The sequence below is a fragment of the Dermacentor albipictus genome, chromosome 1, assembly GCF_038994185.2.
Source record: "Dermacentor albipictus isolate Rhodes 1998 colony chromosome 1, USDA_Dalb.pri_finalv2, whole genome shotgun sequence".
Taxonomy (NCBI): domain Eukaryota; kingdom Metazoa; phylum Arthropoda; class Arachnida; order Ixodida; family Ixodidae; genus Dermacentor; species Dermacentor albipictus.
The window spans coordinates 306,649,163-307,225,349 of record NC_091821.1 but is presented as its reverse complement, the minus strand read 5'-3'; the positions used below and the strand labels follow the sequence as shown (position 1 = coordinate 307,225,349).

At 46.9% G+C, this 576,187-nt stretch overlaps 7 protein-coding genes, 2 long non-coding RNA genes and 1 other non-coding gene across 20 annotated transcripts; 3 read left to right on the top strand and 7 right to left on the bottom strand.

Moving 5' to 3' along the window:
• Positions 1-66,059: 66,059 nt before the first annotated feature.
• LOC135907244 (RNA-binding protein MEX3B) lies at positions 66,060-70,481 on the bottom strand. Its single transcript, XM_065438930.2, has 3 exons — positions 70,049-70,481; positions 68,030-68,248; positions 66,060-67,352 (listed from the first exon to the last, which is right to left on the bottom strand). Exons 1-3 carry the CDS (start codon positions 70,272-70,274, stop codon positions 66,748-66,750), a joined length of 1,050 nt encoding a protein of 349 aa, XP_065295002.1. The 5' UTR covers positions 70,275-70,481; the 3' UTR covers positions 66,060-66,747.
• Positions 70,482-148,710: 78,229 nt separating this feature from the next.
• Positions 148,711-226,790, bottom strand: Cog1 (conserved oligomeric Golgi complex subunit 1). Of its 3 annotated transcripts, XM_065438927.2 has the most exons (26): positions 226,508-226,790; positions 226,387-226,431; positions 226,192-226,258; positions 225,749-225,831; positions 224,291-224,360; positions 223,569-223,736; positions 218,293-218,427; positions 211,716-211,887; positions 210,961-211,017; positions 210,738-210,813; positions 205,167-205,272; positions 203,782-203,871; positions 199,990-200,066; positions 198,757-198,888; positions 185,370-185,477; positions 183,890-183,940; positions 170,802-170,889; positions 170,368-170,423; positions 168,297-168,384; positions 166,411-166,488; positions 165,817-165,893; positions 156,513-156,675; positions 155,759-155,789; positions 155,525-155,643; positions 154,527-154,775; positions 148,711-148,943 (listed from the first exon to the last, which is right to left on the bottom strand). In XM_065438927.2, exons 1-26 carry the CDS (start codon positions 226,588-226,590, stop codon positions 148,806-148,808), a joined length of 2,607 nt encoding a protein of 868 aa, XP_065294999.2. In that variant the 5' UTR covers positions 226,591-226,790; the 3' UTR covers positions 148,711-148,805. The 3 variants fall into 3 exon arrangements, with proteins under 3 accessions (XP_065294999.2, XP_065295000.2, XP_065295001.2); XM_065438928.2 differs by lacking the exon at positions 155,759-155,789 and having other exon boundaries at positions 155,525-155,641; XM_065438929.2 differs by lacking the exons at positions 148,711-148,943; positions 154,527-154,775; positions 155,525-155,643; positions 155,759-155,789; positions 156,513-156,675 and adding an exon at positions 163,489-164,275.
• An 11,897-nt stretch (positions 226,791-238,687) lies between these two features.
• Positions 238,688-434,939, top strand: LOC135907240 (band 4.1-like protein 4). 5 transcript variants are annotated; one of them, XM_065438918.2, is made up of 28 exons: positions 238,688-238,873; positions 238,956-239,300; positions 326,085-326,189; positions 359,510-359,552; positions 379,857-379,935; positions 392,792-392,889; positions 398,215-398,335; positions 399,393-399,480; positions 399,970-400,058; positions 400,164-400,227; positions 400,660-400,751; positions 400,841-400,909; positions 409,437-409,558; positions 409,951-410,029; positions 410,137-410,250; positions 410,488-410,598; positions 411,626-411,733; positions 412,300-412,380; positions 414,528-414,647; positions 417,424-417,489; positions 419,043-419,111; positions 420,194-420,262; positions 421,515-421,595; positions 422,004-422,300; positions 423,021-423,117; positions 423,431-423,525; positions 432,317-432,431; positions 433,295-434,939. In XM_065438918.2, the coding sequence occupies exons 2-28, from the start codon at positions 239,214-239,216 to the stop codon at positions 433,400-433,402; spliced, it is 2,667 nt and encodes an 888-aa protein (XP_065294990.1). In that variant the 5' UTR covers positions 238,688-238,873; positions 238,956-239,213; the 3' UTR covers positions 433,403-434,939. The 5 variants fall into 5 exon arrangements, with proteins under 5 accessions (XP_065294990.1, XP_065294992.1, XP_065294991.1 ...); XM_065438920.2 differs by having other exon boundaries at positions 238,688-239,300; positions 432,317-432,455; XM_065438919.2 differs by having other exon boundaries at positions 238,689-239,300; positions 423,452-423,525.
• On the bottom strand, positions 341,044-348,834 carry LOC135907262 (uncharacterized). Its single transcript, XR_010565954.2, has 3 exons — positions 348,517-348,834; positions 346,877-347,013; positions 341,044-341,851 (listed from the first exon to the last, which is right to left on the bottom strand). It is a non-coding gene; the product is annotated as an uncharacterized lncRNA (long non-coding RNA).
• Positions 415,180-415,254, bottom strand: TRNAS-AGA (transfer RNA serine (anticodon AGA)). Its single transcript has one exon. It is a non-coding gene; the product is annotated as a tRNA-Ser (tRNA).
• A 1,258-nt stretch (positions 434,940-436,197) lies between the features above and the next one.
• On the bottom strand, positions 436,198-437,166 carry Polr2F (RNA polymerase II subunit RpII18). Its single transcript, XM_065438926.2, has one exon. The coding sequence runs from the start codon at positions 436,989-436,991 to the stop codon at positions 436,602-436,604; it is 390 nt and encodes a 129-aa protein (XP_065294998.1). The 5' UTR covers positions 436,992-437,166; the 3' UTR covers positions 436,198-436,601.
• A 197-nt stretch (positions 437,167-437,363) lies between these two features.
• On the top strand, positions 437,364-477,343 carry ClpX (Caseinolytic protease chaperone subunit). 2 transcript variants are annotated; one of them, XM_065438924.1, is made up of 11 exons: positions 437,364-437,625; positions 438,900-438,968; positions 441,945-442,229; positions 447,935-448,080; positions 448,915-449,095; positions 453,694-453,891; positions 459,005-459,169; positions 460,785-461,038; positions 465,972-466,271; positions 469,584-469,676; positions 475,891-477,343. In XM_065438924.1, exons 2-11 carry the CDS (start codon positions 438,905-438,907, stop codon positions 476,068-476,070), a joined length of 1,866 nt encoding a protein of 621 aa, XP_065294996.1. In that variant the 5' UTR covers positions 437,364-437,625; positions 438,900-438,904; the 3' UTR covers positions 476,071-477,343. The 2 variants fall into 2 exon arrangements, with proteins under 2 accessions (XP_065294996.1, XP_065294997.1); XM_065438925.1 differs by having other exon boundaries at positions 437,365-437,625; positions 453,697-453,891.
• A 152-nt stretch (positions 477,344-477,495) lies between these two features.
• Positions 477,496-477,885, bottom strand: MagR (Iron-sulfur cluster assembly 1 homolog MagR). Its single transcript, XM_065438957.1, has one exon. The coding sequence runs from the start codon at positions 477,883-477,885 to the stop codon at positions 477,496-477,498; it is 390 nt and encodes a 129-aa protein (XP_065295029.1).
• Positions 477,886-479,977: 2,092 nt separating this feature from the next.
• On the top strand, positions 479,978-549,110 carry LOC135907237 (nucleoprotein TPR-like). 4 transcript variants are annotated; one of them, XM_065438916.2, is made up of 12 exons: positions 479,978-480,123; positions 480,874-481,049; positions 499,544-499,608; positions 505,883-506,100; positions 508,777-509,001; positions 510,761-510,906; positions 516,709-516,921; positions 519,483-519,632; positions 525,191-525,385; positions 526,304-526,385; positions 532,601-532,956; positions 547,201-549,110. In XM_065438916.2, the coding sequence occupies exons 2-12, from the start codon at positions 480,975-480,977 to the stop codon at positions 547,933-547,935; spliced, it is 2,460 nt and encodes an 819-aa protein (XP_065294988.1). In that variant the 5' UTR covers positions 479,978-480,123; positions 480,874-480,974; the 3' UTR covers positions 547,936-549,110. The 4 variants fall into 4 exon arrangements, with proteins under 4 accessions (XP_065294988.1, XP_065294986.1, XP_065294989.1 ...); XM_065438914.2 differs by lacking the exon at positions 479,978-480,123 and adding an exon at positions 480,146-480,288; XM_065438915.2 differs by lacking the exon at positions 479,978-480,123 and adding an exon at positions 480,402-480,781.
• Positions 549,111-565,615: 16,505 nt separating this feature from the next.
• On the bottom strand, positions 565,616-568,150 carry LOC135908007 (uncharacterized). The gene is made up of 2 exons (XR_010566156.2): positions 567,976-568,150; positions 565,616-567,433 (listed from the first exon to the last, which is right to left on the bottom strand). It is a non-coding gene; the product is annotated as an uncharacterized lncRNA (long non-coding RNA).
• Between the last annotated feature and the right edge of the window lie 8,037 nt (positions 568,151-576,187).

Here is a 576,187-nt window from a genome sequence, read left to right as displayed (position 1 = left end):
GCGACGTCGCTCTCTCCACTCGAACATAGCGCGAGCTGCTGTGTGCGTGTATATATATATATATATAGATAGATAGATATTGTTACGGGCATGTTGCGAGTATAGAAAGACTATAGTCAGGGTAGTTAGATGGCTGACCAGCAACAACATGCAGCAGCCAGCGTCTCCGATCTTCTTCGTCCCCTCTCTTCTTTCATCCTTCCGTAACAGGGCCCGCGGGTGGCGAAGCGCCGTCTCGGAACTGTGGAGGTGCACCGTGCTGGAGAATGACGTCGTGAAGGAGAAAATCGGCGATGTCAGTTGCGCAACTAGTCGGCAACGCCTTCGTTATCGCGTAGCGTGTCGCGTAATCAGTAGCGACGGCGATGCACTTATTCCCTGTAGTCGTCGTCGAAAAGGGCCAAGCATATCAAGGCCTACGCGAAAGAACGGTTCAGAGGGAACTTCAATTGGATGGAGTCGTCCGACAGGTGGCAGGGGAGGTTTCTGCCGGCGATGACACACTTCGCAAGTTGCGACATAACGACGCACAGAGCGGTAGAGGCCTGGCCAGAGGAACCGGCGTCGTACGCGGTCGTATGTACGCAAATCTCCAAGGCGTCCCGCCGTCGGTGCATCGTGAAGTTGTTCGAGAACGACGGATTGCAGATGACGAGGAAGGACAAGGAGCAACTCAGGGCCGTCAATACCCAGAACCTCCACCAATATGTTACGGGGATGTTGCGAGCATAGAGTTTCCTACAACAATTACTAGAGGGAGCTCTGGCGCTATATAGTGTGTATACGGGAGCTGCAATGGGAGCGGCATAGAGTTTCTCACTACATTACCTAGAGGGAAATCTGGCGCTGCTGCGCTGTGGTATGCATGGGAATGCCGGTATATTGTGACTTCGGATTGGACAGCACGTGAAAAGCTGTTTTAGTTTTATTATTGCGCGAGAACATGTTTTGTTTAACTATGAGAACTTGTTATTGTGTGTACGACTACATGTTACGTAAATGGTATCAGCGGGCCGCTAAAGTTGGAGAACAGACGACAAGGTTCGCGCTCGCTTTGAAACAGTTGGTCGTCTGTTCTTGCTTTTATTTGCTCGGTCATGCATTGTGCGTGAGTAAAGATGTAATATGGGTGAATGGAATCATTTTATGAAGATTTTACTTTGAGAACGCGTTATTTGCGTAGCCATATCCACGTTTTAGACGAAGCCTCTTACAACACCAGCCAACACGAGCCTCGCAGACACATATACCGTCATTCCCATGACGCACGGTGCCCCCTTAAGAAACTACCATAGACGGTGGCGCCAGATTACCCTATAGGTGTTATAGTGAGAAACTCTATGGGGAGCGGTTGTCCCCAACGTTACTAGATTATCTAGTAGCGGTGGTTGTCCCAGCATGGGAATTATGGGAAGTACATGGGTTTGCCTAAACTTCGTCCTTTTGGCTTCAAACGGCTTTGTGACTTTGTAAACTCGTCATTTTCAACAGTATATTGCGCAATAAATAATTAAACATCATTAAAATTGCCCGACGGCAGGATTCGAACACAGGGACTCTAGCTCAGAAGCCTGATATTGAAACCATTAAGCCACGGACGCATGTATGGACAAGCGAATGAAACGCCCTTACGAATTTATCGGGGGCATGCCAGTGCCTTGAGACGCTTGGCGCGTTTCGATTTTGCCACCTGGACAAGCTCAATCGTTGCAATTAATAGCAATTGTACGCGTTCCCGGCGTCTTCTGCACTTCGAAGAATATAAATTGCGCCGAAATATACGACAATAAGATTTATATAGCGCAATATACAAAGCCACAAGAACGTCTGAATCCACAAGCACGAAGATCAGACAAATCCATGTACTTCCCATCATTCCCATGGTTGGACAACGACTGCAGCGCCAGAGTTCCCTCTAGTAATTTTTGTAGGAAACTCTATGGTTGCGAGTACAGAAAGTGTATAATTACAATATTGGGGGCTGAGTTACGGAGTCGCCATCTGTCGGAAGCGCCTTTCTTGCGTAGTGTATGAGGGATCGCGCGGCGCGCTCCTCGTACGTTTCGCTTCCGGCGCTCAATAAGAACACCACGCGGCAGCCCTCCTGGACATTTATGTAGGTACTCTCAGAACGAGGGAAGTTTTTGACTGTCGATATAATAACCTTGGACAGACTGAAAACACACAATCGTTTACAGACGCTATCTCTTTACCGAATACGTACAGTGAACGCCACTGCGCGCGGTCGCCGCGATGGAGTCTCCCGAACCGCCTTCTTGCGTGAAAGGTAGGCAAACGCTGAGAGTAAGCTATGTGCAACATGTTCTTACAGTAAGCTGTCTGTATAACCAAATGTGGCATAAGAGTGAAGCCTCAATGCAGCGATCGCACGGGTTCGCAGCGACCGACTGCGCGTCTGCATGCATGTCCGCGCACAATGTTCTGCTTTCGCTGTGAGCGCATTTTCACACCATGCCGTGAGCTTTAGGCCGCAGCATATGAGCATTTGACAGCACACTAGCAACCATTGTTGCGTGGACGCTATCAGAACTGTTGAAAAATAATTTCGTTATGGAGACTTCGACGCCTACGGCGACAGTGATGTGCCGTCGCGACGATTCAATCTGATTTTTGTAGTCTAAATTCTTCGACATTTCAATATTATTTCCCAAGTTGCACTGTATGTTTATCGGTCTTCTCAGCGTGCGGTTTCCCTGCTTCTTTTTCGTAATCCAGTACACTAATTCATAACACAGACATGACCATATGTGCCATGCCTTTTTTTAATGCGCTTCTTACCGCTCCCTTTCCATTCCAGTGATCTTGCCAGAATCCAGTATCAACAAGTTCATAGAACTAAAAACGGAAGACACTTTGTCGAGACTGAAGTGTGAAACGGCGGAAGCATGACGAAAGGCTCAAACTAGAAATACAACAACTTAGAGAGAAGACGGCAGCGAACGATACAGGAAACTCTAGAGCACTTCGGGTACCCTCAGCTCAGGCGATGGAGGAGGACAACCCTCCCCCGCTGCCGTCAGGCGGTGCGACTAAGTCACCCCCTCGTATGTCAGAATTCGGCCGAGGAGCGTCGGGCGGCAGCGTAGCATTGGCGGGTGCACCCTCGACAGAGGAGTGTACGACACGCGCAGATGTGGACGCAGTTACAAATAAATTCAGTTCATGGATGGAAAGCATGGAAAAGCGCATGCGAGAGGAAATCGAGAAAATGGAATGTCGCATGCTACCAAGCCTACAGGCTAGCGTAGAAAGAATTGAAGAGACGCTAAGCAAAAAAATTGAGCAGAACTTACAAGGAATGACAGAGCAGACAATTCATAAAATGTTAGAGCCGCATCTCTCAAAACTCCATGCTTACGAGATTAGGATTGAACGTAAGTTACAAGAATTCGCTGAATGCGCGCGCGCTAAGACACCCAGATTGACAGGAAAAATGGGCACCAGGCAGATTGCGTCTGATGATGCGCTTGACCTGAGTAAAGAACAAGGACTGACCTCTTCCAGTTTGCAATATGGCTCGTCAAACTAAGTTAACAATATTACAATGGAACTGCAGGGGTTTTAAACGTAAGCGGGAATCTCTGCAACAGTATGTGGACTGTCTAGATGAGAGGCCGGATGTAATCGCGTTACAGGACGTTAATGTCGCAGTTAAACTCAGGTCGTACAGTACGCATCAAACTAACAATTCGACTTGCATACTTGTACATAAAGACAGTACGGCTTCAACTATAGACCTCGAACTTAATGCCGAAATAGAACATGTGTTTATTCGTATCCTCCCTAACACTCGTTCCAGTAAAGGGGCGTACGTACTTAACATATACAGCCGCCCTAAACACAGGACAGCATTCTTTGACGAAATTTTTCGAAAAGCAATGCAGGCTGCAAAAACTGCGCCTCTCATTATAGTGGGGGATTTTAACGCGCACAGCTTTCTTTGGGGTTACAACAACGAAAACGTAAAAGGCAGGAAACTGGCAGCAGCAATATCGGATATGGCCCTTACTATTCTGACGGACCCGCAGCATCCTACAAGAATAGGCAATAGCGTTTCAAGGGACACATGCCCAGATTTAACGCTAGTCAAAAATGTTAAAAATTGCGAGTGGCAAAATACGCACGAAACCTTAGGCAGTGATCATTATATACTCCGAATTTGCCTAGACCACAACAAGCATCGTAAACACAGGGGACAAGCTCGGCTTACGAATTGGTCGCTTTTTCAAGAGTCCAAGGGTCCTCAGCTCGACTCGCCTATTGAGGATTATGAGCGATGGGCTGAGTCACTTCTAGCTGCCAGAGAGAAAGTCACGAGAACGCTGCACACCTCAGAGGATGTCCCGGCAGTCGACAACCACCTTATCCACCTCTGGGAGGCCAGGAGAGGCCTCACCAGAAGGTGGAAGAAGCAAAAACACAATCGCAAGCTTAAAATCAAGATCGCTGAAATTACACGACAAGCGGAGGAATACGCGTGGACCTTAGCCAAAAACAACTGGCTAATCAAGTGCGACTCATTAAGAGGCGGGCTTGGCGTCAAGTCTACGTGGAGCCTCCTGCGATGCCTCACCGAACCCAGCAAGACGAGCGGAGAGCAGCAGCGGAACCTCAAGAGAGCCCTCCACGGCTATGAGGGTACGGACGAGCAGCTGGTGGCAGCCCTGACGAGCAAATATCTCTGTACGACCAAAGATGACGAGCCTGTGTTGCAGTATGAAGGCAAAGATAATCCAGAACTCGACAGAGACTTCGAAGTAGAGGAAATACAGGCGGCGCTACTAACCATGAGAAGAGGTACGACGCCAGGACAGGACAAAGTTACAGTCGGCTTGCTCGCCAACATGAACAAGAAGATGCTAGGCCAGCTGACGGATTATATCAATGAGTGCTGGAGAGCTGGCAAGCTGCCCCTGGCGTGGAAATCGGCAGACGTCTGCTTTATCCCTAAGCCAGGCAAAGAGGCAAATATTAACAACCTCCGTCCGATTTCGCTCACGTCATGTGCCGGCAAGCTGATGGAGAAAGCAGTGCATGCCAGACTTTCAGCGTATTTGGAGGAAAGCGATTACATGCCCCACACCATGTTTGGCTTCAGGGAGCGCCTATCCACGCAAGACGTACTGCTGCAGCTCAAGATGGAAGTTATTGACCCACCCAACAAACGCAGTAGCAGAGCCATCTTAGCCCTAGATCTCAAGGGCGCTTTCGATAATGTGAAGCACTCAAAGATCCTAGAGAACCTGCGGAAGACACAGTGTGGAAGAAGGACTTTTGAATACATCAGAGACTTCCTACTAGACAGACAGGCTCATGTAAAAATTGGAGATTTTAGGTCCCAGCCAATCCCTATGGGCACCAGGGGTACGCCACAAGGAGCCGTCCTCGCCCCTCTGCTCTTCAATATTGCTCTTATAAATTTGCCTGAGCAACTCGATCGCATAGAAGGAATTCGGCACGCCCTCTATGCAGATGACATCACGGTCTGGGTGACGAAGGGCAGTCTGGGGCAGATGGAAGAGGCGCTCCAAGAGGCTGCTTCGACAGTCCAAAAATATGCCGAGGAGTGCGGACTGCGCTGCTCTCCGGAAAAATCGGCACTTCTAATCATGCGCAGACGAGAAGATGAAGCCCCGGTCAAAATTAGGGTGCACGACGCTGCGATCCCTGAAGTGGAGACAGTACGTATCCTGGGATTACTGGTTAACAACAAAGGTGTCAACGCAGCAATGATTACTCAACTCCGTACATCATGCGAACAAGTAATGCGAATGATCACACGTATCACCCAATAAAACGAGAGGGATGATGGAGAACGACACTCTTCGGTTGGTCAAAGCCTTTATACTCAGCAGAATTGTGTACGTAGCTCCGTACCTTCGGATGAGGAGGTGCGATTTAAAACATTTCGATGTCATGATCAGAACAGCATATAAGAAGGCACTAGGACTGTCAGTCAAAACATCTACAGAGCGCTTATTGCAGTTGGGGGTGCACAATACAACAGATGAGATAACTGAGGCCCACCTATATTAAGTCAATATGCCAGATTGGCAGGCATGAAAACAGGACGCAAGGTACTAGAGGACCTAAATATCAGCTGTCCTTACTATACGGCAACAAGACAAGACATTCCGAAAGAGTGGAGGGGCAAATTCGCGACTCTGCCCCTTCCTAAAAACATGCACCCAGAATATCATCAAGCAAGGAGGAGGGCAAGAGCCAAGAAGATGGATCAGATCTATTCTAAATTAGAGGGAGCCTGCTTCGTGGATGCTGCAGGTCCGGTGGGAGGAGTCTCCGCAATATCGGTGGTGCATCAAGGGCAGACGGTCAATGGACTTTCTGTTCGGCACGGGGAAATTGCAGAATTGGAGAGGCGGCGATCGCCATGGCGGCTTCGCATCCTAGTTCAGAATACATCATTACAGACTCGCAAACTGCATATAGAAATTACACGCGGGGCCGAATCGCACCGCTAGCTTGCAGGATCCTCAAACAATCTGGGGTCTTCGCTTCGCGCAAAGAGCTGATTTGGGTGCCAGGTCACGAGGGTGCAGAGGGAAACGAGCGTGCACACGCTGCCGCCCGAGCTTTTCTCCCCCGGGGTCCCTCCTCCTCCCTCCCCGAAGACTCGGACTTCCCAGTGCCATTAATAACTTATGCAGACGTATTACAACACTTGCGCTTATCGCGACGAAAATACCCGGGCCCAGCTAAGGGATTAGACAAATCAGAAGAATGCCATTTACGAAGGTTACAAACCCTGTCATTAATTAACCCCAGTGAAGCTACATGCTATTGAGCCACAATCTTTTTCGGCCGAGTGTAAATTCTGCGGGCAGAAAGCAGATCTGTACCATATGGTATGGGCCTGCCAGGCTAATAGTGCCTTAGAAACTATAAGACAGCCAACGTGGGAAGGATGGGAGGCAGCCCTGTCCAGCTCAACCCTCAAGGACCAGCGAGCCCTCGTGGAAAGAGCTAGGGCGGCGGCCTTAGCCAACGGAATTCCGGAATAGGAATCCGACCACCCTTCTCCTAACTCCCCTCTCCTTTTTTTTTCTTTAAATAAAACGTTTTCATCATCAAGGTGCAGTACTTTCCCCAGTATTATTCAATGTTTTACTAAATCACATCCCGACACATCATGACGTACAGGTATACGTATACACTGATGATATCGCATTTTTCACGGTATCGAATGATATACATAGCCTATATAAAACTTTGCAGGCGTATTTGAATCAGATTGAAATTTGGCTAAAAGGAATACAAATGTCGCTAAATGTCAGCAAAAGTGCGATCATTGTCTTTCCCTTAACTTTTCCTATCCGAATAACACTGTCATATGGCCAGGAGATTATTCCGCAGGTACATTCTTTAAAATACCTGCGAATTATTTACACCGAAAAGCTTAATTGGCAGACACACATAGAATACATCGCATCTAAGGGAGCACGCACTGTTGGTTTATTACGAAGAGTCTGCAGCAGTCGTTTTGGAATGCGCTAGGAGTCATTGCTGATGATTTATTGTATGTATGCCCGCCCCATTCAGTTTAAATGCGTGTTATTTTCAGGAGGTCCTATGTATAAGTAACGTCCTCTGGTTCTTTTAGAACGCGAATCCCTACGCCTGTGTCTCGGCCTTCCAAAATTTGTAGCCAATAACATTTTATATCATGAAACTCACCTGCCTTCTCTTCAAACTCGATTTCGTATACTGACAATCCGAACATTTCTAAACATCTATGCTTCTCCCCAGAGACGCTCCTACTATACTTTTACTGGAGAACCAACTGCATTCTTTGAGAATCAATGGTCCAGACTGCATTGTCCCCAGGTAGTTTTTGTGCAGACGCTATTAGAGCCAAAGTATCAATCCGCGATGTGGCTTTTCAATATTTACCTACTTCGACAGTAAGTGTTGAATTTGGCGATATATTTCCCAATAACGCTGAGCTCCTACCTATTCGATACCTAAAAGGTTTATTAGATGACCACCTTGAAAACCTCCAAATAAATGCAGTAATACCCACAGATGCTTCTGTCAGTGAGGAGAAGGCCGGAGTGGGCATTTTTTCGACATCATTAAATTGGTCTTTCTCTCTTCGACTATACCCGACTTTAAGCCAATATTTCAAAAAGAGTTATTGGCGATCATCCTATCTCTACGGAAACTTCCCACATCTATTTCTTCAGCCGTAATCTTAACCGACTCCTTGTCTGTTTGCTCCGCTTTATGTATGCCCAATTCAAATATCATTCTCCGAGAATTTCATTCATTTGTTCCACAACATTTACGCCTCATCCACCGGGTATGGGTGCCATGGGCACGTCGGGCTCACTTTAAGCGAGTCAGCAGACGCACTAGCAGCGGCATCTCTTAAGGCCCGGTACTGAGGATCCTAAAACCTTCGGCATACGTCACTTCTGCAAGATTTAACAAATTTTCCATTCAAGAAGAACATGCGAAATCATATGTATTAGGTAACGCCGATTTTCAGCACCTTAAATTCCCTTGGCATGGTGTGCAACAAGAAAATTTGAAGTTTCATTTACGCGTATGCGTTGCCGAATACCACGGCTTAATTTCTATTCCCATAGATCTGGTTTGGCACCTTCTCCTAAATGTTTTTACTGCAATGAACCTGAAACTATGGATCATTTCTTTATAGAGGGTCGTAGGTTCACCGTGCATAGAAAACGACTTCTAGAAGGTCCCTTCCGCCAACTTGGATTAGCCATCACGCTACCTATAATTCTGTCTCTGGGGGCGTCGGCACTAGGACACTGTAATAGGAACGTATGTGATGCCACATATAATTTTATAATGGAAACAAGGAGACTTCCATGCTAATTTTAATGTTTTATTTTCCACAACAAGAAACCAAAAAATATTAACTTCTAAATTTAAGAAACTATAGCATGAAAATTATTATTAACGATTAGAATTCATTTAATATCTCATGTTCAGTAAAAAAAAAATTCTATTTAGGTATTTTTTTCTTTTTCAACCCACTGCCGCCCAATTCATGGACAATCCTCCGTGGTGGGTTGTGCTATAACCATAGGCACCAAACCATACCAAACCGCCATTAAAGAGAAGCGTCTATTTTGCAAGACTTCGTCATCAATCTATGTTACATTTTTCTGGTGGAGGTGCGGGTGCATGCTACCACTCCCAGATCGAACACCGTCTACAAGTCCAGTACGAAGACCGGTCGAGCTGACTCCTGTTCACGTACTGACAAGCCGTCGACTCCAAGGACTGCCACCTGAGCACGAGACTCTACCCAATCAAGTCAGAAGGATGACTACGTCGGTTCCGTCTTCTTCCCTGACCTCGCCGACCGATGTCGTCCTCAACCAGCCGCGAATCCCCCCGTCCTTCCATGGGGACACCTTCGAGGATGTAGAGGACTGGCTCGATCACATTGAGCGTGTCGCAGAATTCAACGGCTGGACTCCAGAGCTCAAGCTACGCAACGCCCACTTTGCCCTCGAGGACTATGCGCGGACATGGTTTGAGAACCGTGAGGCGGCCCTGTCGACATGGGACGAATTCCGACAGCAGCTAATCAGCACATACGTCAGCCTCGATCGCAAGGAGCGAGCTGAATCTGCAATTCAGGCGGGAGTACAGAGGCCGAACGAAAGCGTCGCAATGTTTGTCGAAGATATGTGCCGACTTTTCCGACCCGCGGATCCGTCCATGCTGAAAGAAAAGAAGCTCAGGAGCTTGATGCGCGGTGTCCAGCAAGAGTTATTCAGTGCCCTAATACGCAACCCACCAACGACCGTTCAGAGTTTCTCGCGGAAGGCGCATCAATGGAAAAGGCACTGCAGCAGCGAACAAGGCAGTACAACCGCGACGTGTCGGCCCTATCGCGTGACCCCCTCGCTATACCCCTGGACAATACCGACGCCTTGCGGGAGCTCATTAGGCTTGTTTTTCGAGAAGAGCTCCAAAAGCTTCAGGTGGCTCCGGTATCGGTACAGCGACTCGCTCTGGCTGAGGTCCGGGCGCAAATCAGGCAGGCAGTCCAAGTCCCGAGCGAAGCAAGACACCACAGCACGAGGTATGGCAGCCACAACCTCGCATGTCGTATGCGGAAGCTGCGCGAAGTTCGTTGTCCCCGATTTTTCGCGATGTGAGCGACGTCCCGGACTTTCATGGTGTGCGCCCCGTTGAACAAGCAACTGGCGACTTCAGGCCTCGCCGCACGCCATTCATGGCTGAGACACGACCACCCGTACGGCGCGCTGCAAACCGGAGGCCCTTGTGCTTTCATTGCGGTGAAGCCGATCACCTTTACGGGGCGTGCCCTTACCGTCGAGCTGGGCTCCGTGGATTTTCACGCCGTGCCCGCGCAATGGTGATCGTGCCCTGGAGATTGAAGCATACCTCGCGGATGCCAGGACCTCGTTTGCCCCACGATTCTGTGAACCCCCGGTCACCGTCACCCGCCCGAAACAGATCTTCCAGCCCCCTCTTCATGCCGAGAGCAGCAAGGCGTCGCTCACCCAGCCATGCCTCCCTGGAAAATTAAGTCCAGCGATCTGTGGAGGTGAGGTCGCTGGCGTTGCGAACGCTGAAGATCCTCCACAACTACGACAGCGATGTGACGTAATTGAGACGCAGAGAAACAGTGTAGTTCGGTGTCAGTATCCTGCGACGTACCAGTTACCATAGATGACCACGAAGTCACGGCGTTAATTCACACGGGTGCGGACACGTCTGTTATGAGCCAGAATCTCGCGCGTATACTGAACAAAGTTTCGACGCAATGGAGCGGAACTCAGATTCGTACTGCAGGAAGGCACCTCATAACTCCAATAGGCCGGTGCACGGCACGAGTCAACATTCGGGGCTTCACGTACATCGGCGACTTCGTCATTCTTCCTAAATGTTCAAGGACCTTATATTTGACATGGATTTCCTTCAGGCGAACGGTGCCATCATCGACCTGCAAGAGTCTAGAGTCGGCTTCGCTACTACGCAAGCCATAGCGAACAGTAATGACAACGACCGTGACATCGCGCTTCGCGTAGCTGACGATCACGTCACGTTGCCACCCGAGAGCAGCGTGCTTACCCTTGTCCGATGCGACATGGAGGACGACGCTGAAGGAATTGCGGAGGCAAACATCCCGCTGCTTCTTGAGCGCCACATTTGCATAGCCAGAGGGCTTCTTCAGGTGCGAAACAAATGTTCAGTCGTTTTGCTAACCAACTTTAACAACGAGTATCGGCATGTACCGCGAGGAACGACAATCGCATTTCTTCGCGAAATCATTGATGTTAGTGACATTGCCACATTGAAAATCGCATCGTCTCAGCAATCTGAGTTACCCAGCCTAAAAGAACGGATTCACGTTCAGCCTATTTCATAACCTCTGAGAGGCTTGAGCATTATCATTGCCTCACATGGCACATCGCATCGTGGCAGAGGTATTAAACTTGAATTGTATTATGGAACTGTACGTGCCAAAACCGCAATATGATTATGAGGCAGGCCGTAGTGGCGCACTCCGGATTAGTTTTGGCATCGTGGTGTTCTTTAACGTGTCTCTAAATCAAAGTGCGTGAGCGTTCTTTTCTTTTTTTTGCCCGTGTCAAAATGCGGCTGCCTCGGTCAAATTCGCGACCTCGAGCAATGCCATAGCCACAAAGCTACTGCGGCGTGCACAGAAGTGGTGATTTGACGTGCGAAGGCTTCCGTTGTGTCGCCTAGACTCTGCGTTGCGCTTCAATTATTGCAGCTCTGCTTCTGCACGCCCTGCGTAAGTTATCCGCTAGACATATTACATGGTTTTATTTGTCAGAAATAGCAGGAACGCACCGCACCGTACCTTGAACTTAAGTTTATCCAGTGTTTCCTTGCCTTCTCACGTCACCTTTTCCCTATCTCTACCCCCCATCCCCCGTTGTATCTTTATGGGAACTATGAGCGAACGGTGGCAAGGCTGTTATTCATTCGTTTCGCGCCTGCTTCGATACTCTGCCTTCTCTTCCCTCCCACCTCTTCCATTCTATCTAGCTTCCTTCTGGACTTGCACGTTGGCAGAAAGGTAAGCGCTTGCGGGAGGTCACGCATAATTGCAGCTGTCAAGAGGCTAAGGTGGTGACGACCCGTGAGCTCCAGAGGGCATTGTACGCATTCGACGCGGTGTGGTCCAGAGGAGTTCCTCGATCGGGTCTCTCTTCTCTGCCACGCTCCTCGGAACCAACCCGACGCGGTGTGCCGGACCAACACGCTCTAGAGAACTAGAGGGTGTTGTCTAGGTGGTGTTGGCCGGGCAGCAACAGCATCAGTGGGAAAGTCGAAGGAAGAGGCAAAGAAAGGTTGGCCTTAATATTTCTTGCCATTCAATGGGCAATCAGTGGTGAATGTTACGCCGTCACATCATACGAAAGACCGCTCATAATTTAACACAGCGGAGAAATGCGATTGGAGAAGCGTACCGCCGGCTGCTTTTCTCGAAGCGTGTGGCAAAAGCTGGATGCAGAACTTTTGTTTTCTTTTCTGAACAACAGTAGTACAGAATTTTTGACTAATCAATGCCATATAGATGTTTCTTGTCAAGTTTTTATCGCGGAACTACGAATGTAAGCGAATCCTGCGCGTGTTCCACGGCCACCTATGCTGGAGACGCGCCACCTTTTGCATCTAGAATTATGCCCGCCGCGGCTTCATTCGCTCCCGTAGGCGGCTGCGGGCACTGCCACTCCAGAAGGTCCATATAACCTCCTTGATTCATCTTGACACGCTGCGCCATCTAGAGGTTCCACCGCTAGATTTCGCAGCAAAGTGTTCATTATTTTAAAAGAAGTGAACGATGCCGCGATAATGTGGCGCTTCAAGCGCCTGCCCTGTTTCAAAAAGGGCATTTCTTTACTCAGTCTTCGCAATACTCCCGTCCTTGTGTGTGGCATCCGAGATGCGTGACGCGCCGGTGCGTGCTACGCATAAGAATTATACCATTGCTCATCGCGGTTGTCCGTTGAGCAGCGCTGAAGTGTTTGGTTGCTGTTCTTGAGGTACCCGTGTAATGCGGGTTCGATTACGCCCACTATGAGAATTTTTTTTTCATTGAAGAGCGGCGCAAAAAAGTCTAAATACGCCCAAAGTGACTGAAGGCTAAGAATGTTATTCGCAGCAATGAAAGAGACCGACCGCGGAAACGTACCTTAAACGTGCCGGATTTCTCTGCTTTCGGCCTTCGTTGTGCGCAGTTGCGCAGTCGAAAACTTGGTATCTCAAACTTTCGAAATTATCCGGTTTTTGGCAAGTCTTGCAAAAAGCTTTTCGCCCTCAACCAAGTGAACTTCCTACGCTCGGCGAAATATTTTTCTTTATTTTCAATCCTTTGGATTTTTTACATCGACAGCAAATATATGGACACTCCAGGCCCATTTCTACCGTCGCCGTGATGTTGCGTGTAAAGTCCAAGAGCGATAACACCGTCGCCCTGTGCTGTACGTGCGAGTGAAAGCGGCGGCGGCTGTTAATGGCGAGATCTGCGATGCATTGGACGTAGTACGTCGAGGGCTGATAGCTTCGTGTGCGCTGTATTCTCGCCGCTGAGTTTGCATTGAAGCGAGAGGGAACACGAAGGTCAATTCGCTCACTGCTGCTGCAGTGCTGCCGCGCTATCTCCACCGTTTTGCGTGCGATTGTACGCGATCATCGAGTGAAATGTGTTCATGTTTGCTTGTGCGCACGTGGCAGTATGTTTGTTAGTTTAGTTAGTAAGCGAATGTTTGCGGCCGATAAAACTACTGTCCTTACTTCGTATAGCTGTTTAATAATCGATGCTTCCTTCGCCTTTCGGGCGAAACTGCGACCTTCTTTTTTCTTGCGCTAACCTGTTGAGATATATCGGGATGCCCATTGTAAGGTTAATGCTACTTGTTACATCATGGTTCATTGTGATATCACACCCCCTTACAGCATCACGCTCGAAGTGTCGGAAACGCGTAAACAAAGCTCAGAATAAATTTGCGGATTCACAAAGTGACACGAGCGCACCTTGGTCTTCAATTGATGAGGAACTTTGGAAATTGCTTTGTGTAAACACTCATTCGGTTGTATGTGACTTAAGTGGCTAGGTCATGTGACGGAGTATACTTTGTAGCAAAACTGCTTAACACAGTCATTGACTCGGGGCTGCTGACTCTATTTATTTTTGCTCTGCAAGACCTCAGAAATGCTGTTTTTTTGGACACGCCAATGTTGCCACGTGTCTGCGGTAATGTCCGATATAACCCACTCACCTTCTATGCCAATTTGTGGTCGGCGCTTGCATGTGTCGTTAATTCTTTCAAGTTCAGCCACATGACCCTATTTTCTTCCCGCAATTGCTCGCTGACTTTACATCATGATTATCTTCGACCAACTCGACATCCCTATTAACTGCAACGTTTCATTCAAACCGGTTCGGTGATCGCATAATGAAATCATTTCTGCGTTTCATTTGTATTTTAATGAGGAAACGCAAGTTGGCCGTGGCCTTCCTTTCAATAAAGCGTAAGGCCAAGAGTCTGCTAACTGTCTACAGGCAATTTCCTCATTTGTGTCCTTTTGCATGGACTCTGAAAATCTAGTATTTCCATTGACTAAGAGAAGCTTGCGCAAGAGGCTCTTTCGACGACGTGAGGGCGGCGGTGTCGTGTCGAGATGCGTATAATATAAACACGGGTTGTTTGTCCTCTCCGGCAACCGACGCTCGGAGAGTCTTTGATTTTCCCTAGGCAGCAGAGGAGGAGGAATGTCGGGGTGCCAATGCTGTTAATGCAGCACCGGATCCATTCTTGGAGTCGGTTATTCGTGCGCTCGCACACGCCACCGTATATCGTGGGTCCAAATGACGCCCCGAAGGAATCTGGGCCCGCAGTAACCGACACATCCCTCGGGAATGTTCCGGCCGGTGGGGCCACCTAGCCTCTTGATCAAGTGGGGGAGGAGGGGTGTCGCAGTGGACGGCTCTGCGTTTGCTCATCTAGTGGTTCCATAGTGTGCGCCTAGCACACGAGCGGTGTTTGCTTTACGCCCCCTCTCTGCGATCCTGCTGTAAAAAGGACTCACCCCCGGCTGCGTAGTCGGCAACCGACTGCCGGCGGACTTTTGTGCGATCGCGGCGGTGCCTTCTTTTGCAGGCTGCAGGAAATAACGCCTGCTAACTTACCGCATTTCGGCACTGAGGGGCGGCATTGACTTTATTTCCGCTGTCGCCGTGATCGGTGCCTTCAGTGCGCCTCATGCTTGCTGAAGGTATCTGTCGCGCAACGTTATGCACTTTCCAGAAAGTGTCGCATGTTTGAGCATTTCTGGTCTTGGAAGAGGCGTCAGAAGAACACCAAGAGCTCAAATTGGTTCGGAGATCAGCGCCACAGCCCCGGCAATCTGTAGCCCACACTATTGACACGTAAAAACATCACGTTTATCAAGACATCGAAGCGTGGTTCGTGTGGATAATTTCGGTGCGCCGGATTTTGGCTCGGCTGCGCGAAGGCGAAGCAAGCGCGTGCTCGAAGTACGCTGCCCGCCAACAAATTTAGGTATTGCGACACCGCGAATAAGGGGCCTGTAAAGGGGCGAAAGGTGGTTCGATTAGGCGAGGGAATTTTTTACTCTTCAGGTGCACATAGAGCGACCGTTGCCTTCATCGTTACACGAAGTAGATGCTAGTTTAGCCGACTGCCCGCCTTCTTTCGTCTTTGCATCTGGCTATGCCACTATCGGTTATCTAACGTACCTTACATCCGCCGTAACCAAGGCTACGGGAAAGCCACTGCGGCTGACCCGCCCGTCGCTCGCCTCGTGTCTGCGACGGCACACACGGCCGCGCTTGTCCGAAGGACGACGCCGTCTGCTGCCGCGACGCTGGCGCCGCCGCAGCACAGCGGCGACGTCTCTCTCTCGGCGCGCAACGAGCGTGGCCATCGATCGACGCCGTTCGCCACAACGGACGGTCCCACGTGCACCGCACTCTCCGCCGTGGCCCGCACGCGCTCCCTGTAATTTCCTCCTCCGCGAAACCTCCTCCTCTTCGTCTCTGTCTTGGCGCTTTCACGGTGTGCACTTTCGGCGAGTTTGTACACAGTCGTACACGAGCACGCGGTTTTTCCTTCAATGGCGCGCAAGCACGAACTCGGGCCGCGTGTCCGGCCCGCCGCTGCCGCTGAGACCGATTGACTTGGCCAACTGAATGCCGCGCTTCGACGCGTTACATCTATCTCCACGTGCCGAATCCAAGTCGAGTGCTCCGGCCCCTGTGGCTCTCCCGGTTGCCGTGCACTTCATTGCCGCTTAGGCTGTGCTGCAGCGTGGTAATTACAGCCTGGCGTGGCAAGTTTGGCACTGCATGCTGCGCACACTGCGCTTATGATGCCGTAGTGTCTGAACGTACCTCTGCGAATGGTCGTGTACGTTGACCTACGTGCGCCTGTTTGTGAAAGAGAAAACCGACTTGTCAACCCAGCTACAAGAAAACAGCAAAACACGAACAAGTTGGCTTGTTCTGCTCTTGGACTCCTTATTATGCATTTTCTTTCTCCCCTCCTCCTTTTTTTTTTCTGGAGGATTTGCTGCTAAGCACATGGAGAATAAAAGAAAGTCAAATAAAAGCTTCCAACTCTGCATCGTGCCGGAACTGCAGCAGTGTCTTTGCACACTTATTATCCATATCACCCATGGTTGTAGTTTTCAGGTAAGTCATGCTTCAGTATAGCCTTTCTCAAAATTTTGTCTGGTCGCGCGCTAGTTGATGTGTGTGTGTGTGTGTGTGTGTGTGCGTGTCCGGGTGTGTGTGTGTGTGTGTGGGTGTGTGCGCGGGCGTGCGTGTGTGTGTGTGTGTGTGTGTGTGTGTGTGTGTGTGTGTGTGTGTGTGTGTGTGTGTGTGTGTGTGTGTGTGTGTGTGTGTGTGTGTGTGTTCGCGTATGTGCCTGCGATATTGCGCGTTCGGTTCGAGAGAGAGAGATGATGTGTCCACGATGCACGTAAATCTTTACTGCACCCGTCTCGCGCTGATTTCGCCCCAATTAACGATCTCCAAAAATACGCCGGCGCCCTTTGCCAGGCTTAGTAACACACCGAAGGGAAATATCTCCTTCCTCCCTCGGCTTCCTCGGTGCGCATCCGATCATTGCCCACAGCGGCTGCTGTGAGCTTCCGCAATCACGAGCGTTCGAGACAAATGCGATTACGGTTTTTTGTCAGAATGCGCAGTTCACTTCGCGCAAGCTGTGTGATGGTGCTCCGACTCTCTACACTTCTGAAGCGCGGTAAGAAAGCTAAAATATGTGCCGTTTTTTTTTTAATTTGAAAAAGTAAGGCGTACCACATGTATAAGTAGAGAGAACATATTTCCTGATTGTAAATATGCCCTGTCTTTATGTATTGCAGACCTGTGAGACTCGGCCCAGTGATCGCTTCCGCCGCGTGCGAAATGCACCGAAAGTATAATGTCCGATTCCTATAACGGAGTGGCAAAGGGGGAAAATTTACACAATATGGGCAGACGAAGAGCGCCTGTCCTGCGTGTTCCTCTTCCAGGGTATTCTGTTCGCGCTGGTTTTTTTTCTTCATGTACAAAAGGAACGCTGGACAAATATATGGCATGTTATCTCCAAAAGCAAACATACCTCAACCCTATGGCCCAATCAAAGCAGCACCATCAAGCCGGAGCTGCACATTGACTTGACTTTTGCCAAAAGGCCGACGTACCTGAAGGAAAGTTATGTCAAATTTATTGACAAGTCGTCAGACCGAGTGGTGTAGTGCTATTGCTTCATCTTTTTTTTTTTTCGCTGTATACCATGAGGTCTCGAACTCGCGTCAGACATCGGCCAGCATGGCTGGTGCAAGTGTTGTGCGGGCCGCTGTGTATGCAGCACCTCTGGAGACAGTATACGAGTGTTGCCCAACATCAGCCAACTTAGTATAGACTGGTGAGCACTCATGAAGGCCACGGGGACCACAGAAAAAAAGATCGCAGTTTCGCCCGAAAGCCGAAGCGTCGATTGCGACAGCAAATTGTTAGACAGCTATACGAAGTAAGCATAGTAGTTTTATCGGCTGCATAAACTGCAAACATTCGCTTGCTGACTAAATTAACAAGCATGGTGCCACGCGCGCACAAGCAAACATGAACACATCTCACTCGATGACCGCGCACGCTCGCTGTCAAAACGCTGGAGTGAGAAAGCACGGCAGCAGAACAGCGAGCGAACTGACCTTCTCGCTTCAACGCAAACTAAGCGGCGAGAACACAGCGCACACAAAGCTACAAGAATTCGACGCACTCTATCCAGTGGCGTAGCAACAGGGGGGGCCGGGGGGCCGTGGGCCCCGGGTGCAAGGGGCCAGAGGGGGGGGGGGGAAGGGGTGTCAGATACGTCTGAAGACACCCGGAACTTGATATCCTCGCCTTCCTCGACTATAGCCGGGGGGGGGGGGGGGGGGGCTGACAGAAGACCTATGGGCCCCGGGTGCCAGACGACCTAGCTACGCCACTGACTCTATCCAATGCATCGCAGATTACTTTCAAGGTAGGGCGTGCGCGGCCGCGCCATAAGCAGCCGCCGCCGGAGTAGAACGACCCTCTCCTCAGGTGCCTTGCGCGTGGATGAAGACGGCGCGCTTCCTCCCCGCTTTCCTCCCTTGCGCGCGAGAGATTGAGCCACTGTCGTCGGCGCACCCCCTTGGACCTTATACGGAACATGTCGGCGACGGTGGCGGCAGAATTATCGTAATAATCAGCATTGCCACGGATAAGCACCAACGTATAAATGATCTAAAATGCGAGTTAATGAATGAATGAATGAAACGCACGCAAGTGCTTCGAAGTTGGAGAAAATTTTCCAGCCCATAACATTTCTTCATTTTCTGTTGTGCGCGTCCTTTCTCAAGCGTCCGCTTTAAATAGAAATCTCTAATTTCATTAAAAAGAGGCTTCATCTTCCGACAGTGACGCACTACTTTCATCATGTGGATCTGCTGTGAAATGTAGTTTAACTGGCCGTGTTTCACAATCAAGAAGTTTTCGCCTGCTCTCTTTTTTGTTTTCTTGACGCCGCAGCGTCATTTAAATGTAGCAGTTTCCCGAACAAGGCCCTTTTTATGCCCCGCGTAGCGTCATAAAGTTCGGGAAATTGAGGTTAGCAGTACGATCCGTACTCCACGCAGTGTCCAAGTGATGCAGAGACTGCTCATTTTTTCCAAATTCATCTCACTTTAAGGACAAGTATCCGAGAAAACTACATTCACTTGGCACGACTTCTTGGAGAAATAGAAGAGCAGTTTATGACGACCAAACAGCCACGCATGCGAGAGTCCCCGCCGCCGCCGTGATTCGTTTTTGTAGTTGTATGTGCTTCTGACACTGCAGCTCTCGCATGGGCCTGGTAAACACCGATGTCTCGACCTCGCGCGAATGAAGGACGCGATCGCTTCGTTTTAGGGAGTCGAAAGGGGCCCGTCGGGAGGAGTAATTCATGGATCGATTGGGTTCAGCGTTCCGAAACTATAACACAGTGGCCGTGAAAAGACGCCGTACGCCGTCCATGAGTCCTCTTCTACTCCGGCCGCGCAAGATCTGCTCCGTCTTGGAGGCAAACTGCGATGCGTGCAAAGGAGAAGCCCGATGGCTTCGTATACACTATATTCTCTCGTAGCGTAGTGAGAGGCAGCATGAAAGGGAATTCGCTCCTCGCTGTTACCGCTCTTCAGCGCGCCAGCGAGTGTCAGCGGTCATCGAGTGAGATGTGTTCACGTTTGCCTGTGCGGGCGCCACACCATGCTTGTTAATTTAGTTCTTAAGCGAATACTTAGAGCAATTTATACGGCCGATAAAACTACCAACTTTACTTCGTATAGCTGTCTAATAATTTGCTATCGCAATCAATGCTTCGCCTTTCGGGCGAATCTGTGGCTTTTTGTTTTCTTGTTCATTCCGGCTCCATCGGAGCGCGGCCGAGCGGTGGGGAACCGACACCGCGCTCAGCAGCAGGACAGTCGCAGCAGCCACTGAGACATCGCGGTGGGTGTCCAGGGAGCTGCGTGTAATGAGAAGCGCCGCTCCGTGGAGTATACACCCAGGTGTGGTGGTATTGTCGCGCTTTAAGCTGAAGACCTATAGATTAACAACGACAAAAATAATTAGTGAAATGTTGGTAATCTTTGAACTGAACAGTAAAATTTGTCGCTCAAATAATGTCCGCTTCGGGAGTTCCCTCGAAAGCAAAACTTTGGCGAACACTGGCAAGAAATGAAAAGTTTTAGAGCGCAGCTCTTTGGCTCCCGTTCCCGCGTTTCACGTCGCTGTCGGCCTCGTCGTTGTGCCACGCCGTAGCCAATTACATAGCTGGGGCCAGCGCACCGCTCTAGCTGCGCGCTCCTGGCGCCATCTCGTGCACGGCGTGAGCCTTGCTCTCCCCCTGTCCTCCAAAGCCGGATCACGTGTTCTCGCCTATCCTCTCGCCCCCTTCTAGGGTGCCTCGATGTCCTCCTCGCCCGCCGCTCCGTTCAGGGTGGAGACAAGTGCGTCGTCTGCTACGGCGTCCGCCATGTTCTTGCCCGCTGCGAGCGGCGCGTTGTTGGCGCGCGTGTGGATGAGCGGTTTGACGGAAGCAATGCGCTTTTTTTATAACTTCGATGACGAATTTCTCTACTATTAAGAAATATTTTTGCACCGGAAAATTTGTGCACATTCCCTAAGGCCCCTCTTTTATGCCAGCTCAACTTCGTGTTTCTATTTAGTGTCGTTTTAATGCAATCGTTTGGAAGTACCCTCGTAAAACGCGTTGCAACCAGTGATCAGTGGCCTGGCGTGTTTTGTTTGCGAACTGTAAATACAGAAATTAAGTTTCGCGGCAGTCATTTTGTTTCACAGTGAGAAATGATGCGTTTAACACAAGCGTTCATAGAGGAATGCAAAAATTGCTACGCTGCCAGCATTTCTGTTCTTCGCGAAGAGTTAAGCCGTGAACCTGTGTTGCTTGTGAGCGTGTTGGTATGCAGCGCTGGAAATTCCTATTGCATAAGAAGATGCCGGTGGTAAAGGAAAGAGGTCAATAAGTGACGAGTAGATACGTGATTTCAGTCACGACGTTTGTGTCGCCATGTGTGTGTGAAAACGTTTATTGTACTGAGGTCCGGAGGCTCGACTTCTCAAGCCAAGGCGGGCCGCTCCCACGTTGGCACTGTCAGGCCAAGCCTTTCAGCGACATCATGGGCCCTCTGGACTGCCCTTAGTTGGTCCTGAAACAATGGGCTTTGAATCCTTTTCTCCCACTGTGTCCATTCTTCAACGAGGTTGGGGAGAGTCGCGGGACACCCCGCCAGCATATGTCTGATTCCAATGACGCCATTACAATCATTGCATTCCATCTTAATCTCCCTCTCTGGATATATTTTATTAATGGTGTACGGTGTGGGATATGTACCCGTTTGCAATAAGCGCAGTGAGACTGCCTGAGCCCTGTTCAATTTTGAATGTGGCAATGGGAATTGTCTGCGTCCTAAATAGTAATGTTTGGTAACATCATTGTATGTTAATAAATGGTCTCTGGATTCCCTCGCTTGATGGTGAACGGCTCGGTTGTGACTGTCACGGTTAGCAAGTCCTCGTGCCAAGTCATGAGCAACCTCATTGAGGTTTACCCGAGTCTCGTCCACTTTCCCCATATGCGCAGGAAACCATCGGATTTCAGTTGTCATAATCACAATGTTTTCAAAAAGTTTAGCTGCAACTCCAGCTACGTAGCCTTTATCAAAACTCTTAACAGCGGTTTTCGAATCACTGTAAATGAAGGCCCACTTATTACTCCTGATGGCTAGAGCAATTGCCGCTTGTTCCGCCACCGTGGGGTCCTTGGTAACAATTGTGAGAGCGTCTTGCACCTTCCCTTGATAATTTGATACAATGGCCGTGTAGGCTTCTTTACCGTTCACCCAGGCGGCATCAACTATAGCTGCCAGTTGGTTCTGCTGCTCTATTTCCTTCAAGAGTGCTTTAGCTCTTGCCTTTCTCCTTTCGACATTATATTCTGGATGCATGTTTCTGGGGAGAGGGTTGGTTCTGATCTTGCTCCTAACTTCAGTCATTAATTCTACTTCAGCCTCTATTGGACTCCTCGATGTATTCAGTTCTGCACCTATTGCCTGTAATATGTTCCTGCCAGCTCGTGACTTTGTCAATCTTTCGTGTTGCGCTAGCTTTTGGGCCTCCGCAATTTCTTGCATTGTATTGTGCACCCCTAGACTCATGAGTTTGTCGGTTGCAGCATTACTGGGTATACCTAGGGCTACTTTAACAAGCTTCCTGAGCATCACATTAAGTTTGTTAAGTTCTGCCTGCTTCCATTTGAATAATCCAGCCACATAAGTGAAGTGACAGAGAGCAAAGGCATGTATTATCCTCAAAGCGCTGTCTTCTCCCAGGCCTCTGTGTCTATTGGTAATTCTCCTTAGTAACCTCATGACCTCATCTGTTTTATTCGAGATATGTTGTATTGTTCTGTAGTTAGTATTGTTTCCGTCTATGTGATACCCAAGTACCTTGATTTTTTCAACCAGCCTGATTGCGGATCCTTCATGAGTATATAAGCACACTCTTGGCTCATCTTCCGGAATGTAACCTCTTGGTTTACGACCTTTTCTGCAATGTTTAATGACTAAGAGTTCTGATTTGGCTGCCGAGCATTTCAACCCCATGGCTTTCAGTGTGTTCTCTACAACGTATAAACTTTCCTGTAATCTATTCTCTGTCTGTCCTATATTGCCCTTGGCACTCCATATGGTTATGTCGTCGGCATATATCACATAACGTATACCCTCAATTTTCTCCAGATTTCTTGCAACCTTGGACATTGCTAAATTGAATAGCATGGGTGACAGCACAGCCCCTTGTGGAGTGCCCCTATTTCCCAAATTCTTAGCTTCTGATTTAAGCTCACCCAGCATGAGTTGTGCAGTTCTATTTCTAAGAAAGTCCTTAATCATGTTAAAAAGTCTCTTACCCAAACCCATCTCCGAGAGAACGTCAAGTATTGCCTTATGCTTTATACGATCAAAAGCTTTTTCCACATCCAATCCCAAAAGAGCTTTCGTATGCGCTGGGCTAGCCTGTATAAGTTGATGTTTGATCAGCAGCATAGCATCCTGAGTTGACAGCCCTGGACGAAAGCCGATCAGGTTGTATGGGAGGATCTCGTTCTGCTCAACGTATTTTGTCAGTCGATTTAGGATGACATGTTCCATAGCTTTGCCTAGACATGACGTTAAGGAAATAGGACGGAGGTTGTCTAGAGTGAGTTGTTTGCCTGGCTTTGGTATGAGGATAGTATTGGCCACCCTCCATTCCTCTGAGTATACCCCTTTTCTCCAACATTCATTGAAGTGTTCAGTTAGATAATAGATTGATGCATCATCTAGATTTCTTAACATCTTGTTAGTTATTCCGTCAGGTCCAGCCGCCGATCTACCATTAAGACTGTGAAGAGCGGCCCTCACTTCACTCTCAGTGAAGTCCCGGTCAAGTTCTTCACATATGCCTCCCGTATACTCGGGGCTCTCCTCTCCTTCGTTTGGTTGTTTAAGTGGGAGATATTTGGCTGCGAGACTATCCATGATATCTTTCTCTGTTTTATCTTGGCTTTCCTGATGAACCAACTTAGCTATAGCTGTTCTCTTGCTTGTCCTTGTTTCATTCTCGTTGAGCAAGTGCTTGAGGAGGTTCCAGCTACCTCCATGTTTGATTCTACCATCAGCCGAATTACAGATCTCATCCCACTGTTGCTTCACGAGGGTCTTCGAATGATCATCAATTTCTCTGTTTAATTGCGCTATTTTTTTTCTTAGCCTTCTGTTAAGTCTCTGCGTTTTCCATCTCTGTAATATAGCCTGTTTGGCCTCAATCAGATGCGCCAGCCTGCTGTCCATAGCTTCAATATTTTCCTCTGTCCTGATTTCTTTAGTGGCCTCCTTGACGTCCTCTCTGAGCTGGATGACCCATGTCTGAAGGGGCTCCTGCTCGGCATGTGGAGGCCCCACTGTCCCTCTGTTCGCCCTAATTTTTCTGAAGTGATCCCAATCAGTGAATTTGAAGATTTTTGTTTCCTGTCTCGGTATGCGTATGGTTATGTGTATGATGTAATGATCGCTTCCGAGATCCAAGTTTGAATTTTCCCAATTGGCTCCTCTTGAATTGTTCACAAAAGTAAGATCTGGCGTGGAGTCCCTGCTTGTGGAAGTGCCACAACGGGTGGGATACGCAGGATCAGTAATCAAGCATAATCCCAGATCCATGGCAAGACTCCATAGCTCCTCTCCCTTCTTTGTGTTCCAAGCGTATCCCCATGTATGATAGGGAGCATTAAAGTCCCCTCCAATAATGAGAGGGGAGTTTTTGGCAACCGAAAGCACCTTGTTGAAGAGTGCTCTAAACCTTTGTCTCATTTCGTTAGGACTGCTGTAAATATTCAAGCAGAAAATGCTTTGCGTCTTACCTCTGTTTCTTTTAAGTATAATCTCAACTAGAATAAATTCAAACCTGGAATGTCTAAGGTGAATCTCATGCTCAATGTACGGCAACTTTTTGTCAATGAGGGTCGCCAACCCCCTCCCCATTCTTTTGTCTCTACATATAACTTTGTACCCAGTGAGCTTAATTTCGTCCGCTAAGGTTTCCTGCAGCATAATTACCTTTGGCCTGGCCTCAGATGACCTGATCACCTGTTGCAGTGCGGCTTTTTTGTGTTGGAACCCACGACAATTCCATTGCCACACGTTAAATCCATGATTACTGTCCATTGTTATTAGGTGAGGATGCCTTTCTATTACCTGCTATTTTCCTCTTTGTGGTGGCCCCCGACAATCCAGGAATGGACTTTATACTATCCGCCTCCGATGGCAGATACTCATCGTCGTCATCCCCTCGCGCCTCCATTTTCCTAAGTCTTTTCTCTGCCGTTAGCCTCCATTTCCACAATTTGTCCACTTTAAAGTTGGTCGTTTCCACTGTCTCTCTTAACGCTTTAATTGCATCTTTTATTTCACTGAGGGCTGAGAAGACTGAATCACCCTCGGAACTCACCGCTCTCTTTTTAGGGGCAGGGGAGCTGGATTCCCCTGGATCGTTGCTTTTGCTCACAGGTCTATCTATCTCTACACTAGCAGGGCTTGACTGCTCTTTTTTACGAAGCTCTACTACCTGCCTGGTCAATTCTTCATTAGCTTTTCTTAAAGAGGCTACTTCTTTAATTAATTGCTCTATTCTGGCATCATTGTCATCACCCACAGCCGCCGAGGCGCCCCCAGCAACCCTCGCCATACCTTTGACTTTGTCAGCCCAGGTGGTTCCTGGCGTCGTCTTCTCGCCAGGGATTGAGTCTCTTTGCACGAAGTGCACCTGCGTGTCCCTTGACTTGGAGCGCCTTCTCTCCCTGGATAGCGAACGATGCCTGGATCTGGTGCGACTCCTGGAGCGCGAGTGCTCCCTGTCCTCGGGGCGATGGTTGGGCGCCAGCTGATGCGCCTCCGACTGCGCTCTTGTTGACGACCGAGTCCTGTTGCGTTCTCTTCGACGGAGTCGTACGACGTAAGGGACTTGAAATCTTTTCTTACAAAATTTGTCGCCGGTAGGGTGATCGCCGTCACAAAATTTACACCTAGGTACACACACATGTTCATCTCCTGGGTTGCGAGTTCCACAACCTCTGCACTGAACAAAGTCCGGTGTTGGACACACATCAGAGCGGTGCCCGACCCTTCCGCAGGTGAAGCAGACGTCGAATTGCTTCCTGTAAAGGTAGCATCTCACTAGTGTGGATCCATACCTGACAAAATTTGGCACTTTGAGTCCATCGAAAAGTACTATGACCGATTCCGACGTCTTGATGCGCTTAGCAGCCAGCGCAAGCGGGTTCAAGTCATGCACGATATTTCTTGTTATCATAGCTTGGGAGTCTCTGATGTCCACTCTTCGGATGACGCCTTTGCATGTGGCATGTGGTGCCGCTTCGTATGCATTTACCTCGTATTCCGCTGCCATGATCTTGAAAGACTTGATTCTGACGTACTTCGCAGCATGTTCGGGCTTAGGTGTGCTGACTACGATGATATTTTGCGTGAAGTTTGGGCAGACAACATCTTCACGGGCCTCGTCTTCCGTTAGGCCGGACGCCTCAATGACTGCAGAACCAATCGTGGTGGTGCTCACCTTGTTCAAATTGAGCCCTCCTCGAGGCCGTATAATGATCTTGCTGTGCTCCTCAGGCAGTTGAGGCATTCTCGAAGCTCTGATAACCCGATTCTTAATGATTCCACCGACGGCGGTTTTCTTGGCGCCATGATCTCGCTGACTGCGTGGCAATGTGCTCTCGTCATCCACAGCCTTTGTGCTAGCTCGTGATCTTGGGCCAGCCACGACTTGCCAGCCGAAGTCTTCCTGAGCATTGTTTCTTTCATTTCCAGAAAAATCGTCATCCTCCATGCTTGTATCCGCCATGCCTCGAATCTTGGTGTCAGTCGATTCGCCGTCGCTTCGTGGATCCAGTGGTATGCTTCTTTTCGTTGTACTCTCAAAATTGGCAAGCGTAGCATGGAAAAAGAAACGGAGCCGATGCTTCCACGTCTGCACTGCTCGGCGCTTCTTCTTCTTCCTTGTGTCGCCATGCAGGTTTTTATTATATCAGCTGTCAGGAGGTGTCAATTGCCACAGGTCTTTCGTAGATCTCAGACCAACGACCAGAAACTAGAAAGAAGCCTTGAGTTAACTTGAACAAAATACATTAGAATGTCAGCTTGCAGCTCAGCTCGATAAGTTGGAAACAAAAGCGGAAAACTTGTACAGACACAAGGTGAAAAATCAGCACGCACAGCAAAGTAAGAATAAACACATGAATGAAAACTATATTAAAATACTAACACAAATGAAACGAAAGTTTTTGAATTCTGGCGATATGCATTAAAATATAATTTCAGTGTTCACTGTAGGCTCACTCCTGCACACGTCTTGCTTGCATGCCCGTGAAATCCCGTTGCCGCGGCTTGACGCAGGTGCAAACGCAGCCCCAGTCTCGCGTAGTTTGACACAAAGAGCTTTTCCACTGTTTCTTTGTGTTCCTGACAGGCGCCCGTTACGCCGCACCGCAACATATTTGTCAAGTATGCGGTTACAGCCTTCAAAGATGATTTCATGGTGAAAACGCTTTCCGTCCAGGTGGTGATACCATTTAAAATGTTCCTCGCAATGTTTGAGAACTAGCATGACTGCATCGCTTGGGTAATGAAGGTTGCTGCTTTCAGAGACGTATTCCTTGAGGGACGTCAACTACGCATGCTCACTGCTGCTCACTGCTATCAATGCAGGCTTTCACTGCTCGCAGTGGTCAATAGATTTGAGGATCCCTTTTATAAGAAACCCACCGATATGAAACAAAATCTCGCACTCAGCTTATGTTAGCTATTCAACAAACGGGATCTCCGCGTCGTCGATAGCTTCAATATTGGCTGCCGCTTCTTCTTGCATACCTGCCGACAGCAGGTACTGTGCGTCATCGGCATCGTAGCTAGTCGTTGACGGTTTGTGGATGAATTGGCTGACACAAACACCTTGAGTGATCACTGCACAACGGCACGCAGCAGCCGGGCATTTTGTGCCGACGACACCCAGCGAACTCGTCGCAGCAACGTCCTACCACCTGCACCATGCAGCGCACGCGGCGGGCATGAACATGACGGCGGTGGCTAGAACGAACCGGTTCTGGCGGCACCGGCGCCGTCAAAGAATGTCTCCACCCTGAACGGAGCGGCGGGCGAGGAGGACATCGAGGCACCCTACCCCCTTCCTCCGCGCAGCGCCGTTGCGGTGACTCTCGCCGCTACCGTCACTACCGTCCGTTCCGCTCTTGCAGTCCCTTCTCCCACTGTCGCAGCACTGCCGTGGTGCCGACGGAGGGTGCTCCTTGCCGCCTCGCGCTTGATCCACGGCTCTCTGCTCCTCCGTCTCCGCGTCGCGTGGGTTAGCTCATAGCCGCGTCTTTCGCCTCCCCTCTGGCGGGGCGTGTTCCTCAGTGGCATTTGTCGCCTCTGACAGTGCTTGCGCCTGGCTGTCCTTCTCCCGCCTCCACTCTTGCACTATACCTCCCCTTACCTGGCGCAGTGCCGTTGCGGTGGCTCGAAGGACAGTTATAGACGTTCGTCCCCTTCTACTTCCCAACCCAACCTCGTGCGGCCACGTGAAGGCGTGTCTGTGAGTGAATGAGTGTGTGACCTCTACTCAATACGTCTGATCTCCACCCGTTTCCTCATCCCACCTCATCAGGAACACTAAAAATAATTGCTAATCTCCATCACCCCCCCCCCCCCCCCCGCCCTCTCCGCTGCGGTGATAAGATGGCGCGTCGCCGGAGCGCCGGCTCACACACCGCCGATCGCGGTGTGTGATGCCCAATGCGAAACGCAGAACCGCCTCCGTTCGACACTGCATGTTCTGTATGCGGTTGCCTGTTGTTGAAATAAGGCAGCAGCTGCGCTCAAAGATCGCATTATCAAGAAGCGTAATCGCCGGCCAAGTTCTTCATTGCAGAGGCGTGCAACATGAAATTATGACGATGCATTGCACTATATATATTCTAACACGCGATAATTCTAGACTGCATGTGCCGGCTGCGAAAAACAATTTTATTTCGCTGCGTCTTGGTCTGCAACATTTGCTCGTGACTGTATACAGCAGATTGAACATTGCGCTATCTGCCACAGGCGTTCTTTTTCTTCTTCATTTGCTGTATGTGCAGATAAAATGAAATAGTAAACAGGTGGCACACATGCCTTGTGCCTGTACACTCATTTGTATTCAGTCTCAATTTGTGGACTCTATTTAACGCACAACCGTCTTGATAGATTGGTCACACGTCCACACAGTTCCTCTCTAGTCTGCAAGGAAAAACGCGCACCACCGCTCTGAATCGATTGCAGCCTGGTGTTCTCAAATTATCGGGGTTCGCCCCGAACTAATCTTTCGCCTCTTTGGCGTTCGCCTACTTTGCTTGTGCAGTAGGATAGCCGTGGCGCACCCGACCTTAGAGCCCCCTTCCCACCCATTCGCGCCATTTGAAAATAAAGCGGAGAATTAAAGTAGGGAAATAGAAGGTTTAAGGTGGACGTTTTACCTGGAGACGTGCTGTACGCTACTTCCGCTCCCGAAATGAAGAAGCGCGAGCATTCACTGCGATTTCAGTCTCTGATATATCTCCATACCACAGATAAGATAACCCTGCGCCCACTCACTTCTCCCGTTGCACAATTTACGGTTCACAAAACAGTGTCTTTCGCGTGTACAGCAATGTAGCGTACCGAAATCAGCTTTGTGGGGGAACAAGCGGCGCGAATAATTTGGCCAAATGTTCCAGAGCTTCCCATTTCCTCTGCCTTTCTTTTTTCTACCTTTATTTTTGTATTCGCACAGACCCCGGAATCTGAACCACCCGTCGCGAATGTTCCGTAAGAAGTCCTGCTTTGATTACCCCGCAGGATATAGAACAGCGTCCGGTCTTACTCCAGGCGCGACAGAAACCTAAGCGGCCTCCGCACAGTGCTGGCAAAACAGCCAGCCCGTGTTCGTCGATCTCTCTGCCGTCCTGTCCGTGGCCGCGGGCGGCTTGCCTCCGAAGACTGCAGCACCGCATCCTAGCGAGAAGAGAATAAAGGTGGTGTATCAGACAGCCGATTACGTCATAGAACTACTTCGCGACACTAGTATCGAGTTCCGCTGCTTCGGTCTGTCTGTCGTCTATTTCTTTTATTTCTTTCAGTGCGCAGCGAGGCTTTTTCGTTCTTACGAAAGGCACTCTTTCGTTATCCGTGTTGTTACACAAGCAGCCGAAGCTCGCCCAGATTACTCTGGGCGTGACGAGCCTCGAAGGAGGATTGATTCCGTCTTGATGTCGGATTGGCGTACTACGCGGCCGAGTTGCCCTAATCCAAGTGCACAGGCTTTGCATTTGCGTTTGTCGGGGTCTCCGCAAAACAAAAAAGAGAGAGAAAGAAATTCGGGGTGGGAACTGTAGGCATAGAAAACAGGAATAACGAAAAAGTAAAGTGTGAAGTGAAAAGCAGTGATAAGTAAGCATAAATAAGGCATAGATGAAATGGCGCGGCATGCTGAAAAAAAAAAGCAATAAAGGGGGTGCGGGGGAGGTGAGGGAGGGGAGGTTATGCCGTGGATTGAAGGACATATTTACTTTTATGATAAAGCCCGAAGGGGATCACATTAGCATTTATAGTCGCCTGTGCATGGCTTTTCGTGGAATGAAAATACAGGAGGAGTTGCGGGCTCTTCGAGCTTTTTCCAAAGATGATACATGCCAGCAGATAAAAAAGAAAGTCGAGCTAGATAATCCAGTTGTACACCGCAACGCGGGCGGAGTGTGTATGGTGGCTAGGGGTGCTCTCCAGATAATCGTATCTGCGGCAATCCTGCAGTCCCTCGTTTAGTCGTGAAATCCATTTCACATTAAAGTGCACTATTTAAAGAACAAACAATTTGCAGTAAAAGGTATTTCAATGCGTTCAGTATAGAAGCGAAGTTATCGGCAATCAAATATCGCCCTGTTTCTCCCGCTCTTCCTCCAACGGCTTGCACTGTAGAGGCCACAACAGAGGGAGGCAATTCCGCAACGCTCCCGCCACGGCACGTCACCGTGGCGCGCAGTTTGAATGTAGTTTTTTATGTTACTGAAGACGAGCCACAACTATACACTCTGATCTTCCCGCCTGTAGCCAGCAACATCCTTAATGGTAATGTTTAATGCGTAAAGTATCGTGCGCATTATTGCTACCGTTGCTGACACGTTTGCGGGGCCGTCCGTATAACTGGTCGTGACCTTTTCACGCGTTCAGTCGATGGTCGCGCGTGGACGCCATTGTTTGTAAAACGGGGCCGTGGCCCTCACCAAAACTTTTTGTTCATGGTTCTCAACAACATCAGGGGTGTTGAAATAAAACTCATTTGAAAATGAATCATGTGCAGTTTTATTTTAGATTGCGAACGAAGCCGCAGGAAAGTATGGCCGATCTTTACAGCGATGGTGTGCGTTCTCCGTTGCCTGAAGTGAGTAAAAATTCGGCTCGGGTTTTCACGGAAGCATTGTCTCGCGTCTAGTATGATTTACTTACCATGCTAAAGAAGTGTAACAGGGTGCCTTTAAATTGCATACTGTGCGCGGGGTGCAACTGCGTAATTATTAAGCATTATTTGGGCATAATCTTTTCGTGATGATGAGAGGGTCACATCGAACTGTACCAGTCAGGGCATATTCAGCGGGAGCGAGCGGTGGGCCGTCATACGCTTTCATGAAAATTGGTAACGGGTGCGTTGATAAGCGACCACCAGTGGCTTCAAGTGATCAATCTCCCGTCATACCCGTATACAAATGTAGTGCATTCGCATGTCTTACTAGATAGATGACGCCAGTGAAAGTGTGATCTCTCTTCATAAGCTTTTATGGCATGCATATATAAAACCGAAAAAAGACAAATGTCAGTTGCTGAGATGCGAAAAAACGAAGTGCACTCAGAAAAATAATGTCCATTATGTCCGCCGATGTGTGGCGATAACAAGAAATATACTCGCGCAAACTGGCTAGCGTTTGCTAGCTGCCAATGTTTGTTCGTTTGCAGCTAGTTCTTGTTTCTGTTTTTGTTTCTAGCATGTTATGACGGTTCTTCGCTGTAGAATAAATTTCGCTACAAAGGAGAGAAGCGCATCGTGCTGTCTACGTCTCTCCTCTGCTCTTGTTCGCCAGCGCTAATATGTTATCCAAAATGAAACATGCGATGCCTCCGGGAGTACGCGCGGTGACTCTCGAAAAAATCGAGCGAAAGGTTAGTCGTAAGTTGTAAAAGCGTGTCGTCGGCACGCATATGCTTGTGGCAGAGAGCACTGCGGAACACGCCGACTTTGAAGAGCGGCTGCACGCGCGGGCGTGGCCGCACGAGCGCGTGTGTTCAGTGCTGCGTATTGGCATGTCAGGTTCGAATCCGCTTCTCACGAGTGATCGTTGTTTAACCCCAGAAAATCCACCGCATTGTTCTTGGCGATGAATTTGGTGCCTCAAAATGATCATTTAAGTGAGCGAAACTTAACGCAAGGCTCGTAGTAATGTTTTTGATGTGCTGGAGTGAAGATTCGGTTGTGATTAGTTCGAAGAGCCGATTACTGATTAATTATCACAGGCAGAAAGCCCTGGATAAGGCGGGGACAAAGAGTACGCAACACACTGCTCTTCCCACATTTTCTTTTCTTTCTTTTTTTTCCTTTAACGCTGTTAGCATTTTTTGGGAACTTCCCTAAGCCTTCCAGTCCCGCCAACTAGGTTCACTGGGTTGGTTCACATGGTCAAACGGGTTCCAAACCGACCCTCCGACCAACTTGCGTCACTTCATGGGTGCGCAACACCGGGCGTGTGGCGCGCGCTCTTCGGTGGCCCCCTTTGACGCCAGCGTGCGTGTGTGTGTACTGGGCGCATGTATGTACCGGTTTAGTGGGTTTCGTTATAATGATTCTATAAAACATATCAATCACCAAGCGTCAAATCGATTGCTAAGGGCACTAAAGTCACCAATAATCTTTGAAAGACGGATGCACAGTTTTCTTCTCTTTCTTTTATTCCCCCCCCCCCTTTTTTTTGCACCAATTTACTCTTCATAGCCAGAAATAAAGGTGAACAAGTCGTAATTTTCTTTGACGGGGAATGGTGTTCGGGATGTATTTTAAGTGCACTGTAATTCTCTGTGAACGTGTGTGTCACACAGAGCGCTAGTTTCGTGGTTGTATGCTATTCCATTCTTTGTCAGTTCAACAAACTTTCAGTGGGCGATGTTCCAGTGTTCATTTAGTTATGGGGCGTTGAAGAAACACTGGATTACCTCGCCATCACCAGTTGTTCATATGATAGCGCATGGTCATTTGATAAGACTTGACCTGTATTGGGAATGCCTGACGTCTATAGCACCATGACATTAGTGACACACTTCCTTCGTTGCGTGAACCATTGCTTCCGGTATGAGCGGGCCTGACGCAGGGCGTCGGAGCTGGAACAAGTGAGCCGAATGCAGGAAAACCTTTGGGCATTCCGTGTTCTTTCCCAGAGCCTCGAGAACCAGCTGCGCGGACTCATCAGACATCCCTTTCGCAAACTAGGCGTTATTGCTTGCGTCTTCTCGAAACGCGCGTATTTCCGCTGTTATAGAGGCGAATGGGCTCTCGCTGCAGCTGAAAGAATCGCTAGTGTCGCATTAGGAAGGCGCAGACAAAAACAGGAGACGTATGCGTGCGCGACGCCGTATCAAGTGTCGTTGTATCTGCTGCACCCGCAGAGGGCCGACGCCGAGCAGGTCACGCGCCGTCTGCGCAGGCGCGCCAGGATTCCATCAACGCTCGCTCAGCTGGCCGACGCACACGCGGCGCGCGCGTAGCGGACGGCCCCTGCGCACACCCTGAGTTCAACGACCTCGCCGAGCGCGGCGCGACGACCCCCTCTTCCTTTGTCTCCGATCATGTGGGTCATCCGCTCCTCCCTCTATTCTATTCCCCTTTTCCCTCACCACTGAAATTCCGTTCCCCGAAACGTGCTGGATTCTGTCGCGCGGATCCACTTCCGCATTTTGGCGAGAGAAAAAAGAAGGTGGTTGCCTCTCGATGCGCACTGCAGATGCGGGTCCTTGCAAAACGCGGAAGTCTGGCTTCTCCCACTTCTTTGCAAGCTTTCCTTACCCTCTGTCCTCTTCCCGTTCCTCCCTAGTTTCTCCCGTGTCCGAGCGAGCCGCCCGCATGTTGTCGCGGTGAGGAGCGAGAGCAGAAGGAGAAGCCCGGAAGCGGGATGCGGAAGCTTGGCGCGCGGTCGTCGACCCCGGAGGATGAAGAGCGATCGATACTGCGCCAGGGTCGACGAACTCTAGGTCTGCTTCCTCGGCTGCCGCCGCAGCGGCACTAGCGCACTCCGCGGGAATAGAGAAGCAAGTAGGGGAAAAAAAAAGAGAAACGACCATGCTCAGTTCCCGGTCTCTCGGGCACTCAGGGAAATTCCCGTAGAACCATGCAGCGAAAAAATGGAATAAAGAAATTCGTCGCACTGCAGTACTGCGCTGTATCGCAGGCTGACGAGAGAATGTGTGTAAGAGGAACCGCTAACTGTGGTTGTTTACTCCCCAGAAGAACGGGGCGCTTCCGGGATAGGGCAAGTGCGCGCTTTCCAGTTGCTTGCCTGCACGGTCCTTAATCAATCTGTCGCTGTTGACAGGATCGCAGTCGCTTACTTGACTCCACGCTCTGACCACCACGCGCATTGGCTCTGCTGCAGATGGCGAACTCATCTGTTCATCGTGTACGTGTTATTGATTGGGTCTTTCGGCGGAAGTGGTGTTCCGGAAAACACCTGCGCGTGCGTCACGTGAAAAAAAAAGCTATAAAAGAAACGCGAGGCGCGTGTGAAAAGTTTCCAGAAATGGAGGTGTGGTGTAAGGCTTACGCTACTAGTATGTCGTGCACTTCATTTCTCGAAACGATCGTTGCGTGCTAAGTCACGCAGTTCTCTCTGTCACATCTACCTGGCCGCAGTGCGTTGAACGCTTCATACGGGCGTGGACCTCCTGGTGGGGAAAGTTTCGGAGACTGTGGCTAAATGATAAACTGAACATGCTTTAACTTTTGGTTTTCAGTGGTGCACTTGACAGTCGATGTGACACGAATACTGCTTTATCTTTGCACGCGGTCTCGAGGCCAAAGCGAAGGAGGGCACTTCCCAGGTCATTGCCCCTGAGCACTCGCCAACGGCGCGCTGTTCCGCGTTCGATAATGTCAGGTGAATTTCGAGCGGGCTACGCGAACGATAGAAGGAAGCATTCATATGCTGTAGCATTGTGGCTGGGAGCAACAGCTCCTTGACATGTTGAACTGTTGGCTTTTATCCTTACTGTAAGTTATTATTATAATTATTCTGGGGTTTTAAGTGCCAAAACCACGATCTGATTATGAGGCACGCCGTAGTTGGCGACTCCGGATTAATTTTGACCACCAGGGAATCTTTAACGTGCCCCCAATGCACGGGCATTTTCGCATTTCGCCTCCACCTAAATGCGGTTACTATATGTTCCCGCAAAGCTTTAATTTAAAGTGTACTTCTATGGTGAACTGAGTGACGGAGTGGAGCAAGCACCAGATCAAGGCTCATTGCCGCATTGACTTCTTTTTTTTCAGCAGCCCTCTCTCTTTTTGCCCTTGTTTACTTGTACTTACGTTCGCGTTGATTGATGTTGTGTGTAGGCACGGCTTAATGGGAGCCGCCAGCTGAAGCAGAGGACACACGCGCGGAAAACGCGTATTATTGATTCAGTTTCTTTTTGCATCACGTGCTTCAGATCAAGGCGCGTTCCCTCAACCCAAACCATAGTGCGCGACTGGACAGTGGCGCGCTATGGCAGTCGCACTTCCGCAAGCGCCTACATCCGTACAACTGGACGTCATGACGTCGCCACTGAAGGGCCTCAATGCCATAAGAGCTATAAAGGCAGCGTTAACGGCTGCCAACAGTCTCCGCCAAAGCGGGCTTTTCGGCGCTTCAACAAAACTAGCGTTGCGGCCTACCCTTCGGGAGCGAGTCCCGGAAGGGCGCTCGACCGTGCGCTCCGCTGCTCTGCGGCGCAGCACCCACCAGCTTTTTTCTGGCGGCAGCCGTCTCGCGCCCAGCGCCGGGTTCATCGATCGCACTGCTGGGCGTGGCTGCAACGGAGGGTAGCGCCGGCGCGCGCGGACCCAGTCGAACGCTGGGCCCGCCATTAGGAGCCACTTACGGTCCCGACGCCGCACCATTGCTGGCTGGCTCGAGCGGAATCGCTGCTGTCACTCAAAGTAGCAACGAGTCTTGTCCATGAGACACCGCGTGCATCGTCATACTTTCATTCCGACCAGTCGCAGCGATTCGCTCTTAGCTCCTCAGCTTCAGTCGCGGCTGTGAGGAAGCGCCATCTGCAAGAACGCAGGCGCGTCGTCGCTCGCGCGAGAAAAATTCGCTTCTGTCCTCTTCCTCCGCCCGGCCAGTCTTGTTCGCTTCTTGGGTTCTTTTTTTTTTTTTTCATCGTATTCTCCGTCTGCCCGTTAGGCGTTTCGACATCGCTCCAGTTCTGCTTACGCAGGGGTTATGTCATCCACTTGTTCCGCTTCCTTCGGCGGTTGTGAGCGCGTTTCTTTCGTCTGCGTACGGGTCGTCGTCTGCTCCGCTCGGCCTATGATGATATGCGCATTGGCCGAAACACAGCGAGCGGGTGGCTGCTGACTGCAGTAATTGGCGTAGAGTGCACGGACGGGTTGTTACCCCGTATTCCGTTTACTTCTCGTGGGAGCGGAAGCAGTGAGCCGGCTAAAATGTCCCTGCCACTGTCACGCGCTCGCTCTGCAGCCGCGCAGAGTTGCACTGCAGCAGGTATCACCCTCTCTCCCGCCTTCTCCGCCGAGCTGAAAAAAAAAAAAAAGGAACACTGCGGCGCGCTCGCGACTGAAGTGCGCAGTTAGGTCAAGACCGATCAGGACGGGCGCCTGCGAGTCTCCGTAAAGGGGTTTTTCTGCCGAGCAACACTACAGCACGAATGCAAGCATCGGAGTCGGGACTTGTTATTTTTAAGACAGTGCTCTGCCTTGAGAGCAAGTGCCAATTATTCGCTCCAGAGAAGAACGCAGCGCACACTTGAACAAGTATGAATTAATTGACAATGTACAATTTCCTCCATTAATGGCGTTCCCGGTGGAACTCGGACACGTCTGTTCGCTGGCGCTACGCTGTGCACAGCCGCGATGTGCTTTATGCGACCTCGAACTCCTTGTATCAGAAGAAATTCGGAAGCACGCACATCTTAAATCCAGGTAACATAGAGAGAGAGAGAGAACTTTAGCTTTTTAGACAGCCAGCCGCGTCCACTGACTAAGTCGTATATGCCTCCACCGTGAAAGACTTAGCGCGGTGCGAACAAAAGTGTAGATGCAATGTGTGGGGAAGGGAAAAGAAGCAACATCAGAAAGAAATAGGCAAGAAGTCAGCGGCTTGTTTGTGGGGCTCCTCACATCGTTACCAAAGCGACGTGCCTGTTGGACAGTTGTAAACGCAGCACCTAGGCATGGACCAAAAGTGACCGAAAAATTGTGTAGGCCCGAAGCACTGCACGGTGGCCAGGGAGAAACGGAAGGGAGGGGGTCGTCAAGCGCGTGATGCATGCACGCAGTAGTATCGACGGGTGCATTCGCGTATCGACGCTGCACTCGGCTGCCGTGGGTCTGCACTAGGCACGCGCGGTGCCTTCGCCTACTTCATCGTGTGAGCGCGCGTACGCTACGTTGTTTACCGGAGAGGGTGACGCGCGCTCTGCTCCTCATGTCTTCTATCTCCACCGGTGACACGTGACCACCCCCTCCTCTTCCCCACAGTCTCCAGGCGCTTCCCATGCAGGCCATTGGACAACCCTGTTGGCGCGACACAGCCCATGCTCCCCGGCTTCTACTCCTCCATTTATTGCGGCTACCGTGTTTTTCTCCTCCACGACTTCTGCACGTTTTGCCTTTTCGTCTGTCTTTCTTGCGCCCTCTCCTGCCTCCCTTGTTTCTGTTTTTGTGTGCCTGTCGAAGCGCCGGCAAGCGTCAGGAGGTGAGCCGATGCAGAGAACGCGAACCTGATGTTGATGTATGCGCAATGGACAGGGAGTCGGTCAAGCTGGTCGGGCGCTGCCTCCTCACGACTTTGCCTGCACGGACGTTTCGTGTTCGCCTGCAGGCAGCCCGATGGAGGGGAGGGGAGGTCACCTCACAGAGTTGTGCATGGACGATATCCCAGAAGCGTGTAAGATAGTTTACGCGAAAGCATTAGATGTAGTACGTCCCCAAATGTGCATCCTATACGGATGCACATTTGGGAAGGGAAATGTGCGGAACCCTATACAGTACCCGTATAGATTTACGCCTACAAGCCGCGACACGAGATAGACCCTGTCCCCAGTTATCACACGAATAGGACTGCCTGCCATGGTTGCCTGTAGACAGATGTCGGGTAGGAATGGGAATGCAGGAAATCGGAATGGGAATGCAGGAAACAGCTACAGGCGCGAAGCAGAGTGTTAACGGACCGCTCCGCTCAGACCGGTATGTCATAACAATTTGCCGAACGCTGTACAGCAGCGTCGCTTAACGTTACAAGATATTCCCGCATAGAAAGATTGCGTATGTTGTCGTTAGGCGTTTGTTTTGTTTTCGTGTGGTGTGGTTTTCCTATCTTTGCTTCCCTCTCGCTCTTTTAATTGAGGAAGAGGCATATCTCCTTGAAAAGAATTTCTGTCGAGCTGAAAGCAGTGAAGCATTACCCAACAATGTGATTGTCAGGGCGTCTGTGGCATGCAAATCGCTTATGTAGTCTATGTCGTATTTTATCGCGAAACGACCATTCATAATGCGCGCTTGAATTTCCGTGGCCACGGCGGTCGCATTTCGATGGGGGTGAAATGCGAAAACACCCGTGTATTTAGATTTAGGTGCACGTTAAAGAACCCCAGGTGGTCAAAATTTCCGGAGTCCCCCACTACAGCGTGCCTCATAATCAGAAAGTGGTTTTGGCACGTAAAACCCCATAATTTAATTTCCGTGTCGATTCTTATTTTTCAAAGACGAATATTTTCTACTGGGGACCACAAAAAAATCATAAGTGAAGTTGATCTCGAAAGGACTGAGGTCGTGCAGACAATGGAAAATAACGAAAAGCGCCCGTTTAAGCTTACCAAAGCAGCTTTTACGCAAGCGATGCTGTCAGTTTTCATTTTTCCGGGGGGGGGGGGAGGGGGGTAGGATAGGGCCCGGACAGCTTTCCGAACACTATATATATATATATATATATATATATATATATATATATATATATTCCTTGCACTTGAAGAAACTTCGTGTGACCTCGAAGAATTGAGCGGTGAAGTGACTGCGTAATATGAGTATCAAGACCTCATAGTAGAAGACAGTTCCATTTCACAGCCTGAGTCCTCTCAGTGGTGTTGTCATCGTGTAATTGTCGCATGCTTGGCTATCACTAATGCTGCTTCGCCTTTCCACCGAAACTGGAATTTCTCTCTCTCTCTGGCTCTCTTCTTTTTTTCTTCTTCTGTGAGTCCAAGTATAAGCGCTGCTGCGCATGACTGCTGTTGAGTCTTATTTCCAGTCAATCCGGCTTGGCCTCATTTCGGTTACTGACTGAATTACAGTATTCCCCAACTATCATGCACCAAGACTTAAAGTAAGAGCAGTTGCGTTACTGGAAAGAAAACCTAGTGCATATGGTTTTCAGTACAGTGGAGTAGCCGCCAATAATTTATTCGTTACTGAGATTTAATTCAATAGTTGCAATTAATTATCTAACTCGAGAAGTACTGTCCTAATTTTCTAATTGTCAATGAGGCATTCGTAGTCACCCCAAAATGGCACATAACCGCGGTGTTTTCAGCGACGTACTAATTGCGTACAATTTTTTCCGACTGGCAAAGAAACCTCACGAAGTACGAAAAATACCAAGTGAGTGCGCTCCCACCCGCATAAAAAAGCAGAGCCTTCAAATAAGCAGATTGAAAGCAAATGCATTGTCTGTTGCAAACCCGGAGAGACAGCGCATCACCTTGATAATGGTACGGAAGGAGCACCAACAGCAGGTTTCGCGGCTTCGCAGCTATTCCGTCCTCTCTACGTCACACTTATTGTCCGTCTCTCCTGGCCGGCTGATCACATTGAGAGCAAAATCCCCTTGATAACGCGGCCGAAGGACCGCTCTGACCACGCACGAAACGCTGGAAGCAATGTAATGGGCATGTAATGTTTCAAAATCCCGGCTTTGCTCCCACCGCGTCTACAGAATGCGCGCGCAGCTATATTTCGCGCCAAGAACTTGCTTCGGACCAAGGCCAAATTAAAGTGACGGTTTTAGTTTTCATGAGAGTGTATACGGGCTGCAAAAACAAGTTCATGGCATAAAATAAAATCGAAATAAACAGACCGCGAAGCGACCCACGTAGATGATGAGAAAAGGCAAGGCCGGTGCGATCAAGAAAGTAACAACCACTTCTAAATGAGCCGAAGTGGCCATCGGCTTGACAACAACAAACAAAAACATACATTAGATTTCAGTGCGCCCTTATGATCTATGAATTCGTAAGCCCCGTTGAACACCAGCCTAGAGGACTTGTTCGAATAGGTCTCCCTTTGCAGCTACACAGTACTGAGTTCGCTTTATTACATCTTCAGTAGCTTCCTTGGTGACAAACGCTCGAATTCTACGGAAGATATCTGTTATCCTTGTCTTGAGTTAATCTGACGACCGTCTCGATCATGTAAGCACGATCTTTTACATAACCCCAAATAAATAAATCGAGTGGAGAGAGGTCAGGTGACCTGGCCAGCCAATTTACAGGCCCGTGCCTTCCAATCTATTGCGCATGGAAAATCGCATCCAACCAGTTACGTGCTCGGCTGCTGCTGTCTGCTGGTGCCCCATCTTGCTGATATCAAAGATGCGGAAGACGTAACAGCGGGACTTCGCCGAGAAACTCATCCACCACTCCTTCAAGGATTTCGTCAACGTAACGCTGTCCGGTCAGTGTGTGATCTAAGAAGATGGGACTGATTATAGCACTGACGTAAATTCTACACACAATATTGAGCGACCACTGCTACTGGTGCCGATTGCGCTTTACCCAGGGTAGTCACTCCAATAGGGTGCATTATGCGAGTTTGCCTAGGCGGTTCTGCGAAAATTGGCTTCATCTGTGCACATTATGTTGCTCAAAAAGTGCGGTGACTCATCGGCTCTTGTGAGGACCTAATTAGAGAAATCTAGACGATTCTACAAGTCCCTATCTTCTAAGCATTGTGCTGGTTAAGGTGCACTCTAAGAAAAGTTTACACCCTTTGGGTTGTATTTTGTCCCCAAACAATAATCGTCGTCTGTCTTGCCCGCATTTCCTTTTTTTTTAACGCTGCGAGGCTGGTACTTGCTAGTCACGAACGGCTTGCGCGTTATCAGCTTGACACAGCATTCTCAACAGGAAAGTAGCGAGCGCCGAGCTTTCAAGAGAGGAAACGCAAGCAAGGCAGACGACGATTATTGTTTGGGGACAAGATAAGCCCCAAAGGGTGTAAACTTTTTTTTAGAGCGTGGTACGGGTGAAAGGCCATCATTAAAATCCTCCAAACTGTAAAAAAAATAAATTATGGGGTTTTACGTGCCAAAACCACTTTCTGATTATGAGGCACGCCGTAGTGGAGGACTCCGGAAATTTCGACCACCTGGGGTTCTTTAACGTGCACCTAAATCTAAGTACACGGGTGTTTTCGCATTTCGCCCCCATCGAAATGCGGCCGCCGTGGCCGGGATTCGATCCCGCGACCTCGTGCTCAGCAGCCTAACACCATAGCCACTGAGCAACCACGGCGGGTCCCTCCAAACTGTTGACTTGGAAATTGGTACCTGGGCGGCCACATCCCGAACGCTAGCATGAGGGTTTGAGGCCATATATGCTAGAACATGCGTGCGTAGGCTAGGACTCAAACTTGGAGTCCACCACCGCTATTTCTTGAAGCTGCCCGTTTGTCGCAGGTTTTGATAATTTTTGATGATGGTCGATGCGTTTGGTCTACCACCACACTTCCATGACTGGTATATATATATTTGCGGCCTTCCTCTTGTTGCCAATGCCGATTCCAAGGCAAGGACAGACAGACAGACAAAGAACTTTATTAATGGTCCTGAGGAACCGCGTTAGGGTACCTCCCTTTTCAGGGAGTCCTCGTAGCCGTCGTGGGCCGCACCCACATCGGGGTCGAAAGTTCGTGGTCATCCGCCCTGTCGCAGGCCCTCTGGACAACCCGTAGCTGCTCTGAGAGGTCGCCGCTCTTAAGGGCTGCCTCCCAGTCGGTTAGAGTGGTTAGCGATGAGCTTCGTAACGCAGGGCATTGCCAGAGCATATGGGATAAGGGGCAGTACGCCTTCCCACGGTCTGGACAGTGGGGTTCTACATTAGGCGCGAAGTGACTGAATCGACCCCTGGAGGGGAATGACCCTGTTTGGAGCATGCGAAAGGCCGACGATTGTGGTCTGTTAAGTTTAGGATGTGGTAGCGGAAAGGCCCACCGAGCAAGTTGGTAATGTGCCAAGATTTCATGGAAGGTGAGAAGCGAATCCCTGTACAGTCCTAAGTCGCCACCCGTGAGTCCACCTGAACCGCTGCGGTGTGTAAGACCTCGCGCACACTCGTGGGCCAACTAATTGGCGTCAACAACCTCAGAGTGCACATTGATTCCCATATGGGCCGGGAACCATTTGATGATATGAAAACCAGCAGCCCCCTCGCTGCCGAGGATGGCCGCCGCCTCCTTTGAGATCGAGCCGGAGGCGAACGCTCGGGCTGCAGACCTGGAGTCGGTAAAGATATTGGGACGTAGAGGGTCCTTCAGTGCTATAGCTACAGCAACCTGCTCGGCTACTGTTGCAGAAACCTTCCGCACGGATGCTGAGTTAATGAGAGTGCCATTGGAGTCAACCGAAACTACGGCATAGTGATCAGAGCGCTCGTACTGGCCGGCGTCAACGAAACATGCCAGATTCAGAGTGGCCGCAGCCACTTTTAACAGGGAACGAGCCCTGGCTACCCGGTGCCCTACATTATATTGAGGGTGGACGTTACGTGGCATGGGCATCTACCTTGAACGTATCCCGGACCATAGGTGATAGGGTCACGTTGCGCTCCGTGATTTCCTGGTGACCGCATCCAACGGATTCGAGGATGCGTCTCCCCGCTCGCGATGATGAGAGTCGTATTATTTGGGCCACTCGTTGGGCCTCGATCACCTCTGACAGGGTGTTGTGCATTCCTTGTCGCATGAGACGCACGATGCTGGTAGTGAGTGGTAACCCCAGCACACGCTTGATGCTTTTGCGCATGAGGGCGTCGATTTTGGCCTCTTCCTGTTTAGACCAGCGTAACGCGGAGGCTACATAGTTAACGTGGCTCATCAGAAACGCGTGGTAGAGTGTGAGGAGATTGCTCTCGCTTAAACCCCCCTGCGGTTCGAGACAGTGAAGATAAGCCGAAGCATGTTCTCCCTCTTGGAGGTAATGCGGGCTGTAGTCTGTGAGTTGCCCCCGCTAGATTCCAGCAAGAGTCCGACGACTCTGATGGTATCTATTGTGGATTTGTTGTCCGTCCCTCGTATAGAGGGCTATAGGAACTTGATCTAAGGGTGTGGAGCACCTAACGCCCCCATTCCGGTGGGCCTATACAATAGAAGTTCAGACTTGGTTGGTGACAGACTCAGGCCCGTGTCTAGTGGGAAGTGTTCTGTGATGTCGAGCGCCTCTTGGAGCGCACTTTCAACTGCAGCGTCAGGCCCTCCCATGCACCGCATGGTAATATCATCCGCGTAGAGGGCGTGACCCGTTCCTCTTACTATGGCCAGTCTGTCCGAGAGGCCCTTCATGGCGATGTTAAACAGTAGGGGAGAGATGACAGCCCCTTGCGGGGTGCCTCTCGCTCCCAATGTAAATTCCTTGGATTTGATTTGCCCTATTTTGACAGTGGCCTTGCGATCCCTGAGGAAGGAGCTAACGTACGCATGGAATCATGGCCCAGGTCTGAGATGGGGTCTAGCACGAACCGGTGCGAGATGTTATCAAAAGCCTTGGACAAGTCTAGAGCAAGGATGCCCCGAGCGTCTCTAGAGTCGTCATCAATGATTTGCCTCTCTATAAGTAGCATGACGTCCTGTGTGGAGAGTGCCGGCCGAAAGCCGGCCATGTTGTAAGGGAATAACTCATTAATTTCTATGTGCCTAGATATACGGTTGTGAATTGCATGTTCGGCCACCTTACCCACGCAGGACGTGAGCGAGATGGGCCGCATGTTCTCCGGCGCAAGAGGTTTGCCTGGTTTCGGGATGAGCACCACTGAGGCTGTCTTCCAGGAGTCGGGGACGAGGCCCGTTTCCCAGATTTTATTCACTTCCTCGGTGAGCAGCGCAACTGATTGTTCGTCTAAGTTGCGGAGGAGCTTATTGGAGATGCCATCCGGGCCCGGTGCAGAGCGACCGTTGAGCGTTTGAAGCACTTCCCAGATTTCAGATTCCGTGAAGGGGGCGTCGAGCTCCCCAGCCGCTCCTCCCCCCCCCCCCCCCCCTGGTAACGAGGATAATACCCGTCACCGGAGGGGCCCAGCGGGAGGTACTTTTCGGCCAACTCTTGCAAAAGGACGTGTTCAAATAAGCCCGCCGCCTTTTGATTATGAACTCTGCGATCGATGGCTAGTCTCTGATTGCTTTTGCTTTGCGAATCGTCGAGTAAGTGTTTGAGCAGGTTCCACTTAGGCCCCGTTCTCCTCTGCCCATCAAACGAGGAACACACTTCATTCCATTTTTGTTTGGACAGTTCGATGGAAGTAGTCTTCATTGTACGATTGAGCTCCGCAATTTTCTTCCGAAGTCGGCGGTGGGGTCTGTGCGTTCTCCAGCGGCTCAGGATGGAGTTTTTGGCTTCTAGGAGGTGCGCAAGGCGCGCGTCCGTCCTATCTACCTTTAGGTCGGTCTTAACCACCTCGGTCGCAGCTTGTACGTGCTTCTGTAGTCTTGTGGACAGACTATCGAGGTTATCGTAGTCGGTCTATCGTCCGCCTTCCGCATTTTCCGGAAGGCATCCCAGTCCGTCACTTTAAATTCAATGAAATGGGCTGTGTTAATTGTTAGGGTAATCTCCACAATGAAGTGGTCGCTGCCCAGGTTATCTTGAAATTTTGCCATCCTGCTCCGGGGGCGTTCTTGAACGCCAGGTCCGGACTGCTGTCTCGAACTACCGACGTGCCGGTTTGCGTCGGGTATTGAGCATCCATAATCAATTCCAGTGAGCAGTCAGCAACTGCCTGGACAAGGAGATTGCCCTTGGTGGATTGGCGGGGGTATCCCCGGGCATTGTGGGATGCATCGAAGTCACCCGCTATCACTATGGGGCACCCCTTGCTCAGGGCCACCGCCTCTGTTATGATCGTGGCGAATGCCTGCCGTTGATCCGACGGCGAGCTGTATACGTTCATAAGGAAGACACTGCTCTTAAGCCAATTGTTAGGGATCATTTCGACTATAATGATTTCCGCCCTAGTTTTCCCAAGTGGTAATTTGTGTACTTGAAAGGAGCACTTCCGTGCGACCAAAGTAGCTAAACCCCGCTTTCCTTCCTCCCGTATCGATACAACCCGGTATCCCTGGAAGGTGGGCGCGTCATCGAGAGTTTCTTGTAAAGGAATTACGCGCGGTTTGACCGCCTGTGCCGAAACGAATTGCTGCAGCGGAGCTTTGCGCCGTTGCAAACTGGCACAGTTCCACTGCCACACAACCAACTCATTGGGATTGACCGCCATGGTGATTGCCTTGGATTGGTCAGTCCACCGTCTTGTTGACGGGGACGGCGCTCGCGGGTAACGGTGCCCGATGGGGCTCCCTAGAAGGCTGTCTAGCCGTATCTAATGTGGCCTGTGCACTTTTCAGGGACGCCATCCTTTTAAGGAGGGCAGTCACGCTTTCAGCGAGCTGCTGAACTGCCTGCTGCATCTTTTCTAAGTCTTTGTTATTGTACTCGGTCTGCATAGAGTCAGCGTCCTCCTCTGGGGGCGTGGCCCTACGTTTACCCGAGCGCGCCTGTGGCTCCCCTGAGTTGGGGCACTTGCTGCTTCTCGACTTGCGAGGGGTACGGCTTACGGAGAGACTCAAAGTCGGCCCTCATCTGCGGCATTTCTGCTTTGAGTCGAGCGTTCTCATGCATGCGTTGAGCGACTCTGGGATCAACTTTATGCTCCGGGAATGCTACCTGCGTTACCTTTGAAGCCGGCGTCGTCTACTTCGGCTTGACATGATCGCCCCAGGTTGGTGTTTCCTGGATCCTAACCCGGGATATAGAGCACCCTCGGGAACGAGAGCGCCCTCTGTAGAGGCTGCGTTGTCGACCAACTGGCGTGACGGAGCGCTCCCTCCTGGGGGCTCCCGCCGCGCTGGAGTCAGGTGGCCGGTTCTCTTTGGCCAACTGCTGCTGCTGGTTCTTGTTCTTGGCGCGCTTAAGGCGCCGTCGACGTCTGCGTACGATGTACGGGACTTGAAAGCGCTGCTTACACGTTTTGTCTGCCGTAAGATGCGGGCCTCCGCAAAGGGCGCACTTGGGCGAACTCTGGTGGTCATCGGGTGGGGAGGTTAGTCCGCAGCCCCAGCAATCCTCATTGGTGGGGTTGGGGCAGACGTCCGCACGATGTCCCAAGCCGCCACACGCGTAGCACACTTCGGTTTGATGTTTGTAGAGCGTGCAGCGCAGAACGCTGACGCCGCACATGACATAGGTACTTTCATGCCGTCGAAGAGGATGACCACTGTGCTGGTGTTCTTAATTCGTTTGACTTCCAGAGCCTTCGGGTTACGATGGTTGACGATCATGCGCTGGAGTTAGGCCTCGCTGATGTCTGCGTCGACCCCTCGTATGACCCCTTTGCAGGTGTTGTCTGGGGCCGTAAGGACCATGTTTACCTTCTGCTCATTACAGAAAGACATGGCGACTGGCACGAAACAAAACGCACCTTTACATCTTTGCACTGGCGTTGTCAGTTCGCTTTTGTGGTAAACACACACACACACACACGCACACACACACACACACACACACACACACACACACACACACACACGCACACACACACACACGCACGCACGCACGCACGCACACACACACACGCACACACACACACACGCACGCACTCACACTCACCGCGCGACAGCTGGCGCTTGTCGCTGCGAATAATAGAATAGCTCGAAGGGGACGAAGTTGAGCAAGGCTGGGATTCTTATCCCTGACTCGCGTGTTCCTCTGTTGATTCTGTGTCTAGCCAAATAAGAACCGGACATTCTTGATTTCTTCTTAGCAGTCTACGCTTCCTGAAGCATTGTCGAACGGATCTCTTATAGCACGAAACTATAAAGCTCCTATACGTAAGTGTACGTTATAGCACGCCTGTTGGTTCATTCAGCCCGCCGTGGTTGCTTATTGCTATGGTGTTCGGCTGCTAAGCACGAGGCCGCGAAATCGAATCCCGGCCACGGCGGCCGCATTTCGATGCGAAAGCACCTGCGTACTTATATTTATGTGCACGTTAAAGAACCCCAGGGTGGTACAAATTTCCTGAGTCTCCCACCATAGCGTGTTTTATAATCAGATCGTGGTTTTGGCACGTAAAACCTCATATTTTTGTTTTGTTCATTCAGGGTTGATACACTCGATGTTTACATGTTTAACGTTGAAATACATGTGTTAAACGCCCAACACAATAAATAACTAGAACAATAACACATGTTTTTAAAACCGAACGCGCCGTTAACTGCAGTGTAGCACTAACATATCCAAAGCTCTTTCTTTCGCGTTCTTCTGTAAGTAGTTCACAGCTTTCAAGTAAAGCGTGGTTAGGAGTGAGCATACTTGCCACTGGTGAAATGCCGCATTGTGTACACATTACGCCGTCGTCTGTGTGTCTTCCTTTCGTGTGTGTTTCAACTTGCGACGGAAAACGCGTCCTTCAGCGCGAGCACCAAATGCGAGCACCAAACAAGCGGTTCCGTCGAAGTGGACCGCGCTCGTGGCTCGCAACAGCTTGCAACGTTAACGGTGTAACAGTAATCATCACGTCGTCATGGTCCTGATAAGTGTGGCGATAAATAAGTGAGTTATCAAGCGAAAGGGGGGGAACTCGGCCGGCTTTAGACCTTGTGCTTAACGCTCTGAAAACTGATGATCCAACCAACTGAGAAGCCGTGTGCGTGACGGACAGGTGAGGACGATAAAAGGAGCAGCTACCTCGCGAAGCAACCGTTGCGGTTCATAAGAACGTCAGTGAGCGGACAGCGTGGGAAAAAAAAAGAAATATAAATCTGAACGAAGCCGGAGGTCAAGGAGGAGAAAAATATATGTATAAGTTATACGTTCCGGCCACCTAGGTAGTCCTTTACATTCCCTTCTACGGGGCCTTCTACTTGGGCTCCAGTAACAATAATGTTTGCTGTTATCTCCGTGGCACAAGAATATTTTATTTTCCCAAATGTGGTTTCTTCTAAAAACTGTATATGAAATCATTTTAACACCTCCATGCAATGTCGCTGTTCTTTTTAAGCCACTCCGTCGCTTAAAATGGAAGACCTGCCTTTGTTATTTGGACGACATTGTCATCCTTTCGTTGGCTGTCTCTCGGTACCTACAACGTCTAGGCGAAGTTATCACGTGTCTAGCAAAAGCCGGTGAATACAAAAAAAATTCGATTTGCAAACCGAAGCATTAAAGTCTTGGACGTCGTCAGCAAATATCGCATTCAGCCTGATCCCGGGAAGATCGCTGCAGTGTTGCAATTTCCGCCACCAACCACACTAACGAACTCCGTAGCTTTCTAGGACTTTGTGTGCGCGCTATTTGTGCATATCGCGTCGTCATTTGTACATACGACTCACCATCATCTTTTGGCTCGTGTGGTGGTGCTTCGGCTCTGTCTCGGGCGGCTGCTCTGAAATGCAAGCATCGCATCGCGGTCTCACAATACGAATATTTTGGTATATGGATAAACGAAGTCAATAGATATAAGGAAACCCAGAGAAAGGCGGCCGTAATGAAAGACGGAGCGCTATGCGGATACAATAGATACAATACAAGATGCGGATACAATACAGGTGTTTCGGGGTATGTGAACAGGTGTAATGGTTCCAGGACTTACATTTGGAAATGCGGATATGTGCTTGATTAAGTCAGGGGTAAAATCACGACTCGATGGCAACCAGAGGTCAGTGGGACGCCTCTCATTGGGCGCTCGCGGGAAGACTACAAATGAAGCCGTGCAGGGTGATATGTGCTGGACAAGTTTTGAAGTGAGGGAACCTCATAGCAAAATTGATTTCGAAGAACGACCGAAGAGTATGGAAGAAATTAAATGGGCCGGTAGAGTGTTCAGATATTTGTAGAGGAAAAAAACATTGATTCACAGCGAAGGAAAAGAAGTAGGAAGCTTACTAGCTAGTATGCGGCCAGTATGTTGAGCAACATGACAACAAAAACCGTCAAGTATAAAGTCAGAGAGGCTGAGATAATCTCATGGCTTGCGGCAATGGAAAAGAAGCCTGCTATGAGTAACTACTTAAGAGGAAAAAAACTAAATCAGGAAAGAAACAATTTATGATAACTAAAAGGGAAGCTCATTACTTTTCGAAGCGAGAGCAGGATGCCTAAGAACACGCACTTATAAAGCTAGATACAACAAAAATGAAGGAGCATCTGCTTGCTGCAGTAAAGCTAGGGAAACGATGGAGTATGTTTAATTAGATTGTGAAGATATCTGCCCAGCGGTCGATTTAGGCTCCTCTGGCCTCCTTGAATCCCTTGGATTCAGAGATCGCAGGGGGAAAGTAAACATGTCCGCAATAGAGATTAGCAAGAGGCGATTAGAGGTTTGCTGGCAGAAAGCTAGGGAGACCACAAACAACGGAGGGGTACGAAAACAAGTTTCTCTGTAGTGGTTCGGTAAGCTTGATGCTGGAAATACTTCGTGTGCGCGTGTCCGTGTGTGCGCGCGTGTTTGTGTGCTTTTCTTTTTTTTCGAGAAATATAGGTGGGGCATAAGCAAAATAAGAAAAAGAGCTTGGGGGCGCAACCCATCATTCAATTTCAAATGGGACGCTCATAGCATCCATCCAGCCACCCTGACCGGCAGCGGCACACACAGGAGGCTTTTGCCAGCCATGTATCCGCAGTACAGTGTGCTGTAAGCGCAGCTCAGGCAAAAACAAACAAACAAACAAACAAACAAACAAACAAACAAACAAATAAATAAATAAGAATATCAATAAATAATAAAAACAAATAAAAATAAACATTGTTTGTTATTTACCATTACGCAAAGGCAATCCTTCTCATTTACCGCTGATGTGATCCAACATGCTTTCATGCAATGATAGGAACAAGTATGGCGGATGCGTGCTGTACCGAAGCGAATTCGATCATTTCATTGTTGTTTATTCAGCGTTCATTGTACACGAGCACTCGCAACAGCATCGAGTGCGGTTTTCTTACGTCGGTCATTGAGACGTTAAACCGCGGAACAAAGACAAACCATGTACAATGTCTCAAACGTAAATAAAACAATGCGCTGTCTCTTTACCAGCAATCGACTCGCCACCAAAATATAAACCGGCGTTCTTCAATAGATTGAAGAATGTCGTACGGGAACGAACGCAGCCTCCGAAAAGCGCGCCTCGCGGTCGGAAGGTGCGGCGATCGAGGAGCGAAAGCAGGCGTTCCTCTGCAGTCCCGCCGGCGCCGTGTGGGGCAGAAACCGGCGCGCGTCGACTGATCTAACCAATGGCAGAAACGCGCGAGGCAGATTCTTAAGGCACGAACTCCTCGCCGCACTGGGGCGCTCGTTCGTTCTCCCTTTTTATGCGAAGCATATTACGAGGGCTCAACCCAGCTCCTCAGGCGCGGCGGTGACCATGAAATCACGTGACACCGTGACGTCACGACAGAGGAGAAGTGGCTTTGGCTCAACTCTTGCAAGACGGGCTGGGTGGGAATCGAACCAGGGTCTCCGGAGTGTGGGACGGAGACGCTACCACTGAGCCACGAGTACAACGCTTCAAAGCGGTACAAAAGCGCCTCTAGTGAATGCGGTGTTGCCTTAGAAACGCGCTGTTTCTAAGGCGTGCGTCTCTTGCTCAGGCGCACATTTCGTTGCCGCGCCGAACGCTGCTTTGCTCGACGCTCACCGCGTCCAATGCGGGGCGCGTAGTCGCTGCCCTGTAGCCCATTGTCTTACACCCCTTGGCGGGTCGACGGGAACGCTGTCGCGTTCCACTCTTGAAGGCGAAGAAGTAATGCATGAGTTGTTTCTTCGTCTAGCCGAACCAAATATAGCCAAGCAACAGCAGTTCACCAGGCTAAACAGTGGTTCAACAACTAAAATAAAGGCTAGTATGCTTCGCATCCTGGGCTTAACCTTACCTAAGCCACAGCCATTTTTTTTTTTCTCGCCTCGCTGGGGTCGGCGTAAACAGAGGCGTGGCACTCGCCGATGCGCACAGCTTCGCACAGCTGTAGTGCATACGCGCGGTGCCTTGGAATTTTAATGCTGCACGGCGCGCGAGCGCGCCGCCATTTTTTATTCAAGTGAAGCGCGACAAGCGCCACCGTTGATTGAGTTCCATCGCGTGTGGTCTTGAGGTTTCTTCGCAGGCTGTCCACGTTTCGTTCACCGGCAAGAGATGAAGATATAAACATCGAGACCGATTCTGGCCTGTTTTTGTGCGTGTATTGTGTTCCTTCTGACATCGTTATGTCCGAATGAAGCGCGACACGAGAGTGACCAGAAAACGACTGTTACCGTGCTCACCTTTCTCGTTGCACTCTTGCACGGTATAAAAGTCCCGCTTAATGTCCAACGCCTAACCCTCGGCAGAGCCGCTTCTTGTCCGAAGCGGTGGCGTGGAAGGCTCGGGTGCACCACGCGTTACCCCGACGCACGTTCTCGTTCGGCGTCGTTTGCTAAGACCGGACGACGCCGCCAGACGAAGCCAGTCATTCGGCCATTGGCTTGAACACCTCCTCAGTTCCGCTGTGACCGATCTACGAGGCCGGTACACTTTTCGATTGCCAAAGCGGTGCACGGGTTATGAGTTGGTCCTGCTTGCAAAGCATCGCGTCTAAGAAATGACGAATCTCTCTGAACCCGCCGTGGATACTTGGTGGCTATGGTGTCGGGCTGCAATAAGTACAAGGTCACGGGATCGAATCCCGGCCACGGCGGGCGCATTTCGATGGGGGGCGAAATGCGAAAACGACCGTGTACATAGATTTAGATGCACGATAACGAACCACAGGTGGTACAAATTATTCCGGAGTACTGTACGGCGTGCCTCGTAATCAGATCGTGCTTTTGGTAAGTAAAACCCCATAATTTCATTTTTGACGATGAATCTTGTCGTTTGAATCGAGGATCAGCACAAAAGGAAGAAAGGCAATGCTCGCATCGCAAGGCGGATTCACTGTAATCGAATTATCAGGGTGACACCAGTTTCGAGATATTAATTCCAGAACATTGCGGAGAAATGCAGTGTCGTTCCAGTTACTTCTTTAATAAAACGCCCGTTTTATGCATTGAAGCACAAAAGTAACTGGAACGCCATTGCGTTTCTCCGCAAAGTTCAGGAATATCTCGAAACTGGTCATCCTGAGAAGTCGTTCCTTGCGAACTCCACGGTTAGAATTTGTAACTTGCAATATGAACCTTAAGGTAATTAGTTAGAAACTTAACTAGTGAACTTTTGTCAATTAGTCGATTACGCATTTCAATTTCTTCTGCACGTAATGCCCGCCTCTTCGAGTAGACCAGCTCATGAGCTAGAATTGTGCTACCTGCCACAATGGCGAGATGACTGAGCCCTGGGGGGTCCCGACACTGCCGAGCTTCTTCTTTTGGAGCCGCAGGTCACCGGCGATGATTTCAGTAGTCCGCTCCGTCAAAAAATCCTTGATGTACGCATAAGTTCTCTTGCCCATGTTTAGCCGTGACACCTGGGCCAGAATCGCAGAGTGTCTTACTTTGTCAAAAGCGCTCTGCAGGTCCAAACCCAAGATGGCTCGCTTGTCTTTCGTGTTGGTAGTGTCATCGAGGATGTCATTTTTCAGTTGTATCATGGCGTCCTGAGTTCCGAGCTTGTTTCGGAACCCGATGATGGTGTTTGGGTAGAGCCCCGAATCTTCCAGGTACCTCTGCCACCTGTTCATGAGTACATGCTCCAACGCTTTGCCCACACAGGACGTAAGCCAGATCGGCCGGAGGTTCTCAATGTTGGGTGGCTTGCCCGGCTTGGGAATCAAGATGGTCTTGGCTGCTTTCCACTGCCATTGCTTTTCAACCTTGTAATGATAGGGGTGGCCGAGCGCCTCTCACGAGTCGCGCGGGTCCGACACACCATCTATGCCGACGACATAACGCTCTGTGTCCCAGGAGGAAGCGACGGACACATCGAGAATACATTGCAAGAGGCGGTTGATGCTATCGAGGACCAGCTGGACGGGTCTGGGCTCGTCTGCTCCCCAAGCAAGTCTGAGCTGTTGGTGGTTCCTCCGAAAAGGACAGCTAGGAAGACGAAAGGCAACGAGCCTGCGAGAGAGCAAGACACAATAAAGATCAAGATGAGCGGTGGTCACATGATCCCGGCTGTCGAGAAAATCCGAGTGCTGGGGATGCTGATTGAGCGCAAACGAGTCAACGGCGAGACGGTCAACCGTCTGGCGGCCAAAGTCACCACGGCCATCCGCCTCATTAAGAGGGTGTCGCACAGAACAGCAGGCATGAAGGAAGAAAGCCTCACCCGGCTAGTGGAATCCTTCGCTATAAGCCACATTACATACGTTGCTGCTTTCCACAACTGGAGGCAGTGCGAACGCAATAAGATCAATGCGCTCATACGCAAAGCGTACAAGGCTGCACTCGGACTTCTCGACTGCACAAGCACCGACAAGTTCCTGGCCTTGGGAGTGCATAACACCCTGGAGGAAATCGCCGAGGCGCAGAGGACCGCCCAGCTCGCGCGGCTATCAGAAACAAGAACGGGCAGGCAAGTGCTGCGTGTCCTAGGCCTGGGACCAAAGGAAATGGGACCCGAAAATACAGAGGTGCCTGTACCGGACGCAATTAGTAGACGGCTACGCGTATGTCCGGTGCCAAGAAATATGAACCCTGAGTTCCACAAAGAGCGGCGGGCGGCGAGGGCCAAGGCGCTCATCGATCTCCATGCCGAAGACAGGGGTGCCGTGTTTGTGGACGCGGCAGAGTATCCACATGACAGAAAGGCATTCGCCGCTGCAGTCGTCGGGGCATCGACCGGTGCAACTAGAACAGCGGCGAGTGTGCGGACTCGAGGGGCGCATCAAGCCGAGGAGGTGGCCATTGCTTTGGCCATCGCCGACCCCGAGTGCACGACTGTGCTCTGTGATTCTAGGACGGCAGTGAAAAATTACGCCAGAGCAAGGGTGTGTGGTGAAGCCGCGCGTGTGTTGCGTGTGGTCGATCTCGCGAGTGAAAGTCAGTGTGTGGTGATAAAGTGGTTTCCGGCCCACACGGGCAGTGATGTGTCGGATCGCGGCAACGCTAACCACAACGAGACGGCGAACGCGGCGGCGCGAGGACTAACCAACCGTGCCGCTGCTACTACAGCCGACCCGTCGTGGTGGTGGGAAACCAAGGACAAAATGACTTCCTACAATGAAATTGTGAAATGGTACCGACTAGAGCGACGGACTATGCCGCCACCTCATCCGGGCTTGACCCGTAAGGAGGCGGTTTTATACCGACAACTTCAAACGGGGTCGTTATTCACCCCGGTGCTGATGAGGCACGTGTGTCCAAGTGTTTATGAAAGTGATCTGTGTTGTGTGTGCCGAAAGGAAAGAGCCACTGCAGCTCACATCCTTTGGGACTGTGCTAAGAATCCGCATGAAGCTGCAACACTAACAACGATCCCGCCGCGGCTCGAGGCCGCAACGAGATGCTATGACCAAGATGTTCAAACCCAGGCCGTCCAGCAGATCTCGGCGGCCCTCGAAAGGCAACGACCGAGCGAAACCGGAGGGAGGCTGCCACCCCAAAGGAGGGGCAGGCGCGGTCGACCAAAGGGAATAGTGCGGCCGCGGCCGAAGTAGAGGCGCCACACGCCGCGAAGACGTCATGGCCGCGTCACGGTAACGCCTCCCTAACAGGGGAAGGCTAACCGTTCTGCAGGCGTTCAGAACAAAGTTTCGTCACTCACTCACTCACTCACCTGCCACAGGTAAGCTTTGGAAATTTTTTAACGCGTTCGCTGAAACACCCACTGCACATAAATAGTTGACAAAAATTGTAAGGCCGAAATCACTGGTTGTTTAAGCATCTTCAGTAAAATATCTGTGGACGTTTTATGGATTTTGAGGATTTTTCTTCTGACCTGTTTAAAGAGAGATGCACGCAGGATCTGGAAGCATTGTGGCTTTCGTTTCTATTCCAATACACCAGGAAGAGGTTTTCCTCACACGGAAATCAGAGGGACAGGTATTCTGGAGCCACGGTTTGTTCACTTGGCATTACATTCGTCGGTGCTAGCGAAGAAATGCACGAAGCGGTATACCAGCCATTCCCTATCCATTTTTCGGGTGAGCCGTTTCAGCTCGCTTGCTCCGTTCGCACTACTTGATGTCTGCGGTTGAAGTTAGATACGTCAAGAAAACGAAATTCAGGTGTCTCTGCCGTCGCTGTGTCGACATCGCTTGCAGCTTGTGCGCATCCTTGCACGACTCACGAAGCGACTACGAAAATGAGGAGAAACAACGAGCCAGCCGAAGTGAACGGACGTGTCGTCAGCGCGCTCCGTAACCACCGAGACGACGCGACCTTCACCGACCGCCCTTGCCCGGGCCGCTATCGTCGGGAGTCAGATGGGAAGCGGCCTTCTCGCCGTTTCCCACCGACCGCCTTTTTGAAGCGGACTCTGCCTACGCGGGAGCTGCGTTGCGAGCAACACCTGCGGTCGACGCCGCCCGATTTCGCCGCCTACGTCGGTACAGCTCACACGCCGACATGGAATATCAAATCGCAGACACCTCCATCAGCCCTGCCAAGCTTGAAGCCGACTCACGCTGGGTCCGTGCCGTGAAAGCACACCGTGCAGCCGCGGCCCACCAGCCCATCGTCTTGCCACCGCCTGCCTCGACACCATCCAAGTATGCCTGCACTACCACTCTCCGTCGTCAGGCTCCCCTACCTCGCCTCCCAGCGGAGGACTTCACGATCGTCTACAGACCGGGAGGAGGGCTTGACCTCCGCACCACCACTAACGGAGCCCTGCTCCAAATCCTTTGCACTCGTGCGACCATCGACTACGCCACCGCACGCACCACCGACCGTGTACGGATAAATCCGTAGAACAACTCCCTTACTGTCTGCACCCCATCTGAGCCGCACGCTCGCCTCTACCTCCGGGTCTTGGAACTCCGCCTGGATGCCATATCTTACCCCCTGCGTGCCTACATGGCCGCACCCGACAACGCCCTCCGCGGCATCATACACAACGCAGTGGACTCCCAAACCCAGGACGAGATCGTCCAAGACCTACAGTCAATGAACGTGAACACCCCCTACGCCATCGCTGACGCACGCCAGATGGGGTGCTCCCAGTCCATCCTCATCACCTTCGTCGGCGCTTCTACTCTTCCCTCCACCATCGTCTTCAACTGCGGGGTTTACCGCTGCCACCCGTTCCGCCCGAGAGCCGAGGCCTGCACGAACTGCTGGGCTCCTGGCCACAGAGCGGATGTCTGCACCAAACCCAAGTCCGCCCTCTGTCACCGCTGCGGCCAGGCCCACAAGCCAGACGAGCCCCCGACCTGCGTCCCCTGCTGCATCCTGTGCAAGGGAGCCCACGTCACGGGCTCGCGCCCGTGCGGGCTCCGGTTCGAGCGGAATGGCCCGTCATCGCCCCCGGCCACCTCCGAGAACCAGCCTCCCCCACCAGCGCCACCCACCGTGCCCATCCTCAAAACCTCCCGACCTTCCCGCCCCCGCCGCCACTCTGTCTCCCGTGGTGCCCAGTCTGCCAGCCGCCACCGCTCCGTCTCCTTCCCGCCTCTGCCTAGGTCCGAGGCGTCCACCGCCCTCGCCAACACCACCACATCACCGGTAAGCTGGAAACCGCAGCCTCACACGTCGGACCCCCAAACCGCGGCCCTCGAGGCCACTATCGCTGCCCAGCAGTTCCAAATTCTGGAGCTGTCGCGCCAGCTGCAGGCCGTGCTAGTGCGTCTGTCCTCCCCCGCTCCTCCTCCTACTTCCCCAGCTCCCGCACCTCCACAGCCGCCGTCGCTAGCTGAGCAGCCGATGAATACGGCATCCTCTGCTGCATCATCGCGCGCCGCCTCCCCCAACCGCAGTCCCCCGCTCAAACGCCGATCACCTTCCTCCGACCCCGTCGCGCCCGAGCGTGACGTGATTCGCCAAACAACCTCCTTCTTGGAGGCGTTTGAGAAGCGCTTCATGGCCGCTTTGCGCGACTTGAGGAGCGCGTCGCCAGTATCGACACCCGTGTGGCCGCTATCGAATCCCACCTTACCGATCTAGACACCAGGGTCGCGGCCTTAGAGACCCGCCAAAGCGCGACTGAGGCCAACGTCGCACACCTGTCGCTCCCTGCCCCACTCACCCCGGCACCTACCCCAACTCTGTCGGGGGACTCCGCCATCCATCATGGCCAGAAACCCCACGCGCCTTAATTTCTGGCAGTGGAATTGTCTGGGATTCCGCAGCAAGAGGAACACCCTGCAGCTCCACCTCCAGAACATCCCTCCCGACACTCTCCCCTCCGTCCTAGCACTCCTAACCCCTAACTCCCGTGAAACTGCGCGACTACATCTCCTTCCGTCCTTCTTCTGGGGTCCACCCAAACGTTGCCACACTGGTGCAGCGCAACCTTGCTGCCGTGTCTTGTCCCCTCTTCTGTTCAACATCACCCTCTTCCCGCTGGCACGTGCTCTACGAGCTATACCAGCTCTGTCTCATGCTTTCTACGCCGATGACATCACCCTCTGGGTGACCACCGGCAATCTTGGCGACATGGAGACCGCTCTACAGGCAGGTGTGGGCGCGGTAGCAACTCACGCCCGGGCCATCGGGTTGAGCTGCTCCCCGACCAAATCGGAGCTTTTGCTCCTTCGGCCTGGGCGGATGGCCCCCCTGTCGCCTTCTCCACTCACCGTCTACCTTGACGGCACACCCATTCCTCTCGTCTCTACCCTCCGCATCCTTGGACACTTTCTTCAGTCCAATAGCAAGCACACCACCCTCATCAGTCGACTCACAAACACTGTACACCACACTGTCCGCCTCATACGCCGCATTGCAAACCGCCACCACGGCATGCGCGAACACGACCTCCGCCGCCTGGTTCAGGCCTTTGTTCTCAGCCGCTCCATTTATTCTGTCCGTATCTCTACCTTTCTCGTACCGAGGAAGACAAAGTCAACAGCCTCATTCGCCACGCATATAAGTCAGCCCTGTCCCTTCCCCCATCTACGTCGACGGCTCGGTTAGTGTCGATGGGCGTCCACAACTCCTTGACGGAGCTGACGGAGGCCCATCGCACGGCCCAGCTCCTCCGTCTCTCCCGCACCCGCTCGGGTCGCGCACTTCTCTCCACCCTTAATCTCTCCCCTCTTATTCCTCTTCCCACATCACTGCCCATCCCTTCCCATGTCTTCCCCCTCCTAACCGTTAATACCCTCCCTAAAAATATGCATCCCGAACACCACCCCTCCCGTAGAGCAACGCGAGCCTCCGCGCTCTGGCGTCAGTACGAACGGCAGGCCGCCGTGGCTTACGTAGATGCTGCCCCGTACCACCGCTACCCAGCACATGCCCTGGCCGTCACTGACAATTCTCTCCGACCCACTCTTACTGCCTCAGTCTACACTTCCACCTCTGTCGAGGCCGAGGAGGCAGCTATTGCCCTTGCTATCACGCAAACCTCCGCGAAGTACATCTTCAGCGACTCCAAACCTGCGGTCTACAACTACGCGGTTCGAAGGGTGGCACACCCGGCCATCGGAATTTTGCGTTCGGATACCGTTCCCTCTCGCCTCATCCAAATCATCTGGGTGCCTGCTCACGCGGCCCATCCTGGTAACGAGGCGGCCAATTCCATCGCTCGAGATTGGACTGACCGAGCAAGCCCGCCCCCGCCGGGAATGGATACGCGCGACGCGCTCCTCACGTACCGCGATATCACGCAGCACTATCGCCTCTCTCATCTCACTTTCCCCCCTCCGCACCAATCCCTTTCCCAGCCCCCCAACACTTATGGCGCCACCTTCAGGCCCATACCTATCTTACTCCTGCACGTCTTGCCCTCTTCCACCCCGGGTCGCACTCGCCGGCTTGCCGCTTATGTGACGGCTCCCGTGCCGATTACGCTCACGTCCTATTCTCCTGCCCGGCACGCTTGCCCCCTGCCTCTTGGCGCTTAAGCAATCCGCAGCAGTGGGAGGCTGCTTTGTCCAGCACCGAGCCGGATATCCAACTCCGGCTGGTGAACTGGGCGGAGGACGTCGCGACTAGGCATGGTCTGGACGCCACAACCGACAGCCTGAAGGCCGCCCACAACGCTGCTTTTTATTTGTTTTTACTTTTGGCCTTCTCATAAATAAAAGTTTTTCACCACCACCACCACTACGAAAATAGCACCTGCCTCGACCCGCCACATCTGCCTTTTCGAAGTACATCAGATTGTGTCGCTTACGGAAACACTCGCTGTCGCATGTATCGGTCTTCGAGTTTCTGCGCCTCAACTGCGCCTTTGCGCATGACGAGTGCAAGCCTTCTGTCGTACGATGTCGCTTTGGTTCTAAATTTAGTTGTAAGGAGAGCGTGTACTTAGTTAGTTGTTTATTTACACAAGCATGTAAAAAAAAAAGAGAGAGAGAGAGATGCGAGAGGAAAGATATCGCGGATATTTTTGGCAAACATTTTTTCGCAGGCGCCCAAATAAAGCGACTTGAACGGCACCATAAATCGAATCACAAGTTCATCTTTGAAGAAAGCTCGGCAAACGTGATAACTATTCATGCGTCCTTGAAGCAGTGCTGGAAGTTATAGCCGTGTGCTGATATAGTGCCACCAGCTGGGCTCGAACTACTCCCTGGGCGATTCTTGCTGTGAGCAGACTCGGAAAGGACAGCTGCCACGCCAGGCACGAAATGCGGCAGACGGCGCAGATGAGTGCCATGTTTAGTCGAAACCACGCTTCCCTTCCATGTTCCGAATGAGATTACCACTCAAGGAAAGGGGGGGGGGGGATCCAAGCAAGTCCTACGCAAGTCTTATGAGTTGTGAATGCGAAAGCATCAAGAGGAAGCTTTAGCTCGTTATCGAGGACGACATTGCCGAGAAATCAAGAACGCCGGATGCCACCGACGTTCTGCGCGACGAGAGACCGAGGAAGCAGCAGCGGCCACCAAGGGGCATCGACGCGACGCCTTATGTGCTTCGTCGAGGCGCGCTGGTGACGTGCCGCCCTCTCCCCTCACGCAAGACCTGGTGCGCGGCAGCTGGTGTCCCGCCTCGGCCGCTCTGCTGCGTCGAGGCCCGAGCCAGCGTCACGAGCGCGTTCTTGACAGCGCAGCCAGAGGGAATTCAGGCGCCGTTTCGCTGCTACAGACACAATGGGCCATTTGACGCTTTCGCATAAAAAAAGAACAGTGTTAGCTCAAGGGCTTCTTACTCCAAAAGTCCAACCTGTCCTTGTACAGATTTTTATTCCAGGTAGGGTGGGATCGAACCAGTACTATTTCATGCCTGCCTTTATAACGTAAGGCGGTTTTGAGCATTTGTAGCGTTTATTGCTCATTTCCCTTCATTGATCCGGAATGCGCAGCTTTGGTCCGTAACGCATTTTTTTTTTTTCGTAAACACGCGAAGTCGCGGCGAGGTGATTAGTTCTTCGCTGCCAGTTGGGCGCCATCGGCTTCCATACGCGCATGTCTCTATAAGCAGATGGCTGTTTTGACGTTTCGTTTGCAGCCCAGCAACCTGATACTCGTGATGCAACAACTTTGATCTACTTTTGCCCGGTTTTCGTGCATTTCCGATGCTGCTGTTGACCAACAGCGTTCACACGGAGTGACTTTTTCTTTCTTTTTTTTTCTTCTGCTCTCGTCGCTGATTATTTTTCACAGCTGTTGTTCCCGCTCTAATACGTATAATGTACGCGTTCAGCACGAGCCAAGGCGACGGAAGCATCTTGAAGGCTGCTTGCAGCTCGTCCTCCTTTTTTTGAAAGGTCCGCGGAAGCTTTTATATATTAATTTACTATGTTCTTCTTGTTTTGCAATAGAACTCGACATTTACAAAAATATTTCTTTTATTATTTCTTTCTTTCTTTGCCCCTGCTCACGGAAGCAGTCTGGGAAAGCAAGGCTTCTGCAGTGGCCGCACTGTGGTGGAGCCACGATTCCGGGGTCCAGTGCCGGCGCTATTTCGGGCTTCAACCGATGTGAACTCAAGTTCACGCACGATGAATCACGAGCCACCGCCGAAACGCAACTTTCTCGCTGTCACGGGAACTAATGCCTGCATGAATAGCCGGTTCGATCCCGTTGTGAATAATTTATTACGGCACTTTTACGCACACTTGGTCCGTCTTTTCCAACACAAACGGCGCGGCGGCCTGAACGCCGTGATTGGCGAAGGCCGGAGTCCATCTTTCACGAGCCGTAAACAAACCTCTTGAATCCATTGCGTCTGGAAGCACCTTTGTCAGCAGCGCCTTATGTTTGTGCGCGCAAATGTTTATTATTGCGATAACAATTATGTGAGCACTCCAAGCGAATTTTCGCCGTCGTCGTCAGGCTCCGCATTTATCTAGGTACGCTACATGGCATGCCGTGCTGAAAGTGCAGTTTATATTGCTACACTACACTATCACTAAATTTCCTCAAACCAGGCGTTACATTTTTGACTGAATTATTCCTCAGAATTTTGAGAATGACGAATGTCATGAAACGTAACACTCGCAACGCATGCCTTTTATCTTAAATCTTCTCAGACTATCAAACAATAAAAGCGCACAACGATATCAGAACTTGAACCTGAAAGTGATGCAACTTTTCGGGCACATTAGTGGAGCTTGTACGATGTCGTTACAGGGCCTGCGCGGCGTGGCATTTTAAGGGTACCGTGTATCTTGGCGCAACCGTGTCTATCGCGTCCGCATTAGCCGGAGTGTCTACCAAGTTCACATTTCCAAAATCCCAGAGTCTTCCAGTTTTTCCCCGAGTGCCTCTGCAATATCCCCTGAGTGACACAGAACTTTGTTTTACGTCAAGACAGGATGACACCATGTCGCCCGATGCTGTCACTCTCTAGGTAAGCATGCTAAAAAAAAAAAAACGACTTAATCCAGTTTGAATAGTAAGCAGCAGCATTTATTTTATTCAACAAGAAATCAGAAGGGAGGGGTTAGTAAAACGCACAACAAATAAGATATATTTAAAAAAATGATAAAACTCATCGTAAATCAAGGAAATGCATACAGAAACAAATGTTCTCGAATATCCCCTTCAGTCACGAATTATGATCGACTGTCGATACATGTGTGAAACATAGATGGTGCTTGAGACTCCGCTGAAAGCAAATCAAAGTGGTAGATTGACTGTTTGGGCATTTTATGATGAGTCATTGCATATACAGAGGAACTAAATATTTTAATAATATAAAGCCAGTCATGCTACGTTTCTTCATAAAAAGGATTAAATGTCCCCCGCTCGAATTACATGCCCAATTATTAATCGGCCTCAAGCATTTCAAGAAATTGCACCTAAGAAATATATATATATATATATATATATATATATATATATATCAAGGTTGCTACCGACATGGCCCACGTCAAGCGTCACGCAAAACATGGCAGTGCCTTCACCAAAGCAGTACTCTGTAACGATACCTATCACTCAGAAGCAAAATGGAAGTAATTTCGATTATCAGAATGTTCAATTTGTCCTAAGCTTAAGAGGAAGCTATAGCTCGGCTCCAGCTCCGACGCGGCCTATTCAAATACATGAAAACGAAAAAAAAACTTTTTCTGAGATAACTCCCTGATTGATTTTAATGAAATTTGGTGCATTTGAGAGAGAAAGTTAAATTCTAGTGACTGTTGTAAGCGAAATTTCGATTTAGGGCCTGAATTCTTTTAGAAAAATTTTCAAAAAAAGTTTGAAAAAAGTAGAACAAAGTTTACAAATAAATAGCTCTGCATGAAGAACAGATATCGCGCTTCTGTAAACGGCATCCATTAGACCATTCAAAGCGGACGAATTCGATATGTCAATCTATAGCTTACGTGAATGTGTTACGTTGTGTACAAGGGGTCTGCAAAAGCTGCATTGTCATATTACTCAATTTTTGAGATTCACGTGGGACATATCAATTTTGTCCGCTTTAGATGTGCTATTAGATGCAGTTCACAGAATTGTGATATCATTTTTCACTTCTGAGCTACAGAGTTGTAAACTTGATAGTTTCGTTTTCTGAAAATTTTCATTTTTTGCCTATTTTTAGTAAAAAACTGACGACCTAGATCAAAAATTCAAAGCCAACTGTCACTAGATCTTTAGTTTTTCTTTTAAATGCAACAAACCGTCAAATTTGGTGCATTCGTAGCCGAAAAAAAAAAACGAATTCTCCTTTGACATGTATTTAGATAGGAGCAACTGAGCTAAAGCTTCCTCTTAATGTTTGTGCTCTGTTCCTTGCTACCACTGCACAGAAATGGTAAAAATAGGTCGCATCCACAAATATGAACGCCCTGACTGAAGGGGACATGAGCTATTTTTATCAATTGATAGCAAGCTCATCGGTATGAGGCCTGAACTTTGTCACAAGTGAGATTATCTCTCAACAGCCGGTGTGTCAAACTCAACTGTCCTGACACACTCTGAGCCCGCGCACAACGTGACAATTGCCAATTTCCACGCTTATGCTTCACCGCGTAACATTTCTGTATTGAGGCGAAGCTAGCTTTCAGGAACCGGAATTATGCAACGCGCCGTGCTTTCTGAGCTTCGAAGCCATTCGCGAGAACCACATAAGACGGTGCCATTGCTTACAGCGGCGAATTCTTTGAATGAAAAACATGTTGCCGAACGGCAAGAAGCTTAATAGCGAACGTTGAAGCAGCTAGGCCTAGCGTTTACTGCGGTGGTGGTTACGGCTGCCAGCGGATCGGCGTGCGGCGGTTCGAGGCGGTGACGTAATAAAAACGGCGGCAGTGGTGACTGATTAATGCCGTTTTGGACCTGCGGTCACGGCAAGAACTCCAGAAAATCGGACGGCGAAGGGTTCTTGTGTCCGAAATTTCAGGCGTTCTTATACATTGAACCTATGGGGCACATGGTGGTGCCGCGAAGCCGTCCACATTATCAGACGTCCGGAAATTCGATCGTTGACTGTGCACTGGCAACTCCTCCAGCCGACGACTGGGCATGATCCCTATCTGTTACACGAACCAGCATTACCGCGACTTTCGTTCCGTCTGAATAAAATTACAGCTAATTTTCCCTGGTATAAGCACAAATTCTCCCCGTTTTCCCCGAATATTTTTAGAGTATTCAAAATCCCCGAGAATTCTCGGTTGGTAGACACACCGGGAGCCCCGTGTAGTTGGGACAACTTCCGAGAAGTTTAAGCGCAGGGCTAAACCTTGCCGTCGCAGTCAGTGTCAAATTTTTATTTTTAAAAATCTGCGCAGCAGTGACGACTCGACAGGGCGCTAAACCAGTTTTTTCGGGTAGTTAGAACAACGATCGAACTTTGCAAGTAAAATGATCGTACAACTAGAAGCGACGGAGTCGGAACAGTTTTTTTTTTTTAACTATAGGCCACACGAGCGCAAATGCTCGGGCTTCTGCATAAAGCAACGCCAAGAGCCCACGTTCCGTCGTTTTAGCATATTCTTGTGTCAAATGCACTCCGTAGAAAGTACCGTACACTATTCGAGGAGGCACTGGTATCGTTCCGGCGTGGTGCCAGGTGCGCTGGTCATAACTGGCACCTGCCATCGATGGCGGTAATGGTGGAGCAGCAACCCAATGCGCTAATGCGCACATGGGCGTCAACGGGACTCGAAGAGTACCAAAATGTGGCCGAGTTGCACTGAAGTTTGCGTCGCACTGGCACCTTGACAACAGAGGCCGAGAGGTGTCGGAGTGGCGACTTAAGAATTAGCTTTGACCACCAGGTGTTCTTTACGGTGCACCTAAGTGTATGAGCGTTTCCACCGCCATGTGAACGCGACCGAGAATCGTATTCGCGACGTCGTGCTCTGCAGCAGGACGCCATAGCCACCGAGCCAGCGCGGGGGGTACCCGGAACCAAAGTCCCTAGCAAGCAGTCGAAACGCCAAGGCACGTACTCGCTAAATGGTTGCCGTCAATAGTTCCGGAAGCGAACGGGAGGAAACGTTGGCGTGCCGCAGCCCGATGCTCCTTACGTGCGCGCACACAGGCGGTAACGTACACTAGCAGTTGGAGAACATGCGAGGTAAACAGCGGTAATCAACAACGCCGCCTCCAATAGCTCGGGACGCAAAACGAATGTTGAAACCGTCCCGCGAGTTTGCTTACGCTGAAGTGTGCAACGCAGGGCGAGTTGGAAGCATGACCTGAAAGGGTGAACACAGCGCAACGGCGGAACCAACAGGCGCCGACGGCTACCTGCGGCGAGTGCGTGCGCGCCCCTCCGCCAGCGAATCGCCGCCGAAACGTCACTTTCGCGAGGAGGGGAAGCGGCGCGCAGGCGACGGCCCGTGCTGGCGAAGCAAGCAGGGCGGAGAGGGAGAGTCCGGTAGGAAGGCCCTCGTGGCGAGAGGTGATCGCCCGCAGCCAAGGCCGCCCGGCTGCGCCCAAACTCCGCTGCCCCAGTGGGCTGCAACTGGTTCCCGCCCGCCGCGGCCCTTGAACCGGGCCCCAAGGTCCCCGCACCGGCTCTTGACCCCTTCCTCTGTTTAAAGGGCAGCGCGCGATGTGGAGGGAACAGCGCCAGAACTGGTCAGCTGGTTGTACCGTCACACCGGCACGACCACCGAGATGCAGCTGAATCCATAGAGTGCGCTCCGAAGGCGCCAACGAGATTGACCAATCGCACGTTGTCGCCCCGACACATCACGGCGCGAAAACCTTTCAATGCCCCACAACGAATAGTGCGCTTAGGCATTGCCAATGTGCATTAGCGAAAACAAGCAACTGCATAGGTAATGGTTTCCCACGGACCCAAATGCCCGTGAAAACACCGCAGGAAGTCGATCCGGCGGCGCAGGAAGACAGCCACACAGCTTTCCATTCGTACATATTTATTAACAAGTAATATCATCTCGGAACAAATAAAATGAGGGCGATCTCTATAAAACCACTTGGCAATGTTTGTGCATAAACAAGATATTCTCGCGTGGAGAGAGTAATAAAATACGAACCGATTGAATCTCAAAAGGTCGGATATAGCCATTGTGTATATGGATACTCTCCTCAGTAGTAGTAATAAGTATGAGCCTACGCACAGGTATTGCTAGGGTAGCCGCGCGATGCGAACCAGCCTGAGTGGCAGGCTCAGCCGCGCGGCACGTAGCTCAAAATAGAGTAGTGTACATATCTCTCTGGGGGCCACCATGAGGGAGTGGGCCCCCCCGTAAGTACGCGCACACAAGACGCTTCATAACACCAAAAATACATATCTCCATCTGGGGGACATTTAAAATTTGAATAATAAAATATATCGGGGATTCCGGCGGGAAGCAAACAGCTCTCTGGGCAACACAAGTGAACAACTGAAGGGGCGCCGCCAACAGGACGTTGCATACGGGGGCCTTATTGCCTGCCGGGACGAGCTGGCAGCTGCTGGGTCGTGAGCAACTGGAAGACTACGCGAACCGCGCAAAACTATAGTACACGATGGGTGAGGACACGAGGGGGGGGAGGGGACACGAAACAAAAAAGATGAGTATGTTCACAGTGGGAAAGAGGATGCCTAGGAGTAGATGCGCATCGCATGCGCGCACGGCTGGTTGCACACGGGGCACAGGGGCTCGAGCTTGCCGCACACCCGGTTGGCGCATTCCATGCAGAACATGTTGTGGCCGCAGGGCACCAGTGCCGCCACCACCTCGCTCTCAAAGCACACCACGCAGTCGCGCTTGCCCCGCTTCGGGCCCGAGCCCAGGGAGTCGGTCGGTGAGCTAGCCACGCTGTCCACACCGCCACTGCGTGGCGCTACCCGACCGTCCCAGGGTAGCCCCGCGGGGTCGAAAGTCGGAGAGTCTCCAAGGCCCTCGTCCGACTCGTACGCGAAGCTGTACAGCTTGGGCGGGAAGCCAAACACCTCCGAAAATTCCGAGGGCTCCTCTTCGCCAAGCCCACCGCCTGTGCGCATGGCTATGTGCGCCTCGATCTCTCGCTTGGCTGCTTCCACGCTTTCCGGCAGGCCCGTCACCTCAAACACGGGCTCCTTGTCTCTGCTAGGGGTGACGATGTACGTGTTGGTCTGCTGCTGGATACGCTTGATGGTGGCTCCTTTGGGTCCGACTACTAGCCCTACTACTCGGTACGGCACTCGTACCTGCAACGTTGTCTGGCCTGCAACACAGTACATCAGACAGAGGTGAATAGCCTCACTTGATGCACACTGCATTCTACCAATAACACTAATACGTGCGGTATAATATCAGATGTTATGCTTTGTAGAGCTGTAACAGATTCAGGTATACAAGTGCAACACCCTATGTGAGCGTTATAAACATTATTCACTAATTATCTATTTACGTATTGGTTTTAAAGCATCCGACGCTTTTTCTTAAACAAGCATAAGTTCATGTATGCAACCGGTTTACGTGGGTCTTTGGGCTTAGTCAAGCCATTGATTCAGATTTTAGAATGTATTCTGGAAGAGTAAATGTGAATTGCATTGAATTATTACACTTCTATGACTTCACTTTGCATACTTTTTGATTACCTGTACTGATCCACATGCTCAAGGGCGTCATTGTGAAAGGCGGCATTGATGAAATATGTGACCACAATAATGTTTATGGCAAGCTACTGTGCTGCCACTATGCAACCCACAAGCACTTGTAACAATTTGAACTGACACATGTGGAAGTTTACACCCTAATGTAGACACCTTGTTTTACATATTTCTTTCCTGTGAAGAACAGCCTTTCAGGAGCATATTCTGCTGACAGTGCAGTCCCACCCTTTCCGATGTCACCTAATGCGAGAGATGTGGAACTATAAAAAGTAGCCAGAACACACACCTGGAATGTTAGAGTTGGGGCCTGGGGCCAAGCTGCCGTTGAGGTGGTTCTTTCGCTGTGCTCGAATCTGGCTGAAGTGCTCAGCTGCTGACAGTATTTCTCGCTTCGCTGCTGCAACGTCCTCTTTCCGTCCAGTGACCACAAACACAGGCTCTTCTCCTCGCACCGGTGTTTTGATGTATGTGTTGGTCTTGGCACGAAGGGCCTTAATTTTGCAGCCTGCGTGCACACAAAACATTTCATTTTACAGCAAAAGTCACATCCTCTGTAGGGCAGAAATTCAAATCTTAGAATAATGGCGTGCCTTAGTAGTTCTCTATACTACTCAGCAACTCTTGTAAGTGATCCAATATTAGCAAGCAGCGATTAATGGGTGAAAAAGCAAGCATTCGGTTAGTTGTCATTCCATTTCATGTACAGGGCAACAATTATTTTTCTCACACAGGTTATATCTAATGCAAAGTCAATTCCAGAAATTAACAGACATACCTTGATTCAATGAAAAATTTTCAGTTGTGCAACATTCACATTTTCAATTAAGTTTCTACATAACAAAATTGAGTGACTCAGTTTGGAATCCATAGACAAATTCTACCCAAGTGCTCAGCATCACATTCGCTGTGACAGATGCTGCACCTATTGAAGCCCTCTCCCTGGTGTCGAACACCACACGAGGCGCAATTTTACATAACATCCTCCTAAAAAAAAAAAAAAAGGACAACTGTCAAAAGCAGAGCTCTGCAAACCGGTCGTCACCCGTTTGGTGCGGTCACGGCCAACCCTCCAGGCCGGAAATTCATGCTCACAGCAATTTCTTTTCCCAGGATCCCATCCTTTTGATAAAATACCAGGCATTGTACAATACGAAAGCTTTCTGGGTAGTTCTTGCATAAATGGTACCAAAATATTGCAATCTTGTGTACATATGTGTATATTTAAACCTCAGTTCCTATTCAGCGAATAATTCAATGACGCCCACTACACTTAGTACAGCCACTGACGAATTACGCCGCTGCAGACTTATGTTTGTCGGGCGGAAACGGGCTGGCCGGTCACGAATGTCCATGCTGTCTTCACAAGGTATTGCAGGAGCAATACTACGGTACTATAGCACCGACAGCACCAAAGAATCTCGCACCTTGAGCGCGTATTCTGCGCATTACAAAAAAACAATATCGCTGCAGTGCATAGTGTTGCAACGATCATTTTAAGTGTGCAAGCCTTCGCGAACCACATTCATTTCACAACGCGCGCAGGTACCGTTGGGCGTCTTCGCTCTAGCCTGTGTCTGCAAAATATTGAGCAGATACAAACAGCATCTGCTTGGGAATTTCACAGCGCAGAAATCGCTGGCGCCTAAACAATTCTAGAATGCGCGAATTCTGACACGGCGGCTGCGCTCTGACAATTCATGCTTATGAACTAGCGGGCGGCGTAGCAGTTCGCCGGTAAGCAGCCAAGTTCCGTTGGCCGCCTGAACCCGCGGATCGCGCCCGGCAGTGGAGCGGAGTTCAGGCCGCAGAAAATGGGGGCCCCGGCTCGCGGTGCTCTAAAAGTAGCGCGTCCAGAATAGCTGCCTGCACCGCGCGGCATGGCTGGACAAAGGCCGCAGCGCGAGCGAAGCCGCGCGGAATCGTGCTAAGCCTACGCCACTGCCCGACTAGACAAAGGCCCGTCAGCGTGCTTCGGGCAACTGTGCGGTCCGAAATGCGCCCAAGGCGCGCACAAGGGGCCGGCGCGACCAGAGAAGCCGGAGAGAAAAGATAGCAGCTCGGCCGGCGGCCGGCGAAGGAAGCGCGAAAGGGACAGGATGCGAGACGGCGGCGCGCAACAACAAAGGACACGCCGACAGGGGATTTAAACTGCCAGTGCACGCGTAGAGCGCGGTGTTCTTGGCCAGGGCTCGCAGAGCACGGACCCCGAGAGGACGGCGCGGCGTGCCCGCTCGCATCTCTATCGCTCCAAATATAGCGAGCGGAGAAGCGTCACGAACAAAGACAACAAAGAGCGACGGCTCACCTTGCCGGCCGACGATCTCTGCGACGTGCTCTGAACTAGGCACAGGGACGCACTCCGTCGTGTTCTGGCTTTTTTTGTTCCTCGTGTCCGCTTCCAGGTTAGGATGCAGAGAGTCATTTTCGTTGTTCAGTCCCAGCATGGAGAGCTCGAGCGCTAACTGCAGCGCTCGTTGGTCTTCGAGACCCCCGCTGCTGCGCTCCATCTCGGGAAACAGACTAGCAGGCATCACAGGGGGGTGGCCCTTGCAGTTCGTACAAAACTGACAAAACGTGTATAGCGGTGTTGTATCAAAAGAATATAAAAATAAAGTTACACTTTGCACAGAGAAGCGAGAGCCCGGCGCACAACCAGAGTCGTGCCTTCCCGAGCACAACCTGAGCCGCACTGGTCGCGCCCGGTGCGTTCAATCGCAGCCCGCGCTCTTCCCACAGCGACGCCGCCGATCGTGACGTCAGGCGCAAAGCGGCGCTGCCATCGGTAGCGAGTACACATAGTTGCGGAGGCCACCGACAACGCTGCGGCTGCACGATCAACGAACGCTGTGGAGTACTGCTCGTAGAGCCGTCTAACTGCCTGTCTGGAAGCACAGCCAATCGCGGCGCAGCATTTCTCTCACCCGGCATCTCTCCTCGCCGCGAAGGCAGTTGCTACCCTGCTTATGTGCAGGGTTAGGAGTGCTTGGCGAAGGCGTGCCTGCCGTGATGAACGACGTTTCGGCTTCCTTTGTCTCACCGGAGCCGACGTTCTCCAACGCAAAGCGTGGCAAAGCCGCTTGAAAGATACTTTCTGCTGGGCGCGCAGTTCTGAGTCGAATCCCTCGCGCGTGCTTCTTCATGCCCTGCGACGGCTCTCCATTTCGCATATGGTCAAGACGAAAGGATCTCTGACACTTGTCTGCAGATTCCTGTTTCAGCTTGCTGATGTGCACTTCAAAACGATACGCATACACTACTCCGCAGTACTGCGAATTTCGCCGTTCCTTGCCTCGATGAATGCTGTGCGGTGCAAGTTTTGGGTAATCCAAGCTGACATGATCTTTATTATGAAGTTGTGGCACCCTGTTGTGTGTTCGTGCGGAGGCCAAAAATTAGCTCGAGCACCTGATATCCTAAAGAAGTATCGGAAACGGTTCAATGAGTTTGGTCGCTTCAACGAACGCAGACTCACAATGGCACCAGGCCTTGGCAGTGTGCGTGTGTGGCATCACTTTCGGTGGGAACTGGGTTGAAAGCGGCAAATTCCACTCGCTTGCTCTCTTTTTTTTATTATTATTCGCTTTTCCGTTCTTCTCTCCGCCCGTTTTGCGGCTGCGTACATTTTTCGCTCACAACCTGGCCCCGGCTTCCTGTCGCCGCCACCATAAGAAAGGTCCCCCTCCACCCGCAACCCTGGAAGAAGAAGCGGGCAGCAGCGGCAGAATACTGCTCTGCCGCCTCGGGGAGGAGGGGCATCGCGCCACGCCGAGCGTGAAGCGGCAGTTGAGCGGTCGCCCCTTTGCCCCTCTCCCGATCGCTGCACGCTCCTTCTCTCCTCCGACAGTCCTCTTCTTCTTCTTAGGACCCGTCGTGAACCGGGGGAAAGGACCGACCAATGCCTGTCTGGACGGAAAAACGAAGAAAGCAAAGCCTGCATGAGCAAAGGAACAAGAAGAACGTGTTGGTCGATCAGCAGAGGCAGCAGAAGCAGCAGCACTGTTGGAATTTGTGGCGGACCGAAAAAGGACAAGGCGGCAGCAAGCAACGCCGCCGGATACGAGGGGCAGCAGCTTTCTCGGGACGAAAACACAAATCTCTCTCGGGACAGGTTTTTCTCGGCTGGTCCCTCTTAACGTCCAGTAAAGCAAACGCGCTGCAGCAGCCCCGTAAGTGAGGATGGCGAGCGAGCGTTATTAAACGTGTTCATGCTAACAATCCGCAGGAACAAAGAGAACCGGTTCGGCGCGGTCAACAAGCGTAAGAGAAAATAAAAACCGCCGAGGACTCCGACCCTTGAACCCACCGCGCGCGGGTTCGTTCGTCCAGGCGACTTCTGGTTTTCCTGAGAGTGATTTGCTTGAGAATGCGCAGTTAAAGGGGCGCGGACAGCTCGACAAAAACGAGCTGACGACAAGACCATCGCGTTTCCTCGTCAAAATGCGCTCCTGCACATTTCATGTGTCCCGCAACATATTTACCATCCTCAAGATTTATCCAGTGTAAAAGGCAGGCGACCACCACATTTCTGATTCCCAGATCTCCGGTCGTATCCCTGGTGCGGGTGGCAGCAGCGGCATCTTTGACGCGTATCCCTTTGAATCTTCGGGAAGCTCAGATCGTGGGGCCTCCCTTTATGAGCTCTACGGTTGACGTTCGAGAAAGCTACCGTCCGGGCCGAACATATTCTCAACCCTGTAGATCGCCGACGACTGACTGGACCCTAATACGGTGGTTGGCGTGACATGTAAACCTGAGCCGGTGTGGCAGGAAGGTATGCGCGTGTCCTTGAGCTCCCGTGGCAGCAGCCCCTGCTGGGCCCTGGATCGAACGCGAGGCTCTTGGCTCAATGGCCGCGCTGCCGTGCCCGAAGAAGCCAGCGGGGGGTACCGCGGGGCAGCAGCAGGTTGGGGAGGGGCTGCCCTTCTCGGAACTTGGATCGGAGGGTCAAAAAGAAGCGGCAGCTGGCTGGAAGGAGAAAGAGCCCCGGCTGGTCACTACGCCGCCAGACCCGGAGAAGGAACTCTTCCGTCGCTGCCGAGCGTCGTCGGAAGACGGGAGAGGGCGGGTGAAAGGCGAGCAAGGAGCGGCCTCCTCTCGTGTTGCGGCGGCGGGAGGAAGCGGTGCACTTTCGCCGGCCGGCCAAGAATGCAGCCGAGGAGGGAGCAGCAGACGCCCCGCGAAGGCCTTGAACTTGCGAAGCCGACGGCCGCGCTGTTGCGAGCGCCGCGGCCATTCAAGAGGCCGCCGGCCACCGCCGCGCCTGGACGCCGGATGCGCGCGTCCTCCTCCTCCTCCGCCCGCTTCGCCGCGCGTGTCTGAACGGTCTCTCGCGAGGTGCTGCGGAGCAGGTGATGGCTGCTGCTGCGCTGGGCTGCACGGACGCCCCGGGTTCAACAGCTGGGCGCTGATAACGCGCGCGCCATCCTTCCGCGAGTCCATCCATCACCCCCGTGCGTCACAGCGGTGATGCAGAAAAAACACCCGTTCGGCTGCTTCGCCGGAAAACAAATGTCAGTGTAGCGCGCGGCGACTCCGACAGAAGGGCGAACTGTCCCTCGTATAAAGTCTTCTTTGTCACGAAAGGCTAATAGATCCGCCTAAGCTGTGCATAAGCACCGTTCATTTGGATGGAGCCACATGGACAAACGTTATCGCCGCGCACACCGCGTTGCGGATATTTGCGCTTCCCGGCTTCCTGCTCTGTTAGTAATGCCTTGCAAGAAAGCTTGAGCTTTCCCGCTGCACTGGACAACGCATGGCTAGCGCAGAGAGGAGGACTTGCCGCGTCCGGCCTCGAAATGGGAGAGTCGCGGTGCGGAAAGACGCCGGTGGACACATCGTTCTCGATACGAAGCCCACTGGCAGCAGAGACCGAGTTGACGTGCTGCGGTGAGAAAAAGTGAAAGAAGCAGAAGAGGGAGTGTTGAAGGCGAACCGAGGGTAAGGAGGCGCCCCGTGGAACTCCCCTCCGAGTTTTCGGGGCCGAAAGCGCCGTTCAGTGCGCTTGCCATTCATCAGCTGCACGTTGTTGGGAGCGAACAACTGTGCCGCGTCGTCGTACGCGGGGAGCCCTTTCTTCGCCGACAGAAAGAGAGGGTCGCAGTACACGCAAGTTGCCATTGCGACGAATATTTGCGCCCACTTATGCGCACCCCGAATTCCTCTACTTCGTCCGCCCTCCCTATCCTCAAAAATACACCACGGCGCCTGTTGGTACCGCGGGCGTAAAGAAAAACAAAGTCGCTGTCACAATGGTCCTGAGAAGCGGGGTGTGGCCGCCTTTTCTGTGCGTAGGGAAACACCACGGGCGCATTCTCCAATTTGCATTCTCCGGACACGACGCTTTCTTTTCACACGGCGCGAAAAGAAAACGCGCTCGCGACTGTCGCTCAACCCTGGCGCCTCCGTGCGACAGGATGTGGTTCAGCAAAACTCCTCGTTTTGCGTGTGCTAATAGCCGGCACAAAGCTCGGACACGCTCGTCCTTCTGGACGCCATTGTGGCGCTAACCGCTTTCCGAAACCGCCATTATACGCGCCTCTTCTGGGATGCGTCGTGTGTGCGTGCGAAATACACAACGGCCGTTTCGTTTCTGGCCAGCGCTGTCCCACCCTTCGTGCTACGCTGGCGCGGCGAGTCAGCATATGACGCTTTCACCGTGCAGTTTCACACGGAATGCTCGAGTTTGCATCGTTCGCGCGTTTCTTTTCCACGTTATTTGAGTTCGGTATAGTTTGCAGTCTCTGGCGTAGTACAGTTGGCATGAAAAAAGAATGCGCTTCTTGTATCGATGTTAGAAATATCGGCATGCACTACTCACATCCGCAAGAAGTAGGCTGGCTTCCGAAAAAAAAAAATATTGAGTGATAGATCACATTCGTCTCATTGCTCGGATGATTAAGAACTCAGCGGAATACGCGATTAATCATTATTATATATTTGTGTCCACTGCAGGACGAAGGTTTCTCCAATTATCCGATCTCCAATTACCCCTGGATTGCGCCAACTAGGTTCCAACGGTCATGGAGGAAAGGAGTTGTGGCGTAGAGGAAGCATACGTGAACATCTTGAGGTGTAGTTGCAGAGGTTCCGCAGCTAACGCAGTTGGTTCACGAATAACGTGAACTTGCAGACTAGGAAGGGCGTGAGGCTACAATAGCGCCTCTATTCCCTGCATACTTGCAAGAAGCACTCCAGATACTGAATTGGTTAGGATTACTTGTAAGGATTAACGGGGAATATTTTAACCACCTGCAGTTTGTAGATTACATTGTCGACCTGCTCGGCAACGCTGGATATGAATTGCGACAAAATCAGGGGAGGGGGAGGGGGGGGGGGCGTTGATTCGACTGTTGAAACACTGCATGAGTACGTTTAACTAGGTCAAATACTTGCATGGGACCCCCACGAACCCCCGATTAAACATAAAAAGAAAAGAAGAAATCTGCAGACAGAAAATGGATGTAGCGCATATGAGAGGCATTCCGAGCTGCTTAACGGTGATAACCTTAATAATAATAATTTTTAATATTTGGGGTTTTACGTGCCAAAACCACTTTCTGATTATGAGGCACGCCGTAGTGGAGGACTCCGGAAATTTTGACCACCAGGGGTTCTTTAACGTGCACCTAAATCTAAGTACACGGGTGTTTTCGCATTTCGCCCCCATCGAAATGCGGCCGCCGTGGCCGGGATTCGATCCCGCGACCTCGTGCTCAGCAGCCCAACACCAGGTGATAACCTTGAAGGGCGTACTACAATTGGTAAACTCTACCAGTACTAACCGAAAGTTGGAAGAAGACGAAGAAACTTAAAACTAAGGCCCTCAAAACGAGAGATAACCCAAAATATGATAAGCCTAATGCTAGACGAGAGGGAGACGGCACTATGGTTGATATTACCATCGACAGATGATCAAGAGACGAGCCGCCGCGAGATTGGCGATGAAGTGTCTGGGCTCTTCTATGATGACATCTACCCAAACAACGCAGAACTTTTCTCTCCTAATATTGCAAGCTATTTCTTGAGTTTAGCTATAAATACGGTCGTTCCGACAGACGCCTAACAGTCTGGAGAAAAATCTGGCATTTGCATTTTCGCGGCTGCTCTAGACTGGTCATTCGCAATCAGGATTCCGGACCACTTATCCGTATTTGTGGCTGAATTTGTAGTTGTAGTGTCAGCCTTACGCAAACTAAACACCCCGACGATAATGCCCTACTCTGGCGCTGTAGGTATTTGTAGTGAATAAATGAATAAAAATTAATCAATATCGATGCTAGTAATATTAACGGATTCTTTATCCTTATGTTCATCGCTAACAAATAGTGAAAGTAACCTTTGACGTACACTTCATTTTCTAGTGCCTGCCCACATAGATTACTTTGGGTGCCTGGTCTTAAGGGATTATAGGTGAACGAAATGGCTGACAGCCTCGCGAGAGCGGCCCTCAGTGGCCCTGTAATATCATCGCTTCTTACATCAGCTTACCTAACGACTGCTAGATTCAGGAGACATGCAATTGCTCAAGACTTTTTGTACCCAGCTATAGCTAATTTTTCAGAATATCGACACCTCATATTCTCTTGGCGGAAAAATTCTTTTCACACCGGAAAAACTCAATTTTTACCCGATTACATTGTCGAACACCAGTATTGAACTTTTATCGTCACAGGGCTGGTCCGGCGCCCTCCCCTCTGTGCCCTATCTGCGGAGAAGATGAGACCATAGATCATTTTTTTTTCTTATTCTGTCGCCGTTTTTATTCTTTAAAGAAAAACATTTTAGAATCAACGTTCGGACAACTTGGTGTACACTTTTCCATTCTGAATATTCTTTCTCTATGAGCCTCCTCTCTTGGAAACTAACACGTGGATGTTTGCTCAGCCGTGGAGGAATTCTGTTTCAAGGGGATTCTCTTAACTTCTTCAAACATTATTTTTAATTTATTTTCTTCTGACAATCATATCCACTTTGGTATTGACCGCATCTTCCTCCTCATCATCATCATCAGCCTATTTTATGTCCACTGCAGGACGAAGGCCTCTCTCTGCGATCTCCAGTTACCCCTGTCCTGCGCCAACCGATACCAACTAGCGCTTGCGAATTTCCTAATTTCATCACCTAGTCTTCTGCCGTCCGCGACTGCGCTTCTCTTCTCTTGGCACCCATTCCGTAACCCTGATGGTCCGCCTGTTATCTAACCGGCGCATTACATGGCCTGCCCGACTCCATTTTTTTTTCTTTTAATGCATGTCAATTAGAATATCGGCTATCCCCATTTGCTGTCTGACCCATACTGCTCTTTTCCTGTATCTTAACTAACATTCTTCGTTTCATCGCTCTTTGCGTGGTCCTTAACTTGTTCTCGACCTTCTTTTTCAATCTCCAAGTTTCTGCCCCATACGTTAGCACCAGTAGATTGCATTGACTGTACACCTTTCTTTTCAATGATAGTCGTAGAGATCTGGCAATGCCTGCCGTATGCACTCCAGCCCATTTTTATTCTTCTGTAAATTTTCTTCTCATGATCAGGGTCTCCTGTGAGTAATTGACCTAGGTAAACGTACTCCTTTCTTCGCAGGCTCTAGATGCTGACTGGCGATCCTATACTCTTGTTCCCTTGCCAGGTTATTGAGCATTATCTTTGTCGTCTTCATATTGATATTTAACCCCTACACTTTCTCTGTTGAGGTCCTCAATCATTTGTTATAACTCGACCCCATTGTTGCTGAACAGGACATTGCCATCTGCAAACCGAAGGTTGAGATGTTCGCCGTTGATACTCACTGCTAAGCCTTCCCAGTTTAATAGCGTGGATACTTCCAAGCGTGCAGTGAATATCATTGGAGAGATTGTGTCTCCTTGCCTAGCCCCTTTCTTGATGCGTAACTTTATACTATTCTAGTGAAAAACCGAGGTAGCTGCGGGATCTTTGTAGATATTTCCCAAGATATTCACTTATACCTCCTGTATTCCTGGATCACGATATGTCTCTACGACTTCTGGTATTTCAACACAATAAAATGCCTTTTCATAGTCTATGAAAGCCACAGAGTGAGACTGATTGTACTCTGCAGATTTCTCGATTACCTGATTGATTACCTGATTGATCAAAGAGTCCTGCTAAGCTAGCTTCACTCGAGAGGGTTTGAGTGTTGAACGTTGCCAGGGACAGTTTCCAGTGGCGGCCTGTCCGGACCCAGAGATTCCTAGCACCCTCTGCTGTGTTACAGGTCTGACCGCCGCCTTGCTAAGGTGTTCCGCAGCTGCTGGAGACTGAACGTCATTGGTTGATCGAAGGAGTTGTCAGGGAGGTAGTGGCTGAATACTGCACCAGGGAGGCCAATTCCTGTTCTGGAGGGCGAGTGTCTTGTTGAAGCTTAGTGGGCCTTCCTAATTTGATTGTACCTTGATTAGTATAGACCCGCTGGCTCTCAGCATTTTTGCCGGTGTCCTGTGCCACTCCAAGCCTGGAGATGTAGTGTATTGGAGGTGAATTCGAGCTCACCAGTTTCAAAAAGAAAGAAAGACTGATGATTTGAACTTTTAATTATATGGCAAGCGAGCAAACGCGACAGCTCAGTCAGATAACCCTGTAGGTGGGGAGGCCACCTTATGGAGAAGAACTCCGGCCCAGGGGGTCCTACATGTCCAAAAACTCACTTGAATTATCGGCGATACACGCTGAATCAGAGAAATATTTATCGATCGGAAGTACTAAGATGTGGTTAACTTATGCTATAAAAACAAGTGGAAAGCTATCGGAGCGCTCCTAACCTCGATATGTAGGACGGTATTGTTTATTTGGCTCGAGCGCTAATCTCCTGTTTCTGGTCGCGCCGAGGGAAACCATGGCCACTGATGTCTTTGTGCTTTTCAATGAGGTTACACGCACCTTCGGCTGCGACGGAGAGAAGAACGTCAGTGACGGCATTCTCGCTGTCCGCCGTTGTCGCTTGAGTTTGATGTCTCGGGTTTGCTCGGTGGCACAGCGACACTCGCGCACATAACACACGAATTCGCCGGCCATCGGGGCGACACGCCACGGGTCACAGCACTCGCTACGTGGTCTTGGGGAGCGAGGCTCTCCGAACTGGACCTGCGAAGCCAACTGGCGACCCTCGACCAGGCCCGGCGAGCCGCGATCGCCAGTGGAGCCCTGTCAGAGGGAACCGCCCATGAATAAACCGCGCAACAATTTCTGCAATAAGTTCCATCCATCCATCCATCCATCCATCCATCCATCCATCCATCCATCCATCCATCCATCCATCCATCCATCCATCCATCCATCCATCCATCCATCCGTCCGTCCGTCCGTCCGTCCATCCATCCATCCATCCATCCATCCATCCATCCATCCATCCATCCATCCATCCATCCATCCATCCATCCATCCATCCATCCATCCATCCATCCATCCGTGGTTAGCAGCATCCACCCGGCATTTGCGCTTGCGATTCTTCAAAATTAAATTGCTCCATATTAAATCTGCCCGGCACGTAAGACAATCAATGGCTCATACCCTTTTAAGTAATGGCTCATGCCCCGTAAACGCGGCCTCCCCATTACGACGACAGAAGCGAAATTCTACGCTGGAATGACGGCCGGCAACGGAGCCAGCTCTGGAAGAAGACGACGACGACGCTCGAGCCGTTGCTGATAGTGATAGTTTTAGCGAAGTCAGGCAACGACGGCACAGGGTCCGCATAAACAGCTTCGCTGTAAAAGGAAAATGACCTAATCGGGAAAGTGCACGGCGTTCCTAGGGACCCATCAGGAAAAGACAAATTGGCGTCCGCAGCGACAAGACAAAGGCGTTTGTTCTTTTTACGCGGTTACTTTAGGAGCTTGAAACCATGGCTATCAGGCGAGAGTTATTGGCTTTAGCGGAACGCATGGGGCTCGAAGGAGCCGAGTTGAAGGCGTGGTACGACGAACGCGAGGCGCGCTGGCGGAAGAGGGGGAGAGTTCGAGGAAGCGACGCAAGGGATCGGCCACCCGACGTCGGGTTCCGAGCCTCCGTCACTCGACCGGGGCCCCCAGGCGTCTTCCCGAGCACTGCCGGCGAACTGCCGCAGTGCGAGCAGCCGGGCCCGAGTCGGCGTCCAGCTGCCCGGGCAAGACGCCGTCTGCCCGTGCCACCAAGCCGGAGCTGCGCTGTGGCCGTTGGCTCATCGGTGAACATCGACATGTATACAGCGACAGAAGCAGCATTTCGTTGATAACGCACCGTTGCGTGTATACTGTATCACAGTGTGAGTAGTCCGCACATGTCGATATATTAACTCATCGTTGTCGCTTTTAAATAAAACCCACTTTTTATTTAATGTCCCGAAACTTTATAGTGCACAAGAGGGTCTAAGAGAGCCTCGGATCATTTTTGGCCGCCTTTTTATAACGGGCATCCAAAGCACCGCTGTACGAGCGTCCTTGCATTCCGCTCCGATCGAAACGCGGCTACCGCGGCAGGAACCTAGGGCCTCGTGCTCGGTAGCGCAAGGCCACTGGCGCAAGCCATCCTCGGAGTCTGTTGTGTCTCGTGCCGACATTGCCTAAAATTATGTCACGGCCGCTATAGGTACAGCATTATTTTAAATGCCTAAGCATTTCTGTGCCTATCCAACGAGGAAACCCGTCCATCCGTCCGTCACGTAAGGCGATCGCTTTCAAGACAGGGCCCACAGCAGCGAGCGAATTGACCTTCGTGCTGCCTCTCTCTTCAACGCGAACTAACCGATGAGAACACAGCGTCCACGAAGCTATCATCACTCGGCGTACTCCCGTCGCAGATCACATTGCAAAATAGAGCCCGCGCGGTCGCGCCATACGCCGACTCCGCCGGAATACGGTTGGTCACTGTTGATGCTAAACGCGGATAGGTAAGGCGCTAGAGAGCGATCACGGCTTACAATGATCGGAACCTCACCAGCGCACCTGGCGCCGCCACCTGCAGTAGTTTGGTTGCGTCATCGATTCGCCTTGCGCCGCCATCGGCAGCAGTTCGTGTCACCGTCGCGTTGTCGTTTATACGGGTCGAATCAAGTTTCGTAACATTGGCAAACACCCCAGGATGCGTGGAGATGAACAAGTGGCACAATGCTTACGCGTACTTGGACAACTCCCACAATAGTTTCTGCGTGATTTTTCTATTTTTCTCTCCATTTCTCATGATCTCTCTCTCATGATTAAAAAAAGAAAGATCGTCAGTTCCACCATTAAGACCGTCTCCTTTTTCTCTTGGAATAATCAAAGTGATGTAAAATTGTGAATTCTGTCCATCTCGGAATTCGTTATTATTATCGATTGTGTTTTAATGGCTGCAAAATTTCTTGCGGAAGTATACATTACCATTACCAGTTTCTTTGTGATTTGTAGGTTTCCTTTTTATTTGTGTTGTTTCCGTTTTGCCGCCGACCGCTTGGCCACGTGGTTTATGGTAACTGACCCCCTCTGAACACCATGCAAGCGAGCAAGTTTGCAAGTGATGGACCAGTATGCAAGCCAACATCGTATTCGCGTTGCAGCCTGCTTTAAGAAAAAAAATCCTTGTATTAAACGAGCTGGCCCACGACCGCGCGCGAGACCTCACGCGCCGCGACGGTCTGGAGGCTCTGGAGGGGCAGGAAGGGACTCAGCAGAACGATCCACTCCTCCCATTTAATGAAATTACTAAACATTACCAACTTGGTCGAAGAATTTATCCTCTGCCTCACCCGAAGCTCAGTAGAGGTCAGTCAGCTACTCTTAGAATGTTGCAGACGAGATCATTCCCGTCGCGGGGACTCCTCAGCAAGATGTACTCAGATGTGGACCCAGGTTGTCCCGACAGCAGTGAAACGTTTTGTTCTATGGCTCACATGCTCTGGCGATGTCCCGCGTTGCCTAACGACTTCCTCTCCAGCGAAGCCGAATGGGAGGAGGCCATCAGAAGCACGGTACTCCAAAATCAAACCCAGGCTATCCAGAGGGCCCACGAAAGAGCGGAGCGTCACGGCGTTCTGTCCTCTACGTGGGTGCGGCCAGGGGCTACAAAGACCTCCAGTTAGGAGGTCCTCAGGATTAAAGTTCGTTGTCTGCCTGCCTGCCTGTTGTATTAGAATAGGCATAGGCCCCACGACGGGCGCTTTCGTGAACGCGGGAACTATACCGTACACGTAGCGCGTTAGGTAGAAGTGTGCGCGTCTGAGTAGCAAGATGTAGTTACACCGGTGCTCGACTGTAGGTCCAGCTGATCATTGTTTGAATCACGATTAAACTTTCCCCGTTATTTTACCTCCCGTAAATATGTGATAATTTTCAGTGGTCAACTCGGGCGAGTTCAACAGCCGTCCGGGAAGTCTGTCGGTAAGCTATATAGATAGCGTATGCACGGTTTGTTTGCACGTTCCATTGAATGTTCACAGAGGCGTGTGGGCGGTTAAGAGCAGATAAGGAGGGCGCACTAAATTTGCCTTCTTTGCGACGAAAACCGTTATGGAATAAGTCTGCGCACTCTGTGAATTCCATTTTACTCAATAGATAATCGGAATATGACAATCCATGGGCAATTCGGAAAGGGGAGAAGAGACAGAAAGAAACAAGAGACGAACAGAGGAATTAAAAAAAGGAATAAAGAATTTCACCGACGATTACAATACACCTAATGCGAATTGTGAGACCAGCTGTTTAGGTGCCTTGAATTCGAAATATACTGCGGCAAAGAATTTGATTCTGATCGACGACGGTGCTGGCTCGGGCGGCTCGTTTAGCGGCAGCGGCAGATGAAGCGCCAGTTGCGCCGCTCGTTCTTCAGAGAGAAAGCGGGAACGCGTGGCTCGCGCGGAGCGCGGCGGCGCTAGCAGGTGAAGTAACGCACACGCAGTGGGTCCGAAGACCACGCCAGCAGCGCCGCACGCACCGCCGGCACTCCGCTTTCCTCCCCACCCTTTCGCCACACCCTCCTCCGCTTTCCGCCTCATGGTTCCTCTGCACCCTACTCTCTGCTTTTCTCCTCGCACTTCTTCGCCCTCGCCGCTTTTTACAGCCGAGCTGTTAGGCTAGTTTCCAGCGTTTCGTGGCGTGCGTAGGCAAAAACGATGGCCGCGTGTATATAGCTAAAATAGATTACGCATAAGGTAAAGTAGTATCGGCGTGTGTGTCCCAGCTGCGTTTGAGGCCAGATGTGTCAAAACCGGTGATGTATGATGGTTTGATGCGTTACGATCTACGCAAACGACAGCGCGGCCGTTGCGCCCTTGCCGACGACGGGCGAGAGCCTTGCCGTGGAATGTGCTGACGCGTAAGCCGTACAGGCTGAGGACTGAATCGTTGTCGCCATCGTGTACGTTCAGCCCGGAACGTCAAAGAGACACATCGAAGACTTTATAATCGACACATTTGGGTGCATCCTCCCGGTCGACCTCAATGCCATCGTCATTGTGGGTGGCTTTAACGTCGGTGTGTCTCGTCCCGATGGAAAATGGATCTTGGCCTTTTCTCTTGGAAAGGTTCGGCCTTCATTGTTGCACGAAGATCCACGACACGCCATCGGTCGTGCATAGACCCAGCGTTCGCTAAGAACATCTCCAGTGCCGCCACAGAGCCCATGGCAGTCTATCATAGCGACCATAAACCATAATTACTGCGGTCACGAGATAAACGTAAATAAAAATAGACATAACAATTAACGTGCATATGTGTGTTGTTTTATTTCCTTTAAAGCTATATACAGCTCCGCTGGTCATCCACCCTCACAGAGTGGAATCGTGGAATGGCCCTGAATTTTTTCCTCCCCCGCTGCGCTCTCATCTGTCGCTGTGCTCGGTCACGAGTGACGCCGACGCTCGCCGCAGGAACGAGCGCCTAAAGGCCAAACTACACGTACGCTTGCCGGCAGACGCGCATGCGCAGATGGTGCTTGACAGATCGCACGCGTCGAAGCGCGGCGGGAGCCTAGATATCTTCTGCAGACTAATATATTGACCCATTCCGCTGAACAGCTTGTGCTAGAAAAACGAGACGGCGCTTTCGGCGGCGCGCCGCACGTATATAGCCTCAGCGACAGCGCACGAATACGAAAGCAATAGCGGTTTCCACATTGCTGCTGTGGGATCAGCTGTCGGAAATGCAACTGAGATTTCTCTAATGCACTGTGCTCCAATCACGGCGGATTGAATCATGTGGACTGAAGACGTGTGCAGTAGTTGTTTGTAAAAATAGTGACTGGTGTACTAAGGAATGGAATGAATATGTGTGGCCAAGTTCGCGGACCGCTGCGGCAACTGTCCGTCCGTGTTACCGGCACTTCTATATAGATGTACGGCTTTCCTCGAGGATACGGAAATTTGCTCATCCGCCAGTGTTGTATCGCTAACCTTCAAAGAAAGTGCTTCCGCCCCGGAACGTCGGCAAGAGTGAGCACCACTCGTTAAAGAAATGGAATGGCGCCGCTTCCTGTCATAGTACGTTTCGCGCACAGTATCTATATATACGCATCTACCCCAAATGGCACGCCAACCCTATCGCGAACGTGTCAATAAGTGAATGGGAGCACACTTGAAAATATGTGCGCCACATACGCACAATAAATGACGGAACACACCGATAACGCAAGAATGGTCGAAGCTGAATGCTTTGTGATGGTCCACAGGAGTAAGCGAGTTACTATAGCGATAATACATCTTTGCTACACGGTATTACTGTGCACAATTAACAGCGACGTCTCAAGCCTTGCGCGCAGAACAAATCTATCGTAACTGAGCACACCCGCTAGCGATTAGGCAGAAAATAATCAGATAGCGACAGCAACAAGAAAATTTACCGAGTCAGAAATGTGACATGCCGCTGCTTCAAAAACATTTGCGAACTAAAGAACGAAGCGCAAAACACGCTAATCCTGATTCAATTCATGAGCGGAAAGTTTGGATAGCTTGGAATACATATTTTGCCCCGATTTTAGAACCAGCACCATATACACTGCTCGCGCCGTTCGGACATAGCTTAATCAGCTTCCAAAGAGCTTTTGCATATTCCCTGAAGCTGGGGCCAAAACTTCGTTTCGTCCACCCACTAACCGTCAACGATATCTCCCGAAACAGAGGCTTGCTAAGCCGCACCGGCGTCATACACACCCATTGTGAACACGGATGCAACGGAGGTAGCTGAGGCAAGCAATGGACGCGTCACCACGTGATCCAACATGGTTCGATCACTTGGCGACTTGATCAGACCATGTTTCGCCGCGGAAAGGGTCCCCAACTCACAAGTGCCTCGCGGCACTGCCGAAGGCACGAGGCGTACGCAGGCAATATCATTGCGCAGCGAGATATAGTTCGGGGCGTGACTGACTGATTATCGGCCGCACTATGGAGTTTTGCTTTTGCTCACTACATGATGCGGTAGAGCGATACGTAACCTGTTATGGCCTTTGCGCGTGTACCTCGTATACCGAGAATTGCAGTGGCAGTTACCGCCGGTAACCGTAATAGTCACCCTAACCGTGGTAACATGGCAACACCCATACAGCACCCACCACCTGCTTAGATCCGAATTCGCTCTTGTTACTGGCTCTCCGCCCTGGCAGAAAGAAACAACTGGCAAAATCCGTCATCGCTAAGTCTCGTCTCAAGCTGACGCCAAAGCATTAGGTAGGTTTTGCCGCAATTATTGAGATCAGCTGTTTGTTTTCACGCTGCGAGGACTACAGACAAGGCGCCGAGCAGTAAAAATAATCTCGTTTCTAGTTAGCACATGACGCCATAGCACTGGCGATGCGTTGACGACGCGGAACGCTATCAACACTGCATAGGCGGAAAGCATTCATGTTACCGGGGAAGGGGGGCGGGGCGAGGATCTGGGCCCGACCAGCCTTCCAAACCATATATATATATATATATATATATATATATATATATATATATATATATATATATATATATATATATATATATATATATATATATATATATATATATATATATGACCTTCACTAACGTTTGCACGTGAAGAAACTTCGTGTGACCTTGAAGAATTGTTCACTGAAGTGAGTAACTATACAAGACATAGTAATACGATATTTCAATTTCGCAGCCTGAGTCTTCTAGCGCATTGGCGTGAAAGAAGCCCGCGAATACGCGCAAAGCACCTCCAGGGGCCATGTCGAGCAGAAATTTCGCGTGCACCTGCGGGCGTCTTTCACGCTGGGAAAAACATTTTTTATGTAGCGCGTATTGAGTAACAGAAAGCTGTATCGGGAGTCTTTAATGTTGTTCTACAATTTTCTCATTGCCACTCTTAAGCTAATTATAATATTTGAGAAGCTAATTAATGAATTAAGACTAATTATCGAATTAGGCGGAATGCAAAAAATAGTTTGAGCATCTCCGAGACGGCAAATGACGTTACCTTGGTTCTGTCCAGCTACGTGGAAATTGCGTATGTTTAAACTTTGGCTCAAGTTACGTGAAACACCCTGTGTAGTTACCGTTCGCCGAAGTCTTGACACAGGGACGCTTCCTTGCAGTTCTTCCCCATCGAAACGTGGTCACCAGGACCCTGAAAATTAATATCCCGACCGGGACACTTTGCAGTGTTTGTTTTTGTACAGTCGTTTATCTGCGAGTCGTTCTAACCATTTAGCTTCACTGCACTTATGGGAGGTATCTTCTTGTTCATGGCGAATACGCCGGTTCTCGTCTCGTACAACCGAGGCTAAGCAGGACAGGGCTCGGTCAGTCTTCGAGGAGGAGACGATGATCACGTCATTCATTCTGCGGAACAGTTGGCGTATTTAAGTGGGCAGTTGCCATGCCTGCGGTATAAAGATTTTATTTATTTATTTATTTATTTATTTATTTATTTATTTATTTATTTATTTATTACACCGTCCATGTCAAAAGACATTACACAAAGGAGAGGTTACAGAAACAGTAGGTTTAACAGTCGATTTAATAACATTGGTGAGCGATGTTCACTGGGCGACAATCACTTATTGAGACTAGCTCTGCCGTCTTTTTTACGCTGAGTGACTGACTGACGACATTACGAGAATGCACTAAAAGACACGCACGATACGAGAAAAGGCAAGCGCTTGTCCGGTGTCCTTCGCGTTCTTAATTGTGCGGTGCGAGTGTTTTCACGCACCCTCCCTTCGCAGCATCGGACTTTATTAACGTGGTCTGCGCGAACCACTTCAAGTGCAAATTGCAGCGTGGACCGACTCGTGAATGCGCTCCGTGTGCAACGAGTGCTTGCTCGCAGGACAACTTCGCTCCCGGGCGACCTCTGCCGTCGGCGAGGAAGGCGCTTGCAGCGCCACCCGAGGGATGCGCCGCACGTAAGCCGCACGGGCGCACTGCTGCTCCCTGGTTGGAACGCGGGGGGCGAACGGAGGAACCGTTTTTTTTTTTTTTCTCGGAAGCCTGAGCACAATATTTGATAAGTTTTTATTTTTCTCCATTTAAAAGAAAAAAGTTAACATCTTGTGAATTTAGGAAGCCAATTTCTCGTTTACGTCGTCGATTCTTTTTTTACTAAAATTGTCGAAAATTGCTAAACATCAATAAACGAAAGTATAAAGTATAACTCGGTGATGAAACACGATATTGCAAATCTGTAAACTGCACCTAATAATACATCTAGAGCGTACAAAGTTGATGTAGTGTACATTGATCTGAAAGTAATTCCACCAAGATGAGAGCAGGACTTCTGCAAAACCTTCGTAAACAATGTAGCAATATAGCTCAAGTTGTAAGTATATACTGTATCAAATTAGTCCGTTTCGCAAGCTGTAACCGATACAGTTCGCAAAACTCCGATATTTGTTTTTAATGTTACGGACTTGTAAACTTCGTTCTTCTATTTTTTTCTTAAACTTACCTTTTTCGGCAATATTTATGAAAATTCCTGGTCCTAGTAAAAAAGTTTGAAAACGCTTAGGCTTCGCCTTTAAGGGTGGAACTCGATACACCGAGTGCTTCCCACGCTTGCCGGCAACTGCAGCTTATGTAACCGTAATGGTCACCGGGAAACGCTGGCGGTCAACGCTATGCACAACCGAGAGGGCCGCGCCGCTCGTTTTCAGACAGACCTCAAACGGCAGCTGGAAAACGCTATCGCGTTAAAAGGGGTTTGTGTTTGGGTTTCCGCGTAACAGAATTATGTTTTCTCGTGCATTCAAATTACAATTCGACGCTATCATGTCTGTAGAGTGTGTTTAAGTCGTACTTTGCGATTTTTCTACATATTTGTTTGAGAAATTCAATTAATTCAGTAATTTCCTTGCGCCACATGCAGGGCCTGCTTGGTTGGGTATGCGTGATCAGAAATTGTATTTCCCGAAGCGACTTCCGACGCTGGACGCGGGACGCTGGCCGGCGTCGCCGGATTTTCTAATAAGGGTACGCAAGCCTCTTAAGTACCCTTATAAAAGCCTATAATTTCAAATTTGCATCAACATATGTGAGAAGAAGAAACTGAGAATGCGCGTCAATATCTGCTTCTCCTGCTTCTCTACATGATTCACGTCGAAAATTTGCTTCAGTCTTGAAGATGTTGGCACCAATCGATGCCTAAAGTTGAAAGGATTACGCCAACACCAAGTTTTCAACGGGGGGTGGACATTTTCCCAATCGTTCGAGGACTTTTCTGTGCGACCTTTCTCCGGCAGAGGCTCGGCGGGCGAGCTTAGTGCAGCTCCGCACGCTCAAGCCACGATGTTTGCGGCTATGCAAATCACCGTTTAGGGTGAGGATATCTCTCCCGACGAAGTCAGTGATAGCGCTGGGTGGACCATGGCATTATGCAAGCGAAAACCCATCAGCCAGGACCCGCTCGGGCAGGGCGGCCGAGTCACCGACACGCCACGTGGCGGGAATAAAAGCCAGGCTCCGGCGAGTGTCAAGACACGGCTAACCACTGCTTCGAGAGCCTCGACTACCGAAAGAGCATGCTCGAGTCATAATCCGTCCCCGTGGAGGACTGGACATCAAGAAGATGGGCCACCTCAGAGTTGCCCAGGCCCTCACTACCGCCGCTAGACTTACGGAGGCGTATACGGCTGATGATATTACATGTCCGAACATGGTGCAAAATATATTGGTTGCAAGCACACCACCAAAGCGCAACGCCATGGCCTACGCCGATGTGAAAGCGATACTTATTGGACAAGCAAGTTACCAAGTTAGTGCATATATCGCAGCCCCCGAGAACTCATGCAAGGGAGTTATTCGCGACATTGATCCAACCATCGATTGAGAGGAGCTCAAACGCCTCATCATTCAACCCAAGAATCCAAGCGCCCTCGAGGTGAGAAGAATCAAGAACACAAGCAGGGTAGCCATCCTGTTTGATGGACTCAAAGTCCCGGACTGCGTAAAATGCGGTCCCAGTTTGGTCAAATGCTCACTCTATCGCAAACAAACTGACGTTTGCTATGCATGTGGAAGGTTTGGTCACAGAGCTGACATTTGCCCAACCCCCGAAAATGCAATCTGCAGCGGCTTTGGTGCGAGCAACCCGGACCATAAGTACGTATGTACACCGAAGTGCACCCTCTGCGGAGGCCCTCATCCCACGGTTGACAGAACCTGCAAGCAAAGGTTTCAAATTCCGTTTGTAGTTAGGCAACGGAGAAGAGAACGGCGCAACCGCGAACAATCCAACCAACCAATTAGGTCGCCAACCCCTGTCAAGCCGACCCTCAGCAGCTCGCACAGATCCATGAGCCGATCCCGAGACTCCGGCGGCGAGGATGGCGGCTACCAGGACCGTGCCCTGTCAGAGTCGTCGGACGATCCTACCGCTGCCACCATTTGAAGGAGTCGAAGGTCGTAGATGAGGAACTCGGTTAACAGGATTTATTTACAGGATTAACATATTAAGACAAGATACATTGGCAGTCTAGTGCGACTCCCATATGGAGCCCGCAAGATTAACATTCAGCAAAACAGCATTCGAGCACACAGCTCACTACTACATTTTGGGCATAACAACGAGCACTCAGCTCCCTACGATGAGCACGACACGAGCACGCTCTAGCAGTCGGCAAACGCTGCTTATGAGCTCTCCGCTTGACGTCATAGTTCGACGTCATCGCTCGGCGTGGACGGAGTGCGAGTGGTCGGAAACGTTCGTGCAATCATTGTAAACTTGCCGCCGCCCCGCAGTACAGCCCACACACACAAAGGCTAACACATTCGAGCCTACACACACAAAGGCTAACACGTTCGAGGGCCCCGTGGACGGAAATGATCGTGTTGCTCACACACACAGCTCTCAGTGCCGCACAGCTCTCGGTGTTGACGTCAGAGGGCTTCGTGGAACTCTCGGTACAGCATAGCTCACGGTGTCGTCGACCGAGGGCCTCGTAGAACTGTGCGCCGTCCCGGGTGGCGCGGCGGCGCACCACATTCCAGAGCTGACCGCGCGCCACGTGGCCGCCGGTCATCCGTAGTTCTCAGAAGGCGCCTCGTCCAGGGGGGCTTGGAACACGCGCAGCGCGCTGAAGGCTGGCACGTTGCCACCCCGTACGGCCATTCCTAACAGCCCCTTCTAGGGGTCGCTCGACGGAACGTTTGTCTTCCAGGGGACACTCTCGTTCCAGGGGACCAGGAGTTCAGATCCAGGAGCCTGCTGATCGTTGTACCACATGGGCTGACCGGGTCAAGCAATCACCGAAAAAGGTAACGGGGTTTAATCGCCAGAGCACAATAGGATATATCACAATTGGAAAGAGAAAGCGCTTCGTTAAAATACGCAATGGAGCAGCTCACAGTGGAAATTGCAGAACTCAAAAAGGCCAGCAAGCGAGAGACAGTTCAACCCACTCAGGCCCCTGAGGTAGAAACGCCCATGGAGATCATAGTAGCGGTACCGACTGCCAATGGTCTATCCAAAAAGAGGGCGTTGGCAGTTCATGCCTCAGACAAGAGCGCCAGTGTTCGTAAATTGGAAAAAAAAGAATAGATAAAATTGATGAATCCATCAAAAAAGTTCAAATTGTAATTGACGAACTCGCGGAGGCGGTCAGAGCAATAGGGGTCAGATGCGATAATCTGGAGCGCCACGTTTCTGCAACGGCTCCAATTGCGTCGTTGGACAAAGTGAATAATACCGACACTGAAAGGTCGGGAGCGGCTCCACCGCGCAGCATCTTATAATACAAGCTAACTACTACGTCCCACCATGGCGGCACATCACAGGGTAATTAATGTCTGGCAGTAGAACTGTAAGGGATTCCACGGTAAAAGGAATGTCCTCCAACAGTTCATTCGCACCCACCCGGAAAAGCCACATGTGATCCTATTACAAGAAACGCTCACGGATACGGTCACCCTACCGGGCTATAAATCGCATACTCAATATAGTGATGGGAAGAGGGACATCAGCTCATTAGTCACCAACAAATGTGCGTTCATAGCCCAGGATATCAATATTGAATCTAATAAGGTTGAACACCCGCTCGTTGAAATCATCCCCAGCGGACAGTTCAAGACACGTATATTTATACTTAACATATGAAGTACACCCAAAGACCTCAGGCAAAGATTCGCGGCAATTATCACCAGGGCTACTAGCAAGGCCAAGACATTACCAATCCTGCCTGCCGGAGACTTCAATGCTCCGCATCAAGCATGGGGGTACCAACAAGCTAACCGCAAGGGCGTTGACTTATGGCAAACTACAGTCAATAGCAACCTCACGCTTATAACAGATCCGGCATTTCCGACCAGGATCGGCAACTCCTGCTCTAGGGATACCACGCCTGAACTCTTTTTCATACGGAATGTGGAGTCAGCCTCTTGGTCCAACCTCCAAGTGGACGTTGGCAGTGATAACAATATCCTGGCCACCTCCGTCAACGTGAGAAGCGGGGACCTCAAAGAGTTCACTATTCCAGATTGGGATTACTTTCGCAAGATTAGGGAAGAGCGAGCACAAACACACGACTCAGCACTTAGCCTAGAGCAGTGGGCTGAACAGTTAAAAGAGGATATCAGTGCAGCGACAAAGAAAGTCCAGACTGAACTGGAGGTTGACAGGGTGGATAGCCGCCTCTCTCATCTTCTAGAAGCTAAAACGTCACTGTTGAACAGATCGAAAGGGCAGAAACTCAACCGAAGGCTCCGAAAAAAGATCGCGGAGCTCAACAAAACTATAGGAGATCACTGCTAAACCATGAGCTGACAACAATGGGATGAAGTCTGCAATTCCGTGGATGGCCAGATGAGAGTTGGAGCTGAATAGAACCTACTCAAGCATCTGCTCGATGATACGAATACCAAGTCAAACCAAAGACAAGTGATAGCGAAGGTTTTACACGAGGCATCACAATCATAGACAGTAAAGACCGTGCTCGAAAGACTCGCTCGCAAGTATCTGCCACTGGGCAACTCAAGTGATGAAGACTATCCGCCCTACAAAGGCTCATCTTGCCCCGAGCTAGATAACCCCTTAAAGGCATGCGAAGTAAGGGAAGCTCTCCAGAATCTAAATGGCAGGTCGGCCCCTGGTCCTAATGGCATCCCCAACCGGGCCCTCAGAAACATGGACGACTGCTCTATAGAATGGTTGACAGAGGAGATCAATGGAATATTGGAACGAGGGGTTGTCCCGGAGTCCTGGAAAATGGCCTCGGTCATCCTCATTCCAAAGCCTGGAAGATCTCCGAGTCTCTCAAACCTCAGACCCATTTCCTACACGTCCTGCGTGGGGAAAGTGGCGGAACATGTCATACACAATCGAATTTCCAAGCACATCGAGAAACAAGGATTGTTTCCGTACAACATGATCGGCTTTCGTCCGGCCCTGTCAATGCAAGACGTGATGAAGCTCATCAAGTGTCAAATCATTGACAACACCACAAGAGATATAAGAGGCATCTTGTGCTTAGACCTGGAGAAGGCTTTTGACAATGTATCCCATGCTCACATTCTGAACTCCATCTCGGAGCTCAATTTGGGAGACGCCTTCCACAAATACATAAGCTCGTTCCTCAGGGATCGCAAGGCCACGCCCAAGACCGGTGATCTCAAGTCCGACAATTTCAGTTTGGGCTTCAGAGGCACGCCACAAGGAGCGGTAGTCTCACCACTGCTTTTTAACATCGCCATGAAGAAACTATCGCAAAGGCTCTCCAACATAGAAGAGCGAGATAGCAAAGAGAGGAAAGGCAGGGAGGACAACCAGACGAGCGTCCGGTTTGCTACCCTGCACCGGGGGAAGGGAAAATTGGGAACAGAAAGAGGAAAGCGGGACGGAGGGAACACTGTCTGTGCACGCAGCAAAGTGCGTGGAAATCAGTCAAGTCAAAGCAAGTGCTCCGTCGATACGTTAGGCTGCCGTCAATCTTGGTGGCTCATAGCTGGTGATGCACGTTGAAGTCACCACTGAAGACCAAGAATCCGGTGGGCGTCAGCAGTGTGTTGCAGTGCGTGGCAGTATATATATATTTTTAAAGCTAAACCCCAGCCGTACTGACTTCAGTGCGAATATAATGATGCGGGTGAGCCATGATGCTTACTCAAGTGTTGCAAGTACTGAATTGAGAGCATCCAGCACTTGCATTGCACTTCGCGCTGACGGAGTGTGGAGGTTATTTAAGAGCATTCGAAAGGTATTCATCAAAGACCGGAGCATCATAACCACTTGCCGGTCTTCTTCGGGCAATTTGTCAGGAACACGCGCTGTTCGCTCTACATGCGTGCGCAGCTGTATCACTTGATCTGGCTCCGGCTCTGGCTGTGGAATCAGCTGCGGCATCGTCTCTGGTTGTGGCATCGGCTGCGGTATCGCCTCCGGCTGTGGCATCTCCTCCGGCTGTGGCATCGGCTGCGGCATCAGCTGTGGCTTCGGTTCTGACTTCCGCTGTTGTTCTGGTTTTGGCTGTTGCTTTAGTAGTGAGGACCAAGTTATATTGTTCTCTGCCATGGCCTTGTCAGATTTAGATTGAATTGCCCCAGGCCTAGGGGGCAGAGGACGAGGTGTTGTCGGATGGGGCGTACTTTTCACAGAGGCATCAGCGTTCTTTGAAGTCCGGCGGTGTCGGGAGCGTCGCTTTCTAACGGCCTCAACAGCTTCCCGACAAGACGAATGGTCTCTCGCCATCTGCTTCAAGATTGCCTTTTCCTTCTTCATTTTGGGTCAGTCCTTCGAGGAAGCATCATGGGACCCAAGGAAATTGGTGCATTTCAGAACCGTGGCTGCTCAAGAGTCTGCAGCGTGGGGCTCGCTGCAGAGTGAGCACACTCTCGTGTTCTCGCACACGGCACTCACGTGTCCCAGCCTCATACAATTGCGGCATTGCAGTGGCCTTGGGATGAATGGTCGCACAGGGTGTCTAAAGTGGCCGACCTTGACGTTGAATATAATTTTCACACAGCGGGATGTGCCGAGGCGATACACATGTGTTATGGCGAAGCCATCAACGGCAGGCTTCACTAGAATCGGCAAGTCGGCGCTGGAGATCGAGACGTCCACGTCGTAGATGACCCCAGTAGTTCAACCACTGTTCTGGGGGATGTACGAGCGGAGCTTAACGCCACCTAGTTTTGCAACTTTAGTCAAATTTCTCAGCGCAGACTCATGTGTGACGTTTTTCGTTCGTTGACTCTAACATCTGCTATCTGATTTGGCGCCACCGCTTCAAGTTGCACCGATACGGACTTTCTGTCGAGTCGCCTCAGGTTGTCGGTAGTGAGTTCTAGTACAAATGGAATCGCACTGACTGCGGTATTCTGAGTTGGTCCTACGGTTGGCGTGCTCGAATACATGGATGCCCTGGTGGTGTGTCTTAGTTTCGCTTTGCGGCTCTGCACAAGCTCGAAGGTGCCATCGGAGGAGTCCTCACTGCTGAGCGAGTAGACGCTGGTGTCATCGTCGTCGGTGTCGCTCTGGAGGCCGGTCCGCTTCCTAGGCGCAGCCGCCGCTGAAGTCGCCATTCCCGGCAGAGGCACGGGGACGTCAACTTGCATCCGCGCCACGATCCATTCCCGCTCTCCAAAGATGTACGCAGAAATAAGGAAAAAACAGCTGAGCCAGAGAAATAGCGTTCTGGCTCGCAGACACTTCGTCTTCCTCAAACCTCCAACATAGAAGGGATCAATCGTAAGCTCTACGCTGATAATATCACAATCTGGTGCACCGGAGGAAGCGAAGGAGCTGTTGAATTAGGCTTACAGGAGGCTGTAGATCAAACAGAGATGTACCTGGAAAATACAGGGCTTAGATGCTCCCCGAGCAAGTTTGAGCTCCTCCTCTACAGGCCAGTCAGGGGAGGTCGCAAACCTAGAGGCTGGAAACCGTTGTCTGAAATAAACATCAAACTCTACACTAAAAGCGGCTGTACCATCCCCAGAGTAGACACCATTCGGGTCCTTGGCATGTTCATCGAATGCAATAGCAGTAACAATACGACGCTCAAAAAGCTTATAGGCAAGGCTGAGAACATGATCAGACTCATCAACAGAGTCTCGAATAGGCGTGGAGGCCTAAAGGAAGACAACCTCCCCAGGTTGTTCCACACCTTCCTCATGAGTCATACAGTTTATGTGGCAGCCATGCACAATTGGTATAACTCCGAGAAGAAACGGTTGAACACGCTCATCAGAAAAAGTATAAAAAAGTTGGCCGAAGGATTAGCCTGGTTAAGCCTGGAAGATTGCGAAAGCAATACCCTTGGCTGCGCCTTGGTTCAACTGATGGTGTGGACATGGTTGCCCTTTGTTAAACTTATGGCTATTGGCGGCGAGGAGTTACGGAGTCGCCATCTATCGGAAGCGCCTCGCTGGCTTAGTATGAGGGATCACGTGGCGCGCTCCTCATAGGCTTTGCTGTCAGCGCTGACTGAAAACACCACGCGCGGGCTCTCCCGGACATTTCTGTAAGTACTTTCGAAACGAGAGAAGTTTCTTACTGTCTAAATAATAATCTTGGGCAAACTGAAAGCACACAATCGTTTACAGACGCTATCTCTTTACCGAATACGTACAGTGAACGCCACTGCGCGCGGTCGCAGCGATGGAGTCTCCCGAAACCGGCTTCTTGCGTGAAAGGTGAAATATGTCCTTGGTGAAATATGTCCTTATAGCGTTTGTATAACTAAATGGAGCTTAATAGAACGAAGCCTCAATGCAGCGATCGCGCAGATTCGCAGCGACCGACTGCGCGTCTGCATGCTTGTCCGCGCACTGTTTCGCTTTCCCCGCGCGCGCGTTTTCGCACCGTGCCATGAGCTTTAGGCCGCAGAATATGAGCATTTGACAGTTTACAAGTGACCATTGTTGTGGGGGCGCTATCAGAGCTGTTCAAAAATAATTTCATTGTAGAGACTTCGACGCCTACGAAGACTATGATGTGCCGTCGCGACGATTCAATCTTTTCTTTTTCTTCTAAATTCTTTCACCTTTCAATACTATTTCTCGAGTTGCGTCGCACTGTGTGTTTATCGGTGTTCTCAGCGTGCAATTTCCCGCTGCTCCTTTTTTGTAATCCAGTGCATTAATTCATAACACGAACATGACCATATGCCATGCTTTTATTAAATGTGCTTCTTACCGCTGCCTTTCCACTCCACTGAACTTGCCAGTATCTATAGCATCGACAAGTTCATAGACCAAACCATCATGACATTAGTCGGGCAGCGGACTCGGGCGAGCGTCTCGGTATGCGTTTTCAGAACATCGCAGACCGGGCACCATTGCAGAAATCTTCCTCGCGTCTGTGCTTGCTGCATACCCGAGTTGTAGCCGATGACTGTTTGCCGGTTTTATGTTTCGCGAGCCAAGCTTCACGCAGCTTCTGGTCATGCGGCTACGTGTGGATAAGGCTGACACCGGCCTCCGTTACGTGCGTCCGGCCCTGCGGCCCCGAGCAGTAGCCTACCATGTTGCGCGCCTTCAAAGGCAGCCACTACCTATTGTAGTGCTTTCAAGCGTTGTAAAGGAGACACTCGAAGCGGGAAAATTTCGCCACTAAATGAGGACCGCAGCGTACGAGGGAATTTAAACTCGTTTTCAGCTCGCTTCGGCGCGCCCGAAGCAGCCGACGCGGCCGCTATGTCCACGTGATCCCTCCTAGCACGTCACGCCGACGGTGGCGCTAGCTTTTCCAGTGGTGGAGCTCGAGGCCAATACATCATCCGACATAGCGCAAGGCAGCGCGCCGACCACTGCGAGGAGGCGAGCTGTAGCCCCATTTATCCTCCTAGCGTGACGTCTTTATTTGAAGTAGTAGCTAGGCGCAAATAAAACCACAGACACAAGGAAGACAGACAAGGACAAGCCGTCAGACAACTAGCCCAACAGTCAACTCTTCTAGCGTGACGTCACACCAGCGAGCGCCCTCTCTCGATAGCGCCGCAGCAGCGGCGCGCGAGGCTTGGCCTCCACCATCGATGCCACGAGCTGGGGCCCCGTCTCTCGGTCTGGCGTGACGTCACACGGTCACCTGGCGCGCAGCTGTGTAAGGAGGCGCCACGACCACTGATGGGCCGAAAGTGCGAGCAACATTGCTTTCGCAATAAATGTACTAGGCATTCCGTTACGGGCGAGCACGGACCTCCTTATGCAACTAGGAGTGTACAACACATTGGACGAGATAATCGAGGCCCAGGAGTCAGCCCAACTGGCCCGTCTATCCTGTACACCGGCTGGAAAGAAGATCCTGGCGGTTCTTGGGATCAACCCTATCTTCATGGAAGAGCGGAAATATGACATCTCAGAAGATCAAAGGAACAACATACGAGTCCCACCATTTCCGCGTAGTGTTCATCCTCAACACAACGTAGGGAGACGCAGTACAAGAGCCCTCGCCCTCCTCAAGCGTACCAAAGACGATCCCTACTCAGCATGTTTTGTCGACGCAGCCCAATATGGACAGTCGTCTAACTTCGCCATTGCCCTCGTTGATCACATGGGACAGATAGTGAATGCGGCTTCCCTGAAGTGCTCAACACCAACCAGAGTGGAGCAGGTCGCAGTTGCTATGGCACTCCTAGATAACAGCAGATCACAAATCTTCACCGATTCGAGATCGGTGGTCAGGGCTTTCGCTTCAGGATCAATCGCTGAGGAAGCTCACAAGATTCTCAGGAACAAGATAATCTCTCCGCACACCATCACGTGGTTTCCGGCGCACCTCGACCCCCAGCTTGACTCCTTTCCCAATCTCAATCTCAATGACATCGCCCACTCTCAAGCGCGCGCACTAACCCACCGTGCGGGAGCAAGGTCGAGCTCAGACTCCGGGGCTCTCGAGTTTCGGGACACACACCACTCTCAGCGAAATCACTACGCACTATTCCCTGGGTAGGAGTACTTATCCTCCCCCTCATAGCAAAGTGACTAGACCTCTGGTGTCCACTTTACGCATGCTTCAGACTAAGTGCTATCTAAACCTGGCCCTTTTCCATACGATCACTCCAGAGGCTTTTAGCTCCACTCGCCCCGACTGTGGGGCTGTTAGCAATCTCGCACACATGCTCTGGCGATGCCCCTAGTTACAGGGACCCAATCACATTACGCAAGAAGAATGGAGCTCTGTCATCGAGAGTTCAGTACTTTTACGGTAAACTTGGGCTGTCCAGCAAGCCCACGATGCGGCGGTTAGGCTCGGCCTACCAGTCCCCACGTGGGTGCGGCTCTCAGCTCTGCCCTGGGGCAAAGCTTCTCAGGACCATGTAAATAAAGTTCTTTGTCTGTCTGTCTGATCAACATACGTCCTCATCAGGTCCTATTAAGACCGACTGACGGTAATAAAGATTCATTGCGTCAAATTAAAAATCCTGTTGTTGAAACGTTGGCTCCATCCGTCAGCCCTTGTTTGACATTTTGGGTGAAGTTTGTCAGACTTCAGGACTATAGCCCTGATCAATGAAAGCCATTCAAGCTTCGATGTCGGTTCTAGTTATTTTTTGGTATCGCAGGTTTTTGTTTCTCCTTCATTTATTCTTTCTTTTAAAGTTGGCCTCGCCGATTTGTAACTTTTTATTTATTTATTTATTTTCTTTATTCGGACTATACAACAGTGCCCATTAGAGAGAGCCAAAAGCAGGATCTTTCCCTCCTGGCGGGGCAATATGATGCATCGAAAATTTGGGGAAAGAAACACCTAGCCAGAGTGCTTTGGATCTGTCAAATCCGCGGGAAGTGTCCGAATAATTGCGTCCCGTGTCCATTAGTTTTGTTGGAGCGAGGACTTATTAAAGCCACGAGAAGTGCCGGCGGCGGCATCGAATCTCTCGATGGAATGACCGTCGACAGCAAAGGCGACAACGCAGCTCATCTCCGACGCACACGACAGGGCTGCGAGTTGTTTCCGTTGTTTGAACTTGGGCGCCCGTTTAAGTGACTTTAGCGATCCCATTAAGCCTACATGACGGCCGACCAGCTGAGAGCGAAAATGATAGGAAATAAAGAAAGAACGACACGTGCTCCGCTTCCTTGCAGAGGAACGCAAAGGCGCAGGTGACTTTAGGTTCCTTAGATAACCAGTCCAAGGCACCTCCCTGGCAGGTGACCCGCAGTCCCGTGGGATAGCGTAGGTGTAATCGCGTTCCGGCCCAAATTGGAAACGGCTGGTCTATACCTCGCCTCCGGAACCGTGGCTGTGAAAGCTCTCGCTAGCATGGCTGCACCAACCGCGTCACCATACGGCAAGCAGTTAGCTGATTACCGCGAAACAGCGAGCGCAGATTCTTCTTCTTCTTGTTTTTTTTTACAGTTTCTTTTTCGTTTAACGATTCTATCTGCATCTGCTGCCGACAGGGGCGTAGCCAGGGGGGGGGCTTATGGGGCTTCAGCCCCCCCCGAAATTTTTTCGTGCTGTCCATGCACCGCCGACAAAAGCGACCCCCGGCGCCCGAAATCACTCTGGATTTTGTCTAGAATGTCTTTTTGACGCTCGAAAAGACATTTAACCGCGAAGATTGCTAACTCGGGCTGGATTTCGTGGCAACGCCCATACACCGGGAGTCACATAACGCCAAGTAGTCCCATCCGAGCACAAAGTTTCAAGGGCGCTTTGATGGTGAGTGGGCTCGCCGCAGCATCTCACTAAGGCCACGGAATCAATGGAGCGCATGGATATCAACTGCGAAACTTTATGGGTATAAATCTCATAAGCTCTTGATGTGAAAGGTGCATTGACATTTCCAAAGTTGTGCTTTAGATTTTCAATTGAGGAACTTTGTGGGTTTAATGTTGTTATAAACATTTGACGCCAAAGGTCTATTGACTTTTCTAAAGTCTTGCATCGGAACATACAACGAGACAAGCAGTGGCGTAGCTAGGTCGTCTGGCACCCGGGGCCCTTAGCTCTTCTGTCACCCCCCCCCCCCCCATGTGTAGTCGAGGAAGGCGAGCATATCGACAATTTTCGGGTGTCTTCAGACGTATATGACACCCCCCCCCCCCTACTGGCCCCGTGCACCCGGGGCCCACGGCCCCCCGGCCCCCCCTGTTGCTACGCCACTGGAGACAAGCCAAATCAACACACTAGCAGACGAGTTGACAAAGCAGGCAGCGAGGTCCAATGAGTCGAAGCGTTGGGGTGGTTTATTTGTGCCGTCATGTCACATAAAAAAATATCAACATTTTTTTTAACCTACGCCAGAACATCCATGTCAAGACACTAAAGCCAGCCAAAGTAACTACGTTCTTATTTATTTTTTCTACTTTGACTTTTATTCGCGAGGACACATTGAGCCTCTTTTTTTTTTGTTCTTGCTACCCCACCCGCGGGCTGCCAGAGCCAGCCAGAGCGCATACGTTTTTCTCGTATGGCCCCGACCACCGTGCGGTGCACTTCGGTGCGCGTTCGGTTTGCTCTGGCCGAGTGGATTTTCACCTGACAGAGTTTTGGACGCTTTCTGGCTAGCAGACGAGAAAAAAAATGGCTTAGCTAAGGTTAAGCCCAGGATGCGAAGCATACTAGCCTTTATTTTAGTTGTTGAACCACTGTTTAGCCTGGTGAACTGCTGTTGCTTGGCTATATTTGGTTCGGCTAGACGAAGAAACAACTCATGCAGGCGAGCGCACGAGCTGAGACCCGGCTATGTAGCTACGCGGCCGCAAGCGAGCGCACGAGTTGAGCCTCTGCTTTTGCAGCTGTTATGACGTCATATGGTAGCTACGCGGCCGCGCGCGGCGCAGCAAGGAAGAGCGTGGTGCAGCTAGTACGCTTCGCATAAAAAACAAAATGGTCGCTCGCCGCCATCACTGTGGGGACTCGAAGGATTGCACCACATTCCTTGAGCGGAACCTTTCCGGAAAGTCTTGTTTCGCCGCTGTAGGATACTGAGCAGTATGCGTATGGTTCTCAGTGGACCAACCGTCTCATGTTTTCTTCGGTATTCCTTCCGTAGCCCCATTAGGTGCCCGAAGTAGGCATTAGATTCTGGCCAACATACTTTCCTATGCGTTTTTTTTTCATTTCAGTGCCTCCGCCTCACAGAAAAAAAAAATACATTGTTGCGGCGCAGCGAATTGTCGCATGGTGAAAGTTCGATTTTGATACTTCTTTTGCGGAAAGTAATGGGCGACGGGACGCTTCAGTTGCCGGATACGTTTATTATATTATTGCGAAAGCAATTATATGGACACTCCAGGCGCATTCCTGCCGTCGCCCTCATGTTTCGTATAAAGTCCAAGGGTGATAACATCGTGGCCACGCGCTGCATGCTGTATGTGCGAGTGAAAGCGTAGGAGGGGAGGTGGAACGGGTGAGCCGACGATGGTGGCTCAGTCTTGTGTGCGCAAAGGAGAAAAGCGGGGAGCAAGCGCGCCGCCTTCCGTCGCGCGCAATACATTAGGGGGAGTGGATGGAATGGGGGCGGGATCTAGGATTCTGTGAATCTATGATTGTGCAACATGTTTATTTGCCTTGTTTGAGGCATTATATACAGTTACTTCTTCTTACATACATAGACTCATTGGAGACTTATACGTATACTTAAATATCTTGTTGCGAGGTTTAGTGTATACATGCAGTGAACTTTGTTTCCAGTGACACTTTTTTGTCCTTTATCAAGCCGTATTCTCGCATTTGTATATCCCTTTGTATCTTTGCATTTCTAATGTACGAGGGCGAGTCAAATGAAAGTGAGCCTACCCTAACCGCGCAATAATGGTTCGGTTCATTATCTGCAAGGCATGCGCGTAAGAGAACGGCATGTCTCATTTACAAAAGTGACACGCAGGTGTGAAGATAAATGTTCTTTAACGCTCTCATACACTGGGTTGAATATGGTTGCTTCACATAATGAACACTTCAAAAGTTGAACAGCTCGGTGTCGCGAAGTTTTTGACAGCTGAAGGTGTTTCCAAAACAGAAATTAATCACCATATGACTGCCGTGTACGTTGAACACTTCATTTCATTGACCACTGTGAAGCGTTGGAGCAAACGGTTCAAAGGACGTTGCAAAGACATTCCAAGACCGGGCCAAGACCATCATGCAATCCCCCCCCCCCCCCCCCCCACAATTTCAAAGGTTCATGAGCTGCCGAAACAAGAACGGAGGATAAGCATCGATGAACTGGCAGACCGCCTGAACATCAGTCACGGTTCGGCTCACGCCATAATTCATGAGCTTCTCGTTTATCGGCTCTTTGGTGCGCAATGGATCCCCAAGATTTTGATCCATCACGAGAAGACGGAGAAGTTTCGCGCTGCCTTGACTCATCTGATCGGGTATTGAGGATGACGGCTTCTTGTTTGCAACTGTGATCGGGGACGAACCTTGGTGCCACTACTACGAGCCTGAAACACGACGGCAAAGCTTACAGTGGAAACATTCGAATTTACCACGCCCAAAGAATGTAAATGCCATCATTTCCGCTGGAAAAGTGTTGCTGACTTTTTTTTTTTTTCGATCGACAGGGTCCATTACTGATAGAATTTGCTAAATCTTGAGAGGCTATCAATTGTTTCCAATATTGTGAAACGCCAGAACGGCAGCGTGCCGCAATCAAGAACGAACAACGTGGAAAATTTATGAATGGGGTCATCTTGTTCCACGACAATGCCTGTCCGCACGTCGCTTATGTGGTTAATACAAAACTGGCAAAGTTCAAGTGGGAAACGCTGCAACATCCGCCATACAGCTCAGACCTGTCACCTTGCGACTTCTACATTTTTGGGGCAACCGAAAAAACAGCTCAAGGGAACCAGATAGACTTTTTGAAGCAGCAACCCAAGGAGTTTTATAACACGGGAATCACGCGACTCGTTAGTCAATAGGACAAATGTCTAAATTCTCATGAAGACTACTTTTAAATAAAGTACCCCGTTGTTGGCTCATTCATTTGACTTGCCCTCATATATCTTGCAGAACTACAGCTTTTTATACGTGCTCTCTGTCGCGACTATAACTTCGGTGCGATCACTCACGATACACGACAAGGGACAGCTACTCCTGCGTAATACATTAGAACAAACGACAGCGTCATTGAGATTTTTCACTGGCCATTGCATATATACAAGAATGTAAGCACGGTTCTTGAATGACAAAGTTTCATTAACATATTTGTCCTCAACTTGTTCAGTTCATTGCCTTTTAACTTTTCGTATCAGCGGCATGCACTGCTTTCCTGGTTTCGAACTGATATAGTTCTAAAGCTCGTGTGATATTTTCTTTACCTAATAGACAAAAAACACGGAAGCATTGACGTCAGTTATGTTGGGCACAAATTTTGGCACATACGAGTATAATATTTTATGAAAAAATACATATTTTACTTGTATTTACAGTGCGTAGCTTTCAAGAATTCGTTTGCAGCATCTTTGGCAATGACAATGCAGTTATTATTCATGTATTTGATCCCTCGATAAATTGTTTAAGAGGAAGCTTTAGCTCGGGCCCAATCCGACGCGGCCTATTCAAATACTTGTAAAACGCAGAAACGCTTTTCTGAGATAATCCTGCTGATCGCTTTTATTGAAATTGGTTGCGTTTGGGAGAGAAAGTTAAATCCTAGTGTCTGTTGGAAACAGAACTTCGCTTTAGGGCCTGAATTTTGTTTAAAATATTTTGAAAAATTCGAAAGTTTGAAAAAATAGAAGCACGACGTTTACAAACTAATAGCTATGCATGAAGAACAGATATTGTGGTTCTGTAAACGGCATTTATTGTCACAGTCAAAGCGGACAAGTTTGCTGCGTCAATTTGTATCTTACGTGAATTGGTTACGTTGTGTACAAGGGTTCTGCAAAAGCCGTATTTCCACAATACCAAATTTTTTTGAGATTCATGTGTAGCATATCTATTTTGTCCGCTGAAGATGTACTATTAGATGCAATTCACAGAATTGTGATATCATTTTTCATTGTTGAGTCACCGAGTTTTAAACCTGATAGTTTCGTTTTCTGAAAATTTTCAATTCCGGCCAATTTTTAATAAATAATTGACCGCCTAAATGAAAAATTCGAAACCAGTAGTCACTAGAATTATACTTTTTGTTTTAAATGCAACAAACCTCCTCAAATTTGGTGAAGTAGTTGCAGGGAAAAACGAATTCCCCTTCTACATGTACTTAAATAGGAGCACCAGACCTAAAGCTTCCTTCTAAGGAGGAGGCTGAGCTGGAACGTGCAGCTATATATATATATATATATATATATATATATATATATATATATATATATATATATATATATATATATATATATATATATATATATATATATATAGGGCCAGTGGCGTAGCCCCCCCCGAACAAAATTTCTGGCTACGCCACTGGCTGCCGAAACCAGGAAAACCGATAGGTTGTGTCGCGTTCAGCGGTCACGCACTGCGTACGTGATCGGAATGTCTGAGTTCGTCATTTACGATTTCTTTACAGCGAGTCTTCAACCCGCTGACGGCGTCTCAAAGAAGGCAAGTTGTTTCTAAAAACTGTTCGGCTTTTTTTTTCTTTTTTCTTTGCGTAAGCGTGACGTATATTACATATGGTGCGTGAAAGATTGAGGGGAGGGGAGGGGGCGGAGCGCCTGCGTGGAGAGGCGAATTTCATGGGAATGATGAGGTGCGGAGGGTGATAGCGTGTGTATAGTGGCGCTATTTCGAGTCAAGTCACGAGTACTTCCCTTAATTGAATAAACCAGATGCGTGGCATTCCACTATTGCCACAGGTCGAGTTGTGTGTTTTCAAAGCTTTCCCTCTTATATATATATATATATATATATATATATATATATATATATATATATATATATATATATATATATATATATATGTATTGTCACAGACAAAGCCACAAGAGACTTCGGTCGACGCTATAGATCTCTTTACATATATCGCTGTTCTGGCACCTTCGTCGTTCACTTCATCTGGGAGCCACCCAACATGCCTAGCATGTGGCGCCGACTCGCACCGAGTGGCTGTCAGCTGTGTCGAGGCCGTGGCATTATACCCCTCCCTAGGAGCATCGTCTCGATGCGGAACATTCATTCACTGGAGATTGCTACGGGGATACTGTTAAGAGAGACGTAGGTGGTGAGAGAGGTGCGGAGCTTTGCGTTCAGCGGCTGTTGTATAACTTCAGTCTAGAGACGTGAACGACATCGGACAGGCGTGGGCGTCGGGCACGGCGAGCGGTGCCTTCTCCTTCAGGAATCACTTCGTATGTGACGTCGCCGAGTCGTTGAACGATCCTATAAGGTCCAAAGTAGCGGGCGCAAAAGTTTCTCCGACCGACCACGCTGGCGGATCGGTGTCCACACCCATACTTTGTCACCGGGTTGATAAGTGAAGTCGCGGTGACGAAGATTGTATCGGTCGGCGTCGTTGTGTTGTTGGTAGCGGACACGCATTCGTGCGAGCTGGCGTGCCTCTTCGGCGCATCGAGCGAATTCGGCAGCATCATTGACAACATTAGAACAGTAGGTGGGTAAGAGCATTGCGTCCAACGTTGTGACAGCTTCCCGGCCGTGCACCAAGCGAAAAGGGGTGAAGCGGGTAGTTTCTTGAACGGTAGTATTATATGCAAACGTAACATATGGGAGAACGTCGTCCCAGTTTTTGTGGTCGACGTCAACATACATGGAAATCATATCAGCGATCGTTTTGTTTAGCCTTTCTGTGAGCCCATTCGTCTGGGGATGGTAAGCAGCGGCTTTGCGGTGAACGGTACCACTGAGAAGCATGATATCTTCTGTGAGCTGCGCTGTAAATGCTGTGACCCGGTCGGTTATAACCTCTCTTGGAGCACCGTGGCGGAGTACGATACCATGTACAAAGAAGGTCGCAATATCATTAGCAGTGCCTCGTGGGAGAGCTCGGGTTTCAATGTAACGTGTAAGGTAGTCTGTGGCAATAGCAATCCAACGGTTACTAGCCCTCGACGTGGGGAATGGTCCAAGCAAATCTATGCCAACCTGCTGAAAAGGGATCCGCGGAGGATCCACGGGATGGAGAAGTCCAGCGGGACGCACGAGTGGTGTCTTGCGCCTCTGGCAGTCGCGGCATGTCTTCACGTATTGCTTTACGTCACGGCGAAGGTTAGACCACAAGTACTTTTGGCGTATGCGTGAAAACGTCCGTGCGAATGCCAAGTGGCCCGAAGATGGCTCGTCGTGAGAGGCCCGCAGGATGTCGTCACGTAGTGAAGAAGGCACTACAAGGAGGCAGGTGGTTGCGGTCGAGTGAAAACCCAATTTGTAGAGAACGCCATCGCGGAGAAAAAACGAGGATAACCTGCGGATGAACATACGAGGTGGCTCTGGTAGACGGTTCTCAAGGTAGTCGATGAGAGGCCGGAGTTCTGAATCATCGCGCTGTTGCTTGCTGATGTCTGATACTGAGATAATGGACAGAAATGCGTCCTCTTCATCAAACTCGCATGGCGACGGTTGAAGTGGAGCACGTGACAGGCAGTCGGCGTCGGTGTGTTTACGCCCGGACTTGAACACTATCGTCATATCGTATTCTTGCAAGCGGAGACTCCAGCGTGCAAGACGGCCAGACGGATCCTTCAGATTGGCGAGCCAGCACAATGAATGGTGATCTGTCACAACTCGAAACGATCGGCCGTACAAATATGGTCGGAACTTAGCAATTGCCCACGCAACGGCCAAGCATTCCTTCTCCGTAGTGGAATAGTTACTTTCAGCTGGAGTGCGGCTTGCGTACGCAATGACGCGTTCGGCTCCATCTTTCCACTGCACGAGGACGGCACCGAGGCCAACGTTGCTGGCGTCCGTGTGCAACTCGGTGTCACTGTCTTCGTCAAAGTGTCCAAGAACAGGAGGTGTGCGCAGACGTTTCTGGAGTTCACAGAACGCCTCTTGATGGTCCTGCTCCCAGACAAACGGAACATTATCCTTAGTCAGCCGCTGCAAGGGTTCGGCTATCCGTGAAAAGTTTGCCACGAAGCGTCGATAATATGCGCAAAGCCCTAGGAAACGGCGGAGTTCGTGTTTGTTCGAAGGTGTTGGAAACGAAGCAACAGCAATGGTTTTGTCGGGGTCTGGTCGAATGCCCTCGTAGCTGACGACATGGCCTAAATATTTGAGTTCGTCATACCCGAAATGGCATTTTTCAGGCTTTAAAGACAGGCCAGCAGTACGAATTGCGTCAAGAACTGCTTGTAAGCGCTGGAGGTGCTGCTCAAAAGTTTCTGAAAACACAACGATATCATCTAAATAGACAAGGCATGACTGCCACTTGAGACCTGATAGAACCGTGTCCATCATGCGCTGAAAAGTAGCAGGCGCCGAGCACAATCCGAAAGGAAGGACCTTGAATTCGTAAAGTCCGTCAGGCGTAATAAATGCGGTTTTCTCACGGTCACGCTCATCAACCTCTATTTGCCAGTAGCCGCTGCGAAGGTCCATCGACGAGAAGTATCGAGCATGTCGAAGGCGGTCCAAAGAGTCGTCGATGCGGGGAAGGGGATAAACGTCCTTCTTCGTAACGTTGTTAAGCTTGCGATAGTCAACGCAAAAACGCAGTGTGCCGTCTTTCTTTTTCACCAGAACCACAGGCGACGCCCATGGACTGGTGGAGGGCTGTATGATATCGTCGGTAAGCATTTGTTGGACTTGATTTCGTATGGCGTCTTGCTCTTTACCACAAACACGGTAGGCACGTTGGCGCACGGGTCTTTTATTGAGATATGTAATAATTCTGTGTTTCGCAATAGGCGTTTGGTTGACCTACGATGTTGAAGTGAAACAGTCCGCAAAAGACTGTAAAAGGCTTCGAATGCTCGCCTGTTGTTCACGTGATAATCTAGAATTCACATCAATATTGCTGTTGGCTGGTACCTCACAGTTAGAATCTCCATCGTTGTGTCCTACAGTTAAACAAGCGGGAAAGTCACTGACTGGCTCCAAATAGGCGATGGCAGTTCGTGGGGCGAAGTGCTGGTATTCACGGCTGAAATTAGTCACTAAAATCTGAGCAGTCCGTGACGACAGCTGCAAGATGCCGCGGGCTACGCAAACCTGTCGAGCCAAAAAGACTGACAGATTGCCTTCAGGGATTCCGAGACGGGGAGGATCATTTCCCCGATCGGGGAGGTCTGTTTCTACAGTGATCAACGCAGTACTCCGCGGTGGTAAAGTAGCACAGTCACCCGAAACGCGTAACACCGTGGACTGTGGGTGGGAGTCGTTTGAATGAGTTGCGTGTTCGCTGGAAAAAGTGACAAGCAACTTGCGAAGGTTTATGATTGCGCCGTACTCCCGAAGAAAGTCCATGCCGAGTATGACTTGCCTAGAGCACTCTGCCAGTATAATAAATGAACCGACAAATGTGACCTCACAAATTTGTACCCTCGCAGTGCATTTGCCGATCGGCGTGAGAACATGACCGCCGGCTGTACGGAGCTTAGGTCCTGGCCATGGTGTCGTCACCTTGCGAAGTGCAGTAACCAGCCATCCGCTCATGGCAGATTAATCGGCACCAGTATCGACAAGAGCGGTTACCGAGTGGTTATCTACAGAAACGAGTATGTCGGCTGAAACAGGTTCACGGTTTTCGAAGGAAGGTGTCGAGAGTACGCAGTCGTCGTTGTCGTCGTTATCGTCGTCGTCGTCGACGACGCCTTCGTCGGGGTGTCGTAGCGGAGGATCTTTCGAAGTGCGTTGGACAGAGGCCCCACCCCCGGAGGTCGCTGTTCTTAGTTTCCCCGACTTGAGCTCGTGGGCCGGTTGCCCACGGAAGCGGAGAACGCAGTGTAGCGGCTAGGTGACGCCGATCGTCGAGGAGGTGGTGATCGTGACTGGCGCTTCTGGGGAGACGGAGATCGGGTCGTTGGCAGGGACTGTTCAACCGGTGGGAACTGCGCGTACGGCGACGAAGGTTGACTGGCCAGATATTGCTGGATTTCTCGCGGGTGCTCTCCCTCACGTGGGCGACGAGCGCCAGGGTGATAGCCCTGGAGTCCTATTCTTCGGTAGTAGCAGGCACGGTACAAGTGGCCCGCTTCGCCACAGTGGAAGCATAGTGGCTGATAGTCAGGTGTGCGCCACACGTCTGACTTTCGCGTATTGATTCGGGGGCTCGTGGACCCGTACATATTTGTACGTGAAGCTTGGCCCTGGAGGTGGCACAGCGGTTGTTCAGAAGAAGCCGGGTTACGATGGTCCCCGGGTTGCGCAGGTAGCCTCACTGCTTGCGCATAAGTCAGTACGGGGGTGGCTTCAGGTCTGGTTTGCACGAATGGCTGTGCCGCCTGGCGGACTTCTTCGCGGACGATATCTGTGAGGGATGTTACGGTCGGTTGAAATCGCACTCCCTGTAGTCGATCGAGCTGCTCACGCACCACACTACGTACAAGCTCTCGAAGCGCATCGGTGTCATAGTGCAACGAGAGAGAAGATGCTGATCCCAGGCTGATTTGGCGATCGTAGACCGAGGAGCGTTGCTGAAGGGCTCGCTCCATTGTTGTCACCTCACTGATGAACCCAGCTACTGTAGCTGGAGGTCTCCGCATCAGTCCAGCAAACAGCTGTTCTTTCACTGCACGCATCAGCAGGCGTACTTTCTTCGCTTCTGTCATGCCAGGGTCAGTACGCTTGAAAATCCGCGACATGTCCTCTGCGAACATGGCTACGCTTTCGTTCGGCCTTTGAACCCTGTTCTGAAGAGCTTGCTCTGCTCGTTCTTTTCTTGCGGGGCTGCTGTACGTATCGCGTATCTGCCGTTGAAATTCTTGCCAGGTGGTGATGGATGGCTCGTGGTTAGCGAACCATGTTCGAGCAGAGTCCTCTAGGGCGAAGTACAATTTCCTTAACTTTTTCTGCTCGTCCCAATAATTGACGTCAGGCACACGATCGAAGTCGTCGAGCCAGTCTTCCACGTCCTCAAAAGGCTCACCATGGAATGGCCGCGGCCAGCGTGGGATGTGGAGAACCAGCGACGCAGGAGGCTGTCCCGTACCGTATGTCTCCTGTGTCTGGCTTGCGGTTGTGGTGGACATCCTCGGCAGATCTTGCGGGCCGTATTCCGGACACAGTCTTTGAAGCCGTCGGCTTTTGCGTAGGCTGTCCGCTTCCAGTTCCTGGGGGTCAAAGTACATAGACGCGTACCCAGCAGCTCCACCAGTTTGTCACAGGCAAAGCCACAAGAGAATTCGGTCGGCGCTATAGATCTCTTTATATATATATATCGCTGTCCTGGCACCTTCGTCGTTCTCTTCTTCTGGGAGCCACCCAACATGCCTAGCATGTGGCACCGAATCGCACCGAGTGGCTGTCAGCTGTGTCGAGGCCGTGGCAATATTCTTGTAGACGCAATGCCCAACGTGCAAGTCGTCCAGTTGGGTCCTTCAAAGAGGAGAGCCAGCAGAGGGCGTGATGATCGGTCACGACGCAGAAGCTTCGACCGAAAAGGTACGGCCGAAATTTCGCGACCGCCCATACGAGTGCGAGACATTCTCTCTCAGTAATGGAGTAATTTCGCTCGGGCGTGGAAAGAAGGCGGCTAGCGTAAGCGATGACGCAGTCTTGGCCCTGTTGACGCTGAGTGAAAACAGCGCCGATGGCATGACCACTCGCGTCAGTTCTTACTCCAGTGGGCGCAGAAGAGTCAAAGTGTGACAGTATTGGAGAAGTTGTAAGCCGCTCAATCAGGGGAGAAGGCTTTCTCTTGCAGTGGTCCCCAAGAGAAAGAGACGTCTTTCTTAAGAAGGTCAGTGAGAGAGTGAGCGATGTCAGCAAAATTTTTCACAAATCGCCGGAAATAGGAGCATAAGCCCAGAAAACTACGGACATCGTTTGTTGAACAAGGTACAGGAAAATTTCGCACGGCGTGAACTTTCTGTGGGTCAGGTTGGATTCCGGTGGCGTTTACGAGATGGCCGAGCATGGTAATTTCACGGTGACTGAAATGACACTTGGAGGAGTTTAGCTGAAGGCCAGCCCTTCGAAACACGGAGAGTATGGTTCTGAGGCGCCGCAGATGGCTCTCAACATTCGGCGAAAACACAATCACATCGTCGAGGTAACAGAGGCATGTAGACCACTTCAAGCCGCGCAAGAGAGAGTCCATCATGCGCTCGAATGTAGCTGGCGCATCGCATAATCCAAAGGGCATGACTTTAAATTGGTACAGACCGTCCGGTGTGACGAAGGCGGTTTTCTCGCGGTCCATCTCATCGACGCTAATCTGCCAATAGCCGGGGTGGAGGTCAATTGATGAAAAGTATTGGGATCCGTGAAGGCAGTCAAGAGCGTCATCAATGCGAGGCAGGGGATAAACATCCTTCTTTGTTATCCTGTTGAGGTGACGGTAGTCAACGCAGAAGCGCCACGAGTTGTCTTTTTTCTTTTTCTTTACTAAGACAACCGGTCATGCCCACGGGGTACTGGAAGGTTCAATGATGTCCTTGTCCATCATCCTGTCTACCTCTTATATGATGGCCCTTTCTGTCGCAGAGACACGATATGGCCGCCTATGAATGGGGCTGGCGTCACCGGTGTTGATGCGATGCGTGACAACAGATGTCTGGCCAAGTGGGCGGTCGTCCAAATCAAAGATGTCCCGATAAGATGACAGGAAGTGACGAAGAGTTGCTGTTTGCTCGGAAGGAAGGTCAGAGGCGATCATCTTAGAAACATCGTCCGCAGGCGTCGAGTACGGAGGAGTGGGTGACAAAGGTCCGTTGGTAATTACGAAGGACTGAGAGGTCAAAGAAGAAACCTCAAATTCTTCCAAAGGAGTGACATGTGCTATGGCGATACCGTGTGGCAGCACATGCGACGAAAATCCAAAATTGAGGATGGGCACGCGAGTGCAGTTTTCGCGGATCCGGAATAAAGTGCTGGGCAGGGCAATATTGCGCAACAAAACCACGTCAGTAAGCGGCGACACGGCGTACTCGCCATCAGGTACGGGAGGACAGTGCGTCAGGAGGACATTTGTAGCCGCTTGTGGAGACAGCCTTGCAAACTCAGCAGAACATAAGCGGTGTGAAGCACAAGTTGTTGCGTCGGCGGGAAGCGGCAGATCCAACTGTACAACACGTGCGGAGCAGTCAATTTGGGCAGAGTGTTTCGAAAGGAAGTCGAGGCTGAGAATTAGGTCGTGCGGACAATGTTCAAGGATGATAAATAGAACAACGGTATAATGGCCCCCAATGGTCACACGTGCTGTGCACATTCCAAGGACAGGTGAAGTACTCCCATCGGCGACTCGCACAGTGCCCGTTATGGCGGGTGTCAGAACCTTTTTGAGCCTTTGGCGGAGAGCAGCGCTCATAATTGAAAGCTGCGCTTCTGTGTCAACGAGAGATCTAGCAGGAACGCCATCAACTTCAATGTCCAGTAGGTTTCCACATGTAGGCAGGGTCAACAGAGGATTTGAGGGCCGGGTCGGAGTTGCAACTTCACCTCCGACAGCTGCACCGCCTAGTTTCCCGAAGCGAAGCGACCGGTTGCAGAAGGGGACGAAGGGCGGTGAACGAGAGGCGAACGGGACCTACGACCTTGCGGAGACGGGGAGCGGCTGGATATTGGTGGAGCACTGTCGGCGTTGATGTTCCTAGTCGACGTATAGGGCGAGAAAGTACGATTGTCCGGTACTTGGCGGTAGTGACTCGGAGACGACCACCGAGGAGACGACGACCAGTGGTTGCGGCAATGACGGGTGATGTGTCCAATACCGGAACAATTAAAACAGATGGGTTTATCATCCGCTGTGCGCCAGTCAGCTGGGTTGCGACGGAGTGGCGGAAAGCTTTGCGTCTGGGAGCGAGCGGCCGGAAAATCTGGTAGGTGTTTGTATGGCGGACCGAGCTGAGAGATGGAATGCCCAAACTTGCTATTTCCTCCGGAACGACCGCTTGTATAAGGGAGATAGCGGGCACGCTTTCACGACAGTCGGGACAAACTGAAGCCGGAGTCATGGCCTCAAGCTCACGGCGAACGATGCGCGTGATATCTTCCGGTCCTGCAGGCTGAACGAACAGCAGCGGGTCTTCGCAAGAAGATGTCGCGGCAGTATTGGGCAATCGGTCGAAAGTTTGAGCGACGCGGCGGCCCTTCCCTTGTTCGAAGCGCCGGCACTCCTTTACAATTGCATCCACAGTGGCACAATCTTTACACATCAGGGGATTAAAGGCATCGTCTGCAAAACCTTTCAGTATGTGGCCAATCTTGTCTGTCTCGGTCATGTTGTTATCAGCCTTGCGACAGAGGGCCAGCACCTCCTGTATGTACATGACATAGGATTCTGTGGACGTCTGAGCGCGGCACGCAAGTTTTTTTTTTTTTCTGCCAGCTTACGATCGACAGGTCTGCCAAACAGGTGTCGCATCTTTTTCTTTGCAGACGTCCCAACTTGTTAGGTAAGCTTCGTGTGTGTCGTACCATTGCTTCGCAGTTCCTATTAGATAAAATATCATGTTTGCTAGCGTCATTGTTGGATCCCACCTGATGTCGCACACTCGCTCGTACATCGTAAGCCAGTCCTCGACGTCGGCGTTGTCCGTGCCAAAAAATGTCCCTGGGTCCCGCGGATGAGTGAAGATGACCATTGGCACGGGATGCTGAGGCGTTGTCGCTTGTGTCGGTTGATTTGCCATTGTGGCGGCAGGTAGATCACGTCCGCTGCGAAGTTCCGTGATTGTACCCTGAACCTTCCACCAAAATGTTGCAGGAAGAAAGCAAGCCCACGAGTGTAAAATGATGATGATGATGATGATGATGATGATGATGATGATGTATATTTACAACTGAGGTTAATGGCGTTCAGACAACTGCCAGACTTCGTCTTCCCCTAGTCCAATACAACTCCTTCCTTTCCTTCACCGTAACATTATCATATGCTTGGGCCCTACAATCATCAATTGAGATGCCATTGGTCGTCAACAGGGACATCACGGTATCGAAAAGATACAAGCCGGTATTAGATTCAATTGGAACAAATCCAAGAAAGCTTTTGTACACGTTCCCATTTAAATACTATCGTAAAACAATTGACAGCTGCTCAACGTGAGCAAGGTCTGAAGTCGAATCAACAATTAAAGAGAAGTATTTTGCGCGTCCGGACAGGCCGCCATTGGAATCTGAACCTGGCAAAGTTTAAAGTTAGAACGTTATCTAGTGAGGCGAGTGTAGCAGTGTAATTGGATGAATTAGAGGGTAGTCAATGGGATATAATAGGGCTCAGTGAGGTTAGGAGGACAAAAGAAGCATATACAGTGCTAAAAAGCGGGCACGTCTTGTGGTACCGGGGCTTAGCGGAGAGACGAGAACTAGGAGTCCGATTCCTGATTAATAAGGATATAGCTGGTAATATACAGGAATTCTATGGCATTAACGAGAGGGTGACAGGTCTCGTTGTGAAACTTAATATTAAACTTGACTTAAATTGAAGGTGGTACAAGTCTATGCCCCTACATGCAGTCATGATGACCAGGAAGTCGAAAGCTTTTACGAAGACGTAGAATCGGCGATGAGTAAAGTCAAAACAAAATACACTATACTGATGGGCGACTTCAACGCCAAGGTAGGCAAGAAGCAGGCTGGAGACAAGTGAGTGGGGAAATATGGCATAGACTCTAGAAATAGCAGGGGAGAGTTATTACTGGATTTTGCAGAACAGAATAATATGCGGATAAAATACCTTCTTCCGCAAGCGGGATAGTCGAAAGTGGACGTGGAGGAGCTCGAATGGCGAGAGTAGAAATGAAATAGACTTCATACTCTGCGCTAACCCTGGCATCATACAAGATGTGGACGTGCTCGGCAAAGTGCGCTGCAGTGACCATAGGATGGTAAGAACTCGAATTAGCCTAGACTTGAGGAGGGAACGGAAGAAACTGGTACACAAGAAGCCAATCAATGAGTTAGCTGTAAGAGGGAAACTAGAGGAATTCCGGATCAAGCTACACAACATGTATTCGGCATTAACTAAGGAAGAGGACCTTAGTGTTGAAGCAATGAACGACAATCTTATGGGCATCATTAAGGTGTGTGCAATAGAAGTCGGTGGTAACTCCGTTAGACAGGATACCAGTAAGCTATCGCAGGAGACGAAAGATCTGATCAAGAAACGCCAATTTATGAAAGCATCTAACCCTACAGCTAGAATATAACTGGCAGAATTTTCTAAGTTAATCAACAAGCGTAAGACAGCCGACTTAAGGAACTATAATATGGATAGAATTGAACATGCTCTCAGGAACGGAGGAAGCCTAAAAGCAGTGAAGAAGAAACTAGGAATAGGCAAGAATCAGATGTGTGCGTTAAGAGAGAAAGCCGGCAATATCATTACTAATATGGATGAGATAGTTCAAGTGGCTCAGGAGTTCTATAGTGATTTATACAGTACCAGTAGCGCCCACGACGATAATGTGAGTGAGAAAAGTCTAGAGGAATTTCAAATCCCACAAGTAACGCCGGAAGAAGTAAAGAAGGCCTTGGGAGCTATGCAAAGGGGGAAGGCAGCGGGGGAGGATCAGGTAACAGCAGATTTGTTGAAGGATGGTGGGCACATTGTTCTAGAAAAACTGGCCACCCTGTATACACAATGCCTGATGACGTCGAGCGTACCGGAATCTTGGAAGAACGCTAACATAATCCTAATCCACAAGAAAGGGCATGCCAAAGACTTGAAAAATTATAGACCGATCAGCTTACTGTCCGTTGCCTACAAAGTATTTACTAAGGTAATTGCAAATAGAATCAGGAAGACCTTAGACTTCTGTCAACCAAAGGACCAGGCAGGATTCCGTAAAGGCTACTCAACAATAGACCATATTCACACTATCAATCAGGTGACAGAAAAATGTGCAGAATATAACCAACCCTTATATATAGTTTTCATTGATTACGAGAAAGCGTTTGATTCAGTCGAAACCTCAGCAGTCATGGAGGCATTACGGAATCAGGGTGTAGATGAGCCATATGTAAAAATACTGGAAGATATCTGTAGCGGCTCGACAGCCACCGTAGTCCTCCACAAAGAAAGCAACAAAATCCCAATAAAGAAAGCGTCAGACAGGGAGATACGATCTCTCCAATGCTATTCACCGCATGTTTATAGGAAGTATTCAGAGACCTGGATTAGGAAGAATTGAGGATAAGAGGTAATGAGGAATACCTTAGTAACTTGCGATTCGCTGATGATATTGCCTCGCTTAGTAACTCCGGGGACCAACTGCAATGCATGCTCACTGACCTGGAGAGGCAAAGCCGGAGGGTGGGTCTAAAAATTAATCTGCAGAAAACTAAATTAATGTTTAACAGTCTCGGAAGAGAACAGCAGTTTACGATAGGTAGTGAGGCACTGGAAGTGGTAAGGGAATACATCTACTTAGGACAGGTGGTGACAGCGGATCCGGATCATGAGACTGAAATAATCAGAAGAATAAGAATGGGCTGGGGTGCGTTTGGCAGGCATTATCAGATCATGAACAGCAGGTTACCATTATACCTCAAGAGAAAAGTTTATGACAGCTGTGTCTTACCAGTACTCACCTACGGGGCAGAAACCTGGAGGCTTACGAAAAGGGTTCTACTCAAATTGAGGACGACGCAACGAGCTATGGAAAGAATGGTAGGTGTAACGTTAAGGGATAAGAAAAGAGCAGATTGGGTGAGGCAACAAACGCGGGTATATGACATCTTAGTTGAAATCAAGAAAAAGAAATGGGCATGGGCCGGACATGTAATGAGGAGGGAAGATAATCGATGGTCATTAAGGGTTACGGAATGGATTCCAAGGGAAGGGAAGCGTAGCAGGGGGCGGCAGAAAGTTAGGTGGGCGGATGACATTAAGACGTTTGCAGGGACATCATGGCCACAATTAGTACATGACCGGTGTAGTTGGAGAAGTATAGGAGAGGCCTTTGCCCTGCAGTGGGCGTAACTGGGCTGATGATGATGATGATGATGATGATGATGATGATGATGATGATGATGGACATCAGGCAATATAATAACAAGCGCTTGGTGGCGCAACCCTTCACCCCTTTCCAAAGGGGACGCTCATAATATCCATCCACCCGTCGCTGCTCAGTGGCGCCGCCTGTTCACTGGATGGAGCCCATGGAGCCTAACCAAGTTCCCTTTAGAATTCAGAAACGTGAGAACTGCTAATGGGTGGTGTCCACATCGCACCCTCTAAAAGAAGTCTTGAAGTCTGTACTTTTGTCGTACCGCTGGCGCCGAAAGCAATCGCTGTCGTCATGGCTGCCATTTATTTTTTGGACGCCCCCCTGTTAGTGCATAACATGGATCGGTGAAACATAGCAATTACCGGTCCCGCCTGATAGAATACATCCATTGCATTCCGTATGTTCATTCGCAGTGCGCATGTTCGGACGTGATCAAACGCAACCTTGAGGGAGCCCCCGATCGCCGCGACCCCCCCCCCCCCCCCCCTCGTGGCGCGCCCTTCTCTCGCGCCCCCCTCGTCGACCGTGCGCCTGCGTTGGCCGATGCTCGCATCGTCTACCGTTTCAGCGGGCACCGTGAGAAACGGACCGCCGCCGCCGCTCAGTCGCGGTTGCGCTCAGGTGTACAGTACACCGCGCGACGTACACCACGTGTACCACACACAGCAGCGCTGGGCGTAGAAAGCTTCGCTTGCACGAGAAAACATTGTTGGCATGCAAGGCTACAAGATTAGATAAGATAGATAGATAGATAGATAGATAGATAGATAGATAGATAGATAGATAGATAGATAGATAGATAGATAGATAGATAGATAGATAGATAGATAGATAGATAGATAGATAGATAGATAGATAGATAGATAGATAGATAGATAGATAGATAGATAGATAGATAGATAGATACGCTGTAAAGGAGGACTCCGGGCAGATTTTGACCACTTGGTGCTCCTTAAGAAGACACAAGTGGAGAGATATTGAATTAAGCTGTGTTAAGCTACGCTTCTGCAATAGCCAAATAGCCAAAAGACGCAAAAATGAATTACGGCTGTCGACGCCAACCACCTCCTCGCGACATCTAGTTTGACAGCATTTTCTGTGGCGTCTGTACAATTGTTTGTGTGCGTAGAGAAGGGCTACATTGTATCCTATATGTAGGCACCAGAGACTTGACTTAGCAAATTAAGAAACTGTTCCTTCTCGAAAACGGTCAAAATACGCGAAGATATTTTGAACTCCATGACGCTACACTGACACCGGGAAGCAGTATTCCGCAGGGAAAAAAAAAAGAAGAAGAGTGGGAGGGGGAATTAAGTTTACTTTTGATTTCTCTCCGCTGGTAAGCAACCCTTTCGCGCCAAATCAGTGAAAGTATATAGAGAGTTTTCAAAGAGTGCTTTGCGAGTCTTAACTGATATGTGGTTGAGCAGAATGCGTTGTTGCGCAAGTTGGTTCATTGTATTTGGAAAGATTGGATGCGCTTTGCAGACGATCGCAAGGAAGAAGACGGGAAAGGTGCACTGTCCGTCTTGTAATTGTCTACAAAGCGCATCCAATCTTTCCAAATTAACTGATATAGTGTTGCTATCGTTTTGGCAAATCAGACAACTTTTGAAGTGCACCCTAAGCACAATACTCGAGTCATTGTGAGTAACTTAGCCAGAAAATCGCTAAATTTAGTGAGTTTAAGGACAACTTTGCCGTTTTGGAGTTGCAGCGACGTTTTTGATCACTTTTTAGTGACATAAATAGCCAGTAACTTGCCCTGGTAAAATTCGCCTCAAGAGGGGACTATAGATAAGTTCAATACCTCGCTCCTGTTTTATTCCGAGGGATATATATATATATATATATATATATATATATATATATATATATATATGCGCCTCCATTTGTCGCTACCTCTCACAGATTATTAGTGAGCCATCTGGGTGCATTAAAGATTCTTGAGATCCGAGTCATAACGTTTAAAAAAAGTCTGCGGTTGTTTTGCCTTTTCACATTCCGACCATCGACTCGCCAACTCAAGAGGTAGCGTTAAAAGTAAAGAAGACCTTTACGAACAATTAAAACATTTAAAGAAGGCAAAATTACAGGTGAATCATTATTGTGATCATCATTACCTTCCCTTAGAAGCTTTTCGCTAGAAATGGATTGTTTTGAGCCGGGACCCGCTGACTTCGTCCTAAGATGTTACCAACCCTGACACGAACGCGTTTATTGTATTAATTTCATAGTAATCCCATTGTAATGCAGCAGCCGCGGGCGGGGAATGGAATGCACGCTACAAGGCATTGCATTAACTCTATAGCATGTGTGACACGGCGACGTCGACATTGGATGGCTTCCTTCCGCGCTGTACTCCCCCGTATACTTGGGACTCTGACCGCTTTTTTTTTTTTTTCTTTCGGCGCATCTTTTCACGAAGTAAGCGTGGCTCGGCCAACTTTATGCGGGTGAAGCGGCTCAACTGAAGACGTTTTCCGTTGCTGTGTGCTGCTCGAGTTGCGGAGTGAAGTAAGCCGTAGAGACAAAGAAAGTAAAGTAAAAAAAAAAAAGATATGTGTATCTATAGCAATAAAGGAAACGTCAGTTCGGGCGTAAGCGTACTTATAGTTGATATGCGTGTGTATAGGTGTTACTTATGAGTGAACAGCCGCGAGCAAGTCTGGAGACCGCAGATTATTATTTTTTTTTTCACAGCTTAGGCATGCAGGCCGAAATGAAGTGATACAGCCTGTGTATACGTGCGTCTGTTCGAACAATGAAAGGCATAAGTCAATTCCACATCGCACGGCTACCCTAGAATAATAATTAAAAAAATTGTTTATGCCAGGGGCTCTAGACTTTTGCTCCCGCCTGTTCATGTTTGGAAATTTTCACTGCAAAGAGCTCTAATTCTGAACTAGAACTATAGCAGGCGGGGTGTATAAACCCGCGCAGAATATCTAAAAAAATAATAACAACAAATAAAGAGTAAGAAACTGTCGTAATAATGACGTCTCTTGCGTGGTAAGTATTGTATTGCGAGTTTACATACACGGCTCGTTTTCGAGTTTACTGGAGGAATGACAGTATATACCTCCACGGTCTGTGACCTTCCTTTTTGTGTGTGTGTGTGTGTGGTGCCGGTCTGCCTTTCATCAATGTTCTTGCGTTTTCTCCATGTTTTGGAGCAAACTGTTTTCTTTTGCTTCTCTTTTTTATTCGGAGAGCTTGGAACGAGTGATATTCTCTAAAAGAAATAAAGTAGGTACGAAGTGGACCCCCAACTCAATCAAATACCAGCTGGACGTAGAACTTCCGAAAAGCACCGAGGCACTAATTCGTCGACTGCACCTTGGGACAGCATACACAAAACATTTTCTATATCGCGTAAAACGAGCTTTATTCCCGGCTTGCTCCTGCGGCGATGTTCGCCGTCCTCCCGGTGTACGCGACGCGGAGGCTAGAACGCTTCGTACGCCGACCTTTCTCACTCGAAACATCTCTGGGCCATCGAAAATAGCACAGCGAAAAGCATTGAACGCATTCGAACATCTTCTTTTCTTTTCACATACACATGCATGGTTAATGGGATGCCGTACTGAATAGTAACACAATGTACTACAACATGTATTTATGAGCGCTTGTATACTACGTGTTATATCTTTTGTACTATGTGCTGAAGCTCACTTTCGACTGTCATATATCTGCGCGTGCATTATTTTATAAGCGTGTACTTCTGTAGTCTGTTTACCTGCTCACCGCAGACTGCATTGCTGCCGCGTGTGTGTTTGTGTCTCTGTTTTTACGAACTATATTTTATATATTATTGTTTCTGCTATGCACGAGAAAAGAAGTAGCCGCCACCATTACGGGGGGACCACAACTCTTTCCTTTTATTTTCATTTCAATTATACCAAAAAAGAAAAAGAAGTAAGGCAGGTGGCTCAACACGAATAAAACGAGGAAGGAAGAAAAATGTGCCGCAGTTGGTTGGTTGTGGAAAACAAATGCGAGATAATTCCATTTTGCCGGATGACAAGGTTTAGTCACACGTATTCTGCTTACTCCGCCGAGTTTGATCAGTTGCAAGTTTTATGCAATATTTAAAAATCACCTGTTGCAGATAGCATCGTTCTTGTTCCTCAGCTCGATTGTTCGCAGAGGTGGACATTGGTTGCATGAGAAGCAGAAATGCATATTCCAATTTTCAAAAAAAAAAAATAGTGATTAACTGCTTAATTAACTACCTTGCGGCTTATGTTGCAATTCACAAATTGTAGCAGGTGAGTTTGTCAGGTGTATCCATTTGAAATAAATTTCCAGAATGGCACCAGTTTGGAGATATGCGCCATCAAGCTCGCAGTAAAAATGCACTGTTGGTCCACTTACCTTTTTAGCAAAACGCTCTCTGATGCATTGAAGCACAGCAGTAACCAGAATGCCCATGTATTTTGTCCCACACTTTTGGAAATACTTTCTCGGAACTGGTGTCATCCTCGACATCCTCGACAAGTGGCACGATGCGTCTTGCAAACTCACCGGCTACAATATTTAAATAGCAAGATGTACCATAGAGTTATTAGTTAAGAAGTTAATGAGTAATGTATAGTTAATTAGCTGAAGATGCGTTTCGATTTCTCGGGCTAGTAATGACCGCCTGTTCGAATAATCCAGCTTATGCTATCTGTCACGGGTGTTTTTTTTTTTTTTAATTCCGCAACACTTAAAAATGATCACCCTGTATGTCTCTGATACGGTTCCAGATAGGTGCGATGATAAGCCATACGACTGCGCCGCTGGACTTGCGATATGTGCATCACTTGCAAAGTCAATCCGGGCCGCGTGATCGCGCTGCGCATGGCCGAAGGGCGAGGGAAATTGCTCGGCTGGGACTCGTTGAGTGTGGAACGAGAACAGAGACAGGGCGAACGTCAATTTGGTGATTCAAGTACACAAAGAGCTGTTACCACATCACGAATTTTGGTTCTCAGATATCTCCATGGCAGCTCGTAGCTCGAAAAATTGAACTTTCTGTTGAGGGACTTATTCGCAAACGAGATACGTTTATGGTAGCAGCACCAACGACTGGCGTTATACCAGATATAGTTTCGATACCCTGGCTTTATTCAAGCGTATACAGATGGTTCTTGCCAAACAAATTCTTCTACAGCTACCTTTGTCATTACAGAATGGAAACAAATACAAACGTTCAAACTATCTCACACAACGCCATTAACGACAGCAGAGCTTTTTTGCAATATTGTCTTTGACGTAATAGTTCTGCGGAAATCTGCAAGGTGGAGAGAAGTGATTAATAAAGGGAAAATGAGACATCTACCCAAACGTAGCTGAGTGCTACAAAGAAAACCGATACGGGTTCCTCTAAAGAAAAGTTTCGCAGTTGAAGAAAAAATTCGTCCTGGTCCAGGACGAGTTTTTCTTCAACTGCGAAACTTTTCTTTCGAGGAACCCGTATGGGTTTTCTTTGTAGCACTTAGCTACGTTTGGGTGGATGTCTCATGCATTTTCCTTTTACGAATATTGTCTTTGTTACGCTACATAAATTCGATGCAAAATGGAGAACAATGGGTCATTCTTTGTGACTTGCAGGCAGCTTCGAAAGAAAGAAGCATAAGCACCCGAGGGAAAGGCGAGGTTGCGGGACACACGAATAAGGGACGCGAACAAACAAGAGAAACAAAGGGGAAACCCAGGGGAAACCACCCGCTGGCGGCGACGAGCGCGTGAATTACGGGGAGCCGAGCGAGTGGATCACTGCACGGACCACGCCGCCGGACGTGCGTCCAGGGGAGCGCAACGAGATGAAGCCCGTGCCGTATGATGCCTGCCGTGACGTCACACGTTCCTGTCGAACAGTGCCGAATGGCAGCAGTCGGCTTGAGCTCAACGGTGATCAAACCGTTGTGCTGCGTATGGGCGGCACGCCAAGGCCGTTCGCTAACATGGGTGCGGACCTTCAAGGTCACGCTCACAATCCTCGGGGATATGAGAGCGCTCAGCACGGACGGTCAATCGAGCCCAGAACGGAGTAGGAACCACGTGGCAAAGGGCACCGTCCTGGAAACTCGAGGTCTGCGCGCAAGGGAAGGTTTGCTCTTGCCGGAAGCGTGGGAAGCAGAAACGTCGTTGATCCTTTCGATGATAGCAACCATCGAATGTACATATGTGACTGGCCTTTACGAAAGAACGCTGAGCACACAAGTTTAGGTGAACAAACAATGTTTCCCAGGCACCCATGCGCTCACCATCAGCAGCGGCTCATGCTACTGTTACGAAGTGGCGTGGCATTTCCAACTCCGTTTCCATCGGCCCTCGACGTTCTCGATTTTCTTTTTCATTTTGTTTTTTCCAGAATTCTGCCACAACAGCGCAACATACCATGCGGGCGTGACTTGTATCCGGCACGTCACGTCCCCCACGTGATTCGTCAGGCTTGTCGAATCTCGTTAATAATAATAATATTTGGGGTTTTACGTGCCAAAACCACTTTCTGATTATGAGGCACGCCGTAGTGGAGGACTCCGGAAATTTTGACCACCTGGGTTTCTTTAACGTGCACCTCAATCTAAGCACACGGGTGTTTTCGCATTTCGCCCCCATCGATATGCGGCCGCCGTGGCCGGGATTCGATCCCGCGACCTCGTGCTCAGCAGCCCAACACCATAGCCACTGAGCAACCACGGCGGGTTCGAATCTCGTTGGTGCCCTCGTTACTCTGCCTTCCGGTAACACGCACGACAAGAATCATTTGCCTCTTTTAAGGTTCCTTCGTTTGCTAAACCTTGTGGTTCCGGATACGCGTCGGTACACGACCACACTGTGCCGCCGAATAAGAAAGCGCACCCTGCGTGCCAACGTCGTGGTCGAGAGCGACCACGCACCGGCGTTGGCCCATCCGGTACCCGAGTGTCCGACACAGGGGCGCTCGAGCCCGCAAGGTGACGCAGGCGCCACACTGACCCCAGGGCCTCACTGACCCGATTCGGGCACTCCCGCTCTGCGTTCACACCTGATCATAGCCCGCGCCGCGTAGCCACCACAACGGCAAACTAAAAATTGAAGAAAAAAAAAACAAGAAAAGCGCCAAGTCATGAAGTTGAAGAAAAGGAAGGAGAGAGAGAGACGCGTCGAGATTCCGCGCTGTCGGCAGCGAACAGCGCGAGGGTCCCCTAACGACCCCCGAGAGCCGGCCAGTGTTGTGGTGGTGCGTGTACGAGCGCGGACACGACGCTGTAAACAGCCACAAAAATGACATATCCGTCTCGCCAAGATGTGGGCCAGTCGAGAGAAGAGAAAACACGCTCTCACGTGTGAGCGCTCACGACTGCCGGCCACCACTGTCTCGACGTGGACGTTCGACCGGAGCGCACACCGAGGAGGAGTACGGGGAGTGTAATGTTAAGAAAAATATGCAGCAGGGGCCGCAGGAAGCATACGCCGTCGCTGAAAAGACGGGGCCAGACGAAGAAACGAAAGGGAGAGGGGACGCTCCGAAGCGAGCGGTGGCGTTGCGCGCCCTCGCGCCTCACGCCGCCGGCTCGAGTCTTGTTTTACTTCATTTCTGGGCGATTATTTATATCTTTCGAAAGTGCCAGCCGGACTTGGGCGAAAGTAAACATCAAGAACCGCGGGAGGCGGAATGAACGACGGCGGAAGGTCGCGCCACCGCTTCCCTCTCCGACGTACATCGGGGCCCTCCTCCTTCCTGCGACAGGCCAGCCTACGTGCCTACGGCGGTCGTTCGCCGCGGAGTAGCCATGCGCTGCGAACGCGTCGCAAGGTGTTTCCACCGCGGAGGCGAGAGAGCGACATGCGGCCGCCGACGGAGGAACTCCGACGCCGCCCAATGGCAGCCATCTTGTTGCCTACATGACGTGTCAAGGTCACCTGCGACCGCGTTGCACTGTGGGCCGCCAGTAGGAGTGCAATTGTTGCCGTGTGGGGGGCCTTTTGACGTAGCTCAGCACCGAAATGGTTGGTGTTCCTTGTGCGTACTCTCCAGCTCTTGCATTGGATCGTCCATTTTGTTCACCCAAGTAGCCACGGAAACGAGCAGTATTGAGCTCTCGGTCTCCTTCAATTGATACCAGCGACGAAACCGACACATAGAGGATAGTCGGTAGAAGAACCTAGGTAGTACGCAAGGACTGGTGATGTCTATATCAAGGTTCCATGCCCCTAAGCAAAAAAGTGCCTCTGATTCTGAAAGGTCAATGAGCATGGTCTTTAGTGGCACAATGGATAATGTTGTGTGATAACGGAAAGCTTTGTACGCAGACAGTTTTCGTCTAAAAGTTCCGACAAGCTTTCAGCGAGTATGATGGCACGCGTATGTATGGGGCGAGGACAGAATTTGGAGGACGCTTAAGCTTGGCCGTTAAGAGTGGAACGCGACAGCATTCAAAGATCCCCAATTGCTTCTTGCGCTTCCCGACAACTGCGGCTTATGCAACCGTTACGTTTACCGGGAAACGCTGGCGGCGAACGTTATGCACGAAGGCGAGCTTTCTGGTAGAAACACGGCCTTTTGCGTGGGCCGATCCCGGAGGTTGTGCACAGCCGCACAAAAAAAAAAAAAAACACATCCTTTTAAGGTTTCTGTTATTGTTTCGTGCTTTTAATATTTCACTCTGAGAGGATTTAACATAAAAGGCATGCGCTGTCGGTGTTTTGTTTCATGACATCTTGTGGACTGTCATTCTAAAAATTCTGAGTAATAACTTTGTCAAGAATGTAGGACAAAGTATGAGCAACTTCAGTGATAGAATGGTGTGACAATGTAACTTGCATATGCCTCATGTCATACAGCAATGCGTGGCATATACATATACCGAAATATATACGGGAATTTTCGCTCACGCGGACGCCGGCGCCGGCGCCGGACGCCGACACCAGATTTTATGCGACACGGCATCCTTAACGCTATCACATTAAAATAGAGTGTTTGATATGTCCGCGTCTATAGAGATGCCGAGTGACCGAGATATTCAAGAGGAAACACTGACGAGCAGCTCACATAATGAAAAGAAGCCGCGTGGGTTAAAAAACAAAAAAAAAAAAACGTCATCCCTTCCACTCTGTGAAGAATGACGAGCAGCGAAGCTGTGGTTTGTTTTACCTCAATCGACGCATCTATGCATAAATAGGCATTCTTTTTTAAGAAACAAACAAAGAATACATCTCTTGGAGTAATTTATCCTTATCCTTTTATAAGTGTGGTGACGTGTGGAAGTACCGCCGCATGACAGACGGGAATTCCACAATATTTACAACTTCACTGTGAACTATGTAATTATGAAAAGTAGATGAAACTCGGCGTGATATTAGAGTAGTCTGAGCGGCTAATTGTCATATAATTTTTTTTCTAGGTAATCTCGATAAAACAAGAGTCACAGCTGTTTCCCCCGTGGGAGACCTGAGCCCGGGTCGCGTTAAACCTTGCCGGACGTACAAGAGAGTTGGATCCATCCATCCATCCACAGCCGCTTTCCGTAACCATGCTCCCTCCGTTGCTAGTAGAAAAAAGTTGCTAGTAGATATGATGTTAATGTTGCTTTCACTGCTCCCAATAAGCTAGGTAAGATATGCGCTGCCGTACAGAATAAAAAGGAGCGGGTTAAAGGCAAAAAACGAACAGATATTTGTCCAGTGAAGCACAATAAGAACAACAGTTTTACTGAATGTCGTATGGGTGTGGTTTATCAAATTCCCCTTAGCTGTGGCCAGTTCTACGTAGGGCAAACGGGACGGTGTATCAATCAGAGGCTAATGGAGCATAAAAGGTCGTTAACCAGTGGATCGCCTTCTAATCTTTCGCTACATTGCCGAGATTGTAACTGCAAGCCACAGTTAGATGAATGCGCGATATTGTACAGACATAAGAATGAAGATACGCGTCTTATGGTAGAGGCATGGCATATCTATAAGGGTGGAAGTGCGTGCGTGAATCAGCCTTCAATTACTTTACATAAGGAAGAGATTAAGTGCCTTAACAGTTATCTCTCACGTAGACCAGCACGTGTACCCGATTGACTCGTGGTGTTACCATCCCTGAGCATGCGCAGATGAGTTTTGTGTCTTTCATTTTTCGCCTCAGTGCTCCCTTCAGTTGATAGTCGGCGTTCGTGTTGTCCACTTCTCTACTCTTGTGTCCTGTCTGCACGCCTCACTTATATTTTGCATAATGAATCCTTACCAACTAGCTCAGCTTTCTGTCGTTCTCCCTCCGTAGACGGCCATGTATTGACAGCGGACAGGAATTCTGTAACATTGACAATTTCACTGTGAACTAACTAATTATAACAAGTAAATGGTGTAATGATAAAGTCGTCTTAGCGGCCAATTTCAGTATGAATTTTTCCAAGATACCTACATTAGATTGAGAGTTGAAGAGCATTCGCGACAAACCGGATTCGAAAATTTTTTCGCGCACCGATGCGACGCGTGGACGGACGGACATCGACCACCGCCGGAGGGTGTGCATGTTCGCTGTAAAAGAAAAGGGGAGCGGGTAATGCAGATTGAAACTAGTACGGCTGTAGGGCTCGGTGATATATTATTGCCGATAAACAACAATTTATTTATTTTTCCTCCTGCCACAGATTACCTATATAGTCATCCTCCTGTAACTTCTATCGAGTATTTTCTCAGCCCTATTGTTCCCCAGTGCAACACAACTCTTTCACTGTGACCTTACGCCTTCGGTGAACCGAGAAATAGCGTGCCTTCGTGCTTCACGTCATGGTGGAACGTTCCGCCCCTGTCTACGCACCGCGGGGCAGTGACTGCCGACGCTTGCGGGCGATCATCCGCCGGGCCATCGTCGAAGACATCACAGGGACTAAGGGCCCCATTTCCCAAAGTTAAATGAAGTTTTCGTCATCATATTTTGCTGGCAGGCGAATCAATCGCAAAGACTCATCAGAGTCGGCCCCCACTTGTGAACGCGCTCTCAGTTTCGAGCGACACGACGCACAGCGCGGCGCTTCACTGGAGCGACCGGCATCAACCGGGCGCGCTGAAAGTGACCGACTGAGAATTAAAGACTGCGGGCCGACATGATGGCGCAGTGTATGCTTACTCCTTTCCTCGAGCCTTTTTCCACGAGCCTTTTGTATGGTATTCTGTACTCAATACTATATCGCACATCGTATTTCGGAGATTTGTTGAAAGTAACGTGATCCACTAACAGTCTTGCCCTGACGAACACTACTCCCCAGTGCCGAAACTTAGCCATCCAGCCTGACGCGTCCCTTGTTCGACCATTGTTGGTCACTTCAAGCCTACATCGTCCAGCTGTGATCATCACTTTCCTACTCTACTATACTCAAATAATTATTTTTAAATTGGGTATTTAGTATTCCGCTGATCGAGTTCCCTCGCTGTGCGGTGTCGGTAACTTAAATACACTTTTCTTTACGTATTTTGTACAAGTTTGTGCAAATCAGTGAACAGGAAATTCAACGCTGACAAAACGCTGGGCGACTGGGCACCGCATGGCTTTATTAAAATGAAACCCACTCTCAAATTGACGATCACCATGGGAATTAAGCTATAAATAAGGGAATAAGGCACTCACATTCAAGGGATACGACACGAGGGGAAAATGCGCGAGTGAATCTGGACAATGATATGACGAAAAACTTAAAGGAATGTCAAAAGACCTTGTTCCTATCGGCAATGATCTGGCATTCAATAGAACTTACGTCACTACTAGCTCGTATACTTGCAAGCGAAGCTCCCTGAAGCGTGCGGATGCGCCCCAAGCTGTGGGACAAGATCGCTCTCACGCTTTGCCAGAGATTTTGGAACGCGCTGGAGCGTTCGACGGCCTTCTGTCATCCATTGATGAGATGACAGAAACGAGTCAAAATAAACCAGAGCGGGGAGGCCTGGGCTTGGAGGCTGAGTCATGTAGTCACAGCAAGTTTAGCACCAGCATACCATATCAGACTCCGAATTTGTTGAATCCAAGAATTTAAGGTACCTTACGGTACCTCACAATGGCGTATCTGCGATTCCATGCATTACACAGGGAACTCGCGCGCGTTATTTGCCGACAGAGGGAAAGTAAGGTGGCTGCAACGCTTATTCGCTCGCCGGCGTGTTTCCCAGAGAGTCGCACATAAGCGATTATCCAGAAAACTGGAAGGAAGCGAACTAGAGGCGGAGATGCCGCTTAGCAACCGCGCACATATGCGAAACCACTCAATACAAAAGGCTGGTCTAGCGTCCGACTGCGCTTCAATTTCCGCACTTGCCGTGATAAAGAAGAAAAAAGGAATTTAATTACCATAAATACCATGTCCGGGACTACCCTTTCGTTTTTATCATAAGGCTGGTTTATCTATTGTCCTCCCCGGTACCGGGACACTCCCAGGACGCAGTCTCTCTGGTAGTGCACATCTCTTGTGCCAGATGATCGACTCTCGCTCGTGACAAGGACCGGTTGCCGCTCCGTGTCCGAGCGCGGCGAACTTTCGCACCGAACCCAAGAGAGCGGCAGCGTCGGGGTTCCTTCCTTCCTCCTCCCTCGGCCGCGGCGCCGCCGTAGCAGACGATGCCGCAGGTGCGCAGGCGCCTTTGCGTCTGTCGCTGGCGGCGTTATTTAGTACGCCGTGCCGCCGGCTCTGTATAACGCACTAATTTATGCGTCTGGGGAACGAGTATGCGGCCCCGAAGGTGCCTCGATCCGATCGCGAGTTGGGAGCGAACGCTTCTTTCAAGCGAAAGGAACGTGCAAGAAAGAGGGGGGAAAGGCCGCGCTCTTCGGATGTGCGCGCGGGGCGGGTGCACTGCTTCGGGCGCGCAACTTACTGGCTCATCTAGCCGGCTGCTGATAGGCTGAACGAGCTCTGAACTACATCTACCCGCGTTAGAGGATGTGCGAGAATGAACGCCGAGCGTTATCTCGTACACAGTATAGCTGCCCGAACTTGCCATAATTTTCGTGCTTCTGAATGTATAATCGTTATTCTAGAGACCACGTAGCTTCTCACTTGAGCACGATCGTCGTTTATAGAGCTGAGATTCGGTGACTGGTGGTAGCGCGTTAGCTTCTCACGAAGAGATCCTCTTCTTTAGCTAGCGTGGATTGTCGTGATGGCAGGCCGGGTGTGCAGCCTCTGATACAAGACCTGCTCGCAGTGCCACGCGACGGCAGGTGCTGTCGAATCTGAGTACGTACTTCCTTTAACCAGCGAGAGCACTATGGGAAGCCTTCGTGCAATGAGGGTTTGTCAAAGCAACGCAACCAGAATTCCAGGTTATCTTTTTACGGTAGAAACTATCTTATTAGAAACCGCCTGTGACAAATAGCGTGATCCTGTCACACCAGCTGGATTACTTGAAGAGGCGGACGTTATTACAGCACAAAAGGAAGGAAGGAAAAAGTGGAGAATGAAAGGCAGGGGGATCAACCAGTTTAGCTTAACCGGTTTGCTACCCTACACATGGGAGCGCGATGGGGGAGATGGAAGATGGGGAGGAGAGATAGAGAGAGCACATAACACAGCACACACATCGTTAGTTACAGTCCGTCACTCTTGCGCGGCACGTGACATCACTGTCACAGCCGCTTGTCCAAGCCCGTCTCTTTCATAAACCGAAGTAGTCCCTTCGTTGCCTTCGGCTGCGATGTCTTCTGTGGGCGTTATGTGAAAATAGTTGCAACTGACAATAGTCCATTGTCAAGGCGCGCTAGAACGGACGCCAGGGACTGTCTCTGAACATTATATTCAGGACAGTCGCACAGAATGTGTTCCAGCGTCTCCTCGCAAAGACAGGCATTGCAGAGAGCGTTGTCGGCCATACCAATGCGAAATGAGTAAGATTTCGTGAAGGTCACCCCTACCCATAAGCGATAAAGCAGGGTGGCCTAACTTCGGCGGAGTCCAGTTGGCATACAGAGATGCATCAAAGAGGGCAGGTCGCATTGACGATTGCTCCGGTTGGTCTGGCTGCTTGGTGTGCACCATAGAGACAGCGTGATCTCTGGTGCAAGCACTCGAAGTCTGCTGGCTGCGTCGGACCGTGAAAGTGGTATGGCCTCTTCCTGTGTGTCTTCAAGAGCTTCCCGAGCGGCTTTATCGGTGTCTTCATTTCCTATGACGCCGCAATGACTTTGCAGCCACTGAAACGTCACGTGATGTCTTTCCTCATGTCATGTATGGAATAGGCATCTAATATCGAACACGAGCTGCTCGAATGGCCCGCGACGCAGAGCTAATAGCACAGATTGTAGGGCTGTCTTTGAGTCACTGAAGACTGACCATTGTTGAGGTGGTTCCCGATTGACGAAACAAAGTGCAGCGCGAAGAGCAGCTACTTCCGCAGATGTCGATGTCGTTGGGTGGTCAGTCCTAAAGCTGATGGTAATAGCTCTTGCTGGGACGACCACAGCACCGGACGAACACTGGATGTTTGTGGAACCATCAGTATAAATATGTATGCTGACCGCGTACCTCTCGTGCAGAAGAAGCAGAGACAGTTGTTTCAGCACAGGCGACGACAGTTGAGATTTTTTCCCGATTCCTGGTACGTTGAGATGGACTGTGGGGCTGATAAGACACCAAAGGGTATCGATGGTTTAGATGCAGCGGTGAAGACCGAGGGAAGTTTGTCGTTGTACTACAGCACGAAAAATTACACTGTAACGTTACTGGCGGCGCATTGTTCGCTTACAGTTCACTTATTAACTTTGTATTTATTCTCTCACATGTCGGGAAATTGCGGAACCGAAGTCGAGCGGTAATGAAGTCATATTAATTTAGCATAAATCCTGCGCTTGGCACCATTTATGAGTAATACGTGTTCGTAATCGGTGGCGGTATACGCATTGGTGTGCCCGGTTAACACTTGTCAGCAGCTGCACGGGCGCAGGTCGTGTTGGTGACTGATGGAATAGCAACACGCGCAGAGTGCCTCGAGCGGCTGCAGTCGCCCGGCGATTTCGCGTGCATTCGCGGGCTTCCTTCACGCTCGAAAAAACGCTTTTATGCAGCACGTATTGAGCAACAGGAAGCTGTATCGGGAGTTTCTAATGTTGCTCTACAATTTTCTCATTGACACTTTTCATCTTATTATAATATTTAGTGTACACTGACGCAGCTTTCGACCCACGCACCAACGAGGGAGCAGTCGCCTACCACGTAGTGGGTTCTTGTGAGACACATTCTACATTTACAACTGCTGATGCTGACGACCCAACGGAACTTGAACTCCGCGCAATAATCTGGGCATTAGATAGAGTTTCATGCACCACGCAAGCAAAACACATCGATATATACACCGACTCTCAGTATGCGCTGCATGCCTGCAAGTCGCGCCACACATCATCATCGGAAGTACTCCTCGTCAAGCAGGCCTTCAGGCGTGCGGAAGCCCACGGGGTCACTGCAACACTTCATTGGATCCCTGGTCACCAGGGCATCGAGGGAAATGAGAGAGCCCACGAGGCGGCGCGCGCCCTTCTTTCCAACCGCGTCGTCTCCCGGGATCCTCCTTCAGAAGCCCTCACAACCAGCACAAGCAACACGACAAATGGAGCCCCGTATGACCCCGACAGAGCTCTGAGAGCAGCAGCCAACCGACGCAAGAGGGAACTCCGTGCGAGTGTGCCCTCAGACCCAGACCCACTTCCAGCGGGTCTTCCCAGGTCGGGGCAGGTGCTGTTGCATAGGCTCCGTTCCGGCTTCGTCCTCACACCGGATGTGCTGGAACGGTGGCGACAGTACCGGCCACGCCGGGAAAGACGCCCTCCATCTCCGTCTCTCAACTCCCTTCCATCGCAGGAACCCGGCCATCCCACAGCCTCCGCGGATCAAGAAGCGCTCCAGAAGCCACACAGGTGCCCTGACTGCGACATGGCTACGCGGCCATCCGCAGCCCATCTGTTTTGGGAGTGCCAGCGACACGCTCAACAGCGGGACCACCACCTGAGGGCGGTGCGAGTGTCGTCCTACGAGGAGTGGATTAGACCGGCAACTGGATCGATGGATTCTGACAGGGCCATTCTGGACTCGCTCTTGGCTTTCGCCAAGGACGCGCAGCTTCTAGGACGGCTCTGAACACGCCTCCCCCCTCCTCTTCCTATTCCCCATTATAGGCCTTCGCGCCATCCTTTATTAAATACATTTTGTCATCATCATAATATTTGAGAAGTTGATTATTTACTTAAGACTAAGTATGTGATTAGGCGGAATGCGAGAAATAATCTCCAAGCGACGGCAAACACCATTACCCTGGTTCTATCCATGGAATATTTGCACATGTGCCCGACAATCTTGGTGCCCGACAGTCGGCCTGCACACGTATGAGCACACACGACATGGCGCGAGGCAACATGCGCGCGGCCGCTTCCTTCTATAAGCCAGGAATGAAACGGGCACATTTATGGAGTTTCACTAAACGGCTTCACGAATGCTTCGCTTCTCATAGAGTTCAAATGTGTTTGCATAACTACTTTTATTTCTGACGAAATCCCCGTTTTCCGTCTTAATTAGGCATGTCGCTAATTGTAGGAACACCGTAACCTACAGGACTCGTTCATCCAGGCCGATGTGCATTGCGAGGGAGTGCTGTACGGCTACTTTCCGCCGTCGACCGGCGTGCCTTTTTTACGATGGAGCAAGTAATACAAAGCGAACGGCAAACCAATCGTTCTAAGACGTAGCAGGCACGAATAAGCATCTGCCTCAACGGCTCGGCGGGTACACGACGATCCTCCTGCGGAATGTACCGAGGCCGCACGTTCGTCTCCCGGCCGCGCTTCTAATGGAGGCGGAGCACAGGGACGGTCGTGCAAGGAGGTTTCGGTGCACGCTACTGGACATCGGGTATAGTAATGCGGACCGTGCACATGGACGTCTCTGATATACGGACTGAGGGAACACGTACAGCGCATGCAACACTCTGTGCCGTATTCAACGTTCCGCCGTTCTATAGCTCCGGCCGAATGTGTCAGCGCACTGCGTGCGCACGTCCTAAGAAAGGTGCCAGCGTCACTGCAGCCCTCGGCTTCAAAGCCGGGTAATTGTACCTGAGGCGTTGAAAATTCGTGCGTGTTCTACGCTCACGTGTTGTTGTTCTCTTTAACAGTGGATCGCACTGTACGTGACTGGAAGTACCCGCTCGGAAATAAAGGCAAATGACGCTGCAAAAGAAAGAAACTGACAAGATCGCCAGGAATCTGTTAACTTTCTTTTTTTTCCCCGCCGTGGCAGCTGTCACCGTACTTCAGTGGGAAGAAATTCCGTCGACGAGAAAGGGACTCGTGGACTGCGAGATGGCCTCCGCTCACCCGTGGGGAAGACGGCGGCCCCGCTCACTTTTCTTCACCGAGACGCTGCATCGCTCTTCCGAGCCGGCTCTGTTTCGCGGACGGGTTATCCGCCTTTGTTACGTACATTTCGCCTTTTGCGGAGTGGGCTGATTACGCAATTAACGTTCGAGCACTTCGATTCTTACTCTGCGCAACGGTAGGTGACGCGTGCGCACCTAATATCCTTCTGAGCCTCACTTCAGCTCACGTGCCCTTTCTTCTCAAAGCTTCATTACTTAAAACGGCTCCGGTGAGAAGCGGCGCGCCAATTATTCTCTCGGTAGATGCCGACAGTGATAGACTGTTGAGTGCGTAGTCACGAATATGTAGCCACGCGTGCAGTTCCTATGTCGCATAGCGAGGCCGTATATACACATCGAAAGTCCTATATGGTTCTATATGCGTTTACATGACACCGGTGACGACTATGAATATATCTCATAACGTCACAGCAGTTAGTTATACGAGAAGATCATTGCAGTTAATTTTTAGTGGCAGCAGTTTTTGTTTTGCTCACGTTTCCGAATGAAGAAATATTCACACAAAAGTAGCGCAAGCAGATAACGGTGCTATAGTAACTACGCATTTAACCTCGCGGTTGCGTCTTTGAACGAGCGAGTCTTAATAACTTTCAGTACTTACAAACTTCCACGACGACGTGGAATTGAGGTGAAATGGTACCGAGCTTTTTTGCTTCTCTGTATTCACTGCATCATTTTTCATCATTTGCTGCACTCGCGTTTTCGAGCGCCAGCGTTTAGTCGGCCGGCGAGAATTGAGAAGCCGGCCTGTCGCGATGAAAAGTTGCGTCTGTTTGATATCTACGGTATATGCCGAAATATAACACCGAATGCAGCTTACGTACATCGGATAGTATATGCAATATCGAAACCGATGCACGTTATTGCATCCACGTGTAAAATGACCTGACGTGGGCATGATCATATTCATAGCAAGGAAACAAAATTTTACTTCAGATCGAGATAACAGATCCGTAGGCAGCACCCAACAGGCGGGACGCGATAAATAAGACTACTGCACTTTGCCTTCCGATAGATTAACCACTGTACATGCTCGCTCAATATGTCTTGACACCGTAAAAATACCTCTGAAGTTTGATCATTCGTAGCAGAGGTTGCAGGAACGATTATCTCCGGCTAAGTTGGCCTACAACCATGGGCCGACCCGCAGCTGCCATTCGCATAACTTAAATTCGCAAGTCTCAGTAGTCTTTGTTTATTCCATTGTGAGCGAATACTCGCAACTTTCGAATAAGAAATCGAATAACAATTGAATAATAAATGTTTTTTATTCATGTTCGAAATTTCAATTTTTCTTTTCTTTCTGTTGTTTACTTCTCCGCTCGCACGTAAGCTGCGCAGTGAAACCACCTTGCCGTAAACAGTAGGCATATGGAAATGGACGCGTTGCGTTGCATTTGGAAGACCACTTGAAATATGTGGTCTTGTTCCCGACAAATACTCAAACTAAATGAATTGAGCTAAATTGTCCAGAATTAAAGGAAACAGAGCCCGTGTGTGTCACGATCTATAACCGATCCCCGGCCGTCACCGTTTCTAAACGCACGGCGCTTGTTTCCATAAGTCGCATAGCACAATTTTTGTACGGTTGCAGCCAAGCACTGATAGCACGAATACATCGAGCTGCTGCTCCTTCAACATAAGCACCTGCGTTAAAAAAGAATGTGATGTTTTGCGTCGGTTATCATGTGCACGACCGCGTTATATATCGTCTCAGTATACGAGACGGTACGTAGCATTATGTGAGGTACAGTCGGCCACAAATTAAGAATTACAAGGTTATATGTACACTGGGTGCTGAGCTCGATCTGCGAGGCGGTGACAGTGTCGCCGGGGAAGCCGCGCCATGCTTGCGGCCGCGTCGGTCGCGAAGCGTCGGAAAAATGCCAGCGGTCTTCGTCGCGCGAACATCCGGTCCCTACCTTTGGGCCCGCCGTTGGCCTTGTGGGCTTAACCAGTCGCTGATATATAAGCACCGACGCTTCAGTGTTTCGCGCGCAGTGCTGTTGGTGTTTGTTTATTGAGCAGGTCTACGTACAATGTTCGCGCATCCGGACAGACTACGCGCCGTGCGTCAACTGAGCCTCAGTGAACTGTGCTGTGTTTAGTAGCTGCAGCAGTCACACAAGAAAGGAGCGCGGCGATAGGAATGTAGCCCAGGTGGGGTTCTTCTAGATACTCTTCTTCACTACGGCCTCAGTGTAAAAGAGCACAGTATACTATGTGCGATTAAGAGAACATATTGTTGGGCAAGTTCATCATCATCATCATCATCATGATCGTCACCATCATCATCATCAGTCTGGTTACTCCCACTGCAGGGCAGAGGCCTCTCCCATACTTCTCCAACTACCCCGGTCATGTACTAATTGTGGCCATGTTGTCCCTGCAAACTTCTCATCCGCCCACCTAACTTTCTGCCGCCCTCTGCTACGCTTCCCTTCCCTTGGTATTGTTAGATATGGAGCTGTTTCCTGCGATTACTTCGAGTTCCCCAAACCACTTCGAGTCGCAGCACAGCTAATTGAGGAATGCCGAAGCAGGAAAGCACATTCCAGAGGAGCGGCCGAGCAAATAAGTTTAAGGCAACAAGTTCACGTGCCAACAAGTTCGTGCGCCGCCGGGATTAGCAGGTGGGCCTCGGACAATGGAGCATGAGCAGCCCTCCCCTTCTCCTCGTTAGAAGTGCATTGCCAGTCTGCGAGGCAAGACCGCAGAGAGCCGCCAGGTGTGACACCGCGACACGGGCGCCTACCATTGGCTGAAAGTGGCGTCATCGGAGCGGACTCTCCCATTGGTCAAACATGACGTGACTTACAGTGCTCGAAGGGTTTATAAGAAGCCTTCCAGAGAGACCTGAGCATTCTGGGGCAGTCCCTGATTCCCTGATTCACCTCTCTCGAACTTCTTGCCGCGGGCCGCAGCGTCCGAGTTGCTGCCGGCCCGTAATGACTGTACGAATGTTACTTGTCGCTCACCTCCTTGTAAATAATGTAGAATAAATCCCTCCCAAGTTGGGTTTTTCATCCGCGAAGTCCGGCCTTCAACGCCTACAGTATCCATTCTGTAACTCTTAATGAACCATCGGTTATCTTCCCTCCTCATTACGTGCCCTGCCCATGCCCATTTCTTTTTCTTGATTTCAACTAAGATATCATTAACTCGTGTTTGTTCCCTCACCCAATCTGCTCTTTTCTTATCCCTTAACGTTACACCTACCATTCTTCTTTCCATAGCTCGTTGCGTCGTCCTCAATTTGAGTAGAACCCTTTTCGTAAGCCTCCAGGTTTCTGCCCCGTAGGCGAGTACTGGTAAGACACAGCTGTCATAAACTTTTCTCTTGAGGTATAATGGCAACCTGCTGTTCATGATCTGATAATGCCTGCCAAACGCACCCCAGCCCATTCTTATTCTTCTGATTATTTCAGTCTCATGATCCGGATCCGCAGTCACTACCTGTCCTAAGTAGATGTATTCCCTTACCACTTCCAGTGCCTCACTACCTATCGTAAACTGCTGTTCTCTTCCGAGACTGTTAAACATTAATTTAGTTTTCTGCAGATTAATTTTTAGACCCACCCTCCGGCTTTGCCTCTCCAGGTCAGTGAGCATGCATTGCAGTTGGTCCCCGGAGTTACTAAGCAAGGCAATATCATCAGCGAATCGCAAGTTACTAAGGTATTCCTCATTACCTCTTATCCTCAATTCTTCCCAATCCAGGTCTCTGAATACTTCCTATGACCATGCTGTGAATATCATTGGTGAGATCGTATCTCCCTGCCTCACGCCTTTCTTTATTGGGATTTTGTTGCTTTCTTTATGGAAGACTACGGTGGCTGTGGAGCCGCTATAGATATCTTTCAGTATTTTTACATACGGCTCATCCACACCCTGATTCCGCAAGGCCTCCATGACTGCTGAGGTTTCGACTGAATCAAACGCTTTCTCGTAATCAATGAAAGCGATATAGTATAAGGGTTGGTTATATTCTGCACATTTCTCTATCACTTGATTGATAGCGTGAATATGGTCTATTGTTGAGTAGCCATTACGGAATCCCGCCTGGTCCTTTGGTTGACAGAAGTCTAAGGTGTTCCTGATTCTATTTGCGATTACCTTAGTAAATACTTTGTAGGCAACGGACAGTAAGCTGATCGGTCTATAATTTTTCAAGTCTTTGGCGTCCCCTTTCTTATGGATTAGGATTATGTTAGCGTTCTTCCAAGATTCCGGTACGCTCGAGGTTTTGAGGCATTTCGTATACAGGGTGGCCAGTTTCTCTAGAACAATCTGCCCCCCATCCTTCAACAAATCTGCTGTTACCTGATCCTCCGCAGCTGCCTTCCTCCTTTGCATAGCTCCCAAGGCTTTCTTTACTTCTTCCGGCGTTACCTGTGGGATTTCGAATTCCTCTACACTATTCTCTCTTCCATTATCGTCGTGGGTGCCACTGGTACTGTATAAACCTCTACAGAACTCCTCAGCCACTTGAACTATCTCATCCATATTAGTAATGATATTGCCGGCTTTGTCTCTTAACGCATACATCTGATTCTTGCCAATTCCTAGTTTCTTCTTCACTGCTTTTAGGCTTCCTCCGTTCCTGAGAGCATGTTCAATTATATCCATATTATACTTCCTTATGTCAGCTGTCTTACGCTTGTTGATTAACTTCGAAAGTTCTGCCAGTTCTATTGTAGCTGTAGGGTAAGTTGGTATCGATTAAATTCATCATAACTATTTTAAGGCGCTAAAGAAAAACACACAGCGCACAAGAAAGTATACAACGGGCTAGAGCGCCACTACAACTGCTTTATTTTACATGTATACGTTCAGTCAGCACCTGCGCAACAAGCACATTCAAGCATCAAGTGCGGTAAGATAAGGAACGTTCAACAAACGTTTTCTCTGGATTATACAATGATGTGGACGTATCACTAACACACCTTTCTTACTGATGTAAAACGCTTCCATAATTTCCCTAGCTTTCGCTCTGTGGTGTGTGTTTTTCTTTGGCGCCTTAAAATAGCTATAACGGAGTTCACAAGGGTTGAGGATTGGGCGAGTTGGTATTGCATTCTAAAACTGGTACATCGCAACATAGAAAGAAAGAAACAAGCCGAGCCGGCCAGATAAAGAAACAGAGCGCTCTGTTCCTTTATCTGGCCGGCTCGGCTTGTTTCTTTTTTTCTATGTTGCGCTGTACCAGTTTTAGAAAATTATAATGGACCTATGTGTAAGCATGCCTCTCTGCAAGGCCTTCCCTGCTGTGTGCAGCCTCGCCATACACTGTTATGACAAGCCACGGTGTGAGTGGCTTTTCGTTGAAACATTGTGAACGACGAGTCTGTGAGGGCAAAAAAGAAAAAAAAGACTGTTTTGGCAAGACCAGCAGAATTGACGCAACATAAAAATTACGAAGCTGTGAAATCACAATGTTAAATTAATAGTTCCTTTTTTTCAGTGAAGCAACGTTAACTATACCTTTAACGACGCAAGTGGACAACACACGTACAGTAAACTCCGTAATGAATGCGATCATGTTACCCGAGTACGCACGGCTGCTACAGCCAGCCGCTTGCCCGATAACTGTGGCCTTCCGTCGACTTTCAGGCTTTCAATTATTTCAACGAGGCTCGTTACATTCACAAGGTAATCCCTGTTGTCTGCGAGATCCGTGCGAGGCAGCAGTCCCACATCGCGCCGCAGCTCTTCTTCTTTGAGTTCCCTTGTCGTTGCCCCACGTCGTTGTACTGACTGTCGTATTAGAGCATTTAAAAAAATTGCTCGGCGCCTTCTATTTTTTTTTTTCAGTGCACCCATCGCGGAGTACATCCATTCAAGGATGGGATTTGTTCTTGCTTTAGTTCGATTGTTCATTTAGAATATGCAGCGACAAGACCAGCTGGTCTGTGCAAAAGCAAACTGGTCAGATATTTTTTTTCCCGACACCCTTGATGGCTTACAGAGATCGTTATCAGTAAGTTAACTAGTCCTGAAATATTGTCAGCGCTCAAGATGCGGCTGGGTTACGGTTGGTCATAACATTTGCCGTAGTAAAACGAAATAGGTATATGACTCGCTTCTTAATTCTTTTTTCACCAGCAGCACAAGTAAAGACAGCCTTGACTACTACGTGATACAAATATAAAACAAAATTACGCAAATTGTATAGTACAAGATAAAAATATGGCCACACCCCATTCACTTTGTAGTCTCGAACTTTTTTCTTTTGTTCTCTTCGGGCATTTTCTACTCTAAAATAGACAATACAGAAAATAAAGGTCTGACTTACCCGAACCATGCGATAAAGACGTGTGCAGACGTTGTCTGCGAGAAATTAATAATAATAATAATAATCAGTAATAAATAAATAAATAATAAGACAAAGCTATAGATTACGAGCATCTGCGATAAGGTACCTTCGTATTTTCAAACCAAAGGCCGCAATCTACAAGATGTGTCACTTTACCACGGACATGACTGGCTCATTAGTCTTGGCTTCGCTTCACGCATTCGACACCCTCACTCTTGAGAATATCATAAGAAGCCTAGACACCAAGGACAACACAGGGGAAATTACTTGTACTTACTAATTGAAATAAAGAAATCGTAAATGAATGGAAATGAAAGTGGATGAAAGAACAACTTGCCGCAAGTGGGGAACGATCCCACGTCTTCCGCATTACACATGTGATGTTCTACCAATTGCGCTACCGCGGCGCCGTTTCCCCCTCCTCTTTCCGGGGTATTTATGTGTTGCTACTAGAAATAACCCTGGTAATTGTTGGCCAGCACCACCACTGAGAAACCTTGGCGGCGGATGTGGAACATCCGTTCTGCCGCAGGCGTCACGCGTATGTGATCTTTTTGGGTGAAGGCAACTGGTCAATAAACCCACACATGCTACCTGAAGGCATCAATGTTGCCGGATTCGAGACCCTCGTTATGTAATGAACGAGAAGAAAGGCGGTTAATCGAGGGGCCTGATCTTCATTAATCATATCATAAGAAGCCAACGAACAAAGACACCAAGGACAACAAAGGGAAAATTTATTTATTTATTTCACAATACTGCAGGCCAACGTGGCCCAAGCAAGAGTGAAATTACAATGAATTGGGAAAAGAACATCACAGAAATAATTTCCAACAATATTCGCACGACCATATAATACAGCCGTTTCACTAAGTCAATATTTATCACACACAAACATAAAAAGAAGAACAGCACATAAATAATTTACAACAGTACTTGCACCAGAAATAATACAACAATTTGGCAGGGTCGATATTTAAAACAAAAAATGCAGTTCAACGACTTCGTCAAGGTTTTCAGCCTTACAAAAAAATTTAGGTAGACTATTCCAATCCAAAACTGTGCGTGGGAAAAAACTTTGCTTAAATACCTCTGTTTCGGCAAAAATTGGTTGTAGGGAGTGTTTGCGAGTGTTGCTCGTTGGTCTTCTTGTAATGGACCTTAAATATGAGGGTACAGATATATTTATTTTTCCAGACAAAATATTACGCAAGAATTTTAGTCGACTGATTTTTCTGCGTACAGCTAATGTGGGGATTTTATGCGCAATCATGAGCTTAGTTGGAGAATCCAGCCTTTTATATTTATTAAATATAAATCTGATTGCTTTCCTTTGCAGGCATTCTAAGCACTGTATATCTTTTTTGTGTGTGTGTGGGGACCCCATACAATGGATGCATACTCCAATTTATATCTGATAATGGCATTGTACGCTTGAAGTTTAACATTCACCGTTACCTTTGCAAGCTTCCTTTTTAAAAAAGCATAGTTTCTGAAAAGCTGTTGCGCATATTGCCGAGATGTGCACCCCCCATGTCATATCACTAGAAAGAGTAATCCCTAAATACTTATATTGAGTTACTGCTTGAATGTTAGAGCCACGGATAGTGTAAGTAAACACGCTAGTATTCTTTTTCCGCATTAAATTTAATAACACTGTTTTGTTAATGTTTAGTTCCATGTCACATTCTGCACACCAGCATTCAATGTGTCTGAGAGTTCGCTTATAGCTTATGATCTTCATGGCAGGTTATTTCTTTAAACACAATACAATCGTCCGCAATAAGCTTAATAGATACTGAGTCAGGGATTACTTGCACTAAATCATTTACATATATAAGAAATAATAATGGGCCCAAAACACTTCCCTGGAGAACACCGGATGTAACGCTGAGCATCCTAGATACACTATAAAGTGGCAATCCTAGGTTATTTAATTTTAGAAGCAGTTTAATGTGCAGAACCTTATGAAACACTTTAGAAAACTCTAATAGAAATATATCAATGTGCCCAGAACGATCTAGAGCTGCTAAAAAGTCGTGAATAGTTGTTACCAGTTGTGTCGTCGTGGACATTCCAATTCTGAAAGCCGTGTTGGCGAGGAGGTGAGACATTATCTGCTAAAAAGCACTGGATATTGTGAGCCATAATATGCTCTAGTAACTTGCATCAAACAGAAGTTAAATAAATCGGTCTATAATTAGAAATTATTGACCTATCTCCTTCTTTAACGATGGGGATAACACATGCAATTTTCCAGTCATATGGAAGTTCGCAACTATGCAAGGATGCATTAAAGACCTCTGCCGAGAAATCGCTTATCTGTATGGAATGGTGCTGTAAAAATGTATTTGGGATTTGATCTGGCCCTATACTCTTTCTGGTGCTCAACTTCCCTAACATAATTAAGACACCTTCCCTTGTGACGATAGGAATGTCCATATCATCAAGCATAGCGGGTTGGGGTACATAAGCACTTGACGGAGAGAAAACACTCTGAAAATAAATATTAAAAGCTTGCGATACTATAAAGCCGCCAGTTTCGAATTTCCCGTTCAGTTAAATTTTATTTACCGTTTCACTGCCTTGACCCAGAAATCTCCAAAATTTAGCAGGATCATCTCTAATGAATGCAGGGAGAGTGACTTGATAGTAATGTGTCCGCACTTCATTTACTTTAGTTGCGAAATTTCCTTTCGGTTCATTAAAGTTCTAATTAGGTTCAATTAATTAATTGTAATTACTAATTGAAATAAATAAATTATAAATTAATGCAATTGAAAGTGGACAAAAAACAACCTACCCTAGTTGGGGAACTATATCCCACGTCTTTTGCATTACGCATGCGATGCTCTACCAATTGAGCTACCGCGGTGCCGATCCCCATCCACTTACCAGGGTATTTATGCGTTGCTACTACTCTTAAGAATGCAACTTGTTATTTCGTACGTGGGTGATTCCACGAGAGATTAACACAGGTAAAAAAAATTTATATTTTATATTTCATTGAACATTTTATATTTTATGCGCATATCACTCGGTAGCACGCCAGTGAACATGGCTTCTTTGCCAAATAAATATTTTAGCAGGAAGAAAATTGCAAAATCCTTCAGTGTAGTGGCGCCTGTTTCATGCACAAGGCGTTCTCGCAAATTCACAACAATGTAAAATACAACATATTACAGCTACAAAGAATACATTTTTGTGTAAAACGTAGACGTAAAGAAGGGTCAACTAGCACTGTTTGAGGCTTTTGTGCAAAACGGAAGTGCTTTAGAAAGAACACCATAATTTGCTACTTTCTAAAGTTGTTATATTTACGATGTTTTATCAATTAAATGCTTCAAAGAAATTTGCCCATGGTTGGAGACATCGATGTACCTGCATTAAGAGGTGGTAAAATTAGCAATCGCTATCTATCTCTCACCTAAACTTGCCCTAACCAACACCGCATCTTAGGTTATATAATAATGCTTATATAATTACCAGTATGACATGTTTAGAGGCATTTACCTGCCGTACATTCTGTTACCTGTGTACTTTCACGGAGAGTTAACCGATAATTCTGTGGCACACAAAGAAATACAAACCTACATTAACATAAGGAACAAATTATCTACGTTGCAAGCTGCGCACACTTGCTGTTGAATAAAATGAGCCATGTAGAGGTTATGTTGACGCTTCTTTATTCCCATTCAAGTGAATGATTATTGTACCAAATGCATTTGTATGCATAAGTATTAATTATAAGACCAAAACTGCCTTTCTGTTGCAATCACGGTCAAGTTTAGGCAAGTCGGAGCCTTATGCACATTCTTTTCACCCCGATGTCCCTTTTTCTTAGCACCTTGACCTTGCTGCATTCTGGCGAAGCTCCCATTTCTACCACCTATACTGTCATTACAAACAAAGTAATGCAACATTTTTTTGTATTCTTTTGCAAATGCCTGTGAACAGCCGTTTACGAGGTTTTGAAAAACATATACGATGTGTTCTTTTTATTTTTAAACAGCGTTTATTTTAGTCAAAACTTCACGTTTGAGGCGAATTGTAAAAATGGTAATTTGTGACTTAGAAAGAATATTCAGCACAATTGTTGAATAGTTTAAGGTCTCACAGTCCACTAAATTTCAAAAGGCTACATGGATTGGTTTAGTGGATAAAAAATCGTACATATAGCAACTTTTGAAAATTGTAGCAAATTAAGGAGTTCTTTCTAAAACAATTCCGTTTTGCATGGAAGCCTTAAACAGTGCTGGCTGACCCTTCTTTACGACTACGTTTTACACATAAAAAAATTTATTCTTTGTAGCTGTAATGTACTTTATTTAACATTGTTGTGAATTCGCAAGAATGCCTTGTGCATGAAATAGGTGCCACCACACTGAAGAATTTTGCTATTTTTTTTCCTCTCTAAAATATGTATTCATTTGGCAAAGAAGCCACATTTGCTTTCATGCTGCTGAGTGATGTGCGCATGAAATATAGAATATTCAATGGAATCTAAAATACGAATTTTTTGACTCGCATTGATCTCTCTTGTGGACTCACCCACATGTATATGTTATGCTCTAAAATTTGGCACCGATGTTTAATGGCTGTTGAGCTTCTGTTAAAGCTACCGTGCTTTCTGCTTCTGCGATAGTAGGGCAGACATTCTTTGCAGTACGTTCCAGAAAGGCGCGCTCTGCGTGTGCTCTCCCCAGTCACGAACATGAGCTTCTGTATAACTTTTCTTATGGATATATTACAATAAAAACAATTGGCAGTTAGCATGTATCATTATTAATCGGTCTACGGCATCTAAAACGGCATCTACTAACAACCGCCTCCACGCACTGCGCGCCAGGTCACTCCGCTCCCCTTGGTAGGAACCCTCCGCACGAAGCCTTGTAGTGAATAAGAGCAGAGAACAAAAAAAAAAAAAACACCTCACTGCAGAAGCCAAATGGTACAAATGATCAACAGATATACAGAAGTGGCGCGTCCCCGTTGCATCCAGATGGCACTTGACTGGTTGGAGCACATAAATACCTGGAGGGCAGGCCTTGTGAAATGCACTTCAAGAACCGATCCCCAATAGTACGTAGAGCAAAATCTTACTCACATTGGCAACACGAAACACTGTATGTTCTCATACGGTGTATAACACCTTCAAATCAAAACATTAATGCGTAACACTACCCTACAACGAACCAAAATTCCACAGCAGTACGACAAAAAACGAAGCATGTGATAGCACTTAAGCAGATGCTCTGGCAGGTGATCCAACTTTAAACCATGGCCTCCGAGATTGTCATGGTTACACGTCATTCAGGTGCCACGCTATGTCCTCACCCCCAGTGCCTGCCAGGAAGCCACACATAGCGCAGTTCATACATTTCCCTGCTACCTCACTACACAATCAACGTCTAATTTTATTGCGAGAGCGCTTATTTGGAGACTCCAGGTGTGTTTCTGCCGTCGGCGTCGCTGTGGTGCTCCGCATGAAGTCTAAGTGTGACAACATTGTGGCCGCACGCTGTATGCTGTGTGTGCAAGTGTAAGCATGCAAAGGTGAGCGAGTATGGTGGCTCAATCTCACGCGCGCAAGGGAGGAAGCGGATAGGAAGCGCGCCATCTTCAATCACGTGCAAGGCACTGGAAAGAGGAGAGAAATGGCATTCTACTTCAGCGGCAGCCGCGCGGGCCCTAACTTGAAAGCGATCTGCGATGCGGATAGTCTAGGTGCACTGAAGGTTTATGGCTTCGTGTGCGCTGTGTTCTTGCCACTTATTTGCGTTGAAGCGAGAGGTAGCACGAAGGTTAATTTGCTCGCTGCTGACGCCACGCTTTCTCACGCCAGTGTTTCGACAGCGAGTGTCCATGGTTATTGAGAGAGATGTGTTCATGTTTGCCTGTGTGCCCGACACCATGCTTGCTAATTTAGTTAGTAAGCTACTATCCTTACTACTACTACTATCCTTACTTCCTATAGCTGTCTAATAATTTGCTATAGCAATCGATGCTTCCCCTTTCAGGCAAAACTAACTTTTTTAGTCGCAAGCAAATCAGACAATTGCAGTGCACATGTACAGTGTATCTCCTGTCATCTGGCATGTTTCACTGCATTCCATTCATCACGATGCACGTCAACCAACTTGCCCAATCATTAGCTTTGCTACGCCCTCACTGTTTTCACATCAAGATATGACATTTATGCCAGATTACACATCTGCCCACGAAAGCTGCACTGTAACCAATAAGCGTATGGTGGAGAAGAAAAATGGCTGTGGCTTAGCTAAGGTTAAGCCCAGGATGCGAAGCATACTAGCCTTTATTTTAGTTGTTGAACCACTGTTTAGCTTGGTGAACTGCTGTTGCTTGGCTATATTTGGTTCGGCTAGACGAAGAAACAACTCATGCGTTACTCTGCTTCGCCTTCAAGAGTGGAACGCGACAGCGTTCCCGTCGACCCGCCAAGGGGTGTAAGACAATGAGCTACGGCACAGCGACTACGCGCCCCGCATTGGACGCGGTGAGCGTCGAGCAACGCAGCGTTCAGCGCGGCAACGAAATGTGCGCCTGAGCAAGCGACGCACGTCTGAGCCTTAGAAACGGCTCGTTTCTAAGGCAACACCGCATTCACTAGAGGCGCTTTTGTACCGCTTTGAAGCATCGCACTCGTGGCTCAGTGGTAGCGTCTCCGTCTCACACTCCGGAGACCCTGGTTCGATTCCCACCCAGCCCATCTTGCAAGAGTTGAGCCAAAGCCACCTAGAAAATCAGTATCTGTAGCACGCCGCAACCTTCGCTTCTCATTCCAACGAGCAGCTCTGTCTCCAGGAGGCATCTCACCTCGTGAGTGTCTAGCAGAGGCAAGCGCAGCTGCTTATATACCACCGCGACGGCGTGAGTTGGAGCGCCGTTTCTCCTCTATCGTGACGTCACGGTGTCACATGGTATTGAAGGCGACACCGCCGCACCTGAGGAGCTGGGTTGAGCTCTTGTAATATGCTTCGCATAAAAAAGAAAGCAAGCAAGCCTATATTCCTTGCTGCTTCAGGTAGGGCCATCAGTAAGGATAATACAGACTACAGGAATATTGTACTAAATAATGCATTAATGACTCATGAAAAATGTTATCAATGAAGTGATAAAGTAAGGCACAATGTAAAAATGAACAAAAATGCATGCCACACTCTTAACAACTGTGAAAGCGTTGACTGCCCTGTTCATTGTGCATTCTCTGGCTACCATTCCTATTTTTTCCTGTAACACGAACATGTTGATGTAATTTTACTTCTGCTTCACAGAGTAAAGCCAGCCCTTTCTATTCTCTGCTGTGCTGGATGCACCGAATTACACCTGTAACATTCTGCATAATTCTGTCCCCAGTTTTCCCAGTTCACTTCACTTCAATGACAATATTCTAGAACACATGCCTACTCACCAGATAATACGTGGCATCTGGGCCTGTGCGTACATAACAGCTGCCACACAAGCATCAATATCTCACATGTGATGTTCCGAGCACCTGTAGTCTTGGTCAACTGGCTCACTCCACAGACATCGAACAAAGTGGCCCAGTACATCAAATACATGTGGGCAGGAGCTGTTCCATGAGAATTTTACTTTGCATGAGAACAGAAGTCTCTCTTGGCCTATATAATTATAATGGAAGCAAACATACACAAGAGGATTGCTACAAACCACCCCTTGTTTATTGCCAAGAGCAAACTGAGGTGGCACAATTTCTTTGTGCCCTTCAGTTTCCAAAAATGTGCCAGATTCACATACTTGCTACTGCACCTAGTTGCTACTAAATTTGTCGGGCTCTCATTAAGTTTCAGCTGCATGTATAATTGAACTGTACTTAAGAGACAGATGCTGATTACCTTGAGCCTAATCAGATGGATGAGAGATCAGCAATCTTCTCTTAACGGTTGTGCGTGCAAAAAGTGGGAGGAACAACAGTCAAGACAAGAAGCAGATGCACATCAGCCTGCTGCAGTCTGTTTATTTTTTACAATTATATAGATCTATATTATACAGAACAAGGCTGGACTGCATCACATGGGTCCAAACCAGGAAGATCGCATGCTAGTGGCCATTTTCTCATAGAATGAGGGTAAGGCACTGAAGGTTGGTGTTGACTGGCTGGCTGTCAGAGATGCTGCAGCTGCAGCAAGATCAGGCCCCGAGGAACTCTGAGGAAGAAAGGAAAACTTTAGTAGCACTATAATAGAGAATAATCATGGCTCATGAAAATGCAAAAATGAGAGACAAGCAAAGGACAGGAAAGCGAATCATGCCACAATACCATAAAATATGTGGGATAACTTTCATAACACATGTATGGGTTTCCTTATTTCGCTCTCAGGAGCCCTAGGAATCTGCATTCAAGTTTAACAAGCTTGATCTGTGGGCCATACTTCCCTCCCACTTTTTTATCACTGTGATAAACTTTGAATTAACAGATGTATGTCACTACAAATTACAGTGCACACCGGGACAAACAAGAAACAACAAAGACAAGCGCTGACTATAGCATGCACACACGATTTCATAGTCATGAGCAAAAGGGTAACTAATCCTTATCTACATGCAGACTGTGAAACACCCGAATTGGGCGCACTGCTTTCCACACGCCCGAAATATGATATCTGTTTTTACAAAAGAGCAATGGAAGACTTGCTAACGGCGTCACCCTTGGCCAATTAATCCAGTTTGATCATTGACGCGCCTTCCATCTACTCTGGTATATTTAAAGAGGGTAATTCATCCACAATCCAAACAACGTAGCACTAAATAGCTGTCTCTTCTTTTCCACACTTTTTCTTTGTGTTGTTGGAGATGCATGTTAAGGCACCTGCTCATTTGCCCATTGTATTTTTTGCCACATGAAAGGGGAATATCATATACCACTCTTTTGCAACCATCTATTGACCTACTTCTGTGCTTTATATTGCAATTTGTCTTTCTCTCTTCTTTTTTTACTTATGCATGTCAACCTACAGATCTTCATCAACCTGTTGGGAGCAGATGGGCAAATGCGCAGGTCCCTCAATCCATTAAGCCCCGATCTAGGGCTGTACTCGCCATGGGCAGTTGTACCAGTATTGCCAATGATGAGTCACAGTTGCTCAGCCCAATGTTCTGTTTCTCCCACTGCCAAATACGAGTTATAGTCGGCATCAAGGGAAATTTGCCCTCAAGCACAGCTTCACTTTCTTTTCCTTTTAACTGTTGTTATTCTAACTATAAATTAATCAAGTAATATATTTACACAATGTTTACAGTAATGAGATTGACACAGCAAAAATTATGACAAAAAATTTTTCGAAATTTGGCATGTTTTTCCGCAATTATTTGGGGGTTAAGAGGAAGAGAGCTTGGGTCTAACTCCCACATGGCCTATTCAAATACATGTAAAATGCAAAAACGTTTTCCTGAGATAACACCTAGAGCGATTTTAATAAAATTTGTCGCATTTGAGAGAGAAAGTTAAATTCTAGAGACTGTTGGAAGCGGAATTTCGATTTAGGGCTTGAATTTTGTTAAAAAGATTTTCAAAGATATGGAAGTTTCAAAAAACATAGAAGTACGAAGTTCACAAATTGATAGCTCTGCATCAAGAACAGACATCGCGGTTCTGTAAATGTCATCCACTAGATCATTGAAAGCGGACAAATTTGATATGTCATTTTATATCTTACGTGAATTTGTTACATTTTGTACGAGGGTTCCGCAAAAACTGTATTTCTATGTTACTACATTTTTTTAGATTCATGTGCAACATATCAATTTTGCACACTTTAAGATTTACCATTACTTGCAAATCACGTAATTGGGATATCATTTTTTATTGCCGAGTTACAGAGTTGTAAATTTGATAGTTTCGTTTTCTGAAAATTTTCGATTTTTGCCACTTTCTAATAAAAAATTGACGACCTAAATCAAGAATTCGAAACCAACAGACACTAGATTCCAAGTTTTTCTTTTAAGTGCAACAAATCTTGTCAAACTTGGCGCAGTGGTTGCCGAGAAAAACGAATTCTCCTTTTACAGTAAACAGCCCAGGGATCATTTTTGACCACGATAAGTCATGGAATAGTCACATATTATCACTTGTCACTAAACTTTCACAGATAGTTGGACTGATTTCCTCCCTTAGGTACCTTCCACGCAATGTAAAAATGCTCATACATAACTCCCTTTTTATCAGTCATCTGAATTATTGCTGCCTTGTCTGGAGCACCACAACTGCCACAAATATGGGTAGTATATTCATCATTCAGGAAAAAATTCTCGGTGTGATGCGTGATGTACCATGGGTCTCCCCAAGTGAACCTCTGTTTCAAGAACTGAAAATACACAAAGTGCATAGTTTATAAAACTACAGGTTAGTCTGTGCATACATTAGGGAGTGTAAATAGAATAATTGTTATATCCGTTCCACAGCTAACCTTAAACAGAACATACGCCATTATCAAACAAGATCTTCAGAATACTGGTATGTAACATACCTGCGAACTAATTCAGGAAAGCAAATGATTGGTTATATCCTGCCTGTCCTGCTCAACACACTGATCGCAGATAATATGAATGTCTTACAGTCTTCGTTCAGTAGTTCATATAATTATTATTGCTGCATCATCTATTATTAGTACGCATGAGTGTCGTATTTTTTTTTCTCTCGCCATACTGCCGATTTCTTAATACTATGTATGCTAAGTAACTTGCATTGGTACGTTTATCATTTTTTGTGTTTGTTTCTGTTGCATTATTTCATTCTTCTAATTCTGCTTTATTGTTGCCATTCCTCATTCAGTGTTGTTCCTCCTGCTGCTGCCATAAAACTGGTTTTAGGACTTAGTCAAGCTGCTTACGCAGCTTTTTTCCTCAAGGCCTATCCATATTCAAATGTATGCTGTTTATGGGAAATAAAGCACTTACTACTGCAACTACTGCTACTACTACTACTACTACTACTACTACTACTACTACTACTACTACTACTACTACTACTACTATTACTACTGCTACTACTACATGTATTTAGAGAGGCGTACCCGAGCTAAAGCTTCCTCTTAAAGGGTTGTTGGGTGTCTCCGAGAACCAAACAAAAAGCTTTTGTTTGGAACATGACAAAACATACGGAACATGACACTGCTCCACTTCGACAATCCCTCTTGGTAGCAAGCAGCCGCTTGTAATTAAACCATTTGACCACATGCGTCCACAGATGTTTCCCATTTATTGTCCCAATATTCCTTCACAGTGGCAGTGAAATTTTGTTGTACTGAAATTGTGTACAAACGCTTCGTTATACTGAGGTTCTAAATATATGGTGTTCTATCTGTGGACAAGAAGTTACAGAAGGTAAATACTTCATTATATAGCGAATTTTATTATAATGAAGTTCATTATATCGAGGTTTGACTATACCAGAGTAATCAGAAGGTGCATGAATGATCAAACGAACTATTATCGAAGCAGTGGAAATTGCTAAAGATGGCACTGTTAGCAAGCCTCCTATTTCTCTTTTGCAAAAAGACTTGTCATATTAAAAATGCGTGGAAAGTGGCGCGCACCCACTTATGATGTTTCCCAGTCGGCACGTAGACACGTACTTGTTATCAGAATTTATTTCTCTCTTTTTCGTGTGATTATGAAGTCAGGTGTGTGCATATACTACATAGATGTTACTTTCTGGAAATAAAGAAACAGTTGGAGGTCAGCACAAAAGCCATGGATAGTGGAAGGGCGTGAGAAGAATACAACAAAAGACAGCGCTAGCACTCTGTCTTCTGTATTCTTGTTGCGCACTTGCAATATTCAAAACATATTTATTATGGCATACCAACAGGCCCAATAAACATTAGCACTTGCCTTTGCCATTTCATAACAAATTAAATTCTGGGGTCCTACGTGCCAAAACCACTGTACGATTGTGAGGCACGCTGCAGTGGGGAACTCCAGATTAATTTTGACCACCTGGGCTTGTTTAACATGCACCCAATCCATGGTACACGAGCGTTTTTGCATTTCGTGCCCAACAACATGAGGCTGCCACGGACAGGATTTGATCCCTTGTCTTTGGGCTTTGTACCACAACGCCAAAACCACTAGTCTACCTTGGAAAGGTTCCATCATTTGTCTTTATCCCCGTGTGAGCTGCGATTTGTAAGAACATGATCACCAACTGGCTTGGTCTCAAACCTTTTTAACACATGAATGCCTCGCATGCCTAGTTTATTACACTAGTATGCATATAGAGGAGCTTCCGTGCAGAACTTGGCATTAAAATATGAGCTGAAGCATCATGAAAAACTCACAAAAATATGACAATGTAAATGTGCTTAATAGACGTGGACGATAGGCAACGACAAGATGCACATAATGCATATTGCTAGCATGTCTTTACCTATCATACATGTCTTTTAAGCGCATTTACATCATTGTCATACTAAACCACCTCACCCAACTAGGTGCACTCGCAAAAATAGCTGTTTTCAATGCCTAAACTGAAATAATGCTGCCTTCACCACTCGCTGGAAGCGACGCATAACCTAGAATGTGTGGCTCCTCCGCATGACCTCAGAGATAAGGCGGCACCTGTGATTGCCCGCAGGGCACTGAAATATCTCGGAGGCAGCATGCTGATACTTGCCGTACGTCAAAGTGACAACCACTAGGTACATAAGTAGTCTACTCAGGAGCTGTCAAAAGGCTATTAACAAAAAAACTATACAACTACCAGCCCTGTGGCTTTGCCGAGAATGCTTCAGTGACATATGCTAAAGCTTAGCCAAAGTGAAATTTTGTTGCAGCTGGTCTTTAACCTTTTAAATCTCAAATGTTTTTTACTGAAAAAGTAAATGAAAATTGCCAAACTTCTTTAACATAGCCATTTTTTTTTTTGCACATATGTTTTTGAAGACGAGGTCTTCTTAGCTGGCTTCACATGGGATCGGTATATCTGAGATTATCTTGTAACCACTTCCAGAAAAAAAAAAACGGTTGGTTAATTGAACAGGAAAATGCTATCAAATAATACCTCTACGTGCTGAGAGAATGTAGCAGTAGTCAGCACGTAAGGATATAAAAATAAATGAGGTGGTATCTGAGTGCCTGTGTCATCGTTGCCCTCTGACATGCCGATGCCAAATGCCCAAGTTCAGGATGGAGGAGACCTGGCTCTACGAGACAGGGAAAGCGGAGAGCCACCATCCATGCGAGTCTCGCAGTATGTGAGGGGTTCGTAACGGCAACATGTTGGCATGTGGCAAGACAATAGTCGACACTGAAGAAAGGAAATGCAATTGCAATGCAAGTGCCAAGGCTGCATGCAACCAATGGGCCAGTGAGAGTGCCAGCACATGTGAAGCTCATCTTGCCAAGGCATGCACCAACCACACCAAGAAGACAGCCGACGCTTGTGAGGCCTGTCTCATCAAAATGCATGATTCGCCACGTGCCTGCAAGGAGCAGCAGGATGTCAAGCTGTGCTTGGAGGCCCTGGAGTGAAACACTGCCACCCAACAAAGATATCAGGCTGCTGAGAATCATGAAGAATACGAGTGTATCCTATGTTGGAGGGTGGCCAAGGAGACCCGATGGGTTTCAATTAGTGAAGAACGGAAAAGGAAATTGGCTTTTCGGAGAGAACTTCAAACCACTCGACACCTTCAGATGACATCGAGGAAGCGTACTCTTTCTTGGCTCTACAAAACCATTGTGGAGCTCTCCCACCTCGCAGTAAAAAATGAATGGTTGAGTGAACCTACCTTAGGTGGTGGAGTTGGTGTCGCCAAGCTGCTGCTGCTACCAGGGCCACTGCCGGCAGTGGCCTGATGGGCTAGCGGACTCTCGTCAAGAAACCTTGACAGTGTGGGCAACAGGGGGAAGCGTGGAGTTCCAGCAGCGAGCACGGGCACCACCACAGGCGAGGTGGGAGGTGCCCTGTTACCCGACGGGGCCGATCCCAACACGAGGCAGCGGCCGACCCCATCGCTAAGACAGAGGCCTAGCAGAAGCTGCACGTGTGCCATCAAAAAAATGTTGACTTTTCACAGACAGCCCCTTTAACAAAGTGCAAAAGGCATCTGCGCAGCATCTTTACTCAAGGAGCACGCTAGCCTCATGCAAAGAATGAACATGGCAGAGTTCTAGAGCTGTGGTTGAAGAAGCTGAGTCGTCGGCCGCATTATGTTGCTTTCTGGCACTAATTACTCCACTAAAGCATTTATTAAAGAGCAACACCACATCAGTCTAGACTGGTGTTCTTCCAAAGCTCTGTTTCTAATTCATTTGATAGAAAAATATTGATTAGGAGCAATGAAAATGAAGGCCAAACTTCTATTAAAGGAATGTCATGTCGAACTCTTGGTGCAGGTGTGCTAGTGTGACACAACAAAGTATTCTTTTTTTTTTTTAGCTGTCCTGATGCAGCAAGAATTCTTGAAACTTGCAAGTTGAGTCCTTCTTTTAGAAAGCAATACAGTCCTTCCTCAATGATAAACATTTAAGTGGACTTTAGTAGATGCTATCACAATCTGCGACATCATGGCAAGTTGGTGCAGAAACTACCTCAGGGCAGTGTTGCCGTTTGTACGTATATTGTTTTTGCATCTTTTCTGGCTTGCCAAGCATTTTCTCGTAGTAGGAATGGCTGTTCTGCCAAGCAAAAGCATAATTTACTAATACAGCTATACTTAATTTAATATTTACTAACACAACAATTATTTCTCTTTAGCGTCCCTCTGTAGCAATGGCTGGCACTCACCGAGGTCTGCTGGGCTGCCAAGTTTGCCTGACGTGCCAGGTGTGGTAGCAGGACGTCCAAGTCAAAAGGGTCGACCTGGGCTTCAACGGCTGCTCGAGCATTGCTCAGCACATCACCCTGGAGGGTACAAGGAGAGAGCCAGAGTGAGGACTTCTGTGTGAAACAGAAGCAACAGTGCACTTCTATCTCAGGCTGTGCAGGCTTCCCTTTCTTAAGCGGGGCATATACTTTCCTTGAACCAAGCATGGTCTCTGTAGTAGCACCTCTGTTGAAGGCAAGAGCAGGAAGTTAGAAGGCAAGAGCAGTTAGTTAGTGTGGCTGGCATATACAGCAGTGAGGGTGACAGGTACTAAACGAGCTTTGTGGCACTGAACAACAAAAAATATAGCCTTTCACCATAACATCATAAGATTACCTGTGCTCAATCCACAAGCATTTATTCATCAATAAAATATGCAAAAGAAAACCTATTTGAGCGAACAATAAAGCCAAATACAAAAAATGTAAACGCTCTTTCTTGCAAAACAAAAAATAGTACCTTTTGTGGAGGACAACATTAGTCAACCAGAAATAATAATATACCGTAGTCCTACTTTTAGGGTACTTCAAGTTAGTGTAAAACACTCACACATATCAGAATAAGCATCACTAACAGTGTCACCTTTAGGTTAGGCACGTAGAGATGGCATTTCAAAAGTGACAAAGAATTGCAAAGTACTCAAGCTACAATTAATCACTTTCTGCTAATAGTATTTTGTCCAGATAGCACATTATAATGCATTTTTTCTTTTCATATCTTTGTATCAGGCAACATTCAGTGCACTTGTTTCCGTGGTGTGCTGAATGTTCCAGAAGCTGAATTTGAAAAGTGAGCGCCTCCGAGTGGGAGACAGTACGAGTCATTAAGCGAAGCACTTACACCAACGACCTTTTACAGCCAGCAGCACAGCTTGTACATGACTTATTGGCGCAATGGTGTGCAGCATACCTGGAAGAGCAGGTTAAGAACCTGCAAGTCCATGAGCAGTTGCAGAGCCCAGGTCTGGCACAGAGCAGGCGGCAACTGCTGAGTCACTAAGGCCTGGCACGAGTGCAAGTAAGCTGGCTCCAGGTGGGACACCAGCAGCTGGCCAACTTCAGACTGGATGGCCCTGAGAGAGGTGCACGCCAGGGAACTACTATTCAAATCTCCATATAACAAACTACCGGATATAAAAAAAATTAATCTAAAATATTTTTTGCCAATACAAGCATGTAAAAAACACATACTTATAACAAATATTTAGAGTAACAAAGGCATTTTTCTGTCACATGAGACTTTGTTAAAGTAAGGTTAGACATTATGCTGTATTTGCACAAACCTAAGGAGGAGGAGGAGGAATAAACTTTATTTGTGCACAGCAGATTTGAGACCTAGGCCTCTACCTAAATGACGGCCTCGAGCCCTTGGGCCCTGGCGGCATCTTCGGCCTGCTGGATTGCCTTGCGTTGGTCTTCCGGTGCACAGCTGAGCAACGCGGTCTCCCACTACTCTCTGGTTTTAATTATTTTATTCTGTATGGGTGTACGAGGACAAGCCCATACCATGTGTTGTAGGTCCGCCCTTTCTTCACAGAATCTACATCTATCCGTGTAAAGGTCCGGGTAGTAGCGGTGGTAGGCTACCGGGTTCGGATATGTATCTGTTTGTAAGAGGCGCCATGCCGTCGCTTGCCGTCTATTTAACGAGGAGTGTGCCGGGGGGAAATGGGCCCTTGCCAATTTATAGTGTTTGGTGATCTCGTTAAAGCTGGTCATCCGGTCTCTCTCCGTTCCCAGTATTTGTTGCGTGTCACCTGCTCGGCCTGTCAGTTCTCGAGCCAGGTTGTGCGCTATTTCGTTCCCGGGAAGGGAGGAGTGTGCGGGTGCCCATATAATGTGAATGTCGCGATCTTCACGAAAGTTGTTTAAAATTCTGAGTGCTTCCGGCGAGATTCTTCCTTTTCCATAGTTCTTGACTGCTGTCTTGCAGTCGCTTACTACGATGTTGGCTTCCGTGGAGGCTATTGCCAGTGCTAAGGCAGCTTCCTCCGCCACCTCTGCCTTCCATGTTTTCACCGTCCCACTAACTCTGCAGTCACCCTCTAGACTCGTAGCAACTATCGACATACTCTGTCCATTTGCGTACTCCGCCGCGTCCACATAGACCATGTCCCTGGCATCACGGAATCTTTTGTGGAGAGCTCTCGCTTGTGCGTTTCTTCGATCTTGGTGAAACTCCGGGTGCATGTTTCTGGGGAGTGGGGGTATTGATAGGTGTTCCCTTATTTTCCTTGGGGTGTCTCTCCGCGCTCCGTGCTGTGCTTCGTAGGTTATTCCGATGTCATCTAAGATGTGTCTCCCCGTCAAACTCTGCGTAAGCCTTAACACATATCTTTTTTGTCTGTGCCTACTAAAACTAAGTTATTTTCAATACTTAATGCTTTTCATTTATTGTACCCTATGTAATAATAATAATAATAATAATAATAATAATAATAATAATAATAATAATAATAATAATAATAATAATAATAAATCAAAGGTGTTTATTAAAGTGGCCAGAAACAACATCGAGGGTCTTGGTGCTGGTGCACTCAGCAAAACAACACACAGGAAGAACAATGCAAGCTCGCACGCACACATAAAAAAAGAAGAAGAATTTTGTGAATACAAACTTTAACTGAGCATAAAATGTGTACACGAAGAGAATACAAAGCAAAAGTGGAGAAACAGAAGAAAGGATTACAGAATGACGTAACACACAACAGATATGAGAGTTTTTGTTCAGTTATTTAAATTCCTCTGCAACTCCTTTCAGGAAAATATTAAAATTAGGCATGAAGATATTCAGGCACTCTGAGTGGACATTATATGTCGCCTGCACTCTAGATAGAGGGTCACAAGAATCTGAAGGCTGAAAGACGCACTGTTTCCTTGTGCCTTTCTGCGGAATGCAAGAGTGCACATTAGAAAGCAAGTGTGAGCAGCACTTGCTTTCCATGTGTTAATTTGTGAAGAAAAATGACATCCAATTTGTTGCGTCTACAGGTGAAGGTAGGTAATGGGAGTGTCTGTGTTAGCTCTATGGAGATGGAAGGCTTTTGACAGAATCGATGTTAACATATTGTCTATGTTAATTGATGATGATGATCATAATAACAATAATCTACCAAATATTTATTATACTACCCAGGAACAGCTGCAGGGCCTTCGTACTGGTGCACTTAAAAAGTAATATGCAAGACCTAATGTACAGAGAAGATCAATGTGGTCGATGAAACAATGTGAGATAGAGAAACAAACGATAGATAGAGAAAATAGAGAAACAAAATGAGGACGCAGGTGTAGATGTGAGTTAATTATACAATGTGATTATCTACATATATATAAAACAAAGGGAATGAATTCTAAAATATGTCCATACAGGCAAAATACTTACATGTTTTTTTTTGGAATCGAGCCATAGGACAGTCTAATGTGACAAGGATGTGCAGAAAACATGGAATGCTGCCTGGCATACTTTTATAATACATAAACATTAATAATAATAATAATAATAATAATAATAATAATAATAATAATAATAATAATAATAATAATAATAATAATAATAATGTGCTAAAGGTCACTTAATGAAGCCTAATTCCAGCCCGGGCCAGTGATACCAAGCCAGGGCCTGTCCCGGGCCTGCGCATACAAGACTGAGCTTAGCCCAGGCCTGGCACGGGCTCGTGGTTCCAAGCCCCGGCCAGTCCCAGGCTTAACCCGGGCATTCATAGTAAAGCTTAGCCAGGGCCGGCGTGTGCGTGACCAGGCCCGCCCTGGGCACGCTGGAGAATATTGGTTGATGATGATGGTTAATATTGGTGCCTTGCCCCTTGTAGTGGGCGATCACATGGAAAATCTGGTGTGTACATGCATTGAAATGTTGGTTTACCCGCAGTGGTAGCTTAGGGTTTAAGCTGTTGAGCTGCTAAGCTCTAGGACGTGGGTTCGATTCTATGCCACGGTGGCCATATCGTGATGGGGGCGAAATGCAAAAGCACCTGTGTACTTAGGTTAGCTGCACAGTAAAGAATTCCAGGTGGTCAAAATTAATCTGGTTCCTACTATGGCGTGCCTCATAATCATATTGTGGTTTTTGCAAGTAATACCCCAGAATATAAATAAATTGTTGCTTATGCGGCACATGAAAAGCCATTACAATAAAAGTACAGTGACAATAAAACATGGCAAAAAAGTTTTTTGAAACAAAGTCCACAACTAACACGAAAAAGCAGATAGAAGCAAACCCAGGGCATTCTCTTTCATGTTCTTGTCTGCACTTCACATTGGAAACATTAATTATTACACAAATTTTTAAAAGAGGCACTTGGTTAATAATTTGTTGCAGCAAGATAAAAAGCTTAATTAAGGCTATAAAGAACTTCTTGGGCCAGTTGGTGCTTAGATTTCCTAGGTATACTTTGTGGCGCAAAATACATTACTGGAAAAGGGACAGAAGAAAGAGAGACAGTGAAGCGCCAAACTACCAACTGTTTAATGACAGCCTGAACAAACGTATAGAAGAAAATACAACTTCCGCTCATGCGCAGGGAGCCAAGGTGTGACAGAACAACGTGGTCATGATAACATACTTTGTATGAAGCACATTTCTGCGGAATATAATACGATAGATGTATCGCTGACACAATCAGACCCTTTCTTTTTAATATAAAACGCTTCCAACAACTCCCTTGCAGTTTGGTCCCTACTTCTGCCAAGAATCAATACTCGTTCAAAGCATGGCCTACAACAACAGGCTTTACAGTGCACAGGAAGATGCGCGTTCTCACTCTTGCCGATGCTATTAGCGTGCTCCCTCAGTCTGTCATTAATGCAACGTCCCGTTTGCCCGACGTATGACTTGCCGCAATCTAGGGGTATTTCGTAGACCACCCCTTCAACGCAGTCCCTGAAATGTTTGGCGTGCTGCTTCTGGCAGCCCCGCAGCCCCTCGCGTGTGATCCGGGGGCGCAATTGAGCTAACTTGTTGGGAGCCGAAAAGACAACCGGAATGCCATATCTGGTAGCAACCTTCTTGAGGTTATGGCTCACACGGTGCACATAAGGTACTGCTTCTGGCTTTACTCGCTCCCTTTCCTTCGAGTGCGTTTTCCCACTCGCAGCGGTAGTTTTCAGCTTCTGTAGGAGGGACTCGACCACGGCATTTAAGACAGACTGAGGGTAGCCTGCTTTTTGAAGTCTCTCAAGTTGATGGAAAAAACTCGCCTGCATTACATGCACACATGACTTGCGCAGAGCCGATTCCAGGCAAAGTAAGGCGATTCCACACTTCACAGTCTTAGAGTGCACTGAGTCATATTGTAGCAATTCTTTTTTACCTCGAGGGAGGTATGCACAGCAAATGTGATCACTCTTAAGTGTTAGGTTATGGTCTAAAAACTGCAACGAACTGTCCTTCAGAAGCTCGTTAGTAAAAGTAAGTCCTTTTGCGTTTGCTCTAAAAACATCTAAAAGCTGCTCAACCATTTCATGGCATGGCAAGGGGCATCTATTGTCAATAACAAGTAAAAAATCGTCAACGTATCTAAAAACTTTAAGAACATTAGGATGAGATGAAGTGAAAACACATTGTAGTGCGTGGTCAAAGTAGGATAAAAAGATGACACATAAAATGGGTGCTACACGATGAAAGAAAACGATGAAATAGAAGGTCTATAGATGAAATAGAAAACGAAAATTATGAAAATAAATAGGTTACAATCAACAAAAGCCACAATGAATTCACAACTGAAAAATGGAGAAAAAACACGGACAATGCATGAGTCAATAAAGATAGTAGTAAAACTATCTTGGGCGAGTTAGTTGATATGTATTGAAGCCATTGTGGTGCAAGGACGTCCTGTCCTTTTCTTTGCGCTACAATGGCTTCAATTCAATAAAAATAACCAATTTTGTGCACGGAAATAAAGCATGAGGTTTTAATACTGGCACACAGGTAATCTAATGAAAATATAATGCACAACTTTTAATAAATAAGTTATACAGAGACAAAAGAAAAATTTGCAAGTACAGAAAAACAATTTTGCCATAATTTTGGCACATAGCAAAGGGTATGGAAAGTTTCTAAAGCAAGCTCATATCCATCGACAAAGGTAAGGTAAACCGAAAATGAACATAAGATTAGTGAGCAAGTACAATCAAAAAAAATTTTTCTACAGTTAAAGATACAAACCTAAGGGAAAGTGAATGAAGAAATGGAAAATGATTCATGTAAAATATGTGTAAATGCAATGCACCAAGAACATTAAAATGTACGAGGTAAAAAAAAGAGGCCACTGAGGCATTAGACACATTGTGAGGCAAGCGCTGACAATGTAGTAAATCACATGGCAAAAGAGAGCATGTACGTATATGACAACAACAACAACAACAACAACAACAACAACAATAATAATAATAATAATAATAATAATAATAATAATAATAATAATAATAATAATAATAATAATAATAATCTGTTAGTAGTGCTTTATATTGCACCTACTTTAAACATATGCTTTATGTATTTTCATTATATTAATTTCTTGAAATCAGTGGAGTGTAATTCTTGCTTTTCATTTCCAGTATGGTATAATGTTTTCTATTGTTTTGCACACAACTTCTCAATGTCTTTGACATTATATTTATCTTTAGCTCATATTTATAGTAATATAGTTCACAACTAATTGTATGTTTGCTTATTTTTCACTTTTCTTCACATTACATGTTGCAACTGCTATATGCATTCTTATTATACCTTGTACAAGAAGTCTCATTACAGCCACTAAATCCCAGAGCCTCCTCCCACATGTCATTAGTTTGTAACCCGCCTTTTGTGTTAATAAACCTGATGCTGACTTAATGTGGGTAACAATGCTTACATTTCAAATAAAATAAAAACGTAAATGTTTGAGGCAAGAAGTACAATTTGCTTATAATTCAAAATGTTAAAAAAAAGGCAAAACATCCGTGACGATGAGAGCAACGTTATGGAAGGCCTTCAACAAGCCATGATGATGCGATTGTTAATGAAGTGTGGACCACTATAAGGAGAGATCATCAACTTACTGTCAGAGAAGTTGCACAGCTAGGTATAGCAACAAAGATGCAATGAATGCCATTTAAAGATGATTTGAGTATGTAGCAAGTGCTAGTAAAATTTTACCCAGAAATTTGACAGAGAAATTGGTAGATCAGGCAACTGCAGGATAGTGCCCCTGTTCGTGCAGCTCACATGATTCCGTCTTTCTTAGCAGGGCACAGGATTTCAGTGGTTCATAAACATCCCTAGTCTCCGGACATAAGCCCGTGCAATTCCTGGCTGTTCACAAAAATGGAAAGGCACCTTACAGGAGTGCACTCTCGAACCTGAGGGATATAAAGTGATCCCAATGACTGCCCTAGCAGTACTTCTGGAGGAAGGGTTCCAAGACTGTTTAGAAAAGTAAGAAGGGCTTGGGACTTGATGTTAACATCGTCTGTATGGAAACAAAGCACTGCATGAGCAGAGGTCTGTCTGCAACGGCTGCCGTGAATCACGCCCACGCATCACGATTAGCTAGGCAGTTGCGCCACACTTCACTCCGTTTGCAACGTACTGCACGAGACAGAGTGTCCGCACCAGCCATTATATTGCTACGGAACAGTATTTGCGATGACAAAGAGGCGAGCAGTGAAAAGACAACGACGACGATAAGAGGCTAGCGCGGGCTGTTGCCTCTTGGCCAAGTGCAGTGTATTTCCTCGTAAATATACTTGTATATAGCTTTTCGTCTGCATCTTTTTGCGTAACAATATTGAGAAATGAAAACACGTATATAGTGGCGCTCAAATTTCGCATTGGGGACTATTGTAATCATCGGTGAATTTTTTCCTGCCGCCGAACAAGACTGCAGGCTTGCAGCCCATGGACGCTGGCGTTATCGGCAAGTTTAAGGTCACGCTGCGTCCTGAACAAGTTAGTCTTGTTGATGAACATGACCATGCAGACAAGCAGGGCAGAACCAGAACTGAAGACCGGAAGATGTATTGATGGCCGTGTAGTTTCACCTTGGTGCATGGTCTGAAGTAAGCACTTCTATGGTGCTGAACTGCTTTAGGAATGCATGCTTTCAGCAGTGACTTATACGAAGCCTGTGAAGCTCCCACCGACGAAGTGATGTCTGAACTTTGGTTCGCAGTTGACAGGGATGCTTCAGGACTCGAAGGGTTTCTACATGTGGACGACGCATTAAATACATAAGAACTTCTAACTGATGAGCCAATTGTAGCAAATGTACTTGCATTGGACAGCGACGGTGACAGTGACGGCAATGACAGCAGTGATGAACAACGTTGTCCTCGCAGGAGGTCCTGCAGATGACTCAGTCCATCCAGGGCTTTGTTTTCGTAAGGGACCTTCCGCTGCATTACTTGAAGCACCTGGATGCCTTGGAGAGGGATGTCAGCAAGCTTCACGTAAAGAAAGCAAGGCTGATCGACATGGGGTTTTCTTGTGCAAGCCAGTGAGAAGTGTGTGGCAAGATGGTTCTGGCGATCTCTCCCCAGCATATTTTCCAGATTCCTCAAGCTGAGAGGCCTGCTGCAGCAACTTTCTTGCATTTTCACCAAAGCGATGCCTCGACAGAGCTCGCATGGCACTTGCTGCCCCTGACCCCTCTTTGCAGTTGATTAGCAGCACCATTCCTGAAAGCCGACAGCTGTGGCTTGTTAAACATTATTGGAACATGCAGGAAGCAGAGTTCAACTGTTAAATGAGTCAACACAATGGAGGAAGGTGGTGAGGAGAGGTACTGGCCTCCCAGTCATTAGTTTTCTCACAGTAAGTCTGCCATCCCCCTATTTTGCTTTTTTTTCATGTATCCTGGTTATAACAATTATTGGTTATAACAATGGAATTTTCGTGGCAACCGAGTATTGTTACAAGTGGGTTAGACTGTATATATATATTCTGATTTGGCACTTGGGTAGCAGTCCACATTGGAGGAATTGCTACTTGAATCGCTTACAGCAGAGCAACCAGTTCACACGTCCATAGCTTAATTGAATTGTGTATGTGAGCACAGGCAAGGAAACTGGATGGTTGTGCGCCCGTAAGAAAAACCAAACGAGTCAGAAACTTGCAGTAATCGTTCATTCCATTGCCAATGAGGGGCAATCACCTTTCGCAAGCTGAGTGCCGAGAAATGAAACACAGGCATGGCAGCATAGTTTGTATACGGCGGCATTGTTTGTATACACTAGTGCCCACCTTTGACTAGACGTAATTGCACCCCTGTGAGCAACAGATGGGCGAGCATCTAGCAGTGACTCTTTGAGAGATTAGAAACCAGATAGACATAAATTTTTAGGAGCGCAACAAACAGAAACAGCTCGCGAGACAAAACCAAAACTAACCATCATGTAAGCCAGTGTAAAGAGGCAGTGGAATGAAAACCAAAAGACAATGAAGCAAATAAAAAATTACTTGTATCCACGCAGGGAGCACTTGCTGGGCTACAAAGAGTTGAAAATTTTGCGAATTTTTCAGACATACAGACAGTGCTGTATATTTAGGGCACTGACTGTCGAAGGGTTAAAGATGTATAATCAGTTCAAAAGTAAGCTGTTCACTTTATTTACCACAGTTATGACTAGAACTCCTTACCTTCTTCTCTGCCTAGCTTGATTAAGACTCACCCCGCTTTCAGAGTGGCACTATGTTGAAAGTTTAAGGCTTTTGTTCGCCTTGCTTATCTGAAGCTACTGCACTGCCCCTATCTCCTGCAATGATGCTATTAACAAGAAACAGCCACAAACTTAATTTTTCACTCTTGCACTGATTTATTATTGTATTGTTTTTTCATGCAAGCTATTGAATTGTGGAACAATCTTCCTGGTGAAATGTGATGGCTTCTTTTACAGGATTTTCTAATCATACTGACTAATGTTCAATTTAGTCATAGTGCTTTATAATTTATTCTTGCGTGTTCCAGTATCTTGCATTGTGTTTACTGCATTTTGTACCACCCAACAACTGCCCTGATAGGCTTAAGTTGTAATAAATAAATAAATAAATAAATAAATAAATAAATAAATAAATAAATAAATAAATAAATAAACAAACAAACAAACAAATAAATAAATTCATATTTTGAGAGGGAACCATCGTAACAGTTGTGCCAACAATCTTGTTACAAAAGAAGCAGCATCGATTCTTCCCAGATTAAACAACAGCAGACACTCACTTGGGCATGCAGTGGCCAAACAGCCTGTTCACCTGCAGGCACAGGGCAAACAGCAGCTCCTGCAGTGGCACTGTCACCTGCACAGTCAGGGCGGGCATGCTGCTGCTGCTGCTCCACATGCACCACTTTCAATGTGCAGTAGCAGAAGTGTACATGCATGCCTATAACTACGAACAAGTGACGTCTCTCAAACCACTGACAAAGGATTGTACCATGATCTGAAGACCTTGCGAATGTTAGAAAGATTTCATGCCAGGGTAACTTTCCTGAGAAAAACAAAAGAAGAACAGCTAGTCTTCCTTTTTTGCGAGAAGTCTTCGGAAGCAGAGAAAATGAATGTACACTGTTCAAGGAACCATTGAAGCTAGGTGTATGAACAAGCAAAAAATATATGTCCTTCGGATGCCGAGTTTACTAATGCATCATCACTATGGCATAACAGCTGCTTGCGTTTGTCATGTGTGGCTACTAAAAGCTGCACAGACATCTTCAATTTTTTAATGTTTTTTATGAACTCTAATTTAAGCACGTGACATGCTCAAGGGTGTGCCTAGGTTTCAATCGGTGCAGGCCACTTTGGCAACACCTGCTCACCTGGAGTGGCACTCGCAATGTGGACTGCACCTGATGGCCTCCCTCGGACTCCTCTTGGACCTCCACTTCACCCCAGCACTGTAGAGCAAACAATGCAAGAGTGAATAAGAGGGTAAAGTTAAAGTTAACCTGGGAGTGATAGCAAGTGCCACACTTCATGGCCTTGACGGCAGATGTGGAACATCCTTTTGTGTCGCAGGCGTCACATGTACATGATCTTTTGGGTGGCAGCAACTGCTAATAAACCCACACAGCTACCTGCAGGAATCGATGCTGCTGGATTCTAAGCCTCGCTATGTAATGAATGAGGTAACCCCAAGTTTAGTTCTAGTAGATAAACAGACATAAATACTCCAGAAAGTGGATGGGAAAACGAAGCCGCAGAGATGCGAAGACGTGGGTTCATGCCCCACCTGTGGCCAGTTTACTTCTTCATTCACTTTCATTTCCATTAACTTATCATTTCTATAATTCAATTAATAAGCACATGTAATTTGTCCTATGCTATCCTTGCTGTCTTAGTTTGTTGGCATCTTATGGTATGTAATACATTGGTGTTCCATGTATTACTTTCTCAGAAAGACTGCCTTTGCTGCGCAAGACGAAATAATGTAGAACACCGTTGTGCTTTGTGGCAAGTTTTGGTGGTGGAAGTTTTAAAACCAGTCTTATTTAGTCTCAGGGTTATTACTGCATGCACAGTCATCAAAAGCTTATGGACCACAGTACCTGAAAAAAAGTGTTGAATTTACAAGCACTTTGTCACTGTAGGAAGTAAAATTATACCACACTACGTTGTTCACATACGCTTGTACAGGCTTGTAATCTAAGTACAAGGCTGCATCATGAGGCTGCAGAAATATTCACCCCTTCCTCGGATCTCATGATACATAAACATTTTACAGCAACCGTACATGCCTCAAGATCTGAACAGATTCAATCCTGCAATTAACTAAAACTATAATCCACGGAAATTGCAGAAGCATGCAATGCTTGGGTAGTTGGTTCAACATGTCTTCTGAAGGTAAAAACAGTGCAAAAATGGCAACAGACAGAAGAAAAGACAGCACTTCGTGGTGTGTGTTCTTTTCTTTTGTCTGTCTGTTGCTGTTTTTGTGCTGTCTTTGCTTTCATAATCCATGAAATTTTGTTAGAGTAATAGGCATCCAGGTGCTCCACGTAGTGAAGTGGAGGCTCCCTCATGAAAACAAGCCCATGAGGGACCGAATCATTTACAGGACCTCCCGCGAGGACAATGTTGGGGCAGGCTGCCCTACTGTGTCAGCGCTGCTATTGTGGCCATCACTGTCGCTATCCAATGCAAGCATGTTCACATGACCACCTTATCAGGTAGAAGCACTTCATTTCCAAATCTATAGCAGTGCGCTTTCTTTTCACTGGCAACTTCGTGCATCTTCTGTTTCGGTGGCGAATGAAACGAGGCTGAGAAACCACATGGCCAAGAACGACTTCGCTGCAACAAAAAAAGACAAGCACAGGCAACTTAATTCGTTAACAGAATTGTGCAGAATGAGGCTCCAGTGAGCAATCTGAGAGCAGCGCTGGCAGCGCTGTCAGTGTAGTTAGCATGGTCCATTCATGTTTCGGAGGGTGGCACGGTGCAGAGCTATGGGAGCAGACCATTTGTGTTTGGAGGGGTGGAAGGGTGGTTGTGCTGTTTTTACTTTCATAATCCATGAAATTTTGTTAGAGTAATATTATGTGAGAAACAGCAACATAGTACGTAGTGGGCAGTATAGAGACTGCTAGTATATGCTGAAGATAAACGCATGCGAGCACAGTCTACGGTAAACCCATAATATGAAAAGTATACTTTGCAGAAACATGGCAGTGGAGTTATAAACAGAGACACATTGCTCACTTACCAGCATGGCAGACAGGAAATGGTCCAGCGTCTCAAGCTGTTCACCCAGAGATGCTGCCTGTTGTTGCACCACCAAAGCAAAGCATGACCTGCAAAATATGACCAGGCAGCAGCTCTTCAAATTTTGCTATCATCAAACACATTCAAGCCATTAGCAATGAACGCACAATGGGCATAACACATGGGCAACAACAGCTTAAATGTGGCACCACGGAAGCTGTTGTTGTTCAAGGTGAATGCTAAAGCAGTAGAGCAGGAAAGACAAAGACACAAGAAACGTGGAACAGACTCTACGAGCACTGAGGCATCTGTTTTATGCTTCTTGTGCCGTCATCTGTTTTGTGCTGCGGCTTTGGTATGTCAAGGCAACTAGCAAATCAAGTCATTTTCAATTTGAATTATCATCTTTATACATTATGATAGAGACAGCATATATCGGGGGTTGAGGGTCTTTCAAGCCATTTCTCGATGGCTTTTTCCTCACCGTCCTCCATATGATAAACGGGAAACAAAAAGAAAGAGAAGAAATTTCACCGATGAATACGAAACTCCCTTATGCGAATTTTGAGCGCAGCTGTTTAGGTCTTCTGAATTCGCGATATATTGTGGCAAATAACTTTATTCTGAATGACAGGGTGCTCTCGGCGGCGGTGCCGAGCCTCTGCTTGAGCAGTTGGCTTAGCCACAGCAGCAGACAAACCATTTCCACCAGTTGTGTCGCTCATTGTACAGAAAAAAAACGTGAACACAGGAACGCATGGCTCACATGGAGCACATTCCGCAACGGGCGCCACGTACAAAGTGTGTCCCAAACCCACGCCGGCACTTTGTGTCCATGCTGGCTACATGCCTGGTTGCCACGAGCAGTCCGCTTTCCTCCTCACCCTTTTACCATACCCTCCTCCGCTCTCCATCTCATTGTTCTGCTGGACCCTCCTCTCTGCTTTTCTCCTCGTGTCTTCACTCTCGCTGCTTTTTTCATCCCCCGCTGTGCGCTGCGTTCACTCTGACCTTTTGCTCTGCTCATTCGCTCGGTTAGAAGTGACGCCAATGCTCGCTGCAGGAACGCCCACCTCAGAGCTGCGCTCTGAAAAAAAGAGACGCTGGTGTGTTTCTTAAACAACTGTGGATATTCATCCATTTTCGGTTCTTGATTCTTCTTTCAGTGTGAATATATTTCTGCCTTATGTTAGCAGACAACACTAGGGACAGCTTGGTGAGTTGCAGAACTGTGCACTAAGCAACACAGATATCAGAGATGCTTTCAAATTATGACATTATTTTGTATTTTAAAGGGGACACTAAAGAGAGAAATAATTTTAGCTGCATTAGTAAGTTACCCTTTTGCCATAACAAGAAAGCCGCTCTCCTTGTGAGAAGAGACTTGCTACATAAGCCAGAAAAGACGCAAGAGCCAAAGATGTGTGGCAACGTCGCTTTGAAGTTTTTACACTGGCTTGCTTCGACATGATGGATTTGGACAACGTCTGCACAGGCCTTGTAAAAATATTTATCCTACAAATGGACAATGCTGTATTCTAAAGAAGCCAAAGAATTAACTTGACAATATTCAAGAACTTTTAGTGAGCCCTCAAGGATCCAAATACATGCAAAATACTTTGAAATCTGTGACATCAAATTGATGTACAGGCGCTGGGGTTACAACATAAAATAAAATAAATGAAGCCTTGACCTTCATTTTCTTTGCAAATAATTCAGCTGTTACCATAAAATTAACGAAAATAGAGCTTTGAAACATTACTTCATCAGTCCAAGTTGATTATTAAAGGTTTCTCTTCAGTGTCCCTTCAAAACTAACTAAAAGGATGCTGAGCTTAGAGGAGCCTAAATTTTCACAGTTAACAAGCCCCAAAAGAAGTCACTGTAGCCAAATTAGGCAACCCCAGTCACAACTGCCTGGTCACTTGTACAATTTCTACCATGTTCTTGCCTCATTTATGGACATATAAAATGCCCATAGTACACTTCTCACTATCAAAACTTTTGTGCTTTTTGATGTCATGGTTCCAAAAAGGCAAGGGCTTCACATTTACAAGGGGCAGAACACCTACTTGTATGCAGAGTCCCGAAGTGCACGCAAAGACACTTGCTGCTTCTGCCAAGGATCCTGAGAAGTGAAAGTTACCACATTTTATAAAAATCTGCACTTGCCAACAAAACATCATGAGTTTATGAAATATTCGGCTAAGTAAAAAAAAAAAAGGGTAACACAGCAGCATTGCATTATGCTGTCAAAGTACATAGACACACAATGACATTGACTGATTACTATACCAAAGCAAGACAGGGACTATGAGAAATGCCATAGTTGAGAGCTGTGGATTAATTTTTCCCACCCATTGGAATGTTGGAAATTGAGCCCATATCATCACGCTCAGTAGCACAATGCTATATTCACTGAGTCACAACAGTATATATGCATAGCAATATTAAATTTATGCAAGGCGCTCTCTGACAAAATGAAACTGGCATTGTTAACACTTGCCTGGGCACCCTTGTTGGATGGAAAGCATAGGCGCAACTCGGAGCACAGCTCAGCAAATCCCTGGCACACCTGTCCCAGCAATGCTAGCCTGAATATTAAGAGAAAAGAAAGCACCATTAACAGCTCTTTTTCTCACTGTACCATAATGAGTTATGTCAGCACTGCAACTAACGGTGATGCTACTGCAGCTGTTGCAGGATGGGCTGGTTTGCATTTTATTATTGGGAAACCAGAGCACTGAGACGACGAGACACGAAGAAGAGGAAAGCGCTTGTATGCATCCTCTCCTCTCTGTCTCGTACTCCCAGTGCTCTAGTTTCCCAATAACATGAGGTAAATCGCCCACCTTAGCCAGCACTTAAAGGTACTTTAACATTGTGAGGTGAAATACAGTTAGTTTGGTAAAAGATTCGTTAGTATAGAAAGAAAGAAAGGACACTGAATTTATGCACGGAACAACTGCATCCAAACAATGATCCATATTTTTATTCTGACAAATTTAAAAAAAGAATATTCTGTGCTTACTGCTGTTTTGCTACCTTTTTGTGCCTGCTTTGTCCAGAAAAAAAAAAAGAAAACATCAGTTTGTACACCATGTCATTGGATATGCAAGTTACTGCAATGTGGACTGGCTAGTTGGCAACCAAATGTCGAACAAACCTGGCAAACAACGATGCCAAAGGTTTTACTGAACAATATGGAACAATACATGCAGATGCAGTCTCGTTGCCTAAATTAAATGAGAACAAAAAAAATCAGTGGTAATGCTGCGTCTTCTTGCAAAGTTATTAAAATAAAATAGCATTGCACTATAATTTTTTTGCAATAGCATGAAAAAAAGGCTGCAGCTGTTACACAAGTCTATAGGATATCAAAGATATTTATGAGGGTTGATCCAGAAATAAGGTTCCCATCAACGTTGTTTATTCTCATAGAAACTTACATCGTTGTAAAGATGAAACTTTGCTCTATTTTTCAACATAATCGCCATCTTTTTCTACGCATTTTTGTAGATGCTGCTCCAATTTCTGTATCCCAATGTCGTAGAACTCCGCTGCCAAACCGTTCAGGAAGCGTTTCACCTCTTCTTTGACTTCATCATCGCTCCAGAAGCGTTGGCCATTCAAATTTTCCTTTAACTTGAGGAAACAGTGATAATTACTAGGCGCGAAGTCTGGACTGTACAGTGGGTGGGGCATGACAGTCCACTGAAAGTTTGTCAAAAGTTCCTGGGTTTGACGGGAGACACGAGGTCGGGCGTTGTCGTGAAGCAGTGTTACACCGGCTGCCAGCCATCCTCGCCGGCGGTTCTGAATAGCTCACCTGAGTTTTGTTAGTGTTGCACAATAACTGTCTTAATTGATTGTTGTCCCACATTCCATGAAATCGATCAGCAGTATCCGCTTACAATCTCAAAAAACACTGGCCATGACTTTGCCAGCAGAAGGGGTTTGTTTGAACTTCTTTGCAACTGGTGACTCTGGGTGATGCCAATGTTTGGATTTTTGTTTCTTATCAGGAGTGAAATAAAACACCCACGTTTCATCTCCCGTAACAACGGAGTCCAACAATCATTCCTTATCTTCTTGACACTTCTGAAGAAACTGGCGAGCACAGTCAAGGCGTTTCTCCTTGTGGTCTGATGTCAACAGCCGCGGTACCCATCGAGCACAACACTTGTGATACCCCAATTTTTCAGTCAAAGCTCTTTCCACTGTACCGTACGAACTCCCAAGATACTGTGCAACAGGTTCACAGATGGTGATCCTCCTATTTCGAAGCACTTCGCATTGGACCATCTCAACAACCACCTCCGAAACTGACGGTCTTCCATTCCATTCTTCATTGTGGACTTCCTTCCGACCAGCACTAAACTCCCTGCCCCACTTTCACATGTGCTGAACAGACATACACTTGTCGCCATACACCTCTGTCAGGTGACGATGAATATCCACAGGCATGCCATGCAAAAAGCGAATTACGGAACAAACCTTGCACTTGGTGGAATCAACAATGAGAACCTTCATATCGAACTGCTGCTGAGCCAGAAATGAGCGGCGCAGCGAGGCGCGGCCGAGGGGAATCGAGAATGGGGAAACAGCCGCACGCGTGCAGCAGTGTTGCCGGATTTCACCTCACATCTTCCGGTGTGGCTGGACCTCTTTGGGAACCTTATTTCTGGATCAAACCTCGTACTTAATAGGTACTGACAGGCTAGATTGTGATCCATGATTTTCGTGGAGCAGCACCTGCATATTGTTACGGGGATGTTGGGAGTATAGAAGATTATATTTACAATACATATACAAAATGAGTCTGAGTAGTTAAGATGGCTGACCGCCAACAACCCGTAGCAGCCAGCGTCTCGCGATCTTCTCCTTCCTCTCTTCGTTTATCCTTCCGTAACAGGACCCCCGGTAGGTGAAGCGCCGTCTCGGCACATGGTAGGCGAAGAACTGCGAGCGAAATATGGCTTCAGCTGCGAAACGTGCACGACGTCAACAGGTGGCGGACTTGAGGATGGATCAAACTGTAACAGCACGATCTCGTAATTGACGTCGTTAACTTGACGTAGGACTTCATAAGGCCCTGTGTAGCGAGAGCGAGAAGCTTCTGGCAGAGGCCGACCCGACGACATGATGACCAAAGCAGCACCCGAGCACCTGGGGGCGAACTGAACATTGCGATGGCACCGGTGGTAACGCTCTTTTTGGTGATGCTGCAAGGCTAATAGGCGAGATCGGGCGATTTGACGTGCCATGTGAGTGCGGTCGATGACTTCGCGAGCGCACTCATTGGCAATACGGTGCACACAAGGTAGGATGGTGTCAAAGGACAATGTGGGGTCACGACCATACAAAAGATAAAAGGGTGAATATCCTGCGGTGGCATGTCGGGACGAGTTATACGTGAATGTCACGTAGGCCGGCATGGCGTCCCAGTCGCGGTGATAGTTGGAAACGTACATTGACAGCATCTCTGTGAGTATTTGGTTGAGACGTTCCGTAAGACCGTTCATTTGTGGGTAGTAGGCAGTGGACAGCTTGTGCTCAGTGGCACAAGAGCTGAGGAGGTCGTCCGCAACTCGAGACAAGAACGAGCGGCCGCTGTCTGTAAGTAACTGTCGAGCTGCACCGTGCTGGAGAATGACAGCGTGGAGGAGAAAATCGGCAACGTCTGTTGCGCAACTAGTTGGCAACGCCTTTGTTATAGCATAGCGTGTCGCGTAATCTGTAGCGACAGTGATACACTTATTCCCTCTAGTCGTCGTCGGAAAAGGGCCAAGCATGTCAAGGCCTACATGAAAGAACAGTTCAGAGGGAACTTCAATTGGATGGAGTCGTCCGACAGGTGGCAGGGGAGGTTTCTTTCGGCTATGACACACTTCGCAAGTTGAGACATAACGACACACGGAGCGGTAGAGACCCAGCCAGAAGAACCGGCGCCGTATGCGGTCGTACATACGCAAAACTCCAAGGTGTCCTGCTGTCGGTGCATTGTGAAGTTGTTAGAGAACGACGGATCGCAGATGACGAGGAAGGGCAAGGAGCAACTCAGGGCCGTCAAGGTTGATATTGTGACGGTAGAGGATGCTGTCATGCAGCATGAACATGTGGCACGTGCCGTCGGTGCTGCCAGATTGCACTCCGGCGATGATGGACTGTAAGGATGCGTTGCGTTGTTGTTCAGCGCGCAAGTTGGTCATGTCAGTCAAAGCCATCACGCAGGTCACCGGATCATACGCAACAGGATCAGGGGGATCCACGGGGTGACGCAAGAGGCAGTCAGCGTCCTTGTGCAGACGTCCAGACTTATAGTTGACAACAAATGAAAATTCCTGGAGCCGCAAAGCCCAGCCACCAAGCCATCCAGTGGGGTTCCAGAGGGAAGACAGCCAGCAGAGGGCGTGGTGGTCTGTAACGACCGAAAACTTGTGGCTGTACAAATATGGCCGGAACCTTGCGACAGCCCAAACTAAAGCCAAGCACTCCCGCTCGGTGACGGAGTAATTTCTCTCGGCAGGTGACAGCAGGCGGATGGCGTAAGCTATCACGCACTCGGTACCATTCTGCTGTTGGGTGAAAACAGCACCGATGCCGTGGCCGCTTGCGATAGTGCGAACTTCGGTCGGTGGAGATGGATCAAAGTGGGCAAGCATGGAAGGGGTGGTCAGAAACCTGATGAGAGCGGCGAACGCGTGAGCCTGCTCCGGGCCCCATGAGAATGGCGTGTTCTTCTTTAGAAGATCTGTCAAAGGCCGAGCAACGTCGGTGAAGTTTTTGCCGAAACGGCGAAAGTAAGAACACAGGCCGACGGAGCAGTGCACGTCAGAAGCAGAATGTAGCACAGGGAAACTGCGTACGGTGCGAACTGTTTCCGGATCTGGTTGGACAGCGGATGCATCAATGAGAAGTCTCAACACTGTAATCTGACGGCACTTGAATTGACACTTCGTGGAGTTCAGTTGAAGGCCGGCTTTTCGGAAGACCGCAAGAATTGCAGCGAGTCGGGTAATGTGGCTGCGGAACACGAAAGAAAAAAACAATGACGTCGTCAAGGTAACAAAAATAGGTGGTCTATTTGTAGCCTCGCAGAAGAGAGTCCATCATATGTTCAAATGTTGCAGGAGCATTGCATAGGCCAAAGGGCATGACTTTGGACTGATATAAGCCATCCGGCGTGATGAAGGTCGTCTTCTCGCGGTCCATTTCATCAACTGAAATCTGCCAGTAGCTGGATTGAAGATCGATGAACGAGAAGTATTTAGCTCCGTGCAAGCAGTCCAAGGCGTCATCGATGCGTGGTAGTGGGTAGACGTCTTTGCACGTGATTTTGTTTAAGTGGTGATAATCGATGCAAGAACGCCAGGTACCATCTTTCTTTTTCACAAGGACAACAGACTAAGCCCAAGGGCTGCCTGATGGCTCGATGATCCCTAAGCAAAGCATTTTGTCCACTTCTGATTGGATGACTTGACGTTCAGCATGCGATACTCGATAGGGACGCCGATGAATAGGATTCGTGTCTCCAGTGTCTACGCGGTGGTGAACGACAAATGTTTGGCCTAAAGGCATGTCGCCGAAATCAAAGATGTTGCTGTACGATTCAAGCAGGTGATGTATGTCTGTGGCCTGTGCAGAGGTGAGGTCAGGTACAATCATTTTCGCAAAGTCATCCGTTAAGGAACCAGAGCTGTGAGCTGCAATTGGCACTAATGAGCCACTCTCGGCATTCAGACTCTCTACGTAAAATTTGGAACCACTGGAAACGCTGGCCAAGAATGCGCCGGCCGAAATCACTTGAGGGCACAGGCTGAATGAAATCCAGAAACGGTAGAACGCCATTGTTGTTAGTAACCGTGACCAACATATGCTGAACAGCAACGTTCCAGTCCAAAGCATGTCGATGATGGAGCGAAGCACATATTCACCGTCAGGAACCTGTGGCTGTGCAGTCAAAGTGATGTAAGTAACTGCCTCGGGTGACAGACGCACATCGTGAAGCGAGCACAAGGGCGGTGCTCGGAGCATCGGCGAGTTGAGGCAGTTCCAACTGAAGAACGCCGGTCGCACAGCCGATGAGAGCAGAATGACTGGATAAAAAATCCAATCCAAGGATAACGTTGTGAGAGCAGTTGTCGATCACAGCAAAGAGAACAGAAGTAGGGCAGCCGGCTATAATTAAACACGCAGTACACATTCCAAGAACAACCAGCACGCCGCCATCAGCCACACGAAGCACTCGGGCAGCTGCTGGGGTAAGGACCTTGTTTAAACGTCTATGTAGGCTAGCACTCATCACAGATATGTGGGCTCCAGTGTCGACGTGTGCTTGGGCACGTACGCCGTCTATTGTAACGTCTATTACACTTCTCCTTGTGGGCACAGACAGAGGATTTGCTGTGGTAGTAGACAATGCAGCACGACTTCTAAGGGCTGCATTTCTTAGTTTTCTGAAAGAGCGTGGCCAAACGCCACAGGGGACGAAAGGCGACGTGTTTGCGGCAAACGAGACTGGTGTCCACGCAGCGATGGTGAGCGGCTGTACCACGTGTTCCTAGCAGAGTTGTCGGCGCTGTTAGAGCCGGCGGTGGGCGAAACATTGCGGGCATTTCCGTCAAAACGGCTCAGGTTGGTCAGTGTGGAAGGTGTTGAGGGTCACGAGTTGCGACAGTATCGGGCGACATGACCAATGCGGTGACAGGTGAAACATGTCGACTGGTCGTCTGCAGTTCTCCACTCAGTCGGGTTGCGATAACGTGGAGAGAAGCGTCGGGGTGGAGCGAAAATAGTAGAAGGGCGTTCATTAGCTCTGGGATGGGTGACAGCACACACAGAATGTAAACCAATGTTTTCAATTTCCTGGCGAACGATAGCTTATACGAGAGGAACTGAAGATGCGGTAGCATAAGGCCTGCGTGAACAGAAAGCTGCGGGTGCATCGCATCCAGTTCACGTCTAACGATTCGCACCACCTCCTCTGATGGCGACACATGCTGCTGTGCGGGTTGATTTTCACAGGTCGACGTTGCGACAGTATTGGGAAGTCTGGCGAATTGGTGCAAAACGCGTCGGCTTTTGGCGTGCTCGAATTGTCGGCACTCTTTAATGATAGCATCAACTGTAGAGCAGCTTTTGCACATGAGCAGATTAAAGGCGTCGTCAGCAATGCCCTTAAGCACGTGCCCGACCTTCTCAGCTTCTGAAATTTCATGATCGGCTTTACGACAAAGTGACAGCACGTCCTGGAAGTACGAGACATAGGACTCCGTGAAGGATTGGACACGGAAGGCCAGTTCCTGCTTGGCGGCAATTTTACGGCCGGCTGGTTTGCCAAACAACTGTTTCAATTTCTCTTTGCATTGGTCCCAGCTGGTTAGCTCCTCTTCGTGGTTTTCTTACCATACCTTTGCCATGCCTCTTAGGTAGAACAACAGGTTAGCTAGCATAAGCATAGGATCCCATCTGTTGATTCCACTCACGTGTTCATACCTGGCCACCCACTCTTCAATGTCGGCGCCACCGGTCCCACAGAAAGTTCCAGGATCCTTGGGTTGCACAACGACAACCGAAGGCGACAGCGACGTAGCATGCGACAGTGAGGTAGGAGGCGACAACAACGTTGATCCCGAGTGCTCACCGTCATTCATGGTGCAGACGGTGGTGCGACGTCCACTGCAGAGCTCTGTTTCCAGCCGTGGTACCCCGCACCTCTCACCAATATGTTATGGGGATGTTGGGAGTATAGAAGATTATATATACAATATATATACAAAATGAGTCTGAGTAGTTAAGATGGCTCACCACCAACAACCCGCAGCAGCCAGCGTCTCGCGATTTTCTTCTTCCTCTCTTCGTTCATCCTTCCGTAATAATATTTTCTGTCATCACTGCACTGAGGAGGTGGAGACTGTCTTACCGATGGCATTAGACCAGGAAGCTTGACCTCTGCTTCACCCAGTAGATGTTTGGCTCAATAAGCCTTTTAAGACACAAACAAAGCACTCGCATGCAGAGCAGATGGCCGAAGGACTTTGTGATCTCATGCCAATGGGCTGTATCTGTAGGGCGAGTGTAGGACTCGCACACCACTGGGTTATAGAGGCAATTCAAAGGAAATGGCAGGAAGGAGCCTAAAGAAGTGCACCATTAGGAACACCCTTGATGGAACAGAGGACTGCGCCATCTACAGTGGTGCTGATGGCACGACTACATATTCAAAGTGAAAATGCTTCCAGAGAATCTGAGTCAATAAATATGCCAAATTTTTTTTAGCATTGTTGTACGCAGTTATTTTTGCAGGTTACACATCTGGATTTTTTTCTTTATCATGTTTTGTAATTGGGGTTATAGGTTATAAGTGATGGCAGGTTATACTCTGAAAGAAACGGTACTAAGTTGTATGAACTCTATCACACACTTCTCACATACAAAAGGATGGCATTTTGCAAGTCTGAAGGTTGGCAAACTTAAGACATTTAATCTGATACCTAAAGGGAGCCTGAAACACTTTTCTAGTTAATCATAGAATGGCCTCACTATTAAAGGACGCCATCTCAGGAATCTAATGCTACAAAACTTTTTCGAATCCTTCAAGTGTAAGTGGAGTTATTGCACCGACATGCAGTGTTCTCTCTTTTTGTATCCACTATCGCACTGGAAGCTACATAAGGGAGCAGTCAAAGGGGCAAAGCCCCGTCCGAAAGTTCACACACACACATATATATATATATATATATATATATATATATATATATATATTTGCAATTACGTATTACTGAGAATTACTGAGAATTATTACTGGGAAAGTAACCGGTGGCTTGACGAACCAACCGACTGAGCTACCTTTCCGGGCAACATTGAAGGGCCACGAGTTCAAATCACATGTTATGTTCCTTTTTTTTTCTTTTTTTTAATGTCTTTTCCTTTATTTTATCACTGTACGACAACCCTCCTAAACAAAAAAAAAATTATATATCCTCAATTATGTGTGGCCACACATGTGCAGGTCATAAATACCAGGTTCTCTAGCCGAGTGCCATCCATGCGGTATAACCGAGCTCAGATTGGTCCACCTTGACTGATCAAATAGGGCACCACTGTAGGTTAAATGAGGCGTACAACTCCTGCGGGACCCGCCGTGGTTGCTCAGTGGTTATGGTGTTAGACTGCTGAGCACGAGGTCGCGGGATCGGACCCCGGCCACGGCGGCCGCATTTCTATCGGGGCGAAATGCGAAAACACCCGTGTACTTAGAATTAGGTGCAAGTTAAAGAACCCCAGGTGGTCGAAATTTCGGAGTCCTCCACTACGGCGTGCATAATCCGAAAGTGGTTTTGTCACGTAAAACCCCATAATTTAATTTTTAATTTAACTCCTGCGGGGATGGTAGAGTATCCGTCTCCAGTGCAAGAGGACGCGATTCAAATCCCGGTGCCGCGTAATTATCCACCAGAAAATACAAAAAAAAAAACGTGTGTTGAGAAAATGGCACAAACAGGCCTGGACTGCGGCCTGATCTCGGTGACCAGAACCGGTAACGCACTCTCTCACCAGAGCAGGATTGGCCACCCTGGTGCAGTACTTGGCCACAACCTCCTATATGAATACAACAATCAAACCCCGGCCCTCAGTCCCCAGCAGCCGCGAAGCAACTGACCACGGCGGCGGTCAGATCTGTGACGCTGCAGAGGGTGCTAAGAATACCTGGCTCCGGACAGGCCGCCATTGGAATCTGAACCTGGCAACGTTTAACTTTAGAACGCTATCTAGTGAGGCGAGTCTAGCAGTGTTATTGGAGGAATTAGAGGGTAGAAAATGGGATATAATAGGGCTCAGTGAGGTTAGGAGGACAAAAGAAGCATATACAGTCCTAAAAAGCGGGCATGTACTGCGTTACCGGGGCTTAGCGGAGAGACGAGAACTAGGAGTCGGATTCCTGATTAATAAGGAAATAGCTGGTAACATACAGGAATCCTATAGCATTAACAAGAGGGTAGCAGGTCTTGTTGTGATACTTAATAAGAGGTACAGATTGAAGGTGGTACAAGTCTATGCCCCTACATGCAGTCATGATGACCAGGAAGTCGAAAGCTTTTATGAAGACGTAGAATCGGCGATGGGTAAAGTCAAAACAAAATACACTATACTGATGGGCGACTTCAATGCCAGGGTAGGCAAGAAGCAGGCTGGAGGCAAGTCAGTGGGGGAATATGGCATAGGCTCTAGGAATAGCAGAGGAGAGTTATTAGTAGAGTTTGCAGAACAGAATAATATGCGGATAATGAATAGATTTTTCTGCAAGCGGGTTAGTCGAAAGTGGACGTGGAGGAGCCCGAATGGTGAGACTAGAAATGAAATCGACTTCACACTCTGCGCGAACCATGGCATCATACAAGATGTAGACGTGCTCGGCAAGCTTGGTACGCTGCAGTGACAATAGGATGGTAATAACTCGAATTAGCCTAGACTTGAGGAGGGAACGGAAGAAACTGGTACACAAGAAGCCAATCAATGAGTTAGCGGTAAGAGGGAAACTAGAGGAATTCCGGATCAAGCTACAGAACAGGTATTCAGCTTTAACTCAGGAAGAGGACCTTAGTGTTGACACAATGAACGACAATCTCATGGGCATCATTAAGGAGTGCGCAATAGAAGTCGGTGGTAACGCCGTTAGACAGGAAACCAGTAAGCTATCGCAGGAGATGAAAGATCTGATCAAGAAACGCCAATGTATGAAAGCCTCTAACCCTACAGCTAGAATAGAACTGGCAGAACTTTCTAAGTTAATCAACAAGCGTAAGACAGCGGACATCAGAAACTATAATATGGATAGAATTGAACAGGCTCTCAGGAACGGAGGAAGCCTATAAACAGTGAAGAAGAAACTAGGAATAGGCAAGAATCAGATGTGTGCGTTAAGAGACAAAGCCAGCAATATCGTTACTAATATGGATGAGATAGTTCAAGTGGCTGAGGAGTTCTATAGAGATTTATACAGTACCAGTGGCACCCACGACGATAGTGGAAGAGAGAATAGCCTAGAGGAATTCGAAATCCCACAGGCAACGCCAGAAGAAGTAAAGAAAGCCTTAGGAGCTATGCAAAGGGGGAAGGCAGCTGGGGAGGATCAGGTAACAGCAGATTTGTTGAAGGATGGTGGTCAGATTGTTCTAGAGAAACTGGCCACCCTGTAAACGCAATGCCTCATAACCTCGAGGGTACCGGAATCTTGGAAGAACGCTAACATAATCCTAATCCATAAGAAAGGGGACGCCAAAGACTTGAAAAATTATAGACCGATCAGCTTACTGTCCGTTGCCTACAAAGTATTTACTAAGGTAATCGCAAATAGAATCAGGAACACCTTAGACTTCTGTCAACCAAAGGACCAGGCAGGATTCTGTAAAGGCTACTCAACAATAGACCATATTCACACTATCAATCAAGTGATAGAGAAATGTGCGGAATATAACCAACCCTTATATATCGCTTTCATTGATTACGAGAAAGCGTTTGATTCAGTCGAAACCTCAGCAGTCATGGAGGCATTACGGAATCAGGGTGTAGATGAGCCATATGTAAAAATACTGGAAGATATCTATAGCGGCTCCACAGCCACCGTAGTCCTCCACAAAGAAAGCAACAAAATACCTATAAAGAAAGGCGTCAGACAGGGAGATACGATATCTCCAATGCTATTCACAGCATGTTTACAGGAGGTATTCAGAGGCCTGGAGTGGGAAGAATTGGGGATAAAAGTTGATGGAGAATACCTTAGCAACTTGCGATTCGCTGATGATATTGCCTTGCTTAGTAACTCAGGAGACCAATTGCAATGCATGCTCACTGACCTGGAGAGGCAAAGCAGAAGGGTGGATGTGAAAATTAATCTGCAGAAAACCAAAGTATTGTTTAACAGTCTCGGAAGAGAACAGCAGTTTACGATAGGTAGCGAAGCACTGGAAGTGGTAAGGGAATACATCTACTTAGGGTAGGTAGTGACCACGGATCCGGATCATGAGACTGAAATAACCAGAAGAATAAGAATGGGCTGGGGTGCGTTTGGCAGGCATTCTCAAATCATGAACAGCAGGTTGCCACTATCCCTCAAAAGGAAAGTGTATAACAGCTGTGTGTTACCAGTAGTTACATACAGGGCAGAAACCTGAAGGCTTACGAAAAGGGTTCTGCTTAAATTGAGGACGACGCAACGAGCTATGGAAAGAAGAATGATGGGTGTAACGTTAAGGGATAAGAAAAGAGCAGATTGGGTGAGGCAACAAACGCGGGTAAACGACATCTTAGTTGAAATCAAGAAAAAGAAATGGGCATGCGCCGGACATGTAATGAGGAGGGAAGATAACCGATGGTCACTAAGGGTTACGGACTGGATTCCAAGGGAAGGGAAGCGTAGCAGGGGGCGGCAGAAAGTTAGGTGGGCAGATGACATTAAGACGTTTGCAGGGACAACATGGCCACAATTGGTACATGACCGGGGTGGTTGGAGAAGTATGGGAGAGGCCTTTGCCCTGCAGTGGGCGTAACTAGGCTGATGATGATGATGATGATTACTGAGAATGCTCTCGCTATAACCAAGACAGCCAATAGGTGTTGACGGGTCGAGTTGCTTGAGATGATGCTGCATGACGACATTGCAAAAGCGAGATCAAGCAATTATTTCCTGTTTTTGACAAAGAGATTGTAAATTCCTTGTTGCATGCATTGCAATAATATTTGGCTCGCATGTTCACAGGAGCCTCTAGTCCAGATCGGCAACATTTCCTTACTATGTTCAAAAAGTGTTTCAGGGCCCATTTAAGCTAGCGTGAAATGCTAGACTTCACATTATCAACATTATTCTGATGTCATGTAGTAATAAGGCTAGCTATGATGATGTTAATCACAAAAAAATTAACAAGAGTAATGCATGCCTTTCTCGTGCCTGTGCTCACATATGACAGCCTCGTAAATCGCAGAAACTGATCAAGCAAGTGATGTCATGATGCATCCACTACCTAGCTACGAAACCAAACTAGTTCTTAGAAACAAGTATATATTCTAGTAAACTATCTAAAGCACTCTGACACGTGCCAGTACTTTTTCTAGAATTTGGAGGGCTTGAACATTTCTTTAATGGAGGAAAAATAAGAAAAGTAGAAAATGTTGTGCCAATAATTATTTAGGGCCAGCACATGAGCCTGCACACATCAGCAGCAAGATTTCCTGTGAAAAGCCAGCAAAAGCTGGCACTGTTCACAGCTAGCCATATCCTGCAGTCTATAAAGTGGAAAAAGGAGGGTTACTGAGGGGCCCGATTTTTGTTAGTCTCATCATAAGAAGCCAACAAACACTGACACCAAGGACAACATAAAAAACAGCTTGCCGCAGGTGGGGTACGATCCAACGAAATGCGAAGGTTGTGGGATCGTTCCCCACCTGCGGCAAGCTATTTTTTCATCCACTTTCATTTCCATTAATTTATCGTTTCTGTTTTTCAGTTATTAAGCACAAGTAATTTCCCCTATGTTGTCCTTGGTGTCTTTGTTCGTTGGCTTCTTATGATAAGTCGATAAAGTGCTCACTCACCAGTCTGCATCACTAGAATGGGCCATTTCCAAGTCAACGAAAGCATGCCACCTGGAAGAACAGTATTTCAATTTATGAAATGTGAGAGCCAAAGAACACAGGAGAGCCACTTGAAAGCTAAGTTCTATGCCATTCTTCTGGCATAACATTGACAAAGTCGGTACAAATTACAAAAATCATCCTGTCCCAAAGTGAATCTTATGCAATCTAAACTTGTTATACAATGTAAAAAAAAGCTCAGTAATAATAATTTCAAAAAAATATGTCTATGATATACGATATAATATCTACATTATAATATACAATATAGAATATAATATCCCATACATAGAATTTAACCTCGTTATAACGAGACGGGGATATAATGAAATAATGGATAAAACAAAGTATATGCAATTTCCCTTTAAATCCCCATAGAGATCCACATATCTAAAACATTGTTCTAATTAAGTAAAATTGTTCTGCCAATGATTATAACGAACTAGATTCATTCCCGAAACCAAAAATAGTGACCGTTGTGAACAGAGCTTTCCGCTAGGCTCTGCATTTATTTGGCGAGGCAGTTCAAAATTCCAGCGTCAAATATGCTGTCACCACCATGTATAGTTGGTGCGCGGTCACCGCTGTGTGCAGTCGTGCGCCTGGTGGCCGTGTGCAAGTGGCACTTCTTTCTTGTCACATATCTCTCTCGCTGTTGGTTAATCACTTAACGCATGTTAAGTTATTTACTTTTGAAAACCCATTTATTGTCGAGGCTCACAATACTTGACTTGAGCAATGTGTGGTAGACCTCGGAGCCCTCTCCTGGACGGAGGCCAGGATTTGCACTGCAGTCTGTACAGTCAATATAGTTGCCTGTCTCTAAATTGCTCTCATTTGGGGTCGTTTCCAAACCATTTGAAGGCGAAATATACTCATCTGTGCCACTAAAATCATCTTCTGATTCTATAAACTAAGGTTATTTTCATACATAAAATGGATGCACAGAAAGCACCGCCATTCTGTCAGCACATCATGCTACAACCCGCATGAAATTTTCTTCAAGCATGAAAGAAAGACGAAAAAGAAGGTTCTGCCCTCATCTGGAGACATTGCAAAGTTAACTTATTAATTGAAAAAGTTATCGAAAGTTGGCGCTATCAATCCAAATAAATGGAGAACGCGAGCATGCGCATGTCGGGTGCTACCTGACATCTGAACTTAACAATATGTTCACATGTCAGGTGAGGCCCAACACATGACTGCAAAGGTTGAAGAAAGAGGGCGGCAAAAGGTCGAAACAAAAAAAGAGAGAGAAAGGCCATCATAGTGGCAAAAGTTGTTTTCTTACTTGAATAATGTAGCTGCTCACTAATAACGCCTAGACAAATTATTTTGTGATCCATAATTCACCACGCTGTCCTTCAATAATTTGAGACGAATCTGTTCAACTCCACCTTGCAGCTTTGGTGCATGAGCAGCAAAGGGACTGTCCACTCACCGGCTCAGCATAGCTGCAGTGGCTTGCTCCAAGTCCTTCTCCATGGAGCCCCAGGGCCTCAGTTCCTCCAGGAGGCATTCCAAGTGCTGACAAAATGACTTGCACAGCCTGCAAGAAAGCCAGAATTCCACTTAAAGGCTCACTTGAAAAGGCACTGAAGGGACACGTTGAAAGCTACATTATGCTAGGCTGACGGTGCACACTTCATTGCAGCAAAAAAATAGTTCAAGAATTATTACATACGAGTACATTAGCCATGAATGCTTATGCATTAGTGTTTCAATGTGCCATGACATGCTAAGAAAAATGTCACAGTGCAGAGTTCCAAATCAGTTTCAACCAGCTAGCCCTTTCAGTGACGGCATGAACACGCCAGTGTTGAATTGAGTGGGCTTGGTGGCACCGTCAAGCACGCCATGAAAAACCACTTTCTTCTTCTCATACAGACGCTGCTAGGACTGACAGGGACCACTCAGAACTGCGACCGGTCTTCAGTTGTTCGGCACCATGATTACGGTATGCTGGCTATCCAGCATCATCATGAGCAACAGAAACAGCAACAGTACTGGGCTATCAACATGGCTGACAAGGACAATCTTGCCGCCCATGGATCAAGCATCCAGCACGATCACAACGCTGCACCTGCGCCGTCCATTCGGCCAACCAGTGACAGCAGCGACATCAGACGAAGCATACAAAATGCCGCAGCAAGCACAGGCCTCCTTCAGTGGGCTTGGTGGCACTGTCAAGTACGCCATGAAAAACCAGTTTCTTCTTCTTGTACAGGTTACAAAGAAATGTCCATTTTCTAAGTGTCACAAAAGTGATGCTATTTGTTTCGTGGTGCTATCAAGCCCCGAGTGTATTTTGTGTTGTTTGCAAGTGCTTCCGCATTGTCCGCTCGCTATTGTTGCTTAGTGGTGACATCGAGGAAAATCCAGGCCCAAATACACTCGACAAGATCTTAAAAGGGGTTACGGAAATTGAAACCTCGCAGTGCACTTTAGAAGAAGGACTGCAAGGCGTTCAATCTAGATTGACAGAAATTGAATTTACTCTAGCATCGCTTAAACAATATCACGAAAAGCTGGCGCAGTGCAAACAGCAGGTCACCACAATGAGCAAAGATATCCAGAGCCTGAGCAAAAAATAGACGACATGGAAAACAGAGGCCGTAGGAATAACATCATTATCTACGGGTTGGAAGACAAAAGTGATGAAAGTAGTAAAGATCTAGAACAAGCAGTAGTTAACGGTGTATTCAAATACAAACTCGATGTAGAAATGAAATCAGTCGAGCCTGTACATGTATTGGGAAAAAGACGGAAAAGAGCACAAGGTCTGTAATTATAAGGTTTTACAATATCACAGAAACAAGACTGTTCTTCGTAACTGCAAGAAGCTTAAAAATAGCGCGATATCTCTATCAGAAGACTTCTCGGCTTCAGTACGTGACATACACAGGAAACATTGGCAGTCCTCCAAAGCAGAACGTGATGCTGCTGATAAAGTAACACTTCTTTTTGAGAAGCTTAAAGTGAACGATCGAATGTATATACGGAACGACATACAGCAATGCAGGCTACCTTTGAACAGATTACGTCGCAACGACGCCGAAAAGTTCAGTGCTGACAATGCATGACGAGCAGGAGTTGTAAATTCACTTTCTTTAGTATGTTTTAATGCAAGGAGCATTGTTAATAAAGCTGAAAAATTAGAAGATATCTTGCCAATTTACTCTCCTGACATTGTCGTCATAATGGAAACGTTCAGAAATAGTTCCTCCCGCTTATTTTATTCTTAGCTCCTATCGCGGCAGTCGTGGGGGCGGAGTCGCTATAGTAATACGGTAGGGCTTATCTTTTCGACAAGAGCAAGGTATTCCAGATCATGAAAGTGTGTGGTGCACTAAATATGTCCATGATTTACCTGTGCTGATAGAAGGTATGTATAGGAAACCAAACGCGTCCAACGACTGCATATGGAAAATTCACGACTTTCTTTGTGGCAGGTTGAAAGATTGTACTAAGCTAATTCTTACTGGTGATTTTAATCCAGCCACTATTGATTGGAGTACGTTGACAGCTGGTAGCAGAGATGTTAGTAGTTCTGAACTGCTTTTGAACATAGCGTTTAGTTTTTTGTTATATCAGCTTGTCACTGAGCCAACGCGCATTTAAGGGCAAACATTTTCAATACTACACTTTGCATTTGTCTCTAATCATCTAACAGCCGACATCACACTCGAAGAGGGCATATCAGATCATAAACTGCTGCTGCTCACAGTCACTATCGGCATTAGCAGACCAATTCCTGAATCACGTGTATCTGTTAAAAATTACAATAGAGCTGACGATGTCAGCATCGACTACCTTAAGTAGCATTGGAAACTTTTTCTATTGAAAATTATGGTACAGCGAATAATCTATGGCTTAAACTAAAAGACATAATAACACATTGTGAGGGAATGTTCATTCCCACGCGACTGAAACGTACAAAACGCAGAAACCCATGGATTACGCGTAGTGTAATCCTCCTAAAAAGAATACTACACAGGATGCGGAAGAAAAAACTTAATTCTGAATATATTCGACGACCTTCTGGTGAGCTAAAAACTGCTTTACGGAAGGCAAGAGATGTTTTCTTTTCAACAACACTAATGAATTTTATGACACAGCTTCACAAAAGTTTTGGCGCTACCTATCCAGGCCCGAGAACCATGTGACTCAGATCGATGTAAATGGAATTATAACTGATGAAGCTCACACCAGGCACGTACCCAGGGGGGGCCCGGGGGGGCCCGCTCCTCCCACAAATTAAGCGGCATACCCCCTCCCCGCCCATGCCACCACTCCTCGCACACATTTCTAAAGCGCGGCCAAATCAGTGTTGAGATTTGACAACTATTTGGCGGCCAACATTTTGCTCCCTCTTTCACTCCTTCTGGATGGTGGGAGTTATCGGCATCAGCTGTGGTGTGGAGGCTAGTTTTCTCAGATTCGGTGCCTGCGCGGCTTTCAGTTGTTTCCGCCTATTCAATGGTCACGCACATTGCTGTTGCTTTGTTAGTTCAACCTTCTTTGTTTAGACTGATCCAGGGACCAGGAAAGGGATTCAGCTCGTAGTCAGCTGGTCTGTATGCTTGAGAAACGAGTTGAGGCGGGACAGAACGCCAGTTGCGTCCAACTTGTCCTTTTGCTTCAGTAATTCCTCGAGGGACAGCTCGCCATGACGGTGGCAGATCCTCGGAACCATATACCCGCGATATGGGCTAGATAAGGTGGAAAACATAATAATGCGAAACAGCATCCCTCATCAAACCCTGCAATAATCCTTAAGAGGAAGCTTTAGCTCGGACCCAACTCCGACGCGGCCTACTAAAATACATGTAAAACGCAAAAATGCTTTTCTGAGATAACCCCTGGACTGATTTTAATGAAATTTGTTGCATTTGAGAGAAAAAGTCAAGTTATTAGTGACTGTTGGAATCGGAATTTCGATTTATGGCTTGAATTTTGTGAAAACATTTTCAACAATCCGGAAAAAAATTAAGCGCGCGAACTTTATGAATTAAAGGCTGTGCATGAAAAACAAATATCGCAGTTCTGTTAATGGCAACCATTAGATCATTCAAAACAGACAAATTCGATATGTCTATTTGTACTTTACGTGAACTTGTTACCTTGTGTACAAAAGTTCTGCGAAAGCTGTATTTCCATATTGCTGAACTTTTTATACATTCATGTGTAACGTATCAATTTTGTCCGCTTTAGATGTACTATCAGATGCAATTCACAGCATTGCGATATCACTTTTTCTTGCAGAGTTAGAGAGCTGTAAACTTGATAGTTTCGTTTGCTGAAAGTTCTCTATTTTTGACAATTTTTAATAAAGAATTGACAACCTAAAACAAAAATTTCAAACAAGTCACTAGATTTTAAGTTTCTTTTTTACACGCAACAAACCTCTTCAAATTTGGTGCAGTGGTTGCCGAGAAAAACGCATTCTCCTTTTACATGTATTTAGATAGGAGCACCCGAGCAAAAGCTTCTTCTTAACCCTTTGAGGGTCGAAGCCGTAAATATACGGCGCCGCGAACAGGTCCGAAAATGGTCGATGCCGTATATTTACGGCGCCGTCTGTACGTTTAAAACGCGCGCTAATTTCCTAACTTTTTCTTGCCTGGCATGTGCTACCACTATGTGGGAATACATGGAATTTTTTTCTTGCGTCTCTCTATTTCGGTTTTCGTTGTATAGTTCTTTTTCTGCTCCGGAGCGTCTGCTACCGCTCGCGCATTGGCGCCCTCGCGGGCGCGCGGCGGTTAGTTTTGGTTTTGTTCCGCATGCGGCTTCGGATTCTTTCGCACGCAAAACTGAGGGCTATCTCCTTCTTATCATTCAAAGGGTGACCGCCTGTTACTCGCTCGTTTGTTACTCACAGGCGTCCGCGCATATGAAGGATGCCGCCGTGCATGCGTTTCCTTTTTTGGCACTTTATTCAGAAGTTTCCTCCCACGGCTGCTCAGGGAAGCAGTACCCAGAGGAGGTGCCACGTATGCGCCAACACCACTCAACAGCAAAAATATCGCAAGGACACAAGGTACATGTGCGCCGAGTGCAACAAACCGCTCTGTGTGGAGCCATGCTTCAAGGACTACCACACGCTGAAGAAATATTAGTGCAAGAGGAACATTTGAGACTTGCGAAAAAATTTCGTGTGCGCATTCTTCTTGTGTATTTTTCTCGTGTGGACATTGTATATAACAATGCGCCAATGTTTTTTAATTGTTATAAATTTATTTGCCATTTTTTATTGTTTTTCACGAATCAACAGTACATATATGCCAATGAAAATCATTTTTTCTCACTTTACGGTCACCCTAGAAAAATTAGGGTAAATTTTTTTCGAAATAGGTCCCTCTGAAGAATTTAAATGTGCAATAAAAAAAATCGACCCTGGGTGGTCGCATATGGCGAAAACAATCGACCCTCAAAGGGTTAAACTCATAAGCAATATGACTGTTACCCGTTGACTTGTATGTTTTTTTCCTAATTGTGCAGTACTTTTCGTGCAAAATTGGAAACTGGGAACAAGAGCTGCAAGGAGTTGAGAAATTAAGCGATATACCAAGGGAGAGAACTAAGGCAACAGCAAAACAGGAAGGAAAAGCGAATATTAACAAATTTACCCACTGTTTATGAAAATCTTTATGGATCAACATCTTTTTATTTAAAAAGGAAGTAGAGAAAATGCCACCGGAAGCGGAGAACAATTCTGTGCGTTTTTAATGACGCCTCTGCAGTTATCAGTCGAGCCGCCTTATGTAGCCACTTCCCTGCTGCGCTTATGTATAGGTCTTTTACAAACCTTCCGCGGTGGGCTCAGTACGTCTAGAACCGCAGTGTTCTGCCCTCTATGCAGTTGTACGGGACTGGCAGCCACGCATCGTTACGTAACTTCCCAAGTAAAAATACGAGTCGGTTATGGCACTTCACTTGGTAGAGCAGTAAACGAGGGATCCAAAAGAACTGTGATTGTTCCACAAATGTATATTCCTCTAGGATTCTTCTAAAGCTAATTCAACAAACGTTGTTTTATAATCGGATACAACTCAAGTCGGCAGTGAAGCCCTGCCCATGCCCTTATAACCGCCAGTCACTGTTCCTCTACGAGGCTGCACATAATTTGTACTTCAAACTTATCCTGTTACCCAAATCAGGCGGTAACCACAAAAATCAAATTATTAATGCGTAAATTTAGATGTTTTCCCTCGCCTATTATAGTGGAATGCGAATGCCTAATTCTTTATTGAACTGAAATGATTGCTTCGCTGGAACTATTTATTGTCAAGTTTCACTTTAGTTGGCCGTGAAGTTTCATGAGTAAAACGGGCTCAGCAGTGAAATGAAGTATACCGCAGACTTTTGAAGATTTAATTAATTATGGAGCTTTACGTGCTAAAACCATGAGACATGCCGTAGTGGGGGTTTCCGGAAATTTGGACCACCTGGGGTTCCTTAATGTGCACCTAAATCTTAGTACATCGGTGTTTTCGCATTTGGCCCCCATCAAAAATGCAGCCACCGTGGCGAGGATCGGGATTCGATCTCGCAACCTCGTGCTTCGCAGCCCCACACCATAGCCACTGAGCAACCATTGCAGGCAGACTTTTGAAGAGAGAAATGCTCAGACTCAATACACTTTGTCCATGTCTGTGGCACACCACATTACTTCCGTCGATGAAAAGATTTTTCAAGAACAGTAGACGCTCCGGAGGTATCAAGTACGACACCATTTTGAAAAGGCCGCATGACGACAATGTTGTTTGCCTCTATCATTGGCTGATGGAGTAAAACAACCCCGCATGGTCCATGTGCCTTGGTTGTGAACTGCTGTTTTTTTTTAATTGTATACTACCATAGAAATCGTTATTTTACACTTTCGCTTTTGTAATTGTTCTTGCCAGTGTTCTTCCAGCTCTTCTTTCCTGCACGAGTCCATTTGATGTGGTTCCTTGTTTGCCTAGTAAAGGAGAGGTGTATCTCACAAGCGTACCTGAGAGATACACCTTATTTTATTTCTTTTTTGCGGGTTTACGTGTCTTTATCGTAAATGGCAGGCGTTATTCACATTTGTACTAGTAAAGGTACCCACGCACCCACCCCTCTCATTTGCATAGAAAAGTTACGTTGGGTTGGGCCCCCCCCCGAAAGAAAATCCTGGGTACGTGCCTGGCTCATACTGTTGTCAAAACATTTAACAGATACTTTCAGTCGATTTTTACACGTAACCCTGTGCTTACAGGAAGTGAAACTTTGACAGACCCTCTGTTATCAATGTCTGAAGTAGTCATAACTCAAGAAGGAATACTTATTTTATTGCTACAGATTGACGTTAAAAAAATCTTCAGGTCCTGACAATCTTTCAGATTCTCTTCTGCGGCGTTACGCAGAACAGATAACTCCTTTCTTACATGCAATTTTCGTAGCATCGCTTCAAATAGCCACCCTGCCGATGGACTGGCTCCGTGCCAAGGTCCTACCGATTCACAAAGGAGGTAATAAGTTACTGGTAAACACTTACAGGCTGATTTCACTCACTAGTTCTTGTAAAATGATGGAGCATATTATTAGCAAAGCAATTACCACCTACTTAGAAGATAACAATCTACTTTACCCCAAACAACAAGGATTTCGTAAAGGTCTTTCTACCATAACTCAACTCCTCAAAATAATGCATGACTTTCCTGCAGTACAGTAATTAACTCGAGACTTCAAGCTGACGCAATATTCATAAGACTTTTCCAAAGCATTTGACAAGGTGCCCCATCCAAAATTAATTAACAGGCTTAAGAATATCGGGATTGACACTAACATAGTACACTGGATAACTGCCTATCTCTCAAACCGCAGTCAGTACGTTAAAATAAATGACACTGAATCTGAAGTGTACTCCGGTATTCCACAAGGGTCTGTGCTGGGTCCAATTCTTTTTCTAATATTTTTAACGACATTCATTCTCATGTTGAACCTGATGTAACAGTAAGGCTATTTGCAGATGACTGTGTCATCTACACCACAGTACAGACAATTAACGACCAGATACGACTTAATTCCTCCTTAACTAACATTGCCAGATGGTGTTAAGAATTTTGACACCATCTGGCAATGTTAGTTAAGGAGGAATTAATGGAAATTATAGTAGCAAGAAATTCATCCATGTATATAACTTGAAAAAAGGTACCCTTAAAATTTACCTATAATCTAATGGGATTACATGTAACAGAATTCGACACGGTTAAATACTTGGGTGTTACCATCACAAACACATCAAAATGACATAAAAACTGTTTATAGCGCAAACACATGCAACCACAAAGTATAAGGGACAGGACACAAGCGCTTGTCTCCTGTCCCTTATACTTTGTGGTTGCATGTGTTTGCACTGTAAACAGTTTTTATGTCAAGTATGCACCAACTCGCCTAGAAAGAAGTTTTAATGAAGTACATCAAAATGAGACATTCACATTAAACAGACATGCACAAAAGCATATAGACAGCTGGGATACCTTTGCAGGAGACTTGCACTGGCACCTTTCATAGTTAGGCTAGCAAGTTATAAGGCCCTTGTAAGGCCAATCCTTGAATACGGCAGTATTATCTGGAATCCGCACCAAATCTACCTCCTTAATCAACTGGAGGGAATTCAAAATAAAGCTCTCCGGTTTGTGTATTCACAGTATTCACGTGACGCCAGCATAACTGCACTACGCAATCGGGCAAACATTCAAACCTTGGCAATTCGCCGGCGCGTTGCTGCCTTAAAGTTTCTCTACCTTCTTTATCATGACAGCATTAATATAAGCAAACACGACTACCTAAAACCACCATACCAGCGCTCAGCCAGAAAAAAACCACGACAAGAGTATCAGGCCATTTATCTCCCACTGTAATACATTCAAGTATTCCTTTTTTCTGTCAGTCATAGAATTATGGAATAAACTGCCAGGCAACATTGTGTCCTCAGAATCTCTCATCACATTTTCTGTAAAGATTGAAAATTTGTTTGATCAGCAAGTTGAGCCGTTGTAGAAAAAAAAAAACAAGAAAGTGCTGCGCACGGAGTGTATGTTTTTCATGTGTATGCTGATCGCAGTTATATTTAGTGTACGCTTTTACTGTGTATGCCGCTTGCAGTTCTTATTCCGAAATCGGTGTATGATGTGCACCCTTTCCTGTTAGTCTGTAGTGTTTTAGGATTTTCTTTTATTTATTATTTTCGGATGATTCTTTTTTTTTTTGTCCTGCTAGCAATCTGTACTTCGTTATTTTTGTTCCCACTCCTGTAAGAGCCTGTCAAGGCTTACAGTATAAAAAATATAAATAATATAATAATATAAATATATACAGTATAAATAAATAAATAAATAAATAAAAATAAAAGCACGAACATAGCGATGATGATTATTACTTATTGGCATGCCCTTTAAAACGGGGCAGGGGCAAATCGTCTCCTAGCCTACTTGAGTTACTCAGTTACACTATTAATGCCTTTCCTTCTAGCATTCTTGTATGCAACTATTTAACCTTCTCTATCTACCTTGCACCGCTGCCTACGCCTGTAGTGGATCCGGTCATATCGGTCTCCCCTCTGCTTTTTTCCACCAATATTCCAAACCTTGGTCGCTTACTCTACTGCTGACTGGCTGATACTTCCGTCTACTTTAAGTCCAAGTGCTTCTGGAAGTTGTACGTTATGTGCTGGTCTCGCTGGGTGAATCCCTTTGCATTCCATTAGGATGTGCTGAGTGGTCTCAGGATCTTTGCTGCAGCCTACACATGCCTCATCTACTTGCAAATATTTGCTCCGGTATGTTTTTGTTCTTAGGCAACCAGTTTGAGCTTCAAATAGAAAGGCACTTCCTTTCATGTTATCACACAAGTTTTCCTTTCAATTTCTTTTTTTTTCTCATTCTTGTAAATCTCCATGGTCTTTTCCATGTCTCTGTCTCCATGTCTCCATGTCTATCCGTACTTTAAATTACTCTGTACTTGGTTACAAACTTTCTTGACTCCTACCTCCATTCTGTGCCCGCACTTTTTAGGTACAGATACTTGTGCAATTTAGCCGCCCATTTATTTTGATCCATGTTCCCAAACCTCTCTTCAAAACTTACTTTGCTTTGCGCTTCTCCCACTTCAAACGAGGCCCAACTCGTGTCCCCTTGCACTGCCTCATTTGTAGTTTTGACGTGGGCTCCCAAAGCCAACCGGCCCACTGGTCTTTGATTAACTTCCAACCGCTACAATACCGTAGCCGACGGATATTTCAGACTCCTAAAATTCGGACTTGTCGCGTTTTTCAAACGACTGCCGGGCACCCTCTACTTGCCCACAGACTGTACATAGCAGCGACTGATAATTCGGACAACATGCATGTAGAAAGTTCAATATTTCTGACAAAACATTGGCACCTTCAAGTCGTTTCGTGACTAATTTCAACAGGTAGGCACCATTTAGGACTCAACCAGCACCCCGCATGCCGCCATTTTGAATTCTGCTGGCTTGAGGCTTGTTAGGAACCGCTGGTTGCTTGTGTTGGATTGCTGTTGCAGCTAGGTGGCATGAGCCGCCACCCGATTTCAAGGGTTCGGCCTTATCCATCCATCCATCGTGAACGGTCACCGTTGGTGCTTTTGTGCAGCGTGCTTGTCTACCAGGATATTCTCGCCTTTCAGAAGTGAATTTTTGGTGTGTGTTCTCGACGCTATGGCCCCGCCTCGCGCCCCTCTGCTGAACATCACAAAGAATAAATGCAGCAACTACACCACCTGTAAAAGAAAGCTGCGATCGTTGAACCTGTGGAGAAAGGATGGATGCAAGCTGACGTCGCGAAGCAGTTCCAGCTGCTTCGTGAAAGGCCGTTCAGCCAGCAACGATAGCAAATTGTTTTGCGCTACTGAAGAGCCTGGTAGAGCCAGTGCAGCTGCAATCGAATGCGACATAGCAGCAGAAGGCGGCGATAACCTGATTGCCAACCTGCGAAACAGTGGAATGGATATTACGGAAGCAGCTACATTCCGCATGTTCGCCACCATTGACAGCGACCATGAACTGTGCACTGGAGCCTACTGACGACAAGATCGTGACGCAAGTGCTGACGCTTCAAGAAAATGATTCCGGATCCGATGACGACATTGCCAGTGCACTGATGTTGCTGTCAAATGTGTACGACAAGAGGATGACCCTCGCACAAATACAAGCGGATGTTGTCGCACGCAGTCGCAAAATGAGGCAAGGCACAATCCATGAGTATTTCAAAGTTGATCCGCAAAAATAGGGTTCATTTTTCCTATTCACAATTTTTTTCTGACTGTTCTTTTGTTCGGAAATCTTTCCCATCCCCTTGAAGTCCAAAAAATCGGTTGGCAACTGTATGTCCAATTTTAGGTACAGAATGGCATCTGCGACTCCTTTTCGGATTCCACACACCAATTCATGCTTATTATGGCCCCACAGTGCCCTATGTGTCGAATGTAAGTGGCACCCTCTTGTAACAAATGTTGACATCACACCTATCCTTTAAAGGCAGAATAACACCAAACACTGTACCATTTTCAGACATGGTAGTACCATTTCTGATGAAGAAATGTTACAACTTTCTCTCTGTAACAGCTGCTAGCAGATGTCGTTTCCTGTATTAACCCTTTCGCTGTCACGGACGTACCGGTATGTCACGCGCTTCCCCCCCCACGGTGTCACTGACGTACCGGTACGTTCTCTATCGTGCGTTCCAAATTTCGCGCCTGAGCGCAAAGCTGGCGCTCCTAAATTGGCCACGCCATCTGTCGACTCTTTCTACAAGTTCGTATATTCTCCCCGACCTGTGTTAACCCATGTATTGAAGAGTCGGTGCGACTGCCACTCCCCGCTTTCTCTTTGCTGAGTGGTGCGGTGGCTCCGCGTTCGCTGGATCATGCGTCGCGCGCGTGTGGTTATGGGTTCAAGGGTTGTTCTGCGATCTCCACTGGTTTGAAGGTTTTTATTTTTCTTCTGTTGGTGTGTCTGCTATGGTGCGTCATGTTCAGGCACACGTGCCATTGCCTCTCCGAAAGGAGTGACTCGATTGCTGATTTCGCTCTCACGCAGCACCCTCGCTTCCGACTTGCAGCAGTAAACGTAAAGCCCTTCGAACTTTGTTTAGCCTTTTTCCATCTCCCTCTGTCTTCTTGATCATGCAACGTCCCATTTCTCTCCGTTGTGCGGGCGACTGAAAGCGTATCCTCCCTGCGCGCGGTTACTTTCAGATGTCTGGGCGCGCGGGACCTTCGTCTGCTCATAGGTGCGGTGGCTCAATTCCGATTTAGAATACGAGCCGAGCTCGGATTCGGACTCGGACAGAGTCGGGTGCGAGGAAGAGGGTTCCGCATCGTCAGATTCGGGTGTTGAATGGATTTTATAGTCAGGCTGATGATGATGATGATGTTTACTAACAGCAGCCGCAGAACACTGAAATGTGCATATAGCATTGACTATGTTATTTGTATACCAATCATAATCAAAAATAAATTGCTATGTTCATTTCCTGCTATGCTCGTTCTCTGAAACCAAGCCGACACTGGGGGTGCGTCACAGCCAAAAAGGTCCGACAGCGAAAGGGTTAAAAAGCCCTAAGTGAATACATGGCCTCGCACACCAATTATCAAAATTTTTCAGTTCTTTTCATGAAACAATGAAGCACCACTATTCACATGATATGAGGAATTCATAATTGCAAGTATTTATGATAATGTAACTGCTCAAACATGCCACGGATAGAATCTTTCTCCTTGAGTCTATGTAGTGTCTGCATAACACATATAGATGAGCATTATGCGTATCTTTATGTCAGCACTTCCAAAAGTTAGATGTTGTCAAGAGTAAAGCCAGTTTAGCTAGTATTCAGCAGCAGAATTTTTAGCCACCAAGACTTCTCAGGGGCAACAAGCTATTGTGATACCAGAATGCCACTGTTCACAACCATGTGCACAAAGCACACTCAATCCTGTCACCAATATAAGACTTAAGCCCCAGCCACACTAGTGTAAAAATGTGCACAGAGCGCTGCTGGCGTTTAAACACAGTTGCTGCAGTGCGGCCACACCAAGTGGCAGCTAGCTGCTGCAGCAGTCAAGTGATAGCATGAAAATCTCACCTCTTTTATTTACTTTGTCCTTAACGCGAGTCATGTCTTATGAAGACGACGACGTCATTGCCACTGATCACAATCATGTTGGTGTGTTCCCTTCTATTGTGTGTTCGAAATCGCACTGTTCGAAAGACAAAGAGAATGAGGTACTGGGTGTCGTTTCCTCGTCCTTGCATTCAGGGTCCGTCTTGTCATACAGAACCGGATATGGCATACCGTCTCCAAAAACCTTGCCATTGGGACGTCTTGGTTTGCTCAACATTTTATATAAACAATAGCAGACCATGACAATCAAAACAAGTGCAAACAAGTGCGAACCAGATCAAACCAAGCCAACCAAAACAAGTGTGAGCGAGAGCTGACACGAGCAGACGATCGTGCGAAACAAGCGGTCAGGCACATTGTCCCAGTTTTCCATGCGCATGTCACTGAAGGGGCCACTCTCATTGGTCTCCTCTGATTACGGCTCGCTTCCCACCATGGCAAGCCACAAAAATTCGTTACAGGGCGGATCCCTCCTGTGACACGAAAAAGTTGCTGCGTGGTAGATGCTATGGGCCTGCGGAATGCTGCATGCGATTTTCCAATAGTGTAGCTGGGGCATTAAGGTGCATGAGCTTTTCTCCTGAGGTTATAAGACGTGATGCGGCTTGATGAGTGACATGCGGCTTGATGAGTGAACCAGACAAACACTTACGCCTGAACCTGTGGTGTCAGACCTCGCGTCTGTAGAGCCAAGACCTCCTGGGAAGAACGTTGTGTGTTCAGTAGTTCCTGTGACACTGCTTTCCACGTGAAATCTTCACATGGTTGTTCAAGTACTGAACCCCTGCATGGAGCACAAAGCATAAAATTTGAGAAGGTAGTGCAATAGCGTGAAAAAGCTTCTAAAATGCCCCTTAGCCACTGATGTAGAGCAATGCATAAACTGTAATGAACCTTTTTTGTGCAAACTTAAAGACTGCTAAAGTTTCCTGAATATTTTAATTACTGATTCATTGTCGATAGCTTTCATTATTAGTGAACGAGCAGTTCACTTGTTACTTTTTGTTTTCCTTTACTGTCAATTATTTTGTTCATGTTTTCGAGTTGGAGTAAAGCCACAGAAACTGTCTATATAAAGCGCAATATTTCTTGGAACTGAGGCCAAGCATGTTCTTGTTATCCTCCATGCGGCCTGTCATGGCTACCTTGGCATGGAGAGAGAGAGAGAGAGAGAGAGAGAGAGAGAGGGCTCTTTATTAGAAAAACAGAGAATTTCGCCGGCGCGTATATAACCGCTGACATGCTACTCTGTATAGGGATGGCGACTGGGATTAAACGATTCCAGATGAAAGTGGGAGAAAAAGAGAATAAAAATAAATATTAAATGTCCAAGTGGACCTTGGCATGGAAAAATATCGCAGAGGTGCGGGTGACAAAGCAATTTTGTCGAGCCACGCCTACACAGGAGAGGTTGTCAGGGGCTCTAAATCTTTTTCACAATCATTATAGCACTAAGCTGAAGCTCTGAACATGACTCTCAAATTTTCCAGGTCAAATTGTTTGCTTGAGATGAAGAAATGTCCAAAAATACTGTGATTCTGGCATTGAAAAGGCAGCTGTGGCTGCCTCACTCTACGCCATCATTTTTTAAACTCAGGGCAGCTAGACTTCCGCTTCCGCCTCAAAAAATTTGTTTTCTGGGAAGCTGGTGCCTTGTGATAGCTCAGCATGCACACTGAAATTATGAAACAACTTCGACTCTGTGACACTCAGTAGTCAAAAGGAAATTCTTGGATGAGTGAGACCTGTCGATGGCATACTTGGAGGAAAGGCATGGACGAGCGAGATTTGTCCTTGGCATGAAAAGAGATAACAAGGATTTGCCATGAAGCTGTCCCAACAAGCTCAGGATCAGATCCTTTTAAAGTTAACAAAACTTACTCACCTAGCGCCAGCCTTGAGAGCGCTTAGTGCCTGTAGACAGGAGTCCATGGCAGCATTAAGGTGAAGACTAATCAGCTCCTGCACGTTCAGACAAAAGTGAAATCCATAAGAAAATCAGGACACAGTTTTAATCAATGGTAGAGCCACCTCAATGCCGTGTATTTTGATAACATCTCAGAACACAAGTAATATGAATGGTAAGATTGGTACCTTTGGAGCTGATTCATCAGGTCAAACATCCTTTCCCAGCCCTGTTGCATGCCAGTTCTACCTTCACTACTTTCACAGAAGAACTTTCTACAGCCAGTGCTGCGCGGGCCGCGCAGTTTTGCTTTCTCTATCTGCGGCCCTTTGTTAAGGCCTGACTGGAGGGAGACGCATTTGCACCTGGCCAGGCATGGCAACGCTTCTGTTGCAGGACGCTTCTCTCCCGTGAGTTTCTGCATAAAACTCAAGGGTTACAAAATCGTCGCCGTGCGCTGTATGCTGTATGTGCGAGCGAAAGCGTGCGAGGGTGAGCCGGCAAGCACAGCTCAATCACCGTGCGCGAGCGAGGAAGGCGGGGCAGATGTGCGCCCTCTCCTGTCGCCGCGAGGCACCGGGGTGAGGCGGAGGGAGGGAAGGAGAGAAGGGGGGGGGGGGGGGTCTTCACCGGCGGCTGATGGTTACGACGCAGCCATGCAGGCGCCGTATCTTGAAAGCGATTTGCAATGTGGCCAAAGTGTGCACCCGCGTGGGCCTGATATTTAATGTGATGTGCAATGTTTGCACAGTGCGCGTAGTGCCGGTAGCTTCGCATGCGACGTGCTTTCTGCGTTTCGTTCGTGTTGAAGTGAGAGTTGTACGAAGGTCAATTCGCTCGCTGCTACTGCCGCAATTCCTAACTTCAGCATCTTTCAGCAAGTTTCCGTGGTCATTGAGCGAGATGTCTTCATGTTTACCTGTGCGTGTGTGACACCGTACCTGTTAATTTAGTTAGTAAGCGAATGTTTACATGTTTGCATGGCCGATAAAACTACTATCCTTACTTCATATAGCTGTCTACTAATTTGCTATCACAATCGATGCTTCGCTTTTCGAGTGAAACTGTGACTTTTTTTTTCTCCATACCAGTCAGTGTGACAAACGCACGAATGCAGCAAGAGCCAGCTCGATGTCGAGCACGTCGGACTGCGTTAACCACATCCGGTTATGTTGACTGCGCCAGTGCTTTGGAGTATAGACACTGTTGTTAATGCCAATGGATGTAGTGTATGTGCGCGCATGCTCACGCCACGTTGGCCTTAACCTGGCGATTTTTTTTCTTTGACTTTCATTAGTTCGAATTTTGCATAATTCGAATTTTCATTGCCTCCCTACAGAATTCGAATTAACGAGCTTTTACTGTACTACATTTAGAAATTGTACTATTCAAGAGGCACCATGAACTGTCACCTCTAAATGAAATCATGCGTGAATGAACAAGCTGTTTAGCTGAAAAAGCTATTTATTGTTCGGATCCTTCGTTACCGGGTTTTGTATTTCTTCATATTCGGGGGGCTAAAGAAAGGGAAAAAATTGAGCTCCATTTCGAGAAAGTAAAACCAGGGAGAAATTGGGGGTTTTGTTGTCTGGCAGTATGAAGCATTGGGTTTTTCTGGAAACCTTTACAAACGATTAACACAAGCAAAAGTCTCCCTTTGGGCACACATTTTCTATTTAAACAAACAATACTACTCGCATTTAGATGTAACGGTGCAACAGCTGCTTGCAAAACAAGTGACGAACTTATGTCTACAAACACCCTTTGTCAGGTATTATTAGTACATTTAAAAGAAATGAACAAACAGATACGTGTTTGGCATTCCCTTCTTTTCTTTGTTCTCCACACTTCTTTAACAAAGGAAAAAAAGCATGAAAGGTAATGCACAGAGGTACACCTTGCAGGAGGTGTGATTCTTTTCCTTGTCTGACAAGGGAATTATCCTTGTCTGACAAGGGTACATTATCATATGCACTCAAAGCATTTCTGTGTCCATCCTAGACCTGTCAGGCCTTTCGTCCTTGCCCGTTGTCATCCTGCTTTATTGGTTCCCAATATATGCTTTTGCAACAAAATTAATGAAACACTAACTTGACAAATCAGCCACCCTTCAGTGAATGTAACGTCACTGGGTAAACATCCTCCCAACATCACAGCTACCATTCAAAATGGAAAGCAACGTCAGCGCTTCCCAGTGCATTACTGCCATTTACATGTATGCAATGTGCACACAAAATGCAATGCAATGCACCATTGTCTTATTCAAGTAAATGCAACTACTCAAAATGGCACAAGCTTTCGTTTGCTCAAGGTCAGCAGGAGCTTAATATATTGAATCTTTATGTATGCTAGTTTTTGCTTGAGTGTTAAGAGGAAGGTTTAGCTCGGGCCCAACTTCAACGCAGCCTATTCAAATACATGTAAAACGCAAAAACGTTTTTATGAGGTAACCCTTCGACCAATTTTAATGAAATATGTTGCACTTGAAAGAGAAAGTTAAATTCTAGTGATTGCTGGAAGTGAAATTTAGATTTAGGACCTGAATTTTCTTAGCAAGATTTTCAAAGATTTGAAAGTTTGAAGAAACATAGAAGCACGAAGTTTACAATTTAATAGCGACGTATCAAGAACAGCTATCGCGTTTCTGTAAACGGCACCCATTATATCATTGAAAGTGGACAAATTCGAAATGTCATTTCATATCTTATAGGAATTCATTACGTTGTGTACACGGGTTCTGCAAAAGCTGTATTTCCATATTGCTAAATTTTTTTAGATTCATGTGTGACATATCAATTTTGTCTGCTTTAGATTTACTATTAGATGCAATTCACAGAATTGTGATATCATTTTTTATTGCCGAGTTACAGAGTTGTAAGCTTTATAGTTTTGTTTCCTGAAAATTTTCTATTTTTGCCAATTTTTAATAAAAAATTTGCAACCTAAATAAAAAATTCAACACCAACAGACACTAGATTTTAGGTTTTTCTTTTAAATGCAACAAACCTCGCCAAATTTGGTGCAGTGGTTGCTGAGAGAAACGAATTCTCCTTTTACATGTATTCACATAGGAGCACCCAAGCTAAAGCTTCCTCTTAAGTAAAGACGATGCATATGCTTTGTTCAAATATTAATAATAATAATGTAGTCAACGGTTTGACAGAATACCGTCTGGTCATGTAAAATCAACAGAAAAGGAGTGGGTCTTTGACCACAGTCAAAACAAAATGATGTTTCAGGAACCTTGTTCACAATGGAAATGCCGGCTACACAGAAGGTTGAGTAGACTTCGAGTCTTTGACTTAAGTTGAAAGATCATTTTGTTTTGACTCTGGTCTGTGACCTGCTTCTTTCCTAACATTAATAATATACCTTCACTATTCGATCACAAGAAGTGGGCATTGTTCATTAGTTTTGTAACACCTGCACTTATTACTATCATTTACAAAAAGTGAAACTTCGAGGAGAAATTGGTTTTAACCTGATTTTTATAAGTTTTGTTGAGAGTGCAAAGATCAGGAATTATAGGGTTTACCTAAAAGCAAAGAACCCTATTTATAGTGTGCTCTCTTAAACATTAGCAATAGCACAAATTGCACTGCCCTTGGATTGATGCTTATAATGTAAGGTATGTATCAGTGTTACAATGAGTGGCAGTAAGAATCAAATGGTCACGTGTTGGCTAAAGATTCAATGAATATGTGCTTGAGTTTGAAGTTATATATGTTAAGCCAGCTTCTTCCCACTGGCTGCCACAATACTGATACCTACTGTTATGCGGTTGCCTACATGAACATGAAAAAACTGGTTCCATGATGAAAGCTGCTCTCCCAAGACCAATGTCCCCAGTTCTGCCTCCTCCTACAAATAAAGAAAAAAAGAAAGTTTTAGAAGTTATGTGTCAAGCACATAATGCAGTAGCCTGCACATAAATCAGCACAACATTTACCAGAGTGGCACAATGATAGATGTACAACAGCATATAATAAAAATATACTAAAGAAGGTATCCTGGCATAAAGGGGAACTTAAACAAACTTATCGAAACTTTAAAGAGTGGTGTAAACCTCAAGATGCAAGAGTGGGCAGTCCAGCAGGCCCGAGAGGTGGCGACGAGGCAAGGCCTCAAAGTCCCCTCATGGGAGACCAGAGCCCGGGTCATTAAACTTTGCCAGATTTAAAATAAAGTTGTTTCCATCCATCCATCCATCCAAATGCACAACGATCAGCTTGGCTTGTTCATCAGGCATGAACGTGGTGCCAGGAGAAGCATCCTGTGCTAAACCTTTGGTCTCTGGCTTCTTATGAGTTCAGGGGCATAGGCTTAATAGGTTCAGGGGCTTACAGTACTGCAAATAAAGTATTCTGTAGGAACGGAAAATATACAGCAAGTGTATGCTGCAAGAAAAGCACGTTAAGAAGCACCAACTAAACCACGCCCTGTCATAGTTTTCACATTTGCCCCTTATGAGAAACCAATCTAGATTTCTTTTTTTTCAATGTACCCTGTATGAAGAGCATACTTATTACAAGCTTCTCATACTGACCACCAAAATGAAACCATTTGCAGCCTTTACATTTTAAGTAAAGAATTGTAAATAATCATACAAAATATGCCAGTGCTACTTACATAATATGTCTTACACTAACAGGCTATGATAGCATATTGGCACACAGCAACATGAACATTACCAAATTCTTTTATTAGGCAAACTTGTCCTTGTGGAATGACAAGTTGGCACTGCGACTTAAGTCCCCTAAATATAGGGCATCTCTGCACATTCTAAATGACAAACAGTTTTATAACTGCGCAAACAAACGGCCACAGAGAGAGAGCACACAAGGGCAGGCGCAGGTATGCTCTCTGTCTGTGGTCGTTTGTTTGCGCAGTTATAAAACTGCTTGATAATATGCACAAACTCGGCCAACAAGAAGTTCTTGTAAGCTACATTCTAAGTGACTCAGCAGTACCTGTGACATTTCCACAATATACTTGAAGCCTCAGGGTGAGAAATGAACATGGCACTACGGCTACATCCTGCACTGTAAAGGAAACACAAAACTACTACACATCTATGACAGAATAACAAGATCAACTTAGTGATTCCTAGTGATTGTAACCAATGCTGCATTGTGCCATAGAACATGCCTGCCTACCTTTGGCAGGCGTTCCCTAAGATCAGCTCCGAGTCGCGCCAGGGCTTGTAACGAGTGGAGTTGGCTCAGATGAGACACTACGTGCTGCACACTCTTCTCCTCCACACTGTAAGAAATGCACACACGCAAAGCAGTTTGAGGAGAGGGTAAGTAATGACAGCATCCTGCCATACTACACAATAAGTACTACGACGAAAGATGTTAAAGCAAGTTCATTTCCAAAAAGAAGCAAGTACAGTTACTTTCCACAGTACTGCAGACAGCCAAAGTAAATAAAAGCTTGTCATTGTGTGATGCTCACATTAGGCATGTTTAAAGCTATAAATTTAAGTGCTTCACCTAAATAGCAGGACAATGTAACAAATGCTTTAGTCAAAGTCCCAAGGAAGAGAGGTGATGTAGGACAAACTGAATTGATTCTGCTAAAACAAAAAAGAATCCGCCTTCTTATTTTTCAGTTCCAAAACTTCATGAGAACAAGTAACACAAGTGTGTGGTTAAGAAAGGCTTAAGTTTGTAAATACAGACTAAAAGAAGATCATTTGCCAAAGTAACTAGGTGAAATGAGAAAAAAGAAAGGCTAGAAAACTACTGATGAAAGCTATTGATTTAGTAACCCCCTTACACAGGGGAGGAAAATACCAGAAGGAAATGTGCATTTTTCAATGAAGCACGACAAATACACTGACAATAAGGGTGTTCAACGGCAAGGTATTTTGTGGAAACTTTTTCAGGAACAGGTTTGTTACTTCTGGGCACCACTTGTAAGCGTGCTTTGCGCAAACCACCCTATGACTTCCGGTGGAACAGTTCTGGTCGGATTCAAGGAAGAGTTGTACTTTGCACCGCACTTCCTGTGCTTTACCAGTGTGATACTACTGCAGCCAGGGATCTTGCATCGATCGTTCTCCTCTGACCACGCTTCCGAAAGAAAGCGAGTCACATGCAAAGCTTTTTTCTTCCTCATCCTCAGTTCCTGCTTTAATCCAATAAATAACGCTTTCTGTCTATTATTCAGTGTTGGCCAAAAACATTTAGCCAAAACTCCACGCTCAAAAGCCAAACTCAGCAAGACAAAAAAGAATCTGTTGTCGGGAAGATGTTGAAAAGATGCGCCAATAGTCAATTTCATGACATTTTGGGTTTTGCAAGCTGCCTCAAGATGGCTAAGAAGGCAGCTTGCCAATATTGCGACCAATATAGGCTCTGTCATACGTAGAACGGGTTGTCTAAGCAGTTCGCTGAATTTCATCTAAATGTTCAAAGTATTAAAAATAAAAGAGATAGCATCAGTTTGTTCTTTGAGCGTCTTGACATTAAATTTGATTGTCCGTACGTTAAAGATTCCTCACCCATGATGTTATTGAGGAAATGACTTGTATGACGCCTAGTATCGAATGTGTCACAGTGCGTGTGCAAAATGTTATCGTTGCAGCTGTTTATCGACCTCCCGCAGGGTATAAGCCTGAATTTTTTTATTTCATAGAAACGTTACTGCGAAAAATCCATTTGATGTCTAGTCCATTTCTTATCATGGGCGATGTCAATGTTGACATGCTCAGTGGCGATGCATCTTGTAAACAATTGGAAACTATTCTTGATTCATTTGCTTGCTCAAATGTCATTACGCAACCTACTCGTCTTACTGACCGCAGTGCCAGATTACTTGACATCAGTATCACAAACACCCAAAAACAAAATTGCACTAGTGGTATGTTCTCACTCGACATTAGTGATCACCTTCCTATCTTTACACTTTTGCCACTCGCCAGCGACAGGCTCGACTCTCATGAAAAGTCGAACTATCGTAAGATAAATTCACATCTGCTATGCCAATTTTATTATGCGCTGGAAGATACAAACTGGATCCTGGTTTACGCAGAGAGTGACCCTGACAAATCATACCGCGTTTCCTTTCACACACTTAAGGCTATCTATGACAGATGCTTCCCGCTTGTTCAATGCTCCCCGAGGTAAAAAAGAATTCGTAAACGCTGGATTAGTCAATGCTTGTACAAAAGGATTAAAACCAAAAATAAAATGTATCACGCATTTGTAAAGACATGTGACGCTGCTCTGCTCAACAAATACAAAAAGTACCGAAATAAACTAAATGCCGATTTGAAAAAAGCTAAGACTTGCTATTATCAATGTCTTTTCTCTAGGATACTTAATTATCCTAAAAAGCTTTGGAACGAGGTCAACAATCTGTCAAACAATTCAAAACTGAAGCGCCCTATTAACATTGCAGCTTTTGCTCATGGTAAAACTGAGGTTGAAGCACTCACAGATATGAATGAATACTTCACTAACGTCGGTGATTTTCAGATTTCCAGCAAGAGGGACCTTAGTACCGAAACCTGTCTTGATTCAGTGCAGAAATGCGTAAGCTTGATACACTCAATTTCTTTGTTTCCGACAAGTCCACAAGAGGTGGAAAATTTATTGGGTAAAATAAAGAACAGCATCTCGCCAGGGATTGATGACCTGTGTGTTGCACCATTTAAATATGTTGCCTCTGTTATATCTCTACCGCTTACGCATATAATTAATCGACTGCTGGAAACTGGAATTTTCCCCTCTGATCTTAAGCTTGCCCGCATATGCCCAATACACAAGTGTGGGGCCCTTAGTGACATATGTAATTACAGGCCAATCTCGGTGCTGCCCAGGCTATCCAATGTCTTTGAAAATGTTATTAACACGCACCTCGTAAATTTTATAACTAAGCACCTCGTAATAAATGACACACAGTACGGTTTTCAGAAAAATAAAACAATAGAGCTAGTGTTATTACGTGTTAAAGATAAAATAATGGATGACATTGAAAATAAGTTTCATACCACTGGTCTCTTCACTGATCTTATGAAAGCATTTGATTGTGCTAACCATGAGATTTTATTACTTGAACTTTGTGATTACGGCATTCGTGGCGTTGCCTTAGATCTTTTAAAAAATTATCTTTCCCACAGAAAACAGTGTATAAAAAGTGGTGATGTTATTTCCCCAACTACTACAGTAAAACAAAGAGTACCTCAGGGGTCGATTCTAGGGCCCTTGTTATTTATACTTTACATAAACGATATACTTGATATACCTAACTCCCCAAAGTTAGTAATTTACGCAGATGATACCAATATATTTTTTTTGCGCGTACACTTAGTGACCTTCAGAACACGATTAACGACTACCTAATGCAGCTTGACAGTTGGCTTCATGCAAATAAATTAGCGCTGAACCTAAAAAAAACTAACTACGTCTTGTTCAAACCCACTAACAAAACATGTGACAGTGAACTCACGCTGACATTCCAGGACATCGTCATAGCACGCGTAAAATGTCAGAAATTTCTAGGTGCGTGGTTTGAAGAAGGTATGTTGTGGAATACACACCTAAACAAACTAACCTCAGAGCTAAGCAGAACAGTTGGTTTATTATTCAAATTAACAGATCTAATTCCTCTGCAGCTAAAGAAAGCGATATATTATGCCCACTTCTACTCCCGCTTATCCTACTGCACACTAGTTTGGGACACTGCAACGACCACGAATTATAAAAAACTGGAGGTATTGCAGAAGAAAGTGCTGAGGATTCTTGAGAATTATTATGGTGAACCCAAAGATCTACCAAATAATCCTTTGTTTATTAAACACAATTTGCTCAAAACGAGTAAAATATATGACTACAAACTCCTGCTGCACATAACATAACCTGTTACATTCAGCACACACAACATTAGCTTGTTATGCACTGCATAACGAACGGACAACACCACGAACACATACAAATTTTGGAACGGCTGTCCTCGCTTATCAAATACCCGCACTAATAAAGCGTGTGAATTCTCAAATAAATTTCAGCATGAAACTCTATAAATTCAAGTCGCAAATAAGACGTTTTTTGTTGTATGAGTGAAGAACCCTTTATTACAAGCGCATATTTATTTTTTCATGTTTCTATGTTTTCATTGTATGTTCGTAGTTGCCATATCTGTATTTGATTTTTTCTTGCATTGTATATTTTCACTATTTCAAAATACCCTGTGATGTAAAGTCTTTCAAACTGTTCTTTTGTAGATGTATCACTTTGCCTGCTGTATGGTCCCCAGGTCCCCTCAAGTTGTCTACGACAACTTTTTTGCCTGGAGGACCCCCAACATTGTGCTGGAAAGAAACTGAACTGAACTGAACTAGGCCACGGGCCATGATCTTGGAGCGTCTGTGGTTCTTACCTTGAATTGACCAAGCGACTAGTGCCACGCGGTCGCGAAAAGCGGATTATTCTGCGACTTTTGGGACCATCGAATGTAACGCCAACGCTGACCACCACGCCGGATTTTGCGCCTTGTGAGCCAGATAGTAATTTCGCAGTAATAAATATTTCTCTGGTGTGTTGCCGCAACGCTCGTTCATAAAGGGCTTACCTTTCGGGTACTAATGGCATTACAGAAAGCAGTGGAGTCAAGCAATTTTACAAACACAAAGGTTAGAACACGACATACACTTAAACCACGCTTTTCAAGATATTCCAGTCTCTATGACTGAGGTGGGCTGGTGGTTCCAGTCATCACGTTTGAAGAGTGAAGGATGTTGCTTTGCTCGATAATGAGGAACAGATGCTTTATGACAATGATCGGTATGAGATGATACGAATGAGGGCAGCTCTTTTTTAAGAAACAGGTTTTAATACGAATATCTGTGAAATAAGGAGAGAGATGTGTTATTTTTCCACACAGAAATGGAAAGTGTAATGCAATTACATGCTATTAATAGTGTAGAAAACACAGGAATTGATAACAGCATCATACTCTCACGCTTGATATCTGAGCAGTAATGCCTTATCTATCTCGTACCAGAATGCAACTTTCTGAAAGCTGTAAGGTCTTACTGTGTTCTCTATACATTTATTATTAAATGTAAAAAAGAGAAACAAGTAGAGGTTAGATACTTTAAAGGAACTGAACAGTAAGTAACAATGTAATACTAAACATCGCCTAGGAAGAAAAGTGTGCCACACTTGGCATGAAGACTACAAAATGCCATCGGCAATCACATTTGTTCTTTCCACCCAATATTCCTGCAATGGTGTTGGTTTGCCACTTGATCTTCATGGGTACTCTTGTGGCCAGTCGCCTAGAAGAGGCAAGCTCTGACATACCTTTATTATAGAATAACCTATTTAACAATCACGAAGAGCAGTGTACGAGACAAGGCTTCATGCCCATTAGCTTGACATTGCACTAAGTGTCCTGGACTTGATTCTCCACAATAAATTGTCAAGCATAACCTCTTAAAACTGCACAGTGGGCTATGAGGGACGTTGTAGTAGAAGGATTTGAATTCATTTTCACCATCTGGGGTTCTTTGTCGTGCATATGAATCTAAGCACATGAGTGAATTTGCATTTTGCCCCCATTAAAATGCAGCCGCGGTGACCGTAAATCGAACTTGCAAGCTCATGTCCAGCAGCAAAATGCCATAGCCAGCATGGCGGTGTACTCTGTGGAACAAATCATGCAAAGGTATGTCTAGACTCTATAGCCTTTACATTCAGCCAAACATTTTAACTTACTTCTTCACAAACAGACGACATTCCTTCTGAAGAACCTCCAGCTGTGGCGTGTCAAGCTTGACTTGCACATGGAACTCTGAACAGATACAAATGTGCTCATAAGCATAAATGAAATGCAACTCTTCGCTTTAACTGACAAGCTAACCGCACACAAATTTGCATTCAGAGATCAAAACGCAGCCAAGGAAAGCATGGCAGACGTGTGACATAATAATTTTCTCACCTCGCACGGGTGCTGGGGCGTAGCGGAATGATGGGCTTTCGGAGAAGCTTACCAGATCTGGTGGAGAGAGTAACAAATGTGACCTTGACCTAGGTCAACCCTTCAGATAGCTACAAACACTGGAGGTCTCTTTATACTTGATAATCAAAATTTCACAAACAGACTGAGTTACTTTCGCTTCAGGTAGAAAGCATGCCACTTCTTTCAAGTTAACGCACACTAAGGCAAACACTAGACTTGGGTGCACACACAGTCAATAAGACAGAACATTTACAGATTCTGAAATGCTTCCTCAGCCAAACATTCATTCAAGCAGATTCATTCACTCAAGCAAATGTATTTGATATAGCTTTCACGGAACTACGAACACAGTTTGCAGTATCATCAGCATATGTAACACAACTTCCACTGGATTAAATTTTATTTTCTTGAAGTGATTATAAAGCCTGAAAAAAAAAAAGGCAAGTATGCATATGCATATTATGAGCAATTCCACCAAACACATACACAATTTTGTTGAAGACAGATATTCAAGCTAGTCATTATGCTTTCTCAGTGCTATTTCTTTCTTTGTATTCTTCTAGCAGTCCCACATAATTTCAATAACACTTACAAGTAGATTACAAATGAAGAATGCAAGGGGTTGTTACTAAATCACACATACCAAGAAATGTGATCTTGCAAAAACAAAGCAGTGTTGAGCATAAAATCGCAAGTCAGCGTTGAAGGGCACTAGGCAGTAAAGGCAGTCTTACCACAAGCACTGCTCTTTGTGACCTCAGATAAGCGCGACTCCAGTGCACTTGGTTGTGAACTCAGGAAAGCCGCTTGCACTAGCTGAAGTGTGGATACAAGCAGAGCAGCCAGGCCACAGAGCTGCTCCCTTGTGGAAACACTGTCTGATCCCACCAGCTGATCCACAAGGCCCTGAAGCAGCATTGCACGTTTGCACAGGTTTCCTTGGAAAATGCATTCATAAAGCTCACTCTGCTTGTGTGGTGAAGGTGTTAGGCGTTTTAGAAGGTTTGCTTGATTGAGTAGCTAAGAAAAAGGCACCATCACGAAGGTGCTACGGTGGCAAATACTGTATAGTGATAAAATGGGAACTGATGAGCTTGTCAGCTAATTAGACATATTATGGGAGGTTGCTAGGGCTACAAATATTGTCTCTCTGTATTCATGCAAGGCAGTCTTCTTATACCAAGAGCACAGTAAAAAATAGAATACTAGAGCCCATCATATGTAAGCACAATATCTTAAAAATGTACAAAATTAAAAATAATTTCGGAATCTTCTTGCTGTCAACCACAACCACTTTTAAACTTCATAAAAATATTCTTGCTATATCAATGCCTAGTTTGCCTAAAACTATTTTTATCAGCACAAATGGCAGGAAGACCTAACAAAAATACAAGAACACGATGAAGTTCACAAAGTTAATGTTGTATACCTAGCCACTGGGAGCGACCATGCTGCTTTCGCCAAAAATCTATTTCACTGACCTTGCAATTCATCCTGAGGTAATTCTGTTTTTTTTTTCATCAACAAACAAGCAAAACCACACAAAGATAGAAAAGGAAAGAAGAGAAAGGGAAGAAAAATTGTTTGGGCATGAAAACAGGTGAGACAACTGGCCTCACCTATTCATGTGGTTTCAGGTGTGCTTTGCTATTGGGTGGGACTTCGCACAGGAAGTTTTCTCTTCTTTTGTGAACAGGACATGCTACATTGTGTACAATCTGGTTCTGTTGCTTTCTTGAAGTGGTCTTTTGACTTGCTGGTGCACATATTGATGCACAATGATCTTCATAACGCGGAGGGTGTCAGATTGATTAGGAAATCAGAGACAGAAGTGTGCAGATAAAAGAAATGGGGCAGGTTGAAAAAGTTTCATCCTTTCTGGCTTCCAAAATTGAACCCTCCTTTCCAAAAGAATTTGCTGTACACACTTCCAGTGCTAGTGGCACTGCACAATAAGAATTCCAGCAGGTGTGAATTGTGCAATCAGGGGACATCCTCAGCTGCATTACATCTTGCTGGAGTTCTCCCACAAGTGTGGGATGGCGCTACAGCCCTCAAAACACACGAAAGGATATACATATGTGCAGTCAAACGCCTTTATAGCAAAGCACCTGGGACCTCAGAAGTGCTTTGTTATGCAATCACTTCACTATAAAGATTGTGCTTGGTGAAAGAACAGTCATTTACAAGGGGGGCAATAAAAATGAGACAAAAGAATTATAGGCCAATATCTGTGATACCAATTTTTTCCAAAGGCTTAGAGAAAATATTTTCTCGACTGACTAACTTCTTTGACAAAATAAATCTTCTTTCCGACGCGCAGTTTGGTTTTAGAAAAGGTTGCTCTACTGAAACAGCTTTATTAACTCTTAAAGAATGTGTGCTACAAAACATTGAAAATAAACAGATAACTCTCGGTCTTTTCATAGATTACAGTAGGGCATTCGATTCACTTAACCATAACATACTTATACTAAAACTCTCGGACTACAGGGTTCGTGGTAAGCAGCTCGAAGTATTCCTTTCATACTTAGCCAACAGGACTCGGTGTGTGTACATTGGTAATTACCATTCATCTCCCCTCCATATAAAATGTGGTGTACCTCAAGTCAGTATTTTAGGTCCTCTTTTGTTTAACGTATACATAAACGATATTGTCCGTATTCACACAAGCTCAACATTTATCATATATGCCAATGATAGCACTATCCTACTCTCCGAAACTGATGAAGCCGATCTAGCATCAAGATGTAATCACATCCTTGAGAAGCTCCTATTCTGGTCAAATTCTAACTGCCTCAAGATTAACCCAGCTAAAACTAAGGTACTTTTCTTCTGTACAAAAAATAAAGTAATTAATTTAGAACAGGATATATACTGCAACAGGCACAGGATCGAAATCGTCAATGAATATAAAATTCTCAGAGTAACATTTAGCTCAAATCTCGCATGGGATTCGCATGTTGACAACCTATGCAAAAAACTTTCAATGAACACAGGAGCTCTATCATGTTGCCCTGCAATTCTCCCAGTAGAAGCCAAAAAACAATTTTATTCTGCATTGTTCGCTTCCCATATTAATTACTGTAGTCTCGTATGGTTGACCACTACACAAAAGAATATTACGAGGATTTGTTTATTACAAAAGAAAATTGTTCGCAATATCGCAAATACTGATTATTTAGCTTCCACAGAATATTATTTTAGGTTGTACAACATTATGAAAATACAACATATGTATGAATTTCGTGTTTTGCGTTCATTCTATGTGTTTTCACCCACTTTTAAAAACTTTATTAGCAGAATAGCACTGCTTCAGCAAAATATCGATGTTCGTACACGTTGTCTTGACTCTTGGATGATACCACGTTTCCGAACTTTTTACAAACTGCAGTCTTTGAAATATAATCTTCCATTAATCCTCAATAAATACAAAGATATAGTGAAGCCCAAACTAGCATTACTTCAACAGCTCTTTTCTTAAAAGAAAAAATCATACCTACCACTATTGTCGTGAAACTACGTACATTCATAATTTTTTTTAACAGAAACTAAATCCTCCTGTGTCTGCTTGTATTTCACATTGTAGTGTTTTTAGAATGTGATATCTTCTCCTGATGTATTATATGTGTTTCTGTGTATGCATATGTGAATTCATATATATGTGTATGTGTGTGTATATACATACATACATACATACGTGTACAGTCGAACACGGATATATCGAACCCACATATATCGAATTATTGTCTGTATCGAACTCGTAAATTATCCCCTTGAAAATTCTGTGTAAAAGTATAGAAATTCGTGCGTTTATATCGAACGATATTTTTACCCGCCACTGGATATATAGAACGCCGCGCGATCTCGGCACTCGCTGCACCCGCGTGCTCCGCGCCTCCCCTGAAAGGCTCGGAAAATGTGAGAGCGAGAGGGAGGAAGGCTCAGACAGTCCTCCCGCTGCGCACGCTCTCCGACTTGTGGCAACACCCTGCTTACGGAACTGCTTCTATTTTTCTCTCTCCCAATGTCTCTCATCCTTCCCCCGCGTAACCATAGTGATCGGCTCGGAAAAGGTAGCCAGGAACGAAGGCGGCGGTGGCCTCCTCCTTTTTCCTTTTTTTTATCTTGTTGCTTTCTGACGAGTTTTGCTCAGCCAACCACAGCTCGTGCCTTTCGTACGTCGCTGTCGCCGTCGGAGGTGGCCATTGCGAGCGCTTTGTTGGCGGTGGCTGCGCACGTGAATTCTTGTGTTTTGTGCGCGTTCTTGTGTTTCGTGTTCATTATTGTTTTGCGTGCGTCTCACGACATGTGTGACTGGATCGTGGTGAGCTGACGCGGAAGCAATGGCCGCAGCAAGCGCAAGCAGCGTCAAGAAGCGCAAGAACCTGGACTTTGCGACAAAGCTGAAAGTCATTCAGCGTGTTAAGGCGGGCGAGAAAAGTGCGACGGCGGCAGATGACTTCGGGATTCCTCGGAGCACTCTAAGCACCTTGTTAAAAAACAAGGCGGACATAAAGTCGAAAGCGGCGGAGTTACGAACGTCGGGAGCTTGTCGTGTGCGCGCTCCTGCCCACGAGAAAGTTGAAAAGGCCCTCTATGCGTGGTTTTTAGAGGTGCGGGCTAAGAACATTCCGGTGGATGGCCCAATGCTAATGGCTAAAGCCAAATGGTTTGCCGCTGCACTCGGTGATGACAACTTCGCCGACAACACAGGGTTAGTGCAGAGGTTTAAGAACCGCCATAAGATAGTTGGCAAAACCATTTCTGGGGAAAGCGGAGCCGTCATCAGCCAGGATATCCAGCAGTGGATTTCGAAGGAATGGCCGGAAATTTGCGCAAAGTTTTCATCCGCGGAAATCTTCAACGCCGACGAGACCGGGTTGTTTTGGCAGATGCTGCCCAGCAAGACGCTCGACATCCGGGGCAGCACGTGTCACGGGGGCAAGATGACAAAGTCCGCGTGAGCGTTCTGCTCGCTGCTAACATGGATGGCTCTCAAAAGCTCCAGCCCTTTGTGATTGGCAAAGCAAGGGCACCGCGCTGCTTCAAAAACTGTAAGCAGCTCCCCGTTCGCTACGCCTTCAATAAGAAGGCGTGGATGACGTGTCAGCTATTCACAGAATGGCTGCAAGCGTGGGACGCCGAACTGGGCAAATCAGGGCGTTACGCTTGCCTCCTCGTCGATAACTGCTCGGCCCATCACACCACCTGCAAGCTCGAAAACATCGCGCTCAAGTTTCTGCCGGCGAACGCGACAGCAAAGTTGCAGCCGCTCGACCAGGGCATCATTAAGTTGTTCAAAGTCGGCTACAGGAGGCGACTCATTGATAGGCTTTTGGTGAACCTCCGCATGGGCACCGAGCTTAAGGTTGACCTGCTGGGGGCCATTCAAATGATGACGGCCGCCTGGAGAGACGTGAAGCAGGATACTGTGGCCAACTGCTTCCGGAAGGCAGGCCTTGTGGCAGCCAAACTTCCTGAGACCTGCGAAGACGGCGACGGTGACGACTGCATGGACGACGCGTTTCGCGAGTTGTCGTCCCTTTTCCCGGCTGCCGTTCCAGCCGAAGTGTCTGCTGACGATTATGTGAACGTTGACAGCAGTGTTCAGGGTGTTGCGAGCCTCGCCGACGAGGATATTCTAGTTGCAGTCGGAGGGACCCAGGCTGACAGCTCGAGTGGCGACGAAGATCGTCCGGACGAGGGCGCGGCTACACGCTCGTACTCCGCTGCTGAAGTGGCGGCAGCGTTCAGCTTGATTCGCCGTTGTTGCGGCGACATGGAATGAACCGGGCTTTCACACCTGAACAGCCTCGATAAGATCGAGGTTGGCGTCTTTAATTTCATTTGCAAGGCGAAGAAGCAGACCAACATAAGCGATTTTTTTTCACGCAAATAAAGCATTACGTTGCATCGTGTGTGCGGAAATAGTTGTCATTCTTGAATGCGCCGATCGGTAGGTCATCGTCCGCCACAGGTAAAGTCTCTGGGCCTGTATTTTTTATATCGAATTTTTGATATATCGAATTAATTTGCGATCCCCTTCGAGTTCGATATATCCGTGTTCGACTGTATACATACACGTCATTTTCCCCCTTTGTTATAATATTTGACTTTTATATATATATATATATTTCTGCTCTGTATATAAAGCATTATATCTAGTATTGTGTATTTTTATTCTTACAGTGTATTCTTATTCTAATGAACTGTTATTTTCTGTTTCGCATGTTTTTGTTTGACGGTTCGACATTCATGTCGAGGTCAAGCCCTGCCTTGAATATTGTGTCCGGGCCTCTGTCAAGCTGTAGACCGCAGCTTTTAGCCCTGTCAACCACAAAACTTGTTTTGGAAAATAAAGAATTTGAAGTAGATAGTGTTCTTCTGTGCACTTCACCCAACAGAATGTGCGAGTGCAGTCAACCTTAATTATGGCATCAAGATTCATGGCACGCTCGGTAGCAAAGTCCGGCAGCGGTGCAAGATAAGCAGTGCAGCAGAGGTGGACTACGTCCTGTGATCGGCAAGCTCATCAAATGCACCTTTGGCGCTAGTGCTGACAGCAGCAAAGTGGCAGTGCCACTACATGAAATTAGTTGTAAAGCAACAAAGTAGCCGTCAGGGGTGCCGCCCTAATTGGTTTAAGCGCTCTTCTCTGTAGTAGCTTTACACATATAGATGACCGATATAAATTCAGCTGGGACATACGGAACTCTTTGTTATAAAGGTGATTTTACTGAAGAGGTATGCAACTACACATAATAGGCCATAAACGTGGACTACAATAAAGAAACTTGAGAAGTTTGTGAATGGAAAATGATAGACGTAACATTGAGACACGGGAAGACAGAGGTATGGAGTAGTGGGTGGACGATATCCTCGTTGAGATTAAGATCAAGTGGAATTGGGTGAGTCATACCATAGTAGATAATTGGCAGTCTACTAGAGTAGCAGAATGTACTCCAAGAGACAGTTGAAGATGGCAGAGGACTAGGTGGTACGACGGGATTAAGAAATTTGCAGGCATAGGACACAGGTGTATTTGTAAAACAGGTGTAGTTGGAGAACATGGAGGGAGTCTTTCATCCTTAAAAGGGCTCATAATGGTGATGACCCATGAGGCGCTATACACTGAGGTGATGAATTTGTCAAGCACAACTGTTGTCAAAATGCAGCCTATCAGCATGGGACACAGAGTGTACAATAATTTTGCAGCCATGTCACAAGCACCGCTGGCTCACAGACACACAATAAATTATTGTACTGTGCTGAGTCATGCAAAGCCGAAGACAAGCATGACATACTAACCAAGCGCCGCTGCAGTAGGTGCTTAAGCAACTCAGTAAGGGATGAGCCTTGAAGAAGAGCCAGCCCTGTGAGTGATTCCAGAGGAGCCTCCCATGACACTGGTGGCTCCAGGGACAGCAGTCTTCTCCAGCATCCCTGAAAACCACAGGCATGCGTGCTTAGGCATGCCGAGTAGCATTAATGAGGATGCTCAATAAAGAAGCTAGTCTGTCCAGCTGTCTGTTGATATTTCACCTACTACTAAATATGGATCATGTTCAGATCATGCATGCAAACTAAAATTGTTCACTCCAGCTCACTCAGGTTTTCAAGACACGGCATGCTTCTGAAATCAAAAGTGCGCATGTACCTATGGCAACATGCTGAACCGTGCATCACATGTAAGTGTCACTTTGCTTTCAGAAACATGGCTTTGCTTGGCTAAAAAGAACTTGGCTTGACTTGTACATCACCAAATAACCAAAGAAGTTTGACAGAAAAACCACAAGAGCACATAGCCATTCTTGCAGAGATAATTCAAGAGCTTGGGAAGTATAAACTATATGAACCTCGCCTTGATTAAAAAAAAATTGCAGGAGCCATCGATGATGCTAGTCAATGTAAGTGAATAGCCTGAACGAATTAGCAAAGGAGCAAGAGAGAAAGAGAGAGAGTGAAAGAGAAATAATGAACTAATGTTTTTTCCGCCGAGTCTTACTATCAACCACCAACTTTGAATATGGCTGAAAGAGCCAAAGAAGGCTATTCATTTTAATAAAAGGTTCATTTCTAATGGCTAGGGCCACACTTGCTGTCTGCTTTTCAGTAATAATTGAATACAATCGCTAGCACCTATCACTATTTCCGGCACACGTCTGCACACACACGATCGCAGCTAGAGACAGAAAAATTCTCATAAAAATGTCCCCATTTTCCGCATTAGTACTGGAGGACTGGATATCCTGACAAGTAAGCTGTCCGTTTCACTAATAAACTATGCGCCATAAATATTGATTGTCAGACCCTTTAAACTGTTCCTTCAACAACGCTAGGTCGGGTTTTGTGCTCTCTATGTGAAGGGACGGAAGTGGCCAAGGGAGTTTTGGAGCAGCTCTGGGAACAGCAAATTCGGCACATTGGAGCAGGTTTGGCGCAGGAGATGGGTGTTTTGGTGCACACTAGGTAAGGCTCAACATGAGTGAAATACGGACAAATCAAGAAAAGATGCTCTTTATTTGACTTTGCTGAACACTATTAGGTTAGGGCGAATCAATTCTGTAGAAATCCGCAAGGTGGAGGAAAGTTCTCTAAAGGAAAAAAATGTCACACACCCGACAAAAGAAACCCATTTTCGTTCCTCGGAAACCACTATTAACTTACATATTGGACGTGCCAACTAAATGTGGCCAAGAAAAGAGAAACAACCAAGGGATTTACGTGAAAAGCACCCACCGTATGCTGGCAGGCTTTTGTTAATGCTATTCAAGAGCTTTTTTTCCCTTGTGCACAAAGAAGTAATATTTAAGTTTAATTAGCTAACATTAATTACCTCACTTATTGGATCATTGTAAAAGGATATTAGATAATGCAAATCCTAGGTTGCTTTAAATCCAGTTCTTGCTCATGTTTAAACATCCTCCACAACTTTTTGTTGACATCTCGTCAATTAGGTGGTAAGTTTATAAGGTTAACTAATTAGACTTATTCGTGCACAATGAACATGAAATACAGACTCTGACAATCACGAACAACACTCATCAACGTACAGTGAGCACCATTCGCATAATACGCTTAGTTATTTTTAAAATTCTTGGCGACATTCAGTTGGCGAAGCTGGCAAAGAATAAATATGAAGTTACTTTGTTGGTCACTACATGGTTGCCAGTATTCCACATCACTTGGCAAGAAGAATAAAAGAAAAGAAACTGACATTTATGAAAAGAATAAAAGGAAAAGTGTACAGTGGTTTTCTGATGGCGTCGCAGACCAATATTTTGCACAAGCACGATTATTAGGGCTGTCCCATTAAGTAAATGTAAAACAGCGACTGATATTTCGAATGCTAAACAATGGTTTCCTAAAATTTCTGGACTAAATCTGCGCAAGTCGTTGCATCACGAACATCATTGTCGCGAATGCAATTTCTGTCGTTCGCATATTCTGCAACCCTTTACGACTGCCATTTGGCCGCCCCCCTACAGTAGACTAAAACCAAAACTTCACATCCTTGGTTTGTATTTTGCAGTACAAAAGTCTGATATTGTATGGTGTAGTTGTGCAGAATATAATACAGAGTACCCGGAGTGCAAAATTGAGTTATGGTTATGGTTGCCAGTCCGGTCATGAGATATTTCCGATCATGAGATTTCACATGCACTTGGGAAATATATTTTAGCTTTACACGCATGGTGTTTGCCATTAATTGACACAGATTTGGCGTACACGCGGACCTTAAAATGTATAACAACAGACCGTACAACTTATCCATTCAGCTGAGCGCACGGCTTTCTTTCCTGACTGCCCCATAAAAAAGAGCTACCACTTCGAATGATCTTTAGCTGGTCTGCATATTACGCAAATGCCTAGGACTTACAAAAATCATTTGAAATGCATCTTATAGCACAAAGAATTTTAGTTTTCCTGCAGCCAAGTTACAATGTGCCCACCAAACGCACCCACACTCCAAGGATGCTGACACTGAAACGGATTGCTTTAGCTTGGCTTCTAGGGCTAAATGTGAGCCAACACATAGCTGTATGGTTGCCACTGAACACGAACATCCCACAAAATTGAGCGACTTCATTCGAGGATAATGTTTTGGTGCAAGATGGCACAGCTCTTCCATCCCTGTCTGTATCCCATTCTATTGCCATTGCCACTTTGACTTGCGGGCTACGCAACGAATCTGGCGTACTACATGTTGATTTGTATTTGAAGAACTAAATTGTGCATTCAAGAAAGACAACCACAGAAAAAGGCGATGGAGACGGAAAGATGTTGATGATGTCATTAGTGTGAGGAAGAAACAAAGATAGCAGATAATCCACAGCATGCTGCTCTAACACTAATTGGGGGTTTATGTGCTGGCTAACAAAGATCAAGATGGGTGAATTAATAGAGCACAACAAGAATAGTGGACAACACAATGATGACTTTCAGTCAGTCTGTTGCAACTTTGTAATCAATCATTTGCAAGTGAATCTTTTCTTTTTTCACAAGAGTGCTAATTTTTATTTTACTGTATATAGACTGTTCAACCTTAAAATTAGAAAAAATGCTGCAGTTTGAGCCAAAAGATACCAATATTTGGTGACACATACTAAAAAATGCCTTATTACACAAGATTATTTTCTTTCTTACGAAAGTAATCCAGTGCTACTTGCCCGTCCTGCAATGTCTTTCTGCGTCCTCATCTTAAAGAGTAGTGCTGGATTACTTTCGTAAGAATGAAAAATAATGCATCACCAACTAGCCCCGCAACATGATTGTTAAGCGAATTACTCAAGATGTTGACTGTTTGTTAAAAAGTTAAAAGAAATTGTTCTGTAGGAGCCCTTTGGACAGCTATTCTGCTCTACAGTCACAGCAAGAATTATTGAGTCACAAAAAGAACAAACGTTTATGAAGTTTGTTTATCACACGTTCACGAAATATTGGCAAAAATTTTAGTTGCTGTTGTACATTGGTGCCATGAATTGGTGGCATGGTGGCATGTAGGCCTGAGTAATAAAGTGGGGCAGAGATATAAGCCTCTGAAATATCACTTGGTGACTGTACTTGTATTCTTTTGCAAAGAGTTTTGCTTTAAACTGTGGTCCAATGAAAATTATCCACACCAGAACTACAACTGTATAGAAGCTCTGAAAATCTGGTATTTTACAATAGAGCAAAACCTTGTTAAACCATATCCGCTTAAACAGTAGTTTCGCTTTAAAAGTAGTACAGTCAAATCCCCGACTCAGCGGCCATTGAACATAATGTGTTTTGTATCTGCATAAACTGTACCAGCTTATTAGGTACGTATCGGTTAACACATAGTGTTTCCACTTTTCGTTGCGCAAACACGGCGGTGCTTCGTCCCCATCGGGCGGCCCGGCAGAACAACAAGCCTCAGAAATCTGAACAACGGCCTCCAAGTGCCCTGTGCGTCAGCGTGTGAAGTCACATCAACATCAACACCATTTCGGCGCCGTCCCGGAGAGTGTTGTGGCGTCGTGTAAGCGAGGACTCACGTCATGCCAAAGCTCAGATAAAAAATACGCCGGGGGCTCAGCATAAAAAAGAATTAGAAATCGTTCGTGCTGTCGAACTTGACATGAAGAAGTCAGCGCTGGCACGCGACATGGGTCTACTGTTGACTATGGTATGTGGCATTTGGAATGCAAAGAAGTTGGTCAGCAGTGCTGCTGCAACCGTGAAGAGATGTCGGCTGCGAGGTTGGACTTTTCGCCATTGTTGCCTCTGTTTTGCCAAAGTGCCGCCTAGGGACAGTGATAAGGATGACACGGAAAGTGACGGCATGGGTGATTCAGGCCCAACAGTGGCAGAAGCTGCGTGTTACATCAGCCTCACGAATGCAATTGTCGCGATGAGAACAGTACACCGCAATGAAAAGGTGCCCCGCAACTTCTGCAACGCTACAGCGCCCGTGCACTGAGAATATGCAACGCACTAACGAGGAATCTGCAATGTGAGTGTTTGCCGAGAAGGGGGGGCTGGTTGAAAAGCTGCCTCACAGCTTCAGTAAGATTGAGGCCGCTGTCATCGCTGCTAGGCCGCCGCAGCATCAAACGAAAATAACACTTTTGTCGCACAAAGTAAATGAATTCTGCATGTTTTTTCCCCTTTCACCACACTCTCTCTTCCGTTTTTGACAGGTAAGTGGGCGATCTCATGCTATTTTGGTTAAGCAGTACTACTGTTTAGTGCGTACTTTTTCCAAGCTCCGGCCAACTACGGCTTAACAAGGTTTCACTGTAAAATACATGTCAGCAGAGTGTCATTGTGTACTACCAAACACAAAACCTTTTGGGAGAAACAAATATAATTTAATTGCAGCTAGTGCGACCATCTTTGCCTGCAAAAGTGCAGTTGATACATCCATGCGCTGCTCTCTGTTTCAGTATCAACAGCAAAGTTGCAAAGAAATTTAGGATTTTCAGGATTTCTGTGCTCTGAAAACTTCTGCAGTTGGCTGTGCCTCTCTTGCATGACTGGTTCACGTCGAGCTTCCAACCGTCTGTCCCACATTCAAGTACTGCTACAGGATGCATGTGGGTGCCAAATGCACCGCATACCTGGAGCAAGCACTGTCCAAGGGACGCAAGGGAGGTCCCCTGACGAGAGACCAGGGCCTTCCATGGCTCCAACCCTGTGCCCAGTTGCAGGTGCCAGAGGACATGCTGCCCCAGGCGCTGAAGGCAGGCTGCACGACCCCAGCATTCGCGCTCCGCTTCACCCCACAGCTGCATGTCGCATGAACAGGGACAGCACAACACAGTGCATTTGTCAAGGCACACTACCTGAGACAAATGATCTCATTTATGAGTTGCAAACTGTGCTATAGAGATAATTTACACACTTATGTCCCGTGCTGTGGTATTGGTAATGCGGAACACATTAACTACACTAAATGAACAGGCAAGAAACACAAGCAGACAGGGTTGGCACTGGATATAAAATTTTACTGCAGAGGGACAGCAGTACTTTAACCTATATTATCCACGTGGCCATATTTCTATAATGAACTTGTATGGGTTTCCTTCGTAGTTTCATGTCACTTTCAGGTGACTGCTAAGTTTCCTTTGTTTGCCTGGCCACAAAGGTCAATGAAGATAATTTTTTGAGGACAAAGGTTTCTAAACTTCCCGCTACATGGGACAATGTCAGCAACAATAATTAACATCATTGTAATTTAGGCAAACAGCAGCCAAGAATTACCTTTAGAGCATGACAGTAATAACCATTTTTTTCTTATTAACACTGGGCAAAGCCTAAGAGAGATAAGCAGCACTATCACCTTTGAAGGAAGGTCCACCAAGAGCTTCACCTGAGCAAGGACAGTGTAGTGGTGAGACAGAGCCCAGTGCCTGAAAGCACATGACACAGGAGGTGAAGCATCACATTGATGCAGTTATTGAGTTCAGCAGTCAGTGCAGTTGAAGTGCTCAAAATACTTGAAATATCCTAATTCCATCACAATAGCTGATGATTTCTCTTAACTTGGCACCCATTCTGTTACTATGATAGGCCACTCGTTATCTGCCTTGTGCATTACATCATCTCCCTAACTCCATGAAAGGTAGGAATCGTCATCCACCCAATAGTAGTATAAAGCTACAATGGAAAAGAATGTGGGTTTCTGAAACTCGTGTGGGTTTCCACTGCAGCTTCATGCTACTCCCAAGTGGATGGCAATTTTTCCATTTTGCTACACTTGCTCCACCTAGAGGATTCCCTCAAAACGAATTTGCTAATCCCCAACCCCATTTCTTCCTCTCAACTGCCCCACAATATTTGCTACACCCATTTCATCATATAATGTGGCACTTTTCATTTTTCCGTTTCATCATTTGTTGTGCCGTTCTCAATTCTTCTCAAGGTTCTTTCTTATCCACAAAGTTTCCCCTCCATAGGTTACAAGTGGTAGTGTGCACTGCTTGTACACTTTCTTTTTTCTCAGAGGTATCGGTAAGCTGCCATTCGTGACTTGAAAGTCCCTGCCACACGTGCCTCAAAATTTCCGACAGCCACCATACAAATTAAAAAGGAAATGTTTCAAAAATCAGAAATTAAGCTTTGGACGGGCACTGTATGGTCCCACGTAGTTTGTGCATAGGAACGAGTGCCTCTGACACTACTGCCAACCCCCAACCACACTTTCCTCTAGCAATCTGTGGATGTGTTTAGTCAGTGTGCACAAGGTATGCAGAAATTCACTTCATGGTTTCGTTTTTGCCCTCCAGAAGAGGAACCTCCTAATTTTCTTTTGTGACTAGCATCACCCTTTATTAGGGACCTTTAGGTTTTTGCACACCCAAAGTTATGGGATGCAAACCAACAGGCGTACAAAAGAACGCAAAAGTGAAAGAAGTACAAAATAACACAAGCAGGGTACGAGGCTCCGGATACAAAAATATGCCTGGGTGTACTATTTCTGAAACTTTCTCTTACTGTGTTGCCAATGCAGTCCCAGTCTTTTCTTCTTCATTTTTTTCCCCCTGTCTACTATGTGAACTTACTCTCTTAAACTTTGGGTGTAGTGTTTGCAACCATGGCTATATCTTGGTTTTTGCTTAATTGCAGCTGTTCCCATAGCTCCGAGAAAAGTGCAAGAACAGGAAGTGAATCCCGTTTTCAACACCTGACATCAGGAAATGAGGTTAATGTTAAATTAACCTCATTTTGTGATGTCACTTTTGCATACAGGATATTTAATAGAGCTCTCGCCTGCCTAAAATCCAGAAGAGAAACATACTCAGGACGAGCAGCAACTGGTGTTGAAGGCTTGCCCTGCAAGCTTTGGCACTGTTCCGTTAATTGGGCCACGTACTGTTTCACCTGCAAGAGAAGACATGTATTTGCAACTCTGTGAAAACCGAACTGAAAACACGCTGCACAACTCTCGCGTGAGCACGTTGACAGCCATAAATAATGCGCGTTTTGTGCTCAAGCGTTTATTAATTTCAAGAATCAAGTATTCATAACGTAGTGATGACGTACAGACTGGGACCGAACTAAGTTGTGCAATATAACATACGTACTCGCTCACAAAATTTTACGGAATATGGGGGCTGTGAGAAAGACTATTTCCCTGTGGATTCGGCGCACAGCATGGGATTGCTTGGATCGACTGGAATTGACGGCGCTCTGCAGTGCACGGTCAATTAAATAGATGGAATAACGAACCGAGTCACTTACATTCGCAGACGTTTGCTGCATTTTACCGATGGTGTCAGCGGCCTCGATCAGATCTCTGTACCGTTCCCTAAGAGAACAAACGAAACATAACAATATTTTCGATCGATCCAGACTGGCTACAACGCAAACCGAAAGCACTACAGCAGCTCAGAGGTGCGGAAAGGCAGTGGTCACAAAAAGTCGTGTAGCACTTACCCAACCATCTGCCGCAGATCTTCTTTCTTTTTCTCGATTTCAGTCCTGCGAAGAATAAAACATGTTAGACACTGTCCCAATTTATCGCCAGTACGCAGTAAGACAAATAGCTCACGCTCACCTAATGTTCTGCTCGATCTCATGGATTTGCTTAATGTTGTACTGCTCAAAGAGCAAGTCGGTGCCACCAGATACCAGCTTCATGGCGACATATGACAGGGGCGTCAATAAGCAGCGACTACTTCTTGCTCTCTACGCAGAGTCGCTGCATGAGATCAAGCGAGCCTTGCAACAGTGAAAACAAAAGGGCGCGATGTTGTATGGATGTAGCACCGCTAACAGAAACTCCCGGTGACCAACTCCGTAGCAAAACAAGTGCCCTAAGCCCAGTGTGGCTAACTGCGAGTTGCGTGCGCGGCAAATATGCCATAAAACAAAATAAGGTTGGTACCAAAAAGTTATGCAGAGAATAGACATAAATACTTTATGTTGGCCTACTTTCAACAAAAACTTATTTGTGGTATATTAGTTTTTTTTATTTTTTATTTTTTTCGTAAGGCATGATCGCCTGTTGCTGTGCTACCGTTTGTTAACGAAGCTTTCCCTCAAGTCTAAGGAGTACTGACACAAAAATTTGAAGTCGAGATAACTTGTGAGATCGATTTAGTGGGTCACACACACATCGTGTGTAAAATATCAGCGGCGAATATCGCTTAGAACATATTTAAAATCAATTTTAAAGTACGTGCGCGCAGCCAATCGTAAAACAGAGCACCTCGCGACATTGACATCACCCGGGTCTGTAAATAGCCAAGAAAACGCTACGTCATGTGGCTACGTCACGAATTTTCGTTGGCTACCATGCGGCTTATTCGGGACACACGGTGCGTGCATACGAAAGATTGAGCGGCGCGTAAGCTCCGCCCAGATCCAGCCCTCCAGCTTGACTTCAGAGCCACGTCGAGAAACGCAATATAAACAACTCTCCACAACACTGCGTCGCTTTACGTGAACACTGCCAATAACGTTATGCCCCTGCGAGTGACAGAACACTTCACGACGGCGCGTCGTCCACTGACGACTCCGCTAACAGCCAGCGATAGGGCCGGTAGGCCTAGCTAGGCAGACGCCGCGGCCGACGGCGCTTACAACTGCAGCAGGCAAGGAAAAAAAAAAAAACACTGCGAGAAACTGGCCAGCCAGCGCCGCCTCCGTGGAGGGAACGTCACATGCCAGCCGCGCTGTCATTGGCTGCGGCCAGACGACGGTGCGGTTGTCGGACGCGTCGGACGATGAAAATCTGCCCGGTTTGTCGCACGCCGGACGTCCGATCCGGCGCTTCGGCAAGGCAAAACACCTCGATTCCGGCTGCCGTTCCGGCGCGTCGGACGCCGGATCGGACACCAAATCGGACTGTGTGTCTCCCGCTTCATCGTATGCCGCATGCCGGAGCATGCGGCGCCGCACGTCGGATCGGACGCCGAATCGTACCGTGTGTCTCCTGCAGTGCTCGCCGTCGCCGGCCGCAATATCCGAGTCGCTGCTCTCCAGTGGGTCAAATTGAAAGTGATTGGCCACGTCTAATACGGCGGCGACTCCCACATGCAGGAAATCGTCGCCGCTGGACGACGAAAACGAGGACGACGACGACGATGATGGCGAGGACATGGCAAACCACGTGCAGGCGTAGCAGACGACTAGCAACACGAAGCTCGCGTGCCGGCGCGCCGCACGCTGGCTGCGCGGCAGAGCATACGTCATGGCTTTTTGCGAACACGTGACCACTTTGTTTACACACCCGGTGAACCGTTTCGTTGCTCTCTGAAACCGAAACTGGGACTGGTCGCTACAAAAAAGACTGCAGATAATTACCTGTCGCGCTCTGAAGTAAATGAGGTCTCGTGCCGTGATTACTGGGTCATTAACTACTTAGTAAAGCAGAAAAAACCACATGGATTTTTTTTGTGTCAGTACTCCTTTAAGGCAGTTTGTCGTGTGCGTATCATGGCCACGCATGCTCATATCGCCTTCTGTTTCCCTACCACGGTTGCGCTTTAAAACCACGGCGCTGCAATTTTGCTTTCCTTCCTTCTTCTCCGCCCTTAAACTTTTTTAACTGCTACACGCAGAGACAAAGCAACAGCGCGCGCATGCGATCCCATAGATGAGATGAATACATATATATATATATATATATATATATATATATATATATATATATATATATATATATATATATATAGTAAATTGTATAGCCTTCTGGGCCTTTTCCTTTTTTTTCTTTGAAAGTAGTCCTATTAGGGTTATTATAATTACACGAAAGTATTTCGCCCTCGTCAACAGCAGTCCTTGAGATAGCTATTCTGGCGGCTAGCTTCTCACGCTATGCGTGCCGCCCTCGCACCTGTTTAAGCTTTTCCTAGACGCTAGAGTTATACTATGTCCGCGCACCCTTGAGCGATCGGAAAGCGCGTTTTCCCCTCTTGGCCGGCGAAGGGAGGCTTCGTTCCGGCCGCGGAGCCCTCCACATCTCAGTAAGGTGCCTGGTGGTGGTCTCGTGCGGACGATGCCCTCTCGGTGAGCGCATATTTCCCCCCTCATCTTTTAAGAGGTTCAATACTTACAAGCATTTGTCTCGCAAACCATATTTATTTCAAGGGAATTTTCCACGTCTCAATAATTTCTCTCGTCGTATTCGAGTGCTGATTGCCGTGTTATAGTTTGTTAACGAAACTTTCCCTCAACTCTAAATATTTTAAGGCAGTTTTCCTAGTCTCTAAAGCCGCTCGAGTTCACTCTTCTCCTCGGGCGGCCATTTTTCCAAGAAATTATGCCTTCCAACCACTCTGTCGCGGGTTCTGTCGCGGACATCATCAGTCCCTTTCCACGTAAGTATGAGGCTCGGAGCAGCAGCTGTGGCGCTTGAAAGTAATCTGTGGCCTGACGAACCAACCGACTGAGCTATCTTTCCGAGCAACATTCAAGGGTCACGAGTTCTAATCACATGTTATGTTCCTTTTTTTTCTTTATTTTTATTGTCTTTTCTTTCATTTTATCACTGTACGGAAACCCTCCTAAAAAAATTCTATATATCCTCAATTATGTATGGCCACACATGTGCAGGTCATAAATACCAGGTTCTCTAGCCGAGTGCCAGCCGTGCGGTATAACCGAGCTCAGATTGGTCCACCTTGACTGATCGAATAGGGCACCACTGTAGGTTAAATGAGTCGTACAACTCCTGCGGGACCCGCCGTGGTTGCTCAGTGGTTATGGTGTTAGACTGCTGAGCACGAGGTCGCGGGATCGGATCCCGGCCACGGCGGCCGCATTTCGATGGGGGCGAAATGCGAAAACACCCGTGTACATAGAATTAGGTGCACGTTAAAGAACCCCAGGTGGTCGAAATTTTCGGAGTCCTCCACTACGGCGTGCCTCATAATCAGAGAGTGGTTTTGTCACGTAAATCCCCATAATTTAATTTTTTAATTTAACTCCTGCGGGGACGGTAGAGTATCCGTCTCCCGTGCAAGGGGACCGTGATTCAAACCCCGGTGCCGCGCAATTCTCCACCGGAAAAGAAAAACAAAAAAAAACGTGTCTTGAGGAAATTGCACAAACAGGCCTGGAGTGCGGCCTGATCCCGGTGACCAGAACCGGTAACGCACTCTCTCACCAGAGCAGGATTGGCCACCCTGGTGCAGTACTTGGCCACAACCTCCTATATGAATACAACAATCAAACCCCGGCCCTCAGTCCCCAGCAGCCGCGAAGCAACTGACCACGGCGGCGGTCAGATCTGTGACACTGCAGAGGGTGCTAAGAATACCTGGCTCCGGACAGGCCGCCATTGGAATCTGAACCTGGCAACGTTTAACGTTAGAACATTATCTAGTGAGGCGAGTGTAGCAGTGTTATTGGAGGAATTAGAGGGTAGTAAATGGGATATAATAGGGCTCAGTGAGGTTAGGAGGACAAAAGAAGCATATACAGTGCTAAAAAGCGGGCATGTACTGTGCTACCGGGGCTTAGCGGGGAGAAGAGAACTAGGAGTCGGATTCTTGATTAATAAGGAAATAGCTGGTAACATACAGGAATTCTATAGCATTAACGAGAGGGTGACAGGTCTCGTTGTGAAACTTAATAAGAGGTACAAATTGAAGGTGGTACAAGTCTATGCCCCTACATGCAGTCATGATGACCAGGAAGTCGAAAAGCTTTTATGAAGACGTGGAATCAGCGATGGGTAAAGTCAAAACAAAATACACTATACTGATGGGCGATTTCAATGCCAGGGTAGGCAAGAAGCAGGCTGGAGACAAGTCAGTGGGGGAATATGGCATAGGCTCTAGGAATTGCAGAGGAGAGTTATTAGTAGAGTTTGCAGAACAGAATAATATGCGGATAATGAATACCTTTTTCCGCAAGCGGGTTAGTCGAAAGTGGATGTGGAGGAGCCCGAATGGTGAGACTAGAAATGAAATCGACTTCACACTCTGCGCGAACCCTGGCATCATACAAGATGTAGACGTGCTCGGCAAGCTTGGTACGCTGCAGTGACCATAGGATGGTAAGAACTCGAATTAGCCTAGACTTGAGGAGGGAACGGAAGAAACTGGTACACAAGAAGCCAATCAATGAGTTAGCGGTAAGAGGGAAACTAAAGGAATTCCGGATCAAGCTACAGAACAGGTATTCGGCTTTAACTCAGGAAGAGGACCTTAGTGTTCATGCAATGAACGACAATCTCATGGGCATCATTAAGGAGTGCGCACTAGAAGTCGGTGGTAACGCCGTTAGACAGGAAACCAGTAAGCTATCGCAGTAGACGAAAGATCTGATCAAGAAACGCCAATGTATGAAAGCCTCTAACCCTATACAGTTAGAATAGAACTGGCAGAACTTTCTAAGTTAATCAACAAGCGTAAGACAGCGGACATCAGGAACTATAATATGGATAGAATTGAACAGGCTCTCAGGAACGGAGGAAGCCTAAAAACAGTGAAGAAGAAACTAGGAATAGGCAAGAATCAGATGTGTGCGTTAAGAGACAAAGCCGGCAATATCGTTATTAATATGGATGAGATAGTTCAAGTGGCTGAGGAGTTCTATAGAGATTTATGCAGTATCAGTGGCACCCACGACGATAGTGGAAGAGAGAATAGCCTAGAGGAATTCGAAATCCCACAGGCAACGCCAGAAGAAGTAAAGAAAGCCTTAGGAGTTATGCAAAGGGGGAAGGCAGCTGGGGACGATCAGGTAACAGCAGATTTGTTAAAGGATGGTGGTCAGATTGTTCTAGAGAAACTGGCCACCCTGTATACGCAATGCCTCATAACCTCGAGCATACCGGAATCTTGGAAGAACGCTAACATAATCCTAATCCATAAGAAAGGGGACGCCAAAGACTTGAAAAATTATAGACCAATCAGCTTACTGTCCGTTGCCTACAAAGTATTTACTAAGGTAATCGCAAATAGAATCAGGAACACCTTAGACTTCTGTCAACCAAAGGACCAGGCAGGATTCCGTAAAGGCTACTCAACAATAGACCATATTCACACTATCAATCAAGTGATAGAGAAATGTGCAGAATATAACCAACCCTTATACTATATCGCTTTCATTGATTACGAGAAAGCGTTTGATTCAGTCAAAACCTCAGCAGTCATGGAGGCATTACGGAATCAGGGTGTAGATGAGCCATATGTAAAAATACTGGAAGATATCTATAGCGGCTCCACAGCCACCGTAGTCCTCCACAAAGAAAGCAACAAAATCCCTATAAAGAAAGGCGTCAGACAGGGAGATACGATCTCTCCAATGCTATTCACAGCATGTTTACAGGAGGTATTCAGAGGCCTGGAGTGAGAAGAATTGGGGGATAAAAGTTGATGGAGAATACCTTAGCAACTTGCGATTCGCTGATGATATTGCCTTGCTTAGTAACTCAGGAGACCAATTGCAATGCATGCTCACTGACCTGGAGAGGCAACGCAAAAGGGTGGGTCTGAAAATAATCTGCAGAAAACTAAAGTAATGTTTAACAGTCTCGGAAGAGAACAGCAGTTTACGATAGGTAGCGAAGCACTGGAAGTGGTAAGGGAATACATCTACTTAGGGCAGGTAGTGACCACGGATCCGGATCATGAGACTGAAATAACCAGAAGAATAAGAATGGGCTGGGGTGCGTTTGGCAGGTATTCTCAAATCATGAACAGCAGGTAGCCACTATCCCTCAAAAGGAAAGTGTATAACAGCTGTGTGTTACCAGTACTCACATATGGGGCAGAAACCTGGAGGCTTACGAAAAGGGTTATACTTAAGTTGAGGACGACGCAACGAGCTATGGAAAGAAGAATGTTGGGTGTAACGTTAAGGGATAAGAAAAGAGCAGATTGGGTGAGGCAACAAACGTGGGTAAACGACATCTTAGTTGAAATCAAGAAAAAGAAATGGGCATGGGCCGGACATGTAATGAGGAGGGAATATAACCGATGGTCACTAAGGGTTACGGGCTGGATTCCAAGGGAAGGGAAGCGTAGCAGGGGGCGGCAGAAAGTTAGGTGGGCGGATGACATTAAGACGTTTGCAGGGACAACATGGCCACAATTAGTACATGACCGGGGTAGTTGGAGAAGTATGGGAGAGGCCTTTGCCCTGCAGTGGGCGTGACTAGGATGATGATGACGATGATGAATGCCTGTTTGGTCTGTAGCAGTCTGTACAGGCTGGTGACGCGCGTAATTCAAGTAGTCCATGTCTGCCTTGGTACAGTGAACCCTCCAGCAGCGACTTATTCTTTATTTTAAGCGCTCACAAAGCGTCTTGCGCAGTGCTACAACTTTCTAAAAGCCAAATTTATTGGTCACGCTTATGTGTGAAACATTGATAGTTGCAAGACACTTTGTGAGCGCTTAAAATGAAGAATAAGTCACTCGAAGTCGGCGGCTCGTGGTTGCTGAATGAAGCAAATAGTTTGGATTTTTAGTATTGTCAAGCTCAGTAACGAGCTTTCATATTATGCAAATAGGTCGACATGCGATGTCTACGTGCAAGGGACGTCTACTGCTGTGGTCACCTTGTGCCTTCCGAACTGCTAACTCGTATTGCTGCTTGAAAACGAGGACTAAAGTTGGTAATTAAGGTGCCTCTTGGCCCTCTTGGCCCATCCTGCTCTGTGTGCGTGTCCCATTATGAAAGCTTACCATCATCGTCATCATCATCGGGTGCTCGATGCTCGCGCGCGCTGCACTAACAGCTGCGCACTCTCCTGCGGGGAGCAAAATTTCAGGGGGCTGGGGGACAGCGTAGTCCAGAAGTGAAAGACGGGCAGCATGACGGGCAGTATATTGTCTCCAGTGGCGCAACCGGGAGGTGGCGCACGGGGCATGGCCCCCCAGCCCCACCCATCCTTTGAGAAAAAGAAAATTTGGCTATGTCACATTGTCTCTCGTGCATTGTTTCGCTTTTTGCCTGTGACCGCTTTTCATCAAATTATCGTTATCAATTTATAGCTCGGTGCAAGATGTGTTGGGTCGGAAATTATTTTACTGTTGTCCGTCACGAATCACTGTTGTCATTTACTGTTGTCCGTTCTCACGCTACCACCAGCGAAGGCATTTGGAACACAGTGCTCTGGAATGTACAGTCACGGCTGCTCGATAAAAACCTGTGCTCTTATCCAGCGGCCGTGGCACAGTGCTCGGCAATTAATTGAAACGCGATACTCGCAGTGCATGGCTTCCGGAGCTCTTCGCGCCACCGGTGGGCTGGCTGGGCTCTGGGGACCTGGTGCAGTGCGGCAGCGATCACCGGAACAGGGCGCCGGCCGCGCCATGCGCTCCGAGTATCGCGCTTCAGTCGCCGTGCATACGGTGATACTTGTTGAAATAGCGGGCGGACCTGACCCGTCAATTCATATTCAACGTCCGATGACTGTCATAAAAAGTCCGATCAAAAAGCAGCCTAGTTACACTAATATCTAGAGTGAACAATACGCATTGATTGATTGATTGATTGATTGATTGATTGATTGATTGATTGATTGATTGATTCTATAACGTGCGGGCGCGAATAGTCCAACAAACTATAAAACTAATATTCTCCGATTAAAACTTCGATCGCCTGTTCCCGACCGGCTTTTATATTTCCCTGCGGTCCCTTGAAAAACGTATTAAAGAAGGCGCCCAACGTATGTATAGTTTCGCTCTTGCTACTGTAAGAAAGAAAGAAAGAAAGAAAGAGAGAAAGAAAAAGAAAGTGTGCTTTCGACTGACTGTTACAGCAAACACTTTCACTTGAGGACGTAATATTTCGACAAACCAGGGTTGCGAGCATCGGAGTTCGGCTCGTGAACTGGTTTCTCTGTTGGATCTGGAGGGCGTTCCAATTAGGCGTTTCTTATCTGGCGAAACTCACTATCAGAATGTTGGCACGAATATGTACGGCCAAAGTGCACAATTGTGCGATGCACATGTATGAGTGTGAGCGAAGCAAAACTGTGTTGGCTTCGAAGTGTTCGAAAACGTGCGTATCGTGTAATTATGTTTAAAGGCATTCCAAAGAGGGAAATGATTTCACCTGTATTGGTAACTTAACCTTCTACAGTACTAAAAACACCACTCTTGCCGCGAGAAGGCGCTTGGTATAAGTCATATACCAAGTCATAGGTGTAAGTCAAGGCTAAGTGTGATAACGACAGAAATACGGGAAGAGAAACAACATGTTCGTCGGAAAGGAAGAAGGAAACCAAAAAGCTGGTTGAACAGGGAGATGCGAGAAGCGATCGCCGAACGACAGAAAGCATATCGAGAGCACAGGCAGGCAAAGAAGGCGCAGTTGCCGCAGGATGAAGTAACCAGTAAATGGGAAATATACCGGGAGAAGAAGTGTATGGTTCAAATACTGGTGCAAGCAAAATTAAAAGGAGAAAGTGAACGTTGGTTGTCAGAAATACGGGGAAAAAAAAGAAGGTCACACCTAGAATATTTTGGAACCACATAAAATTATTAGGCAGGAAGTCAACAACAATACAACATATCCAAGACGAAGATGAAAACAGACTAGAAGGAAGGGGCAATAAATTACATCCGAAAAGTAACAGCCAAATCTTTCCAAGGCAATGACGAGGTTGTGTTTGAAGAAAAAAGCATGGAAGAGACCCGAGTGGAAAGGAGCTGGTGCTGACAAATTTAAACTGGAAGAAAGCGGAAGACAAAATTCCTAAGCGCACAGCCACAGGTCTAGACGAGGTTTCCGTTAGGCTGATTAATGAACTGGGACCAAAAAGTAAGGAAGCTCTGGTGAAAGCAGTGGAAAAAACTTTAAAAGATAGACGAATACCAGACAGTTGGCGGCAAAGTAGAATGAATTTAATTTATAAACGTAAGGGGGAGAAAGATAGAATTCACTCGTATAGACCGTGGCGTAGCTAGGTCGTCTGGCACCCGGGGCCCATAGGTATTCTGTCTCCCCCCCCCCCCCCCCCGGGTGTAGCCGGCGGAAAGAGGGGTGTCTTCATACGTATATGAAGTACGTATACAGTAAAAGCTCGTTAATTCGAACCGCAAGGGGAAGCCGCTTCAGTTCGAATTAACGAAAGTTCGAACTAACGAAAGTGAAGGAGAGCAACTTTACACTGCTATTTGGAAGCAGTAGGGCATGTCAGAAATTTGGCGAGTCAAAAAGTGATGGCGTGTGCCGCGGGCACACGCCATCTTCGAGTCGAAGCTCTGGGTCCGACTGTGCCACACCACCGATGTCCAATGAAACGAACGTTAGCCGAGGCTTAACACCATCACAATGAATCGCGACGGCCGATGCCTCCTAAGCTGAAAACAGAGGTGCACAACCGATGAAGACTGCCGAGACAAAGACGCTGAACATGTGAAGGTGGCGAAGGCCCTGATTCGTTGGTTCTTGATTGCAAGCGCAGCTGCGACGTACTTGATTCGCTGTGTTTTGGCGCTTGCCGTGCCATCTCCGCACAGCATTAGCAGCTGTATAAGATTTGCGAAGCCTCCGAGATTCGCAGCGGGCAAGAAGTCTCGGAGGTTACGTAGAACGGAGAGGCGGCAGCCGCCGCTGCCTTCTGGCTGACCCCGCGTCGGTTAGATTTTTTTCCGATTTTGCCTTCTCTCGCCGTTCTCTACGTTTCGGAGGCAATACAGCCTTGTGTGTAGGCAGTAGGCGCGTTTCTCTGGCCGTGTGCCAGGCGAGCGTAGTTCGAATTATCCGTGAGGGAACCTTCTCGTGTTCGAATTAACGGACTTCTTTATACATAGACTTCTGTGGAGCTTGGCCGGACCAAATCGTACAGTTCGAATTATCCATAAATTCGAATTATTGAAGTTCGAATTAACGAGCTTTCACTGTATACGTATACGTATACGCTGAGAAATATGGAAGAAAGTAAATGGGCTGGGAGAGTGTTCAGGTACCTGTACAGGAAAAACATTTATTCACAGGGGAGGAAAAAAACTAGGAAGCTTACCAGCAAGTATGCGGCCTGTAGGGTGGGCAACACAGCAACAAAGAAGGTCAAGCGGAAAGTCAGAGAGGCTGAAATAATCTCATGGGTGGCGGCAATGGAAAAGGAACCTGCCATGAGTAACTACTTAAGAGGAAAAAACAAAATCAGGAAAGAAACAATTTATGATAACTCAAAGGGAAGCTCGAGATCACTGCTTTTCGAAGCGAGATCGGGATGCCTTAGAACACGCACCTATAAAGCAAGATATAAGAAGGAGGAAGAAGCATGTGCTTGCTGCGGTAAAGCTAGGGAAACTATGGGTCATGTTTATTAGAATGTGAAGACGTCTACCCAGCGGTCGACTTAGGCACCACTGGCATCCTTGAAGCCCTTTGGTTCAGCGGGAGCACTGGAAAAATAAACATGTCCGCAATGGACATTAGTAAGAGGCGATTGGAGGATTGGTGGAATAAAGGTAGGGAAACGACAAAAAACGGAGACGTACAAAAGCACAGTTCGCAATAGGGGATCAGAAAATTTGGGTGTGGTAGTTCATAGCGTTTTTTTTCCTTTTTTATCGTTTAACTTAGGTAGGACATTAGACAGTGTAATGGCAAGAGCTTAGTGGCGCAACCAACCACCCCATTACAAAGGGGACGCTCATAACATCCATCCATTCATCCATCCATCCATAAAGGCGCGCAAACAAATAAAGAAAAGACGGGTGGCGACGCTGTTTTGAAGTTCCCGCAACGTCGACTGCATGCTACAGGGTCGAATTAATTATTTGTCGGTAAAAATGGACTACTTCGTACTCCAAATTAACGAAGGACCCAGTAAGGCAAGTTTTGAAAACATTTACTAAGCCAATGCAGTCCAAATACGAAAAAAAAAAGTTGATTGTCACTTCAGCGTAAAGCTAAAGAGGGTACGTGAAGGCGAAAGCCTCCGTGTTCACGAGGTATTCATTGAAACACTTGACATTCTCATTCGAATGAGTTGCTACTTCATATTACTTCTCTCCCACCAAAAGTCGTGGGTTCGAGTGCACTGGTTAACTCTATCTTGATTATTAATTAATACCGAAGGTCATGCGTTCGACTCCCACCAGTGGACATGGGTTCGACCATCAATGGTGGCACCATCAATTTTGGTTCAATTTCCTTTTCGTCCCACCGAAGTTCGATGGTCCCACTCCCACCAAACGTCGAAAATCACGGGAGGCGAAACACGTACTCTATAAGGCAGTGAGCACATTGTTAAATCAGGTCTGCGGAAGTCCGCGTAGGTATGTTCACGAAAGGGAAAGTTGTTCCCCTTTGTTTATAGTTTTAAAATATCTGGAGCTTCGCGGATGACAATTTTATCTTGTTCTAACATTGTTGCATAGCCTTTAACATTTAGACTTTCAGAAGCACCACTCACATTGGAAGAACCGCTAAATCTGTTTTATAAAATTCGGCTCCAGAATGATCAGTAGGATTTGCGGTTCTTTCTGTATGGGTGGTGCTTCTGAGATGTTCAAAATTACCGCTGTTTATACGGCATTGCAGGTGCTGCCATGTGGCGGCATTAACATGAGACATGAATACGTAAATTGTTTCTGAGACTAAAATACGTCGCCTCCGAAATTGCTGTAGTGGTGCGCTGTTAAAATTTCGGAGGCTGCAACAAAGTAGAAGTTGCTTCGAACATACTAGGTGGCGCTAGTAAACTGCTTCGCCCTAGCATCTGCTAGGTACGTTATTTGTCTACTGCACCTTACTTGCTTCATGGGGCGCAGACACTGACAGTATGTCTATACGTTTGCGTTATTCACGGAGCAGTGCGCGGTGCTTCTGAAGACAGGTACGGCAGCTTTCTACATCCTCTGTACCTAGCGCCGTTGAAAGAAAGGTAAAAAGAACAGCAGTGGACGAGAGGGGAGACTGCGGGAAAGGGCGACCGCGGAGAAGACTGCTGCCCCTCCCGACAAACGCCGCCGCTCAGAAGCGAGGCACCGCTTCAGGAAAGGTGTGCAACAGGTTCGCAGAGGCCGGCCAGTGGTTGATTGTCTCCGCGGTCGTTCTCGTTTTTTTCTCCCTCCTGGATTCAGAGCTGCTGCTTGGAGCAAGCACTGTGGAGTCATGTCGGAAGAAGCGGCTCCGCGGCTTCTACTGCCGCTGCTGCCTTGAATCTGGATTTTGACACGCGCCAGAGATTTCTGCTGCTCGTCCTCGGAAGAGGCGACGCCGCATTCTTGACGGGCTTCTGAGCCCAGGGGAATCTGTTCGCTCGGAGTGCCAATACGACCGCCGCGCGAAGATCCTGTTCTCTGCGGGCGATCGACCACACACCGCCGTGAGCTTTCGCCATGAGGTGCTGTTTTGGCGAGAAACCCAAGACCTTCCATTGCAAGGTGGTCCTGCTGGACGAAACTGAACTCATACAGGAGATACAGGTGAGCGTTCATCGTGCGCACGCGTTCGTGCAACGCTCCCCCCGCCGAGTGTTTACCTTTTTCTCTTCTTCCCTGTCGCATGCCGCGAGCAATGGTGCCCGCGATGTTTTAGGTCGTCTCGAAATGGAGCATCCCTGCTCTTGCTGGTATCAGCACGCTCTAAAGCGAAGAACCTAGTTTTAATTTTCTCAATACCGTAATTGTAGCGGGCGGTAATTAGCAAACCTCATTCTGTACGGGAAATAACATAACGTCTTGCGTGTCTCACTATGAACTTCTTTCGCATTTTGTACCGGTGCATGGCACCGATCACACGGAGGATGCGTGTGTTGCGAGATCCCCGGGCCAAGTTTTCACGTTACGTGCAATTTTTCAGTAACTGATATCTTCTGAGCGTCTCGAAAAGGCTAGACAATGTGGCGGGACTGGCGTCCGCCAGTTTGTCCGCAGCCTGGCCGAAATTGAGTGCGTGATGAAGGGTGCAGTATTACGTCAGAATGCTGGCATAGCTTTCCAATGCGTGTTCGGCACATTACGCTGACAGCGCTGTGACAGGCGCATGACGGCGCCTGCTTTGCATATAGAAAATATCCAAGTAGTTGCATCGAACAGTTCTATAAATACATTCTTCGAGCTATTGCTCAGGTACCTCATGTCAAGAATTTACGATTTCCTACACAATGTTGTGGCCGCTTCAGGCAAAAAGCTGTCACAGACAGCTTCTGAAGACTGCAAACATTTTAGAACAGCACATGCTGTATGTGTAGTCGTGTTGCACCCTTCCCTTTAGCGGCAGTTCTGCAATCCGCGGAGCTGCACTGCAATTCGATACAGCGTACGCAGCTGCATTGCCGTCAACATGATGGGTTGGTTGGTGGTTCGTGTTTAGAACGGAGGGGGACTGCGCAAAATACGTACAGTGAGATCGACGAGGGACAGCGCGACAAAGCAGGGAGGCTCGGCGTTCTGGACAAGGTTTTCCCTCCTCTATTTTAATCACGCGAAGCTCACGGCGTCCCATTATGCATGTCGTGTGCCACTAGGGCGTCGCTCCAGTCATCACCTCCTGTGCTCGCACTGTGCTTCGACAACCCCCATCCGCACCGAAGGTGAAAATTACGCATTAGCGGCATTACAGATGCAGGATACGCTGAGCCATAAATCAAGCCTTGGTGCCGCACTGCTAACCCTCGCACGCGAAGTAAGGTCTCTCACTCAACTTACGAGGAGCGCCAAGAAAGCGTGTTCGTCTTTGGCTTCTTCTTTAACATATATCTTTTTTTCCGGCAGCTCCGACGAATGATAATTAACAGAAAGCGATCTACGTGGGAGTACTTCAAGTTTCTTCTTGTATTTGACGCTTATATGTTTATCCAAATGCAAGGAAATAACGAGCTTGATTACTGTGCATGTACGGATGACATCTGTTTATTGTCCACGCTCACTTTGACCACAATAAAAAGACGAATAAGAACAAAGAGAAGAGAGAGATGACAACAACGACTCAATGCAAGAGTTGTTCAAAGCAAATGTTTATTCCTCCCCGTCTCACGAATAAATGCGTGCAAATTGACAGCTTACGTCGAAAGTTTCGCTTTGGAAAAGGTGGTAGTCACGTGGCCTTATAAAATCGAAACGGCGCATCCTACGAGCGCTTTCGTGTGGATACGCCGCGCAGAGACCGCCTGCCCGGAAGCGCAAACGATTCCGAAGTAACGTATCCGAAGACAGACAGACAGACAGACAGACAGACAGACAGACAGACAGACAGACAGACAGACAGACAGACAGACAGACAGACAGACAGACAGACAGACAGACGGAGAGAGAGAGAGAGAGAGAGAGACTTCTGTATACCGTAAATACACCGATCCTCAAATCGAAAGCTGCATGCATGGGATATTTCCTTGCATAGTCAAATTGTTCACCTAAAGTGGCGGTGTGGCAAGGTCGCGAGGAAATGCAACTCTGTGAAGAATTTTGTGCTTCCAAAACAAGGACTAGCCCTACACTGGCACTAAATTGGGCCGCCTTCGCTCGACATTATGGTCGCGTCTGTTAATTTGCGCTCGTCATGTCAAGGAAAGTGACTGAAGCCTAATTTCCGTTCGTCAGCGGCTGTATTCCGATGGTACCAGAAAGTAAAACTGGTGTTGTTATTAATTATACTTCGGCGAATGTTAAAACAAAAACGCGTTCGAAATTAACCTCTCCAGTGGAACATGCCGATTCTGGAGGATTGGCCGACAATGTTCCCATACCAAGTGGCACGCGCCCAGTCGGACATACTCATGTAGTGACCCAAGTTGGCTTGAACGAGGTTAGGTACTTACGGACATGTCGAAAAGTGCATTGAGTTCCCAAGTAAAACTAATCGCATTAATGTTATAGATTAGCTCCTTATCCTTACAACGCTCCACCTTCACCCTGCAGCCCTCGAAGACGGTCGCGTTAGAAATAGGTCGCTTCATATAGCTCGTGACGCAAGTTCAGCTCTCTCTTTTATACGTGTCGTGTGAAAGTTTCCTGAAACGAATGAAAATGATAACTCTTTCGGGCGTGTGAAATGAGATTGATGTTACTAATTGAGTGATGTGGTAAATTAGTTTATGTTGCTCACCCCAAAGCACATCTTTATTTTGCATCTCGCAGTGGCGCTCCGTGGAATATTAGTGTGCGCGAAGTCAACCTCCTGCGCGCGCAGCCGCAAACGGAACAACGCATCCACAAAGGTGCGTCTAAATGCAGCGCGTCGTCTCTAGCGGCGAGGCTGGAGTATCGCTGGCGTTCCGTTTTCTCGTGCAAAGCCTGAATGCAGTATACACAGCTCAAGCGCGGTCGTCATGCGAGGCCGTCTCTGCTTTGTGAAAGATAATCATATCGGCCAAGGTGCTCGCTCATTTATCCATGGGATAGCAAAGCGTCCCGCACTCAACGTTATCCAAGGGTGTGACCCGCGAGTCGTCCCTCTGACTCTCGTCGCCGCGGTGACATCCATGCGCGCCATTCTTAGAAGTTCTCAAATCCTTACACGTGCTTTACACAAGTCCCTGTCAAATTGTCACGCAGCGAGTAGCTTTCTACAAGCACGGGTAACTAAAGCTTCTCACAAAACAGCAATTATCCTCGTATTTGAAGAGGCAGCCCAACCCTAACGCCAAAGAAAGAAAGAAAGAAAGAAAGAAAGAAAGAAAGAAAGAAAGAAAGAAAGAAAGAAAGAAGCAAGCTAGGGAATCAAGAAAGGCCCTTGCGATCACAGGGGTAACTATACATAACTATCCGCACAAATAACCTCCACCTATGGACCTGGCATCACCTTCCAACACAAAACATCCGAAGTAGACATGCCAGGAGCAAAGAAGACGCATTGCGAAGAGGGCAGCTATGGCATATGGCTTCCTGCCCTCGAGTCTTCCGGACACCTTCGCGAGAATTACAAGTCGCGTCACGCCACAATGCCACGGCAATGCTGCTGGAGCTACCACAGCGCTTCCCACCAGCACCGTGCCGCCAACCAGCCAAGGGTGGCGAATTTCTCGCAGGGCCATCGGCGCGGCTAGGGCCAATCCGAGCACGATGCGCGCAGTCCAGCGGAACCGGGCCGCCGGCGAGGGATGCACGGCGAGCGTGTGTGCACATGGTCGACTTGAGGCAGCGGTCGGCATTACGATGTCACGTCTCAGTGGCGTCAGCGTTATTCAGGGAGAACGTTTCTTTCACGCCCTGGAGCGATCGGGCACGGAAATCGCGCGCGATTATGCGCAGTGCTTGATCGCATGCCAGTGGACGTTCGTTCATGCTTCCCCGGGAAGTAGACGCGCTACGCTCGCCGTGGTCCAGATTCGCGGGTCAACACGCGCAGCGACGTAGCTATAGGAAACGTTGAGCGCACATGAAGTGACTTTCATAAGGAGTGAAGCGCTGTAACGGGGGGTGAGCGCGCTTCTTCAGCAAGGGCTCCACGTTCGAAGAGGAGAAAAGTGGCTGCTTCCTTCCCGTCGGCTCGGTGTGCCGAGGCCACGACTGTTGGAAAACGCAGGGCTCTGCCGCTTTTGTCTTTTTATCGGTCTTTTTCTACACATTCGTTCGTTGAGCTGTTCTGGCTGCGCAGCTTGAACGCCGGCGTCCCTCAGTGCCGACGGAACTCGCCTTTCACCCCTATTTCCTCTCTCTCCTTTTCTTTCTTGCCCGCTGGCGGCCATCCATGACTCGCGCGTCTCCGCTGCGATTGCTCCGGCACGGCAGAACGCCGCTGACGTTGCAGAGAACGGTGATTTTCTTCTCCGCCGTCGGCTGCAGGGCCACTCCCCTGGTCACTCTTCAGTCGGTGCCTGCTTTTGTCTGTCTCGAACCACCCGTGGCAACTTGATCTCCGAAAAGACAAAGAATGTCTCGAGCTCCTTGGCTGGTCGTCTCGTCTGTTTTCTCTTAAGAACACAGCCGCGAGCCATAGAAGAAATAGCCGACCGGGCCTGACCTCTCCTGCTATCTATGCGCACGGAGTCTTCATTTGACCTTCTCACCACGTGTTTCGCTAAGCCATGCGGAGAAAGTCGGACGGGTGACTGAAATATGCATTTGCGCTTTTCATTGTGATCGATTAGTACCGATTCAAATGTCGAGGTAGGGATTGGGTGAAGAGACAGTCGCGGGCCGACCGTGTCCGTATATAGACAACAGCAAGTTCCTTCTCCTCCGGGTTTAATGTTGCGTGCGCTATTGTAGTGCTGCAATATGCGCCCGTCGGCCCGGCGGTGTGGCAAACAAGCCTGCGAGACACGCGGGCGCGTGTTCTTGTCATGTGCGCGGTCGTTACGATCTCTCGAAGGCGCCAAAGACACGCGCGTCGGCTTGCATCGCCTGCAGGATACGTTCAGCAGCTGAAGCTTTCAGCGCGGAATATATAATGTCGACCCACATCCGCGACACCGGCCGTGAGTATACAGGCAGCGTGCTTGAGCCACATAACGAATTAAGCACACAGTCTTTCGTGGCCGGTTGTCGAATATACAGCTTGTTTCGGGTGCAGAAATGCTCCCGTGCCCTAAGCGCACGTGTTCGGCCAGCTTCGCACCGGTTGCGACCTTAGTGTGGGTCGCAGATGATGTGGAGATTTCGAGCGCTCAAGCTGACCGCATATCAACTGCAGAACGTTGACCTGCTGGCTGACTTCCCTGCCTTTCCCGTATGACTTCTCTCTCTCTTGACGCTTATAAGTATTTGCGAAGCGAGGTATTGCGGTGGAAGTGTGACGCTGGTTAACACTCCTTGGGTTAGATCTTGTCCACATACGTAAATATGCAAGGATGTGAATGTGGGAACTGCCGTCGCCGTCTCACAGTTGGTACTGCAACGCGCGCCTAATACGTAGGTTGTGGGTTCGACTCCACCTTCAGCAAATTGATTTTTCCTCCATTTCACTTTAGCTTACCATTCTTACATTTAAGTCAGGAACTACAAGTAATTTCTTCTATGCATTCATTTTCTTCATTATCTCCAGGCTTTATATGGCAGTGACTAATAATACATCGCGTCCCTCGGTTCCCCTTCTCGTCCATTACACTACAACCGGTTATCTTCGCTTCTAGTTCAGTGTTTCTTGCAGTCTAGTCTAGTTTTTCTCCGAGCTGTCCACTTTTCCTAAACGTGCATGTCTCTTTGCTACACGACTTAAAGAGCCCCTCACCTGGCCCCATAGCAAATTTTGGTTGTACGCTGAAAGTTGTTACGTGCCTTCTAGGGAGCGTTGTGCCGCAAAATTTTTTTCAAATCGGCTCATTAATAGCCGAGATAGAAATATTTCAGTGCCGTGAATCCATGATTTCAGGAGGCGAGCTCCACTTCATAGAGAGACACTCTCTCCACGGGCCCAGTCTAGTCTCCGCAAATGAAGTTCCTTCCCTACGTTCTCCCACACCGGACCTCGAGGATCGCGTGACGCATACGTCACGGGCTCCGCCTTCATTTTTTTTTCTCCTTGCTTTCTTTTTTTTTCCCTGCGGCGCTGCGCATGAGCTGTTGTGATTGTCTGGTTTCGTGCAGCGCACGATTTTGCGCGCTGGGTACAAGGACACATGACTAGCGGTATAATTCAGTGCTACTCGAATACTGAGGCAGAACAAGCGTATCGCAGAGCATGATCAAGCGCTGGAACGCAGTAGAAAATGGCATAGTTTAGGTACCTGCGCACGTGACTGCACGACCGTGCGAGCAAGCAGATGAAGTGGAAGTGCATCTCTCTTGCTTCGGTGCGAACTAAAAAGAAAAAAAAAAACACGCTGACATTCCGTTTGTGTACTTTGTTATTTCTCTAACCTTCAATTCGTCAATTAAAGCAACAGATCACACAAATAACAGATGTTGCCTTGAATAATTCTCGAAGTCACGTGTCACCACGAGAGGCGTCACACTGCGGACCCGAGTACGTAGGCGCAGGGACGCGAGCACGTCACCGTCCGGCTTGGAGCGCGGTCGCCGCGTGGGAAAGGGAAAACGGCGTTCGGATTGAAATTTCATACTTTTCCGTGGCGCGTAGCGATGTAATGCTTTGCAAACACGATCGTTGGCGCGCATTGCATGCTCTGCGCTTGTCAGCTTAAAATGGCCAGACTTGGTGAGGGGCCCTTTAAGACAGAGGGGCCCGGTAGCGCAGGCCCACCACCGGGCACTTCCCGGGGGTAGGCGTGCACAACAGGGGCGTAGCCAGGGAGGGGGGGGCTTATGGGGCTTCAGACCCCCCCCCCCCCCGAAATTTTTTCGTGCTGTCCATGCACCGCCGACCAAAGCGACCCCCGGCGCCGGAAATCACTTTGGATTTTGTCTAGAATGTCTTTTTGACGCTCGAAAAGACATTTAACCGCGAAGATTGCAAACTCGGGCTGGATTTCGTGGCAACGCCCATACACCGGGAGTCACATAACGCCAAGCAGTCCCATCCGAGCAAAAAGTTTCAAGGGCGCTTTGATGGTGAGCGGGCTCGCCGCGGCATCTCACTGAGGCCACGGAATCTATGGAGCGCATGGATATCAATTGCGAAACTTTATGGGTATAAATCTCATAAGCTCTTGATGTGAAAGGTGCATTGACATTTCCAAAGTTGTGCTTTAGATTTTCAATTGCGGAACTTTGTGGGTTTAATGTTGTTATAAACCTTTGACGCCAAAGGTCTATATTGACTTTTCTAAAGTCTTACATCGGAACATACAACGAGAGAAGCCAAATCAACACACTAGCAGACGAGTTGACAAAGCAGGCAGCGAGGTCCAATGAGACGAAGCGTTGGGGTGGTTCATTTGTGCCGTCATGTCACATAAAAAAATATCAACATTTTTTTTAACCTACGCCAGAACATCCATGTCAAGACACTAAAGCCAGTCAAAGTAACTACGTTCTTACTTATTTTTACTACTTTGACTTTTATTCGCGAGGACAGATTGAGCCTCTTCAATTTTTTTTTGTTCTCGCTACCCTACCCGCGGGCTGCCAGAGCCAGCCAGAGCGCATACGTTTTTCTCGTATGGCCCCGACCACCGTGCGATGCACTTCGGTGCGCGTTCGGTTTGCTCTGGCCGAGTGGATTTTCACCGGACAGAGTTTTGGACGCTTTCTGCCTAGCAGACCAGAGAAAAAAACAATGGTCGCTCGCCGCCATCACTGTGGGGACTCGAAGGATTGCACCGCATTCCTTGAGCGGAACCTTTCCGGAAAGTCCTGTTTCGCCGCTGTAGGATACTGAGCAGTGTGCGTATGGTTCTAAGTGGACCAAGCGTCTCATGTTTTCTTCGGTATTCCTTCCGTAGCCCCATTAGGTGCCCGAAGGAGGCATTAGATTCTGGCCAACATACTTTCCTATGCGTTTTTTTTTCTCATTTCGGTGCCTCCGCCTCACAGAAAAAAAAAATACATTGTTGCGGCGCAGCGAATTGTCGCATGGTGAAAGTTCGATTTTGATATTTCTTTTGCGGAAAGTAATAGGCGACGGGACGCTTCAGTTGCCGGATACGTTTATTGTATTATTGCGAAAGCAATTATATGGACACTGCAGGCGCATTCCTGCCATCGCCCTCATGTTTCGTATAAAGTCCAAGGGTGATAACATCGTGACCACGCGCTGCATGCTGTATGTGCGAGTGAAAGCGTAGGAGGGGAGGTGGAATTGGTGAGCCGACGATGGTGGCTCAGTCTTGTGTGCGCAAAGGAGAAAAGCGGGGAGCAAGCGCGCCGCCTTCCGTCGCGCGCAATACATAGGGGGGAGTGGATGGAATGGGGGCGGAATCTAGGATTCTGTGAATCTATGATTGTGCAACATGTTTATTTGCCTTGTTTGACGCATTATATACAGTTACTTCTTCTTACATACATATACTCATTGGAGACTTATACGTATACTTAAATATCTTGTTGCGAGGTTTTGTGTATACATGCAGTGAACTTTGTTTCCAGTGACACTTTTTTGTCCTTTATCAAGCCGTATTTTCGCATTTGCATATCCCATTGTATCTTTGCATTTCTAATGTACGAGGGCGAGTCAAATGAAAGTGAGCCTACCCTAACCGCGCAATAATGGTTCGGTTCATTATCTGCGAGGCATGCGCGTAGGAGAACGGCATGTCTCATTTACAAAAGTGACACGCAGGTGTGAAGATAAGTGTCCTTTAATGCTTTCATACACTGGGTCGAATATGGTTGCGTCACATAATGGACACTTCAAAAGCTGAACAGCTCGGTGTCGCGAAGTTTTTGACAGCTGAAGGTGTTTCCAAAACAGAAATTAATCACCATATGACTGCCGTGTACGTTGAACACTGCATTTCATTGACCACTGTGAAGCGTTGGCAGTCAACGTTGCAAAGACATTCCAAGACCGGGCCAAAACCATCGTGCAATCACCCCCCACACAATTTCAAAGGTTCATGAGCTGCTGAAACAAGAACGGAGGATAAGCATCGATGAACTGGCAGACCGTCTGAACATCAGTCACGGTTCGGTTCACGCCATAATTCATGAGCTTCTCGGTTATCGGCTCTTTGGTGCGCAATGGATCCCCAAGATTTTTATCCATCGCGAGAAGACGGAGAAGTTTCGCGCTGCCTTGACTCATCTGATCGGGTATCACAATGAGCATGACGACTTCTTGTTTGCAACTGTGATCGGGGACGAACCTTGGTGCCACTACTACGAGCCTAAAACACGACGGCAAAGCTTACAGTGGAAACATTCGAATTTACCACGCCCAAAAAACGTAAAGGCCATCATTTCCGCTGGAAAGGTGTTGTTGACTTTTTTTTCTCGATCGACAGGGTCCATTACTGATAGAATTTGCTAAATCTTGAGAGGCTATCAATTGTTTCCGAAACGCCAGAACGGCAGCATGTCGCAATCAAGAACGAACAACGTAGAAAATTGACGAATCGGGTCATCTTGTTCCACGACAATGCCTGTCCCCACGTCGCTTATGTGGTTAATACAAAACTGGCAAAGTTCAAGTGGGAAACGCTGCAACATCCGCCATACAGCTCAGACCTGTCACCTTGCGACTTCTACATTTTGGGGCAAACGAAAAAACAGCTCAAGGGAACCAGATACAGACTTTTTAAAGCGGCAACCCAAGGAGTTTTATAAGACGGGAATCACGCAACTCGTTAGTCAATAGGACAAATGTCTAAATTCTCATGAAGACTACTTTGCAATAAAGTACCCCGTTGTTGGCTCATTCATTTGACTTGCCCTCATATATCTTGCAGAACTCCTGCTTTCTATACGCGCTCTCTGTCGCGACTATAACTTCGGTGCAATTACTCACGATACACGACAAGGGACAGTTACTCCGGCGTAATACATTGGAACAAACGACAGCGACATTGAGATTTTTCACTGGCCACTGCATATATACAAGAATGTAGGCACGGTTCTTGAATGACAAAGTTTCATTAACATATTTGTCCTCAACTTGTTCAGTTCATTGCCTTTTAATTTTTCATATCAGCGGCATGCACTGCTTTCCCGGTTTCGAACTCATATAGTTCTAAAGTTCGTGTGATATTTTCTTTACTTAATAAATAGACAAAAAACATGGAAGCATTGACGTCAGTTATGTTGGGCACAATTTTTGGCACATACGACTATAATATTTTATGAAAAAATACATACTTTACTTGTATTTACAGTGCATAGCTTTCAATTAAGAATTCGTTTGCAGCATCTTTTGCAATGACAATGCAATTATTATTCATGTATTTGATCCCTCGATAAATTGTTTAAGAGGAAGCTTTAGCTCGGGCCCAATCCGACGCGGCCTATTCAAATACTTGTAAAACGCAGAAACGCTTTTCTGAGATAATCCTGCTAATCGCTTTTATTGAAATTGGTTGCATTTAAGAGAGAAAGTTAAATCCTAGTGTCTGTTGGAAAGAGAACTTCGATTTAGTGCCTGAATTTTGTTTAAAATATTTTGGAAAATTCGAAAGTTTGAAAAAATAGAAGCACGACGTTTACAAACTAATAGCTATGCATGAAGAGCAGATATTGTGGTTCTGTAAACGGCATTTATTATAACAGTCAAAGTGGACAAGTTTGCGGTGTCAATTTGTATCTTAATTGGTTACGTTGTGTACAAAGGTTCTGCAAAAGCCGTATTTCCACAATACTAAATTTTTTTGAGATTCATGTGTAACATATCTATTTTGTCTGCTGTAGATGTACTATTAGATGCAATTCACAGAATTGTGATATCATTTTTCATTGTTGAGTCACGGAGTTTTAAACTTGATAGTTTCGTTTTCTGGAAATTTTCAATTTTGGTCAATTTTTAATAAATAATTGACCACCTAAATGAAAAATTCGAAGCCAGTAGTCACTAGAATTAAACTTTTTCTTTTAAATGCAACAAACCTCCTCAAATTTGGTGAAGTGGTTGCAGGGAAAAACGAATTCCCCTCCTACATGTACTTAAATAGGAGCATCCGAGCTAAAGCTTCCTCTTAAGGAGGAGGTTGAGCTGCAACGTGCAGCTATATATATATATATATATAGGGCTAGTGGTGGAGCCCCCCCCCCCCCCCCCCCCCCGAACAAAATTTGTGGCTACGCCACTGGTGCACAAGATTGCCTTTCCCTAGGGTGGCGGGATTCTCGGCAGTCAATGACGTTTTCAGGCTTGTTCTTGAGATGCCGCGGTAGGAAGAGTTGGCTGCAGCTTGTCTTAGGGCTCCTGGAAGTTGACACGCACGTCATCGATGCTCGCGCGTACAAACGCAGCTGCAACTTAGGTGGTGCACCCAAGCGTCTACCCAGGATTTCATACATTTAGAATAAGGTGGGAGTGTTAGTTAGTGCCGCCCATCTCTAGAGTGCAAGAGCGCGATTCGCTCTTGATGACTATGGCAAAGTTTACCTGTAACTGTGTATGCTGAAAACACTATCCCGTGTACACGCTGCAACAGTGGCTGCTCCATTTCGCTCCTTGATTTTCAGGCAACTACATACCTCAATCCCGCAAGACAACTGTAGACGCTGCCAGCGCGAACTGCGTAGTGCACCACTCAAGAACTTTAGATAAGTGCGGTTGGGTCTGTATCACGTCGACAGGCATTGGCATGTGGCAGCATCGCCATTGCTGTTAAAGAAAGTTGCTTCATAGCGTCTTCCCCCGACAGGAGGCGCGCCGATCAAGGGACTTTAATTACCACAGCTGTCGCAGACGGCGCTGATGCATCATGCTGCCAGGCGCTGGCTTGGCACGAGATCGAAGGCTGCCCGCATGCAGGCTTTCCGCCTGGCTTCATTACGGCGCCTGCGCTTGTTCCGCGGCTTCCGGCGCCTCCGTAGTCTGTGCAGTACGGTCCCGAAAAGCAATCAAGGGCAACGCTTGACGACTGCGCGCAGACGTTGCGGACGCCGCCGTCGAAGCGGGCAATTTGCGCCGACGCTCTCTCCCCGTGGGAAGCGAATGACCGCAGACCGCGCAGTCGGCGGCCACCGACGACCGTGCCGAACGCAGGGCCCTGGCGGCAGTACGTTGCCGCACTTGCTGCCCCCAAGGTCACGAATGCGTGCTAGAATAGGTGTTCACTGCTTGCGTTTCCAGTCTGCCCTTCGGGTGTAATAACATCTCGCAATCCGTCTACCTCGTGTATTTTATCTTTATTTTTTATTTTCCGCGCGATTTTCCATCGTGGCGGCCCAAATACTGGGAAACAAAGTTAGAGAAACGCTGCACACGGAAGAAACCCGTCCAGTAGTCGATTTAGACGGCAGAGAAAGGTTTCCGCCTGCCGCGAGATTAACGAAGATGCGCGCACATTTGACAGGGGGTTCGCACCTGTGGTGGCTGTGGCAAATAATGGGTGCACTACCATGAGTTTTCTTTCTTTTTTTCTTCTTTTTTTTTACTTGTCATTGTTACGTCTCAGCACGGCAAAGCACATTCCTTCGGTGGGTCATCGCCGGCGTGACACCGATGGACTAGCCTGCCTATTCCGGCTGCCACCCACTGGGCTCCCTCCTGCCGGCTTCCCTCGCCCCTGGCATGGCGACGTCCTCAGCCACCCCTCTCTCCCATTATCTCTCCCCCCGGGCTGCAAAAGATAGCGCCAGCCTTTCCTTTTTCACACTTTTTTCACATCGAACCACTTCTCTCGCTAAGACGTTTAACGTGCTCCTACATTGAGTGGGCTTTCGTATTTGGAGCCAGTGTATATAATGTAAAATAAAACCTTTTTCCTTAATTCCTTACTCCTCGTGGGCTTGGTGGTATTCCTAGCCCACACGCCACCTCGAGCCGCAACCTCACCTGTCTTATATTTACGCTCGATAATGAGCGAACTCACATGTGAACATGAATTGTCGGCACTCTGCTTGTTTACTCGTTAATTTGTGCACGCCGTGGTTGCTGGCACGGAACGGTTCCAAACCGCGAAAGAAGCGGCCTGGCGCCTCAACCATTACCGTTGCCTGTAGTATAGGCTGTTCCAGTTTACACAATTGCAGGTAGCGCTTGTGCCTGGGAAGATACATTCTGATTGCTTTTCGCGCGTAAGTTGAGGTCAACCGCGTTACGCGCCTGAAGATTATTCTATATGACGTTTATTTTTTCTCGGAGGCGAGAGGCCTGAGAATAAAACTTGGGTAGGGCTTTTCGTTTAATTATTTCCTTTTCCTCGCTGCGTCAGATTAGTTACGATAGAGCAGTGAAAGCTGAAATGCTGAGTGGACAGGATAGAAACAGCTTCTGGTGATCGTTTTCGATCAAACGGCTTGGAGCACTGAGATCGCAGCATATCTGTCCGCGCTGTTCTTCCCATATTCCCCCGAAGGCATTCCAAAACGGGAACTGAGGGTTCCTCAGAGAGAGAGAGAGAGGAAAAGAAGGCAGGGAGATTGACCAGAGTAGCATCCAGTTTGCCGACGTAAAGATGGGGCAACGAAGCAGGCAAATTGAAGGGCACGTACGATTTAACGCATAGTGAGCCATGCCGATCCCCGGAAACGCGTAAGCGATAGCGGTGAATGGATTCGAAGTTTTCAATCCTATGCATAAACTGAAAGTAGCTCGCCGTATACGGAAAAAGGGAGCAGGATTTGGATCTCAGCAGTTGTGCAGAATGGAGCTAACCAAACGCAGACGTGGAGAAAGCAGCATCTGGAGGTGGAATAAGCGCTGTTGGGTACGTGTGGTGCGGTAAACAGGTCAGAGGGTCATAATGTATTTGTGTCATGAGTGAAATTGTTTTCTAGCTCATTTATTTCGGCGCTTATCCAGCATTTCTTTCAGACGAAACGCCAGTATACTAGATGGAAGAGGGATGACACTGACTCCGACACATGGTGGCTTGGGAACTGGAGTCATTCCTGCTCTTGAGAGACAAGGCTCTTGAGAGACAATTCGGAAAGCCTTGTTATTGTTGATACACGGAGGCGACCTTCGTTATTCCCGGTTCATCGAATACTGCAGCTAGCTAGCTAGGAATACGGCCGATCGTCATGTGTTGTAGCTTATAAGTCGGCCACCCAGCTGTAGGGATATATGATGGTCGGGTTGATTTAAAGCGTACAGGTAGGGGGAGGGTGCGCACTGCCATTAAAATGTGGGCTGTGAATTAGAGTACTGATATATATATATATATATATATATATATATATATATATATATATATATATATATATATATATATATATATATATATATATATATATATATATAGAAAGTTAGTGGATGGGTCGCTGGCCAGGCCCCATATATATATGTATACACAGACCCGCTTTTTTACGCTCCTTGTCCAAATGCCAAAATTATGTTCATTTCTCCCATCGTTCAACATATTGTGAAAACTATAGAATTAGCTGATGCGACCTGATTGGCTGATTGGGGGCTGATGCAGGAATGCGTTCATTGAAAGTTTCAGGGTCTGTAAGGCGCTCCTGGAGCATGATCGATCACGATGGCCAGTGAGAGTCAGATTGACGCCGGCCAATGAGATACTTTCCTTACGTGCGGCAGAAAGGATGTTCCACATTCGCCGCGAAGGTTTGTGAGTGGTGGCGCTGGCTAACACTCCCAAGGTTAGTTGTAGTAGTAAAGCGTAAATACCCAAGAAAGCAAAAGAACAGCAATTTACAATAGGTAGCGAGGCACTGAAAGTGGTAAAGGAATACATCTAGTTAGGACAGGTAGTGACGGCGGATCCGGATCATGAGACGGAAATAATCAGAAGAATGAGAATGGGCCGGGGTGCGTTTGGCAGGCATTCTCAGATCATGAACAGCAGGTTGCCATTATCCCTCAAAAGAAAAGTTTATAACAGCTGTGTCTTACCAGTACTCACCTACGGGGCAGAAACCTGGAGGCTTACGAAAAGGGTTCTACTCAAATTGAGGAGGACGCAACGAGCTATGGAAAGAAGAATGATGGGTGCAACGTTAAGGGAAAAGAAAAGAGCAGATTGGGTGAAAGAACAAACGCGAGTTAATGACATCTTAGTTGAGATCAAGAAAAAGAAATGGGCATGGGCCGGACATGTAATGAGGAGGGAAGATAACCGATGGTCATTAAGGGTTACGGACTGGATTCCAAGAGAAGGGAAGCGTAGCAGGGGGCGGCAGAAAGTTAGGTGGGCGGATGAGATTAAGAAGTTTGCAGGGACGGCATGGCCACAATTAGCACTTGACAGGGATTGGTAAAGAAGTATGGGAGATGCCTTTGCCCTGCAGTGGGCGTATCCAGGCTGCTGCTGCTGCTGATGATCCAAGAAAATAGATTGGGAAACGGCGCCCTGGTTGCTCAATTGGTTAGAGGATCGCACGAGTGATGCGACGACGTGGGATCGTTCCCCACCTGCGGGAAGTTGTTTTTTCGGCCACTTTCATTGCCATTAATTTATCATTTCTTTAATTCAATTAGTAAGCACTAGTAATTTCACCTATGTAGTCCTTGGCGTCTTTGTGTGTTGGCTTCTCATTATATGATTAATAAAAATCGGGCACCGCGGTTGACCCCCTTTCTTTCGTTCATTCCTTACGTGTGAGTAATTTTGTCGATTCGCCTCTGCCTCATCGAAGCCGGCCCCGAGTTTCACGACGCTGCACGGATTTATCCGTCGGTGCCGGCTTCCCATCGACCTGGCTTCAGTCGATGTGACAGCTCGCCGAAGCGCCACCGGCTCACAGGCGGCGGTGTACGCCCACTGAATCGGCCCGCAAGCAGCGCGCATTCGGCAGCGATGCGGGGGGAGTGCATGCCCGCGCCGCACGCCTCCGCTGTCCTTGCGCGTGTCGCTCGAGGCGGGCAGCCGCAATGCTGGCAGCGGCCGCTGGAGGCGAATGGGCGCGATTCACAGCGACGATTTGCGCCAGCGGGCATCGACTGGACGCGCCTTTCTCGAGGCACCGCGTCGGTTTCGCTGCTTCACCGAGGCTCGAGCGAACGAAATGCGACGCCGCCCTTGTGTTTCGTCAACAACTCCTCGCCCGGGCTGGCGAATGTCTGCGGCCCAAGTTGCGTGAAAAGAACGCAGCCGTGTGTCGCCACGTTTGTTTCACCCACCTGCGGCCGCTGAAAGTCCGCGCTGGCAGCATTCAGCGGCGAGAACCTTCCCGAGGTATTTGCTTCCCCCGAAGGGTTTCACTCGAGAAGCCCTCTTGACCTGGGAAGCTTTGAGTTCATTCTGATGTCGCACGCGAGCTGCAAAGCACCGAGTCGGGGAGGGGAAAATGCATTGTTCCGGTAAGACAGGCTTCACGGCCGCGTCGATCGCGTGCGCGCGGGCATCCGGCGGACGGGCGATATTATTTGGCGGGCCTGGTTTGCAGCGGCGGCATCCGTATCATCCAGATCTCGGGCGTGCTCGGGGAAGTGTGCTCGCCGCGGGGTTCAAAGTTCACGGCGTTGGCACGCGCGATGCCTGCGTGACCTGCCGGCGTGACTGCACCGGGGTCACCGCCGCGTTGCTGCTGCCCCTCGCACGCCCTTCAAGGTCGCCCTGGCCAACTCCGTGCGGCACCGCGGGCCGGGCCACCGAGCGGACGGCCACACCTCGACTTCCGTTCGTGGCGACGCGTTCCACTGGGCCGCAGCTGCTCGCGGCGTTTGAGTCGAGCAGCCGGCGCTTGTGTTATTGCATACGCGGCATCAGCGCGCGTCCCTCGGCGGAACTAAATTCCGCATTCATTTAGCGCGCTGTTTGCGGATAGCGTGATTTGTTTGGATCGAAAGGCCACGTTTTACAGTTGACAAATGATGAGGCCGTAGCGCTCCAGCAGTCGTTGCGGCAAGAGATACCGCGAGCCTGCTCCTATTTCTTCATCTTTCTTTGGAGACTAATGGGAAATAGTGTGCGCTTGGCAAGCTAAAATAAATATTTAAAGACAGCGCACGGCGCGAGTTTTCGCTCTCTCTCTCTTGAGCCCCTTGTATCGTCCTGTGTGCGGTGTATCGCTGCGACAACCGCCGCCTTTTGCGAAAACGTGTGCGGCGGCTTTACATTGACTGTGTCCGAAGAGGCTCCAATGACAAAGTCAGGCTGCCGCCTTGTATTGTCACGGGACAGTGAAGTTGGGACATACCAGATAGAGTGGCTAATTAATCACTCACGCGGCTCAAGTCGGTCCCGAGTCGATCCAATGTCGGTCACGCCGTACGCTGCAGCGCAATCGCTGGCGCTCGCGTAGATTACACAGCGTATTCGCGCCGCACGAGCAACCCGATTTGGCCCTCGTGTCTACAAGCGCGTTCTGCGCCGAGCCATAACATCATGGCCACTACGACTTGGATTACGAGTCGTGTGAGGAAAAGTGGCCAACGAGAGAGTTCGGCCGGATGGGCTTGGACAAGCTCTGGAAACACTTGCTCTCCCACTCCGTTCCCCCGTGAACAACTGTCATATCTAGCTGCATAAGAACAAAGTGCTCGTCTCTCCCTGGGAGAGTGACGGGTACTCGAAGCACCCGCTGCGCTGTGCTCGAGACAACGTTCTCGCGGGACAAGAGCCCTAGCGCATATTCGACCCTTCGAAAACGGGCCCGCCCGGAAATCCGGAATGCCGTTGCAGCGGCGCTGTTGACAATGGGGGTAGCTCGGGGCGATAGCGGCGGAGGGGGCGAGGTGAAAGGAAAACGGTCTCGCACGGTGCGCGAGGCCATCGGCAGGGTCACGTTGCGTATTGCCGGAATTTTCGCAGAAACCGAAGCAAGACACAGGACCGGCCAGCGAAGCAAACAGCCCAAGAAAGTGTGCAGCGATGCAGTGGGATCGCCTGGGCGGGGGAAGCGCAAACTACAGCCACAGGTTCTGAGAAGCGTGTAATTACACTCGGGCCGCTCCTCCTTTCTCCCTGTTTCTTTCCAGAAGACCGCCCCTCTTGTGCTGTATACGCGCAGGTACTTGAGCCGAAGCCCTTTCGCCCTTTCTTCTATTTCGTCTGCTCTGGGAGGCCGTCGGGCGGGAGCACTTGTCGGTATCACCCGACGGGGACGGGGCGGTCACCATTACCAACGTCTTCCTGACAGTCGATGGGAGCGACTTTGAGCGCTAGAATGGACGACAAGTTGTTCTCATCACCGACGAATGTCGAAACCGCGTTTACCCAATGTTTTACCGTTGATCCGGCGTTTGACTCCCCAGTCAACACTGGGACAGTGGTAGAGGCGCTGGTAGAGGGCTGCGGGTGAAGTTTGACCACATGGGCTACTTTAGTGTGCACCTAAGAACCCTGACGTCAGTCTAGAGTGCGCGCCCATTGGTGGAGGCTCGTGTGCATCCGCGTTTGATGGGCATATGCCGCTGCCTCGTGAAGTTGCACCCGACTACAGACAAATTTCAGCTAAATACCCGTCCTGCTGGCTTAGCGGCTATGGTGTTGCGCTGCTAAGCGCGAGGTCGCGGGGCACAAAAAATTGCCGTGTTAATTTTTCCAATTTTCCATGATTGATCTATTTCTTCTTCAATAAGTTAAGAATTTAGAGAATTCAAATAGCAACAGCACAAATTCAGTTATTGTATTATTAATGTAATTATTCAAAATTGAACTTACACATCTTTTGCGTCTGCCCTTCACTCATTTTACGTATATTTAATGTTATGTTCACTTTACTATTGTTAAAAGAATATTGGGGTTTTACGTGCCGAAACCACGATCTGATTATGAGGCGTGCCGTAGCGAGGGACTCCGGAAGTTTGGACCACCTGGGGTTCTTTAACGTGCACTAAATAAGTACACGGCTGTTTTCGCATTTCGCCCCCATCGAGATGCGGCCGCTGTGGCCGGGATTCTATCCCGCGACCTCTCTTTACTATTCTTGTCTATGCAAGGCCGACTAACGTATTGTACACTACTCAATTTCATTTAATTTGTTTCTCATCCTCGATTATTCATTTATATTCCTTTTTTTTTCTTCTTCTAAATCACACATTGGCCTTGTGCCATCGACTAAGGCATCGTCGTCTGCCCGACAAACAACACCAAGACGTACTGTGTCGTCGATTAATTCGCTCTGCGATCTGCTTGCCTCACGGTCAGCTGAGATGGTAGAGCGACCGCGTTGGTCCCAGGCTCGATCCCTGGAGCGGGACAGGTTTCGTTTGTAGCTTCGTGCTTACACATGGGTATAGATAACAACACACAGTTGGCTGGCATATTATGACGTCACATGCACTATTCGCTGACCTCCTCATGCAGGATGGTGGCCTCTGCCCATCGCCCGACAACGCATGCAGAGCTGGCCAAGTGACCGTTCTTTCGCCGCTAAATCGCCTCTCATTCACGGAAAACGCCCGCCGGGAAGCTTTAAGTGATTCAGTCGATCTAAAAAAATTCAAGGCCATTCCGCCCTGCGAAGCTGTAAATGTCGTATTAAGAAAACTTGTGGTAACCACTTCATTGCATTACTCGTTGTCACTTGGCAACGACGGTCACAATGGCTTTGTGGTCGCTGTGATATACACTGGTCGGCATACTTGCAAGTGCAGACGCATTCTCTGTGAACACACACAATTGTTAATTGCAGCGGTTCGTTGAGCCTGTCGGGCTGGCCAAATCGAAACGTGCCAATCGTCTCAACATCATAAGGGCGTTCTATATGCCGTTTGTCGATGCATGCCTCCCTGGCGTAGAGGTTTCAATACTAGAGTTCCTGTTCATGAGAGTGGCTTGTTGGGCTAGTTGGTGCATGGTTATGCTGGGAGAATGCCAGCAAGCTTCCTGTTGTGTATGTCTGCCTTTCGATTTTTTCCCTTTTTCAAGTTTGCCGGCATTCTCCGTTCGAATCGTGCCGTCAGATAGTTTTAAGAATTATTTACTTGATTGCACAGCACTCTGCTGAAGATGACGAGTTTACAAAGTCATGAAGCCGATCGAGGCCAGAAGGATGGAAGTTTAGGGAGACCCATGCACTTCCCTTAATTTTCATGCTGGCTGAACCGCCCCGATTGCAGCTCTCGTAGATAATAGCGCCAGAGTTCCCTCTAGTAATTATGAAGATGGTAGGACACATTCAAAAGTGAATTTTTGGGGGTGGATTGTGAAAGAATCAATTTTTCACAAGATTGATTTTTAAAATATTTTATGTATGCCTAAACATTCAGCGACATGTTGCTAAAAATCATCTTCCTATCATCACTAGTTAGGGAGTTACATTGACTTTTCCAACCTGTACCCTTGTATTGCGTAACCAAAACAAGCACTATTTCTTTTACAAAAAATTATGGAGTTTCACGTGCCAAAATCACGATCTGATTAGTAGGTACGCCGTAGTGGGGGACTCCGGAAATCTGGACCATCTAGGGTTCTTTAACGTGCACTTAAATGAAAGTACCCGGGTGCTTCCGCATTTCGCGCCATCGAAATGCAGCCGCCGTGGCCGCGATTCGACCCCGCGACCTCGTGCTTAACAACCCAACACCTTAGCCACTAAGCAACCACGGCTGGCTACTTCTTTTACATCGAAGCTGTTTATGGCCACGTTTCCGCGCGTTTTTCTTGTCCGTCAACAAACCTCTGGGAGCAAAAACTATCATCATCAGCAATGGCTCGTGTCATTGCTCGCGCCTTCGTCGTCGTCTTTTTCCACAGCTGGCTCCGTTGCCGCTCATCATGCTAGCATTCCCATACTGCCCCCCTATCTCTCTACCCTTTCATTTTACACTCTCATTCTACCCTTTCATTCTACCCCTTCTTTGCCCCTTTTCATTTTTCTTTGATTGACTTTAAACCTGCGATACCAAAGATGGTGCGGGTTCCCTCACTTTGATTTAGACTATTTTTGTCTTGAGGGGCTCAAAAATGTGCCCCTCCCTCTGCGAAGGCACTGCATTCAAATAGTTGAATAAGTTAAATAAGACATGCTTATACAGGAAAACGTTATTTGAAACTTCGCTTCAGATTTAAACAATTTTTTTTTCTCGGTGTGTGGCCTCCCACCTTAAGTGGCTCATACCCTCGACGGTCTGGAAAACGCGGCGTGTGGTTCTGAAAGCCATGTGAGGTCGCCTCACGCAGACACGTGCTCATGCGTTGTCGTGTTCGTTGTCATCTTCTTTCACAGCTGGCTCCGATGGCGTTTACCATGCCAGCGTTTTCATTTTGCCCCTCGCCCTCGTGCTACTGCTCTCGCGTTCATCGTCGTCTTCTTTCACAGCTGTCTCCCATGCCGTTCACCATGCAAGCTTTCTCATTTTGCCCCTCGCGCTCGTGCCACTGCTCTCGCGTTCGCCGTCGTCTTCTTTCCCAGCTGGCTCCGATGCCTTTGATCATGCCAGCTTTCTCATTTTAACGCGACAGCGTTAAGGAGCTCGTGTCGCAGAAAAGCCGCTGTCGTCGGCGGCGTTGGCCGTGAGCGATAAATCCCAGCAGGCACTTGATGAGTAGAGAGAGAAAGAAGTTTAATGACACGAAATGCCGAGAGGTCGGCCTGAGGTATATTCCTCTAGCCAGCTACTCGGCATTGGGGAAAGGGGAAGTGGGAAAGAAAGAAGGAAGAAAGAGGTGCATGATGGGTGACGATGACGATAGAAGGAAGATGTAGAAAATATGGTAAGCAATTGGGCATGCTCAAAGTCTGCAGTCCAGGCCCGTAATTTTTAAAAAGTTCAGTAATGCCTTGATGGCCTTAAAACTCGACTGAGCGTCTGGCCAAGAGCCTAAAATAATATCCTTCGACAACGGTGCGCTGTCGAGACGTGAGTAAAAACAGATTGCACGATGGGCTGGGTGGGAATCGAACCAGGGTCTCCGGAGTGTGAGACGGAGACGCTACCACTCCGCCACGAGTTCGATGCCTCAAAGCGATACAAAAGCGCCTCTAGTGAATGCGGTGTTGCCTTAGAAACGAGCTGTTTCTAAGGCTCAGGCGTGCGTCGCTTGCTCAGGCGCACATTTCGTTGCCGCGCCGAACGCGGCGTTGCTCGACGCTTACCGCGTCCGATGCGGGGCGCGTAGTCGCTGCGCCGTAGCCCATTGTCTTACACCGCTTGGCGGGTCGACGGGATCGCTGTCGCGTTCCACTCTTGAAGGCGAAGCTTAAGCGTCCTCCAATTTTTGCCCCTCGCGCTCGTGCCACTGCTGTCGCGTTCGTCGTCGTCTTCTTTCACAGCTGTCTCCGATGCCTTTCATCATGACAGCGTTCTCATTTTGCCCCTCGCGCTCGTGCCACTGCTCTCGCGTTCGTCGTCTTCTCTCTCAGCTGTCTCCGATGCCTTTGATCATGCCAGCGGTCTCATTTTAACGCGACAGCGTTAAGGAGCTCGTGTCGCAGAAAAGTCGGTGTCGTCGGCGTCCGCGGTGTTGGCCGTGAGCGATAAATCCCGGCAGGCACATTATGAATAAAAAACAACTTGCAAGATGGGCTGGGTGGGAATCGAACCAGGGTCTCCGGAGTGTGAGACGGAGACTACCACTCAGCCACGAGTTCCATGCTTCAAAGCGGTGCAAAGCGCCTCTAGTGAATGCGGTGTTGCCTTAGAAACGAGCCGTAGAAAGTTATACTGCGGTGTATATCGGTAATTATGAACATGTAACTTACAGAAGTTGCAGTTACACGAGTAGGGAAGTGCGTTTCCGCTACATTTCTTCAGCGCTTTCTGCACACGCAGAGCCATCTTGCGGCAAACACAGAAGATCCCCTCCTCTCAATGTACGGTGCTGCCCCGACAGGTGGCGCGTCACGCGCGCATTGGGGTTGTGCGAGGACAGGTGCGAGGCGCGTCGCGTCCCGGACTCCCTCTCCCCTGACGACGTTTCTCCTTGCTCCCACACGGGTTGCAGAATCAAGCGTCCTTCCATTCTTTAGATCACTATCTCTCTATCTCTCTGCCGGTGCCGATCACGACGTTTGGCTGGCGTGCGTCGTTTCCCCGAGGCTCCGAGACACAGAGTTCTTTGGTTCGTTCCGCTTGCTCAGGCACACGTTTCGTTGCCGCGCCGAACGCTCCGTTGCTCGACGCTCACCGCGTCCGATGCGGGGCGCCTCGTAAGTGATCGCTGCGTCGTAGCCCATTGTCTTACACCCCTTGGCGGATCGACGGGAACGCTGTCGCGTTCCACTCTTGAAGGCGAAGCTTAAGCGTCCTCCAATTTTTGCCCCTCGCGTTCGGCGTCGTCTTCTTTCCCAGCTGGCTCCGATGCCTTTCATCATGCCAGCGTTCTCATTTTGCCCCTCGCGCTCGTGCCACTGCTCTCGCGTTCGTCGTCTTCTTTCTCAGCTGGCTCCGATGCCTTTGATCATGCCAGCGGTCTCATTTTGCCCCTCGCGTTCGTCGTCGTCTTCTTTCCCAGCTGGCTCCGATGCCTTTCATCATGCCAGCGTTCTCATTTTGCCCCTCGCGCTCGTGCCACTGCTCTCGCGTTCGTCGTCTTCTTTCTCAGCTTGCTCCGATGCCTTTGATCATGCCAGCGGTCTCATTTTGCCCCTCGCGTTCGTCGTCCTCTTCCTTCCCAGCTGGCTCCGCTGCCTTTGATCATGCCAGCATTCTCATTTTGCCCCTCGCGTTCGTCGTCGTCTTCTTTCACAGCTGGCTCCGCTGCCTTTGATCATGCCAGCGTTCTCATTTTGCCCCTCGCGTTCGTCGTCGTCTTCTTTCACAGCTGGCTCCGATGCCTTTGATCATGCCAGCGTTCTCATTTTGCCCCTCGCGCTCGTGCCACTGCTCTCGCGTTCGTCGTCTTCTTTCTCAGCTGGCTCCGATGCCTTTGATCATGCCAGCGGTCTCATTTTGCCCCTCGCGTTCGTCGTCGTCTTCTTTCCCAGCTGGCTCCGATGCCTTTCATCATGCCAGCGTTCTCATTTTGCCCCTCGCGCTCGTGCCACTGCTCTCGCGTTCGTCGTCTTCTTTCTCAGCTTGCTCCGATGCCTTTGATCATGCCAGCGGTCTCATTTTGCCCCTCGCGTTCGTCGTCCTCTTCCTTCCCAGCTGGCTCCGCTGCCTTTGATCATGCCAGCATTCTCATTTTGCCCCTCGCGTTCGTCGTCGTCTTCTTTCACAGCTGGCTCCGCTGCCTTTGATCATGCCAGCGTTCTCATTTTGCCCCTCGCGTTCGTCGTCGTCTTCTTTCACAGCTGGCTCCGATGCCTTTCATCATGCCAGCGTTCTCATTTTGCCCCTCGCGCTCGTGCCACTGCTCTCGCGTTCGTCGTCTTCTTTCTCAGCTGGCTCCGATGCCTTTGATCATGCCAGCGGTCTCATTTTGCCCCTCGCGTTCGTCGTCCTCTTCCTTCCCAGCTGGCTCCGCTGCCTTTGATCATGCCAGCATTCTCATTTTGCCCCTCGCGTTCGTCGTCGTCTTCTTTCACAGCTGGCTCCGCTGCCTTTGATCATGCCAGCGTTCTCATTTTGCCCCTCGCGTTCGTCGTCGTCTTCTTTCACAGCTGGCTCCGATGCCTTTGATCATGCCAGCATTCTCATTTTGCCCCTCGCGTTCGTCGTCGTCTTCTTTCACAGCTGGCTCCGATGCCTTTGATCATGCCAGCGTTCTCATTTTGCCCCTCGCGCTCGTGCCACTGCTCTCGCGTTCGTCGTCTTCTTTCTCAGCTTGCTCCGATGCCTTTGATCATGCCAGCGGTCTCATTTTGCCCCTCGCGTTCGTCGTCGTCTTCTTTCCCAGCTGGCTCCGATGCCTTTCATCATGCCAGCGTTCTCATTTTGCCCCTCGCGCTCGTGCCACTGCTCTCGCGTTCGTCGTCTTCTTTCTCAGCTTGCTCCGATGCCTTTGATCATGCCAGCGGTCTCATTTTGCCCCTCGCGTTCGTCGTCCTCTTCCTTCCCAGCTGGCTCCGCTGCCTTTGATCATGCCAGCATTCTCATTTTGCCCCTCGCGTTCGTCGTCGTCTTCTTTCACAGCTGGCTCCGCTGCCTTTGATCATGCCAGCGTTCTCATTTTGCCCCTCGCGTTCGTCGTCGTCTTCTTTCACAGCTGGCTCTGATGCCTTTGATCATGCCAGCATTCTCATTTTGCCCCTCGCGCTCGTGCCACTGCTCTCGCGTTTGTCGTCGTCTTCTTTCACAGCTGTCTCCGATGCCTTTCATCATGCCAGCGTTCTCATTTTGCCCCTCGCGTTCGTCGTCGTCTTCTTTCCCAGCTGGCTCCGATGCCTTTGATCATGCCAGCGGTCTCATTTTGCCCCTCGCGCTCGTGCCACTGCTCTCGCGTTCGTCGTCTTCTTTCTCAGCTGGCTCCGATGCCTTTGATCATGCCAGCGGTCTCATTTTGCCCCTCGCGTTCGTCGTCCTCTTCCTTCCCAGCTGGCTGCGCTGCCTTTGATCATGCCAGCATTCTTATTTTGCCCCTCGCGTTCGCCGTCGTCTTCCGTCCCACCTGGCTCCGATACCTTTGATCATGCCAGCGGTCTCATTTTGCCCCTCGCGTTCGTCGTCCTCTTCCTTCCCAGCTGGCTCCGATGCCTTTGATCATGCCAGCGGTCTCATTTTGCCCCTCGCGTTCGTCGTCCTCTTCCTTCCCAGCTGGCTGCGCTGCCTTTGATCATGCCAGCATTCTTATTTTGCCCCTCGCGTTCGCCGTCGTCTTCCTTCCCACCTGGCTCCGCTGCCTTTGATCATGCCAGCGTTTTCATTTTGCCCCTCGCGTTCGTCGTCGTCTTCTTTCACAGCTGGCTCCGCTGCCTTTGATCATGCCAGCATTCTCATTTTGCCCCTCGCGTTCGTCGTCCTCTTCCTTCCCAGCTGGCTCCGCTGCCTTTGATCATGCCAGCATTCTCATTTTGCCCCTCGCGTTCGTCGTCGTCTTCCTTCCCAGCTGGCTCCGCTGCCTTTGATCATGCCAGCGTTTTCATTTTGCCCCTCGCGCTCGTGCCACTGCTCTCGCGTTCGTCGTCCCCTTCCTTCCCAGCTGGCTCCGATGCCTTTGATCATGCCAGCATTCTCATCGTTCTACCTTCGACCAGAGACCAGCGTTCGACCTTTGATATGAGTCGCACCCTCAACCTTTGCTGTTAATTAGGGCAAAGTTAATTAAGGCATAGTTAATCAAGGTAGCGTTATTTAAGGCACTCAAACCCACGGCCTTTGGTTTGAGAAAACAAACAATACATAAGAAGTAACAACGCATCCGAATGATAATGTCAAGTAATTTAATGAATGTCTCTTGATTGAGCGCGCATGCTTTCGCCTTCACCCTCTTTGGCGTATATGCTGAAGTGACTCAATTTTGTATGAAACTATAGTATTGGGTGGTTTCTTAGCTTTCCTCTTGCTACGCCAGCTGTCAGCAATGAGCGCATGCCTTACTGGTTTGCTTTGGCTACTCAAAGAGGGCGCGGGAGCTTTGAGGAACGTTGAGGCAAGTAATGAGGCAAGGGCATTGAAAAATCTATGGAAGGGTAGATGACCGACGACCCTTTTCACGGAGCAGTGTGTTCTCGGGAAACTAGATGGCGCTTTCGGCGGCGCGCCGCACGTCGCCTCAGCGACAGCGCACGAATACGAAACCATTAACGCTTCCATCTTGCGATCAGCTGTCGGAAATGCAACCGAGTTTGCGCTAACGCACTGTGCACCAATCATGCCGGATTGAATCGTGTGGATTGAAGACGTGTGCAGTAGTTAGCTGCAAAAATAGTGACTGGCATATTAAGGAACGGAATGAATCTGTGTAGCCAAGTTCGCGGACCGTTGCTGCAACTGTCCGTACGTGTTACCGGCACTTCGAGATTTACGGCTTTTCTCGAGGATACAGAAATTTTCTCATCTGCCAGCGCTGTATCGCTAACCTTCAAAGAAAGGGATTCAACCCCGGAACGTCGGCAAGAGTGAGTACCGCTCGTTAAACCATGACAAAGGGAGTAGCGCCGCTTCCTGTCACTGTACGTTTCGCACAAGGTATCAACACGCATCTACCCCAAGTGGCACGGAAACTTACGCCCAATCTATCGCCAATGTGTCAATAAGTGGATAGGCGCACACTTGAATATATGTGCACCCGCCGTGGTTGCTCAGTGGCTATGGTGTTGGGCTGCTGAGCACGAGGTCGCGGGATCGAATCCCGGCCACGGCGGCCGCATTTCGATGGGGGCGAAATGCGAAAACACCCGTGTACTTATATTTAGGTGCACGTTAAAGAACCCCAGGTAGTCGAAATTTCCGGAGTCCTCCACTACGGCGTGCCTCATAATCAGAAAGTGGTTTTGGCACGTAAAACCCCATAATTTAATTTTTTTTGAATATATGTGCACCATATACGCACAACAAATGACGGACTACACCGATAGCGCACGAATGGCCGAAGGCCACAAGAGTAAGCGTGTTACTAGCGATAATGCACATTCGCTAGAAGGTATTATATGTGGTAAACGGCTAGGTTTCAAGCTTTGCGCGCAACTAGGACAAATATATCGGAACTGAGCACACCCGCGGGCGGCTAGGCAGAAATAATCAGATAGTGACCGCACCATGCAAGAAAATTTATCGAGTCAGAAATGTGACAAGCCGCTGCTTCAATATACTTGCCAAATAAAGAACGAAAAGCAAAACACACTAATCCTGATTCAATTCGTGAGCGGAAAGTTTGAATAGCTTGAAATACACATCTTAGACCAGCTTTTAAAAGAAGCACCGTATTGGGGGCGAGCTCCACCACCGGAAAAGCTGGCGCAACTGTCGGCGTGACGTGGCATGAGGGATCACGTGGACACAGCGGCTGCTTCGGAAGCGCCGAAGCGAGTTGAAAACGAAAGTTTAAAAGTCCCAGCTGCGCTGCGGTTCTGATTAAGCGGTGATGCTTTCCTGCCTTGGGTGTCTGCTTTACAACATTTGAAAGAACTGTAATAGGTAGTGGCTGCCTCTTTGGAGGCGTGCAGCATGGTAGACTACTGTTCGTTGCCGCAGTGCCGGACGTATACGCAACGGAGCCCGGTGTCAGCCTTATTCACACGTAGCCGCAGGACAAGAAGCTGCGTGAAGCTTGGCTCACACAACAGCCATCGGCTACAACTCGGCTATGCTGCAAGCACAGACGCGAGGAAGATTTCTGCTACGACGCCGGGTCTGCGCGATGTTCGGCGAGTAGCAGAAAACGCGCGGCGAGACGCTCGCCCGCGCTCGCTGCCCGACCAATGTCATGACGCTTCGGTCTATACGATCTTGTTGACGCTAGACACTGGCAAGTTCACTGGAAAGGGAAGGGAGCGGTAAGAAGACATTTAAAAAAGAAACATGGCACATGGCCATGTTTGTGTTATGAATTAACGCACTCGAAACAGAAGCAGCGAGAAATCGCACGCTGAGAATACCGGTAAACATATATGTGCGACGCAACCTGAGAAATAATATTGAAACGTCCAATAAGTTAGAAAAAAGAAGATTGAATCGTCGCGACGGCAGATCACAGTCGCCGTAAGCGTCGAAGTCTCTACAACGAAATTATTTTTGAACAACTCTGATAGCGTCCACGCAACAATATTTGCTTGTGTACTGTCAGATGTTCATATTCTGCTCACGGCACGGTGCAACAACGCGCTCGCAGCGAAAACGAAACATTGTGTGCGGACATGCATGCAGACGCGCAGTCGCTCGCTGCATTGAGGCTTCAATCTGTTATGATCCATTCGGTTATACAGACAGCCCACCATAAGAACGTATTTCACATAGCTTACTCTCAGCGTTTTCCTACTTTTCACGCAAGAAGCCGGTTCGGGAGACTCCATCGCGGCGACCGCGCGCAGTTGCGTTCACTGTGCGTAAACAGATAGCGTCTGTAAACGACTCTGTGCGTTCAGTTTGCCCAAGATTGTTATTTCGACAGCAAGAAACTTCCCTCGTTTTGAGAGTACTTACAGGAATGTCCAGGAGGGCGGCCGCGTGGTATTTTACTGAGCGCCGTAAGCCAAATCTACGAGGAGCGCGCCGCGTGATCGGTCATACTATATATACGCAAAGGAGGCGCTTCCGACAGATGACGACTCCGTTAGTCCTCGCCCCCAATAGGCTGCTCGCGCCGTTTGGACCTACAGCTTAATCAGCTTCCAAAGCGCTTTTGCGTGTTCTCTGAAGCCGTGACGAAAGCTTCGTGTCATCCACCCAGTCACCGTCTACGATATCTCCCGAAACAGCTTTGCTAAGCCGCACCAGCGTCATACACACCCATTAAAAACGTGATCAAACATGGCAGCGCCCACGCGATCGCCGACAAACGGGTCAATACAGCTCCGCTGTAAAAGTAAATTCTTGGTCTCTCGTTTCGTCCGGTATAGTTGAACTGTCTTATATAATCCTCGCAGAGGGTAAACTACGCAGCTTGCATTCTCGCCAGTCATCAAACCTCCACGAAGGAACGGCGTTTTACGTGCACTCAAGAGCGCGAAATGTGGTGTCGGCCTGCGTGCGTCGTCGTGTGTCATTTTTCGTCGAGCTGTTGTCATCGCCATGCCGCCACCTTTGCTGCTGTTGCGCACAGCTCGGAGGGTGTTTCGCCAAGTTGCCAATAGCCAGGTTGTCGCAGTATAAAACCAATTTGAAGCAGGGTGAATCGCTCAGTTTATTTTTCCAAATTATCTATGGTGCATAGGAAGCAGTAGTGTGTCAAATAAAGGGAATACAGGACAGGGGATTGCAGACGCGAGCTCTTTGTAGACGCGCGGTCTGGTACGACGCCCCGTGCGCGAATGGGTTTGACGTCTTCATTGCCTGCTCGACGAATGACGCATTTGCGGCCTGTTCCCTCGGTTATATCATCCGTCTTAAGTTAGAACCACCCTTCACATTAATCCACGCGCCCTGGTAAACATTATCCGAGGAGCGACACCGCTTATGCCGCCGTCTTAAACGCGTCGAAACGCGTCGAAACGCGTCGAAGCAGTCCGTCGCTTATGCCGCGACGGACTGCTTCGCGGTGAGCCGCAATCAGAGCGAAACCCCGAAAAGCCGGCGTCTGTGCATCATCGCCGTGCCGAATGTGCGGCCAACGAGGGCCGCAGTCGGTCCGCAACTCGTCTCTCCCGGTTCTCCCATGCGAAGCGCCGCGCCGAAACCTGTCGCGTATGTCGCTGGCGCGAGACTCGACTGCTGTTTATGATGTACATGGTGAGGATGGAGAGGGCGCTAGAAGGAAGTAATATCGGGTTTAATCTCTCATACAAACAGGCAGGTACAGTAATAGAGCAGCAACTCCCAGGTTTATTTTATGCGGACGACATTGTGTTGCTCGCAAACAAGCAAAGTGATTTGCAACGTCTGGCTAATATCTGTGGACAGGAAGCCAACAATTTAGGTTTGAAATTTAGTGTTAGAAAATCAGGTGTTATTGTATTCAATGAAAACAGTGAACAGACAGTGGAGATACAGGGCCAAGAAATACCTCGGGTAACAGAATATAAATACCTTGGTATATGGATAAACGAAGGCAACGGATATATGGAAACACAGGAAAAAACCATAACAGTCAAGGGGAAGAGAAATGCAGCCATAATGAAGCACAGAGCGCTATGGGGATACAATAGGTACGAGGTCCTCCGAGGTATGTGGAAAGGGGTAATGGTTCCAGGACTTACTTATGCAAATGCGGTTGTTTGCTTTAAATCAGGGGTACAATCAGGACTCGACGGGAACCAAAGGTCAGTGGGTCGCCTCGCATTGGGCGCTCACGGGAAGACTACAAATGAAGCTGTGCAAGGGGATATGGGCTGGACTAGTTTTGAAGTGAGGGAAGCTCGCAGTAAAATTAAGTATGAAGAACGGCTGAGGAATATGGAGGAAAGTAAATGGGCTGGGAGAGTGTTCAGGTATCTGTACAGGCAAAAAATTGATTCACAGTGGAGGAAAAGAACTAGGAAGCTTACCAGCAAGTATGCGGCCTGTGGGGTGGGCAACACAGCAACAAAGAAGGTCAAGCGGAAAGTCAGAGAGGCTGAATTAATCTCATGGGTGGCGGCAATGGAAAAGAAACCTGCCATGAGTAACTACTTAAGGGGAAAAAACGAAATTAGGAAAGAAACCATTTATGATAACTCAAAGGGAAGCTCATTACTTTTCGAAGCGAGATCGGGATGCCTTAGAACACGCACGTATAAAGCGAGATATAAGAAGGAAGAAGAAGCATGTGCTTGCTGCGGTAAAGCTAGGGAAACGACGGAGCATATTTTATTAGAATGTGAAGACATCTATCCAGCGGTCGATTTAGGCACCACTGGCCTCCTTGAAGCCCTTGGCTTCAGCGGGAGCAGTGGTAAAGCAAACAGGTCCGCAATAGACATCAGTAAGAGGCGATTGGAGGATTGGTGGAAGAAAAGTAGGGAAACGACAAAGGACGGAGACGTACAAAAGCACAGTTCGCAATAGGGTATCAGAAAATTTGGACGTGGTAGTTCATAGTGTGTGTTTTTTTTTTTTTCTCATGGGTTAACCTAGGTAGGATATTAGGCAGCATAGTAGCAAGAGCTTGGTGGCGCAAGCCACCGGCCTGTTCCAAAGGGGACGCTCATAACATCCATCCATCCATCCATGCCGTGGTGGAGCCACTGAGGCTCACGCCTGCCAAAACGACGCGTTCTCGTCGTTGCACCACTAGCCGGGCGCCGCCGCGCGTGGGCCACGTACTCGCAGAAATACACGCGCTTATTTCGCTTGCTGCTCGTTGTACAACGCGACTGCCCGCGCAGCACTTGCGGTCGGAAGGCGACAACCTGCCTCGCGGCTTCTTTTCTCTCTCTCTCGCGCCCACTAGTTTCTGTTACCGAAGATACGCGGGGCACATGCCGCATCGACTGATTTTCAGCGGAGAATGCAATTGGTTTCAGCGGCGAACGCCTTCGCATACACGCGCACGTGTGTGCACACGCGTGTATTAAATATACGCACAGGGCGCATTCATTATACACGCAGCGCGCACGCATGGCGAGGCGGTTGGGGCGTGCGTTCGGCACGTTATCGCGCAGGGTTATTCGATCGGCCTGCCGCCGGTGCCGCGAAGCCGGCGTTCCAGATAACAAGGCGTGACCGCGCTTTCCTCGGCCGCGTCGGGGCGTGCTCCGCCGAAGGCCGACCGCGTTCGGGGCGTCTGCACACCGGCGACGAAGTCGTGCGGCGTGCCCGCGCGTGCCGGCTTCTGTGTCACGGTCAGCAGCGGTATCTTATAGTTAAGGCGCGCACGTAAAACAATACCGAACACTGTTTAAGCGCAGTACCTACAAAAACCACAAAGGGGCACGAACGGGACTGTGAATATGTAAATGATAAGTGAATGGAAATCATTGGAAGTGAAATCGATTGGTAAAAGCATCGCACGCGTAATGCGAAGACGAGGGTTCGTGTACCACCTGCGGCCAGTTGTCTTTTCATTCCTTTCATTTCCATTAATTGATCATTTCTTTAATTCAGTTAAGAACTTTATTCATTCCTTTCTCATATCCACATGCATTCCTCGGTGTCACTGTTTGTTGGCTTCTTACGGTATGACCAATAAAAAATCGGGCCCCTCGGTTTCCTTTCTTCCCGATCATTACATAACGAGTGTCTCGAATCCGGAAGCTTCGGTGCGGAATCCGGAAGTTCCAGCGTTGGTTCCCGTCGATAAGCACAGGTACCCGAGAAAGTGAATGGGAATATGGCGCCGGCGGTATGCCTCGATTGGTAAGAGCATCGCACGCGTCATGCAAAGGCGTGGGTTCGTGTACCACCTGCGGCCTTCATTTCCATTTATTTATTTGTAAATTGTTTAATCAGCATATTAACTGAAAGTAAGTTATATATATATATATATATATATATATATATATATATATATATATATATATATATATATATATATATATATATATATATATATATATATATATATATATATATACACACACACACACACTGCGTGAACGGCGCGGTCCCTCAGTCCACTACAGTCCACGCCAGCACTTCGCCCTCTGCTTCTTCGACTGCTGGCTCCGATGCCGGAGTTGCGATGATGCCGGTGGCTACGATGATGATGATGGCGCCGTTTCCATACTATATAAGTATATATATTCTGACGGAGGAGTGTACTCGCACTAAAAATCATAGAATATATATATATATATATATATATATATATATATATATATATATATATATATATATATATATATATATATATATATATATATATATATATATATATATAGCAGAAGAATGCACCTGTATGGGAAACGGACACACCCATTTTTAGTGCTTCTTTTTCGTACAAGCGCAGGAAATGTCACGAATGCCCGTTTCCTGCGACCTTGGAGACGCTCACTACGCGATGCTATGCAAGCGAATGGAATGTCAGAAGGCTGCATTAACTGTGCGTCCAACGTAACTTGTGCCAAGGTTTAAACATATGCGAGTGCCGCGTATACCTGGACAGAATCAGGGTGATGTTATTTGCATCGTTTGGAGCAACTCGGACTATTTCATGTATTTCGCATAGTTACATTATTAGTTATTATTAATTAATTAGCTGCTGAAACATTATATTCAGAGCGAAAGTGCCAATGAGAAAATGCTCTTTTGCGTTTTTATCTAGATGACGAAACGTGATGTGAAGCTGCAAATTTTGTCACCTAATAGATTTTTCTAGTTCTTGCCAGCTATATTTCGACGTTAGCGCTTCAAAAAGAAAGTGAGCGGTATCGTGCAGAAGCCAATGTATTGCATCTGGAATTTCGCGAATATTTGGTGGGCGATCTAAGGTAGGCGCCATGTCAGCTTGCTGATAAGCCGAAGGAATATGCCGCGGGGAGCGTCACAGGAAGGGCCGTTTCATTTGACGTTGCGTGACGTTGCCCTGGGGCCGAATCTTATAACGGTTCGGAATACGAACCGTTCGCTTCGCCGCTTACGTCACCAGATGTGCCACTCCCAAGCCGGTGGAGCCGAGAAATCTTTCAAGCTTACTGTATAAAAATGCAATCTGGCAGCTGCGTAAGCAGCTCTTCAGTATCATTGAGCGATAAAGAGTTCGAATATTTACAAGCAAATTTGCGGCGCTCACGCCCGCATGCCAACGTCACGTGATGGCTGTCTGATGATTAGCATGTGTGATTACGGTACTTGTATAAATGTGAGATTTCCCGGAGTAAACCTTAGTTGAAGTTCCGCGCCTGTCCTGTGTGTTCCTTCTTTGTCCCTTGTCTTTGTGCGGTTACATGATGCATTCCAATAACGACCACCAACTAGCCCGCTTATCCCTGTTAAAAAAAACTTAACCTACCGGTTCCGTCGTGGGAAATGCCCACTCCATAAGAGCCCAAAGCTCTCGTGATTGCAGAATGTTTCAGCTTGCTAAACAAATGTAAAATATAAATTAAATATTATACGCCAAGTTCTGAAGTATAAATGTGTGGTACCGGGCGTTTACGCGATGCAGAAGTAATTTATTAATGTCATTCTCAGTCGACAGGCGGTATCGCAAGTGTAATTGAGTTGGCAGAGCGCAGCGCTATGTCGTCTGCTACCAGGAGCTTGCATGATGCGCGGAACAGGAACGCACTGCCAGCACTTCTGAAGTAGCGAGCGCTACAAAACCGTGAGCTGGTTCTTAGGGTCACCTTTAATTACCAGCGGACTATATCAATTTTCGTTCTTTTTTCGCCCTTCGTCATCGACTCGGACATGACTCGCTCGGCGCCGCGTTGCCGCTATTTCTGCGATCTGCCCCACGGCGCGCCGCGTGATAGAAGCAATGGAACTTGAAATCGAACATTACGATATACGGGCCCTGCATTGGCTGCGCGAAGTAAAATCGAAGAGTGTGGTGCTGATGGTGCGCGCTGTGCCGTGAAATTGAGGAACAAAGTGTTCCACTCCCGAACTAGAGAAAAAAAAAAGGCAGCCAAATGAGAGATCTCCACAATATCTTCCCATCCTGACTGGGTAGTTTTATCAGCAGAACAAAGGAAGCGCTGAACCAGCCTAGGTTGAACCCTTCTGATTGCTGAACGGCGATCTGCGAGCAATTCACGCTGGCGATAGCACTGGAAATTCGATCTCGCCATGCAAATATCTCCTTGGCATTGGCTTTGAAGCGGAGGTCACAAGGAAGCTGACCCAGCCATTCTACCGGCCAACACAGTAATTGGGAGAGCAACTTTGTGGACAGTGTCATCTACGCCATTCCGATGAATGGACCGACCTCTGCAGAGGTCGGTCCATTCGGCTATTCTGGACATTCCGCCATTTTCTTCGGTGCGTGACGTAGGCGCGACGCAAACAAAATGGCGCTGGCGGCCCAGTTTTGCTTACGTAACGTGACGCCAACTTGACGTTTTGCCTAAGAAACTGAAATGAAGGCACTGAATGTAGCGTTATCGGTAAAGCAAAACAGTTTTCCTCCGCAGTAAAAATAAAGCAGCTATCTCAAAGCGTATGATTATTCCGTCGAAAACGCTTCTCGCTTCCGTCGTCTGCTGCGTACAAGCCGTCGTCTGCTTCAATAGCTAGTATGCGTGTCCCTGGAAAATGGAATGAGTCATCGCATGTTGGCGCCAACGCGCTTGTTTTCTTGCTTGAGACAACATACGCGACCTACCAGTGGTGATGCGCGCACCTTCTAGGCCACGTTATCGCTATCTCGTGAAACGCAAGTGACTCAGCCCGGCTCGGCTGGCTGAGAAACGGCCGAATATCACCGGTAGCGTTGCGCGCGCCAGAGATATCAACTAGTGTGACGCAAGCGCCGGCGCTGCCATCTCTTGTTCATTTGGCATGGTTACTCGCACTGCGGGAGGAAACTTCAAGGCGCCGCCTTGCGTACATTTCTTTTTATAAATTAGAAAGAGGCCGTTGTCATAACTTTTGATTGTGCGAAAAGGCATTAATCTTGATTACAATACAAATGCAGCAGTGAAAAGTGGGCAACATTGCCGAAAGTTTGTTATGTTCAACCAATATTATTTTGTATAAACGCGTTCTTTTAAAGAATGATGGCCCCAAACACAAATGCCAACACTACCCGAGAGCCATGCAAATACTATGAGCACGCGTTATGAGCAAAAGATTTTCGTGGCGCCAAACGACGGGGAAAATGTGGCGATACGCATTCCTCTCGGCTGCCATTGCATATGGCTGCTCATTAGCATAATTCGCGCGGCTCGTCGCAGCAAAAATTATGGCGGAAAATCTCAGCAATGGCGGCCCAGCGCAACGTCACGCATCGTCAAAATGACGTTTACGAAACAGCCCTTCCTGTGACGCTCCCCACGAGATATTCCTTCAGCCAATCAGCGAGCTGGCATGGCGCATATCTTGGATCGCCACCACATATTCGCGCAATTGTAGATGCATTGCACTGGCTTTTGCACGCTACCGCTCACATTCTTTTTGAAGCGCTACCATCACAATATATCTGCCAAGGACCACAAAAATGTATTAGTCTATAAAATTTGCAGCTCCACGTCACGTTTCGTCATCTTGATGAAAACGCAAAATTGCATTTTGCAATACTTCCGCTTCCCGGCACAAATTTCAAAACATGTGACCTCTCGACAGCCAATCAGAGAGTAAACATGGCGGATAATGGCGGCCGTTGTTAGATATGGAGCTGTTTCCTGCGATTACTTCGAGTAGCTGTTAGATATGGAGCTGTTTCCTGCGATTACTTCGAGTTCCCCAGGCCACATCGGATTGCAGCACAGCTAATTGAGGAATGCCGAAGCAGGAAAGCACATTCCAGAGGAGCGGCCGAGCAAACAAGTTTAAGGCAACAAGTTCACGTGCCAACAAGTTCGTGCGCCGCCGGGATTAGCAGGTGGGCCTCCGACAATGGAGCATGAGCAGCCCTCCCCTTCTCCTCGTTCGAAGTGCATTGCCAGTCTGCGAGGCAAGACCACAGAGAGCCGCCGGGTGTGACACCGCGACACGGGCGCCTACCATTGGCTGAAAGTGGCGTCATCGGAGCGGACTCTCCCATTGGTCAAACATGACGTGACTTACAGTGCTCGAAGGGCTTATAAGAAGCCTTCCAGAGAGACCTGAGCATTCTGGAACATTCCCTGATTCCCTGATTCACCTCTCTCGAACTTCTTGCCGCGGGCCGCAGCGTCCGAGTTGCTGCCGGCCCGTAATGACTGTACAACTGTTACTGGACGCTCACCGCTTGTAAATAATGTAGAATAAATTACTCCCAAGTTTGGGTTTTCATCCCGAACTCCGTCCTTCAACCCCTACACCGTGCAGCCGCCATGCGTGTCCAGAATAGAGCCCTACGTCACACTTCGAAGAAAATGGCGGAATGTCCAGAATAGAGCTCCAGAACACGTCGGCCTCACTGCATGAAAAATCTCCGGTTTTAGTACCGTCGTCTGTATCGCAACCAATCACAAACGTCGAATCGGTTGCGATACCACGCTATCGCAACGCTCCGCGCAGCACCGGCGCCTCCAAAGCATGGAATATGTGGCCGGATGGCAACCTGGGAATCCCAGGTTGGCGCCGTTCATTGGTAGCACTTGACGTTGGGCCCTCTCCTCATCAGTTCATGCTGTCAGGTAGTGGCGGGGGTTGCCTTCTGTGGACCCGTCAGCAGTCGGTGTCAATGCTGCGTTGACTTCTTGGTAGGCGCTGATGGATGGTTGGGGGTTGCCTCGTGGCAAACGTCTAATTAACGCCTTTGTCCTTGTTGAGACGTAACAAGTGGCTCTGGCGTTTTTGTACTGCTGAAAATGAGATCTCGGGCTCGATTTTCGGCCGTGACGGCTTCATTTATAGATGGGGGCGAAATGCGCAAACGCTCGTGTGTCTAGATTGTCTAGATGTGTGTGGGTATAGGCGAGCGTTAAAGAACCCCAGGTGGCCAAAATTAATCGGAAGCCCCCCACTACGATGTCTCTGTTCATAGCACCAGTGTTGCCTGTGATGCACGTGAAACCCCGGGAATCAATCAATCAATTTTACATCTGCAATCTCCTCTCGACTTTCAGATTGCTGGCAAATGTCTTGGTGCAATATGCACCCGTGAATTTGTTCTTCGCACGACACATAACTAATGACTTATTAAGTAAGTCTCCTAACTCGAGAGTAGCGAATAACGGCATGCACTTTTCGTCGAAGTCAGCAGTATCGGCTCGCCAGCCTCCATATTCGTCACAAGTGCGTGGCTGCAGAGCGGAAATAGAATCGCGTGGCCCACTTCCGCTGCAAACTGCATGCGATGGCTGCCGGCCCAGGCAAGCGGTGTCCTGCTCCGAATGCATGCGCATTGTTGCAGCCCGAGGCGTCGCCGAGGCAAGGCAGCCCATTCGGAGCGAGGGTTGTGCCGCGGCCTTCGCCGACCGCCTCCATCCATCACCGCGCCTTACGCCCGCTTCATTCCCCGGCTGCGCGTACATAATGCTCTATTACGGTCGTGCATTTGACTGAGCGGTCGAGTTTCGCGGCTTCCACGCGTGTTTGTGTGCGCACGGGGCAGTTGCGCGTCGACAGAGCCGTGCAGCACAGTGCGGTGGTCTACAACACGGAACCACGTTTGCCGTGTTGAAGGCATTTGCGACGTTTCAGGCACAGCGTTGTCCGCGGTGTCAAGTTCGCGTGGCGCGTTGACCGTGCTGTGATACCCACCACCGAGGCGCATTTCCTGTAGTTACTCGCTGGAATGCGAGCTATGCTACAATAAGGTGCTAAACAGATGCGCGTGGACGCTATGCGGTCCCTCGCACAACGCGACGGTCTGGTGGAACCCGATGGAGCATGATAAAAACCTCTGGGAAACTTTTTTTTTTTAAATGTGTCCGACGGCTTGTTGATATGCGACTACTCCTGCACGAAAGGTAGGATGGCGTATTTCTTGTTAGACTAGTAATCATTACGCGCACATGTCTCACCGTTAATAATATCGCGATTGGCGATGCGTCACCTAGAATGCATCGAAAAATGCGCTCCATTCGGTGCCACGTTTTTCTTTCTTTTTGCCCTGCCGTTGTACGATATGGTGACACCTGGTTAGCGCTATTGTGAAACGCTGAAAGCGTTTGTACGATGATTGTGAGGTTCACAATGTGCCGTGATAGCGTGAACTGGACGTCACGCGGATCAACAAAATGACCGCGCCAGCCAGCGAATTACGGCAGCACTTCGGCCCCTAAACGTTTAATAGACAAAGGCAGCGCTGCAGAAGGCGACCGATATGTAAATGTTGGCCGAAAAGCGCGCGCCAGCTCTTTCAGAACGAATCCACGCAATCAAGCACGGCCGCAGGTTTTCCAGGAATGACCTAACAATGCAACTATTTTGTTCGAACACTCAGACTGGCTTCTCCCTAGTTCATTCAGTTGCGAGTATAGTTGGCTGTTTCAGGATACCTGGAAGCTTAAATTCGCGAAAGGACTAGCCCATATATAGGATGTGTATAACATTCCTTCGCGTGCAACTGGGCCGATGCTACTGCGGAGACTTGTCTGTAAAGCTGCGCAGTCGCTCGATCCTCTCACGCGCTCCACGTGCAGGCTCTATCTCGCGGTGCGCGTGTCAGTGCGGCCGAAGCGTATTCTATTTATGCATGGTTGGTGTAGCCCCTCTTGCTACGCGCCCGGCGGAGAAAGGATACGCTCGCAGTACGTGCATACCACGCGGCGCACTCGCTGCGTGCGGTACACAAGGTGCGCGTTTGTAGGCTTCCTCGCGGGACCGACGCGACTCGCTATTGCACGCGGCCTCGATGGAAGGACGCCGGACCCACCGCGCGCGATAATGTTCCCCGCGTATATTACGAGAAATTCATTCGCGCGGGCCGCGTGTGCGCCGAAATCCGCCAGTCTACAGGGAGGCGCGAGAAGCGGTGTCTCAAGCATCGAGTGAGCATAGCGGATGTAACGGATGGCGTAAAAAGATGGATGGGGGACAAGGGCGTCCGTTGTTCGCGTCCTGAGCTGCTGCCATACTGCCCAGCCCTGTTCGGGTTAGCATGCAGCACGCTCTGAGGCTGCCCGTCGCGAAAGCATGCAGCGCCCGCGAAACTGGGAGTGGGCCCAGCGCAGGCTCCCTGTTGAATTTTTCTTTCTTTCTTTCTTTTCTTTTTTTGAGAGCTGGTGGCGCCACCGACGCCTTCACGGCCCCGCGCGCCGGCCGGGCGCGTCGCAGCTGCATGGAGCTTTGACAGGCGTTTGACTCTGCTGCATCTAGTTTTGAAACTCGATGGCGGAAACAGTGATTATACTCACCACCCAAGGCGTCCGCTGGACCCAATCCCCACTCTAGTACAATTTAGCCAGGGTGCGTCTCGTTGGCTGTGCTATCATGACCGGAGGTAATTCGTTTTGTCGGGTTCAGCTGAGATAACTGCGAAGATATGGAATGCACATATACAGCTTCGATGGCTCACAAAAGCCACAGCATCCGCAACTATCTCGAGTGCGCGTTGTAGACACACGGAGGGCGCTGTGATAACGCTGAATTTCTGTTTATTGACGTGAACAAATAAGGAGATTTTGGCACCTAAATATGGTGCCGGCTACTCCTTTTCACATGGGTAACATGGAAGTGCATCACATAATATCACAAAGGTAAAAAGAAATGCATAAATGACACATTATAAATTGACTCGTTGTAAATGTCAAAAACCCTACAAATACAATAAAGGTGCACCAAAATGTGACATGAGAGAAAAGCGCATGATAAAATGACACATTATAAATGTTGCAAACACTGCAAGTGCAGTAAAGATACAGAAAATGTCACACGATAGAAAAATGCATACAGTATACATACATACTTTGCGAATACGTACGGCGTCATCTTCAACGGACAAAACTTGGATGTATCTCTTATCCTAAAATTAAGACCAGGAGAAGAGAGCAAGTAAAACAGGTAGTTGGCGTAATATTGTGCAAACACCGAATAAAAGGCCCTCGTCTCTCTGTATGCGCAAGCGGCACTCAGAAGGCCGCGTCCATTACATGCTTCGCCGTGCGTGCCCTTCGTGAGAGCGCGTAAGGGTTGCATCACTCGGGGCGCTGCGAGGCTCTCTTATCTCATCCGACTTTGAGGCGCAGTGCGCGCTTTCAGCCGTACGGAATCGCCTGGGGGGCGAGAGCAGTCGGGAACCCCCTCCCCGGGCGGAAGAAGGCGTCTGCTCAGAGAGCCGCGCAAAGCCAGAGAGGGACCGGCCCGTCGCCGCCGCTGGCTGACCACGGTCACCTCTTGAAGCGACAGGGTCTGGGGGACCGGGCTCGTCATTACAGTCCCCTCTCCGTTGTCTCCTTTTTCCTGGCTACCTCGGTCGTTATCGCAGCGCGAAGTCGCGTCCGCGCGCCGTTCTCCGGAGGGGGCGCGTGCACACCTGGCGTCGCCGCGGCTCTTCACGTAGAGGAGGATGTGCGCGTAGGTGCGCGCGCACGTGCACGACGTATACTCGTTTTGTCGATGCGGCGTGTGTCCCTCTCGCTCACCCTGGCGTCCGGGCGCGGCCAGTCAACCTGCTGCTGCTGTGAGACAGGCGGCTGCTGGGCGCCGCGCATCCGTGCCTCCGAGCTTTGGGTGACCCGTTTCTCGCGCTCCCTTGTCTTTGAGAGAGAGAGAGCGCCGCTACAGGCGTCGTCCGACTCTCATCTGCCGACCACGCTGCTGTTCGCGCAGCCGATGCCGCCCTGCGAGCTGCCAGGCCCGTCACGATATATGTGGAAGAGAGAGATGAACGGAGCGCCGGCCTCGAATCGTTTCTAGAATATCTGGTTGAACAACGCCGAGGCCATTTTTGACTGTGACCGCGATGTCGCCGTCCAGAAAAAAAGGAAGTGAAGTCCGAGAGGGGGGGGGGGGGGGCACTTGGTATACTTTGATAACGTGAACTTGCTGCACAGTCTATGAAATGAAGTCACGTTCTCGCTTGTCTCCGGCATAGGGCCGAGATCAGATCGGCGCCCTGGCACCGTGGCTCGTTTCAAGTGGTTGTCGTTATTATTATGGTTGGGGTTGTTATCAGACGCTAGCCTCATGTTGGCACGGCGTCGAAAGTGTACGGTAGCTTAAGCAGTTTGTATACCCGTTGGTCGTTAGACCGAGCTAAAATCAGCTTCAGTCGAATTAAAGGAGGGCGCGTACGGTTTCTAACATGCATGCCATTTGACCAAAACAATCGCGACGTTCAGATCATTTACTTAAGAGATGGATGTCGCCTGCAACGTGCGAATAGTGTGCGAATGCCTTGCACGGACGAAAACATAAGAAAGCACAGCGCTGTTGTTCTCCATTCTGATGTCTCGGCCTGTGGCCAGGTTCTGGTGAGGGAATTTATCCAAACGATGTGCATTGGGGCAGAAGGCGGTGACGGGAAGGCGGGATGGCGCCTGCTTTCGATCTGCTGTTCGTTGCGGCAAGGAAGGTTCGTCGGAACACAACATCGGATCATCTGATGGTGTGTCAACTGTGGTGACACTACGGGGTCATCACGCGGTGTGTCACCTGCTGGGGAGGGTTCTTGACGCTTTCTCAGGCATTAATATGCCTTTTCGTCAATCACCCTGACAACTATTTTTGTTGTTGTTTAAGTAAACTTGTGTTGTATTGTATCTGTCAATCACTGAAGACGTTAGAGCAACTTTATAACACGCCTTTAACATGGAGCCGGCCCTTACCTGGATCACTGATTGTGCGTGTACGAATCTCTCGAGACTCTTCGCGACGTGTCGAGCCGGTCAGTCTGGCCACGACGCTGCTGTTCGCGCAGCAGAACGGAGAGAGAGAGAACATGGAAGTGGGAGTGGACATAGCCTCGAATCGTTTCTATACAATGTCTATACAGCTGAAAGGGCGACCAACGCCGGGAAATTTTCATCTGCGGCCGATACATATTACAGCGTAAGCTGTTATGGGCTCATTCCAAGCCGTTTCGGTTGGCGATGGTGTTCGCCGCCGCCGGTGTCCGTCGCAGCTATCGCCTCTAGCGCGTGAGAAGTCACGCGATGTCACAGCGTCGATGTGTGCTCACTTTGCATTGCGGTTACATATTGCGATGTGTATACAGCCATGCTTATCCAAGTGAGTGGCGTTTCTATGTTTCGTGCATGCACGCGCTTAGCTTTCCCATTGGGACGATGCATCCTTTGAAAGGGAGGAAAATGCCGCGTATGTAGAGCGCCGAGGACAGTGACGAAAAGAAGACATATGGCCATTTAACAGAAACATATAGCGAACGAGAAGGAGAAGTGACCAGCGCGCGGTATTAAACAGTCCTTCGTTGTTGCTGTTCCTGCGGACTCGGTGCTTTGGATCCTCCAGCTTCCACTTGCATCGTATCCCGACAGGCACAAAGGGACGCGACATGTGCGCCGAGTACTCTCGCAAACTGCGATACCTCATCGCAACGCGTTATGGCGCCTCCTCGCAAGGCACGAACGGGGTCTGAAGAAGCGAATCGTAAAGGCTGCAACCCTGCAGGCAACGTCGGGGCTCGGCAGACCGCTGTGCAGCAGCACGAGCCGCAGGTCGACGCCGGGCGGACAGTTTAGAACTGAGGTTGAGCAGCGCGAATAAATCAAGGACACGAGGAAACAAATACCACAGACTCGAGAAAACGACGCAAAAAGAATTCGCCACGAAGACCCTCTATATAGTGGGTGCTGCCGAAAATGCGGCCCGGCAGTTTCGCCGCGAAGACCCGCGTGTGCGTGCAGCAGAAAAGGAGGCCCGGAGGCTTCGCCGTATACGATAACCGTCAACATAGACCTAATGGACGGGCTCGTCAATGGTGCGGTTGGGAACCTCGGCAACTCTGAGGCAGACGAGTAGGGACTCGCAAAAGAACTGTGGCTCATATTCCACATGGTGCCACGGTAAGACGGGCGCCACTAAAGGCGCCACCGTTGCGCTGTGTACTCGGAAACGCGGTCCACCCCAAGCGGGGACCAAATGAACAACGCACGGTGACCGCAACGTTGGACCGCAAGGGTGGCATCGCATGTTTCCCGTCGCGCAGCATATAGTGCAATAACGATTCATAAGTCTCACGCTGGCACGTATACTAGCGTTGTTTGCGCATACAACAAACCTCACCCTCAGAAATTTGTGTACGTGGCACTGGGTCGAGCCACTCGACTTGATGGCCTTTTATATATCACCAACTCTGAAAACGACTTCACGTTTTCCCACGGCACCGAAAACCCAGATACGGGAGGAATTCCATAGACTGCATCGCCTTGACATGCAGCGTTGCTGTGCACTGCCCGATCGGCCACACCGAATGACCCAGCTGCTCTCTGCACGGGCGTCATGCACGCGTCTTCATGCGAGTATCCCTTCTCTCTTTCCTGGGCTCGCCCACGTGACATCACGGGCTACAGGTGTGTCGTGTCAGCAAGCACAACTGCGCACCGGGCCTCGGGCGTTGCAGGAAGCGAGCGCGTGCCGTTCGAACCCGCACAGGGGCACCGGACGCGGACTCTGCCGACTCCGGGGGCATTGTGGCTGCAGCTCAGTCTGTGTGCGTCTCCAGGCGCAAAACATGGGAAAATTGCAGACTTCTTGGGCACGTGCCTTGGTTCTTCAACACGATGTGCCCCGAATTTTTACGGGGGATGTGAAAGTTAACACGAAGGATCCCCACAACGCCTGCCTCGTACACCGTGTGTAAGAAGACTTCGGCATAGAATGTGTGTCAAATCAACAATGCAGCGCTTCCCGCACCGGTTCTCGTTTGGACTTTGTATTTGGAAACATCAAAGTGCCCTTATTGCCCCGCTGCGTGTCCCTTTCGATCTACTTTTTCGACCATGAAGCACAGCCCAGTGTGTTTCAATAAATGTACGCAAGTAAAAACACCACTTCCAATGTGCTTACTACTTGCAGTTACCGTGTTCAATCAGTTACGGCGGTCTGCCGTGGAGACGCGCCTCCAGGTTGAGCTGTGCTGCGTGTGCCGCGCAGGCCTGTGTGTATTTTTTAATCATTGGTGTGTGTACTGCAAAAATATTTTATGCGAAGCATATTACGAGGGCTCAACCCAGCTCCTCAGGCGCGGCGGTGACCATGAAATCACGTGACACCGTGACGTCACGACAGAGGAGAAGTGGCTTTGGCTCAACTCTTGCAAGACGGGCTGGGTGGGAATCGAACCAGGGTCTCCGGAGTGTGGGACGGAGACGCTACCACTGAGCCACGAGTACAACGCTTCAAAGCGGTACAAAAGCGCCTCTAGTGAATGCGGTGTTGCCTTAGAAACGCGCTGTTTCTAAGGCGTGCGTCTCTTGCTCAGGCGCACATTTCGTTGCCGCGCCGAACGCTGCTTTGCTCGACGCTCACCGCGTCCAATGCGGGGCGCGTAGTCGCTGCCCTGTAGCCCATTGTCTTACACCCCTTGGCTGGTCGACGGGAACGCTGTCGCGTTCCACTCTTGAAGGCGAAGAAGTAATGCATGAGTTGTTTCTTCGTCTAGCCGAACCAAATATAGCCAAGCAACAGCAGTTCACCAGGCTAAACAGTGGTTCAACAACTAAAATAAAGGCTAGTATGCTTCGCATCCTGGGCTTAACCTTACCTAAGCCACAGCCATTTTTTCAATCTATGGTAATTATGTATTATTTGTAATGAGATGTTCTATTTAGCACCGACTTACCTTGTGGAACATTTTGTTCTCATTGAACTAATATAAGTTACATGCGTTTGTGTACCCCATACTAGCCGCTGGGCTTAGTGTCTCAACATGGGTCTAAACATATTTTGTGCATTTTTTCGTCATGTAGAAAGAAATGATTATTTGAATTGAAGTTATATTATGGATGGTGGAATATGAGAAGGCGATGCCGGTGATCCCAGGGCCGCCTTATAGGTTGTGCGGTTTTGTGCTGCGCCGTTTTAAAGCTCGCAGGCTGCACGTGCACGGCGACTGCGTGCTCGCGAAGCTTTCCGTTCGTGAGCGCTTTATTGCCGATGGCTGCAGCCGCTTTGGCTGATGACACGCACAGCATCGGTATTCGCAGGCATTCGCTATTATGCGGGCAATCCTAGCTTAAGGTTGTTGTTTTGAATTCTGGCTTTGCATTGTCAAGACCATTCACTGCTCGTGTGGTTGCACATGCAGCATCTGCCGAACAGTTATTCCTAATATAACGGCGAACCCGTGGCACAGCTGGAAGCTCCTCTGCCGCAGTGGGAGAACAGTCGCCATCCTGGTCGTGCACCCCGGTCGGAATCCGCAAGGGGCGTGCTGCTCTGTAGAGTGCACGCGTACAGCCGCCCTCCGTAAAAAGCCTTTCCAGTGGCGGTCTCCAGGCCGCCGTGGTGGCGTAGTCGCTTTGATGTGGCGCTGCTAAGACCCGAGGTTGCGCCATCGAATCCCGGACGCGGCGGCCGCATTTCGATGGGGGCGAAAAAGCAAAAAACACCCGTGTACCGCGCATCGGTTGCACTTTAAAGAACCCCAGGTGGTCAAACTTAACGGCGTGCCTCATAATCATATCGTGGTTTCTGGCACGTAAAACCCCAGGATTCTTTTTCTCGATCCAGGTCTTAAAGTCTCCCTTCAGGGGAGGGGGGAGGGGGCTCCTCATAGGGCGGCGAACAGTATAGCTCTCTCTCTCTCTCTCTCTCTCTCTCTCACACACACACACACACACACACACAAAAAAAACGCGCGCGCGCGCATTATATATATATATATATATATATATATATATATATATATATATATATATATATATATATATATATATATGTATATATACAGTGAAGTAAACGCGCGTATGAAGCGGTTTATTGACGTTTCGGCCGGGGCCGGCACCTGCGCGCCAACGCATCCATGTCAAGACACTAAAGCCAGCCAAGGCAACTTCGTTCTTATTTATTTTTTCTACTTTGACTTTTAATCGCGAGGACACATTGAGCCTCTTCAATTTTTTTTGTTCTCGCTCCCGTACCCGCGCGCTGCCAGAGCCAGCCAGAGCGCATGCGTTTTTCTCGTGTTGCCCCGACCACCGCGCGGCGCACTTCGGTGCGCGTTCGGTTTTCTCTGGCCGAGTGCATTTTCGCCTGGCAGAGCTTTGGACGCTTTCTAGCTAGCAGACGAGAAAAAGAAACAATGGTCGCTAGCCGCCATCACTGTGGGGACTCGACGGATTGCAGCGCGTTCGCTTGAGCGCGACCTCTGCGGAAAGTCTTGTCTCACCGGTGTAGGATACCGAGCTGTATGCTGTTACGTTTCGCCTATGACGCGCGCTGTAGCCGGGGCGGATTCAACGGACGCCGGGGCTTCGTCCAAGCGGCGGACATTTTGGCCCGTTCGGAGCGGCCGCGACGCATCCCCGCCGAGCGCGTCCCGGCATGTTTCAGTGCCACGTGTCTTCGTGTGTGCGTGTGTGTGTGTGTGCCCACGCTTGTCAAAGCGCGGCAGCTGGGGAGAGGAGCTCCCCCAGTGTGAAGCGAGGAGGTCTGACCGGCGCCGGCCCGTCTGATGCGTCACCTCCTTGTCCCAACGTGTCTCTCAGTCCGTCCGTCGCCGCTGTCACGTGGTGTCATCTCGTGACCTTCCTTCTTGCCCGCGACGCCAAGAGTATAAGAGCAGCTGCCCCCGGACGCCAGGAGAGAGGCTCCGATTTCTTCTGTGGAGTAACGTGCTCTCCCGTCTCTCTACTTCGGTCGACCTGACCGCCCGCTCTTTGCGATGCTAGAATAAACAAGTTGTTCTGTTAGCAGTCGCCTCATGCTTTGCTGGGACCTTCGGATGCTTCCAGTGTGCCCCAGGCCGCCAGGCCAACGCTACCCTTGGGGCTTGCGACCCATTTGCAACAACGGGCGCCAACGGTCCGGTTTCAACAACGGGTGTCAGCACTGAGATTCCAACAGCCGGTGCCATCGGTGCGGATCAAACAATGCGTATGGTTCTCTGTGGGCCAAGCGTCTCACGTTTTTTGACGATATTCCTTCGGTAGCCACATTATAGGTGCCGAAAGTAAGCATTAGATTGTGGCCAGCATAGTTTCCTTCGCGTTCTTTTTTTTTTCATTTCGGTGCTCCGGCCCCACAAAAGAAAAAAAAAAGACATTGTTGTGGCGCAGCGAATAGCCGCATGGTGAAAGTTCGATTTCGTTACTTCTTTTGAGGAAATTAAAGGGCCACGGGACGCTTCAGTGCCCGGATACCCTTACTATATTATAGCGATAGCAATTACATGGGCACTCCAGGCGCATTCCTGCCGTCGCCCTCATGTTCCGTATAAAGTCCAAGGGCGATAACATCGTGACCCCACGCCGCATGCTGCATGTGTGAGTGAAAGTGGGGGGTTCGGGGGGGGGGAGGCATGGGTGAGCGGGCAAGAAGCACGCCGCCTTCCGCTGCGCGCGATACATCGGGGGGAGTGAAGGGAGGGGAATGGGGCGGGTCTTAGGATTTTGTGATGTGTGAATCTGTGATTGCCCAACGTATTTACTTGCCTTGTTTGACGCGTTATATACACTGATGTTTTCTTAGATATGTAGATTTATTGGAGACTTATACGTATATTTAAATATGTTGTGGCGAGGTTTCGTGTATACGTGCAGTGAGCTTTGTTTCCGGTGACACTTTTTTGCTCTTTATCAAGCTGTATTTTCGCATTTGTATGTTCCATTGTATCTTCGCATTGCTGATGTACGAGGGCGAGTCAAATGAAAGTGAGCCAACCCACCCCGCGTATTAATGGTTCGGTTCATTATCTGCGAGGCCTGCGCGTAGCACACAGGCAGCTCTCATATAGAAAAGTGGCACGCAGGTGTGAGGATAAATGTTATTTAATGCACTCATTCACTGTGTTGGACATGGTTGCGTGATATAATTGACGCTCCAAAAGTTGTACAGCGTAGTGTCGTGAGGTTTTCGATAGCTGAAGATGTTTCCCGAAAAGAAATTAGTCGCCGTATGGCTGCCGTGTACGTTGAACATTGCATTTCATTGGCCACTGTGAAGCGTTGGAGCAAACAGTTCAAAGACGGACGTGAAAGTTGCAAACACGATCCAAGACAGGGTCGAAGCCACCGTACAATCTCCCCCAACGCAATTGCAAAGGTTGATGCGATGATTAGACAAGAATGGAGGCCAAGCATTGATGAACTGGTAGAGCGAGGGAACATCAGTCACGGTTCGGTTCGCACCATAGTTCATGAACATCTCGGTTATCGGCTCTTGGGTGCGCAACGAATGCCCATCATTTTGAACCACCGCCAGAAGACTGAGAGGTTCGGCACTGCCTTGACTCATGCGATCCGCTATCACAATGAGGGTGACGACTTCTTGTCTACAATTGTCACCGGGGGAGAACCATGGTGCCGTTATTACGAGCCTGAAACACGACGGCAATGCTTACAGTGGAAACAGTCGAATTCACCACCCCCAAAGAAAACAAAGGCCGTCATTTCCGCCGGAGAGGTGTTGACTTTTTTTTTTTTCGATCGCCAGGGGCCATTACTGATCTAATTTGCTAAACCTGGAGAGTCAATCAATCGTTTCCGATATTGTGAAACGCCGGATCGGCTGCGTGTTGCAATCAAGAACAAACGACGTGGAAAATTGACGAATGGGGTCTTCTTGCTCCACGACAATGCCCGTCCCCACATCGTTGATGTGGTTAACACAAAGCTGGCAAAGTTCAAGTGGGAAACGCTGCAACATCTGCCATATAGCTGCAGACCTGTCGCCTTGCGACTTCCAGAATTTGGGGCAACTGAAGAAACAGCTCAAAGGAACCAGATTCGTGTCGGACGATGACGTGAAGGAGTCAGTTACAAATTTTTGAGGCAGCAACCCAAGGAGCTTTACGAGATGGGAATCGCGCGGCTCGTTAGTCAGAGGGAAAAAAAATGTCTCAATGCTCATGAGACCACTTTTAAATAAAGTACCGCATTTGTCATATATTCGCATTGGTCACTTTCATTTGACTCGCCCTCGTATATTTTGTAGAACTCCTGCTTTCTATATGTGCTCCCTGTTGCGACTATAATTGCAGTGCAATTACTCACGATACAGGACAAGTGACAGCTCCTCCTGCGCAATACATTGGAACGAAGGATAGCGTCATCGCGATTTTTCGCTGGCCGTTTCATATGTACAAAAATGTTACCAAGTTTATTGCATGGCAAAGTTTCATTAAAATATTTGTCCTCAACTTGTTAATTTACGGCCTTTACATTTTTATATCAGCGGCATGCACTGCTTCGGTGGTTTCTAACTGATATAGTACTAAAGTTTGTATGATATTTTTTTAACTTATTGAGTAAACAAGACACATGGAAGCATTGATATCAGGTATTTCAGGCACAATTTCTGGGACATACGAGTACATTATTTTATGAGAAAATACATATTTTACTTGTCTTCACAGTGCGTAGCGTTCAAAAATTCGTTTGCAGCATCTTTGGCAATGGCAATGCAGTTATCATTCATGTATTTGATCTCTCGACAAATTCTATAAGGAGGAGGCCGAGCTGCAACGTGAGCCCCTCCCCCCCGCCCCTTCCGAACGAAATTTCTGGCTGCGCCACTGATGCGGGCATATTGTCCACATTGTTGTAGAACTTGTTTGGTGCCATTCTCCGGGGAAGGGGGGCTGTGTTCACCCACTCCCAATGTATCGACGCGGGCAATCTTCGAACGCGCGCGGTGGTTGATCATCGATCAGCCCTCTTCGGTCCCGCATTATCGGCGCACGCCTCCTCGGCGATGCATGCGTCCGATATCGCGCATACCGCGCCGAGTCGTGCGCGATTTGATGGATGCGGCACGCAGTCTCTTTCCGGTTTCACTTTTTGTTCGGCCATCGGCGCCCATCGTGATTGGCCGGCGTTGTGCGCCCCGGGCGTGGCCGATAACCGCAGCAAGGGAGGACTCTGCTGTAACTGTCTACAGATTGCCTACGCATTTCTGGGGTGCGATCTTGTACGCGTTCCAAACTCGAACGGAGGCGGTCCGTTCTTTCCGTCGCGAAATTGGCGGTCCGTTCCGTTGCGTTCGTCCGATAGCAGACAACACGGAATGATTGACAGCAGATATCACTTCACAATTGACGTCATGGCGTTCTTCACCGTTCAAACTGACCAACCGTGTGCGGCTCGGTGGAACGGACCGCCTCCGTTCTATTTTGGAACGCGTACAAGATCGCACCCCTGATTGAGTCTGTAAGTAACCATTGAGCCTGAGCATCGCTGGTGCCCACGGGCTTCAACAAAATACAGAGCTGTTCCACAATGAACAGTATATTGTTGGGAAAGCTTGATCTAAATCCATGGCGCCAGGGTCGGGGCAACGTAACGTTTCTAATCATTATCCTTCTTGCTCTTCGTCGCTTCTCCGAGCGAAGTCATTATATTATTATACCGGCCCTGACTGGATTATTGCATTAAGGTCTATAGAATTTTCACAGTGCACAGTTGTATTCCCGTGAGGCAGCCGTCTTTCCTGCTGATTATATGCGGAGTAAGTGTCTGCACTATGTGTGTGCACGCTATACAACGCATGCCTGCAGCCATTGAATTTGAAACCTGTTGCGCAAAGAGTGATCGGTGCCTTCAATCGTTTAACTTGCACAGCACACTATACCCCTGAGCGTCCCGAAGTTGCGATGTGCTAGCACCAGCAGCTGTATGTGCATATATATATATATATATATATATATATATATATATATATATATATATATATATATATATATATATATATATATATATATATACCCGGCCACTTCTCCTTCTCTAAAGCCGATCGCTTCAAGCATGGAGGCCATGAGGTTGTCATGAGGCGGCTACGGGTAAGATTCGGATCCGAAAGCAAGTTTCGTCTTTGTTTTTTTTTAAAGAGGAGGTAGTACACCAGGTGAAACAAATAATCGCCATAAGAATCCACGCCCGTTGCCGGTTCAACGACGGAAGGAGCGTCAGCGGAAGAAGAATGACGCATGCGCAGAGAGTCGAAGAAGACAGAGTAGCTGCGTACCAGGGTGCTCGACGTTATTCGCGTACAAATACACGATGGCTGACAGACGTGTGCTGACAACGTGGTCACCAATGGAAGTGCGTGCTGTTATCCAGTATGAATGAGCACGTGGGACTAGTGCGTCCGTCATCCACGAACGCCTACAAATCGTATGCGGTGAAGAGGTCATCATCTCAGACCTTGATTTGCAGGGCACCGAGTTTTCCTAGAGTGGTTCCTTCGATTTGTTTGTACACTACGACAGATGTCTCAACGTCGGTCTCGACTATGTGGAAGAATAGTGCAATGTGATGCAATGATCTACCTTTTTTTTTTGCAATAATGTTTCCGTGTGGAAATAAGTGACGAGATTTACTTCCGGAACGTCCCTCGTACTCTTGGAGAACGTATACGCTGTTATTTGTGCATGCTCGATCGGCCGTTGTCGTTGTAACTTATATCATGCTTATATAATACGTGACGTGGACATACAACGAATAGGATCACGTGTGCATGAGTGTTTGCTGCGGCTGTTCTGCGCAGGGAGCATTAGCGTACGTCATTGAAGTTCTTTGAAAGCAGCTTTACCCTTCCTCCCTTCTAACCAAAATTCGAATAGGGTAAACTTTTAAAAATTTTCAGTAGTGATGCGGTGGGAAATAGAGAATGCGTTTTGTCTGCCTGAATAGAGTATATCAGTCGAAGGTCCATGCGAGTGGTCACAACTGCCACTACAGGAAATGACGCAGACGCATGCTTCGTCCGAGTGGAGAGAAGAATCCGGCAGTTGCTCCGCCGCAGCTGCGCACTGTGCCGCGTTGGTATGGACACGACACGATACACCTGCGGGCACACTTCGATATGCAGTGCGCGTCTGCCCTTTTAATCGTCGCAGCCGTAGCACTGCGTGCGGGTGACCCAGCTTTGCGAGGGACCGATTGTAGCTGGCACCATTAAGCGGTACACTTTGCTCGACCGCACGACGAATGCAATGTAAGGGGACACGCAATCGCGTCGCGATAGAGACGCTCGCATCGACAGCAGGACCGGCGCAGGAGGAGCAACGGTGGGAACCGCGCCGCGGGGTGCCCCCGCCGAATCGGCACGCGGAAGCTCCGGCGCTCCACGTTTGCCCGCGTAGTGGCCTTCTCGTCGGCCTGCGTTTACCTCTAACACTTTGTAACACACGGTTGGTTCGCATCGCTGTTTCCCCGCCCACTTGATATGCTTTCCGCGCATCTTAACTAGCCGCTGGTTCGCAGGCCCACCTACGGCGAATAATATTGCTAGATATGAAGGGGAAAAGGGGGAGGGGGGCGCAACGTCGATGGGTGATCCTTAGCGGTACGTTGCGGGTGAGAGAGTAGGCGTGCAGTTTCAAACGATGAACGCACGCATGCGTCCGTATGCGCCCCGTAGGAAGTGTCCGGCATAGGGGACAAACGTCTACTTTCTCCGTAAGAAAAAGGAGGCCACGCGCATAAGCAAGGAAGCCGCTCATGTACGCGGAGGCTTCAGAGTCGCCGCCGTGCGCAAGCCGGCGTAACAAAAGGGCAGCTCGGTAAGCTCGGCGGCCGAGCTGGCCCTTTGCGAAGCGCGGAGACGACAGAAAAGAAGTGAGAAAAGGAGAGCAGCCAAGGGTATGGACGACGACGAAGATGCCGCTCAAGAAGACGACAAAGCGGTAGAAAAGTTCCAAGAGCGCTCGCCCCGCACAGGCCGTCAAGCCTTGCCCGCTTCCTCGGCTGGCTGTCCGTGCGTACCCGGCAGCAGCGCACACATCGGCAACCCCTCCACGGGTCGCGGAGACTGCGTCGCGCCGGACAATGGCCCTTTACGAAACAGCCGTGTCTTGTTTTTCTTTGCCTTCTTCTTACTTCCTTCGCGTGGTCCTCTAAAGAGGCTTTTTGTCCAGGACGTAATCGGCACGGCTATTCTCCTCCCTCCCCCGTCGCTGCTGCGTCCGACGCATCCTTTCTGCGACTCGCTCGTCGTCTGTGCTGTGTCGGGCGTGCGGCGGGGCCAAAAACCTTTCTCGTGGCGCGCGGGCCGCCAGCGTTGTACAAAGGCAGCGTGCTTAGCTACGCTGCACGCGTTTTGACGACCGCTTTCTGCAGTGAGAGCGAGCGGACGCCTGTAGCTTGGAAAGGGCAGAGCGCGGAATCGGACAGTGGAAACGGGAAACCGCTGGGCAGAGGCGTTCGAACCTTGCTTTGCTTTTGTCACCGCGCTCTTTAGCGTGAGAGTAGATGAGGGAGGCTCCTTTTCGCTGCGCGTGGGCGCCCGTCCATGATAGGTTGCGTTTCCGGAGTGGAAGCGAAGAAATTGTATTTAGTCTTTTCTCTTACGAGCTCTATGAGCTATTTGGAGGACAAAGCAGCCTATCACTGCGTTTGTGCCGCTGCATGTCAACTCACGCGAACTCGAACCACTCGTGAAATGTCCCTTTTGTGGCCGCCAAGGTTGCAGAGACGTTAAGATTTCCCATCGTAAACTTGTGGCCAAAGACCACCATTGCGCGTAAAACTTGTTGGCGTCTTGTACCTTCTTTTGTTGACGGCTACGTTGAACACTCCTGCGCCTGCTATCTGAAAACCTGATAAAGTGCAGTCCTTGTAAAAAGTGCCACCGTGCCGACGACCCCACAGGCCGTCGAGCCACACACCGAGTTCCCTACGGCGTTTGAGCTCGCTTGAGCTGCGGACACGCGGCACTGCAGCAGAGCCCCGTGAACGATCGTGTCGCTGGCAGAGTGGTTCGGAAACTTTTGGAATGAAGGCTGTGCTGAACGCAGTCTTCTTTCTCGTTCATTACTAAATGCAGCCTTCGTAATTCGAGGCCGTGAGGAAATGAAATATTGCCGTGCGCATTCGTTGCTCTTGCTGAAAGGCGCCGTGGCAGCTGCGTGCACGCAAACATACTTTTCCTTTCGTGCTCACGCAAGGTCGGTACGCACTTGCCCGACGTGATCTGCAACGCTCGCGGATGCGCGGGGCAGCTAAACCAGAGCAACGGCGGCGATGGTGGCTCAGCAGCTCCGGAAGCCCTCTGCGCGCTCCCCTCCTCTCCGGGGGACGCTCAACGCGGTGTAGGGGTTGAGGACGGGACGTCGGGATGAAAACCCACAAACTTGGGAGGAATTTATTCTACATTATATACAAGGAGGTGAGACGTCAAGTAACAGTTGTACAGTCATTACGGGCCGGCAGCAACTCGGACGCTGCGGCCCGCGGCAAGACGTTCGAGAGAGGTGAATCAGGGAATCAGGGCATATCCCAGAATGCTCAGGTCTCTCTGGAAGGCTTCTTATAAACCCTTCGAGCACTGTAAGTCACGTCATGTTTCACCAATGGGAGAGTCCGCTCCGATGACGCCACTTTCAGCCAATGGTAGGCGCCCGTGTCGCGGTGTCGCACCTGGCGGCTCTCTGCGGTCTTGCCTCGCAGACTGGCAATCCACTTCTTCTAGGCTGGAGAAGGAGGGGGGGCGCTCCTGCTTCATTGCACAAGGGCCCACCTGCACCCGGTGGCTCGGCTTCGCAGCGGTAGCAGATGCCTTCTTCAAAGCCGAAGGGGGACGATTGAGCTCCATTGTACGAGGCCCCCTTCTAATCCCGGCGACGCACGAACTTGTTGGCACGTGAACTTGTTGCCTTAAACTTGTTTGCTCGGCCGCTTCTCTGGAATGCGCTTTCCTGCTTCTGCATTCCTCAATTAGCTGTGCTGCAATCCGATGTGGTCTGGGGAAGTAATCGCAGGAAACAGCTCCATATCTAACAGCTCGTCCTCGCCCCGGTTGTTCTGAATGGCCGGTGAACTCAATTCGCTGGCCATGAGGAACGCTGAAAGAAGCTGCAGGGTACTGGGGTCGAGCCTCGTTTGACAACCCTCGGGATCCTGGGCCCTGGAGAACATACGTCAAACAAACCAAACAACACAGCGCTGCACCACGCGTAAGCGCAGGCTCTTCACCCCTGACTCGCCAGGCTATTACTGAGTCAAAATCAACCCTGATCTTTTAGTTCCCCAATTTTGACAAAACAGTTCCAACCACCCTTCCAAACAGCTATCCATTTCTCCTCGATTGCCCACAAGACCAGACTATTATTGTTGTTGCAAAACAAAAGGGTCGTTGACGATGCAAACAACAAATGAAAACAGCCAACCATAACTTAAGTGGCCTAACTACACGAACAGCATGTTTCCAATCTATCGCAGTGGCGTACTTATCGCACGTATTGGTGCCACTGAACAATCTGGTCAACCTCACAAGTACGTAATCACAAGTGCACCAGCCTTGTGGTCACTAAACAGAACGCGTACTTGCATTGTAGGCAAACTTTTCATTTACGCTTACTCACGTTTCTTCCCTGAAAGTCCTACAGGACACGTGACATAAACGAACAATTAAACTTGCGGGACTTACACACTCCGCAGAACCCTTAAAATAATGCGTCTTTTAATAACTCGTTCCACGCATACTTATCAGAGAAGTCAGAATACGGCTGCCCTCAACACACACGAGCAACCCAGTCATAAATCTGCTTCCTTCCGTCCACACAGGACACGCGCTAATGGAACTAAGAACGCTTCTCCGTGCAAATCATGCACTCACTGAAAATCTACGCGCTTAACCTTAGAAAATTCAACACTTAAAAAGAAAGAAGGTTAAATAAAACACACGCGCGTTACGATAGGCCTCTCAACAATAACCTTGACCCTCAGGTTACTCACACACACAAATACACAAAAAAAAGCCTATCTACTTATTAATGAGCATCTCGCGAGACTACATGTTTACACAAACGCGTCTTTCAAATCTTGAGCTTCTCGAACGAAAACATAAACAAAGCTCAAACCTTACACCTTGAAAGAAACTCTAGTCTCAAATCGCGAAATTTTCCGATGCTCAAAAATAAAAAACAAGACTTCATTTCTACGGAAGCGCTCCTGGCCTCCCTTTCCAAACTCATACTCTGAGCCGTCCCCGAGCTAGTCGCGGCTTGAAAACTACTCTGGCTGCCGAGGGCCGAGGAAACACAAAAGGGCTGATTCACTATCAGCTCCCCCAAGACGTTACGGTCTCCTGCCAATTTGCGTCCCCGCGCCCCGCTTTCAACACAAGCTCGATTGACCGCGTCGCTACTCCCCACCTGGTCTCGTCCTGCCACCTTGCGTTTCTTCGAACTGCACGCTGAGCTATGAAAAGAACTACGGAACGACGAGGAGTTTAACAGCCTCGTGCCCTCTGTCCGCGTCCGTGCAGAACATTCTTCGCGGTCCCCCTTTGACCGGTGGCTCGAACGTTCTGGATGCGTCAACATCGTCCTAGACGACCGCACCTTCTTCCTCGCGCCCTGCCCTTTTGGGTTTCTCGCCATTTTTGGCGGCGCTACATTAATTACCGACTTTCGGTCTTTACCGCGCTTCTTTTTACGGCGCTTTCTCTTTGCACTCGCCTTCATGTCGCCTTCTCGTGCCTCGTGCTGGCCGGTACACATTTCGTCGGCCCGGATCGGTCTCTTACCCGCACAGTCTGAGTGATTCTCACTTAAATCAACACTCTCTCTGCCTCGACTGGCGGACAGCTCAACCGACTCTGGAACAATGCAGCAGGCTTTACTCGAGTTAGACAACTCGCACTCTTGCGAACTGCCCTCTACTACATTGCCCAGCGCACGCTGTGCATCGACACACAGCCCGTCGGTATCGATCGCTGTCTCGCGCGCACAGTCCGAATGATTCCTTATTAAATCATCCCTCTATAGGCTACCTAGACTGGCGGAGAGCCGAACCGATCCCTGAACAATGCAGTTGTTCTCTCGTGGACTACGGAGCTCGCCATCCCGAGAACTACTCTCAACTGCATCGTCCAGTTCGCACTTCACTTCTGCACGCACATCTGGCTCTACATGGGTGCTCGCTTCTGTCGGGTCAGCAGTACCCTTTTCCTCGCTAGCAATCTCGCTAACCTTACCAGCGACGCACACACGCGGTAACTGTGCCAATTTGTTCGCAGCTGGCCTAGCTGTCTCCACAGTCATCTGTTGGCACAGCACCTCGTCGCTCTCACTCTGGCCTTTAACGGCCTCTATTGCCACTAAGGCATCGTTAGCAGCTAGCCTTTTCCCTTCACTTATCAATCGGCAGCCAATCTCACAGGCACTACTCTTTTCGTCGGCTTTTGGCGAAAATCTGCTAGATGCTTCCTCATCCTTTCGCTCTGTACTACCTACAGAATTCTCAGACAGCCGTTGTCTCTGTGCCAATAACTGATCACAATTCTGTATCTCTTTGATCAGTGCTGCCTTCTCTCTCTCATACTTTTGCTCACGCTCTCGCTTACGTTCCTGATACTCCCGTTCGCGTTCACACCTAAGAGTAAGTTCTTGAAGCTCCTGCTTCCGTTCATTCTCGCGTGCTTCACGCCTACTCTCACTCTTAAGTTCACGACGCTCGCGCAAACGTACACGACGCACACGCTCCCGCGGCTCCTGTATCACCTCCCAAGCAAGCTCAATGCTTTTGCCATCATTGCCACTATCGTTAATCGCCTTTATGATAGCTGGCGTTTCCATCCGTTCGTCCGCCTCAACTCCCAAATCGTCGCACACCAACAACAAGTCCAACCTCGTCAACCTTCTAAGATCCATGGCAGCTGCCCCGACAGGTGGTTAAAACTGTTTTCCTTAATTAATTTGTGCAAACACACAATGCAACAAATTCCCGATTCCCAGAACTATCAAAATTGAACACACAACCTTTGAGTCTGGCGAATCATAAGGAAAAAAACCACGCGCTCACTTACGGTTACAGCACCCTGCCATCCGGTTCATTCGTCCGCTGTTCCCGGTTCCTCCGGGCTCCCTGGGCCGAAGGCTCGCTCCTTCTTCGCTACTCCCAGTTTCTTCGGACCTCTTTCGACGAAGGCTTTCTCTTCTTCGCCCTTCCCGGTTCCTTACGATCTCTCTGGACGAAGGTTGATCTGTAGCGCTGCCACCAGTCTCATCGGGGGCGTGGGTTCGAATCCCACCGCTGCCACCAGATGTAGGGGTTGAGGACGGGACGTCGGGATGAAAACCCACAAACTTGGGAGGAATTTATTCTACATTATATACAAGGAGGTGAGACGTCAAGTAACAGTTGTACAGTCATTACGGGCCGGCAGCAACTCGGACGCTGCGGCCCGCGGCAAGACGTTCGAGAGAGGTGAATCAGGGAATCAGGGCATATCCCAGAATGCTCAGGTCTCTCTGGAAGGCTTCTTATAAACCCTTCGAGCACTGTAAGTCACGTCATGTTTCACCAATGGGAGAGTCCGCTCCGATGACGCCACTTTCAGCCAATGGTAGGCGCCCGTGTCGCGGTGTCGCACCTGGCGGCTCTCTGCGGTCTTGCCTCGCAGACTGGCAATCCACTTCTTCTAGGCTGGAGAAGGAGGGGGGGCGCTCCTGCTTCATTGCACAAGGGCCCACCTGCACCCGGTGGCTCGGCTTCGCAGCGGTAGCAGATGCCTTCTTCAAAGCCGAAGGGGGACGATTGAGCTCCATTGTACGAGGCCCCCTTCTAATCCCGGCGACGCACGAACTTGTTGGCACGTGAACTTGTTGCCTTAAACTTGTTTGCTCGGCCGCTTCTCTGGAATGCGCTTTCCTGCTTCTGCATTCCTCAATTAGCTGTGCTGCAATCCGATGTGGTCTGGGGAAGTAATCGCAGGAAACAGCTCCATATCTAACAGCGGCTGCAGCGCGGGCGCCTGGATGAGGCACCGCTTGTGGCGCTCATTCTCGCGTGCATAACAGGGGTGGCGCCTCTGTGTGAGAAGCACTAGGGTGCCTCGATGCCAGTGCCAACTTACTAGACTAGCTTCAGTTTTAAAACTCGGCGCCGTTGCGCGGAACCGCCGCCCGCCCGCGCCTTCGTGGCGCTGCAGTCGTGCCCGGCTTCACTTCCTCACTAGCCGGCTACGCGGCCAGGCCGGACTGAGCACGTGGTGCAGCGTTGGTGTATTCTGTGGTTCGTTGTTGACGGCGAATTTTCAGCAAGCATGTCATCCGCGAAGCTGCCGTAGTGGGAAACTGTCAAACTGCGAAACTGTCAGCGCCGTAGTGGCGCTGACAGCGCCACTACGGCGTCAAAAAAAAGCTACCAGAAATAATTAAATAAAATACACCATTTTATGATAAGAATAGTAATTTTGACTTTCGTGTATTCGCGTTTAATTACAATGTAGAGGTTATTCTGTAAGCAGCAGACTATTATACTATAGTAGCGCTTAGTTTTGAGTAACCAACTTTACGTGCCCTCAGCCAAGTTAAGCCGTGTTAGGCCTACGAGCCATAATATCCACAATTGAGTTCGGAATAGGCGGCGTCTAATGAATCAATCTTCATAACACACGCTATAGTTGAGAGAAAGCGATAACGGCAGTCACTTCTCCTAGCTTGCGAACTTCACGCGTTACCAGTAATCGAACCCAGTTTGGTGCTAGGTTAGGGCCGTCGCTTCGATGGGTGCCGCCACGTTTGTTTACGCAAATCTTTTGGGGCAACTTTCGGGGCTCCCGCTAAATCAGTGAAACAGCGTGCCCAACGCAAAACCCAAACGCAGTTTGCGTCTCGCGCGCGTGCAGTGGTTTCGACGCTATTTCTTTGGGGCCCCTATTCTAAAGAACTATATTATCACGAGAAGTCAAAACACATATTCAACTAATTAACAAAAGTTCTGAATTAATTGCTTTACGGCACATATTACAATTTACAAATTCTAGTCGACGAGTTCAAGGACTAGAATTATGTTGTCTTCAACAGGCGAGTTTTAAAGATTACATAAAACGTCAAAATGATCACCCCTTCTATATAGACCTCAGACTCTGCCCAGGCGGCGCTGCGGAAAAACCCGTCACCAGCGCCCCCATCGCAGCCTTGGTAGGGTGGCTAGAATGTAGCCACCCTAGCCTTGGCGCGAACTGAGTAGTGCAAAAAGAGCCGTCCGCAAGCGAAGGTCCACAGGCCACAATGGACCCTCCGCTTGCGGTTGTGTTGAGGCACGGTTTCCCAAAAATCAAGGACCTGGAAAGCTTCTTCCGCCCATCCACGCTTCGGAAAGGGAGGAAGCTCAGCAGGACGAAGTACGTGTACAATATAAAAGAAGTCTCAGGTGTTCTTTCGGCTTGCTGCAACTCGCAAGTACAGAGAGGATCAGGTTTGTTTATAGGCATGCGAGCATAAAAATTTAAGGATTTCAAATTGGTTCATATTGAAAATGTCTTGAATACAACACTTAAGTATCTCTTATATTTTTATGCATTTTATCGTAATGTTTTTTTCTCGCAATTATTTACAGAGAGTAAATCCTTCCATAGCCTTTTCAGGGCAGCAAACAGAAAATGTTTTCCAAGGCAGCAAGCAGCGTACGAACATGACGAAAGTAAGCTTCCTACGATGCCTGCGCGCCGCATCTTTCTGTCTTGCAGCAGCTACAGCATGGCTCAGTAGTTTGAACTCTACGCAGACATTTTTAAGCAACACACGCCCACAAGTAAATGTAAATAAACGCGATATTGTTTTTACACACGTGCGTTACTTCGCAATTACTCATCCAGTGCTCCTACAGCAACTTTATTGCTCACATTTGAAAAACGCAGGCTCAGCACATTGCGAAACGTGCTTGTATGGGCGCAGGACATACAAAATACCGAAAGTAGAAATGAGCTCGCGAGGCAACGATGCTCTAGAACAGGATTTCGAATTCATAAACGAACCAACATCTTTGGTTAAACTGACCTGCCAAATCTCTTCGTTCCACTTGTTAAGTCAAGCGGAGGCGGACGGAAAATACCGATGGCATATGCGCAGGATGGTTCGCAACGTTGTTTTTTCTGTTGCGGACGAAGTGGCGACTGCAGATTCTTGATTTTTCTCTTGGTTGCCGTGGTCCTCCGTCAGTGCTACGCAACACTATTATAGCAGAGCAACATTATCGCGCTTTCTCATGCGAGCCGCCGTGTTGTGGGGAATGCAAGTAATTCGATTACCCAACACGTTGAGCGGCGCGCATCCAGCGCTCTCGCCTTTCCCCTTCATACGATCGCGATGGAAATCGGTAAAACTGAACGTTGTTACTCAGTCCTTCACGTTCATGGCAATTTACAACACAAAAGTAGCGTCGATTGCGGCATTTCTTCGTAGCGCGCGGAGCTATCGAGGTTGCCGTCGCTTCTACCATCAGTCTGGCGATTGAGCTTGAGTGAGCCAGCAAGCGTTTTATGGCGATTCGGCGGCGCGCCCGACTAGCGTAGAAATTCATAGCTCTCTGTCTGGGTGTTATATGCGCAGAACACTCGCAATATGGACCAAAATCTAGTTACATCGTTGTTTCGCAGTCGCTAGCTGCATAGGAAACTTTACAAGGCAGTCGGGCTTCGCACTACTCAATTACTGCCTCCTCGCACCGGCAGGTGGCGCTACGCGTCTTGCAAAACTCCAGAGTCTGACGTCTATAACCCCCTCTATAGCAATGGAGGATACACCCAGGTAGAAGAAGACAGGACGTCTTCTACCTAAGTGCCCCGTCCCTAGCGCAGTTCACAAGAACGGGTCCTCACCCCTCCCAACACACTCCCCTCTACAGATTCGTGCAGCGAACGGCGAGAAAGAAGCGGCTCCGGCCGTTCAGAGACAGCTGCTGGTTGCACAACGTTTCAGAAATGCATTTTTTTTTCACTTAGACAAGAAAGAAAAAAAAATGGCAGTGGCTTAGCTCGGCTATGTCAGGATATACGTGGCGAAAGCTAAGGCATAGCATGGTTAGCATTCATTAATCTTGATTGCAAGACCAGGTTAGTCTGGTTGTCCAGCTATGTTGCGGCGTTTAGCCAGTCGTTCGGCGCGCTGTTCGTCTGTTTCCTGAGCAATTCGTTTCCTCTTCTTCTCTTTCCGATGTCGATTCCAGGCCTCCTCCTGCTTATCAGAACTGTCGCCGTCCATACTGCCGCCTCAACTGTGGCTGCGGCGCACGCGAGCTCTCCTTTTCAATCCTCCGACGTGTTATCAGGCATGCGACGCAGCTGGCGAAGCGAGCGGAGGCGAGCGCGACGACGAGGAACGCGGTGTGTGGAGGAACGCGATGTGACGTCATGTGCTTCCTCGGAACACGGCCACGGCGAAATCGCAAGTTCGCGGCCAGTAAAGCTCTCGCTTTAAAAAAATGAATGCTCGCATTTGTACACTTGCACGCTGTTTAAATAAGGAATGGACGCGCTTTGCAATTAGTTGCCCCGCCTGATCGTGGCATGAAAAAAATGTGTAGGACGCTTAAGCTCCGCCTTTAAAGTGGAACGCGATAGCATTCAAAGATCCCTGACTGCTTCTCACGCTTCCCGGCAACTGCAGCGTATGTACTCGTAATGTTTACCGGGAAACGCCGGCGGCGAACGCTACGCACGAAGGCAGGCTTTCTGGTAGAAACGCGGCCTCTTGCGTGGGCCGCGATGGATGGATGCATGGATATCGATGGGTGGATGGATCGGGCGGATGAACTGACGGACAGATGAATGAATGGATGGATGGATGGATGCCATCAGCGTCCCCTTTGGAACGGGGTGGTGGGTTGCGCCACAAAGTTCTTGCTATTGCCTAATGTCCTACCTATGTTAAAGAAGAAAAAAAAAGGAAAAGAAAACACGATGAATTTCCATAACCAAACTTCCTGGACCCCTATTGTGAAATTTGTTTTTGTACGCCTCCGTTGTATGTCGTTTCCCCACTTTCACCAATCTTCCAATCGCCTCTTACTTATCTATATTGCAGACATGTTTACTTTCCCCCTGCTCTCTTTCAATCCGAGGGCTTCAAGAAAGCCAGAGGTTCCTAAATCGACCGCTGGGCAGACATGTTCACATTCTAATAAAACATGCTCCAACGTTTCCCTATAGCTTTAGCGCAGCAAGCTCATGCTTCTTCCTTCTTATATCTCGCTTTATAGGTGCGTGTTCTAAAGCATCCTGATCTCCATCAAAAAGTGAAGAGCTTCTCTTTGAGTTATCATAAATTGTTTCTTTCCTAATTTCGTTTTTTTCTTCTTAAATACTTACTCATAGCAGGTCTCTTTTCCATTGCCGCCACCCATGAAATTACCTCAGCCTCTCTGATTTTCCGCTTGACGTTCTGTCTTGCCATGTTGCTTACCATACATGTCATATACATGTTGGCAAGCTTCCTATTTTTTTTCTTCTACTGTGAATCAATGTTTTCCTGTACAAATACCTGAACAATCTCCAAGCCCGTTTACTTTCTTCCATATTGCTCAGTCGTTCTTCATAATCAATTTTACTGCGAGCGTCCCTCACTTCAAAACTTTTGCAGCCCATATCACCCTCCACAGCTTCATTTGTAGTCTTCCCGTGAGCGCCCAATGCGAGGCGTCCCACTGACCTTTGGTTGCCATCGAGTCCTAATTGTACTCCTGATTTCAAGCAAACAATCGCATTTCCGTATGCAATTTCTGTAACCATTACACCTTTCCATATACACCCCGGAGCACCACGTACCTATTGTATCCGCATAGCGTTCTGTGTTTCATTATGGCCGCATTTCTTGTCCCCCTTACTGTTATTGTTTTTTCCTGTGTTTCCATATATCTAGTGCCTTAGTTTATCCATATACCAAAGTATTTATATTCTTTGACGCGAGGTATTTCCTGGCCCTGTGTTGACACTGTCTGTTCACTGTATTCACTGAATATCATAACACCTTATTTTTTAACGCTAAATTTCAGACCTATATTCTCGCCTTCCTGTCCACAGGTATTAGCCAGACGTTGTATATAACTTTGCTTGTTAGATAGCAACACAATGTCGTCCGCATAAAACAAACCTGGAAGCTGCTGCTCTACTACGGTACCCGCCTGTCTGTATGAGAGATTAAACGCTATATTACCTTCACCTAGCGCCCTTTCTATCCACACCGTGTACGTCGATCACAAACAGCAGTGGGGATAAGGGGCACCACTGCCTCTGTTCCTTGTTGATATCAACTTTCTCCTCGCTCGCCATTCCTTGCCATTCAAAGCAAATGGTATGCTCTAGGTAAATCTCGATGCGGCGGAGGCGAGCGCCATCTGGAGTTGTTGCAAGAAACCAGGCGCACCATTCCGTCGCCTCCCAGATATTGCGCGCGCGAATGGTGGACAGCGTGGTCGGTCTATGAATGGTAGAAACACTGGAAAAGGGGTTTAAGATTTTGCGTAAGATAATTATGTGCTCTCGTATATTCAAATTAGAATCCGTCGTCTGTAGGTTGTGCGTAAGTCGTACTTAACGATTTTTCTACGTATTTTAGCTTGAAGAATTCAGTTAGTTCAGTAACTTCCTTGCGCCACATGGAGGACCTGGGTATGCATGGTTCTAAATTCTTTTTGCCGGAACGACGCCGGATTTTCAGCGATACGGGTGTAGCGTTAAAATCCTGCCGGCCCGTCCAGCCGCTCGTTAAAAAGTCAGCGTTGTGTCTTTCATGTCCACTTAGCGTGCGATGTTTTCGTTCTAGATGTAGATGTAGTAGGTCCCGGTGACATACTGGCACGCACCCACTCTGGGGGATTGGCCAAGAAACGAGTGCTGTCCCTGACTCGTCGTCATCGTCATCATCATCATCGAAAATGAGGCTCAGGTGTCCAGCTGAAGCTACGGTGCCCGTGGCAGGAAAATGTGCCCTACCCTATAGTAATAGTACAACCCATCGAGAACACACTATCGTTCATAAATTTTGCAACCCCTCTTCACGTCTCCCGGGGTCCTATTTTCGGATGATCGCTTTCGGGGATACACTCGCACTTTTGCGTGACGTAACGCCCGACGTGATATCTCATCGAATCTACGGTCGTTCTGTCCGCTGTCAACTGCGTCCAAGATGGTTTCGAGGAAGCGTTGCCGTCGTGCTGGCTGACAGGCGTTTAGCGGTCGCTGCTAACGGCGCATCTTTAGGCGTCGAAATATAGCCATACAGACGCTTCGTCAGCGTTTCCCAAGCGGAATAGCTGCTAAAAAAAAAGGCAGAAAACATGAATTGGCTGCATATATAGTTGCAAATTTACCTGTTTGATAAAGCCTTCTCTGTTCACTAATATCCACGAATGCACTTTCGTTCCTTTTGGTTACCATTTCGTAATCGGCCACCAATCTATTGTTCATGTACGCGCATGGCCTGGCCAACTAATCTTATTTCTCTAGTGTCAGCTATACACTCTTGCATGAACTCGCCTTTGATCTCCGATCCACGCATCTGTACGTATGTCAGCGTTACGCCTATACCCCCTGATCAGCTGACGTTGGCTTTCGATAGCGATGCACGTTTATACAATGAAACGGAGTTCGTGCTCGTCGTTGGGGAATAGCTGGTCGCGGCGATGTGCTGTGCTGTGCTCGAAGCCTCGCGGGTGCACACGCGAGCGCGTTGGCAAGCAGGCTCGCGCGAGGCGCCGAGAAACGACTCTAGAGAGGTGCACGATCACCCCCCCCCCCCCCTCCCAGCTTCCCAGCTTCGCGTCTTTCCGGAAATGGGCGCAAACGAGCAACACGTTTCGTCATTTCTCTCGCATTAGGACACTTCCTCCGGCGCGGTGAAGCGTAAATGTAATGCGAGACACAGTGCTATGTAGGGCCTACGCGGCAGTGCGTGTGTGTGCGTGAAATGGTTTTCTCCTTGCGTTGGAATGTGCTGAAGCTGAGACTACGACGAAGCCGGATGCGACATAGCTGTGAGCCAGCAATGAGGTTATAGCCCTCTCTTTGAAAGTTCTTGAACTGCGTGGTTGTACGTGTAAGAGCGATAACGATGGCGATGCCAATTTCCTGAATGACCGCTGGCTTGGTGACTTAATTGTCTCGCTCTCCTGAAGGGTAAATTAAAGCACTGCGCAGGCCCGGGCCGGGCCATCCGAAGCGTTTATCGGCGGGCCCGGGCTGGGCTCGGGCTTGAAGCCACGGGCCGCAGCTGGACTCGAGCCCGCTCATTAAAGGTACAAAATAGTGCCTTCGAGCACACGCAAACATTATGCATTACATGGTCCAAGGCATTTTGTGCCATGCAAGCTGAAGTGACATGTGCAAAGAGCTGGCTTGTATACCTTGGCAAAGAAAATAGAAAAAGAAGATGTTCTGATTTTTTTCTTTTCCACAACAACGAACATTGTTTCCGTGTAATGAAAAATAAATGGTACAAAAAACCGCCCTGCAAACCATTTCCTTGTTACCGCTTTTTCGATTGCACTATTACAACTCTCGATACTATTATATTATTTTAGCCCTAACGCGAATGGTGTCTCTTTTTACTTGTGCATTTATTTTGTGTTGTATGCTCGTGAATTCGCCTCTTTGTGTATGTATATATAAATATTCGCACGCCAAATAACCTCATAGGACCAAAGCTTACGATCAAGGCAAATACATACGCACCAGCAGAAGAATAATAGCACAGGCAGTGCGCATTTCAGTCTCCTATTGCTTATGCAATGCAGCTGATTAGACCCCGGGATGGTGAGGCTGACACGTACGGCACAACCTGAGGGTAAAAACTATTTTTTTTTTCCTTATAGGCCGGGTCCGTTGTGCACACGCGGGCCCTGGCTAAGCTTAGCAATGTACACCCGGGCCCGGGCTTAATAACATGGGCCTGGGGCCGGCCCGGGCTTGATATCACGGGCTCGGTCTTGGCTCTGGCTTCTTAAAGCGGGCACGGCCCGGGACTGGAACACGTTACTACGGTCCTGCAAGACGCGCTTAGTGCATATCGGGCGTCTCCCACGTAGGGACCGACAGGGAGTACATGGCGGCCGCTTCGCGGCCCTGTTGGACGGTCCATTGCTGCTCGGCGAGTAGTGAACTTCAGACTTTCCCCACTTGTCTTAGGTAGAGTCGGAAAGAGCGTCTCTACACTCCCAGAGCCTGTGTGCGAGTGCCGCCGTGTCTCCGCACGAGGGGCATGTGTCGCCGTGGTACGCGTCGGGATAGAAAACTTGTAGCTTGGCAAGGTTTGGGTACATGTGCGTCTGTAGTAAGCGCAGTGTTAGCGCCTGCGGCCTGTTAAGTTTGGGTTGTGGTGGCGGTAGATGCAGTGCCCCAGGTACACGTGTCTTGTAATTTCGCTGTACATAATGAGCGCGTCCCGGTTGTCCTCTAGCTCGACGAGATGGGGTTGCCCGGGGACGGTGCGGAGCGCGCACGCTGCGTCGTGGGCGATATTGTTGATGTTGAGGGGGGAAGGGGGGGGGGGGGGGTCGCCCGGTACCCGACCGAGATGGGCGGGGAACCAGGTGACAGGGTATAGTGCTTGAGGGTGCCTGGATCCGCGCTACGGAGGATGCGTAACGCCTGGTCGGAGATGACGCCGCGTTCGAAGGCTTTGATGGCCGGTCTGGAGTCGCTGTAGATCACTTTACGTTTGCCGTGCAGCACGGCCAGAGCTATGGCTACTTGCTCCGCCACCTCGGGGTCCAGGGTGAGGATCGTGGCGGAGTTGAGGCGGAGCTGCGTGGATCAGACCGGGGCGAAGGCTCGGTTTTTGCGGCTGGCGACGGCGTCCACGAACGAGGCGTCTTCCGCTTTCATGGGGCGGTCGCACGTGCAAGGCGCCTGCCTCTGTTGGGGTCAGGACGAACGTTTCGCAGTCTAGGAGCGATCGTGATGGAGTCTCGGATCTCGCGGGGAACCGGCGTCAACTTCGGTGGATCCCTGGTCGTCGAGGAGGAGAAGCCGAGCTCGCGCAGAATGTGGCGGCCTTCCCTGGTGGTCGTGAGTCGGGTCACCTGCGTTCGCTTCTGAGCCTCGGCGATCTCTTCTAGCGTGTTGTGCACGCCGAGGAGTTTCTGTGTGGAAGTGGAGATCGGAAGGCCGAGGGCCCGTTTCACTACCTTTCGAATGAGGGCGTTGAGTTTATTGCGCTCAGCGCGTAGCCAATTGTGCATGGCAGCGACGTAGGTGAACTGGTAGAGAACTAACACGTCTACGAGACGTAACTGCAGATTGTCTTCTTTGAGGCCGTGGGGACAGTCAGTCACTCTGCTTACGAGTCGTATAGCGTTCTCCGTCTTGGCCGTCAGCTTCTGCACCTTTTGGGTGTTGGTTCCGCGGGACTCGATGATCATGCCCCGGACCTTGATGGAGTCTAGCTTGGGCACGGTACGGCCGTCCATTATGCGGAGGGTGATGTTGCGTTCGGCCGGCGGTTGACACCATCTGGGCTTGGCGCCCCGGCGTTTGGGCAAGTACAGCCTCAATTCCGATTTGGTGGGGGAGCACTTGAGGCCAGTGTGTTCGAGGTATATACGACTCGGCGGTTTCGACGGCCTCCTGCCGGGCGGAATCGATGAAGCCATCCGACCCTGCGGAGCACCATATGGTTATGTCGTCCGAGTAAAGGGTGTGGTTTAGCCCGTCGATCTCCGAGAGAGTCTTTCGGAGAGCCCGATCACCATGAGATTGCCCGTACAAAAATGAGTGTTGATTAACCATTGATATATTATTGGGGAATTGTTGAAACAACTGACTTCAACAAATTTTCAAGAGCAATTGAGTTCACTCAACTTTTTCACAACAATATTACCGTTGAGTGTTCTCAATAAACAATTTATTGGGTCATTTGTGTTGATTTTTCTAGTTGTTCTTTTGTTGTGTAGCAGTTGAGTCCAGTATACAATAATTAGGACTCGCATATGAAGACATTCCAACATGGTTTGCGATGAGTTCCAACCTCATTCCTGTCACTTTGCGGCAGGTAGGTTCTTCTTTCGCCTCGCTTTCATTAATAGAAAATTATGTGTGACCGATGGGGTGGAATCGAACGTCGGCCGTCGAGCCCGGTACTCTAACCAATAGGCCACGAGCGCGCGCATACTCCTCTCATTCGAAAGCCAGTGAGCTCTGAAATGCTTGGCGTGTGCACCGCGTGCCACTTCCTGGTGCTGTCGCTACAGCTGGCGCTTTGAAGCGCCTATCTCCGGGACCGCCCCACTTTCGTAGCCATTTTCGCTACGTAAAAACTGCAACGTTAGACTAGATTCATGACCGCCCAAGTTCATAACCATTTATTTCTTCGCCGGTGTACAAATGCCATCGTCGTTTTAACATACACTAGATGACATAACCATTGGTACGATCCGAAATGAGCACGTTTTGGGGAGCAGAAGAATGCGAAATTCACTTGCCAACACGGTGACTACGCGCATGTGGAGACACGGCGGCAGCGCGGCCGGCGATAAGACAGGTGCCGAGAGGCGACGACGCTACCTTCGAGCATCGGACGCACTGTGGGAACCGTAGGATGCAAGCGCGCACACGCTACAAACATACACGGGTGAGGTCTTCGAATTTCCTGCGACGTACCCTCTGTCCGTAAAGCAAATATAGTTTTTGTCCAATGTCCGTGGTACTAGAGATCAAAGAATGAACGCGCTTTGAGATCGCAGCGCGCAGCCGCTATAACCATTGACTTCAAAGAGCTTCAGATTTAGCAACAGCCGCAACAGTATCACAGCTAATCGCTGTATCTGCGGCTGCTCCCGTTTCTCGCTTTGCAAGCAGCACGCGATTTACTTGAGCCTCGCCGAACGGTCGTCCTCTCCCAAGCCTGCAGGTCTCGTATGTTCAGTTAAGAACACCAAAGGGAAATGAAAGAAATACAGGTAACGGACTCTTATTGTACCTTACTTGTCACCTTGTCATCTGCAAAAACGCTACAAACTGTTTTAGAAGCTTTATTTTTGTAAAAATAGCAAAACTAGTAGTAATTTCTATTTCCAGGTGGCGCGACAAACGTTAAGGTAGCGTTCAGGTGTGTATGTGTGCGCGCAAACGGGCGCAACCGAGCTTCGTTTTGCGCACACTTTTGCAACAGTACACATGGTTACCGCTAGTTTCGTAGTCGCATTTTTGGTCGTAGTATTTATTGTTTACGCTATAAATTAGGTAGTTCTTAATAATTTATGAAGGTTAGCTGATAAAAAATTATTGCTAATTAATTAGTGGTTCTTAAGTGCCGTTATTTTGTGTTTGAAAGGTTTTTATAACTGAATACGATAGTGAAACCATGTCAAGCTGTGAACGGCTTTCGGACTCAGTTATTCGGTTGCAGTTGTGCGGTAGTTCACGCCTCGTGCTTCTTGATGAAAGTATTTTCTTTTCGGACATCATGACGCACATTTTAGTGGAATGCTTTAACGACGATAAGTGGGACGTTTATCCGGTGAAGTGGTTGGCTCACCCAACAACTAGTCTTCTACTGATGTGCGAGCCTGACGGTTTTGATGAGTTGCGCGGCAGAGGCCATGATGCCTGTTGGAGAGAAGGCGCCCCGAAGCAGTCGCAGCCGCACTTCTGGAGATAGGTAAGTAATCTCGTTTTCTTGGTCACGTAGCCTTCTTTTCTATTTTGACATTGACGAGCGTGACATGTTAAGCACACCGTTCACTTTCTTGAAGCAAACTGCATGCCCCGGAGCAAATGCGCGCGATACTAACTCTCGCTGCCGCCGTCACTTCGTTTGAAACAGAAACAATGGTAGGCGAAGAGGCAGCGGCGCCCCATGTGCGTAAAATTGCATTGCTTCATTTGTTCCTGTCTAATAACGTTTCCTTCATTTGTATGAGAGAACACAATTGGAACATAAGGATCGGCTTCTCTGCGCAGTGATAATTTTGTACAGTTGCCACGTAATTTTTCATGGGGGCTCACGTATGCCGTCTAAGCGCTTGTTATCGCGTTCCGATACGTGAGAGGCGCGCTGCCTTTCAAGGTATTTAGGCAGGCACTACGAGTTTAGGAGAACCGCGACAAATAATCGTGCAGCAGGTGTGCAGCTGTGCTACGCTTGAACCATACTCGTACCGGAAGGCAGTGTTGCACTTCACGCTTACGCATTTCGTAATTATGGCGGCCTCCGTGGCAATTTGGGGATCGAGGTCGTGGATACGATCCCTGCAGCGGCCGCATTCCAAAGGAGCGGAATGCAAAAACGCTCGTGCATTGTGCATTGTATGCACGTAAAAATTTCCAGAAAGTCAAAATTAATACGGAGCCCCCAACTACGACGTGCCTCATAATCAGATCGTTGGTTTGGCACGTGGAACATCAGAATTTTTTTTTCCGTAGTGGCTCATCGTATACCATACGGTTAGTGTGATCACCTTTTGTGCCGTAGCGGTTAAGCGCGCCTCGATTTAGGTTGCGTCTAATGATGCGGCGCACCGCGAAAGATATCTCGCCTCTCTGGGATTTTCGGAGAACGGCCAACCGATTAGTCACAGCTTCCGCGCGGTGACTGTACATGGATACACAGCGCAAATGAACAGAGGTGTGGTGACGTGGTCAAAGAACACAGCCGCCGACGGGCTCACCTTATCGTCTATCACCGTCAAAACTACCGCAGTAAGCATCTTTATCTAGCGCGGCGGTTTGCCGTTGAAGACGTACTGTACAATTTTAATAAGCGATAACCGAAACATGCCACCGTTCTCTGCTGCCTCTTTGAGTTGGACCGATCCGAATATGGGTTGTTTCCAGAAGCGAAAGGAGCGCCAATCGGCGCGTTGTCGCCTCGAGCTAAGCGTCGCACTCTAGCACCGTTTGCGCGGTGAAGAATGACGCGTGCATGAAGCTAGCTCACTGCGCGGACGCTACCGCGCAACGCAAGGGCGTGTACGCGACGTTCTGCACACAAATCGCGCGGGATGATCGGAGCCACGCCGGAGTGCGGCTAGCTTCAAAGAAGCGGTACATGTTCTCACTCGTACAGGCACGCTCACGCTCGCATCGCTCTCGGCGTATGTTTAGGTCATCCCTTCAACTGGACTTCTACCAAAAGATTCGATATCTGTTTGGTATGGGTTATGCACTGTCGCGTGGTCTTTGGTTCTGCGAGAGAGCCGGGAATATTTTCCCCACTGTGAAACATCGCTGTGCGTGTTTTAGCTAACATTTACCGTAGCAACCCATTCCTTCCTTTTCTCGATGGCACTCGTAAAGAGTCCCAAATTTTTACTTGTCAGTATAGTGTGTACTTTAGTGTGTACGTGTGTATTTCGTGCGTAGTTATGTGCAGTGCGTGGCAGATTCTTAATCCGCGCAATCTCATTTTCTGTCCACATTCCCTTCTCACAGGTTACGTATGCAGTAAATTCCCAGATGCTAAAGTGTTCTACGCCAAAAGCACCTTGGCGTCGTGCAGGAGACACCCGTTGATATGTGGCTGATTCACTAGCAAGCTCGCATCAAGTGGGATTTTCAACTATTTTTTGTGTTACTCTGTGGTGTACCAGCTGCTGCATGGACGCTGTGAAGGCTTACTTTCAATTTGCTCTGGCGTTTAGTAGTAAAGGATGGGCTACCTTTTAAGGGGACGCATTTATTTGTGTTTGTGAGAATGTTTACCAGTGTAACCAAATGATACGTGGGTACTGTAAACAGCAGCACGAACAGAGGTGGACGACGAAATAGGTAGGAGTACACACGAGCGCAAGCTCTACTAAATGTTTGCTTTTGATGACAAAGGTATTAAACACACTGGTCAACTTGGCAAAGGTAAAAATCCGTGCGTGCGTGGCAGAAACAGCCACGTGCGACAAGAAAAAAATATGAAAAAGCCATGTCATGTAGAATAAACGTGCGTGAAAAACGAGAACTATCGGTCAAATCTATTGAAAAAGCGAAAGATTTGTCCGATAAGTGATACTACCCAGCGGGAAATACTCTTTTGAGAGCAACTTTTTCCCACTAAGGACAACAGATAACTTGGTTACGCAATTGTTTCGTTTGTGATCAATAAATATTGCTTCTGGAACTCCTCTGGTGTTGCGGTAAAGAGCAGAAAGAACGATTCTTTCATCACAGAGACCAGAACACAAAAGGACTTACGGAAGCATTATTTATTGATCACGAAGAAATATTCATAAACAAGATTTCTGTGACCCTTAGTGGGAAAGAGTTGCTACAGTACTTCTCGTTACTATCGCTTACAGGAGAAAGCTTTCAGTTTTCATGTTTTTGTTAGTTTTTGGCGCACATGTTTTTCTACAGGACGTATTTCGGTCCTTTTTTGTTGTGCCGGGCTGTGTATGCTGCGCATCCATGGCTTTTTCTTTGTGAAGTTGGCCAATGTGTTTAAAATCTTCGTCTTCACGAATAATTAAACTTCTACTTTAGTCAGCGTTCATGTGTGTTCCTACCTTAATTCATCCTTCTCGTCTCTGTTTGGGTGGTTGTGAAATATAAATGTACACCGAATTGGCGAAGTGTCCATAGAATTGATACATGAAGTTATTTGCGCTGTTCATTTCAGGAAGAACGCTATAGGGTCTTATCTTCTCTTTGTTTTTGACACTGAGTACATTTTTCTAGTTCAATTTCAAGTAGTCTAAGGAAGCCAATAAGAGTGATGGTAACTTCCTTTGTGTGTAAGATTTATGAATTTCATCCATTCAAGGCATGACATGGCACATGCCTGATTGTAGGTTGCAAGCATTCGTAGTAAGATCTACTTTTCGGTTCTCATGACGCTTCTTTGTACTGCGCTGCATTCTCCAGGCACATGAACCCTTTTATGCTCTAAGTGCATGCGTTCTTTTTCTATATGTTGGAGCGAAAATTGTAAACTTGAATATGCATATATATCATTTTCCATGTAATCTTTTTCAACATGGGTGCGCTGTAGCTCCCTCTGTCTTTCAGTTACTGCTTCGTCCCAATTTTTATGCAACCTTTGTATATTTTATGCAGCAGAATTCTGGTTCTATTTTAATAACATTTTATCTGTGAAATTGAGGTAATTGGTGTTTCGTATATGGTTTATTTGCGCTTTTCACTGTCTCAGCAATCGGGCTGTCTAGTCATTGGAACCTTTTCTCATACTGTAAGACTATTTCTGGGGTGCTTGATACTGAAAGTGCAGGTGACCATTTATTTGGCTGCTTGGAATTGTGTTAGCCATGTGTTACTACCAATTTTCTGTGCTAAATAATTATTTTTTCTCTTATCGTTCAAGGTATTAGCCTTTCCTTATCTCTTTATTGACTGAGGTAGCACTTAGTTGCTGGGTATAGGAAAAAAGGCCCCAAAAAGTGCTTTAATTAGCTTTGTGCAAGTCCAGAAATATTACCTGAAAATGAGCTCACTAAATTGAGGAAATGCCACTAACGAACTCCTCTGTACCCCAAATTAACATAATCAAACGGCGTACTGTTTGTTCTTGACTTGTACCAGGGGATAAGCTGCTTTCATTACACAAATGCTTTACAAGTTTATTTCTGAAGAAAGCAATCCTGGCTTGTCATAAACACGATTCAGGTGTTCATCATGCCCGACAACTTTCTAAATGATGTCTCGTCAAATAATAGCTAAGTTGAGTGATGTTATTTTATAAAATAATTGGGCAACATGAAAAAATATATATCTCGAAAACAAAGCTCAGGCAAGTCTACTTTGATACTTCATTAAATTTTAATGACGGTGAAAGACGCGTGCTAAAGGTTGTATATATTTACCTGAAGTCATTCGTTTCAAGTTGGTTATTTTGCCTTCTCACAGTCAGCCGTAGCTCTTCCTGTGATGTGTTAGTGTGCGCAACATTTTAATGTAACATATTCAGATGTCTTTTGTGTATTCACATGCAAGCAGCTCCAAGTGTTCATGTGTTCAAAGTTGTTTGTTGCAACGGTATGCTTAAGCCCTGCCTTTTGAGTCGCTTTGCCTTCTAGTCATAAACTTCAGTCGAAAGTGAAGAGCACAATGATCGTTTTGATTGGATTCATATGTATAGGTTTTTTCAAATTTATTTTACTGCTAAAGTGCTGTAGGTACTAGCCTGTGTCTCCAGCTTCGATGTAGTGGTGCCTTATGTACTGTAATAATGTTTCACGTGCACACATCTTTAGTGTAAATAAAGGTACTTCAAGTTGATCAGTCTCTCTTTTGATTTTGTTTGTGTTTGGGAAAGTTATGAGCAGGCACCGGGGCATGCAAGTGTGAACAGCGAAGCAATTTCAATATATGAATAAAAATACACTAGCCCAACGAAACGTCAATCATATTTCAATGGCGACTTCTGAAATCTCAATGGCATCTCAACTGTGGCACGATATGCTTTTCAATGCTGTGGCAATAATAACTCAACAACAGGTCAACAGAACTACCACAACGTTAGTTTAACGCAGTATCAATGGTAACTCAACAACCATTCAACAAAACGAACACAACGGGCCGTCTAAGCACAATGGACTTTCAATGGTAACTTAACAATTATTCAACATTGAGGTACCCAATGGTGTTTCAATTCGATTTCAGTGGCCAATATTCAAGAGTGCTCAACACTCAACTCAACAATTCTCCAACATACTCTCAATAATTCCTCAATAAAAAACTCAACATTGACCAACAATATTTCAATGCCTTCTCAAGAATTTTTTTTGTACGGGTGAAAAGCGTCGGCGAGAGGACTGATCCCAGGGGGTGCCCCGCTGTCCGAGCTCTACTGCATACAAGGTCTCCTGCGCATATGACGGCCTTGCGTCGGGTAAGGAAAGAGCGGACGAAGTCGTAGAACCGACGCCCGAGCCCAAGGCCTGTGATCGCCTTCACGATGGACGAGTGCGCGATGTTATCAAATGCCTTTGCCAAATCGAGGCCGAGTATGGCACTGGCGCGAGCCGAAAAATCGGGCCTGTGCAGTGCTCTAGCTATAGGATGAAATTGCAATGGCACGGCACGTGTCCATCATGTGGCGGCCTTGTGACGTTCTCACACGTATACGGACTTGTTGAAGTGGCATAGCATCATCATCATCATCATCATCATAAGTCTATTTCTATGTCCACTGCAGGACGAAGGCGGTCTCTAATTGCCCGTGTCGTGCGCTAGCTGATTCCAACTTGCGCCTGCAAATTTCCTATCACCCCACCTAGTTTGCCGCCGTCCTCGACTGCGCTTGTCTTCCCTTGGCATCCATTCTGTAATACCAATGGTCCACCGGTTATCTACCCTACGCATTACATGGTCTGCCCAGCTCCATTTTTTTTTCTCTTTATGTCAACTAGACAATCGGCTATCCCCATTTGCTCTCTGATCCACACCGCTCTATTCCTGTCTCTTAACGTTACGCCTAACATTTTTCGTTCCATCGCTCTTGCGCGGTCCTTAACTTGTTCTCGAACTGCTTTGTTAACCTCCAAGTTTCTGCCCCGTATGTTAGCACCGGTACAATGCGCACTTTTTGTGTTCAACACAGTGGTAATCTCCCAGTCAGGATTTGGGATGGCCTGCCGTATGCACTCCAGCCCATTATTATTCTTCTGTAAATTTCCTTCTCATGACCAGGGTCTGCTGTCAGTATGATTGGCCTAGATAAACACAATCCCGCACATACTCTAGAGGCTGACTGGCAATCATGAATTCTTGTTCCCTTGCCAGGCTATTGAACATTATCTTTGTCTTCTGCATATTAGTATTCACCCCGGCTCCTCGGTTAGGGCTCCTCAGTCATTTGTTGTAACTCGTCCGCACGTTGCTGAACGCGACGATGTCATCCGCAAACCGAACGTTGCTGAGATATTCGCCGTTGATCATCACTCCTAACCCTTCCCAGTCTGATAGCTTGAATACTTATAAGCATGCAGTGAATAGCGTTGGAGAGATTGTCTGCTTGCCTGACATCTTTCTTGATGGGTAATTTCCTACTTTTCTTGTGGTGAACTAAAGTAACTGTGGAAACTCTGTAGATGTTTCTTAAGGTATTCACGTGGCACATACTGAGAATTAAGAGATGGTTATCCCCTTCCCTGTTCCCCATGTGCAGGGGACAGCAGGCTAGAGCTGACCAGCTAAAAGCCCGAACACTATGCCTTTCCTGTAAATGGATGCGTTCCAGTACAAGTTATACCGCGACGACTCCGCGCTTTTCCCTGGGACGTGCGCCGTCATAATGGGGGCACAGCGATTACGAAGCTTGCCTGTTTTGTAACACGGCAAATGTAGACTGTTCGTGGTTCTATTGCACGCAACTATATGCGAACTGCATGAGCGCTAACACTCACGCAGGGCTGGGCAAATATAGTATGCAATTGTATCATCATACGATACAAGATACTCGAGCAACAAGTACTTGAGATACCGATACAAGGTGCTACCGCAATTATTGTATCCGATATGATACTTTACGTTTGTATCTTAAGATAGTTCGATACATGTATTCGCAAATTTCTTATTATAAATCTATATAATGCATAGCAGCAAACGCGTACGCAAAAAAAAAAGAAAGTTTGCTTGGAAATTTCTTAACTCCGGCCAACCTTGTTTCATTTGAATAAACTGTTTGTTAGTATCTCGAAATTTTTGTCTTTCTTGCTCAATGTATAATATTTTCATTCCGAAACAAGTTAGCGTGGTTGGTTTAGCTTTTTAACACGAAAGCTCTTTATACGCTGCGCTGTCGGCGGTTCTTGCTTGCCGCTTTTGTAATTGACGAGAGCCACTGCTCCGCTTACCGCACGGCTATAGCGGGTTGCCACAAGAACGTCGATAAAACCTTTGCACGACGGCGCAAATGATGCTGTGGAGTTTTACCTTGTCCGTAACTGTATTACCATTTACGCAACACCGGATCATCAGAAAGGTGTACAACATTAACAACGCTGGTAGGGGCATTTCTTCTTTTTTTTTGTGACGCATCGTGTATGCGTCATACACCATGCATTGACCTTTCATAAAGTTGCATTGACCTTTCATATTCTACTTATCCGCTGGAGTAAAGCGTTTCTTAGCGACGTATGCATTAACGTGCAATTCTTTTGCGATTTTTCTTTTACAAGACAACTTTTGCAGCCCGAAAGCGCTTCATACGTATTGTACAGTGGCACAAAGCGTCGCAGGATACCGCCGCTATTCACACTACACTTATAGCTCCGATTACCTGGTGATTTGTAACAGTAAGGAATTTAAAGTTGAGCAAAAAAGAAAAAGAAACACATCTAAGTAAAATAGGAAGGCGGTTCCGTATCACGTAATCACAGTGAATACATAGAAACACGATGCAGACGGCACCACCAATAGCTGTGACATTTAAGCATGAAGTATCGTCAACTTACTTGTTAAGGTAGGACAATAACAAAAATTCAGTGCCTGGGAAAATTCAGGTGGCTTAGTGGCAGCAGTATAAGCTTGAGAAGTGGAGTACTTCACTCAAAGTTTATGGTTTGGCACGCGTTGATGTTGCGATAGCGGTGTCTTGTGTCTTTAGGTACAGGATGGGGAGGTGGTATATTGCAAGAACCGCTTTCTGAACACTATATATAGTACCGTTCATGGCAACCTTGGTTGAATTCGTACGTATTTATTTATTCCCGCTTTTGTATCTGTATCCGGGTCGCCGCTGCTTGTGCACATGTTTAACAACTGCTTGTTGGAATAGCTGCCGGTAAATCGTGATCGCTAGAGAGATGATATAGCGAAATCAGCTACTCACGTCCCGTCCCCCCAGTAAGAGGTTCTTGCGAGCAATGTCCTGCCCACCCCCATACGGTCCCTGGTATTTCAGAACCATTAAATACGAGCCAAAGCGGATCCGCGAACACGCGCACAGCTGGCGTAATCACAAATGAGAATAATGTACAGCAAGTAGAGCAGGATGGAAACAAACGAGACAAAGACGCAAGGGCGCGCACCTCAAAACCAGAGCCAACGAGGGGCCAGTGCAGGTCCCTGTCAGGGGCCTGCTTCCAAGTTCAGGTGCAGCTGTTCATATCCGCGTCTGGCAAGCTGACCTTCAGGTCGCGTCCGCGATGCATTAAGTCCAAATCGGAACGTTCGTTTATTGTCCCACAGAATATTCAGTACTTATGCGGGTTGACAGCTCACGCAGGAGAAATCGGAGTGCGGACGACCGAATCGGGCCACGAGCTGCCGTACGCGCGCGTGAACCGCATTGTTGTTATCGTGACGGGGACCCTCGCACTGCAGCGCTGGCACCAGCGCCCGCGTGCTTGCACCTTCGACGCAGCACCGCCAATCCTTGTCAGAGGCGGTAATGGACCTCTCAGTGGCTCACGCGAAAGCGCACGACCACGCGCGGGCGCGCGTGACAGCTCCCCCAAAATAGGCTCCATCCCCGAACGCCGGCACGCGACGGGCTACACTAGCGGCGGTAGAGCACACTGAACCGCGGGCCGATCACGCCTACTCACCCCCGTTGGGCGCTGCTGCGTGCACTCCGCGTTCCATCGTGTGACCCGCGTTCGTGCCAGGGGCCATTACTGTCGCGGCGCCGCATGCGCGGGGTTATCGGGCCAGCCGATCGGCGGGCGCTGTGCACGCACCGGCCGTCCGGGAAGAGGAGGCCGCGTCGCCATCTTCCTCCGCGCGCAGCCTGCTGCGAGCCGCTTTTGTTCTCGGCCTGTGTCGCCGTTGAACCACGGCGCGAGCGGTCCCCTCCCCCCGGCCGCGATGTTCGCCACGGCGTCTTCGTTTCTGTTGTCCGTGCGCATTCACTTGTTCACTTAATTATTTGGCATCGTTTTAGACGTGCACAGTGACATACAAGTCACAGACAAATGTTCCTCACTCGGCCCTCGAGTGCGCGTTTCGTGCATATGCGCCAGCTGCTGCTGCGAGGCAGTTTTGGCTCTGCCTCGAAGCATGCCGGCGGTCTCTCCCGTCTCGTTAGCTTGGAGCCAAGTACTGAAGCAGCACGGGGCAATTATACGCGTCGGCGCGAGAAGGCGGAGAGCCGAGTCATGAGGTCGGTGTTCTGCAGATGCACGGTCCCGCGCGGCCGTGGCATGTTCGACGAGCGATCGAGCCTCCAGTACCGCACGACTTCCTCGGCGCTCTCGAAGTACGCTCGTGTGTGCGCGTGGGGAGACACGTTGAGTGACGCCGGCCTGACCGTGACCTCCCGAGAGGCGTCGATGCTCCATATTGCCGTCCCGTGGATGGCGCTTTCTTTGTATGTACCGTCGGGAAGCGAACCCCTCGTGAACTGTGCGTTGACGCGTTGGGCACTTTGCTTGCAGCTGTGCGAAGTGGCGCGCGGGCGTGTCGCCCGACAGCTCCGGGTCGCGTGACGCCGTCTATTCTGGGACGACTCTCGCAAGCGCGCGGGCAGTGCGAGACTCCCCCTATCGCGCTGGTCCCGTCCTGCACAGTCTCGCCTTCCTCGTCGTCTCCGTGTCATCTCATGGGTGCTGAAGGCGGTCATCCACTCTGCTGTGTACACACATACAAGTCACGCAGGCCACCTGTTGACACGAGGCGCTGAAAAGTTACGTCGTGGCCAAACGACTCGACGGCTGTAAACAAGTGACAAAGCTATCTGGAACATCAGTGCATGCACTTCGCGTTGCAGATATTCGGGGCGGATATCTCCAAATTATATAGCGATAGTGTTGAGTGTATAGTTTGTATATAGTGTATAGTGTTGAATACATGCCCAGCTTAAGTGCTGCAACTGCAATCGGGTCAGGAAGTGGTTCATTAGTAAGTTAATTTACTCAATATCTAGTAGTTTATTGGTGATAAACGCACATTTTCTTATATCTGTCAGCGTTAATAATTGTGCTGGCCAAGAAATAACTTATTTGTGTGCATTACACTCTTTTTAATACTTACGTCGTTGAAACGAACAACATAGCAAATAGGTTGTGATCCTTATATATATATATATATATATATATATATATATATATATATATATATATATATATATATGTGTGTGTGTGTGTGTGTGTGTGTGTGTGTGTGTGTGTGTGTGTGTGTGTGTGTGTGTGTGTGTGTGTGTGTGTGTGTGTGTGTGTGTGTGCAAATTCACGAAGTGAAGACGCTGTAGCTAACTAAGTCGGTTGTGAATCCGACTGTATGCGGCCTTCCCGGGTCGAGATCGTAGCGCGATCTCCTGCAGCGTTAGACTCCAGGCCACAAGGGACGCACACATACGTCGTGCACGGCGCACGCTCCATCGGTGCCCTGCAGCTTTGAAGGGCTCGATTGCAGTCACTGTTGCTCCGTGATTGCAACGTCCGAAAGCCGGTGCACTTACTTGGCGCCACCACTTTGTTGGCCCGTGGCCGCAATAGCAGCACCTCGGGGCATGCCCGCGCACGTGTTGTTCGCGGCCGCGCATACGCGCCATTTATGCGTCGCGTTGTTCATTCGGCCCACACGGCTTATTCGGGCGCTCTGGAAACATTGTGTGCGAACGAAAAGACCGGCCGACGACTGAGCTAGTCATTGGTGTTGACGCCGTGGTGAAGGCTTGTACTTCTATTACGTTGCCTGTGGTTCACGTGTATCTTCAATTTATTCACGGCGTGCGTCTATATACATTGGTGGATTCCTCTTTATTTAACTGCTTTGTGCAATATAGTGCCAAGAGCTTGCCTCAGCCTTGACGACCCACGCAAATCTGCATAACATTGTACACTGTAAAAATGTGTACACACTTAAGGGTGTTTTCTTGTCGCATTAGTAACGCGCCCTTACCGTTAGGACCTCACAAAAATTTATAGAGGACGACAACGGAGTTCTAACTAGATGTGCGATGACAAAAGTCGTAGTTGAAAAACTATGGAAGAGATATGAAACTCGCCTGTCGGATACTTCTTTGCTCCCAAAGCTGTCAGAATGATTACATAGTTGATGCTGATTACATACAAATGACTACGTTTTTTGTCGTCGCACGTCTAGTTAGAGCTTCGTTGGCTTCCTCTATAAATTTTTGTAAAGCCCCAACGATAAAGGTGTTGCCAGTGCGACAAGAAAACACCCATGAGTGTGTAAACATTTTTACAGTGTAGGCTGGGCATGAATGCGAGACTTCAGACCGATGACATAGGCTGTTGACGGCGACGATGACGACGATAGCCTGATTTATTGCTTCTTGTAGCGTCCTTTCCAGGGTGGTTTATGATATGCCAGATTCATTTCACTTATTGTCACTTGTGCCAATATAACGCAACAGTTCTATTCCAATTATATTCCTTTTCGCTCAAGCGACCCTCCGCCTACGTTCTTCCAGTATCGGCCGGTCGGGAGTGGTGGACGATAAGAGATGGGATCGAGCGAAAGGAATCACTACGTTGATACCGGCCCAGGAAGATTCGGTTGAAACACAAGCTGATAATAGAGCTTACAGTCGCTCGTAAGGTTTCTTTCGTCCACCAGGAGTCCCCTGAGAAAACTTGTAACTTAGCCTACGTCGCCGGTGGCGCACAGCAGTATCTGCGGCAGATATTTGTTTGGAGCGCCGTCTGTCTGCCTTTGCTTGTTTGCAGCCTCTTTCTTGTGAAGGTGAACATACACGGCACGACTGGGTGTACAAAATGGCGTACGGCTCATCGTACATCCAACATCGCCGTCCGCCACACTTCCGGCGGTTTCCTTTCAGTAGTGGGCTTTAAAGTGCATGGAGCAACACGGAGGCGAAAACAAGGCGGGACAAGCGCCGACTGACCGTTTATTGGCAGGCATTTGCTACGTGCGCACAGAAGATTAGGCGTCATTAGAGTTGTCGGACGATCTCGCCGCTGCCACCATTTGTAAGCGTTGAAGGTCGTAGAGAGGAACTTGGGAAGAACTTAGGCGTACAGGGTTTATTTACAGTATTTACATTTTAAACAAGAGATACATTTGACAGTCTAGCGTGGCTCCCAAATGGAGCACGCAAAACGAAGCATACAGCATGCGAGCACGAAGCTCCAAGCACACTGACGAGCACGCAGCTCACGAGCACGACGACGAGCACCCTCTAGCAGCCGACAACAGCTGCTTATAGACGCTCCATTGGTCCCTAGTTCCCTAGGTGAGAGAACGTTCGACCAGTCATCGAAAACGAGTCTCCTCTCTGCACGAGGGATTGCACACACGCACTTTTTGCGCGAGGTTCACGGTCCCCAACCTACGTCAGACGGCCTTCGCAGAACTCTGAGCCCATTGTCTTGCGCCTCTAAATTCCAGAGCTTCCTTTCTCCTGTAGTCGCCACGAGTGTCAGCAGACTGTGACGAATCCTGGGGCCCCTGTACCGCAAAGCCCCCTTTTGTTAGGGAAAACTCTTCTTGCTGCAGAGAGACCATGACGACCCGGCAAATCAACGAACAATACGTTGGGTGCCAAACGTGGCCCGCCCTGCTGTCGTCACCGATTCTCCGAACGAGGCGCATGGTGGATTAGCGCTGTCGTCCTCGCTGGTTCCCCGAAGGGCGCCAGCACCGCGGGTCGATCGAAGCACGTGCAGCGGGCTGAAATAGCTTTGCAGAGCAGTACCCCTGCAGGCCGATTCTAACAACGTAAAAATTGGCTGTGCATCCATCCTTTAGAGATGATCGGCGACTTTAACGCTATTAGCAATGTAGTGGTTAATGCGTAATTGTTGATATGTTTTCTATAATTATTATAATGAAAGGTGGCACGTACTCAGTGACGCATACCCTGTGACCCAAGCTGGCGTCAAAGCGGTTCATTAAAGAGCGGCAGTGCCAGTGGCATACATGCATATACATCCACTTTGTATGTGCCACTATAGGTTCACTGAAAAGCACCCAGTGTCATATGCCCAGTGACCCAAGCTTACGTACGTACGTACGATCGTACGCACGTGCGTGCGTACGAATACATACATACATACATACATACATACATACATACATACATACATACATACATACATACATACATACATACATACATACAGTACGTAGGGGCATACTGCAAACTTGGTAATGTAATACTTAGCAAACGCGATCGTTAGCACGCATTGTATGCACTGCGCTTGTCAGGGACGAGCAAACACGCGTAATTATCGAAGCAGCACAAATGACTAGCGAACAGCACGAATGTGCCAGCAAGCATCGATTGCCCAACCTGATAAATAAACTTATAAGATTCTTGCAGGAAGGAAGCGTGCGCAGCGGGGGGTTGATCAGGGTTTGTATTTTTTTATTTTTCATACTTCATCTAATATTTTGTACGCATGAAGTAAATACTGCATAACAACCACTTAATCGTCCTTTGGAAGCCACCGTTTGTCCCTTGTCGTTTTCGTATACGTGTTGCCTCCTGCACTTTGCACATTGTAGGTCATCAACTAGCCTAGCCAGCCACGTTGCCTTCAGGATCCTTCAGGTTCCAACAAGATCCCACAGCCGCCGTCTTTAAGATGCCTCGCTCGTCGTATATTGGACGCCGCGCCGGCTTCATCGGTGGAAACGCGGTACTCTTTAGCGTGTCACCCGACATGCCAAACAACCACATTCGGAGCAACCTTCTTTCAAAAGGCGCGGCGCCGCGTGTCTCCTGCTTGGTGCGTGTACGACTTGCAGCGAGCCGGCTGCTGGCTTGAGTGTTGGTGGGAACTTGTTGGGAACTTGTTGGCATGGGTATGGTATGCGAACGTTGTATGAAGACTCCAACGAGGGAACCGACGAAATGCAACGATGCTACCGGCGTGGTGATATGACCGCTGACGTGCTGTACTCATGCATGTAGGGAGGGAGTCAGAAGGGATCACGCGCTCATTTGTGTGTCCTGCTTATGGCGGGTCTCGTGCTGTATGTGCTGTTCCCAACACGGAAGGCGTTTTATTGCGATAGCAATTATGTGGACTCTCCAGGCGGAGGTTCCGTATGAGTGAAAGTGTGTGAGGGTGAGCCGGCGAACGCGGTTCAATCTTTTTTTCTTTCTCTATGGTTCAATCTCGCGAGCGAGGAACGCGGCCCGCATGCGTGCTCTCTCCTGTGGCACGCGAGGCAGGGGGTGAGGCGAGGAAGGAGGGGGATGTCCTCCTCGCTCGCCGCGCCGTGCAGAGTGGACTCAACCGCGGCGTCTACTACGGCTTTGGCGGACGCCGCAGGGACGCGTTGCCGGCGCTCGCGTGTCTTGAAAGCGGTCTTCAAAGCGATCTGCGATGTTTGTAGAGTTTGCGTAGTGCCGGTAGCTTCGCATGCGCTCTGCTTTCGACGTTTCGTTCGCGCTGAAGCGAGACATGCACGAAGGTGAATTGGCTCGCCGATGCTGCCGCGATTCCCAACTCTGGGGCATTTTCACAGACAGTTGCCGCTGTCATCGAGCAATGTGTGTTCACGTTTACCTGTGCGCGCGTGACACCGTGCTGATTAATTTAGTTGACAGGCTAACACGATGACGGGCTAGTTTCTTTGAATCCGTGATAGAATGTGTAAGCTATACTGAAGAAGGACGTAGAATGAAGCTGACACACAAAGGCAGTGCTGTCTCCGTGTGTCTGTTTCTTTCTGCGTCCTCGTTGAGTCACACTTACGTATTCTATCATTGCTAATTTAGTTAGTAAGCGAATGTTTACAAGTTCATATGGTCGATAAAAATACTACCCTTACTTCATACAACTATCTACTAATTTGCTATCGCAATCGGTACTGCGCGTCCTTCCGGCGGAACTGCAATTTTTTTGTCCTTATCACCCACAACAGCCTTGTGAATATATGGCGGAATTTACGTCTAACAGATGCAAATTGAATCGGCATGCTACTTTTCACAGCAGCAGATCAACTCATTGAGTCGAGAGAGAGAGAGAGAGAGAGAGAGGAAAATGCGCTATTTTAGGCAACCCTTAGGAGACACGGTTCAGCGCCTTGGAGAAAGGGAGGGGGACATAAACCATTTTTGGTCTAAAGCCCGTTTAATATGGTGCGAATTTGACTGCGTTTCCGCAGCGAAATGCGAAAACACCCGTGTACTTAGATTTAGGTGCACGTTAAAGAACCCCAGGTGGTCAAAATTTCCGGAGTCCTCCTCTACGGCGTGCCTCATAATCAGAAAGTGGATTTGGCACGTAAAACCCCTAATTTATTTTTTTTTGGCTTGTTTCTACCGCTATATTAGGAGCACGGCACACACGTTACAGCTATACTTAGTTGAATATACAACGCCAGGTTCTGGTCAGTAACGTATTTATCTTTATTTTTTTCTTTTTGCGTTTCAGAACACTTCCCGAGGCCAGGACCTTCTGGATGTTGTGTACAAGCACCTGAACCTGTTGGAGACAGCGTACTTCGGCCTGCGTTTCGTCGACACCCTGGCGCAGACGGTGAGATAATAAATGTCCATCAGGTGTTTCACTTGGCGATGAACTACAGTGTGTGTGCTGGAACCCTGTCAGGTTGATACAATTGCTGATCGACAAAGACAACACGAAACGAAGGCGTGAACCAACAGGCAACCTCAGTATTAGTACTTACTTCAACGGCGTATCCATATCTTGTTTTACTGCACGTTCAATCCCCGCCTTCATTCCCAATTTCCACGTGCACGTACTGTGCAAGCGTGCGTAGGAGACGGTTAACGAAAATGAGTACACGATCATTTATGCTCTGGAGTCTTGTTTCTGCGTTGTTTTGCTCAGACCGGTGACATTTGCGAAGAGCATTTGTTTTTTAGCGGGATGGACGCCGTCAGTGTGGCTGTCCGTTGTGTATAAGCTTTCAATACTATGTAGTTATAACGGACATGTCATCGTGTTGCGTGCGAGATAGTTGGGACACGCATGCAAAGAAAGAGAAACTGCCAACTGAATCCGCGTATCCCGCCTGGCTGTTCGCAGCTCTGCGGATGTGGTACGTGCATGCCGAGCGGATAATTGTACGAGACAAAGGTAGGGAAGCTAGCCGGTTGGCCTCTGTGCGCGGGGGAAAAGGGACTCGAAGAGGCGGAAGGGAGAAAGATGAGGAGGCACACACACCACTATCACAGAGTGGCCCTCCGGCTGGTCTTAGCGCACGCGGCCGTTGCGACCACTGTCCGCATAGTGTGTGATACCTTAATCTGCGGTAACAGTGGTTGGCTGTCCAATGTCTCTAACGTAGAGCACGTCACCTGCCTTTTCATAGCATAACGTGGGCAGATGCGCACTACATGTGCGCTGTTTCCTTGCAGCCACATTACCACAAGTATAGGCTGTTGGTCCACTCAATTATGAACGAGTGTTACTTCGTAAAATCGACACCAAGCCACAACCGGTATGTACAGGAGAGTTTCTTGAAGCCTTGGCACCCCAGGTGTATACAGATATCTGAATCAGGAGTCACTGAATGTAGGCGACTGTTCGCGATGCCAATGTATACAGTCGCGTGCCATGGAGCGAAGTGTAACCGCTGCATGCGTCTGTTCCGCATGCGAGTGGAATTAGCGCTTGCCTGCCACTGTCGTGCGCAGAATGCGCGGATTAATTGACGCGATCGCTTCCACAGACACTGTGGTGTGCCGCAGCAGCCACTGATAAAGTATGTCGCGTCCATGTTGTGTTGCTCGATGGTGGAAACGTCTTATCTCTGATGAAAGTTGTTCATGGGAAGCGCGGCTCCTATACATTTAAATGCTTTGAAAGGCTATCTTCGCGTCACAAAAGATGGTCCAGTGATGAAGCGGCTTCTGAAGAACAAGCTCGAGGCGCAGAGAGCTCCGCTGCCAAAGGACTATCAGAGTGAATGTATTGATCTTGACTTCATTCAACAGACTTCGCTGTAGTAACAACTGTGCCTGCCGAATTAGTAGAACTAACAGAACTGTCAGCATATATATGAGTAAACGTGGAGTCGGGTACCGTGCATCTAGTTGTGGAATCACAGCTTTGCTTGTTTCAACGGTGAACAGCACTGCAACTTTTTCTTTTGATGCCAGGAATAATGAGCCTGCACGCTGGATTGGTGCACACACCACGAAAGCGACGGCTGTCTTCTAGCAGGTGCAAAACCTGATGTCAGGCGTGATGATGTGGCGATGACGTTGGCGTACGTTGTACATGGCCGCATTATGGGCCGGAAAGCCAGATGAAGCGATGAAAGCCGATTATCAGGTTTCTCATATGTGTACTATGAACGTCAAATGAAATGCATGCGGCGTGATCAGGTGATTTCGTGCAACTGCTACGGTAAACATATGCACGCGTCGATAGTCCACGGCAGGTCCGCAGTGCTTGCGCTTGAATGCTCTGTAGTGTACGGATGTCGGTCGCGCAAGCGTTTCCCAGCACAGGTACACTACGCCTCGGGAAGCCCAGAAAAAAGTTCGCAGTATACAGCTGCAGCATCAATTGCACTGATGAACTCCAGGAGAATCCTCCGAGAAATGCGATAAGATGAACGATTGTTGTCAATCAATTTTTTTTTTTCAAAGGCATCGATAGAAGGTTAGTTGTACACTGTGCGCTGGCGGTGTCAGCCGACGAATGTGGAGAGAATATAGAATGAAAGCAAAGCATCCTAGCAACGCTAGCTGAAATCCGTAGAGTCATGCTAGCGCTACGGCTTTTCTAGAGCAAAGCATGCAGTGACGAAATGCGAACACTATTGTAGCCGTGACTCGCAGACGTCTCCCGTTCGTGCACGCGGGCTGTCAGCCTTCCAGCGTTGCGCCACGACTCCCTGCAGCTTGCTGCGTGGCTTCGACGTTATCGCTAGGCGTTAAGGAATCTCGGCCGCTCTTTGCCTCAGTGATCGAGCTAGTGCCTTATTTAGAGCAAGGAACTTGACACGGATACAGAAGGCAGGGCACACCAAAAACGCTTCACTTCAAGTCGATCTATGCGTTTGACTTTTTAAAGGTGCGCATTCAGTGTGTGAGACAGGCTCGCACTTGCGCCCGCGAGCTCGTGGTTGCTCTGCGACTGAGCCGTGCCGCCGTTTCCGCCGGCCTCCTTCGAGAAGGAAAGCTTGCAGGCTTGCGTGCCAAGGGCAAGTCGCGCATCGCTGCCCCGAGTGTGTAATCCTCCGGGCGCGACTGATGCCCGATTCCCAGCGGCCGCCCCCATTTGCTCTCTATTCTCTTGGAGCGTGACGCTGTGCTCTCTTCGCTGACGGTTAGCTCGAGGGATGAAAGGCGCGCTGTTGCCTCTAGCAAGAACACGGAGGTTAACGGACTTCTTTTTTCTCTGAAGTTCCCTGCTTGCCCAATCGCGAAAACACTCATTGGTTTCTTTAGAGAAACTGGGAATTATGTCGGTGCGTGTGTGGCCAGTGGGACGAATGAGCACAAGCATCAGAAGTAGGACATGTAATCCTGACGGCATGCATTATAACCGAAGGCGAAGTGCTGTGAGGTAACATGTATGGACAATGCGCGCGCAACTGGTTTTATGGAATCTGTCGCCATGCAGAATGGCATAGCGATTTTTCTTCTGGGTCCCAGTCGTGTGCGTGCGTGTTCAACGAGAGTGATCAGGAAAGAAGAGGCTGCGAAGAGGACGAGGGTTCGGCAAGCACAGGCTCTTCTGCTCGAACGCTCGCGTTCACCGCCAGGCAAAAAGAGCGGTGGCTCCCGCTGGGCTGCAGTCGTGAGATGTGTCCCCCGATACGGAAGCGACGAAAACGGCGTTCGCGCGGCCCCCGGGGCAGGGCACACAGGCGAAGCGACTCGCTCGCCACGACGCCCACTGGCGGGCTTCCGGTTGCGTGCGTACGCCGGAAGTCCCACCTCCGAGACCGTCCAACTTCTTGCTCTCCGCCTCTCGTTCCGATCTTCGCTCTCGCACAAAATTCTGTCGTGAAAGTCTGCCAGGAACAGTGGCAAGCGGCGGCGGTCGCCTCTCTCTTTGTTTGTGCTGTGCGAACGCTAACAAGAAAGCCATGCGCGGAGTTTGGTCAGCATAGTCGGCACCGATCGCGGAGGTCGAGCGGCGAAACCTGCCGGTTCGCGGCCTGCTCCGATTCCAGCCTCGCTTGTGACGGGCGCAGCGTCGTCCGTCTGCGCCGCCAGCTGCGGCGCGCTGACCTCCAGAAGGTTGGCACTTTGTCGCTTTCCCGCAAATGTCGACAGGCTCATGTATACTATAGCGAGTAGCCTTTCTTATTGTACAATGCCCGATGCATATATGGTGTCTGGGTGGCCGTTAACTTTATCTATACTGTAATCAGGCGCGCATTCGGGGGGAATGTCAGGATGCCAAGTTTGTGTGCGCAGCGCCGGCATATACGGCACGGGACAAATTCATCACGCTTTCTTCTTCCCACCTCTTACTGTTATTTTGCTCTCGAGAGACAAGAAAGCTTCAATAACTGTTTAAGAGAACCCGCGAGCACGTAAAGCACTTACCATCGTCGTCGTCATTATCATCAATCACCATTTCAAAGTCAAATCCCCCCTCCCCCCTTGAAAAAACCTGGACCCACGCCTGACTAAAATAATTATACAACCTCTAGCGTTTTTATGTGTCTTTCGTGTATTATGTCTAGCTGCGCAGGGCGGCGTCTCTCATAGCTTGTATGTTATCGGAATCTTGTTCGACAATCGCAGTTCGCTTCGCTCACTTCACGCTTGTGGTATCGACTTTCGCTCTCGGTGTTTAGCGCTTCCGCCAGGCTGTCACCATTTCACGATGGGTTGAAGATGGCGCTTACAGCGCGCATAGAGCTCGCTGTGCATTAAACTACAGAAGAAGAAAAAATATGATAAAATAACTTGAAAACCACGGATGACTATATAGTAGGGCTTCCGCGTTGGTTTCTTTATAATGGGCACCGTTTTACGTTCCCTTATACAAACCTTGATGTCTACAGCATGTGAGGGAGCTTCTGACTTATTAAAGGGACACTAAAGCGACACAATAAATCACTTGAGACTAATAAAGCATTGTTTGAGAACCCTGAAGGCAGTCATTTCAATATAATAGTTTGATTATTAGATGACAAAATCAAGGTCGAAGTATCAGTATTTGAATTTCGCGCCGTAATCCCGACGTCGGTACGTCGCTGTGACGTCAGGGATTCCAAAGTGTCGTTTCGCATTTGAGCCGCGTTGGCTGAGTAAAGGTTCCCGAAACTTGCCATGTTTAATATTTGGTTCCTTTAGAACACAATGTAGTCAATCTGTGCCGCTATATAATCAAGTGGGCCCTAGAAGATGCCATCAAAATCCATGACGTCACAGCGACGAGGTGCGGGAACGTCAAGGAGGCGTCACCACCCGTCTTCTGTTGTTGCGCTTTTTCTGGTTTACCAAGCGTCTTATCCTGGTAAAAGTCGTGTTTTTGGTGTCATAGAAAGGTAATTTACCGCGCCGCAGCGATCGAGCTTAATTTTTGGCCGGTTGAAGATCAGTCTTGGACTGATAATCAGAGACCGCTGTAGATTCTATGAAAAGTACTGTTTGATCCGCACCGATGGCACCGGCTGTTGGAACCTCAGTGCTGACGCCCGTTATTGCATATGGGTCGCAAGCCCCAAGGGTAGCGTAGGCCTGGCGGCCTGGGGCACACTGGAAGCATCCGAAGGTCCCAGCAAAGCATGAGGCGACTGCTAACAGAACAACTTGTTTATTCTAGCATCGCAAAGAGCGGGCGGTCAGGTCGACCGAAGTAGAGAGACGGGAGAGCACGTTACTCAACAGCAGAAATCGGAGCCTCTCTCCTGGCGTCCGGGGGCAGCTGCTCTTATACTCTCGGAGTTGAGAGCAAGAGGGAAGGTCATGGGACGACACCACGTGACAGCGGCGACGGACGGACTGATAGACACGTTGGGACAAGGAGGTGACGCATCAGCCGGGCCGGCGCCGGACAGACCTCCTCGCTTCACACTGGGGGAGCTCCTCTCCCCGGCTGCCGCGCTTTGACAAGCGTGGGCACACACACACACACGCACACACAAAGACACGTGGCACTGAACATGCCGGGACGCGCTCGGCGGGGCGCGCTCGCGGCCGCTCCGAACGGGCCAAAATGTCCGTCGCTTGGAACGAAGCTCCGGCGTACGTTGCATCCGCGCTGGCTTTACCGCGCGTCGTAGGCGAAACGTAACAGACCGCCCCGCCGGGGGAGGGAGATCCCGATGGTCAGGGGACTGCATCCGCTGTCCGGAGGGATGTCGCTCGATGATGCTCATAACCGAAGTCGGTCGTCCCTCGGCGTTTCTTGAGCGCAGCGCACCGAGAAGGCCTCGTTCTCACGTTCAGGTTCACAGAGGACACTGCAAAGTGACTTCGGGAGAGTTCTCATTTTTCTCTCGTTCCCAGCAAGCGTTAGAACTACGCCGAAACTCAGCCGCTCAGTCAGCAAGCACGGCACAACCCTCACTAAGCCATGCCAGGCTCTTTCCCCTTTAATACTACCGCCTAGTTCCTTACAGTAGTCTAGCAGCACTCAGAACGCGTCCACAAATTGGAAAATTGCACTAGAAAGCACATCATCACTTTGAAACACTACACAAAAGCAATATGTTAAAAATCCTGCCTCAGGAAGAAAAACATCAGTAACAAACAGCTCTGAGGCTGATTCCTACGTTAGGGGCTTCGACTTAAGCCATCGGCGTTACCGTTGAGACTCCCCTTTTTGTAACGCACCTCAAAGGAATATTGTTGCAAAGCGAGGCTCCAGCGCAGGAGGCGGCCATTTGTGGAACAGATAGTCTGCAGCCTTTGGAGAGGGCAGTGATCCGTTTCTAAGCATGCGAAGCGGAGATCGTAGCGAGCGACCGTACACTAGCTCAGCTGGCGAAAACCCCGTAGCCGCATGCGGCGCGGTCCTCAATGCAAACATCACCCCAGGCAGAAACAGCTCCCAGTCAGTTTGTTGTTCAAACCACAAGGCTCTCAACACGCGCTTCATGACAGAGTGGAGCTTCTCAAGGGAATTCGACTGTGGGTGGTACACTGAGCTATGTAACAGCTTTACCCCACACCTTTCGAGAAAGGCTGTCGTCAAAGCGCTAGTTAACACTGTGCCCTGATCTGATTGAATTTCCGCAGGAAAACCAACTCGCGCAAATATGGACAGTAGTGCATTGACTATCTCAACTGAGCTGAGTTCTTTAAGCGGCACTGCTTCAGGGAACTTTGTCGCTGGGCAGATCACAGTCAAAATGTGTCTGTACCCCGTGGCTGTTACCGGCAGAGGTCCCACTGTATCAATAACGAGCCGTCTAAAAGGCTCCGTAATGATAGGTACCAACTTCAACGGCGCCCTCGATTTGTCCCCTGGTTTGCCCACACGCTGACAGGTGTCGCATGTCTTCACAAAGTGGTCTGCGTCCCGAAAACACCCTGGCCAATAGTACTCTTGCAAGAGACGGTCCTTAGTTTTCTTAACTCCTAGGTGTCCGGACCACGAACCCCCATGCGACAAGCGCAACAGATCCTGACGGTAGCACTGAGGCACGATCAGCTGATCGAACTCGACTCCCCTGCGGTCTACATACTTCCGGTACAGGACCCCACCTCTTTCCACAAAGCGAGCATTTTTCTTGGCGATACCTTCCTTGACAATGCAGCGTATGTTTTCTAGGCTGCCATCCTTCTTTTGCTCGGCTATCAAAGCCGACCGGCTGACTTTTAGCAACCTATTAAGTCCGTCTGACGTAGGCGCGATGAGCAAATCTGCAGATAGCTCTTCTAACTTTCCCGCATCGGGAATTTCCTCTCCAGTATCTGGTGCCTTCAACGCTACAGGCACAATTTTATTCAGTTCGGACGTGCTCTGAATATCAGCTTGCTGCGCCTCTGACCCTTTCTCATTGTTCGACAACGTCGGCCCCGCAACTACCGCCTTTGCAGCGAGCTCCCGAACCTTCGATCTGGTTAAGGCCTGAACGCTAGCCTCACCAAACAAAAGCCCCTTCTCGCGCAGGAGGTGATCGGACCTGTTCGAAAATAGGTACGGGTACTGGGGGGGCAGCATAGATGACACCGCCGCCTCCGTCTCAAGTGCTCCGAAAGGTCCTTCAATAAGCACTTTTGCTACGGGCAGACACACGCTGTGAGCTTCAACGGCTTGCTTGATCCATGCGCACTCGCCCGTGAACATATCGGGTTCTACGTAAGAGGGGTGAACTACATCCATCGTAGCTGCGGAATCGCGAAGCACTCGGCACTCCTTCCCGTTCACGAGGAGGTCTCGCATGTAAGGCTCGAGAAGCTTCATGTTCTCGTCAGTGCTGCATAATGACAAAAACACTACTTTTGCTTTTGTTTCCGGACACTGCGCCGAAAAGTGACCCGGCTTCTGGCACGTATAACACACGCGCGCTTGCCTCGTCTCGAACCGCTTTCTGCGTTCGGCTTCGGTTGCCGCCGTCTCCTTACGTTCGGTCGGACTGCTTTCACTCGCATCCGCACTACGTGTGTCCCCCTTTGCTCTCATGGGCGTGAACTTCGGCCTCTCAAACTTCGAGCCAAATTCACCCTTTTGACCGTCCTTAGCTCCGCGAGCCCGACGCGTCACAAACTCTTCGGCTAGCTCAGCAGCTCTAGCCACCGTACTAACGTCTGGCCTATCCAAGACCCAGTACCGCACGTTCTCAGGTAACCGACTATAAAACTGTTCCAGCCCGAAACACTGCAGAACTTTCTCGTGGTCACCAAACGCTTTCTCTTCTTTGAGCCACTCCTGCATGTTTGACATAAGCCTGTAGGCAAACTCTGTATACGACTCACTTTTGCCTTTCTCATTTTCTCGAAACTTCCGACGGAACGCCTCCGCGGACAGCCTGTACTTTTTTAGCAGACTCGATTTCACTTTGTCGAAATCCTCTGCCTCCTCTCTCTCCAAGCGAGCGACTACGTCGGCCGCCTCGCCGGGTAACAAAGTGAGCAAGCGCTGTGGCCACGTTTCCCGAGAGAACCCCTGCTTCTCGCACGTTCGCTCAAAGTTAACCAGGAACAAACCAATGTCCTCTCCAAGCTTAAACGGCCGCATCAGGTCAGTCATTTTGAACGATACTCGTTCTCCTGCACCGTGTGCCTGACTTCCATTACGAGCGCGTTCCATCTCCACCTCGAGACGCTTCATTTCCAAAGCGTGTTGACGGTCGCGCTCTTCTTTTTCATTCTCTTTTTGTTCTCTTAGTTCGAGCTCCTGTCTTTTAGCCCTCTCCTCAATGGTCTCAAGGCATTCCGACAGCTCGTCATCCTCAGCTCCTAACTCAAGAATAGCCCTTAGCAGTTCTGGTTTTCTGAGTTTGTCTGAGACATCCAGACCCAACTCTCTTGCAAGCTCCAACAATTTCGGTTTGCGCAACGACTTCAAATCCATGGCTGCTCTGAATGCTGCTTTCTCTACTGCCTACTATTGTCTTGCCGCAACTAACCCGGCAGCAACGACAACCACAATTACCAGCTCTGTTTCTGACACTAACAAAAGCCTGGCAAAACTCAGAAGAAGAAAGTCCCGCACTCACCAAACCTCGCAGCCAAGAATTCAGCGCAGTCGTTCCGCTGCAGGCAACCAGTCATCACACAGGGCTCGTTGCACTGCTCCCGGATGGTCGTTGTGCTGCTCAGCATACAGTCAACCGCATATCTTCGCTGCTGGCCTCCGTTGTCGCGATCTCACCGCTGGCAACCAGATGTTGGATCCGCACCGATGGCACCGGCTGTTGGAACCTCAGTGCTGACGCCCGTTATTGCATATGGGTCGCAAGCCCCAAGGGTAGCGTAGGCCTGGCGGCCTGGGGCACACTGGAAGCATCCGAAGGTCCCAGCAAAGCATGAGGCGACTGCTAACAGAACAACTTGTTTATTCTAGCATCGCAAAGAGCGGGCGGTCAGGTCGACCGAAGTAGAGAGACGGGAGAGCACGTTACTCAACAGCAGAAATCGGAGCCTCTCTCCTGGCGTCCGGGGGCAGCTGCTCTTATACTCTCGGAGTTGAGAGCAAGAGGGAAGGTCATGGGACGACACCACGTGACAGCGGCGACGGACGGACTGATAGACACGTTGGGACAAGGAGGTGACGCATCAGCCGGGCCGGCGCCGGACAGACCTCCTCGCTTCACACTGGGGGAGCTCCTCTCCCCGGCTGCCGCGCTTTGACAAGCGTGGGCACACACACACACGCGCACACACAAAGACACGTGGCACTGAACATGCCGGGACGCGCTCGGCGGGGCGCGCTCGCGGCCGCTCCGAACGGGCCAAAATGTCCGCCGCTTGGAACGAAGCTCCGGCGTACGTTGCATCCGCGCTGGCTTTACCGCGCGTCGTAGGCGAAACGTAACAGTACCCAGATACACGCACAATATTTCTGGGAGGCTCCGGAAGAATTGAAATTCACGCATCCACTGCTGACGTATACAATGGATGCGCGTGAAACGCTGATTCCACTGTGCGACGGTTGGCGCGAGAACAGCAAGGACGCTGTCTGTTGTCAGGATTGGGGGCTCAATCCCATCGCTCGTGGTCCTTTGCAAAGATTGGAGTACGGCATGAATTCGAAGGTAGCTGGCCCATGCCGTCGTCCAACTTATTTACGCTGAGATCGTTGATGAAGTGAAGAACTGCTTCTCATCGAGAACGAGGAAAATGGGTTTATTTACAGAAATTAAATCAGTCTAACATGACTGCTTGAGAAAAAGAGTATCAGTCCAACATGACTGCATGAGAGAAGTGACTCAGTCTAACATGACTGCTCAAGAGAAGTGTCCCCAGCATTCGCACAACAACAGTTTTTATACACTCGGTCCGCCGGCCATACGAGGCGGCGACTCTTCGTTTACTCATCACCAACTCGCCGCTGCTCCGCAGATCAGTTTACGTACACAAAGGCAACCGCGTTCTGATGCCCGACGCCGGCGTTGGAGGGGTGCCGTTCCGGGAAGTATCGGCGCCCATCGAGGGTAGCTCTTTGTCTTGCGTCTGGACGAGCATGAGAAGCACCAAAATACGGCTTCCCCACGGCAGCTTGTCCATGCGTGTCATATCAGGTCCACGTTGGGGAACTCCGAAACCATTGTTCACACACCGAACCCGTCCCGTCACAATGTCGATGGGGCTGGTGGAAGGTGGCGGTTTTCAGCACAAAGGCCGCTTCTTCGAACGCCTCCTAGCTGCAGCGACGGTGAGGGGGAGATGCGCGTCGTGTCGCCCTGTCGTAACTGGGTGGCAATCTTGCTTTGCAGCTCGCCATTCTTAACAGCGCAAAGGCCGCTTCTTCGAACGCCTCCTAGCTGTAGCGACGGAGAGTGCGGAATGCGCGTCTTGCCCCCTTGTCGTAATTGGGTGGCAATTTTGCCTTGTAGCTCGCCATTCTTAACAGCGAGCTCGCCATTCTTAACACTGTTCGTGTAAACCTTCGGAAGGCAGAGTCGTGTCGAAAAATCACGCATTGGCTCTGACACCTGCGGCCGGCTGTTGCGGCGACGACGGAGTGTGTCGCTGCGTGAGCGGCATGCCGGTGGCGGGCGCATTCGGCGGCCGCGAGCAGGACGTGCGGCGAGCCGCGTGTGTTAACCGGTGCGTGCTATGCGCCGTGGGTCGAAGCGCCGTGCGTTCGCGTAAAGCTCGCTCGACTAGCCAGCGTTCCACGCAGCTTTCGCGCGCTGCCGAACTCGCGATTTACCTGAATTTCTACGGACCCGCATAGAGGGCACTGTGGTCTGTTCTCGCGTGCGTCCTTTGATACACACTTGTAATAAACGAGACTACTCGCTTTTTCCCCCTTTTTTCTTTTAATCCCATTGGAGGGCCTCGGTGATGTACCTCCCCGGAAGGGAAGAATATGCAGGAAAGCGACAGGACTGTCGCTGCGTGTGGGCCGCGCGAGAGTTCGCGTGCGATCTCCGTCCGTGCGGACCGCCGCCGAGGACCGCAGATCAGCGCGCACTCGATCCGACTCGACGATCGCGGCGTTTATTAATGCGTCAGCACCCCAGCCCCGTCACGCGAAATGTGTAATGCTTCGTATGTGCACAAAAAGGCGTATAATTCGCAAGGACATTTCATCGTTGTGTAAGTGTAGATAATTTTCAGCTTTGTAAGCGATAAGGAACAAGAAAATCAAATTAGAATACTCATAGGTATACACTTGGGGCTTTTTAGAAGGTGCATGGGGAAGCTTATAGTAGGGGTACGTGGGCCAACTGACTGAAATTTGGGCGTAGGTAAATTTGAAATTTAGAGGTGGGTTAGTTAAAATTTGGGGATGGGCCAACTTGATTTTGAAGGTGTGCCATCTGAAATTTTACAACTCCAGTGGAGTTTCTGTATTCTTCTGTTTCTTTTTGAGGCTCGGGCTATTTCGCTGTTTCTGTGTGGTTCCAAGGAATGGAGTGATGTAGGGGCAAGAGAGGAGGACGAGACGTGGAGAGAAGAAGCACAGCGGATGCTCTCCAGAGGGTCGTTCGCTCGGTCCCCGAGCTCAGTCCGGAAGCCTCGCGAGCCCGTGGCTGCGCGCTGTCTTTCGGTCCTACTTGCGGGCGCTTGCGAACGTGCGTTTGTTTTACGCCGTGACGCTGACTAAAGCGCTTCGCAATGTCACCGGACGAAGTGCTTTCGCCCCTATCGGCTGACCCTCGAAGCAGTACGTAGTGCAACAACATTGAATGGGTGCTGCTGGTATTTCGGCGCAGCTATCGCCCGGAATGTTAAGAGGCGCGTCGCCGCAGATACACGCGTGTGCGTAATTGCAAGTGTTCACAAGTCCAAGAGGGGCGCACCGCAGTTTTTGCTTAGAGTCGTGATGTGATGGGAAATGTGCTGCCTTTCTTTAAACTAGGAGGAGGAGTAGATTTTTAGTGAAGTGAAAGGAGGAAAGGTTCGGCCTGGAGAGCGTGTCCCTAGCCTGCTAGTCCTCACTGGGGAAAGGCGAAGTGGGAAATACAGGGAAAGGTACACTCTAAAAATTTTAACGCCCTTAAGGGTGTAAATGACTTGTCCCATGGGTGACACCCTTTTTGGGTGTATTGCTACACCCCAAGCAACGGGATGCAAACTAACACCCCACAAAAGAAGGGGTGTTAATATGACGTCACCTCGCCTATGGGTGTAAAGCAAACAACACCCTTTCTATATGGGGTGTAACACAGCAGCACCCTTTCAATATGGGTGTAGCATTAGACAACACCCTTCCAAAAGGGTGTTATCCCTGCAAGTATTGTAGCGTTCACTACAGCCATGTAGTTAATGGGCAAACTAGCTGTTGTGAATGCTGCCTAGCCTTAGCTATGGCACTTACTTGTTCAGTATGAGCCAGAATCTGTGAGGCGTCCTCATATTGCGCTTCTGGTCCGTCATGTGGTAGCATAATGTGCGACCCTTTCAGGCAAACAATTGAAGGTTTCGCCATTGCAGCAAGGCACACAGGCCATGCTTTTCGTAATCTTCCTCTGCAGTGATAGTACACTGCCGGCAGGATGCAGAGCGCAATAACAATGCGCGCTGCACTAAGGACACAGGATCCCCCGCACCTTGGAGCACCAGTACTTATAACCCCGTGGAAACAGCACACAGCCAAAAGCATGGTTACATGCATTTCAGAAATAATTAAAAACCTCCACTTTTCTTGGTCAAAAATTTTCGCAACACCAGCTCGACCAGGAGGGAAAGACACCACAGCTCGTTGTTGTAGCTCATATTGAATGCAATAGAGCGCAAGCAATGCATGGATTGGCGACGGTAACAAGTGCAGTACTACAGAAGCCTACGTTTGCCTGTCAAGCAGTGTTTTGCCGTTTTAAGCACACATTTTATACCTCTATTGATCAAAGTTGTCATTTATCTCCACGGGATGCTTCTACTAGTACTTTCACACATGACTTAAAGGTAGCACTGAAAGCCAAAGAACAAAGTGCTTCCACGCCAAATAATGTTTCAGCATTTACGAACACAACAGCATGTGTAGCTGCGCATACTGTTCAATATATAAGCATGCACTATTTCCTGAAATATATGTATGCTCCATTTACTGCCAGTGACCTGCTTATACCCAATTTCGTTTATTTTTCACCATGTGCTTGCATTGACTATCCCAATGGCATTGTAAGTTAAGCTACCAGAATAACAATCAGCTAGTCTAAGGTTACCTAATTAAACAAAATCATTGTAAAATTTGTGACGAAATATCAGAAGAAAAGTATTTATTTCATTAAAGAGAAATGTTTACATAATAATGTTTGCACACTTTAAATGTAAAAAGGAAAATAAGGAGTAAAACCATACCAATACAAAGACATTAGCACCAAATAATGCCACAGGCTTGCTCAATTAAATTTTAAGCAGAACAGTTTTTTTTAAGTAACCAGACTACGAACTATTACGTTTTCATTCGAAAAGCACTGCATCTTATTATAAAGCACAAAAATAACCGGTCACATAAGTAAGAACAAGTCTGAGTGTGTCTTTAACACAAGGATAGAAAGTTGGGCGAGTTGGTACAGTAACATGATCTTGGATTGTAGCGCGAAGTGACACGGACAGACTAGAAGCAGACAGGATGAGCGCTAACTCACTACATTTTTATTGAAACGAACAACACACACACATATATATATATATATATATATATATATATATATATATATATATATATATATATAAATATGTAGTCATATAATGAGAAGCCAACAAACACTGACACCAAGTACAACATAGTGGAAATTGCATGTCCCTAATAAATGAAAGTAAAGTAATGATAAATTAATGGAAATTAAAGTGGATGAAAAAACAACTTGCCGCAGGTGGGAACCGAACCCACAACCTTCGCATGTCGCGTGCGATGCTCTACCAATTGAGCTACCGCGGCGGCGTTTCCCCATCCACTTTCTTGGGTATTTATGTGTACTAGAAGAACCCTGGGAGTGTTAGCCAGCGCCACCACTCACAGACCTTGGCGGCGGACGTGGAACGTCTTTTTTGCCGCAGGCGTCACGAGAACGTGATCTTAGTACACATAAATACCCAAGAAAGTGGATGGGGAAACGCCGCCGCGGTAGCTCAATTGGTAGAGCATCGCACGCGACATGCGAAGGTTGTGGGTTCGGTTCCCACCTGCGGCAAGTTGTTTTTTCATCCACTTTAATTTCCATTAATTTATCATTACTTTACTTTCATTTATTAGGCACATGCAATTTCCACTATGTTGTACTTGGTGTCAGTGTTTGTTGGCTTCTCATTATATGACTAATAAATATCGGGTCCCTCGACTAACCCCCTTTCTTCTCGTTTATATATATATATATATATATATATATATATATATATATATATATATATAGGTGACTGCAGAAAATCGCAGCACATCTAAATGAATATTGAATACATAGTAGTAACATGAAGACGACAAACAAAAGCCATCAGCCATCAACTGCGTGGCAAATCTGAGTGCAAGCTATTCTCTTATCAAGTATACCTGTAGGCATTGCGACTAATGTGCTCCCAAGATGTATGAGGCATTAGTCATTGCAGTTGTAAGGACATGACAATCCTAGGATGATTATGTTCTTTAGGCTTTTTTCCCCACTTTCCATCTTTTGAAACGTGTATACTTTAGTCATGAAAACAAAAATGCTACAACTGGCGTGTGATAAGCTTTGCGTCTTATTTCCTAGCAGCTCATTGAAACAAGCCACGATGACAAATTCAAATGCCGTTACCTCATCAGACATTCAAATTTCTTAAAAACAAACAAAACCAGATAGGCATTAGAGTGAGCATCACTTAAATACATTACACTGGTTTAAAGTTATTGCACCACTTTGTGCCAAGTAAAAATGTTAGAAACATCAAAATTGTTAAGATTCTACGGCCAACCGTGAAAACTAAATAAAAAAATCATTCAGCTTTCTTAAACGGGTACAGGAGCTTTACAACTGGCCGTCTTGGTGATGGACACGCAGATGGATGAGCAGCCATTCCACTGAGACGAGAATGTTGAGGGCTTCTCATGGAAGTCTGCGAGACACTGCAGAGTAGTTCTTGGTCCACATGAAGGAGGTTGCTTGCATACACATCTGGGCCACCATACTGAATGCATGGTGTTACCGGAACCTTTCCCCCCTGCATTGTGGTAAAAAAGCATGGTTGAGTTTATACGATATTTAATATGCAAAAAAAGAGGCGAGGCATGCAGACAGGACACTAGAGTAGAGAAGTGAACATGAAATGTTTTATTAGATAAAATTTTTATACTATGTGTCGTTCATTATGAGGGTTCACAACCGCAACATATTTAATATATAAGCAGGTAGAATTATCAGCTTGGTCAGTTTGCACAAGCTCGTTTGAGGCAAGAAATCGAGTTTCACAAACACAACCTCAACATTCTTAATTGAAAAAGGAACCTCAGATGACATGCAGTCCTGTGAGTGGGAATTGCACAGTTCAAGAAACAAGAAAAACAAATTAAAACTCAGACCGAAAGCGAATTAATTGATAGGTTCCAGTAGCACAAGGACATCTTTGGCCAATGAGCGCCAAGTCTATACTGCAAAAGATAAACTTAGTGCATCTTTACAAAGCAAATATATAAAGATGACTAATGCCTCTCTGCACTACAGTTGCTTTGCTCTAGCGTGAAGTCATTTTAATGCATGCACACGTACATACACACGCTACACTCAAGTGTAACAGCTGCAGAATTAAAATTGGGCAGCAACAAAGTCGCAACCTTTAACCATTGATCCCAAGCTGTACTAGTGACTGGAGGTAGTACCAATATCGCCAATGACGAGTCGCACTCTTTCTGCCCGATGTTACGCTGCTCTTATTGTCAAAGATGAGTTACAGTCGGCATTGAGGGAAAGCTGCCCGCAAGAGCAGCTCCTATTTTTGTGTTATTTATAACCAGAGACCAATGAAGTAATATATTTTTAGAATGAGAATGACACCGAAAAATTGAGTACGTAAAAAATTTGGTACATTCTTCCGGAATTAACTTGGGGGTTAACGGCTAAAGAGGCAATACAGAATTTAGAACAAGTTTTGACATGTTTGCTACCAGTGAATGCTAGAAATATGTTGCCATTCTGTAGTTTTGTCCAACAATGCAAAAGGGATTCTTAATAACTGAGGAAATAAATGGAAAAGTATCATGAAGTATATTTCGTGAATGTAATGCAGAATCACTCAACTTCTGTTACTATATAATCTCCACTTGATTAACCTGCACTTTCTGAACTAGTTCAGGAGGTGCTGCATTTCACTACTCATTCCACCAGTTCAACGTGGCAGCAACTGCATGTTGTGATTTGTTTTACTTAGTGCAGGCTTTGTACAGGGCGAGTTCACAGCATTCCCTGCACTTGGCCGAAAAGTAGTGCATGTTTAGGCAGCAGGTGTGGTGCTGCTTCTGCATGAGCGAGGTGTAGAAATAAGAGTTTCATACAATAATTACTAGAGGGAACTCTGACGTTAGTGTCCACAGGAGATCAAACAAGAATGGCTGTACCAGCATGGAAATTATGGGAAGTACATGGATTTGCCTAAACTTCGTCTGTTTGGCTTCAAACGGCTTTGTGACTTTGTAAACTGGTCATTTTCAACAATATACTGTGTAATAAATAAATAAACATTAAAATCGTCCGACGACAGGATTCAAACACAGGAACTCTAGAACAGAAGTCTGATATTGAAACCATTAAGCCACGGAGGCATGTAACGACAAGCGAGTGCAACGCCCTGTTAAATTTATCGCGGGCATACCAGTGCCTTGAGACGCTTGGCGCCTTTCGACTTGGCCACCTGGACAAGCTCAATCGTTGCAATTAATAGCAATTGTGCGTGTTGGCACCGTCTTCTGCACTTCGAAGAGTATAGACTGTGCTGAAATTTACGACAATAAGATTTATATAGCGTATAATATACGAAGCCACAAGAACGTCTGAATTCACAAGCACGAATATCAGACAAATCCATGTGCTTCCCATCATTCCCATGGTGGTACGACTCCAGCACCAGAGTTCCCTCTAGTAATTACTGTAAAAAACTATGGCAGAAACAGGAGTAATAAACTAAGTTTTGCTGTCCCATAAATCTTACTGGTCATTAATTCCAAGTTTTAGTGCAGTCACATGTCTAGTAGGCAATTGTGGTATTTTGCATAAACATTGCAAAGCCAACTGTGATTAATGTTCACTATGGTAAATTGTTTATGATCGAGTAGCATAGACTACTGAAGCAATCTCTGGAAGGCAAGTGAAGTAATTTTCGTATTAGCAGCCTTTAAACAGCATTCGAGCATATGACACATGCACCTCAGATATGCAGATATTTCCTTGCCTCAGCAAGAAGCGATGCTTCATGTTCCACGAGGCTAATTCCATCAAAGCAGTATTGGTGCTCTCTAAAAACAATGCCAATGCAGATGATCCAAATATTTTTCAGGGGCAACAGTTATGCCTGAAATCATGCTAGATTAGTTTTTTTAAACACATGCTCAGACCATGTTAGACGTGCTTCTTAAAATCCTCCTATTTATTGAACTAGTCATATATCTGTACACAAAGGCTACTAATTAGGTCCCATGCTATATCACCGTCTTAACAAAAACTTCACTTGGTAATACACATGCTGTGATAAGATTTGAGACCACATTGAGATGCTGAACAAGGTGAATTCATTATTTTTAAAATGGAGCTCCTGTTCTTTCAAACGAGAAGAAAGGATACTGAGGGTCAAAATTTTTCTGAATCACAGCTGGAAGATGCCAGGGAGGGCACGTGGAAACTTATTTGTAATTTTCTATTTAAATGTAGAAATGATAAAGGGAAATGAAAATGGTAAAAAAAAACAACCAGGCATGGGGGGAGAACGAACCTACAGCCTTTGCATTACGCATGCGATGCACTAACCATTGTGCCACCAAGGCAGCATTCAACCGTCCACAATGGCCCCTCAGATTGTCGACGCTCGAACACGGCCGTAGTACCACAGTGGTTAGTATATCGCATGCGTAATGTGAAGGTTATGGGTCTGTTCCCCACCCACAGGTGAATATTTTTTAATCCACTTTCACTTACTTAGAATTTATCATTTCTATACTTCATATAAAAAACTTAAAACATGTTCCTGTATGCTTTCCTTGGCCTCATTATCTGCTGGCTTCTTCCAGTTCTGTTATTTCCAACACTTATACATATTCTAATCTGGTAAGTAAACAGTTTTGCATGATACTGGAATGCAATACAAAACATTATTGCAGGGCCGTGTTATGTAGAATGCCTTGCATTGCCCAGGCAAGGTGTATTAATGTCCATCTGAAAAAAAAAATTCCCACTCTAGGCAGAAATGCTGTGTACTGCTGTGTGCAACAGGGTTTAACGAAAACAACTTGTTCAGAAATAAAGCCACCAAACAACGAGGAAATATGAAAACTAGATGAAAATTTGTGCAATTGCGTTTTAAAAATTTAGCACAGCAACAGATGAAGACATAATGAAGGAAGCGCGAAGATGGTTTATTTTGGACACACGAGGCAATATACTTGAAAGATGCATACGAGCTTACACGTGGAGAAATATTGTTTATGTAGCAGCTAAACTACGAACAGTCCTAGAGCACACTGATACAAGGTGTCGAGCATGTAAATCTTATCATGCCCTTAAGTCAAAGAAACATGGCTGTTTCTCATGATTCGCTACACATGGCTGGCTAACACAACTTAGCCACTTCTATATATGCCTTGTAATTGCCAGGTGGTCTGTATGACATGTGCACGCTTTAAATATGTACAAGTGCCACGTAGCTGGACAGCACCAAGGTAATGTCGTTTGCCATCTTTTTGAGGAAGTGAAACCAATTCTTGCATTTTTTCCTCTTTAGGTAATTAGTTATTAACAATTATTTAACTGCTCAAATATTTTATTCAAAGCAAAATTGTCTGCGAAAATTGTAGAGCATCCTGAAAAATTCCCAATCCAGCTTTCTACTGCTCAGTAGGTGCAACAAATTTTTTTTTCAAGCTTGAAAGAAGCCAGTGAACACATGCAAGTAGTGCTGTGCAACTAACCGCTCGTGCACCTGAACACCATTTGGCTCCTCCTTTCATGCTTGAAAAAAACTTTTTGAAAAGAATATTTTAGAAATTGATTAATTATTATTGACTATGTTTTAGGCAAAATGCATGAAATAGTGTGACTGCCACTTCCATTTTCGGCGACATGAATTGACTCCATTTGCATGTCGAAATCCAGCTATACATGGTGCGTGTTTTGAGCTGGTTCTGTAATTTAGGCTGGTTTTGACTAATTGAAGCTTCGCACCCTAATAATGGATTCAGCCTAAAAAGAAATTGGTACATAAACGGTCGCTGTCAGTACTCCATACTCCTCTTAGTGCAAAGTGCTTGTGAGCCAAGAAGTTGGTAGTTCTAAGCAGTATTCCTCATTTTGACCTGGTGTTATAGCCCACTTACTTTGATGCCATGCTGCTCAGTCATGCTGGTCCCAGCTTCAATCTAGGCCATGGCAGCTGCCCTCCAATGAGGGTAAAATGCAATAACGCTTATGCACTTAGATTCAGGTGTACATTAAAGAAGCCAGGTTCCCAAAACTTTAGGTTTTGGAATGTAAAAGCCCATAATTTAATTTTAAAATATAAAGGTGCTTTATTAGGAGCAGGGCCATCATTTTGAGCTTTTACTGCACTGCCATGGCACAAAGAAGCTCCAAGTAAATAAAAACAATTTCTTAGACAATGTACATATCTTGCAAACATTTACAAACACTTCTCTGCATGCACCTCTGTTGCTGTTATATCTAGATCCGTATGCCAAGGCGGGTTATGATGTTAGAACATGTTTCAAACTTTTTTTTACCGCTTTAAAGTTGTTGGTTACTTTGCATCTCACTGTGTCGAACGCACATTTCAGTGCATCAATTTCTTCAGAAAGTGCACTCCTCTTTATTTATTTGTGCATGCAAAAAGGGTTCAGAAGAACTGCTTCCTGAAGGTCTGTATAACAAGCAAAAAACAATTCTATGTAGGCTGCACAAAGAGAAAGGATTGGTTTGTAAATATGTTATTTAGTTCTTAAAAAAAGAGGCAGCTGTCAGTATTCTGTTCCAAAGTAAAAATTGCCCCTACCTGGCTCTGCTTCATTTTCCGATGTTGATGGTCCATTCGGGGGCACTCAACTGATAGGCTGCACTTTGGCGATGTCGGGTGTGCTGTCACCAGGCCCAAGGTCGATCGACATCCTCACCAAAAGTCGAGTCCAAACGCTATAAAAGAAATATCTCATCATTTTGCTATCAGTTTTGTCATCTTGCGTGTTTCACACACGGCCGTCAGTGAAATATTTCGTCACTTGGATACTGAAAGAAATTCAAGCATTTTCTGGCAGCCAAGCTGATGATGATGATGATGTGTGGTGTTTTATGGTGCAAGGGCCAGGTTTGGTCAAAGAGCGCCATGACAAGTGGTAATGTTGACGATGTATTATGGAAGATGTGACTTGGCTGTAAACTGGCCTAAAAATTGTCGCTGTAAAGTGCGTAATATCTAAGTGCTACAAAATTATGGCGATTTCTAATGACGAATACTATGAACATTAAAATCCATTGAGGAAGAATGATGCAAAATAGAAAATATATAGGATGGTAAAATTACTTGGAGCACTGCTGCCTCGCCAGAGCCCTTGAAACACAAGGGCCTAGAGGCATGTGCTATACGAAAGAGCTATCACAGTGGCATCCTCTGAAGAGAGGGCGGCAGCCAAGCTGAAAACACAGTAAATTGAGAACATTAAAGAGCAAATGCAGTTGTCACCTTATATTGATCAAGTACAGCAGAAATGGAAAATAAATCAGTGATACTGCGTCTGTTGGCTTTGAATGCAAGAAACGTAAAAACAGGAACTTGCAGCCACGCCACTTTGAATTTCCCGCGTTTGCTACACCTCACAAGTTTGGCATCGTCCGGTACTCGGGGATAGTAACCGCTTAAAATCAAGATGAACGAGGGTCGGCATAAGTTAACAGGATACTTAGCCGGGCAATATTGGCGCATAAAACAACTCACGTAGCGAAGCTACTGTCAATTACCCGATGACGCATCTGCGGGCGCTGCGGTTTGGGCGAACAATTAAAAAAGGAATGAGAGTTTCACTTGTTTCACGCCTCCTAAGCTAAGAGAGAACTTGAGTTTCTTACTAAACTATACTGGATATTTACGCTCCGAATAAAGCGCTGGAAATTTTGTTGCGTCACATTGCATACGTATGAGTGAGGAAATTGCTTTTATTGTGTTCTGCCCAGACGGCATGCAGCAGCTACCACTCTCATGCAACAAAAGCATGAAAGTGGTACTCGTGACACCGAAAACAAACATATACAACGCCAACGTTACGCCCCTTGGAGTTGGAACTAAGCACGATCAAGCCAGTTTTCTAGCCTTCACAACGCCATGAACACGACCAACATCGAGCGAAACAACTCTCTGCGCTCGAAAATTAATACCGCTTCCATTTACATACCTATCGCAGCCACAAGCAAAAGTCGATGGGCTAGCTGTCCGCAAGCCGCAGGTTAGACTGAAAGCAACACATTGCGGTAACGAAAAACAATTTCCACGCTGACTTAGCAGCCGCGGTGTGCTCTAAGTGCCAAAGTTCTCGTTTGCCGCTCGAAATTCACACCATGATGACGGGCACTGCATCGTTCACATGAAATATTTCACGCTTTGCTCCGGAGCTCAATAGGAGGGCGAAACGCATTTGCACGTACCTGAAATCCGCATGCCGGAAACCCGTCGACGCTTCCGAGAACGGGGCGCACAGCCATGCACCCGTACGACGGCTTGACTTGGACGTGAGGCACTTCTATCAAACATTTCACATGCGACATGTTTCACACCGATTGCGCGAGCACCAGAAAATGACGCAGGCCGCATTGTGACGCCGAGCAGACGTGCAGCCACCGATGCGCTGTGTGCGCGGATTGCAGAGAACAAAACCATACGAAACGTTAGGCGCGAGAAGATGGCGGCTCTCGTTGCAGAGACGAAGCCACTCCGTGGAGACGAAGCGGACGAAGCAACGACGCGCGAACGAATGTTGCCAACTGTTGGTTCCGCGTTACGCCGGTGGTGGCGGCTTTAGTGGCGTGTGTTGCGGCTGTCTAATTTTGTATTTCTTTTCCTCAAACAGTATAGCTAAGATCAGTTCTTTGTTTGAATTTTTAGCTGTGTCGTTTGGCATTGTCTTTGTCTTTTTATGCTATTAAGCGGCCAATTATGGCCTCTCAAGTTCGCGCGCAAATCTCAGAGGCCATAAGACAATTCGTTAGGAAATGCCGTTATTGTCGTTGTTAAGGTTTCATCATCCTTTCTTCAACTGAGATAGAAAGGTAGTGTCCCTTTTCCCGGGGTTGGGAGGGGCTGATCAAGACGGCATCGCTCAGCGGGGGGCGGGGGAGTAGGTAGGTGTTGGTCCTTATCGCGAAATTCGCGAACACTGCGATTTTTTTTATAACGTAAGCATTTCTATATTTCCCCAACAAGAAAAACCATCCGTCCGTCAGTCCGTACCGCACGACATCTTTCAAAAGAGAACCCGCAGCAGCGAGTGAATTCGCCTTCGTGCTAGCTCTCGCTTCAACGCGACCGAAGCGGCGAGAACACTGCGCTCACGAAGCTTTCAGCTTATGCCGCACTATGCGCTTTTTGCAGATCACTTTCAAGATAGGTGTACGCGCGTCTGTTTTCAAAGCGAAGTAAACGGTGAGAACACAGCGCGTGAAGTTTTCAGCAGTGGGCACACTCTGTCCACCATGCAGTTCGCTTTCAAGATACGGTTCGCGCGGCCGTGCCACAAGCAGCCGCCGCCGGAGAACGGTTGATAATGGTTCGTCGCGGATGAGGAGGGCTAAAGAGCGATAACGGCTCAAAACGAACGGAACGTCACCAGCGCGCCTGGCCCCGCCACCTGCAGTACTTCGCATGCGCCGCCGACCAGAGCAGCTCGTGTCGCCGCAGCGCTGTCGCTTATACTTGTCGGATCAAGTCTCATAACATTGATGACGACATGGACTGCGTGTAGATGAGGAAGAGTCACAATGCTTACGCACACTTAGACAAATCCGAGAGGAGTTCCTGTGTGATTTTTTTTACCGGAAATGTACAGTCAGCGGTGGAACCCAGAGTTGACAATACCTGTAGGAGGGGTGCCAAGCTTTATTTTTTGTGAGAGTCTTGCCCAGCTCCCAAAGATCTGCTCAAGCTAAGACTTGCTGATGGCTGTATGTGTTTTTTTTTTTGTATTGTCGCATGCCCTCGAACCGCCACGAATCCTACAGTGTAATAACATTAGAGCAATATTCACGTCCAAAGGGAAATGCAGCCGGTAACTGGGCTGCCTAAGGTTTGCGGCCCGGCGGCAGCTGCCCTCCCGTCCCCCGTTTCCGTTGACAAGTTAGGGGGAGGGGTCTAGAGCAATCTTACACCTCCCTCCCCACAGTGGCGTAACCAGAAAATTTTTATCGTGTGAGGGGGGGGGGCAGTCCCAATTGACCGTGGAGGGGGAAGGAGCGGGGCCATTGCCATAGCAGCGAAAATTTTACTATTCGTGAGCGTTACAAGTGCCCGGCGTGCCCCACTTGGCTACGCCGCTACTAGCCCCTCCCCCCCCCCCCCCCCCCCCGCTATCGACGCAAATCGAGCTATCAGAACGTGCATGACACGCATGCATGGCATAACATGAATGAGTTGCCGCGAAGCCAGTATGGATGTCGTCACATCATCATCATCATCAGCTTATTTTGACATCCAGCGCAGGACGAAAGCTTCTCCAGCGATCTCCAATACCCCTGTCTTGTGCTAACTGGTTCCACGTGTCTTCAAGTTTCCCAATTCCATCACGTCCACATTATTCTCTGCCGTCCTCGACTGTGCTTCCCTTCCCTTAGCACCCATTCTGCAACTCCAATAGACCAGCAGTTCTCTCCCTTACGCATTGCAATGTCTGCCCAGCACGACTTCTTCCTCTTAATGTCAACCAGAATATCAGCTGTCCCCGTTCGCTCTCTAATCCACATCACTGTCTTCCAGTCTATTATCATCATGCCTAATAATTTTCATTCCATCGCTCCTTGCGCGGTCCTCAACGTCTTCCCAAGCTTCTTTGGTAACTTCCAAGTTTCGGCCCCATACGTTAGTAACGGTAGAAAGCAATGGTTAGCAGTAAGCTCCCTGGTCATGATTTAGTAATGCCTGCCGTAAGCTCTCCAGCTAATGTTTTATTTTTGTTAGTTTCTTTGACCAGAGGCCCCTGCGAGTAATTAACCTCAATAAACGTATTTCTACGCAGGTTCTAGAGGCTGACTGCCGACCATGACATTCGTTCTCTCGCCAGGCTGCGGAACATTACTTTTCTCTTCTGCATACTAACTCTCAATCAGACTTACACTTTCTTCGACAAGTTCCTCAAACGTTTGTTGCAAATAGGCTGCAGCGTTGCTGAGTATGCCAATGTCATATACAAACCGTAAGTTGGTGAGCTATTTACCGTTAGCCTTCACTCCTAACCATTCCCAGTCTAACTAGTTGCACACCTTTAAGTATTCAGTGATAGCATTGTAAATATTTTGCCATTGATCATATGAAGCCTTTTGCAGATATCTGGCTATGCAAAGTCTGCGCGTTAGTGTCATCCATTCGATATCAACATTCGTGGGAAACTTCATTTTTGACCACTGTTCGGAGCCAGTGCGCTGCCGCCTAGGTGCCCCAATCTAATCATTCCAGCTACCTGATTCAAGCGCAGGTAGCACGCGTTTCATGTATAGCCAATATCAGCGCCTTAACTGGCAATACCCGCCGTGGTTGCTCAGTGGCTATGGTGTTGGGCTGCTGAGCACGAGGTCGCGGGATCGAATCCCGGCCACGGCGGCCGCATTTCGATGGGGGCGAAATGCGAAAACACCCGTGTACATAGAATTAGGTGCACGTTAAAGAACCCCAGGTGGTCGAAATTTCCGGAGTCCTCCACTACGGCGTGCCTCATAATCAGAAAGTGGTTTTGGCACGTAAAACCCCAAATATTATTGTTATATTATTATTATTAACTGGCAATGTTCATTTATCATATACTGTAAGCTTGTTCACTTACTCCCTTATAATTAGGGTGTAAATTAGAAAGACTGGGGTGTTCCAAGGGTGTTTTCTTGTTGAACACCCTTTTCCGTTAAAAAAGGGTGTTTCAAGGGTGTATACAAAGGTGAAAAGATGAATACACCCGCATTACACCCATAAGGGTGTGAAAATTTTAAGAGTGTAGGTGGCGGGTGATTATGTTATGGTACAATGAGCTACTGTGTACACGTTGTCCAATATGCGGATGCGCACTGTAGACGCGATACACACAAGAGTAATCTTGTCCACACAAAAGTAATCTTGTCACAAAAAGTTATTGCGCAAACACATTTCGCACTGTGTGCACATCTCACAGGTTCTAGAGGCGATCGTGTAAACCAGTCTCACTTAGAAAGTTCAAAAGTGATTTTATGGCACGTTGGGCACGCTAAACACTCCTCCACGCGCCCAAAAGCTTTTCTTCCCAAAAGGGGCGGGAGTGCAAGCAGTCAACAGTATATTTGAGGGTTTTTCGTTCGGCCGCATATTGAGGGCACATGCAATTGTACGTGAGCTATTGTCTCGTGAGTGTGACAGACGCTACAGTCAGGGTCCCGTGCTTGTCCATTCTTGTGAAGGTATCGGTGGGTCTATGCCACACCCAGCCGTAACCTATGAATGAGTGTTTCCTGGCCTCTCCGCAACCGAAGCGGAAGCCGGAATTGTAAACCTTCGTCAAGTCTATGGAGGCGCTTTTGCCGATGTTCGGGTATGTCCCAATGTCGCGCCATAGAAGTTTTGATGGAGTCATGGAGCAAAGCGTTTTAGTGTCATGCCGGGAAAATGAATCTTTATAATGGTTCCGTCACTGTGCGCCTTTTTTGCTCACGCGTCAGCCTGTTCATTTCCAGCTATCCACAATGGCCAGGGATCCACTGTAGCACGATGGTATGGCCGGAATGAGACGCCTCAGCAAGCAGAGACATGATGTCATAAACCAGAGGACTGTATGCGGTTCTGTCATTCATATAACTGCTGATGAGTTGCAGTGCTGGTTTTGAGTCACAGAACACTGTCCACTTCTCGAGGCTTTGTTGCAGTATGCTTTATTTTTAAGCTAGTTATGTTTTATAGTTTGGACGGGAAGATTTTTGTACTGATTTGGCACGTCTACACCGGTATCAGCTCGGCATGAGTGCACCATTTGAAATCTGCAGGTTATCTAACTGGATCCGGTTACGAAAGCCGCAACAAAGTAATCCTCAAAGAAGGAGAGCGAGCGAAAAGAAAGCTTACACGCATAATGAACAACATTTTTAAACAGCTCAAAATAATATCTATTTGTCTTCGAAGAAGCTTGCTTCAAATACTTTCCTGGAAGGAGTATACAGCGCGGTTGGGAACATCTAAACGAAATTTTGATTGGTAGCGTTTAAGGGGACTCTTATTGAAGAGAGAAACTATAAGACGAGCTGTGTTAGTGAATCACCCTCACGTAAAACGCCTTAAGACCCGTCCTTATAGCGCGAGAATATAAGAGGCTTGGCGCGGGCCACTATATGCACGAGGGGCGACGCCGCCTGCACCAGGTCGCCGCCATGGCGTCATGTATTTTGACGGCCTCTTCTCAGGCCTGTAGTTGGCGTCTATTAGTGGAACCACATTGTATTCTGAAGGAGCCAGAGACCGAACTCGGCAAGTTGCAGAACATTTACTGAGCCACAAGGGTTCAATGAAATACGATTACATAGCCTGTAATCTGTGACGTTGCACTGATGCTGATGGGGTCTCGGCGAAGACTCCATTAAAAAAAAATGAAGCTTTGATCTTGGTTTTCTCTTCTAATATCAACCTATTACCGCGATATTAACGAGTTCTGAAAGCATACCTTATCAGTAAAGCTGATTTAGTGTTCCTCTTTAGAGCCAACGCGTGTACGTCGCAGCTGGCATGCGAGATACGCTGCAGTGGAGGACTCCGGATCGATTCCCACCGCGCGGTAATTCCAGCCTCCGATCTCAATGCGCGCACCGGCATTCGGCGCTCGCGGCAGAGCGCGAGATCGCTGCCGAGCTACGGCGACGACTCTGCGCGTGCGAAAACTTTCGCGCTCATTCGCGCGCTATGTGGAGCGCATGCGCTGCTTTCAGTCGGTGGGGGCCGCTTGAGCAAACCGCAGTGGTCAGCGGCCATCCTCGCGAAAGGCTGACGAGGAGTGGGACACACTGCTCAGCTGAGGCTCTTCCTCGTCGGTCTCTTGGCGCTTTAATGTGAGCAGCCTCGTTGTCCGCCTTGTATGCCTCGGTGTAGCGCAGGAAATGGACGAGGCACGAACAGCAGCGGTTCATTGCGTCGTGAAAAGCTCGGGAACCACTGTGGTGAAAAGGCGGCAGACGACCGGGCGCACGCGGTCGGCGAGAACCCGGAAAAAGGCGGCACGAGGAGGATCGCGTGTCCGGCGGAGCCTGCAGCAGGCACGACCCCGTGCGTGCGGCGGCCCGTCTCGCGCGCCGGCCGTCGAAGAGAAAGGGCCCGCCCGAATCTCGCCTCTCCGCGGTATGTGGCCGCTCGGGTAAACCGAGAACGAAGCAGGCGCGGTTTGTTCGGATGCTTTTCCTTTTATCCCCTCGGAAGGGGCGGCCCGAAGAGTGTTCCCGCTTGGCGCGTTCGGGAACGGAGCGAACCTCGATCACCGACTCCTTTCGGTCGTGTGTATGCATGCATTTGAGCCGGCCCTAATTCCGTGTACGCTTCAGTTTCGTGACGTTGCTTGGCCTCCGGGCTGAAGTAGCGTGGCCAGTTCATCGGAGAAATTAGCCAGAGGCCTTTCTTTGTAAATAAAGGTTCTCGTTCTTATACGAAATGGTAACTGTGTTAGGACTTTTCTCCTTTGCGTGTTTTTTCTTCCGCCGACCTACAATATCCTATACTAAGCTTACTCTACTATAGAGTGTTTGGATAGCGAAATTTCCGAATCGAGTAAGAATATGCGAAAGAAACTGGGCTTCGAATATCGAATCGAGTGAACTTTTCCAATTTCTAAACAAAGCGAAATATAACGGTTGCGTGGAGTCCGTTCAGTAAAAGAGAAGAAGGCGTTACATTGTTTGGTACACGTAATGTCGTTCACAACGGGCTCTTCTGGTCAACTGAGGAACTTGCAAATGAGAAACAACCGCAAAGCGATCTGATGCACGATGACAGTGACGAACCACAGGAACAGCGGGCTGCCACGTGTTGAAGGAGCAAGAAGAGGATGCCAACATGTTGAGGTTGTCCACATTATCGGTTGCATTGTCTAAGTAAAAAATAAAATAAAAGATACCGTATGTTGCTTGAAGACGAGGCATGCGTATTGATTGATTAGGAACTACTGAGCAGGAGTTAGCAATAATACTCCGTGCGAATGCGCTCAACAACAGGTGGCGCGCCTCTCGGCTGCAGCAACCGCGGCGTGCCCGGCGGGGCCGTTGTAAACTCGCATCGGGCTTTCTTCGAGTGGAAACGGGTGTTCCACATCTTTGAATTGTGGATTCACGAATGGAATGGGCTATTTAATTCGTGCAGTAAGTTTCGAATATTTGCACATCCGTGAGCCCGTTACGCCTGTTTCGTGCACCGGCTCTTCGCAAAATGACTCGAAATCACAAGCGGATATGTGGCCCACCGCTCAGGGTAATTAGCTGGCTCCACTCGCGTGACCGTCTTCTGTATGCGTTCCAGTGCGGGTCATCGTGCAATGAGCCTGGACGTGTCGGCTCCCGTCCTGTGTCGCTCGCATCAGCGCCAAGAGTATCGACGCCGGACTCGATCAAGAGCAGCGTGGATGCTGACTTACAGAAGGCGGATTAGCAGAACGCTCCGGTTTCCCCCTCCCCTCTTGGCCTTCCTCGTTTTTCTTAGATTACATGCTGCTTGTCACATGTGCGGCACTTACACGGAAGCAAAGTCTAACATATTGGGAATTTGACGCGGCACCCAATACGGCGTCGCTGTACACGGTCTAAAAAAGAGAAACAGAAAGAAAGAAATAAGACGGCAAACCCAGAGTAACGGTCGACCTCTGTTGGCCAGCTCTGCCAGCGTATATCAGCCAGACCTTATAATCACCGACGGCTCGGCCACGTAGCAAACCGAAAGCCGTCACTTTCGTGTTTGGATTGATTGCGTACCAAGTAACGAAACAAGGAAACGTGTCTCTTTCTCGAAGTGAATAATCGCCACGACTTGCTCAACTCGCTTTTTATTGCTCTTGCGTTGTTTGTGCAGAAGATTCTGAAAACACTGGAGCGACCCGATGGGTGCATATACACGCTCCTCTAATCCCAGCAATTTTTCCAGCCCAGCGTCCCGCACTCTTTTTTCCTTCTTCCAACCTGCGCGGAGGTGCCACGCGTCTGTGTAGAGACCCCGTGTGCCGAGGCTGAGGTGCCCCCCTCTCGAGGCAGTTCTTTACAGCGTTCGCCCGGAGCACGCCGAGAGCCTCTCGCGTCACGTGACGGGTACCGATCAATCTCGCTTACGCGCACAAGCAAGAGGGGCAACCGGAGGGCCTCCTCTTCGACAGGGTGTGCACGAGTGGGCTCCTTGCCAGGTCGACGGTGAGCGCATCGGCGCGCAGCACGGCCTGTGCTCGCCAGTCTCGCTCGCGCGCTTTCTTTCCGATCCCTCGCCGTTCGTTTTCCGCCGGCACGTGAGAAGTCGACAAGGCGTGAGCGCCATGCATGCGGGGCAGTCCACGCCCGCAGCGCAACTCCAAGCGTACACGGAACGTCGAAGGCTCCAAACGCTCACTCCCGATGGGGAGGTCAGCTCTCTAAATTCCGACACGCACGTGTGTGAGTGCGTGTGTGTGTGCGCGCGCGCGCGTGTGTGTATAGTTGAGCAAATCATTGCAATTTGACTTTCTTTCTCTCTCACGACCTATTTATTGCTGTTTGGTCTGCCGTTTCTTTCTTTCGTTTATATTACGTCGTGCCGTGTCAGCACGTGAATGTGTTTTTTTTTTCTTCTTTCCCAAAGACGTTCATTAAATGCAAATGCACGTGGCTTGTTTGTTTAGCAGCGGCCGACAGCGCGCTTTCTCCGCCCATGTGCCTCCCGCAGGCGCCTGTGTGGTTCGAAGATTGTGGAGTGGAAAGCCAGCCTTCGCTTTAGTACGTCGCTTTCGCTCGTCTCAAACTGCTGCGAGCGGATGCGTGCTGTGAAATAACGCTGTCCTCTCGAGCGAGCTGCCGTCGTCCTGAGCACTGAGCGGCACGAAGTGTGCACAAAGGCGGACGTTTGCAACGTGGAGCGTGAAAAGTCGCAAGAGTGACAAAAGAAAACGGGACGACCGTTGACGTTTTGAACAACCACGCCGTAATTTCGCACTGTAGAGATGAGCCAAAGCCTTGTGCCATGTAGTGACGCGAGTGGCGTGCTCTCTCACATTGCAAGCGTGCACAGCGGCGAAATGAGACGCTACCGGGTACGCACGATGCCGCCAAGCTACCATAGTGCTGCGCAAAGAAGCCACCGCACAGCAATTAAGACCGTCGCCCTGTGTAAAGGCGGCGCTGCCGGGCATCGCCGGGGCGAATGCTGCCCACGCATCTTTCACGCCGTCGCTGCTGGCATCGAGGCCGTCAAGGTCGGCACGTTGCTTGGCCAATCAATCTTTGTTTCCTTTCGAGCCGGCCGTGACCTGAAGCGCTAATCAGTGTGAGGAGCTGGTGATTCTCATTTTGTCCTTAGCATAAAAGCTAAATTAACGGAACGGCGGAAGAAACGCGCAAATTATGTTCTGTGCACGGTGGCCAAGTCGACCCGAAAGCGCATGCCACGAGCAATCCGCATATAGTAAATGAGGAGCGTTCCATTGCCTACGCTTTTTGCCGTGTAAGTCATCATGCAGCCAATTCGTTTCTCTGCTTGGCTGCGAGTTCGCTTAGTTCCTGATCGGCTTGTACAAAAACATACGATATATATGCACCGGCTACTTTGGGAGGAGCAACCGCGACGTCAATATATTCAGTTCGACGCATATATTGACGTCGCATTGACCTTCATGCATTGGCCTCTTCCCCTGCAAAGTTTAAAAAAAGAAAGCAAACTTAAAAAAAAAAAGGAGTTATGGGGTTTTACGTGCCAAAACCACGATCTGATTATGAGGCACGCCGTGGTGGGGGACTCCGGAAATTTTGACCACCTGGGGTTCTTTGCGCATGTTGTGTGTCCCTTCTTCGTTCGACGTCCTGTCTTTGTCCGCGCGAAAGTCTAATAAGAACGAAGTTCTTTAACGTCCGCCTAAATCTGAGTACACTGGTGCTTTCTCATTTCGCCCCCATCGAAGTGCGGCCGCCGTGGCCGGTATTCGATCCCATGACCTCGTGCTTAGCATGAGCAAACTTTCATATATCCGAAAATATGCGTAATCTCGAAATTTTTGCCGTCGCACCTAAAGTCCACAGAAAAATATGTAGGGACTTTAATCGAATCAACTGTGAGCGCATCTTACTTAGCGTCTCGTTCCGTTGGACAATCTCTGCGGGATTTCGGCATGATATCAGGAATGCCACTTCGAGGAAAACTGTCGACGTTGCGCGTCTCGATCAGCCAGATTTGTATGCAAAGCAGCAAGAAACGCCGCCGTGCCGAAGGATAACCGTGTGCCCTCGGGCTGCAGCCCACGTGTACTTCCGAGCCAGCGGCCTTGCGAGGGCGACAGCGTCTGCGGCCGCTCCTCGCGTCGCTGTCTTGACCGGCGCGGCTGCAGAGACAGTTTGAGGTCGCGCGCGGGCCCTCCGTCACGACTTTTGCTGGCAGCCGTCGTCCCACGCAGGCGCTCTCTCACCGCGTCGCCTCGCGCGGACGAACGGCGCGCGTTTCCGGACACGCGGCCGTCGCGGGCCACGCCGTCGATGGCTGGCCGACGTCCCCGACGGCGTCTTGGCGGCCGAGACACGTCGCCGCCGCGTCTGCGCGCACACGCCCGTATCGTCATGTGCACGGGGGCGTCCTCCGTTTGGGGTGCCGCGCTTGGCTTGCGTGGGGCGTGCGATCCGCGGAGCTCGCATGTAGATCGCGCGATGACACCACCCCACTCTTCGTGCGGCTGTAGTTGATGCTAGTGCTGGCTTTAAATGTGTCTTAATGATCTCGCGTGGTCAGCAGATTTGTTTCCCTCGCGGTACAGTGACGTCACTGCAGTCTCCGCCAGTTTGGCAAATCTGAACTGGCATTGACAGCAATAAAAGTCAAGATAAATAAATATTTGTGGGGTGCAGTTCTAATAAGGTTCCTTAATATCACCATACGGGTCAGTAGTGGTCAAGAACGGTCGAGCAAGTAATGTCTGACGACGAGACTTGTGTTTACTAGACCAATTAAGACGAATCCTCTTTTATTAATTGTCTCCAGACACATGACTTGCTCAATCACTTGCGATCGCTTCAAGTCTCCACCTTCCTGTGAAGCTCGGTCTTACGCGTCGGTAATCATTCAATAAAGGAATTAATATGGACAAGAAAATCTCTTGTCTCGGCAATTATGCGATATATAATCTAGCTATTTACGTGTCTCACGGCTGCTGATCGCCAGCGACAAGTGAATTCAGTATGTCTGCGTTCTTATCGCGTCTGTTCTTTCTCTCTCTCTTTTTTTTTCCAGCACTGGCTCGACCCGAACAAGAAGATCCACAGACAAGTAAAAGGTGAGCTTTGTTCTCAAATATTCTTGCGCCTCTATATCTATAGTCTCGATTGCAGGCATCGCGACTCAGACTCGCGACATCCTATAGCTGAATGCATCGGCGCGCTGCAATTGCTGCTCGCATTGTGTGTTTTTGGCTTGCTCGGCATCGAGAGCGTCGCTCTAAAAAAAAAAAAAAAGAGAACAGCCGCGGAGGCTGAGCTTGCTACACATCCCCGTTGAAAGCGAGAGGGACGAAACAAAAAAAAGAAGGCTGTCAACGCCGTAGCATATATATGAGCAGCTCCACCCGATTGACGAATACGCGAATAACGGAAATGAGAACAAACGTCATGGTCACGTAGTCTGTCTCCGCTGGTTTTCACGTCCGTGTGAGGAGAATCATTGCGTCGCGGTTCAAGTGTATGTGCACGGTAACGTAGATCTCGCCTCGTTTCACTTCAGCCTTTGCTTGCCATCGCAACGAAAGAAAGAAAGATGACAGGAACAAAGGGGAGCTGGAGCAACGTGTGCTTCCGTGTCGGGCAGATTGTGACGCGTAGCTGCAGCATTTCGATCCATTTCTTTCATCCGTGTCGCACGGAACTCAACTTCCACTCTTACATAGTACCTGTCGTTTCGACACCTTCCCACATGGGTTCAGGCGGTTGGCGCTCTTCAGTTGCCACGGTTTACAATGACAAAGGCGAACACAGCACCGACGAAAAAGAAGCGAAGCACCAAACGATCGTCACGTGTGTTCGGCCGGCTCCGCGTCGGCGCGCAGTCCTCACGGAGGCGCCATCTATCCTCGCGCCAACGACCTGCCGCTGTACAAGATGTGTCCTTATCGCAATGCATCGGTCACGACTCGCGCCAAGGTGTTTCCCATTGTTGTTTACACATATAGCCGCCATATGTGGCCGCGACGCTTCGTTTCCGATTCTCGCAGGCTCACTCGCAGCGATACCGTCGCGCGCGTGGCCTTGGCCCGTGATCGTTGGACCCGTGGTCGGCGCCCGCCTGTGCCGTGCACGCCCCACGTGGCTCGTTCAGTCCGGCCCGCCGGGGCGCCCTGCGCACGCAGCCACGTGGATGCGAGGGCTCGCGCAGCATGCCTGCATATCATGGCTGGTCATAGGTGCACTGCGAGCGCTGGCAACCTTCTGCTGCCAAGACCTTTTGCGAGGAGGCCAATGGTTCTCTTCTATACCGTCTGCGGCACTAGAGCTTCCTCCCCTGTATACGATCCATTCGCGTAAGGAACGACGACTGGGTTTCTTACTAGCTCTTTTAACACGAAAGGAGCGCGGTCCAGTGACGCTTCCAACATTGGAACGTGTTGTTACATTAACGTTGCATTCGATTTTTTAAATTAAAATATAGGGTCCGATAATCCTGAGGCGAGATCAAGTGAGCAATTTAAAACTCGCATCGAACTACGTATATTATACGAATTTGAACATCCCCGGAAACAGATTATCTGGAGAAAAAAGAATCCAAACAAACGCTCCTAGCCGAGATTTTGTCTAGGAGCACCGGACGTACTCCAGACATGTCTAACTGCGACTTTGGTGCTCGTCTGTTGCCAGTTCAACACACATATGGCACTTTCCACTTGCGTCTTCGAGTGCGCAGTCAGGATATTGCGCCTCAGATGTGCAAATAGAAAGTTACTCGCATGCAGCAATGTAGTAAAATTTCTTGCACAGGAACCTGCATCGAAAGGAACAATACATATATGTGTTTAATGAATGCAGATTCAATATTGCAGTATGAATGAGGAATAATGTCCACAATACGTATTCGCAACATATATAGTGAAGTCCCTCGTTTGAACTCGGCAAGAGTTGCACCTCGATGCCTGCCTGCATGGTGTGCTGCGTATACAGGCGTGCGTCTGTTCACTGCCGCGGAACGTTTGCCGAAGGAATTCCTTCGTGCGTAAAGCTGACGAGCTGTCGTTACCCTTCCCCCGCGACCCTTAGCGGAACGGAGGCGTTCTTCCGAGAAGGAACCATAGTTCCAGGAACGCCGTTCCGTACACAGTGATCGCCTGCGGCAGATAGCATATTTCTTCTCCTTGACTTGGATTACTCAAAAAGGCGGAAAGACAAATAGAAAGACATATTGAAATAATTAACAATGTATTTCTAATTAACTCCTTAATTAATTACTTTATGCGCATATTGCAATTTACGAATTGTAGCTGATGAGTTTGCAAGACGTATTCTCTTGGATTTCCAGGATGACACCAGTTTCGAGATATTATATCCCTAAGTGTGGAATGAAAGACATGGGTCTTCCAGGTATTTTTGTGTTTCTGTGCATAAAAGAGCGTTTTGTTAAAAAAGTAAGTGGATCAACTGTGCATTCTTACGGCGAGTTTTATGGCGCACATCTCCAGTCTGGTGTCATTTTGAAAATTCGTTCCAAGTGGATACGCCACGCAAACTCACCGGCTGCAATTCATCAATTGTAATATGTGCCGAAAATGAAATAACTTAGAAATTTACTGAATTTCTTTTTAATTAGTTGAATGTGCCTTTCGATTTCTCGTGCTAGTAATGTCCACCTCTCGGCATAACCCAGCTCAAGGACTACAATCCTATTATGTGCAACAGGCGATTTTTGTAATTAAATAAAAATCCCCGTATGCACGCATATGACCGCCGCGCCGGCCAGAGGACGGATGATACCATCTACGCGGGGAAGAGAGTCCTTGCAAAAACATTTGGAGCACGCTTGAGCTTCGCCTGGAACGCGACAGCTCCCGAAAGGTCGCAGGCTGCTTCTCGCCCTTCGCGGCAGCGTACGCGACTTTCGCCGGGACACGCGTGCGGCGAACGCTGTGCACGAAGCGGCGAGCTGTCGGCCTGCGTCGCTCGGAAAGCGTGGTTGGGGCTGGTTTTTCTCTCGCGGACAGCGCCGCCGACGCCGGATTTTCGGCGACACGTTAACGCTATCTCGTGAAAACGACCCGCTGATCGAACGATTCTTCCAGACTCGTCCCTTTTGTCCACGTATGGCGTCAGTATCGAGGAATTACCGAATGCTATAAATGCGCATGTTGACCAACCGACCACGCACGGGCGGGAAGGTTGCCGGCGTCATAACGCGAGAACGGCTGCGGAATGTATTTCTCTTTCAGCCACTCTCAAGACACGTTCGCGGTCACCGTCGCCGTGCCCCCCGCTCGGTCCCCTCCTCGTCACGCTGGCGTGAGCATGGCGCGGCCTCTCGTTTTCGGGTGTCGTCGCGTCGGTGGCTCCGAATGGGGAAACGGTTGCCTGGAAGCTCGTTACAACTCGCGGAAGACAGTCTCGTGCGGCGCGCGTTGGTGGGCTTCTTCTCTCCTCATTAGTGAATGAGCTGGCTCGCACGTCCGCTTTTTTATTTTTCCTTTCCCTAGCCCGAAGGGCGCGATTTCTATCCATCGTCTGCCTCTGACGCAGCAAGCCTGACACCTGCTTCCATCGAAGCCTCTCCGAGTGGACGTGCAGAGCCCGGTTTCCCACGCTCTTTTGTAATCTTCCGAGGCACGTGATCGAGCGATCCTCTTCGCGTCCTGGTACCACGCGTCTACGTGAAATGCGCTCCTCAGTATCGCCTGGCGTAGTTGCCGAGTATGCGTGCTATCGAATAAAAAAAGAAAGGAGGGCCGAATGGCCTCCCGTTCGTACAAGTGTCCTTTGCTGTGTGCCGGCCGCCTTCGCTAGAAGTATGCCCAACACCACGATTGGTTACATGGCATGAACGTAACAACTTTTCTGTGAATAAGCGGCACGTTCTGTTGCTCAGGATGCGAGGCCAGCGGTCGTAACGAGACGATGCAGCCCCGAAATCGAATGTTTCCATGCGGGAAAGTCGCGAGTCGTTTAGCTATTGCTGAAGCTAGCAGCGATCGAAGAAGCTCTCTCGTGAGCTCGACCGATGGCGTAAAACTTTGGGTTCGCAAACGTTCGTCGACGCCGTCGCGGCGCATGTGGCTGCATCATCAAATGTCCCAGGGTCGATGAAGGTCGCCATTCCTTATTCTCATCAGACATTTTGTTCTGTGACGCTTATGGCCGCATGATCACTTCACGCTGCGGGCGAGACACAGCTGGCCTGCAGCTCCACTTGGAGTGCGCGCGAACAGTTTTCCACAGAGTCAGCTCCCTCACGACGACGTGAGGACGTTCATTTCTTGTTGCGGCCATATCGTTGCGGACGGTCACTGTGCGACGTTAACAGATTTTTCGCGCAGCAAAACAAATAACCTTACAATTATTTCGAAATAAGGGTATTTTCTAAGACAAGGCAGATCTCTGCATCTTCATATACGCTTGAATACGGCAGTAGTGAAGTATTGCCTCCCACAAGCTGTATTCACAATTGGCCGTGTGCCAATTATACCTGTGTCACACGGGCACATTTGGAAGGCCTTCCAGTCAACGGCCTTTGAAACGCCACAACTCTATCGACTCAAAGGAGCTGTCGCACTGCTACACGGCACTTTTGAAAGGCCGTTGAGTGGTTCAGGCGTTTCTCGCAAAATTGTGTAGCGCTGCGGATCTTTATGTTCGTTTTCATGTCACAAAAAGTTAAACAACATTAAAACCATTTAAAAGCACTATAATTTCTTTTATGTTTGTTTATACATTTAAAAAATGTTTGTATACATTGCCATACATATATGTTTAGTTTTTAAGTTGTTGAGTAGCGAAACTGCGGCAACGTTTGCGTCGCTGCACGTCGCTGTTGTGGAGAGTATGTGCAGTTCGCACATATCAAGTGGCAAAAATACTTTATTGAATAATTAATAACACTCATATATAGTATTTTAGAGCATTTTGGTTTGATTTGTTCTTTCTAACCGTGAGTACGAGCACCCTGTGAACGAGAGGGCATGTTCGCGCTGTTTCCGTTTCCATTGCTCAAAAGCCATCGAGATTTCGATAGAGTTGTAAGGTGCTCCGTTGACTCGATGGTCTATTGACACGGCGGCCTTCGAAACCGCCCGTGTAGCAGCTCAAACTTGACCTTTTAGTCAACTGACTATCGGTTGGAAGGCCTTCCAAACGCCCGTGTGACACGGGTATTAGCTTCTGCGTTCTTCAGCATTCGGGCGGCTCTATTTAGCCGAACGCAGAGGGACGAACGGTCAGCGTGCCTTCTCTTATCTCAGACGAGCACGTCCACGCATACACCGCGGGACACGAACAGAAAGAGAGAGAGAAAAAAAACTTGCTTTGCCAGAAAAGCCTCCTTTTGCGCCGTCGAAGCAATAACACGCAGCGCGCGTCTTTGCTGTTCGTGCCAGAGCATCAACGATACTGCGCGTCTCTCGAGGCCGCGGGCGGTCGCTTGCCCCATATCGCTTCGGAGCGCGGTACGCGGCCGGCTCGGCGCCCCGGCGATCGAGAAAAGTCGTTGACCTCCCACCACGGCCTCCGGGAATTGTGCGCGCAAATCTCGAAGGCGATGCTCCCACGGACGACAAGCGACTCGGAGCGGAGAACGGCAGCCGTCGGGAGCGCGCGCGGCCGATCGTCGAGGCAGAGACGACAGCGTTTCGTCACGCCGGCGTGTCGGCGGTGTAGTACCTGGTCGGGTAACGTGTGCTTCCAGTGGCAGGAGCACGGATCACGAGCGCTTCACTGCTGTTATCTCGCTCGTTATCGGGGCCGCTTATGTTAAAGTGTCATTAGGCAAAGTTTTTAGCTATGCTAAATTGGTAGGTTGCATATGTATATGGAATACCCATTGAGTCAATATTACCGTAAGTGGGGGCTCAGTGAACCTGGAAGGATAAGAAAGCAAAAAGTGGCGACGCCATTTTAATATTCCCGCGCCAGCTTTCTGTGACATCACGTCACTGATGTTGAAAGCACCCCAGCTGGTATCAATAAAGAATGATCGCATTGCCTTACGTAGTACCATGGTAAGAAAAGGTACCTGGATGTTTGAGAGCTCTTCCTGCAGACAACGACAACAATGGTCTAAACGGTACCGTGCTGATAAACTAAGATAACGCGAAATGCGTGACCTCTGAAGGTAATTCTTGCCGCGCTGTGGACGCGAAATTGGAAAAAAAATAAAAATAACTTTGGTCTTTATTTTCTCCCTTAATAATTGATACAAAACATTGCTCGACATAGTTATCCTGCATCCAGGCATGGGCTGCTGCAGTGTTGGCTTAGCGATTTCTCAGCTGCTCTCAGTCATCCGCTTCTATGGACATTCCAGAATAAACAAGTAGAGCAAAAAAAAAAAAGAAAAGCGAAGAGAATTCATGGAGCGGCAAAAATGGCCGCATAAGGACAGGTAAACAGGCTGCCAAGTTATTTTTGCTGAAAGAAAGCCGTACGCTTAGCATCTTTGAGGTATTGCCCACTCCAGAACCCGTTTTCGACCCTCGTGTAAGCATCTCCGCCTTACGACTCGTGTTGCAGTGTATCACATAGTATGCCACAATTTATGCGTAGTAACGTCTGTCGTGCTTTTAGAGGCTAAATATGGATATTCTGCAGTGATAGAACGAGCCTAAAGACTGTAAAGTTACCTGGTCATTGTATCTTGGGATAAACGCAAATGAGAGTTCCGCTTGTGAGTCAGGGTGCAACTTCTTTTTACGTTCTCAAAAAAATTTGGGGGGACTTATTTTGTCCCGGAACGATAATCGTTGCGTTTCCTTTCTTGAGAACTCCGCGCTCGCTACTTTCCTGTCGAGAATGCTGTGTCAAGCTGTTCGTGAGCAGTTCGTGACTTGGAAGTACTGGGCCCGCAGCGTTAAAGAAAGGAAATGCGGGCAAGACAGGTGACGATTATCGCTGTGGGACAAGATACGGCCTAAAGGCTGCAAGCTTTTTAAGAGGAAGCTTTAGCTCGGGCCCAACTCCGACGCGGCCTATTCAAATACACGTAAAACGCAGAAACGCTTTTCTGAGGTAACCCTCTGGACCCCGGTTTAACCCTGGAACTTATAAGCCCGGAAGGTAAATTCTAGTGACTGTTGGAAGCGGAAGTTCTATTTAGGGCCTGAATTTGGTTAAAAGAATCTTCAAAAATTTGAAAGTTCGAAAAAAATAGAAGCATGAAGTTTAGAAATTTATAGCTCTGCATCACGAATAGATATCGCGGTTCTGTAAGCGACATCAATTAGACCATTCAAAGCGGGCAAATTAGATATGTCAATTTTTATCTTGCGTGAATTATTTACGTTGTATACAAGGGTTCTGCAAAAGCTGTATTTGCATATTATTATTATTTTTAGATTAATGTGTGACATATCAGTTTTGTCCGCTTTAGATGTACTATTAGCTGCGATTCACGAAATTGTGATATCATTTTTCATTGCTGAGTTAGTTTGTAAACTGGATAGTTTCGTTTTCTGAAAATTTGCGATATTTGTCAATATTTATTCAAAGGTTGGCGACCTAACTCAGAAATTCGAAATCAGCCGTCACTATATTTTAAGTTTTTCTTTTAAATGCAACAAACCTCCTCAAATATGGTGCAGGGATTGCCGAGAAAAACGAATTCTCCTTTTACGTGTATTTGGATAGCAGCACCCGAGCTAAAGCTTCCTCTTAAGATTGTATCTTTAGACGATAAGTGTGATAAGGTCGCCTGCGTCCTATGACTGGTGCTTGTTTGTGGTCGCAGTACGTAGTGTTATAGCTTGTAGGGCTCAGGCTCGCCGGGTTTGAGAACTTCTCGGACAACAGTGAATAACAACAAATCGGGTCCGTTTCTTCGAACAGGTTCGAACAGGTTCGAACAGGCGAGGGTTTGCTTTTGGCAAAGTAATTTGTATTACTGTAAATGCATGACTTGGACACGAATTGAACCGGTTGTAAGGGATATCTAGCTGCATGCACAGTGTCGGGAAGCAAACTAGGGGCGCTGTGCGCGGGTCGAACGCTGCAAAGTTGGAACGACTGCTGTTTGCAGTTGCTTCTAAATTTCTTGCGAGCGAATCAACTGACGACTCAACGCGCTGAATGAGAAAACAGCATCTTCTGCTTGTACCACTGTGCTATGAAAACGATATGTCGCCTCGCGGCGTGTGTCATGATCAACTTCAGATTGTCTGAGGCCGTTATCTTTCCTGGCACCGTGCTTGCAAACAAAAGTACATTAGCGTGTAATGCTCCTGCTGCTTAAAGCATTATTAACACTAATGCTCCTTCAAGACGACGTGATGACGTTCATTTCTTGTTGCGGCCATCTGGGGCAGAAAACTATATACGAACAAAAACCAACTTGAGCTTAAGTGGAGCTTATAGTGGAGCGTACACCACTATAATTTATTAAATCGCCTGCGTGAACAAAGTACACCCCGCGATTTGAAACGCCAGCAAGATAATAAATAAAGAAGAAGAAAACAATGTTCTACTCGTCGGGAAGAGAGAAGTCCTTCCGAGTGGTGTTTCGATATCGGTATAGTATCGGTCACCTCTTCCCGGTGCGGAGGTTTCTTATACCAGTCAATCGCCGGCGCGCGTCGTACGCTTCTTTCTGGAAACGACGAAATCATACATTGTTGTCTTTCCACCGCGATGACACGCGTAGTAATACACAAGAAAGGTCTTTTAACATCCGTTTTTTTTTTTCATTTTCGGGCTTGTGCGCGGCGGCGTCACGGCGATAGGAGAACTGCGAGGCGTCCAGCGCCGGCTGTGATCGGACGCGCACTCTTTCACTTCAAGCCTGAACCTGGACCGGCGATTTCTCGGCGCGGCCAGTGACTCTAGGGAGTCCCACAGCAGCGCACGCAGCCGATCCAGCAGTGCTCGCCTTTTTACGAATCCTTTTTTTTTTTTGCGAAACGGGGTTCGCGGACAGTGCATCCTCGAAGATGCCCGAGAGCAGGCACACGCGGGTCGCGCTCTGGCGCGTTGACCCCGTTTCACGCGATGCTCGGTAATCGATGACCGACCCGGACGACCGATGCTCTCGAGGAGAGCGAGTGTGTATTGACCGTACGTGAACAACTAGCGCGCAGGACGCGTGGCTGCCGGAAAACAAAAGCACTGTGACGACAAAAGAACACACCCGTGCCCTCCCGATCCAGCGTCCAGCGGTTCGGTTGTTCGTTCCTCGCCGATCGGCGACACCCGCCGGCGCGGCCAGCATGCAGCACGGCCCCCCCTGCGAGCATCGCGCTTTGAACGCTGCGGCGGAGGCGCACGCTCTTGTGAGTGCGATCTGCATGGCCGAGATGGCGGGTTTGTTTCTGCGACCACTGGGGACAACTTGAGCAGATAGATGCAGGCGTACCGGTAGATACCTCAGGCACAGCCCGACAGTCGTACGGGCGACGTAGCGCTATAGAGTGGAAAACGGCGGCTGTGGCAAAAGGCTTTTGTGCAACGTGATCTATCACGTGCGCGATTTAGGCAGGATTGAACGTACAGCCCTCGTCAGGGTAGAGACCGCGGCGATTGAGCGGTCGTCAGCGCCACCGCAGCATCGCGCGCATACTTGCATTTGCTCGAGGGTCCAGCTGTGCTGCTGCTCGAGTGTGTGCGCACTGCGCCCACGTCGATGGCGGCTTAGTGTGGTGTGCGTGAAAGCCCCTTCTGCTGGCGGACGAGAGCAGTACGTATGAGGGGCTTTAGTAGTGTTGACCTTATTAATTAGCGGCGTTTAAAGTCCGAGGCCTCCTGTTTACGTTTTGAAACTGAGTTCCCTGAATGCTCCGTGAACTCTCCCACATGCGCAGCATTTCCTTTTCTATTCTTCCGAAAAAAAAAAAAAACGAAACACTCGGGAATCGAAGTCGCGATCTCAGCATGCGGCCCATCGCAAACGAAGCGCGATTGACGCACGACAAACGGAGCGGGCGACATGCGTGCACCGCAGCAGCAGCGAGCCGCGTGCTCTCCGGCCGCGAACGAGGACGTGCGTGCGGGATCATCAAAGCGTGCTCTCGATCAGGAATTGAAAGACGCGTGGCCGCGCGCTCGCGCATTGCACGGGCGTTTCACTCGCGCGCCTTTCGAGGCGCCCTGCGGAACGCCGATACGTCGCCTGCCTCGTGAGCGCTCACGGTGATCTTTTCTCTCAAAAGTTCTCGCGAAATGTGACTTCTTCGGGAGGCATTGTCGCGTAGCAGTTTACCATCGTGGCATCAGTTCACGGGCACGAAGACGGAGCACAGAGAAAAGGAATTAACGTACGTTTGTAACAGAGATGGTTAGAAAATAGCAGTCGCAGTGCAACAATTGGTCGACACAGAGTTAAGTGCATTTTTGTCGTCTTTTCGTATACTATGTGTCCCAGCTAACGTTAGCCCAGCTGTCCCCCCCAAAAAGATATAAAAATCACGATGCTGTGATTTTGCAGGTAGGATCGTAAGACGTATACGGTGTTCGGTCGTCAGAGGTGTGATCACTGAAAACCGCATAGGTCTTAAAATCGTATCTTGCACCAGCCTCTGAAATTATTTTTCCTTAGCTGGGACACGGTACGCATACCGCGAGAAACCGTGGAGTCGCGCCCTCGCAGTGCATGCAACCGGAACGGAGGCCGCATCGCGGCTTCGTCGACCCGAGCGAGGAGTTCGGCGTCTGCAGGTGTGCTCTGCTGCTGTTGATTGCAGGGCTTGTTGTCTGTCGTGTGCCGATCGTGAAGTTAGGCACACCGCGAACAAACAGTTGATCACCTTCACGTGTTCTTGAAGGGGCCGTCTGGCATGCGCGACAGAAAGAGTGTGGCACCGTGGGACGGGCTTGGAAAATGACCTTCGGCAGAACGTTGGTCTCCCAGTCCCGCCCGCTCATGCAAGGAGATAATGCGTGTGTGTAATCAAAAACCGCCGCGGCGGCAACAGGCGGCCCAAATTAAGTAAGTTGGCGCAGTCCGCTAGGGCCTGTGGAAATGGCCCTGGCGCCAGCAGCAGCAAGCTGCAGCATTCCCGTCCACTGCCTGGGTTGCGCTTAAAACGGGATATTATTTTATTTTTTTCGAGATATTGCAGGCCGTTCGGCCCGAGCAGGAGGGGCGTATTTCCATGCAGTACGTATGGGGTATATGGAAAACACTAATTTACATTGCTAAAGAAATTACGCAATTATGTACATAAGTATTGTCACAGACAAAACAAAAAAGTGAACAATAAATGACCAAGAATGCTCCCCTGTGGTACACCTGAAATTATCTTCTTATCTGATACGAAATCATTTATAAAAACAAATTGACATCTATGCGCCAGATAGCTTTTAAGTAACGCGAGTGGCAGCCCGCGAATACCATAACGGTTTAATTTTTCAAATAAATGCCGTGGTGAATGTAGTCAAGTGCGTGTGTGAAATCCACGAAAATTCCGACTGCATTATTTAATGTTCAAACTGTTGTAGGATGTATTCTTTTTGATCCAGTAGGCCGAGTTCTGTAGACTTATGTTTTTGGAAGCCATATTGTGATTTCTTCAGGACATGTTTGGTACAAAAACAGGATAAGCGTCTAAAAATAATTCTTTCAGAAAAGTGCAGGCCTAGCACGTGTGACACTCCTCGCGGTACATATATCGTGGTTTTGAGTCTCCTGTATCAGAGGCATCAAGGCATGCATAGGTTTCTGCACGGGCAACAAACTAATTCGACACTTAATATACCCGATCAAGAATTTATGTTGTATTTTAGTACCCTATCTCAACCTCTGTAGTGAGGTCGAAGTGAGGTCGCAGAGCGGTAATACTGCGTCCGCTGAATGCATCTCAATCTCATTGGACGAAGTTGGGCGAGGTCATCAAATCTTATTAGAGGCTGAGGTGATATGTCAATCACCCTAAGGTCGTTTTGCCACCATTGCTCTTGGGGCCGCCGTTTGCCGCTATCATATTTTTTTTTTTGCGTGCTAAATGATCTCATAGATCCGAATCACATAGTACACCTAAATTCATTCCCGCAGGAAAAGGCGGGGCCCTTCTCGAACGCACTGTACGTTATATATACCGCCCCCTTTGACGTGATGTTCCGCATAAAGTCCGAGGGCGATGACGCCGTACCCGAGCGTCGTATGGGCTGTATGTGCGAGTGAAAGCACGCAAGGGAACCGTCGATCGCGGCTCACTCTGGCGCGTGCGAAGGAGGAAAGCGGTGAGCAAACGCGCCGTCTTTCGCCGAGCAAGAGGCTGTGGAGGGGAGGCAGCAACTGCTGTAGGAGTTGAGAAGGACGTCCGGATGAAAAAAACTTGGGAGGCTTATTTACATTATGTACAGTGAGAGTCAATTAACAGTCTTAGAGTCATTACGGGCCGGCAGCAACTCGGACGCTGCGGCCCGTCGCAAGAAGTTCGAAAGAGAAGAATCAGGGAATGCGCTGGAATGCTCTGGAATCCTTACGGTCTTCGTCTCTCAAGCCCTTCGGTATCTTCATGACACGTCACGTTCGGCCAATAGGCGAGCCCGCTCAGATGACGCCATTTTCGGCCAATGGTAGGCGCCCGTGCGATGGAGTCACACCCGGCGAAGAGAGTCGCTGCTCGGGTGTTCGTACGAGGGCTTTCTTCTCCCTGTGGTCTTGCCTTGCTGACTTGCAATGCGCCGTCACCATAGAGGGTTGGGGGCGACGCTGCCAGGTTGTCACGGCGCATTCCAGCCGTCTTTCTTCGGGACCCACTTTACCCGCAACAGTGCCAGGACGGAAGAGTCCCTTCCCTTCACTTTCGGGAAGAGCCAAGCAGTGAATAGCTCCCCCGGCTGCACACGAAGCGGGGTCCGCCAACTCGTTTGCACGTGTCATGCCTCAGGAATGTGGCATCCGTGCTTCTGCTCTCCCTTAATAGATGTGGTGCGATTCGATGTGGTCTGGGGAACTCGAAGTAGGCTCAGGAAACGGCCCCGTATCTAACAGCTCGTCCTCGCCCCGGAAGTTCGGAATGGCCGGTGAACTCAATTCTCTGGCCATGATCGGAACGCTGAAAGAACTTGCAGGGTACTGGTGTCGAGCCTCGTTTGACGAACTTCGGGATCCTGGGCCCTGGAGAACACGTCAAACAAACAAAACAACACAGCGCTGCACCACGTGTAAGCGCAGCCTCTTCACCCCTGACTCGCCAGGCTATTACTGAGTCAAAATGAACCCTGATCTTTTATTTCTCCCATTTTGACAAAGCAGCTCCAACCACCTCTCCAAACCGCTATCCATTTCTCCCCGAATGCCGACATTGTTGTTGCAAAACAAAAGGTCGTCGTCGTTGCAAACAAACAATGAAAACAGCCGAACATAACTTAAGTGGCCTAACTACTCGAACAGCATGTTTCCAAACTATCGCAGTGGCGTGCTTATCGCACGTATTGGTGCCACTGAACAGTCTGGTCAACTTCACAAGTACGTAATCACAAGCGCGCTAGCCTTGTGGTCACTAATCAGAACGCGTACTTGCGTCGTAGGCAAACTTTTCATTACGCCTACACACGTGTCTTTCTTTAGTCCCTACAGGACACGTAACCTAAACGAAAACTTAATTTGCGTAACTTATGCACTCCGCAGAAACCTTAAAATGATGCGTCTTCTAATAACTAGTTCCATGCACGCTAACCAGAGAAGTCAGAATACGGCTGCCCTCAACACACACGAGCAACCCAGTCAAAAATCTGCTTCCTTCCGTCCGCACAGGACACGCGCTAAACGAACTAAGAACGCTTCTCAGGGCAAATCATGCACTCACTGAAAGCCTACGCGCTTAACCTTAGAAAATAAAAAAACGCTTATATAAAAAAAGAAGGTTAACTAAAACACACGCGCCCTACGATAGGCCTCTCACCGATAACCTTGACACTCAGGTTACTCACACATAAAAAAAAAGAAAGCCTATCTACTTATTAACGAACACCTCGCGATACTACATGTTTACAAAAACGCGTCTTTCAAATCTCCGAGCTTTTCAAACAAAACATAAACAGAGCTCATACCTTACATATTGAAAGAAATTCCTAGTCTCAAATCGCGAAAATTTCCAAAACGTTAAAAAATAAAACAACACCTTTCACCTCTACGGAAGCTGCCTTCGCCTCCCGTTTCAAATGTTTACGACTGACTCATACTTTGAGCCGTACTCGAGGGGGTCGCGGTCCGAAAGCTACTCTGGCTACCGGGGAACAACAAAAGGGCTGACTCACTATCAGCTCCCCCAAGACGTTACAGTCCCCTGCCAATTTGCGTCCTGGCGCCCCTCTTTCATCATGACCTCGATTGACCGTGTCGCTACTCCCCACCTGGTCTCGTCTTGCCACCTTGCGCTTCTTCGTACTGCACGCTGAGCTTCGAAGAGAACGACGGAACGACGAGGAATTTAACTGCCCCGTGCCCTTTGTCCGCGTCCGTGCAGAACATGCCTCGCGGTCCCCCTTTGACCGGTGGCTCGAACGTGTTTGATGCGTCAACATCGTCCGTGATGACCGCACCTTTCTTTTCTCCGCGCCCTGCCTTTTTGGGTCTCTCGCCGTCTTTGGTGGCGCTACATTAGTCACCGCATTCCGATCCTTTCGGCGCTTCTTTCTGCGGCGCTTTCTCCTCGAACTCTCTTTCATGCCGTCATCTCGCGCCTCATGCTGGCGGTTACACATTTCATCGGCCCGGATCGGTCTCTTTACCCGCACAGTCTGAGTGATTTACATTTAAATCTACTCTCACTTTGCCTCGACTGGCGGACAGCTCAACCGACTCTTGAACATTGCAGCAGGCTTTACTCGAGTTATGCAACTCGCACTCTTGCGAACTGCCCCCTACTGCATTGCCCAGCTCACGCTGTGCATCGGCACACAGCCCGTCGGTATCTATCGCTGTCTCACGCGCACAGTCCGAATGATTAACAATGGAATCACCCCTATCTAGGCTATCTAGACTGGCGGAGAGCCGCACCGATCCCTGAACAATGCAGTTGTTCTCTCGTGAACTACAGAGCTCGCCATCCCGAGAACTGCTCTCAACTGCATCGACCAGTTCGCACTTCACTTCTGCACGCAGATCTGGCTCGACATGGGTGCTCGTGTCTCTCGGGTCAGCAGTACCCTTTTCTTCGCTAGCAACCTCGCTAACATTACAAGTGACGCACACGCGCGGTAACTGTGCCAATTTGTTCGCAGCTGGCCTAGCTGTCTCTACAGTCATCTGTTAGCACAGCATCTCGTCGCTCTCCCTGCGGCCTTTAACGGCCTCTGTTGCCACTAAGGCATCGTTAGCACCTAGCCTTTTCCCTTCCTTTATGAATGTGCAGCCAATCTCACAGGCACTACTCTTCTCGTCGGATTTTGGCAAAAATCCGCTAGACACTTCCTCATTCTTGTGCCCTGTACTGTCTACGTACAGAATTTTCAGACAGGCGTTGCCTTTGTGCCATTAACTGATCAAAATATTGTATCTCTTTTAACAATGCTGCCTTCTCTCTCTCGTACTTTCGCTCACGCTCACGCTTACGTTCTTGATACTCACGTTCACGTTCATTCTCACATTCGTGACGCTCACACCTAAGAGTAAGTTCTTGAAGCTCACGCTTCCGTTCATTCTCGCGCTCTTGACGCTTACGCTCACTCTTACGTTCACGACGCTCATGCTCCCGTGGTTCTTGTATCACTTGCCAAGCAAGCTCAATGCTTTTATCATCATTGCCACTATCTTCAATCGCCTTTATGATAGCTGGCGTTTTCATCTGTTCGTCCGCCTCAACTCCCAAATCGTCGCACACCAACAAGTCTAACCTCGTCAACCTTCTAAGATCCATGGCAGCTGCCCTGACTGGTGGTTAGAACTGTTTTCCTTAATTAATTTGTGCAAACACACAATGCAACAAATTCCCGATTCCCAGAACTATCAAAATGAACACACAACATTTGAGTCTGGCGAATCAAAAGGAAAAAAACCACGCGCTCACTTACGGTTGCAGCACTGCCATCCGGTTCATTGGTCCGCTGTTCCCGGTTCCTCAGGACTCCCTGGGTCGAAGGCTCGCTCCTTCTTCGCTACTCCCAGTTTCTTCGGACCTCTTTCGACGAAGGCTCTCTCTTCTTCGCTCTTCCCGGTTCCTTAGGATCTCTCTCGATGAAGGTTGATCCGTAGCGCTGCCACCAGTTGTATTTGGAGGCGATCCCACCGCTAGCAACCAGTTGTAGGAGTTGAGGAGGAGTTCGAGATGAAAAACTTGGGAGGTTTATTTACATTATGTACAGTGAGAGTCAATTAATAGTCCGGCAGCAACTCGGACGCTGCTGCCCGTCGCAAGAAGTTCGAAAGAGAAGGATCAGGGAATGCTCTGGAATCCTCCCGGTCTTCGTCTTTTAAGCCCTTGGGTATCTTGATGACACGTCACGTTCGGCCAATGGGCGAGCCCGCTCAGATTAATTTCCATTTCGTCACGCCATTTTCGGCCAATGGTGGGCGCCCGTGCGATGGAGTCACACCCGGCGAAGAGAGTCGCTGCTCGGGTGTTGGTCCGAGGGCTTTCTTCTCCCTGCGGTCTTGCCTTGCTGACTTGCAATGCGCCGTCACCATAGAGGGTAGGGGGCGACGCCGCCAGGTTGTCACGGCGCATTACAGCCGTCTTTCTTCGGGACCCACTTTACCCGCAACAGTGCCAGAGCGGAAGAGTCGCTTCCCTTCACTTTCGGGAAGAGCCAAGCAGTGAATAGCTTCCCCGGCTGCACACGAAGCGGGGTCCGCCAACTCGTTTGCACGTGTCGTGCCTCAGGAATGTGGCATCCGTGCTTCTGCTCTCCCTTATTAGCTGTGGTGCGATTCGATGTGGTCTGGGGAACTCGAAGTAGGCTCAGGAAACGGCCCCGTATCTAACACTGCGTATTTTGTGATCGGGCGCGAGCGCAAGGGAAACTGACGATCGCGGCTCCATCTCGCGCGCGATAGAGAGGAAAGCGGGGAGGCAGCGAGGCGGCTTCGACTGCGCCAACAAGTGCGTATGCTTCGCATCGCCGCACGCGGTCGCGCGCGCAGTGAAAGGGATCTGCAGACGGCTCCCATCCTTGTGCGCGCTGTGCCGCTCTTGCGTTGAAAGCGATAGGCAGCACGAAGGTCACCTCGCTCGCTGCTGCTGCGGCACTTGCTCACACCAGCGTTGCCAGCGTTTTGGCAACTAGTGTCCGCGCTCATCTAGGGCGCTATTCTGGACATTCCGCCATATTCTTCGGTGCGTGACGTAGGCGCGACGCAAACAAAATGGCGCTGGTGGCCCAGTTTTGCTTACGTAACGTGACGCCAACTTGACGTTTTGCCTAAGAAACTGAAATGAAGACTTTGAATGTAGCGTTATCGGTAACGCAAAACAGTTTTCCTCCGCAGTAAAAATAAAGCAGCTATCTCAAAGCGTATGGTTGTTCCGTCGAAAACGCTTCGCGCTTCCGTCGTCTGCTGCGTACAAGCCGTCGTCTGCTTCAATATAGCTAGGATGCGTGTCCCCGGAAAATGCAATGAGTCATCGCATGTTGGCGCCAACGCGCTTGTTTTCTTGCTTGAGACAACATACGCGACCTACCAGTGGTGATGCGCGCACGTTCTAGGCCACGTTATCGCTATTTCGTGAAACGTAAGTGACTCAGCCCGACTCGGCTGGCAGAGAAACGGCCGAATATCACTGATAGCGTTGCGGACGCCAGAGATAACCACTAGCGCGACGCAAGCGCCGGCGCTGCCATCTCTTGTTCATTTCGCTGGTTACTCGCACCGCGGGAGGAAACTTCAAGGCGCCGCCTTGCGTACATTTCTTAGAAAATTAGAATTAGAAATTAGAAAGAGGCCGTTGTCATAACGTCTGATTGTGCGAAAAGGCACTAATCTCGATTACAATACAAATGCAGCAGTGAAAAGTGGACAATATTGCTGAAAGTTTGCTATGTTCAACCAATATTATTTTGTATAAACGCGTTCTTTAAAAAAATGATGGCCCCAAACACAAATGCCAACACCACCCGAGAGCGATGCAAATACTATGAGCACGCGTTATGAACAAAAGATTTTCGTGGCGCCAAACGATGGGGAAAATGCGGCGATACGCATTCCTCTCGGCTGCCATTGCATATGGCTGCTCATTAGCATAATTCGCGCGGCTTGTCGCAGCAAAAATTATGGCGGAAAATCTCAGCAATGGCGGCCCAGTGCAACGTCACGCATCGTCAAAATGACGATTACGAAACAGCCCTTCCTGTGACGCTCCTCACGAGGTATTCCTTCAGCCAATCAGCAAGCTGGCATGGCGCATATCTTGAATTGCCACCACATATTCGCGCAATCGCAGATGCATTGCACTGGCTTCTGCACGCTACCGCTCACATTCTTTTTGAAGCACTAACATCACAATATATCTGCCAAGGACCAAAAAAATGTATTAGTCCATAAAATTTGCAGCTCCACGTCACGTTTCGTCATCTTGATGAAAACGCAAAATGGCATTTCGCAAAACTTCCGTTTCCCGGCACAAATTTCAAAACACGTGACCTCTCGACAGCCAATCAGAGAGTAAACATGGCGGGTAATGGCGGCCGTGCAGCCGCCATGCGTGTCCAGAATAGAACCCCTAGTATGACGCGTTCGTGGTTGCTTGATCACGCTGACACCATGTTTCCAAGTTTAGATAGCCCATGAAACTACTATATTCGTAAAGCTGTTTACTACTTTGCGTTCGAAATCGATGCTTCGCCTTTTGGGCGGAACTGTGACTTTTTGTTTTGTTGTGCAGTTTTATGTATTCGATCTGAGCTCCACCTCTCTGTAATGATTCAACCCTGAGGGTACAATAATAAACAAATAAACTGAACAGTTGGGCTAATTGGAACTGACTCATGGCATGGCATTACAGAGGCGGAGAAACGACGCAGGCGAGCGTAAAGTAGGATGCAGGACGAAGCAGTGGTGGCAGAACGTTTCGTAAACGTACTTCAGCTGCACTCTAAAAGTTTACACCCCTCGGAGTGTATATTTTCCACACAACAATAATCGCCATCTGTCGTGCCCGCATTTCCTTTCTTGAAAACGCTGCGCTCGTTACTTTCCTGTCGGGAGTGCTATGTCATGCTGATAACGCGCATGCCGTTCGTTACTGAAAAGTACCGGGCTCGCCGCGTTAAAGGAAGGAAATGCGAACACGGCAGGTGACGATTATCGTTGTGTGGCAAATATAGACCCCAAAGGCTGCAACTGTTTTTAGAGTGTGCAGCAAGTGCAGGCCTACAAATATCGTGGGGGCTTTCCGAGCAGTCTAACAGAATGGCCACTCGCTAGTATTCAGTAAACAAGTCTACAAGGTGCCCCACGTAACTTGAGCCAAACTTTAAAATTATGCAAATTGCACGTAGCTGGACAGACCCAAGGTAATGTTTGCCGTCGCTTGAAGATACTCAGATTATTTTTTTCATTCCGCCTAATTACCTAATTAGTCTTAAATAATTAATCGACTTCCCAAATATTATAATTACAGGAAAATTGTCACTGACAAGATGAGAAACATGAAAAACTCCCGATACAGCTTTCTGTTGCTCAATATGTGCTACATAAAAGTTTTTCCGAGCGTGAAAGAGCCCGAAAATACGCGCAAATAACTAATGTACGAGCTTTACGTGAACATTTCGTCACTCAATCTTTCTTAAATAATTGAAGAGCGTTTTTCAGGAAATTTTGTTGTTGCGTTTATTTTTTTGCATATTTCACATGTAGTCAATTGCTATATATATATATATATATATATATATATATATATATATATATATATATATATATATATATATATATATATATATATATATATATATATATATAACGCTGGTTCAATCGCTGTTTGCCTTGTAAAGGAGGCTGCGGGCATCTAGTCAAGTCGCTTGCCTCTAAAGCGACTTTTACCCGCAGTCTCCTCCATCAGTGAGGGAAATAAAGAAGTTATAAAATTGCGGCGCGACTGGCCGCTCGAGGCACTTTGCGTGTATTCGCGGGCTTCTGTCACGCTCGGAAAAACGCTTATGTTGCACATATTGAGCAACAGAAAGCTCTATCGGAAGTTTTTCACGTTGCTCTACATTTTTTTCATTGACTATTTTCATCTAATTATAATATTTGGGAAGCTGGTTAATTAAGGCTAATTATGTAATTAGGTGGAATTAAAAAAATATTCTGAGTATCTACAAGCGACGGCAAATAACATTACCTTGGTTCTGTTCAGCTACGTGGCATTCGCGTAATTTTAATGTTAGACACACTCTATAATAAGCGCAGTGTTTATGTGTAGCGAAACTACTGATATCGCTTGAGTGAACATGCTCAGCAGCTTGCTTACAGGGGCAATAAATGAATCTGCGGATAAATGAATCTTATACCGTCTGTTTGCGTCCTGTCGCAGGCATGCAGACGTTCACGTTCTACTTCGGCGTCAAGTTCTACACGCCGGACCCGTGCAAGCTGCTTGAGGAGATCACGAGGTGAGTGTATGCGTCACGTGGGCGTTTCTGCTGCACGAGGCCATCGGCCGTCCCGAATGCGCCGGGATTCGTTAGGTCAGCCGCCACCCCTGCGGCGTCGGAGGGCCTCGGGAAAATGCCGCGTCCATCTTGAACGGGACAGTTGCGATGCCCGCTGCAGACGATGACGTCCCCCTAGCGAGCTCAGCAGAAACCGTGTGGACAAGGAATCCCAGTGACTGTCTTTCGCAATCTCGATGACGTGAAGTACATGCATGCTGCGAAAAAAAGAAAAACGTTATAGATAAGAGCGAGTGCGTATACATGGGTGATCGTTCTTCAGTCGTCCACAATTTTAAGGCGAAAGCCTTTCTAGGCTCATGGGGAAGTTAGTGTCAGTAGACCTGACCGCCGGAGTGTCCGCCGAAGCGTCATTACGCCATGTGAAGACAGATTAAAGAATGAAACATGATTGATAGTGACAGTTAGTGAATGATAACGTTATAATAGAGATTGGTAGAGGTTAATAATGACTGCTAATTACTTGTAATTGCTACGAATGACTCCGAAATGACCAATATGTCTAACGACGGCTTGTAATGACCACAGTCGATTACAAATGACTAAAATGCTTACTAGTGAGCAGTAATGACTAATAATGATTGAAATGACTTGTAATGACTACGAAATATCCAATATGTCTAACGACAACTTGTAACGACTACAATTGATTAGAAATTACTAAAAGTGCTTAGTAATGACCAGTAATTACTAATAATGATTGAAATGACGTGTAATGACTATGAAATGACCAATATGCCTAACGACAACTTGTAACGAATACAATTGATTAGAAATGACTAAAAATACTTAGTTCTGACCAGTAATGAGTAATAATGGCTGAAATGACCTGTAATGAGTACTGATGGCTATGATATGACGAACATGTCTAACGACAACTTGTAATGACCACAATTGATCACAGATGACTAGAAATGCCTAGTAGTGAGCAGTAATGACTAAACGAAAGAAGAGAAAGAGAAGAGGCAAAGAGAAAGAGGCGACTGATAAGAGGAGGAAGGGTAGGCATTCGCCGTCTGTAATTTTTTTAGGAATCGCCCGTTGGAAATAACATAATTCTAGTCCTTGAGCTGGATTATTCAGGGAGACGGATGTTATTTGCACAAGAAATCGGAGCACATATTCGCCTAATTAAAATATCACTAGTTAGCTTCTTGATTGATTACATTACAGCACATATTGCAATTTACGAATTGTAGCCGGTGAGTTTGCGAGGCGCACACATTTCGAATGAATTTCTAGAATGACACCGGATGTGTCTCTGTGTCTCGGGACCCCCGTCCTGGCACTGCGGAATAACGCCGTGCTGGGCGCAGCCGGCCAGTTGCGAAGCCTCCCGCATGGACCGTTCTACAGCTCGTGCACGGTGCGGTGGAGCTAAAAGACGCCCGGCTGCTCGTGCCAGCATTCTCTGCAGCTGCACGATTCGCACCGGTTGCGTCACGCAGCGCCAAACGCGTCTTCGGCTCCCACTGGCGGCGTTTTTTCGTGCACTTTAATTTCCCCGTAGCTTTTCGTTGTTTCACTTCAATTGAAAACTACAAATAACTTCCATTGCGCTTTCGTTGGCTTCAATATCTGTTGCATTCATAACATATATATATATACACAGGCGCGACCAGTAAAAATCGGGGCCCTTGCTTTCCCGCCTTCTCCTTCGTGGTGTAAGCTGTCTAGCGACCTGAAAAACCTGCCAAATTTCGGGCAATTCGATCTCAGCACCTGGAAAAGTCACGGAATTTTCATGAAATAGTTCATTTCACGCAGCATACGCAGCGTTAGTTCACGCAGCATACATTTCTACTCCAAGTACGAGCTAGAAAATGCAGCGGTAAAAACTGCGTGGCAGTGCGGTGAAAGCCGCACATCCAGCACTCCTGCAGTGGTTTCGTATTAACAAAATAACAAGAAAAAGAAACTTTCAGCACATTAACTGGTCCCAGATGAAGGCGTACATTGCAGTGAAGATATACTGCGGATCAATGGCAGCCAGTGAGTGGAGCAATGACCAAACCTCTTTTCGAGTGTTAAATTTTTTTTTTGCAAGATAAATAATTTCACCGTACTCCCTTAAAAAGTTAGTATGGATCCTGCAGTCTAATGGACATCATTGATATTTTTTAGATGGCCCACAATAACGTGCCATTTACAGCAGAGCACAGCAAAAGTGCCATTTTCTCAAATTTGGGGCAATTTCTCTCTTCGTATTGTGTTTGTTGCTTGACAAAGCAATTTTATCAAATTATTTATGTTTAAGACTACCAATATCAGATAATAAAATGAGTGAAGTAAGTTGAAAGGCCTATAAACTTTAAATCTGCCCCAAGCTGTGCTTCTTGATCTAACAAACAGCAAAAATAAAACAATGGCCAACAATGGGGGGCACACATTAGAGTGCAAAAGTGCAATTTCTCTAAATTACCCAAACAATGTTTCTGTACCCATGAAATCAGGCGTAAGGTAAAAAAGAAAAAGAAACTTGTCTTATACAACTTGTCTCGCCTTGCATCGTGAAACTTTAGTGGCGCTCAGTTAGACAATCGTGCTTTTTTTTTTCTACCAAAAATATTTTGGTAATGCACTTCACTAGATGTAGTTAGCCACAACTTTTAAAATGTGAATTAGAGGAAGCCGACTTGGTGCATCTGGCTTGATACAACCCTTTTGCATTCATATTTAACAAAAACTAACCGGGAATAGTCTATATGGGAATAACAAGCGGGTTCCTAACGTTTAGAGCTATGGCTGCTGACTTTTTCGAAGAAGGTCTTTTGCCCATTTGATATTGCTGCTTGATGAGTGGTCTTTGTTAACAGTCGTTGTGCTATTATCTGGATTTTGTCACGGCATGATTACGCGCTGCGTAGGGCTCGACCGTAGTGGTGGTCGAAATTGTTGACACCCTGCGACGTTTCACTTGATCTCGTTGGACGCCATCTGCTCTGATAATCACACCGCATCTTCTTAAGCGCACTTGCCCTCAGAAGTATCAAAGTTTAGAAGCAAGGAGCTCGTCTTTTGTGGTCTTGGTGTCCGGCACAGGCACGCCGGTCGAGAACTTTTTTGAGGGGAGGTGGCGTGTGTTCGACGCAGTCACAGCATCGTTATAGCGCCGCCAATTGCGCAAACGTTGCCGCGCAGGGCGCCGTGGGGTCACCACGTACACCGCACGGGTCAGGCGCGAGCGTGCTGACCAGCGGAGGCCAGTTTCAGGACCCAAGTTTGGCCGATTTTGGAACCAAGCAAATGTGTGGGCGCCGGCCAGAACCTTCGGTCGGTATCGAATTAACTAAACAATTGAATTAAGCGGAGTCGAATTAACGCACGTCTACTGCACTTAGATTATTCCTGCTGCCAGCACAAGCTGAAAAATCTCCCCCAAGTCTTGTTTTTTTCCGGATTGCCCAATTTGTTTGTTGTTGTGAGAAAAATTGTGTCTAGGAAACGGTTGCTGCCCTCTGTTCTTTTTTTTTTCAGTCGCCGAATTTTTATTTCGAAAGGAATGAAAAACCCTGAAAAGCCATGGAATTTCGAAAAAGGCATTTGCTAGACACCCTGTCATGGGAGTACTCTTTGTCTTTACAAACTAAAGCACAAGAACACACACGAGTTTGCCAGGACGCGGCTCCGCGTTTTTGTAAACCTCTATACAGGGTGTTTCAGCGAACACTTTCAAAAATGTTGAAAAGTTGCCTGTGTCAGATATCACAATTCTAGTTCATGAGGTAGTCTACTCTAAGCGGCGGACTATACTTGCACAAAAAATTGAGATGCAAAATCGACTAATCAATAAAAATTCACTAATTAAGTTTTTAACTAATTACATTATGGCCCAAGAACGGGCCATAGAACGGATATTTGTCCAGTGAAGCACAATACGAACAACAGTTCTACTGACTGTCGCATGGGTGTGGTTTATAAAGTTCCCTTTAACTGTGGCCAGTTCCACGTAGGGCAAACGGGGTGGTGAATCAATCAGAGGCTAATGGAACTTAAAAGGTCGTTAACCGGTGGATTGCCTTCTAATTTTTCCCTACATTGCCAAGATTGTAACTGCACGCCTAAGTTAGATAACTGCGTGATATTGTACAGTGTTAGATACGGGACCTTTTCCTGAGCCTCCTTCGATTTCACCAGACCACATCGAATCGCGCCACAGCTAATTAAGGAGCGCAGAAGCAAGTATACCACATTCCCGAGGCGCGGCACGTGCAAGCAAGTTGGCGTCCCCCACCTCGTGCGCCGCTGGTGGAGCTATTCACTGCTTGACTCTTCCCGAAAGTGTAGCGGGTGCCTGACACGGTTCCAGGTAACGCAGGTCCCGAGCAAAGCTGCTTTGCAGCACTGAAACGTCGTCCCCTTCCGCCTATTGTGACGGCGCTTGCAAGCCAGCAAGGCAATACCGCATAGAGAAGTAAGCCCTCGGAAAATTGGGGCCCAAGGAGCGACCCTATGCGCCGGGTCTGACACAATCTCAGGGGCGCCTACCATTGGCCAAAAATGACGCCAACTGAGCGGGCTCGCCGATTGGCCGAACGTGACGTGACTTCGAGACACCGAAAGGATTAAAAGCCAGAGACCGGGAGCAGCAAGGGAGCATTCCTTGATTCATCTCTTTCGAGCTTCTTGCCACGGGCCGCAGCGTCCGAGTTGCTGCCGGCCCGTAATGACTCTATGACTGTTAATTTCTTGGTCCTCTCACTGTAAATAATGTAAATAAACCTCCAGTTTTCATCTCAAAGTCCTCCTCAACTTTGGCCAACTCCCGCACTCAACGGCAAGGTCCAAAAATCTGGGGGACGGCAATTGGTATTGTCCTATAGATCCAACAACAGGCACAAGAATGAAGATACGCGTCTTATGGTAGAGGCATGGCATATCTACAATGGTGGAAGTGCGTGCGTGAGTCAGCCTTCGTTTAGTTTACATAAGGAAGAGATTAAGTGCCTTAACAGTTATCTCTCTCGTAGACCGGCACATGTACCCGATTGACACGTGGTGATACCATTCAAGAGCTTGCGCAGATGAGTTTTGTGTCATCTTTCTTTTTTTCGCCTCGGTGCTCCCTTCAGTTGATAGTCGGCGTTCGTGTTGTCCACTTCTCTTCTCTTGTGTCCTGTTTGCACGCCTCACCTCTTCTTGCATAATGAACATTAGGCCCATATTGCAATTTAAAAATTATAGCCGTGGAATTCGCAAGGCGGATCCACTTGGAACGAATTCTCAAGACGACGCCAGTTTCAAGGTATAAATTCCCGAACTGTGCGGAGAAATGCATTGGCGTTCCAGTTGTGTGCTTCAGTGCATGAAACGATGTTTTGTTAACAAATTAACTGGAAAGCCAATGCATTTCTCCGCAAAGTTATATCTCGAAGCTGGTGTCGTCCTGAGAATTCATTCCAAGTGGATCCGCCTTGCGAACTCCACGGCTAAAATTTTTAAAGTGCAATATGGGCCATAATGTAATTAGTTAAAAACTTAATTAGTGATTTGTTATTGATTTGTCGATTTTGCATCTCAATTTATTGTGCAAGTATTGTCCGCCGCTTCGAGTAGACCAGCTCATCAACTAGAATTGTGATAACTGCCATAGTCAACTTTTAAAGATTTTTGAAAGTGTTCGTTGAAACACCCTTTATATAACAGCGTACAGTTCCTGCGTAGCTACTGCATTAGCCATCCATATTTAATGTATATATAACTACTGGCGTAAAGCGTTGGCAGAGTCGTAGTCGTTAACGCGCAGTTTTTTTTAAATTTTATTTTACGTCGACCAGAACACCCGCATAAAAGGCAAAAAATGCTTCTAACGCATTCTGTTAGAGAAGGCGTCACATCAGGATGTCGCAGCACCAGCATTGCCAAGTCTTCGGCAACGCCATATTCCATGAAATTCTGATACGTATACACGCAGACAAGCTGGAACTAACTCTCTCTACAACGTAGTTGAGTTAGCACATCTTGACCACCTGTGGGTTCCGTCTGCACTTCCAAGCTCGCGCACTTTTCCTTACGCCGCCGCTCCGACAAACCTATCGATTTGAGTGGTGCAGGGTTTACGTGTATACGTGCGAGTTTTGTTTTGCGTGATTCGCGCTCCCTGCACGTGGACGCTGCTTGCGCTGTGCGAGGGCTGCTTTGCGTGCGGCACACCTCGGCGATCGTGCCACTCCGATTTCCCGCGAAAAGAGCGAGCGGCCGAAAGCACGCATTGTCCGACCATTATTGTTGCGGCCACCGAGTCGGCGCTCGATAAGGAAGCCATTGACCACACGGCAGTGGCATGTGCCGTGCCTCAGCACCGGCGTCGTGCCGCCCGCGACACGCTAAGCCTAACGCGGCCGGCCAAGTGCTGCAACAGCGCGGTTCCTTTATAGCGACTGTGGTTTATTGCTGTGCTCGTGTCACGAAAAGCCCATACATTTCCGATGCCATGATTGCCTTTAGGCATTACGAGGCTTTCAGTCTGTCGGGCGACTGGTCAGTTAAGCAAATACATTAAGCGGGCGTTGACACGGGCCTTTCAGGAGTTGAAACGAAAAGGGACATAGTCGAGGAAGGGGGAAGGCTCATGTGTTGTTTTTCTTTTCTCCTCTCCACGCCATTAATGCGTCGGCCCTTCTGTGTTGCGTAAACACGGTCCTGCACCGAACGTCCCCGTTCGAAGTTTTTTTTTTCTTTTTTGTCGCGAGGCAATGTCGCTAAGTGATGATGATGACTTCTCCGGATATTGGCATTGTAGAGCAGGGTGAAATTAGTGTCGAACAACGAAAGTTTAAAAATATCCTGTGGCAGCTGGTGCATTTGTATTAGTTGTGCTGCATTACTGGAGCGGTGGACATTACTTGCACGGGAAATCTGAATGCATAATTGGCTAACGAAAACAATTTCACTATAATTACACTTTTAATTAATCAAGTCATGGCGGGTGTTGCAATGTTCTAATTATAAGCCAGTGAGATGTCAAGGCTACCACGTCACTAGACTTGATTCAGTTTTCACACTCCTGTGACTGCCTCGTGGCGCTACTGTCCGTCTTGGCGGCCCGTGTGCGGTGCGTGAGCGTTTGGCGACACTCGTGTGCGTTTTCAATGCCGTGTGCATTTTGACAAGTTTACACCCTGTATAATCCAATTTTATATCGTGACGCGAACGCATATTTATATGCTCCGTTCCTGCAGCGAGAACCAGCCTTGAATGTGCAAGTCTGCTCGCGTAGGTTTTAACATTGCACTTGTGAATGTGGTGCTCTGATGAAGGAAATAGTGCTAGCTTCATTTTATTTTTCATCCCGAAACGGAGGCCTGAGGGTGTGTATATGCAGGGCGTCCCAGCTAACTTTAGCGAGAGTTCTAACAAATTGAGCTGCGGCGGCGCCGTTGGTTAGACCATCGCACGCGTAGTGTGAAGACGTGGGATCGTTCGCCACTTGCGGCAAGTTGTTTTTTTCATCCACTTTCACTGCCATTAATTTATCATTTCTTTAATCCAATTAGTAGGTGCAAGTACTTTCCCCTATGTTGTCCTTGGCGTCTTTGTTGGCTTCTCATGATATGATCAATAAAAATCGGGCCCCCTGCTCAGCCCCCTGTCTTATCGTTCATCCTTAGGCATATGTGATTTATCTAAGTGGTTGGGCACCATGTTTACCCACCGTATTACCTTTGACGGCTGGCACATTCTGACGGCAGCAGAATGCAAAATACTCTTGTTCACATTAAAGATCACCAGGTGGTTAAAATTATTCTACAGTCCCCTTCTACAGCATGTCTCATAATGAGATTGTTGTTTGGCATAAAAAAGCTACAGAATTTCATTCTAATTCTCCTTATTTACTGCTACTTTGAACCATAATGTTGTGCACTACATAACACAAAATACTTCGACAACGCAATGTGATTGACTGGTGAAAAATTGTGATGTCACGCCATGACACATTTCCAGTAGACCTTATCAGGCCTTTGAAATGTGTATGTATCTACAAGCCAAATAATAATAATGATTCTTAAGATGGGACCTCTCGAGATAAAGAAAGTTTTTAATCTGCAGAAAATTTCTAGGAGGCATCTCAGTTTCTAGTGTTTCTGATAACTTCAACTCAAATTTAAAGTGTTGTCAACTTCATTTTATGTTTTCTCTGCTGCGGTTGCTTGGTCATTGTTGCGTTTTGCTGCTGGCTATAACGTAACAGGTATGACTCAAGGTCACCAGTAATACCAATTTAAACAACAAGCAAAACAACAAAGACACCTGGTAAACAACAAATCAACTGGTAAAAATTATTTTGAAGACTTCACTCTATTGCACGGCTCACAACCCAAGCGTCTGCATTCAAGAGTACCATCAGTTATTGTTTTAAGATGAGCATGTTGCATTCATACATAAATAACACATAATGCACATCAGCTTGCAGAAGTTCCTTTTTTTTTTCTTTTTGCCCCGAACCATCTCAACTCCGCCGCCACTGCTGGCACGAGAATGCTGCGCAAGATGCGTGGTGTTTATTTCCTTGCTGTGTCTCCACCTTGAACCACCACGTGATCCCTGTAGAAGAAGGAAAAAGAAGTGGTGCGCACTTAAAGAGAAGGAACAAACAAACATAAAACTGACTGCTGATTTACTTGGTAGCTCACCCCCTGTGTGTAGCAAAAAGATGATACAGAATACAAGCACTGGCAACTTTCTGGCACAGTAATGAAATCATTTATGAACTAACATTTTCAGAGATAAGCAAGCCTTCCTTGAAGTGTATGAAATTATTCGGCTCTTTTTTGCAAAAAAGTATACTCTGTGTAACCAATGACATCAAAATTTTGTATGTCAGCTAGGCATGAAACTGGTAATTTAGAAAGCATAGGAGCACAGCCTTGGGTTAGTGGCTCATTTCAATATAGCCTTGTTAAAATGTTTGCCAATAGAGCACCCTTTATCAGAGATATGTGCTTACGTGCTCACATACCCGTAGAGAACAGTTGCAGCAAACCAACGCGAAAATAAGTGAACGTCAAGAAAGAAACTCGCCTATGAAGTAGAGTGCAAACAATCACTTACTGTTTTTGCTTTCAGACAACATTGCTTCTCGCTTTTCGTGGTCACCATTGCTCAATATCCGCATCGACTTCCCACTCTCGCGCCAAAAAAGAGTATACAGAGCCAAACCAAAGAAGCAGAATAGTGAACACGAGCAAACGGACTCACGAGAAACTATGCGTGCGTGCAAAAAGAGAAGAAAAACGGCCCAAAAGTATGGAAGCAAACAGTCACCTTTGCGGAATACGAAAGTTTGCACGATACTTCTTGCGACAAAAAACCGTGCAATTTGTTTCTCAGCCTGGCTCGGCTTAGATTGGCTTCGACGGCAAAAATTATGGCGAAGACATCATCTTTAGCAAAGTCTGGGTGTAAAAATATAAGCATTTCTGTTAGTAGCAAATTTTTAACTACAGTTCCAGTAGTGCACTTTATCCAGCTCTTTCCCCACGCAGCTATGCGCTGGACACGAGGTATCTGGATGTACTCTCTTAAACAAATGTACACCCTTTGGGTCGTATTCTGCCACACAACAGTAATCGTCATCTGTCTTGCTTGCGCTTCCTTTCTTGGAAACGTTGCGTTCGATACTGTCCTGTCGAGGATGCTCTGTCATGCTGATAGCGCGCATGCCGTCCGTGACTTGTAAGTACCGGGCTCGCAGCATTGAAGGGATGTAATGCAGTCAAGACAGATGACGATTATTGTTGTGCAGCAAGATGCGACCCAAAGGGTGTAATTTCGCTTAAGAGTGTACACTCTTAAAAAAGTTTGCACCCTCTAGGGCTTATCCTCACTCTTAAAAAATTACACCCTTTGGGGCTTATCTTGTCCCACAACGATAATCGTCATCTGACTTGCCCGCGTTTCCTTTCTTTGACGCTGCGAGCCCGGTACTTCCCAGTAACGAACGGCATGCACACTAAAAAAAGTTTGCACCCTTTGGGGTGTATCTCTGCCAGACAACAATAATCGTCATCTGCCTTGCTTGCGTTTCCTTTCTTGAAGAGGCCGCGCGCGCTACTTTCCTGTCGGGAATGCTATGTCATGCTGATAACGCGCATGCCGTTCGTTACTGGAAAGTACCGTGCTCGCAGCCTTAAAGAAAGGAAATGCGGACAACACAGATGACGATTATCATTGTGTGGCAAGATACGACTTTTCTTACACTCTTGCACTCCTGGAAAAAATTTACACCCTTTAGGGCGTATCTTGTCCCACAACAATAATCGTCATCTGTGCTGCCCGCGTTTCCTTTCTTTACGCTGCGAGCCCGGTACTTTCCAGTCACGAACGGCATGCGCCTTATCAGTGTGACGCAGCATTCTCGACAGGAAAGTAGCGAGCGCCGAGTTTTCAAGAAATGAAACGCAAACAAGACAGATGACGATTATTGTTGTGGGACAAATATACACCCCAAAGGGTGCAACCGTTTTAACAGCACACTGATAACGCGCATGCCGTTCGTGACTGGGAAGTACCGGGCTCGCAGCGTTAAAGAAAGGAAACGCGGGCAAGACAGATGACGATTATTGTTGTGGGACAAGATATGCCCCAAAGGGTGTAAAATTTTCTAAGAGTGAAGAGTGCACTCTAAAAAAGTTTGCACCCTTTGGAGTGTATCTCTGCCACACAACAATAATCGTCGTCTGCCTTGATGCGTTTCCTTTCTTGAAAACGCCGTGCCCGCTATTTTCCTGTCGGCAATGCTATGTCATGCTGATAACGCGCATGCCGTACGTTACTGGAAACTACCGGGCTCGCAGCGTTAAAGAAAGGAAACGCATCTAGGCAGATGACGATTATCGTTGTGTGGCAGATATACGCACCAAAGGGTGCAAGCTTTTTTTAGAGTGTGTGTTGTGGTGCAGATATACACCCCTAAGGATGTACACTTCTTGTCATCTGCCTGGTTTGCGCTTCCTCTCTTGCAAAATCTGCGCTCGCTAACTTTCGTGTCGACAATGATATGTCATCCTGATAACGCGCATGCCGTCCGTGAGTTGGAAGTATACCGGGCTTGCAGAGATAAAGAAAGGAAATGCGGGCAAGACAGATGCCGATTATGGTTGTGGGTCTGGATACGCCCCGAAGGGTGCACATTTTTAAAATACTGTTTATGAACACCTTTAACACAACCCATAATTCGGCGTTCGACGCAGATCTCTTTCTTGCACACAGTGGCGTAGCTAGGTCGTCTGGCACCCGGGGCCCTTTGCTCTTCTGTCACCCCCTCCCCCCCCCCCCCGGGTGTAGTCGATGAAGGCGAGGATATCGAAAATTTTCGGGTGTCTTCAGACGTATATCACCCTCCCCCCCCCCCCCCCCCTGTTGCTACGCCACTGCTTGCACATCTACGCCCCTTGAGCACCCCTTGAGCGTAAGGCGCGGACCCGGCCGTGTTTTCCTTCCACGTCCCTCAACGGCCCACGCATGTAGATGGCTGTCGCAGCTTTGTTGCTGCCAATGTTGAACGTTACCGAACGGCCATATTTACGACGTCGTAGCTATTGTTCCCATTGTCTCTTAAAGAAGGCTAATCATTACGCGTTTCAAGAGAAACCACTATTCCTCCGTCCGCGTTTTCATTCACCTCTCGCCTTCCAACTCCGCTCAGGCCCATCTTGCTTTCCGCCGAGAGCGTACTGGTCTTTTTAAAAAACGTCAACGCCGGGTAAATGTTTGGATGTCTGGCCTGACGCCCTACGAGCGACCGCAGCCAAAGGAAAAGGCGGCATCACCGGAACCACGCGCCTTTCGCGGCTGTTCTTCGCTCTGCCCGCCAAAGAGCCTCGGCGGCCGTGGCACGAGGGCACGAGCTGAAAAGAGCCATTCATGGCCAAGGTGTCCGCGCAGACGAGGGACTGCCGCTTGCGTGCCAGGCGTGCACCATGTCGCGAAGCGAGCGAGAAAAAAAAAAGAAAGAAAATGAAAAGCGGGGGGGAGATTAGCCGAAGCTTCCTTTCTCTCCTAGCCTCGCGCTCTCGTTGCTTCTGGAGGTGAAAGAGAGCGAGTGCGTGACGAGACCTCTGCAGGGAGCCACAGTCAGCCGTGCGTGAAAAAGAACGCCGCAATCTTTGCACTCGATCCTGGAGGGGGGTACTACGTTGCTCCGGGCGTCCGCTTTTGTTTTCGTGTGCATTCTTTCTACCTAAATACTTCATTGCTCACTCTGTACGGCCTAGCTGTCTTAGCGAAGCTTCGATTTCTCTCGCGCACGACGCGCTTCGACGATGCATGGTGCGCAACCGTGGCGCGCACCCCCGAAGGGATTTAAGGAAACGTATGCTGTGGCGAGTTGAAAAATGAACCAGAGTTTGCTCGCGAATCTCTTCGAATCGCTCATATGCTAAGTCTGATTGTTTTTAGTTTTCTGCAGTCTCAAGCTTTCTCTCTTTTCATAGTCATTATTACACTTCGGTTTCCTATCAGGAAGGAAAATTGTAGAAACCCCAGCAGTGAATTTTTTCACACCCCTCAACGACTTTTAGGTAATATCTTCCACGTGATATTGAGATGGATCAAATAAGAACAGGTATATTATGTCGCCAACAATGTTTCTCGTGAGAATATGTACATTATTCCCCTTCCTTTTTTCATTGCAGTGTTCCTCACATGCATAATGTGCCTTAATTGTTGCATATAATACAATTGTATGAATACTTTAGCTAGGGAAGAAAACAAAGATGGACTCTTTATTTATTTTTGCTAAACCTCTTGAATGTGTTGTTTGATGTACAATAGTCAAATTCTATTTTCATTGCAGGTACCAGTACTTTCTTCAAGTGAAGCAAGACATCTACCATGGCCGCCTGCCCATCAGTTTCGACCTGGCTGCTGAACTTTTTGCTCTAGCTATACAGTGTGAGACATTTACTCCTGTTTATGTGGCCCGTGATTATTTACTACCAATTACAATTTAAGCTCACAGCGCAGTTCGAGACAAGTTTCTGTAGTGCAGCTATCGCCTACTTGAATGATCTTGGCATGTCAATAGTTGTGCTTTGACAAGTCACATACGTGGCAAATGATTTTCTGGAAAAGAAAAAGAACTGAAATGAACTTTAAGCTGGCTGTGTGGTATAACACTGAACATACTTCTTTCAGCTCCCACTCATCTTCACAGACACCATAGTTGCAAACACCAGAGTATCAGTTTAAGTACAGCAGATTTCAACAGTTACTCTAAATATGTTTTTCTGAAATGACAAGAACTGGTAAAAGTAATATGCAAGTAAATGTATTTAACTGTAGGGCAAGAAATTGGGGAATACAGAAATCATGTGCATGAAGCAGCACTACCCGTGTAGTTGTCTTCTACCTTTGTGCCATTAACACAAGTTAGGTAGTTTGAAAAGAAAAAATGAAAACAACAAAAAAGTGTCCAATCTTTACCCATTTTTTAATTCCTGCAAGCTATTGCATATGGTATCTGTATTCAAAAATACATATTACATGCATGGCTTATCTCTTATATTCACCTGAAATATTAATGGCACCCTGAACCACTTTTTATCGAAGTCAGAAAATCCACTTGAAGTCTAGTTAGACTTTTCAGAAATACTTTGCTGCAAAAAGTGCTTTCATCTGTTCATCAGAAGCAGAGTTATTGGCGATCAAACAGGCCCTTTGCGGTGCTTCCGTTCCTTCTTCAATGAGTTGCACTGCGAAAGCTATGGCTGAGCGGGGTGTGTTTACGATGCTCTACCTACTGAATGTCATCGTGGCGTGTAGTTCAAATTTGATTTTGGATGTTCACATAGATGCCGCAATTTAAAATTTTTGTGCCTACAACGTGCTAAACGCGGTTGTCCTCACCGAGCAACAGCGCACTCAGCCAGTGGACTCGTCGCGGCACCGCACAGTGGCTGCGATATCTACTCTACGTAGCATACTGCAGCTTCATGCAACTACAGTGCATATGTGCGGTGTTTGCTTTGTGCGTGACAGGGCTTGACTTCGCACTCACGCTCATATGCTCCTGTCTGGCTGTGCTACATGGTGCAGAGCGGCTTTGTCCTGCATCAGCTCGAACGACGGGTAGTAGCCACATCCAACTTGCTCATTTTGAACCTCTGTCACTAGCTCAATACGAAGCGAAATCTGCCAAGGCATCTAAGCAGGAGCAGCCAAGGGTGAGCACATGCTGGCAAGCATGCGTGTGCTCTTACCTTAAGTTTCGTGTGGTTTGAGGCTAGTTGAATGTTCAAAACTAGTCGAAATTAGCGAGACCCAACGGCTACAGCACCAGCAAGTAGGATGGCCAAAGTTTAATTCCTATGCAGGCAGCTGCGGCCGAATGTAAGCAGATGACAGTTGGCTTCTTCCAGAAGTATGTAATTATTGTTGAAATTCGAAAGCACATTACTATCGCTTACTTCAGCGTGTTTATTAAACTGCGTCAATACATATATGCAGTAACAGTAGGAAGAAGCACGCTGATCCGAACACCTTTCTTGGTTGGTGTCAGCTGTTGGCCAATAGCAGCCGAGTATGGGAATCTGCTATATTACAAAATAAAGTGTCCAGGAAAGACTGAGGAGCCGGCTTCTGTTGAAGAGTGCGTATGAGAGAAATGTGACCTCGCGCTCTGCTTGCGAGCTCTATACACTGCGCACGACTGCAAAATTTGGTTGAGATGTTCACGGCAGTGTATGCTATTCATGGACTATGTTTTTTCACGAAGCCCAAGGTGTGGCTCAGGGCCCCTTTAATGAAAGAACTTGCTGCAGGTGGAAGTTGAACCTGCATGTTCTGCATTAAGGCAGTCTCACATGCTGCGATTTGAGAAGAAAGAATTGTCACAGTCACACATGCCACGTGGTGACTTTTGAACAGCTCTTCTCTTTCCTTCAGCTCATGTGTAGAGAGGGAGAGAGACAGAAGGGAAGGAGGCAGGGAGGTTAGCCAGTGTAAGTGCTGGCTGGCTACCTTCTGCCGGGGAAAGGGCTAAAGGGAATAAAAGGCAAAAGAAGAAAAAAAAAAGAAAGTGAGAGAAATTCCCACAATAATGTTATGCTATGCGCTACAACTTTCAAAGTCTGTTGCACAGTTCATAAGCCCTTAAGAACTTGAGCAAAGCTCTTAAGGCCTTAAGTGCCAAAACACGTCTGGACCAGTGTCCTAGAACTTCTTCCTTGGTGAAGGGGTGATTGTCAAGTTTTTCAAGCGTAGTTGTGAACACTTTTCTTGCTACAGTGTAGCGGGGACAATAACAGAGAAGGTGCTCATCATCTCCTCGCAGCCACAGTTGTTGCAAGCAGGTCTTTCAGCAATTCCAATGCGGAAAGAATAGGCATTCATGAATGCCATGCCGACCCACAGGTGGCACAGAAGTGTTGCTTCAGCTTGTGGTAACCCTTGTGGAAGATAAGTTGCCAACAGGGATCCAGTCTGTAGAGACGTGCATTGGTGAATGCACTGGTGTTCCACAGAGTCTGCATAAGCTTGCATGCAAGGGGGCAAAGCTTTGTGACTGCATCTGTTCTCGACAGTGGTATTGATATAATATGGGCACCATCGTGGACTGATCGGGCAGCATGATCCTCACTGTAATTTCCTGAAGTTCCGTAGGGACCCAGTATCCACCGGTAAATGATGTTGTGCCCTTAGTTGATTGTGTGATGGTGAAGTAGCTGGATGTCTACGACTAATTGCAAGTTAGGTCCATGGTTGAGAGGTGACGGCAGACACTGGACAGCTGCCTTCGAGTCACAAAAGATGGACCATGACTGTGATGATTTGTGACCAATAAACTCCAGAGCAGCACAGATAGCTGCGAGTTTTACAGCCTTCGATGATGAATGTGAGATGTCTTGAATTGAATGGTAACAGATTTCGCAGGAATTACCACTGTGGAACGTTACAGCGCGGGAACCAATGGAGACAAAAGAGGCACACAGTGTACACAGACAGAGCACTGACTTTCAACAAAAATGTTTATTTCGCCGATGCACAGCCAGTTTTAAAGCAAACGCTTGTCAAAAAAACAAGAAGATCACACATGCACCCAGAACCTGTTCATAGCGCTATCGCACCCTGGTATTTGAATCAGGGTAGGGCAGCTCTTTTTCACACAAGGTTATCGAGGGACAACTGACACTGTTATTTCCCGCACGTGAAATTGCGGCAGCCTTGATAATTTCTCTAGTAAGGCTTGATTTGCTCCTAGATACAATCTTGCATTTGTTGAAGACAGGTTTGCACCCGCAGTCGTGGCAGTGCGTGCCTAGATCACCTTGAATAGCATTAACATTGATATGGTATTCCCTAAGTCGATCGTTAGTGCATTGGCAGGTTTGCCCAATGTAGACTTTACCACACGAGATAAGTAGCTCATATACATGTGCTTTGTCTGTGTACTTTGTGTGCCTCCTTTGTCTCTGTCGGTTCCCACGCTGTAGCCTTCTACTATGTTCAACCAAGAAGCCCAACTAGTTACTTTGCTCAGTTACCACTGTTCCAGCTGAACTTCTTGGAGAGAGAGAGAGAGAAACAACTTTATGGAGCCGAGCTCGACATCTTCTTAGACGCCGTTGATGGAAGTGGTTCCCTCTTCACGGGACCCATATGCTTCCCTAGCCGCCTGGCCCCTGGAGATCAGGACGAGCTGGTCTTCCAGGGCGGTGCTGGTTAGCAAGGTCTCCCATCGCTCGGTAAGGGTGGATGAGGGATGGGGTAGGGTAGCGGGGCAGTTAAGAGGTGGGGGGATCGCCTTGATGAAATCGCATACTCCAATGACGTGTTGGAGCGTGCCTAACTGCGTTTTGCAGAAGTTACAATCCTCCTCGTACCTTTCCGGGTACTTCTTGTTTTGAAGGTAAGGGTGCGGGAAGGATCCTGCCTGTATTTGCCTTTAGATCGCTTGCTGTTCTCTGTCAAGCGATTTGTGAGGATCGGGGTAACGGCGCCTCTCCGTCTTATAATAGTTCGTAATGTCTCTGTAACTAAGTATGGACTGTGGCTCACCTTCCTCAACCCGGTGTTCCATCTCTCGGGCGAACTGGTGGGCAAGTTCATTGCCCACCAGTTGCCCGGTGTCCATATTAACTCAACTTTCCTTTCAGGTACGTCGCGTTTACTTTTAAGAATATCTACAGCCGCAAGGGACACCCACCCGTTTCTGTAGTTGTTATACGCCTTTTGCGAGTCGGTGACAATTCTTCCCACCTTGGGCTACGCGAGTGCTAGCGCTATCGCGGCCTCTTCTGCCACCTCCGGAAAAGACGTCTTGATGGAGGCGCAGGTTACGAGCACATCCCGCGTCGTAACTGCCAGCGTTGCTTTCGATGAAAACTTGGGTAACGAAGCGTCTGTGAAGAGTGTGACTCCCTCTTCCTCTTCTACTATTTGACCCAAAGTCTCCGTCAAGGCCACTATACGAGCCGCTCTGCGGCCGTCTTTACAACCCGACCTTATGTATCTAGGCAGTGGCTTACTGTGGATTTTATGCACCCACAACCTGGGTAACGGCTCTGTTTCCTTGCGCTCAGCCTCTTGCCAGCCCAACTTGGCAAGAACACGACGTCCCGCCGACGTCTGACTGAGTCGACCTCTTTGATTAGACAGATGAGCTTCTATTAACTCTTCGACGAAGTTGTGCTTGGCCATGCCGAGAAGCTTGTCGGTCGAAGAATGCTTCGGAATGTCCAGCGCCATCTTGGTTGCCTTTCGTATAATGACGTTCAACTGGTCCCTGTCTTTCTTCAGTAACTTGAGGTACGGCGCCGCATAAACGATGCGCGACGTCAAGAAGGCCTGGACGTGCGTCAGTATATCGTCCTCCTTCAATCCCCTTTGTCTGTTTGTGACTCTTCTTGGAGGAGACAGAACTATCCGTATAAACATGGACGCGTTCTCCAGGCTTCTCATGCAGGAGTGAAAGCACAGTTTGTTTGAGGGTGAAAGATAATGTCTCCATTTTCTTTTTGATGCTTGGAGTGGATGCAGGTATCATAGTGGTAGGTACCATATGGTCGTTCTGCAGGCGTGAACTTTGACAGTTCCTCCCACTTTTTAGAGGAGCCATATGGCATGCATAAAAGCATATTAAGAGATGTTACATATTAAAGGAGAAATGTATGTCTCATATTTTAATTACATTCTGGGGTTTTATGTGCCAAAATCATGTGTCATACTGAAATCCCATCTGCTACGTAAAATGCTGGTCGTATCCTATTTATTCAACAGCCGAGCTTGGTGACTATGATCCCCGAAGGCATCAACCTGGTTATTCCTCAGAGCTGCGTTTTCTGGTGAACCAGACACCGGAATTAGAAGAAAAGGTTGCAGAATTGCACAAAGGGCTGAGGTAAATATCCAAAATTTTTAAGAAAATGTGATACCTAGATAGAAGTTGAGCAGTTTCTTTTTTCCATCTCAAGTATTATTTTTGTTCTGGGCAGCATCCTTAATGCACTTACACAATGTGGATGAAGGAGATATTCTGTTGCACATACTGCGAAATGCCACCTTTGTGAAAAATTTTTGGGGTGATCAAGCCAGCAGTTTAGACGGAGTAGTCATGCATACCTGGTGTTCTTGTTTGTGCGATATTTGTTATGTGTGGGCACATATATTGCACTAGCACATTGCCACACATCAGTGCTGCCCAGAAAGTGGCACTAGTGGCTTGTAGTTGAGGTCGTGGCGTGCACCGTTCACTTTCTGCACACATTATGCAACAAGAGTCCCAGGGTCACTCTAGACTCCTGGAATCGTCTCTTGTAAAACAGGGTAATCATTGAAATGAGAAGAAAGAACTGAAACTAAGATAGACTTCTGGAGTGCCAAATAATGGGCTTCATGTGCAAGGAAGAAAATGAAGGTGGAGGTTGGAAAATGAAGTTAAATAATAAAATTGTGGACAGCCTCAACTGCTTCTTATGTTTTTTTGAACACACAAGAGCACTCAAGCTGCTAACAAGTATGCTTAGGTAAAGTTAGGTGAAAATAAAGTTAATGAAATCTTAATGTTAAGGGGAATCTACACTGATTTCGAAATATGATCGCATTGGTGTATAGCTAGCTGTTCAATGATTAGGCATGCTCCACTTTGATTAAAAGATGTCCAATGTAATTCTTTAAATGGTGCTTTTTCTGTCCTATTTGCATCCAGGAAAGAAGTCTGATATCAATGACTAAAAATTTTTCTACTTCACAGTTAAAACAGGCTTTTTATATAGAGAGCCGCTTGCTATCACATTTGGCAGCAAACTTACTTTAAATTATGCAATAGCATAGTATTTTCATTGTGTCGCACAATCACTTTTCTATTTTGGGTCTTGCTCTTTTACAAAATTGCTGCTTAACGTCAGTGCACAAAGTAATTTTTTAACATAATTACAAAACATGTTTATTTATGCCAGAGGCCAAGTGCCAGCAGTTGCTGAAATGAATTTCCTTGACAAGGTCAAGTGGCTGGACATGTATGGTGTAGACCTGCATCCTGTTATTGTGAGTCACACTTCTCTTGGTGCAACTTCCTTCTGGGATTCCCCACATCATATGAAACATCATTTATACTGCATGTTCAAGTGTAAATTATTTGAAGTAATGAAATATGTATTGAAAACAAGTACCTTTTAAATCAATAGGTTAATTTATGCCTCCTGTGTACACAGATGTGTTCTATTTTTTCTTGAAAAATTCATCTCTTCATCAAAATATTGTTGCTGTTACTCTTTTTATTGCATGCTACAGTCCACTTCAGATGTATCTGATTTTGTATATTTCTTTTTCACTTGCTGTTATCATTTACTTCACATTTGCAATATGTAATTTATTGAGTGCAATGTACTTGTGCTAAATTGACTGAGTGAATAATTAAAAAAACACTTTTGATAATTTATTGACATTGATGTTTTCTTTGATCAATATTTTGGAACATGCCTGCGCAATTTATTTTTCACTGTTGCATCAAGAACTGGCTCGTTCTTGTTTTAGGGTGAAGACCACACAGAATACTTCCTAGGTCTGACTCCCAGTGGCGTCGTAGTGCTTAGGAATAAGACCAAAGTTAGCAACTACTACTGGTGAGCTTGACCCCAATGCGTAGGATGCATGACGTGTAGTGCCTTATCATATTCAGAATCTAAACTCTTGCATATGCTATTCTGTGGCTTTTATAATTGTTGCAGGCCACGCATCACCAAAGTTCATCACAAAGGCTGTTACTTCATGCTCCAAGTTCGTGACAAAGCAGTACGTAATGCCTCATATGCAACTTTGTTCTGCACACAAATTGAATTTTTTAGTAATTCGGGTATGCCAGTATTGCACCGTCTTTCATTGGCTGTGTGATATAGCCATTAGAAATTGGCATGTAATCTTGCAGCATTTCAGTCATGGCTTTCAGTGTCAGATTCATACCATGTTAGGAGAAATATCTTAAAGGTGGAACAAACAAATTGCGCAAATGTAGTGGATGACAACACATTTTTCCAAACTGTTTGTCCCAATGTTGCGCTGTTTCCACATTTCTGGAACATGTGTAATCAACCTGTCCAGATCAGCATCTGCCTGCAGTTCAGTGGTGTCTAATCAGGCCCTAAAATTTAAAAAAGATATTTTATAAGGAGACATTGACTGCAGATTACAACCATATTTCTCCTTCTTTATTTCTCCATTTGTTAGAATGATGACAGCACATATGGATTCGAGCTGGCCACGAAACAAGCATGCAAGCACCTGTGGAGGTGCTGTGTTGATCACCATTCTTTCTTCAGGTAGCACTGCTAATTTCTTTTTCATCCTCAAACTTATAACACAGCTTATTGTGTACTTATGATCCGACGTGTCCTGCTCCCTCACCCAGGCTTACCCAGACGTCTGAAAATCCTATAGCATCAAAGTATTTTGGATGGGGAGGAAAGCTCAGGGTCAGGTAAGCACCTATTTATCTTTCTATCCATAAAATATAAATTGCAGAAATTTTATAAGATATGAGAATGCACTTGCTAAGGAAGATCATTATTGAACAGAATATGGATGTATATAGATAGCATGTGCCATCTGCGTAAATTAAAACATAAAAAGTGGAAGTTTGTAGCTGTGTTTGCATGTCACCCAGTCTTTGTCACATTGCTGCAATTCAGGATATAACATTTAGTCTTGGGTACACAGCCTTATTTTAGGCCAGCTGCATCTGCAGTGCGTGATTGCACATTGCACTCTGAAATGATCATGTGTAAAAGGTGTTCCGGCTGATCTGTTGGTGCATCACTTTGTTTGATGGTACATGCATTACTATCAAGGTTCGTCAGTTCTCTTTTGTAATTTGTACAAGTGAACTGCACAGGCTGTGTCTCTGCATGCTTTTGTGAAAAAGCACTGCTGCCCTGCCATGGATTATTTGTGCTCCTTATTTTTGACTGAACTTGTGGGCTCTTTAAATAGTATTGAACACCCAGGCACCTGCCATGGTTAAGTTTCAGCAGCCCTGTATTTGCATTTTTGCGCTGGAAATTTTTACAGACCAGCTTCTTCTAAGTCTCACTGACCACTAAGAAATTTCACACTTAATTTACTTGTTCGATTCATAATCTAATTTCAGATTTTTCTTTATGTCCTACTTCTTTTTTGCACTGTAGGTATGCTGGCCTCGCGGATCGCACTTGACGGGATCAAAGCGTCCGCTGTCCAGCTAGATAACGGGTCGAACGCAGTTGAACATTTAAAACAAACTTTAATTACACTGAGAAGGTCAAAAAAGCAAGTTAAAAATACACAAAACGTTCAGTTTTAACCCCGTAAAAAAGTGGTCCGGTCTCTAGGGCTGGTGGGGCGAGTCTGCCCGTCCCGCGCTTTTCCAACTGCGGTTTCCATCCCCGTCGCCGCCCCCAGGCACGGGAAACAACAGCCGACACCCCGAAGCGTCGTCACTGGGTCACATTCAGGAACCGAACGGAGGGAGCGGGGTCCCTTCTCTCGCGCACAGCTTGGAGTCCGCGGGGGGCCAGTGAAAGAGAAAGCCATAAAAGTAAGGAAGGCTCGCTTCCCTCTTTAAAGAAAAGTCTGGCCGTGCATTCGCGATGCGCACAGAACAGTCCCCGTCTGGTGTCTTTCGTTGTTAAGACGCCACCACTATATCACGGTCAGAGCAAACGCACAACTTCTGTTGTTGGTCGGAAGAATGTTTTCACAACCCCGTCTTTGGCTGTTTTCAGCTCGACCTTGCGCACCCTTCCATCTGCGCTGGGCAGGCTTCGTGTAATCACTCCGACGGGCCAGTCGTTGCAGGTTGCTTCTTTATCCCTGAGTAGAACGACGTCGCCTTCTTTGAGGTCGGGTTTTGCTGCTTGCCATTTTCGGCGTTGTTGCAAAGTAGTGACATACGTTGTGCGCCAGCGCTTCCAGAACTCGTCAGCCAGGTTTTGCACGAGACGCCAATGCCGTTTGTAGAGGTTGCTTGTATCTAACTGCCCAGCTGTTACAGATGCGCTTCCGTGTTTTTGGGTTAAGAGTGTCACCGGAGTTAGGATTGTGGGATCTTCGGGGTCAGACGAAGTAGGAGTTATGGGCCTGGCATTAATGATGGCCGCAACTTCTGCCAAAAAGGTTGCAAGAATGTCATGCGTGAGTCGTTGATGACGTGACTGCATGAGCATTGAGTCAAGAATGCGACGTGCAATGCCTATCATCCGCTCCCAAGCACCGCCCATATGGGACGCGTGCGGTGGATTGAATATCCATTTGCAGCCGTTTCCGCTGAGGAACTTGCCTATTTGTGAGCGATGAATGCCCTCTGCGCTGATTCCAAGTTCTCTGCAAGCTCCGATAAAATTGGTCCCGCAGTCAGAGCGTATTAGCTTGACGGGCCCTCGCACTGCTAGGAACCTTCGGAAGGCATTAATGAAACTCGACGTATCCATTGATTCGATCAGCTCAATGTGCACTGCGCGAATGCAAGTGCAAGTGCACTGCGCGAATGCAAGTGAACATGACTGCCCAGCGCTTGCTGTTTGCAACACCACCTCTCGTTCGGCGAGAGGCAATCATCCAGGGACCGAAAACATCGATTCCAACATTCGTGAAAGGAGGATCTGTGCTGATTCGGTCTGCCGGAAGGTCAGCCATCTTCTGGTCGTGAAAGCGCCCTCGCAGCTTCTTGCATGAAATGCATGCTTGCAGCACGGATGAGATGCACCTTTTACCTCCGACGATCCAATACCCAGCAGCTCGTACGGCGCCTTCTGTGAAGTGTCGGCCCTGGTGTTGCACGCATTCATGGTGGTGGCGCACGAGAAGCGTCGCCACATGGTGCCGACCCGGCAATAAGAGAGGGTGTTTCTCATCGTCTGGAAGGTCGCTTCTGTTCAAGCGGCCGCCGACGCGGATCAAGCCGTTGGCGTCTAAGAATGGGTCAAGCCCTCGAAGCAAGCTTGTCTTGTGAACCTGCTCTCCTCTCTGGATACAGCATATCTCTTCATAAAATGCGTCCTGCTGTACTGCGCGAATGATGACGAGCCTGGCTTTGGAGAGCGCCTCAACGAGAGCTACCTCTCCTTGTGATGCGTTCTTTGCGCGATGGGCAACCTGGATCAGACTTGCTACAGCACGAGTGAGAGATTTCCAGTTCGAGAGTCTATGAAAGCGTTCAGCTCCGAGTCGCTGTCGTCTGTTCACCTCCGTCGCCAGAGTGCAGACTTCAGGGCGTATTTCTTTGTCTTCATCAGGATTTAGGAGGATGAAGCTCGACGACCGTGCTTCCTCTTAACGTCGTGAGAGAAAATCAGGTCCGGACAACCAGTTCGTGCTCTTAAGCTGTGCTGCTGGAATCGCTCTAGTGGCGTGGTCTGCTGGATTTTCGTCTGTGTGAACGTATTTCCATTGTTCAGGTTGCGTGCTGCTACGTATCCGCTGCACCCTGTTGGCCACATACACGTAGAACCTTCTTGTTTCGTTGTATATGTAACCCAAGACCACTTTGCTATCCGTGTAGAACGTGACCGAGTTCGGCTGGAAGTCCAATTCTCGTAGTATAGAATCGGTCATCTCTACAGCAAGCACTGCTGCACACAACTCAAGCCTTGGGATGGTGTGTTCTGGTTGTGGAGCAAGCTTGGCCTTTCCCATCACAAATCCGATGTGTCTGTTTCCTTGCTTGTCAGTCACGCGTAGGTATGCCACAGCTGCGACGGCCCTTGTGGACGCGTCTGAAAATACATGAATGTCCCTGCTTTCGGCTTCAAGCGTCGAGACTGGTGCATACGTTCTTCGCACGTGAAGGTGCTGTAGTGTCTGGAGAGAGTTCTTCCACTCGTCCCATCTCTGCTTTTTCTCGTCCGAAAGCGGTGTGTCCCAGTCATAACCCTTCGTCACGAGGTCATGGAGAAGGTACTTGCCTTGAACCGTTATTGGAGCCACAAACCCTAGTGGATCGTAAAGGCTGTTGACGGTCGACAGCACTCCTCGCCGCGTATATGGCCTGTCCTGACGAGGAGCTCTGAAGACGAAGCTGTCGTCGCGTATGTCCCACAGTAGACCGAGACTTCTTTGCGTAAGCGACGCGTCTGTGCCGAAGTCGAGGTTCTTCAGTCCCTGGGCGTGGTCCTCTCGAGGAAATGCATTCAGCACATTCTGCCTATTCGAAGCTATCTTGTGCAGCCTTATGTTAGCTGTTGCAAGCATTTTCTGCGTTCTTTGCAGCAGACTAATGGCATCTTCTTCGCTCGGAAGAGACTTAAGCGCATCATCGACGTAGAAATCTCTTTCAACGAACTTCCTGGCATCTTCGCCAAATCGTGGGGCAGCTTGTTGGGCAGTCCGTCGAAGGCCATACGTTGAAACAGCTGGCGATGGGCTCTTGCCGAAAACGTGGACCTTCATTCGGCACTCTATGATTTCTCTGGAGATATCGTTGCCCTTAAACCAGAGGAACCTCAGGTAGTTCTGATGGTCCTCGCGAACCATGAAACTGTAGAACATTTGCTGGACGTCCGCTGTAACCGCAACTGGTTCTTGCCGGAAGCGAATCAAAATCCCCACGAGGTTATTCGTCAGGTCAGGGCCGGTCAGGAGAACGCTGTTCAGAGATACCCCTTCATACTGAGCGCTGGAGTCAAACACGACTCGGATTTGATCAGGCTTCTGGGGGTGGTGAACGCCGAATATGGGCAGATACCAACATTCTTCGTCCACGTGAAGTGGTGGAGCTTCCTCCGCATGACCCTTGATGAAGAGCTCGTTCATGAAGTCCACGAAACGTTCCCTTGTTTCAGGATTTTTTCGCAGGGTACGCCGTAGCGAGAGCAGACGAGACAGAGCTTGTTCTCGGTTGTTCGGAAGCCGACTTCTCGGTGTGCGAAAGGGGAGAGGGGCGACCCAATTATTTAATTTGTCTTGGGTGAATTCACTATTCATTATCTTGAGGAATGTCTTGTCTTCCATGGAGAGAGCACACTGGTTGTCAAATTCTGTTGTCTCGAAAAGATTCGGGGCCAGGGTGTCATCCAATGTTGCTGCCAATCGTAAATCTTTTGAGACCTTATCCGCAGAGTAGAGAATCGGTGCCTCCCTAACGAAGAAATGTCTTGGGCATGGCTCGAAAAGAGATGGTCGCCCACTGTCCAGCACATGGGTCTTGAACACGTCGACGCTGCCCGTTTTCCACGTTCGACCAACGCAAACATCGCCGACAATGACCCATCCGAGGTCGAGCTTCTGAGCATACGGCGCGTCGTGGGGTCCGTTGATTGTCTGACGAACCTTGTGAGCTCTTAGGATGTCCCGGCCAAGGAGGAGCAGTATTCCAGCCTCCTCAAGAGGCGGAATGTGATTTGCTACTGACTTCAAGTGCGGGTAGTGCCTTGCAGCGTCAGGTGTCGGAATTTCCTCTCTGTTTTCTGGAATTGCCTTGCACTCGAGGAGAGGTGGAAGAGGAAACTTGACTTCGCCTGACATGCTCTGCACGAAAAAACCATGAGCGATTCTTCCAACCACTTCAGTACTGCCGGAGCAAGTGCGGAGCGTGTATTGCGTAGGCGTCCCCTTCACTCCGAAATCGTTGAGGAGTTCTGGCCTAACCAACGAGCGATTACTCTGGTCGTCAAGAATCGCGTAAGCTCTAACGTGTCTTCTCAGGCTGAGTCTCATGGGTGACCTCTACGAGGCAGATTTTGGCACACGACTTTGTGCTGTTGTCAGCGTTTGCCACTTCAGTACGCCTAGATGTGACTCTTCTTTCTGAGTCATCTGTGGTACTGTCATCAGACCCACTAGCCCTTGACGGCTCTGAGGTTGGCGGTGCTGGGTGAAGCGCTGTGGCGTGGTCGGCGCTGTCGCATATGAGGCATCTCACAACTGCCTGACATTGCCACTGCATGTGGTTCTTGGATGAGCAGCATCGTAGGCAGATCCCTTGCTTCTTTATGAAAGATTGCCGCTCTTCCAAGGTTTTCTCACGGAAGGCGCGACACCTTTCCAAAGGGTGAGGTTTCTTGTGATATGGACACCACCTTTTCAAGTCCCTCGATTCCGGTTGCTGTTCGTTAGCAGTGGCATCTTGATAATTCTTGGCAAAAACAGGATCCACTTCTGTTTTCCTCGCTGACACAGATGATCTTTGCCGCGTGGTCTTGGTACCATTGTCTTCCTTCCTTTGATTGAATTCAGACGAGGCATTTTGTGGATGCAAGATGAAACTCGGGTCGTTCCTCATGCTGGCCTGATCTCTAACAAATTTGCTAAAGAAAGAAAAGGGTGGAAATGCAGTGTGGTGATCTTTCTTGTATTTCGACCCCGCCGACATCCAATTTTCTTGAAGTCCAGATGGCAACTTCGAAACAATTTTGTTGACCCCTCTTGCGGTATCCAAATAGCTAAGACCGGCAAGATACGGGTCAGTTTTTGCAGCCTCGAGTTCTAGCAGGAGGTCGGCAAGTTCCTGGAGTCTGGTATTTTCCCGGTAAGATATCTTCGGGAAGTCTTCTAGCCGCTTCAGTAGTGCATCCTCAATTGCCTCAGGGCGCCCAAAGACGTCGTCGAGCCGTTTCCACACAACGTTCAAGCCCGTTGAAAAGTCATCCACGTGCACCGATTTCAACCTCCGAGCCTGATTTGACGATTCAGGGCCAAGCCATTTGATGAGAAGGTCTAGCTCTTCTTGGGCAGAAAGACCTAGATCTCTGACGACACCTTTGAACGATGATTTCCAAGCGCGAAAGTTCTCAGGTCGATCATCAAACTTGGTAAGACCGCTTGAAACAAGGTCTTTGCGGCACAGGAATTTGAGGACATCGGCTAGCTCTGAGCTTGAACTGTTGTGTGTCGGGGCATTCACAAGCGGCTGCGGATCAACTCGTAAATCCATAGGAGGACTCGTAGCTCCAGCATGCTTAAAACTTGGGTTGTTAGGGCCAGCATGGTAGTCAGGTGGACGTTCGTCAGCTCGCAGACACATCGAATTATTCGCAGCTGTGTTGGCCCTCGGTGACGTGCGAGCATTGTTTACGTCGTCGCTTGAGTTGGTAACGGCCTCCTCAGTAAACAAGAGCGCAGAGTTGCGTAGGGCTTGCTGCTCATCGATATAACTCCTAGTCTGCAGCGTTCGGTCCACAGGAGGGAGCGTGCGCATGCGCTCCCCGCCATCCTTCTCCACGGCTGCCTCGAGCGCATTCGCCTGGGCGTTTGCAGCTGCCGCTTCTTTTTCATGCTGCAAAATATCCAATTCAGCCTCAATCCTTGCCTTCTCAATACGCATCGCGGCCTCTCTGCGACCAAACTCTGCTCTGGCCCGGACGGCTTCAGCTTGTGCGCGTGCTTGTACGGCGGCTAGGCTGATTGTTGACGAACCCGATCGTCGTGACCTCGAGGAAACGCTTGAGTGGGCCGATAGAGAGTGCTGCGACATTACCTCTTGTAAGCGGTCGCGTTCTCGTTCTGAAGCCTCACGTAATTTGTCGCTCACAGTCACATGACGATCTGCGTCGATTGCTTTCTGAAGTTCCAATTCCTTTTGGGTTTCAGATCTGCTCGTTTTGGCGAGGAAGGTAGAGTATCTGGCTGCGACGTGTTCGTAGCGCTCATAGCTTGCGCGAAGCTGCGTTGCGGCGTTGTTAACGTCTTCCTCTTTTGCACATGACACTTTGAAAATAGCTGTCTCCATGTTCTTCCAGGCAGCGTCTATTCTCCGGCAGTGCTCTTCGCGGCTCGTTTCATACGTTTCTTTAGCTTTCATGGAAAACGTAGTTGCTCTTTGTGGTCGAATATTTGCCGTGGAAGCTTCATGCTCTGCTGTCATAATTTGAGACGTTTCAGGCGTCAGCTTGTCCTGATCCATTTTGGCGTGCGTGCTTCACGACGTATCTCACTCAAAGCGGACGTATGCCGTGAAGCCTGCTAAGCTGCGCGATGAAATTTGAAACGAGCCCACCTTGTCGTTGCCCTGTGTGCCGTCAGCTGCTCAACTTGAAGGCGATGCCGTGTCCTTGCAGTAGGCGGATGTCATGGTCAAACCGGAGGTCTTGCCGTGCGACGTATTCCACTGCAGCGGATGTTGAGTTGGCGGCCGATGGCAGTCGACTTCACTTTTTTACTATGCTGGCCTCGCGGATCGCACTTGACGGGATCAAAGCGTCCGCTGTCCAGCTAGATAACGGGTCGAACGCAGTTGAACATTTAAAACAAACTTTAATTACACTGAGAAGGTCAAAAAAGCAAGTTAAAAATACACAAAACGTTCAGTTTTAACCCCGTAAAAAAGTGGTCCGGTCTCTAGGGCTGGTGGGGCGAGTCTGCCCGTCCCGCGCTTTTCCAACTGCGGTTTCCATCCCCGTCGCCGCCCCCAGGCACGGGAAACAACAGCCGACACCCCGAAGCGTCGTCACTGGGTCACATTCAGGAACCGAACGGAGGGAGCGGGGTCCCTTCTCTCGCGCACAGCTTGGAGTCCGCGGGGGGCCAGTGAAAGAGAAAGCCATAAAAGTAAGGAAGGCTCGCTTCCCTCTTGAAAGAAAAGTCTGGCCGTGCATTCGCGATGCGCACAGAACAGTAGGAATAACAAAATAAATAAACAATTCTAATGATCTTTTATCTGCATAAATGTATCAAGTTGCATACAGCACTGGCATTAAGCATAAAGCTTTTTTGGCATGGAATGTGGCAGCTACAATGAGTGAAAAACATGTCGTATGAATGGAACTGCAGACAACTCATGCTGTCTGTGTGATTTGTCAATGGAGTGACTGGCCTAGTTGAGGGTGTGTCAGCAAGCTGCTATGTCTTAGCATGTGCTTTTAGATGCTGGCACCTCATTCCCCTATCTGATAGTGATCTACAAATCACCGGCATCACAGTATGGCTGATTGTGCACCCATAGTAAATGTCCTCCTGGCTAACTGTTCACTTATTGTGAAAAATACGTTGTAGGAATTAGTGACCATCCTTTGCTTCCTCCACTTTTGTCCATCCAGCACACGCAGAGAACGGCCTAACCCAGCCAGCTTCAAGATACAGCCTCGGCAGCAGCCAGCATTTGTACGAGTGCCAAGCAGGCGATACCAGAGACGTCTCGGACAGCCTGACGGTGCTGATGGTATTGCCACTTCACATATCAGATTTAAAATTCAAAGCTTTCAAGTATAACATGGTTTTGTTAGGCTTATCAATACTTGTTGCTGGGCTAGTTAGTTCACCTTATTCTGCAGTGTTACTCTGCAACCAAGGGCGGAAAAAAGCTTTGGAAAAAAGCTTTTTTCCGTCCTTGGTTGTGTCTTAACTTCGCAGAATTGTCAGGCTTGTTTGAACAACAACAGTAATAATAATAATAATGAGCCCCAGCATCACTTACTCAGGAAATATTTTTTTCATTGTGTGGATAGTTGCTTTATTAAAGCACAGAATGGCTGAGCGAAACTCAAAGGTGTGGCAAAAATTTTAGAGGAAAGAGTTAGCGTCTGCTGAATTTTTGCATTTATATCTTTTCAGCAGGAACACAGCTCAGGGAACAAGAAAAGCATGTGACTGACCACAGGAATGGAAGCCACTGGGCTCACTCAGCTCTGTTGTAAGTCTTCAAATAGCTTATCTTTTCACCCTGTAGCAAATATCAGTCAGCACTTAACAGCTTTGACAAAGGCTAAATAGCCAACACTATCGCTGTTTCCTTGACAGGTCACCATCGTCTATGTCACTTCACCACAGTTCACCTGCGCCAGCCACTTCAGCGCCAATAACTCCTGGGAACCAGTCATCTTCAGTGCCACCTTGGGAAGACCCAAAGCAGAGGTACTATGAACACTAGCCTTAATAATGCAGTATGCACGATGCTTGTGGGTGCCTTTTTTTGAGCTCCATTAAGATATGGAATTTTTATTAAAAAGCACAATAATTACGAATGCTTTTCATCATATGGATCAGTGTTCAGATATGGATCAGTGCAGCCATCTGTTTTCCAGAGATGTCCAGTTTGGCATTTTGTTTGGCTTGAATGGGTTAATGAAATACTACGCTGTTTATTACCAGGGGCCTCTACTCAAGTTCAACAAACCCTTCACCACGATCTGTTCGAAGCTCTGGGTCCAGGCACTCTCACTGCCGGTCATCATCCAATGAGGGAGACTGCAGACGACGAAAGTGGGTGAAACAGGGTTTTTTACATACTGTGTTCTACATATTTGCCATGTTACTGAAGTTGTATAATCAAATATTGTGAACAGCATTAAAACAGAAAAATCTAACATGGCTAATTAAGCAGCTATAATTTCTCAGTAGTACATTTCTTAAAAGGTCAATAACCTCGCAAAGTAATTCTAGATGTAATGTTAAAAGAGGTAGAAGTACTCCAGTGTTGTTTAATGATCAAACCAGATGAAATGGGCTTGGAAGCTGCAAAACAGATAGAAAGACCTGTATTTAAGCTTCTGTTGTTTCCTTTACTGAGAGAGAGAGAGAGCGAACTTTATTCAAAGACCTTGCTTGGGGGGTCAAGGGAGGCAGGGGGCCAGACCTTGAGTCTTAGTGTCGTCATTGGCCAGCCAGACGACCCAGATTTGATCCTCCGGGCATATGCTGAGCAGCATGGCCTCCCACTGCTCGGTCGTGGTGATTCTGAATGTAGGATTGGTGCTGTGTTTGATGGTGTGTGTGGTGCTGCGAGGCATGCCCAAAGAACGTGGCCGAGACCTGTGCATAGCATGTAACACGTTTTGCAGCTCAGTGTGAATACGTCGGGGTAGGTGTGATCTTAAAGGGAACGTGTAGGAATGGTGCGCATCTGTAAGAGCCACTACATGGTCAATGCCAAGCGACATTGCCTAAGCTTGTGAAGTGCCATTGTCTTTGCCACTGTAGCTTTGCTTTAACACATTGCCATTCTTTACTTTACGTATCAGCTTGGATGCAGAAAATTACCCAAGTATTTCAGCAGTGCTTACAGCATTAGTTATTTTAATCTCTTTTGTGCTGATTTTATAGATGACACATATATGCTGAAATTTCTGAAGAAGTTCAACAGCTGGTACACTCATGTTCATTGCAATTCTGACTGACCTGGCATTTACTCCACAGTTTTTTTTTTTTTTAATGTGGCAGTGTGTCCAAAGCTTATGGCAGACTTTTTCGGAAAAAAAAAATTGCCATCTCATCTCTTATCTTTTTGCAGGCATCATAGCCGACGAGGTTCAGATAATGAAAGCGAAGTGTCTAGGTCTTCACGAGGTTCTCGAGGATCCAAATGCTCACGAGCAAGCAGTGGAGGTTGTCGGCACAGGTAATCATTACATGCACTCTGCTAATGCATCAGAATTCCAGAGTAGTAGAACATCTATGCCTCTTGGCAAAGCTGTCAGGCCACTGAGCTTTTGACCGCATCTCTAAAGTGCTGTGAGGCATACCTTGTTCTGCAAGGATGAGAACTCCCTTCACCATCAAGGGACTTGGAGTACAGCAGGTGCAATATAAGCTACGCCGTAAGGCCTGGAGACATGTCTATTCATATGCCCAGTGGCCTGGTGATTTTACAAAGTAAGCAAAACTAACTAAAGAATATGTGCATCTTCTCAGTATTTTTGTAATCCTGGTTTTGTACTTCCATGTGCCTTGAAATTCTTGTAATAATTCTTTGACACCCTGACTTTCATTCAAGAAATGTTATGGCATTTGATTCTGAAATATAGTTGGTAGCCATAACCGGTACTTATTTTAGATAGTCTGCAAGTGGTTAAGTCATGTGCAGGTTTTAGCCGGCTCTGCATGGCTGATGAATAATGCTTTTGACCTTGTCTCCATGATCTGATCTTGGCTGCACTCCTCTGAGATTATTATCTTGACCTTCAGTTGCCATTCGAGAGACAGTGGCAGTGAGTCAGACCACCATCACCACCACAGGCACAAGCATCGACATCAGAGGAGGCATAGGTGAGTTGCAACTAGTGCTTGAGGTTTGATTCACAAAGCAGTCTTTTGGCCATGGTTCAGCACTACATAATTCAAAATGTTGTATGAATGAAGTCTGTCTTAAGCGTTTAGCAGAAACATATGCTTTGATGGGGAGGAAATAATGGTAAGGAGAGTGTCAAGGTTTTGCATCAACTACCCAATATAGAACAAGATAACCAAGAGCACTAAAAAACGTACTGACAGATTGATTCCACTGTATTCGCAAACTGTAGCTTTGTTACAAATGTCATTCCAAATGTAACGATACAGATTTAAAGATGCAGCTGTAGATGTAAAGATGTAGCAGCATCTTCATGCTCTTCCGTTATGGCAGCAAAGGCTATACTGTATCAGAAGATTATATAGGCAGATTGTGCCTTTTTCCAGTTGCTTATAGCATGCATACAATGTGTTGTAGTGACCGTAGCATTGAATACGAGAAATTATATAATGGCATCTAATCTTTGCATTTTTCTCACTTGCCAGTGAAACTCATACTACTGAAACTTACATTTCCATCCTAGCTGCATAATGGCACGTAAATGAGACACCTCTAGTGAAGAGGGGCCAAGGCTGGCTCAATGACGTAATGGTTTCTCCTAGTTTACTTTCTCCGTCCAAGGTGAACAATGATCAGTGGTTATCAATGAACCACTCACCTTCCAGTGCAAAGGGCAATCATGTGTAATGCGATGTGTCATCTTGTGTAATACCATGTGCCAGTATGTGTCAGCATGCCTCCAACTTCCCTGGCCAGGAAAGAAATTGGTTCTCTCTTTGGTTGAGTGACAGGGCCTATTATTGTCTGTCCTTTGATGTTTTCTGCTATGCTAGTGTAAATTTTCTTGATATTTTTGTCTTCTTTTTCTTCCTTCATCTCCTGTTTTTTAAAGTGTTTTTACTGTGGCCACATAATGCTTGTGCACAACTGTCTGTTGCTATGAAGGGAAAGCTATGGAGGCAAAGCGGGCACAAGTGCGAGCACTTCAGAAAAGAGTCCTGTGCTTAAATCCACCTTAGTTCAGGCTGGGGAAGACAAAACATAAACACCTTATTAGCAACAGTTAAATAAGACAGAACACACCACTGAGTGGAAAGGTTTACTTTGTGGCTTTTCCCTTACGCCTCTGGGTAAACAAGAAACAGTCGCATGTGGAAGCTGCGTTGATTCAGTATCTGTTCCAAGCAGCTGAAAGCACTGTCAAACGCTGCCGGACTACTTGGCGCGGTAACACACGTGCAGCAGCCACGCACTCGTAGCTTTCCCTTCATAGCCACAGAAAGTTGTCCACGAGTATAGCGCTTTATCGTTGTGATTTTAGTGCTGTGTCCTACACACTTCTTCATTTTATTTTTTGCACTGTTTTTCAAACATAAAATGGGAAGGAAATGGTTTGCTAGAAAGACATGAGGATGGGAGCAAGCAACTGGAGAGGGGCAGCATGGTGGACTGGTGTTCATTTGTGTGGCTGATCAATTTAGGTAGTGTGCTAAATAAGTTGCAAGATACGAGAGTTTGAACTCTTACCTCCTTACATAGTACCAAGTGTGCTGGATAGTACTGGCATGCATTATTGCACAATTCTGCACCCCTCAACTTTAATGCGAGTCTGTGTCGAAATAAGCGGGTGTAAATGAGTATGTTCAGTATTTATTTGGTGCTTTGTGTCATTAGTGAATGAACTAAAGGTGACTTAAGTAGACTAGAACTACAAAAGGCTGAAATTTGGTGCTGAACTGAGGAATTATTTTATTGCTGATGGGTATTGTTTCAAATGAACATGTGCTGTCAGCCATTCACGCTTTCCATGAAGAAGAGCTGCTTATACTATGTGACAGCGTGTCTTGCTTGAAAACAGTGAAATGCAGCAGTGGAAGTGATACCTAACAAACTACACTTGGCCAGTAGCATTTCTGGTATCTCTTGTTAACCGCCTCCCATTCACATTGGTACACTGAAACTAATAGGTTCCAGTGTCTGTGAAATCTATTCATGTGCAATACTGTCATCTTGGCATGATTTTGGAAGCAGTAACAGTATTGCTCAGTATAGGTGCACTCTGTGTTGTAAAAATGGAGTGCTACACATTATAGCTAATTTTGTATGTACACATCAATGCTTGCAGGTCGTATGAACTGATTGATTCTGAAGCCCAATGGAAAGAAGTCCAGAAACAGCAGCAAGCTAGTGTCCTCAAACAACCACAGAGTGCTGTTGTGCGGGACCTGTCGGCAAGGAAAAGTGGGTAAGAGTATAGTACTCGGCTTGGTGGCCCACATGCACTGAAGTAAAGAAAAAATACAGACCTACTAAAAATGTGTTAGGCAAACAATGGAACAAGGGTGTAATAATTCGTTAACTGACAGTATGCGCCAGCAGGAAGCGTGTCGCCAAGTTCCATTGTACCTGTACTGTAAATGAGGATATCTTCATTATTCAAAAGACTAGCGCAAAACAGCAGGGACAAAGACAGAGAAGATGACAGGACGAGCGCTAAATGCAGGATATCAGGATATCTTGAAGGATATCTTGAATATTATGCGTCAATACCATTATACTCATCTTTGTGATTAGCATGACTCTAGCTTCAAAGTTTATTTATTGTTTCAGTGGTTTAAAAGGAAGCTGATATAGTTCTAAATCTTGGAAACAACAGCACTTTCTCAGGATTTGTGTGAAATCAGTATAAAATTAACTTTAACCCGATCGTAGCAATTGCTACAAAGGAAACCCATACGGGTTCCTCGAAAGAAAAGCCTCTTAGTTGAAGAAAAATTCGTCCTGGTCTGGGACTCGAACCCAGGACCACCGCCTTTCTGGGGCAGCCGCTCTACCATCTGAGCTAACCAGGCAGCTAGCAGATGGCAGGGTGAAGTCGAATTTGTCGACAACATTAAGCAAACGCTAGAGTTTGACGTAGTAGTTCTGTGGAAACCCGCAAGGTGGAGAGAAGTAATGAAGAAAGGGAAACTGTTACTTCTCTCCACCTTGTGGGTTTCTGCAGAACTACTACGTCAAAATTAACTTTAATTTATCAGTCCATTCATGCATTTGTGCTGCACAGCGATTTCAATAACTCATATATGCCTCACTTCAAAAGAGCATGCCATGTGAGGTGTGGGCGCTGCTGTGGTAAAAGTTGTGCTCATGATGAACATTTCAGCATTGACCTGCCCTTCCTGCAGACAGCTAACAGGGACATTGATGGCTTTACCATAAAGCTGTCAGAAAAGGTGCCAAGTTTGAACATGGCACTTAGTGTAGCTTTTATGGCTCAAACCATCTTTGTCAAGCAAGTCAGGAAAATGTTTGTTAGACTGCGTGGCAATCACCCTGCCATCATGGCCACCACTTTCCAAGGAACAAGCACAGAGATTTGATGCAGTCCTAGACAAGCAGTTTTCGTCACTTTGAATTCAGATAGTGTGCATCTAATTATAATAATATAACCAAAGTGATGTAATGTAACGAATGGTGGTAGCTGCCACTTCCTTGATTTGCTAGATTCACCTAACAGAGCAGAGCGTATGGGTAGGTTGGGGAAGGGAAGCTAATTGGTTGTTCACCAGCTGCTAGAAGGAAAACATCAGCAGTCACTGGCAAGATGGCTTTTATCCACTGTAGATTTCAGTTGCTGTTGGATGAGACAGAGATCTCCCCAGATATTTACGGCTTCCAAAATAACTACTGCTGCAAGGGATTAGTTGGGCTGAAATATTACATTTCACGTAAGTTCTGTTTCTGGTTTATTTTATCTAAAGTTCTTCAAAAACGGCAAACATTATTATTGTTTAAGCACTAACCATTTGATGGCATCACCCACTGGTTCAGCAATGCTGTGAGGTATAACTTCAATCCATTTCATGTTACAGTGCAAAAAATCCATAATATGAATTTTTCTACATTGTCTCAAAATTCGTGCACATACAAGTGCATCTTTGAAGTCAGTAATCTTCTGAATACGAAAAATTATGCACCATAATGAAGGTTTGCTTATGTAGTTGTCAATGTACATGAATCGCAGTTTTTTGTATAGGTTTGTAAACACTGTGATCAATAACTGCATAACTGCCGTAGTAGGGTGGCATGAAACACATGTGTTAGAGTGGAACATGATAACTGCATCTTTTACAGAGAGATTATAGCTGCTTAATTGCACTCATTAGAAATTAGGGAGCAATAATTATTGAAAACAAAAGCACAGGACAAACAGCAACATACAACAATTTTGAAAAAAGTTAACAGAACTCCATCTATGCCTGGAATTCTATAGTCCTGTCATTATTACTAAAGAAAACAGCTTTTGCAGTGTAAGCTGTTGTGGACTTTATTCTGTAGCTGTTCCGGTGGGCGATGTTGTCCGCTGCCACCGCTGCTATCGCACCAGCTATGACCAGGAATGAGAAAAAAACATTACCCAGTTCCTGCTGGGATCGAACCAGGGCCCTCTGCGTGGAAGTCGACTAGTCTACCACTGCACCACGCCAGTGCTTTCTAGCCGCTGTGGAAACATGCCCTATACAGGTGTCCTAGCATGTGACGAGTCGTGTAATGTGAGATGCACGCCACATCGCGTCAATAAGTGCGCACTTTGCATTGCAGTTGTGTTGTATTCCACCAGGTGTCACAACATATAGCTGTTAAAGGCTCAATCCAATAGATGTTTCGGTTGGTGTCCACCGCCGGCGCATGTCCTCTAGCATACACAGTGACTGTGCTGCGTGTGCCGTGCAGGCCTTGTTTGAGTTGGATTGTTGCTTGACTATTTGTGACACACTCTGCCATTTGTAGCCAGAAACCTTTCTCTGAGTAGGCTAAGTGGAGTGTCCATTGTGCACATCTTTTTTGGATCTCATTGCAGAAGACTTCTTCAAATATCATATCATATGAGTCTATACTCTGTGCAGACTGTGCTTATTTGCAGCGGTAGAAAGGAGAAAACAAAAGCTTGGCTACTTACAAATGGTTGCTTAAGAAGTATTCCGTAAAAATATGGCTATTTGCTTTGTTTTTGTCCTCAGGTACATCCAGTCAGGCATGGAAACTGAGTCAGAGGCCCAATATGCTCAGAGGAAGAAGCACAGGAGGTAATGGGCTGGATATGTTGCTTCATTATTTATCTTTTTTTAAAACTCTCATTTCTTACTACTATCAGGGTCCTTCAATACTGGTTGTGACATCTGGTTGTGAAACTTCCCTGAAAGTTTCATATAGGGGCAGAAGGTGGCACTAGATGCGCTGGCATAAGTAGAAGGTGAACAATCTGCCGCGCCAAATGCGGGGGCTGCGCGATCGTGCAAATCTTTCATGATGAGAAGCGCCTCTCCCACATTTATTTCAGTATGTTTGTAGAGTGAACATGCAACATGAACTTTTGACAAAATAATTTAATGTGCCATGAATTTGTGTTTCACTCATACATGGCATTTCTTTATTATTATGGTTGCCTTCCTCCCAATAGTAGCCTTCCTCACATAAACTGTTTCGTTCGGCTGTATCAATTTGCACTTTGACTGGTAGGTTAGTGAATAATTTTGTTATTCCCATTAGATAGCTTTGTTAATCCGTTGGCTATCTTTGTTAGTTTGACTAGTTAACTAGTTTGTCATTTGCCTCATTTATTTAGTTTATTGGTTGAGTTGGTTTTGTTACTGTAGTTTGTTATGTTACTTAATATCGGGTGTAGTTAGCTAATGTAGTTAGATTACTTAGCAAGTTAGATTAGTTAGTTATTAGTATAATTAGCTCAGTAATTATCTATTTGGTTAGTCAGTTGGTTAGATTTGTTACTTTATAGTTAGCTTAGTCATAATTAGTGATGATTGGGAACTTACTTAAGTAGTTGGTAATCAGTTGGTTAGCATTTTTGGTTTAGTAATTACCTATTTCTTTGGTTAGTGATTCCATTGGGTGGCTTTGTTAGTTTGAAGTGCAGGTTTTTATGTGAAATTACATAAAAGTGCGACGTGAACTTGCTCTGTAGTCGGTTTCTAACGATGAAGTAGTCCAAGTGTACAATTTGAATTATGAATTAAGCTGCTGCTGCAAACGCAGTTGAACCTGGAAATGAAACAAGGCGTTGTAGTTATTTCAGAATTGTTCACGTTTAAGTTTCTGGACACTGTACAGAAACAGGGGGGCAATTTGCACATTGTGTCGACACTATATAATTCATATGCCAATTCAGGCAGTCGACCCTTGCGCAATAGCAAGTGTGTGCACAGAATGCCTGTGGTTTCCGTTCGGCGGCTGCTCCAATCCACCTGCAGCGTCATGGTGTGTCCACTACAGGTCATATGTGAAGCTCTCCCACACCGTTGCGTGGAAGTTTCATGACCAGATGAAAAGAATTGAAGGACCCTGTTACTATTTAGCATAATGAACTGTTCAGGAATTTGGCAACATACATTCTTTTAAAACGTATAAGAATTTTGATGTCTTTGAGCCAGCACACAGATGACGTTGCTTCTGCATTACCTGCACAAACTTCTTCTCATACACTATCCCGCTATCACCATTGCCATCATAAACAATAATCTCGTGCACTTGTGCCATTGCTTCGGGTGTGGGGTCCTCATTTCTGCCCATGTTACTTGCTATTCTTTATAACATTTTCACCACAGTTACTTCATTACTGCAGGCATCGCTCTCGCTCCAAGTCGCCAGATGTCAAAAGGTCCATCCCGAATGATGTGAAAAAGCACATTGAGTGAGTGATCCAGTGTGCTTATCTTAAATCTCCTCCCTCAACCCCTGTAAAGACATGAAAATTAATACTCAAGCGGTAATAGAATGCTTGGCAGATCCAGTGTCAGGAGAGTGGGGGGAGAAGTCTCTCTGTAGGTGACTGCGTGTGAACACTTTTGATGCAACTGACTAGCTTTAATGTAAATGTCAGTGCACTGCACACGTTTACTTGTATGATCTGAAGTATAACTAACTTAAAGGGACACTAAAGGGAAACAATAAATCAGTTTAGACTAATGGAGCATTGTTTGAGAACCCTGCAGGCAGTCATTTCAAATAAATAGTTTGATTATTAGATCGGAAAATGAAGGTCCAAGTATCAGTATTTGAATTTCGCGCCGCAACCCCAGCGCCAGTACGTCAGCGTGACGTCAGGGATTCCAAAGTATGTTTTCGCATTTGGGCCGCGTTGGCTGAATAAAGGTTCCCGAAACTTGCCATATTTAATATTTGGTTCCTTTAGAACACAATGTAGTCAATCTGTACCGCTATATATAATTGGTAGGCCCTTGAAGATACCATCAAAATCCATGACGTCACAGCCTCCAGGTGCGGGAACTCAAGTAGGTGTCGCCACCCGTATTTCGTTCTTGCACTTTTTCTGGCTTACCAAACGCCTTAGCGTTGTAAGAGTGGTGTTTTTGGTGTTGTAGAACGGTAATTTACTGATGCAGAAGAAATCATTTTTCACTTTAGTGTCCCTTTAAGCATAGACAAGGTAGTTTAAAACAGCACTGTGAGTTATTTACAAATGTATGTATACACACAACATGATATTATGCATCCAAAAGAGTATTATGACTCCATAGTGGAGAGGAAGGAAGAATGCCTTACAATTAGCCATCCTCGACATGAGAGCCTTGTTTTGGTTAAGTGGCTTCAATATGCGCAGAGGTAACTGTAATTCTGAATGAGCCAAGTGTCAATTATTATCAGCAGATGGCATCCTGTCATTTGTTTGTATAATCTGTGAGCAAAATAGGTGAAGAATTTGAAGTGTCAATAACTATATTATTTTTGTGCATGTATTTATGCCGTGTGCAGGTATCACTTGATTGATCCAGTTACACTTACTGAGGAGGAGAAGAAGGACATCAAGTACACCAAAGTGGAGTGAGCATTGCATTATTTGTTTCATTTTTCTTCTCTCAATTAATAAGCTCGTGCAGAGTTGTGCACATTTCTGCTAAACAAATTGTGCACGAACCATTCATATATATGTATATATATTTTTACACTGCACATGTAACAGTATAGGTAACAAGTTTGTTCTTGAATGTACTGATGTCAAGGTTCTGTTGTTCATAAATGTTATCTATGCCTTTTTTTACATGCCACAATCAGTGTACGTTGTGTCTTTACTTAGCATCTTACTAGTGCTGTTATTGTGTTCTCATTTTGTTTGGTTGATGTTATGCCACACTGCATGCCTACATCAAGGCAACGGGCGCTCCCCCCTCCTCACCTCATTCTTCTGAAATGGTTGCCCTTGGTGACAAACGGCAAAGTTCCAGGAAACTGCCAAACTCTTTCTGTGGGTTGAACTGAGTAGTCTGGGGGCACAGAGCACCATGATGAATCTACTGGCAGGCTTCATAATTCCACAGAACTGCTGACCCGCGTTGGGGAGACTGGTTTTATGCAGCTTGGACTTCTCCTTTGATGAAAGAGGAAAGCCATGCAGTTGATGTCAGCACTCGTCCTGCCGACGATGGACGCCCAAAGGGATTTAATGCAGAGCCAGCCCATTGTTAGAGAGTCGCCACCAGCCGCCCCATCGGTCTTGTGTGCTCTTAGGCTCTGCTAACTGTATGCTATTACCTGCTATATGTACATGCTGTATAAAGCATTTCGTCTCCTCGTTCACTACAAGAACCCGTCTCTCGTCCTCGACACAGAGTCGCAGTAGTTGGGTACCGCTACGATAAGTTTCACATTCCCTTTGCTTCTCTTTACCGTCGCTGAATCGTATAGTTTCCGAGTTTTCTTTGGCATGCTAATTGTGGCGACTGTGCTAATTGTACACTTTTTCTGTTTCTAATATTCACTCATGTATGTGGTGCATACTTCATATGTCTTCATTATGTAATCCTCCCCTGCTACTGTAATGCCCGAATGGGCTCTAATGTAGGTATACTAATAAATGAATGAATGATAAATAAATAAATAAATAAATAAATAAATAAATAAATAAATAAATAAATAAATAAATAAATAAACAGTACCCTGTTACACAGAATGCATCTTTCATGCATCTTCTTTTTTTCTTTTTGCACAACTTGTCCTTGCAGTACATGCTTTGTCTTGGGCTTACACATTTGTTTCTAAATTCAAGATATCCCTTTTCTTTTCATGTTTAAAACAGAACCGACTCCAGGCTCTTCAAGATCCGTTATTCACCCACTGCAGGCCGGCCAAACTACAGAATGGCTAAGGTTTCCTCCAGGTAGTTGAAATTTGGTGCATTGTACACACTCTCTCTCAGTCACTTTGAACATAACCTTGAGAAGTACAGCAATCTCTGTGCTTCTGGTAGTGATAACAGTAATCTCATTCTTTATTGCTTTCCAGTATTTTAGAAAAGTCTTATACGAGGCAGTAAAGTCAGGCAGTGGTTAAGTGTGATGACCAGATAAGTTGCTGGAATGCTGCTCAGAAACTATTGGAGCATTGTTAGGGACCATACATGAATAGCTTGCACATGCCAAGTTTTGTTTCGAGAGTTTGGACATTTCTGCTTAACAAATTATACACAAACCTTTAATATATTTTTTTACACTGCATATGTAATAGCATAAGTAACAAGCTTGTTCTCCAATGTACTGGTGTGAAGGTTCTGTTCGATTCTGCTCAGCCGTGCAGCCAAGGAAAACAAGAACGGCCAGGAGGAAGAAGACGGACCTCCTCCACCCTATTCAACGTTGCATTCATCTCCTGCTGCACATGCGGCCGGAGCCACCTCCGTCAAAATTCCATTGGACTTTCCGTCAGCATCAGGACCTTATGAGTCATCGCCCAATCTGACGAGGGACACATTTCCACGCCCCTTGATGACTCCAGTGTCGGTGTCAAATGGGTCACCACTCATCAACTCCGGTATGGCTGTTAGAGCTCCCGCTAGCAATGGAAAGCTGCCAGTCTTCACATCGAGGTTCGTATTCTGCTTGCCCACCTTAGTTTACGGCACATAGACATTGCTGTCTTATTTGCACCTTCATTCAGTTATCATGTAGTGATAGAAGAGTATCCAGCCTGATTGATAAAATGACTTACGATTGGAAATCCCCTCGTACTCCTGTACTATGCAATGCCTCTGTTACTGCTAGCATTTCTACTGCATCAAACCCCTTGTAGCGGGGCAACTATCACCTCGAAAGCAGGTAAAGAAGAAGATGGGCTCACGTGCAGAGAGCATGAGTATGAACACACTAGTGCAGTCGACCTCAGCGACTGTAGTGTGGGCCACTCCCGAGATCCCACTGAACCATGGCTAGCCGGTCTATGGCTACGGCGGCTACCTCTTCGCACTGCCTCCCACAAATTGGTGACCCGGATGTCGCCTCCCACAATCTTTTTATAGTCTAAGAAAGCCACATAGAGAGGCTGATAATACGCTGTATAGTACTTCTCAATTACGTGATTGATTACTGATTTACCATGTGTTAAACACCTTGCAAATTTAGCACTTTGCAGACTTTGATGTCTACACTCCTTTTTATGTGTACGATTCGCTGATGTACTTTTTCATTTTAGGTGGCAAGATACCGAATTAGTCTGTGTACTTATTTCTCACTTGTCATGTGAAGTCATGTGCTTTGCTTTTGCACTGCACAATAATGTATGAAATGTTGCTTTCATTTATTTTTGTTAGAGCATCTTCCACAAGCAACCTCCTGGCACCCGCTACAACTGTGTCGTCTTGCATGACAACCTTGGCTAATGGTGGCATCTCCTACAAGTCATTCACAGTAAGCATCTCTTTCTTTTCTTGCATTTGGTTTTGAGAGGACAGTGCCTTCCAACTATCATACTGGCTTTTTACTTCCAGCAAGCTTTTACTCACAATTGCTGAAAGCACTTTCAAAATTTGAAGTTTCTGTGTTCTATGCGACATGAAGTTCACATTAATGAATGCCTGCAATTTCGTAAGGAAAGTATGGATTGGCAAACTTTAATGCCTACTCAGGCACCTGTAACATTGACCACTGAGCTAGTAATACTAATCCAAGTTATATAAACACAGCAGTGAATTGAAAACCATGATGTCACATTTGGTTACAGGAATCTCACTTTTGGTTACAGGAATCTCCACAGGCAGCAGTGAATGAAAGTCCTCGATTGACATCCCTAGCACCACACCTAATGGCTTCCACAAGGTTAGCAGAACATTTATTCTTACTCTTCAGTACCTGTCATGATGCATAACTTAATTATGTAGTACTGAAAACGTAACTTAAAACAGTACACGTTTGTGTATCATCAGGTAAAGTGTGCCGAAGCAGTATATAATGTCGAAAGTCAGGTGTTCCTGTACTATATCATCATAAATTAAAATTCAGAAAATTCAAATCACACTGAACTTGCATCTCTGCATCCTTGTTTGCTAAATTTGCAAGTTTAATTAACCGACTATAAGTTTTGTAGCTGCAGCATGCTCAATGACCAATTGTAAAGCTATTTGACATTGCACTTTAAAGGGGCATTAATAGAAGTCTGTCATCGTTTTCTGTGCACCAATATACAACTTTGTTGTGTAGAAAATTTGCCACCAGAACTCCCACTGCCACTCTTCAATTTGAATTGCTTGTCCCAAAACTGAGGAGTTGACATAATCTCCACATCTTCTTCTCCTCTGCCACTATCATCTGTGAATTAGCCATTGCTTTCTCCACTCACATCAACGGCACTCCACGAACTGCTCACCTTGCTCCAAATATTTTGCCTCCTGCTTGCTTCCCCCCTCCCTCTCTTACTGCATGCAGGGTAGGCACTCTCTTCTTTTGCTGCTCACTGTTCACTTGTACACATCTTGTCTCTGTCTCTCTGTTTGCCAGTGGCGCTGTCAGTCTGCAACGCTGATGTCACATGAAAAAAGTACTATAGTCCACAACAGGTGGCGCCACTCCAATTTTCCATTTTCGTCAGTTTCTTGCTTACAAAAGCTCTATTCTTGCTACAAAGGACGAATTTGTCATTGCAGAAGCCTAATGTATCAATTTAGCTCAATTTAGTATTTTCCTTTAGTGTCCCTTTAAAGCAGTCTACATTGAACATTTTCCAATTCGCACTTCAGCTTGTGGCAGCGGTAAGTATGGGCAGATAACAACATAAATCAGAGCAAGGTAACATTGGAAGGGTTTTGAGGAAAGGTGCTAAAGTTTGTCAGGATACACTGCAAAATAGCTCTGATAAAAGGTGACAATGTGGATAGACACAATATGAGACGAAGATGATGAGTGATAGGCTCGCTTCTGAATGCCCGTCTGTAATTTTAAGTCCTTTTTAGCAAGTGTAGAGTTCATTTTTACTCTTTGTGCCTCTCTCTCACCGAACGCCGGTCTGGGGGTCACCATCCTGCAAGAGAAGCACATCAAGCGACTCCCGAAACGCACCGGACCGAAGCAGCACGGTGAGCCTCCGCCGTCGGTCGCGCTTCGTGATGCTCTGATGGCATCCATCGCAAGCAATCAGCAATCAGGTCAGCATGTTCCTTCTGTAGACCACAGAGAAGATGAGCAAGCAAGGAAATGGCTACGTGAAGATGAGCTCGAGACAACGGAATCTACAGGAGACAACGAAGAGATGGACCAGACAGCTTTCACTGTTGTCTCTTACCAAAAGAAAAGAACCGCAGGTGTTCCTGCTATATTCAAGCCAACTCAGCCTGTCAGCAGCTTATGGAAAGTAAACCCAAATCTTCTGGCTTCTGCGGTCGTGACAACAGCCCCCCAAAAAATACTCAGCCACTGTCTCAACAAGGATGGCAGCCTCATGGTGACAGTGTCTACACTTCCTGCAGCCAATCGCCTCCCCAAAGTGACAGATCTATCAGGTATTCCTGTAGAAGCTTGAGTTCCATACTCCTACTCTGCCACGAATGGGAGGATACAGGACGTTCCTGTTGAGTACTCGGATGACGACCTCAATGAATATTTGAGCGAACAAGGAGTCATATCTGCTAAAAGGCAAATTTTGTACGTCCCTAACGAACATGGCGTAGTAATGAAAACCCGAAGACGCTCGGTCATCCTGGAATTCTCTAAGGACGCCCGTTTACCGAACTGAGTGTCGCTTGGATTCTGCAGTTATCCCGTGATGGAATACATGGGGTCGGCTACTCAATGTTTCAGATGTGAAAGACATGGGCATATAGTAAAATATTATAAAGGCCCCATCCGCTGCAAGATATGCACTGGTGCACATACGCATAAGGAGTGTACGTCACGTTCCCAGCCTCGGTGTGCAAACTGTGGAGCTGAGCATGCTGCATCATACAAAGGGTGTCCTAAAAAGAAATCAGCCACTCTTGCACGGAAAATGGAGCAAATCTAAGGAAAAGTGCGGAAACAACGAGAACCACTACTGAATCCGGATGTGATATATACATTCACAAACCAAAAGCAACACGACATGGCGCAGCAACACGACTTTGAAAAAGTCCTTCGCCTCAGTCGTGAGAGAAAGCCAGCAAAGGCCTTCAACTGCAAAGAGTCAATCAAAGCCCTCAAGCGATAACCTCAATCTGGCGAGTCATCAGAGGCATTTGCAAAGAGCCGCAACAGCTTTATCCTTTTATCGCCCTTTCATTACATGAGTGCGCATCCCTGAAAGAGGTGGCATAGCAGTACTGCAGGCTCCTTTCCAATGGGGCGCAACCTTCTCGGCAAATTGCAATTCATCAGCCTAGTCCATCTCGAGCTACCCTTCCTGACTTAGAATAATCATTCACCATCGAAGAGCTCACGGCAGCAATTGGCAACGTAAACAAGCAATCATCACCTGGCCATGATGGTGTAAGTTATGAAGCGCTCGCAAATCTATGCCACACATCTCGCCTACGCCTTCTGGAGTACCACAATGCCTCATGGATAACTGGGAAGGTTCCTACAGAATGGAAGCTTGCGAAAGTTATTCCTATATTGAAGCCAGGGAAGCAGCCAACAAATTACGCCTCCTTCAGACCCATATCTCTGCTCAGCTGCGAGGGGAAGCTATTTGAGAAAATGATCCACAAACGACTAAATTGGTTCCTGGAAACTACAAAAGTTTACCCGGAGGAAATGAATGGCTTCTGGCAAAATAGATCCGCAATTGACAATGTCATTGCCTTGGTCTCATCAACTGAAGAGGAATTGGTCTGTGGAAACACACCTACAGCATTATTTTTGGACATTAGGGCAGCATATGATTCGGTCTATCATAAAGCTATACTTGGCGCTTTGGAAACCCTTAGTCTTGGAGGACGGCTTTACGCATGGATTGAAGACTATCATCAAAGACGCCAACTTTTCTTGTGTGCCCCGGAGGGCCCCATGGTGCTTTATGCCATAGAGAAGGGAGTGCCACAAGGGGCTGTGTTAAGCCCGGTATTATTTAATTTAGTCCTCATCCATCTGAGAAGAAACCTGCCCTGTGGCGTCAAAATCACACTGTAAGCAGACGACATCTGCATTTGGAGCGCAGCGCGTTCCTGCAGTACTACCCAACAATGTCTCCAGAGAGCGCTTGCAAATATATCGGCCTATCTAAATCTAAGTGGTCTGAAATTGTCCCCCGACAAAAGCGTTGCCATGGTTTTCACGCGGAGATGTATGAAAAAATACCCACTAGTGTTGGGTAGTCGTAGCCTTCCATACGTCAAGACGCAAAGGTTTCTTGGAGTGACGATCGATAGAAACCTCACATGGTCACCTCAAGTAAAAAACTGAGTGAGATTTCCTCAGCGTTGCACGTATTCTGATTTTTAGCCGGATCACAGTGAGGCAGCCACTGTCGATCAATGGTGCTCCTTCATAAGGCCTACGTCAATGGAACACTACGATATTATCTCCCGATCTTGCACAATATGTCTCCCACAAGCAAGAGAAAACTTGAGACAGCATGGAATAACTGCTTTTGCGTATGTCTTGGCCTTCCGAAGGGGTCGTCCCACCCAGGAACTGTAGCAGAAGCTGGATGTCTCCCTCTTGAGGTGCTATCTTCTCAGGAGACACTTCGAATTCACCTCCGCCACGTTATTCATACGAAAACTCACTTTTTAAAGGATATTTCTAAAACCTGTGCTACATCTAGCTTTGAGCAAGCCGTTGGAAGCATATCTATTTCAATTCCTGCTCAGGCGTCACAAATTATGCCATGAAACATTTCACTATGGACACTGTCCCCATTGGAAATCATGCCATATATCCCTGGAGTCAGTGCAAAAAAGAAAATGTCTTAAGCAGCGACTTATCAGATAGCTTTGGAATATATGCACAAAGAATACGCAGCCGCAAAGCACATTTTCACAGATGGCTCTACAACTCCACATCGCTCATCGTGCGGACTTTTTGATCCCTCTACAGGGCAATGATTCTCGTTTCGTCTTGAGCGAGCGACCTTATCTACTTCAACGGAGCTATATGGCATTAAAGGGACACTAAAGGTTAATATTAAGTCAACGTGGACTGTTGAAATACCATCCCAGAAACCTTGAAACGCTTGTTTAATGCGAAGAAGACTTATTTTAAGAGAAAATTCGTTCTGAAGCGTCCACGTACCTCTAGTGCAGTTCAATTCGCCCGCCCTCTGATCGAGGAGTGGTGATGTCATGGTCTCAGGGTGACGTTGCGCCGTCAGTGAGTAAAACGGCGCCCGCAGACAGCGCTACGGCTCTTCTGCGCAAAACGCAAACGCATGGCCAGAAACACAGCCAAGACAGAGCTGACAGCAGCGCGAAAGCGGAACTATGGTGGCTAGCGGAAGGGAAAGCACACAACGATAAGCTGGTAATTTTGTCACGCCAACTTCGACGCTCGTTGCAATGGACGACCCTGACAACGACACATTAGTTTGCGATGCTGGGCTCGACTTCAGCGATTTAAGCACTGATGAACGTGACCTGCTGCTGAGGGCTCGCGCTGCCGGCGTTGTTGCGTACTACTACGATGGCGGCCTGCTTTGAAAGGCACTCCAGACGACTTTAGTAAGTCGGCGTTGAACTCGCAATCCTCTGGACAAAAGTGCAGCGAGCACACTACGTGATTTTTCGGCTCTTTGCCAGCGCGCTGTGGCAGAGGTACGGCACTTAACCGCTTTGAACGGAGAGGTTCACCCGTTGGCACACAGTGATAAGTAACGTTGGATTCGCCGCTGCAACTCTCCCTTGTCCAAGTTCCGCCGACCCTTCGCTCATCCCACAACATCACATGGACATGGCATTCTCGCTGCTTCCTCCAAATGCAAGTTTCGCGCGCCAGCAGGACCTCCGCAGCACAACGCGATAATGAAACAACTGAAACTCCAAAGCACGCTCAGCGCAAAGTCGAGCGCGCCGAGTTGAGTGAAAACGGAACCTCTCGATCACCCATACTACTCAAGGGTAACGTCAAAATTTTATTTTTTCTTAGACTCGAATAGAAGTAGACAAGTATAATTTTCTTCCGTCTTATAATCTAATGAAATGATCTTTTTAATACAAGTAGTTGAGTACTAGTGGCATAAATTATGATGAGGAGTGCCTTCATCATCAAGTTAGTACCGGAATGTTGCTGGGGAGTCTCAAATCGTGTCATGCATTTACCTCAACTAAAGCTCTGTTCGCGATTACATTGACACCTTAGACATTCTAGAGCATTGCTTTATCACTTTAACTTGACTTCATAGTAACCTTTAGTGTCCCTTTAAGGAGGCCCTTGTGTATGTACTTCGACAGCAGCCGCCAAAGACATGGGTGATTTTCACGGATTCAAAAGCAGCCCTACAAAGTATGTGGAACAGACACAAGCATTGCAATAATCAACCTGCAGCATTTGACATTGCTTATCTTCACCACAAGGCTAAGATTGCTGGGCATTACATCAAGTTCCAGTGGATACCTGGCCATGCCGGCATTTCGGGAAATGAAAGAGCGGATGAAGCTGCCAGAAAAGGCCTCCAATACTGCAATTTCAAAAGAACATTTTTTTACAAAAGCCGACGGTTCAAACATGGCAAAAAAATATGCCTATAAAAAAAAAGACCACATCTGGAATCTGCCGCTTCCCCAAGATAACTTCCCGCGTTACATTGACCCAGAAATGAGACAGAAAATTCCACGACCATTTCCTCGACACTTAAAGACATTGTAACATCGCGTTCGACTGAATGTGTCATACACGAACGATTATCTGTACCGCATAGGGCTTACCACTAAGCCATACTGTGATATCTCTCGCAACTTAGAGACAATGGAGCACATATTATTAGAATGCCCCGCGTACTGCGACGAAAGACAATTTATTTAGCAACAAATGGACATGATTTGCCACGAACCCTTAACATTACTGAACATCTTAGGTCCAATGCCCGGCCCTTCAACACAGTGGCAGGTTTTGTATTTATTGTTCAAATACCTGTCAGAAATTGGTCTAATAGAAAAGCTTTAAAGATTGCACACTTCATATACAAAAGCCTAAATTTACCCGCCATGTCACCTGTAAATATTAGTATCAGGTCCATTTGGACATTTCATATTTATTTTTATTCTCTTTTTCTTCCACTCTCCTCTGGAATCTTTTAATCCCATTCCCCATCCCTATACACAGTAGCATGTCAGCAGTTATATACGCGCCGGCAAAATTCTCTGTTCTTCTAATAAAGAGCCCCCCCCCCCTCTCTCTCTGACAATATACAGAAATTTCGAGCAGTAGTTTTATCTATTTCTTGGAATACAACTTACAGTTGCAGACACATTTTTTTAAACTGCAGATCCTTGTAGCATGCAAAGCAATGCTGGCTCGAAGAAAGCTATGCACCTGCTATGTCTTCTTGTTATATCTGGTGTGCATGTGTGCAACCATCATGATAGTCATTGCCACTTGAAACACCGCAATAGCATAGATGCCCGCCCACAATTTGAACCTCTCTTACTGTGTCGTCAGAATAATCCTGACATACTGTATATCCATACTGCATAGCTCAATAGTTTCGCTGTGTTAGACTGTTGAACTCACAATCACTTTTTTTATTGTGAAGCATATTGAGCTACCTTCCCAGGTTTTTTTTAAATCATCATCGGGGCTGTCACGCAACATCAGCATCCGCCACAAGTTGTGTTGTGATGAGGTGTTTCCAGTGTGACATCATACACTCACACTTGTACGACAACTGGCATTTAATATGAGGCATTCTTTATCTCTTACTGGGCACATTGCAGTCAGCTGGTACATAGGCAGGCTTTTCTCTTGGTGCACTTCAGGCTTTTTCAATAATGAAAAAAAAAATATATGCCCCATGGTGGGTTTTGACTTTGAGTTCCCAGCACAAAAGTCAGTGCTTTGCCCATTAGGCTGCATGCATAGAACAGAATAACAATGTTACCAGTCCTTCGCTCATGCAAGCTAGAGCTTCGAGATGCTTTGCATGGCATTAGATAGCCACAATTTCCTTATAAAAATGAAAGCTCACTATTTCCTTCTATCCTCACGTTGTGACATCTATTGCTTTGAGACACCATGTGACATGGAACTGCCTTCAGGATCAGCCCAGTCAACTAACTTTGGAAATAGCCCAAATTTAAATTATGTGGTTCTACATGCCAAGCACACCATCTGATTATGAGGCACACCACAGTGAAGGACTCCGCAAATTTGGACCACCTGGGTTTCTTTAATGTGCACCTAAATCTAAGTACACGAGTGTTTTCACATTTTGCCCCCATCGAAATGCGGCTGCCGTGGCCGGAATTCGATCCCACAACCTCGTGCTTAGCAGCCCAACACTATGGCCACTAAGCAACTACTGGTCAGAAAAAGCCCAGGTTGTAACGGAACAGGTGATAACACTGCTTTGCCGGAGTCAAATGGATCAGTGGTGTCATAGTTCATTGTATTGTCGTCATCTTACTGCTTCATAACACAAAATTGCTTGCCTTACACAAACATGTTGCCCCATCTGGCAACGCTTAGCAAGATCACAAATGATGCTAGATAGCCAGCTTTCTGCAAAATGCTTCTCATAAGATTCATTCCCACAAGTGTGGAATCTGAATAACTTTTAGGTACATTTTTTAAAAATTTTATTCAATATCAAAATTTATGAGAAACTGCCTCCAGATTGTGTTAGGTACTAATGCATTGAGTTACTTTCAAATGCAGTAGGGAGCATGTCTGTGCCATGGCCAAGTGGCCATAACACTGGTTTCCGATACAAGGGGTCTGCTTAAAATCCAGCAAGCATCATTGTGTAACCAACCATAAATGTTGTGAGGCATACCATTGGGAGAGAGTATGAAGCTGGGCTAGGTTGATTTATAGCCGACATGGTGAATGATGGGACAAGATGTATAGATGGGACACTCTGCCCTGTCCTTCTCACTCCGTTGCTCACCGTGTTGCACAGAGCAGTGAGAAATGTGCAGTGATGTTCACTTTCTTTAACACTACATAGCCACAGGTGACATGCCATCAACTTTGCATATATGCTGTTCATACCCCAGGACATCACATTATGCAAAAAAAAAAAGAAAATGTGGCTGAGAGAAAGTTTGGCATTATATAAGAACTCTACACTATACCACATGGTTAGTAGAGACTTTTCAGTCATGGGAAATACATGGCGTGTGGAGTACAGTGTTGAGGTGAATAAACCTTACAGAAAAAGTGGCTTTTGCCAATGAAATGCAATGAAGCAAGGCTACCACTTGTGTCTGTGCTGAGCTGTGCACAGCTACCACACATCACTGTCAAGGCACAGCTGTGGGATATTGCTGAAGCTCTGCTACACATACACTGTTGCTATCCCGAAGAATGCTTTCGAGACAAAGTGCATGTGGAGAGGACGGGCATACGCAACATAATTTGTGTCTCTTCGTAATAAACATACCTATGGGCACATCAGATATGTTCAGTGCCAAGCGCCCATATGGCATCATAAAATAGTGCTTCCCGATTATGCAGCTGCTCGTAACTCTTGTCACCCTCCTTTCAGGTTTGGCAGCTCCGAGGAAGAGACCGCGAGTGCCTCGCATGAGCCACTGCCAGCAGTAACCAGCAGTGGACCGCGTGTCACTTTCCAGACTCCAACAGTGGCCACTTACTCTAGGGTCGGTCTCTTCTGAGTTAAGGGTGTGCGTGTCATTGACTCTATCTACTTTGTTTGCCATATTTCTGCGATGTGCTCACGTGTAGCTGCAGTATCTTCCAACTAAAACTGTACAAGCTTTTTTTGTCAACATAACCCTTCGTGCAGCTTTTCAAAAGTTTAAGACAGTGTGTAAGGCAATAGAAATAGGTATGCCAGACAAATTAACAAATTTCAGATAATTTTTTTTTATGGTGGTGCATTAGGAAAGTGATGTGACTTATTCTTTAAACCCAAAAGCTTTATATGTTAGCACTTTAAGCCACACATCCATTCAGAGTCCAAACATTTCATTATGATTCAGGGTATTTAAAAACTGTGAAAGATCCGACCCAGCATGTGCTTACTTATGCACTTCAAGGTTTACCTGTCTTGGAGGGTCAATGGCTACGGCATTCTGCTGTCGAGCATGAGGTCGCAGGTTTGATACCGATGGGGCGGAATGTGAAAACACTTGTTCATGCGCACTTTGTAAGGAACTGCAGGCAAAAGTCTCTCATTGTCTGTGTAGTTTCAGGACGTTAAACAGCACAACTTGAATTTACTCCTAATTTTGCCTGAAATTGATGAAAATTTGATAGTAATGCAAACAGCGTGCATCGACTTTCTTTCTTTTTGCAAGGATAAGGGAAAGTCTATGAAACAATGAAGAGCTTCATGTCATACTTCTGTCATTTTGCCATGTTTCTACAATGTTTTACTATCATAAAATGAATTCCAAACATCTTAGAGCAGTGTTACACTTTTACCACCACTTTCATTGTGCAGAAAGCATTATTTCTTTATAAAACTGTTCACAAGTCCTGTTTTATGTTACTCTCGCAGGTTTATTCTTCACCACCTTGGAATGCTTGGAGCCCTAAGGCGAGCGCTGGTGACACAATTCCAAAGAGCCCACTTTCTGGGTGCCACGAAATGAGTACCGAGTTGTGATACATGGCCCCAAGAGGAGGCTGGAGCACTGGTTTCCAATCAACTCAGTGGTTGCAGAGAATAGCATACTGCCAGATGACGGACAGTCTCGTACAACTTCATTTGGGATTACGGTTAAAGAATATGAAACTACCACTATAAGTTTAGGCTACCACAAGTGCTGCAAGCATACATCACATTAATTTTCGGTTGCTTTAGCTATACTAAAAATGAGAATCAGCTGTTTAAATGTATTAAATGCAGCAAATTTGTTGTAGGATTCAAGCTGGTAAACACATTTAGATGTTCATGCAAATAAGTGTACATCTAAATTATGTTGAAACACTGTTTCACTGGTGAGTTGTGTGCCTTAAACATGAAATTTAAGGCTCACTAACTTTACTGGCCGTCTAATTTTAGGAGACATACTAACAAATTGTTGTGGGGTATGGATTCAGACAGAAAGGTAAGCCTTCTGCCACAGCCAGTCCAGGATTTGTACAGGTCTCAGAGACAGAAATTCAAGAATATTCAAGGACTTCCAAGGCCCTGGCAAAACATTTAAAGGGTGTACAGCGGTATCACATGTAGCAATTATTCATTATGACGTTTTCAAACACTATAATTAAACTTAGAGATAACGAAGTCGGTAAACTTGGCACTTTACTTTGTCATATTGATATGGGACCTTTTATGGAATTAGTACAGTCGCCGACGTATTTTTCTTGCATGAAAGGGACTGTAAAATTTTTTGCATTATTGCACAATCGGGAAATTAATGAATTTCATAATGAAAAAGCAACTTTTTTTTATTTGCGAGTCTGCAGCCAAAGATATGCTTTCATGCCATGTCGATGATGTCTTTACATCAATGGTACGAAATGAAGATCAAGATGCTTTCATGTCCACTCTGTCGCCTGCAGTGGGATGACTTTGCACCTGCCGTAGATGAACTTCAAAGATAAAGCATGGCCGCATGAAAAAGCGAGCTGCCACACCTGCTTTTGTGCCATGCAGCCAGTGCAGCAGGATCTCGCCAGCTTGCCAGCCTTTCTCTTGTCTCTATTTCACTCTTTTGAAACATGAATCCGACAGTGCTCAAAAAGTGGTGGAAGGGAGGTGGGAGAAAGCGCGAGAGGGTGTGACTGCCAAGAAGTCGTGCTGTGCGGGGTCAAGAAATTCAAGGGTTTTCAAGGGACTAAAAGAATTCCAGGACTTTTCAAGGGCGTTGAAAACATACTTTTCAATATCAAGGGTTTTCAAGGACCTGTGCATACCTTGCAGTCAAAGGTTGAACAGCAATTCATGTGAGGTATTGAAATGCAGCACGAAACCATACCACTGTTAATGGCTTAAATGTCGAATTCTGGTATTGGTATGAACATAATCACTATGCACTGCTGCCATGTTTTAAATGAATGCTGTTCATTGTATGTATTGTAATATAAAAATATGTGCTACAATGTATTCAAGGTGCAATTCTCCTGTGGCTTCTATGTATCCATGTGTTTACTAATGATGACGTCTGAGAACAAATAAATTACTTCTTGCAAACTGGCGTGTTGCTTCTCATTTACAGAAATCGATGAGGACATCATTGTAACCTTACCTACAGCTTCCAACAATCTATGCAATGATTACAGGAAGCGTGCCAGGAACAGCAAAGAATGCTGCTCCCTTTATGGCAGCAGAACAGTGGACTAAGTTCTGAACCAGCCACACAGGATACACTTCTACCACAAAAGTGCACTATTTTTAACATCAGGTGTTTGTAACTTTAGCCAGCTCTCTCTCAGTTTACCAAGCTCTTGTACTGGCACACTGAAATTAATAAATAAAACAAGTTATTTAACATGCAATACCCTTGCTTCGATATCCAGCTGTCTAACATGTAGCATCAATATCCTGCATCTAATATGCCGGGGATAGTAAACATGCACTAGTATTAAGCTAGCAAACATAGCAATAGTTCAGCACAAATGCAAATAACGGAATAGGCAAACAAGTGCCGCCCAAAGGGGTGCAATGTCTGCCTGCCAGCTCTGGATAAATGGGACTGACAAAATGAAAAACTACAAAACTGAAAGGGCACGGTCGGGCCATTTGTGCCAAGAAGCTGTATATGGCTCAATAAGTGCCAATTTCAAATTAATGTAATAACAGAGCAAAAGGACTTGGTCAAAGAAGGCGCAGCTGGAACAAGATGAACACTGCTAATTTCAAACTTTTAAGGCTGCAATTTTCTGACTAACCAATGTGCCAGTTTTCAAGACGGGGTATATGCACTAAATTTTCCAAATGGAATGAACTTAAAACAAATCTAGGACTAGGGCCTTGACAATTTGCTATTGGTGCGCATTGAGTGGCTAAACACAAAAGTAGGCTTTACCTAAGAGTGTGTGTTGACAGAATTTAGGGCATGCACGAGATTTGCTTAAATGTCTTGTCACTACAACGAAGCACTACACCGGATGCTGGATTACAAAAAAGAGCACCAAAGGTAATCAAATGAAAGTAAAGCCCTCTGTGGTAGCCTCATTGGCAAATTCATTATTGTGCTCATTAACAAGAACCCTGAAGATGTGAATGTCACATTTTTACTTATACATGGCAGGGGCAAAACTGATATAGTTTCATTCCAATAACAAATCAGTACTTCATCAAGCCAGCGATGTTGCACAGAATAAATCACAATGGTTATTATGGTTACCAATTACTTCCTACCAGCTGTACATTATGCTATGTATTCGACATATTCTAGTACTGCAGTCGACCTTGTATAAACTATCTCATTCATGGAAAGTAAATGGCTCGACTTTGACTTGGCACACACAATTTAATCGCACAGAAGCGGTGGATGGCCTACTTCACAAGCAACATGAGACAGTCAACAATGTTGTGAGGACAGATCAGAGCATCTTCCGACAGCACAATCGCTTGGAAAAAAAAAAAAAATTGAGGATCAAAGAAAACTTAAGCCGAATGCCCAGACCGTATTTTGCGTTGTGTCCTGCTTTTTTCTGGAAATTTAGGCTTTTTGTAGCAAGCACATGAAGCTACGAACAACATATGGCTTATTGTACCTTCACACGCTTAGTCGCGAGACGATAGTTCAACGAACACGGAATCAGAATCTTTAACATTGTTCTCATTTTTTCTGATTGTCAGAATTTAATAAGATGACATCCGTATTTTTTCGACGACAATAGCAAGGAAAACCTCAATCCGTGATGATGAGTTCGTCGATCCCCCAGTCTTCGTAGCTTCCGTCGGGAAGGTACCTACGAATGATGATGGGGATCTTGCGGGCCTTGAGTTCCTTCATGGCGATCTGCAAAGGATCAGTCTCGCCTTCTAATTCTACCATCACAGGCGCGCACATGGCAATCTGTAACGCTCGTGTCCCCAACACTCTCGCTCTCTCATACTTGGTCATGTACATGGTGGTGATGCGCTTCTGGTTTTGCTGAGGCTGGCCGTCCGATGCTTGAAGGAGCTCGATGTTCTCCTCTTCATTTTGGTCAATCTCGTCGAGGTTTTCATCCTCCTCGACGTCGTCAAAATCGTCGGCGCCGCCAACGTCGTCACCCTCGAACTCGTCGTCGGCCATAGAAGCAATGCACACACACTGAGAAAAGCGAATGCAGTCACAGCCAACGCTTTCAGATTAAGGTGTCATTCGCGTTACATTCGTTGCTTTACTTCAGCCCAGAACAGAGTTTATCCTGCGTCAGCAGCTTTAGCCTTTTGAGCATGCTTGTGTGTTCTTGCTTTGTCTTGAAACAAGATTCTCCAAAAATATTATTTGAGAACATTCTGGACCAACTTTCTGGTTTTACACAATTCAACATGCTTTGTATGCGCACAAAAATAAAATAAAGTTTATTGCGCATATTAGTTGTATATACATAATTTATTTTATTTACGTAAATAATTGCGACGTAAGTGTTGTCAAAGGTGACTTAAACTACTTGACATGTAGCGGCCTCTACTGGTGTAAAAAGAAACTAAAGGCACCTGACATTTTGTTCAGTAGGCCGACCGAAAATGAATGCTTTTAGAACTAGATTCCCGGTTTACTTTCACTGATGCGAGTTGTGCAACGCAAAGAGAAAGTGTGCTATTGTGCTAACGGACCAGTTTCATGCTTGGCGAACGTTTCGTAAGCGCAAGAGACCTCTTGTTCAGCTGTGAGATTAAGTGCAACTTCGACGGGCAGCAACATTTTCACTGCGGCAACTGAGGTAAGGTTTTTGTCAATCGTGCTTCTCACGCTAGGTTCATTTTTTGTTTTAGTCTTAGACACATTATCTTAAACACGAGGGACAACTTGTGGTAGCCTTGGTTTAGGTTTTGGTTGGTATGTCGCACTTTCAAGGCCATTCGTTGATAGCCAGTGCTGTAGCACGGCTAGGTGCCCCATTGCACCGTCATTCTAGCATTGCCGCTGTTTTCGTCGTAGTTGTTTACATTGTGATCTTGCGCATGGCATCCTGCAGTGACATTCGGATCTCCGCAGCCTGAATGCAACTGGGGGGTTTCCGCTGTCTTCTGCTGTTGCTGCGCGAACAGCTTTGCAGGTCACGCGGCATGGGAGATCGTGTTCGCCTCTTTTACATACGTTTGTCTCCCCCGTTCCGTCACGATGGTTTGGTTAATTTTATTAAATACATGACAGCCAACGCGTTTCGTGCTTTGCAGTCTTCATCAACGACTGCACATAACGCTTTCTTCAAATCAGGCAATTATTCTGCAAGCTCTAACGCTTGCGCGTTTTATTATTATTTTCTTTGCTAAAGCGTAGGCAGCGACGCGCACCACCCTGAATTGCTTCGTGCATTTGTATTCATCGCGACGGGTTCCACACAGCTTCTTCATGTTTTTTTTTTAACCGCGTATGTTCGCCTATCACTGCTTTATTCGGCATCGATTCCTTGCATGCATCTTGAACTGGCCGCTGACTTACCTGAAGTGCTGGTGTCACTATAGGCGCATAGTGCTCCAAATTTGTTAGTTTATAAGGGGGCTGGCAGATTTTCTGTGCAGCGACTAATTTGTATGTGTATATATTAGAAGCCACAACTTCTTTCTTTTGAACGCAGTGGCTTGAAGGTCGATAAAGGAGGTGGTTGCACTGTGTGAAATGAAAAGCGTTTTGCTTGTACACAACATCACTTGTAATTGAGCAATATCCATATATAGAACGACAAAACTCTGCGATAAGTGTCACTGCAGGCATGTTTACTCACTTGAGAGCTTGCTTCCTCAGTTTCTTTACTGTATCCATTGGGAAGCCAACCAACACAACTGTGAGTAGACCCGCGGTAGGATTTAGTACGTACATTTCATTTTATTATCATTGTAAGAAAATATGTATTAAAAACCTCCAGACGGATATATTTAGTGTTCTTTGAAATTGGTCCACGTAAGTGCTGCTAGAACTATCTCCATTGTTTGCATCGTGTCACTATCTGTGTTTTAAACTAGTGTTTTTAAGTGTTCCTTTTTCTCTTAACAGAGAAAATGTCAGCGATACGTTGCGCAGTCAGCCCAACAAGGTCTATCTTCTTGAGGAAAGTTGCCAAGAGTGAGTGTTGATCACCTTAACTTTATAAATTCATTTCCTCTGTTTAATTCCAGTCATGATAACAATTGTTAAAGGTATGATCAATTGTTCACCCATTGGCAAATCTAGAGGGAAGATGAGCCCAACATGCCAGCTAATATAGAGCATGCAACGAGCCCTTCTTCTCCTTCTTGTTCTCTGTATTTGTTGATGGAGGCCTTGGAGGCTGTCCTGGATCCACTCCTGTGTGCACACTTGTTGCAAAACAAAATTGCACTCTGCATATGAATGTGACATGCTGAAGCTTTTATGTATAACGATTGAAATACGAGTGTGTGTTGTAGATGTCTGTTAATTGTCTCTCATTGGGAATTGCAAAAATTTTTCATATCATCTAAAGATTGACTCAAACTAGGCTGGGCTCCAATTAAGAATTTGACCCAAATAGTCAGCATTATAATTAATTAATTAATAATTGGGTTTGTGGACTCTCAAATATGTCCTATTTGAACAGAAGGTTGCTTTTGCAATCACATCAGTGACACCTAACATGACTGCACGTACCAAGCACATCAGTATCACTCAGATGCAATCATAACTTCAGCTACAGTGAGCTTGCCCACTTGTTCTGCTGTCTTGAAGTACAGCCTCCATGGGAGAAACTCAGGCGCCTTGCTAGTCTGAAAGCATAACTCAATCATTAGTTCCCTTGTTATGAATGAAGCAAAGCGGCCACTTTGGTGGCAACACTTGGCTTATTTTGCACACATGACCTCAACCAATTAATCATGATAAAAAAAGAATAGTAACAAAGTATTAATTAGAAGGTTAATTAATCAAATGCCCAACCCTAAATTAATTCATTTTCCCCCAGGATTTTCTTTAAATGCTTTCTTGTAACTGCATGAAATAGTATTTAATATATTAGGAGCAGTCATGAATGCCTCTAGGCCATTTGTCTGACACTTTTTAGTTTTTGGGTGTGTGTTTTGGAAGATTTCTCTGCAGTCCATGGCCCCAAACTGATTCAAGCTTTACCTATTAACTCCAAGAAAAGCATTATTGCCAAATGAAAATGAAAGAAAGCTAGAATTGTCCTTAAAGTTAGCTAGAAAGTAGCTGATTTCAATACCCAGATAGCTTAAAAAGTTTTGCTTGAGGAGAGAAAGTGTTATTTTCACTAAAGCACTGAAGTCACACTTTTTGTCTTTAAATATAGTGAATTGCAAACAGTGCAGGATTGTTGCAGTATAAGGGATCAGGATCGCTGATGAAACATGAGCTAACACTTAAATGTCCCTGTGGACATCTTTGTAATGCACTTGTGCCTCGCACACAGAAAGCACTTAAGGTGGTAGCTGCACATCATGAACGAGGTATGTGTTGCTGTGCCGAAATATAAATTCAGGTTTGTTTGGGTTTGTTTGATAACAAGTTTGGTAGTTATTAACAGGATTATCAAACTATTAAGAGTTTTCTGAATGCTTGACTGCACTGTGAACATGAAAAAGATTAATGTTATCTTGTGTGGACTGACCTCATCCATAACTTTGTTGAAATGTTCAGCCCAGCAGCGCTTGATTGATGGGGAGAAAGTAGAGCGGCAGGAAATATGATGTAAGACATGCAGCCTTTTAGTGCAAAATTGCTCTGTTGTGGTGTGTATAGTTGGGTACAACTTTAGAAAGCAGCGGCATTGGTCCCTCAAAGGCGGATGTACATAAGCCTCCACCAGTGGGCGCGCACTCTAGACTGACGTCATGAGCCGGATGGCTGGTGACCCCGCTGACGAAGAACATGGCTGAGTTGCGTCAGTGGGACTATTTTTTTAGTTGTGGAGGCAATCAGCTGGTGTGCTTCAGTCATCTTGGCGGGGCCTCACCTGCTTTCTTAAGTTGTACCCAACTGTAGAAGTACCCAAAGGGGCCTGCCCATTCTTACAAGCCATTCAGTGGTGACAAACTCTAGGTAGCTCTTGAACAGAGATACCTGTTGCATACTACATTGTCAGGCAAGTTGTGGCAGTTGTACATATTAGCCTCCGCACAATGTATATAAACAGGCACACTGTGCTTTCATTTTTGCATTTGTCTGTGTTGTGCTAAATTAAATGTACACCTGCTGTGATGCCAGCATGCTGCACACTTTCCCAACTTTTTTGTCTGAAAGTCTGACTAGATGGTTGGCCAGTACTTTTCATTGTAGTTATACTATAGATTTTGCATAAATAGCTAGTTTAGCTGCTTGTGCATTTATCACATTTTTGGTAAATTGGTGATTTCAAAAGTAGGCAGATATATTAACAAATTAGTTAAATTGGCACTGCTGAAGGAAACATCTGAAATTATAGAAGGTAAGGTGCCATGCTGCCCTTCACAAGAGAGGTACGACAGATATGCACTTTATTTTCACCAGCTTATCCAAACTTGTGAGTTGAGAATCAGTATGGCACAGTCTCTGCTGCTGTTACCTCATTAATTTTGCCCAACTTGTTTCTCGACTTGTAGCAAGTGAAGTGCTATCAAAGGTGATGCCCTTATTCTCTGAATTACTGTCTTGCAGATGCTGTTTGAAGAGATTCACACACTTTAATGAAACAGCTGGATGTTTTGTCAAGTGTAATAATGGTCTCACACGGCTATCTTTGGTTGTGATCGAGCCTGATCTGGATTGAAATTCTCCATCGTGATTGGCTCCCTTCCACAGATTGAACAAAGAAGCCAATCATGACTGAGAAACTCGATCTGGATTGGGCTTGATCTCAATCGAAAGTGGGCCTTACTTTCTTTGACACCTGCATATAATACTAAAACAGGTGTTTTGACTGCAAGTTGGTTGCTTTGTTTGAGCGCACTCTCTGCTTTCTAATCTGGACCATTTTTTTCATCTATGCCATATCATTTAATGACTTAACAGATTTGTAGACTACACCGTTCAAGTTAACTTTGATGGTAACTAAATTTGTGAAAGAGTTGTGTTGTTATCTTGGTTGTGAAGGTCAACAGAGCACAGCGTCGCTGCAGAGGGTGTTGCCAATTGGCCAATTCTCTGGAAGCCGGTGCCTTTTGGTTGCCACACTACGCACTGCTGTTGGAGGTGGCAACAATGGGAGCGGCGATGATGACATGGGACTTCGCGGTGGTGGTTCTGGCTCTGGAGTGGACAAAGGATCTGGTGGAAACAGTGGAGTACGAGGAAGTGCAGGCGGTGGAAGCCGTGGAGATGGACACCTCTGTTGCCCCAAGTGTGGCAATCCATGCACCCATGTGGAGACATTCGTCTGTGGGTGGCCCCCCTTCCTGCTTGTTCCTTGAGAAAATTTTTAGAATGTTTTATGTTTGGTGTGCAATTAATTTATTTGGTTAATGTCCCAAGACTGTGCAGCCGTTTATGAGGGACACTGCAGTGAAGGGCTTTGGAATGTGAGACAGATAGGTGGTGGCGTGATGAGGGCTGCTTTGACTGAGCTAGAATTCTTTTGCTGTGTGTCACTGCTTTTGTTTATTCTTGGGACACACCTCACGTCACTGCTGATGTGGCTTTGACCTCACAAGAATTGTTTTATAAAGATATTTTTCATGAAGTCTAACATTTGGTATGTATAGGTCAATTACTGTGTACTTTCAAAGCCTTTTGCTGAAAACCGCTTGGGTTGGCCTAAAGAAAATTATTGGTATCATTGAAGGCGGTGAATGTTTCTCGGAGCTAGCGAAAAATACTTTTTTTGCATCCCCTTATCTCTGAGATGACAATGCAACTGGAAGCTGCTATATCGGTCTTCTCAATGCAAAGCGTGTTTTCTTCATTTTGAGCAGTTGCCATTTGCCCTTGTTCCTCCCGACAAAAGCAAACGCATGAAAAGCTAAAATTTCAACTCTTTCGGACAGCAATGACCACTTGTGATCAGATTTTAGCATAAACAAAGTACTCGCATCAGAAGGTGGCCAGGAACAATGCTTTCTGTGAAAAAAAAAAAAAAAGAGCTTTAGAGGCTGTTTGAATTGAAGGCCTGGTGGCCAAGCAACACTATTTGACATGCACAGTCCTGGTGCCTCCAACAGTTGTAAAATTTGTGCAACACATTTAATTCTATTTTCTCTAAACTGTTTTTATGGCAGACATAGTAGCATGAACTGAGAAAACCACAAATAAGCAAAAACAGGACAAGTCCATTCAGCTCATAGAGATGATTTATTTGTGACTGCCTCTAACTTTATTTTTATTAAGCTCCCTAAACTACACTGTAAAGCATGACATTCTGTATGTTTCTTTTTGACTATTCCTGCATTCAGGATGGGGCCATTCATTCACAGTCTATATGTGTTCAACGCAGGTGTGTCATAGAATATGGATATTAAAAGTAATTTTCAAATAAAACATATTGTGTGTTATGGCCCCAGCCATACATTCAAAAGCACGCTTCACAATGGGTCTATCTTCCATTGCATTTTACCACTTTTCTAGACTCTCCATGAGGCTTAAAGGAGAAAGGAAGTGTACATAAATATGTTTTTGCAGCTGAACTGAAATCTTCATATACACATTACGGAAGCATTATTAACACCTCCACAAATTTTCACCGACATCTCTGAAGAAATAAGCAAATTCATATAATAGCTCATTGCCCCTCCTCTGACCTGTCACATACTTTTTCACAAGTCATTCAGAGATAAAAACACACACTTGAAGGCAGGTTTGATTGGTTGCTTGGGCCATTACTACTAAATCTACATTTCAATTAGCCAGGTTTGCATCATAGCAGGGTTTGTACACCTCCTTGATATCCTTTAAAAACCCTTGAATTTGGAAAAATGGGTTCAAGTGCCCTTAAAACTCCTTGAAAATTAATGTGCTCTTTGAATTGCTTGAAAACCTGGGTTGGGGCAAATTTGGAACATTCAAAGTTGCAAACTCTGCATAGGAGCTACGCTATGGACACAGTCTATTGGGAAACTATGGACATGTCAGGTTGCTATCGAGAAGCTAGGTAAAGACAGATTATACGACCCTACTGTACCACTACTTTGGTGTTTTGCTAGTTGGTTCACACTGCAGTGATCATGGCTCCGTTTCTGAGCCTTAGACTCTAAATATGCCTGGTGGAAAGCAAGCTTCAGCCATTTGGCTTTAACATGACGAGTATCTTAATTTGGCCGAAGTTGGAAACTACTAACCATCATGTCACGAAGTGATTCATATCATTACAATGGGAGAATGAACTTCTAAAAACGACCCTTCGAAGCATGTGTCCAAGTCAGCAGCTGCTTAGCTGTAAAAAATTGCAGCTGAGAAAGAGATCTCACAATTTTTTAGTGTATGTGTATGAATAAGCTTTGTTTCCTCCTCCTTGAATTTTGACCTTCAGCATCCTTGAAATCCTTAAATTGTCCTTGAATTTTCAGTCAAATGGGCTGTACAAACTCTGATCATTGTTATTTAGCTGATTTAATGCCACTTAGGCTTTGTACGATCAGCGTAAGGTGTGACGTACCTCATGTGTTGAACAGGTGTGCTCATGTTGGGGCCTGCTGATAATGCAGGGGAGGTACAGAGTCTTGTTTCAGTATTTATTCCTTTTTCTATGCCTGTCTGGACATTACTCTAGTTTTTCAGGATGACAACCCTCCTTTAAATAATTAATTAATTTAATTTAATTACGGGGTTTAACATGCTAAAACCACCTCCTGATTATGAGGCACGCCGTAGTGTAGGACTCCGGAAATTTCGACCACCTGGGGATCTTTAACGTGCACCTAAACCTACTTACACGGGTGTTTTCGCATTTTGCGTCCATCGAAATGCGGCTGCCATGGCCGGGATTCGATCCCGCGACCTCGTACTCAGCAGCCCAACACCATAGCCCCTGAGCAACCACGGCGAGTCCTTTAAATAATTCACCTGTCCCACGTTCACATCCAAACCTATGTGATCATATCACTTTCTTTAAATTATAACTTTCACCTAATAAAAAGGAGCATCCATCGCTAGCATATGGCATAAATACTGCTATATTTATTTCCATCTGTATAATAATAATAAAAAGTTACGATAGAACTTATCTCACGATTAATGTCGACATATTAATGCTATTAGCATTGAAGCAATGTAGTGACACAGCACATTGCCACCACTGAAACGCGTCATGTATGACGTTTATCTGTTGCCGGGTTCCTCTCTCACGCTTCCCACTCCGCATGCTGTGCCACCTGGCAACACCACTGCAGTGTCCGCGAGTGGTGCCTGTGTGAGTATATATTCAGACAGGATTGTCTCAATATAGTCTGTGTGACGGGTTCGATTCCACCCATCACTTGGGAAATGTTGAAGGATTTTTTTGCCATTGAAGAGTGGCACACACCCAGTGGCGCACATTCAGTTACGCACGTTGGCATGAAAGAGGAGCAGCACATACGCAGTGACCCGAGTTGGTTTCGATGGTTGGTTTCGAACCCTGTTCCCACAACACAGCAGCCAGAGGCTCTGACCATTACACCATGGACTACCCGGTGGCCTAAGTTGTCGGAAAGCAATTAGAGACCAAGACAGACAGAAGGATAAGCAGAAACTCCCCTTACAGTGCATGAAGTTTCCAGAGAATGCTGATCGCATTCATAGAGAGAGAGAGAGAGTACGAAGACATGTACGTGGGACTTGTCACTGCATTTACTCGAAAATAGTTTGAACATGAATATAGGTCAACCCCTATATATTGAACTCGCTGAGAAATCAAATGTGATAATTTGAACATAAGTTGACCCATGTCTTAAAAAAAGCAATAAATTTTGAACATGACAAACTTCATTTGCTATAACCTTGGCTTCTAAATCTCGCTAGCCGATGCTACGAATTACATCCTTGTCGGAACTGCCAGGGAAGTTGCCCTCGTTTGATGCTTCGCAGGCATCCTTTGCACCGCAAAGGCCATTGTCCTCTGGGCCATCGAGGGCATTGGATATGCAGCATCTTTTAAAGCCAGTCGGGTTAATCTACACATTGGTTTTAGGGCAGCCGTGACAGAGGAACTCTGTTAGCTCGGTATTTTTGCTAGGTTTGTTCACGAATATAGGTCGATAGCTAGCTTTCAGGAACATTGCCGAAAAAAAAAAGTTGGCTTACATTCGAATAACTATGGTAATTTAATGCAGAAAGTTCCCCGCAGACATTTTTCAACACTCGAAGGACTCCTGGTGTTTCTATGGACTGATCACACCATATTTTTGCATGTATAACCTGCATATAACCCGTACGAAAAAAATTCAAAAAATTTAATGGTAAAGTTGAGGCACAGGTTGTAAGCAAACTTCGCCTTGACATGTGGCTTCACGGCAGCGTGGCGCATGCTGCCATAAAGCCACATTTCAAGGTAACTATCTGCGCCCTTCAGTTTCGTTATCTTCTGTGGAATCGCACCATCTTCCCACCCCTGCGTGTTGAAGCTCCCTTCACCCCTCCTTCATGGTCGCTCATTCTATTGCTCCTTATGGGTCACCATTTTGCATTGAGGAGTTGGCGAATAGTGCATGCAGGGCCAGCAAACTCATACGTCACCCGTTCCAGTGGTGCTCTTTCGGTCCGTGTGATACGGCGGAGAGCCGAATCACTGTTGGGATTTCCGGCTCGGTCGCGTTTCCTCCATCACCATTGCACATGCGAGGCTGGCTCCGTCCACGCTGTCATGCTCTATCGTGTGAATGCTAGCTGTGAAGTGATCTGATTCATGGCACATGTCACGTGGCTGATTCATTCGTGATCACCTCTGTTGTGTTTCCTTGCCAAAGAGAGAGAGAGAGAACAGTGCCACTGGCCGAAGATATGATGTGGACGAGTGGTGCATCCACGAATGAAAAATGTTTTTTGCTGAGCTTTGAGCATTACTGCATGCAGTTATTTCCGCGGGTTATACGCCCATATTTTATTCTTAATGGGAAGTGTCCTTTGTGAACTTCAGGTGCTTAGTGTGTATCTATCTAGCTTTCTACACTGTGAGGCTCGTGGTGCCTACCAATTTTAGCCGCTGGGTGCTCATGCTCATGTTTGCATTGCTGGCATAGTTGCAGTATCGTCTTCACTCGAGCTCCATTATCCTACTCCCACCTTTGGTTCTCGCTTACTACCTGCGCCGAGCCAGGTGGCATGTTTAAGGAGATCCGGGAATGTCGGCTGCGGAACACCAGGTGGTGGTTGCCTCTGTACGAGCAGCACTTCAAAGGCACGTTTCCCATCTCGTGCATGCCAATTGGCTCCTGACGCTCACAAAGAAGCTCTTGGAAGACTGCAGCTCCATTGAGAAGTGCGTCAACTCGGATGTTGCATTCCTCAGAGGTTTAGTTGAGCAGCTCGAGGACGGTGCACTACTGCGCACAGAGGAAGCAGAATGTGTTCGCGATGATTGAGCAGCTATACAAGCCCATGCTCTTTGCGACCCTTAGCCTGTCCGAGCTGCACGGTGAGTGCCGGCTTAAAATCTTCGAGGTTGTCAAAGAGCCGCTCAGGGCACAATCCTGCAGGGCCGATGCCATAGCAAAATGCAAAATGCTTCACATAACTTCGATTCCCACAGCACGTGAGATCTGCGTAATTTTTTTAATTCCTCGCTGTTGTAACTGCAGGTCAGGTTATACACAGAAACATATGGTATTTTGAGAAATGCTTCTGTGCAATAACTGTAGATATTCACATTAGCCAATTTCTGTAGCTGCCAATGTTGTCATGATAACTTTGTGAAAACTTTTTCATTGGAGTTTCACTGAAATGATTCTGTCAAAGGAACTGTGAGGCCAACCTTTGAATGCATTAGCTATCAGAAGAACTTCAGTTTGGCCTAGTTGGTGTTTACTGCATATCACATTGACCGCAAATAAAGATGGGGACAGCGGAAGAGAGGCGTTCCGCTGTCCCCGTTTTTATTTGTGGCAAATACTGTTCCATAGCAATATGACATGCATTAGCTATGCATAACCGATGGAATGTTTTGTGACTGAATGCAGCATCAACACGATTCGTCAAGTGCGAGAAGTGTCACCACTTCTTTGTGGTCCTGTCAGACATGGACACCAAGAAGACACTTAAAGAAGCACGTATTAGTGCGGACAAATCTGGACTTGTCCGTAAGCCACCCCCTCCTCCAAAGAAGGTAGGCGGTTGTGTTTCTGTTAGCATTTCTCTAATTCTTTTTTCTTGTTGTGGCATATGAGGGCTAGCTTTGCACAGCACTCTTAGGGCTGCTGGTTGCACTTGCACGTATAGTTAATTTTCCCTGAGTCTGGCTTCTCAAAGGGTCTTGTACCTGATAGCCAGTGTAGTATGGCACAACTATAACAGGTAATGTGCGTGCAGTATAGCTTCAAAAGCCAAGCATTTGGGAGATAACAGGCAAGCATTTGATGTTTATTGAGAATGTGCATGCCTGTTAATAAAGGGAGCCCTGTATTGCACAATGCATAAAGGCATCTAGTCAAGTACAGCTGGGGTGTAGGCAAAAATGGCCCATTAACACATGGATTCTGTGCTTGTTCTTGATTGTAAATTTGCCAGAAAAATCTTGAAATATTTCTCCCAAGTTCTGATCCTGTCTCAAAGGAACACAGCAGAATAGGCCTTGATTGTGCTTATTATGGCTACAATCCTGTGTGCACGAATCACTAAGCTTTGTGGCCATCTCTTTTGCCTGCACTGAAACTGAGAGCACCACTGCCACATCTTTGTGATGTCACATTCCATGGCTTGACTACAATGGTTGTGTTCTCCAGTGCTCATTTTGGGAGTACTTTCACCTCAGTACTATGGACTCGTTTTAAAATGCTCTGTAGTGCTTTTGTTATGCATGCTTATTCTTACCGTGCATCACTAGAGATATAGAAAGAAAGGACTTCTGCTAGAGACCTCACTATATACAGGAGGTACTTAGTATCATATCTGCACCTATTGCATAAAATCTAGACTACTCATTTTTTTCTTCCACTTTAAGATCTACGAGTATCTCAACCATCATGTAGTGGGACAAAATTATGCCAAGAAGGTACTGTCCGTGGCTGTTTACAACCACTACAAGCGCATCTACAACAACCTCCCTGCATCCAATAGTGCCCCGAAGGCAGAGACTGGCAGTGTCGTGGATGGCCAGAGTCATGCTGCATTCACAACAAGGGGTGAGTGCTGCATTGTGACACCTCGCTGAAGTAAATTGCGGACAGTTTTTCTGTTCATATGGCAAATACAGAAGTGAGCAGACAACTTCAACCAATGTGGTGTGTGTGCGACTATAGGCAGTCTGCTCTGAGCCACATCTTCAGATCTTGTGCCAGCTTATTTGTGGCCGTCTATGGTGCCACTGAGCTGGAGGCCTTACAAGGACAAAGATAAATTTACTAATGCAGTGAGCTGTTAACAGTTCTGTAAATTGATAATAGAACTTTTTATGACCTGCTGAACATATGGGTGTGCCATATCAACAGATATGTACCAAGAAGGGGGCCAAATTATGCACAGAGAGTGCTGCATCATCATCAGCCTATTTATGTCCACTGTAGGACGAAGGCCTCTTGAAGCGGTCTCCAAATATCCTTGTCTTCTACCAGTTCAACCCGTCTCATGTCTGCAAACTTCCTAATTTCATCACACCACCTAGTTATCTGCCATCCTCGGCTGCTGATCTGTCTTACACATTACATGGCCTGCGCATTCCCTTTCTTTTCCCTAATGTTAACTAGAATATCAGTCATCCCAGTTCACTTTCTATAGAATCCATACCGCTGTCTTCCTGTCTCTTTAACGCTAAGCATAACGTTTTTCATTCCATTGCTTGTTGTGCGGTTCTGAACTTCTCAAACTTCTTTGTTGACCTCCAAGTTTCTGCCCCATATGTCAGTACAGTGAAACCTCTATATAACCAACCTCGATTTACCGAAATTCACAATGTAAAGAACTATTTTCATTTCCCTATGTTAGTTGCATTGAAAGCTGTGTATTTATTTTGCGATTTAACAAAGTAATTTCACGGCACAGTTTCAATTTAACAAAGTTTTCGTCCATTTCAATCATGTAATTGGAGTTGAGTGGAACTTGTTGCTGGGCGAGTTGGTTGGGATCTAATGAATGCATTGTAGCAGCAGGGCACTGCCCTGCTGTAAGAATAAAATCAGGTGAATTTCAGCGCTCAATCTGTCATTTTATACTCTCCCTCCCAAGTCTTTATTTTCCTTTTTGGCGCAACAATGTATTCATTAGATGTACTTGTAGCCTGTATGGCTTGTAAATATAGCAAAAAACTATGTTGGCCGAGGCAAAAGTTATTTCAAGTGCTTTTCTGCACGAGAAGTTAGAGTAGGAAACACAGCTGTCCCATTAGTCATGTTGGTAAACAACACGAGAGCTAACAATTCCTTCCGCACAAGAGGGATGGGGAGTGAGTGAACGCATGGTAACGTGATCAAGCACACATTGGGGGAGATAGTGGGCAGGAACACTCCTGCTTTCTCCTCCTTGCTCGCACCCGTGTACGGGCCTTGTGTCATTAATCTCTCTGCGGCAAGCCGAAATGAATGGTGGGCTTCACATACATTTTGCTGTTCCCGCGCGTCTAGAGCTGGCGGTTGCGTAATCTCAAGTTTCCGACAGACACAGTACAAAGTGCTTGTTCACATTGTGACTGCGAGTTCGTGGTCATCGAGCGAGATCTGTTAATGTTTGCCTGAGTTCACTTGACACCAATGAACCTATGAACTTTACTTCATTTAGTCTCCTTGCTATCGCCATCAATGCTCTACCTTTGTGGTGAAACTGACATTTCGTTCTTTTTTTGGCTCAGGACCAATATCCATATCTTTCGACATTTTTGTTGTTAAATTGTGGACGCCAGCTACGGGCGCTAAGCGCAGTTAGCTATGGCGTCCCAGGTTTAGGCACCACACGGCACAACACATGCAAATCTTAAACGGTGTGAGCCACATCGATGCATTGCTCTGGTGTGATCTGCACCGCACACTCTGGCGCTCACAACCATGCTATTACGCCCCGACCTTCTTGCGACTTGTTTACTAACAAGATGTTATCCAGATGTTATCCAGATGTTACTGAAAAAAAAAAAAAGTGCAGATAGCACACAAAGTGGGAATCAATGTAAGGGAAGCTTTTTGTGCTGTTTGCTTTGATTGACGATAATGAGCAATGTTGCTGATGGCAAATGCTTAATTTCTTCCACGTTTAGTCCAACACCAGATTGGTGAGTTGATGTTGAACGTTACCTTGTGTGCACCACTGCTGTTTTTCTGCGTAGCACACAGAACACGCAAGGGGAGGTGTTTGCTTGAGACGTTGTTGTGCACCATACTTCATAACCTCTGAGAAGGTTGAGCATACTTATTGCCTCATATGGCACATGTGAGGCAATAAGGCATCACCCATGTGAGGCAGGCGACTCACATGGGTGATGGATACGAGGAGGGGGGAGGGACGTGCATAAAAGCCATCAAGAACAAAGTTGATGGATAATTATGCCCATAGGTAGAGCGTCTCGTCACTGCGTGATCGCTCAACGTCAGACGGCCGTGGCCGTTCGCCTAGCTGAGACCCACTTGCCCCGTCATAGCACGTGCTACTTGCCACGGAGAGCCCATCCAAACTAAACATCTTGGCAGGATTTAGAATACAGTAAAAGCTCGTTGATTCACTACTCATTAATTCGAAATTTCGGATAATTCGAATTAGTTGCCGCGGTCCGTCCCACAATGTATTGAAAGCAATATGTAACACATCCCGTTAATTCACACTGAAATCTGCACCGCCACCAATAATTCGCACTCCGCATCATCGTGGATGGGGAGAGTGCTAATGCGCGGGAGCACGCTGGCGTCGCCGCGCGGGTCGCGCAGCTTTTGCTTTTTTGATCAGCGGCAAGGATGATAACATCCTCGCCGCGCGCCATGTTCTTTGCGTACGAGCGTGCGAGGGTGAGCCGGCGAACGCCGCTCATCTGCGACATGGCCAAAGTGCGCGCCCGCGTGGGCCTCGTCTTCAAGGCGATCTGCGATGTTTGCACAGTGCGCGTATTGCCGGTAGCTTCATATGCGATGTGCTTTCTACGTTTCGTTTGCGTTAAAGCGAGGGCTGTACGAACGTCAATTCGCTCGCTGCTACTGCTGCGTGCCCTCACTCCAGTGTTTTTCAGTGAGTTTCCGCGGTCATCGAGCGAGATGCGTTCATGCTCACCTGTGCGCGCGTGAAACAGTGCTTGTTAATTTAGTTAGTAAGCGAATGCTTGCAAGTTCATACGGCCGATAAAACTATTATCCTTACTTCGTATAGCTATCTACGTATTTCTATCGCAATCGATGCTTCGCATTTCGCGCGAGACGGAGTCTTTTTTTTTTTCTCCGCCCCAGTCAGCGCGACAAACGCTTGGGTGGAGCAAGCGCCATCTCGACGTCGGGCACGTCGGACCGCACTGGTCGCGTCCTGATACATTGGCTGCGCCAGAGCTTCGAAGTATAGACGTTGTTCACGCCAATGTGACGTAGCCTGTGCGCGCGTGCTCACGCCACGTCAGACTTTATACGCTGATATACTCTCTGACTTTCATTAGTTCGAGTTTTGTATAATTAGAATTTTCATAGCATCCCCGCGGAATTCGAATTAACGAGCTTTTACTGTAGATTGGTGTCGCAAGACACAATGCTTTCAAATTTCTCGGAGCTACCAGCTGGCCCTTATTTTACTGCGAACTACGGATGCCGTAATTTTCACAAAGGCTTCTAAACAGGAAGCAGCCCTGCTTCGGACTGTCTACCTCATCAATTCTCGAGTGTGATCAAATAACAATATGCATTGTGTGATGACTGTAATACTATGATCCAAAGTTACTCCCAAAGATCTCTTCAGGCAAGTCAGACAGCAGATTACCAAAAGCGAGTGAAACTTGCATCATATAATACTATTGAAGTTCTAGTGTAAAGCTTCATTCTTGTATTTTTAAATCTAGAATAATATAGCATGCCCGCAATGCTGAAAGCACGATTGATTGATAGGTGACTTGCAAAATAGTGCTTGCCATCTTCCGTACGTGGCCATACCACTCACTAGAAGATCAGGCTGGGAAACAACAGTTATTTTCACTGTTAGCTAGTCTGCAACAAGTCTGGCCTGTAAACAAGAAGACACACGATAGTGCACCGCGTTGGTATTGTTTGGCCTTGTTTTTAGCACTGTTCGGTTTTCCAAGTCATGTAAAAGCCAAGTCATCGACCTTACATCATATAAGTGCATCAGTCCATAAATGAAATTTCTTTTTTTTATTATTCTGGTTTTTAAAAATAGTATAAGGATGATAGAATAATTTGAGGTGAAGTGACCCACACCTTAGCAGTGAAAAACTTTTGTAAAACGTTAAGCAAAGTGTTGTTTCGACAACACAAAAGCATGCATCCTCGCCGTTAAAGCATTCTTGTCCAGGCAGTGCTAGGAGTTTGTCTTTGTGGCGCGTACAACCTCCATATACATATGAAGAGAGAGAAATGAAGGAATGGGAGGAGTGGTAGTTGTCGGTGGGGAATCTCCCCCGTCGGTGGGGAATCTCCCCCCACGAAATAAATTTCTGGCTACACCACTGGAACATTGTACAAAAATTCCTCCTTCAAAATTAATTGAACTTTTGAATCTCCTCTTGTATGCTGTTTTAACCAGCATTGTCATGACTGAATTCTGTGGTGCTACTGAATGCCAGTTTTCTTGCCTGTGTACTGCTTGTTGCCAGCAGACCTGCTGCACATTTCGGGCATCACTCACGGAAGTGCTCTGGGACTGGGCATCCAGGGTCAGCCGCCGTCACCCACAGCTCATGGCACCGACGCTGATGGCCACGCCACACGTGGGACAGATGTCCTAGATGCTTCCGATGCCGAGATAAGGCTTGAGAAAAGCAATATCTTACTCCTAGGGCCTACGGGGTCAGGTGAGTGAGATTTCTTTTGAATTCATGACAGGCAGTAAGTGGATTACTGTGATAGTAGCAAAGTGTTTTGCTTTTTAAAGGCACCCTGAAGTTTATTGATATTTGATGCTGTGCTTGCAACACTTGCCCTGCGTGTGCCGCTGCTAGAGCAGTTAGCCACTACTCTAGCTGTGGCTGACTATATCGCACAGATGAGGGATCGGGAAATAAACTTGCTGCTGCTGTGGAAGGGTTTCCTCATGAATGTCAGAGGTACATTATGCAGAAGTTAAGTTAAACTAAATTGGTAGATTGGTGCTCTGGAATAACAAATTTTAAGTTTCTGACAACGAACCTTTTGTAAATTGGAAATTAATTGAAATTTGAGAGCTGACTAGAGCTAACAGTGGATGTAGGAAACTGGCTCTTGCCGAATGCCATCGCCTTAGGATTTGAGTGATATATCAGGAGGCAGGCCACATTACATATGAAAATGATAGAAAACATACGTTCATTGCATGCATACCGAGTGTCATAATTGTGCTCATCAATCAGCAATACTTCATGCCCGGTGTTCTTTTTTATGTGCATGTATGCCATAATCTTGCTTCCTGCATATCTGAGCAAAGTCAGGTTCACCATAGAAATGCATTGCCTCATATCCTTCATTTGCATTCATAAGGGAAAGGTGAAAATGTATTGCGGTATTAGACTGTACACACAGAAATTACAGGCTCCTCATCAGAGCACAGCATAATGGACGCTTTACATGGTTAATTATAACATACGGTGAAAAATCCATATATATATATATATATATATATATATATATATATAAATAATCAGCAGCAGCAGCCTGTTTTATGTCCACTGTAGGATGAAGGCCTCTCCCTGCGATTTCCAATTACCCCTGTCCTGCGCCAATCGGTTCCAACTAGTGCCTGCGAATTTCTTAATTTCATCGCTCTGCCTAGTCTTCTACCATCCTCGACTGCGTTTCCCTCCTCTTGGTACCCATTCTGTCACCCTAATGGTCCAACGGTTATCTAACCGGCGCATTGCATGACCTGCCCAGCTCTATTTTCTTTCTCTTGATGTCAATTAGAATATCAGCTATACCCGTTCGCTCTCTGATCCAAACCGCTCTCTTTCTGTCTCATAATGCCTAGCAATCTTCATTCCATCGTTCTTTGCGCTGTCCTTAACTTGTTCTCAAGCTTCTTTATCAGTATATGTCAGCACTGGTAGAATGCACTGATTGTACACCTTCCTTTTCAATGATAATGGTAAGCTTCCAGTCAGGAGCTGACAATTTCTGCCGTGTGTGATCCAACCCATTTTTATTCTTCTATGAATTTCCTTCTCATGATCAGGGTTCCCTCTCATTAATTGACCTAGGTAAACATACTCCTTCGCAGACTGTAGAGGCTGACTGCCGATCCTAAACTTTTGTGCCTTTGCCCGGCTATTCATCATTGTCTTCTGCATATTAATCTTCAAACCCACTCTTACACTGTCTCTGTTAAGGTCCTCAATCATTTGTTGTAGCTCCTCTGCATTGTTGCTGAATAGAACAATGTCATCAGCAAGCCAAAGGTTGCCGAGATATTCGCCGTCGATATTTACTCCTATAAGTCTTTCCAGTTTAATAGCTTGAATACTTCTTTTAAGCACGCAGTGAATAGCATTGGAGAGATTGTGTCTCCCTGCCTGACCCCTTTCTTTATAGATATCTTCCTGCTTTTCTTATGTAGAATTAAGGTAGCTGTAGAACCTCTGCAGATATTTTCCACGGTATTTACATAAGCGTTCTGTACTCCTTGATTACGTAATGCCGCTATGACTGTTGGTATCTCTACTAAATCAAATGCCTTCTCGTAATCTATGAAAGCCATATAGAGAGGCTTATTTTACTCTGCGGATTTCTCGATAACCTGATTAATGACATAGATGTGATCCATTGCAGAGTATCCCTTCCTGAAGCCAGCCTGTTCCCTTGGTTGACTAAAGTTCAGTGTTGCCCTTATTCTATTGGAGATTATTTTGGTAAATATTTTATATAATAACGGGAGTAAGCTAATGGGCCTATAATTTTTCAATTCTTTAACGTCTCCCTTTATGTGGATTAGTATAATGTTTGCATTCTTCCAGTTTTCTCGGACAGTTGCAGTCTATATGCACTTCGTATAAAAAGCCGCCAGTTTTCCAAGCATTATGTCTCCTCCACCTTTGATTAAATCGACTGTTGTTCCATCTTCTCGTGCCGCTCTTCCTTGTTCCATGTCTTGCAAGGCCCTTCTGACCTCATCACTTGTTATAGGAGGAGTTTCTGTATCCTGTTCATTACTGTTTCTAATGGAGGTAGCCTGACTCGTCTGGGTATTGTACAGGTGAGTGTAGAATTCTTCCGCTTCTTTTACTATATCATCGAGATTGCCGATGATAGTACCTTGCTTATCTTTCAGTGCATACATCTTGGTTTGTCCTATGCCAAGTTTCTTTCTCACTGATTTCAGCCTGCGTCCATTTTTTACGGCTTCTTCAGTCTTTCCCGCGTTATAGTTTCAAATATCACTTATTTTTGCGTTGTTGACCAGTTCATCTCTTGAGTTGGACACTTTCATTCTTTGTCGTTTCTTTATTAGGTCCTTTGTTACTTGGGAGAGCTTGCCTACTGGTTGCCTTGGTGCCTTGCCTCCCACTTCAATTGCTGCCTCTGAAGCCAGCCTAGTTACGGTTTCATTCATTAGCTCTATGTCATCATCATCTCTGTGTTCTAATTCTGCATATTTGTATGCAAGTACCAGCCTGAATTTGTCTGCTTTTACCCCTACTGCCTCTAAGTTGACCTGTTTCTTCTTGACAAATTCTGCTCTTTAACTCTTCAAATTTAGGTGAATCCTAGCCCTCACTAACCTGTGATCAATGCACTTTACCCTACCTATCACTTCTACGTCCTGCACTATGCTGGGATCAGCAGAAAGTATGAAGTCAGTTTCATTTCTTGTTTCACCATTAGGGCTTTTCCAGGTCCACTTTCTGTTGCTACGCTTCCTAAAAAAGGTGTTCATTATTCGAAGCTTGTTCCTTTTTGTGAATTCTACCAGCACCTCTCCTCTAGCGTTCCTAGTATCAACGCCGTAGTTGCCAATTCCGTGTTCACCAACCTGCTTTTTCCCCACTTTTGCATTGAAGTCGCCCATTACTACAGTATACTGAGTTTGTACTTTTCTAATCGCAAATTCAACATCTTCATAAAACTGATCTACTTCCTCATCATCGTGACTGGATGTTTGAGCATAGGCTTGTACTACCTTTAATCTATACCTCTTATTAAGTTTCATTACGACTACAGCTACCCTTTCATTAACCCTTTGAGGGTCAATGATGTAAATATACGGCGCCGCGAAAAAGTCCAGAATGGTCGATGCCATATATTTACAGCACCGTCTGCATGTTTTAAACGTGCAGCAAAATCCTAACTTTTTCTTTTCTGGCATGTGCTGTCATTATGTAGGAATACAGGGAATTTTTTTCTCACTCCGCCCTTTCTCGGTTTTCGTTGCATGGTTTATTTTAGAGCTAGTTTGCTCTGGCGCGTTTATATACTACCGCTCACGCATTGGTGCGCGCGTGGGCAGGTGGCGGTTTCGGTTTCTTGCGCTCCAAAAACTGATGGCTATCTCGTTACTAATCGCTCAAAAAGTGACTACCTGTTTCTCGCTTGTTTAGTGCTCACAGTGGTGAGCATAGGAAGGATGCCGCCGTGCATGCGTTCCTTTTGTTTTCTTTTTTCGTAGACTCGTGAAAACTAATTGCCTGGTTGGTGATAAGATGAAGATTAGCGGAAGTTTGTCACATGTTTTGCTCTTTTGACGGGCACACAACCACAGTTTTCTTGAGTGCGCTAACCTACATAGTTTGATTACGCTATGGATGTAAATATTAGTGTAAGAGGAGGAACATTCGACACTTGCGAAATATTCTCATGCGCACATTTTCTAAGCCTTATGTTTCTAAGCCTTCTAACAATGCATAAAAATTTTAATTCTTATAAGTTTATTTCCTTTTATATTGTTGTTATTCATGAATAAACAGTACATATATACCAACGCAAAATATTTTTTTCTCACTTTACAGTCACCCTAGAAAAATTTTGGTAAATTTTTTTCGAAATGGATCCCTCAGAAGAATTGGAATCTGCAATAAAAAAAATCGACCCTGGGTGATTGCGTATGACAAAGAAAAAAATCAAAGGGTTAATGCTGTGGAATTCGTCAATGTTGCCTGCTATGTTGTTATGGATTATGAATCCTACCCCGTATTGCTTCTTATCTTGGAGACCTCTATAGCAGAGGACATGTCCATTATTCAGCAATGTATAAGCGTCACCAGTTCTTCTAATCTCACTAAGGCCGATCATATATATATATATATATATATATATATATATATATATATATATATATATATGATGCATATGTGTGGTAGAAAGCAGTGTGTGAAAATACAAGGCATCTTAATACGCAAAAAATAAGTAAGAACATGGTCAACCGAGAATACGGGTGGACAGATTAAAACAAGTTATACAATGCTTAACATTAAATAAGTTTAACAAGGAAAAGGAAAAGGAAAAGTGCGACAGAACACGTCAGAAACAGGTAAATCGGGTTTTCGACAAGTATTGTACAGATGGAACCCTATTTAGGTATGAAATGTTCACGCAGAGAGCCATGGAATGCTACGCAATCTGTAATGGCGATGATATCATCAGAAAGATCGTCCCGAGTGAGGTGGCATGCGGTAACACCGATGAGTTAAACACTTGTGTCTTATCATTTCTTTATTCCTAATGCAAACAAAATTTAGCTTGACTCCTGCTGCTGGTTTCAGTAAATATGAAGTTATTCATTGAGACTCTGCTTTCTGATGGGGTGCATCATTTATTGCTCTGTTTAATGTTCTTGTACATTTTGGAGGTCATGCTTCTTGCCTGCCTGAGCGTTAAAACACATGCGGATCTGACTTTTCTGCTACCGTCTGAAGCCAGGCTTGAGTGTACTCAGTGTTCTTGTTGCACTTGAAGAATTTTAAAAAGTCATTTCTCATCTAACTGTGTTTTTGTACCCTACAGGGAAGACACTATTAGCCCAAACAATAGCGAGGTGCCTAGATGTGCCATTTGCCATTTGTGACTGCACGACGTTGACACAGGCTGGTTACGTTGGGGAAGACATCGAGTCAGTCATTGCCAAGTTGCTTCAGGACGCAAACTTCAATGTGGACAGAGCGCAGCAAGGCAAGTTTGCTGTGAACAATGCCAATGTAATCTGCGCAGTAATTGATACTCAGCCTGAATATCGCCACTGACGTCATTTTCGTGTTGTCACAGCACAAATTGCTCTCAGTAGTACAATGTGCTAGGCTTGTGTGAATACAGTTTTTTTTTTCATTTGAAGCAATGTCGAAGGGAATAGTAATTAGTGTCAAATGAATTTGAAGTGAATAGTTTGAAAAGTTGTGAGATTTGCATAAAACCTTGACATAGCAAGCAGTTATAGAAATTATAATAGCAATTATAGCAATTAAAGCTAATAATAATAGCAGTTATAGCAAGCAATTATAACAGAACTGCCAGTGTAACAGCCATGAGAACTAGCCTTTCTCTTCCATCACTTGCAGCTCGATGCAAAGTTTCCCCTTTATCATTATTTAACAAAATTTTTCACCATACAACACTGCGTGATGCATCCATTCACACTACGTAACTCGTCACATTGATCATTCTTACAAGGTTCACGTCCCTTCTTGCAGCACAAATACATTTTCCCAGTCATTTGTACCTCGCACGTCACTAGAGTGAAACCACCTGCCCGCAAACATTGTATCCATCTGCAATAATTTCTTGTTTTGTGATGCCTTAACCAACATTACTTGCTAGAATGCTGTTTAATGTACTTGTATATCTTGTCCTTTTTTGTAATAGCTTTTGCAATTGCTCATTGTATTCCTACTGAATTATTTGCCAAATTGTATTTTTATGTTGTATTTTTTTTTCTCTTATAAGACTTACAGTTTGAATTTACCTGTAACCCACTCCCCTCTGTAAAGCCTTCACAGGATTTGAGAGTATAATAAATGAATGAATGAATGAAGATGTTTACAAATATAAGAAAAGTTGGTTCCTCGCTTGCAAAAAAGGAATTTCTTTTTTTTCCTAATACAGTCAATGCTCATTAGAATGGACTGTAATAATACAGTGAAACAGTTCCATTATACCTGAAGACCATTTTATCCAAAACTAATGCCGCAGTATGTTGTCAAATGGTGAAACTTTGCATATACAGTTAAACTTTGATACTGTATAACAAAGTTCAATATAATGAAATTCTCGACATAGCAGAGTATTTAACTTCATATAACTTATGGTCCTTAGAACACCACGTATGTTGAACATCAATATAGTGAAGTGTGTTTAATCTTTAGTCACATGTAGAAGTACTGCAAGTAAATTTTTTAAAAATGTGAGGCATCCTCATTTCTATACATTGGGGGCCTGTCAGCACTGCTCATGTTGAGTGCACACAAGCCCACGCATGTGCGCTTGTTATGCTGTGTTATGCAACAGTGAAAGAACAGAATTTTATATGCTGTTTTAGTAAAGGCTAAATCAAAGTGAATGAAGGAACATTGGTTGCCAGACAAGTTTTCAAGGCGTCTTGGCTAATGAGAAATATGCCATTCCAAACCTCTTATTGCATTTGTAAGCGTACAACAGAACTGCAACGTGTTATCCCTATAGGTTACTGTAAGAAACTGTGTGGCTCTGAGAGATGGTGTTTGACATATTAATTGCGTCTGTTACATTAGTTCATCAGAGGATGCAAAATAGTGGCATTCCCTGGCCTGTACAGGAATAGTGTTCCTGGATGAAGTCGACAAGATTGGAGCTGTGCCAGGCATCCATCAGCTTAGAGACGTAGGTGGAGAAGGGGTGCAGCAAGGCATGCTGAAGATGCTTGAAGGTACCTTGGTCAGCGTGCCTGAACGCAGCTCTCGCAAGCTTCGGGGCGACGCCCTTACTGTTGATACAACGAATGTGCTTTTTGTGGCCTCCGGAGCTTTCAATGGCCTTGACCGCATTGTTGGACGCCGGCGCAATGAAAAGGTACTATCAACCTTGCTTTTACTCTAATAGAAAGAGGGGTCAGGTTAACAAGGCTTTGTTTCTGGTCTACAGAATGGCGTGGATAACTTTGTTTCACACAGTCAGGAGCATTTCAAGCATTTCTTTTCTGGTATTGCAGACGCTAATAAATAAACAGTAAAGGTGGGTGGATATCCGAAGTTTGGAATACCAGTTGAATATTATACAAAAACTATTCATATTTGTATCCGAAAAATAACTATTTGGCATTTTCAAATAGTTGAAACTAACCAAATATTTTGCAACAATCTGCTGTTAAAGTCTTGCTGTGGTTCTCTGTCTTCTAAAAAAGGATTGAAGGTTATCAGAAGTGAAAAAACAGCCAACAAAAGCTTTGAGTCAATGCTGATTCAAAATGAGTAATGCAAGCTTCGTTTTCGGCTTTTCGGTAGAAGCCTACATGACAACCATGATTGCTGCTTATAGTCACTTAGTGCTTTTGAAAGTCCAGTCATGTGGCAGTTTTATCTTTTACGCATGGCAACGGGCCAGTTTACATGTGTTTACAACACACAGGACCTTCTGCAGCTTTTTTTTTTTTCAGCAACTTCTGATGTTTATTTAGCAACCATTTATTGAACGTTTTTGGAAAGCTAGTAATATAGCAGCCATTCATTCTTGGAAAACTTCTTTGCAGCTAAGCTTTACATATACCGAGAGGCTATTTATGTAGCTTTTTAATGACATTTAGTAACCTTGTTATAAAACTGATCCTTTGTCCCTGATAGCTGATGGCCTTTTTTTGCACTAGTCAGTACAGGCATGGTAACAAATAAATTATACCAAAGCAGATATTCATGCTGTAAATATATGCATCTGGATGTGACTGTTCAATCTTTGATAGTTACTATGTGTATTCGATTCATATTCACAAAAATTAATATTCGCCCACCCCTAATAAACAGCCTTTCCAGAGTTGCAAATTCTTACTGAATCACGGATTACTTTTAGCAAAAGTGCCACTGAATTGCCACTGAATTGTCACTATAATGAAGTATCTAAGTTTTTATAACCTCTTGTCCATAGAACACCATCTATTTAGAACCTCAATATAACAAAGTGTGTTCATATGCGATTTCACTCTAATGAAATTTCACTGCCACTACAAAGCAATCCCAATGGATGGATGGATGCAAAACTTTAATAAGGTCCTGAGGTACGCGACTCAGCGCGCTGCGGGCCGCTCCCACGTTGGGACAGTCAGGCCTTGCCCGACCGCCGCATCGTGGGCCCTCTGGACAGCCCATAGTTGCGCCCCGGCATCGGGGCTCTTGATAGCGGAGAACCACTTATCCTCGTTGATTTCCCAAGACAATAAATGAAAATTTCCACGGACACAGATGGTCAAATGATTTAATTATAAGGGGTGGCTTGCAAACGCACCTCTCAAATTGTGAGCTGCATAACACGAGTGATCGCCAAAATGGAGCCACGTCATCTTCCATATAAAGTCCAAGTGTGATAAGATCCTATCACGCCCTGCACACTAGAGTGTACTGGACAGTGGTCGAGTGGGCTGAACGGCGTTCTCTCGCTGAGGCGCTGCGTGTGGAAAAATAGTGCAAGGGCACTGCGAGCGAACTGGATTGGGGCGTTGACGTGCTTCACGGCATATTCAACGTAATTTCACTGCGGGCATGAGACCGATTGCGTGCATACGCTCTTATAATGGTGCTTTATTTCAACTGCAAATTTATATTGACACCTCTTTGCTACGTATTAGGGGTGTGCGAATATTCGAAATTTCGAATACGAATCGAATATTTTCCTTATTCGAAGCGTATTCGATTCGAGAAATGCGTATTCGTAAATTCCCGAATATTCGAGGACGGCCGAATAATGGTCGAAAGGGCGAATATTCGGACAGACTGAGAATAATTTAGCAATTAACGAATTATATGCTTGCTCCACATTCTCCTAAGAACATGTTTATTCTCTGAGAGCTTCACATGATCCGCTCATTATCTGTATGCTCTGCATCAAGATGGCAAGTTGGACCAGTTGGTTGGGATTCATAGTAAGGTTCGTTACAGCACAACACAAAACAAGGACAAAAGAAGGTACAAAACGACGACACAGCGTTACAGCACTGTGATCTTAAGTGCTGTAACGAACCTTACCATGAATGTGTACGCTCTGTTCCAGTCTATCTGCATCAGGCCCGTGAGACATGATCAGTTTCGATTTTTTTTACCAAGCTTTATTACAAGGCTCTTTCATAACAATATATGATGTACTTTCGGGCTTTGTAAGTATGCGCAATAAAATATGCACCTAGAAAATGTTACCTGGACCAATGTTGTCACAATGCATAGAGAGCCTTTACTTTCTGAACATGTTGAGCAGTCAATTTTCCTTCGCGATAATCTGTAACAAGTGTTTACCTGACAGAATATTACCTGACATTACCTGAGTGCATTACCTAGAATGAGTGCCTCTTTACCCTGAAGCAGCCTCGTAAAATGCAATATTATTTTTAAAAGGGTAAAGGGGGCAGCCTCGTTTTGCAACGTTTTAATACTACACATTTATTCGATGTTCGATTCGATATTCGAAGACAGTTTTTCGCCTTATTCGTATTCGATTCGTATTCGAAAATTTCAATATTCGCACACCCCTACTACGTATACATGTTTGAGGCATGGGTTATACAACATGATGTCTTCAATTTTGCTGTCGTTTAGTACGTCGTCTGCTAGCAAGCGCACGTTTGTTGCGCGGACGCTGGCAGAAACCCAGTTTTTCTCGCAGAAAGTCCGTGCAGTAAAATTGTTTAGGGTTTTACTTGCCCTGGTGCGCCCATGATTCTTATCGGCCGGTACCAATTGTAGGTTTAGCCAGTTGAAGTACTGTTTTTAACACTGTTTTCTAAATGTAACACATCATTTTTGCCACAAAGCTGCTTATCTGCAACATGAAGCTACGTAAAAAGTTTTTATTGATACCATGTCATTTCATGTGCTGTTCCTGTTGGTGGAATATTGATCAGGGACAATGATCAAAGACAACAATATTATAGTGAAATAAAGCGGGTTGACTGCGTGGCACAAGAAGACGCAGATGACTAATGTGCTTCTAGGTAAACCTAAGAATCAGAGACATATATATTCACAGCATATATGTAAGAGAAAAATTATCAGATATTCAAAATGCACTGATTGAAAAAGTGAAAGCCCCTGACTGGAATAAGCGTGTTTCTTTTAAAAGCTGCAGCAGCCCCTGGTGAACCAGTAGACCTTCCGAGGAAAGGAATCAAGGCAATTATTGGATGTTAATATGAACAACAATGTTAAGGAAAAAATATTGCCTATGTACTCAAACTGATTTGGAGAGACTGGGAAGTCTTTATCAATGTAATCTCCGTAGCTTGTCTGGCGATCTTCAACGTGCTGGCAGGCAAAGTGAATTAAAAACATATAGCCTAATTGAGTGGTGCTTGCTGTTCAAATCGTATTCGACTTCAGAATTCACTATTAAAAATAATAACTGTTTTCATTCGAATGGAACGCATAACAAGACTTTTGAAGCCTTAAAGGTGAGGGGCCGATGCAAGTGAGGACTCTTATTCCGAATGATTGTGCGGCTGGAGAGTCGTGGCTGTTGTGCAGAGGCACACCAGTTCCTGAGAGAAGTAACACATGGGTGCTAATCGGTTCTGCTGAACAAGTTCCCAGCTGTCATTCAGTATAAATGCCCCGATTTGGGGCAGCCTGTAAATCTGCTAATTTTATTCAGGCAAGCAAAACATTTGACAGTCATGTCTGCAACCCATTAAAACTGGGTGCCCAGTGTGGTGCCGCACTTGTCTTCTTCAGTGAACAGAGCAGATCTGGAACGATCTGCACGTGTATGTGAGGCATGCTGTTCCTTTGATTCATTAATGTCCTTATGATAGTGCATTGGATAGCGGAAAGCAGCCGTTTATAATACAGAAGCTGCTTAGTTGAGTGCACATACAGTTCGGAATGACATTACATTCAGGTATGAAATATATATGAGACTCTAGAAAAAAAAAAAAACTAAGGCTGGAGCTGCCTTTTTTTTCATCTTTTTAAACAAATTCTGTCATTTTACGTCTCCCTATAGGTTATGAAGCACCCTGTTCAGCTCTCACAACATGGGGTTTTTTAATGTGCGCCTAAACAGAAGTACACGGGTGTTTTTCCACATTATTTCTATCAAATTTTGCGACCTGGTTTGAACCCGTGAGCTCGAGTTTAGCAGCGCAATGCCATATTCGCTAAGTAGCCACTAATGAGGCTACTGAGCCATTTTCCTTTTTGTTGTTGTTAAGCATGGACCAAACATGGTCCAAGATTTATCATAATGAATTGTTTGCTTATTCAAATTTGCTTTTTTCGATTGCCTGATAATTTGGAAAATTCTACGGCCTCATTCTCTGTAAGGAAATTGGCCGACGACTGTACTTTTTGCATGAAAGGTCGAATTTCAATACCATGAAATTTCCCTAGAACGAAGCAAATTGCGCATTTTAGCAACTTGGTTATATCAAGGTTCTACTGCCAAGGAGCTGGTACCGTATTGTGAGGACGAGCTGTAGCCTTTACACTTCTGTGAAAAACTGTACAGGTTCTAGCAGGATGCAAACAAAGGGCACCTAAGCAGTTTAATATAATCAAAGGTCTGCTCTTTTGATTGAACCATACCTAAAGAATTGGCATGGTAACTGAATGGTGGTTATGTGAATGGCCTTGAACACGTTTCTGGATTTGTTCTTGGCTAATTTAATGCAGGGTCGTAGAATGCAGACTCTGTACTTGCAGTGCATTCTAGCTTGAAATCGGCTTAGGCTATTTCTAGCTTCACCGGCACTGTGTCGTTGAACTATAAGGTGGAGCGATGGTGGTTCGTGTTTCCCCACCTCTCTTCGCAGTATCTCGGTTTCTGTGCCCCGTCACTCGACTCTCCAGGGCGGCGGGCCGCCTCACAGGCAGGGTTGGCCAACGCCTCGCCCCACTCCAGTGCCAGTGATGACAACGCCGAGCGTGATGCTCTGCTTCACGGTGTGGAGGCCCGGGACCTCATTGAGTTTGGCATGATACCTGAGTTTGTGGGGCGTTTCCCTGTGCTGGTGCCTTTCCACAGCCTGAGTGAGGACATGCTGGTGCAGATTCTGACGGAGCCGCGAAATGCGCTGGTGCCCCAGTACCAGATGCTCTTTGGCATGGACAAGGTGGGTTGCCTCCTTGGAGGAGCTCTGAACCACAATTTATTCCAAAGCTTTGGTTTCACCTAGCACCTCTAGGGCACTGCCTAAGTGATGTCCTCTCGCAAACATTTTCCAAGACAATGTCTCCTTCACATACACTCGGGGAGATGCAAGTCACACACGCATGCATAAATTAAGTGTATCTGCATGTTTACCATCTTTAAAAATAAGGTTTTGTGCTCACCATTGCTTTGTACTTTATCTAAATATACAACAGGATTGCGTACTTTAGTCCACATTGTTGAGTAACATGCTTGGCATGGTTGCTTGCCTGAATTAGTTTAAAAAAAAAAAAAAACACTGGTTGCTCTGTAGTATATGAGCATTCTTTTGCATCTGGTAAGTGCTCTACACGCTGCACCTGTGCACCTTAGATAAAGAAACCTATTTAGAAGTCCTCTAAATATATTTTAGTTTTAACACCAAGATAGGCAGTCTTTGTTCAGCAAACCAGTATTTTAATACTTTTCACAGAAGTTCAGATTTCTTTGAACATTGCTCTTGGCACTTAAAGTACACTGAAGGGAAGCATTGGCGGGTTACACTTGTGGAATTGTAAATAGGTCAGCCTTGCAGGAAGCGGAAGGGCTTGGTGTGCCAGAAAGGAAGTGGAAACGAAAACGTGGTGGTCATGCCACTTTAGTCTGTACCAGCAACCTATGATGTCATATCCCGGCAGAATCTTGCTGTAGATAACTGATCCATACTAATACATAGTACTTAACTTTCACTCAGAAACAAACAAGAGTGTGAACTGGGCTTTTCTTGTGCAAAAAATGACCCTAACGTGTGAAAATGCTTGGATTACGTGACATTACAGCCATGCCTTTGAGCCATGGTTCGGGTGCAAAATTAAACTAAAAGAGTTCAGTCTTTTATTTACTCATATAACTGGTAACTCTTTCCATGTGTTCTTGCCCAGTATCCGTGTAGCCATTGTGCCCTTTGGATTGTTCAAATAAACAGCTGAACTGTAATTGGGTATAGTTTGTGGGGCCTAGCATCTCACAGGAGTGCCGACCACTGTGGGTCTGGGCTTAGCGAGCCTCAGGGCCACGTCAGTTGTGATCTCGCATAGTGTGTCACTCTGTGTGCATTCAGCCTGCAAAAGGTGCCAAACGCTGCATGTCAAGAAACTCGGTATAGCCCTAGGTTGACCCTTTGAGGGTCAATATTTTTTTACCAAATGTGACCCTCCCATGGTCAAATTTCTTTATTGCAGATTTAAAATCTCCAAACTAATCCTATTTTGAAAAATCTTTGCTGCAATTTCTTTAGACTGACCATAAAGTGACCAAAAATATTTAATGTAGGTAAACATGCATTTTTTATTCATGAGCACGGATGGGCTTCCATAAATACTTATAATTGGGGTGTGCGAATATTAAAATGTTTGAATACGATTCAATTATAGATACTTAGCATCAAATATCAAATAATGATATACACATGCATTCATTAGCAAGTTGGTTTATTTTAACATGTTGGAACATTGCAATTGCATTGTCATTGGTAAAAAAATTAAACTAGTTAGCCGTTATACTCAAAGCTTTTGTATTTGGCTCATGTTAGCTTTGAAGGATTGAATAATTTCTGCTAGTTGTCTGTTCTCGCCAACCTGTGCCTTAGCATACCGCATCAATTTCAACTCAGCACAGAGACATTTGACCCTGTACCAGTTGTCACTCATCGCATTTTCTGTCAAGCAATAAGCTCAGAATTGGGACTGGAACCAGCAAAAGAGTGCACCCTCGCTGTTCGCAAACCCGTGCCCCTTGCGACTGAGGGGCTGGCTATTCTGCACAGCTTAGACGTCCAGTGGCTAAGCATGTTTTACAGGTGAAATTTCACCAGCAGCATGAAATTATTGCAAAATTCAGCAGAAATTTATATACACTTCATTAGATTAGATAGAAATAAACGCTAAGAACCATGTTTGCTCCCGCGTGGCAAGCAATATATTCGATTTGTTTTGAATATTAGTATCCAATCGAATACAAATATTAAAAATATCTTATTCGATAATATTTGAAATTTACGAATATTTGCACACCCTAACGTATAATAGGAATAAAAATGCAGATACACTGAAATAGATATATTCTGATTCGGCACTTGAGTGCCTTCCTCCGATGCGGACTATTAGTCTGCATCGGAGGAATCGCTGCTCGAATTGCTTGCAGAAGAGCAACCAGCGCGCACGCCCATAGCGTAATCGAGCCATGTGTGTAAGCGCACACAAGTAAACTAGATGGTTGTGTGCCCGCCATAAAAACCTAACAGGTGAGACTTGCAGTAATCCTTCATTTTGTCACCAATGAGGGGCAATCAGTTTTTCTGAGCCGAGTCTTTAGAAAAGAAACATAGGCATGGCAGCATCATTTGTACGCAGCTGCATTGTTTGTATATACCAGTGCCCGCCTGTGAACTGATCTAATTGCATCCCTATGACCAACAGATAGGCGAACATGCAGACGGCACCATAAACATATGGCATTGACCATTTGGGACTTCTTTGTGGCAGCGTAAATTTACAGCATTGACCCTCAAAGAGTTAACAAAGACAGGCATACTTGCCTCTGGCGACACATAAAACTGCACAGATGCCTGGTCCCAAGGTGGCATGGGAAGCAAGGAGGCCCCCACTCCTACGGTGAAAATTACAGAAAAGACGGTCGCTAGCACGTTGCTGTGGGAGGATGGCTCTTCGTGACTCACCGCTAAGGGAAAAGTGTCCCTGTGGCTATACGCTGCATGCTCTCGCGATGACCGGCGAGCCTGCTCATGAGAGCTAAGGCAATCTCCGTTGGCTTGGGCCTCAGGTAAGTGTGGCTTGATGTAGTATGACCATGCACAAGCACTAGGCACGGCTCTTTGGCATAGCATTCGGAAGAGGTGCAACACCAGGCAAGTACTTGTCAAAGCTGCGAGGCACCATAGGCTAGCTCGGGTCTGAGCGAAGCCCAAAACAAAGGGGTTGGCAGGTGCGGGAAAAAACATGTATGCAGTTGATGCTGTCCTGGAGAGGTTCTCTCGTGTGCTCGCCCAGCTGATCATGCTGCCACGGCCAGCGTGGTTGGTCGTGCAATGCGCCACTACTGAAAATGGGTCTGTGGAAAAAAGCCACCCCAATAAGCGTCACAGGTGAAACGGTAGAGGCATAGGAACAACAGAATAAGCAAATGCCTGCACAGAAGTGACAGTGTGCACCACAATCTCCACGAGTTACACAGTTTGGCTTGGAGAATGTGCTCCAAATTTGAATTCCTTTTTCAGGTGGAACTGACCTTTGAGCCAGAGGCATTGAGAGCGATTGCTCATCTGGCCATGGAGCGGAAGACCGGTGCGAGAGGACTGCGGGCAATCATGGTGAGCAGCACAACATACTGACTTCTTTTTGGCTACATTGTAAAGCTGTCTGCGACAGGCGTAGAGAGTTGTTCAATTTTCTTGACATTCTTGAAAAGCAACAAAAGGAGCTTTGATAAGTGATTGTTTTTGATTCAGCAATAGGCAGCCTAATCCAACAGGACCTGCTGTTATGCCAGTAACCTTCGTGGTGTTACTATGTGCATAAATGCAGATCCTTAGAATGACCACAGGATTGATATTCAGGCCCTTTGTCTTGGCTGCAGATGCATGATTACTTAGTGTACAGTCAAACCTAGCTACAACGAAGTCACATCAGTCAGTGAAATATATGTTTCTTATAACCTATGCAGTCAGCGTTTAAGTTTTCGGACTCCCAAGGGACTGTAAAAACGTCCGAAAAATTGTGCGGTCTGAAAAAAAAAAAAAGAATACAGGCAGAAAGCACAACACTTCATAGGTATTTCTTGAATGGAGAGGGTCAATGATGGAGTACCAGACTTGTGCAACTCTGCCAATGTATTGTTGAGGCGGCTCTGAAAAAAGTTGTTTATAAATATTTCTAAAACTCTGACAGTGGGTGCCTTCAATGTAGCTGGTGCTATCTTCAGCTGGGTCAACATAGCCTGTTACTGCTTTAGCCTGCGATAAAATCGTTGATTCTCTTTTGCATGGTGTTCCACTTGCATGTGATGATGTTTCCTTCAATTTCAGTCAAAATCACATCATCACTGTACACTGATCATAGTGTGATCAGTACCCGCCGCGGTTGCTCAGTGGCTATGGTGTTAGGCTGCTGAGCACGAGGTCGCGGGATCGAATCCCGGCCACGGCGGCCGCATTTCGATGGGGGCGAAATGCGAAAACACCCGTGTACTTAGATTTAGGTGCACGTTAAAGAACCCCAGGTGGTCGAAATTTCCGGAGTCCCCCACTACGGCGTGCCTCATAATCAGAAAGTGGTTTTGGCACGTAAAACCCCATATATTATTATTATAGTGTGATCAGTGCTGGCATCAACTCCGCATACAGTTCGAGATCTTTGTCAGCGTTGGTGAATCCTTCAAATGTTATTCTGGTTTGAATCGAAACGCCAGCAGTGCACAGGTCGTCGAACACAGTCCACAGAAGGAGATTGATCACACATGCTGTCATTCTCTCCGGGTGAGACAACCGTCTCGGTGCCAAGTGTGAAGGGCACATGGCAAAAGCAGTCGCGAAGCGCTTCTTGTGCCTTCCACAAGTCCCCAAGTATGCCGACAGCAGACCTAAGGTCAACAGTGAAACTTTTGCTGCTGTCTGAGCACAGCGCCATGCGGCTGAGCCACACATGACCTGTACAAAAGCTTCAGATTGTGGGTCACACCTTGGTCCATTAGCTGCAGGATTGCTGTTGTGAACAGGTAGGGTTTCCCCCCTTAGGACACCTTCGATTCTTCGATTTCCCTATGAGGAGCATTGGAAGCTTCTTGCTGCCCGACATGTTGCTGCCAAAAAGGACGGTCACATGCTCTTTGCTTTGTTTGCCACTATGGCAGGGATCACCAACAAATGCAAGTGCTTTCTCTGGGAACATTTTGTAGAACAGTCGTTTCATTGCAGTTAAAGATGTTCTAAGGTGCGAATTGCTGCAACAAAGACTGTAGGTTTTCATTCCGATACTGTGTGACGGCTGAATCATTGACAGCGCCAATTTCAGCTTCAACTTCAACTTCAACTTCCCTGCACATCTTAAACTTGGGGTAATTGCAATTCTCAATAATTCCTGAGCTGCCCCATCACTGAACTTCAAATCCTCGACATTCATATGAAGTGCGAAAGCCTCAAGATGCTACCTAAGACTAGGATTCATGTTGCGATCATGGTATTTAGCCACACGAGGAGCACTTGACGGATAAACACCTTGACTCTAATTTTTTTTAGCCCCAGTTGACTTTCCAGCCACTTCCAAGATCTTCAACTTGTTTTTCATGAAACCCAAAACCATTTGCTTTGGAATTCCGAATTTCTTGCCAACGTCGACTTGTGACTGGCCGCTTTCAACTTGCTTGACGATGGCAGCTTTCTTTTCCATCGTCAGCCTACGATCGGGCTTTGCACACTTCGAAGCCACGGGCGAAAATGATGAAGGCATAGTATGCGCCATCACTGTCAGCAGTGAATTCACTTGATGAAAAGCACAGCACCAAACAGCGGGAAGCTTTTTAGCGAACATCAAAGAGAGCGCACAGAAGCACAACACGGCCACACGACCTACCACAAAGCTAACCAAACAACGTATGGATAAACACAAAGGGCTATGCCCATAGTTACGGCTGGCTGCGGCTGCCAATGGATTGGCGATTAAGAGTGCAGGTTTGAGGTTTTGATACGATACTGTGGCCGCGGTGCTACGGCTGGCTATGGCTAGTAGACGAGCATGCAGGAGTGGGGTACGGTTATGGTGGCTAGATGGGTAGGTATGCCATCTCCCGGGCGGGAAGCGTGGTTCAGCGCTTCTCTGCTTCACAATGACAAATGTGGCACTTCAGTCAGAGGCCTGTCACAAACGGTGCGAGTCGCATGCTGCTGCGGCCATCTTACAGTGCAACTGTGCCACATTTATCACTGTAGTTAAACTGCAAACTGTCTTCACAGTGAGATCATTTACAAATTACAATTACAAATGACAGTTTCAAATTTCTGAATGCAGCGGAGCTCAGTTGTTTGCAAAGGTAACGTACTTGCCTTGCCCGTCAGTTTCTTGTTTCATGGTTCGAGAGGCAGAAATATAGAGTGCTTAACACAGTTTAGTTCAGCAAATAAGTTAAACTTGAGTATACGAGGAGGAGCACAAGTTATGCACAACCTAAACCTTGGATGAGTTCTTACAAACCAAGAGAGGCAAAATTTGTTCTAAAAGACAGTTATGTACAGATGCTTTATGCAAATGTAATTTACGCAGGGAGTATTCTTATACCACAAAATGCGTCAGGCAAATGATTTCGTTTGAAGGAATGTAAACTAGAATCGAATAAATATTGTCATCCGCACTGCTAAAGCCCCTGGTTTCATTTTTTTTTTTTTGTATGGGTGCCTTTGTAGTTGAGACGGCCATGTTTGCAGCATAAAACAACAATCTTTTTTGACATTACAAATGAACTTGTTCTTGTGAAAAAAGAAAAACAATTTCTTACTTTACTCAATGACCTTTGATGAACTCCACGAGGGGGTAATTTGTAGCATGCAAATTCACAGTTTGTACTCTTGATGATAGTGCAAATATGTATTTGAATGCAATGGGGTAATTAGTCAGTCACACGTGCAAACCAGCCACACCAAGCTTTTACAGCAAACTGTAGCTTTAAATGAAATACAACGCTGCATCACAGCGTCCCAGCATAGCGTAGGGTTTTCTTTTATTGAGTATTCTCAGGAGCTGAGTTATTCTTGCTCTTTACAAGAATTAAAGTTCAGCCGAGCAAGTGTGGTTAGCTTCATGGTGCTGTTCATGAGTTCGAGCTTGCGCTGTTCAAAATCGACCAATCTGGTGGGCTTTGAGCTATGGAGGAAAGAAGAAACATAAGCCAGTGCTCGTGGCAGTCGTTTTCTTCTGAACCGCAGCCACTGCACTTCATGCTGAATTTTCTGCTGCCATGTTGATATTTGTTGTCATACTTGGCAAAACTTCAAGCTTCTCACACAGAATCATTTTGTTGGCCTTCTTTCAACAGGTTCACTTTGTCACTTGTCTACATATACTTATTCTGTGCCAGTATATACATACATGTGCCATTTTCATTCACATCGTATTTGCTTGAGGCGTGTGCTGCTGTCTCATTAACGGCCGCCATTCGGTCAGTGTCTAGCTTTCTATTTTAGGGAGAATTCGCTTTGATATGTAAGCCGTAGCGCCAGGTAGCATTGAAAATACCGATCTGCAGATACACCCTCAAAATCTGCACAAGCTTCTAGCCTGTCATACACTCAATGAAATACACTAGTTTTCTTCTTTGCAGGAACACTTTCACTCTGTCTCCAAGCCTCAGGAGCTTGGTATTCACGAACATCACCCACAGTATTCACTTTTCTCCTTAAATATATAGTGATTTATGAGAACTCCGAGAACTGTCGTGACTGCAAGTGCAGCACACCATGCCTTCTGCGTGTGAACAGACCGCTTTTCAAGATGACTCATTCTAGAAAGGAACTTCACACCTTTATACATTCTCTCACCATACGTTAACCACTTTCTTTCAAGTTTTAGTGTGAAAGTAATTTATTTAAATATTACAGACGCACAATAACAACATACTAAGTAGCAGACGACGTGTGCTTCCCGACAGGCCCCCGACTGCAGTGCTGCTCCTGCTGTTGTGATGCGGAGAAGCAGTGAACTGCGCCGCTCAGCACGCTTACCCATCTAGCCATCTTTAGTTGGGGTTTGAAGCCGCGAGATGAAGTGGTGTGAGGGGTGCTGCTTTGGACCTCTAGTTAGGGGTAAAAAGTCCAGAAACTCGGACGGCAAAGGTTTGATCGTCTGAAATTTCGGACGTTTCTGCACATTGGGTCTATGGAGTACATGACAGTGCTGTGAAGGAGTCCGAATTATCGACCCTCTGGGACATCGAACGTTGACTGTATTCATCATAAGCACATATAAACACCGATATTGGCAAGAAATATGCAAGGCTTACTTTCATTCAAATAAGTGCAAAGTAGCCGCGGTCACTGCCACGAAACGCACACATGTTCTGCTTATTAGACGTCTGAAGCCATGATCTTCAACATGTTGTAGAACTGCCTTCGTTACTTCTGTCTCCATTGTTTCAACTGCAGATAGGCGTATTCATGGTCAACACATGGTATGTCTTCTATGCTGAGAATACTGCAAGTTCAAGTAATCAAGACATGCCATTTGCCTACTATGACTGCGCCATTCCCAGCTGCAGTGGCCACATTTTGATTAGAGTGGAATGCACAAATGCTCATGTACCATACTCTGGGTACACCTTAAAAACCCCATGCCATTAAAATTAATCTACTGCACTCCACGACGGTGTCTTTCAAGCCATTGTGTTGCTTTGGTTTGTTAAAGGCTACCACTCACTTGTTGCAACAAACAAAACAAGTCAGCTTTGCATATTTGGTCAAGCTTTTGTCATGTACCACTGTTTAGTGGTAAGCTTATTTCTGAGAATGCTAGCTTTCAGTGCACTTGTTTCAACAGTTGAGTGCAGTGCAGCGACCTCTTACAAATAGTGCAAGCTGTGTTCAGACTATATTTATATTCTGGCTGACTAGGGAGGATGTCTAAAGTAGTAAAAAAATATGCTAGCTTGTCAACTAGTGCAGAAATTTAGACCTTTGCTGGAGCACTGCATCTTATTGACTGATGCGCATTTGTCGTTTGATAGTACAATATTGTCACATGCATATTATGACAGTACTATAGTATTTGTAGTTATCACAATGTAAATACAGTGACTACTGATGCAACTGATACAAAAAAATGAACTGTGTTCCTTGAACGCAACAGCATGAAAGTCAAGCTCACCAAGTGGGGTTTCTTTATAAAGGAGCCTTGGGCATTAAAATTATTTTCGGTGAGGCACGTTTAAGGGCTGTATTTCAATGCTTCACAGTCGCAGAGTGGACAAGCTTCACAATAAAGCATTTCAAGAAGTTGAGGCATGATTTTCAATAAGAGGTTAGGCCTAGTTAAACACTTAACACATTCACTGCGACTGCACTCTTTGAAGTCTTGATTCCTGTGTGCGATGATCGATCGGTGGGTCACTTGTCATATTCCCCTGTGTGTCATGACCCACCTGTGGGTCATTGTGGAGTTGTGCTCTTTGAAACTTCCTCAAGTTGCAGAGAGATGGTGCACAGTGCATCAGATCAGAGGCAACAGTTTTTCCTCTCCATTAATTTCTAGCAAATATTTGCTTGCACACTGCAGGAAAGCCCTGCACAGATGCACAGAGGGAATAACTGCTGTGACCCACGTCACAGTGAATGTGTTATGGGGTTGAGGCATTTCGGAAAGATGTTATTACAGCAGCCAAAGGATTGGTGAAACTGCAATCTTTTTTTAGTGTGTTGTACTTCGATGTTTAAGCATACTGAACTTTGCTGCAGTGTTTGACCAGTTGTCCCGACATTGTAGTAGATTGGAAAATATGCTTTGTCGCATGAACATTAATCACAGCATTCCATGTTTTGCTTGTAGGAGACCATCCTTCTGGAACCCATGTTCGAGATCCCAGGTTCTGATGTGACAAGTGTGCACATTACACATGACTGTGCCATGGGAAAGTGTGCCCCACTGTACATTCGTGGCCGGCCAGTTGAACGGGAATTTTACGATGACAGCCCCTCTGCTGACCAGGAACGGGCTGTCAGTTCCTAGGGATGGTTGGTTGCAAAAATGCTTGTCTTTGTGTTCACCCCATGCGCAGGACTGTTTATCCCGGACAAAACAGAAATGAAAACAGAAAATGCACCCAGAGAAAGGGGTGATGTACGAAGACTCATCAGGTCGAAAAAAAAAAAAAAAAACGGTGAAAAAGCCACAAGTACCCTCCCGCATCTTGGAGCAAGATTGCCATTGTGGAAAGCTGCTGGGTTTGAATCCCATTGTTTGTTATCCTCCAAAATTATTTGCTGTGGTGCAACAGAAACATTTCCATTTCATCTCTCATAGATAGATTGGTGGAATGAATTTTGAAAGTACTCCTTAGCACACTTGTGCTACTTAGTACACTTAGCACACAAGTGCACACTTGTGAACTGTAAAAATTGTGATTGTGCCGGTGAATTGAACTGTATGCTCATAATGCCAGAGCAGCAGCAGGTCAAGTAGGCAACATAGTATGAATTGCAACCAATTGATCTCACTTTTTTGTCAGTATACTCAAGGGCAGCTTGAGACCAAAGTATGGGTTCTTGAAAGACAAATCACATTTCGTGCTGCACTTGCTGAAGTGTTGCAGATAAGAGATTTTGGCAACACTGAGCTTCAGGGTTTTAGACAGTGTGGAGAGTCTGGATCCTAGTTCTCAGTGTAGGCAACCTTCGAGGTATGCCATGCTGCGATCATGTTGTGGAACACAGAATAAATTTTTAGTACAGTGCTGAACATCTGCTTGAACTTAACATCTGAATGTTCCGAATGTATCCGACAAGAGGCATTTATCTTGGATAACCTTGAGTGACAAGCCAAATGTGGAAACATCTTTTGGTGCACCTTATAAAATCTATTGAAGTAATTCATTTTCAGTGTAAAAATGCTTGTTGGTTTGTGGCTGATGTATTTTTCATGTCTGAAGCTCAAGTGGGTGCTCATGATTTACGTTCACCTACGAATATTAAGCCTTTCCGCAACTCCGCTTACTGCTTTGACTTGGGCATGTCGATAGGCCATGTTTAAAAGAACAGCGCGAGAGACGGGGTTAAACACGTGTGTCATTATTTGTCCCTGTCTCTCACGCCGTTCTCATATTAAACTGCTTACTGCTGTGGTGCAAAACATCCAAATTGTGTCGTGAAAGCAGCATTTTAGTTTCATGGGAGAACATTGTCAAAAGAAATAGAAAAACCTGTAAGATACTGTGCTATAGCGTGGCTGAGTCGCAGCACTTGTTAAATGGTGTAAATGGAAATAAAAACTTGGTTTTGCAAGATTTCTTCACAAATTTCTTTACATTGCAACGCTCGCACAAGTCAGCCGCTGGTAAAACACCTAAAAAGAAAAGAATGAAACAGTATAATTTATTCTATTAAAAAAAAAAAAATATCCGCTTCGTTACACCCAAGCATCAAGACACATTAAAGGTCACACAGTGAAGCTCTCGCCACAACCGCAGGTACCCTTGACGTTAGGGTTGTTGAAAACAAATTCGCTGGACAGCTCTGTCTCAACGTAATCCATTTCTGTGCCGAGAAGTGTTAGTTGAGCCTTGGCGTCGATGAAAACTTTGACTCCGTCCTGTTGCACTTCAACGTCGAACTTGCCTTTCTCAGTGGCGTAGTCTAAAACGTACGTAAGGCCATTGCAGCCCCGATGTTTGACGCCAACTCGCAACCCAATGAAGTCTTTGTTTGTGGCTAGCAAAGTCTTGACGCGATCCACCGCTGTTTTGGTAAGAACGAGCGCGGCCCGTTGTGGCACGTTGAGCCGCTTCGAGCCCACTGCACGCACAGTAGCTGTGAGCTTCGACGCCATCTTGTGCCGCAAGGCTTGACCAGCTTCACGTCAATGCAGCTGCACTGGCGAGGCACATATACACTATTTTATATTTTCTCCGTGTGTAAAGGGTTGCTGCTGCTCCTGTGGCTGTGGTTGATCTTGACGAATTGCATAATAAAGCATAGTCAGTACAGTAGCGCTATAGTAGCGCTGTGACAGCGAAGTGAAAGGACAGACACTCGCCACACCGTCTCGGCCACGACCTACTGAACTCCAGACCTGCACAGATCTCCATCCTCCAGCACGCCTGGTCTAGTTCGCCCCTTTCGCCGCTAGGGAAAGAATGTACGAGCGGAGTGGCGCTAGTTATAACCTGTTCGCTGTCGTCTGCTTCTGCGATTTGTTCAGCGCTTGTCTTGCCATTTTTGCAGGCACAAAGCTCTTGTATTGGCGGTAAATGAATAAATTCACAAATATACAAAAGAAAACATGTTTGCGAATGCTTTGCGTTTGAATAGTGAAACTACAAAAGGAGGAGCGGTGCAAGAAATGTAAACAACGAGCATAGGTGGCAGCTGCAATGCTAGATCGACGGCATAAATTTCCCTTTCCTAGCCTCCGTAAGAGACTGGAAAAATTGTCTTAAAAAGATTCATGGGATAATCTAGTTTTTTTTAGTTGTTTACAGATAGCCTAGTGTCGTAGATGACATTAGGATTTTCTGCTGTGTGCCGTAGTGAAAGCAGATGACCTGGTAAAAGTATATAGTAAAAGTATTCACGAGTATAAGTCCCGAGTCCTCCGCCCGATATGTGCAATAGGTTGATCTGATTCTGTTTCAAGGAAAGGTGAGCATACCTTGTTTTTATTGTCATTGGATGTCTAGCTCAGTAGAAAGCTTACAAAAAATTAAGCGATCCCAGTGCTATAAAACGTGCTACACTGCAAGCCTTAAATCGTCTCATGGGACTCTTTTCAAACTGTAAAGCTAGCTTTTCTGCGTGGTACAGCGGCAGCATAACGGTGGTGCTGAAGATACGTACGCAGTGAAGCTGTGTGCGTAATTCACTTTTTGAACTTGACGCATTCACGGACAACTTAAAGAGTTAAAATGAGTGGTAATCGTTCTGTCGTCGAACATTACGGTGGTTTCAAGTTTCTAAAGAGCGCAGAAGCGAATTTTACAGCGTGTACAATGAAACTGTTGTGTACTTTGCGAACTCTATACACAATGTGATTTACAATAATCTGCTTGAAAAAGGCAATAGGAGCGGCTATTTAACGCAATTTTAGAGAGCAGCGGACTACACGTTCCACGACATTTTTTTAGGTTCGGGCAGTCAACTTTTGGAGCCAAGTGACCGATCAAAGGCTTGTGACATCACTGTCGCTGTGTTATCAAAAATAATCAACTAGACAAGCAGTTCGTCACAACACAACAGCTGCCGTACTAATTACAGCGCCGCACAGCCGTCCTCCGCGTAGCAGACGGACAGGTTATAAAAGCGCCACCTACGGCCGTCGGTTGAACGAAAGTGGGCGCAAGCTGCTCCCATCAAGGAGGTTATATAACCTCCTTGGCTCCCATAGAAGCCGGATATCTGTGCGGGTCTGGAGTTCCAGTAGGTCGCGGCATAGAGTTTCCTAATTTGTAGGAAACATACTCGTGAAACTGTATGGGTCGCGGCACAGATATCCTCCAGTAGGTCGTGGATAAAACAAACCCCCCTCCGCCAAAAGTTTCGTTCGTGCTTCTGTTTTCTCGTGAGTGAACTAATATGGCAAAAAGACATGAGTGAGCTGTTTATACTAAAATTGTTTTTACGTAAAAAATAGTGGTAAAAACATGGCTTTTATAACGTAATTTTATTTACATGCAGTCAACAAAAGTAGCGCTATGTAGTAGGGCCTTTGAGATTGATTTTTATCAGGCGTATATTTGGACATCACCCATCGCTTGTGGGTACACGCCAGAATCAAGGCAAATATTACATTTTATTAACATACTAGTGTCCTCTTAAAGACAATGGCTAGAATAAATAGTTTTATTATGCGGCCTTTATCGGTTCCTCGGAAACTCGTGATAGTAATCTTAGAGGCCATTTATACCTGCCTGCTGCTGTCGCAGACTGCTGCCTCACCAATGCGTACCAATGCACTGGCTCCACGTTTGGCACGTTTCGCCGGTGGTTTAGCCCATAGAGTTTGTAGTGAGAAACTCTATGGTTTAGCCCACGGTGGTTTAGCTCCACCATAGCCCCGCTATGTTTTGAGGTAAAAACTACGTAACTGCGCTCCTTCTGTTTTCCTTCCTCCATGTTCTGTCAGTTCTGTGGTCAGAGGCCGTCAGCTCAGTCTGGCGGTCGCTCTCCGCTTTTGCGCTGTGCGGTGCGGTGCAGCTGGTACTACAAATGACGGCATGAGCTCGTGTGCTTTTTGGTGAGGTTGCTGGCTTTTACGATTGTATTTATTTTGGAAATATATCGCCACAGCGGAAAGAGTGCAGGGCAATCGTGTAAATAAGGTTGTATGCATGAACTTGCCGCCGTCTGTGCGATTGTGCGAGACATTGCAGAAACTGACATCAATTGTTTACATAAGTAACGATGCGTATCTGTCACTAGCCAGCTGGCTTGTTGCATAGTCCCTCCACATGGCGCGTCGAACGTTTTCGCTGCGCTGATCATGCAACTCCTCTGGTACTCTTACCAGTGAGCATAACGAGTCTTGTGAGGGAGAAACGTTATCGGAACTCGACTTGGGCTAAGTGCGGTGGATATAGGGCAATTATAAAACGCCTTTTCTTATGATACGTGTCCTTACGTCTTGTGAGAGAGCGCGCTGCGTAGCTCGCTTAGAGCCTTGTAGGTTGCGTTGTTTGTATCTGCTCGCCGACGTACGAGTTGCTTTGGTATCGAAAGGAGTTTTTAAGGTATTTGGTCGCTCTTGGTCGCATTTTTTATTTAGGAACTTGGGTAGTTTCGAAGCCTTCAGCTGCGTCTTCCTTTGCCGCGTTTGCTCTAGCTGAAAGCGAAAGGCAGCACTTGGAGCGACAAAATTATATGGCTTGAGCTGGCAAGCTTTCCCCGGATTGTCACTGTTGGAGAAGCTGGCATCGTACGACGATGGATGTCTCCAGCAAAAGCGATCCTGAACTTCCCGGAGATTGGACGTTTATGCCGTCTGAGGGCGAATTGATGGTAAGTCCTGCGCGCTACTTGCAATCGGGTTGCTAGACAAGTGCTCGCCGTGAACACGTGTAGAATGCGATTACTCCATAAACACTGAAACCGTGTACTCGTTTTCTTTTTTCTTTAATGGACATCCAGGGCTTAACATAAAGGGTCGATGAGTACACCTACGTTTGTTAGTGCATATTATCCTGCTCTTGAGTTGCTTTGCTTGCTGATCTGTGCAAGGTGTCCTCCTCAGTAGCCCACGACAGAACCACCGTGTCGCAACAGGCGCATGCGTGCCCCTGCACTTTTATGAAATTCGAATACCTAAAGTGCAACAAAGTACGATCTTTCTCAAAAGTGACTGCATTGTTTTAATCACTTTAACGAAAAACGGCAGTTTGTGGAACATAAAGAAATTGTGAAATGAATAAGGGGTTCCTGGAAGATGTTTCGTTGTGTGTGCTTGTGCATTCACAAAAGTCTGTCATGTATTGTTTACATGGTTTCTCTCACTTGCTTTCTCCTAGCACGTCCACTGCTGTCACTTGCACGTGCTCAGTAGATGTCACTCACGAAGGCATTTGCTGAATGTGAGATGGTGAAAGTTGTACAGCTATCTTATCACCTGCTGTAGGCGTGTACCTTCCTGGATAGCTGCCAGCTATTGTTTCCTCCACTGATGCCCTTATGTCCCATTGAAGGGCGCACAGTGATACCTACCCCCAACGCTCGGTCCAATAGAATGCTGTGTTTCCATGAAGCAGTAGCCCACATGGCCACAGCGTGCACAGTATTGCACATCCACCACATGCGCATTATTGACTTTGGCAGTTGTCACACTGACAGAGCACGTGCTGCTTTTGCAGCTGAATAGCCATCAGCTCTGCTATACCAATGGGTTTCATGCAAAACAACGGTAACTCATATGTCGGTTTCACCGCTTGAGCATTTTTTATTCTATTGTTACCCCACTGTTATTATGTTAAACCCCTCTGTTGCCTTGCTGTTAACATACTGTGCCATGTTATGTTATGTTGCACTGCTGTAATTTTTCTCACATTCATCATTGAAATGATGCACTTTAAGGTCATTCATGGAAAGTTATAGCTGTACGTCCATTTAAGTCTCAATGATCAGTTATTTCCATGGCCTGAACATATGCCGGAACCTGAGCTCTGACCATTTCTGAAAATTATATGCCAAAATTACTGGAGTTTGACTACTCCTGCTTTATGTAAGATGAGAGCCACTGCTTTTTTTAAAATCGGTTTATCCTTGTGACCAAGAGCAAAGCCAGAATTTTTATCAGCATTGCCAGTATTGAAAAACTTTAATATTGCTAGATTTCCGCACATATTGTCCCTACAGGAGGAATGTGAAAAATTTGAAAGGTTTGTGTGATATAAAAAAAATTATTTTAAATACAAGGTGCCCCAGCCAACTTTAGCCGGAGTTTAAAAATGTGCGAATGCCACATAGCTGGACAGAACGAAGGTAATGTTGTTTGCCATCGCTTGGAGATACTCAAATTTTTTTCTTTCATTTTGCCTAATTAGGTAATTAGCCTGCAAATGCACGCAAAGTGCCTCAAGTGGCCAGTCGTGTGGCAATTTTGCGTGCATTTGCAGGCTTCTTTCACACTTGGAAAAACACTTATGTAGCATGTATTGAGCAACAGAAAGCTGTATCAGGAAGTTTTCATGTCGCTCTACAATTTTTTCACTGATACTTTTCCTCTAATTATAATTTTTGAGAAGTTTATTAATTTATTTATACTGATTATCTAATTAAATGGAATGAAAATATAATTTTAGTATCTCCAAGCGACGACAAACAACATTACCTTGGTTCTGTCCAGCTACGTGGCATTTCCATATTTTAAAGCTCAGGCTAAAGTTAGCTGTGACAACTTGTATATACGTATATATGCGTGAATAAGCATGCATATATGCATGAATAAAGCGTATATTCATAAGCATATATGCATGAATAAAATGAACGAAAGAGAAGCAAAAATTGAGAGTTTTCATGTTAAGATATATAGTGCATAGAGGAGTCCAATGGATCAGCTTGTAGTTGAACCTTAAAACAAAGGTATAATGAAGTGCTATTGAAAAGTTGCTGTTTGATTTACTAATAGTTTCGAAAGTGGAACTTCCCTTATCAGGGGCATCAAGCCAATAAGCCTCTGATCACGGAAGTTCTAGTTCATTAACTGTTGGCAAGTTAAACAATAACTCTTTTACAGGAATTCATGCATGCATGCACGCACGCACGCACACACACACACACACACACACACACACACACACACACACACACACACACACACACACACACACACACACACACACACACAAAAAGCATTTATACATTCTATATCTCATTCATTAAACGATTTAAGATGTTAAAAAAGGGACTCTTAGAAGTAACACTAGCCGGTCTGAAGGCACCTCGTGCAGATGCATAATTAGCGTAATATTGCTACTACCTGTGGTATAAAGTTGTGCAATTTCCAATCTCAAAATGCCCTATAGACCAAATGGTTGGAATTTCCACTCTCTTCTACAGACATTTTCTACCTTTCAAATATTAAGATAATGTTGTTTGTCTCTTTCTGAATTTCATAAAGTCTGAAACACTATTCTATGTCATGGAAAACTAGAACAAGGGGTTCACCTTTATTTTTGGCTGTGGAGAGTGCATTTGTAAACGCAATGAAATGTTAGTTGGGTAACATGAATTAATGTGGTAAATAATTTAGTAGTTGCTTTGCCAAACCAACCACAGCTGAAAACTTGCCCCATTTGCATAACAAGAACCTGTGGCTCCAGCATATCAAGAAAAATACTGTGGGCTTTGCATTGTATCCTATGCTTAAATCAGAACTTTGAGCTATCGAATATATTGCAAAAAACTCGCAGGCCTGCACGGCACATGCAGCACAGTCGCAGCTTAAGCTGCAGGAGCGGCTTCACAGAGGCTCCATTTCCATCAGCACGCACCAGGGGTGGTCTTCGTGGCAAAATCTGTTCGCATTATTTTCATGAGAACGAACCGAACTGTATGCCTGGTGTTGACAGCGAGTTGCAGCTTGTGCTGCTCTCTTCACAGTGGTCTGTTGCCTGGTTGCAGCTGTGCTCGTAATTCCATGATTTGCTTCTTCAGCAGCGGTTCGTACTTTGCGAGGGGGTGCCATAACATGTTTATTTATTTCAATTTATGTATTAGTATTACCTTCAAAGCCAGAGGCATTACAGAGGGGAGTGGAACATACGGGAAAAAAGACACTATACAGGTTTTTCTTCTGCTAATACAATGTTAGCTAAAAAGATGAGATAACAGCGGGAAGTAACAAAAATTCAAGCAATTGACCGATAACAAATATAATTGCATAGTTGGTTAGTTACATTGCAATACACTTGTGTTTGAAACATTATGAAACTGGGAATAGTGAGCAGTGGACTTGACTGATCCCGGAAGGTGGTTCCAGTCCTGTGAGGTGCGGGGTACAAATGATTGATAACATGTTTGCGTTAGGTACGACATTATTCCCACCTTTTGTGCATGATCAAAATGAGGGGATATGTATGATGGAGGAAGAATAAGGTCGTTGTGTAGAGCAGGACTGTAGTATATTTTGTGGAAGAAACATAGGCGAGAAAACTTGCGGTGACAGGCGAGTTACGCAAGCTGTAGGGACTCTTTCATTAATGTGATACTGGCAGTTCGACTGTAGTTTCCTATAATGAAGCGGACAGAGTTATTTTGGACAAGCTCGGGGGCAGAGGTTAATGTAGCAGTGCTGGGGTCCCAGATGGAAGAGGCATATTTGAGTTTACTTCAGACTAAAGATTTGTAAAGGAGGAGCTTTAAAGAAACATGAGCAGATGAAAAATTGCGCCGGAGGTAACCTAATGAGCGGTTTGCATTGCTAATTATTTTGCTAATATGAAGAGACCAAGAAAGCGAGGAAGTTATGTGGACACCTAAGTAACAATAGGATGTTACAGATTCGAGAGCAGAGTTCTCGAGTAAGTAGGAAGTGGGAAGTAGCAAGTAGGAAGTACCTATGAGTTAACACGGGTATCGAGACCATGCAGCGCAGATGTCACATTCCTTGACATATTGCACGATGCAATGCAATAGCTACATTTCATGACACCTGGTGGAATATAGTGCAAAGTTTGCACGTATGTACACGACGTGGTGCGCATTTCTCATCGCGTGACATGTGGCACCATACAATGCTGCTGCTGTTGATAATGATGAACATTTATTGGGATCCCCTTTGAGGGAGGGGGTGGGGGGAGGGCGAGGCGGTCAGCCTGCTTGGTTTAATTAGGTATGCTTTCTTCCTCAAACCTTCTAAAGCTACCTCGTACCGCTACCTATGCAACTGCTACATGGCGTGCCACATGGTGCAATAATATGCAACTGTAATGCAAAGTGTGCACTTGTCGATGCTACGCGGCATGCATCTCGCATCATGTGACCCCTCGTGCACTGGAATGCGTGTATAGGGCATGTTTCTGCAGTAGTTAGCAAGCGCTGGCATGCTGAAGTGGTAGAGTAGGTAACTCTCGTGCAGAGAGCCCAGGTCCCATTCCAGCAGGAACTGGGGATTCTTTTTTATTTCTGGCGATAGCTGTGACGGACACCAGCAGCAGTGGTGGACAACATTGCTAACTGAAATAGCTATTGGAATGAGCCCACAACAACTTACAGTATTGTGGGAGGCAGCGCAAAGAGGTAGCCGCCGTGGCCATGGTTTATTTGGGCCAGCCATGGTGCCACAGGATCTCAGGAGCGGCCGACACCGCGGCCGCTCGGGTCGAGTGCGCTAGCGTGTTCTATTCTCGCGCTACCTGCACGTGAGCCCATCTTTTTCTTCGCCTGCTTTGAAGGTGATAGTCGCACCACTACAACACAAATGACTCATTTAGATTGACTGGTATACATAACGTAAATGTGACAGCTTTTGTCGACTCTTGCAGAACTCTACGTACCTTTCTCTAGGGTACTTAACCCTTTAATGATGGCAAATTTAAATACCTAGAAGGAGTATTCATTTTTTATCTAAAAATGCAAAACATGTTGAGAGTATGCATAATCAACGAAAAGAAAAAAAATATTTTGTGGAAATTTCTGCAGCAATAGAGGAAAACTCCAGGCAGAAAATTGGCAGTGGGCTTCACCCCAAGCCACCTAAGGCTTCATTTGGAATTTGTACATGTATGCATGCAGTACATGAACCGTAGGTGTACATTTAGTTTGCTTCATATCATGTGCGTGACACCACTGCAGCCGGAGATCTCGCATCGGTCTGTCTCCTCTGACAGTGCTTTAAGAAGAAAGTGGGTCTCTTGCCAAACTTTTTCTTCATCCCTTGTTTCTGCTCGAAACCAACAGATGACACTTGCTGCCTGTCATTCAGGGTTGGCCAAAGACATTTAAGATACATTCACATTTGGAAAGCGGCAAGGTGGGCGGAAAGGACAAAGCGGGCGGAAAATCTTTTCCACGCATGTCCAAGATGTCCACATTTGTTTCGCCGCAACCACAGCTACCGCTTTCGCCCACACCCTTCTAGTCTGTGTACGCTTGTCCGCGTGATGGCACTTTTCATTGCGGTAGCGCGCGATATTTGAAGCCGAAACCGCGTTCTTTCAAACGAGACCAAGATGGCCGCCCTCAAGGCACTAGTACGCGAGCGCGGCGTCATTGAATGTGTGTCGTTTTCGCGTCGACACACGCGAAAAATCAGGTGCCCTATCTGTTTTTAAATTGTTCGTATGGCTGAAATATGACCTTACGAGATTGGAAACTTGGCAGATAGGGAGAATAGTAGATGTAGATTAGAGAAATGCTATTTTCCAAAATTCGTTTTTTTTTATGATATTTTGGGTCTAAAGACCCGTGTCCCCCCGCATCCATTGAGAGTATACCGCAGCATCATTGAGAAAAGCCGTGAACTGTATTTTGTCCACCGCCTGTGCCTAAACATTAGTCATTTAAGTCTTGCTTATTGCAACCTTGCGTTAATGTATTGTGCAATAGAAGAAAGCAGCAGTGAAGATAGGACAAGTAAAACATGTATTATTTGCTTGCAAAGTGCCTATCGGAAGGCCCAGGCAAGAGGCAACAGCCGAAGTTCATTATGTCGTGACTTCGAAATGCACCAATGACATGTCCTTTCTCCTCGGGTTTCTGTGGGAGACCCCGGCTGAAGGAGATGCATAGGCTTAGGAGGTTTACCTTTAGCACAATTCTGCCTGATTTATGGGCTCATTTCACAGCTGCTGCATCCTTTTGCCAGTTGTTGCATCAGCATGGCTTAAATTTTGGTTTGCTACGTTTCCGGAGGTACTGCATCACCCATCTGTTACGTACCATTTAAATAGAAATATGAACAATATTTGAGCGTAGCATTGCACTGAAGCTGTTTACACATTGTGGTAGATAACTCGCTATGGTATTCTAATATTAAATATGACATCACAGGTTTGACTCCAAGCCATGGCATTCATAAGTCCAATGGAAAAAGAAAAGTTGATATACTTTTATTCCCATGCTTGTTAAAGACGCCAGGGGATCAGAATTAATTTAAAGTATGTCAATTGCTAAATAAACAAATAAATAAAGATATCTTTAGCAAATGTGGTATGTCTCAATTCAAGCATTTGTACTTCTTTATCAGGGGCTAATGGTATTGAAGATTTTTACTTTGTATAAACACATGTTAGGGGCATAATGCTTACTATAAGCTTTTGCATAAGTTTCTTGGAGCAATGATGAAAATAGCTTTGGCAAACATACTCTTCTGATTTTCAAGTCAAAGTTTATAGCCCTTCTTAATTTCCTATAATTATTAGCTTAGGTAAATGTGTTGCTGATGAGTGAGGTGTGGCCATCAGGCAGCAAAATCTTGAAAGCTTGACTTGAGTAATCAAGAGTGACCTTGTACAAGGGCAAATCAGAAAGTCTTTGCCCCTATTTTTTATTAGCCAAAATCAGGCACATACAGGTAACTACAAATGTACGTACTACTTTACTTACCTTACACTATTTTCCCACATAGTCCCCACACCGGTTTAGACGTTTGTCCCTTCACAGCATGAACTTTGATATGCCCCTGTGGTAGAATTTGCTGGCTCACCGTGGAACCACTGTTGGACTGCTGTCTTGGCTTCATCATTGCATGGCCTTTCGCAAACTCAACACCACCACCCCACATTTCTCAAAGTGAGGCACCTTCCCCCATATGGGGGCTGCATTTCCCTGTGTATTTAGATGGTGTTCATCCCTTGCTCCATAGAAAACAATTTACGCTTCGTTGCTCATACGCCGTGGATTTGGGAAGCACAACCGCCATCTTCAACAATTGACAGCAGCGCTGTGCCGTGGAGCTACCGGCAGATAAGGCCGGGCCGGTCTGAGAAAGTTCCACACTGCTGGGAATGGATATGTTGACTTCGCATTTACAGCCATGGTGTAGTTAAAAAAAAATAGGGGCAAAGACTTTCTGATTCGCGGAGCAGCAAGAGGTAGTGTAGCCTACCGAGCACCGAAACAAGGTTGTTCTTTCTTGTCGTCGTTGTCTCTCTCCTAGCCACAGCCCCACTGCTCCCTATTTTACAGTACAGTTATCTCCCCCGCGGGAAAGGAAGCCGTCCCGGTGACCTACGGGTAGGACAGCACAGGCGGATCATAGTAGGGCTTGAGACGCTGGGCATGCACAATTTCGCGTCCACGACGGCGATGATGCAAAGGTAGCTCGAGGGGTTCCACAATATAGTTGACTGGAGACGTTTGTTTGATCACGCGGTATGGGCCTTGGTACTTCGACGCGAGTTTCGGTGACAGTCCAGTGAAGCAATTAATAATGAATTACGAGATTTTCTGCCTGTTTTCCAATCCAATTTCGGTTCCCGTTCCCTCAATGACAACTGGCTAGTGATTAAAGACAAAATTACTGACCTGACTAATAAATTCATCCCCACGGTGAGCTTTCTTGCCAATAAAAATAAACCATGGTTCTGTAAAGATTTAAAAAGACTCGAAAATAAGAAAAAGCGCCTTTTTCGTACTGCGAAATGTGATGGAAGTCCGAGCGCATGGGACAGGTACCATTCTGCGGAAGACGCTTATTACACTGCAATTCGGAAAGCGCGAGAAACATTTTATCATAACGACTTAGCTAAAATTCTAAATACTAACCCTAGAAAATTTTGGGAAGTCATAAACCCGCAACAAACACATGACATCACACTTACAAGCGATAAAGACGAAATTATGAGCGACACTGTTTGTGCTGACACTTTTAACATCGCGTTTTCATCCGTGTTCACTGAAGAAGCCGACCTGCCTCTTCCTACGCCACCTACTGCGACACTGCCAATGATGGCCCCTGTTGAAATTTTTGTCGCTGCCATTTCATCCCTCATTGACAAATTAAAGCTTTCATCATCGGCTGGTATCGACGACATTAACTCAAAACTGTTAAAAAATACTAAAGAAATTATTGCAGTGTATTTTTCGATGCTCTTTTCACTTTCACTTGAAACAGGAATCTTACCAGACGACTGGAAAGAAGGCAAGGTCATTCTAGTCCACAGATCAGGTAACAAACAATCCCCGCTAAATTACCGCCCCATTTCTCTAACAAGCGTCCCATGCAAAATTATGGAACACGTCATATACTCTCACATTATGCACTTCCTTGACACTAACAATTTTTTTCATCCTTCCCACCACGGATTCCGTAAATCTTTATCTTGTGAAATCCAACTTGCCATATTTCTTCATGATCTACACTCTAATCTCGACCTCAACCTTCAGACCGATGCAATCTTTCTCGACTTCGCTAAAGCATTCGACACAGTATCACACAAACGCCTTATACTAAAACTCTCCCAGCTGAATTTGCACCCTAACGTTTTCGCATGGATCGTAGCATTTCTCAACAAACGCACCCAGTTTGTTTCAATTAAAAGTAGCCGCTCCAGCTCCCTCCCTGTAACATCCGGCGTCCCCCAAGGATCTGTACTCGCACCCCTCCTATTCCTCATATATATTAACGACCTGCCTGTACATGTATCCTCCCATATCCGTTTATTTGCCGATGACTGTGTCATCTATCGCACAATTACAAAGATTTCTGATCAAACTACACTCCAACATGACCTTAACCTTGTACAACAGTGGTATGATCTTTGGGTAATGAAGCTTAATCCTACTAAATGCAAGCTCGTTTCCTTTCATCATAAACTTAATCCCCTATCATTCTCATACCTAATCTCCCACTCCACTGTCGAACAAGTTCAAACATACAAATATCTAGGCGTCACCTTATCTTCTGACCTTTCATGGAACGCACACATCAGCAATATCATATCATCCGCGAACAGATCCCTCGGTTTTTTAAAGCGTCATTTACGTCACGCACCATCAGACATAAAACTTCTCGCGTACAAATCACTCATCAGATCGAAACTAGAATATGCAGCACCCATCTGGAGCCCGCATCAAGCATACTTAAGAAACGAACTAGAATCTGTGCAAAATCGTGCCACTAGGTTCATCCATTCTTCATATTCATACGACATAAGCATATCATCCCTAAAACGTAAAACTGATCTTGCTAATCTTTCTGTGTGTCGCCACATCGCCAGTCTTTGTTTGTTCCACAAATTATTTCACAGTCCGCTCAATCAAGCACCGTATATCATCCCACCAGCGCGCATATCCCCCTGTACGTCCCATCCTTACTCAATCGCACGCGCACGTGCTCTTACCACTACTTTTGCAGCCTCATTTTTTCTTCGCACAGCAGTGGACTGGAATGGCCTTCTCCGGAACATTGCAGCCATCACGCGTTCATCAACTTTTGCGGACAACTTAACTACATTTGTTTCTCATGAAGATCACTCTCTGTAACCTTGATTTGTAAACCCACCCCTTATGTAATACCCCCTAACCGGGGTCTTTAAGGTAATAAAGTGATGTGATGTGATGATGTGATGTAGAGGCTGGAACCCAAAGCCACACTAGCGAGCCAGGAGCATAGTATACAGGAGCATTGGAACTTTCTCGATGGTGCTTCTGGCGTTGCTGGTCTTGTGACGTAAAAATACGGGAAAGCTTGCGACACTCTTCTCCGTGTGCAGCAGCTTCGGATAGGGTAGTTGTTTCCGTGGAGTCAGGGCGGTACGGAAGGATAGTATCAATTGTGGAAAAAGGTTCGTGTCCGTACAGGAGAAAGAAGGGCGAAAATCCCGTGGTAGTCTGCGTGGCGGTGTTGTAAGCGTAGGTCAGAAAAGGTAGAACATGGTCCCATTTGGTTTGGTCGGATGCAACGTACATGGCCAGCATGTCACCAAGAGTGCGATTAAAGCGCTCGGTCATGCCATTAGCCTGCGGATGATACGCAGTAGTGGTGCGATGAATGATGCGGCATTCTTTGAGGAGAGCCTCGAAGATGTCGGAGAGGAAGATGCGGCCTCTGTCACTGAGTAATTCCCTGGGAGCTCCGTGGCGAAGGATGATGTGGCGCAGGAGAAACCAGGCGACGTCACGTGCAGAAGCGCTGGACAAAGGGGAAGTTTCCGCATAGCGCGTAAGATGGTCGATGGCCACGATTACCCAGCGATTGCCATCTGATGTGGTTGGCAGAAGTCCATAAATGTCGATGCCTACTCGATCAAAAGCACGTGCTGGGCAAGGCAAAGGCTGCAATGGGGTGGTTGAATGACGAGGGGGATCTTTACGGCGTTGGCAAACCAAACAGGAGCGGAATAATGATGGATGAATCGATACATCCCCCGCCAGTAGTCACGAAGGCGTAGACGCGTGTATGTCTTCAGTACCCCTGCATGCGCGCACTGGGGATCGTCGTGGAATGCTGCGCAAATATCCGAACGCAGGTGTCGCGGGATGACAAGCAACCATTTGCGGCCGTCCGGGAGGTAGTTGCGACGATACAGGAGCCCGTCGCGAATGGAGAAGTGATGTGCTTGGCGACGTAATGCGCGATTGTTAGTGGGTGTCGATGGGCTGGACAAAAAAACGCGGCATGGACACAATCCATGGGTCTTTCTTCTGCTCCAGAAGAATGTCCGTGGCAGCAAGGGAAGACTCGGACAATGAGGCCTTCGGGAAGCTAGCCTCGTCTGTTAGTGGCAAACGAGACAAGGCATCCGCATCCGAATGTTTTCGGCCAGAACAATGCAGTACGCGAATGTCATACTCCTGCAGTCGAAGGGCCCATCGAGCAAGACGACCGGACGGTTCTTTTAAGGATGACAGCCAGCACAGCGAATAGTGATCAGTTATGACGTCAAACGGGCGGCGATAAAGATACGGACGGAATTTGGTTATGGCCCAAATTATAGCGAGGCATTCCTTTTCTGTGACAGAATAGTTCGGTTCAGGTTTAGTGAGTGCACGACTGGCGAAGGCAACGACGTACTCATCGAAGCCAGCCTTTCTCTGAGCGAGAACGGCCCCAAGGCCAACGCCACTGGCATCCGTGTGTATTTCAGTCGGAGCACTGGGGTCGAAATGGCGCAGGATTGGTGGTGACGTCAAGAGACGACGCAGCTTTGTGAAGGCGGCATCGCAATCCGGTGACCGGTTGAAAAGTTGTGGCCACCATGAAGAAGCTGCGTTAAAGGTGCTATTATAGTGGCAAAATTGCGGATGAAACGGCGAAAGTATGACGCTAATCCAATGAAGCTGCGCAGTTCTTTCAAAGTCGTTGGTCGGGGAAACTGGGCAAGAGCTTGTAGTTTCGCCGGATCAGGAAGTACACCTTCTTTCGACACGACATGGCCGAGGATGACCAGCTGCCGAGCAGCGGAGTGACACTTCTGCAAGTTAAGCTGGAGGCCAGGCATCGGCGATGCACTTTGAGCAGTAAGCGTTCGCGACTAGAACGTTGGAGCAGCGAGAGGTAGTGTAGCCAACCGAGCACCGAAACAAGGTTGTTCTTTCTCGTCGTCGTTGTCTCTCTCCTAGCCACAGCCCCACTGCTCCCTATTTTACAGTACATTACAAACATAACGGTTTAATTATTGGCAGGGCTAGAGAGTTCTAGCTTTGCTTGGTACACGATACATTAGAGCAATAAGTGATACATTAAGCCATCTATGCATGCATGTCGTATACCAAGAATTATTCTGATGTTTACTGCCCATTGATGTGCTTGCTTAGCAACATGGCAGAGCCCGTACAGCACAGACCGCCAGCTTCAGTCCGAATTTGTGCTTGGTACTTAATCTCTGTCCTGACAGCAAGAAATAAGTAGTGAAAACAGTCATTGCTTAGTCTCATCTTGTGTTGAGGGCATATCATTAAGTTTGTTTTGCTGTTATTGTTGAGATCTGATGTTTGTTTGGCACTGCTATGCTGTCAGAGGCAGCGCCAAGCCATAAAAGTGGTTTGATTTCAATTTAGCAGGTATAACTGCAGCATATGCACTTGTGATGCTTTGATGATGCGGAACTCTCTACTTGTTCACTGCATCATTAATTTGCTACTATGCTCTAGTACGGTACATGATGACGGGTGGTGAGCAAATGCCACTGTCACTAGACGCTGAGCAGACGATTCAGTGCAGGTAAAGATATTTAGGGGGGCGTTTGCCCATACAGTTATCTAAGGAAGCTGCAAGGAACTGCCGGGAAAGAGTGCAGATAAAGCGAAGCCCTGCTTTCTTACTCATGTAAATGCAGCTTATGGTTACAGCACCGAAACATTTTTTTTTTGTAATATACCTTACAAGGCTCCTACATGGGGATTGAGTAATGGGGGCATACAATCAAGTACATACAATCTAGTAACAACAATAATAAAAGAAAACAGCAGCCAAGTGCACAGCCTAAGAGTCAGAGAAACATTAGCTACATAAAGCTGCATATGAGTACAATAAAAAGGAACTATATAAGTTTGTAACAAATGTATAACAGTGCAGGAAAAGGGTAGAAAAAATAACACAGAACAGTGAGTGTGATATTAACAGTCAACAAGGGTTAAGCGAGTTCAGCAAGTGCTTGAATTTTTCGTGGTCAGTTTTCGCAACTATGTTGTCGGTAAGGTTGTTCCAGAGCCGAATGGCACGTGGGATTGCAGACCAGTTAAATGCTTCTGTTTTACCATAGATGCGCGTGAAGCTATGATGATTATATAATCTGTGCGACGTGTGTGATGACCTTTCTAGGTGTAGGTAACGTTTGTTAGTGTAGTGGGCGTATTTATGAAATAATGACAAAAGGGCTATGTCGCGACAATTACTTAGCAGCTGAAGTGAAAGGTGAATCTTTATTTGAGTTACGCTAGAACGGTAGTCATAATTTCGGGAAATGAAACGTGCGGGTCTATTTTGGATTGATTCCAGCATGGTAATTAAGTAATTTTGGTGGGGAGACCAGACTGGAGCGGCGAACTCAAGTCGAGGGCGAACAAATATTTGAAATGCCAGTTTTGCGGATAAGTGGAGGTGAGTTCTGAAGGTTACGTTGCAGGTAACCCAGTGATCGAGAAGCACTGGCACAGGTGGTGGTAATGTGAGAAGTCCAGGAGAGGTTTGTTGAAAGATTTACGCCTAGATATTTAAATGATGAGGTCCGAGATAATGGGACATTTTTAATACAGTAAGAATACTCCAAGTTAGTGCGTTTGCAGGTGAAGGACATCACTTTACATTTTGATGAATTTAAAGTCATTAGCCAGGTGTCACACCAATTAATAATTTGGTTATGATCATTTTGGAGGATCAGGTGGTCATCGGAGGTGTTAATAGAACGATAGACAATGCAGTCGTCAGCGAAAATGCGCATGCATGATAAGTTATTGGGTATGTCATTAATGTATATCAGAAAAAGTAAGGGACCAAGAACGCTTCCTTGTGGTACACCGGATAAAACCTCTGAAAGGGGTGAGGAGAAGCTGTTTGTGAGAGTAAACTGCGGTCTGTTAGAAAGAAAATTTCGAAGCCAGGATAGAGTTAGTGAATCAAGTTTTAATGATGATGACTTCAAAAACAGGCGACAATGAGCTATGCGGTCAAAAGCTTTAGAAAAGTCCAGAAAGATGCTGTCAGTTTGAAGGTTTGAGTCCATGTTAAAATGCAAATCTGTCGTAAATTCAAGCAGTTGCGTTTCGCACGACAAGCCTCTCCTGAAACCATGTTGATTATGAAAAAAGAAGTTGTTCGACTCTAGATGTTGGTAAACATGAGATGCAATAATATGTGCCATCATTTTACAGCATATGCACGTTAGAAATATTGGTCGGTAGTTCTCAACTAAGTTTTTATCAGCTTCTTTGAAGGTGGGTATGAGTTTGGCTGTTTTCCAGTCTTGGGGTATGTGACCTGTCATTAAAGATTCGTGAAAAATGTGAAATAAAAGCTTGCTAGATACTGATACTGTATTTCTTAGTACTTTAGAATTAATATTGTCAATACCTGCTGAAGACGAAACTTTCCAGTTATTAATAAGCTTAACAATACCATCAATAGTAATTTCAATAGGTTGCATGTACCGGTAATCTAGGTCTGCAACAATGGGCAAATTAGTGATACTTTCTTTCATGAATATGGATGAGAAAGATTTATTAAAAACTTGCGCGCACTCACTGTTAGGAATAGGAATGTTATTTTCTTTAATGTGTAACAAGATGTCATTAGTATTGCGTTCAGGAGATAACATTTGCCAGAACTTTCTGGGATTAGATTTGAGTAGTGAAGGAAGGTCTTGGGAAAAATATTTATTTTTGGCTACATTGAGAGCGGAGCAGTATGAACTTAAACAGTTAAGATACCTTTCCCAAGCTGACGGGGTGCCGGTTCGTTTTGCAGTTCTGTATGAACGTTTCTTTTTGTTTCTGAGTAGATGAGGGGACTTAGTGAACCACGGTTTGTTTTTGTTTTCAGTTATTCTGATTAAAGGAATGTTCTGCTCAACCAATGCGCATAACTTATCTCTGAACATGACCCAGTTATCATGAACAGACCTGGTGTGGAACGAAGGTAGAAGATGATGTTCAAGAAAGGATTCTAGCTCAATGATGATTACTTCGTAATTTCCCTTGTTGTAGTCACGAATTGTCTTACTTAAGACACCTGTAAATGGTAATGGGATACTGATGGATACGTTCAGTAATCTGTGGTCACTGAAACCATCCGAGCATGTTACTTGTTCTATAGTCTCTGGGGCGTTAGTTAGTATAAGATCTAATACGTTAGAGCCACGGGTAGGTTCTTTAATGATCTGGAACAGAATATAATCTAATGTTAGGCTAACGAATTCTGATGAAAAACTGCAGGATGACGATAAGTTAGGTCAACCAATGAGAGGAAGATTAAAGTCACCAATAAGGTATGTGAACTCAGTTGGACAGAGCTGGGTGGCTTTCGCAATGCTGCTGCACAGTTTTTCAACGAAGCAATGACTATAATTTGGAGGCAGTAACAAACGCCTATTAAAACTTTAGCAGAACGGCAGCGGCATGTGGCCCAGACAATCTCCAGACCTGAAGATGTGTCAATAATGTATGATGTGATAGTCTTTTTAATAGCGAGGAGGACGCCACCACCTCTTCTATCTGATAAATATTATAGGTTAGCTTAGCGGAAAGAATTTCGGGATCGGCTAACTCGGGGGAAAGCCAGGTTTCGGCGAGAGCAAGAATAGTGCAGTCACAGTCTTCAAGATGAGACGAGTTCGCGTTTCGACATCAGGCTTCTAATATTGGTGAATGATATTGTTAACGATGTAGCAATGCGATGAGTTAGCGGCGCTTCACATGTGTCTTGGTCTAGCTATCTGCTGATTTCTATTACTGAACGCTTCGTGGCATCATATGCTTAAGATTTGTTATCAATGCGCAGTCGGTCAACTGAAAGTTTGAATGGTTTGTTTAGTGTTTTCGCGTGATCGATCAATTGTTTTCTGGCTTGTCGTGTAGAGAATGAAAAGTCCTCTCGAACGTAGAAACCAGAACCTTTTAGTTTGTGCGCAGCAGCCAAGATGCGTCCTTTATTTTTAAGATATGTCAGCTTAGCACTGATAGGTCCGCGCTTTTTATCAGCGAACTTACCTATTCTATACACTCTGTCAAACTGGGTGCCCGTTACAGTGATACCAAGTTTCTCTGAGCAGAAAGAAATTATCTTCAGCTCCGATGCAGCCCAGTCTTGTCGAGCATTATCTTCTATGCCAAAGAACAGCAAGTTTGAGCATCTCATTCTATTTTCGTTTTCATCATACCTCGAAGAAATTCTTTCAATCTGCTCAGAAAATTTACTCATTCGATGAGAGCCTGGGCCCGGGCCACCTGGGCATTCAATTGAAGTCCTCGACTCCACTGCAGAAAGCTTCATACTCAGCAGCTTGACCTCGCCATCTGCGGCAGACTGCCTGTCGTGGGCTGCCTTTAAATCGGCCCTCAAAGTCGCATTTGCTTCTTGAAGTCGACGCACCATTTCTGAAGCAGCTGCACGGTCATTTTTGACGTAGTATTGTTCCGCAACTAAAGCAGCCTGCCCTTCCTCAAGTTTAAGTATTTTTTCTGTAGTGGTGACATCAGCTGCCTCTAGCCTGCGTATTGTTTCCAATATAGTAGCAAAGGAATCCGCCTCCGCCTTGGACATTGGGCCCGGGTTTGGCTCAACATCACCAGAAAGTACAAGCAAAAGTACAGGTAGAGGGAAAACACATCCCCCGAAAACGCTAGCATTCGTTTAAGTACATCAACGAAATCTGTCGGGCATGACACCTCAAATAAGCAGTAGTTGCTGGTCCTGGAAGACGCAGTGCCCTTCAAATAACTAACCTGCAAAAACTGTGGACGTGAGCTGGCCATCCTAGCAGTGGTGTCGTGCCTGACTGGGATCGTCGGTGGTCAGTGTTTATATCTGGCCCCGCCGGTGGCGTGCTCAGTGGTAGGTGAAGTAACTGACGGTCCATGTTGCCAGGCGCATGTGCTGATTGTGTCCAGAGCTGGCATCGGGTTTGGAAATATTGACCAAATGGGTGGCCGATCCTCGGCGTTGAACAGGCAGCGATCCCACACCTCGGAGCAGATTAACCATGTAAGCGTAATCTGCAAAAACAGTCGACATGAGCTGGCCATCCTAGCAGTGGTGTCGTGCCCGACTGGGATCGTCGACGGTCGGTGTTTATATCTGGCCCCGCCGATGGCGGGCTCGGTGGTATGTGAAGTAACTGGTGGTCCATGTTGCCAGGCGCATGTGCTGATCGTGTCCAGAGTTGGCATCGGGTTTGGAAATATTGGTCAAATGGGTGGCCGATCCTCGGCGTTCAGCAGGCAGTGATCCCACACCTCGGAGCAGATGAACCATGTAAGCGTAATCTGCAAAAACAGTGGACGTGAGCTGGCCATCCTAGCAGTGGTGTTATGCCCGCTGTTCCATAAATGTACCAGGAGAGTGTGTATTAACGCGACAGCGTTAAGGAGCTTGTGTCGCAGAAAAGCCGGTGTCGTCGGCGTCGGTGTCGTCGTCATCGGCGTTGGCCGTGAGCGATAAATCCCAGCAGGCACTTCATGAATAAAAAACAACTTGCAACATGGGCTGGGTGGGAATCGAACCAGGGTCTCCGGAGTGTGAGACGGAGACTCTACCACTCAGCCACGAGTTCGATGCCTCAAAGCGGTACAAAAGCGTCTCTAGTGAATGCGGTGTTGCCTTAGAAACGAGCTGTTTCTAAGGCTCAGGCGTGCGTCGCTTGCTCAGGCGCACATTTCGTTGCCGCGCCGAACGCGGCGCTGCTCGACGCTCACCGCGTCAGATGCGGGGCGCGTAGTCGCTGCGCCGTAGCATCGACGGGAACGCTGTCGCGTTCCACTCTTGAAGGCGAAGCTTAAGCGTCCTCCAATTTTTTCATTGGTATGTGACAGCGCAACAGATGAAACACAGAGAAAAGAAAACGACAGGAGGAGCACTGATTTCCAACTGAAATTGTGTGTTTCATCTGTTACATTGTCATGTGCCAATCGAACCATACCAACTAGCCCAGCTCTCCACCTTGCTGAGCATGTATTGACAGGATAACAAGCATATGCTGAGCAGATGACATAGTGAGGATGAATGCACTTTGAGGGGCTTTGGTCCTTCCTCTTGGCTAAGGAGTCTTGCAACTTCCACAGTGCTGCAAGGAACGACTGAGATGCAATACACACAGTCGTACCATGCAGCGTGACAAATGCAAGGCACCAACATGTACATGCGTAACACATGGCACTTTTCTATTGCACCTCATAGCTTTCCATTCAGAGCAGGTTGAGCTTTGGATAGAGTGTAGACAGCTTGGCCTTCAATTTTTCGTTAATACAATTGCACTCGAAGTAACCAAAACAGTGTAATGCTGTAGGTTCTTTTAGTGCCTAGCTATAGTGAGTAAAAGAAGCTCGTAGCATTGTTGTAACTATCTATCAGTAAATGAAATGAAGACAACAAAAATGTCAGCTATTGTGTGCTTCATGTGATGCAGGATGTTCCAGACTCAGCATCAAGAGTGGAAGGAAGCTGTGTTGAAGATTTGCCATTAGACGAAAAGTAAGAAATGAATACTTTTAAGCTGGTATTGTGGAATTTCGACCAAAGAAGTGTGAAGTGGTTTTAGCCTCTTCTTTGTCCTCGTCTTGTGCGCAAAAAAGCTGCGTTCATGTCCTACCAACATGCCCAAACAGTCACTTTAGTGAATCCAATGCATGTTCTTGCATTTCGCCCCCATTGAAATACAGCTGAATGAGATGGTAGGCTCATGTCGCTGACCGCCGCAATAATGACGACCAACAGCGCCTGCAATCTGGCCGCAGCTCGTCATAGTGTGCTTGTTTTTGAAAAACACGATTAACGTGGACTTAAATGAACTGTTTTTCTCGGTTTTGCCGGTGCGAATAGCAAACGAAACGTAGTACTTGCAAGCCATCCGAGCTGCCGAGCTGATCGGTGTTTTCTTTCTGTCCGCGAGACAAAATGCTGTCAGATCATTGCTGCCAATCACACTAGTGCTAGGCGTTACTTTACGAAACACTCACACATTTGATCTGGTCCTGTTCTATTAAGTACTACTTCATGTGAAAAACTAACTTTAGCATTGCATGGGCTGGTTGTACAGGCCCGCACACTCTTAGCTGTTGGCCGCAGCCATTGGATCACTCCATCTCTGTACCAACAGTACATATTATTTTGTGTGCAGAAAATCATTAACATGTGTAGACGGGCTGTTGACATACACACTGCAAATTACCTAGCTGTGGCTGTGTGGCCCATGCACATGAACGTTCGATAGGCTATATAGTACACTGCAGGTGGCTCAATTGCTTGAGGTGAAAATAAATTATTTATTAAACTCTTTATTCAAATGCAAAATTAAATGTGAATTAGGATATAGGTATGTAATAACAATGAAATGGAACAGCAAGTTGAAGAAAAAATGCTTGCATCTTAATATAATACATATTGAATCCAATGTTTCAGAAAGTACTAACTTATACAGAGCTTGCTTCTTGCACCAGAGCAGTAAGTTACTGCACCAAAGCATTCTTTTCTTGATCCAAACAGCAAGTTTTTCTGCTCCGAAAGACCAAGTGCTGCTTCCATCACTGTAATCTTGCTTGACCATTACAAATTGACCATTAGCAATTTAAGCCCAACAACGTTAAGGGTTCTTTAGATGTAGCATTCATTCAGCAGTTTTGACAGGCAACAAAATTTTGTGTTGCAATTTCAATACTTGCAGAACTATTGATGCATTATCGCCTTTAAAGATAGTCTAAAAGGCACAATTTCAGAAGTGTGTGAAATAGTCCTATAGATTTTCGGTGTGCTGTTTTTGCATCAGTTCCATCAAAATCACTGTTTGGGGCTCAAGTAGCTCACAGAAAGTGAGATACTTCATGTCATGGTTCTGTGGTGCTGGTTACTATAGTGTGACCCTTCATGCGTTTTTCAGTAGAAAATTGTAACACCAAAAAGCTATGATCAAATTTTTTCCAAGGTTTTTATTAACCATCTCTGAAGCCTACCCTGCACTTCAGTGGCCACTTTGTGAGTTCAGCCATCATTTTACTTTGCAGTAAAATATGACAACTGGCTTCTGTAATGTTTTGACTTGGCATGACGATGTTCAGCTTCCCTGAGATTGCTGATAAAGGAACATGCATCTACTGCTCAGTTTTGTCAGCATCAGTGCATTCCAAGTCATTTTACGGTTTCGCACTCTCTGGCTGCATTCTACATGGTCAAAAAAAAGAAGCGCAGTTGCTAAGAGTCATTTAGTTTCCATAAATTGCTACAAAGTGATCTTTTTTTAAGACAGAAATGTATTGGTGCAATGCGAGTAACAACCATCAGGGTGTCTACAAACTGGGAAAGCGGCGAATTCTCCGGGATCTTAAATAGTCTGGAAATACTCAGGGAAAACTCAAGGAATTGGTGCTCCTATCAGGGAAAATTAGCCATAATTTTATCGGTAATGCTGGCTCAAGAAACAGAGAGGGATAGTAATGAATGGTCTTTTGCCACCGTATCGTTGGCTGGAGGAGTTGCCAGTGTACAGTCAACGACTGGAGGAGGCCAAAAGAAGCATATACAATGCTAAAAAGCGGGCACGTCCTGTGCTACCGGGGCTTAGCGGAGAGACGAGAACTAGGAGTCAGATTCCTGATTAATAAGAATATAGCTGGTAACATACAGGAATTCTATAGCATTAACGAGAGGGTGGCAGGTCTTGTTTTGAAACTTAATAAGAGGTACAAAATGAAGGTTGTACAGGCCTACGCCCCTACATCCAGTCATGATGACCAGGAGGTCCAAAGCTTCTATGAAGACATGGAATCGGCGATGGGTAGAGTGAAAACAAAATACACTATACTGATGGGCGACTTCAATGCCAAGGTAGGCAAGAAGCAGGCTGGAGACAAGGCAGTGGGAGATCATGGCATAGGCACTAGGAATAGCAGGGGAGAGTTATTAGTAGAGTTTGCGGAACAGAATAATATGCGGATAATGAATACCTTCTTCCGCAAGCGGGATAGCTGAAAGGGGACATGGAGGAGACCGAACTGCGAGACTAGAAATGAAAGACTTCATACTCTGCGCTAACCCTGGCATCATACAAGATGTGGACGTGCTCAGCAAGGTGCGCTGCAGTGACCATAGGATGGTAAGAACTCGAATTAGCCTAGACCTGAGGAGGGAACGGAAGGAACTGGTACATAAGAAGCCGATCAATGAGTTGGCAGTAAGAGGCAAACTAGAGGAATTCTGTATCAAGCTACAGAACAGGTATTCGGCATTAACTCAGGAAGAGGACGTTTGTGTTGAAGCAATGAACGACAATCTTATGGGCATCATTAAGGAGTGTGCAGTAGAAGTCGGTGGTAACTCTGTAGACAGGATACCAGTAAGTTATCGCAGGAGATGAAAGATCTGATCAAGAAACACCAATGTATGAAAGCCTCTAACCCTACAGCTAGAATAGAACTGGCAGAACTTTGGAACCTAATCAACAAGCGTAAGACAGCTGACATAAGGAAGTATAATATGGATAGAATTGAACATGCTCTCAGGAACGGAGGAAGCCTAAAAGCAGTGAAGAAGAAACTAGGAATTGGCAAGAATCAGATGTATGCGTTAAGAGACAAAGCCGGCAATATCATTACTAATATGGATGAGATAGTTGAAGTGGCTGAGGAGTTCTATAGAGATTTATACAGTACCAGTGGCACCCACGACGATAATGGAAGAGAGCAAAGTCTAGAGGAATTCTAAATCCCACAGGTAACGCCGGAAGAAGTAAAGAACGCCTTGGGAGCTATGCGAAGGGGGAAGGCAGCTGGGGAGGATCAGGTAACAGCAGATTTGTTGAAGGATGGTGGGCAGATTGTTCTAGAGAAACTGGCCACCCTGTATACGCAATGCCTCATGACCTCGAGCGTACTGGAATCTTGGAAGAACGCTAACATAATCCTAATCCATAAGAAAGGGGACGCTAAAGACTTGAAAAATTATAGACCGATCAGCTTACTGTCAGTTGCCTACAAACTATTTACTAAGGTAATCGCAAATAGAATCAGAAACACCTTAGACTTCTGTCAAGCAAAGGACCAGGCAGGATTCCGTAAAGGCTACTCAACAATAGACCATATTCACACTATCAATCAGGTGATGGAGAAATGTACGGAATATAGCCAACCCTTATATATAGCTTTCATTGATTACGAGAAGCGTTTGATTCTGTCGAAACCTCAGCAGTCATGGATGCATTACGGAATCAGGGTCTGGACGAGTTGTATGTAAAAATACTGAACGGTATCTGTAGCGGCTCTATAGCCACCGTAGTCCTCTATAAAGAAAGCAACAAAATCCCAATAAAGAAAGGCGTCAGGCAGGGAGATACAATCTCTCCAATGCTATTCACAGCGTGTTTACAGGAGGTATTCAGAGACCTGGATTGGAAAGAATTGGGGATAAACGTTAACAGAGAATACCTTAGTAACCTGCGATTCGCTGATGATATCGCCTTGCTTAGTAACTCAGGGGACCAATTGCAATGCATGCTCACTGACCTGGAGAGGCAAAGCAGAAGAGTGGGTCTAAAAATTAATGTGCAGAAAACTAAAGTAATGTTTAACAGTCTCTGAAGAGAACAGCAATTTACGATAGGTAGCGAGGCACTGGAAGTGGTAAGGGAATACATCTACTTAGGGCAGGTAGTGACCACGGATCCGGATCATGAGACTGAAATAACCAAAAGAATAAGAGTGGACTAGGGTGCGTTTGGTAGGCATTCTCAGATCATGAACAGCAGGCTGCCATTATCCATCAAGAGAAAAGTGTCTAATAGCTGTGTCTTACGAGTACTCACCTACGGGGCAGAAACCTGGAGGCTTACGAAAAGGGTTCTACTTAAATTGAGGATGACGCAACGAGCTATGGAAAGAAGAAAGATGGGTGTAACGTTAAGGGATACGAAAAGATCAGATTGGGTGAGGGAACAAACGCATGTTAATGACGTCTTAGTTGAAATCAAAAAAAAGAAATGGGCATGGGCAGGACATGTAATGAGGAGGGAAGATAACAGACGGTCATTAAGGGTTACGGACTGGACTCCAAGGGAATGGAAGTGTAGCAGGGGGGCGGCAGGAAGGTGGGCTGATGAGATCAAGAAGTTTGCAGGGACGTCATGGTCACAATTAGTACATGACCGGGGTAGTTGGAGAAGTGTGGGAGAGGCCTTTGCCCTGCAATGGACGTGACCAGGCTGATGATGATGAGTCAATGACCGACTTTTCGGACGTCCGATAATTCGGATGGCTTTGCGCAACCACTTACCCCATAGAGTCAATGTATAAGAACGTTTTAAATTTCGGACGCAAGCACCCTTCGCCGTCCAATTTTCCGAACCTTTTGCCGTTACTGCAGGTTCGAAACAGCATTAAGCCACCACCACCGCCGCCATTTTGATTACCTTGCCGCCTCGAACCGGCGCTCTCGCACGCAGATCTGCTGGCAGCCGTAGCCATCGCGGCAACGCTAGGCCTAGCTGCTTCGACGTTCGCTGTTAAGCTTCTTGCTTTTCGGTGTGTATTTCATTGAAAGAATTCGCCACTGTCAGTAATGGCACGGACTCTGTCTCTGTAATCATCGCGGTTGGCTCCGAAGCTTAGAAATAGAAAGAATGGCCTGTTTCATAATTCCGGTTTCCGAAAGTCAGCTTCGCCTCATGTTAGAAATGTTACGCGGTGAAGCCTGTATGATGTAGTGCGGTGAAGCTTAACAAGCGTGGGAAGGCGCAATTTTCACGGGACACAGTATGTATTCCCCAATTATGCACATGCACCCGCCGTCTCCTGTCGCAGTATGAGCATTGATATGCCTAATAAGTGTACTGGCAGGCCTTCAGGACATTTTTGGATGTGTTTGTGGCGATTTGAGCCCTTGGGGGCAGTAAAAGACGTGTATTCATTTTTTTGGGGGGACGTTATCGCAGCCGCTAGGGAGTCCGAAAAATCGGATATTGAATGTACAACTTACCAAAAAAATGCCTCAAATGGTCCATGGAGCGAACGCGTGGCGGAACCAGGACGAGAACAGAAAGGCCCATCGAATTGAGGAATGATCGGGAAAGGAGCTGTGCCACCTCTTCTTTGAAGAAGCTTGAGCTCAAAAAGCAAAGTGTTGGCTGACGCCGAGTTGCAGGTGACCGTCATACAGACCAAGATAAACTCTAAAGCAGTGAGATGCAACACTGAGACATTGTGCGTAGGCTGAGAGTATGTCAGGACAGTCGAGATTGACTTTCCAGCTGCGGAGAGAATCTCACTTGTGACAAAGTTCGGGCCTCGTACCAATGAGCTTGCTATCAGTTGATAGAAATAGCTCATTTTCGAAAATATTTGCTTCTGCATGCATCTCTTTTTATTCGTATTTGAAAAGGTTCAACTTGATTTGCAATGGATTTTACCATTTACTATCTCATGATACTTTATTTGCTGTGTATATTACTAATCCCTCCCTTCAGATTTCTATTTTGAATAAAATAGATACTATTCCTTAATATTCAAACTGGATTAAGCCGTATTTTTATTTTTTGGCATGCCTACTGGAGAGTGACCGCATCAGGTGGCATGGTGTCAGCCTGTCTTGACGTAAGACAAAGTTCTTTGTCACTCAGGGAATTTTTGTAAAGGCAATCAGGGAAAACCTGCAAAACTCAGGGAATTTGAAAATGTCAACTTGGTAGACACCCTAAGCATGTTACTTCTATTGTTCTTCTGTGCCCAGCTGAATACCAAACCAGAAAGGTTTTTGTTTGTTACAGTGCCACCAACGTTAATCGAGAGAAAGCCATGGAGAAGGGAGATGAGAAAGACCAGGATGCTGGACTTGGTGGGGATAGGGAAGCTGATGCTAGTGCTGGGAGCCGAGACAGCGATATTGACATCATTGACGAGGACACCGACCATAGTATTGAATCTCTGAGCTCTTCTGCCATAGGAAACACATCTGCGTCGCTCATGGGCTTCAGTGAGATATCTGGTATGTCATGTCTTTATATGATTTTTCAATCTCTAACAGTGGTTTCAATCTGTGGTCTTCTAGTCACCCTACAGAGAATGAAACATGATGTTCACAACATGACAGGCACTCCTCCTGCCATATTCACTATGTTTTGTCATTTGTTGCGCAAATAGGGAATGAAGGTGAAAAACAGTCAACCAGCATGCCTTGCTGTCTCGCTTGCGGAATCCTCATCCGTGCTCTTCGGACAAAGGAACGACAACACAGTAGTGCAAACAATCACAAGGGCATTTATTGCACCCTTCATAGATCATTGCCTGCTAGCCGAGTTTCTATCCACAAAACATGCCAATGGGTGCGCGACAAATCTAGAAGTCCGACTCACTGCGATCGGATAACGAGCGAATATGTTTGCCCTATGCTGGATCCCAGCACCTGGTCTTTCGCGCATACAATCACACGAACGGTGGCGCGTTCAAAAAAGGCCACACGAGACGGTCTCGCAGAAGCATGGATCGGTGCACGCGCAGGACGTCCGCGGCGTTCGCCAACCCACAGCCAAAAAGAAAGAGCCTTCTTTTCGCGCCCACCCGCCGTGGTTGCTCAGTGGCTATGGTGTTGGGCTGCTGAGCACGAGGTCGCGGGATCGAATCCCGGCCACGGCGGCCGCATTTCGTTGGGGGCGAAATGCGAAAACACCCGTGTGCTTAGATTTAGGTGCACGTTAAAGAACCCCAGGTGGTCAAAATTTCCGGAGTCCTCCACTACGGCGTGCCTCATAATCAGAAAGTGGTTTTGGCACGTAAAACCCCAAATATTATTATTATTCTTTTCGCGCCCAAGTAACTCCGCCGGTAGGCAGCTTTAACAACGCAACACTCGCGCCATCTCTCGTACTGCGCTTCAACCAGACCGACTGCCGCGGGCATCACGCAGGCCATGCGGCGAAGCCGGATTGCAGGAAATGGGAGTTATGTGGGAAAACAAGATACCAGGGGACGCGTGAGGGTCACGCATAAAGTTTTATAAAACTCCAGCACAGCAGAGAATTTGTTTACAAAATTTGGCAGTATGTTGTGCTTCACTCAAATAGAGTTGAACTTCAATATAATGAACACGGGCGAACACGCATGTAATGGATGTATGTTTATAATGAATATAGGATATAACAAAGGTGTTTTTGTGTCTGATGTGGCTTTGCTATAGCAATATTTTACTGTAATAGCTACTTTGAAGATTATGATGGTGGGGGCAAAGGGTGCATTTAGCATTCACTCATCATGTGTGATCATGATACGCAAATATCGCATTTGCGACCCTGCATTACTGTCAGCTGACGCTGCATTGTACGATATCACTTTGGAGCCCACTTGCCATTTTGTTCAGTGAGCGCACATACAGACCTGGTGGGTGTTTGCTGCAGTTGCCAGCGGATTGACCACAGACATGAACTTTGCTTAATGGCCATCAGTCCAGCCAGTGCATGTTGTCTCATGCCTGAGCTATAATGTAGTGACAGCTACGAACATGTTTATGGGAAGTTTCGTCCGATGGCTTGCCGCTTGCTGCCCCCGCTTGCTAGGTCTAACTAGTCACACGACTGTGGTGAAAGTTCTGGTTTGGTGCCAAGTTGATGAAACTTCTTCACAGGTGGCTGTATGGCACTCAGGTGTTGTTGTTTTTGATCTTTTTATAAGTTATGAATTTTTATATCTTTGGGAAAATTGAGAGGGCGTAAATTATCAGCAAATATGAATAAGCCACTTCACTGCTTTCGTGGATGGAACCTTTAGTGCTGTCTATGTACAGTGGCTCTTGGCCTTGTGACAGCCAGGTTTACGTGTGTCTGCTGGATTCAGGTGCTGAACATTTAGGCATTTTGCTTGTGCTACCTTATTAGGCTGTGACCAAAATACATTTCCTGAGTAACCATATCTGCAATGTTACCTTGCCATGTGTATTTCTCATTTGCACACGGATGTAAGAGCACAATCTTGGCCAATAGTATTATGAGTGTGAATCAGAAAATCTTTGCCCCTTCCCCCCTTTTTTTTGGAGGTGGGGCTGTAAATGCGAAGTCAACATATTCATTCCCAGAAGTGGACCTTTCTTGGACTGGCCTGGCCTTGTCTGCTGGTAGCTCCGTGGCACGGCGCTGCTGTCACTTGTTGAAGATGGCAGTTGTGCTTCACACGTCCATGGCATATGAGCAACGAAGTGTGATTCTTTTTCTATGGAGCAAAGGATGAACGCCCATAGAAATCCACAGGGAAATGCAGCCCACGTATGAGGAAAGGTGTCTCACTTTGAGAAGTGTGAGGTGGTGGTGTTGCGAGTTCACAAATGGCCGTGAAGACTTACATGACAATGAGCGTATGGGGACGCCGTGTGCATCATTGACTGACGACAACATTTCATCTCAGATTTAGTGCTGCAATGGAAAAATGTCTGAACCAGTCTGTGGACTATGTGGAAAAATAGTGTTAGGTCTGTAGAACGGTACATATATTTGTAAATACCTGTGTGTACGTTATTTTGACTAATAAAATATAGGGGCAAAGGCTTTCAGATTCGCCCTTGTACATTAAGTGAAGGATGTAAGGCCATCACAGCCTGCACCTGTTGTCTTCAGGTAATTCTTAGCCCATGACTGTTTTGGTGCCTCCTATGAGGTCATGGCATTTTTGTATGCAGCTGGTACTGCAAGCTCCTACGGCAACCAGGAGGTGCCATCTGGCTTGGATTGCATAGATGCAGCATCGGTGGCATCTGATGTGTCTTTGCCACCAGGATTGGAGATGCAGCCTGGAATGCGCCGTTACAAGCATGTGCCGAATACTCGCCTAAACTGGGCTCTAACAACTGTGGCTGCTCTTGTGGCAGTTGCTGCTGTCGCATTTGGTGTTGGCCACTACCTTGGTACGCAAAAATTGATCGTAATTTATTTGCTTGCTTGTTGCACTGTCGGGATGAGGGGCTGGGTTGATCACTTACGGGTGTGTGACTATCTGTATTTATACTGATTGATTAAGCCAGCAGCTAGTACGCCTCTTGCTCCCATGAAACATTGGATTGGATGTCATATTGCACAAAAGTAGAAGTATGCCCAAAAGTGATTGAGAATAGTTCTTCAGAAGCATCAGATAAAAAATGTGTATATGTGTATGTTCATGTGTGAGTGTTCTTTGTGGCATGCATGCTTGCATTGTGTGTGCATGTTTAGAACAGTGAAGCATAAATTTAAAATGTTGAAGCAAATTATAAAATGTTGCTAGAAACATTGATTAAACAGTGCATGTATTTGAAGGTTATTATGAATAATTACATTAATGGTTTTAATGTTTTCTGTGACACATTTAGCTTGAAATGTAATGTGACAAAGAGCCATGTTACAAGTATCATAGAACACATTTGCTAAAGCAAAGTGGAAACACTTGCTTTCTGATATGTTACTTGATCACATTCCTATCAAACAGCACAGACTACTCTAAATTCATCTTTGTTCATAAGACGCATCTGCCACTGCTGTGTAGAACTTAGAAATGTTAAAGGGACACTAAAGGCAAATATTAAGCCAAGCTAAAGTGATAGAGTAGTGCTCGAGAATCACTAAGGCACCAATTATCGTGAACAGAGCCTTAATAATCGAGAAATCAAAGCAAATGCAGGACATGAATAGAGACTCCCCCGAGACATTCAAGTACTTGCCCAATGACGAAAGCACTCCTCAGTTAAATTCTGTCACTAGTACTCAACCACCCGTTGCAAGAAACATCCTTGTATTGTATTGTGAGACGAAACAAAATGCTGCTTGTCCAGTTCTATTTCATTAAAAAAAAAAGTAACTGGTTGAAAAAGCTGACAGTAACACGGGCGGTTGAAAGCTTTCCCTTCCGCTCGACTCTGCACCGCCAGCGCTTTCACATTTCAGTTGTTTCGTTATCGTGTAGTGCTGTGCGGGTTTTGTTGGCTCGCGACACTCGCGCAAACTGCAAGTAGCAGAGAATTTAACTTCCATGAGATGTCACGGGATGCCCGAACGGTCTACACCACTCGACTAAAAAGCAGCTGCAGTGGCGAATCCACCGCTCTGTCTTGGCTTGGTACCGCTATCTGTCAGGCGCCATGTTACTCGCCAACGGCAGCAAAGGGTGGTGATGGCATGGGCAACATGACCACTCCCCCGGCTGTGTGGCAGGAGATTTGAATTTCGAAAAAAATATTCAGACCCTTCAGATGCAGTTTTCTCATAAACTAAGTCTTTTCTTGGCATGAAACAAACGTTGCGGGGCTTCCTTAATGGTGTTTAAGCAGCCTACGCCAACTTAGCATTTAATTTAGTGTCCCTTTAAGATGCAAGTGTTAAATGTGACTGCATGGCTGTAGTGGTAGATGCAAAATCTAAATCTTTCATATTGCTGTGAGGCAGTAGAGGGACTGAGGCTGCTGGTTGGATGATGATGTCATTGACAAAGTGGCCAGAGACAGGCTTGAACTTTGTATCCATCACAGGTCTTTCTGGTATTTACTTTGCAAGTAATTGTAAACATTCCTCATCCCTGTAACATTTATAACATAATCAGGTAAAACGTTGAGTAGTAATTATACCAGTGAAGGGAACGCAAGAATGTGCATCACTGTTTGTGTCCACAGCAGACATATTTGGCTTTGTTTGAAGGTGGGTCAGACCCGTCCCTTCAGCAGCACGAATTGTCTCAAGGCCAAGTGCAGCAACTGGAGGCACTTCAGGAAGAGCTTGTGAACTGCATGCATCAGCAAAATAAGGAGACGCCTCTGAAGGACTCTCCCTTCCTGAACACACAAGTGAGTGGAACCAATTTGACTGCGTCCCTGATGTCGTGTGACCTGGCAATGGTTTTGTGGGCTGATATCATCTGCAACTTTCATAACTTGCTGTAGATTTTAGAATATTTATGCATTGGGGAAATTGAGAGGGAGTAAATTACACCTAAGAGTTGTGTTGGTGAAATATTTCTTTCTGCTAAAATTTGTGGCCCAAACATTTTAAAATGTTTACGGCAATTTATTCGACATCTGGAATACCAGCAAAAGATATACAAAAAAGCATTTTTAGAATTCATAAGTAATCATGAGAATTTCTTTTCTGAATGGACCAATTACAAAACTAATTACACCTTAAGAGCTAGGAACATTACGAAGACAAAAACGAGAACCAACTACAGCAATCAGCTATTACAGTGGTGGATTCCTAATTTACTTAATGATGAGCAGGCTTTATTTGATACTAAGCAACATTCTTCAACTCTTTAAATATTCAAAAGAAATCGAAACTGTATTTTCTTGGCAATTCTGTTTTCTAATTGCTTTCACTGCTGGTCGACTCATATGCAATTTCATATACTTCAAGACCTCTTTGTTTTCATTTTGCTTTACCCTTTCTATATCTATTGTATCTTTCATTTATTGTTCTTTTATTTCTTTATTAGCATTTTTTATACTTATTGTGCTGTAATAATTTATTGTATGTGTAATATTGCCATTAATATATATATATATACCGTACTTACTCGCATACTGATCGTGTAATGATTGCACCCCAAACTTGTCGCACCGATATTTCGTGTGCCAAGTCTAACTAATGATGATCGCACTTACCATCTGTCGAATGCTGTCAAATGCTACACGAACGACTCTTGAAGACATACTAAGCAGTCTGCATGCACCAGACATTCTTAATTTAAGTAGGTGCCCCATTTCATTCCTTTCATCACTTTCCACACTTCCATGAAAAAAAAGCTACAACCAAACCTGCGTTGGCTTTATTACTTGTAGGCTTCGTAATGGTTGTGGTCAACAACAGCAAAAAAAGGCGCCTTTCGGTTCTTCTCGTCTGCGCTCGTGGGTACGCAACAAACTGCGAGCGGTAAATACAGCGGCCACGTTTACACTGATACGTTAAAGGTGTACCCTATTCATATGCCGACGCTAGTAACACAGCTAAGATTTTCGCCCTTTCTTAGCGGAAATGTGCCATATTAGGATAGTAGTGAAGACAAATGCCGCAGTTTCCGCAGCATGCCCGCCATGTGTTTCTATGTCATTGGCAGCTACGTGCGTCCATCTCTGTTTCTGTCCCCTCAAAGCGGACATGGCTACGTTATTGTCGCAAACTTGCCGATATTAACGATATTATTCATTACTGACACGGAAGAAACTGTTTCAATGCACGCAATGTGCTCATGAAAAGAGCAAAAATAGCGTTCGGCTTGCTCCGCTGGCCGCCATATTTGTTTTGGTGTCCCACACTGTTACAGTGGCAGCCACCTGTCTGTTGACCTGTTGTCATCCCGCACCGAATGCGGGATGAAAAAAAAATTCTTTCAATGGAAAATTTAACCCGCACAATGAGCGCACCCCTGAATTTGCGTCAATTTTTTTTTTACAAATAAGTGCAATCATTATGCAAGTAAATACCGTATATATATATATATATATATATGCGCGCGCGCACACACACGCGCACACACACACACACACACACACACACACACACACACACACACACACACACACAAATGTATATGTGTGTATTGTGTGTATAGATGTGTACATATTCTTAAATATTTTTCTTTGTTTTTCACTGTTTTCTGCTGTGCTCGTGGTGCCAGGAGCATGGCCAGGCATGCATAGTCGCACCTCTTTCTCCAGATACATGACAATGATGTAATGTCAGAACTCGCAGAATAAGTGGACTTCTATTGGTGTGTAGTAGCCTTTTAATTCTAATAGTACAATAATCAATTTTTCTTCTCACTTCTCATCCTTTCACATGCTGTGAAAAGTAGGTAGCAGAGTGTCTTTGGTCTCTGCGGGCATTCATAAGTTAGAAGGCGTAGCTGGTTGTTAAGGTAAATTTGGGTGTAGGGACCGTGAATCAGAGCTAGGTATAAATGCCTGCAACCAATTTGACTGGGAACCAATAATGGCAGTGTTGCAGGCAGCATGCAGCCAATTCCCTGCCAACAATTTTCTGAAGGGCGTGCCAAACAGTCGGTGCTGGATACTATGCCCCACTGCTAATGATAATCGCGTCTGGGATTATCAGATTCTGGGCTCAAGTAAGTTGGAACAGGAGTGCTGCCAATGGTCTATAGACAAATGTCTGCATTATGTGTGTGGGCACAACATTAATCAGTTGATGATATGTGGTGTCGTCTTTTGTACACTTATTCATAAAGACCATTTGACAAGAGTGGGTTGTGCCATCTTTTCGCAGGTATTTAAAACAAACAGTTACAATATTTTCCAAGTTAAAAGTAGCGTTCTTTACCAGAATTTTCAACGGTTTGTCTTTACAATGGTGCGACTTATATGCATAAAACCATGCATGATCTCACAATCAGTATGTGCATTCTTATTTCTTTCTTCTTGCTTGTATATTTATTTAGTTAGTGTTATTTATTTGTTTGTTTTTTCAAGTGCAAGATGGTGCGTGGCAGCATCGTGAAAGAAATTTGCCTCTTGTATTAGCAGTGGCGCGACCATTCTTACAGATGCTAGCTCCTAGGGCTCACACTATACACAGCACCACCACCAGTAGGATATCTATGATTGCGAGTCAGGCTATAGTTTCCCATTATAGTTTAGTTTTTCCCAAAGAAATGATTAAACCCAATGCATTGACGCAATGAATAGGGAAAGGGTGCCACGGTTTCTTACTGTAACGTCGTGGCACGAGATATATACCCATTACAAAGAGCACCACTTGGTTATCTCATCATCATTTGCCTGTGCTAGCTGTTGCAGTGCTTCTGGTTTCCGGTTGCTGTTTTGCTTGTTGTATGCGTTTATTCAGGCTGGTTCAAGCTTGTTGTGTTTGCGCTGAGCACACCACGTCGTAAGCCAATGCCAGCGACGTGCTTACAGTGCTGCGTAAATGTTATCTAAGGGCTGACGACAGTTAAGGTGCATCCACACTAGTGGGAAAAATTTGTGTAGCATGCTGCAAGCGGTAGAAGGCATGTCATGAAAACAGGCATGCAGCAACATTTTTTTGCCTTGGAGCGAATGAGTGTCAGAGCTTTCTTTTGTGGCATGCCACTCATCGCCAATCGAGGAGACCAATGAGTAGTGGCTAATTTATTAATGCATGTAAAAAGACATGTGGAACTATCGTACATGTGTGGCTTATCACAGCCGCAGCGATTCCAACTGAGAGCGAATTCTGTCACGTGCTTGCTGCGACGGCAAAGATGGCCGCAAATATGGCCGTGCCAATGCTGGCACTTTCTGCCAGCTGTGGCATGCCGCGCACATTTTTCCTACTAGTGCGGACCTCACTTTACCCAGCAATGCTGCCAAATGATGTGGCTGAAGTTTTTTACAGTGCGTCAGAGGAGGAGGCATTCCATGTCTTTCAAGTGAAGTGCAATGTGGTTTACTTGAACTAAGAGTTATGTTGGTGGAATATTTCTTCCTACTAGAATTTGTGGCTCAAACATATTGTTTACCGCAATCTAGTGCATTGAAATAGGCAAGTTCAGCATTTCGCAATAAGTGTACATGCGTCTTGTCTTGTCTTGTATCTTGTCGACTGAGTTGGAGAGAGGAAAAGTATAAATGAAAGGCAAGGAGATGAATCGAGACTGTGCCTGGTTAGCTACGTTGATGAGAGAGAGAGATTAATAGAGAAAGTTCTGTTGATATTGTCGACATATAACAGTTCTTTGCTCTATGTCGCAGAGGGTCACTCAGTCCGGTAGCCTTCAGAAATCGCAGCAGCGCTAAATAGCATAGAACGCCTTATATACTGCCACGACTTGTACAGCAATTTTTTCTTCAAAACCCTTGGAAAATGAGGTGTGCGAGACAACTTATAATCCGGAAAGTGCGGTATTCACAAGATCTTGTCTTGTTAGAATAATGTCATGAGACTTCCTGTCAATGAAGAAATTCTCAGTTCACTTCATTACTGTAGCAGTGCACACAGCAGGCTGCTCTACATGCTGTTTCGTTTGTCAGCTGTGCATGCATCAGCTGACTCAAGCTGCCACTCAGTTGAAGGAGTTCTCACTGTGAGCACTCATTACATAATGTACTGTGCAAATAATGAGGAATATGTGGGTTTGATAAGTGTTAGAACACCTGTAAAAATAATTTAAAGAAAATCGGGCTAGCATTGGAGACGAACTTTGTAGGTAGCAGTCATTATAATCTGCCAGGGTTATGTATGAGGCATTGCGAGATGGTGGAGGGCTTGATTTTGGCCAGTTTCATGGAACTTGGGCCAACCATATACACAAACATAGTAGTGGCTAAGTGGCATGGACTCTCTGTAATGCATTGTGTAGTAGACTGCCTGGGGCATGATATCGTGTGTCCTGTATCTAGAAAACTGACAAAGATTGCAAGATAGCAGTCTTCTGCACCTACTGGCAGCTTTGGTTGCGCACCTTTGTACTTTAGCTTGCTCGGTTCTTTCCTTTTTTTAAGATACAATGCCAGAGCTGTAAGACTCTAGAAATGATCCAGGCTGCATATTATTGCTGTTTGTTGAAATGGTTGAAATATAGGTTACCGAAGAGCGCCTTTATAACTTGCAGTATGGAAAAAAGAAAGTATCTGGATTTTAAAAAATTAGGACTATGAAAAAGTATATAGAAATGCAATGGTGGGTCCATCTGCATCATTTGCACCATTTTCTACAATTCTACTTGGCTGTGCCCACTCAAGTGCCATTTGTGCCAACTGCACCAAAGTGTGCTACTTTCTCAATGTTTACAGAACAGTGGAATGCTTTCCATAGGGGGTGTGAATACTCCAGTACAGTCGACTTCCCTTAATTCAGCCCTGAGGGGAGCGATGAAATTGATTGAATTATCTGGCGGGTCGAATTAATAAAAATGCAGAAAAAATGTCAAAACAGACCGCTGATTCATTTGGCAGTATTTGCCAGATTTTAACACGCCCCCGAATCAAATGCATACCCACTTTCTCTGTGTCCAATGTAGAAAACTAACATAGAGATAACATTAAATCTAAACAAAGTGGAAATCTTAGTGCGCACCCGATTTTTTAGCAAGAAAAATGCACAGGGGCAACTGATATGTGTTGCACAGTGGCAACTGATATTCCAGTCTGCTTAGCTGCCCAGTTATTAAAGTCGACTTCACCGCAATACAGTTGTGTTAAGCGACACACCATATGAACGTTGTGAAAGCTGATACTGGTCTAATTTTTTTTTTTGAGAAAAAAGAAGGCGTGCATTAGAATGGGGTAAATAGAATAATTGGACATACTGGGTTAGTGTTATTGCTTGGAAATATTCCTAGAGCAGGCCAAGAATTGATCTTTTCAACGGGAAATGACATGTGTTCGACCCAGTCACTGTTCCCTAAGCTCTGCCAAGACAGACACTGTAGGGGTTGGCAAGTGCATAATGACTGGTCAAGTTTGGATTATCCAGTGAAGGCCAATTTTAGGGTAGAAATAACAAGAGTTTGGACTCTTAGAAATGCATGGGCGCCAGCGAGGATTGTATGAACCAAAAAATCGAATTATCCAAAGTCGAATTAACAAATGTCTACTGCAATGTCTTGACAAATTTTGCATCATGTTCAGACTGAGCTTGGCATCTGCTATTAGGTGTGCTACCAGGATGCTGAATACTGGAAGAGGAAATTTGAGCAGCTTTTTTCTGAGAACAAGGGGCTCAAGGAGCTGCTCGAGCACTCTCAACGCAATGCAGTCATGCACGATCCCCGAGTGGACTCGGGTGGAGACTGCTCTGCTGACTCACCTGACGACCTGCACAAACTGAAGCTGGACCTCATCCTTAACCAAATGCAGCATTTGCAGGTTTGCAGGTTTTTCTTTAATGGTGTGATGGTCTTTACTGGCAGCATGTAGCACATCATGTTACTTCATCTACACATACATAACATTGTGGTTTAGTAAAATCTGAGGCATCAAAATTTGGAGATTTAAAAACATCATGTAAAAATTTGTTATATTATTTAATCTGAGAGAGTGATTTCAATGCAAGAAGTGGAGAGAGATTGTCATACTAGTATAATTAATTGCCAAATAAGGCATAACTCTCCCCTGCTCTGTATTAAAATATTTTCACTCTTACCATTTGATGCAGGTGTAATGAGGAGAATTTGGTCATTGGTAGAGGCTGTAAGCACATGGATTGTCAACAATATGCAGGTAGCAGAAATGTAAGCGACAGGTTGCACTGAGGTCCAAGGGAAGTGTGCGCCATGTCTTATACAGTGCAGTGTTGTTTGCTTGACAGATAAAAATCTACTAACTGCCTTTTTGCGTGCAGCTGTAGCATTCCTTCAACATCTCTGTTAGCCTGGATTTTTCTTAAGCATGTTATGTACGAAAACTCCGTCACTGCTTTTGCCGAGTTTGCTAGCTAGCAGGGCTAGCAAGATGTATAAAACAAAACATTCTTCATTTTGGCTGTCTTCTTTATTTTTGCTATAATCAGTGACAGTTCCAGAGAGCAGTGGCAAGTGTCCCTCAAAGAGGCTATCTATGTGCATGCCAGGAAATCATCTTGTGTTTATAAATAGACTCCCTCTCCTTGCTTATGTTTTGTATCTATGTCCTTGCCTTGATGTTTCTTGGATGCTTCGTTGCTATGAAAACCCTTGCCCTACTGAGAGAGCTTTCTGTGCATCAGCCGCGAGTGATAGGTCTGAGGAGGGATCCATTGGTCCACTCAGCCTTTCCTCATCTGCACCCACAAAATAGGTGGTCAGAGGGTGTTGGCAAAGGTGTACATTGTGCACAAGGCCTGTGAAATCCTTCCAATTTTCTTTCCAGGTGACTTTGTGTGGGGAACTGTCTTCATCCCCACATTTGGAGGTCTTAGCTGTTTGCGTGTGCCTATTCTTGTTGAAAAGCTAGGGATTTTCTTTCTGCTGGTGGCATCTGTGAAAGAACTGCTTTTTCCAACTTTTTAGGGAAAGACCTCTCCCACATTCTTGACTTATCCTTGATGATAGTTACGCATGTCCACGTCCCTCAGTGCCACAAGCAGCATGATTTGCCATGACATGTTTGGTAGCACCCACCAAATATATGGCAGAGTGTAGTTTTGTTTTCACATATAAGTGTGTGGGCACTTTGTTTTGTCAATGATGAGCTGTCAGCCAGGGCCATCAAACTGTCGTGAGTATTTCTTCAAGGTTTCAAAACCGTTTTTAATTAATCAGTTGAATTTCATTAGCTTGATATGCATTGAAATAAGTACTACTGTAACAGTAGTGAGGCAGTCTCGAGTTCTGGCTGTTATTTTTTCAGTCCAGAAAAAGCACAATGATGACCTGCTGTAAACAGTGGGAAGCACACGCTTATATTGTGGAAGGGAAAATTATTATCCACCCGACTGTAGTATGGAGGTACAGCCAGGTTGGTCAGTTCTTCAAGCTTCCGCAGAACTGATTTGCCATATTCAGAGTTTTTGCGCTTCAAGTTGTCAATTAATTCGCCTTAATGCCGTATCTGCTAGCCTTTTGGTTAGCTCGGATGGTAGACTGACTGCCCTGATCCCAGGTTTGGTCCCTAGACCAGGGCAACTTTTTCTTAAACTGGGAAGCTTTCTTTCTGTGAAACCTGTATGGGTTTCCTTTGTAGCTTTGTTCTGTATTTGGATGGTAGACAATCTTTTCTTTCATGAACCTTCCTCCACCTTGTGAGTTTCTTTAGAACTGATTTGCCACAGTTATATCATTCACCGTAATTGTCATCCTCTTTCACATACACAACAGGATGCAGGCCTGTCATAGTAGATTTCAGTTGGCCCTCTGTTGTGTCATCCAAGACTATCCTATGTGTGCGAATTTCTTAATCTCATCATGCCACCTAGTCATCTTCCATCTTGGCAGCATATCACTTTAATTGGCGCCCATTTCATTACTCTAATAGACCACAGTTAATCTGATGTATGCACTGCATGGCCTGGCCCACTCCACCTATTTCTCTTATGGCATATTCCATTGGTTGCTCTAGAGCACTCCAGCAGCACTACAAATGTTGCACAAGGCAGAAACTAAGCTTTAGTGAAAGCATAATCAAACTGCAATTAAAATGTAAAGCCACCTTACCTCTACTACACACACTTACTATTGTGATATGTACAGGGTTAAGGCTGCTTTTAACGACTTTTGTAGCACAGTCAGACCGCTCTGGATGAATGTGCAATTAGTCTTAACCAGAGCATAAGCTACATCTGCCTGTTTTCTAATCCATGCTGTTGTCTTGAGAGTATAGTTGGAGGTAATAAGCCTGTGTGATCTATATTATAGATCATGTTGATTTCCCGGTTTGGGTCTTCCTTGTCCTCTTAACCACCCTGTGTAAGAGATGCACTCGGGTATGTTTATTTGTGTTTCCTTCTGCAGCTGATGAAGACATTCAATCAGGTGAAGTACAGTGAACGTCTGTCCCGAGAACAGGCTCGCAAATTGGAGCGGGAAAACGAGCAGCTGAAGGCCCGACTTGAGGAAGAGGAAACTGATGACATCCTTGTTCAACAGCAGCTAGAAATGAAGGTTTGAATGAATTATGACTGAAATTGTTTGTATGCTCTTGTTTATACAGTGGAACCTCATTGATATATTCCTGCTTGGTAAATTAGTAAATTTTCTGGGACCTTGTGCTTTGAAGCACCAGTCCCATTTAGCTTTCCTGATTAAATACATGTTAGCATGTGTGTTGTCTCGCCATTTGTTATGTTTCTCTTCCCAGTTAAATACAGAAACTGAGACAATGTACCGCTGCCATGCTATTGTCCATCTGTGGCACCTATTGACCCCTGCACGTCACCGCTGAACACGGTCACTTCACAGAACGTGGCATGCAGCGCAGAAGGATCACCTAGTTCACATAGTTGCCAGTCACTGATCTCAATACGACTCACAATGTCAAAAACCAAGAATGGGTGGACAAAGGCAGAAGGGGTTGTTCACACCCATGCTTGCAGATGCTGTTTCATGGTCTTCGATACTTAGCGCAGTTGCTTCAATGTACAAGGATTCCAGAAAAGTGAAAATGGGCTTTGAGTGCTGAGAAGGAGGCTGTTATCTTCAAACACTCAATCCAAGCATGATCAGTGTGATTCATCACTACGACCACTTCAATAAGCACTTAACGTTCACCCTAACCACCAGGCAGCAATAACAAGTTTTATTGAGTGGGTTTTCGAACCAGTAATCACTCATTATAACAAAATCTCTTTTCTCGAAATATCGCTTTATTCAAAATTTCTTCCGGTTCTGACCCAACCGCATGCATTTTAAGCCGCATTACTCGAAGTGCACGAAGAGCTTGACCCGCCTAGAGTGAAGTGGCGAGCAAAGGCATCGCTGCCGCCGACCGGTGGCAACCCTTTTGCGCTTGCAGGGTCAAATCAATACCACAGACGAATTAGTCTCATGCAGGCACAGAACAGGCCACACAAGTACCAAACCCACCACCAGTTATTGCCTAGTAATGAGTACCAAGCGAGTGTCGTGTGCTGCCAGTTGTTCAGTGCGGAGTGAATGGAAGCTGTCAAATTTCACGGTGCAGCACGCCCGAAGCATTAATCTCGGTCGCAGTCGCATCGCTGGTGTCCCTTGTGATAGAATCCACGGGAAAATAAAGCTTTCTTGATGCTTGCGATATCAGAAAACCGGGGTCCCATGAATGCCAAAAAGTAGCCAAAAGGCCGCGGGCAGACTTGCACCATACCATTCCATGGGGTGCGCTCGATGAGCAATGTTTTATCGCTCTAAAGAGCATTTCTTGCACTGAAACATGCTGAAAAGCATAAAAGGAGTGTCGCTCCGATTATACTGTAAGTGCTATGTTCGATGCAAGGAGCTACGTTAAAAAAATCATAAAAACGACTTTGGGGAAGTCGGTCTAGAAATTTGCTTGCCGCTCACCATAATCGGCCTGCATCGCAATAAAGCACCGCCCCTAGCTTCATTGCACTTTTGACTGCGCAAATTGACTGATAACTTGTAGACAACAGGAAAAATCCGAGCGTCGCCAACGATGAGTCAGGCTGTCAACATGACGGGTGAACACAAGCTGGTGTTTCCACAGCGATTTTCTTGAGCCGGTCATGCTCGATTCACGCCATCTGGCTTAACGGCCTAAATGCATGGTGTAGTCACTGAATTTTGTTCCTAGACATTTGTCAATGGTGCAGATGCGATGGTGCGTGAACACTGACTCTCGAACTGTAGAATTATCACAGTGTCGTAGACAATGGTGCGCCGAAAAACGCTTGTTTTGCAAACTTCACGGCTGCACACCTCAGGAAAAAATTTGCCCAGTGATCATGCAAAGCCCCGACTGCAACACTATTCAGTTTTCACTTCACGATTGCACTGCGTACCACAATGAGTGGCTAATCATTTTTTGAGCACAACAAACACAACCCCAGACTCGAGCCACAGCATTTGTGGCGCTTTCCAGTGTGATACTCTTGTAGTCCTCCATGACCTCCACACCCCCCCTATAAAAGCTTCCACTGCCTTCCCCTTCTCATTAACTCTCCAGTCTGCAAGCTATTTGTACTCCAGTCACTCCTCTCACTCACCTCGATGTCAACTCCTCACCTCCTAGCTGCCAGTTTCAACGTTGCTGCTCCTCTAAAGCTGCCCTCTTCCGGTCTACCCTCCCGAGCACAATCTTCCACCAACAGGTGCCCTTCCACGGTTCCTGCTTCTTGGTCTCCACAACTCCGATGGCTTTTCTTCTGCTACACGTGAAGCTGATGCCAAGCCTGCCATTGCAACCAGCGCGCACTGACGAGGAAAATGAGATAACCTGATGACATTTTGAAGCTTTCACCTTCTGTGCTGCCTGCCGCATTTGGTCACTTTGGCACCAACGGCGTGTGCATTTGGATTTGTGCTGTAGGCCATGTGATTGCGTGTTATTTGGAGTGCTTTGTTAGGCATGCCTCGCGTGTGCTTTTGTGGTCTACAGTGATAAATTGCTTTGTCAGTCTTGGGCGGAAATGTCCGACTTTGGAGCAGAAAGTTCTGCTGATAAAAGAAGTGGAAAAAGGCAGCCGGCAGAAAACTGACATCGCGAAGGAATTCGGCATACCGTTGTCTACTTTATCAACTGTATTGAAAAACAAGAAAGCTGTGCTGGCTGGCTTTGAAGAGAGCTTCTCTGTGAAGAGAAAGAGGAATCGCGATTTGAAATGTTGGCGAAAGCGCAACCGTGAACCGTGACACTGTAGACGTATGGCGCCAGCATTGGCTCCAAGCTCTACTTGAAAAATATCAAGACAAGGACATCTACAAACTAGTTGAAGCTGCATTTTTCTACAAGATGCTACCGAATCAGACGTTCACTATTACTGGCGGAACCTCATCCGGAGGAAAACAGAGCAAGGAGTGTGTCACAGTGCTGTTTGATGCCACAGCAGCAGGTGAGGACAAGCTTCCCTTGTTGATACTGCAGAAGGCAGAAAAGCCACTGTGCTTCCCAAATGCAGCTATTCCCAAGGAATGAATCTACAGAAGTAACAAGCGAGCATGGATGACTGCTGCTATTTTTGAAGAATATGTGCACCTTCTGGATAGATGGTTCTACGAAAAGAATCGGCAAGTGCTTTTTATAATTGACAATTGTTCGAGCCACGGGAATATCAACAACCTCAAGGCGATTGCTGTGGAATTTTTGCCTGCAAACAAAACCGCGGTACTGCAACAGATGGATCAGGGCATCACTTGAGACCACCCAGTAGCTGTACCACAAGGCTCTTTTGCAGCGCGTGCTCGTAGCATGGGACACCAACATGAGGTACAACATTGATTTGCTTGGTGCTATCCATTTGCTGAACTTTTCATGGAAAGAACTTGCACCTTTGAAGGTTGCCAACTACTTCGCACATGCTGGCTTTTCCCGCGCCTGACGATGGCTGGATTTGCAGCAATCTGCACTAGGCTGTTCATAAAATTGCTGGCCTAGAGGTAGAAGGCAACTTCAAGACATTCGCTCTAGTTAACGGTGCTGCTCCCGTGGTTGCCCCAGCGATGGATGCGGAAATACTAATTGATACTGTTGGTGGCACCGACGAGGGCAAAGAGCCGGCAGACAAAAAGCCATGTGAAGTGCCAACTATGGTGCAGGCGCAGAAGTACCTATGCCTGCTGCGAAATAAAGTTGAATGCGTGGGCGGCGGCCACAGCGTCATGCAATGCTTGGTCAAATTAGAGCAGAGATTGCTCCTGGCCGGTAAGAACTTGAAGCAGCCAAAGCTCACTGCCTTTTTTGCACCTGAATAAAGTTTTGCTTCGCTGAATGCATTGCATTTTGACTTCCTTGCAGTTCTGGCGCAAATAAAGCTTAACTGCTTCAGCTTTTATGGAGTGGTCGCTTATGTTGAGTTACGGCTTATAACGAACTTTTTCGACGTCCCGCTGACTCCAATTATAACGAGGGATTACTGTAGTTTGTTGGCTTCCTATTCAACCTCAAATAGGTGTTTGTGTGAACTAATTTTTTTGTCTCAGTAGTGCTGCCAGAAGTATTATTGGATGTTGTATTTTCCCAGATCATAATTTTTTTTTATGGTCCCATAATGTTTGTATCAATAATGTTCTACTTTATCTTTTTTGGTTTGCTTCTCTACGTAGCATTAGGCATTTAAAGCTTTGCCATGTTTGTTTTTAAGTGGCATGTAACTGTGTGCTCATAGTGGCTGCTTGAATTAATAGAGTTTTAGCGTGCCTGGTATTCTGTTAAATGCAGGGAGATCAGGTGGAATAGCAGCTGAGCGGGGGCTCAAACACCAATGGTCTGCATGGTGCAGCCACCGGGTGGCATTTCTGCTCACCCGGTATTTCGCTTAACCTGCCTGTGTTTAGTGGAATGCTGGACACACTAAATCTCTCAAATAAATTGAATGTATTGTATAAAGCTAACTTCACAGTGTGCAGCATTAAAAAGAAATCAAATTGTGCTGGGTATGAGTGTTTTGTACAGTGCTCTTACTAAGCCTTCTGTTCAGGCAGCGAACATCATATTTCATTTGCCAAGTGTCTGACATTAAAAGCCTAGTCAAGTGGAAAGCTCAGTTTTCTTTTACTTTTTGGCCGTTGTGCAATTGCGATGAACTTAGCCTTAAGTAAGCAAGAATTCCATTGTTTGAAGGACCCAACACAGGTTTCTGCATAATGTGCACCTCCAGTGACAAGTTTGCTTGCCGACTTCTTTGCTGTAGCAACTTGCTCCCTTGACCCTTGCCACAATGTGCAGGTAACTTTGCAAAGCTCCTCTGTGGTGATTCTTGTATGCAGCTTAACTCAGAACTTGTTAGATTAAGTGATGTAATGGGTAATATCAACTTATTTAAATTCCTTTTATGGCATTTCTCACTACTCAGCTTTTCCAACTTTAATTCCTAGCTTTATGAACTGTGAACGCTATGGAAGGAGTAAGCTGATAAGATAAGTTAAAATAAGATCCGGTAAGATAAAATTACCTGATGAAACAGACACATGGTTTGCATGCACTGCTGCATTTTAGCACTCCATGTAGAGCTAAGATAGTGCTGCTTGCAGGACATTCCTTTAGCTTTAATAGCTGTGTAGCCACAGCAGATATCTAATGCTTTAACGCAACTGTGACAGCACTTCCGATGCCCTCATTTCATGACCAACCGTTGGGCCACACATCGTACTTTTGTGTGTCGTGGCCAGCCGGTGAGTCATGCACATTTTTAATGTTTTTCAAGCTCTAAGGAAAATGGTGCCACCACACTTGTGATTGGAAGCAAGAATTTTTCACATGTGGCATTTAAAAAAAAAATTGCATGTGTATTGCAAGGCATAAATTTCTGCAGTTTAACAGGCAGAATATGCCATGCCCGTGCTGCAGAGAACAGCCATTTCAACAGTTTCTATGGGGCCTAGCACACCAGGTCTCTAAATTTTGTAACAACAATTTACAAAATCAAGAAATGCTTTTGTGTAGGATTACTTTGTTGCAATGAAAATGAACATTTACAAGCTGTGTTGCCCATTTCAACAAGGTCTTTCTAGAGTGGAGCCCTGCAGGGGTCTTGCGATTCAGTGTGAGCCGAATGTATCGTGTGCAGGTTCGGTCCTTGACGGAGGAGAATGAGGAGTTGCAGTCACGACTGAGCCACGAGTCGCAGAGGGAAGCTGCTCTGCGGTCCCTCGAACATCAAGTGCAGCGGCTGCTAAGTGAAAACGAGAGACTGAAGCGCTCCATGCAGGAGCAGCTACCCTCCTCTGTCACCACAAGTCGCATTCCTCTGCTTCGGGACACAGTACGTGGCTGCCTTGTTCTCATTTGGGGCTAGCTTGACTGCTGTGACATTTTCGACCTGGTCATAGTTCTGCTTTAAACAGACCGACAACCGATTTTTAGGGACCCAGTTTTTTATAATGCAGCAAAAAGCTAATCTGTGGAAGTGCTTATACCTGCAGCGAGTGCAAGTTTTCTAAGCAGAATTTCTAGATCTGAGCCATCTTTGAAAAAAAAAAAATAGAAGTCCCAACACCAGCAGCACTGAAAAGTGAGAGCGATGCCGATAGCCCGCCTTGCAAATTGGGCAAGCAAAACGATGGGCAGCTTTTGCAGGAGTGTGTGCAACTTTTCTTAACCATCCGCACTTTGACCTTTCAGCCACTTCTGAATATAAGAAGCTGCTGGAATAAGTTAGCATTTTGCACAAACCTTTCATAGGTTTCTATCACTTTCTCTTTCCTAATTACAAGTTCACAGATCTTCGGTACTACTGTGACAGTACAGTAGTACCAGTCAAAATATAAGTAGTGCTTTGCGCTTTAGATTTTAAAAAATAAAAAATGCACTTTTTAATGTTGCACAACTTGTCAGTTTTTACAGAAAGCTTTATATAACTGGAGGTGCCAACATGTTTATAATAGTTGTTCAATGGAAAAAAACACTTACCATGTGACTGCAAGATGTAATGTGCATTAATATTCTTAATTTCACTTGTGTGTTTGCTTTCATGGTTGTGAATATTATACCATATCTTTAACATTTTACTGATGTTATTGATAAGTGCCTGCTGTCTATCTGATGTGAGCTTGTAACATAAGCAGCAGCTCCAAGTCGGTCACTTTGGTTTCAGTTTCACTGTACAAAGAATTAAAGAAAAGCAATCTTGTGTTCAGGTCAGTTAATCCCTTTGTGTTGATTATGAGTGCTCTGCTTTAAGGTGAACCGGCTCATCATTGAAAATGAAGACTTAAAGACTGTGGTAGCCCGGCTTCGCTATGGACGTCCCCTTCCTGTCAGCGGTGAGCACTGCTTAACACTGTACAAAGCTGCAAGTGACAAGACCAGAGAGCACTGTGCTGTAGTGATATGCTTGTGTCAGGAGAGCCATTATAATAAAAATACAGTGCGATAAAAAGCTTTAAATAGATGTGGAAAAAGTACATGGATCAAAAAAGCTGTGCTTGCCTAAAGAATTTTTCTGTTGTAGGAAGAACAATGTTTTTCTTTTCTTCTTCTTTGTCCAGTTTATGAAGAAGTCAAAAATTATGCTGATCACACTTTTTTATTATTATTTTTTTTAATTTCGTTGTGAAAAAATTAGGCGAACAATTTATTGCGGTGAAGCCTACCAAGAATGGAAAGGGGCACTGTCCAGGGACATACTTCCCATTTCTCAATTATAGAGATGCACACGAACTACATATCTCCAGTAACAGGCTAGATATACCTACACTCTGTTTCCATAGTTCCGTGCAGCAGAGCCAAGGCTATGCGACTCAGAAGCGCAGATTTTTGCGCAGCAAGCCGTGGTGCCACAGTTCGGAACCCATTGGACGACTAAATGGCCTTCACAAGTGGTCTTGTCGGCAGCGGTTTACTTGGAAACTTCTCTGCAGGTCGCAGGATGGCTTATTGTGCAATCTTGCTTCATTCTTTATTAAAATATTTGTTAAGGCTCTATGATATGAGAAATAGAGTTCTCCACATGTTCGAATGAAAACATACAAAGCACAGCGAAATTAATGCAACGCTGCCGTACAGGCATCAATTTGCATTTAAAAAGTACAATGAATGAAATGATTTGACACTGGCTAAATTCATGCGTGTAATCGGCACAGCCGCAATGCCGCAGAGCACTTCCTCCTGTGTTGGGCTTCATCCTTCACAAAAATTGTGACCGCACATTTGCTTGTAGTATTGTCGTTCCAAGCTGCTCTTTTATGTGAAAGGAAAGATTAAGTTGTTGTTGAACATGCTTGGAACAGTGCGGAGGGAGTGCAGTAAATGTGCACGAATTCTTATCAAGAAAACGGCTCCACTTACTAATGTCATTGAGCGCACCGTGTCAAGTGGATGTAACAATGGTGATCAAGAGATGGTGCCAACACACTGGCCAAGTGCTCCTTCTGAACCCACCTCCCCTGCCATCTCTGCAATGCTTCTTCTTCTCTGCGTTTAAATATTTTGAAGGAGCATGCCTTTTTGGCATCAGAGTGAATATGGAACAAATTTTGTTGTCTGCAGCGCTTGCCACTGGCAGATGACAGGTTGCGGAAGGGCACCTTTAAGATGTGTTCCCCCCCTTCCCCTAATTTGTTGAAGAAGCCTGTAGCTTCCAGAGTGTTGCACGGAAGTATTGAAACAGTATAAACCAACCTGGCTTTTCTAAAGAATTGCTTGTTTTCAAATGTATGAGCGAAAATTGTTTGGATGACAATGCAACGAACAGCCGCCTATTCCTGTGCTCTATCTTTCTTTTTTTATGCACTCATGATGTATGCTGCATACTACATTGCGTTGCCACCGTTGCTGCGACTTTAGCAATGTTAATTTTTTAGGCCTGCAAAATATAAACACAATTCACCCAGACTCATCATAATATTGTGCAGAAACTGCACTGGAGTTGTCTAAGTACGTGTAAGCATAACCTAAAAACAGTTGACTCACCCGCAAATGTCAGGTTGGCCCACCTCTACTGTAGGCTTCCCCATGCATTTTCTATGGAGCCCTATGTATCCCTATCGGTATGCATAAATCTGATCGTATGCGTAATTTCTCTCGCCAAGTTTATTTTTTATTTTTGGTTTCAGTGGTTGCTTATCACTTATAAGGTTACCACTCATCTACATTTACACTATTATAACGATTAAATGTCTGTAAATTATGCACCTTTGTGCAGATACAAGGCATCACACTTTTCGCGTGACGGACAGATTTTTCTGGGGAACTCGTCAAAGAATGTTTATGCATTTAGGGGGGACCTGGTGCACGAGCAGAACTTTATTGTTATTAACTCTGGAGATTTAAAACTTTCAGGTTATATTCAGTTTAGTGGGCTTATTGCAAATATGTAATCAGTTTTTTCTGTTTGATGAAAAAAAAGTTATGCAATCTTTAGTATTATAAATTTGGGATGTAACTTGCAAGAAATTTATTCTACTGAGAGACCTAACATTATCTAGGTATGTTTTTGAATGTTTGAAGAGTGCACATATAAAGTTTCGTATTTCTATCTACATATTAGCCAAAGCTATCAAAATTTGAATTGGCAACATTGGAACACAATTTTTTGTTAATTCTTGCAAGGTTTGAAAAAGTTGCATTGCATTAGCATACTGTATTATAGTTTTCTTGCATTCTCTGACTTTAGCATTCAGAAAAAAAAATGAATCATGCAAATCGAAGAACTAGCAGAGAAACAGTGCACATCCCAAATCTTCGGGTGTGCCAAAATCATGACCTGAGAAAAGCACAACAAACGTTTAACAATGTGAAAAATACTTTTTATGTGACAAAAACATGGACTTCACCGCTACAATGAATCAGAACGCTCCTGGAGAATAGTCCGAAGCAGGCTTTTCTTTGCGTCTCTTCTTGGTGGCTTCCTGGAATGCTGCTGATGATGTGCACTTTCTGTCTGCGTTGACCACACGGTGGCTGTCTTTCTTGGCTGCTCACCTGCTGCCTGTGCAAGTTTGTTGCACATGCAGCTCACTGAGTGTGTGCGAGCTGGACTGGTGGCTTCCGAGGTTGAACTGCATAACAGCTTCGGCCACAGCAGCCTCAACAGCAAACAGTAATGCATTGTTTTCTTTTGGTGCCAGGCTCCAAATGATCGAATGCAGTGATTCATTGGCATTTTGCATCTTCACACTCTGGCACCTCTGCAAGAGCTTCTTGTCAGAGAGATGCTCATACACTGGCCGCAGTGCATTGCTTACATCATATGGCAGATCGTATCTGCTTTTTTTTGGTGGGGGGGGGCTCATTCTTTGCAATGGCTGCATTATATTTGCACCATGAATAAGGGCCGTGGGGACAAAAGCTATGGTTGGGCTTCTCATCATCAGTAGAGGTTACATGGTAATATGTAGCCCATACTGCTGTGTGCGTCTCATCCACAATTCGCGAATGTGATTTGAGTGCCAAACCGTAAAAGCTTGTCAGCTTATTTATGAGGTCTCCTGTCAGGCGGCCCTTAGCGCTGATGCGCTCACCATTTTTCCCCTTTCTGCTTCTGCACAAGATTCCGCAGCGCTGTTCGCAAGCTTTTCTGCACGTGGTTTGCACAGTATTCTTTTTCCACGGGTATGAAGCCACAGACTTTTGCTTCATCAATGGCACTGTATGATCTGCTGTCACCATCGGATAGCATGGTTGTGTACCTCAGGCCATGAATGGAAAGCGAGCGCTGAAATAAAATTAGTGCTGCCTCCACCTCCATCTGGCCTGCCTTGGAAGACGTGTTCTTTTGGCATAAAGGCTGCGACTTCCAGTCAACATAATCTGGGGTTTCAGGTTTAGGGCCAAGCTCACAGCCAAGGCAGAAATTCGAAAGAACAACATAGTCCAACACATAACCTGAAAAGAAGCTCTATCACTGTGGCCACTCCAATGTGAGATGAATGTCCTCGAGTGTGCCAAGTGCCATCAAAAGAAACTGCAATATTACCTGCATTTCCAAAATTCAGGCTTTGGTATACATTCTTCACTTAAGCGGCACACTTAGCCATATTCTCAGTGCAGGCACTTGTTGCAGCTGGATTTAGCTTTGATTTCAGATAGTGCTGATAGGTCTTGTTGTGAAGGCCTCTGTGTGAAACTCCGATAGCGGCAAAAATATTGGTAAGCACAGTCTACCCGTTTCCCATGCTCTGTACGGCACGCGCTGCAAGAACATTAATCTCGAAAAGATTGCAATTGGCACAGCCACCAACTCGTTGCGAGCTCCATCTTGTGTCATTTTCGCCGCAGTTGCTGCACAGAACTTTCAACTTTGCGGAAGTGCCGTACTCCCGCGAGTCCCGCTTGATAGTCACCGCTCCGCGACACACTCGGCAACCCGCAACTTTCAGTAAACAGTTTACCATGTTGAGGTTGACAATGGTGTACGTTGTTGTCGACGCACTTTCCAGACGCACATTCCTTTGTTAGGCACTTCACCTTGCGCTCCGTCACTGAAACTGAGGAGAGTTCCGCTGTTTTTTCCTGTGCTCGTTGCTCGATCTGATCTCGCTCCGCCGCCGTGAGATACACTGTGTCGATCATCACGGGGTCCGGCTGAGTGCGCATCTTCATAGCACATGCGCCCGTGACGACCGCCGCACCGCAATCTGTTACCGGGTTGTCTGCTGTATGGTCACGATCTGCTGTCGACATCGCAAGCAGCACCGACGTTTTCCGTAGCGCAGGCCGAGCGTCAATGCAGTCAGCAGTCACGATTGCCTCTTCCCGTTGTGTTGCGCCCAACTCCTCGGTTGCACTGCTGTTCCGCAGCGTCTGCAAGTCGGCCAGTCCGACAAGGTCGTGAGATGTCACTGGTAGTTCCAATGCATCTTTTCACTGCACTGTGCGCTTTCTTCTACGCTTCCCAAATTTATGAACTGTACGGAATTGCTGTGCACAGTTTGGCATGTCGACTGATCACGTCCACGCTGAGCGATGGTTCAGGCAAAATGGTGTCACCAACGCACGGCGTTCCCGCGCTCCAATCAGAAGGCATTATTTAGTTACGTCATGGTCGCGGATCAACAGGATGGTGGGATTCTCTCTCTTGTTCTTGCCTGGTTGCTCCCTCCTGAAGCAACCTTGAATGCTCGTTTTTGGCGGGAAAGGGCGCGGGAAGGACACGCTTTCGAACGAAACCTAATTGGCGACACTCTATTGATCGGTTTCGAAACTGTGAGTGGCACAAGATGGGGCATTTTTGGTGCGTCTTGCAGACGAAAATGAGCATCTCGCGTGAAAAATGCGGCATTCTTTTGCCCAAAGACGCGTTATTTCGTGTTAATTTTTTGCCGACAAGCACGTGATGAAGTCTAAAGTGTGAAAGTAACAAAACTGAAAAATCAACTTTTTAGTTATTTTTTCATCTCCAAGACCCGTGTACTGCATTAATATATTTTTTTCTGTGGGGCTCACTCAGACTCGGACCAGATAAAGTTCTACTCATTGGGGCTTACTGGGGCTCAAACTTGCTAAAATTCTACTCAGCCAGGCCCACTCAGACTCGTAGGTCAGTCTGAGTGTGAATGAGTTTGCCAACCTATGTATATGATGCACCATGAAGTTACGGGTGTATTTTTTGACCATGCAAAAAGAAATTTGAATTGCAGAAAACTTTTTTTTTTATGTCAGAACCATTGAAAAAGCCCAACACATTGCTTAAAGCGATGAAGTGTATTTGTAACAGCTCCAGCTAGGACAAGTTTCATTAAAATGTGATGATGTTATCCTTGATTCACTGATTTGTACCCTCAATATCTAGGCTGGATCATTTGTAGACCTTCGTTTTATATTATTTTTTGCTTTGAATATTCTTGTATGAGATTGGCATGAGCTGAAATAAAATCGTCTTCCTCATTCTTCCCAGCGCTTCTATTGTTATTGGCTTCTGAAATGTGGCACGTCCCACACTATCTTCATTGTAAACACTGCTGGCATTTTCATTTTATTACCTATTCTGCTCTAATAATGGCTCTGAGAATAAATATAGCTCATGCAATAAATTTTGCCGCCAAGCTCGTTCTTTTGCGAGTAAACATATCTCTGCTGTTCTCCATAAAGCAACCTATAACTGCATGCTTTATCATACATGATACAGAAATTAATGATTTCCTTGCAGAACCACGCGAGTATATTTTGATCAAAACATCACAGTAGGCTAATAAATATCACAGTAGGCTAATTAGAGTAAACAAACTCCCTGATATTTTTTTTTGCAGTGATTTGAAGTGTATGAATTGTGGAAATAACCTGTTTATTCACGAACTTTTTGCATGTGGTGTGTTGAGCTGCCATGATAAATCTTTAAGGGGAAAATAATGCTGGACATTACTTCCAGTGCTAAAGTCGTTATGTATTTCATTGCTAGAGAAGACATAGATTCTAGGTGAATAAGCAGGATTTTCTTTCTTTTCGATTCTCTAATGCTGGAAGTTGTTCTATGTACTATATCATATATGGTACACCATGTGGTAAGGGGTTAATAAAGCATTTGTTTGATAATTTGCAGATGAAGCTGCTTCATACAAGCCAAAGGATGACCAGCAGGGTGAGGGAATTGCAGACGAAGTGCCTGAGGACCCCCAGCCTGCAGGCAAGAACCAACTGTCCGAGCTGTTGGATGTGCTGAAGAAGCAGCAGGCAGACTCTAAGCAGTGGCGCAGGCTGTACGATGAGCTCAGGCGGAACCAGGACAGCACTAGTAGCGAGATAGTGTGGCGCAAGTTGCTGGTGCTGGGCCAGACATTGTTTGACGACATGCAGACGGGCTTGGATCGCACTCTGGCGTCACTGGTTCACTTGGCCAAGAAGGGCTCAAGCGTAGCCTCCACTGTCAGCCCCATGGTCCACGACCTTGGAGAAAAGGCAAGTCTTCTGGTGTCAGAATTTATCTGCTTACTCATTGTTTGTGTGCTTCGAGCTGTCACTTGATTTGCTCTCACTCTACCGTCTGCCAGCCTCCTGGTTTGCTCACTTGGTAGGGACACTGCCTTCGAAAGGCAATGGTGCTAGGTTTGTCAGGATTAATATTTAGCAACCTCGGTTTCTTTAATGTGCACCCAGTGCTCTGTATAGGAAGGTTTTTGCATTCCACTCGTGCTGCCAACAATGTTGCGGAATGGGCACCCCCCTTCCATTCCAATTCCACTCCGGAGAAATATAACTTGTCACAATTCCATTCCCACTCCGGGAATGGCCAGGCAGTTCAATTTCATTCCTTTAATTCCTTAATGTAGGAAAGGCATCTTGGTAGTTTTATCAAGTTACCGATTAACGGACCATAAAGCTGATGTCATCAGATCCATTAAGAACTGCAAAAATACTCAAAACATGTTGCCAAGGTCAAGGAATAGTAGCTTGGTGACATACCGTATTTACTCACATAATGATCGCACTTGTTTGTCAGAAAAATTGACACAAAATCAGGAGTGCGATCACTACGCGGGTTAAATTTCCCGCGAAAAGAAAAAAAAAATTTTCGTCCCGCATTTGCTACGGGACATCAAAACGAGAATGGCGACCGGCGGTGCAAGCCGAACACGCCGAACGCGATTTTTTTTCTCTTCTCGTGAGTACATTACGTGCATTGAAACAGTTTCTTCCGTATCAGTAATGAATAATGTCATTAATATCGGCAAGTCTGTGGCAATAACGTAGCCGTGTCCACTTTGAGGGCACAGAAACAGATGGGCGCGCTTAGCTGCCGGAGACATAGAAACACATGGCCGGCATGCTGCGAAAACTGCGGCATCTGTCTTCACTACTATCCTAATACGGCACGTTTCCGCTAAGGGTGGGTGAATATCTTAGCTGCATTACAAGCGTCGGCGTATGAATAGGGTACACTTATAACGTATCAGTGTATACGTGGCTACTATCGTTGCCGCTCATGATTTGTTGCGTGCCCACGAGTGCAGATGAGAAGAATCGAAAGGCGGCTTCTTTGTTGTTGTTGACCACAACCATTATAAAGCCTACACATAATAAAGGCAAGTTTGGTTGCAGCTTTTCTTTAGTCATAGAAGTGCGGAAAGTGATGAAAGTAATGAAATGAGGCATCTACTTAAGATTGTTTGGTGCGTGCAGACTGCTTGGTTTGTCTTGAAGAGTCGTTCGCGTAGCATTCGACAGATGGTAAGCGCAATCAATATTAGCTAGTCTTGGCACATGACATATCGCTGCGGCAAGTTCGGGGTGCGATCGTTACATGGGAAATTAAAAAAATCGAATTTTGACAACAACATTCAGGGTTGCGATCATTATGCGAGTAAAAACGGTATCTCATGCAGTACAACCACCCTACTAATTCCCACAGGGGCAGTTCTCCCGCTACCTATAGTGTTTGCATGGTCACCATGTTTCAACGGCTTGTGATGGTTTGATGTCGTTTAAGCTTAAATGTGTTAATGCTAAAGTGACGACCTAGCGCAGTTTTGCTTAGGTGTCCTTGCTATTTTTAAATGTTGCAATAAAGGTCATAAGCAGTGCAAGAAGAAGCTATATTTTTGGTTTTATTCATCGAAATTTTGCAACAAAATGTCATGAGCTAATTGGCACTTCGCCGTTTAGTTTTGAGAACCCGAAGTGTAAATGGCGGCTGCTGTAACGGTTAGTTCTAAAAAAAAAATAATAAGTGAGATAAAACGATTGTCTTCTACCTAGTGTTGCACTTCACATGAGCTGCTCGAAACAGGTGCTTGACAACCCATTTTGCTTCGCTGTCATTATCAGGGAAGCCGTAGCAAACATGCGTACCACGTCAGCTGATGTCGCATTCAGAGTGAAAAATGCCCTTGCGAGGCTGCAAAGCAAGGGAAAGCGGCTAGCGTTCGCTTTCCCATAGGTCAGGGGCTTAACTGTGTCTGAGAAACTTCCCCTGCAATGGATCCAGGCGTATTGTCTCGGTGGGCATTTTCATTTTGCCTGATGTTGTAAACATCAATCTGCTTGGCCCTGCTTCAGAGTCTGCATTCGTGACAGTGTTGGCGCTGTCCTGCCTTAACAAAAAAGGTCCCCTCCCCAGCACAGCAGAACAGATCTGCTCGGCTGTTGCAGCTGAACACCAAGAAGACTTACCATAAACACCTGCATATCATACGAGGTTATTAGCGTCCCAAATTTTCTCCTCGTACTCTATGCGGATTTGAACGAAAATTTTAGTCAGAAATTTGGGCTAGAAGTTTTCGTTTCGTTATTGCTGCGTCGCTATGGCTTGGCTCCATTATTGCTGCGTCGCTATGGCTTGGCTTCCTTATTGCTGCGTGACCTTGGCTTGGTTTCGTTATTGCTGCGGGACTACAGCATCATTTCTTTATTGTTGAGTGCACACCTTGGCAGCAAACGTGCAAACCACGCTTCGTGAAGTGCATCTTTTTTATTCTGCGTTGAAGGACCAAGATGTCCAGACCACGAAAACAGTACTCGGCTGCTTTCAAGAGAAAGGTTATTTTAGCCACACAGGACATCAGCAACAGTGCGACTGGGAGGCAGTTTGGCGTCAACAAGGGAAGCATTCACGGATGGTGTCGACAGAAGGAAGCCCTTTTCGTGTGCAGTGGAACACGCAGAAGCTTTCGCGGCCCAAAGAGTGGGACATTCCCGGAAATCAAACTCGCCCTGACGGAGTTCGTACGCCAACAGTGAGCCGCACATCCAGCTGTAAGCGTGGAGCTTACGCAGGCAAAAGCTAAGGAGCTTGCAAGAGGAAAAGGGCTACCAAGCTCCACCTTCAAAGCGAGCAAGCACTGGATTTATCGCTGCATATGCCGTGCTGGTTTTTCCTCACGCTGCCGAACTTCGATTTCGCAAAAGCTGCCTGAATCGTTTGAAGAGCTACTTGTGGCTTTCCAGCAGCGCCACATTATTTCGCTGCACAAGTCCAAGAACTTCCAGCTAGAGCAAATTGGCAATGCTGACCAAATGCTGGTTTATCTGGACATGCCATCGCCCCTCACTGTGCACGAAAATGGCTCTAAACAAGTTTATGTCCGGTCCACTGGCAATGAGAAAATGCAAGTTACCGTCATGTTGTCGTGCATGGCAGACGGACGCAAGCTTCCGTCCTATGTCGTCCTCAAGCACAAGACAGTGCCTAGAGGTGAGGAGCTGCCAAGAAATGTGTTCGTGAGATGCCATGAGAAAGGCTGGATGAACGAAAATCTTGTGCTCGTCTGGTGTAGGCGGCCCGGCGCACTGTTGTCGTTCCTGTCCATCCTCGTGCTGGACGCATTTCGTTGCCATTTGGCCGACTCGGTGAAGAGGCTGTTGCGTGAATCCGGCACCGAACTCGTCGTTATCCCGGGTGGGATGTCTCAGTTGCAGCCTTTAGATGTTTGCGTGAACAAGCCATTCAAAGACACGGTCAATTGGTGTTACGCAGATTGGATGTGCTCAGGTGAGCCTGCAATGATGCTGACCGGGCGGCTTAAGCGGGCTTCGCCAGCCGCGCTATGCAAGTGGATTGTAGACACATGGGCCAGCATACCAGAGGACCTTGTGCGTCGCACATTCAAGAAGTGCGGCATCTTGAACGCGCTCGATGGCACAGAGGACTAGTACCTCTGGGAAGATATGTCTGACAAAGAACTATCCGAAGAGAGCGCAACTGAGGAAGACAGTGATTGAAGTGCGGAGTGCAATTTAAATAAATGTTTTCCTCGAGTTTTCCTAACTCGTATTATACGTGGATAAAACTATTTTTTTTCTGTTTTGCGTCCCAAAAAATTCACCTCGTACTCTGTACGGGTTTGTATTATACACGGGTTTTTACGGTAAACCGTGGGTCTGGTAGGGCACCCGTTAAATATACAGAGTCATTCCACGTGCTTGCAAACTGCTTCTCTGGACTACGCTGTAGGCATTTAGTCACCTGTTTGCAAAGAAGTGTGCCTTTGCTTAAGATTTCCACAAGGGAATCTACCATATTTTGAAACGCGGTTTATGTAACGACATCAGAACATTAAACCGTATACGCAGCACCGTCGCCGAACACTCTGAAGACGCTGACGACAAAATTGCCTTCCAGGAAACTCCAATCCTTCAAACAGAGACGAACTCGCAAAAAAGACTACTAGTGGAGTCATGGCACATTCTGATTCAGAATACGGAGGGCAACAAAAACCACGTGAAGGGCAACCTACCCTCGGTGTATATCCATGGCTTTGGTGACATGACGAAAAGAAGAAAAGGACGCCCAGCCAGGTAGTTTCCCGCTCGAGTTCACCAACACCAAAACGTTGGCGCTGCCCTGTACCCTCCCCCCCTCACGCCTCCCGTCAGTGGCACTCTCGCGGGTCAAGCTTCCCCAGCACTGGTCATCCCAGCCGCCCAGCACCACGGCAGCCGTCTCACCCTTTTCTTCCCCCCCTCCTCTTCCTGTCTGTGAAGTGTCTCCCCACCTTCCGTACTTCCCTGCCTTTCTTTACAAAAGACCCTTTAAAAGCTGCACACCGCCACCTCCGAAGAACAACCCCTGAAGAAGGAGCCAAATGGGCTCTGAAACATCGGGTTAATACCGTATTTACTCGCATAATGATCGCACCCCTGAATTTTGTCGTCAAAATTCGATCTTTTTTTTATTTCCCGTGTAATGGTCGCACCATGAACTTGCCGCAGCGATATGTTGTGTGCCAAGTCTAGCGAATAATGATTGCGCTTACCATCTGTCGAATGCTACGCGAACGACTCTTCAAGACAAGCCAAGCAGTCTGCATGCACCAAACATTCTTCAGTAGATGCCTCATTTCATTACTTTCATCACTTTCCACACTTCCATGACAAAAAGAGGTACAGCCAAACTTGCCTTTATTATGAGTAGGCTTTATAATGGTTGTGGTCAACAAAAACAAAAAGGCGCCTTTCATTTCTTTTCATCTGCACTCGTGGGCACGCAACAAATCGTGAGCGGCAATGATAGTAGCCGCGTTTACACTGATACATTCAAAGTGTACCCTATTCATACTCCGACGCTTGTAACACAGCTAAGATATTCGCCCACCCTTAGCGCAAACGTGCCGTATTAGGATAGTAGTGAAGACAGATGCCGCAGTTTTCGCAGCACGCCGGCCATGCGCTTTTATGTCACTGGCAGCTAAGCGCACCCATCTGTTTCTGTCCCCTCAAAGTGGACATGGCTACATTATTGCCGCAAACTTGCCACTATTAACAATATTATTCATCACTTATACGGAAGAAACTGTTTCAATGCACGTGATGTACTAGCGAAAAGAAAAAAAAAATCACGTTCGGCGCGTTCGGCTTGCTCCACCGGCCGCCATTTCTGTTATGGTGTCCCACGCTCGCATCCCGCAGTAAACGCGGGACGGAAAAAAAATATTTTTTTGTTTTCGCGGGAAATTTAACTCGCGTAATGATTGCACCCCTGAATTTGCGTCAATTTTTCTGACAGAAAAGTGTAACCATTATGCGAGTAAATATGGTAAAATTCTGTTTTTTATTTGGAGTCAGTCTGAAAGTTCTAATGCTTGTGCATGCGTGGCACCTTGCTTGTTAATTTAGTTAGTTAGCGAATGTTTAAAACTTTATATGGCATATAAAACAACTATCCTTACTTTTCGTATAGCTGTCTACTAATTTTCTATCGCAATAGGTGCTTTGTCTTTTGGGCAAAACTGCTACTTTTTTATTTATCGCAACTTTAGTGTATTGGGAGTAAATTTTTTTTTTTTCCAAATGAGATAAGGTTGTATTTCTGCATCAAAGAATGAGGTGCACAGTGCTGTAAAGGACTTTTCTTTGTTTTAGGTCACGGCTAACGTGTGCGCGTTACAGTTGAGGGTGTTTTTTCCTCCTTTGTTTTTGGTCACAGAAAACGGGTGCACGTTACAATCGATGGCGCGTTAGAATCACATAAATACGGTGTACAGAATGACACCAGGACGTACTTTCCATTTCCGCATTTTTCTGAAGCATTGTCAGGCTCACGACGAAATTTCTTCAACAAGGCTTCGCTCACCGAATCTAACAAAGAAGCAGAGAAGCCCGCCGAGCCAAGCCTAGACACCTGCAAATTGAAGCTTTCCTGAATAACGGTAGTACAAGACCTATTTAGAGCCAACTGTGAGCCAGTAATGGCAATAGCTTGTTTTACTGTTTTTCAGTGGGTGGAATGAAATAGCAAGAATACTTTCTGTGCATGGGGTCGGTACATCCAGCAAGCATGGTTTTCATGAAGGGCGAGATGAAGATTTAAAAATTGCGGCTTGTCAAGAGTAGGAAGCTCATGGGTAAACTTCAGTCCTCTTCCAAGCACTTTAAAAGTCTCTAATACGTCCTTAAAGGGGGCATGACATCCAATTTTCGATCATAATCTGTATGGTGTGTGATAATCTTTGTGCATTCAAGAACACATTGGCAAAATTTGAACGCATTTGAAGCAGCATGTAATTTGTAATTGAATTTTTTATATTGCACTTGAACTGCATAACAGTGGGGCAACACTGGCACGCTCCCAAGTCGTGACGTCGCAGGCTGCATGCCTGCCGAATGAGCATGTATATGGTATATTCCGGCAAAGAAATGGTGTGTCAGCTGTGCGCGCATGTGGGAAACTTCTGCTTTGTTCATTTTGCCATTGGAATTGTTCAACTTGTAGCAGCTGTAACAATTCCGCCACAGCACCTATGTAGCACTCTTGTGTGCTATAGCAAATGGAGCAAGGATTTCTCCGTATTGTACTTCAGTTTCCCAAAGGAGCCGGTCAAACTTGTTTCTCATTTGTTTTGTTCACGGAACGCTTCATGCCAACAACCTCCTGCCAAGCAGCTACAAGCGGCTACAACGATGATTTGCGCCTGCTTGCCAAGTTTGGGATAACCGCGAAAAAGTTGAGGCTGCGGCCAGATGCAATGCCGATCGTATTCACGCACCGACCCGGCCAGCAGGCAGCACCCCGGCCAAACGTTAGCCTTGCTATTTGTTTTATGGATATCGGGTGCAATAAAGCAAGTTTAGGTGAAGGTTCAGCCAAAGCATACATCGCATCAAATCCTTACGCCGTGGACACATGCGTGCGAGCATTTGTTTACATATGCTGCACGTTACTACAATTGGAAAAAAAAAAGAAAGAACTGGTGGGAACACGCGCAGCTTAACACCAACACAGTTTTGTTGAGTACAGATCTTGGAGAAATGCGTGCTCGTAAACAATCTATGTGTGTAACAATTTGCATTGTGCGAAGCAGCACTAGACTTTGCCTCCCGTGAACGAATGGCTAAGCAGCGCTGAACGCATAAAATATCAAGAGTGCGGAAAAGCATGAGCAGCATTTAGTGCAACACCAATGTCGCCATCTAAACTCTAAGAAAAGTTTACACCCTTTGAGTCGTATCTTGCCACTCAACAATAAACGTCATCTGTCTTGTCCGCATTCCTTTTCTTTAACGCTGCGAGCCCCGTACTTCCCAGTAACGAACAGCATGCGCGTTGTCAGCATGACATAGCATTGCAGACAGAAAAATAGCGGGCATGGCCATTTTCAAGAAAGGAAACACAAGCAAGGCAGATGACGGTTGTTGTGTGGCAGATATATACCCCAAAGGGTGTAAACTTTTTTTAGAGTGTATGTTGAGCCTGTTTACTATGCGGTCTCCGTCCATGGCCTCTGAGATTGGCGCAAGCCAGCCGGTGCGTGCGAATATCGAAGGCCATGTTTCGTCGCTTCAGCTGGTGGTGATGAGGACAAAGTCAAAATGCACAGTGTATACTATGCCATCACTGGACATACTGCTCAAAGATTCCTTTCTTGCTTCATCACGTGAAGTTGGCAGTGTCGAAGACATGCCAAGTGACATCTGGAGCAAATACAGCAAGAAACGGCAGCTATGACCCAACATCACATGGCACGGTAGCCCTTTTTGTAGCAGACGATGGCTTGGTTCCATGCAGCGCATGACGTCACGCATGGCTTGGCAATATGGTGATGGGCTGTTCTTTGTTCAAAACAATCAAAAAGTCATCTATATACCGAAAGATCGGCAGAACCTTGTCCTTTAACACACTGGTTTCCACGTCGTAGTCAATGTTCGCAAAAAAAAATATGTTGCATAACACAGGCGCCACACATGACAGTGTACCGTTCCTCTGCACAAACTGCTCATCTTCAAAAGAAATGAACGGATCACCAGGATAAAACTCCAAAAGAGCCAAAAAGCTTCTTACCGGAACTTCAGCCTTGTTCTGAAAGGAGACATCCCCATTTTTTTTCAATACAGCACCACACAGCCATAAGAAGCTCCCTGTGAGATATGGGGTAAAACAGCTATTCAACACCAATCGAGAAAAAATATCCGACAGAGCGATTTTCCTCAAAGAATGCAATTATGTTACCAGAATTTTTTTACTAAAAACAGGACGTCTAATACAAGACTATTAAACTGCTTCAACAGATACCAACTGACGATTACCTGCCAAGAATTGTTTTTGCTGACTATGCAGCTGAACAGTATCTCAGGTTTATGATTTTCGGAGTTAACACAGGAAGGTTACTGTCTTTGCACTCCCTCATGCTCTTTGCTAACCTAGGCAAGCCATGGTCACTGCACAGAAGAACAGCCTGAGCTTTCACCTTGGGGCCTGACAGCCTCACACTTCTGAAATTCTTCCGTATAGCGTCCATAGCCTTGAGGTCGAAGTGTCCTTTTTTCATCAGCACATACCCACCACTCTTTGTCTGCCACTAAGAGGTGTAGGTCATTCTGTCTCAGAAAACACACAGCACAGGCCAAAGGATCACAGCCACTCCGGCTTTCTTTTGAAACCGTCCTCAACAAGCTATCCGTGCCTTCCATAATGCACCTTTCCTGGTCTTCTGTCTTAGTCCTGCTGGCTAGGCATCTATTCACGGAGAGCAGCTCGTGGCCTGGAATGGTAGGCTGAACAATGTATTTGAGCCCTTTCTTCAGCACCACAACAACCTCATCCGGGACTTGAATGTCCCCCAGAACCTGGATATCTGCAGAGTGAACAGCTTCCTTCCTACGCCTGAGTAGGAGCAGAAGAAACCATTGCCACTGCAATTCAGTCATTTCAGCAACCAATTTCCTGAGACTTTGAAATTTCGTTTGCACAATACAGGAACATTCTTCAGAGAAGCATGGAACCTACAGCCATTCACACAGCAACCCAACTTCATGCCAGTGCTCTGAATGCACTATCTTTGACATGCACTAGGTACTTCCGATAGATGGCTCACGCATCCAAACAGCTTCGGCACTTCCCAAAGTACAAAGTACAAGGGTACAAAGCCGTTCAGGGAGTATGGAATAGTCCTTGCTCTGTATGACGCAGTAGCTATGAGGGTTACAATAACCGCTGACAGGTGCCAGCCGTGCCACCCGAACCCTCCTGCCCCCCTCTAACCTATGCTCCCACCCTGTTCTAAGGGGGGGGGGGCTTAGAAAAGAGTGGGAGTGAGGTTTTCTTCAGCGCAAACCTTCGCTTCAGGGCTCGCGGAGGCACCGCCATGGCCGAAGTTACATGGGCTCTCCTGCTTCGGCTGGCTTTCTGAACGAATGCTTTCAAAAATTTATTCTCTCTCTCTGCATGGAGAGAGAGGGCGCTTGGTTCATTGTGTACGACTGTGTACTGCGCTGACCTGTAAACCTTCGTCGACAGTGTTTTGGGCAAAGGCATCTGTTTGTCTAGACAGGGGAGACATTATTGCAAAAGGGTCGGCAGGTAGGGGAGTACAAGGTGAGACGGCATGCTAGCTGGTATGCGAAAGCTTGCAGTGTTAATTTGATTTTTTGTTTAATTTGATCATGGCCGGAGGTCCTAACCGACGCCCATACATTTCTCTGAGCCCAAACTTCCATTATTTCAATCTCAAAATTGAACTTTGCCAATTAATCCGAACGCAGATGGTCAGCTTCGCCGCAATACAGCCGAGATATGCGGTGAAGCTTACGCAAATTATTGCAGTGGAGCATGCTAAGAATGGAAAGGGGCATTGTCACGGGACATAGTACCTGTTTCTTAATTATACAGATGCACATGCACCATCTCGTGTCACAGTACAAATGCCTAATAAGCATACTCGCAGCCATTCAGAGCTGTTTCTGATGCTGTGGTGTTTTGAACCTTTGTTTCACCCACCATGTGTGTCTCGTATATGAGACCGTTAACGGGACCTAGTACGCATTCCTGAATTATACGCATGTGCACGCTCCATGGACTTAGAAGCAGAGAAAGAACGTGTTTGGGAAAGCTGGCAAAAAAAAGAAAACGGTAAGATGAAGCCACTCTGAAAGTGAAGGGTACGTTAAAAGCTATCAAAAGAGTCGGGGTCTATCTAAACTCTGAAGGCCTGCCAGTAAACATGTTAGGTGTCTTGGTGCTCGCACTGTGACTGGAGATGATGCATGTGTGTGTGTAAATTATGGATGACATGCTATGTCCCGTAACAGTGGCATGTTTCTTGCTTAATATGCTTCACCGCATAACACGGCTGTATTGCGGCGGAGCTAACATTGAATGCAAATACAGTAAAAGCTGGTTAATTCACTACTCAGTAGTTCGAAATTTCGGATAATTCGAATTAGTTGCTGTGGTCCGTCCCACAATGTATTGAAAGCAATATGTAACACATCCCGCTAATTCACACTGAAATCCGCACCGCCACCGATAATTCGCAATCCGCATCATCGTGGATGAGGAGAGTGCTAGTGCGCGGGAGCACGCTGGCGTCGCCGCGCGGGTCGCGCAGCTTTTGCTTTTTTGATCAGCGGCAAGGACGATAACACCCTTGAAGTAGGTAAAGGCAAGGCGCAGAAGACCAGGACTTGTCGTTTGTGTTCTTCTTACTAAGTCCTGGTCTTCTGCGCCTTGCCTTTACCTACTTCAAGCATGAACCAACTAGCCCAAGCAAGAGTTTTACTTGATAACACCCTCGCCGCGCGCCGTGTTCTTTGCGTACGAGCTTGCGAGGGTGAGGGGAAGGTGGGACGGAGCGCACCCTCTCTTGTCGCGCGCGAGGCAGGGGGGTGAGGCGAGGGAGGGACCGGGGGACAATCTTTGGCGGCTGAAGCGGCTGCTGCTTATTACGATGCGGCCATGCGGCCGCCGCATCTTGAAAGCGATCTGCGACGTCGCCAAAGTGCGCACCTGCGTGGGCCTCGTCTTCAAAGCGATCTGTGATGTTTGCAGAGTGCGCGTATTGCTGGTAGCTTCATATGCGATGTGCTTTCTACGTTTCGTTCGCGTTAAAGCGAGGGCTGTACGAACGTCAATTTGCTCGCTGCTACTGCTGCGTGCCCTCACTCCAGCGTTTTTCAGCGAGTTTCCGCGGTCATCGAACGAGATGCGTTCATGCTCACCTGTGCGCACGTGACACAGTGCTTGTTAATTTAGTTAGTAAGCGAATGCTTGCATGTTTATACGGCCGATAAAACTATTATCCTTACTTCGTATAGCTATCTACGTATTTTCTATCGTAATCGATGCTTTGCATTTCGCGCGAGACGGAGTCTTTTTTTTTTTTCTCCGCCCTAGTCAGCACGACAAACGCGCGGGTGGAGCAAGAGCCATCTTGACGTCGGGCGCGTCAGACCGTGCTGGTCACGTCCGGTTACGTTGGCTGCGCCAGAGCTTCGAAGTATAGACATTGTTCACGCCAACGAGACGTAGCATGTGCGCGCGTGCTCACGCCACGTCAGGCTATATACGCGCCTTAACCGAGTGATTTTTTTCTCTGACTTTCATTAGTTCGAATTTTGTATAATTCGAATTTTCATAGCAGCTCCGCGGAATTCGAATTAACGAGCTTTTACTGTTCTGCCAAATGAATCAGTGGCATGTTTTGGAGTTTTTCCTCCTTTTGTTTAGTTCGACCAGTTTCACCAGTCCCATCAGGATCAAATTAATGGAAGTCAGCTGTGTAATACTGAACATTTTTTTACCCCATCATCCCAAGTATTGCTGAACAACATTTTTGTTAAAACTGCCTAGCTTGAATCTGTTTGCGGGAAGTCGAAACATCTTGTCAAATGCTTGCTCAAAGCGGTACCTTCAGCATCGTTGTCTGTGTCCGATTTGTTAAACATATAATGGGAATCCGAGTCAGAGCTGTCACCACCGAGCATTGAAAAGAAATGCAGAATGCCATGAAAGCAACGGCTACCATGACACCGTTGAGTGTGGTGAGCATGACATGAACTAAAATGCACTTACGAAGAAACTATGTCACGCAGAGTTGCTTTACACACCGCCAATTCTCAGATAGCAGCTTCGACTGCTCCACAGAGGGATCACCACTCGAACTCTGCTCTCGATCTCCCATTGAAACGTGTAACTCGCACCCTCGCTCTCTCATTGGAGCACACTTGCTCAATGAAAGAGCAAGAAAGTCGCTCCGACTCCGCTACCAGAATGCACCATTACATATCTGAAGAAGTACACATATGAAAGCAATATTTTCTTTCTGTATGTGTAGTTTTAACCTTGCAATGTAAAGAAAACACACATAGTTGCCTAATGAACGCACATCCACTTCCAATCAAAAAGTGAGTTTTTTTTTTCTTTTAACTTGCAGAATAACCACACCCCGAACTTGATGCCATGAGATAGGAGATGCACAGATACACCGCAGCCGGGTCTGAGCTGCCTTGCCATGCTGTAGCTCTGAATGGAATGTCTGGTTTGTGACATAAATAGGAGAAACATAGTACACTTCAGCATCCGATACACCGCTTGGCGTGCTGTAACGGCAGCAAAATCCAAGGCATTTTATTGTACCATAGCACTGGATCAGACGCCCGGCATGCAACAAATGTGAGAGATGCATGGTAAGATTCGGCATCTGATACACGACATCCAGCATGCTGGAACGGCAGCAGCATTCAAGACATTTTGCCTTGCCGTAGCGCCTGATCGAACGTCTAGCATCCGATACTGTGTCTGACGTGCTGGAATGGCAGCAGGATTTGAGGTGTTTTGCCGAGCCATAGCACTGCATCGGATGCCGAGCATCCGATCTGGCACTACGGCTCAGCGCCAGATTGTGCTGTATCGGCACTCCCCATGCACTATCGACAGACCCCCCGCTGCTGGCCATAAAGGTGGATGATTAGAGTGGCATAGAATGAAGCAGAATTCGCTACAAATTTGCGGTCCTGTCACTTTTTGGCAATATCGCGGCTGCACACGAAGTATGGAAACCTTTGGGTAGTGACCTTTTTTCAGCATTTTCGCTGTCAAGATTTTGAGATATTCAGATTACACAACAAAAGCGTTTCAAGAAGTGAAAAATGCATTTGGTTGACACCGAGCCAGAAAAAAAATTCTGCTTATCCATTATTTCAAGATATCAGAGTTCGAGTTATTGAGGGTTTACTGTCAAAAGACATTTTGGCTTCCACATGGGAGCCTTGTTCATAAATGTATGTAAAGACTGATATTTTCTTGTTGACAAAGCTTCCCGTGTTGTGATTAAAGCAGAGATACTTCTTACTAGCTCCACCCAGCAGATTTGATGTTGGAGAAACATTCGAATACAAACTATATGACCAATATTAGCACTCCTTGTGACCTGCTGTGGACCTAAATGTGACTGGAACAGCAACTAGAAATTAGAATACTCTAGTAAATAACTCGTCTCGAAACTCACTCAGTATGTCCTCTTCTTTTTTCACAATGAATACTGTTTATTAATGCAAAAGTAAAGGCCAAGCATAAATTTTTGAATTCCATGCCAGCGCTGCGCACTTACAGAATCAATGTAAATTTGAGTTCACAGGTATTGCGGTACCATTGTGTATTTTGGTCATTTGTGCACAGAAAATAGTTGCAGAGGCTGCCGAGTACTTTCTTAATTGAATGAATGCAATGTAAATCCCTCATAGTAACCCATCTTTAGCTATCCTTGGGCATAGATAGCCACAATATGTAACACCACAAAGAGCTGGTGCAGAAATCTCAAACAGGTACTACTACTCGTCTTATCCATTTTTGTCAGTTTCTGGCAAACCAAGTTTCTACTCTGTAAAAGCTTTCTGACATCCCAGAATTTTTACCAGAATAACGGACCACTGTTTTTGATATCAGTGCACAGGTTTTGATTACTGACTGCTCGTTGCTTTCCTGTATTTCTTTAGGTAAGGCGAGAGCTTAATCGACGCCGAGCGGAATTGGATGGATATCTTCACGGATCAGGGAAGCCTGTTCACTCCATTTCACAGACAATGAGTTTACTAGAGTCGTCAATCAAGAAAGTGTTTGAGGCTGGACGAAAGTTTGTCTCCAAGGGACAAGAAGCAACGGGAAAGCATGCTGAAAAATTAGTCACCAAACTCACCAAGGTTGCCCAGATGCTTAGCAGTGACTGGGAAGCCTCATCTGAAGATGCAGAAGAAGGTTCTACTGGGCCCACAAGTACAGAGACAACACTGAAGGAGGAGGAAGCCAAGCACACCTGGAGCAATCGCAAGGCCACCAAAAGTGATGAGAACAAGGAAAACGACTGTCAGGGAGGTAGCAGCTGTTTAAAAAAAAATGGCAAGAGCAAGGTGACTCAGCAGAACTCGGCAGAGTATAGCCAGCTGAAGAGGAAGGTGCCATCCGAAAAGCCAGCAACCAGAAATAAGCAGCTACTGGACGCCGAAGAAACTGACGAAGAAGACTGGTTTAGTACTCGAGCAAAAATTCGGGAACGGCAGCGCACTGAGACTTCACTGGGCACTGACAATTGGTTCCTGAAGCGACACACACCTGGTTGGCGAAAAGGGGGCAAGGAGGCCACAAATAAGGGCTCTGCTAACCGTTTCAAGAGAGAAAGCCTCTTTTGGGACCACGAATCTCTTCTCAATGATGAAGAAGGATTTTCTGAGTGACATGCATGAAGCACTTTCAAATACTAAAGCTTTTTTATGCTGGTTTTAATTGCCGGGATCACGTGGTAGGTTGCTCGACCCTGATACAGTTTGAGCAGCTTTGAATCGTTAAAGCCAAAAGAACCCCACTATTCAGGGTGCAGCCTTCCAAAATCATTTGTGACGCTTGCTTTTGCAAGCTGTACTTCGTTTTTCTCACCCTTTTTTTTTTTAGTTGCACTGCTTTATTAGGCTTGGGGTCTGATGCTGGACATTACAGCAGCATTCATACACTATTGTGTAAACTTTTCTAAGCTTCATACTGAAGCATTCTGCTTACACTAACAAATGGTGCAAAGGTGTCATGCTAACATAAATGACGAAAGTGAAAGTTTTTTTCTGTAGCATCCACACCCTGTAAACTTGATACCAATAGCAATTAAACATTATAATGCCAGGTTACTATGCTGCTGCGGTGTTCAGACGTGAAAGCTCAAGGCAAGGTTTATTTTTGTTAGGAACACAGCATGATCGGTAACTGTTCTTGCAAATGCTTGCATTTATGCGTTTCCAGTGGGTCAGTATGTGCAAACTGCATAAATACACTTGGAATCTCCCCATCAAAATGTGTAGAAACCAATGTCTTGCTTGTTCTCATGAACGTGTTGGGTTGGGTGCACATGAAAACAACTTCTCTGGTCCATCTGTTATTTCTACAATGTTGCAATGTCTTTCAGAAGAAAAACAAAATGTGCATGTTTTATTTTTTCAAATATAGAGTTATAACTTCAGAGATCTGGAATAAGCCTGCCCTTTTAGTGATGTTTGTTACAAGGAAGTGAATGCTTGCTTTGTGACCATTTTCAGCCCCTGTGTAGTCACAAGCAACAACTCTGACATAATTGTTTTGTGATATTTCTTCTGTAGTGCTGGATTTTGTTCAGGCTTCCAGATTTTAAAACTAAATATTTATGTTATTGTGTTTTGTTATAGTGGTCACCAAATTGTCAAGGTGCTTCAAAGAAGGGCACTGCTGTTTTGTCTTCATAATGTGCACAGTGTGTTACTGTTAGAGGTCTTTTGTGGCGTAGTGCTTGGCACTTTTTCCATGTTCTGCGCATGCATCATTGTATATATGTAAATTACGAGCCTTTGTTGTATATGTGTAGAATAAACTTGTCTTTCATCACCTTGTTCGTATAGCTCGTGTCAGTGCCTGCACTTTTGCTGTAGCTTTCAGACAGCAGCTCTGGGGGCTTCTTATGCACACTTTTAGGAACTTCTAAAAAAAAGTGGTGTAGTGGGAACTGTCACATAGAGAAAATTAGATAATTAAGTTCGTGTGGCAGTATTTGTTCATGTCCATTCAACCATTGGTGATGTGTCCAAGAAAATGTAGTTGCAGCTGTCACGTGGCCACTTATGGTAGATGTATGGGTGTGGGTGTGATGTGAAAGGCCTGCTCTACATAAAATCAAGAACTGCTGTTGCTGTTTTTGTGTTGTTAACACATTTCTATTGTGCAACACAGACCATTGTTAAAGGCATTTACATTTACATGTAAAGGTAATGTGCATTTACAAACTGAGATGCACATTACCTTTATGAGCTCCACCAGCATGAGCTTTCATGTTTTTACTACAGAAGAAAAATAAGATTGGCAGTTTCCTCCGAAGTGCTCAAGCTCTGTGTGCAGTGTTGTAACAATACGTGGAGGCAACATGGCATGATGCTGCATGGAGCAGCAGTGGCAGCACCATGGCAGATACTGGGCGTGTTGCAATGACAAACAATGGCAGTGGCACTGTGGCCGTTGCGCCTCGCTGGTGCACGAGATGAGGCCGGCAGAAAACTGTGCGCCTATGTCAGCATCCAATGAAAGGATTAGATAGAATCAGCTTGACATTTGCTGTCCGTTTTGCTGAGACAAGTGTATGTCCCATGCTGTGGTGTACATACAGCTCCTCAACAGGAGCACAAATGTGTGTGTGCACAATGCTTGTGCAAGCAGCAGAAACCAGAATGCTGCTCTGACTCCAGCAGGGCAGATTTGGTTTGTTTCCCATCAATGGCCCTTACCTACTACAGGCAATTGAGTGGCCAAGAAGCAAGAGGTTTTACAAGGTGATGATGTGTCCTCTTAGCTTAGGGATTTTTTTTGTGTGTGTGCATGGCCAAACCAAAACTAGAGAGTACTAAAAACCAAAATGCACTGTGTGTGTCTGCAAGACAAAGAGCAAGTTAAATGTATCAGACTTGTTACTGTAGGAAACTCGTATACGAGTTATACCGAGGTCCTTAAATTTTGGAGTGTTGAAGGACTATGCTATATGCTATAGGTCTTCTAACCCTCCATGCATGGGCAGCGCATGTGCTGTCAACACGGTGACGGTACAAACACTACTCCAGTGTCCATATAATAGGTGGCACCCAAAGTTGTGGGAGCCGGAAACAAGCAATAGACGTCGTGTTTTGGACACCACCTATTCATTGCAATAAAAAAAGAAAAAGAGAACATAGTGGGTATTCTTATGACTTTGGTGCAGGCATTCTATGATCTTTCCTGAAACAACTGTCTGATTTCTATAATTGGCTGTTTATACCGTTTTAGCTGTTTTGACGCATGCTCAGCATGTTCTGCATGGTGGGGACAAACGAGCATTCACAGTATGCCAAGAAGCCAAGAGCATGGCCTCCAATTGAGACCTTGAATGCCATATGAAACTTGCACATCAAGTTTATTTGTGGTTTCAAAACTTGTATAGTGCTAATCATAGTGCTTGCATCTCACTTTTTGACCTGCTTGCCTACTATGCTGTGTCCATGGTGGCTTCTTTCTCCTTTTGATGCTACGTCCCGTTCACTTCCATTACTGTGAAACCGAGTTTCATACTACACTCTTAAAAAGTTTACACCCTTTGGGTCGTATCTTGTCCCACTATGATAATCGTCACCTGCCTTGCTTGCCTTTCCTTTCTTCAAAACTGTGCACTCGGTGAATGTTCCTGTCAAGAATGCTGTGTTATGCTGATAATGCACAAGCCGTTTGGGACTTGGAAGTACCAGGCTCGCAGTGTTAAAGGAAATGTGGACAAGACAGGTGATAATTATTGTTGTGCGGCAAGCACTGATGCGTACTATGTTGGCACTCAAAAAAATTTACACCTTTCGGGGCTTATCTTGTCTCACAACTATAATCATCATCTGTCTTGCTCGCATTTCCTTTCTTTAAAGAAAGTTTTAGCTTGGTGGCTCCTATCTAAATACATATAAAAAAAGAATTTGCTTTTTTTTTCGGCAACCACTGCACCAAATTTGACGAGGTTTATTGCATTTAAAAGAACAACTTAAAATCTAGTGACTGTTAGTTTCGAATTTTTGATTTAGGTCATCAATTCTTTATTAAAGATTGGCAGAAACAAATTTTCAGAAAAATGAAACTCAAATTTACAACTGGGCAATGAAAATGTATCACAATTTTTTGAATTTCATATCAAATTTGTCTGCTTTGAATGATCTAATGGATGCTGTTTACAGAACTGCTATATCTGTGTTTGATGCAGATCTATTTGTAAACTTTGTGCTTCTATTTTCTTTTTTCAAACTACAAAATTTTTGAAAATGTTTTAAACAAAATTTAGACCCTAAATCAAAGTTCCGCTTGCAACAGTTGCTTGAATTTAACTTTCTCTCTCAAATGTAACAAGTTCATTAAAATCGGTCCGGGAGTTATCTCAGAAAAGAGTTTCTGCGTTTTACATGTATTTGAATAGGCCGTATTGCGTTGGAGTTGGGCCCGAGCTAAAGCTCCCTCTTAACGCCGCGAGAGCCGGTACTTCCAAGTCACGAACGGCTTGTACGTTAGCAGCGTGACACATCATTCTCGACAGGAAAGTAGCGAGCACAGTGTTTTAAACAAAGGAAATGCAATCAAGGCAGATGACAATTATTGTTGTGGGACATATATAAATCCCAAAGGGTGCAACTGTTCTAAGAGCTAACGCTTAGGCGCCCGTTCCTGCGTTGAGCGTAGGCATTATGCCGAGCGAACGAGCACAGTGAAAGATGAAAGCGAATGCGGAGCGCAGCGAGAAATGGCAGAGCGCACGAGGAGGAAAGTGGGGGTGGAAGGTACAGAAAGTGAGAGGCGTAAAGGAGGAGAGAAACGTCATGTGGATGGATGGATGTTATGAGCGTATGAGCGTCCCCTTTGGAACGGCGCGGTGGGTTGCGCCACCAAGCTCTTGCTACTATACTGCCTAATATTCTACCTAGGTTAAACAATGAAAAAAGACAAAAAAAACACTATGAACTACCACGCCCAAATTTTTTGATCCCCTATTGTGAACTGTGCTTTTGTACGTCTCCGTCTTTTGTCGTTTCCCCACTTTTCTTCCACCAATCCTCCAGTCGCCTCTTACTAATGTCTATTGCGGACATGTTTGCTTTACCACTGCTCCCTCTGAACCCAAGGGCTTCAAGGAGGCCAGTGAAGCTAAATCGACCGCTGGGTAGACTTCTTCACATTCTAATAAAACATGCTCCGTAGTTTCCCTAGCTTTACCACAGCAAGCACATGCTTCTTCTTCCTTCCTATATCTCGCTTTATAGGTGCGTGTTCTAAGGCATCCTGATCTCGCTTCGAAAAGTAATGAGCTTCCCTTTGAGTTATCATAAATGGTTTCTTTCCTGATTTCGTTTTTTCCTCTTAAGTAGTTACTCATGGCAGGTTTCTTTTCCATTGCCGCCACCCATGAGATTAATTCAGCTTCTCTGACTTTCCGCTTGACCTTTGTTGTTGTGTTGTCCACCCTACAGGCCGCATACTTGCTGGTAAGCTTCCTAGTTCTTTTCCTCCACTGTGAATCAATGTTTTTCCTGTACAGATACCTGAACACTCTCCCAGCCCATTTACTTTCTTCCATATTCCTCAGCCGTTCTTCATACTCAATTTTACTGCGAGCTTCCCTCACTTCAAAACTAGTCCAGCCCATATCACCCTGCACAGCTTCAATTGTAGTCTTCCCGTGAGCGCCCAATGCGAGGCGACCCACTGACCTTTGGTTCCCGTCGAGTCCTGATTGTACCCCTGATGTATAGCAAACAACCGCATTTCCAAAAGTAAGTCCTGGAACCATTACACCTTTCCACATACCTCGGAGGACCTCGTACCTATTGTATCCCCATAGTGCTCTGTGCTTCATTATGGCTGCATTTCTCTTCCCCTTTACTGTTATGGTTTTTTCCTGTGTTTCCATATATCCATTGCCTTCGTTTATTCATATACCAAGGTATTTATATTCTGTTACCCGAGGTATTTCTTGGCCCTGTATCTCCACTGTCTGTTCACTGTTTTCATTGAATACCATAACACCTGATTTTCTAACACTAAACTTCAAACCTAAATCGTTGCCTTCCTGTCCACAGATATTAGCCAGACGTTGCAAATCACTTTGCTTGTTAGCTAGCAACACAATGTCATCCGCATAAGTACAAAACACTGACAACGCCGCCTGTTGCCAAGGCTGCGACGCTGGGTAGATTGAAACTTATGCTGGAAGCCATTTACAGCTGCCGAATGTACTTACAGGTACAATCGTGGACAAATGAAACGCAAACAGCGGAGCGTGTGGCGGACAGCATAGAGATGTGGCGTACAGTACAATCAGTGCAACCTGCTGGCCGTGCTCAAGTCGGGCGGTGAGTGCGAGAGTACGTGCCCCACTGCGATATGTTCGACCACAGCTTCCTGTGTGCTAGTTCTGTCGTACCAACGCGCCGGTGGGGCTTCAGCTGCGCATGGTGCTTCAGCTCGGGCTTCAGCTGCACATGCCATGATTTGAAGATCTCCTCTGTCGTAGCTCGACCTCGGTGTCCACGAGGTAGATTTCCAAGCTGTCCCTCGTCGCGCTACGCCTCGAAAATCCAATTAACAGTCGACAACTGTTGGCCTGCAATGCTGGCAATGTCATGCTGCGGTACATTGTACCGGTAAAGGGCAATCATCTGATTGATGTCTGTCTTCTGTCAACACACCAGACATGACTGAGTTCTAATGACCTTAGGAACCCCAGGTCCTGCAGTTATAGACAATAGAGCTGACACGGCAACACCGCCCCGTTAAGGTGTGGCTCTTGTGCAAGCGAACGTCTATAACAATACAATTGAGTGGCACGAGCACTGCTGCCTTCCATCAGTCAAAGTGCCAGTTATAGCGAGGAGACGATGGTGGCAAAAACAAATACATAAATAAAAAGCCACGCTTGATAGTAAGCTAAGCAAACGGTCGTCTCGCACGTACAGTCGCGATCAATTTGAAGGTAATCGCTCGAGCGGCGACCAAAACCAGGAGCAGCGCCACGTTACGTCATTACCATCGGTCGAGGGGAAAACATCAGATAGCTCCCCCCTCTCTCTTTTGGCGTTCCCTGAAAAGCTGTCACTCCCGTCATCGTTCACGGTATAACCTGTGAATTCATTTCAATTGCGTTATGAGGTTTTGCACAGAGGCGCCATTGTTAGCAAATATATGCATGCACAGGCCGCCATTGGAATATGAACCTGGCAACGTTTAACGCTAGAACGTTATCTAGTGAGGCGAGTCTAGCATTGCTATTGGAGGAATTAGAGGGCAGTAAATGGGATATAATAGGGCTCAGTGAAGTTAGGAGGCCAAAAGAAGCATATACAGTGCTAAAAAGCGGGCACGTCCTGTGCTACCGGGGCTTAGCGGAGAGAAGAGAACTAGGAGTTGGATTCCTCATTCATAAGAATATAGCTGGTAACATACAGGAATTCTATAGCATTAACGAGAGGGTGGCAGGTCTTGTTGTGAAACTTTATAAGAGGTACAAAATGAAGATTGTACAGGTCTACACCCCTACATCCAGTCATGATGACCAGGAAGTCGAAAGCTTCTATGAAGACGTGGAATCGGCGATGGGCAGAGTGAAAACTAAATACACTATACTAATGGGCGACTTTAATGCCAAGGTAGGCAAGAAGCAGGCTGGAGACAAGGCAGTGGGGGAATATGGCATAGGCACTAGGAATAGCAGGGGAGAGTTATTAGTAGAGTTTGCGGAACAGAATAATATGAGGATAATGAATACCTTCTTCCGCAAGCGGGATAGCCGAAAGTGGACGTGGAGGAGCCCGAACGGCGAGTCTAGAAATGAAATAGACTTCATACTCTGCGCTCACCCTGGCATCATACAAGATGTGGACGTGCTCGGCAAGGTGCGCTGCAGTGACCACAGGATGGTAAGAACTCGAATTAGTCTAGACCTGAGGAGGGAACGGAAGAAACTGGTACATAAGAAGCCGATTAATGAGTTAGCAGTAAGAGGGAAAATAGAGGAATTCCAGATCAAGCTACAGAACAGGCATTCGGCTTTAACTCAGGAAGAGGACCTTAGTGTTGAAACAATGAACGACAATCTTGTGGACATCATTAAGGAGTGTGCAATGGAAGTAGGTGGTAACTCCGTTAAGCAGGATACCAACTATCGCAGGAGACGAAAGATCTGATCAAGAAACGCCAATCTATGAAAGCATCTAACCCTACAGCTAGAATAGAAATGGCAGAACTTTCGAAGTTAATCAACAAGCGTAAGACAGCTGACATAAGGAAGTATAATATGGATAGAATTGAACATGCTCTCAGGAACGGAGGAAGCCTAAAAACAGTGAAGAAACTAGGAATTGGCAATAATCAGATGTATGCGTTAAGAGACAAAGCCGGCAATATCATTACTAATATGGATGAGATAGTTCAAGTGGCTGAGGAGTTCTATAGAGATTTATACAGTACCAGTGGCACCCACAACGATAATGGAAGAGAAAATAGTCTAGACGAATTCGAAATCCCAAAGGTAACCCCGGAAGAAGTAAAGAAAGCCTTGGGAGATATGCAAAGGGGGAAGGCAGCTGGGGAGGATCAGGTAACAGCAGATTTGTTGAAGGATGGGGGACAGATTGTTCTAGAAAAACTGGCCACCCTGTATACGCAATGCCTCATGACCTCGAGCGTACCGGAATCTTGGAAGAACGCTAACATAATCCTAATCCATAAGAAAGGGGACGCCAAAGACTTGAAAAATTATAGACCGATCAGCTTACTGTCCGTTGCCTACAAACTATTTACTAAGGTAATCGCAAATAGAATCAGGAGCACCTTAGACTTCTGTCAAGCAAAGGACCAGGCAGAATTCCGTAAAGGCTACTCAACAATAGATCATATTCACACTATCAATCAGGTGATAGAGAAATGTGTGGAATATAACCAACCCTTATATACAGCTTTCATTGATTACGAGAAAGCGTTCGATTCTGTCGAAACCTCAGCAGTCATGGAGGCATTACGGAATCAGGGTGTAGACGAGCCGTATGTAAAAATACTGAAAGATATCTATAGCGGCTCCACAGCCACTGTAGTCCTCCATAAAGCAAGCAACAAAATCCCAATAAAGAAAGGCATCAGGCAGGGCGATACAATATCTCCAATGCTATTCACAGCGTGCTTACAGGGGGTATTCAGAGACCTGGATTGGGAAGAATTGGGGATAAACGTTAATGGAGAATACCTTAGTAACTTGCGATTCGCGGATGATATTGCCTTGCTTAGTAACTCAGGGGACCAATTGCAATGCATGCTCACTGACCTGGAGAGGCAAAGCAGAAGAGTGGGTTTAAAAATTAATCTGCAGAAAACTAAAGTAATGCTTAACAGTCTCGGTAGAGAACAGCAATTCACAATAGGCAGCGAGGCACTGGAAGTCGTAAGGGAATACATCTACTTAGGGCAGGTAGTGACGGCGGATCCGGATTATGGGAAGGAAATAATCCGAAGAATAAGAATGGGCTGGGGAGCATTTGGCAGGCATTCCCAGATCATGAACAGCAGGTTGCCATTATCCCTCAAGAGAAAAGTATATAATAGCTGTGTCTTACCAGTACTCACCTACGGGGCAGAAACCTGGAGGCTTACGAAAAGGGTTCTACTCAAATTGAGGACGACGCAACGAGCTATGGAAAGAAGAATGATAGGTGTAACGTTAAGAGATAAGAAAAGAGCAGGTTGGGTGAGGGAACAAACGCGAGTTAATGACATCTTAGTTGAAATCAAGAAAAAGAAATGGGCATGGGCAGGACATGTAATGAGGAGGAAAGATAACCGATGGTCATTAAGGGTTACGGACTGGATCCCAAGGGAAGGGAAGCGTAGCAGGGGGCGACAGAAAGTTAGGTGGGCGGATGAGATTAAGAAGTTTGCAGGCACGGCATGGCCACAATTAGTACATGACCGGGGTTGTTGGAGAAGTATGGGAGAGGCCTTTGCCCTGCAGTGGGCGTAACCTGGCTGATGATGATGATGATATGCATGAGGAAGCGACGCACACAGATCATTGCTATGAAAGGGAAACTAACACAAAAATGTGGTGAGTTGGTCTTAGGTGATGGTTGCAGCCTGCAAGAGCATAATAGGGGAAGAAGGCAGCGCAATTTTTATCTACGCAGTTCCGAAGTCGGCCGCTATGCTGCTTGGAAGGCCCGCCGGTCGATGCTCGCGCAATCACCTTCAAATTGATCGCGACTGTACGGGCTGCCTTTAGGCAACACCGCGTGGCACGAACAGCTGCTTTGACCGCAATGTCAGCGGTGCGCCAGGCAGGTTGCGAACGTAGTTCCCGCGCCTACTAGGGCGCCCCTCGCGACGGCGAGCGCAGAACCGGCAGGATACGACCGGCCCGCTTGCGTTCGGAAAGCCTGTATGTGGACTGTTTCGCGCGTAGCGGTTGCCTTTTCTGAGCAATGGCGAAGTGCAACCCGAGCTGTTGAGTAGTGGGCTGCAACAGCACGTACACCAACTCACGAGGAACAAAGTTTTACAGGTTTCCAAGCCGACCGTATGAAGCAGAACGGCGTCAACACTGGATAGCGCTCGTCCGACGGCATAAACTGTTTTAAGTTCCGGCGTTATGCCAAGTGCGTTATAACGCTGAATTCTTTGCTTTTACAGCAATGATGGCAGCAACGGGACACCTACAGTAAGTGGCGTAGCTAGGTCGTCTGGCACCCGGGGCCCATAGGTCTTCTGTCCCCCCCCCCTCCCCCGGGTTTATTGGAGGAAGGTGAGGATATCAACAATTTCTGTGTGTCTCCAGACGTATATGACCCCCACTGGCCCCTTGCACCCGGAGCCCCCCTCCGCCCCCCCCCCCTTGCTACGCCACTGCCTGCAGTACGCGTACCAGGATATGCATCAAACAAAGTAGTTTGTTCCTACACTGTACCGCAGTAAAGCCGTGGAACTCTTTCCCAATCCTCTCCCATTCAAACAGCGCTAGGGCTTGCTGAGAGATTTGAGGAGGGGTTGCAGCCGGCTGAGCTGGCATACACTCTTCTGCGCCCATGGCAGCATATCAACGAAGGTGCAGATGAGATCACCAAAATTTTTGACAACGTGGTTTATTGGAACCTCCTTTGCACGCACTGAAAAATCGCAACATAAAAGTATCGCACTTCCAGTAACTTGGGCGAAAATATTTTCTCAGCGTAGTCTTTCACAACTGATAAGTTCATCCCCCTTTTTTTGTGTTTGGGGAGAGCAACGTTAGAATACCTCTGGTAGGTCTTACGAGTCGTTCATACGCCCCACGTTCTTGGATGAGATGTTTTGGATTCGTATTTGCCGTCATGTATGTACAGGGAAACTACCGCGGCGTCCTTGCACTTCCCTGCGATGCCAGCACGGCAATCGCAGCTCCCCGCTAGGATTTGTTTGCTGTCGCCGATCTTCAAGAATCAATTTCGCCTGCAATTTTATGCGTCCACACAGTAGATAACGAAGTAAATTACGCTGAGCTTCACGCATCTCGCTGGTGCATTATTTTTCGTTTGCGGAATAAACCTAGCAGTCGCTTCCGATCAGTGCGAGTTCAACACTTCCCTCACGTCGTAGACGTGCCCCACTTCAAATAGACGACTTCCTTTCTCTGAATTCCTTTCACGAAAAAAGCTATGAAGATCTTGTAATTCCCCGAAACCCGGCTAAAATTAATATCGGCACGCTGTTTCGCGCCATCGCTATCGTTTGACAGCACGCCAAACACGCAGTGCGGGCTGCTGACGCCGTGAGTAATCCTACCACATTCGCGCAACTATTCGTCAGATGGCGCTAGGGGTCGGAAAGACGGGGCGCCGCCTAGCACTTGCAACCTGCCCCAAGCTAGCGCACAGTAAACTGCGGTCGAACATATCGCCATAGAATAAAGAACCAAAATATCGCAGTGGAACTCGAACTCGCCGCCTGAATTGAGCATGGCCACCGGGTTGCGCTTATTGTACTATCGGCCACGCGCTTCGCTGTTTGCGTTTCATTTGTCCACGATAGTACCTGCGGTATAAGAGCATTAAGACCCTCTGTAGGCAACGACTCGCCTCTATCGAAACGAAATTCGGCCCAAACCCAAAGCCCCCAGGAAACCAAAAGTGAAAGCGAATGGAGTGAAGAAGTGAACCAATGAATAACAGTCAAGCACAGACATCTGGCGCACAGCGACCGCAAAGAAAAACGAGTCTATCGTGCAGTGCGAAACATAAACTGGAACCTGGCAGTAAACCATACTACAGGAGGGACAGACCGAGCGCACTACTCTTCCGAGCTCGCACAGGAACTTTGGCCACTCAACAACGACGATATGAACTGTTCGACTCGCGACTCCGTGACGTTTGCGCGGCGCCCCCAAAGAAACAGTTGCCCATGCACATGTTGCAGTTCTGCCCACGCCTGCATGATAAACCCCGAACACCGCCAAGTTTGACTGAACACTTGGGTCTGTCCGGTCAAATGGATGAGGCACAAATCGATAGGATCCAGTCAACGATCGAAAAACCTATTGCTGTGGTGGGAATTGCTGTGCAGACAAACCGAAAGCAGATCAGCTGGGTTAACGCCCAAAAGGGGCGTAGCCAGGGGGGGGGGGGGCTTATGGGGCTTCAGCCACCCCCCCTCCCGAAAATTTTTTCGTGCTGTCCATGCACCGCCGACAAAAGCAACCCCCGGCGCCGGAAATCCTTCTGGATTTTGTCTAGAGCATCTTTTTCACGCTCGAAAAGCCATTTCACCGCGAAAATTGCGAACTCGGGCTGAATTTCGCGGCAACGCCCATGCACCGGGAGTCACATAACGCAAGCAGCCCCATCCGAGCACAAAGTTTCAAGGATCTTTTCATGGCGAACGGGCTCGCCGCGGCATTTCGCGGAGGCCGCGGAATCGACATTCTATCATGGAATTTACAGAGCGCGTGGATATCAATTCCGAAACTTTATGTGTATAAAGTTCTCATAAACTTTTGATTTGAAAGGTGCATTGACATTTCCAAACGTGTGCTTTAGATTTTCAATTGCGGAACTTTGTAAGTTTAATGCTCCCATAAATATTTGACGCCAAAGGTGCATTGACTTTTCCAAAGTCGCACATCGGGCCACACAACGAGACAAGCCAAATGAACGCGCTATCAGACAAGTTGACAAAGCCCGCAGCGAGGCCCGATGAGACTAAGCGTTGTGGTAAGTTTCCTTCCTCCGTAGTTGTGGTGGTTCAGTCGTGCCGTCATGTCACATAAAAAAATATAATTTTTTTTTCACCTGCGTCAAGGCACCGTGAATACACTAAAGCCAGCCAAGGCAACTTCGTTCTTATTTATTTTTTCTACTTTGACTTTTAATCGCGAGGACACATTGAGCCTCTTCAATTTTTTTGTTCTCGCTCCCGTACCCGCGCGCTGCCAGAGCCAGCCAGAGCGCATGCGTTTTTCTCGTGTTGCCCCGACCACCGCGCGGCGCACTTCGGTGCGCGTTCGGTTTTCTCTGGCCGAGTGCATTTTGGCCTGGCAGAGCTTTGGACGCTTTCTAGCTAGCAGACGAGAAAAAGAAACAATGGTCGCTAGCCGCCATCACTGTGGGGACTCGACGGATTGCAGCGCGTTCGCTTGAGCGCAACCTCTCCAGAAAGTCTTGTCTCGCCGGTGTAGGATACCGGGCAGTATGCGCATGGTTCTTGGTGGACCAAGCGTCTCGTGTTTTCTTCGATATTCCTTTAATAGCCATATCAGTTGCCCAAAGTAGGCATTCTATTGTGACCAACATACTTTGCGTTTTTTTTTTTTCATTACGGTGCCCCCGCCCCACATAAGGGAAAAAAGAAGCGTTGTTGCGGTGCAGCGAATTGTCGCATGGTGAAAGTGCTATTTTGTTACTTCTTTTGCGGAAAGTAATGGGCCATGGGACGCTTCAGCTGCCGGATACTCTTATATATTATTGCGATAGCAATTATATGGACACTCTAGGCGCATTCCTGCCGTCGCCGTCGCCCTCATGTTCCGCATAAAGTCCAAGTGCGATAACATCGTGACCCCGCACCGCATGCTGTATGTGCGAGTGAAAGCGTGTGGGGGGTGGGGGGCCGGAATGGGTGAGCCGTAAAGCCCCTCAATTTTCCAAAAGTAGCGCCATTCTTAGATCTTTCCGCCACCCCGCTCACCCAGGCGCTTCCTCCTCCACCCCTCCTGTCGCCCCAGCCTCCTCCGCTCCCCCATTGGCCAATCTGTGTCACGTGAAAGCATGCCCCGCGCTTTTGTATATTTTTTTATTTCCGGCGCAGAGCAAGCGCCGCGCTTTTGTATATCTTTTCTTTCCAGCGCGCTGCGAGCCCCATTCTCGGGCCTACGCGACGAAAGTACGGCAGGCGGTTTGAAGGAGCGCGGTAGTTTTATACAATGTGTTAGGGCCGAGTGCTTAATTGCGATGCCGTGCTGCTGCGCCTACGGTTGCCACAACAGACCCAGTGACGGCAAAAAGCTTTTTGCTTTACCATCCGCCGGGCGCAACGCAAAACGAAGAAAAGTGTGGATTCACAAGATCGGGCGGGCTGACTTCGAGCAAGTGGCAAAGAACGCGCGGCTTTGTGAAGTAAGTGCCACGGCTCCTCCAACCTCTTCTTTTGACGCCCGTGTCAAAACGGGCCCGTGTCCAGTGCATTGGGGGCGCGTTAAAGAACCCCAGCTGGAAAAAAATTAATCCGGAGCCCCCATTATGGCGTGCCTTATGAGATCGTGGTGTTGGGATGTAAAACCCAAGAATCAACATTTTTTCTGTCTTGTGTGCCTTGACTGTTCCAGTTAACGCAACACTGATTCCTTGTGAAAACTTACAACGGAAAAGAATACAGACGCACGTAGTATACAGAGATAAAATTAGCACTACAACAAGAGTGTTGCTGGTGCCAATGAGGGGAGGGGGATAATTATTTTCTGAACCTCTTTCCAGTTGTCCCATCAAGTTCCTTCTTTTTTTTCTACCAAATTCTAACCATTTGCACTGTAATAAATAAATAACGATTTCATATGCTGGTACGTTGTTCAAATTATCTATACCGCCTATGTGTGAAAACGTTGCTCATGGCCACCACAACCTGTGCATGAGCTACGTACATCTGTAAAAGGCGCGGAACAGAAACGGCCCTGCTGCCAGGCATTGCTAACCGCAGACAGTCGGAATCTCTCACGCGCCGGCCGAACAAAAGCATCCTGCAGGTACGTAAATTAACATACGAAACCACGTGCACATACTTTCACGCTGTCAAAACCTGAAACTCTGGTAATTACTCGCATGTCTGAGCACACCGCGTGCTTTTGTCGTGTTTCAGCAACACGAACTTTCAACGTGCGCGCGCTTTACGCCTTAAATGCGCCTTGAATAATAGTGCTTTTCTCTATTTCTTCCGCAAATCCGACACGACATTCTTAAGGCCAGTTACCGACTGACAAAGCAAGATCTAGATTGAAAAAACTGCTCCGCAGGACTCGAACGAACTTTTCCGCGGATTTCCTCCCGTAGCGTGTTAGCCGTAGTCTGCTACGGCAGGCCCACCACCGGCGGCGCCACCGTCGAGGCCGCGCCGAGCGGAGGAGGAGGGAAGTGAATGGCGCTACTTTGGGAGATTGAGGGGTTTTAGTGAGCCGACGATAGTGGCTCAGTCTTGTGTGCGCAAGGGAGAAAAGTGAGGAGCAAGCGCGCCGCCTTCCGTCGCGCGCGATACATCGGGGGGAGTGGATGGAATGGGGGCGGGATCTAGGATTCTGTGAATCTGTGATTACGCAACATGTTTATTTGCTCGTTTGACGCATTATATACCGTGACTTTTTCTTAGACACGTAGATTTATTGGAGACTTATACGTATCTTTAAATATCTTGTTGCGAGGTTTTGTGTATACGTGCAGTGAACTTCATTTCCAGTGGCACTTTTTTGCTCTTTATCAAGCTGTATCATCGCATTTGTTTATTACATTGCATCTTCGCATTTCTAATGTACGAGGGCGAGTCAAATGAAAGTGAGCCTACCCACTCCGCGCAATTATGGTTCTGTTCATTATCTGCAAGGCCTGCGCGTAGCACACAGGCATCTCTCATTTGCAAAAGTGACACGCAGGTGTGAGGATAAATGTTCTTTAATGCTCTCATACACTGGGTTGAGTGAGTGAGTGAGTGAGTGAGCGAGTGAAAACCTTTATTGAGTCTTTCAAGAGTTTCGCGGTTACAAGGTCTCTGTCGTCTTCATCTTCTTGGCGCTGGCGACTTGAGACTTCTCTTCAGCAAGGGTGGGCCCCTATTCCAAGGCTCCACTGAGTCGTGCTGCATCGCTCGCGTGCTGCACTAGGATCCTTTGGGCCGTGAGCTCGCTGCTGGTGAGCCGACTCTCCCATTGCTCCGCACTCGGTTGTTCGTGTTTGTGGAATGCTTTGTTGCGTTCGCACTCCCAGGTGATGTGGTAGAGTGTAGGTGTGGCACCGCACCAAGGGCAGGTGGCCCTGTATTGTGTCGGAAACATCTTCAAGCACGGGTAAGTTGGGGAAGGAGTTTGTTTGTAGTCTGCGCCAGCTGGTCGCTTCCTCCTTTGTGAGCGCTTTGTGTGATGGCGGATATCTAATTCTAGTTCCTCCATGTAAGTTCAGGGTCTCGGCGCATCCCCCCTCGCAAGCCTGTAGGTGGGTCTTCGGGGCATTCGACCGCCCTGCTCGGAACGCTTCGCCTCGAGCTAGGCTCTCCGCCCTTTCGTCCCCCCCTATGCCTACGTGACCCGGGATCCAGATTAGGCTGTGCCTGAGCTTTTCCTTCTCGGCGGAGGTGGCTCCGCTGAGTATTCTGAGGGCAGTTTTGCTGATTCTGCCCCTCGTGTAGTTCCTGCACACCTCTTTTGAGTCCGTCAGTATGTTGAGAGATCGGCCTGTTCTATAACCTTCCGCTGCCGCCAGCGCTACTGCAATCTCCTCGGCCTCCGCTGTGCCAGCGACCTTTGCCGTGGCATATACGTGATCGGGTTTCCTTCCTTGTTAACCACTACCGTCGCGGCCACGCGTTATCTTCCGTGTGGATATACGGCGGCGTCCGTGTATACTGTATTGTCTAGCTGGGCTAGCGTTCTCTCAACGTATTCGGCCCTAGCTTTTCGCCTGTTTTCGTGTAGGTAGGGATCCATATTTTTTGGCAGTGGTCCCACATTAATGGTTTTCATGAGGTGGTCCGGTACGTCCGCGTATCTGTCTGTCAGTCCGCTCGTATCCCGACCCAACCTCCTCAGGAGCGCTCGTCCCGTAGGGGTGCCTCTGAGTCTCGCGGTTTGCGTACCCAGCAGAGCCTCGGCGAGCTCGCTGAAGGTGTTGCTGATGCCCAGCTGGAGCAACTTCTCGTTCGACGTGTTGGGTAGACGCAGAGCCGTCTTGTACGCCTTCCTGAAGACGGTGTCTGCTTGCTCTCTTTCTGCCTTGGTCGTCACGTGGTACGGCAGTACGTGACTCGGGTCCCAACGCAAGCGACACTGGTGGTGACCCTCGAGGGACACAACATCCCGGAGAAGAACATGTTTAGGATCCTGGGCATGTGGCTATACAAGGCAGCCGGAAGTGCAGCCACACCATTAGCCTGCTGAGCAATGCGGCGGAACAGGTGGGCCGCATGATCAATAGGGTCTCCCAAAAGAGATACGGAATGAAAGAAGAAGACACTCTCAAGCTAGTCTACACTGGGTTGAACATGGTTGCGTGCCGTAATGGACTCTCCAGAAGTTGAGCAGCGTGGTGCCGTCAGGTTTTTGACAGCTGAAGGTGTTTCCCAAAAGGAAATTAGTCGCCGTATGGCTGCCGTGTACATGGAACATTGCATTTCATTGGCCACTGTGAAGCGTTGGAACAAACTGCCCAATGGGCATTCGAACTCCTCTGGACGTCTACTGGACTACCACTTCTGGATATCTTGGTCATCCATAGGACGTCCGCAGATCGCCTAAGGGCGTACGGCGGACATCCACAGGACTAGCAGGCGCATACTAATTGGCAGTCCGAGGGGTGTCCCGTGGATGTCTAGAACGGATATACGGATGTTCCTCGGACGCAAGAATTTGTCTAGGTTTTCATTGCTAAACGTCCGTCAGACATCCGTACGACGAACCATTAAGGGATGTCTGCAGGATGTTCATTTTTATTTAAATGGGCTGAATAGCACAGTTAGCGTAAACATTGGCTTTGTGTAGAATCTGTGCTGCAAAGATGATGCAGTATACTGACATGCACCAATGAAAATACAACTTGCACCCATGGAACAAAGATTCCAAAGCAAGCTAAGTTTACATAAAATGGACAATCACTTTCACAGAAATTTTTATTCATTTCCATTACAAAAACTCGATTTAATACATGGAGAGCCGGTATAGTGATGCAAGTGTTACAAGTACTCAAACACAGAACTGGTCACGAGACAATTGATATACTGCAAACCTGTAACATTCAGAGAAAGAATATGTGACAGTACTACATTATAATAAAAGCCAACAACTTATTAGCACAAACTAAGACAAAGTCTGCAGGTGACAGCTTTTACAGCAGTACATTAAAATTTCCAGCCCCCAAGGGCTACAAGAGTGAGATGTGATCACATAATATAAGAGTGTTTACTAAGCACCACTATCGGTAGTATATCTTTAGAAACATCAATTGAGGTGGGCAGGGCCAGGTGTAGCACTCAGGGTACTTCAAAAGCATGGTACACTTCTTTCACTATAGTACGATTATTCTTCACCTTGACATCAGGGAGCATGAGAAAAAAGCTCAGAATGCCACATGGTATACGAGACAGCAACAGAGCGCAGGCATTCACTGTTTCATTAGCGTGAATGAGTCTTGAGGTGAGGCTCCTAGCCCCGAAAAAAAAGTTGGCGATTAGTACGCTATCGCGTTTCACTACATTCAGTAATGAGTATACAAGGAACATAAAGGTACTAGCAATCCTCACACCTAAAATATCACACAGCTGAGACATAAATTATCTGGACTGCGCCTTTTTTTTTTCATATTCTAGCAATACCTTGGAAACGGCAAATGATCCCTGCTTGGTTTACACATGCATATGAACAAAACTATGCAAACAGTAGCTGAAATGTGACAAACTTGCAATGAACTACAAATAAAATACTGTTTCTTCTCGAAAAAGTAAGTCACAGTAAAACAAAATGCAAATAAGAACTGAAACAGTGATTCTCGCTATGTACTAGATAAAAACTCTGGGCTGACAGCAAGAAAACAAATACAACGCTACGCATAAAAGTAAAACGACTAGAAGAGAGCAGACTTTTTGCCGCCAGCAAAGACCAGCATAAATGATAAATACTTCACAGTGAAATAACTATCAAGGAAATTATTGTTTGTTACAAATAAACATAAATCTGGAAGTGACACAGAATGGTTAAATGTGAAATATGTGTAGCATTGACTTGCTACATGCTAGTAGCCCTGCCACCTCTTCCTGAGGAAAAGAAGTAAATAGCAATGAACGGAACGGTTGATATATACTGAAACTGGAGTCCTCATGCAGTACTGCTCAATATAGTGCAGCCTTTCCGACTCACGGCCACATCGTAACACAAAAGAGGCATAATAAAATGTAATCAAACTGTTTCGTAGCCTCACCTTGCAACACACTAGAACTTAGCCATCACTTGAATTGAGATGGTAGTAAGCTTACACTTTAGCATGGTTCCTACAATACCGCGTAACATGACAATGGACAACAGGAAGTACACACAAGTGGTACTGTGCATTTATGCATGTTGTGCTGTATGCAAAAGTGTGAACATTTACCAGATAGTTCAGCTTTCATTAGTGGTAACACAAACTGCAACGGAAGTAGCCGCATAAGACTGACAAAAATACTGCAATGGAATCGATTACAAAATAATAGAAATATAGTGAGAGGACTACAAGAAAGGAGACATGTCAACAGCAAATCTATTAAGATCGATACACACAAAAAAGGCCGTTCAGAAGCATGCAGCCATGACTTGCGAGAAAGAAAGACTGCAGTGGACTGACTGGCTGCCCTTCACTCATTGAAGTACTCAGTGAAGACAAAATGCCCACTGATGCCTTGATGCCTTCTATTTCACACCCTTTTGTCACTCAGAATCTGAAAAGTGACATAAATATCAGCATTGTAAATCAGTCATTCAATGGAGAAGAAAACTGTGAAAACAATGAATTTAAGCACAAAATTGTGCACAAATAATGTTACAATATCAAATGATCAACTGCAGTCTATGAAGGCACTACTCCAGCCAATACACCAGAAAAGGAGTTTTAAGGTCACAAGTATTCTAGCCCGCAGCAGTGGTTCAGTGGTATTGGCGCTCGGCTGCTCGGTCGAAGAACACTCCTGCCCGGTGCACGCAGAATGGAGAAGTTGAAGGGATTTTTTCGTCTCCCGTGCCGCTTTCTCTTCAGCAAATCTCTTGCGAGCTTTCTGCATACTTTACGCGCACTACACCGTATCAATAGTGAGTAGCAGCTCCCAGCAACATATGCGACCGCAAGCAATCGCGTACAGCAGCACCTCCTTGCATATGTGCGACTAAAAGAAAGGCGCTCACGCGAACTACTGCGCATATGTGGCCTGTAGACCACACCGACAACACATGGTACAGTATAAAGTCCAGGCACGCTTCATCTTACCTTTACTGCGGGGCCAACCCGGCCAGGAGCTCAGGAGAAAGAAACAAGCCTTGACCACCTTGCGCAGCCGTAGTGACAACTGAAAATGGCGCCTCCGCACTCACAATAAACGCGCGAAACGCTCGCCTTCGCGCCTTTTTCGCAGGCCAAGTTTCATCCTAGAGGCCAGCACTCGCATGGTCTGTCTGTCTGTCTGAAAAACATTTATTTAGATAGGTGTTGCATCAACACTAGGTGGGCTCCCCCTTACGGGAGCCCATTGGCGTCGGCCGCCGCCCGGGCCCGCTCGACCAAGGCCCGTTGGGCCGTCAGGTCAGAGCAGCCGAGCAGGGCTGCCTCCCAGTCCTCCCGGGAAGGGTTGGGTAGGGGGGTGAGATTTGGGGTTTTTTGACATGCCCATACCATGTGGAAAATGTCTGAGGACTTTTCCCCACAGTGCTGGCACTCCCCCGTGCAAGCGGGGTCAAAGTATTTTAAGGCTGCCGGGCACAGCAGAGTTTTGGTATAAAGGCGAAGGAGAATGCGCTCCTCCGCCTTTGTGAGGCCCTTACAGGGCTTGGGATAGATGGCATGGTCAGATTGGTAGAGCTGAACGATCTCTTTGAAAGTATAGGCGGGATTGGGTTCGGGGTCCGGATCGGTGGGGGACGAAGGTGATGCCCGGAAAGTGAGCGCGCGGGCGACGGCATCGGCCGTTTCGTTTCCTTCGAGGCCCGTGTGAGCGGGAGTCCAGATAATCGTACGGTGCGAGGGGGCACCGAGATAGTCGCTGTTTTGCAAAATTTTGTAGGCAAGGTACGGTATGTGCCCCTGCTCAATATTGCGGCAGGCACCCCTCGAGTCAGTGATGATGACCCTTGAGTGTTGATCTGCGGCGGCTAGCGCGATGGCATTACACACGCGGAGGTGGTTGCCATCGCGCTAGCCGCCGCAGATCAACACTCAAGGGTCATCATCACTGACTCGAGGGGTGCCTGCCGCAATATTGAGCAGGGGCACATACCGTACCTTGCCTACAAAATTTTGCAAAACAGCGACTATCTCGGTGCCCCCTCGCACCGTACGATTATCTGGACTCCCGCTCACACGGGCCTCGAAGGAAACGAAACGGCCGATGCCGTCGCCCGCGCGCTCACTTTCCGGGCATCACCTTCGTCCCCCACCGATCCGGACCCCGAACCCAATCCCGCCTATACTTTCAAAGAGATCGTTCAGCTCTACCAATCTGACCATGCCATCTATCCCAAGCCCTGTAAGGGCCTCACAAAGGCGGAGGAGCGCATTCTCCTTCGCCTTTATACCAAAACTCTGCTGTGCCCGGCAGCCTTAAAATACTTTGACCCCGCTTGCACGGGGGAGTGCCAGCACTGTGGGGAAAAGTCCTCAGACATTTTCCACATGGTATGGGCATGTCAAAAAACCCCAAATCTCACCCCCCTACCCAACCCTTCCCGGGAGGACTGGGAGGCAGCCCTGCTCGGCTGCTCTGACCTGACGGCCCAACGGGCCTTGGTCGAGCGGGCCCGGGCGGCGGCCGACGCCAATGGGCTCCCGTAAGGGGGAGCCCACCTAGTGTTGATGCAACACCTATCTAAATAAATGTTTTTCAGACAGACAGACAGACCATGCGAGTGCTGGCCTCTAGGATGAAACTTGGCCTGCGAAAAAGGCGCGAAGGCGAGCGTTTCGCGCGTTTATTGTGAGTGCGGAGGCGCCATTTTCAGTTGTCACTACGGCTGCGCAAGGTGGTCAAGGCTTGTTTCTTTCTCCTGAGCTCCTGGCCGGGTTGGCCCCGCAGTAAAGGTAAGATGAAGCGTGCCTGGACTTTATACTGTACCATGTGTTGTCGGTGTGGTCTACAGGCCACATATGCGCAGTAGTTCGCGTGAGCGCCTTTCTTTTAGTCGCACATATGCAAGGAGGTGCTGCTGTACGCGATTGCTTGCGGTCGCATATGTTGCTGGGAGCTGCTACTCACTATTGATACGGTGTAGTGCGCGTAAAGTATGCAGAAAGCTCGCAAGAGATTTGCTGAAGAGAAAGCGGCACGGGAGACGAAAAAATCCCTTCAACTTCTCCATTCTGCGTGCACCGGGCAGGAGTGTTCTTCGACCGAGCAGCCGATGGTGCTCGCTTCTCTCCCGGCGGAATGATTTCACCTCCCACAGGTGTACGTTTTCGCTGCTTCCCGTCAAGGTCGCGCCCGCGCTTAGCTCGCGCTGCGCGCGAAACGTCTCTTGTTTCCGACGGCGCCTCTTCGAATGACTGGAAATTATTGTGTTGTTAACTGTCACAACATCAATGTAAACACGAAAGGGTTAATGCCACCAGTGAAATTCTGCCGATGCACACTTCCAAAAATATTGCCGGAAAGAACCCGCACGATAAAAAGAAATAGCCTCCCGCAAAAAAAAAAAAAAAAATGCAGGGTATGCGAAGCTTCAGAAAAGATTGCGCTGGTAGTATTGGGTATGCTTGCGGCGCGTTTTCTGCATCTTTAGAGAAGATCGAAATATTTATGAAGTTTCCAAATGTGTGGCTGCTGTTAATTATTATTATTTGAAAAGCGTCGTGAATGGACGTCAACTATACAATGGCGCAGTTCATCTCTGGTCACATCGATGCCTGGCGAGCGTGATGGCTCACAAAGGATATGCGTGATAACGCGTGAGCACTGTAAGCACAGAAATCATTCTGTGGCTCTGCAAGTAATAATAATGAGGCGGTCACATGTGCATGCACGTACCTTTTACGATCACGCTATTCGTTATAATTAGAACCAGTCCACTAACCTGCCTCCGTGGGTACCTGTATGCTCTCCACCTTAAGGAAATCCCATGGGCGGGTAGAATTACATCGAATGTGGTTCTTTTTATGCCGCATGTTTGAAGACTCGTTGATATTTCGCCGACAAACGTTGATGCCTCTATTGAACAAAGTTAGCTGTGGCTATAGCTTGAATGAACTCGAGGTCGGTTCTACGTTGGTATTTGCAAGCGCAGAAATGCTCAGCAAGGGAGCAGTTCGTCACTCAAATCCGAACAAAGTCATGCTCAGGATATTGGCGAAATGTCCAGCACGAATGACCTAGGGATGTCCGCAGGAGGATAAGAAGTGGATGTTAAAGTTAGTCCGATAATGACATCCACTGGATGTACCCAGGACGACTGCTGTAGGACTTGGACGTCGGGATCTTATCCGGACGTCCGAGGGAGTTTCAATGCCCATTGGGTGTTCAAAGAAGGACGTGAAATTTGCAAAGACGATCCCAGACCGGGCCAAAACCATCGTGCAATCACCCCTAACAAAATTGCAAAGGTTGATGAGCTGATGAGGCAAGAATGGAGGATAAGCATCGATGAACTGGCAGAGCGTGTGAACATCAGTCATTGTTTGGCTGACGCCATCATTCGTGAACATCTCGGTTATCGGCTCTTGTGTGCGCCATGGATGCGCAAGATTTTGAACCACCGCCAGAATACGGAGATCAGCTAGCGCTGCCTTTACTCATCTGATCCGGTATCACAATAAAGGTGACGATTTCTTGTCTGCAATTGTGATCGGAGACGAATCATCATGCCACTAAGAGCCTGAAACACGACGCAAAGCTTACAATGGAAACATTCAAATTCACCTTCCCCAAAGAAAGCAAAGGCCGTCATTTCCGCCAGAAAGGTGTTGTTGACTTTTATTTTTCGATCTTCAGGGACCATTACTGATAGAATTTGCTAAATCTTGAAAGACTATCAATTGTTTTCGATATTGTGTAACGCCGGATCGGCTGCGCGTGTCGCAATCAAGAACAAAGTACGTGGAAAATTGACGAATTGGGATCTTGTTCCACGACAATGCCCGTTCCCACGTCGCTGACGTGGTTAATACAAAACTGGCAAAGTTCAAGCGGGAAACGCTGCAACATCCGCCATACAGCTCAGACCTGTGGCCTTGCGGCTTCCACATTTTGGGGCAACCGAAAAAACAGCTCAAGGGAACCAGATTCGTCTCGGATGATGACGTGAAAGTCAGTTGCAGACGTTTTAAAGCAGCAACCCAAGGAGCTTTATGAGACGGGAATAGCGCGACTCTTTCGTCCATGGGACAAATGTCTAAATGCTCATGGAGGCTACTTTTAAATAAAGTACCCCGTTTGTTATATATTCGCATTGGCTCACTTTCATTTGACTCGCCCTCGTATATTCTGCAGAACTCCTGCTTTTTATACGTGGTCTCTGTTGCGACTATAATTTCGGTGCAATTACTCACGATACACGACCGGTGACAGCTGCTGCTGCGTAATACATTGGAAGAAATGGCAGCGTCATTGAGATTTTTCACTGGCCGTTGCATATGTACAAGAATGTAAACAAGGATCTTGAATGGCAAGGTGTTATTAACATATTTGTCCTCAACTTGTTCATTTCATGGCCTTTACATTTTTCATATCAGCCGCATGCACTGCTTTGCTGGCTTCGAACTGATGTAGTTCTAAAGTTCGTGTGATATTTTCTTTACCTATTAAATAGACAAAATACATGGAAGCATTGACATCAGTTATGTCGGGCACAATTTTTGGTACATACGAGTACATTCTTTTATGAAAAAATACATATTTTACTTGTATTGACAGTGCGTAGCGTTCAACAATTCGTTTACAGCATATTTGGCAATGGTAATTCAGTTATTATTCGTGTATTTGATCCCTAGGCAAATTGTTTAAAAGGAAGCTTTAGCTCGGGCCCAACTCCAACGCGGTCTATTCAGATACATGTAAAACGCAGAAACGGTTTTCTGAGATAACTCCTTAATTGCTTTTAATGAAATTTGTTGCATTTGAGACAGCATGTTAAATTCTAGTGTCTGATTGCATGTTAAATTCTAGCGAAATCTTGATTTAGGGCCTGAACTTTGTTTAAAATATTTTGAAAAATTCGAAAGTTCGAAAAAAATAGAAGCACGAAGTTTAAATATTAATAGCTCTGCATCAAGAACAGATATCGCGGTTCTGTAAACGGCATCCATTACACCATTCAAAGCGGAGAAATTCGATATGTCAATTTTTAACTTACGTGAATTGGTTATGTTATGTACATGGATTCTGCAAAAGTCGTAATTCCATATTACTTAATTTTTTGAGACTCATGTGCAACGTATCAATTTTGTCCGCTGTAGATGTACTATTATGGGCAATTCACAGAATTGTGATATCAATTTTCATTGATTTATAGAGTTGTAAACTTAATTGTATCGTTTTCTGAAAATTTTCGATTTTTTCCACTTTTCAATAAAATATTGACGACCTAAATCGAAAATTCGAAACAAACAGTCACTAGAATTTAAGTTTTTCTTTTAAATGCAACAAGCCTCGTCAAATTTAGTGCAGTGGTTGCCGAGAAAAACGAATTCTCCTTCTACATGTATTTAGATAGGAGCAAACCTTGGTGTTCCCAGCAATAACAACACGAACCCAAGAAACCTGCTTGACACCTCGTCACGTCCAGTGCGAAACATAAACTGGAACCTGGCAGTAAACCATACTACAGGAGGGACAGACCGGTTTCACGTTGTCCCGATACCACGCAACATATGGACCCTAACCTATAGTATACACTCCGGCAGGAGGAGAGAAAGGGCCCAGTGCACGGAGAAAGCGTTCAAGTTCAATACCACGGCCCGTTTTACGGACGCCGCCATGTATGGGACGAACAACAAGGGCGCAGTTGCAGTGGCATGCGACCACCGAGGCCACGTTACCTTCGCTGCATCGACCCGCCCCTGCACGATTACGGAAGCCGAAGAGCTGGCCATCGCATTAGCCATCCGCGAGGGCCTTCACGCAAACCAACCACTGACGATCCTCACGGATTCCCAACAGGCCTGCAGCAACTTCCTACAGGGAAGAATTGGAAGACCTGCTGCACAAGTCCTAGCCGGAATACTCAAGGAGGACCCTGCAGGACTTCACCACCCAAACCATCATCTGGATACCAGGCCACACTGGCATCACGGGCAACCTGCAGGCCGACAGAGCAGCTCGAGGATTTGTATGTACATAACTGAGCACTCGATCTTCACGCCGGGTGCAGAAGAACTGGACCCTGTCGACCTCGAGTATTCAGCCATCGTGAACTACCACAGAGGGCGTCGCTTGTGATATCCACCACCCCGCAGAAATCAAAGACAGAAGGTGCCGCTGCCTGGGCTCCAGACAGGTACTTACACGAACCTACACATATTACATCGGATACACTCCACAGTCTACAGGGACGAATGCCTATGGTGTGGGGCCACACCAACCCTATTAGCCCCGAGAATTAGGAGTGGCGCCCTCTCGCGAGTGACGTCACGGCCAGGACGCCGCTCGCTCCGGCCAAAGCTCCGGCTCGCTCGGCTGCCGCGCGCGCTCGTTCCCTTCGTGTATGCTTGGGGTATGGGTGGCTCGAGCCGTACGTATTGAAGAATACGTCGGCTTCTTTCAGCTGCCATACCTTAACCACAGTTTCTTCAAAAGCGTGCGAGTCGAGAAACTTTGCGGCTTGGATATCGCAAGCTAAGTAGCGTTAAAGGGGTCTACTAGGTTTTGCAATGCATATAGGCGCCGTGTCTATCGGTAAATTTTGACTAAAAAAAGAATATCTGCAAATTCAACGCGCGAAGTTGTGTATGATGCTTCGCTAAACATTTAACATTCCTTTAGTATTTAGCTATGAGAGGCATTGCATTTTACGTGGAAGAAAAATTTGGTAATTGGCGTCAACATGTTATCTGATTTTAGAAAGACACTGCCCAGCGAAGCTCTCATCATGATTCCTATTACTCTGGTGTGTTGTTCTATTCAAATATGGCCATTCATTAATGCGTAAAAAAATAGTTAGGCGCGCATTTCTTATGAAAAAGTTTGCTGCTACTTTCATCCCCCTCTGAAACAGGCCTCCAAAAAAACGAATTGCTCATGGCTGCTAACACGACGGCGCGTCATGTAGAGTATTTACATAGTTAATTCACAAACACCATAGTAGCAATCATCTGAGAGAAAAGTTTCGTTGTTAAGATCGAGAGCCACTCAATTGAAAGTGATTAAATGTTTCATAGTGGCCCTCAGTAGCCTTTATCGACAATATGGCACACCCCTGATCACGTAACGGTAGCAATCGACTGTCCGTATGGCGAGGCACGCTATGTTCGCGAAACCCATCAGTTCACAACAACTTCGAATTAAAACCATAAAGCATGTTTTTTACAGCGCCAACTGGAATGGCTAAAGTATTCTCGAGCTACTACACCGCAGCTTAGATTTCCTGTATACAAAAGGAAAATTCAAGCACCTTCTGTCTCACCATGTCTCGATCCAGCGTTATTCAATCGTACAAACGGATAACTATTCGCTTCGTCGGTGCATAAAAGAGAACCTTGCAGGCAAATTAAGTTTGCTCCAATCCAATCGCAAACATTCATAAAGAAAGCACCACAAGCCTTGCATATACTTTCACTTGATTTCTGACCCTCCACAGGGGGAATTTCGATAACTTCAATATGTCCCATACTACTAATCATTGACGCTTCGACTTCTTTCTGGCTGCAGCGATGCCGTCCAGCAGGCATACTTCACTAAAAAAAATGGGCAGAGCAGCCTGTGTCAGTTCGCCAAACAGATTCGTCATGTATATTCCTCAAGCAGCAAGCATTAGTAAATTTCTCAAGTGAGTTTGATTTGATTTAATAATTTCCATTTACACACACACATGTACAGAGGAGTGGTAAGTGGAGGTGGATGAGGGAAAAAAGTCGCACAGACGCGGCTTGAGGTAACCTCACCCCCTTAGGTACAATATGGCTGCATGGGGTAACACATCAAGCGCCATATAAATTACATTTATAAAGTGGCCATAAAACATTGCAGTTATACAATATATGAAAGAAAAGTGAAATATTTCCACAATAACAATGCAAAACACACTGCGGCATTGAAATAAATAAATGATATACACTAGGTAACATAGACAAAAAAAGAGGAACATAACATACATTATTATTCATTAACAAACGCGCTCTAAAGAGGTGAGTTGAACGTGTAGCACGGAAAAGGGAATATATATTGGTACATTCCTATTTGTACTCTGTAAATAGCTGTAAGCCTTCATTAACTTTACTTCAAGTTTCCGCCGCTTAAAAAAAAATGAACACGTGAAGAACCGCCTAATGTTGACAAGCAGTT

Excerpts from the sequence above, each read along its gene's own strand:
- ClpX (XM_065438924.1), top strand. The coding sequence starts at position 438,905 with ATGTCAGCGATACGTTGCGCAGTCAGCCCAACAAGGTCTATCTTCTTG. Across the intron at positions 442,230-447,934 it reads CCATGTGGAGACATTCGTCT|CATCAACACGATTCGTCAAG; the intron begins GTGGGTGGCCCC and ends GACTGAATGCAG. Across the intron at positions 448,081-448,914 it reads CACCCCCTCCTCCAAAGAAG|ATCTACGAGTATCTCAACCA; the intron begins GTAGGCGGTTGT and ends TTCCACTTTAAG.
- LOC135907244 (XM_065438930.2), bottom strand. The coding sequence starts at position 70,274 with ATGCCTGCTAGTCTGTTTCCCGAGATGGAGCGCAGCAGCGGGGGTCTC. Across the intron at positions 68,249-70,048 it reads AGAGATCGTCGGCCGGCAAG|GCTGCAAAATTAAGGCCCTT; the intron begins GTGAGCCGTCGC and ends GTGTGCACGCAG. Across the intron at positions 67,353-68,029 it reads CCCCAACTCTAACATTCCAG|GCCAGACAACGTTGCAGGTA; the intron begins GTGTGTGTTCTG and ends ACTGTGTTGCAG.
- LOC135907237 (XM_065438916.2), top strand. The coding sequence starts at position 480,975 with ATGGATGTCTCCAGCAAAAGCGATCCTGAACTTCCCGGAGATTGGACG. Across the intron at positions 499,609-505,882 it reads GATTTGCCATTAGACGAAAA|TGCCACCAACGTTAATCGAG; the intron begins GTAAGAAATGAA and ends TGTTTGTTACAG. Across the intron at positions 506,101-508,776 it reads GGGCTTCAGTGAGATATCTG|CTGGTACTGCAAGCTCCTAC; the intron begins GTATGTCATGTC and ends TTTTGTATGCAG.
- Cog1 (XM_065438927.2), bottom strand. The coding sequence starts at position 226,590 with ATGAAGCTGGTATCTGGTGGCACCGACTTGCTCTTTGAGCAGTACAAC. Across the intron at positions 198,889-199,989 it reads GCTCTCAAGGCTGGCGCTAG|GGGTTCAGTACTTGAACAAC; the intron begins GTGAGTAAGTTT and ends TGCTCCATGCAG. Across the intron at positions 155,790-156,512 it reads TTCTTAACCTGCTCTTCCAG|AGGTGCTACTACAGAGACCA; the intron begins GTATGCTGCACA and ends TGCCTTCAACAG.
- LOC135907240 (XM_065438918.2), top strand. The coding sequence starts at position 239,214 with ATGAGGTGCTGTTTTGGCGAGAAACCCAAGACCTTCCATTGCAAGGTG. Across the intron at positions 410,030-410,136 it reads TGGGCTCACTCAGCTCTGTT|GTCACCATCGTCTATGTCAC; the intron begins GTAAGTCTTCAA and ends TTTCCTTGACAG. Across the intron at positions 420,263-421,514 it reads ATCAAGTACACCAAAGTGGA|AACCGACTCCAGGCTCTTCA; the intron begins GTGAGCATTGCA and ends TGTTTAAAACAG.
- Polr2F (XM_065438926.2), bottom strand. The coding sequence starts at position 436,991 with ATGGCCGACGACGAGTTCGAGGGTGACGACGTTGGCGGCGCCGACGAT.
- MagR (XM_065438957.1), bottom strand. The coding sequence starts at position 477,885 with ATGGCGTCGAAGCTCACAGCTACTGTGCGTGCAGTGGGCTCGAAGCGG.